Here is a 458,945-nt window from a genome sequence, read left to right on the forward strand (position 1 = left end):
TCATTTACTGTAACCCTGTTTAATGCCATATTTGTGTAAAACGATGTAGGAGAAAATAAGCACAATTTTGAGAGGCTTAGGCTTTGACCTTCTGTAACTGCTTTCTTCACTTCCTTTGTCAGAGGTAATCATGCTCACTGCATGCACAGTTCACCGGGTGAACTATATATATTACAGATACTGATGTGAAACAAACAGAAAAATAAGATTCAGAATGTATCAAATTAGGAAAAATAGTTTAAGCACTCAATGATAGGTGAAAATATTTGATGATGACACTCAATAAGCTATCTACAGGGTGTAATTTAAGAGATGAGGCCCCATTGTTTCTCTGCTGCTGGACCAGGAGAGCAAGCCAAGACCACGCTCATTATCTCCTCTCTCCCCAGGTATGGCCAGTGGCTAGGAATACAGAGCCTCTCTCCTAATGAGGTTACTGATTTTCTATGTGCTCAGATGGCTCCTAGAAGCCGAGTGTGGATGCAGATACAAAAGGGTGCAATTTCTGAACAGCAGGAACAGATAAAAGGGAAATCAGTAAATTACTAGGATGGATAATGCTCCATTAGGCAAGGCAGCGTGTAAGACATTGCCTGTGTAAAAATTACCTGAACGTTTTCTACTTGAATACAATTTTCACTGATTTAATCTCTCTCTGCTCCTCTGTACTGAAGCAACACCCCCGTGGGTCACCCATATCTTGATATAGATTTAAGACTAAACGTATGGTAACAGTTCTTTTTTAGTTGAATGTTAGGAAGTAATCTCATATTTTAAACATATGTGCCTATCTCCCTTCTGTGACTCATACGGTCATAAATAAAACTGAGCATCATTTTGTCATGTTTACTAATTATACCTGTTCATTTGGTGTAGTCTCCTCAGTCTCATGACCGAAGGGTATGTGTGAGATATGAGATCATCCGCTTGGTAGCTGCCTAGTAGAACTGTGACTTACTATTCATTACGCCTTTCAGAAGATGGTGTTAAATTAACAAATAATACAAGCCCCATTTAAAAAAACATATAGTGCCAAATTATATCAAGGACAGATAAACATAGACATTCTAATGCTAATCTAGAGTTATGCTGTCTAGGGATGAAAGAGAGCTCAATTTTTTTCTGGCCTAAGTTCTGCAGAAGAATAAACTGATGTCCTGGTTTATTGGTAGGCTTTTATCACATGCCTCGTACATAGTCAGTTTCAATAAATGTAGGCTATTGTTATTTGTCAATTATTACCATATTTTACATTTTATTAGAGTCTTTGCTCTTTCTTTTGTATTAGACTGAAATACCAAAATATTGCAAAGCTTCTGAAAACAGACGTTAGTCTAAGAATTTACAGTCAATAGGAGTTTGGCTAGAAGCCTGCATAACTGACTACAAAGCAAAGCAGGGTACACAGTTCAGCACCAATAGCAATGCTCAAGATGGTGTTTTCCTGAAGATCAAGGCCTAGAAGCGTCGTGTCAGGAGACTGGAGGAGACTCGATAGGGACGATGGCATTGTAACAGGGTTTTTGTTGTTGCAGTTGATTTCATTTTGTTAGTTACCTTAATCAAACTACATCTGCACATCGTTTAAGAATCAAATAGTTTTGCAAGTCTTATTACTAAAATCAGCACACCTCATTCCCATCTTTCCTCTACTTGTTCCTCCCTGCAGACAATTATTTTAACTCTTTTAGCTGAATCTTTTGTTATTTATCTCCACACATTTAACGAAAGGTCTATATTGCTCTTTACTAATTTTTTCAATCCTAGGTATTATCTGTTAAGTTGTCACTTTGGAAAATGTGGTTTAGCTCTCTGTCCTATAAACCCCCATTCTTATGAGACATGAACCTCATCTCCCAATTTTCTATTGTGGTAATAAAGTTCTATTTATGTAATTCAGAATTCAATGTTTACATTATTATGATTAGCAAAATGCTATTCACAGCTGAAGCCCATATACTATGATTTCTTTTTGTTTTCCGCACAAGGGTTAGTTTTTCTGAGAGTCAATACTTTTCTTTCTCCCTCTCTTTTTTCCTTCCTTAGTTTAATTTTTCTAGAGGATCAGAACCAGTAGAACCTCCTACACGGAGGGGAATGCTCTATACCAGCACCACGCAACACGGCAGTCACTAGCCACATGTGGCTATAGAGCATTTAAAAAGTGATTGGCACAACCATATAACAGAGTTTTTATATTTTTTATTTAATTTAAACTTAAAGAGCCACCTGTGGCCGGTGCCCATAGTGCTGAACAGCACAATTCTAGACGTTATCAATAACTACCAAAGCTTTCTGTCTGAATCCGCTTTGGCATTTTTCAAAGACATTAATAGCATTCTACAGTTGTATCCGTTTCTTCTTAAATCTCCCAGGGCGTCTTTTGTTCCCATCTGGACTAGTTTCCTCTATAGCTAGTATTTGGCTCTCGATTCCTCTTCACTGTCATTTGGGGCGTAATGCATATTTTAATACGAAAATCCCAATTCCTTTACTTAACTGCTATTTGAGTATGTATAGCGTACCAAGCACTATTCCAGGTGCTTCCTTCACACAGGAGGCACTACTAGTGGACTGAGTAATATGTGTGCTCCACTTCTTGTTTATTAACAGAACTACAATTTAGGCTGGAACAGAAGTATGCTCACTGAAAATATATACTCAATTCCCTAAGAGTGACACAGTTTGTCAATAGATTTAAGCACAATTCTAGGGAATAAGACTTCTGGGAGAAGTATGATTTGACTGGTAGGCAGGGCCAGATTCAGTGCCATGTACTGTTTTCCTCTTGCCTTTCTTCCCTTCTCTACTGCTGAAATGCAGATGTAATGGCTGGGGTAGTGCAGGCATCCTCAGACTATGAAGGAATATGTCATACGCTAAGAATAATAAAGCTAGAAGAAGCCTTACATGTAATGATTTCTTTAATATTTTTAAAAGATTTTATTTATTTTATTTCTTGACAGACGGAAAGGCAGGGAGAAACAGAGGGAGAGAAACATCAATGTGTGGTTGCCTCTCAAGCTCCCCCTCCTGGGGACCTGGCCTACAACCCAGGATGTGCCGGGACTAGGAATCAAACCAGTGACCCCATGGTTTGCAGGCCAGGGCTCAATCCACTGAGCCACAACAGCCAGGGCTGATTTCTTTAGTTTTTATATTTTGTAATTATTTTATCATTTAATAAGTTTAATATATGATTGTACAGGTAATTATATAGTGATTACTTAAAATTTCCCATTTTGAATTTATTCTTGTGTGTGTTGTAAGAAGGCGATCTAGTTTCATTTTTCTGTAGGTATTTGTCCAATTTTCCCAAAACCATTTATTGAATAAAATACCTTTAGCCCATTGTATGTGCTTGCTTTATTAACTTGTCAAATATTAACTGACTGTAAAGGTGTGGGTTTATTTCTGGGCTTTCTATTCTGTTCCATTGATCTATTTGTCCGTTTTTATGCCAGTACTATGCTGTTTTGATTACTATGGAATTATAGTATAGTTTGGTATTAAGTAGCATGATTCATCCAACATTGACCTTCTTTCTCAGGATCACTGTTGCTATGTGGGGCCTTTTGTAGTTCCATATAAATTTTCGAAATATTTGTTCTAGTTCTGTGAAATATGTTTTTGGAATCTTGATAGAAATTGCACTGAATCTGTAGATTGCTTTGGGTAGTATGGCATTTTAATGATGTTAATTCTTTCTATCCATGAACACAGTATATACATACAAATTGTAGAAGAAAACATAAGCAGCAAAATCACAAACATTGCCCATAGCACAAGTTTATCAGATATATCTCTCCAGGCAAAGGAAACAAAACAAAAACAAACAAATGGGACTACATCAAACTAAAAAGTTTTTGCGTAACAGAAGGAAATTTTGAGAAAACAAAAAGACAACCCACAGAATGGGAGAACGTATTCATTCACTCATACATCTGATAAGGAGTTACTATCCAAAATTTATAAAGTACTTACAAAACTCAACACCAAAAAAACAGCCCAATTAAAAAACGGGCAAAGAACCTGAATAGATACTTCTCCAAAGAAGTAATCAGATGGCCAATAGACACATGAAAAAATGCTCAATGTCACTAATCATCATAGAAATGCAAATTAAAACCACAATGAGATACCATCTCATACCTGTCAGAATGGCTATCATCAATAAATCAACCAGCAAGTGCTGGCAAGAATGCGGAGAAAGGGAAACCTTTCTGCATTGTTGGTGGGAATGCAGACAGGTGCAGCCACTGTGGAGGGCAGTTTGGAAATACCCCCAAAACTTAAAAATGCATCTGCATTTTGACCCAGCAATCCCACTTCTGGGAATATATCCAAAGGAATCCAAAACATTAATTTGAGAGAACATAAGCACCCCTATGTTCACTGCCATGTTATTTATAGTCACCAAGATACGGAGGCAGCCTGAGTGTCCATCAGTAGATGAGTGGGTAAAACAACTACGGGAAAATTACTCAATGAAATACGACTTGGCTGTGAAACAGAAAAAAGTTTTACTCTTTGCAACAGTATGGATGGACCCAAAGAACATTATGCTAAGTGAAGTAAGCCAGTTAGAGAAGGACAAATATCATATGCAGAATCTAATGAGTAAACTGAGCTAACAAGCAAAATAGAGACAGACTCTTAGATGGAGAACAGGAGGACAGCTAGTGGGGAGTTGAGGGTTAGAAGGATTAAGCAGAAAGGAAAAAGGACTTACGGACATGGACAACAGTGTGGTGATTGCTGGGGGGAAGAGGATATAAGGGGGCTAAATGGTGATTTAAAAAACATAATAAAATTATTAAGTAAAAAATAAAATTTCACTACATATTAATTTTTCTATTTTACACTTCACTGAATAGTAATAAAATTGGTAATTTTTTCATGCTTATTGACTATTTTTTCTATTTTTCTGTGTACTGACTGCCCATATCTTCCTCCTACATTGATGTATAGAATACTCTTCATATACTATGGATATTAGCAATTTGCCTCCTGTATGTGTAGTGAATACTTTCCCCAAGTGGTTTGTGGTGTCCATGGCCACAGAGATGTTTTCCTATTTACATGCCATCAAATCTGACAATCTCTTCCTTCCAGTTTCAACACTACTTACTAATCAAATGAATTGAATTTGAAATGCCATTTTTCGTATATATTGAATTAAATGTACATCTGTTTCTCATCTCTTGTGTTTTTTCTCATTTTGTTTTCTTTTCACCTAGGTTTTTGGGTTTTTTTTATTTTATATTTTTTGTGAAGTATAATCTACATAAAACAACATAAAACATTTGTGTACAATTTAGTAGATGGTGATAAAATGAGCATCTATATAACTACCACTCAAGTATAAAAAGGTCATCTCTCTTCTGGCCTCGACATAAATAACTCCTTGCCTTTATTTTCAGTTTTACCATCTACGTACTTGCATACTTAAACAATATAGTTTAGTTTTGTCTATTTTTAATTTTGTAGAAAGTAGATTCATACTGTATGCAACTTTTGTAGCTTAACTTTTCACTTAATATAATGTTTGTTGATTTTTATTATTGTATAATATTCCATGTACGAATATACTTCCATTTACCCATTCTGTTGTTGAGGCAATTGAGTATTTCCTGCACTTGTCAATTAAGAACAAAAACAAAACAAGCATCCTTTAACATGTATTCTGGTGCTCACAGACAACTAAATGATTAGAGTGTGTAAGTAAAAGTAAAAATTATATGTCCTGTAATTTTCATATAAGCAAATAGGAATATGCTTATCATTAACTTCATTAAATAATGTGCTACCTGTTTTCATGTGTTGGTACCAATTTATACTTTCATCAGTGATGTATGCTTCTTACCTGGCCACCAGTTAAGACTAACCTCTCTAATTTTTTCTCTCTGATGGATGTGCAATAGCAGTTTTAATTTGTGTTTAATCTTGTGGTTTTAATTTGCATTTACATAGCTGCTTGTAAAGTTGAAGTACTTTTCATATGTTTTCAGATATTTGAGTGTTTTGTGTTTTGTTTTTAAAGAGTGCCAGTTTAATTCTTTTGTCTGTTTTTCTCTTGAATTATTGGCCTTTTGCTCATTGATCTACATGACTTCTTTATTCTGAATTCTGATCCTTTGGTGGTTATTCCCGTTGCCAATATCTGCTCCTTTTCTGTGGCTTCTCTTTTTATTATTTTCACAGGCATTTGATTAACAGTACTTCTTAATTTTTATGTGATCATCTTCATCCATCTTCTTTGAGACTAGTTCTTTCAATAAAAAATTATTCTACCTCAAGATCATGAAGATATGTTCCTATATACTCTTTTGGAAGCTTTGATGTTTCACCATTCACATTAAAGTCTTTAATGTACCTGGAATTTTTTTCATATATGGTATGAACAAGACATCTAATTTTTGTTTTTGCATATGATAGCCAATTGTGCCAGCATCTTTTATTAAAAAATCTATTGTTTTCTCCACTGTTGTGGACCACTCTGCCTGGTTCTAGGAATTGTAACTCTATCCCTTGTGGCTAAGGGCAAGGGATGACCTTTGGAATTCAAGCCACAGGGGACAAAGCTTGTCTCTGGTAGCAGATACTGCCTCAATTTCCTCCCTTCCCCCAAAGCATGGTCAAAAGTCATTGACTGGTAAGACCCCTCAGAGGAGGGGCAACCTAGGCCAGACATGATCACTTGGGAGGCCATCATGGCAGGACTCAGGAGGCTGCAACAAAGAGCAATGGACTCTTGGTCCCCCTCACCCCCCTCTGCTTTGACAAAGCCCGAGTCCCCATGTTCTCTGGGAGAAGTGCTTCCTGGCTCTAATCCCCTTAAACCTGAATACCTGTTGGGGAGACGTGCAGCTCCTTGCCTTGCTAGAGTGTGTCCTGGGGAAAAATCTGGCATCACAAAGACTTCCTGATAAACCTGTGAAACCTGCTCTGCTTTCATTCATATGTGAACTGACAGATTCTGTTCACTGACAGATCCTAAAACTCTGTTCCTGACAGACTCTGACTCATACTAAACTCTCAGATTTCTTTGAAATGTTATCTACTCTTTGATCCTTGCCGCCCTGTATTCCTGTGTATTACAACCCAATAAAAGCCCTTGGAGGAAGGGACGCGATGCCTTTTTCCCCTGAGAAACTGGCCACCTCTCCCCCCCAAGCAGATCACATCATGTTTCAGTCATGTTTACTCTCATCCGTGGCACACAGGGGGACTTTCGAGGAAAGTCACCCCACATCCCGCTAGTTAAAATTCCTCCTCTGTACCCAATCTTGCCCAGATGTGTACGAGTCCTTTCTGGGCTCCTTGTCCTGTCCACCTGCTTATTTGGCTGTTCCTGCACCCATACCACTGCCGGTGCTCTTGTAATTCCTTATGATTGTTCTGTTTTCTCTGTAGTTCCTCCTGATCAGCCTTGACAGCTGGAAGAGCAAGTCCTTCCACCATACGCTTGATCTTTATGAGTATTCTGGCTCTTCTGTCTTGGGTATTCTGTATAAATTTTAGAAGCAGCTTACCAATTTTCCTAAAAAAGTACAGTCTCCTTTGCTCAATTAATCTATTTGATGTTCTATGTCAGTATCACAGTGTTTTAGTGACGATGGATCTTGAGTATCTATGACCATGTAAGCAACTGCTTAAAGATGGAAGAGTGTGCGGCATGTTTGGGGAATGGAGACTACTAATCTGATTCAGATCTAGTGAGGAATATGAAGAGAAGTAAAGAAAGACTATAAGGCAGAAGCTATGCTGTGGAGGACCCTGTGTCCAGCCAAGCAGTAGAAAACAGTGTGTTCTGACATTGTCACATTGCTATTTTCTTCTACATCATGTAGAGCTTTGAGTCAATCAGACATTAGCAAAGTAGAAATACAAGTATATCAGAAACAGACATACAGTATACAATTAAACATATTCAATTGTGAATCACACAGACTGAACAACACAGTGGGGTATATAAATATGAACACAGGCTTTCTCAAATTATCACACTTCTCAGGTGTTACTTGCTTTTCAAAATCCACAATGAACATAATAACTTTCACCAATGGTGCCCACTTATCCTTCTAAATACTCCTACTTCCTTTTCTGATGCTCCCTAAAATCAGACTCTATGAAAAACACATAATCATAGGTAAGGGAGATTTGAAAATGTTAAACTGTCCTCTAACCCATTCCTAGCTCCTTTTTCTCTGTTGCTACTTTCTCGTGGGACTTGGGCATGGGCTTGTCTTCTAAGTGAGCTCTTCGCTAAGCTGTACTGTTTGGAGAATCCTGACTTTGAGGCGTGTGTCTCGATATCTGCATAGAAATGAAAACAGCCAAGGCTTTTCTATGTTTGGCTTCTATCCTTCCTCCCTTCTCACAGCTTCCCCCAAACTGTTCTTTCAACTCGCTATCCTTAGGCATTCAGTTGTCATGCAGTAAATTATGAGAATTTACAACTTACTGCCCATCTCTAACCAGTCTTCACAAATGAATGGGTCTCAAAAAAGGCCAGCTTTAAATTGCTGACTTCTAAGGCATTTCCACTGAAATATAAATATAAAATAGCAAGGCTTATTTTCTTGTGTGGCTTGCAAACCAACTTCATGGGCAGTGCCTCTAACTCTCACCCTCACACACAAATGATAGGTGTGTATGTGTATTTTTCCCAGAAAAAATGACTTTCCAAATAACAGTTTGAATATATGTCCTTATATTGCTGTTAAAAATAAGATCTACTGTTTAGAAATTATTCATTACATGTATTCATTTAATGTAAACATAAACATAGAGACAACCAGAAAATTTACAACATAAAAGACCCCTGTAGCTCAGACAATAATTTTTTATATTTGCATATGCATTTCCATGGTCAATCGTTTTTGTATAAACTAGTCTTAGGGGAAGAAGCTGTGATGTCACTTTCCAGTTAGTGAGAGAAGACAGTGTGGAGGAGACAGCATTGTTTGAGGTCCTGTGGATGCCAAACCAGCCCACCTAAACCATTCATGGGCAATGATTTGTGAAACAGTTTTTTTAAAAAAAATTGATTAAATAGTTCCTAATGCTCACATGAGCTCATAAGCAGTTTGACCATGCGTCACTCACTTAACTCATTTGACTCACTGGGACCAGAACAGGTTGTTTTCCAAGTAGGAAAGTGAAAAGGAGAGAGTTTGTCAGCAATAAATTTTTATAATCGTCACACAGCACTAGAAGTTGGAATGTTTGACAATAGAGCAAGTATGGTCAGGTAAACAGTGGATGACAATGTCCCATTGATTAGCAAGAGTAGTTTAGTCCCAGAAAGTTCTATAGAGATCAAATCTAGTCCCAAAATCTAGTTCATTATAGATGGGCAGTCTAGCTGACCTACTGAACATAAGTGTTATGGAAGTCCTTGAAAAACTGGGTCAATTCTATTATCTCCAGTGACCTAAATACATTTTAGGGAAGGTCAAGATGGCACTAAGAGACAAACTGAGATCCAAACCAAAGCCTTACTTAGTGTACCCCTGGAATTACCATTTCAGTAGACAGCCTCCTAGAGTGGACATGATCTGGCATTTGGTTAAACTTGAGTATGTTTTTTTCCAAAATAAAAGTCTTATCCCATAAAACCTCTCAGTGGCTTCCTTTTCTCGTAAATAAACAAAGGAATTGGGACTGGCCTTTCTCAGTGAGAGTCCTGAGAATTACTAGCCTCACAATGTGTCCACGAGAAGAGGGTTTTGTTGTCAACAAGTGTGGGAAATGCTGACATTGTAACAACCCCTCTGTGAGATGTGCTGGCACCCGTTCAATTGAAATGGCTCCAAGAAATAGCCTCGAACTAAAGAAACCTACTGGCTTCTTTTGTTTCACCTTGCACGTCTGAAAATTTTACAACCACAGAACAATGTCTTTACATAACATCAGTTAATTTTGTCCCATTGAATACACTTTGTGAAACTCTACATTAACACTTGTCCAGGGTAGCAACTGTAGAACTCCCTTGGTCTAAACAGAAATCATTGGGTCTGACACAGAGAATAAGTGGCAGCCAAGCCTGGGAGGAAAGTCAGTTCCCGACCCTCCCCATCTCTGACTTACATGCCATTTATTTTTCAACTAAATGTGTTACTCTTGGAAATCCCTCTGCTTCTTTGGGACTCATTTTCCTCATCTGTAAAATGAGTGAGCTGTATGACCCTTTCAGCCCTGTCATTATTTTTCTTCCCATGTGTAGGGCTCACTTTCGAACTTGACCTCTCCATTTTCCCTTGGGCTGCTGAGTAGCCGACACCACAGCTAATCACCCATAAATAGATGTTCCATATCTTGGGCCTCAGGATGAATTTATAACTGGTGATTTACACAAAGTAACTTTCAAACAAGACGAATGCAACTGCCAAGAAAAAATATTATATGCCATTTTAAACTATTACTTGCACTATAAATCAATGGTATATTTTTATTTAACAAATACTAATTATAGTCCTTATTTTTATTAAAAAAATAAATTTAAAGCTAGCTAATACTTTCTGAGCAATTACTCTGAAGAAACATTCCAATGTCCCTTAAATCTACACCAGGAGCCATAGGTCAATGTTGACATTTTACCTAAAAACTTTCTATTTGTTTCCTTTCACTTTTTATGAAAAGCAATAAAATACTTTCCAATGTGATTGGTACATTTCTGGATTGGTTACATGTGCATCTTATTCAACCACCAGGAGAGCTTAACAAGCAGCTGAAACATTCAGTTTTTCTGCCATTTTGATTAGCTCCAAATGGTGATAGAATATCATTCCAACTGATCTAAAAATGAATCTGAGGCTGCAGAGACTGGAAGGGATGGAAGATAAAATGCAAATCTAATTTAAATGCCCAGGAAAATATAAATTCCAGAGAAGAATATTTAAAGAAACACTCAAGTTGTGGCATTTTCATCAAGAGAGGATAGTAGTGAGAAACTATGAGATAAACTATTAATGCGTTCATCTCAAGGGACAACCCAAAACAAATTTCTAACCACCTCAGAAACTTAGACTTAATTCTGCTTCTTGGAATCAGTGAAAAATAGGTCTACTGATAAGGAATAGATAAAGAATAGCCCTACATATTAGGAGCGGGTAGAGAATATTAACTCTAAGATTCACTACTCCCAGAGGCTAAGTACCTGGCATCCTAACAAAACCAAAGGAATTCTTCCTCTTATTCTACCTCAGTTCACCTGAACGACTTTCTCTTTCTCCAGATGCACAGAATAGAAGTGAACCCAGAATCACAAGGCTGGCTGTTGTGTTGCCATGCTGCCTAAAGGTCCACACCAGGAGCCTCATCAGAGACCCTTACTGGCATTTATCTAGAGGTTGCCTGAAGCGATGCTTTATCATTCTAGCTTCTCCCTTTGAATGTGTTCCACCCCTTTGAGTGTGTTCCACCATTTCTACAGCCCCGTGTGTATTTCTGTGCCTGAGCTCTTTCACTCAGGACTAAGGAGTACTATAGAAGAGACTTGCCAAAAAATTACCACACCCCCGTTTGTCAGCAGATATCATACTCAGTGACTGTCAGGAGTTTTGTATGAATACCCCAGCTCCCTCCCACCTTGGCTGGGATAATTTTGAGGCATGTAGTTTGCACTGTGGTTTAATAGCTCTTCTTTCTCTTCCCTGTAGAACATGGCTCTCTCTACTGGAGTTGCCAGCACTTTTTTAAAAATTATATTTTATTGATTATGCTATTACAGTTGTCCTGATTTTCCCCCGTTGCCCCTCTCTATCCAGCACCTCTCACTCCCTCAGGCAATCCCCCCATCATTGTTCATGTCCATGGTCATGATTATAAGTTCTTTGGCTGCTCCATTTGTCATACTGTACATTCCCTTCGCTATTCTGTAACAACTTGTTTTACTTCTCAATCCCTTCACCTCTTCACCCATTACCCCGTACCACCCTTCCATCTGGCAACCATCAAAACTCTCTGTATCCATGATTCTTTCTCTGTTCTGTTTGCTTAGTTTGTTTTTAGATTCAGTTGTTGGTAGATATGTATTTTTTGCCATTTTATTGTTCATAGTTTCGATCTTCTTTTTCTTAAATATCTCCCTTCAACATCTCATATAATAATGGTTTGGTGATGATGAACTTCTTTAATTTTTTCTTGTCTGGAAAGCTCTGAATGCTTGAAGTTGTCCCAGAGGCTACTTGCACTATCCTCATTTTTTTGAGTTCTCTTCTCTTCTTGTTGTTCTGATTGGTTGTTTTTTTGCTTCCTTATGTCCCAAATTGATTTGATTCTTGGCTTCATCCATTCTAATGTTTCCCTGTAGATTGTTCCTTATTTCAATTAGTATATCCTCACTTCTATCTGGATCTTTTTTATGCTGTTGATGTCCTCACTGAGTTCCTTGAGCATCCTTATAACCAGTGTTTTGAATTCTGCTTCTGATAGATTGCTTATCTCCACTTTGTTTAGCTTTTTTTCTGGAGATTTGATCTCTTCTTTCATTTGGGCCTGTCTCCTCATTTGGCAGCCTCTCTGTGTTTATTTCTACGTATTAGGTTGTTGCTTTGACTCCACGTTTGGTAGTGTTGCCTAATGTAGTAGGTGTCCTAGAGTGCCCAGTGGCACAGCCTTCACTATCACCCAAGCTGAGTACTTGAGGTGCACCCTTCGTGTGGGCTGAGTATACCCTCCTCTTGTAGTTGAGCCTTGGATGCTATTGGCAGATCAATGGGAGGGATTTACCAAGGCCAGTCAGCTGCAAGGATTGGCTGTGACCACTTACCACAAACCTCCACCCTCAGTGGAGGATCAGCTGTGCAGGGGCAGGGTGGCGGTGCTCCCATGTAGTCTGTAGATGTCCACCGGGTGTGCTGGCCCAGGGATTTCCCAGGTGGTGCAGGCCAAGATCAATCTCCACTTGTGTTTTCCCCAGGGCCACCCTGACTGACTTTTAAAGCAATCTGAGATAGCTGCTACTTGTATTGGGCTTGAAAAATCACAGGGGAAGCCAAGCTGTGAATCTAGGCTGGCTGCTGCTAGTGCTGGGCCTGGAGCTCACTGAGGCCAGCTGCTGCTTGTTGGAGAGGGTTAGGAAGTTATGACGCATGAACCAAGACCAGCCATTCCTATGGAAAAGCAGCTTGGGTGGGCCTGTAAATTGGGTGAAACAGAGTCTCTAGGGATCTCCAAGGTGCGGCAAACGGTGTTAGCTAGGTTGATGGAGTCTCAGATTTGGCACCAGCTTGCAGGGTTTGTTGGCGGAGGGTTCAGAAAAGGGACAATGACTTCTGCACACCTGATGGTAGACACTTCAGTTTCTCCCTGTATGCCACTGGTGCCTTTCAAGCACCTACTACCTCGGTGCTTGAGCTCAGAGGGAGTTAGTCTGAGTAGGTGAATCTGTGTATAGGTTCTTTAAGAGGAATTGCTTGGGGATCCAGCAGTTTCTTCCACTGGCTCAATCACTACTGATTTTTGCAGCCGTAAGTTGTAGGGACTTATTTTCCTGGCAGTAGAACCACAGGGCGGTGGGGCAGGTGTGGGGCTGGGATTCCTGGCTCCCAAGATATCCCTTCCAAATTTTTATCCACCACACATGAGTGAGAGACCAGCCCATTCCACATCTGTGGCTCTGGTCCCAGTCCGGATAGATGTGTTGTCTGACTTCCATTCAACTCAATTTCTGATAGTTCAGAATGATGGTTTTTCTAAATTTTAGCTGTCATTTTGACGCAGTTGTGTGAAGAGGTGAGCCATGTCTGCCTACACCACCAACTCGACTGGAAAGTCCTTACCTGCCCTTCTTAAATAAAGTGCTTCCACTCAAATCCTTCTGCAGTGTCCACATCTGGGACAACCCACACTGAGATGTGTTCTGTTCAATGGCCATTTCACAACACAAGGAAGGGAAGTTCTCAAGAACAGGTAATCCTGCAGAGGGGCCGGTGAAAGTGGAAGGTCTTGTCCCCACCATGCTCAGGCTCTCAAGAGGCCATTCTAGAGGGCTAGTCAGGACCTCTTTTCACTGTCTCCCCTATGCTGCCTTAAGTAATCTAAAATATTCTCTTTCATCTTCTCAGCTAATCTATGTCAAAATCCCTCCTCGAAGTTACATCAAGATGTAAGTGAATACGCTATTCTCTAGGATAGTGGTTCTCAAAGTGAAGTGCCAGGACCAGCAGCATCCGGGGAACTTGCTGGAAACGCAAATTCTTACACCCTAGTCTTGCTTGTTGAACCAGATACTCTTGGGTGGGGGTCCCGCTTCTGTATTTTAACGATCCCTTTGAGTGATCGTGACGAACACCAAAGTATGGTGGCTACTTTTCTAGGAAGTATTTCCTGTCACCTTGACCTGACTATAAAAATCTCCAACTGCAGTTCCCCGTCATCTTTCACATTTAGTTAATCAATCTAACCTCTCATTGCTACCTGCAAAATCTCTTATATTGACCTTTTTTCTTGGTCTCCATTTAATTCAGATTAACCCATATTTACCACCTGGATTATCAATGCAACCTCCCATCTGGTCTCCCTGAGTCCAGGCCTCCCATCTAGTTTCCTTCACCCACTAGATTTATATGTCTAGGTCACAAATATCCTACGTCCCTCCACATTGCAGACTCTGGCTCTCGGGAGTCTGTGTGTGGCGAATGCAGTATACCAGTTCACATGGACTACTGAGTTCTGTGGAGAAAAAGGGACAGCACAGCCACTCTCTCAAGAGGAGAGCACCCCAGCCCTTACCTACACAGGCTTTTATTGGTTTTCAGTCACATTACACCAAAGAAGGTTCTCATTATTTCTAGACTAGGGTAAGTGATTACTTCTTACAAATAACAAAAAAGGAGAAAAAGTTACAAATGCAAGGGAACAAAAAAATGATTGATTTGGTTATATTTCACCCTTGGGACGTCTTAGCACAATCTTTAGGGAGTTGCTTCAGAGATATACATTAAACATCTGCAGTCTTAACTCAGGGTGACGGAGTTTTAGCAAAAGCAAGTTTCATAGCAGCCTAGGTACAATGCAGGCCTGATTCCCCACGGGAAAGCCGAGCTGCACACCTGGTTCCTGTGCACTGCCTCATATTGATTGGTTTTCTGGATCAATACTGGGCTACATTCGCCATTGCCATGCTGATCAGTCCCCTATATCTCTAGTGCTTCTTGCCATCTAAATGTAAATCTAAGACCCTCAAGATCTGCATGCAAGCCATTTGCGATTTGGTTCCTGCCAATTAAAGTCTCCTTGACTAAAGACACACCAAAGTATCTATAGCACACCTCTCTATTCACCCCTCCTCCAAAGAGGGGTCTGACCTATTGCTACTACAGGTGCATTCATTAGGGCCTAATATACCCCTTCTCTGACTCTTTTTAAATAAGACATAGGCATGTAAAAAGCAACCCTTCCAGACAATTCCAAATCTTGGGAGGAGATCAGTAGCCTAAAACAATTTAGGCTGCAGCAGAGAACAGAGAAAAAGGGGTGAGGGGCCAACACTATCGTTTTCTGCATTTTTCCAATTTTCCTCAAGATAAGTCTTACTGCTTATGGCACAGTCAGGTCATTTGGCTTTCAGCCCCTTCTGCATTTACTATTTTGGACTCTAGATTTTCTTATGTTCCTAAACTCTTTGAGATGAATTCTTCCTCTGTAAACTAGAGATAAATGCTTGCCTTGTCTATTGCAGAGAGCTGATTGAGGTTCAAATGAGAAAATATTTATAACAAGCTTTAAAAGCTTTGAGGTACAAGATGGAAGTAAGGTATTGTCGTTAAATAATTGTAAGAATTATTTGTAACTATTAAATGCAACTAGCCAACATCTGGTGAGCATTGATTATTTGCCAGGCCTTAATCTAAGTTCAACACACATCATTTCATTTAATCCTTTTAAGACTCCAAAAATAAGATACTATAATTCTCCTATTTTACATAAGACGAAACTGAGGTATGCAGATGTAGACAAAACTCGCTAAAGATTACATACTTTTCTTAAAACTTGAAAGTGAAGGAGCTGGAATTTAAACCCGGGTGGTGTCACTCCAGACTCTTAACCCTGTTAATGGCAAAAAGGCAATAGATATCAGACTCAGTTCTGCAGCCTCGGTTCTTGAGTTTGGCTGGCAAAAAATTCAGAGTCAAGGCTTAAATACAACTAAAAGTTTATTTATAAAGTCACAGAGGGAGAAAAAGTGAGCTGTGGAGGAAGTCAGCCAGCTGGGCTGTGTGGGCTCAGGAAACAAGTTATAGAGGCAAAAGAAGGAACTTTGGAGCTTAGGAGAAAGAGAGAAAGAAAAGGTCCATACACGCCTTAAGAGAAGAAAGGCCCTGGTGTGCTCTACAGAGAAAGAGAGAGAGCATGCATGCATGCACTGTGAGTCCTCTGTATTGAGGGTATTTATCTGGAGGTCTCATGGGAGGATTTCAACAGAATATTCATCAGCTTTCCAGGTGTGTCCTTTTAGGGTCATGGTCTCTACTGATGGGTCAGCACCATGGTAGGGTCATTAGTCAGTGTAGTTGTCCTGATGTCAGCCAAAGACATGCTCTGCCTGGTCTTGCTGCTTTTCTGGGCCTGGAGCTGAAACATAACTGAAACCAAGATGTGATCTCTAGGGCTTAATGCCTAAGGGAATGGTTATGGGCTTGTATGGGATTCCTATGAGACTATTTTCCAGCCCCCTTGTTCTTACTCTTAGTGACAAGCCAGGGAAGAGAAGGTCAGGGGAGGGTCTGAACCACATGACCAGTGATATGCTGGGAGGAAAGCTCACCCTGGGGCAAGGCCCCGCCCTACAACTGTCCATTGCTAGGCACCCGGGGCTCATCAACACCTGTGCACTCCTGCCACGCCAGCATGCCTGTGACTGTGGGCGTGTAACATTACCCAAAGGGCCTGACATGTCCCAGACAGGCCAGTCAAGCTCACTGTGCAGAGACCAGTCTATTGGTCTATTGGCTATGTCTACTCAGCCATCACCCAACCATTGTCCTCTGTAGGTGGCCAGAGTGGTGAAGGGTCTTGTCCCTGGGGTCAGAGCACCTGAGTATAGTCTAGGCTCTGCAAAGATACTAACAGTATGACCTTGGGCAAGCAGACTATCTGCTTGGTGCCTTGGACACCTTATCTATAAAATGAGGAAGATACTTGTAGGGACGTTGTAAGATTTTGTGCAGATTGAATGAGGGAACACATGTAAACAGTTGAGCACAGTGCCAATCCATGTTAAATGTGCCATAAATGTGTGTTACTATTTTCACTGCTTTGGGGCTGTAGCAACATGGGCAAGCAAAGCAATCAATCCCTCTCCATCAAAATATGAAGACTATATTTATAGGCACTTTCATGATGTCTCGGGAGAATGCCTGTAGCACTGAGGAAATTGCCTTGAGCCCTTGAGCCCTCTTTGGTCACCAGACAAAAGCAAACAGGATTAAGTCAGCACAGTGTTGACTGCGGAGCTCACTGCTGCAAACAGCAGCCGCCTGCAGACTGGAGAGGAAGGTGTCCGTCCGCCTTCTGGGGAGGAGCAGGCGGGATGCAGCCATGAGAGGACAGGGAACAGCAGGCACCCGCTCTGAGTCAGGGGCACAAGGATATGAGCAAAGCTGAGCCAGAGCAAAAGCCCCAAGAGCTGGCTCTGTGGGTAGAAATGAAAGAAGTAGGCACATTTCTTTCAACCAAATATGGCTTTTTCCCAAGGGGGAAGTGCTAGTTGTGGGGAGTCCAGGTCCCTTGGCCCAGCTTCATTTTCACTAAGAGCCTCAAGAGTTGGCATTTTGTCTAATGAGGTTGCATAATCGCTGACTGAGATGAACCAACAGGATTAAAATAAGTTGTCGTTCATCAGGGGACCAAAAACTTGGCTCCCACTTCTTAGAGTACATGATAAGTTGAGGTTTGGGGTATTTTTTAATAACTTCAGTTACTAGGTAAATTCTGCAACTACTTTGTGAATAACTTAATTGTTTCGCACTCTATTTTTGTGTTATAAATTAACGTGTTGATTGAAAACTCTTAAAGTGTTTCACAATGTTTACAACCTTGCCAATCTAGCTACACAGTTTAAAAAAGTACTTATTTTTTGAAGTCGAAGAGAACTGGAATGCTAGTTCCCTGTTTTGTTTTGTATTTATTTACTTAGAGGTAGGTTATCCCCCCTCCCCAATCTTTCATGTTATTTATCTTCATTTGTTTTACATTCAATGTTATTTTGCATTGGGTTCAGGTATACAGCATAGTGGTTAGACAATCATATACTTTACAAAGTGCTCCCCAATATTTCCACTACTCACCTGGCACTATACATAGTATTGAGTAAATACTATGTAGTGAGTACTGTTGAGTATATTGAGTATATTTCCTGTGCTATACTTTACATCCCTATATCTATTCTGTGACTACCAATTTGTACTTTTTAATCACTTTGCGTTTTCCATCCATTCCCCCAAAACCTCCTCACCTGTGGCAATCACCAGTCTGTTCCCCGTATCCATGAGTCTGTTTCTGTTGTTTGTTTATATTGTTCTTTAGATTCCACATGTAAGGAAATCATATTGTATTAGTCTTTCTCTGACTGACCTATTTCATTTAGCTTAATACCTTCCAGGTACATCCATGCTGTCACAAAAGGTAAAATTTTAATAGATCAGAAGCATCCAAAGAGGAAGTGGAACAGGCCAGGCACTCCTAAAGGTTTATATTAATTTTATGAAGTGAACCTTGGGGTTTTATGGGTGGAAGGGTGTCCCTCCAAAAAAGATATGCTGGTGTCCTAACCCCTAGGATGTGAGAATGTGACTGTTTGGAAATAAGGGCATGAAGATGCAATTAATGAAGATGAGGTCATACTGGGCGGATTAGGATGGGCCCTAATCCAATAAGACTGGTGTCCTTGTAAGAAGAGAGACACAGAGAATACCATGTGAAGACAGACACAGAGAAGATGGCCGTGTGAAGGTGGAGGCAGAGATCTGAGTGCTGCACCTACAAGCCAAGAAATGTGAATGTTGCTGGCTGCCACCAGGAGAAAATGCAGGGCACGACTCTCCCCCACAGGTTTCACAGGGCCACAGTCCACCTTGATTTCAGACTTCCAGTCTCCCAGACGGGGAGCCAGTAAATTTCTGTTGCTTTAAGCCACTCAGTTCGGAGTCCTTCGTTAGAGCAGTCCTTGGATACTGTTACACAAGGCTATGTTTTCCATCTGTTTCTGACAGCCTTTGTTGGTGGTGCAGGCATCCATTAGGACAGAATTCCCCGTCCTGTGTTACATTTGTCTTCCTGGACTAGGCAATGAGCAGGGGCTGTGTTTTTCACCTGTTTCTCCACACACAGCAGTTGCTCAATAACTTCGTGTTTGAATCAATGAATATGTCTCAAAAAATCTTTGGGATTCACCATGGCTACTAGTCCACACACAGCCTCCATCTCTCAAGTAGGGAACTACTTTCCAACTTAATGTGTATGCAAAGGTGCTGGGTATGAGAAAAGAAGGTAGCAGTAAAATGGACCTGAAGGGTGTTATGAGACCTGAGACACACAGCCTTGACCTTGGATCTGGTCCTTACCTCTGAGCATTCTTGAGCCACACATTTCACCTTTTTGGGTCCTTTTAAAAGTAAACTACAGACAATTGACTTGCCTTACTGATTTGCCCGAGAAAAACTGCTTAAAATTAAAAATGAGTATCACTTGTACCACTCACATCACCCAGATGTTAAGTGCACATCTGGGTGCCATTAGCTGTAGTTCAGTGTTTCTCCCTCTTGGTGCATTGCACACACATGTGTGAGCACATATACCACCTGTACTTGTGTGTGTATAAATTTCTGAAGTCAGCATCAACGTCATTTGATTGCATATGTTATGACATTGCATATGTTTACCATTAGGCCAGGGTAATGATTACTGTACTTGCAAGCATTTGGTTAAGAATAATCCTGTTGTTAAACACAGCAGTTATGTGAGTGTGAGCTATATAACAAGAGGAAAAGGAACAGTAAAACAAAAAACCAACTCATTAAAGTTTATGTATTTGCAGAAGTATTGGATGTTTTAAATTTCTTCAAAATGTGTAACTTCAAAGACACGATTTATAACTCACTATAAAAAGTTGCTTTTTGTTATTTATCCTTACATGCAAATTGAGTTATTTCTAACCGAGAACCATCGTGACTTGAACACCGGAGCTGCCCAGTCGATCTCGATGGTCGCCCAGAGGATCAGACGGGAAAGGATGACAGCATGCTCGCCATCTGTCTCCCAGATTGCCTGAGGAAACATTCAGGAAATCCAGCTCTCAGGGCAGCTGGGCTTCAAACCAGTCACCAGAAAGGGGGATGCTTCCTGCCACTGTCGACAGTGACCACACTGCAGGGAAGAGACCTCGTTCAATGGTCAGAATCCTGATTGACTGGTACGGTTTGAACAACATGACGCCAGAAAATCAAGAGGACTCCAACCCATCTAAGTGCACGGCTCTGGGCACAAGTGTTTCAGAGGAGACACTTGGTTACCACGTGGCCTTTGTTTCTCTAAAGTGGCACACAGACCTGTCCACCTGCCAAGTAGTGTGAGTTTCAGTAGTTTGCCAGAGGGTTAGCCAGACTGTGGTTTAAAATTGGATGCATGCTTGTTTGTTTTGTTCGTTAGATTCCACATGTAAATGAAATCACATGGTACTTGTCTTTCTCTGACTGGCTCATTTCACTTAGCATACTACCCTCCAGGTCTATTCATCCTGTTGCGAAAGGTGAGATTTCCTTCTTTTTAATGGCTGAGCAGTATTTCATTACCAGAGGGAAAGACGGGTAGGGGCAGGTAAGAGAGGGTAAAGGGGGAATAAATGGTAATGGAAGGGGACTAGACTTTGAGAGGTGACCACACAATACAATATATAGTTGACGAATTATAGAATTGTGCACCTGAAACCTACATAATTTCATTAACCAATGCAATCTCAATAAGTTCAATTAAAATATTTTTTGTTTGGAGGCATGTTATTTAAAATTAGCTACTGATATAGATCCGAGAATAACACTGTTTTCCCCTAGCATTCAAAAATATTCTTTCTCCTCCCCCCAAATATTCTTGCCCAGAGGTTTTCTCACCAGAGTCTTCAGATCCCTGGTGGTTGTAAAAATCTCCCTTGGGGCTGGCCTGTAATAGTGTAAGACAGAACTGCTCCATTTCCCCCTCCTTTGCTCCTGGAATTATGCTCTTGAAAAGCAAGACAGAATTTAATACATTATACCAGGCACTCAGTAAATGGTTCTTGAATGACAAAAGATTAAAAATATTTGTGCTTAGTGAATTTTGGATTAGCAAATGCTAAATGATGTCATTGCTTATGAATGCGAGCCAGACTATACCTATGTCACCATTTTCAAAACTCAAGCTTAAGTAGCATTTTTATTAGATCTATTCTTAACACACAAATGGCTGCATGTACACAGACATGTGCACACACACACAACCAGGGGATATAATCAATGCAAATGACATTCATAGGCACATGAGCCAAGCTTGTGCTGGAGACACTGGGTGGACAAGCAAGTGAAACTCTACCCCACAAATCAGAGCATGCATCCAACAAATACTCATCCAGTGCCCACTGTGTGCCAGGAACTACAATGTGGACCTGGTGATGACTAAAACAAAGTCTCTGCCCTCTTGAGTTAACATTCTAGTGAGGGAGACAGACAGTATCCATGGGAAAGAGTAATAGTCTACCCGAAGAGGCAAATGGGCTGGGAGAGCCACAGATGCTCTGTAAAGTGGGAGCACAGGCCCCAGTGAAAGGCGGGAGTGAGCCTGCGCGAGTGTCTGAGGGAGGCCGTTCCAGGCAAAGGAAACAACACAAGCAAAGACCCCGGGGAAGGGACGTGCCTGACCTATTCAAGTAAAAGCCAAGCCAGGGAGACTGGAAGGAAGAGGTGGAGATTAGCCAAGGACCATTCAGGAGTAGGTGTCAGAGTAAGGTTCTGTCGGTGCTTGTCGTGCTTTTGGAAAGCTTTGATTAGAGAAGTATTTTCTAGGTGTCACATTGATAATCTTGGAAAAGGCATTAGTTCTGACAATTGGGCCCATGTCCTTGGCAGACTTTTCGAGGATGGCCAGAGGGCCACCACTACGTGCGGAGAATAAGCAACCATCCAAGTCTCTTGGATGCTATGGGGCTAAGTCGAAGTGGGTACCACTCAGCCCACTGTCTCTCTGTTCAGTAAGTGGTTTCCTCCTGTTATATCCCCTCTGGAGATGTCCCTCCTTGGTAGAGTCTGAGAAAGGGAGCCGGGAGTAAGACAAAATGCAAGCCACGAGTCTGCCAGTCCTTCAACTTGGTCCAAGTTTAGAGGAAAAAGGCATGAACCAACAGCTGATCTGAGTCTGGGAAGTAGCTGAGCCCTATCTAGTATTGGTATTTACCTTTTTCTTTAGAGTCATTAATCCAACCCCAGGCTGGCTCTTTTCAATTTATTTATCAGTTTATTTTATTTTATTATTTTTTAGGAGAAGCCCAAGGTTGGGATGGTAGTATTTTTCTTCTTCTTTGCTTTCAAAAGCTTTTACTGAAATAACAACTTTGGAAGACAATACAGTAATACTTTCTGCACAACACATAATTATTCAGCTTAGCAGATACTTTAAAAATAAGCTAAGAGACAAAGCATAGACACGCACATCAGTTATCTCTGTGTTCTCAGTCCAGGAGAAAAAAGGAAAAATGGGAGCAAATAAGCTTCTCTTCTCATTCTAGACAGTGAATTCGGAGTTTGGAAACAGAAGATGAACTGGAATGTATTTCATTTCCAGCTTCCTTCCTTTAGTTATCAACTTCATGAGTTCTCCAAAGAGCCCTCCCATGCCTAATTGCTCCTCCTCTCCCCTCCCCTCCCCTACCTCCACCACCACCCAGAAGGGGTGTGTCTCAGAGAAGCAGTTTTTTACCTACGATACACTGAACTACAGCTCTGAGAGCTGAAACAAAATGAAAGCCCTAGCACCTGGAATGAAACCCTGTCTCTACCATCAGCCCCCTTCCTTCCTGTCCAGGCTCCCCATCCCTCCCGAGTGTACTACAGTCCCTTGGTCTCCTTGATGGGAGCTCTGGGCTCCAGACCTGCTGCAGCTCCTGGCTGGGACACTTCTACGTAGCCACTGGGCTCCTCTCCTTCTGCCACTAAGCTGTCTGCTCAAACAGCACCGCCTCCCACCACGTGTAAGCCAGCGCCCATCGGCCCTGTCTGTCTGCATCGCATTGCCCTGTTTATTTCCCTTAGTGGTGCTAATTACTATCTGACCTTCACCATGGATTATCTATTTATTATCTATCTCCCTCCCCAGGACACAGGCACAAGGTATGTAAAGAACTTAAATGACTGAGACAAGGATTAGAATTTTTGTGTAGTATAAAACTCTAGAAATTACTTCTTACTTTGTAGATTTCATTTTAGAAATGAGGAAAAAGAAGCCCACCCAGAGAAGTAGAGTGGCTTTCCTAGGTCACACAGTCAGCAGTAAAACCTGAGGCTAGAAGTTCAGGGTCATGACTCTCCCAGGACAATACTCATCTGACTAACCCCTAACTTTGTTGCCTTTCATATTTTCTCCCTTCCTCCCCCTCTCCCCTATCACCTCTCTCTTTTCTATGTCTCTCTCCTTCTTTGGCTTCTAATGAACTGCAAGGGAAATCTCAAGTGAATGATGTTCAGTCAGTGGTTTCCTGCCTCAATAGTCAGAGTTTGAGCCAACAAGGAAGTAAGTGAAGACCTATTAAATAGCGTCATGTGCTAAAAACCTGCAAAGGAGGGGTTCATACCCACATTTGACACGGAAGACACTGGCTGTCAGAGAAGGTAAGGGCCTTTGCTGATCAGCCACCGCACTGGAGCCAGAGCCCTCTTCCAACCTGCACCACTGGGCTCCCACCCGCACCTGCCTGCACCAGACTCCAGGTCTCTCTTTGGATGTTCTCGTCACTGAGAGATGAGTCTCTATTGCACCTGTCTGGGGCAACAGAGAGGACACCTTAACCTTCTTCTGAAAGGCGTAGGGAAATATTTGCTATCACTCTTATGAACCTGCCATGTGACCTTGGGAAATTTACCTGGTTTTCCCAAGTCTCAGTTTCCTCAGGTGAACTATGGAGATGATAATAATAATACTTAGTACAGAGTTTCTGTTAGCACTGAATTAAGTAATACACGTAATATACCATTTGCAACATCTGACATATGATGAATACTCAAAAAGATTAGCCACAATTATTACTTTCACATCATTAATATCATCTTCACCAAAGTCTTTATTAGAAATTGCTGCTACAAAAAGAATACTTAGAAATAGCACGGGTTTGCCATTTTGGATCCTCCACATTCTTAGCGTTGGAACAGTGCACAGTCCGTGGTTCTCCATCTCCTTACTGCACCCCCGTCTCATCCTCGCTAGCTCAGGGCTCATAAGAAGCTGAATTATAGCACTTCTGGGACGGGTAATATTTCCTAGAATTTTGCTACAGAAAGCTTGACCTGGGGACCAGCCGCATCTAAAAGCTGGTCAGGAAATCAGCCTTGGGCTGCTCTACTTTTAACTCGGCAGCTAGTGTGTGTGCATGTGTTACAGGAATGTGAGGGGAGTTGTTATATTTTCTGTCAGTTTATTTTTAAGCCAACATTAAAAGTATTAATTTCCCCTTGAAATATTCTAGCTTCCCTACCTCAGCCAAACATTCCCATGAATTTGTTATATTATACTCTTGTTTTGTTATATACGCTCTTGGGCAATGAAAGCACAATAAAGCTCTTTTTCTAATTGGTATGTGATGAACCAAAGTAAAAAGTAAATATCTTACTATAGAGGATGCTCTAATTTAGGTAACCACAAACAGTGTCTCTGTGTTATGCTCTTTAGAAAATCAGCCGTACATCCCTCCAGCATTTATACAGTGTCTGATGTACAGTACACGCTGAAATAGAATTGATAGATTGAATAAAACGTGTAGGCTTTCTAAAGGATTAAATCCAAACAATTCATTCTAAAATCTTATATGCACCACATTTGGCTCTGTTTTAGACAATATATACATGTAACAGAAAAATACTAAAGAATTGTGCCTTAAAATTCTCCCTAATGTAAAAACCAATCTAAAAATAAGCAGCCTTAGGCTAGTATACAGCTTCCAAGCATTATTAATGACCCAGTTTCCTCCTTTTCTTCTTGATAGACTTTAACAAATGATATCCATTCTCAAGTCATTTCCTGGTCCAAAATGACTGCTGGAGCTCCAGCCACTACTTCTGCATTCCACGCACGTAGCAGGAAAAGGGGGAACTATAAACATACACATTCCCAGAGCCTCCCAGAACATTTCTGTTTATATTTTATTGGCAAGAACTCAACCATGTGGTCACACTTAACTGCAATATTGATTTTTAAAAATAGTTTATTTATTTAATTTTAGAGAGAGGGGAAGGGAGGGAGAAAGAGAGAGAGAGAAAAACATCAATGTGTGGTTGCCTCTCGAGTGCCCCCTACAGGGGACCTGGCTTGCAACCCAGGCATGTGCCCTGACTGGGAATCGAACAGGCAACCCTTTGCTTCCCAGTCTGGTGCTCAATCCCTTGAGCCACACCAGCTGGGGTTTAACTGTAATCTTTAATTCTGAGCAGCAAGAAGTTTAGCTAAAAATCAATGTTAGATTACCAAGAAAGAAGAGAAAAGTTACTGGGGTAGGTAAGAAGCAGTGTCAGCCAAAATCTCAAACACCACTTCCACTTGAATCTACTGTGCACTCACTTTCATTGGTCCTGTCTGTTGGAGGCCCATCTGCTCACTGCCTTCCACACATGGCACTTTGTGCCCTTGCTCATCATGTCCTCCTGGCCTGGAGCACCTCGCAGCTCCTCTTCACTGCCCAGAAGACTCGTGTCAGGGCTCTCTCCATCCACATAGCTCCCGCTCACATCTTCCACTGAAATCCACTCCCTATGTTTTTTTTTTTTTTTTTACCTTGTTTAAAACACAGTGGGAGACTGTCAGGCATGGAGCTGATTTTGTGTTTAACCAAGTTCCTGACACAGTAAGTTCCTCACTTACTATGAATATTTATGTCTGCTATCTATGACAGTGACAGAGAAGAGTTGGATTCGGAATTTAAAAGGTTGAGCAATTATTCCAGCTTGGCAAACTCCCTCTGTTCCAATGAATGGAAGCACAAAATTGTATCATCTCCCTACCTACCTTCAGAGTACAAATAGTCCAAGAAATATGGAGATTTATGAAGTGGCAAAATGTATGCAAACTTCACAGAGGACATCAAAAATGTTCATAAGCCCTACTTGTGGGTGAAGTCAAGGACTCCTGTATTGCTACTGTTGTCTATTTAACTCTGCAAAGGCTACCAAAGCTCTTAGAATCAGAGGCCATGGAAGGCTTGAGGGGTCATCTAAGGAAGTCTGATGCACCAAAATTACCCCGCTGGGTGAACTGAGATAAACTAAGGCTAGAGACAAAATAGCTCAGCCAGGGCAGAGCCAGAACTTGGAGGTTGTCCTCTGTACACTCCAGGCCCCTTATCACAGCCCCACACCACTGTGCTGGAGGACCTTCGCCTCCATCTGTGAAGAAATCTGTGATGCTGCATCACTGTATCGGACCCCTTGCTCTCTCTTCAGCAGCCCCTCCCCATCAGCAGCCCAGGCTCACACTCTGCAGCCAGTCCAGGAAGGCCACATCTGAGGAATCTGCATGCTAGGCCAGTCCAGACTCACGAGGCCACGCTTTGTGACACATTCCCTGTAGCTAGGCAAAGAAGCCATTTTCACTGTCACGTCATGCCTACAGTTTAGGACTCACTGTTGTTTTCTTGTCTCAGATCTAGTCCATGGGCTAAATAGAGAGGTGACATCAGTTGGGCAGACACAGCTGTCAGAAGCCACCCCTGGGCCCTATGGGAAAGTAGCTGGGCCTCCTCCAGTGGTACGCGGGAGTGGGCTCACACTGAAAGGTCACAGGCTAACAAACAGCAAGCTCAGTTGGCGTCGAGACGTGACAGTTGTTTGGCGCCCATTAATGCTGGTTTTACTTGAGAGTTTATTGTTTTTTTAAGCAACCACGGCTTATTATGACAACCAACATTTGTTGTTTATTCTGTGTCTACGGTTTAAACAAAAAGGGGAATTGTGTCCATCTTTAAGGAGATGCTAGCAAACACACTGAGTGTGGCTGGGAAGGGGTTGCATACACTGCGTTCTGGCTGATCGGCAAGTGGTCGCACCACAGCCCTTGGAGGCCTCACACACCACACAAATTGACTCCTCATCCCCCACCTGGGCCAGGGAGGTGCCGGGACCTGCAAGGGCAGAAGAGGGGTGTGTGTGTGCATGTGTGTGTGTGTGTGTGTGTTGGAGGCTGTGGGGAGGAATGGCCATAGCCCTTGAGTCACACATCTGCAACCTCTTTTCTGTGCAGAGGGCCACATAGGCTTAAATTGCAGCCAAGATGGAAAACTCTCCTACAATAAATGGAAATGATGACAGATCGTGAAGGGGATTTAAAAATGCTCATTCTGAAAGACTCTAGAAAATGACTCCAACCACACTCCTCATAGCACTCTGGAATTGATTGAAAAGTAGAAGGAACTCTAATATCTTCAAATCCAGTCTCCTTGTCTGCCACTCAACATTCCCACCAGGTAAATTTTAGTGCCTGTAGGAACGACTCCACGGTCTGGAATTCTGTAGCTGGGTGAAGCAGGTGTTTTGGGCAGTACCCTGAACTGGTTCTGTAATTGCTCAGTAGGAAATCTCTGAGTGGCCAGGACCCAGTCCACAGTAAGGAAGAGAAGTAGGAAAGAATCAAATTTTGCAGAATCTAGGAGATTAAAAAATACCATAAACAAGTCAAAAGTAAGCTGGTTTAAAAGGGCTGCAATACACAGAAGAATGTGGTTGATTTTCCTAATATACAAAAGCACTTACATAGCAATTTGTAAAATAAATCTGATTTTTAAAAATGATAAGAGCCTACGAATAAGCAGTTCAGGGGGAAAAAAGATGAAAAACTAAAAGCAAAAGAAAAGAGGTTTTGTCTTACATTTAAAAAATGCAAATTCACCTGCCTGGTAGCTCAGTGGATTGAGCGCGGCCTGCGAACCAAAGGGTCGCCAGTTCAATTCCCAGTAAGGGCACATGCCTGGGTTGCAGGCTAGGTCCCCAGTGGGGGCCGTGTGAGAGGCAACCACCCATTGATGTTTCTCTAGCTCTCTTTCTTCTTCCCTTTCCCTCTCTCTAAAAATAAATAAATAAAATCTTTTAAAAAATGCAAATTCAAACAATAAAATGCCATTTTCACCTATGCTTGACTAATGTTCAATCATTTGATAATACCCAGGATATGGAGAAGCACTCATATTTTTTGAAGAGCAATTCAATTATGCCTATTGAATTAAAAATAAACACACTCCTTAAAATTTACTTCATAGATATATTTTTATGAGTGCACAGAGAAATCTTCAGCAATATTCCTAATAGAGGAATGTTTGTAACAGGGGAAAGTAAAATATTTAAATTCCCACCAATAAGAAATTAAATTAAAGACACATTTAGCCTGGAATACCAACAGCTGTTAAACTGAATAATATGGATATATATATATGTGAATTAAAAGATTGCTGTGATACAGTAGGTGAAAACCACAGGTGTAGAAATGTGCATATAGTATGAGTTTATGTAAAAGTATATATATACTTGCATAGTCATAGAAAATTTTGCAAGGAGACACAAGTTATTATCAGTTGTTACCATTTATTTAAAGTTTGTAAAATGCAAAGGCAACACTATATTTCCCCCATGGACCCATACACACAGCAAGCACACAGTGTGCACAGAACAGAGACATGATAACACAGTTTACGTTGAGGGGAAAAAGATGATGTTGGCAAAGAGCCCATAAAAATCTTTAAATATATTTTAATGTTTTATTTTCTTAAGAAATATATCTGCAACTTTCTTTTCCAATATTTGAAGGAGCAAGAAAAGAAATAAAAAAGACTCATTTGACTCTAACACCCTTTAACCTTTATAAAATCTCTTAAAATAATCAGTGACACAATGATGACTCATTTCTTTTTAACTTAGTGAGTGGGGATTAACATTCCCTTAGAGACTTGGACCTTCTTGGTTGAACATTCTTGTATTAATCTTTCTTGTTTACCAGATTTTTCTATTAATACAGCCTGAAAGGAACGATGGTGCTTTCGTGGCGTGTTCCCCTTAGTTGTCAAAGAGCAGTCGACATTCAATTTTATCGAGTGAGCACACTTCCCAGTCCCCACTCACCCCTGCCTCAGAAATCTCTCACCAAAATTACTGGGCCTTCAGTAAGTCATGGATCACCAACAAAATACACCTGGGAGATATTCTGGGAAACACGTGTGTGTGTGTGTGTGTGTGTGTGTGTGTGTGTGTGAGGTCTTCCCTTCCTGGAGAAGTTTAAATATTAAAATTGTTCACTCTGAGCTGCAGGCTGGGTCCTCATATCTGCACAGGAGAATTCTTCCTGAAATACTCGCAGCTTGCCCCCACTTACAGACCTCCACTGACATCTTGGGGAAGTCTGAGCCAGACCGTGCACATCTACCACCCAGGCTGCAAAGAGCAAAGAGATGGCCTTGGTGACTTGGCACTAATTGTCCTTTTGTCTCTCTGATTCAGGAACTCATAGTGACAAGAGGCAACAGCGTTAAGCAAGTCAAATGTGGGTGGGAGATAGTTCTTGCTTTCGACACCAGAGTAAGTGGCTTATTTCTTTGTACGATACACATTTTACTCTCATAGCATTAAAGCTGAGTTTTAAATACATAACAGACTTTTCTTCCAAGCATTGTGCCATGGATACAATGGTGAATATTACCTAGTGAGTGGCTCACTTGTAAAAGCCACTTTTCAGAAGACGATTTTCTAGCCAGAAACCTGGGTAAAACCTTTTTCATTAGACAACCTAGTTGGCTTGTTCCAGCTTATCAAATGGAACATGCTGGCCACAAATTAGCTAAAGGAAGTTTTATAGAAATTTAAAAAAATCTACTTTATGTACTGTGCCACCAACAAACCCCAGGAGTGGTGTGTTTCTCTTTAATATTTCGGTTTGGTGCCTAGAGGGGTTCCATGTTGAGATACTATGTTGGCAGAGACCTTCCCAACCTGTTTCCTCCCATTCATGCACCGAGCTTGGTGCCCTTTGGGTACCCCTGTCTCTCCACCCTCTCCGTGGTTGTCCGGAAGGAAGAGCTCTTCATAGATACTCGCCTTGCTCCGGGCCAGTGGCCTTACTCATCCATCCAGGACACAGGAGATCTCATTGCCACTCCAGATGCTAACAGGTAGATAAGGACTGATCCTGTGGACTTGGCTAGGAAGTAGAGCTCTTCCCCATGACTCTGAAAATCAGCCTTTCTTCCTCTGAAACTTTGCATGATTTTTATTATTTAACAGCGACCATGTATTGATCACTAATGCTCCAGATCCACTACAGCAGCCACTAGCCACATGTGGCTATTGAGCACTTAAAATACAGTTAATTCAAACTGAGATATACTATAAGTGTAAAATACAAAACAAATTTGGAAGACTTTGTACTGTGGATGGAAAAAGGTTTCTATGGAAAGCAACCTCACAGGGCAATCTGGGCAACCCCACAAATTCTTAGCTGGGTAGGTCACGGTGGGTAGTTGTGCTCTAGGCACATAACTTCCGTAGTAAAAGGCGTTAAGTCCACTCTCTCTATTGTTTCTGCGCTTCGAAGTTAACACACCTTTGAAATACCTTCCAAATACACAAAATGGGGTATTAACCCTCAAGAGAGCACACAATCTTGTTAACTGTTCTATAATTCAACCCTTATTGCTCTCTCCAATCTTCCTTGGGACGCCTCCTTAATTTCAAATCCATAAACTTAGTCTCTGAAACATTTGAAATATTGCTTCTAGGCATGTCATCAGTTTGACTCAAATAAACTCTTGAAAAAAATTCTCTACAGGTTTGGATGTTTCTTACATTGAAAGTATAAAAAATGTAAAATGTTAGGGTGGCTGTTTGCCTGGGTTGTGAAAAAAGTAACAAAGAGAAGAGAATGCAGAGAGCAAAGTTTATTCACTTTCCAAGGTAGGAAAGGGACGAGGCTGGAGAAATGCACCAGCGTGAAGGGTTGGGACTGTGAGCTTCTATTGCATTATAATGGGTGGGGTTTTGCTGTTGGGTGGCCATTGGGCTGTTAGGGGCTTTGCAACATAGGCAGTTTTGGTTGGTTTTACATAAGCTGCAGTTTGTTCCATTGTTACCATTTGCTTGGGGCTACGGGGGCAGTTATTTACGTTCTGTTCTTGCTTTTCCAGTCATTCTCAGTCCTGGGAACATAAACTCAGCAAAGTAAAAGGGCAGTCATGCTCAACAAGGTCATGGGCCTGCTCAGCAAATGGCACCATGATGGCAAATGGCACCGGCATTGTCCATTCATAAAATATCTCATTTAAAATTGAATCGTTCAAATTAAGGACCTTCTAGGGTTCAGGCACTAAAGCAGCTGCTAAATGTGTGATGGGTTGGTGAAATAATGCCTTTGCCCTCATGACGATAGATAGTAAATATAAAAGCAAAATGGTGAATAACAACAAAACTGGATAAATGTGATAAAGAAACCACCAGGGTGTCACAACAGATATTAACGAGGATTGGATGATGATATCTATTTACCCAGAGCAGCTAAGGAAAGTCCACCAAGAAAGTGACCTTGGCGTTGAGACTGAAAGTGGTGATACCGGGAGATCTGATCAGATCACAGCGGGAGGAGCAGGGAGGGACTGGAGGAGGAGGTTGCCCAAGGCAATGGTAAACAGCCTAGGATGGGATTGGCTGAGAAGCTGAATGCCTCCAGAGTATATGGAATTGTGGGCCAGAAGATTTAAAATAAAAGGAGAGCATAGCTTGGTTCTCAGGCTTTCTTCCTCAAGGATGCCTGGGTGATCATGCTGCCATTGCCGGTGTTTCCCAAAGGACAGTATTTTGGATGGATTTTGGATGGGAGAAGAAACTCCATGTGTAGTCAAGGATGGGGCTGGCCTGGCAGAGGATGGCAGGGTTATTCTTTGGGTTTCCAGAGGGGGCGCACTCTCGGTTCAGAAGCCTGCCATTGTTCCAAAATTGTGTAGTTTTTGTATTTTATATTGTTTTACTTTGTAAACTAACCCTATAGAAATAAGATAATTAAAAACTAACAGGGGGAAATGATAGGAGAACTCAGGTATGAAAGAGCTTAGCCTTAATTGATAGGCTTAAGTGACTAATGCACGTGGAAAGCTGTTATTCTAAAATTGTGCAGTTTTTGAATAAACTCCTTTCTTTTATCACCAAACCTTTGCCTCTGGGACTTTGCCTAGAGGGTGGCAGCAGGCAGCAGGACACTGCTTGCTGTTCAGTAACAGGGGGGTGAGCCAGACTTGTAAAGAGCATGGGGAGGAGGCCTTGAGAAGGGAAGAGCGTGTATACCGACCCTGAGGGTCCCAGAGCACCATGAGTGAGGGGCCTTTGGGCAGCATGGGAAGCTGCTGGTGGTGTTTCCTGAAAGGGAATCTAGCCCTGAGTGGGCTTGCCTGGAATCAGCGAGTGGTGTGTGGGTTCTTGACTTCATGCAGCAAAGATTTCACAACACAAATGCAGGTGATTTTTAGAGGATGATTATTAAAGCTGGGGACAGTGAAATAAGGACGGACCTAGGATAGAGGCAACAGGAGAGGAAGGAGGTGGGGATATAAGCTCAGGCTGGGCTGCTTTGGTTCACTAAGAAGTCAGGGAAAAGGAAGCCTTGGGGTTGGTCAGAGGGTTCGTGCAGCACAAATTGTTGTTGCCCACTGCCCCCCGGTCGCAAGCCTCATGGGGGTCCCTTGGAGTTTAGGAGATGCAGGCTTGCCGTGAACAGGACTTTCCTGATTCCCTACGGCAGCGCTAACACAAGCCTAGGGAAGGTGTAAAGCCTCCTGAAGACACGGGGAAGAGCAACAAAAACCCAGAGCACTGCAGGGAAGGCCGCCCTCACTTGGTTACCCAGCGTGCCTGTTGCTAAAGGGCACTCTGGGCTCAGCCCCATTCGCTTTTCCCCTAGTTCCTCGGTCTGGGCTGCTTTTCTTGGGCCTCAAGGAAAAACTTAAAGGTCCCATGACTTCATTATTAAGAGCGAGTTGTCTTTACTACTGGCTTTATCTCAATCTCCCCCGTACAGATGGGGGTGTGGGGCTTCCCCTCTCACAAATAGATGGCGCATCAACATTCTTTATAAATAAAAGGCTATTTTTTTTTCTGTTGAACCCCTTTCATGTGGAAGCATCTGAAATTAAGGTTTTTAGTGATATTTTTGCCCTCCATATTTGTATGACCTCATTTAATCTTTATATGAAGTAGATGTTATTTCCATTTATGAAGAAAAGCTAAACTAAAAGAAGTGGCTAAGAATAATTTGCTCCAAATCATACAGCCAATAAGGAACGGACAGATGATTTAAAACTGCATCCAGCCTGAGTGCTTGTAACCGAATGCAGGTCTGGCTGCCTGCCGCTATGAAAGACAGTGCTCACGAGGCAGGTGCTGGGGTAAACACACGGGGTTATTCAGATGCCAGTCACCTACAAGATGGGGGACTCATGTCTCAAAGCCCATCTCCACCTCTCAGTGGTGTTTATAAGGAGGGAGAAGGGAAAAGAACACAGATCAAGGGAGGGGGCTGAAAAGTTCCCTCTGTGCAGAGATGAGCACAGTCCACTCCGACAAGGACCGTGGTGGTCCAGTGTGTGTCATCCTGATTTAGTCATCCTGGCTTCACGTCATCCTGACTCTGTGGACAAAGGTCAGAAATTCTCCTGGAGCTGGGATACCTAAAGGTCGGAGTCTGTATCTTTTGAAGTTAGTTCCCAGGATCCTTACATAGACATGTTGTTTATCTGCAACCTACAATGTAGGTCCTGCATGTTAGAGTCAGCACATACAGAAACAATGTCAAAAGAACGGTGGGGTGGGTTCCAATTCCCCACTGTTATGTGCTGGCAGGCCACCACCAGCCTACACCGCCTACCGCGCTGCAGCCAGGGCCCAGGGACTAGGTCAAATTTCTCCTCCCAGCACTGCCGCCTTCTCCTCTCCTTTTGGAAACCCACCCTTTACCTAGATGACTAGAGATTCAAGAACAAATTTCGTAGTATTCCTACGACCAAATATACATTCTAAGTTAGTGGCATTTTTCCTCCTGAGAATAAGCTGGTGGTTCATTTTTTTCTCTAAAGGGCCATTTCTATGTATGTGTGTGTGTGTGTGGGGGGCTGGTTAGTCATTCAAATTTACTCTATTTAACTTTAAATAAAAAAGCAATAGTTTCCTGCGGAGATCCTAGGTGAAATTATGCCAGATGGAAATTCCTTATATTCTCCTAAGGAAGAGAACAATGGTCAGAATTCACTATACTTCCTCCAATTATGCGAGATTATATTTGCATCTTAATGGGAAATAGAAAGCAAAATACAAGTAAAGGCCGGCAGGTGGTGGTGGCAGTCGTAACAGATGGGCCGGGAGGAAGCGGAGGGGTAATTGCCAACATTTACCATTACTCTGTGGCCTGCGCTGGGCCAGGCTCATCACCTGTATGGGACCATTCAATCCTCACATCAACTCTACTAAGTTATTATTATCCCCATTTTACTGCTGAAGAGATTGAGTCTCAGAGAAATTATCCAACTCGCCCAAGATTAGAGTGTGTACCTTCTATTTTTAAAACACGTGGACTTCTGGACCTCTTTGGTGATATAAGCCGAACAGAAACCTGGGTGAAGATCAGTCCCCAAAGCTTCTTCCTAGATAACAGGGCATCTAGAAGACACAAACATTGACGAGGCGTTATCAGCAGACACCCCTGTCATACTCAGTGATAATTAATTGAAGTGAAAATTAAGTTGTGTTTGGGTTGTACCATTCATTGGATCTTCATTCAGTGCATTACAATTGAATGAATTTGATCGATTCATTCATCTACTCATTTATTCATTCATTGATTGGTCGGCAGGTCAGGTACTGCAGGGCACTGAGGACACAAAGATTAATGAGAGGCTCTGCTTTAAGTTGTCTGTCTTCAGGTTGTTCAGAGCCTGGAAAGGGAACAGAGACTTGACGTGGTGGGACTTCCCCCCTTCTCTGCCTCCTCGGGCCTGGCACTGCGAAGGCTAAGGTAATAGGAAGGGTCCTTCTGTCCTGCGACAGAGACTGACTTCCCAGCGTACAGCAAAGGGTTTGTGCCCGTGGGACTGTTACCTTCCCATTTCGTTTTTCAGATTTTCTGCTCTCAGGTGAACCCCACATGGTGGTGTCCTCTTTCTCCGTTTCCAGTTTTATGATCAGAAGCTCCCATTTTCCCTTATGTAACAAATCTATGGGGAGCAAAAAATGACTGGCAACTAGTACCTCGGCTGAGACACAGTTGGAGTTGGAACCTTGGGGGTGCAGTGGCTGTGAGAATGTAGGAGGGGAAAGGGTTAGAAGAAGGGAGGGACCGTGCAGGATGAGGGATAGGACTGGCAAGAGTATGTTGTGTGCTGGGCAGTGGGGGTGGCGAGACAGGTGGTCACAGAGGAAGATTCTGCAGTCACAACTGTCTTCAGTAAAATAACATTGCCTGTCTTATTAAACGAATGCTGCTTATTTAAATGGTATTATATTTGTAGCTTTAAAAATTTGACTTGGAAGTATATTTTGGTTTAAATATATAATAAACATGATTTACAAAAATATGCTTGGTTTTATATGTGTATTATTATGTGGAATTTTAACAAAAACAATACTGATGTTCATCGGATCATCTAATTTTTTATTTTTAAACATAAGGTGTAATTTATATACAGTAAAATTAACCCTCTTTCAAGTACAGTCCTATGAACTATAAGAAGTGTGTCTATTTATGCAGCCATCACTCTAATAAAAATACACAATAGCTCCATCATTCCCAAAGTGTCCCCTAGCCCACTCCCTGGTTAAGCCCTCCTGTCACCCCTAGTGAGCTCCTGGGACCCACCGATACGTTTCTGTCCTGATATATGTACTTTTGCAAGGATGTCACATTAATGGAATTGAACATTATGCAGCCTTTTAACACCAAATATATTGATTGAGATGTAATTGATATAGACTATGGTGTACATATTTAAGGATACAATCTGATGCATTTTGACATATGTATACATTTATGAAACCATCATCACTATAAAAATACTGAATACCTCAGGCCACTTTGTCTCCCATCCAAGTACTAACCAGGCCCGACCCTGCTTAGCTTCCGAGATCAGATGAGATCGGGCGCGTTCAGGGTGGCATGGCCGTAGACCTCAGGCCACTTTGTAATCCGACCTCTCGTGGCTCCCGAACACCCCTTCCCAAACAAGTACTGACCTGCTGTCACTCTAGATTACTCTGCATTGTTTAGAATTTTATATAAATGGAATCATGCAATGTGCTCTCTTCTTCATCTGGCTTAACACCCAGCATAATAATTTTGTGACCCACACATGTGCTGCATTTAAATAGGTCATTCCTTTTTATAGCTGAGTAGTATTTGATTGTATACTGGGTATATGTGTATAGCGTGAACACAACTTGCTTATCCATGCATCTGCTGAAGTACATTGGTTTCCAGTTCTGGCCAATTACAAATAAAGCTGCTCTGAACCTTTGGGCGCAGATCTTTATATGGGCATGTGTTTATTTCACTTGGGTAAATAACTAGTTGTGAAATGGTCGAGTCACATGATAAGTATTGGCTTAACTTTTTGAGAAATCAATAAACTGTTGTCCAAAGTGGTTGTACCATTTTACATTCTCACCCGTGTATGAGTTCTGGTTCCTCCTCACCCTCACCAACATTTGGCTTAGTCAGTCTTTTTAATGATAATTCCTTCAGTTTTAATTGACATTTTTCCTACAAGTAATGCTGTTGAGCATCTCTTCATGTGCTTATTTGTCATCAGTGTATCTGTGCTCATGAAATGTCTGTCCAGACCTTTGGCTGCTTTTTAATCAAGTTATTCTCATGTTAAGTTTTAAACTCTTTGTACACTCTGGATGTAAGTGCTATACAAGACTTGCAAATATTTTGTCCCAATGCGTGGCTTATCTTTTCATTCTCTTACCAGAATCTTTTGAAGTTTTTAAAAAATTATTGATTGGTTGATATTTAGAGGGAGAGAGGAAGAGAGGGAGAGAACATGGACGCCAGAGAGAAACATCAATCAGCTGCCCCCTGTACACACCACAACCAGGGATCGAACCCGCCACCTTTGGTGTTCGAGATAGTGCTCCAAGCCTTGGAGCCCCTGAACCAGGGCATCTTTTGAAGTTTGTAATTTTGATAAAGCCCAATGTGCCATTTTTCTCTTATTGCTCATATTTTGGTAAAGTCTCACAAATCTTTGCTTATCTCAAGGTCATAAAGATTTTCTTGTATTTTTTAAATGACTTCGTATAGTTCTAAGTTCTACAGTTAGGTTTATATCCCATTTTGAGAGGTTTTTTCGGTACATAGTATTAGATATAGATTCTTTAAAAATAGTTCATGTGGCCCTGGCTGGTGTAACTCAGTGGATTGAGCGCAGGCCTGCGAACCAGAGGGTCGAGGTTCGGTTCCCAGTCAGGGCACATGCCTGGGTTGCAGGCCAGTTCTCAGCAAGGGACACACGAGAGGCAACCATACATTGATGTTTCTCTCCCTCTCTCCTTCCCTTCTCCTCTAAAGATAAATAAATTTAAAAATTTTTTAAAAATAAAAAATAGTTCATGTGAACACATGTTCAAATACTGTAATATGTTTCCCCATAATGACAAGAGAAGGAAAATGACAGATAGTATCAAGAAAGGGGTACAAAATTGCGGCTTTCAATATTTTTCTGTCTTTTTAATAGGGAGAGATTAGATGCTGTTTTAAGTTGTAGAGATGGAGACACTTAACAGAAAGAGATTGAAAATCCAATGAGAAAGATTTTTCTTGTTAGAAGGGAAGCTCCACCTCCACTATCTTAATTTTCACGGCTATATTCCCAACAGCAAACACAATGGCACCCACATAGTAGGAGCTCAATAAAATGCTTTTTGAAGGAAGCAAACAATTGAGGAATTAATGCAGAGGAAAACAGAACCAAGAGTGTAGTTATGGAAGAAGCCTTGAATCAGCCTTGGCGTTTGGAGAGAACTAATTCCAGAATACGGGCGAGGAAGACAAATGCGTAGACAAAAGGGTGGGAAAATCGAGAGGTTCACATCCCATAGCGTTCGTTGTTTTTTTTTGTTTGTTTGAATGATAAAACAAGGTTGTTTGCTGAAGATGGGGAAAGGAAGTGGAGGAGGAAACTTGAATTGTCCATTGAAGTATTGCCATACCCTCACCTGGGCCAGCAGAAGCCTCCTCTGTGTGCTGAGCTAGGGGCTTTGGGAGACACTGTGAAAGACGCGGGTCTCCTGTCTGTTACTCGGTCGTGAATGCATCCGCACTATTGGGGTAAGGGCATTTCCATTGCACTGAGGTAAAAACCTCACCACCACCAACAGAATGACAGTTTAATACCAAGTGCTTCAGGAAGCTTCTGGGCTTAGAGAGGGGTTGTGGGGGGCCATTCTGAACAGGGATCCTCTCAGAAAAGCCTCTCACATCACATCCTACAGGCAAATGCATCAAGGTTTGGTCTGTACCCGAGACTGTCCCCTTTCCTAAGTGATTTTTGTGTGTGTCAAATGAGGGGACTTTTGAAAAGTACATTTTCAGATCATCATGTCCCAGATTCTTTTTTAGAAACAGTTTTCTGATTTACCATTCCCGCGAACTTTTCTTGAACGCTTCCCAGAATCCTCTGCATGGAGTTGTTTGGCCAGTACCTTCCACAAACTCCGAGAGAATAGGGGTACAGCCTTTTGGGGAAATGATGCCATTTTCTTGCATGAGAGGGAGATGTTCTTTGGGGACTTCCCCCAACACTAAATCTTAGCTTGGCTTTTGCAAAACCATACCTAGAATGTTCACTTTTTAAATATTAAAATTAGCAACACTGGCATTTTTCCATTCCCTTCTCCCCCATACCTGTGTTCTTTCTCTATTCCTGTTGCGTGTCGACTTGTTCTGTGAGAAGGCTGAGAACATTAATTCGAATAGACATGTCAGTGTCGTTCTGAGATAACGAGTTCCACACTGGTATACTACATTGACATGTACCATTTAGAAAATGTTATGTTTGGGGGCGTGGGGTCAGAATGTATTTGTCGTGATTGACTAGGTACTTGCATGTCCTTACTTTAGTCTTACTGCAGAACCAATTCACTCCCATGCTTGAAATCTTCCAATAACTTTCCACTGGATTTAGCATGAAATCCAGAATGACCCCCATGCTTCAAAAGGCCCTAGGTGGGGTGGCCTCTCACCACCTCTCAGCCCTCACCTCCTCCTCAGACACTCCAGCCCCATTCCTCCTGGAGGCCTTTGCACTTGCTCTTCCCTCTGCCTGACATATGGTGGCCCCAAACTCTCAATGACCTGGCTACTCCTCTCCGTTTAGGGATCTCATCCCAGACCTTGTGGATCCTACATTCTAAAAATCTTTGGGCTCACCTTTTCATCGTGGCTCCCAACACAAGCCACTCCCACCGCACTACTGTTGTCCCCTAATAGGCCATATTCTTTCATACTCCGATATTTGCGTGTTTTCTCTGCCTAAAACCTTTTCTGTCCTCTGCACTTGGTTCGCTCACACTCTTCTTTCAAGACACAGCGTAAAGGCCACCTCCTCCCCAAAGAATTTCTTGATCTGCCACCCAGTCTGAGTTAACCACGTTAAACGTATTCTCTATGGCGGGGCTGTAACTATTTGTCCACTTGTCCAGACACTACATGACAGGAAGCAGTTGTCCACCATACCTCATTCTTCCCATCACTGTGATACGGTGGTAACTGGTCAAGTGGCAGCCCAGCCAAGAATGACATTTCCCAGCCTCCTTTGCACCTTGGGGTGGTCAGGTAACTCGTTCTTGCCAATGGAATGTGAGAAGTCAGGCACGCTGCCCTCAAGTCTTCGTGGAGCAGACCTACCTCCTCCTAGCTCTCTGTCCTCTTCTTCAGGTTTGATGCAGATGACAGCAAGGCCTTGGGGATGGTGGAGCCACAAGATGGAAGGACGTGGCCATCAAAATGGAATACCTGCCTTGAACAATTATGGGAGAAATAAACAGCTTCAAGGCATCTGTGACTTGTACTGAAAAATTGTTGGGAAGAATACCAAGTTGACAGGTAAGCAGGTAAATCTGTAGAAAATTCCTTTTATATTTTGGTTTTTGTATACTAAAAGATTCAAAAGGCTTATTTATGTAGTTCATGTATATGAAGGAAGAAAGGCTAATGGTCTGGATACTAGAAAATCTCTATATACATTGTTAAATTTCAACTTAGAACTGCTCCCTATCCACTTACTTTTCATTTTTTTAAAAAAAGGTTTTATTTATTTACTTTTAGAGAGGGGAAGGGAGAAAGAGGGAGAGAAACATCAGTGTGTGATTGCCTCTCGCACACCCCTACTGGGGACCTGGCCTGCAACCCAGTCATGTGCCCTAGAGTGGGACTCGAACCAGTGACCCTCTGGTTTGAAAGCTAGTGCTCAATCCACTGAGCCACACCAGCCAGGGCTACTTTCAAACATTAGCTATGCCAGGTAGCTCAGTTGGTTAGAGCATCACGCCAATATGCTAAGTTGTAGGTTTGATCCCCAGTCAGAGCACATACACGAAGTAAGCAATGAATGCATAAATACCCGGAATAAGAAATTGATGTTTCTCTCTCTTTTCCCCCCTCTTTCTAAAGTGAATAGATTTTTTTAAAAAGCAAAAAGGTCATGGATAGAGAGGGAGGTTTGACTGAATGACTTGGAGTAGCAGCGTGGAGGCATGTCTTGAGGAATGCCCACAACACAGGCATGAAAGAGAAGTCGGTAGGTGCAAAGATGAAAAAAAATCCCAATGAAAAACCAAACTTATGACTGCCGTCTAAATAAAAGGGAGAGATGCTCTGGCACATATTTATTTCTTACAGACCTTTGGGCCATCCCAAGGGTACACAGGTCAGAAATTTTATGACTAAAAGCAGAAATACCTCCATCTGTTATGTTTCTAACACTGTACAAGCTATTTTATATATCTTCTCCACCAGGTTAAGCAACCTAAGAACATACACAACCTAAGAATATACGTAGTTTCATTTTCTACATGCTTCTAAGTAGCCCTAGCAGTTTTTAAGACTTGGCAGGTGCTCGCGCACCTGTTGAATTTCACAGTATTTTGCTGTTGTACATAGGGAGCTGTGACGCTGGAGGTCGAGTCCCGAGTCCCGGGATCCCGACTGGTAGCTCGGGTAAGCCGGAAGAACCTCACGATGACTGGGTGGGGCATACATACAGAGCCTTTATTACTCACATTACAGGGGGCCCCAATGGCACAGATCGGCAAAGCAGGACTGCACCTCCCTGAGACTCAGACTTACTTAAAAGGGTCCCTGACAAAGGGGAAAGCGTCTTGCACGTGACTCTAAACTACATTACCTCACAGTGCACTAGCAGAGAGAAAAGGTCAAGAAGCAGTCACAGGACAAGAAGCCGCTCCCAAAAGGAGATAAGGAGGGAATTACAATCCATTTTCAAAGCAATACACATTCCTTCTGGCCAAGGAACCTCTCTCTAGCCTTCCATTATGGGGCTTGGAAGAGCCATGTCCAGCTCGACCCACAGAAGCCAAAGGACGTATGTTGGGACACTAGATAAGGGGAGTGAGGAGATACACATGGTACCAAAAAATCATTTCTAGCTAAAATACTGTCCTAAAGGAAACTAGATATGCACTTAACGGGTTTTTGGCCATGTTATCAGTCCATTGAATGCTCCTCACTTCATTTGTGTTTCCTTTGAGCTAAGGAGGGTGCGGATTCTGTCTTTGCTTTCATGTCCTTTGACTCATGCACTTACATGCTTGTCAGCTGACACTGTGAAGGAACAGATAAGAAACATCTGTGAAACAGACATGTTAAATGTCTTAAATGAAATTAACGATGTAGGTTTAAATTCCAGACACCTATGGAATTTCTTCCCCAGGGTCTCCCTTCAAAGAACTTCAAAGAACTTTTAACACCGTTCCTTTTCCTGAATCCCTAATGGGCTACGCAATGTGGTATGGTTCCACTTTGAAGAAACAAAAATATTTTTGAAAAAAAGCAGTTTCCTTTGACTAATGTGTAGACTTCCAGCTAATTTCCTTTAAAATACTGCCCCTGAATTGCAAATTACATCATGCTCTTTTTTAAAGCGAGCTCTCCCCCCAGACTGACAGAGCCAGCTGCAGCATTGTACTGACTATGGAAATGATGTCATCAGCACTCCGTCCTTGAATAAGCCCACAATCACTGCGCTTGGCTCCACACAGCAGGAAAGAATATATGCTTGTTTACATTCTGTCTGTTGGCAACTTAAATCAATAGAAAGTTTAGCATGAATTACCTGAATGATCCTTTTAAAGCAAAAGCTGTTTTAATACACTTATTACTGTTTAAAGTGTTAGCTTGTTTTCTAATGTTCAAATAGCATGTTAATTACATTTTTCATATTGTCAGACTAGAAAAATTTACATTATTTGTTTATATTCATTAGGTATATTTGTTTCTTATACTTCTCTGCTCCAATATCAACATTATGACTAATTTTAATTAGCTAATTAATTAATTTGATACTCTAACAATTTAACTCTAACACTCTTTAATTAGTTAATTTGATACTCTAACAATTTAATGATTAAATTATTAAATAAAAATAAAAATTTACATTATAATTAAGTCATTTTCATAACTGGCATAAAAGTTCGACTTTGTATTTCCACAACACCATTCCCTGGAGAAGCTGCTGTTGACCATTGAGTGTCATTTCCTCTGACTTTTACTCACATGTCAACTTTGTTTTTTCATGAATGGGTTCATATTCATTTTAGGGACAGCAAATGATTTTGTCTGAATAAAATGACTTTGTTATTTAATTAAATGATAATATAAAAATAAAATAGTCAAGCCATGTTCATCATTAAAATGTATAAATTTATGTCCCATCTTTTATTAAAATAATGTTCTCATCTGGCAAATATATTAATAAAGCAGTTCATTAAACTATAAATCATTTTAATTTGGCTCTCATTTATCAAGTACAAAAACAAGCAGGTGATTTTATAATTTGAAACAAGATTTTACATTTTCTTTAAAAAATGACTACATGCTCTTTAAAACACATCATTTAGTTAAGTCTTATTAAAATGAAGCCAAAATGTTAATAGCATTTATATGTACAATAAGATCATTAAATATTTTAAAGTTATAATTTCTTTCTGTCTAGGTAAATCAATCTTTTCCATTTTTTGTCAATTATTTTCCCACTTTTAAAAAGTGAACACACATTAAATTTAAAAATCAATGTAAATTTTAAATGAAATTTAATTTTAATTAAACTGCCCTTGTTCACACCCAGTAACAGTATTGGAAACTAGAGAAAATACACAGAGACAAAACATTAATATTATATTTCTGTTTTACAGATTCTACAGAATACTGCTTATGAAAAAAAAGTGCTATTGCTAAAAAGGTTTTGAGAACTGCAGAAGCTGAGGTCTTGCAGCATGGAGAATTGGAACAAAACCTCGTTCGCACCGATGGCTGACTAGGTCTAGAACCCAGGCTGCCTCTCACCCAGTGTTCAGTTTACTCTAGCTCCTGTTCAGTCTTCTTCAACCTCCCACTGCGAATAAGCACTTTTCTTCTAACTCTCCCTGCGTTTTGCTTGTATCTTTGAAAAATAACCACCTGGATGGAGATTATCTATGCTCAAGAATCCTTTAAAAGTAATAAAATATCAAGTGATGGGGAGTCTATCAAAATCACTGAAACTTGTACTGGAGATTGTGAATGGTAATCACCTTCATCCCTCTCCAGAATGCCCCCAATGCAGTGTTAGGTGAAGAAAAAATAAAAAACAAAGAAGTACATATTATTTGCTTATGAAGAAAAATTTTATATTCTTTCCCACCCCCATTTTAAAGAAGATTCTTTAAAAACAAAAATGATCAAATACTACTCTCTAATTATCAATGGAATGTGTTCAATGCAGAATATCTGAAAAACACAGAAACATAAAGAATCAGAAAAATATCAACATAATATTTACAACAACCCATATTATATAATGTTAGATATATTTCTTCCTATTTTTAAATGCCTTTCCCCCAAACAGAGTTGAGGTTACACTAGATGTAAGTTTGCATTTCACCCACCTCACATGTCACAACTATCAATCACTTCCCCATGTTTAATGGCAGGATGTCCCATCTTCTAATTTAACAAATCCCTTAGTATTGATGGACAGACACCATATATATATATGTATATATATATATACACCAATATATATATATATATATATATATATATATATATTGAAATGAATTAATACAGGGCTTTAATGCTTCTTACCTTTAAAGTATATTCAATATATGGCTTAAGGAGGTTCTGCAAAGAAGGCAAACTCTTAAAAACACTTAAAATGTAGAACACATATTCCAGTAGGTAAAAAACCAATCATGTCCTCCTCATTGATTTTATCACACTAACTGTAAACATTTTAGCGGGGGAAGAGGAGAAATAAAGTCACTACCATCCACTGGGGTACAAATAAAAATATCCTACAATGATTATAGTTATTTTTCATCTTCTCCATCACAAAAATGTTGAACAAAAGGCACAAACCATAAAGAAAGCCTAATATAGCCAACTAAATTTTAAAGAAGTAGAAAATTTAAACAACACTAATGGCCAAAAATCTGTAATGTTGAAACTAGTAGAGAACTGACCAAGATGTGGGTAACCTTTTTGGAAGGTAATGGGCAGTGCCAATAAGCATTGGGCAATGGGCCATGGGCAACAATGCCACTCAAATATCCATACACTTTGACACAGCAGTTCAATTTGTGAACTAAGTGGGAAATAAATTTGAGTTCCAAATGCACTACTGTTTTTAATGGTGAAAAATGAGGAACAACTTCATGTACATCAACAGAAGACTGGTTAAATAAGTTGTAACAGTTCAAACAGTAAATACAACACATCCATTAAAATGTTTTAAATGCAAAAAATATTTAGTTTATTGCGGTAAAATACAGGGATTTTAAAAATTTCTACATTCAAAACACTGACTCAAACTTATATATATATATACTTATGTTTATACTTATACTTATATATCCCCCAAACTGTTGATACTAGTTTTCTTAGGATGATGGGACACTGAAAAATTTTAATTTTGTTTTTGCTTATTATGTCTCTTTTCTGGTTTTCACTCAAAGAAATTGCATGTTTCTTATGTAACTTTTTACATCCAGAAAAACTTTTCTATGCTAAAAAATTATAAAAATTAAAGGGCAAACTAGAAAGTTTGAAAAAACATGACCAAAAGCTAGTATTAAAGAATGATTCATTCACAAGAAAAACAGTAGGATTCAAATAAATGAACAAAGTAACAAAATAAGAGTAACAAACATACAGAAAAAGTCTTAGTCAAATGACTGAAAAACAAGACAACATGCTTATCTTCTTATTGAAGTGAAAAGGCATTTTTTGAAAAATACACAATATTAATGTAACATGGAAGAACAGGCATTCTCAAATCCTATACCAGTCATTTCATTTCTGGGAGTCTAGCAAAACAAAATGCTCTTTACTATGAAAAAAGCTTTCGGAGAAAGACGTCCATCACAATGTTCCTTGTACAGGTGCTTGTTGACTTACGGTAGGTGTAGGTCCTGATAAAGCCAATGTAAAACAAAAATATCCTAAGTCGCCCTAGCTGGTGTGGCGCACTGGATTGAGTGTGGGCTTGTGATTGCGGGTTTGATTCCCAGTCAGGGCATGTGCCTGGGTTGCAGGCTCGGTCCCCAGCAAGGGGTGCACAAGAGGCAACCATACACTGATGTTTCTCTCCCTCTCTCCTTCCCTTCCCCTCTGAAGATAAATAAATAAAATCTTTAAAAAAAATCCTAAGTCAAAAATGCATTTAATACAACTAACCTACCCAACACCATAGCTTAGCCTAGTCAGTTTCTACTGGATGCATATTGCTTTCACACCATTGGAAGTTGAAAAATTGTTAAGTCGAACCACTGTAAGTTAGAGACTGCACACTAAAAATAATGGAAATATGACAGAATATTATTTTGGGGTCTAAAAAAGAGAAGTAACCAAACACTGAAAGTATTTCCAAAGGATTCGATCCACTCTGACACAGAATGGTTTTGCTAGAATGTAAGCATGCAGTGATGTGAATAACTGGCCACTCAACCTAACTCATGGTTTCTTAAAAGACTGGTATCAGTTGTAAGGAACACATTCAAAGGGGCTACCAGAGACTATTTTATGTTGTAAACATCTCATTCTTTTCATGGGACAAAAGTTACTCACTAGCAAAAGGAGGATATTCCAAATGTACATACTAAAAAAAAGGAGGACAGAAAGGACCAAGAAGAGGACACAGATCTTTTCCCAAAAGAGCTACTGGCCCATTTGCTGTTCCAATGTCTGTAGGCGGTTACAATGAATTCTGGCACATTCCTGGTATTCCCAGATGCAGATTCATGCAGAATTCAAAGAAATAAAATCTGTACATATTTATTTGTACTGCATGATGTTTTCAGGCCATTTTTAAGGAAATAAGTGTGATTTCTACTATAAGAACTCATGATAAAAACATAATCACCTCAAATCCCCTTTAAAATACGGCAGAATTAAATATGAATGAAGAAGTAAATGTGGCAGTATGCTGTAAACACATAGGTAAGAAAAACCTATCCATAAGGGAGAAACCCCACAAAAATACTGATAGTTCTCTCATTCATTTGTCCCAACATATCAATTGAACACCTGTCACATACTAGGCACTGTACTTGGCACTTAGATACAAACTCATGGACAAGACACTCATGGTCACTGACACCCCAGAGCTCACATTCCGGTGGAAGTGAGAGGGACCAATATTCGGATAAGTATATGCATGTGGGTGACTCCTCCCCCTGACCTTCCCCCTCATTTTTCTTTTGATTACTATCAACCATTTTTATGAATGTTCACTTTAATGATACTCATTTTAAATGATTCAACTTGCTTCTGGTTTTAAGACACATAAATTAATCATACAAACTGGTCAGTATATATCAGAATAATGTCTAATTCAAATTTCCAGAAGTAAAAGACAGAATACTCTTCTATTAATTGATTAAGTTCCATACACTATTCCTAGAAAAGATCAGGGCACCCTTTCTCGCATGCGCATAACACACCCGCCACACCTTTGCAACTGCCCTGGCGGATCCCAGCCCTGCAAAGTTAACACAATAGAGCTACCATCACCAAGTCTGCACTCATTCAAAGAATAAACCAGAATAAAAACACTGACAACACAGACGTGTGAACAGTAATTATAATTAGCCCTTTCTAAAAGAAAAGGTGTATATAGTACATAATAGTACATAACAGAATAACAATTTAACTCTTTTTTTCCTTTGTCTTTTTACTCAGCAAAGCATAAAGCAAAGACAATACTTTATCGCAGGTTAACATGCAACTTAAAAAAAAGTTAATGTACATATTAAATATAGAAATTCACCAGTGAAATCTTATTGGTCACAAACCCCCTCCCACCACCACCAAATATATCTTGACATCGTTCCTTTATTTCATTATAAACAAGGTCCTATTCCTGGTCACCTGACCCAATGCCTTACATATCGGTAGCTTAACAATTCGGTAAGTTACGGATGGACACAAGAATGTTGTTACAAGTACAATGAAGTTTTAACACATTCGCAAAGAACTGATCGCACTGCTTTGCCAATGGAGAGGCCCCTACTCCAATCTGCCAGTCCCGCCCCCCTGAGAACAAACATAAATGTTCCCCAACCAGCCATGAAGCTGTCTCATCAAGAAGGCCCTGAAGCATTATCTCCCTGGGTATCTAATGTATCAGCACTGGAGAAATATGGAAGCACCCAAGGACTCTAAGATCACTGCTTTTGCAATATTCCTAGAGCGTAAAATCTTCCTAGGATACAGAGAAACACAAGTGCATAACATGACAGAGCTAAGACAAATTTTCTGCCTTGTCTTGCTTGCAAAGCTTGACTCAAAACCTTCTATTATATTAGAAATTTCAATACAACAAACCTAAAAATTTTCTAAAGGGTTTCTAGTTTGTTGCATCAAATATGGTTTGAATTATGTCAACATACATAGCTTAACTCCGGAGGGGAAGTCACACAGAGACTAGTTGGAACACATTGTCATGTAGTTTTACCTAGGAAAATACAATGAGCAAGGAAAACTAGTATCTAAAAGAATTCGTCATTTAAAATGAATGTAACTAGTAAAATGTACTGTGAGCAGAAATCAAATTAGTACATTTTTTATCTCTAGCAACCAAAAAAGCTCTCACTAGATATAATTACAGCTTCCTCCTCAACGTGTCATTTTGAACATTAACCCAGAAAATAGGTTTAAAAGTGCTTTGCAGGTATCATCTCATCTCAAGGAACCATACAGGGACATATGTAAGAAAAGGCTGTTTGAATCTAACGAAGTAGTTTCAAGCAAAAAGAATTAAGAGGAATTCTGTATATCATCAATGTGAGAAGTTCTGGGGAAGAGGACACATTACAATAATATAAAATCACATACACATTGTATTTTTCCATGCAGGATGATTTAAAATATGAACATAATGTAACTGGAAATCACTGAAAATACAGTCAAGTCCTTGCCCCTAGGGTTTACAGTCATACCCTATGGATTAAAAAAAAACCCCAATATTAAAAAAACATAAAAGGGCTCCACCAGATATTTTGGTTTCTAAGTAGACTCTAAACAAAGAAGAAGGATTTGGGCATGCCCCCACGGAATGGCTCACAATCTCAATGATGCGAATGACTCAAAACTGCTAACCACGAAGTATGAGAATTTAGAGGCTTTTCTTACACAAGCAACAAACTTTTACTAAGGGTTTACAACACACAATATAATTTTCTGTGTGTTAACACTAGTTTTTAAAACAGAAACAAGAGTTCAGTTTTCTAGTCCCTGCATTAACTAACATTGCGGTCACAGAATATTTGTATAGGGAAGAGAGCGGCTTCACTCATGTTTCTTTAAATTGGTTGGTTGAGGGTTATGATGGGTATTTTCAATTTCGAGGCCTTTTACTCAAGTAAAGCACGAACTGGGAGTTAGAAACTCAGGGGGCTGTGTAATCGGTAAGACAAGGACATATAATAAATACCACAGAAAGCACGTATAATTTATTAGAGGACTTACAAATGAACACAAATCAATTTTAGGCACTTCTTGAGTACAGACCATGGGAATTTTCTACCAAGGAACTATCTCTCAGGCAAGACCATAAAGACTGAGGCTTTAGTTTCCAGAATACACAGGGCTAAGCAATTTATAAGAAATGTTGCATAATTAACCCAATTGCTTCCTGGTACAATTTCTTTACAATTCCACAGACAATTTTCAGGTTTAATAGAAGTAGTTACTTTTTAGCATCCGAAGTTTTTAAATTGTCTGTCTTTTTTTTGCTCCACCAGTATGATCTTAAAGTTACCATACATTCCTTGAGAGAGCACAATATTGAAGCTTTGCTTTTGTGTATGTGGAACTTAAAAGAAGTATTTTCTGTATTATGTCTGCATCTACACAGTCAACACAAGATAGGTGATGATTTTCATTATTATCTTTTTTCTTGAAGTAAACACAAGGGAAAAATGGAATGTGGTCTATGGATTTAAGGGGGTACAGATATCTCCAGGTTAAGTACTATATGTAAATGTGGTTTGACACTTTTCTCCAGCTGAGACCACGTGTACTAGTCCTTTCCAAAATGTAACCAAGTTTTGGAAGTTGGGAAATGGGAAGATAATACTCATATAAGGTAATCCTTTCCATATCTAACTTTTTAGCTCAAGGAGCTGGCAGCGTCTAGAAAGTTTTCTTATCTTTCTGAATCTAGTTTTCAGCATGCAAAGCTAAAATTGAGGCATTAGGATGTTAAATACAGTACAATTTAATGAACTCTATGGCATCTGTATGCTGTACACACAGCAAGCCAGCCTCGATGCACTCAACAACGCTGGCAGTACTTTCTAATGAGCAAAGCACCAGTCAATGAATCGAGCCACTGCTGGGAGGACCACAAAGAGCTAGAGAGCCTAATTAAAAACCAGTGGTTTGGGGAACAGTAGATACAGGCAAGTACAGAGATAACCTGTCTTCATGGTTGGTGAACAAAGGTACAGCTGAGGGAAGGCTGAGCTATGGGAAAGCTGATCCTGAGGCAAGAAGTTCCAGATTATATTTAGATAGTGGGAGGGGTCAAAATTAAGTCATACAAAGAAATTTTGTCTCTATCCAACCCTAAAAGATGGACTGATGCCAAGATACAACCGGGCAACTGAGAGACGATGACCCCAAATTCCACAGATAATCTGGGACGTGCTGCTATCCCCTACATACAAAGTAGAACACACTATAGATATATTCCCCAAAACACCTGCAGAAAAAACTAGAAAACTGTCTACAGTTTTTCTATTTACACTAATATAAACAGATTTTGAGGTTGTCTGTACTGCATGTGGTTGCTGTAGTCACAGCAGTAAATGTAAAGTGCCTCTAAGAGAGGGGATAATAGAGTCCCATTCCTAGGCATCTTAACTCTATACACTCAGACAAAAAGGAAAAGAACATTTCAGGAAATACCTGACTTCCCTCAAGTGTCCCGCCCTTCTCTGCGCCTCAGTGTAACTACCTGCTAGGCACTTCGTAAAGCCAGAAGAGAGACTCTTCTGCTTCACGCCATACTTCCAAAAACCACCTTGACCACCTGCATTAAAAATGTTCGTCAGCAGTGCTAAAGCACTTTTTTATTCTTAAGGCAAAATGTCGTCATCCTCTACTGACTAACCCCTCTCCCCCGAACTACCTGCCTCCACTGTATTCCTTGCCCATTGTGAGAGCCAAAGAAAATAAGAACTGAAAATTTCAAACAAGAATCCTCAACATACCAGGTAGGATATATTTTATAAATGTTATTATGTTAAAATTCAACATATTTCAATGCTTATAGCATATGGTTGCTTTTACCAAGATATCCAGAGAAGTCATACAACTTTCAAAATTAGTATCAAATATGGGATATTTAAATCCAGCCACACGTACAGAGATATGAAACTTTGTCCTTTTCAAAGTTTCTGACCCAAAATGAGATCGTTTGTTTACATTCAAAAGTAGCATATTAAAAACTCCAAAGTATCGCCCTTCGTTTAAGTCTACTTAAGCTACATATAAATGGCCAGTATGACTATTCATGAGGTTCTCCATCTTATTTGGAAGTGTCAAAATAATTTTGATGCATTTTCATACATGAATTTAAATTTGTTTCCCAATTGTATTTTTCATTTTATGCACAAGTATACAGGCAACACATTTCTAATGCTTAGCCTAGAATGGAATATAACAAAAAAAATCATGCTTTGCAAATGTGGAATAAGATTTCATGCCTTTTCATGATTCCATGTCAATAATCTGCTACACAAAACCAGTGGCAACAATGTAGTGCACGCTTTAAACATCCAATCAGAATGAACTTCAGCCAACACACCGATGACCAGGGAATGTTCTGGTGTATTGTTGAACTGATGTGGTAGCAATCCAAGAAACTGTACTGAGATTATTCAAATTAAAAAAATAAAAAGTATAAAAGGTGTGCATTTGCTGGGCTACTGTACAGACTATTTTTCTCTGATGAAACTACAATATCTACAACATATATGTCGGTTTTTAAGGAAGTTTTTAATATATAATAATTCCTTATAGTGATTCGAAAAAAAGTATGAGACTAGTGAACAAGTAAAGCTTAGTAATTTAGGATTTACTTTTATAAAAGTTGACAAAAAATAAAATGTTATACTTGCATTTTGAGCATTATACTGTAACAAAAAACATCCACTGTTAAACACTGATCTCCCATGTCCAACTTAGCCTTAGATACTGAGTATTTTAATTTTGGAGAAAGGAATTTTCAAAGTTTTGCCAATGCTTATAGTATATGCCTCATTATTTGTTCCTCATTAAAATCTTCATGAAATCTCTAGGCTGGTATTACAATAAAAATAATTATTTTTTCCTGAATATTCTAAAACATGCTAGTTTGGGCTAGTGCTCAGATTTTCAAGGAATAAGTACCCAAGAATATGTTTTAATACATTTAGTTAGGTAAGTTTGTTTACAGTCACAACACAAATACCTCTGATTTTCAGTTACTGAAAAAATATATAGCTTACATGGGCACAGAAGGTATTTTTGGCCAAGTTAATTCTTAGGAAAAATAATGCATTACGTTGGTCAATTTTTAAACCAAATTCTTAAAAGTATTACAACATTTGTATTTTACAATTATTAAACAATACATTCATGTGGTATGAGAAGATAAAAGAAAACACAGAAATGAAAAATCTCAAAGTATTTCAAGAGTTAAGAAATAAACATTTTTCAAATTAATATGTTATATCTTTGTTATTTGGAAAATATGCTTTACTTTTCACTTCAAATTCACTTTAAATGCCTGACATATAATTTAGAAGAATCTAGCTAAATTATTTAATTATATCTATAAGGTGACGCTTCTCTGGGTAGACATTTCACACAGCAGTTCTCAATTAACACTGAAAAAAAATCAGTTGGTAATCGTAATCACAAGGAATGGCTGATTAATGGATTAACAATTTACTCGGTAATTTAGATGGCATAAGGTCTAATAAAGGGACCAATATAACTGCTCAGTATGTAACTGTCCCATTGGTAACACTAGGCCAAGTTGACAGATATAGCATTCACCGAGTCACACATCTCCATGTACATAAATTGATCAACAAGAAAAAATAGGTAGACAATGTCAAATATTTTTTTCTTTTTTAAACAGCAGCTCAATGATTTTCGGGGGTTGGTAAGTACAAGACACAATACATCGGGGAAAAGTACAGATTGGCACTTAAACCAATGCCAGTACTCATCTCACTGTTATAATTAAGAATATTATTAATTTCTGTTATTCACTTTTCCTTAGAACATAAATCAAAACCATTAACTTGAAGTTGAGGTATATATACAATACAAACATAAGATTATGCAAAAATACTTTTCATAAGTAACATTACATTTTAAAATATTGGAAACGGAGTATCTGTGCTGATTTGTACTTTGACTTAATGGAACAAGAGAACAACACTCAACTAAGAAGGGTTATACTGATAATAAAGCTCGTAAAGTTAAAAATGTCTTCCTCTCCCCTCCTACTTACCACAGGCTACACATGTCCTGAGAGGATTCATTACGCGAAAAGTGTCAATCACAGCTTTAAGATTTTGCTTTGGAAGAAACTAATGAGAAAGCAATTGGAAGGCGAGACTTCATCTTCATTTTCCAATAAGCGGTCTTAATTTTTCTTCTTATAGAAAAAGTTTAAATCAGTTCGCTATAAATATATCCGAACCATTAATTTTTGCAGCTTTCAGGTAAAGTCCGCATTCCGTTCATACGAAGTCTATGAGAAGAGGTCAGCCGAGATCATCTAATCTTAAGTCGTGACATCATCCACTCAAGTCCTTGGCATAATCTATACAGAAGATAAAGTAATTTAATTAAATTCTCATCTAATTAGCTACAAACGGCCAACTAAAACAAGCTATCGTTTCTCAGTCCCCTCAACAGCGAAGAGTAAAGACTCAGCAGTACACAGTACACTGCATCGGCGGGGCTGTGGCGAAGCCACACTCACACGCACACTGCACCTGTGCTTTGCCGTCTGTTTCGTCTGTGGTGCCTACAACACTGCCCGGCACATAAAAGCTCAGTGGTTACATAAATGCCCATGGGAAGTAGTTTGGCAATACATACCAAGAGCATTTAAAATATCCATATTCTCTCTACCCCTCTTTCTACTTCTAGAACTGTATCCTAAAAATACAGAGGGCATACAGATTTATGTACAAGACTGTTCATCAAAGCATTTTTGTTAGGAAAAAAAAGAATTTACATGTCTAGAAATAGAGAAAGGTTGAACAAATTATGGAATGTCTATATGATAAAATATTAGAAACTTCCTCTCAAAGACTATTTTACAATATGATAAAATGCTCATAATCTAAATAAATAAAAATGGCAGGATATTAAATATATAAAAGAACTGTCAAAACAAAGTATATACATAATATGTCTGCTACATCTGTATATTAAAATTTTTTAAAGGAAGTAAAATACTATATTGCTAACATCAGTTGTTGCTGAACAATGGGTAACTGAGCATAATCCAAAATATATAAAGAGATGTTCATTGTGGTAAAGGAAAATAAATGTTTAGTAAGAGGAAAATGGTTGTACATACTATGTTGCAACAAAACAAACTGCTATGAAGCATTAAATATCTTCGAGGCACTTTTACAGATAGAAGGAACTATGAAAATTCAGATTTTTGTGTAAGTATGAGCATAACAATATGAAATACAGAATTATAAAAAAAAGCAGAAGTAAATAAATGACTGTTTTTGGCCCATACTGTGCTAAGCACTTAATATCCATTATTCTAACACTTCTTCACAATTCTGAGATTAGAATCCTTCCCATACTAGATGAAACCTGGACTTATAGGGAGGTTAGCAAACGACAGAGGAGAAAGTCAAAATGCGGACCAGCACCAAAACCAAGAATCCAGACTAAGGTGGCCAGACTGCAGTAGGCAACGTCTTCTCCCAAATCAAACACTTCCACTTGCTGACCGCTGCAAATGGACGCCCACGTACATCAGAAGTCAAAAAGGTACCAACGGGTATCGGTATCTCTTTCAGAAATGAAACTGCCAGAGTTCACATCCATTCTAACTGATATGTTTTCTACACAGTTTCTCAAAGTATATGAGTTAAATATCGTATCAATCCTAGATTTGTTTTTATTGTCAAATTTAGCATTACAGTAAGTGCTTTTGCCCAAAGTCCTTTCATAGATAATGTGCATAAAGATATATATCTATATGTATAAAGATATATATGGAAATATAAAGATATAGATATGAATATATAGAAAAAAGATATATGTGTGTGTGTATATATATATCTTGAATGTATTAAAACTATTTTACAAAGAAACATGTAACATTTTTAGTTGAATATGTGGACAATTGGTATTATTATTTTTTTCTTTAAATGAACAGATTTGTTTTTTTGAGGTTCTAATTAAGCCCTCCAAACATCTATAATTAGGCAGTAGTGCTTTCTATTTCACTAAGATTCAACTTCATATCCATTTTTTTTGTTGTTTTTAAAAGGTACATATATAACGGATTCTAAAGAGAGGTCTCAATTTGGGGGTGAGGTTCTCCTGGTGCTAGGAAAGCGCAGAAGCTCAGGACACATGCAGAGGAGTTAGTCGGGAGAAGCTCTCTTCCCTTCAAAACCACAGTGGCAGGTGAATCAGTCAGTCATTCAAACTGCATCTATGCCCCAAGCTTCTGCCCTTTCCTAACACCCGAGGACCACAAATCCAAATTTAAGAATTCTAGAATCCTTCATCTCAATTGTCATTCTTTTTTCTTCTCTGCTTTTAAATATATAGAGATACATGACATTTGGATAATAAACTTCAATGAAAACATTATTTAGCCTGCCCAGCCTTTTATCTTCTCACCCTATTTCTAACCTCCATTCCACCTCTGCTGATAGCACTCTCTCCATCTTTCTGCTCATGGACCTTACACTTCACAAGGCCGACGACCACTTCCTTCCTGAAATCCTTTCATCTCTGGGCATTAGACTATGGCCAAGTTCTATATTAGGCACCTACCTTTCTTTCCAGAACCAAGGATCCTCATGCCACACTCTCCAATTCTAACTCTTTTTTTAAGGGCCAAGACTCCCTCCTGACAACACCAGGGGCAAAGTGAGTATATCCGAAGTAGTCTCACACGTGAATCCTCTTCTATTTCAACATCTTTTTGCATAAAGTATGAATTAAATATAATTGGTCTACACGATTCTTAGAAATGTATGACACATTGTCAGGAAAAACACTCATGACACAGAACAGGCTCAGCCACTGTTGGTTCCTTTCTTACAGTGAGAGTCCCACCCCCTTTAAGAACGGTTTCTGACTTCTCTGGATCTCCACGGCATCCCAGTTTCTCTGAACTACAGCAACTATTGTCTACATGCTCACGCACTAGTTGAGTGTTTATGTGTATGCTGTGTGCTTTATTTTTCACAGAACCAAATAAAAAACTCTCTCATTATAGACATGAACTATGCCTTATATCTCTCCCTTATAACATTCTCTACATGGCAACCTTAAAATTTGATTTTAAGAAGAAGTTCTCATTTCTAAGCTAAAGACACATTATCCACGAGGAAGACTTCTTACCCCTCGCCAGTAAGAGCACAGCATGCCTGGATATGCCACTGGTGATCTTTAATAGAAGTCAGCTTCAGACACTGGGAGATTTCTGCTACAGTCATGCATTCTTTAACATCTTGTTTATTAGCAAAAACAAGCAATCCAGCTTTCCTTAGGTCCTATAGAAGCAAATAAAACTGTAAGGGCCAGTGCATTTTTCCAGGGATTTTCCAACTTTATGAATAGAATATTTTGATAATCTTTTAACTTAGAATTTCTCAACTACTTGATAAAAGCATCTCATAGCTCTTGTACTGATTAAAGATAAACTTCACACTGAACACATTTTAGATAAACCAATCTATACTTTTATGGGTTCACTATTTCTTATAGTTCTATATTCATTTACAGTCCTAAATGTAATATGTAACAAACAGTCATGTCTTTAAATATGTAACTATATGTTCCCCCCAACCCTAAACTAGGTGTCTATGGCTCCTAAGAACTATTCTTCAGCATGGCACTCAAAGGTTTTTCAAAATTCTGCTGTAACCTATACTTGAGCTATAGTTACCAAGACCTAAAGCTAGTACCGTCTGGGTGCATAGGAAATAAACTAAGTCACTATACACAGGTGTGCCTTAGAGCCGTAGGGCTTCACTCTCAGTGGGGTAGTGCCATCCTAAACCAATCCTACTCATCTCCTGAGTCCTAGCTCCTCTATCTTCAACCATGAAGATTTCTTAGATTTGAATATTTGATAAGGCCACCTTGGATTGACATTAAACTTATCAAATTTCCCAATGAGAAAGTATATTCTACCACTTCGATTCTCTGACTCCAAGGCAAGTTCTTTAACCTTTCTGAATTTGTTCCTCATTACCAACCTTTATTGAGTATCCAACCTAAGCAAGTTACCCATCACAGTAACCTTTTTGTAAATAAAAATCTTTAATCCTCACAAGATTGCTATAAGGTAGGCTTTACTATCCCCATTTTACAGATGAGGAAACCAAGCCTCAGATGTGAGTAAATATACAAGGTCATATAATAGGACTTGGTTTGAGCTAAGAGCTTCCCATTATAACTGCTACCCCTTAACTGCAAAATGCTGAGACAACCACCTACCTCTTAGGGATGTTCTTTAAAAAATGAATGAAGTTATTGGCTTTAAAGCTCTCAGTTTAGTACCTCGTTTTTGAAGACTGTTCAACAAATATTAGTTCACTTACTGCCCTGAAAATAAGAATTGCTGGTGCATAGCCCCAAATGACTAGTATATTTTATTAAGAACACAGACCAAAGTTCTTAGTCTCCTTTGACTATTCCACCCTTCCCTCTCCCAACCATTTCTACAGTCAGGAACTTCCCCGATAATCTACTGAAAGTCATAGATCTTCTCATAAAAATGCACATATGTATACATGCAAACACACCCTAAAGTCCACTCATAGATCATGGGCTAAGAATCCATGATGATATACTCAGTGGATTAAACTTTCATGAAATTCTTCACATTCATATATTAAGAGATGCTGTGCTTTTGGTGCTATGCTTGCAAGTTTTCTCAGCTGTGTTCAACGCCATCTTTCTTCTTCTTAGGGATTTTAGTGGGATATTTCGGTTTCAATCATGTGTATGTGTTTAAAGCAGAAAAGTCTTCAGTAAGTACAAACTGACATTGCTCCACATTATTTTACTCTTGTTAAAATAGCGTTTCATTGACTTTGTTGGTCCTTTCTGATGTAAATAAATAATATACGTGGTAAGAAGACTTAGGTAAAATGTTTCCTATGACAATGGAGACTTTTAGTTACAGTGCCCTCTGCAGGATAGCAGCTGTGGTGACCTGTGACTGTGACCTGAATAGCATGGTCAAAACAAAACAAAACAAAACAAAACCCCACCTCTAGCGCAGCCAATTGTCAACTTCTATGCAGCAAGAGGCACACTGGTGTACCACAAGACGTTTTAAAATGCAAAACCTATCTATCTAGTCAGGAGCACTGACCTCTTTTCCCTTAGATTGCCAAATAAAATAATGACAACAGACAACAAAACAACAGCTGTCTAGTGTGAATGAATCAAAATTATATCTATATATTTTTTGTCATATCTGCCTAAAATACATTTTTGGTGTGCTATAGAATTTTAGTAATTATTTTACATGTGCTATGAGATGAAAAAGGTTGAAAATCGCTGCTGTAGTATGTTAACTTTTAAGATTTCACACTCTATTTGTTTCATCTACAGTTCAGTTTACCTATTCATATAAAAGGCAAAAATCTGAATGGATGGCCTATACCATGTGTGGGTGTGTGCGCGCACGCGCACATGTTCACCATCAAGGATACAGGCACTTTTTTTCTCTTATCCTGAACAGAAACGGAACAGTATCAGTAGTTGATATGTGGTGGAATCACTGAGTAGATGGACTTTCCATGGATTTAATTCCTATCTTCCTATCTTCCAGGTGTCAATACCTCTGGCTAGTGTCTCCTGCAGTCTTTTTTACAGGTCAGGACCGCTGACGCTGGCATGTTTAAAGAACAACAGTCTGACAGAACTGACAGAAAAACAGAAATACTTGGCACAAGTTGGGAAACACTGTTTATTCTTATTCATAAATAATCTGTATTTCTTTTAGTGATTGAATTATTTAAAGAAGCCTCTGGACTACAACTTGAAAAGCATAAGAAATAGTTTTTTTTTTAAAGGTCTCCAATCCCCCCCACCCCCACAATGAATATAATCTTTCTAGATCTCATAGGCTCAAACTCTTTTATTGGTGTTTTTGATTAAAAAAAAAAAGCCAACAGATATTTTACCTATTGTTAACTATTTGGGGAGAAAGGGAAAAAATAGTCTTTACTTTTTTATTAAATAACCTCAGAACCAATTGTGCATGATAATAGTAAAAAAAGAGTTACACTGGATTAAGGCCGTTCGTCAATTTCACAAGAAGTCAAAATACAAGGTGAACAGTGGTGATCTTTCGCACATTAGCCATTTTAAACACTTTTTAAAAACTTTCTGCTACATATTACATATTTCTCGTCTTAAAGGTCTAAAAATATATTTTAGTTTAGTCAAGATGAACTGCAGCACATGCAAGATGTATTTACTTAGCATCTTCTCTGTGCCATATGTAGTTGTCGATTTGTTCCTCAAAGCTCTATTTGTGAAGATAATTCCTAGAAGTTGAGTCATTCTGAATAAAATTTCATCTGTCCTTTCGTGTTTGGAATTATTTTAAAATTCATGAGCTTCAAGATTTTCCACTTCATTTAAGATGAAGCTTTCAGTAATATTTAAAAACACTTTATAGTTTTGTATTTAATAGTACTTTTTGAGAATCATTATGGGTGATGATAAGATTTTCTTGGTTATTGTGGTATGCACAAAACATCTGATTGACCCCATGTCAAAATTTGTTTTTCATTGATACATTCCTGTTCTTTCATCCATTTGTTCCCCTCCAGAACTCTATTTGGCTCTTCTTCACCCTTTTTGGTGACTCACTCAGTTCCCAACTTCATCTGTAATTCCTTTCTTCTCTGGTAACCTCCTCTTTCAGTTTCCTCCCACTTTCCAACTAGGCCTACTTGTAGTACCCCTCCCCCACCCCGAAAAGAGCCTGAAGGAGGAGACCGCTTAAATTCAAATCCTGGCTTTTAATAAGCTGGTCAAGTCCCATAAACTTCTGGACCTCAGTGTACTCATCCATAACAGATGCATTTTATTGACCTGCCCAAGTTAATGCCCTGAGCAAGTAAAATTCGGTGACTTTCTTTGAGCCCTTACTACTTTAAGCCCTAATACTGATCCTGCTGCATATTGGCCAATTAGAGTAAAAACCAAATAGGGAGGCTACCTGTTAACAGAGTAAAAAACATAGCTGAGACAAGTATGTGTGTTTAGTTTTCTTTTTCTAAAATCTTCATAGAACAACATGAAATGAGCCACCCTTTGGTATTAACTGAAAAACTGTTGCATGTGTGTAAAGTACAAAGGGGAAATGAAAAAAATCCTGTTTGTGCCTCTTTCATAGCTTGTTTGTTTCCCAAACTGAAATTGCAACCTGTTAAATGCACACACAATGGAAAAATGTATTTTTTAACCACCCTCTCAAAGGGGTTTGAAAACCAGTCCCAAACAAGGGAAAGCACACGTTGGTGGCCATGATCACCACAGAAAAACAGGAACTTCAACTTACATAACCACGTCACTAGCTTTCCTTAAGTTCTGAACAGCTGCTTGAAACTGTTCATACCAAAATTCTTCATGCAAATCTCAGAAGTAAATCAAGTCAATATTAAAATATAAAACTTTCTTACAAAGATATCCCACTTTTCTTAAGCTTTATTAAAATTCTGCTAAAATAAAAATGATATATTATACACCTAAATATTCATTTTTTGATTTCCACGTCTGCAATAAAAAGCACTAAAAATATAATCAATTGCCACTGTAGTAAATATCATATAATTTGATAGTTACTAATATCATTATCGACTACATCATTCAGTGTATAAAATTTTTAAACTCTGCTACCTGTGACCTTTCTCTGGAACTACACAAATGTGGGCAGTCAGACAGGCTTGTTCGTCAAAGGACAGTATCGGGGGATGGAAGAGCAACGGTATTTAAATGTCAGCCTAATAAATGAGTTACAACCAAGACTTGCCGTGTGTCTTGAGACTTTAAAATCTCATTTCCAATGACAATCCTTTGTATAATTAATCTCTTCAAAATGTTTTTAAAAAGCCAATTTAGGTAGTTTTGCTCAGGAAAACCTCTACACCAAATTTATCTGAGATACATAAACTAACATTTAACAAATGACTCCAGTCTTTCTGCTGCTTCCAGATACAATTCCAATTTTAAAAGCAACAAATTATAAAGCAGGCACCGCCAGCAGATAAATGCTTTTTCTTAAAAATTTTAAATAGTGTCCTCACGAGAAAGTAGAAAGAAGAAAAGTAATAGAAACACCCACAAATACATGTTTTGTGAGAAACCCTACTTACCTCATGTGCTAACATTTTATACAGTTCTTCTCTAGTTACAGAAATCCTTTCTCTGTCCGTGCTGTCCACAACAACTATTACAAACTAAAATAATTACAAAAATCATTAGTGACTATTTAATTTGATATTTGTAAAATTTATAAAGAACTATCAATAAATTAGAACCTAATGGCATGGTATTATTAGAAAACCAGAGATACCTACTATATAAATCATAAAGCCTACAGGTCTGATCAATTTCTAATTCAAATGTATTTTCTAATTTTTCAGAGAATAACAGGAGAAAACAGCATACATGCTAACATTCTATTAGAACATTCTGCTAATATTTTAACCAATATATAACAAGATCATATCCATATCAGTCCAACAAATGAGTCACAATAACGACTTGCTGTTGTCTGTGAGACTTGAAAATCTCATTTCCAATGATAATCCTCTACATTTACACTGTAAGTCAGTAAGGAAAAACACTGTGGTCCTACATTTTTAGTTACTTCTATGTAAATATTATTTATTAATATCAATTTGAAAATCTAAAACGGCATGGGTATGACAGTACAGTAACATGACAGTTAATTTTTAAAAATCAACAAATTATAAGAATAAATCTGTATCTAAAGCTGCCTCTTCTTCTTTATATATAAACAGCACCTGCTACAGGCAAGCACAGCTCTGTCCTGAGTTGGTGAGAAGACTAGTACCCGGGCCTCAGAAAGTGCAATGGAAGACTCCTAAAGGGGCGGTCCCGGACTGAGCTGCACTGCACCCCTTCCACAACGTCATGCCCTCAACGTCATGCCCACCAGAAGGGAAACGGGCAGATACGCTTTACCATGGCATGTGTGAGAACCAATTTAATTCATACTGCCTATTTTTAACACGCACTATTTATTTTTTTAGAACTAGTTTTTCATTTCCAAATAAACCCCTGTAATTTTCAGTCTTTTCTATTCTTCAGATTTCGTGAATCACAAAGTGGGATGGGTAAGAGAACAACTATTTTACCTCTTCTCTCACTTGATATCTTATCGATATTTGGCTTTATTACTGCGAGACTCATTCTATTCCAAAGTATTTTATATAACAAAGCTATTAATCTTCAAAGTGTTACCATGAATCCAACATCCACAGCATTAAATTTAGGAATAGTAACCATATCTACCTTTCTTCCAAATACATGATCAAATATGTTATGGAGTTTTAGGGGATCAGGTCATTAGTTGTCATTAATTGTGTCTTACTGACAATATTCATCTTTGTATACATTTGTAGTTTTATTAACTTATAATCAGCACTATAAAACAATTGTCACAGACTTTCAATTTACAAGGTCTATGCAATGAAGGTCTAAAATGTCCTTGGTCTGAAATATCCTCTTGGGAAATAGCATTTATAAATAAAAACATGGTTTTGTCTAAAATGCTTTATAGCCAAAAGAAAAAATTCTTTAATGTGCAATTATGTTGCATAAAAGAAAATATACAGTAAAATTTTGGTTAGGATTGAAACATCCTCTACACAAAAATAAATGGTAAAAAAAAGAAATGAAATTACAAACTGTGAGACAGACTTCATTATAAAAACAACTAGTTAAAAGAACTTCTGGGATCAATACATACTGAGACTAATCTATCATCAATTTTCCCTACAAAGGTTCAATGAGAATGGATATACAGAACAATGGTGCTAAAACAGGGAATCAAAGATACCACTACGTTTAAACTCTACTTGTATTAACACACTGATATTTGAAAAAGCTAACTGTAAGAGTTAGTATCCAGGAGGTGTTTCTAAAGCATTCTTCTCATACAAGTTCTAGTATATTAAGAAATGTTACCTCTGTGTTAGTATAGTAAGTGTTCCAGGAAGAACGAAGAGATTCTTGGCCACCAATATCCCACATCAGGAATCGTGTATTATTAATCACTATCTCTTCTACGTTGCTTCCTATTGTCGGGGATGTATGTACAACTTCATTCATAGAACTGAAAAAAAAAAAAGGGTTCAAATATATTACAATTAGCAAGGAAGTTGACTGAATATTTTTCAGTCAACAGATAAATCAGCACAACCTCCTTTTATGGATTTTTTGGGTTGGCCAAAAAGTCCATTACATTTTTCCTGTAAAATAAAAGACATATTCTTCATTTTCAGCAATAACCTTATTGATTTGGATATTTTGAGTATGTCAGCTTTCTCCTGCTTTTGGCTTCTAGTGGGTAGAGGCCAGGGGTGCTGCTAAACATCTTTCAATGCATAAGACAACCCCACAGCAAAGAATTATTTGGGTAAGCCCTGGCTGGCATAGCTCAGTGGATTGAGTGCGGGCCTGCAAACCACACGATCGCGGTTCGATTCCCAGTCAGGGCACATGCCTGGGTTGCAGGCCAGTTCCCAGCAGGGGACACACAAGAGGCAACCATACATTGATGTTTCTCTCCCTCTCTCCTTTCCTTCCCCTCTGAAGATAAATAAATAAAATATTAAAAAAATAATTATTTGGTTAAAATGTCAATAGTACACAGAAACTTTGCAAATCACTTTTGACACATTCGATCAATCACAGCACCTTCTCCATATACTGCACAAGTTTTTTTTTTATTTCGGTTGTGTTACCTTTCTTGAAATACTAAAGCATAATACACCAAAAATGTGGTATGTTTTCTTCCATTTTCAATATTAAAATGGCTGCACAAAAACTTACCAATTTTTATAAGTTTTTTTTGGTAAATGTTCACTGATATGAGAGTTGTCACAATACAATCTACAAAAATTGTTTCAAATAAAGTTAAAGACAACTAAGCCCTACTACAGCCATCATACGGAAAAAAAAATTAAAAACACTTCTTGGCCAACCCAATATATGTTATACCCCCAACCCTTTACCAGTAGTTCGTAAGAGTGAACTAAGGGTTTACACTGAGGTGGAACTAGGTAGTAGGCTATCTGCAATACTCTATATTCACTCCAGAAAACTATATAAACACTATTTCTCTACTTTCTACAAGAAAAACAACTGAACAACATTCTCAATGTCATATAAATGTCAACTCTCTAAAAACAGTTGCTTATATGGCCAACCTGCCTTTTTACAAAGTAACTTAGACTCCACACAATATTTTTATTGCTTTCATTAATCAAATATCACCCAGGCAGAAAAGGTAACTACAAACAATAAAATAAACATTTTTAAAGATTTTATTTATTTATCTTCAGAAGGGAAGGAAAGGAGAGAGGGAGAGAAATACCAATGTATGGTTGCCTCTCATTTGTCCCCTGCTGGAAACTGGCCTGCAACCTAGGCATGTGCCCTGACTGGGAATCGAACCACGATCGTTTGGTTCACAGGCCTGCACTCAACCCACTGAGCTACACCAGCCAGGGCCAAAATAAACATTTTTAAAACAGTTAATACTTACAATTGGTAAAGGATGGTGGTTTTCCCCGCATTATCCAGCCCAACAATGATGACTTTGTGCTCTGAAATGAAGAAAACACCAGTAAGTTATTAATTAAAAACATTTTAAAATATGCTACTCCATCCATTCTTTCCAGCAATGGTACAACTCAGTGAGTGGCACTTTCACCTTCTTGATACGCAAAGAACACCCTGGCGAGCCTCACAGAGTGTGTCATTAGTCTCACCTCCCCTTTGCTTCTGTGGAGCAGCCTGAAGTCTCTCTGAAGAGCATGCCAATGCGGAACCCAGAAATCTTGAATCTCTTCATCTCGCCTCAACACCTACAAGCCATATTCATTGCCAACTTTATCCACTCCATCTCGAGACTTGTCTCTATTTGAGTTTTCATGTGTTTTTACAATAAAGCACCACTGGCTGTTTTTAACAGCTTCCTAATTTTAAGGTATAACATGTAGGTCCCAGTGAAAACTATTGAATTAAGAAGTAATTGTGGAATGGGCTCAAAGATAAAGGTACCAAGTCAATGGTGAAAAGCCAGCTTATTGCCCCAAAATAGGGTTAGATTACTCACACTTTTCAACATAGGCATACCTCAAAATATTGTATGTTCAGTTCCAGACCACTGCAATAAAGTGAACATTACGATAAAGTGAGTCACACAAATTTTTGGTTTCCCGGGGTATATTAGAGTTACGTTTATACTATACAGTAGTCTCTTAAGTGTACAACAGCATTATGTCTTAAAAAAAGGACAGTAAAAAGTAGTTTATTGCTAAAAAATACTAACCATCATCTGAGCCTTCAGAGAGCAGTAATCTTTTTGTTTGCCTTGATGTTGGTGGCTGCTGACAGATCGGGGTGGTGGTTGCTGACGGTTGGGGTGGCTGTGGCAATTTCTTAAAGTGAGACAACAATGAAGTTTGCTGTATAAACTGACTCTTCCTTTCATGAACAATTTCTTTGCAGTATACAGTGCTGTTTGATAGCACTTTACACATAGAACTCCTTTCAAAATTAGTCAACTCCCTCACACCATCTCAACTTTATCGCATACATTCATATAATACTCTAAAATCCCTTCTTGTCACTTCAGTATTCTTCACAGTATCTTTACCAGTAGATTCCATCTCCAGAAACCATGTCCTTTGCTCATCCATAAGAAGCAACTCCTCATCCATTAAAGTTTTATCATGAGATTGCAGCAATTCAGCCACACCTTGAGGCTCCACTTCTAATTCTAGTTCTCTTCCTATTTCCACCACATCTGCAGTTACTTCCTCCACTGAAGTCTTGAATTCCTCAAGTCATCCATGCAGGTTGGAATCAACTTTTCCCAAACTCCTGTAAATGTTGATATTTTGGTCTCTTTCCATTAACCACATATGTTCTTAATGGCATCTAGAATGGTGAACCCTTTCCCAAAATTTTCAACTTACTTTGCCCAAATGCACCACAAAAATTACAATCTATGGCAACTATTACCTCACAAAATGTATATCTTACATAAGACTTGAAACTTGAAATTACTCCGTGACCCAGGGGCCAGAGAATGACCTTTGTTACCAAGCCTGAAAACATTAATCTCATTGCATATCACCTGGCTCTTGGGTGACCAGGTGCACTGTCAGTGAGCAGTAATATTTTCAAAGGAATCTTTTTTTTTTTAAGCAGTAGGTCTCAACAGTGGGCTTACAATATCCAGTAACCCCTGTTGTTTATAGGGAAGAGGCAGAGTAGATTTAGCAAAATTCTTAAGGGCTCTAGAATTTGAGAATGGTAAATGAACATTGCCTTCAACTGAAAGTCGCCAGCTGCATTAGCCCCCAACAAGTCACCCCGTCCTTTGAAACGTTAAAGCCAGGCATTGACTTCTCCTCTCTAGCAACTGAAAAGTCCTAGATGGCATCCTTTTTTGTTGTAAGGTTGCTTCACCAACATTGAAAATCTGTTGTTTAGTGTAACGATCTTCATTAGTTGACTCACCCAGATCTTCTGGATAACTTGCTACAGCTTCAGCATTAGTACTTGCTGCTTCGCCTTGAACTATTATTACATTATGGAAACAGCTTCTTTCCTTGAACCTCATGAACTAACCTCCGCTAGCTTCAAACTTTTCTTCTATAGCTTCCCTATCTCTTACCCTTCATATAGAATTCAAGGAAGTTAGGGCTTTGCTTTGGCTTCAGGGAATGTTGTGGGTGATTTGAACCATCCAGACCACTAAAACTTTCTTCTTATCAGCAATAAGGTTGTTTCACTTTCTTTTCTTTTAAATTTTATTTATTTATTTTTAGAGAGAGGGAGGGAGAAGGAGAGGGAGAGAGACATCAATGTGTGGTTGCCTCTCATGTGTCCCCAACTGGGGACCTGGCCTGCAACCCAGGCATGTGCCCTGACTGGGAATTGAACCAGTGACCTTTCAGTTCGCAGGCTAGTGCTCAATCCACAGAGCCACACCAGCCAGGACCTGTTTCACTTTCTTATTTGGGTGTTCACTGGAGTAGTACTTTTAATTTCTCTTAAGAAATTTCCATTTGCATTCACAACTTGGCAAACTGGTGCACAAGCCCTACCTTTTGGCCTATCTCAGCTTTCAACATGTCTTCCTCCAGAGGCTTAATCATTTCTAGCTTTTCATTTAAACTGAGAGACATGCAATTCTTCCTTTCACTTGAACATTAAGAGGCCATTATAAGGTTATTAATTGGCCTAATTTCAATATTATTGTCTCTGGGAAAAGGGAGGTCAGAGGAGAGAGACAGAGATGAGGGAATGGACAGGAGGTGAAGCAGTCAGAACACATTCAACATTTATTGAGTTCGTTGTCTTGTATGAATGGGCACTGTTCATCATGCCCCAAAGTAATTACAATAGTAATATCAAAGTTCCCTGATCATAGATTGCCATAACAAATAAAAATACTGAAATATTGCAAGAATCACCAAAAGGTGACACAGAGACAAAAAGTGAGAAAATGCTGTTGGAAAAATGGCACCAATAGCTCAACATAAGGTTGTCGCCACAAGCCTTTAATCTGTGAAAAACAGTCATCTGCAAAGCAAAATAAAATGTGGTACGCCTAAATCAACTTAAAAAACCCCACTTCACCAGAGGGCAGTTTTTCATTGCTTCCAGAGAGAAAGGAAGGGGAAGGGACGGAGAGGGACGGAGAGACACACATCAACTGGTTGCCTTCTCCTACATGCCCCGACTGGGAACCGAACCTACAACCTAGGCATGTGCCCTGACTGGGAATCAAATCCATGACCTTTCCGTCTATGGGACAATGCTCCGACCACCTGAGCCATACCAGCCAGGGCTAAGTCAACTTTTTTCTTTACTTGCCGTAGGCTTTTTCACCGTCCTAGTCTATTCTAATTACCAAGATGGAACAGCATTTTATGCAAAACATAAATTTGTAGCCCCAGAATATTATAATATACTTTAAAACAAATACGCTATAGAACCTAAAATACAATAAACATATTAAGAGATGTTATGGGCAAATGCAATATATTTTCTGGCTATTCCAATTCTTGAATGCGCATGATTTATTACAAGTTTACTGCTTAGTACAATTTTTCTTCTAGAATATCTGTGCCACAGCATTCTTCCAGCTACTCTACAAGCCAAACAACTCCACACCGTTACAATCCTTGGATGGAGTTTACAGTTGCCATTTTGGCTTGAGTTTCCTAATCAGTAGTCCACTGTTTGGTCATGAAAATGCTTCCAATTTCACTTATTTCCTTTTCATGCACCCAGGCAGCCTACCAGTTTCATTTGTTGCTAGTTTCTAAGAAGTTAATATACATCCTTCCAACTACCAGCCAGCGAATTTAGCAAAACAAACAAATGAAAATCATGTCATCCTGGGCGCACAAATACTAAGGGAGATAAGTTGAGAGTCATCCTGGTTTTTCATTCTCACCTCTTATCCAAATTATGACTAGCCCTATTGATTCTCATATACAGCAAAAAGTCCACTTTTGTCACATTCACTATAGTTCTCTCAGGCCATTGCAGAGTCTGGAATAAAGCACATGCTTCAAACAGTGTGAACGGATAAGTAAATCTAGAAAATATAAAGATTGGAAGGGAGATAACCGATGAAGTCACTAGATACAGGGTCCTACAGAAGTGATGCCACTGAGTGTGGCTGGTAGGGTTTGCAAATGTCTCACACGAGATGGGCAGCAATTTGAACATTTCACCTAAAATGTCATATGGTGTGCTTGAGTGTGATATTGTTGTGGTACAGAATCAATGCTTATGATTTGGTAACAAAAGATTTTTATGTAATAAAAAAGGGTCATTATTTGTGCTGGACCATGTATTAAATATTCCATTTTCAAATCTAAAAGTATCATCAATAAAAACAAAGTTTGAAGATAAACTTGCTATTTATAGGAAAGGTAGTGAAGATTCAGGGGAAAAACCCAACACATCTTTTGCATTTAGAAGTTGCTGAATGAAAAGCAATTATACACGGCAAGATCAGAAAACAGAAATCACACAATCTGAATTTGCAAAGTTTAATTTAAAGAAAATAACTATTACAGGGTTTGGAGTATTGAAGGACTGGCTAATAAGAGCTAACTCTGAAGATAACAGGAATGTCAAATCCATGGAGCATTAACTACCCCCGGGGCTGACACAACTTCCTCCAATTCCCCAGGACTGAGATGCAGACTTTGCTGGAGGTCTGGGCTCCCGCTCACTGAATGTCACAGAAGCAGCTGCGCAGACTTGCCAGTGGATCATGCTGAAAAACCTCCCAGTCTAGGGTGCTGGGGAAAGCTATGCACTGGGAGGTATTTTGCTGGAGGGTCTCCATCCTGAAATCAACTGAACTGGGTCCTGTGGGAAGCTGCTGGCTGCTGCTGACCACTACGCAGTGCCAGAGGCAGCCTCTGAAGGATTCACAGTTCAAGAGGAGGGCAAATCCTGCTGAGGGCACACTTAAACCAGGAAGAAAAACCCTTTCCTCCTGCAGAGTCCCTGCAATGCTGTCTGACAAAGTTCAATGTTCTGTCAGCTGGCAAAAGACAAGGAAGGATTTGAAGGACCCAGCTCCATAACCAGAGCATGCACAAAGAGTGAATTTGGAGCTAAAACGTCTAATAACTAGCACAGTCCACCCCTTTGGCCACTCAGTTTCTATATGTATTGTTCTACACATTTGAACTCCCATACAATAAAAAGAAATAAATTTAAAAAAAAAAAGCAGAGGTGGCTTCCCAGCACCAGGTTCTGGAAGCACAGGCAGTTTCTCCAGAACTCATTCACTACTTCCCTCTCTTCTAAAAACCAATCAGAAAATGATACGTTATCAACAGGAAAAATTTCACAACTTCTTTCATAGTTCACATTAGTGCCAGAAAGTTCTTCCTTTTATCTAACAAGAACCCTTCTTACACAAAGAAAGTCTGTTGGGTTTTGTTTTGTTTTGGAGAACAGTAAGTCAGGCACTAGATGTAAAATCCCAGGTCTATCACTTTTCATTGTAGTGCCTTAAGCAAACAAATTACTTAATGCCCTTATAAAATGTTGAGAGTAACTACCTCAGTAGGGTTGTTGTGCACAGTAAATCAGTTAAGACTAAACTAATTTGCATTTGGCATTTACAACCTACTCTTGCATAAGTCAGTAAATGTTAACTGCTATTATTTTACCTACAGAGATGGAGCTAGCTTTTCCATCTCCCCAAACTAGAATGAATGCTCCGTAAAGGCAGGAGGTTCTTCCTATTTCATTCCCTGCTTTATGCCCACCACCTCCTGACACAAAAGAGGTGCTCAAAAATACTTATTTAATAAACAAACCAACCATTGATCACATGCCCTTCTATTCTAAAATATAGTCCTAAAGACTTATAGTTTAGTAACTCTAAAATGGTTACCAGGATGGGTTGGGGAAGAAAGAAATGATACCAATCTCTTCTTCAAGAAGAAAATATCAGCAACATACTTCTTAGGTGTTTTAACTTGCGTGGGTCTGGCATTTATCAGTTGCATGGCTCAGGAAAATCACTCCACTGGAACCTCAGTTTCCTCATTTTAGTGGAAAAGGACTGTTGAAGCTTTTCTATTTAAAGTGATGTGTACAACAGCATCTATAACAAAGCTTGTACTCGATTTTATTTAAATGGGTATTATCTTCATGCAAACTCTGGTTTTTCAAGTGTGGGCAATACGCAATTAGCTTTCACTGTGCATTCAACCTAAGTTTAAAATGAGAATGCTGTTCTGAAGAGGTTTCAGAGAAAAGAGCTATGGTACAGATTAAGCTTCACCAGCACGGCAAATCCTGTAATTCCCCAAATCTTCCTTCCAAGAGTTTATGTGAAAAGAATGTAGGATTGCGTCCTGTATCTTCTGAAGGTAAAATAAAGCATCCAAGACACATATAACTTACATATATCCAATTTAACAGAGAACCAAAAAGACCAACAAACATCTGACTTTAGATCTAATAGTATTTTGAAAAGTGACCCTACTGATAACACACCACATCATATAGCAGAAGAGAAATAGTTTATTCACATGTTTACAACATTGACATCTAAATGTCTAAAACTTAACTACATTAATTCCTCTTACTATTAATTTCCCAGCACTGAAATAAATGTCCAGACAAAAATTACTGCAAAATACAGGTAATAAGTAGATTTTTGGTAGTAACAATGCACATATCCTATTTTTTTACTATTGGCAAGTAGCTGTTGGCAAAGCAAGCTCTAATTCATTATTAAGTTACAAAGACAAATAATTTTACCATTGACTCAAAATAGAAAGTGGAGATACCTAATTTGCTGCAATACTAGAGTCAATTGACAAGCAAATTCTAAATTTCATAGCAGAGTTGAAACTAGCTTCATTTTAAAAATAATGGATGTTAAAACTAGGATAGAGCTTATCTACTATAAGCACGGCCGATTTTATGGCAATTTTATGGTAAGTTTCAATACTTGACACCTAGACATCAAGTTTTCAAGATGTGTAGGCTCCACAGTCACAGAGTCAAACCCCTGGCGTTCTAGGTGAGAACACCTAGACTGGACCCACAGAGGTTAGGTGACCGACTGGTTCCTACGCCATCCCTCCCAACAGAAACAGACAGCTAGCTGGAGACAGTGCAGATTAGAGCCAGTTTCTCTGTGAAAATCCCCACATCAGAAAAATAACTGGAAATATTGCTCTTCCATCGAGTATCATGTGACCTGCACTATCATCTTTATTTTTGAAACAGAAACACGAGTGATCACAAGTTCAAGTTCTGCCACCTTCCTGTCATGGTCTTATATAGGCGACGCTGAATCATGAAGGAGGAGGTGGCCGCAGTAGTTGTGCACAACAAATGCCACCATTCATTAGGTATTGGAAAACTTTGGGATGTGACACCACTACCAGCTTACACAAGAGAAAAACGCAAACTAAGCTACTGGCAGCAGTAACAGCGAATCACCGAATGTGAGTTAATAAGAAACAAAGTACACCACTAACTATATTGTATCTTAATGACTATGGAGGCTTTTTGTTAAAATTGTATCCTTACCCTAGTTTTATACACTCATTTTGTAACCAATTTTAGTACACCTGATAAGCATTTCCAGACGATACTTGAGTTTAGATGACCTTCAACATCCCTATACGATAATACACTCTATACTTGTAGAGTATAATTTGCTGGTTACCCACGGTTAACAAATGGTTCACATGGTATAGTTTTCAAAGGCTTTATGTGAAACACTTAACCCAACCAAAACAAACAAAAAGAGCCCCACTCTACTTAAATATGCGACACAAGCAGGAAAATGACCTCAAGCTTAACCTTAAACACAGATAGATATAAATAAATACAGCAAAGAGGTCCATCACGATCCAGGATGCAGAAGCGTTCCCAAAGAGTGGGGGAGGGTGGTAGAGGTGCAGGGAAAGTTCATAAGGCTGAGGTGTATTGGCGAGTGAAGAGCGATTCCTCGTGTTTTCCGCATTCTGCCACCCTCGGTCGCTCAGTGGCGCGGCGGGGTAATAACCTACAACCTTCATCGCAGAGCACCCCACCATTTCTTCATGGTGTGTAAACCCACTGCCGGAGGAAGAGGGACTAAAAGGCCAGGCTGAGACACTCAGGGACGTCAGACACGAAATTTTTGCCACCACCCTCCAACCGAAATCGGAGCAATGGGTGTATTTGAGGAATGGATTTCTTGGGAAGGTCCCCTAACACAAAGGGCTGCAAGTCGGGAACCACCCCCGAGCTGAGAGTGGGACTGAACCACCCAGGCCCGCACCCCAGCTGCCAGCACCCCGCGAAGAGACCGCGCCGCCCACGCTCCGGAAGTATTTGAAGACCCCGACTCACCCGGCCAGCAGTGACCCTCTCCCTCTCCCCCGCCCTACGCCCTCGGCGCGAGCCCCTCACCCTGGTGATTGAACAGTCTCCATATCCTGGTGAAGAGAATTCCCATTCTCGGGCAGCGGACCCCCCTCCAGCCACCCGGTCGCCTAGCCTCCCCCGGCTTAGGCTGACGGGGAGGAGAGAGACGCGCCGCAGCCTTCGCCTCCGCTGCCGCTGCTCCCGAGCTGGCCGCCGGCGCGCTTCCAGGGAACCGAAGGGAGGCCAAACCCCAGGCCACCCAGCCGCGCGCGAGGCCCCGCCGCTGCCGCCGCGGCACCCGCCTGGCTCGCGGACATCGCCGCCGCGTTGTCTGCGGCGAGCCTCGCAGGCCACCGTCCTCCCCCAGCTCCTCTAGGGCGGCTGCGGTGTCTGCGACCACGCGGGCGGGGGACGTGAGGGGGGGGGGCGGGTGGGACGGGAAAGCGCAGGCGCGCGGCCGGAGGGGAGGGGCCTGGGGAATGGGCGCTCGGCTGGCCCTCGCTTCGCTAGACAACCTGTAGGGGGCGGGATTGAGCCCTAGGATCCTGGCAATGCGGGCTTCGGGTTTGGAGCAGATGGTTTCTGCACTGCGTGGTGTGGCTTTCCCACCCGCCGCCCCTATCCCGAGTCTTGTTTTTCTCCGCAGAACCATAATGTAAACATGTTACTGAGTGCCCAGTCCCATCCCCAACGCTTCACACACCCTACACCAAAAGTCCCACGTCCTGCACGTCAAAGACATAGAGCTCCAGCAGGAACTTTTAGAGGAGCTTCGTATCTTCCTCAAACCTCTGCCCCCACACCCAGTCGGGAGCCTTACCTAGGCAGTTGTCTGACGGTCTTTTTTGAACCTGAGGCTCTTCCCTCTCTAATCTCCCATTTTCATGACAGTCTTCCCCTAAACAACAATTTCAATCAAGTCACAACCATGTTTAAAAATCATTATTGGCACTAAAGCTGTTTGGCCAGGAGTCCAAACACTTGAAATACTTGGACTCTGCAATATGACCCCAGCTGTCCTTTCCAGCTGTAATTTCCATTATTCCAAGCTGGTTAAACAGCTGATCAAACGTTCTCTCTGCTTTTCCAGTCTTCTTACCTGTATGCCTTGAACAACCGTGTCCTGTGCTATACAAGTCTTGCACTGTATTTAATCAACCCTCTACTGTGAAATACTACTTTAAAACTAGAATATAAGTGCATCCATAGGTAACTTGGCATCAGAGTTCTTGTTCTATGTGTTATTTTTTATTATTATTTTTCAATTACAGTTGACATACATTGTTATATTAGTTTCAGGTGTACCCCCAGTTGATTTGACATTATATCACTTAAGTGATCATCCCAATAAATCTCATACCCATCTGACACCATACATTAGTTATTAGAATATATTGACTATATTCCCTATGCTGTATTTTACATGCCCTTGACTATTCTGTTATTACCAACATGTATTTTTTAATACTTTCCTCTTTTTCACCCAACCCCTTAACGCCCCTCCCATCTGGCAACTATCAAAGTGTTCTCTGTGTGTATGAGTCTGTTTCTGATCTCCTGCTTGCCCAATTTTTTAGATTGAGTTGTTAATAGATATGTATTTATTGCCATTTTATTGTTCATATTTGTATCTTCTTCCTCATTCTCTTTCTCGTCCTCCTTCTTGACCCTTTAACATTTCATGTAATACTGGTTTGGTGATGATAAACTCCTTTAGCTTTTTCTTGCCTGGGAAGCAATTTCTATGTCCTTGGATTCAAAATTATAGCTTTGCTGGGCAGAGTATGTATTCTTTTTAATGTCAATCATTCATTTATTCATCAGATACTTATTACATCCCCTCTACATGCTCAACACTTAAACAGGAACTTGGATAGCAATAGAAATCGATGTGACCCCTGTCAAAAAAGTATGGTTTATTTTTTAATTTTTATTTTTTGTTTTTAAATATATTTTATTTTTTATTTTTTTAAATATATATTTAAAATATATTTTTAAATATATCTTATACCATTACAGTTGTTCTATTCTCCCCCTTCATTCCCCTCCACCCTGCGCACCCCCTCCCCCACCATTCCTCCTCTTTTGTTCATGTCCACGTGTCTCAAGTTCTTTAGATTCTGTATTTCCCATAGTATTCCTGCCCTCTCCCCTATCTATTTTCTACCTACTGCCCATGCTATTTATTTTCTGTATCTTCTCCCCACTTCTCCTCCTCCCACTCCCCTGTTGCTAACCCTCCATGTGTTCTTCATTTCTATGGTTCTGCACCTGATCTAGCTGTCCTCTTAGTTTGCTTTTGTTTTAGGTGTGGTTGTTAATAACTGTGACTTTGCTGTCCTTTCACTGTTCATATTTTTCATCTTCTTTTTCTTAGATAAGTCTCTTTAACATTTCATATAATAAGGGCTCGGTGATGATGAACTCCTTGAACTTGACCTTATCTGAGAAGCACTTTATCTGCCCTTCCATTCTAAATGAAAGCTTTGCTGGATAGAGCAATCTTGGATATAGGTCCTTGACTTTCATGACTTGGAATACTTCTTTCCAGCCCCTTCTTGCCTGTAAGGTCCCTTTTGAGAATTCTGCTGACAGTCTGATGGGAACTCCTTTGTAGGTGACTGTCCCCTTATCTCTTGCTGCTTCTAGAATTCTCTCCTTCATTTTAATCTTGGCTAATGTAATTATGATGTGCCTTGGTGTGTTCCTTCTTGGGTCCACCTTCTTTGGGACGCTTTGAGCTTCCTGGATTTCCTGGAAGTCTATTTCCTCTGCCAGACTGGGGAAGTTCTCCTTTATTATTTGTTCAAATAAGTTTTCCACTCGTGGCTGTTTCTTTTCCCCTTCTGGTACCCCTATAATTCAGATGTTGGAACATTTCAAGATGTCCTGGAGGTTTTTAAGCCTCTCCTCATTTTTTTGAATTCTTGTAACTTCACTTTTTCCTGTTTGGTCATTTCTTCCCTCCTTCTGGTCCACCCCCTTGATTTGAGTCCCAGTTTCCTTTCCCTCACTATTGGTTTCCTGTGCATTTCCCTTCATTTCAATTAGTTTAACCTTCATATGTTCCTCTAATTTGTGACTAAAATCAACCAGTTCTGTGAGCATCCTGATCACCAGTGTCTTGAATTGTGCATCTGAGAGGTTCGCTATTTCTTGGTTGCTTAGAATTATTGGCTCTGGGGCTTTGAGTTCTTCTTGAGCCATATTTTGGACTGTTTATGCCTGTTACATGTATGAGGAGTGGAGCCCTAGGTGTTCACCAGGGCCGGGCCACACAGTCGCTGGGCAACTTGTGATGCTGTATGTCGGGGTGGGGCCGAAGGAAAGCAATGGTGGGCCCTTCTGCTGCCTCCCGCCACCACCGCCCGGCCGCACGGTCTGTCCCACTGCGAGCGTGACGGCCGTCAGCCTGCCGCTGGGTCTGTCTCACTGCTCACTGCCCTGCTGGCTTATCTACGCGCGAAAGTGTGACCACAGCCAGCCCACCACCCAGAGCCCTCACTGGGTCAGCCCGAAGCGGGGTTGCCTGGGCGCGGGGTCAGGGGGTCTTTCTTGCCTGTCCCCGCTCCGCTGCTGGCTCCGCCCTTCTTACCCATCTGGTTGAATGGTTCATTGTTGTTGGATTTCCATATAGTTCAATTTTCTGTTCTTTGGCTGTGTCTTTGTTTACTAAACCTTTGTTGGATTCAAACTTGGTTGTGGGAGAAGGCACAGTGTTTCCACCTACACCTCCATCTTGGCGGAAAGTCTGTATTTTTTTTTAACTGGCCAAGTCAGTTAAACCTCTTTAGGCCTCAATTTTCACATATGTAAAGGCAGAGGATTTGTGTCTGAGGTCTGTCTTTGATTCTAGGTCACTTAACGACTATGATAATTGGTCTCTACTCTTGTTGTGAAAATGGAGGTTATGTACTTCACTTACATGAAGAAACCCCTCAAAGCTCCTTCCATCACCTTCTATTCTCTTTAAGGTTGGTCAAAAGGAAGAGAAAGAAGTGGGGAGAAGCTGTAAGAGACATTTTGAACAGTTTTTGCCCCCTTCTGCAAGAAGTAAGTAAAATTTAATTTTTCTTAGAAAGTACTCCTGTACATTCATTTTTACATTGTAGAAAAAGTTACAAATTAAATATATATATATATATATATATATATATATATATATAAATCAAATGGTACATAAGTCAGCCAAAATGAAAGAATTAACATGTACTTAATGAAAAGAATCAATTTCTGCAACAAAAAAATCACCTACACTCCACAGTCTTTTGGACCAAATGGCAACTACATATAAATGCAAGGTAAATACTGGTCCACGAGTGATACAAAAACACCCTTGACGCAGTCACTTAAAAATTGTTGAAGGAAAAAATAACTCAATGCTAAATAAAACAGCTGAGAAGCCAGCTAAACAGGGGAGCCTACCCCTTCTTGTTTCCAAATTTTAGGAATCTAAGTTCATTAAAAATTTTGACATATACAACCCATAACCACTTTCCCTTCTCCAATAACTTCAGAATGGTAGTTTTAACAGCTTTAAAACTTGACAGCCCTCTGAATCTGCCAAAACGTTTCTGTGCACTTCCGAAGGGATCGGCATGGTCTTTACAAGGTAGTAACGTTCTCTCCTAGGATATAAGGAACCCTGAGGGATACTTCATTTATTCCAGAGAGACCCTTAATGATGATGGAAACTGGATGCACTCTCCTAAAACTCTGCAAAATACTTTCCATTGAATCAGCCAGAGAAAGGCCAACGGCCCAAAAGTATAACTTTTCGCTCTAATGATCTCATAGGTGCTGGCAATCACATCTTTGTGGACACTTTCCCGCTGCTCGGGATCTTTATCAGTTCCTATGTCTGAATTCAGACCCTTCAGAAAGACTCCACGAAGGAACATGAGCATCTCCGCGCTTTATAAGGATTCACCCACAACAGGTTTCAGACTGAGGTACCAAGCTTTTGCCCAATCAAGAAAGGAAAAGCAGTGTCCAGATTACAACCACCTCCAATGACATGTTTTGGGGGGAACTTCACTTAATTTTCAGGCTATATAAGTTAAAATATACATGGGATTAAAAACAACAATCATCTTGCACTGAGGACTGTATTGAATATTATTAGAAATTATGGATTTAAATACGACTACATTTCATCAGACTAAATTAATGTGGGTGTGTCTCCCTTTTCCTGGTATACACCTGCTGTGATAATCATGAGGATGGAGTTTGCAGTGAGAGGTATTCTCTGCTGGCAATGACATTTGGCAGTTTCATCCAAGACCTGCCATGTGGAAGATCCATCATTTGGCCCCTCAGTTTGCCGGATTCCATAGTGTCCAGCAAGCTAAGCTCATGCCTTGAAGCAAGCCTTGAAGCGGGATGCTGATGGCACAGGCCATGCCAACTCATCCAGTTGCTATGATGGAGATCTTATTGTGACGAATAGCTTCCTCTGAAGTGAAATTCTTCATAAGCTCATGCCATCCTGGACAGTTGCCAGTTGCCATCCTGGACACAGGACTAATGGGCCAAGGGCCCCTAAGTGGGATGCAGGCTGGCTGGTGGGGACACAGTGCCAACCCTAGACTCAGAAAATTTGCTCTCCCAGTGCCCACCCTTCGGCTGGCCCACAGGACTCCCACAGGCCAGCTCATGGCCATTCACTCAAAAGCTGGTGGAAGAGAATGCAGGAATGCAGCAGACAGGGTTTGAAGTACAAAAGAAGGGAGCTTGTGATGCTTGGCCACCTCCTCAGCCTGCTACTGCTTCTGGGCAAGGCTGTAAGCCAATGGACAGCCAGACCCTAAGCGTGGTACTGAGGCTGTGCAAAGCAGGCCCAGCTTGTAAGGTCTCACAGCAGCCTCTATAAAATACAGGGGTACTCGGCATTCATGGTGAATTTGTTCTGGAACTCCTGATAAGCACCGAAAACAATGAGTACCGAGTGATGAAGCATTTTCTCTTTCAGGGTTGTGTCATGACTCATACAAGTTCTAGCGAGTGCTGAGTGCCGAAACATTTTTTTTTCCCATCAAAATGTGACAAGTACCAGGTTTGGTGAGGTCTGATGATTACAAGTACCAAAGCATGAGTGTACTTCTTTAAAAAATGTATTCTTTCCATCACCATTTAACCCCCTTATACCCTCTTCTACCTCTAGCCACCCTCCTCTCCCCAGCAATCATCACACTGTTGTCCGAGTTAAGTCCCTTTTCTTTCTTGCTTGACCCTCCACCCCCAATCCCCGCTCAGCGCTGTCATCCTGCTCTCTCTCTCTGAGTGTGTCTCTATTTTTCTTGTTAGTTTGTTTATTAGATTCCACATATGAGTGAGATTGTATGGTATTTGTCTTTTTCTGACTGGCTTATTTAGCATATAGTTCTCCAGATCCATCTATGCTGTCCTGTTGCAAAGGGTAAAATTTTCTTCTTTTTAATAGCTAAGTAGTATTCTGTTGTGGAAATGCCTATAGTTGTTTTATCCACTCATCTACTTGAGCTGGGCTGCTTCCAAATCTTGGGCTGCTTGGGCTGCTTCCAAATCTTCACTATTGTAAATAACAGTGCAATGAACATAGGGGTGCTTATATTCTTTTGAACTGGTGTTTTGGGTTTCTTTGGATAAACTCTTAGAGGTGGAATTGCTGGGTCACAAGGCAGTTCCATGTTTAATTTTTGAGGTATCTCCATATTGTGCTTCATAGTGGCGTTTCTTGAGATAGGCCTGTAATGCTATGACTATCCCTCTTAGGGCTGATTTGGCTGTGCCCCGTGGATTTGGGGTTGTTGTGTCCTCATTTTCATTTGTTTCAAGGTATCTTTTGATTTCTTCCTTCATCTCATTGTTGACCCATTCATTGTTTAATAACGTTTAACTTCCATGTCACTGTGTATTTTTTCATTTTCTTCTTGTGATTAATTTCTAGTTTCATAGCATGTGGTCAGAGAAGATACTTGAAATGATTTCAGTTTTCTTAAATGTATTGAGATTTGTTTTGTGTCCTAACATGTCATCTATCCTAGAAAATGTTTCATGTGCACTGAAAACAATGCATATTCTCCTGCTTTGGGGTGAAGTACTCTGAGGATGTCAGCTAAATCCATTTGATCTTGTGCATCATGTCTGGCCACTGTCTCCCTGTTGATTTTGAAGGTACTTCTTGAGTTTAAATTTTATAAACACAAATTCTCTTTAATATATAATGTGTATAATTGGCCAACCCAAATTTTTTATTTTTAATATGTATGCCAATTAAAAATGCTTTAATTAAGTTCAGGTAAAAATAAGGTTAAGTTTTCTGAAGTGTAACACGCCAGACCAGTAAGGAAACTGCATTGTCTCCCAATGGCCCACTGCAAGAATTCCTTGCATATGGAGAAGTGGAGATCTTGTTGTACATTGTATCTAGCTTGAGAGCCTTGTACTTGGAAAGGACTCCATTGCCTTTATGCTGGTCATGACCATGATCCACAAACTGTGAACTCTTAAAGCTTTCAAGAAGCTGATCACACCAACCCCTCACCGCACACACAGTTGGCCCCGGCCCAGAGCACATAAGGCCAGGGAAGACCCGCTCTCTGGTAGGACAGTGGTGGCCAAGCTCCCCTCATTGAACCATTCAGGGCTTCTCTTTTCAGGAAACGATAATATTGTAACAAGTGCACCCAGCATTCCTGCAGCAGCAACAGCACCTAGGAGAAGTCTACCTTTAACCAGGAGAAGGTGGTCATCAGGAGACCCTGGAGCCTCCGGCCTAGCAGACTGTTCCCTAGTCACAGGGCCCACAGCCTCCATATGTATAATAAAACCACCACTACTGTGTCCGGCAACAACTGAGCCCCTGTAGAAGTGACCTGAATGAAAAGTTTAAAAATCTACAATAAACTACATCTTAATACTTCACCTTTCTTAGTCCCACACTATCTTATGCCAACATATAAAAAGTATAGCAGATGAGTGAGACCCTGAGGCAGCCTACAGAGCTTCTTGTTGTCTGAGCTAGAGAGCTCACACATGTAAAACAAAAGGCAGCAATGAGGACTGAAACATGCCTCTTTGAAAAACTGGGAGGAAAGTCCTTTTCCACAAAGGGAAAGAAAATTATCATATTAATTCACGGAGGAACAAAGTAAAGAAAAAAATGGACTCATTACAGTCAAGCTGCTAAATTACTAAAATCAAGTAGGTTGAGATATAAGGGAACAACCATAGTCTTGTTATAACTAGCCGGGCAACCTGGATGGACCTCAAACCTCCAGGCAGCCCTTTGATTGCCCCTGAAGGACTAAGAAAAGAATGGTCACATCTCCAGACCACCTGATATCCACTATCCAGACCACTGGTCATCTAGACAATTAACATCTCAGACCATTTCAGAGTCTGAGAACGTTAGACTTAATGCTGGTAGGAATTCAGAAGCATCTCAAAAACAAAATGACTTCAAAGAGGTGGGAATGTAAACTGGTACAGCCACTATGGAAAACAGTATAGAGGTTCCTCAAAAAAAAAAATTAAGAATAGAACTACCATATGATCCAGCAATCCATTTTCTGGGTATCTACCCCAAAATTTTGAAAACATTTATTCATAAAAAATACATGTATCCCTATGTTCATTGCAGCACTATTCACGGTGGCCAAGACATGACCCAACCAGAGTGTCCTCCAATTAATCATTGGATAAAGGTGCGGTACACACACACACATGCACACACATGCACACACACATATCATGCAATACTACCCAGTTATCAGAAAAGATAAAATACTGTCATTTGCAACAACATGGATGGACCTTGAGAATGTCATGCTAAGTAAAGTAAGTTAGATGGAAAAAATCAAGAACCATGTGATTTCACATGTAATGTGGGATATAAAATTGAGTGCAGCAAATGAACAAACAAGACAAACAAGAACTGATTGACAGAGACAGCAGTATGGTGGTTACCAGAGGGGAGGGAGCTAGGGGAGGAAGAAAAGTGTAAGCGAGGTCAGATATATAGTGATGGAAGGAGACTTGACTTTGTGTGGTGAACACACAGTGAAATATACAGATGATGTATTATAGAATTGTACATTTGAAGCTATATGATTTTATTAACCAATATCACTCCAATAAACTTAATAAAAATTTGAACAAAAAAAGAATGCAGGACTGATTTTTCTTAAAAATATACTTTCTAGCTTTGGCTGGTGTGGCTCAGTGGATTGAATGCTGACCTACAAAGCAAAGTGTCACTGGTTCAATTCCTAGTCAAGGCACATGCCTCTGTAGTAGGAGGCGCTCGAGAGGCAACCACATATTGTTTTCCTCTCTCTTTTCCTTCCCCTCTAAATATAATTAAATAAAATCTTTTTTTTAAAAGAATGTACTTTCTACTACAAGAACTCTCAGCTTTTCTTTTTTCTTCAACACACCCTGGGTATTGCCTAGTTGTGTTTCTGGTTGCAACCTCTAAGACCCTTGAATAAATCATAATCATTGATTTCTAGCAAAGCCTCCCAGAGTCTTTCTGAGTGTCTTTGACATATACAGTATCATCATCATGGGATCCAAAGAATGCTCCACTTCAGTCCCAGTGCCACCACTGGGTTTGAGCAAGGTCACTGCTCACGCCCACTGTGCTCCGTCGTCCTCAACAGCTCTGAGATTCCAGTTATGAATCCCCTCGGTTTTGAACCTCTCTGCCTTGGTTGAGGTCCAGACCTTTATTCTTGGGTCCTCCAAAACTGGGTGCCCTATTTTTAATTGATACTAATGGATAATTCCATTCTGGAATGCCAGGTGGATTTATGGTCCACCTTCTGCTAAGTATTTGTCTAGGTGTACTCTGATATAAAGGACAATTTGGAGTTACAATGGCCCCTCTGGATTCGAAAATTAGTATGTTTGTAGGCACAATTGGAGAATCGTAGAAACGTTAAACAAGTTAAATGAAGAGAAGCATTTTTCAATTGGTGTTTAGAGGCCTCTAACAAACTGAACGATTCAAAGATAGACAACATCTCTTTTGTCTTTTTGTCTGGCCATGACAGCTTTCAGGGATATTTTTCTTTAACATGGAAACTTCTAAAAAGTTCCCTAAAGCCCTGGCCAGTGCTGCTTCATTGATTGGACCATTGTCCCCTAACAGAAAGGTTTCAGGTTTGATTCTGGGCCAGGGCATATAGGTTGTGGGTTCAGATCCCCGGTACCTACCAGAGGCAACTGATTGATGTTCCTCTTGCACTGATATTTCTCTCTCTCCCTTTCTCTCTCTAAAGAGCAATGAGATGTCCTTGGGTGAGGATAAAAAGAAAGTCAAAACTTCCATTCCACAAAATCTGGCTAGCTGTGTATACAAACATTTTGTCCCTCTTCTTGTGCCTTTTTAAATAAAATGGATCAATGTAGTCAAAATAATTTAAAATTCTAATGGCCATTAAGGGAAGACTTTAAGTCCACCTCAAGGGGCCTCCCTTAAAGAGAGAATTCCAAACCTCTCTGAAGACAATGGAATTCACTCTTTGGTATTCAGAAGCATCTCAAAAACAAAATGCCTTCAAAAAACACATCCTAAAAGGAGTCTGAAAGAAACTTTGGCTACCTGAGCAGGTGTTTTAAAGTCTTTTACTGTTCCACCTACCTGAAACATGACACAGTATCTGAAAGGATTTGATAACTTTGGGGTTAGAAAATTGGTGAAATTGGAAGCTAAAGATTTGGAGCCTGAAAGGAATGTTGTTAAGGCCTTCTCCCCTAAAGTAAGATAAAACTGTGTACCCAGAAGGAAAGAAGGGAGTTAGGAATTAAGTGGTTGGATGGGTAGATCAACCTGTGGTGTCACTTAAATTACAACCTAATTTGGGGGAAGTGAGAGCAGCTGCCCTTATCTTAAAGATCTTTTCAAAACCAGAAATGCAACTCTAGAAGTAGTTCCCAATTCCACTTTTCTTTACCACCTTCAATTCCTAAGACTGAAGAAAAAATGGAAGAAGAGTTGTTTAAAGCACGAACTGACGCTTTGGCTCCCAGGCTCCTCACCAAGGAACAATACAAATCTTAATAGTCTTTACCATAAGTATTAATAAGAAATAGACTTCGCCAAGTGAATGAATAAACTTAACTTCGTCCAACTATTAATGAGTTGGTAGGGTTTTTCTTTTAACCTTACCATACCTGTCTCAATGAGGAAATTTTATTTCACTTTTTTTGTTTTTAAAGATTTTGTTTATTTGTAGAGCGAGGGGAAGAGAGGGAGTAGGAGGGAGAGAAATATTGATGGGCAATAGGTGTATCAATCAGTTGCCTCTTGCATGCCCCCAACTGAGGACCTGTCTCATAACCTAGGCATGTGCCCTGACTGGGAATCGAACCCTTTGGTTCACATGCCAGCACTCAATCCACTGAGCTACATCAGCCAGGGATCAATGCTGAAATTTTAAAGTGAAGACATCAGCTCTCTGGTTGCATCTGCTTGTATATATGCATGTATGTTTACCTCTGAAGGATATTGCTAGAATTGGTTTATAAAATGCTGCTTAATTGGTTTAAAGGAATTAAGCAGTTATATTAAAATTCTCAAAAAATATAATAGAAAGGAACCCCAGTACTTTTCAGAATCATGTGTTTTGAGAAAATATTTGATACTGAAGGTAATTTGAGTTTGGTTTGGTTAACTAGGCATGTCTTTGGGGTTATTATAGCCTTAAGTATAATACTTTTATTCTACTTGGGTTTATTTGTCAAATAAGTTCATGCTATCTCAGTCGCAGAACTTGTCAGCAAGAAAAATAACTTAGGATGATGGAATTTTTATAAGTAACCCAAATGTAATTATTGAGAACAAGTAAAATAAATAGATACAGATGGAATAAGTTTTTAGGTGAACTTTTCCGCATTATTTACATTTTATGGTATGTCTATTTAGTTTCCCAAAATCTTGTGGTAACTTGAAACCTTAGAGTTTTGATAAGTTAATTTAAATAATAAGTCAAATTAAAATCATAGAATATCTAGATCATTTCTAAATAAGATAAAATATTGAAACATTAATTGTTAAAGAAGTTTATCTATGTTTTTCGACTCCTCATTACAGAGAAACAAAAAAATAAACTTGGATTTGTAGTACGTTTTGTGCTTTGTTAAGAAAGCATATGTTTCTGAACATTATGAACTGTCTGCCAGTATTTTTTCTCTGAGGAATCACCACGTGGCAGGTGACGCTGGCGAGAGGAAGGGCCCTCGAGTTGGGAGGCCATGGCCTCGGTGGATTTGGGAGTGGTACCCAAGGCCAAGGTTGAGAATAGGATGAGCTGCTGTGAAGCTGCGGAGCTAGCAGAGGTGAGGCCGACAGCAGGCCTAGAATGAGGAGTGGATCCCCATCACCAAGTGGGCCCCCAATCAGGGACATGAAGATTAAGCCCCTGGAGGAGGTCCATTTCTTCTCCGCGCCCATTCAGGAATCTGAGATCTCTGACTTTTCCCTGGGGCGTCCCTCGAGGAGGGGTTTTGAAGATCATGCTGTTGCAAAAGCAGACCCCCCCTGGCCGGAAGACGTTCAAGGCATTTGTCACCACTGAGGACTACAATGGGCAAGCCTGTCTGGGTGTTTAGCGCCCCAAGGAAGTAGTCTCTGCCATCTGTCAGGTTGTCACTCTGGTCAAGCTCTGTGTTGTCCTTGTGTGGCAAGGCTACTGGGGGGACACCAACAAGCCCCATGCCATCCCTTGCAAGGTGACTTGCCACTGCAGCTCTGTGCTAGTGCACTCTCTCCACGCCCAGGGACACAGGCATTGTCTAGGCCCCGGTGTGCAAGAAGGTGTTGATGACAGCCTGTATGGACAACTGCTATACCTAGGTCAAGGGCAGAACTGCCGCCTTGGGCAACTTCGCCAAGCCACCTTTGATGTCACCTCCAAGACCCACTACAGCTCTCTCACTCCCATGTCTGGAAAGAGACTGTGTTCACCAAGCCTCCCTACAGGAGCCCACTGACCACTTTGCAAAGGCCCGCCCCGGAGTTTCCATGCAGAGGACCCAGGCTCCAGCTACGGGCACCACATAACTCTCTCTACCCAAGAAAAATAAAGTTGTTAAGTCTATTTAAAAACATACACACACACACACACACACACACACACAAAACACAGGTATGTATATATCAAGAGCTTCTATTTCCAGAGGTTATGAAATGTACTCATAAATTTTTCAATCTAAAGAATGCTGATTACTTACCTTTCAGTTGTCATTAGAAATTAAGGTTTTTAGGGTTAAGACTTTTAATTAATATGGACGGAAATAATATGTATTTTCAGTAAAGAAGATATAAGGTATGGAAATGCATTTTTGAGGAAAGATACATAAAAAGTTACCTTGGAAAACAATTTTATGTGAGATAAAACTGAATAAAATTGAATAACTTTGTTACAAGGGTTTTTTAAAAATAAGCTTTAATATCAATGTTGTACTAAATCTAATATTCTTTCATCTGTTAAAAGCACAAGTTTTCAGGGAGGATTGGTCTGCTCTTGATATTATGAAATTTTTCTGTCAAGAAAGCAAAGATTCTGCTTTATCAAAATAATTTGTGTTTTATGTCACCTTAATTGGGTCTTTAATTACGTAAGAAAACAGGGAAATGTGACCCATCATCAAAAGAAAAATAACTGAAGAGAAATAGACCCAGGCACAGGGAAGCTAAGTGATCGCCCCAAGCTCAAAGCTTGTTAACTTACGGATCCAGGCTTTGAATCCAGGCAAGACTTAGCGCCCACGCTGGAACCTCCGTGCTACTCTGCATGTCACGTGGCAGGACAAACAAGCTGTTTCCACAGTCTGTCTTATTAGTGGAGATGTGCCGATGACAGGAGAGGAGGCTTCAGGCATAGGGCCGCGTGGAAGGAGTGACTGCAGTGAGCTGGAGTTTCGGGCTGTCGGGTGCAATGCCTTGATCTTGGGGCAGCCTCACACAGTATTTTAATAACTGAGGGGCCGTTCATTCAGTCAACAACTATTTTGTTCTAGGCATTTCTTGTGTGCTTCAGATGACTATCATCTTAACAGCATTTAATACATGCATCTTTAGACAAAAGTACTTTAGAGAGAAAAGTTACAATGAAATTTAGTTTATTCACTTGAAGTTGGGTCTAACACTCTGCCTTGCCTATTTTCTTGGCTGCAGTAAATTGTTGTATGATTCTAAAGCAGTGATCGTAATCAGTGCTTTAGTACACATTTCTTTTCAACTTCTTGGCCGCTGCTGTGAGAGAAAAGTCAAATGCTGATCAAGTCACAGCGTGCACAACTGACCCCAAGCGCAAGGACCTCGCCATACGCCCAAGGTGCAGAAGGCCTCTGTGCACATCTGATAACTGCTACATGAAGCTAATCACTGAGGGGTTCCTTCTGAGCAATGTGGTGTAACTAGTTTATTCTCCTACATTATACTCAACCCTATCTCACACGCATATTGTAAAATATTCTATTTCATGGGTGTATGCATTTAACTTACAAGCTCCTTCCTAACACTACACTCCTTCTTTTGTGATCTCTCACAGCACCTCACAATGTAGTCAGGAAAAAAGTCAGGAAATAGTTATTTAACTGAATCTGTGTTTTGAGGGTAAGTGTTTAGAGTTTTTCTTTTTTCTATAATAAATAATATAAAGGAGAGCTATAATGCTGGTTTCAGTGGTTTTTGTTCATTTATTATATAAAAGGAAAAAATTAATGCAGTTGGTTTGTACACATTGAAATTCCATAAAACAAATTTATAGAAATTAGTATACCATATGCATGCACTCTTCATTTTCTTCCTTAAATGTTTTAGTTCACAAAAATAACAACACATTTTTTCCTTTAAAGCCACGAAAGCAGAGGGAGAACAAAACATGCGGCACTGTACACATTTGCATAGTATATTTTACCCAGCATGCCTTGTAGAATGCTACACATTTACCCAGATAAGAAAAGTAAAAGGGGGGTCAATTATCAAAATAATAAAGTTGAAAGAAAGAAAAAATTATGTGACAAAGGGGATTTTTCCCCGCACTTTGTAGCTGGCAATGCAGCAATAGCCTGGGATACCAATAGCCCTCTCAGGATAGTGGGGGAAACTTTCTACATCAATTGCCACATTAATTTTTATTAGTAGTAAGTTTCTGTTTTTTCCCCTCCCACCACCCCTTCAAAATAAAAAAGCTAATAATGGCTTGATGTTTCAAAATAGTATTCAGTACAGACAAGTTGAAGAATCCCTAACTCCTTTTTTTGTTGTTGGGACACTTTTTATTTAGCATTCTGACTTTAGGCTGTGAAAAATATAAAGCTTTTCAAACATGTCTGAAATTCAGAGGAACTCTATGAGCTTATGTGCTGCTACTTTTCTGTAGTTGTGATTGAAGAAGAAATAAGAACAGTAAATATAGTATGAGTCTTATCACAAAATAAAATTTAATAAATTTTATGGAAGGGAATAAAGTAAAATAAGTTACATCCACAGATTGCAGGGTTATGAAGCAAAGTGCCGGAAAAGTATTCTGTAGCAAGTTAGAAAGATGATAAGTGAAATATATATGATAAAACTTAGAACTAAAGCTATATCATTTTTAAAAATACAACTTCCAATTTTAACAGTGAATTTGTTGCAAGTTTGTGCTATAACAAATGTGCTTCTTTCTCCTCAATCTATTTTCTTATTATTGGCAAAATATAGATATCTTTATAACTTTGTACTGTACAATATATGTTTTGCTACATTATTTTTCTACTGCTAATGCAGATTAGAAGTAACAACATAGATTTATTTTGGCAATAAAATGCTTTCATTTTAATAACATCCCAGAAAATATTGTAAGGCATATGAAAAATAGTATGCAACAATATAGCATTAATGGTCCTGTATCTTTAATACATCCCTTATGCATATAGAATTCGCACTGATCTCAGTTAAAAGTGTGTGAGGCTGGCATGCGTGTAGGTAAGAGTGGCCCCTATATAAATATAGACATAGTCATTTGTTGAGAAATTTAAGTGTTCAGAACATAACCAAGAACACTTGCCAAGTATTGCAAAGGTAGAGGCCAGCTACTTTTGGTTCTTAGATCATTCTCATTTCAACTCATAATTTTCAAAGAGGAAGCATCAGTGTATTTTCCAAACATTCTGAATTTGTTAGAAACATTTTTTGTAATTTTCTGCAAACATTTTACATACATTAAAAGAAACAAAGAAAAGTTTCATATGTAACTATGACTCCCCCAAACTAATTGCCCTTCACTCATACATTTATGCCCTTTATACATTTTTTCATAGTAAGTAGGAGGTACAGCCCTTAGTCAAGATTATCGGATGATATATTGTCTAGTCTTCTGATAATGTTCCTCGATTGTATGAAGCATTTGGGAGTAAATCATCTGCAAGCAGACAGAGATAGTTGCTATATGAGGATATATTTCTTTTGAGGATGTTTTAAGAAAAGAAACCTTCAGAAAGTAATTTTGAATGCTCTAGCTCTCTGTGTGAAGTGATTCCACTGTCTGACTTGCTTGACTGTGTTAAGTGAAGGACGAGACAGCGGGCCCCTGCGGTCTGCCCGCTGCTGCTCTGACTGCTCTGACCCCGACTGCCCTCTGAGAGAGCCGCCTGTTCTCTGACCTGTAGACCCAGCTTGAGCAAACAACATAGTAACAGCTAGAGCATGAACAACATTTAGAGATAGGTGGAGCTAAGCAAATGAATTTTATTATACAATTTCCTATAATGTTCTCACTCATAGAGTCATTCAAAGAGGAGTTTTATATAATTAAAAAGAAAACAACATGCAACATTGTCATGAAAGACAAAGGTGGAACTAGAAATGAGGGGTCCATTCCCATTTATTTGAAGTATTTTATAAAGTTCTTTTCAATGACATGGGAGTCCAACAAAATGTGTAGTCTTACCCAGGAAATGCCCAAGTATCCATAGGAGAAGTCACAGTTCGACGAGATTGGAATTCACACACCAGCTGCACTTGAACAGCAAGTACCCAGATCTGCCCTCGTTTGGACTTAGAGTGAGATGTTATATCAAGCTACGCCCAAAGGCAGTTCCCCCTCAGTGTGATCTGCTCCCTGTGGTGAATGATTCACTAACCTTGCCTTCTAATAAATAGTGAACCAATTCAAAGAAAACTTCACAAACGTGGAAGAAATGAAAAGGTACGAAGAGCATTTTGGAAACAGTTTAAATCTAAAGGGAAAGTATATTTTAACAATTTATGTATTTAGCTTTGCAGCAAGGTTAGCAGTAATAGTGATAAATTTGATCACTACTTACTGAAAAGTGTTTTTCTCTTTAAAGACAGCTTGTCTTCTCTAGAGAAGAGGTAGTATAAATATCAACGTATAGGGCGATTTCTATGGTGGTATTACATTGTTTTTATTTTTAACAAATACCAAAATAAAATTGTATAACTAAGAAAATACACTAGCATGCAAATCGAAGTTATCTAGAAATATTCTTAACTGACATCCTGGGTCTCAACAACATTTTATGATATGTTCATTCAAAGAATTCAAATTTGCAAACCAACTATTGGCATGACTTTCTTTTCTCCCTCCCTTCCACTGTCCTAGCTCCTATTATGAATTTTAAGGCCCCACACAAAAGACAAGTTCAAGTATGCAGGTATGAAAAGAGGTTAACATTCCAAAAATACAATTTGCAAACAACAACAATAATAAATAAAGTAATTCTCAAATTATTTAAAGGGAACAAATAATTTGCTCAGAATTTGTTTTATGTTTAAAAAATTCATTTCCTTAAGGACTAAGTGCAATGAAATATTGTCACATAATTAAGATTCTCTTATTAGGAAAGAATATCGGTCTAAATTGTTAATTTCAATTTTCTTTCCAATAGAACTGTATAAAGATAAGAGAGGATCATTAGTCATTTATAAACATTTCTAAGTGTTGCTTTAAATATTGGAGTAAACAAGATCACATTATTGATTATAATACTGAAGTCACATTATAGCCTTGAGAATTAATACCAGTATTGACAAAATGCACTTCTTTTTTCCCAGGACTACATTTCCACATTGTCACATGAGTCTGCACTGTTACAAGTTCAATGACTGAAATTACAGAATACATAACTTACATATTCTGAAATTCCATATACTGAAATTTCAGAATATGTGGTTTATACTACAAGTCAAAACAGCCTCAAAATACTATAAGACTTCTTTCTCCTGCTTATCATTTGCTATTTTCAAATGAAATCACTTAAAAACAAATTATTTGTAGAATATGCATTTTCCAAAGGTGCTTGATGTGCTTGGCAAAAATAAAACTTTTCACTTAGTATATATCTGTATTTTAGTATCATTTACACGATAAACTCTGAGGCTTAAAAAAAAGGAAAATGCATCTCTTATTCATTTGGAGAAGATAAACATTACAAAAGGAATGGGAAAATATGCCATATCAAAGTAAAATTTTAAATATATCTATCAAGAAAATATACATTATACCCTTTCCAAGACTGTTAGCTGTTGAATAAGATGCAAAGCAAGACAGGTGTGGACACTTTGTGGTACATGACAGGTTGGTTTGTGTAGATATTGCACGGACCTCTCTCTTTATCGGCATGACACGGAAGACTTAGAAACAAGGCTTTGAGAGGCCTTTTAAAACAAGTGATTACTTAAAGTTGAAAGAATATGGTAATCTTGCTGACTAGGAAATATATGTAAATGCTGTTATAGCTACCTGCCGTAAAATGTAAATATCTTAAAGTAGTTAAAGGATCGGATTGCTAATGCTACTACAGAAAAAGCAGAACAGCCGTCTAGTCTAAATTTATACACCTTGGCGCACTCTTTGCAATTAAGTACTTTAATGAGCACAAACAAGAAACCAGTAAAGCATCTAGAAAAATGTTTTGGCTAATGTTTTCTTTCTCATGCAGATATGTGCTGTACATGTAATAAATATATTTTGTTTGCTGGAATATGCTCTTCTGTGCTCTAACAAAATATTCAGTAATGGCAATTTACATGTTTATTAAAGTGCCTAATGGATACAGCTCTTTTAAATGTCTTAACTGAAAGTTCTGTAGGCTTCACTAGATGACAAAAGAACCACATAAGCCAAGATCACATGTTAACTTTTAGAATTTACTGAGCCCCTATTTTGAATTGTATCAAATATTTGTGATAACTTACATAATTATAGGCATCCTCATTATCAGTGACACAGGTTTATAATGGAGTATGCACGGTGAACACGAGGGGAGGGGAAGTGGGACGTCGGAACGGGGTTGAAGACATGTATAATTCGTAAAGAATATGGAACTTATTTTCACGGTGAGGAAAATTATTTAACTGGTGCATGCTTCGAGATTCTAAATATTGAAAGGCTCGGTGGGGGGAATACAATAATAGAAAGTGAACTTATTCTTGTTTTCAAAAAATAGGTTTTATGGCATATACCAGTACAAAAGGACTTTTATGCATGGTCCGATTGGGGCTTTAGAAAACACATGCATTGTAGACTTTTAGAAACAAGAGCTTTTTCCTAAAGACATGTATGCATTGTATAAAATGGTCAGTTTCAGTAATTTCTTGGATCAGAGTGAATCTAAGTCTTCCTTAAAAACATAGGACAGAAGGTCACCAATTCCGTAATTATAGCCACTGGAAAAAATATGAAGACTTAATATGTGAAGAGGAGTGTTGATTAGAAATAAGACAGCTCAATCTCCAAATTCTTTATAATACTTTGCAATAAAAATGCTATGTTTAGTGAACAAATATATTCTGAATCTATGAGTTTATTTTTATTGCAAGCCTTTAAATTCATTTGTTTTCACATTTTCAATGAACTGTTTTGTATAAACACATCTTTCAATATCAAAATTGAATGTGTCTATATAAAACTAACATCTTTAGCATAATTATAAAGAATTTTGGTGAAGGGCTAGAACATTCAGATATTCAAAGACAGAGGCTGAGTGAAGCAATGAAAAAATGTTCAGTTGCGTCTGGTGGGAAATACTGAACCCATGTCCGTAGTAAGTGGATGGACAAACTCCCACCTGGATATGCTCAGCTTTGCACTCAGCAGGACCTGTGTCCACCCCCACCGCCTGACTGCAGACTCCTGGATGTGCTTAGTTGTGCTGGGACCGATTAAAGCGGAAACAACACCCCATCCTCCCTGTCATCTACCCAACTATGACTGGGCTTCCCTTGACTCTTCTTTCTCACTGCCAATTTTGAGATTCTTTTTGCCAACTTCAAAAGAGCTAACAGTAGTGACTAAACAANAGACAGAGGCTGAGTGAAGCAATGAAAAAATGCTCAGTTGCGTCTGGTGGGAAATACTGAACCCATGTCCGTAGTAAGTGGATGGACAAACTCCCACCTGGAGATGCTCAGCTTTGCACTCAGCAGGACCTGTGTCCACCCCCACTGCCTGACTGCAGACTCCTGGATGTGCTTAGTTGTGCTGGGACCGATTAAAGCGGAAACAACACCCCATCCTCCCTGTCATCTACCCAACTATGACTGGGCTTCCCTTGACTCTTCTTTCTCACTGCCAATTTTGAGATTCTTTTTGCCAACTTCAAAAGAGCTAACAGTAGTGACTAAACAAAAAGCAAAACACTTTGAAACAACAGCTGTGCCAGGAAGAAAAATATTAAAATCTTGAGGAGACTGTATAATTTCTGCATTAATTTGAGATTTTTTGGCACTATCAATATATTTGGTAAGTGAGAAAAGCCATTCTGGCAACATTAACATGTATTAAAATGTGTGTATGTTCCAACTTCAAAGGTAAATTTAACTTTCAGCAAATAAATGCCATGGCTGGTTTTGGCTTCTATTGGTATTTTGATATCCTCATTAGTTTTTTTTCAGATTCTTTAAAGGGATCGCAACGTGCTCAAGTAGACTTTCTAGTCGATTCACCCAAATTCCAACAGGAATTGGTTTATAAATTGGTTCCAACTGGAACTGGTCATTTGGAATTTCCAGCATGGGAAATTATTTTATATGTGCCCTAGTAAGTACCCTAAATTACAAATCGATGTGTCTAAATCTAATGAAGAAAGTAAACGTACTGTTATGTAAATGTTGCACTTAAAATATCTATATGATTGGGCATCTAATATCCATCCAGACTTAAGGGCATAATGTACATTTTTTTTGCCCCTTACTTAGCATCCAATGACAGCAGCCTATAAACACAGGAAATACTGTGCCGTACTTGCCAAGTTTAGATGATGGTTTATCCTAGCAGTGCTATGGCAAATTGTCAACAAATGAATTTTTTGTTTGTGTCTGCAGACTCAGAGCCTGTGTCGGGAGTCATGGCTATATCCCCCAGGTGATCCTCGGCTCCTGTGGGGCTTGTAAGTGTCCTGGTATGAGTCAGGGTAATCTTCTTCCACGAGAGGGTAATGATCTCGGCTATGCTGGGAACTGGAAGACAAGCGATTCCTACTCTTCCGAGCCCTTTCATTGTGATAATTTTCATCAGAGGTCATTAGACTTCGTCTTTCAATTGGAGAGTTCTCTGTGGAATGGTTGCTGTGCCTCACACGCTGACTCTAAAAATACCAGATAGTACATTGATTAAATAATGGTAGCTTCATTCATCTAGAACATGTACATGTGTGTACAGACAGTAGGCTCCATACAATAAGATGCTGAATATCTGACTTAATAAAGCATTTTGATGCACAAAGGGTCTGCTCAAAATAGCTGATCTTATTTATTTGGGACATAACATGCAAATATGCCAAAATGCTGATATTTATGAATTTAATTACATAATGCTGTATGATTATGCTTCCTATTAAAATACAGAATTGAAAGTTAACGGCTGAATAGAACTTCACATATTTAGGAAGGCCTAATAATTCCACTTCTGTTGCAAAAATGAGGGGTATTTTACTATTGGCAAATAAAGATCAGAATAGATTCAAAAATCTATAATTTTATTTCTCTCTTGAACTGATAAAAATCTTTCTCTGCTTATGGTCAGACACATCACCTTTAACTATCTGAATGTCCCTTGTGCTCATAAAATAATGCATAAATGTAATACTCTTTCTGAAGGCGTATATGACAATTATGTAGTCAACTAACTGGTGCATTTACAAATCTTGCTTTCTCAAGTGAAATGTCCTGCAAAAATAATCCTTAGATATAAACTAAATTCCTCTAATATCATTGATTGAAATTATCTTTAGACACTTATTTAATGTCTCAGAAAATGTCGTTCAACGTTTTTCTTCAGATCATGGGAAAACGTGTCACCACAGCTATGTCTCCCTGCTTAGAAGGGTCACTCAGCTGAGAAACTGGATGGTGATAAAGCCAAAGATGCAGGTACATTTCCTCTAAAAGACACTCACCTTCACATAGAAGGAAACTCAGTCAACAGCCACAGCCTATGCCTTTAACCTCACTGGGGTCTAACAATTAAATGCCATGGTTACTAGGCAAAATAGGTCACAGTATACAAGTGAAACTGGGAGAGCCACTCTTGGTGGATGTTTTAGAGATGACGAGTCAAGAGCGTTGTATTTATAGACAAAGTACAACATTTCATTTCCAAGTACATTTCAGAAGCATATGGTCTCATGTACCCCTTTCTCATCCCACAGTGTACAATTTGGAGCCAACCCAAATTAGTTGGGGAGGTACCACACTCAGAGCAGCACACAGGCAATGAAACAAGGCAAGGAATAGTCCTGGGGCATACATATGTACAGTGTATTGTATACACTATTGTATATTGTATACAGTATATATGTATATTGTACAGTAGCACATTTCCCATGTTCATTTCCAGCCTGAAAAGCTATTCATTCATATGGCAGTTTTTCTGCTTACAAAGATGTCATTTTGTAGCAGAGTAATACAGTTATAACAGCATTTCAGAGAGTGCCATTTGTCTCAGAGTTAACTCCACACCGTCTTCAATTATGACTATCATTATAATCCATTAATACAAAACTATCATGATGCAAGAGGGTTCAATTGACTACCTGTTTCTCAGTAGGCTGGGGATTTGGCCACATTCCAGCAGCTGCTTGATAAATGGTAAATCATAATTGGTGTAGAAAGGCAAGACTCACTCCGTATCATAATGCCTCTGGCTCCCCGCATCTAGCTCTGAGTGCAGCACCCGCACAACAGGGGACAGAGCCTGTGCTTGTCCCCGGCTTCCCCAGAGGACATCTGCCATAGCCGCTGACCAAGGTGGGTGCCACACACCTCCAAGAAAACTCGGGGATCTGTCCCTGTTTCCGAACATAGTGGTTCTACTGTGGTGCATCCTGTACTGACTGGGCAAGCTAGCGGGCCCAGCAGCCTGTGGGGCGGGATTGGTCAAGGGCCGTCAAAAGGCTCATCGGTCCCAGAATATTTTACTGAGCTTGTCACTACCGTATCATCCTTGAGAGGTGACACAGAGAAACAACCGACAGTCGCACTGCGTAGGTGTTAGTTTCCGGGCAGAGTCTAGACATAGAGGCGTTCTGTTATCTAAGTGAAAGCCGCTCTAAATGAACAGAGAGCAGAGTTCTAAAGGAAGGGCCACTTTCTGGCTCACTTTGTGAAGGGCAGACCATGATTAAATAATATTCTAGCTCTTTTAATATGATGCCCACACATGGTTCCCTCTTCAGATTAAGAACCACCCCAGTCTCTATCCCAATCCTGCTCCCTACTGAATCCCAAAGGAACGATGGCAGAGCACGAGCGAAAAGGGACAGTACCTGCAGCCCGGAAATTGCCGTGGGGTATGGGGAAAGCGCTGTGGAGCCCAAGTTCCTTCCGAGCAGCGGGGTCATGGGCGTGCTGCTGGTCGTGTGGGTGGCACGCCAGTAGGCCTCCAGGTACTCTCCCAGGTGTTCACAGGCATCCTCCAGCTGGTTCTCATCCAATATAACATCAAACATTTCCTGCAAGAAAGGTTCATTTTATTTACCCTTCATGTTTTAGGCAATGAAGCCTAAAATACTACTTAATGCAGATCATCGCGTGTCTCGTGGCCAGCAGCAAATACCAGAGGCTGGAGGTTGTGCTGGCACTTTCTGAACTCAATGTCAAGTGAAGAGCTGCAGAGGTAACCATGTGCAAACTCGGACATAAATGTAGAAATGGGAGTGCTCTTTAAATATTTAGAGCTGTCATTATTTCGAAGAAAAAGATGAGGTAAGCACAAAGGTGTTACAAGTAGAATATGGTGAAAAGATAATGTATTCTCACCTTTATCCATATCTTCCTATAGAGTTGAATGATAGTTTGTATATGAGAGAAGCAATTAAAGGTACTGAACGAGGAGATCTAAACTGTTTTGGGTAATGACAATATCATTGGAATACAGATTTCAGCTCCCCAAGTAACTCTGTTGAAGCGAATACTATTTACTTAGATAATTTTCAGAATGTTTGTGAAAATGATGTTATCTGTCTCATGATAAAACAACATGGAAAGAAGGTTTAGGATTAATCCTAGAAAATCACATTACAGTGATTTCTGCTAACAGAAGATCATCATATGAAATCTGTGAAATAGTTAAGGAAGGACAAGAACCAGGAGCATTTAATATGGGAGTGGAGGGGTGTCACACAAGAAGGAACTGGTGTCCATGTTTCCGGCAGTAACAACCTCACCTGGCCTATAATCAAGAAGCGTTCTTCTGCCCCAGAGGAGAAGAGCGGCCCCTCTGTCACTGCAGTGTGATGGGGAACACAGATAGAACACACCTGGGACACAGATTCCCTACAGGGACAGTCAGAAACTACAGCAAAGAGAAAAGCCATTCCACAGGTAAGTGAAGGCACACCCCAACTACCAACAGTTGGATCCGCACCTGCTCGCCCCCACCACCTCCACCACCACCCACCCGCTTTTCTAAGTTATTTTTTTAATCAAAAAAAGAACCTCCCGTTAATGAATCAAACTGGGTTACTGCATCGGCACTAATACTGCATCTGGATTGTAGGTCAATGTCAACTGGATAACTTTGAGTTGGGGGTGAGTGTACAGACTCACTCATTCATGTGAGGGCTTTCGGGGGTAGAAGTCACCATGGAAGCAATCTCTCCCCAACATTTACTATTTGAATCTTTTCATCATACTATTTTTAACAAAAAAGATTTTATTTATTTATTTATTTTTAGAGAGAGGAGAAGGGAAGGAGAAAGAGAGGGAGAGAAATATCAAGGTGTAGTTGCCTCTCACAGGTCCCCTACTGCGGACCAGGCCCACAATGCAGGCATGTGCCTTGACTGGGAATTGCATTGACAACGCTTCGGTTCACAGGCTGGTACTTAGTCCACAAAGCCACACCAGCCAGGGCACATCATATTATTCTTTACTGAACTTTTTTTTTTTAAATTTCAGTATTTTATTTTATTTTTAAAGATTTTATTTATTTATCTTAGAGGGGACGGGAAGGAGAGAGGGAGAGAAATATCAATGTATGGTTGCCTCTTGTGTGTTCCCCGCCAGGAACCAGGAACTGGCCTGCAACCCAGGCATGTGCCCTGACTGGGAATCGAACCGTGATCGTGTGGTTCACAGGCTCGCGCTCAATCCACTGAGCTACACCAGCCAGGGCTTTACTGAACATTTTGACCCTGAGTAAGATGACCAGTCCAAAACGACTGCTGTTTGAGAAGTCTCACCTGACTCAACTCACGGGAAACCTTTCCCCCATAAGAACATCATAGTAGATTTCAGATGGTTTTCTTCATATTTTATCAATTCATCGAATATTTACTCAGCATGTATTTTGTGCTAGGCACTGTGGGTATATAGTAGCAAAGAAACATATGCTCAAGAACATACAGTATGGTGGGAGAGACAAGCGTTAAAATCCTTAATGAGCTATGTCACACGGGAACTTTAATTCAGAACAATAAAGAGACTGAGTCAGTCAATGCTTGGAGCGGCAGTTTAAAGTTCCAGACTTGAAAGAAGGCCCAGAGAGACGTGTAAAAAATGAATTTATGAGGGAGAAATTATGAGTAAGTCAAAGAATTCTATCTATAGAGTTAAGAGAATAAAACAGATAATGAGAAGTAAGGACACAATGGAAGAAAGAGACCATATGGCCCATGAGAGACTGGGAAAAGAGCTGGTTTTTACAGTTTCATGAACATATATTTCTTCAATAAATCCCCTTTTCCACTAAAGTAACTCAAGAGAGTTTCTATGTCTTGCAATTAAAAGCCCCCTCTGCCATTAACATTTCAACAGTTACTTTACAAATACAGAGCTAGAGAATTGACCACAGCGCTCTGACATAAACACTGCATTCTCTGATAGCATTGCAGTTGTAGCCTGAGTGGGACCAGAACTGCTCTGCCCCAAAGAACATGCACAGACTGGACTGAGACAGACGACACTGGAAGAGGACACTGGCCACCATGGGAGCAAAAGGGTCACTCTGTCAGCCACCCTGGGTTAGAACTGTTAGCAAATTCTAGACTATATGTTGTGTGGCGTCAGCTGTTTACATAATTTTATTTATGCTAACTGTATCATTCAATTACATAGGCCTCACTCTACAGTGCGGGTTCTCCCCTACGTGTAATCTCAGTAAGCCGTTTTCGTGCTTTCTTCAAGTTCTAGAACCCTGCAGGGACTGCCGGAAGTGAGGGCCCTCACTATCAGAGCCAGGACTGCAAAGCCCAGACAGGGCAAAACTAGGTCGGCAGCACCTACTGCTGAGCGGTATTTGATTGAGGCTCATGTCTACTTGACTGCCCACATGCTACCTTGTCATGGCTGCAGGCACAATTAAACATACACTGAGTTACAAATAATTTCCATAAAGTATGTCTCTGCGCTAACAGACAGACATTTTCTAGATCGGCATAGGTCTGTTTGCTCAAGGCTCAGTCATTTCCAGGAAATGATGTGTGCGCAGTGCTAAAATGACAGCTCCAAGGTGGAAGATGACTTGAAACTGCTTTTAGGCTTTCAAAAGCATAGAGGAGAGCAAATTTCAGCTTCTGAATGAAGCACCGCGGCTTACTTTCAACTAAGAATTTTACAGCTGGTATATCTGTGACGGTTTTTCTTTTGAACTGTTTAGAAAATAACACAGCTGATTAACCAGAGTGTTAGAAAGTGAATATAATGAGAAAACATTTTAATTATACATGAAATTCAAAGAGAAGCAGGTCAATGAATTATGCAAGCCAGCTTTGCCTATTTTTCATAAACTTCAAAGGTTCAAGTCCAGTTAGCAGCTTACTGCATAGAACGTGAGGCCTCCAGCGTGGCTACGGGTTCCAGGAGCTACCTAATCAGCAGAGGAGGGCGTGAGTAGCAGGCCAGTCAGGGCCGTGAACTGTTAGCCACTCCATGGTATCATGTCCTCGGGGCCTGCTGGAGATGGGGTGACACAGAGCTGTTTTCAAAGCACGGCCACGTGAGTGCCCCTGACGTTCGGGGACAGGATGTGTTCTTCAGCTGAGGTGGGTGGAAATATATAACGTGGCCACAGAACTACAGTGAACATCTAAACAAACCATTAGAAAACCAACCTTTTTTCTAGATAAACTCTTTCAGGAAAATTAAAAACCAAAGAATTTTAAATGACTGAAAAACATGGCTCTAGCTCCTTCAGGGGTTCAGAGAACGAAAATGATGGGAAGAAAGAAGGCAAAAGACCGAAGCTGAATAAAATGGAAATGAAGATCTGCCATGTTCTTTTTAAAAACTGTAAGCATGTGCACTTCGTGGTCTGTCCGGTTCTCCAGTCACAGAGCATCACATACTTGCCCCATGGAAGGCACCTGAATTAGGGCAAATAACTGTCTTGGTTTGCTAGGGACTGAGTGGGGACTTGGGACTATTACTGTCGAAATCTGGAAAATTAGGGAAGACTCGGAATAGTTGGTCATCCTTCATTTTACAGAACACAGAGCACTTCTTACCCAGAGACTCGAAAGAGGTTCTACTTATTTCTTTTACATTCTTTCTCGAGGGGAGAGAGAGAGAGCGAGAGAGCTTCTTTATGACTATGAAATACACATTTCCTAGAGTAGAAGGAGAATTTCACTACAACTAGTGAAATTATCTGGGAAGTTGCTATTGAATACTTTAACTGAAAAGTTTATAAAACTTAGAAATGCATTTTGCAGTTTAACTTTTCTTTAGGTTGGTGCCTTACTGATTATACCAGCTACCCAGGAGAGTAAACACACACATGCTCCGCACGCTCTCCTGCGGGGTAGACGTTGCTTCACATGCGTTTGTTGTGCATACACAAGACCTCATGTGGGACAACTTCCCTCCTTCCGAGTAGAAGAAGAAATAATAAGGGTGAGAATCTTTTTATTTATTTCTATTGGAATATACAAATCCTAAGTCTGCCACCATTGAAAAAAAAAAAAGAAGACTGGAAAATACCGTTCAGGAAAATAAAATGGCCGAGTGGCAAACATGGAATGCTAATTTTACCAAATAACCACCCAGTGTTTCTTGGATATCAAAGCTGCACTCTTTATATTACTAAAGCATTTTAAATCCTGAGCACTTAACTCACTGCTCATCAGCTAGTGAGACGGAATAGGACGATTAAGTTACAGGGATTTTCCAGGATTTGGGGGGTCTTGCAGGGACAAAGGAAAGCCCGCCAACCTTATGGGGCTCTAGCAGTCAGTCTCCGGCACAGTTTCCACTTTCGTGAGCTAACCTGAAAAGATAATCAGAATTCGTGCCACTAACCGGAGGGGAAAATGTGAAGGCAAAGAACATCAGTGACTTTGACCCCGACTAGTTTCTTTCTTTTAACAGTCTGTGCCATTCACTATGACCCCAGTCACATTTTCCTCCCCACACGCCCCATCCCGTCCACTGACTCCCTCCATCCTTGGCCTTCAGAGAGTATAACGAGACCTACCAGTGCTATTTATTGTCCGCAGAAAAGTCACCCAGTGCTTTTAAATTACTGTTGATGCAAGCAGGAAGTCAGCCTGGGTGGGAGTGAACTATCCCTAACTCCCTGCATTCAAGTTGAGTGGCCAAGAACAGCATCCTTTGGATGGAGAGAAACAAGATCCTGTGTGGCCTGGTTTCGAGAAGGAAACCTCTGGAATTGATGACTCTCTTCTTCAAAAGCAGTGTTATGAATTAAACTACGAACATGCAGAACACTCTGTAATAATGACTGCACCAGTGGGGACGGCATTTCAAACAGATGCGTGAGTCCACATGACTCTAAATAATTTAAATAAAATGACTGTAAAAGGGCCATGGAAAATGACTGCTGTGATAGGAATACGATCGAGGACACTGGGCAGTATCATTCACTTCAGAGGTCTTGTGTTTAATAGAATAAATCTGAGTCTATTCAGCAATGGAAAAGAAAGGATGATAGAGGAGAGCTACTATGGTTACTGTAACATTAGAGGTTTGCCAGACTCCTTGGAGGAGATGAGCTCCCCTCTTGCAGAAAGAGCAATCAATGTCATTTTACCAGCACACACACACACACACACACACACACACACACACAAATACATAGCTCAAAGAGCCTCTGGGTCAGCTTTTGGTAACACAAGCCAGCTTGTAACTAAGTAGGATTAAAGGATTACATTTCATTTATAGACTCAATTGTCTGCCTATCTGCTTTTCTCACCATGCATTCTGTAGCTCCTATTACCATAGCACTGGGGCAATCTGAACTTTGGCTTCTTTAAAATGTACTCGTTTCAAATTCTCTGAAAAGTAAATGGGTAGAAACCAAATGAAATCTAACGATATACTGCACAGAGGTATATTATAAACACAAACTCAGGCTAGTCATATAAAAAGGTGTATGTGGAAAGGGCCTGTGAGTCCCCATCTCCCAGGCCCCCTGCTTTCTGTGCTCCACCGTTTCTTCTGTGACTCCAGAGCAGTCAGGGAAGGAAAGGCCTCCCTCTTCCTGAGCAGCACTTTTCAGAAGCCCAGCCCGCCCCCACCCATCTTTCTGTCTGTGGCAGATCAAAAATGGCCACCATTTTTTTTGACATGTCCTGTGTCCAGAAGGAGGGCGGGTCCCCTCTCTTGGAATCTGGGCACCCTCTGTGACCCCTCTGACTAGCAGAATCCTTTGTAGCAGGAGCCCAGTGAAGCCCGTTTGAACCAAGGCCTCTCCGCCTCCCACTGCTAAAGCTGGTCCAGCAAACACTTGTTTACCGAACGTTTGCTTCTTCATCTCCATAGGAATTGCCTTCCTGCTCTTTGAAGTCCTAAACCACACCCCACTTTCTTTTAAGCTTAAAATGGCATATAAGATTTAACTGCCAGATCTGTCCTTAGGGCCTATATTTTTATGGAACCCCTGATGTACATACATAATTAAATTTGGTTATTTTCTCTTGCTAATCCATCTAATGTCAATTTGGTTATTAGACCAGCCAGACAAACTAAGAGAAAAAAGGGGGGGAACTTCCCCCTCCCCACAAAACTCATCATTTCTCTCCAGGAGAATATGTGATAACCAGCCTGTTGCCATTCACTATCTAAATTTCTGCTAAAGAAGGCAGAGATCTTAGGCTGACTGTAGCCAAGGTAAGTGGAACCTTGAAAGCTGGTTCACCTCTTTGGTTCTAGTTCCCTCATTAGTAAAACGAGGAGGTTGGACTAGATCAGCCCTTCCCTAAAACATTCCGTGAAACACTAGACCTCTAGGATGCTCTAAGGAAAATGCTTGTACAGTCAAAACTTAGGGAAAGCACTGCACACTATCTGACTGAATGGAGATATAAAATGCTCGGTATTAAGGCTTCTGCAGTCTACCTTTTTGTTTACACAGTGTTTTCTCAGACATTCTTGGTATTGGAGCCATTTCTTCATCACACCTGTTGACACTGTGTAGTAACCATATTAGGAGGAACACATTCCAGGAAATACAACACCGGGTTTCCCTAAAGGTCCCTTTTTGCTCCCAGAGTCTCAGAGTCTAGGATTCATTGTTCTGGTAACTGAGAGTTAACTGCTTCCAGTACTCTTTTAGACTTCCCTTTGCAAAGACTGCTGCCTTTAACTTCCTAGCAATGTGAGACTTTGTGTGATTTGCTGAGATTAGAGATTGAGGATGCAGTGACCAATTAAGCAAGTTGCAAATTCTCCTAGAGGAACTGAAATGACACAGCGATCACCAATTTTGGAGGACAATTATAATTATAGTCTTGAAATAAAGCAGGGAAAAATCAGACACAGTTAGATTACTCCCACTTTTTAATAACCCAGAGATTTCTTCAGGCATGTCAACACTGAGTGTACAATTCCTCATCCACAAACTAACAAATGAACATGTACATGTAAATAGTATTTTAAAATATTAGCCCTGGCTGGTGTAGCTCAGTGGATTGAGCACGGGCCTGTGAACCACATGATCGCAGTTCGATTCCCAGTCAGGGCACATGCCTGGGTTGCAGGCCAGTTCCCAGCAGGGGACTCATAGAGGCAACCACACATTGATATTTCTCTTCTTCTCTCCTTCCCTTCCCCTCTAAAAATAAATAAATAAAATCTTTAAAAAAATAAAAATAAAATATTAAACACAAAGTAACCTTGTTTATCCAGACTGCTTATTTAAAATTGCAGGATATCAGAGACTTCCAATCAAGATGGAGGCATAGGTAAACACAGTTTACCTCCTTGCACAACCACAGCAAAAATTATAACTAAACCACAAAACAACTATCACCCAGAATTGTCAGAAAATCGAGCTGTATGGAAGTCTAACAACTAGGAATTTAAAAAATCACATTCATCGAGATGGGAAGGGGACTGTAAATGCGGAGATGCAGAGACAGGAAGATGTGGAGACACGGGGAGGCAGAAGAAGTGGTCCCAAACTATTTGGGATGGATGAAAATCAGGAGGGAGACCTCAGGAGTAAGGGGTCCCAGCCCCACACCAGGCCGCCCAGCCCAGGGTTCCAGTGCCAGGAAGACAAGTCCCTATAACTTCTGGCGATGAAAATCAGTGGGGGTTGGGGAAGCAAAGGGAACTGCAGGCTTCTTAGGCTTCTCCTCTTAAAGGGCCCAGAATGGACTTATGACTTATGCAGACTCACTTTCTCTGGACTCCAGCACTGGGGGCAGCAGCTGGAAGGTCACCAGAGGTACACAGGGAGAAACTGCAGTGTCTGGCATCAGGGTGAGTGCCGGGGGACAGCTTCCTCCCGGGCAAAACTCTAGAGGCCAGGTAGCAGCCAGAGTCCCCTTTCTGAGTCCTTCCCGCACAGGGCCACAGAATGAGGACACCATATTGAGACTCCATCAGTCTGGTTCACACAGGTTTCCTGACTCTGGTGATTACCTAAAGCTCCACACCATCCAATCTACAGGTATGCTTTTCTTCAATAGGTCACACTATTAAGATAGAGAGTCAAAGCTGCTCTAACTAATACATAGAAACAAACACAGGGAGGCTGGCAAAATGGGGAAACAAAGAAACATGACCCAAATGAAAGAACAGAACAAAATTCCAGAAAAAGAACTAAACTAAATGGAGATAAGCAATTTAGCAGATGCAGAGTTCAAAACACTGATTATTAGGACTGGGTATTTCAATAGCATAAAAAGACCTAGCAGAAATGAAGGTTACATTAGCTGAAATAGAGAAGAGAAAGAGCAAGCAATTGAAAACTTATCAGAAAAAATATTGAAAGAAAACTTCTTTAACTTGGTGAAGGAAATAGACATGCAAGTCCAGGAAGTTCAAAGAGTGGCAAACAAGATGAATGCAAAGAGGACCACACCACAACACATCACAGTTAAAATGCCAAAGGTTAAAGATAAAGAGAGGATCTTAAAAGCAGCAAGAGAAAAGCCGAGAGTTATTTACAAAGGAGTTCCCATAAGACTGTCCGCTGATTTCTCAAAAGTGACTTTGCAGACAAGAAGGGACTGGAAAAAGTATTCAAAGTAATGAAAAGCAAGGACCCACAACCTAGATTACTCTATTTAGCAAAGCTGTCATTTAGAATGGAAGGGCAGATGAAGTGCTTCCCAGACAGGGTAAAGCTAAAGGAGTTCATCATCACCAAGCCCTTAGTATATGAAATGTTAAAAAGAATTATTTAAGAAATAGAAGATCAAAACTATGAACATTAAAGTGGCAATACATTCACAACTATCAATAATTGAACCTGAAAAACAAATTAGGCAAACAGAACAGAATGGAGATCATCGATATGGAGTTCAATTGGAGGCTTATCAGTTGGGAAGGGGAAGAGGGACAGTGGAGGAAAAGGTGCAGGAATTGAGAAGTACAAATCGGTAGACACAGAATAGACAAGAGGATCTTAGGAACAGTATAGGAAAGGGAGGAGCCAAAGAACTTACTTGCATGACCCATGGACATGAACTATGGGGGGGATTTCGGGAGGGAATTGTGGGTACTAGGTGGAGGTGGCAATGGGGGAATATTGGGACAACTGTAATAGCATAATCAACAGAAATATATTTTAAAAATAAAATAAAATTCCAGGTTATCTGACAAATGCTGTAAAACAAGGAATTATTATCCTGCTGAGAGGCGGTGTTAGGGCAAGGCTCTCTTCCCACTGTATGAGGCTGTCTGACATATCTGACATGGGGACACATTGTAGGAGGATCTGGAGAGGTCACTGGGGAGCAGAAAGGGACCCCTGAAGCAGTGTGTGACAGCCTGTGTTCCCCAGGAAAGGGAGGGGCGGAAGAAAGTGCCACAGGCTGTGGGACTGAAAGTGCAGGGCAGTGCCCTGATAGATTTCCACACCTGTGAGTAAAGGATAAACAAATCTGTCACATAATACAGCAGGAGGAAGCTCACAGGGAGCTTGGGCCCGCAGAGGAAAGTGTTTGGATTGAGGAAAAGACCCATTTGTTTCCAGTGCACATGGAGCTCTGGGGCCAAAGATTTAAATAGAGGGTCGGCAGAGTTGTGGCCCTTCTCTGGCCTGTCACTCACACGTTTTGGGGCCCCTGGTAGAGGCCAAGTCCAGTGAACTGGGCCACACCCCAGGGAAGTCTGCCCTGGCAGCCACCTATGGGATACTGAGACATCTTGTGTGCTCAGTGGACAGTGCCAGACTGCGACCCTTCTCTTGCTATGAGATCATCAGCCAGGGACCTTGCCAGCCCTGGTCATGCAAGCAGTCTCCAGTGCTGGGCCCCGAGGACGAATCCCCTGACAACCAGGTGCAGAGGTTGGCAGGGCCCAGGCCATAACACGGGAAACTGCGGTGAGGCAAGGGTGGCACCCGCCCAACAAGCACTACTCCAGGGAGGGAGCATGAAGCCAGAGAGACATCCACATAGCATTCTTGTGCCCCAGGACAGATAAGGATGGAGCAGGGTTTCCAGCTTCTGTCTCTAGTTCTGGGGGCAGCTGGGTTCTTTCCGTGTTTTGTGGAAGAGATTGGCCTGGAGTTGATGGGTCTCCTGCTCCCCTAAATTGGGCAACATTTCAATAAAGACCTTTTCTCTTCCCCACCAACTGTTGTTTCATGCTTGTGTTCAGCGTCAGACACCCGAATACCACTCTGCTCGGTAACACTAAAGCAGCTCACAGTAGTATTTGCATTTAGTATGCACATATCTTTTCTTGCTTCCCGCTATCTCAGACCTAACACGTTGCATTACATGAACTTGTTAAGCAGTAACACGTTGCATTATATGCAACTCTCTCAGCAGTTAAGATTCCTCATTTTAATAGGATGAGTATTTTCTCTAGTAATTATCAGGAATCAGTGTTAATAAACTCAATCTCATGAAAAGATCAAGTGAACAAGAAACAGGTTAAATTCACCTAAAATGTATCTCAGGGAATTACTGAGACTTCTTATAACAAGATTACCAAAACTTGTGCATGTATTAATCTAATCCAGTGGTTCTCAACCCGAAGTGATTCCCGCCCCGGAGCGGGGAGGGGAGGCGGGGGCGGCATTTGGCAATGCCTAGAGATGTTGCTGGTTGTTACACTTGAGCGTAGCTAATGGCCAGAGATGCTACTAAACATTCTATAATGCAGAGAACTGCCAACAAAAAGTTATCCAGACTAAATTGTCAATAATGCTGAGTTAAGGAACACTGATCTAAGCCACTCTTTTAATCTATGAGATTTATGACTTACCAAATTGTTTGCCAAGAGTTGATTTAACAAACTGTAATCTTATTGGTCCATATACTCCTTGAAGGCAGAGACATGCCTTTGAATCCCTTACCCTAGAGAGGTAACCAGGCCTAATACTTAAATAACATGCTGAATGTATTTTAATACTTGCCGAGGTTAATTGCATCTCAGTTCCACATGGAACTGAGATGACTAAAGATTTGAAGTCTGTCTGGTTCAAAAACATGGAGACATGGATGTCATGTCCTAGACATGCCTACTGGTGACCCACAGAAGTATCTGATCTTGAAGTTTTGAAACAATGAAGATATCGTCTGACTTGATGTTTCTTATTTTTACATTCTTCTATTCCCTGGCCTCCACAACCCACAGGGATTCAATAATATCTCTATACTGATCACTCCCAAAATCTAAACAGAATCAGTCTTAGGGTTGAGAAGGAATCTTAGATACCATATTCACATCTTAGCTTACCATACCCATAGCCTTCACCAGAGGAGATTCCCTTCATAACATATCTGCCATCTGTTCATAGCGCTGACACCACCCGTACCCCTGAAACAAGGACTCACTACTCAGAAAGCCAGCCCAACGTTTTTGGCATTTCCATTTGGGCAGACTTGTGAAATGTTTTTCTCCTGGGGGGTCAGTCCGACCTTTCAGACTAAGAAATTACACAGTCCTACCAGCTCTTAAGTCCACTCATACCTGCTTCTGGAAACTCCCAAAATCTTTTTTATTTTTATTTTTTGAGGTAGCAGAACTTGGGGGAGTTTTATTTTTATTTGTAATTATATTTTATTGATTATATAATTACAGTTGCCTCAATTTTACTACTTTTGTCCCCCTTCACCGGCACCCGCACTCCAAGAGGAAATCCCCACCCCATTGTTCATGCCCATCAGTCATGTGTGCGAGTACCTTGGTTCCTTTTCTTATACTGTACTTAATATCCACATGGCTACCCTAAAACTATCCACTTGTTCTTCTTAACCCCTTACACTTCACATCCATTCCCCCACACCTCCCTCCCATCTGGCAACCATTTAAACACTCTGTATCAGTGAATCTGTCTTTGTTCTTCTTAGTTTCTTTTTTAGATTTAGTTGTTCATAAACATATTTACTGCCATTTTACTGTTCATAGTCTTGAACTTCATTGTTTTCTTAATTAAATCCCTTTAAAATTTTGTATCATAATGGTGAGGTGATGACGAACTCCTTTAGTCCGTTCTTGTCTGGGAAGCTCTTTATCTGCCCTTCAGTTTTAAATGATAGCTTTGCTAGGTAGAGCAATCTTGGCTGTAGGTCCCTGCTTTTCATAACTTGGAAAATGTCTTGCCAATGTCTTCTAGCCTGCAAAGTTACTTTTGAGAAATCAGCTGCCAGTCTTATGGGAACTCCTGTGTAAATAACTAACTCCCGTGCTTTAAAGTAAGTAAGACTTTTAAGCAAGATAAAAGTCTTAAAAAACTTTTAGAGCCGTTTAAGACTCTCTTTCTATCTTTAACCTTTGGCACTTTAATAATGATGTGTCTCGGAGTGGGCCTCTTTCATCCATTGTGTTTGGGACTCTCGGTGCTTCCTGGACTTGCACGTCTAGTTCCTTTGCCAAATTGGGGAAGTTTTCTTTCATTATTTTTTCAAATAGATTTCTAATTTCTTGTTCTTTCTCTTCTCCTTCTGGAATCCCTATGATGTGAATGTTGGACCTCTTGAAGTTGTCCCAGAGGCTGCTTATATTATCTTCATTTTTTTTGGATTCTTTTTTCTTCTTGTTGTTCTAATTGATTGTTGTTGGGTGTTTTTTTTTTGCTTTCTTATGTTCAAAATCATTAATCTTATCATTGGCTTCATGCATTCTATTGTTGTTTCCCTGTAAATTGTTCCTTACTTCAATTAGTGTATCCTCATTTTTGACTGGATCTTTTTTATGCTGTTGAGGTTCTAAGTTCCTTGGGCATCCTTATAACCAGTGTTTTGAACTCTGCATCTAATAGATTGCTTGTCTCCATTTCATTTACTTCTTTTTCTGGAGTTTTGATCTGTTCTTTCATTTGGGTCATGTTTCTTTGTTTCCTCATTTTGGCAGCCTCCTTTGTTTGTTTCTGTGCATTAGGTAGAGCTGCTATGACTCCCTGTCATGGTAGTGTGTCCTCATATAGATGTCCTGTAGGGTCCAGTGGCACAGCCTCCCCTTCTACCCAAGCTGAGTACTTGAGATGGACCTTTTGTGTGAGCTGAGTACACCCTCCCCTTGTAGTTGAGCCTTGATTGCTGTTCACAGTGAATGGGAGGGATTTGCTAGGCCAGTTAGCTTCAAGCACTGGCTGTTACCTCAGACCAAAAATCTCCACCCTCCATGGAGGATCAGCTGTGCAGGGGCAAAGTGGTGGTGCTCCAATGTGCTCAGTAATTATTCACTGTGTGTGCAGGCCCCGGAGTTTTGTGGGTGGTACAGGCCAAGGTTACCCCCTACCTATGTTCTGCCTGGGGCCACTCTGCCTGATCTATAAAGCAATGTGAGATGGCTGCTGCTCATGCTGGGCTTGGAGATTCCTAGGCAAAGCCAAACTGTGAATCTAGGCTGTCAGCTTCTAGTGCCAGGCCTGTGCCCACCTGCCAAGAGGTACAAGAGCTGGAGGCTTACTGAGGCTGGCTGTTGCTTGATAGGATTTAGGAAGTTATAAAACATGAGCCAAGATCAGCCATCCACATGGAAAAGTCACTGTTACAGTTTGGGTGGGCCCAAAAGTTGGGTGGGACGAAGTCTCAGGGAATCTCCTGGGCAGGGCAAACAGTGTTAGCCAAGTAGAGTCTCAGACATGGCCCCTACCTGCTGGCTCTGTGGCTCTGTGGGGATAGGGTTCAGAAAATGAACAATGGCCTCTGCCTGCCTTTCTCTCTAGGAAAAAGCTGTCCCCCAGCTCTCGCCTTGATGCCAGACACTTCAGTTCCTCCCTGTATGCCACTGGTGCCTTTCAAGCTGCTACCCCAGTGCTGAAGCTTGAGGAAGTGAGTCTGAATAAGTCTTTATGTGGGCTCTTTAAGGGGAACTGCTTGGGACTCCAGAAGTTTCTTCTTCCAACTCAATCCCCACTGGCTTGTGCCGCCAGAAGTTATGGGGACTTATCTTCCTGGCACTGGAACCATGACCTGGGCAGCCTGGTGTGAGGCTGTGACTCCTCGCTTCTGAGAGATCTCTCCTGAATTTCTATTCACCACACATGGGCAAGGGACCAGCAGATCCAAGACTCCACCTCTCCTAACAGTCTGGATGGATGTGGTTTCTTTAAATCCAGGGTTATCAGACTCCCATTGAACTCAATTTCTGACAGTTTTGAGTGATGGTTGTTCTGTATTTTACTTGTAATTTTGATGTGGTTTGTAAGGAGGCAAGCTGTGTTAACCTATGCTGCCATTTTGACTGGAAGTCCCTCCCACTGATCTTAGCACCATCTCTGGGACCTCACAGAATTCGCTGCCTTCATAGTGTAGACCTTCCTACATTTGTGAAGATATACATGGCAAACAAGTTTTGAGAAACTAACCTGTGTTTTTGCTGTTCTTGTTTACCATTCAAATAGGTGGCAGGGTCGATCCTCCCTTGTCTGGGAAGTAGTGGAGAAAGAGGTGGAAGTTGGAGGAGGGAGATTGTGGCAGGAAATTGCCAGCTCTCCATTTCCCCTCCTGGGTTTTGTGTCCCAAAAGCCTAAATTTGCTGGAGAGATTTTACAAACTACCTCTGGAAATGAAAGTGGGGACGCTTTTAGTACAATCAAAGCTGAGAGGACGTTCCTTTAACAGCAGCAAGAAGGGGAAAGAGGAAGACACCTCCCCTCCCTCAGACAGAGAAGGGAGCTCCCCTCCAATGTTACATGAGGTTTGACTCAGCAGCACACCCACCCCTAAGGATCACGTGGGCCTGGTGAATGGTTTTCTAAATTGGAACTCTCCCCCTCACTCTGTCAATTTCCTCACCAACCCTACCTTTACAACTTAGGGTCTTTGTTCTGCTCTTGGTTAGGGTAAATGTGGCTGTAAGCATAGCTAAATATCCTGCCTGCCTAGTGGAGTGGGGGTCTAAATATACAATGTACTGTTTCTTGCACGGCCAAGTTTGGGACCAGAGGCTCATTTACACTACACAACTCCGTGCAGAGGTGGAGTGGCAGAGTGGACAGAGGTCTGCTGGAGTCAGAGAGATCTAGGGTTGAATCCTGGCTCTCATTCACTATTTCCAACCTCCAGCAGGTTTCTTAACCAGGGGCTTATTTTCTCTCCGAGAAAGGAAGGAGACTGTTATTTACTAGGGCAGTCATAGGGGTGCATGTTCAGATTTCCCCCTGAGTGAGAGTCTGCTGTGCTGAGTGTAGGCAGCAGACAGACTTGGGTTGCTGCACCCTCAGTATCCATCACAGTGTTCAAGCTGAGGCCACGCCCTCCCTGGGCTACTCCCTGTCAATGCCTGAGCACAGAACCAGGATTGGAGCCTGGACATTTCTGCCCAACATGAGACTCCTCTAACGAGCGATCTTTTCTCTGGGGATCCCCATGTAAGCAACCGAGATTTTCTTAAGGCTGCATCATAGTCTAAGGCTTCTCCTACTCATTCTCCTTCCTTCCCACCCTCCTTTCACAGGGTCAGGCCTGCAGCAGGCCTGAAGGCTCTCCATACATTTCTCACTGGTATTTTTTTCCATTAAATATGCACTTCTAATTTCATTTAGGTCTCTGTTTCCCAGAAGACCCTAACTGACATAGCTATCCCTAGAAGACCATTCTAAAAATTGAAAACAATAACAGTTCCCAGCTCTTGGTAGCTGATCAATAAGGGTTAGTGTCCTTCAACTGGGTAAGACATTCTTCTATATTTGCTCAGTGCCTCAACCATATAAGTGGACTTCATTAGTAGATGATGTGAAGTCAGACTTCTTAACACCGCACTCCAGACTCCAAGCTATCCAAATTATCTATCTGTAGGTAGGCAACAAGTTGTGTGTGTGTGTGTGTAGTAGAGTGGGGTTTTGAGGGGAGGAAACTGGTTTTAGAGCCAGATAAATCATAAATCTAATCCCAATTTGCTTTGACCTTAGGGGAAACATTTCACCTCTTCAGTTGCCTCAACTATATAATGGGGATAACACTACTTATCTTACTAGGTAACTGTGAGGATCAGAGATAATCTATATAAAATATCCAGCATGGTGTTTGGCCCATTGTAAGCACCTAGTAGAAGGATCTACTAGATCCAAGCATCTAGTGTTATTACTCATTGCCTGTAGATCCTTTCATTCATTCACTAAATACTTATTGTGGACCTACCATGATAGGAGTTTGATACACAACAGTAAACCAGACGGAAGCATATCCTTAGGGAGCCTGACAGGTTGGGCACAGCATAGCACAAGTACATCTAGTTATTATAGCAGAAACAATTAGGTGGTACTTATTCCATGCCAGCCCCTGTTCTAAGAGCTTTAGCATATATTCACGTGTTAAGTCTATACAAACCCAATGAGGTAGGTACATGCTGAAGATTATACAAGTAGGGATGTAATCCCTAGCACGGACTTGAACTCAGGCAGTCTGGCTCCAGAGTCTTTTCAGCAGCTATGCTGTGTTGTCTTTGTAAACATCTGAATTAAATTTTACGCTTTCACAGCATAAACCATCCTTATACAAGTATAAATCTAGTGTTCAAATCAGTAGGAAAAAACAGTTATTTCTTCTAGAGAAATACAGGCAGAAATAGTGAGTCAGCTGGGCAGGTGCAGACACTGATCAGCCACTGGTGACCCACCCATGTGATAGTGGCTACCTTCCCCACCCACCCACCTCCCACCATTTCCTTGGCTTCCAACTCAGCAGCTATTTTCTGGCAATGGCACTGGGGAAAAAGTTGCTATAACACATCTTCTCACCTTACTGGACCCTGACCTCTTCACCTGCTATCTCCACAGGGCTCTTCTAGTCTCAATAATTCTCAACCACCAAAGTCATAATCTTTTATACCTATCAGGACTTTCAGGCAGAAAAGTTAAGGAAAGTCAAATCAGTATGTTTCCTTTTGATTTCATAAAAGTTCCACATGACTGGATTAACCAACTTCATTTTTTATTACATAGCAGACAGCACCAGTTCTGGATGCCTGCGGAGAGTGAACATGACAGCATCCATTTATTTCAAGAAATTCATTAGGTTGATGACAACATATCATCTTCATCATCATTCTAGAATAAAAGTGACAGTGTTAATATGAAAAAACACCCCCTCTCCTAACGAGTCAAGAATAATTAAGACAGAAATGATCGTACTCACTGGGGGGCACTGTGCCAGTTTGTCAGCTGCCACCAGTTGCACGTTTAAGTGTTTACTTTGGGACTTTCCTCTGGATTTAATCAACCGCTGTAAAACCTGATGGAAGAAGACAGGAATCTGAGAGACTGTCAATGAGTTGCAGAAAACCGCATAAACCCAGGCCCCTTGTACAGTCTCTTTAGCAATGAGTATTAGTAGTGAGAAAACACAACGTGACAAACCATATATAAACTCTGTAACGACATCGTCCACTTACACTGGCTTTCAAAGAGAGCGGGTTTGGTGTGTTCTTCCTATTCCCGCTTCATGTGAGTTCTTGGTGGGATCTAGTCCCCCCCTGCTACATTTTACCCAGAGATTTCAAAGACAGTCCTGCGAAAGTGGAGGAACTGAACTGTACCAGGTCATTTATGTCCAAATTCAGCTGCTCAGGAGTAATATTTGGGTCCGCTACCTCAATGTCAGATAAATATCAGAGTCAATTATATATCTGGTCCTTTTGTCACTGATAATTATCCCAATAATTAAACATTATTCCCCCAAATAAACATTCCAGTTTAATTTTACATTAATAAGATGATTTCATGATGGAAATCTAAGCAAAACATTTGTACTGGTATATCGCCACATATGAACCAGTGATACAGCTGTGTTTTGGGCAATGCTGTAACTGCTTTTTGCCATTCACTGTCCTTTCCCTTAGTTTTTTTTTTAGCTGGAACAGCACCTTCTCCCCAAAATGGCAAGTGTATGAGGCTCTGTGATACCTCAGCAGATACGCCTATAAGAACCCCATTTCTTGTACTTATGAACCTCATGGTGACTGGGGCAGGGGGTGAGAGGGGTTGAAATCACTGCAGTGAAGGGTGTTTGAATCCCTTTCAGTCCCCTTCAAAAAAGATCTCCAGGCAGTTAAAGCAACTTCTATCCATTCCAATGATTCCCAAAAGGTCCTGGGTTTTGTCAGGATCCCCAAATTCATCCTGTGCAGAACCAGTGCCAGAATAGAAGGTCGAGGACCACAGAGGGGCTGTGAAGGCAGCTTCTGTAGGCATTCTCCACCCATGACAGGAGATGACTGTTCTGGTTGAAAGTTGAATTGGCATTTAAGTATTAAAATGCACTGTTGGAACCACTGAAAAGCATTGATTATTAAAGTAGTATCTCCCAAGGGTACATACGAAGCCTGTCCGAAAAAAGTCCAGCCATTCTTAATATAATGAGAACAGTTTGGTGACACTGATGTAACCTGGCAGCCAAGGAGAGTGGACTGGAATGCACATGTATGAACAATGACTGGTCGCTGTACTAGTCAGTGGGGGTGGTAGACCCAATTGAGTGAATATGTGTATTTTGTGGCCATCATATTCAAAATGACTGAGCAAATAGAGCAACGAATCTGCATCGAATTTTTGCGTTAGGCTTGAACATTCCTCTGTGAAAACTATTCAGATGACTCAGAAGGCTGCAGCTATGGGAAAGTGATGATTGGCAGCTCCATCACAATAATGACCCATTCATCACGATAATGCGCCCCATCATGTCTCGTGCAGAGTTTTTTGAGAAACATCAAATCATCTGATGACTCAGCCTCCCTACACCCCAAATTTGGCCCCCTGTGACTTCTGGTTTTTCCCAAAACTAAAATCACCTTTGCTAGGGAAAGATTTCAGATTGTTGATGAGATTCAGGAAAAAACCACGGTGTAGCTGATGGCGACAGGGAGAACTTTGTGAGGTCCCAAGGTGCCTTCTTTGGAGGGGACTGAGGTCATTGTCCTATGTACATTTTTTTTGTACCTTGTATCTTCTTCAATAACTGTCTCTATTTTTTGTGGTACATGGTGGGATACTTTCTGGACAGACCTCATATTTCATATGAAGTTTTTGCAACATCAATAGTCTTTAAAAATTAAATAAAACTCAATAAAAAACGGCCAATCTGAGGCAGCCTCACTTTCATTTTTCTTTCCCCAGGTGGCATGAAGACACCTGGCAAATATCACATGTATTTAATCACAGAATAACTATATTCCTCAAAGAACCCAACCTAAGCACAAATGTAAGGGTCTATAATGTTTCCATAAGAGATTTTGTACAGTGATATATGACTTCATATGTGATAAAGCTAGATACCTCTTTTGAACTACATACTGTCTTAACTGGGTTAGGAAAATATAGATGATACAATAATTAAACATTACCCAAGAAATTTACCAAAATTAAACCCAGAATCTCTGAAAAGCCAGAGGTTACTTTTCTCACCTCTCTTAATTTGCTGTTTCCATTATATTCTTACAAAACGCCTGGTTATGGAGCCACAGTAGACTGTGAGCTTTTTGAAGGAACTTAATTTGCTATATCAGAATTTCTAGAATCTTTACAAACTGTGGGGATTAAAAGCTGTGCTCATTAAAAAGGTCTAAACAAGACATTCTCCTTACCCACTAATAGAAAAGCAAAGCAAAAAAAAAAAAAAGAGAGCTGCTAATTCTTAAGCTAGAGATGAGCTAATCACCTTGGGAGATGAGACTTTTACATGAACGATAATTGGCGCTAAGGAAGTCTTTATAAGTTGTGCTGGGTGATTGATCGTGTCTGCGTCGAGAACAACCAGTTGCAAAGATCTTGCCAACTCAAAGATTCTTTCGATTTCACTTTGTACTTCCGCTAAAAGGAGAAATAATAAATAACAAGGAATGGTTATTTTCATTAATTAGTTCTTATATTTAAAAAATATAGTAACCCTTTCAGATGTTTGTCTACGTTGTAACACAGAACATTTAAAATTTACATATTCTGATCTAACTTAAGATTTTTTTCCCTAAGGAGAGAGAAATGGGTTGAATTTTGCATAAAACCAGTTGGCGGAAAATTGGAGATGGCTCTCTTGATTGCTTCTCACATTCACCCTAATATTTAGCTACTGACGTTGCTGCATTATTATTGATGGTTGCTTTGTCTCAAGAACTTTTATTCTGGCTATAGAAGCTGAAACCACATTTAGAAAAAATATTTCTACCAATGAACAACTTACATATTAATATTGTATGAGTATCTTTTTAAAAATCTCACAACTTACCTGTTTTGACTGATGTGCATGCTTTTGGATCTTTGGTTAAACATTCTGGGTCTAACCTTATAACTAGCATATTGCTAAGTCTTAAGTATTGGGGCCAGTGGACTATTCTGAGGCATAATTATCTTCAGTTTTATTTAAAATAAAACTAAGAGCAATTATTTTAAAATGGTATAATGAATCTAGATGTAAATCTATTTGGTGGCTGTAATGGCCAAGATATTTGAATCTATGAGTGAATTCAGTCAAAGAAAAAATCTAGTTATTAATGTCTAAAGCAATCCAGCTACTTTTAAAAGCAAAACAGATTATCCATAAAACATAATATGGCTTTCTGAAATATAAAAGATGTATATATATATGTGTGTGTATATATATATACATATATAGATGTATATATATATGTATATATACACACACACACACACACACACATATATATATATATATATATATATATATATATATAACCTGACTTACTGTGTCATGTTCAAAGTTTGAATCAAACAATTTTTAGAGAGATGATCTTGGTTTGCTTTTTACTTTTTTTAAAAAAATATTTTATTTATTTATTTTCAGAAAGAGGGAGAGAAATATCAATGTGTGGTTGCCTCTCATGTGTCCCCCACTGGGAACTGGCTTGCAACCCAGGCATGTGCCCTGACTGGGAATCGAACCACGATCCTTTGCTTCACAGGCTCGTGCTCAATCCACTGAGCTACACCAGCCAGGGCTGCTTTTTACTTTTTATTTTGAGCTACAGGTACGACCTAACAATGTAATCTCATCCAAATTACAAGGAGTAGCCTGGGATACCTCATTTAAATCACTGCAAAGATGGCCTAGAAAAAGGCAGTGTTGCTCAAATATCCTCCCTGAAAAGGGCAGGTCCCAGAATCCTATGGCTTGTTTTGCTTATTCAGTATAAACTCAAGTTCACGTCGCCTCCCTTCAATATTCAATGTATTGACAGAGTGTGTGGGAGCATGAATGCTCAAAACAATCATGTAACTTTATTTTCTGGGGTTTTGCCTAATAGTATAATCTTCTTATTTTCCACAAAGTCATTGTATTAGAAGGATGAATTTAAAGAGTTAATATATCTAATGTTTTCATATTATCTAATACCAATGGCTTGAAAGATTTCATGTTGCTTTGAAAGGTGGCTAGCTTTGAGGATGGCAATGTAAAAAATTTGGACAATTGGGCTTACTTGAAAATTTTTTTGAAATTAGATTCCATATTTGTTAGTAATAATAACATACCTATTTTTCTTTTCATGTCAGAAACAGTTTAAAATTTTTTTTTCTTATGAGAAAAGTTTAAAAAATAAATTATATATACTTATTAGTAAATTTCAGCCTCGGCTGTTGAGGTATGTTCTCCATTTATTGTTTTTATTCAGCTGCCACTGGTTTAATGTAACTCCTGGCCTGGACCAACCCACGACAAGTCTATATTGCTTTAAGTTTCAAATCCAAACACAGTATTTTCTGAAGTAGCAAAAAGGCAGCGACAAACAGGACTGCGCTGGTATAAGAATCTTTGAGGCACTCTGAGTCTCCAAGTAAGTAACTCAGAAATCCTGGCCTTATTTCCTCTGCCCCAGCAATGAGGAAAGTGTGGATTTTGACAGGTGCTGAGGGCAGGCATGTCTCCTGCTTAAACAGCACAAAATTTGTGGGCAATGGGCACTATGGCATGAACAGAGAGGTACTTAGCCAGGAGGCTGTGGAGAGCCACACTGTGTACTGGAGTCTGTCCAATATCTGGATAATATGTATACAGAAAGCAGTAAATAAATTGTATATGTGAGGAAGAGAAAGGCATGTTTATCTACATAGCTGATTTTCTAAAAGCAAAACTTTAACCAAACCCAACAACCTTGACTACATAGGCTGAGTTTTCAGAAGGCTTTCAGTGAAAGTTTCATTGTGATTTTAGTTCAGATAGAAAGAGCTCTGAGAAGTCATGGAGTGTGGTGCTGGAGGAATGCTAACAAACACTTCCAAACTTGACCATGACTGATATGGACTGGTCTCTCTCCAGCCTTTCTATCACTGTGATCTTTTTTCTATCCAAATGCTTTAACTACTTCAATGGCTCCCTAGGCTCAAAGCAGCATTTCCTGAAGTAAGTGAGTACCCTGCAAGCACAATCCCCTAAAACATCGTATGGGAAGAAGGAGGTTTTCTGTAAGAGAAATATTATAATAGTTTCTATTAGAATAGTTGTATATTATAATAGTTTCTTTTGGAATTTCAAATGTGCATTATCCTTTGCATCTGTTACAGCTATAAAAAGTGTTCCAATGAGGAAACTTGCTCATTGTTTAATCCACAATTTCCAAATTTATTTGACCACAGGAAACATTTTGGATGTAACAACTGTTTAGTATCTTTTAAAATCAACATTTCATGGGCTCTACTTTGGAGATCTCTTTAGCATGGCATATTCCTAACATACTGGACTCAATCTACTTTTTTTCAGTCTCCTCTGTCATTTTCAAACATGTCATCATTCCCATTTTCTAGGTATGCTCTGTACAAAACCAGTTGTTTCTCAACCACACAATGTTTTTAATGTATATATGCTGATGCCTTTGCACATTCTTGTCTGCCTTGAAGAACCAGCTCATACAGAACTTCCCAGATGTCTTCTCAGACACCTCTTACTTCCTGCCCTTCTTTCTCTACACCCTTAGCTCTTTGCTCATAATTCCCTTATCAAACAGTATGGTAACCACCTGTTTTTTCTTTCTGTTTGCTTGTGGGTAAGATACTGTGTTTTAATAACGTTCACACTTCACAAGTCTGGCATAACGCATGGCACATTTCAAGTGTTCAATAAACATTTGATGAAGGAATCTGCAAGTGTGCATGAATGAGCGTAAATGGACAGAGGTGGCTCACACAGTGATTATTATAACAGATCGTCATTCCATTAACTCCAATGCTTGTGATATATGAGTTTTCAGAATAAAGGGAAAAAGCAGCGAACTGACATTGACCTGTTTCTTCCTCAATGTTTACGCTAACTCCATCCCACCCACCCCACTGACTCTGACAACAGGTGACTGGATTATGCCGATGACTTCAAAGAATATTTATGAAATGCTTGGCTGGTGCGAATGGTAGAGTCAAGCAACCTAGCTTATGGTTTTAAGTGATCCATCAGAGGAAGGCAAAGGCACTGTGAGGAGAGGAGAGGAAAAGACAGGAGAGCAGGGACCAGATGCTTATTTGAGAAATCTTTAATCTGATTTGGCATCCTTGTCACACATGATATTTGATTTTAGTCAGTTACCTAATCTGACTCATCAGCAGCAGCTCTGCCATCATCATCTCCTCAAGGTGCAAATATTGTGCCTACTTCCGGCCAAGATGGAGGCATAGGTAGACACACTGGGCCTCCTCCAACAACCAAAGTAAGGACAAAAAAAAATTTAGAAACAAAGTAACAACCAGAACTGACAGAAAATTGAACTGTACAGAAGTCGGATAGCCAAGGAGCTGAAATAGACGCATTCATCCAGACTGAGTGAGAGGAGTTGCAGCACAAGAAGCGGTGACAACGGGAACGCTAGACAGCAGCAGGCTGACCCTGGGCACCCAGGCGGCGGTTGGAAGACCCTGGGCACAAGGTGGCAAAGGGCAGACCCAGAGAGGGGGTGTGAAGCGAGGCACTGTGAGCGAGGCAGCTGGCTGACTGGGTGGTCCCACATTCTCACGCATATAACTAGGGAGGAAGACAGACCGTGCAACCCAGGATCCCAGTGCCAGGAAATAAAGCCTTAATACACAGATCGAAAACACCTGTGGGGCTTAATGCATAGGGAGAAACTCCCAGCCTTACAGGAGAGTTTGTTGGAGAGACCCGCAGAGTCCTAGAATGTACACAAGCCCAACCACCTGGGAACCAGCACCAAAAGGTCCCAGTTTGCTTGGGGGAAGCAGCAGAAAGGACTGAGGTACAACAGAGAGCAGAACAAGCACCATTGTTCCCTCTTGGACCCCACCCCCATATAGAGTGTCACAACCCAGCAACTGGGTTGAGCCACCCTGGTGAACACCTAGGGCTCTGCCCCTCATATGTAACAGGCACGACAAGACAAAAAAAATGGCCAAAACTGAAGAACAAATCAAAGCTCCAGAAATAATACAACTAAGCAACCAAGAGATAGCCAACCTATCAGATGCACAGTTCAAAATACTGGTGATCAGGATGCTCATAGAATTGGTTGAATTTGGTTGCAAATTAGATGAATAAATGAAGGCTATGCCAAGTGAAATGAAGGGAAATGAACATGGAACCAATAGTGATGGGAAAAAAACTGGGATCCAAATCAATGGACTGGACCAGAAGGAAGAAAGAAACAACCAAACAGAAAAGAATGAAGACACAAGAATTCAAATAAATGAGGAGAGGCTTAGGAACCTCTGGGACATCTTTAAATATATATTTAAAATATATCATATATTTAAATATAATACAATTTTAAAATATTATATTTAAATATATTTTAAATATATTTTAAATATACAGATATAATATATAAAATATATAAACATAATATATAAATATATTATATCTATAATATATTTAAAATATGTTCTGACATCCAAATTATAGGGGTACCAGAAGGGGAAGAGGAAGAGCGATAAGTGGAAAACTTATCTGAACAAACAATAAAGGAGAACTCCCCCAATATGGCAAAGGAAATAGACTTCCAGGAAGTCCAGGAAGCTCAGAGAGTCCCAAAGAAGTTGGATCCAAGGAGCAATACACCAAGGCACATCATAATTGCATTAGCCAACATTAAAATGAAGGAGAGAATTCTAGAAGCAGCAAGAGACAAGGGGACAGTCACCTACACAGGAGTTCCCATCAGACTGTCAGCGGATTTCTCAAAAGAGATCTTCTAGGCAAGAAGGGGCTGAAAAGAAGTATTCCAAGTCATGAAGGACAAGGCACTATATCCAAGATTGCTCTATCCAGCAAAGCTTTTATTTAGAATGGAAGGGCAGATAAAGTGCTTCTCAGATAAGGTCAAGTTCAAGGAGTTCATCACCAAGCCCTTATTATATGAAATGTTAAAGGGACTTATCTAAGAAAAAGAAGATGAAAATATGAACAGTAAAAAGACAGAAAACTCACATTTATTAACAACTGCACCTAAAACAAAGCAAACTAAGCAAACAACTAGAACAGTAACAGAACCACAGAAATGGAGATCACATGGAGGGTTAGCAACAGGGGTGTGGGAGGAGGAGAGAAGGGAAAGGTACAGAGAATAAGTAGCATAGATGGTGGGTAGAAAATAGACAGGGTGAGGGCAAGAGTAGTGTGGGAAATGTAGAAGCTAAAGAACTTAAGACTCATGGACATGAACAAAAGCGGGGAATGTGGGTGGGAGAGGGTGTGCAGGGTGGGAATGGGGGGGGGAATGAGACAACTGTAATAACATAATCAATAAAATATATTTAAAAAATCAAAAAAAGAAAGAAAATATTGTGCTTCTAAGTGTTTCATTCTGTATGTGGAAGGTTCTAAATACAGGACCAAAAAAACTACTGATCCTGGGATCCTGCCCGGACAAGCTCTGACACCTATTTCATTTGGTAAGTTTCGTATTCTTTCACAAAGCGTCCATCAGACATTCACTGATCAATTGCCATGTGCCAATTCCATGCCAGGAACATAGAGATGGTACTTTGTAGCCTCTTTCCAACCTGCTCAATTCTTGGCACAGCCTTCAATGAATTCTTGATGACCTGTTTGAACTCATTTCAGTAGTTAAAAAAAAATGCAATGGCACAGAAGACCCCTAACTGCCTATGAGGAAGATGACAGTCAAATAAGTTGCCTTTAGAATGTGAATGTAAAGGAGACTCCCAGAAAGTTGTGAGTGGAGTATACCACTCGGAAGGAGCCTTTTGATATGAATGCTGCAGCAAAGACTTGCTTCTGTGGATGGTGAATCCAGCCTCCACAGTCCTGCTCATATAGGGCTTGACAGAGCTAATCCTATCCAGCGTTTTTTTCTTCTGCATCATGGGAAATTTCAAGATGTTTTCTAACTGGTGTTCCAAGAAAAACATGTTTAAGCAACCGGCATATTATTAATAGTGGTTACTATTTTCACTTAAGGTGTGACTCTTCTGGGTACTCCCAGTCAGCAGCAGAAACAACACTAAGAACACCAAGATCTAGCTTTCTTCTAAAGACCTTAGAGGGTGGAACATCTCCTTTCCTTTCGTGCCAGCTGTGACTCAGGTATGACAGACATCACCAACCACATAGAGAAACTAGGGCAAAGTGGAGATGAGTGGCTTCACATGGATAGGCAATGACAGACTGGAGATCCCATTGAGGATTCTTCCCACCAGACTACTCATGAGCTAATTGACTAGAGCTGAGATAGATGAGGCTCTGGCTGCTGTAGGACTCCACTCACTTCTTTTCCATGGACAGCATTTTCTTCAGTAACCAGCATGTCCCCGTTCAAAATGGGGAGCAAACTGGAAAAGCGCCCCCCCCCCAAATACAACACGTGTCATTATCAGTCTGAAAGCACAGCTTGGAGAAATACCACATTTGAACATCTTACCTAGACTGGACCGAGTGTTCGAACGTTCAATTATTGCTCTCTTGCTGGGATTATTTAGGACAGACCTCTTAGCAAGAGAAATGTCAGCTGTCACTCTCGTTATTGATATCCTATGAATAGGAACACAGAACAAAACACACCAGTAAAAATGTTTTAGGGCTCTTCAGAGTTATAACCACCGTACTTAATAACCACTTTGCATACTATAGTGCAACCACAGTATAATAAACATTGACCACAAGTATTTTAAACAGGCTTTGGCTAGTATTAAAGCACAAGCAGAGAGGAACAGAGGAAGGTTTTGACTATTTAACAAAAAAATCACTGCAGCAAAATTGCAGCTCTCCCTCCACTGTTGTCTGCCTTGCTAGGTTCTCTTTAATGCACACCATACCAGGAGGCAATGAAAACATATGAATAAACCATGTTCTTTCTAGGAAAGAGCAATACACTTTCTCTACAATTCACAGTTGAGTTGCTCTTGAACGAGACCCTCAAAAACGATAGCTGCCCTGGCATATTCATGCTGCTGGTCAAAGGGGCAAACCTTCATTGTGATCACCAAAGACAATTAACCAGTTGGTAGCTATGTTGCATTTCTGGTGTTCTACAGTTAATTTATAATGCATGACACATATCTCTACCAGTACAAAGGAAGGGTTTACTTCTAAGAATATGAAAAATATGATTTCTTTTTTTCAGGCACAAGATTTTTCAGCATATTTGCATGTGACTTTGAATACAGACAGTGGGCAGTCATAAGAAGGAGTGTGAGGTTTGTGCCAGGATATTTTAAGTTAGAAAGTCTCCTGCTGTCATGAAAGAGAATAAAGGAAAGGCACTGCAAATGAACACAGTTCTCCCAACACCAAGTGCAGTGTCTCACTCACGGGGACACACTGAGGATTAAAGGCACTGCAAATGAATGGTGAGAGGGGTCTCCTTGCATGTGATTATCAAATGAGAATCTCTGGAACTTACAGTTTGAAAATTCTTCATTTGAACTGGGATCGTGCCCAGTGTCAGACTATTATCTGCTTGTAGAATGCAAAGAACAACCCTCTAAGCCATTTACTGCCACCACAGACCAACTTGGCAGAGTTCCAAAAAGCGCAGCCGGGGGAGTAGCAGTCCCTTCTCTTCACACTCAGTTGGTGCATTCATTCTCCTTCATTTGCAAACTCCTTCAGGAGTTGGAGCAGGGAAGAGGTATAATTATGAATAATTATGAAGTCCTATGTCATCTCACACCTGTTTTGGGACAACATTATCAGCCTCTCCTCTCAGGAGATGGTTCACCTGGCTTCAGTGACTGGAAGCCTTGTGGAGAATTAAAAGTATTTCATTAGCAAATTGTTGAGAACTGCTTCTTTAAAGTAACAGACTGTGCAAAAATCCTGGTGCCATTGTAAAGCAAAGTACCCCTTGCTTGTGTCTTTGTATTTATAAGCGGTAGATGGTTAGAAAGTTTCAAAGTTTTGAACTTTAAGAATTTTTAGGCCCTTGTAAATTACTTGAAACATCTTCACATTGTCTTCTGCAGAAACCAGGAGTTTTGCAAAACGCCTCCGGGGCGCTGAGAACTCTACAGGAGAGTGAACGGGAGGGGCTCCAGATTTCCCACTGAAACCACGAGCAGATGCCTCTGCATTTCTGTTGTCTACGTTGGGGCTTTCTATATGATTTCATTGCAAAACGTTTTTCAACTGCTAAAAGACATTGGGAAACACTGGTCAAGTAATATCTCTTCATTTTACCAAGAAGAAAAACTGAGCCGCAGAGGGGAAGTTTCATGTGGTTAGTAAGAGGCTAAGAAGGTGAAACCCACAGGCCCCCAAGCACAAGGCCAGTCCTTAGTCATCTGAGTCATAATTCTCTTTGAGTTTCAGTTTTCTTCTCCAGCAACCCCAGCTCTCCAGCCGGAAGCCGAATCATCACAGTGCAGAAGCCCAGTCAGTCTTGGCCATGTCCTGAGAGATGGTCAGGATTTGTTCAGGTTAAAGTCACATCTGAGTCTCCGTTTTTCAGCTGCAACTACGAAATCTCATAGGCAGTCCTGTGGCCATTACTCCTTTTATTTACAGGATCGAGTCTGCTTGTTTATTCCGTTTCTGTTTTTTGTTCATTTGTTTGTTGTTTCAGAAATGAGGTTACTGGTTAGAAGCATAGAGTGAAAGCATATCACAGAGCAATTCAACTTTCTAGAATAATTACTTTTTTTAAAAGATTTTATTTATTTATCTTTAGAGAGGAAGGGAAGGAGAGAGGGAGAGAAACATCAATGTATGGTTGCTTCTGGTGTGTCCCCTGCTGGGAACTGGCCTGCAACCCAGGCATGTGCCCTGACTGGGAATCGAACTGCGATCGTCTGGTTCACAGGCCCGCACTCAATCCACTGAGCTACACCAGCCAGGGCTAGAATAATTACTTTTGAAGGGCCCACAGAGTCTATTCTGCTTAGATGAAAATCAAATGTTATGGTTCCAGACAAGCCAAATAGTGACCCTTGGTTCTTAAAAGTTTAAGGGATTATCAACAGATGGATACTTTTTTTTTCTGGGTTATAAACCTTTTGACAAAGCCATTTTCAAACACACCCAAAGTTCTGCCAAACACACACACAAACAGAAGAAAATGCTTCCTGTACCGCAAACAGGCAAATGTATGGACAATAGAGGGTTCTTTTTCTTATCTTGCTTGTTAATAAAATACCAGCTAATTTGTTCGTACAAGTTACTTCTTAATACAAGTACACATGGTTGGAAGGGCTTAGGTGAAGACAGACACTACCCCAGGAACCCTTTAATAAGACAAAGCAAGAGATTCCCCCCACCCCAGGCAAAGATGTTTACTATTATTAAAATCAGAAACCAAATCCAAACCTATTTTGTTTTGTTTTGTTTTGGTAAAAGGCTCCCCAGTAATGGGATTACATTCACCATTAAATGTTATGTAGTTCATACACTTTTTTTTAAAACTTAAAGTGATATCCTTTCTACTTTTTTTCTTGCCGTACGCTACCCTCTCGTGTCTTTCAGCACCTCCATGCATCTTGTTTGATATATGTCTCTGAAAAGCCCCCTAGGACACTTTCCTGTGAGGCAGTGTCAGCAGTCGCTGGTCTGTAGGTAAAAGACTAAGAGGAGGTCAGTTCCTCAGCAGACTGGGTAGACTAGCAAATGTCACCAGAAACTAGCAAATCCGTTCTTGAAATCTAGCAAATCTGAACCCCTGGTACTTATTTCTGTGTCAGAATTCATCATAGTTGCTGCAATCCATCATGATCTGTGAGGATCAGTTTTCTGTGATTTTCGATGGAAAGATATTACTTTCGATGATGACATATTAATTTAAAAAATAGTATTTCTATGTTGCTAATGGAACAGCTGTAAGATCCTTCTGTACTTTATCCTTGCTATATGCAATATGCAGTCCTCTTGGTATGTTAGTATTTTTTAAGTCCTAGTATTCATGGAGAAAAATGTTCCAAAGAACAGACAGGGCACCAGCAAGACAACGGGGATGGAAGGCATCCTAGGCCTGAGTGTTCCTCCTGGATGTCTCTCTTGCTGGGTGCAGGACTATGAACAAGTCACACCGTATGGGGAGCGCTGGTACTGTGGTCAATGTTACGGTGACCGTAGCTTTGCCAAACTATCTCACAGAATTGTCATTAGGAGAAAACAAGGTAATACATGAAAAGAGCATTCTTAAATAATTATTCACAGTGCCCTACATTGATAGGTACATATATATCGTATTCAAGACAATTATTGGATATTTAAAGACTTGAAAAAGGCAGTTCCTTTATATCCTGCCCTTAAAAGTTAGTCTAGCATGAACTCTCCTGTCTCCAGAGTCTGTGATCTTTGCATATACTGTGAGGGTGGGAGAATCAGAGTGGGCATGTAATTCAAACCTGCTAATTTAAATGTTCATGCTTGGCATTAGAGCGTTCCATTCATTACCTCTGGCGTTTGTCCACTGATGAGTCTGCATTTCCATAGAGAATGGGAGGAGGAAGTGATAAAAGAAGGCCATTGATGATGACCGAAGGCACTGTGTCCTTCTTCTCCAATTGCTGACTGCAATTGTAAGTTGTTTTCGCCCTTCCACGGCTTGGCTGCTCTGTGACAGCCTCAACTGTTCCCATTTCCTTTTATACATAAACGCTATGACTTGAATCTCCCTAAGTTGTTTTCTCGGCCTCTTTTCTTCAAATTCTTCCTCAAGTCCCTTTTTTTCTTCAAGTGTTTGACTAATAACTTCCTTTCCCTTTAGATCCCATCTGTGTAAGTTAACATGATGTTCATTTAGGATTTTTCTCATGATCATGTCCCTTACAAAGTCTCCAATAACTGCCACAGAGTTTATGTGATCCAGGTGTCAAAAAGCTTAAAGCACCAACTTTATTGAGATTTGAAATAATTAGCGCAAGTCAACAAATCACGACTAGTTTTGACTGCTTGCTGTTCAGCCTACGAACGGGAGGTGCACCCAGCTGAACAAGCCTCAGCCCGAGGCCGGTCCCCAGTGCACGTGTGTGGTGCGAGATGAGGAGAGAAGCTCCATGCTCTTGTGCGGCCACTTGGTCCTCACCGGGCCTGGGCCATTGTAGCAGCCTGTCAGGCTTAGTTTATGATTTGTGCACAGGAACGGTCACCATGTGGGGACATCCACACCTACAGCAACCCCTCAGGAACTGTTTCATTTGGGCTTTTCCTTTTTTTTTTTTTTTACATGTGTTACTGTTAGACACTACAATAGAAGTTGTAGCAAACAGAAATTGTATAAGTAGCTCTAAACTGACTCAGTTTCTCAGGCACCAAAAAAAGGCAGGCATATGATTGTGTAATAATCAATCTGTTGGACTTTAATCCAACATGTTGAATTATTTTCTAGCCAAGATTCGGAAAACGGTATTGAAGAAGGAATCTTCTTAGTAAGTGGATCCCCTTTCTGCCCTTTCTAAAAAAGAAGACTTCCTCCTGACAAGTTTGTGTGGCCTACTGCACCCACGGCCAATGAAACAGAGTGGGCTTCCAGGAGAACATACTGTGTATGCTGTATCACTGGGCTAATGCCTTCTGCGTAATTGTTCTCTTGGCTGGCCTCAATGAAAGACTATTTGTTGTACTCTCTCCTTTTATTCACTGGTAAAACATCATGCAGCAGATTGTCATCACTCAAAATGTAAGGACAGACATGTCAGAGTCTGTCCTCATCAAAGTCTCCAAACACACTCAACCAGTAGATTCAGTATTCGGTTTCCTGCCGCACTGGCCCCTTACTATTTGAAAGCAAGTCCACTCACCTACTGCCACCTTTAACATCTACCTTTGTCCAACTCGGTCGTACATGAGATCTTTCTGGGGCTGAGTCACTTTCTCCAGCTATTACTTTTGCTGCTGTTGGATTCGCCCTCACATCTTTGGCTCCTCTGCTGTGTCATCAGACCCCGTGGAGCCCTTGGCACGGGCATTTTAATTCTATTTCCACTAACATCATTTTCAATAGTGTGTGTAATTGCTTGATGCAGATGATTCTCCTTGATTCAAAACAAATCTCGGCTGGTGCAGTTAAACACATTTCTTCATTCTGGGCCTGAGGCAGAACCTTAGATTCTTCATTCTTGCAAGCAGTAAAGTCACTCATTTTCTCTTTGCCAAATTATAATAATTGTTTTCTTTTTTCCATAGGTCCTACATTTCAAACCTTTAACACTGTTGTTTATAAGAATGCTGTGTGGGGACCAAAGCCATCCAACACAAAGTAAGGCTGTGTTATGTATGGGGTGGACTTTGTGCAGCTCCAAGGGCTGTTATGGGGCCACAGGAAGAGGCACTGCTCAGAACTTCCTTAGGTTATGGCACCATGGTTTAAAACCATGTGACTCCAAGCACAGCTGAAGGACGTGTGCGTGTGCAACCAGGAACACAGAAGACAGAGCCACGCATGTCAGCTGCCTCCAATCCACGGACAGCTGCACTCGGGTAAATGTTCAGGCTCAGATCAGCATAGTGCAGGACCAGAACTAACACTACTTAGGTTAAAGAGCCAGAGCTCCTCTGTTTCTTTGTAATGCTTTCTTAAGACGTGGATTTCCGACAGCAAACAGTTTCCAAACAGAAGTAGGTTAGTGGTTGTTAAAGAGATTAGAATAAAAGAACTTATACATTTTCCTCCAACTCCAATAATCTAGTATTCAGTGTTATTCACTTGGATGTTTTGTAACTACTTTATTCTTTGTCTGTCTTTTTTTTAAAAAAGAGGGTGGCAGGATAAACTCCAGGTTTGCTTAGAGCTCTTTGGGTCCACTTGATGAATATAGCGGACACTATTATTTGGTCAACAGTATCTCTACCCTCTTCCTCCTGGGCACACATAGACTACATAGACTATATACTTCCCAGCCTCAAGACTATACTTTCAGGGATCGTTTCTATAGTTCGTTAGTTCCCAGCCTCCTTTACAATTAAGTGTGGCCATGTGATCAAGTTTAACCAATGAAATGTGAAAATCAATGGGTGTCACTTCCAGGCTGGCATGCTCCTGTCCCCACCAGATGACTGGAGAGACCACCCTCAGGCCAAGGTCCCCAAATGATGGGCAGAGCAAGCTTTCTGCCCAATCCTCCCCTCGCTCCACTCTCCTCTGCCTTTCAGCTGAGGAACATCTGCCTAGGACTGTCACATGAGCAACAGTAAGTTTTCATTGTGTTAGAATCATGATACATTTTGGGATGTATTCATTAAGGCACCCTAGCCTCCACTAATGTACTTAGCAATTCAAATAATTGCACTGAGGCATTCTTTTTTTAAATAATTTTTAAAACATTTTATTTATTTATCTTCAGAGGGTAAGGGAAGGAGAGAGGAAGAGAAATATCAATGTATGGTTGCCTCTCATGTGTCCCCTGCGGGGTACTGGTCTGCAACCCAGGCATGTGCCCTGACTGGGAATTGAACCGCAATCCTCTGGTTTGCAGGCCCGCGCTCAATCCACTGAGCTACACCAGCCAGGGAGCACTGAGGAATTCTGATTTGTTGAACTAAAATCTCAATTACTGGAACTAGAATCTCAGTTTATTTTCTCTGCATGTAGTCCAAGAAATGAATGACTATTTTTAACACAATTATCCAGAAAGTTTTTCTTTTGACAAGTATGTGCACTTTGTATTTAAAGCATTATCATATTTCCTTTTTTCTTAGAATACCATATTTATTAAAATATTTGGTATGTTGAATGCATGTAACCATACTTTTTAGTACATGCTATTTAGGTTTTTTTGTTTCTAGTAAGTTTTCAGGTATCTGCAGGTGGTTATTTTATTTCACAATGTATTGTGAAAGAGCTTAGTACTTAGTATTGAGTTGATATGAACTTTTTACTATTTCTCTGTAAAACACAGAAACTCTTGCTAGACATTTTTCACAAAATTTAAATGATGAAATTATCGGATAGCTAAAGACTGAGCCATGTTGATAATGGATCACAGTAGGATGCATATAAAATAGACCAATAAAATAACAAGGTAATTTCTGGAAAACAAACCCTGAGCCAAACATCCAAAGTACTACTTCCTACAAAATAGTCACTTTGAGAGGCTTAAGATGAAAACATTTCTTCCACGTTTTTTTTGAGCAAGTTGAGTGCTTTACACTTATCTCTCTATATCACACACACACACACACACACACACACGTGTAACCCACAAATATTACCCACCTTGCTTAGCAGGCTACTGTATTTATCATAATTATTCTATATTTTAAATTAATAATTTTCATAAAACAAGTTTGGTAAGAATTCGCCAACCAGTGAGAAGATAAAGACAAACACATACATTTACCATAGTATGCTGTGTATAATGCTCACTTTTTTGCCCCAATTTTTTAGGGAAGAACAAGGGTGTGCATTATATATATGGGTAGTACTAATTCCATATCTATATAAATGTTTTTAATTTTTTTATTTGTGCTTATGCATTAAAAGTGTAACTCTAGAGAGCAATAATGATACCTATATGCAAAATAATACCCTGGAATACAATAATAGGTTTTGTTTCTACACATAAATAAAAAATTGAATTAAAAATTAAAATGAAAGATTTTTTTCCCTGAAAGTTTGGGCCAAAACTGTGGGTGTGCATTATACACAGGAGCTCGTAACGCATGACAAAATACGGTAAGTAAAATGAATGGATTATTTTCCTTCTCAAGGCCCTTTTTCCCTTGGGGACTCAATGCTAAACTTCATAACTTCATATTTTTACAGCTCTTTCACTGTATCCTTCCCTGACTGAGTTAACTCTTAATTACAGATCTTCTGCAATTGCTGGAAACATAGATCCACAAAAAAATTCATCATACATCTTTGATTAGAGACAAATAAAAATACAAAAATATCTATATTCTCACCTCCCATCAAACCTGTGCTTCAGGAAATCAAAGAGGGCTTTCTGCATCATGTCTGTTACCTTTGCAGAGGTGAGAAAAAGAGAATGAGGCAAACGCAGGCAGAGAGAGAGAGAAAGAAGTCAAAAGTGGAAGGGAAGGGCACTGTGATTGGGCAAAGGCCTTCTCACAGCCAGTCCTCTCCAAGGGTCAGGTTCTGTGGAAGGTGTTTTTCATTCTTCACCTGCAGTTACTAAATTCCCCCCCTCCCTGATTTGCCCCCAGTATGTTAAGGGATAAACCAGCAATGTTCACTTGACCCAAAGCAAACCCTCCTTCCTTATCAGGTTCCAAACTACCTTTGGCAGCCCACCACAGGCTGGCTTTGTACACAGGTGCAGCCTGCCCTTGCCACAACCTGAGTGGCGCTGGCCTCTAGTGAGGAGCAGCGAGACACCTCCCTACAGACCAGCCCTGGGCTCTGGGCTCCTGCTAGTGTTGGTAGAAATTCTGTGCGTGTTGGTAGAAATTCTCTGTGCCCAGGGCTGGATTGTTGTAGGTCACTCTTCCCGCTCTTCTGCGAAGGTCCCCATTGAGAGGGGGAGGGGAGAAGGAAAGGAGAGGGACAGAGGGGTGGGGGAGGAGAAAAGGAGGCAGGAAGGAGATGGAACTCTCAGACCTGCCTCAAAGGTTCATTGAACAAATGTATTCCAAGTGCCCACTGGGTGCTAGACATTGTCCTAGCTCCGCAGGAATGGTGCTCTGGAGGTTGCCCAACCTCAACTTTAATGTCCCCCTTATTATCTATGCTAGAACAAAGTCGAAACCGCAACATCTGCAATGTAGTACGTCTAAGTCCTTACTCTTTCCTTCTAACATGATGCTGTTTAATTACTCTGCGAAGAAGTTCACCAATACTTTTTAGTGAGTTTTTTCCCTTGTGTCCTTTGAAATAGACAAGCAGAGCAATATATTTGGTGTACTATGGCATCGACTTGAGCACCAGGAGGATGAGATGTGTTGGTGCTCTGAGGGTTTAGGTTTGCTGGCAGATTGTCTATACGTTCCCACGTGCTGTTCACGTTCTGTCGCTTCTAACAGTAACAGGAATGGCTGGGACAGATAAAGTCCATTTCTTTGACTGTAATGCAGAGCAAACCTTTTAACAGAACCTCTCGTTACAAACGTTTTGAGGGAGAGAATTGACTTCCAAACAATGTGATACGTAGTAGATGAGAAGCCCCCACTGCACCAGCCACCTTCACATGCTGAGAGGTAGCTTCCACGGGTACCTATTTGTAAGCAGGCCCGCAGAGCCAGCTCCAAATGGCTGTCCCCTAGATTCCTGATCAAGCGCTGAAGCATAACGGGCTGGTACTTGTACCTCATAACCCTTCAGTGACGGCCCCACTAACACCACCGGACGCATGGACGGCACAACATCGTAAGGAGGGATGTGCTCCGTCTGAAAGAGATGATTTAACACTTGTGACAAGGTGAAGTGCAGTTTACCTCCTCAACAGCCACAACACTCATCATTTTCAGGTCCAACAAAAAATGATTACCACAGGCCCCCGCTGATGAGGCTCATTCCTTATTTTACAGCCAATCAAGTCACTGAAATGGAGCATGGGCAGGCACATACGGATAGAAACCTTAACAGTAGCTTTAAAAAGGAAATACAAACTTACCACTTTTTGCTTCTGTTTTGCTAAAAGACAACAATGAGAGCCATATCAAAATACGTCACCTCTGTAAACGATAGCACATGATTTTAAAAGAGGGAAGAATGTACGCCTTGTCCCTGAGATTCTCATCGTCTCACTACCACCCACTCTGCAGAACACAGTTCCGTCATCTCACTCAGGACAGGCCCCCTTTGAAGACATGGAATAACAGAGAACTTCCTCCACGTGGAAGGGACCTTACATCCCGATTTCCTGTTGGGTGGGGAGGGTGGGTATCAAAACAACACCGGGGGTTCTGGGCCAGCACGGGCCACAGGCGGTTTCCTGCCAAACACAGCACACAGTGTGGCTGAGAATATCGTGGGCAAAGCAGATGTAGTAAAGAGAATCTTAGAATAACAATTGGGTAAAAATAATCAGCACCTCCATCACTTGTTATTTTGGGGTTTTGCAGTCCTTATGCATTCTTAAGTCTTTTAGCTCACTTTCCAGGATAGTGACACATTTTCCCTGCTACGCTGCTCTTCGTTACAATTAAGTATATAACCAGTTATTCTTATTTATGTGTTTGTCTTTGTTTGTAATAGTGAAAAGCCGCAATGCCCTAAATGTCCAATAAAGGGCATTTGGGGATGAGGCAAAACATACTCAATATCTGATTCAAGTGCCTTTGTGGCCATCCAAGCAGGCCCAGTCCATGTGAGGACAACCCAGAGACCTAGCTAGTTTCAGAGCCCTGAAATCAAGAAGGACTCACACGCACAAGGACCCATATACTCAGAACTATTCCAGAGCTGATGCAGTTTCCTGCAGCTCTGGCAGGCCAGGAGAGACCTTGGACTTGTCATTCTGAACTGGTAATGTGCAACGCCCTACCGCAGCATCAGTTCTGGGCCAGAATGAAATGAGCCCATACGTGTCAGAGAATGTGAGGGAAGAAAAATCCTGCTTGAGAACCTCCACAATTTCCAAATGCACAACTCTTGATTGGGCCACCACTGTCTCTTCATTACCATTAACTTCAGAGCTTAGCTGTCTAGTTGCCAAAGAAAATTGGGGTGATCTAGGCCCAACCCTCATTGAGGCTCATTCTCTGCTTCAACCCTCCCAATCTCCACAGCCCAGGCTGTACCAAAACACCCTGCAGTTGCCTGTGGAGACTGAAACAGAGTATTTTCTTGAGCATCTACAACTTTTTTCTTTTTAATTGGCCCTCACCATCTTCAGGACTGTTGAGTTTATGAATGGAATAATGAACTTGCCTCAAATGGGTTTACATAATGATGAGTAAATAAAATTTTTCAGTATTACACAAATATCTAAATTTTTAGTACCACACCTCCCCTTTAAATCGAATCAAATTACTATGAGAGGCAAATGAGCAATAAAATATTAAGTAGAAGATTCTTTAAATCAAGCCCTTTGAGTTGTTTACAAATTAGTAAAAATACTTGCACGTATGTTCAAATATTAAGCAAAGAAAACATTACATTCAAAAGAGTTTAACTAAACCCCTCACCTGTTGATGTGGGTGTTGCTCGAAATGTCCCTGATACCATTTCTCCAAGACTTGAAGAAGAATTTCCACTGGATTTCCTAGGATATAGAACAGGATCATAAGAGTCCTTCTCCAGATCCCTTGAAAATGGAACTTGAGAGTACAAAGCTTTCTTTGGCCTCAATCCCCCTAGATAATTCAAAACACACCACATCCTGCTACAGAGAAGAACTTCAAGAATCTGTCCAAATGTTTTCTTTGACCTCATTTCTCAGAGAAAATGGGGAACTAACTGGGATCTGGAAATACTTTACAAAAATTTCTCTCCTAGTTATTCAACACAGACATGAGGCCGTGGAATCACTGACAGGAATGTTCTTGTGAACAGCTGGCTTTGAACAGACAGGGCCCACCAGGACACCACTCAGATGGCAAGCACAGCTCAAAACAAGCAGGAAGACCAGGAAGAAGCATTTCTTCCGATAAGCAATGATGTGGGATCAGAACTAGGAGCTGACAGTGTGTGGCCCAGAATGGAAGTTCGTCAGCACTGGCCTCCTCGAGGGGCTCTGGTAGCCTCCCCGGAGCCCACAGGGGCCCGTAGAGCCTGTCTCCCCACTTCTCCAGCGACTTCCCTTTCAGTGCTTGCAAGTATGGTCCCTAGAGTCAGAACCATCTGATTTCCCGCCCTGGCTGTGCCACTCACTAGCCGTGGGACCTTAGCACATCTTCTCACACCTTTCAGCCTCAGCTTCATCTGCAGAAGGAGAGGTTACCAGGGTCAGCATAAAGAAAATAAGATCGTGCCTGTAGTTCTCGGCTTTACTCTCACATCTTCTGCATGGTAAACTTTTAGTCCAAAATTACATAAGTATATAATGATATCATGGAATAATAATAATAATAAATAAACAACTTTAGAAATAATGATCATAATGCATTTATTATTTCATTCAGTAAATATTTTATTGAGCATCCACTGTTCCCAAAGTTAGGCGTATAACAGTGGGGGGAGAAATGCAAAATCCCATCACATATAGCAACAGACTCTAGTGGGCGATACTGGTATTGAACAGATGAATAGGTAAAATATATAGCATTTCTGACAGTAATAGATGCAACAGAGAAAACGAAGTCAGGGTAGAGGTGGGAAGCGGGCACAATTTTAAATACAGTGGCAGGAAAGGGGCCACTGAACAGGTACATTTAACCAAGAGCTGAAGCAGATGATGGAGTTATCTGGTGGAAAAGTGGAGGAAAGGGCTCCAATGAGAGCAGACAGCTAGTACAAAGGTCCTGAGGCGGAAACCTGTATTACCAACATGTTTAAAGAGCACCGGGAGAGACAGTTGAGAGGAGAGGGAACAAGAGGAATTAATAATTAACATTACAGGCATGTTATGTACTACACAAGACTGATAACTAAAAGTGGGGCTGACTGTACTTTTGTGACCTCCTGTCACTGTTTCAAAGGTTCCCATATGACAAAGGCAACAGGGCCCCTCACAAACAGGCGTTTTCGAAATAGAAAAGGATCCAACAGAAAAAAGAGGTTGAGAGTCAAGAGAAGGAACTGCTTCTATCTTAGGCCTTAGAAATAAATGATAACTCCTCAAATCAATGCTCAAGGTAGGCTCATACATGCAGGTTCAGTATGATTCTGATTTCTCTCAAGCTTTGGTGCATTCCTGGGACCTGCGTGCTATGACCTGTGTGGCTACTTCCTTAGTCCACTAGACGCCAATTCATCCGAAGCTAGACAGGGTCGATACTTTATTACCAAGAGATGGCAGCTGCCACAAAGGGCCCTGGCTGGGGAAGATGCTGCTTGTACCTGGACCTGCACGTGTCCCTGCATTCTGTGACGACCTGAGAGTCTCTGAAAGCTAACCAGGAACAGCTGTGATGCCGCCTCCAGCTGGGCTCCCACGTCCCACACTGAGAAAGGTGCCCTCCATGACTCTAATGAAGGAAAGAGTAGGTTCCAAGGAGCGTTTTGCTGAGGCTGCAGAAATTCACATGGGTTCCGGTGGGGCCGGGCTTCAGGGAGAATGCCTGTGTGTCAATTTCAGAAACACCCCATACAAAGAAAAGTATCTTTTACTTTGAAAGCATACAGTTTGAACCTAATAAGCAAGCCTGAATATATCACTTAATGCTCCTACCTGCATCACCCACAAAGTTTAGAGAAAGAAAGGAGCCTTACCCTCCATGAAAACGTCCTCGTTTTTGTTCTTGCTGAATCCGTATGTTCTCCAGTCTAAGTGGACTCGGGATGAAGCCAATCTCACAGCCCTCTTTCACCAGCCTTCCTATCCACCAATCATTGTTATATTTCTGGAATGCAGAAATAATACTGCTACCAATAGTAATTCACTTATCTCCACATTCCATTAATTAATTTCAGGGGACCAGAAGACCAAAAACACCATTCATACTCTATATTGTACTATATTACACATATGAGGCCTATCCAGAAAAAGTCCAGCCATTGTTAATATAATGAGAACGGTTTGCTGACATCCATGTAACCTGGTAGCCAAGGAGAGTGGACTGGAATGCATGTGCATGAACAATGATGACTTCACTGTACTAGTCAGGGGGGCAGTAGACACCGTTGAGTGAGCATGTGTACTGTGAGGCTGTCACATTCAAAATAACCGAGGGAGTAAAGCAACGAATTTCTATCAAATTTTGCATTAAGCTTGAACATTCCTCCATGGAAACTATTCAGGTGACTCAGGAGGCTGCAGCTGGGGGCCGCTGGTGATAGGCAGCTTCATCACAGCACCCACCTGCTCTGCATCACATCTCGTGCAGTTTTTTTGCAAAACATCAAATCACCCAGGTGACTCAGCTGCACCCCCTACCCCAGCTCAGATCTGGCACCCTGGGACTTCTGCCTTTTCCCAAAACTACAGTCACCTTTGAAAAGGAAGAGATTTCAGACCATCGATGAGTTTCAGGAAAATACAACAGGGCAGCTGATGGTGACTGGGAGAACTGTGTGAGGTCCCAAGGTGCCTACATTGAAGGGGACTGAGGTGTCACTGTCCTCTGTACAATGTTTCTTGTATCCTGTATCTTCTTCCATAAATGTCTCTATTTTTCATATTACATAGCTGGATACCTTCTGGACAGGCTTTGTATAAACACTAAAGTGGAGGTCTACAAACTTTTTACCTAAAGGCCGCGATGGTAAATATTCAGGCTCTGCTGTCCGTACGTGCTCTGTCGCGACTACTCAGACCCGCTGCCATAGTGCGTAGCATCCACAGACAACACGTAAACCAGGAGGCTGTCTTTCAACAAACGTTTTCCTTCAGAAAATGGCAGAGGGGCACCGTTTGCCAATCCCTGGTCTGAAGTCAGGTCCTAACCTTTGGATTCCTTTGGTCCTTATTAAAACACCTTAACCATTCTTAAAAAATATATTTCATAAGAATATATAATAAATACACATCAGTGTAATTGAAATTCTTGAAGATAGGCACATCTGAAAATGAAATGCATTCAATGGTCGGTTATTTGTCAAAAGCTTTTAGGTAAAAATCCATGATAGTGTCTGTAATCTGCTCTCAGTGGGGAAGAATTATAATCTTCTGAGGGGAAGCCGAGTTGAGCATGCCAAAATATGCCACCCCAAATATTAATTATTTTAAGCTGATTATTTTCAAGAAATGAAAGACTCAGGAAAAACCACTGACCTTTCCCCTAAATGCGTAAAACAATTTAGAGGACCTGTTTCAGGAAGGGAGATATCATCATAGATAACTATAGTTAACTTATTTATATTAGATAATGATATTTTAATATGAACTAGGTGTGATAGGGAAAACCTAGTGAGGCCCATTTGCTCAAAGCCCTCTCTGCAGCTCATTGCTAAAGACGGCCCAGCCAACACTAATTTACCCAACATGGGCTTTCTCATCTTCTTGTGAATTGCCCTCCTGCCCTTCGAAGTGTCAGACCACTAGCACACATGTGCACACACACACACACACACACACACACACACTCTTTCTTCTTAGCTCCAGAATGACATACAAATCTTAACTGCCCAATGTGTTCTTGGGGAACTGCTGTAGGTACATACATAATAAATTTGGGTATTCTCTCCTGTTAATCTGTCTCATGTTAATTTGGTTATAAGACTAGTTAGAAGGATTTGGAAGAATAGAAGAAAAACTATTTTTCCTCCCTCATACCTCCAAATACAGGTTTTCAAATTAAGGTCAACCTCACTACCTGAAGAAAAAGAAGCCTCATCTTACAAAGACTCTGCATATTATGCATCTGTATGTGGAATTGTTTGGAAATAATCTCCAGATGGCCAAAAGCCCAATAGGAACACTGGGATTTCCATTCAAATAAAGTTCCACGACACATAAACTTGAAGGGCCCCTGTGAAGGCCTCAGTCAACACAGGGTGAGATTCTGTCAACGTGACCCATTTGATGGGTCAGGGAAACTGCATTTACAATGATGGATTTATGGAGTCCTAGGGGAAAAGACACATTTAATCCACCCACCTGCCTCAAGGGAAGGTGTCAGCTAGTGATTTCCAGAGAGTAGATTTATCAGTCCTATTATTTACGCCCTCAGAGACCATTCCCAGAACTTCCTTTATTATTTTGATGGGTGGTGGACAAGATAACTCTCTAGCTTGATTCAAAAATATCTTTTTTCCAAAATGTAACAACTTCATGTAGTACAATTTGCTTAGTTCAGAAAAAAAAGTAGAATTTATATGCATAAAACATTGAAACATTGTGAAGGAAAAATGGGTAGTTTAATTGCCTCATCACATCATGAAGTTCTGCCTTAATGCTCAACAGTAAAAAAATGTGGTTTAGGAATCTGGCCTTTATTATGTACACAGCTTCTACACAAGTCATGCATGGCATGTAGAATGAGGCAACACTGGAAAAATGAGAGTCAATATAAAAGAATCAATATAAAATCTTGAACAATCTTGGCTTTAGTTTTTCCCATCTTCCTATCTTTTATCTCAGGATAATAGACCCGAAATAATAGGTCTATTTATTTTGGGATTAACAAGAGGCAAGGCGGACATTTCAGAATCTTTGGTTCACAGACCTGGTATTCAAATTGGACCATGGTGGGGTCAAAACAGACCCTGAGTCATAGTTTCCTGGGGCTTAAGTTATTTCCTGAAATTAAGTTAGTCCACTGGAACACTAATTTATTAAATGGTACCCAAGTGACCTTAAAGGGCTTCCTGAAATGGTTACTGCAACGTCCCAATATGTGTTCACTCAGTTCTATGAAACTATAGATAGAGCACACTGAGAATCTGACTCACATAAATAAAAGTTCTCTGAGCTACTTGGGAGAAAGTCGCTATATACAATCAAGAGTATAATTTGCTTATAACTTAGTATATGTGATAAGGAGAGCGGTAGCCTTTCTCTGCTTTTGAACTTTTTCATTACTGAGCCAGTACTTAAAACAGTGCATAATAGATGGCCTCCTAGGCAATGGATGAGAGGAAAGGCTATGACTTAATCACAGAAATGTGTTCATTTGCGTTGCTGTTCCAAGAGCATGGGCCAGCTTTCTGGCAAGGCCACCCTAGTGTTGTTCCAATCATTCTCATTTTGATTTCCCTAAACTGATTAGCGCTTTCCCTTTCTAAGATGTTTTCCCATCTGATATTTCAACATCTGAAACAAGTGGCACTAATCCACAAAGGACTAGCAACTCAATACCACACATCAAACTGCCAGACTGAAGACCAAGGCGTTGATCAAGGTGCATACAGATCAAAAAGCAACCAACAGGACAAACTGGAAAATATGGACGGAATGGAGGGAAGCAATAAAATACAGCAGGGTGGGGATGCTGGTGTGTGTGAGTGTGCATGGGATTTGTGACCGCGTCTCTGAAGTTCTGCTTTTCCTTGCGAACGAAGAGTACTAGCAACTGATGGAGACAGTTGGTCATTTTGCGGGGAATGACGAGACAAAATGAACTTAACCACTCAGATGCCAGGGCACAGGTTTCGGGTCCAGGACCTCTGTCCTCTAGGCAAATCTGGATACCCTCACCTCACACACCACGGAAGGAACAGACGCCATTGAGCTGCTGCTTTGTCAGCTTCCCATTACCAAGGCAGCCGGTCTGCATGCATTTTTCCTGCACGTTCAGTAAAGAAGGGCTCCCCTTCCTATTAAAGGGCTGTCCCTCCTCCCGGGGCACGGATCCCACTCTTCTTGCCTACTCAAAAACTTTACTCCTTTTCCTCTCTCTCCTTTCCCACCTCTCTCTCCCCCCGCCCCCGTTTGTTAATAACAGCATATATGGGCACTCCAATAGCTCCTGTCTGAAATGGAAACCTCTTTTGATTTCATACCCTCCTCAGTGTACTGCCTGGTCAGTGTCAACTTCCTTGAAAGCATGGTCTCCACTTGCTTAATATAGTCCTTTTTCTCCTCATCCCATTCCATTGGGCTTCTATCTCCACAATTCCAGACAGTGGTCCTAGCGACTTCCATGCTGCTGACCACCACGCCGCCAACCCACTGTCCATTCCTCACGCCTCCCCTCAGGGGGTATGTCACATTTGCCACAGCCAACTGCTTCCTCCTTGTGGATACACTCTTCTCACACTGTCCACATACTGCTCGGTCCTGGTTTTCCTTCTCAGCCTCAACTTCTCCTCTTCAGCTTCCTTATCTGCTGAGCCATTCCATGCACCCCGCCTCTGCAGGGTGGAATTCCTCTGTGTCTGATTCAGAGCTGCCGTCTCCCCTCCCTCTGCTCTCTCTCCAGCAGTAAGTGGCTTCCTGGACTCCCACAGCTTTAAATGCCAGGCATAATAAACAAGTGACCCGAATTTATATCTTTGGCCCAACCCTTTCCTCTAAGCTCCAGATTCTTATAGCTAGCTTCCTCCTTGATATCTTCTTCAAAATGTCCGCTCCCCACCCTCCCTCCTCATCCATCCTCTCCCCACCCGAGTCATGAACATCCCAGTCGCTCAATTTTAGTTACGACCCTGAGTCCGTCACCTGTGCTCTTCACTCAAGGTCTACAATATATCTCAAATCTGTCTACTTCTCTCCATGTCACCGTCACCATGCTGGCTCAATCCCAGTATCCCTCACCTACAAGGATTCCACATGTATCCCACTCTAATCCATTGTCTCTACGGTCAGAAAACTTTCTAAAAAATTTCATCTCACCCCTCTGCTTTTAAAGTCTCCAACAGCTTCTCATTACATTTAGATAAAAACCTGAAGTCTCACCATCACCTAAGGTTCGATGTGATGTGTGCCCTTACTTCTACAACTCTGTCTCCTGCTGCTGGGTCCCTGGCTCACGGCATTCCAGCCCGATCCAGCCCAGTCTTTCTTCCAGGTAACTGACTGTGCCACGCTCTTTTCCCACCTTGGGTCCTTTTCACGTGCAGAGTCTTCACCCGAGAAGGTTCCCCTTGTTCTTTGTAAGGATGCCTCTTCCTCACCCTCCATGTCTCTGCTTAAAGGTCCCATTCTCACAGAGGCCTTTTCCCATCACCCTTCATGTGCAAGTATGCAATTCCCTCATCCTTATATTTTAAAAATGTCAGTATTTAATTCATTTCCCCCCAAAGCATTCACAATTTGGAATGTTCATTTGTTCATACCTGTCTCCCCATTAGAACTGAAGTCTGTGAGGGAAGGGATCCTGTCTGCTTTGTTCATAGCTGTCGGATACCTGCCCGAGCCTGGCACACACCGAATACTCAAGAGCTGTGTCTCAGGTGAGTGACCATACAAATGTAGGTCCCATGGGTGCCATGTAAAGAAAGTGAGACATCTGCAGACAGCCAGATGTTTGACTTACTTGGAATCAAATAATTAAAATGTTAAAGCTGTGCATATGTCCTGGTGTCACTAATGCCATTGCAGGGTGCAGAGTTTCAAAGGCAATGACTTTCACAACTGTTACACGTTCACCATGCAGGTGTCTCAGTGGCACTAAGTGATATGTTTGTGTCGATCGCATTCTTCAGGCTCCTCAGTTGTCACTTCACTGCTCTACCTTCATACTCTCCTTTTCCCCAGATGTAATTTCCAATGTCTCCTTTCTAGCAGAGCCAATGGAGACTATCAAGTGGGCCTGTCCTCCTGAGTATGCCTCCAGCCCCACCAGGAAATTCTGTGCACAACAGAGAAGTTCAAGGGAGGCAAGACTTTCCTCCTGACTCAGCCTAATTCTTGTGCCCATTTCCCAGATGCCGCTTCTCCCCTCTGCTCCCTCCTCTCCTTCTATCAGTTACACCTTTTCATTTCAAAATATTTCACTGGGTTCAACACCTCAGCATGGAAAACATGCTTGAATCTTTCCCATCTTAAGAAAACAAAACAGAACAAAAAAAGCAAAGCAAAATTTAAAAACAACGCTTCAGCTCCTTATCTTCTCCTGACTAGAGCCCAGTCTCCTTTTCAACTCTTAGCATTTAGGCAGAGAAAATTGCAATCCCTCTCTCTAGCCTCCAGATTAGATAGATAAAGGTCTGTTAAGTGTCTTCATGGGAGATTCACAGCACCCCTGACATCGTGTATCTAGAAGCAAATTTATAACCATGCCTACCCCCATCAGAAGTCTTCTCCCTTCTCTGCCTTCTTTATTTTGATGGCTGACCCCGTCCTCCACCCTTCCAAGTAAGTCGGAATAACTGGCCTCCACCCTTCATGTCTCCTTTATCTCACTTCCCCCAATATTCCTGCCCATGTGAATCTCCCTGTTCATTTGCCCCTTACCTCTCTCTCCAAGTTGCTGCTTCTCTCCATCCTGCCTGCTACAGCCACTCTCCAGCCCCATGGTGTCTCCCAGCCCCTGCAACACTCTCCTGGCTATCAGAGTAGGTCAGGAGAGGCTGGCCCCATTCATCCTTTATTTAAAATTCCTCTCCAGCCCGCTGCTTGGTGATCAAGCCCAGGCTTCTTGCCATGGTCTAAGAGGTTCTTGTTTTAATCAGGCTCCAGCCTCTCTGCACTGGCCCATCCCATGTACCACTCCCTACTCACTGCCCCCCAGCCACACTGCATTGCTCCTAGCTGCCCCTTCCACCTGCTGCCACCCCCCACCCCAGTGTGAACTCCCTCAGGCTTCACCATTTCTGTAGAGCTTTTTGGCTCCCTGATCCTCCTACTCCTCAGCCTGGTGGTCCCCCTGCTCCTCCTTCAGATTCCCACAGTACTCATTCAACTGCACTGTAATGGAACTTGTCAAGTGTGCAGAAACTGTGTAATCCTTAGTCCCTTCCACCACACTCAGAGCTCCCTGGCAGTGGGTAAACTGAGCCTTCATCTCTGACCTCCCACTGCCCAGCATGATGTCTGACACACAGTAGGACCTCAATATCCCTAAGTTGAGTGAATAAAAGTTTGGGGTGTCACTATCTCACTGTCTTGGGTTGGAAGGCTTCGAGTCCTCCTAGTATTGCTCAATCCCTGAAGCTTTCCTTTTCCCAAAGACCTCTGCCCTCATCTTGGTTTCAACATTTTAATTATTACACTGGTGAGTGCTGATATCAAGGTCAAGGTCCACAGGACTATAGCCCAGATGTTTATAATTACAACATCCCTTGCAGAAGGCCCGTCGTGAGCAGGTGCCATGCCACCAAAATCATGTTTCCCTAAGGTGGACCCCTAGACCTATGACTCTGTGGTCACGCAAGGCAACTAAAAGGTGATCAGAAGGCCACAGGTCTGTACTAAGTCCATCCTATGATGACTGTGATCCAATGTTTTAAATGTGTGGTGATGCAAGCAATGATCTCAGGCCTCTACATCTTGGTGAGAAAGAATGGAGCTGGATGCCCCAGTAAATCAAACGAGGTAATGCATGGGCAGCTCCTCAGGGCCTCTCTCTGGTGTTTGGCTCAGAGCTGATCCCCTGCCTTGGCATCAGGACAGGTTAAGGGCCTCCGAGTGGCTACATTTACCTCTTTAATGTGTAGAAAGTCCTTGGCGTCAAAGGAGATGGCTGTGCTTGGGACAGGCACATCCTCGTCCAGGGCACCACAGTAGCTCACGTTCGTCTTCACGGCAAAGGCTACCGGCTTGGACTGGGCACAGAATCATGGGATAAGGATGGAGGGAGGAAGACAGAGGAGGGTTTTTCATATTGGCATGTGGCGTTATAGTAAGATAACTGGTAGTACCAGGCAATAGGGGAAGTCACTCTTCACAGAGGGACCTCCAATGGGTTTCACATCCTCAGGCAGCGCCGAGACATCTGCAGACTGGACACTGAAAATGAGTGTGGTACTTTCCAACACCCCACACAAAAAACCGTGCCTTGAAGGACTGAGAATGGATGGAAAGGTGGGAGGCCTGCTTTGCCTGCTAGTCATAAAGCTTGTTTGTTATTTTAAATGATTACAGACACTCCCACCCTCCTGATACAGGAAACCTGTGCTGGGTCTTAAATAAAAAGGTTATTGTGGTGGTATGGGTGGTGAGCTGGACCTGAAAACCTGTGGGATCCCATTCAATAGAATACCTTATCTTGCCAGGGGGAAAAAAAGGCCAGCCATGGGTAGACAGGAAGGGCAGAGCGGCTCACACATCACCTACTCCCTACCTAGAAGAAGTTGGATCTAAAAGTCTTTCTGGACCAAATGCTCTTGGGCGGGCACAGCCTGGCCGAGGTTAAGCAAACCACCAGCCTACACTAATGGTACTGCACTGACTTTTGCATGACCACAATGGCCCCCAAACAGACTCTGAAAGAAAACTAGAACAAAAATTAGCCGCAAATGAGTACACAAGGTTCATGCAGTCCCAGGCTGATTTGTCATGGGCTCATTTATTCATGCTGTGAACATGGCCAGGGAGCAACATTTGAAGCAGGACCCAAGTTCGAGTCCCACTGATGACTCTTCACAGGCACTGCCCAAAATGCCCTTCTGCCAGCCTACCACAGGCACGGCAGGTGTTGGAGCAAAAGAAGTCTGTGCTCCTCTTCTAAAAATTTGCTGTCGTGCATAAGATTTCATTGGGCAAAAGGAGTCTGTGCTAAAAAGTAAAAAAAAAATAAATAGTTTAAAAGACACAGAATGGGAGAGCTCTAGTGACTCTTCTCACTCTGATAGTCAAAAACGCAATTTGCTGCCCCCTGCAGGTGCAGGGACTCCTGGGGGTCCTCTCCCTGTGGAGTGTCTGGAGGTCTATTTTGGCAATGCCCTCATTGCTCCTCTTTGCTGCAATGCCAGTACTTGTTCATAGTTCTGAACTTCACTCTGAACTTGAGGTGGGAGACTGAAACCAAGAGGGAAGAGCAGAGAGAACAACAGGGAGACCCACAGAACAACAGTGCCAGTGTGGCCTGCAGAGAAGGCTAATGTCCCGGAAGAGGTGGAGCGAGCTCGAATCTTAGGAGGCTCCTGCCAACACTGGGTGTGGCCAGCTTGATATTGGCGACAACTGCTAGGTTGGAAGATGACCAAAAAATTCACCCCCAAACCAAACACAAAAGGGTGAGGTGTCAGTGTCTTAGGTAATGGCCCCATGGGAATGTCAATAAACCTCTGTTAGGGGTGAATGGATCAGAAAGCCTTGCAATCTGGTGCCTGCTCAGGATGATTATAGTGATTCAGAGAAATCTGAGGCACGGGAAGAGAGCTGATTGACATTCCACTTCAGAACCAAAGAGGGGTAAGAAAGTCACCTTTGCTCTCTCAAGCTGGATAGCTGCTTGCTGCTCTCTCTCCTGCCGAATCGCTTCCCTGTCTTCTTCCAAAGAGACATCGGAGTCCGACGGCCTGCTTGTGTAGGAATCCGCTGAACCCTGGAAAGGGAAACCCAGAGGGGCTTAGCTGAGGCAGAGAGAAGCTTCCTAAAACTGTCCCACTCATAACCAGAAGCGGGTTCTTTTCATTTGCATAGATTTTGATGCATACACTCTGTGCCTTCTTGCAGATATAAATTTAGACGGCGGAATACAGTTAAGCATCTGAATAACTCCGAAGGTAGCAATGCTGTGAAGAAAATATTTTGACTGGATTAAGTGCTAGGAAGTAAACTGCGATGAAAATTATGTGATAGTCAGCCCAAATTCCTCTTGTCTTCTGCACTCTTTATATTAAGCTCACATTCATTTTTGAAATTGAAGTTTAATTCCATCCTCTCATACACATACGTCTAAAGAAGGAAGAGGGTCAGCCCATGACAAGAGCTGAATCCTATCTGTATGTTGAGTTGCAAGTGACTTATCTGCCTAGGATTTCAACAGAGCCAAGAAGAATCCTGCATTAGTAAGATGATTTTCCAGTTCCAATGTGAACACCACTAAACTCTCTCACTATTAAAACTTCAATCCTGGTCCTACAGTGGCCATACTTGGTCACTATGGTCACTAAGCCATGCACCTTGAGGATGAAAGCAAGGATGTCCTCAGTTGAAGCCCACATCTAGAAGGCTATTGGATGACACTGAGACCCAGCCTGAGTGGTGTGGCCGAGGGACTGAGGGTGCCCAGCATCGCTGGCCACGCAGGACGTGGAAAGAGATGGAAACTGCAGCAGCCAGTCAGAAAGTTACTTCCTGCCTCATATCCCAGACATTGGCCTTCCGGTTGCTAAAGGAACATCCTTACTACTTCCTTATGTGGGCATTACAAGTTGATATTTGCACAGATGATGACATTTACACAGCAGAGGTATTAATAGGACTGGTGTCTTTGGCCTATTTCATAAATGATGCACAGATTTTGAAAAGCATAGATCTATCCATATAGCTGAAATTTGCTATTCAGAGTGAAAAAAGAATTCTAAGAATGGTCAACTGCCGACATGTCAACTGCTGACATGTTGGTAGTTGACTTTCAAAGGTGAAAGTTTTTCTAAACTTAGAAATATTGAGGTTTGTTTGTTTATACATCATTTGTAAATTTGCTGCCTATAAGGACAGCTTTGCCTCTCAGTAGAGGGTGTTATTCTAGCTGGGGATATAAATGACGTTTTCTCACCATTAAAAAAAGAAAGAAAAAGATCCCAGCATAGATTATCCTGGCAGCCTGGTATAGTAACTCTTTGTCAGAGGTTTTATGAGTGTGCCCATAGAACCCTGGTTCTGAGTACTGCCTCTTCAACCTAATTTTGAAACTTTATGCAAGTTACTTAGATCACTCCGGACTCAGCCTCCAGTCTGTACAATGGGGACATTGACTACATCAAAGGATTAAATGGAATAAAATACAATGAACAGCTAATATTTATTAATCTCCTGCTATTACATCAGCATGGGGCTTGCTGCTTTGCATACCTTATGCCTTGGAACCCGTATTGTGCATGGAAGCTGGGATTCAAACTCCGGCCATCCAACCTTAGGGCCAACTGCTTCAAACCCTACATGGGGCTGCGCTGGATATGAAATATTTACTCCAGGGCCTGGCCTGTGGTAGGCACACTAGCCACTCTCACCCCTTCCCAGTGCTGATATTTCTACACTGATTTTTAAGAAAAGAAATCAGAGTCTAATCATTTTCAACTCCCTTATAATGATTACGCACAACAGCCCATCTTGAAATGTACCCATTTTTTCTTATTGTATTTGCTGCAAAGAAAACACTGTTTTGCCCCAGTTTTATTCAGATATAATCTATACATAACATTGTACACTTGTTGATTTGACACACTAACATACTGCAAAATGATACACTCTATGTTTAATAACTGCAATGTGTCCAAATCCAGGTGCTTTATGCAGTGCTTTGGAAAGTGCCATGTATAGAGAAAATGCATTTGTTAACCAAATTCTTCTGTGTAAATCTATTGGGGAAAAGCCTGGACCTATAAAATGAATAAATACACGGTGACAGTTTTATAGGTGCTTTCATTGCTTTCAAAAGTGCCACCTCGAAATCCTCTAAAACAGAGTTCTCTCAGAACATCTTTTGTCCAAATATATATATATATATATATATATATATATATATATATATATAACACACGTTAATGAGTAAGTTATATACATATATACATACTCACTCTATGTATATATGTGCATACATATATGTATATGTGTATAAATGTATGTGCATATATATATGAAACCAGTGCTTTGGTGAGGGGTGGTAAGCGCAGTAGCCCACTAGCTGCGTGAAGACATTTGGACCATAAAGGGATTTTGATGGAGGAGGTCAGGAAGGAGGCACTTGCCTTGCTTGGACAACACGTGCTGGGGAAGGTTAATGGCTCCGGTTCTCCGGAAGGCAGGCTGCCCACCGAAGCAGTGAGTCAAACGGCTAAAATACACAACCTACTGTTGACACTAGGAGATGGCTAATTTCCTGAAACTACCTTAATGACATTTCAAATCCTGGCATTCAATCTCTGAGCACACAAGAAGTGATTCAAGGACTCTTGCAAATAAACTTGATCTTGAAATGTGAACAAAATTGTAAGAATTTCAAAATTACTGAATAAGCTCTACTACTGCCAAATATGTAAAAGCAAAAGCTTCTGGTGCCTTCCCTGTTCCTAAGCATATTGGGAGAGGGAAAAATAAAGCACCACGATACCCATGTTCATAATTACAGTGTTAGATCATCACAACATCGACTCTGTGTTCTCTTCTTTTTTCGGTGACATCTACATTTCTTCGGGTTTGGAACTCACTGCAGCTGTCACTCAAGGTCTGAGGGAAAGCAGAGGGGCCACACCAAAGCCCGCGTTTGGACCGTGGGCATGTTCTGCTGGCGGCACAGAATTAGTTCCTTGTTTTTATTTATTTTTATTTTGTTTTGTTTCAACTGGTTTAAAGAGATCATTGACATATCCTCCCAGGAGAAAGGAAGAAAAAGAAAAAGAATAGGCCCTCAGTTATTATTACAAAGGGGGAGACATGGGGAGAACTTCAGAGCCCCAGAGAGGCAGTGGAGGCCGCCTGGGAGGGACCAGAGGACGGGCGGGAGGGGAAGGGAGGGAAGGGGCTACGCACTGGGCGGGAGGGGGGGGGCGGGGCAGGGGCGAGGATTGCCCAGACCCAGGTTTGCTTAACCATTTATGATCAGGAACAGGGAACTGGAAATAATGCTAGATGCTATTAACAAGGAAATAATGCTAGATGCTAAGAGGACAGACCTGAAGACGGAAAGGTGACTAGCCCTGGCCAAAGCTGGAGAATGCAGCCCCATCAGCTTTTCGCTTTTCAGAATTCCATTTCACAAACAGGGCAAAGCGTGAGCTACCTGACTTACTGAGTGAGCCAGTCCTGGGCTGTCTACACATGGGTTAGAGGCAGGCGGACGCCAGTTCCTCACAAGCTACCAAGCAGCCACCATGGGAAGTCACATCTTGGAGTCTCCAATGAACTGACCAAATCAGGAGGGAAATGGAAACAACTGCTGGAAGACGCTTCGTACATACATTATACAACATACGTTATACACATACACCCAGACATAATTTTTAAAGCCAGAAACTCATGAGTCCTAGTGAACCTCCAAAGGAACACACATCTTTCCATCCAGCCCAGACTCTCCCTTTCCCTTTTATTTCACACTGAAAACAGATTCCAGTCTATTCCCTTCAGGGATTGTCTTAAGTGCAAAGTTTTTAAAAAGTTGATAGAAACATGGGAAACTCAGTTTACTGCTATCTTGGAAGACAGAAAGTGGCCTCAGGTCAAACAGTGAAAGGGTTTCCTCTCACACCGAGAAGGCAGGGGGGTGCTCTGGGCTGGGGGGCTGCTCTGGGCTTTGCGGCCGGCAGTTCAGGGCTTGACATGGCTAGTTCTCACTGGCTGTGTATCTCTGGCAACTTATTCTAACCTTAAGTCTCGATTTCCTCCTGTGTGAAATGAGAATAATAATATGAACATTGCAGAGTTTTCCAGTGTTTGACCTGAGACAGAACATTATTTCTTTCACTATCACGAGGGAAATTAGGAAAGGCCAGCAATTAATCTTTGACTCACTAATTAAAGTTTTTGGCAGCTTTTCAACATTAAATTTTTGGTTGTCCTAGAGTTTTAGGATTCATATCTTTTTTTCCTTAAATGGCTTTATTATGGTATAATTTACGTACCATAAAATTCACACATTTTCAACGAACAATTCAATGATTTAAATAAATTTATAAAACATAATTCATGGCACAGTCTAACATTAGAATATTTCTATCACCTCATAAGAAACTTCTACCCACTTGTAGCCACTGTCCAATGCTATCACTCAACCCAGGTATTCACCTACTCATCTTGTCCTTTTAAACTAAAATATACTTTCTCTTTTTATGAGTAATTTTAGAATTTAGATATGTCATTAAATTTGAGCAGAGGAAAAGAGTTTACAAATGTTTGGTTTCAAAATGCATAACAACTAGAACAGAGCCTTGTTTTTGTTGGACTTTTGGGCTGCATGGGCAACCAGTGTGGGACTCCCACTTCCTAGCTTAGCTTCGCATTCACTGGACAGCGGCCATCTGTCAGGTTCCGTAACAGCCATTACATGAGCAGAGGACCGCTTAACTTTTCTGAGACCCTTTCCTCATCTGCAAAACGGGAACGAAACCCTTCAGGGTTGTTCTGGAGAGTCAGCAGACAGCACAGGACAACGGTGTACGGCGTAATAATGATGCTTCTTAAGCCAGTGTTGTCCAGGGGAACTTTCTGCAGTGATGGATGAGCTCCGCGCAGGTGCCGTTCAATATGGTAGGCACTAGCCACACACGGTTATAGAGCACTGTAATGTGCTGTATACAGCAATGTGACTAGTGAGACTGAATAACTGAATTGCTCATTTAATTTCTAAATGTCTAGAACTTTACTTCATGTTAATTAATGTCAACTTAAGTATCTAGTGGGTACCATATTGGCCTGTGCAGTAGTAGACACTCCAAATGTCAGTTTCGCTTCCGGATGGGACAAGTGAACGTGAAACTTGGTGCCAATTTGGTGTTCTAATGATTGCACGAAGTGGTCTAGGTGACAGCAGAATGTCCACAGAAACCTGTCACTCCCCAAAGATTTGAGCTTGTTTCTCTCCACTGAGCTGGTGATGACTTGACAATGCACTTTTTCCACACCGCAGAAGGAACACATTTTTCCTGGGGTAGGCAGGTAAAGAGTCCGTTCACGAGGCTGGCCTCGGCAAAAACATCTCGTAGGCAACATTTATTTTGACAGGCCAGTCCTTTGCTTTCTGGCTGTTGCTTTTCTCTCCTTCACTCCCCTTCACCAAACTTGTCCAGAGCGCTCTGCTCGGGTACCCCGGCTAGCAGAGTCCAGGCTGTGCCTCCAAGGACACAGGCTTGAGCGGTGTCTGGCACCCAGAAGCATCGCAGGCTTGTCGAAAGGCAGATAATCTCATTCCCATCAAAATCTACGTATTGTTTGTTCCATGATTTTAAGTTGTTCTATGATAGCTGGTTGAGTGGCCAAGGTTTATGCTTACTGGGTGTCATGTTAATTATTAGCAATCCCAACCCTATGAGATTTTTTTTTGAGAGTTGTGGTCTTCAATGCCTTAATCCAGAGCCCTGGATGATGCCCACATTCCCAGCATTTGGGCAGAACAGGCACTTTTGAAATTATACCTAGGAGACAACAATTTAACTTTGCCCTAAGGCATTTTGTACCATTTCTTGTAAGTAGGAGGTTTTCAAAAATGTGGGTTGAAAGAATAAGGCAAGCTCTGTGGCCCACCTTCATTACACAGACGACCTAAAGTCTAGCCTCAGTCACTAACTGAACTAAGCTTTGTTGTTAGGCTTCAAACAGTCAAGGGCAGCAAAGGAGTATGTTCAGAAAAGTTCGTAAAGGGAGGGGGAAGAGAATGAACGCTTATGCCTCTCCTGCTTTACGTGAATCACTAATTATCACATCAACCCTGTGAGGTAGGTTACGACGGTCCCCATTTCACAGATGAGGCATCTGAGGCTCAGGAAGTAAGAACTTCCGTGTGCCGCTATCCTGGTGCGCTGTGCGGGGACAGCAGCGCAGCTAGAATCTCTAAAAAAATTCCTCTACAAAATCTGATACAAAAACATGAAAATGTCAAACATCTTACCTGCCTTCAGTAAAACAACATGACATTCTGCAATATTTTGTCAACATTGCTCATACACCAACATTTCACTAATTTGAAATGACTGGATTTAGGGAAGGGACTGGAAATCTGAGATCATGGAAAGCGGCTTGCAGCCTACTTTTCAAAGGACATGTTTTCCACTCTGGCTGGACGGCACAGCTGGTTGGGGTATCATCCTCTGCACCAAAAGGTTGTGGGTTCAATTCCCAATTGGGATGCATACAGAAAACTACCCATTGATGTTTCTCTCTCTCTTTCCCTCTCTCTCTCTCCACCTCTGCTTCTCTTTCCCTAAAATTGATAAACACATCCTTGAGCGAGGATTAAAAAAAATTAGGAGACATATTCTGATTCTGCGTCCACATGGTATCTCCAAATTATCAAGGTTTTATTTTGCAGACTTCTTTGAGCTTCCGCTTTCATGAGAAGATTTTACTCAGCCTTTCAGTTATTGGTAGGAGATGCTCAGGTACCCTGGAGAGGTTTTTTTCTCATAAGTGATAACTCCTCAAACTGTATTTATATTACTCACATACAGGTTATTTTTCATAATCAAATTATAATTATGTAGAAAAATATAGTTTAAAACAGACTAAAGGCTTTATCCGAATTATCTCATTAGTGCAATCCAAATTGATGGGTTCCACTATAACGGTTTTATATAATTTATTTCAAGGGAAGTAGCATTCATTTAGAAAACTTAGCCAACCTTACCTCTCTCGGTATGGTGACTAGGTTAGCAATGGCTGTAACAGCCTGATTTCAGACAGCTATTTCTTTCCAGCTGTAACCTCCATTAATGGGTCTTTAAAGGAGACCTATTAAAGGAGATACAATAACAGCAAAAGAATTTTAATGGCCCTCAGAGCATAAAGAGGGAGGTGACATTCGCATGGTGACAGATGTTTGCTAGAATTAGCGGGGGTGATCACATTGTAAGGTGATCACAATATAGTGATTAGACTTTCAAAGCCCCTAATTCACTACACCTAAAACTAATCTAACTCATGTACATCGTATACCAACTATGATTTCAAAAAGAGAGGGGGAGAGGTGATGAAGCGGCCCACATGGAGAGGGAAGGGAAATCTGGATCAGCCATGGCCACTCAGGCCCCCGGGGATCGGAAGTGGAAATGGTGGCTACAGCGGGTTTGCAGTGACGGCAGTGGTGATAGTGGTGATGGGGTGGAGAGCCCTTTCACATCCGGTTACTATAAGAACTGCAATTTCGTAACACTGGGGGTGAACAGAACACAAAGATTACTTTATGTAGACGCTATCTGGCAAAGCTGCTTTGGTAATCAGTGCGTCACATTGAACAAGTATGGAAAAAGGACTACATCAATGAACACAATCAGCAATAAAGCAGAACCCTCCTGTGAGACTCGAGGCTAACAGTGTTTTCCCGTGTAGTAAGAACTTTATCCTCTTGGTAAGAATGGCGCGATCCTGGAGCTCACTCTCCTACTGGGGAAGGAAAAGGGACCACTTTCTGGGAGGAGGTGGCCTCAGTACGCAAGCTTTACTGTGCACAGGCCACAGAATAACATCACGGGACACTGAACAGCCACCCAGGGAACCAGCACTGCCTGGATGAAACTCAGGGAGAGCTGCTGACCAATCCATGTGACCCAGGTGAGTGCCTGGGTGCCACACCTGGATGACACCTTGTAAGCATCAGCCAAGGCACAAGGTCTTCTTTCAAGGACTGCAGCTCCAGCTGCACTGATTCCCATCTCAGCAGGGATGTTAAAAAGGAAATGGCAGCATTTGCTCAGGAAATCTTGAATGTGCTGCTTGTAGATGCAAGGCTGCCTAAAGATGGGGCAGCTACCAGTGTCTTGTACATGTGAACTTCGATGACCTTCAAGAAAAGTAACTGACTGAGAAGTGCTCCCGTCTCACACTCCCCCAGGGTGGCTTACAAAGGAGCCCGCACAGCACGGCTTTTACACCACGGTCCTTTTTCCTGCGAGTTGTAGTGGAGATGTGATCAGAGTAAATATGTGTCTCCTAGATAGAATTTCAGGCAATCACTTTACCTTAAAAAATAAGAAAAGACTTTTCCTTCTGGCATATAAAAGGAGGAATTACATAGGGTTGGTTTTAAAGAGAGCAAGAGAGTGTGGAAAGGGCTTGAGCCACTCCTGTATCATTTCCATAGCCTCCAAAGCTGATGAAATATCATCTTTAATTCCTTGAAAACAATTTTTATTTAAAGTTTCTCATTGCTTAAAAAGAACTCACTCAACTCCACTCAAAGAAGACGAGCAACCCAATTAAAAAATGGGCAAAGGACTTGAACAGACATTTCTCCAAGGAGGACATACAGAGGATCCAGAGACACATGAAAAGATGCTCAATATCGCTAGCTATCAGAGAGATGCAAATTAAAACCACAATGAGATACCACTTTACACCAGTCAGAATGGCTATCATAAACAAAGAAACGAACAAGTGTTGGAGAGGTTGTGGGGAAAAGGGGACCCTAGTTCACTGTTGGTGGGATTGCAGACTGGTACAACCACTATGGAAAACAGTATGGAATTTTCTAAGAAAACTAAAAATGAATGTGCCTTTTGACCCAGCAATTCCACTGTTAGGAGTATATCCTAAGAACCCTGAAACACCAATCCAAAAGAACCTATGCACCCGATGTTCATAGCAGCACAATTTACAATAGCCAAGTGTTGGAAGCAACCTAGATGCCCATCGGTAAGTGACTGGATCAAAAAGCTATGGTACATTTACACAATGGAATTCTATGCTGCAGAAAGGAAGAAGGAACTCCTACCCTTTGCAACATCATGGATGGAACTGGAAAGCATTATGCTGAGAGAAATAAGCCAGGAGGTGAAAGACAAATACCATATGATATCACCGTTAACAGGAATCTAAACAACAAAACAAACAAGCAAGCAAAATATGACCAATGACACTCAAATACGGAACAGGCTGACAGGGTCCAGAGAGGAAAGGGGAGAATCATAGGGGGAAAGGGGAGGGACTCACATGAACAAGTATAAAGGACACATGGACAATAACTAAGGTGGGGGGCAGAAATGAGAGGGATGTGGGCAGCACTGCGGGGAGGCAGAGCTGGGAATATAAGACAGAAAACTGTACTTGAACAAGAATTAAATAAAAATTAAAATTAAAATAAAAAAAAACAAAATAAGGACTCAAAAAAAATAAAGTTTCTCATTGCGAGAATGTGTGCTGACAGCACAGAGAGTGCAGGTGTGTCATCAAGAACAGAAATGCGTCCCCAGAGACAGCTACAGAGATAACGGAAGCCAGAGAGCGGCATCTACTTACTGCATTACAGGTGGAGATAATGTCTTATCGACTTTCATTGAGAACAAAGCTTTGCACCTTATGCACACGCAGAATGTTTGTTGTCTAGGTAAGAGCCATGCCTGCCCCTAGTTATCTCCAAACAAGAAGGAATTCTCTGCAGTTTAATGTCAGCAAACCTGTCTTCAGGCTGCTGTGTCCCTTACACATTCACTATCCCTCCTTAGCTCTTTAGGGCCTTGATTCCAACTGCACAGGACCCAACCCTCCCCCATTAGCGTGGACCAACGGGTTTGCAGCTGGAAGGGCTGGAGCCCACGGCCTGACCTGAGGCAGTGCACTCTCCTCCCTAGTGGGTTCCAAAGTGGGAGGAGCTCAAACCGAGGCTTGTCTTTTGACTCCCTTTTAATAATTGTGCATTAGAACTCACTAAATTAGAAGAAAAGAACTTACTCCTAGTTCAACCTTTGGAACTAGGAAATGAGACTTTATTTGGGATAAAACAGTACTTTACACACATTCTCTAATTTAGTCACCATAAAAACTTGAAGAGGTAGCATTTGTTGTCCACAATGAAGTAAACAAGACTTGGAGACACCAATAATATGCCCGAGGTCATGCAATGAGTGAAACGGGTGATCTCATATGACTTGACTGACTCTAAAGTCCTTGTCAACAGCTAATAACTTAGCCCAGAAGAAGTGCTGGCAAGGCAATTCTGGATGAGCAGATGACAAAGGCTGGAGGCACAAAGAAAGTAGTATGAACCTCTCTCCCTGATCCACCCCTCCACTCACTCTCTCTCTCTTTGCATTTAGACCGAACCGACAATCACCGAGTGTGCTGTATTCTCTCCAGTACATTCACTTGATTTCTCTCCAAAGCTCTTTTGAGACCTTACAGATAGGTCAAGCTGCATGCCCTAAATCACCTAGCCATAAACTGATGAAGCCAAGAACATTATGGCAAGAACATCTGAATTATATCGAAGATTCTTAAAGATATCTTCACAGGGCCAGAAATTAGGTCTTCAAGTACTTGGCAATGCACTTGAACTGACATGAAAATATATACAATCAACTGTTACTAATGACGTGACTATCAAACTTGCAGATTTTTTCTTCCATTCCTTCCGGTCTATCCATTAGCTCATTAATATATCCTACGTGGGCAGACAGAAAATCTACATCTGCTCATTTCTCATTGTTGTTGTTAGAAACTTTTGGACCAAACAAACAAAAAAGAGATAAAATTATTGATTAGAATGTGTCTGGGAGGGATACTACAATTTATTGTAATCATCTTTATTTTTCATTAGGAAATGTAAACAGAAAAAGTGATTAATCATTTGAGATCTGGAGCCAAATACTCACTTCAGAATTGGGCTTCGAAGCTAGAATGCCTAGGTTGCAATCCTAAGGCTGCCACTCCCTAGATGTTTGCTTTTGGACAAGACAGTCTTTCTATGCTCAGTTTCTTTTCTGAAAAGGAGCATATTAACTTATGAAACTGCTGTGAAGATATGTACCCAAGCAAACAGTGTAAGCACCCGGCAATGGAATTACTCAGTACACTTAGCAAGTACACTTCACTTGATGGATTTATCCTGGCCTCTTGGTTCTTGGATGAGCCCAGTCTGCTCTTTTTTAACTCCTCCCTTAAAAATGGATAGAACATGGCCCTGATTGGTGTAGCTCAGTTGGTTGGGCATCATCCGACAAAGCAAATGGCAGCAGGTTCAATTACTGGTCAGGGCACATGCCTGGGTTGTGGGTTTGGTCACTGGCAGGAGTGTGTAGAAGAGGTAACTGATCTATGTTTCTCTCTCACATCGATGTTTCTATCCCTCTCCCTTCGCTTCTCTCTAGAAATAAATAAATAAATCTTTTAAAAGTGAATAGAATGTAAAGCTTGAATTAATCAGGGTAAAAAGGAATTAAAGGCTCTAGTAAACTTTGATAGGGACAGTTAAAGGTATTCGCTAAAATGAAAGTTATAAATCAGATTGGCATTATTCCTTCATGGTTCTTTTCTGCCTGCAAAAGCTGTGTTTACTCAGGAGGCATTCCTTCTCCGGGAATAACCTGGAGATGATCAGTTTTGTTTTTTTCAGAGAGCAGCATTAAAAAAACTACTGTCCTTTGCTAGTGGTGCTGACTCACTCTCTGAATGGCTTGGCAGCTCCAAGTCACATGCCCATTAGCCCAGATTGATGTGGGAGCCTCCTCTCTGAGGCTCCAGGGGCCCTGTCTCGATGGCCAGGGCTTTGGGTGGCCACCAGTCACACGGCACTGTCATGTCCTCTCCTACCCAACCCACTTCCTGCGTTTCCAGGCCAGCCCTGGCAATAGAACCAGCCAGTCCATCCAAGACTTCTGGATTCCTAAACGGGTTCAAAGTCACGCCTGAGAGACGAGACTCTCTTTTCTCTTCCAAAAGCAGAATAGGAGCTCTCTGGCCACAGAGTACGCCCTCGTGTCATTTCAATGAGGAAAATGAGGTAGCAGTTGCTTTACTTAGCTAAGTACCCCCTGCCCCATTTTCTTGCTCTTTTTGCTTCCTTGAAATACATGCTTAAAATATTTTTTAAACTCCCACTTTAAAGCTCTGGTGAATTTATTAAAATAGGTTTTTTATCACTCTGCATCTTTATAGATAAAAAACTCACAAACCATATACACATATAGTTTAAATGGCTGGATCTGAAATAAATTAAGAGTGTTTGAGTACCATGGTCCTACAGTCTCCATTGTTAGGTATGAAGGTTGTAGGGCAAACCCTAAGCCCAGAGGAAGGCAAGAGCCTGAGGGGAGAAAGAGGGAGTTCACACCAACACATTAGAGACACGATGTCCATTCCATGGCAAAGCTTCTTCCTCACTGGGCTCACACTGAAAGCTCTTCTCCTCCCCCTAGTATTTCAGGGGATAGAAAACCCCCTCCATGCTGCGGTGACAAAGCGCAGGGAGACCCGCAGTGCAGAAGTGGGCCACCCCGAAAAGCGTGGCCAGCACTGGGTGCTTCCAGCTCTTCAGTGTGGCCTGCAACTGCGCTCTGGGTTGTGGGGACAGGAGAGACAAGCCTGAGACACTCAGCTTAGGGAGATTCGGCACTTTAATAGAAAATTCAGGGCACATATAGACACAAACACTAAGATTTACACTAAACACTAACAACAGGCAGAGAATTAAAAGGTTTCACGTGAGGAAGGAACAGGCCAGTGGAGGTGGCCCGAGAAACAGCACCAGACCAGTTAACAGTGCCGCACAAGGGCTCTGGAAAGATGGGGGCCCAGGGACACTTTCCTCATGCTCCTCAGGGTATGGGGGCCGCCGACACCCAATGACGGGGACCGGAAGTTAGTATTCAACAGCCTTGCAGAGTCTGTGTGGCTTACTGCATGCACGATGTGAAATAATGCTTAACTGCTTGGTCCTAACTCCACAGTTTGGCTTTAGTTATTCATCTAAGTATTTTACTGTCTTTATGAAGTTCCATATGTATATATAACCCAGGTGAATCTAACTGAAGCGATTACCAGGTTCTGAGTAGCCCAAGAGGACTGAGCAGGTAAGTGAGGCTCCGCACACAAACCACAGTCAGAGGTGCCACACACTGTCAGTCACGTCTGCGTGTCTCCCAGCCAATATGGGATTCAAAACGCAAACACCTGTTGAGAATGTATGAGACTGTGTTAAGTGCAACAGTAGGCACAGAAATGAGTACCACAAGGTCACTGCTAACAGGGCTCAAATCTGGTAAGGCAGACAGTTACGCAAATTGCCACATTATGAAGAGCATGAGAAATGCTGCAAACCCCCCCACCAAGTCCATCTATGAAGAGGAGAGAATGGATTATGAGTCTGGTGATTCTGTTTGGGGGAGCACAAGATCTCTGGGAGAAGACGGAAGTGGGCGTTAGGCAGGGTCGTCAGGAGCAGGCTGCACAGCTGAAAGCGTCAGGACCGGACAGCAGGGCCACGGGGCAGGAAAATAGAGATGTTTGGAGAACGATGGAGTTTGGTGACTCTGCAGTCACTGTTGGGGTGAGAGCTGCGGTGGACGTGGAAGACAGAAAAGGCGTGGGCGTTGCCTTTAAAAGTTTGCACTGAAGTTGAGCAGATGAAATATGCGTTCATGAAACACAGCGGTTCAGTGCTAGAGCTACGTTATTGAAAAAAAAAAAAAAGCAATGAGGGCTACTGCCCTTGGAGTTTCAACAAGGCGGAGGTCAGTCCGAAATGGCTGAGCGACGGGAGCTGCACGGAGAAGGCAGCGCTAGAACTTCATCTCGACAGCTGGCTGGGGTCAGAAAGGTGTTGCTCGGCATTTCAGGGACACGCAGGGGCAGTGTGAACACAGACGGGCGCGAAAGTAGCGCCTCGCCTGACGGGTTGGGGAATGAGCAGTCCAGAGGCTCACTTGAGGAGGAGCTGGGAATAAAATCGTAGGGTGGAATAAATGCAGAACCTAACAAGCCGGGAAAGCCAAGAGAAGGGTTCGCATCCCTCTGGCTTCGGGGAGACGGGACGCTGCGCGTGGGTGGGCGAGCTTCAGACCGAAGGGGCAGCGTGAAGAGGATCTGTCAGGGAGACTGAAAGTGCGAGGTCGGGGAGACTGACGGGGAGGCCGAAAGGGTAATGCTGCCATTACCCTTGTGGGGGGAGGGCGGCGAGTCAACCAGAAACACATTTCAAAGAACAGATTCTAAAAAGGGTTGACAGGACACAGGAGATACAGACAATTTATTGACGGTTTGTATGTTTGTATGTGTATTAAAGGCTAACTAAATTTGATATAGGAGGTAAAAAGAAGATCCCTTAGTTGAATCATCTTCAACTTGAAGACAAGTACTTTTCAGTTTGTTTTTTTTAATATGTGAAATCGATCAATAAACTCTCAGCATTTTATCTATCTTCTGTTCAGCAGAGATGAGGAGAAATAAAAATCAAGAGATGGTAAGAGAGAGAACGTAGTAAAGCCAGGAGAGTGTCAACATCTTTGGAGTTCTTTAACAAGTCCAGCAAATCCTCAGTATTAACTTCACATTTTGTGAAAAGGTTCTGTACCAACTTAAGCTCCGCCGTGTGAAGGCAATACCATCTACAACACTGCAAAATTAAAATTAGTAAATAATCCTTCCTACTAGGAAAGATCACAAAGGATTTAAAAAAGGACTGGATTGAATTCTGAATGTTGCTATTAAAATGTGGTCTGGTACTTGTTCCAGAAATTAGTTATAACCAAAGAGAGCATAAAAACTGACAATAATAGGCAAGCAAAACGCCTCACTGGGCAGGGTCTGGGGCCTGTACCGATTTTGAGAAGAGAATCTGAGAAACAAAGATTTCTCATTTTAAGCAATCACTGCTTTATGGAACAAGTTCCAGGGAACTTGGTTTTACTGCAAATTCTATTCCTTCATTACAAAACCGAAACTACAATAGAACTTATCAGCAGTTAGCATGAAATGCTATAAAGATGCTGAATATGAAAAGGAAATGAAGCTTACACTGAGACAACACCCAGATTTTACCAAATAACAAATCACTACATGTGTTGTCAAAAAGCAGGCCCCGTGAGAATAAAGGAGAGGCAGCTCAAGCTGGCAGCATTCGTGGTGGGTAACGCTGCCGCTGGCCTGTTCATGGAAAGTCAGTTAAGCTCACGTGAAAACTGCAATAGCAACACCCCATGTTTGCCTGGGCAAAGTCCCCTAGCCCCACAGTGCTTCTCAACACACGGACGGCTGGCTACAATCCACTGCTTCCTCGGATGACTAAATGAAGAAGGGTTCTTCACAGATCCTGGAACCTGGTGTTCTCGATAATAAAAATTAAGTCATTGCCTGTCCTGAGATATGTCCTCCCTACGGACAATGAGAAGCCTATAACTGATTATATTCTGTTGTTTGCTTCGGCCACCAGGAAGCTCAGAGCTAACTTCTAACTTTCCTCTTGGTATAGAACTCTTAATTTATATTTTCCATGACTCCAATCTTTTGCTTGTTACCAACCTTTTCAGGGGGATATTATATATATATAATATATATATTCAGGGTGTCTCTGAAGTCACCTCAAAATCACTGCTAGATGAGGTGCAACTCCCCATCCAGAAATTAAAAATAAATAAATTTCATCAAATTGTATTCCACCATCTGTGATGAGTGAAGGTTTCCCCTGTTTTCTTGAGATGTATACAGATAGTTCTTCTGAGCCCTTGGTTGCTGCTATCTGGTTAAAAAAAAATTAATAGTCTCTTTTTCCAGACAGGAGGTTTTCAATCAGAATCTTGCTGTCTGCCAGGTCCCTGCTAGCCACTCGGAGGTTTCCAAATAAGAAATTAAGTAGTTTACTGTGCCACTCACTAGCCTGGTTCTGCCCTGAGTTTGTGATTTATTCAGTATGTTTCTTTGTATTATTTACTAAGATTGGCTATAAACATGTACTGAATCAACTCAAAACTTTGCCCCATTATTCTTTATATTTAATCAATATCGAGCTAGAACAAAAATAAGGAAATGTCTGTTCTTTTACTTTGAAAAGAAGAACAAAACTGGGAGTAACATTATTAAAATGATATTTTAAACTGTCCCTGACAACATCAGGTTCATCTTTCATCATTCTCCTCCAACACACTCAGGTTATCATACGCGCCTCCAGTTTTTCCAAGCCTGTTTAAGTCTCAGTGTGTGGCACGCAGCAGGCCCTCGGGGAACACTCGTTGGACAGGAGAGGGAGGCTCTGATGCCTCCCTGCCCTTGGCCAGGGTGTGGACCCTTATTTGAAAAGCCTCTTTTCTCCTGTCCACGTGGCACACTCCATTCCATTCATCTACTGTTTCGTAATTTGTATGTGTAGTTGTTCTATTTTTCTGACAGTAAGTACTCGGGCAGGTACTGCATCTTTTCATCTTGGTGCCCCAGATATGGGCTTGGCCCATGTTGGTGTGTGATAAATATTGGTAGGTATGTGGGTAGGTAGGAGGTAAGTAGGTAGGTAGGAAAAGAGGAAGGGTGGGAGCCAGAGAGGAAGGGAAGGACAAACACTTCTTTGCATTGCTCTTTAAAAAAGAATGTATGGTATTTTATTAGCCACTCAACTGCTGAGTTGCATTCAGGAGAGAAAAACGCTTGCCTCCAATTTTTCAAAAGCAGACTGAATTTCATGTTCCACTGAATCTATCCATTTATGATTAATTGGGTAGTTAGGCACTTACAATAACACGTGCAGCTGGGAATTCCTCCAGCTGTCATTAATTTTTACTAAAGATTCAAATCCTCAGTATTTATCTGCTGAAATGGAGCCACTGTTACTCCTTAGCCAATCAAAATTGAGCAATAAACTCTGCCATTAATGACAAACAGCTGAGTAATTTACAAAAGCTACAAGTAGGCTAACTCCAGTTGCCCTGTTGGTTACTGTCATATAAGTATGATGCCATTCAATCTCCTGTTATCTCCTGTTTTCTTCTACTAACAGGGTTTTAAAAAAATCCAGATACATCCCATAAATCAGTGGACCCTGAGACACTCAACATAAAGACATCTTAACGACTGAAACTGAAATCGAAAGCTTTTCCTTGGCTTTCAGAAAGGTTTATTTCATTACGGTGGACGAGAGGAACTACGCTCGAAAGCTATGCAATATCTGGCAATGAAACATTCTAAAACGTAATGCAGACTTTCCCAAAAAGAAGAACTAGAATACTATCATTTCCCCTCCTAGTCTGCAATCAAATAATGAAGCGGGAACATGATGCAGCTCATTTTGGCTGTCAGCCTCTCAGCATGGTTCAAGTGCGTGCCAGGGTACTGTGCTACTAAATGCAATATAGGCCTGCAGATTAACCTAAAATATTCACCCCATTCTCCAAAGGTGGAAAGAAAAAGCTCGGCCACCATACCCAGACGTTTCCTTCCCTAAAACTGGGGTTCTCACCAGCCAGTTGCTTGTCACCCATTGTCACTCCATTTGCTCATACATGGTATTATCATTTTACAATTTCTTAGATGCTACAGATAATGTGCACTGCATATTAGTCCCATCTAACACACATTTTCTGTATGTGTACTCATCTTTCAAGCTGAAAATCCAACTCTATCTGCAGCAGAAAAGAACAATTCATACGCTTAAGAAGTAAGTAATTTGATTGTCCAAGCCACATGTTTTCAGATCTTGGGTAGGCGATCCACTGCTCTCTTTAATTTAGGTCCCTAAGGAATTAATAATATTACAGAATGGACACAAATATATGTGTGTGTGTATGTATATGTATGTGTGTGTATATATATGTAATGCCTTACGGTGTAGAGTGAGGATCAGGTTCAGTTCGCTTGTATCAGGGCCAGGACTTTAGCTAACAAATGGTTATTCTCCACATTTCAGAGAACATCACCAGCCTCAGCAAGGGAAAGATGACCAAGACAGGTCGGGATCTGAAGAAACTCAACTAGAGAAACCAGAGCAAGGAGAGCTAGATGTCAAAAACCATTCACTGGCCAGAAATGGAAATGTATCATTTACTGCCTGAAGTAATTTCTTAATGTCACTGTTCACAACCTGAAAGAATGCTCAGTCTCTCACATCCGGTTCGTATTCAACGCAATGGGCATCAACACTCATACAGCCACATCCTCTTCAAGTAAAAAGGCGTTTAACCAAAACTCGACTTCGTTCCCTTCTACCTCTGCATAAGCAGCAACTACCTCACTCTCTTTCTGTACACACACACGTGCATGCACGTGCACACGCACCAGGCTACCAGCTACCCACTCGAAAGCCTCTGGGAATGGAAAGAATTGGCTTTTCTCTGCGAAAAGTTTAGGGGCCTCGCTATAAAGAAAGAACTACTCAGATACACATTCATTCTTAGACATCCTCTATTTAAATGTGGTTAATCATGTAAAAACATGAAAAAGAAGCAACTTCTCTTCTTTAAATAAGAACTTCTCATATTTAGTCATGAGCTTTTTCCTTCTTTTTTTTTATCCTCACTCAAGGACACAATCAGTGATTTTAGAGAGAAGGGAAGGGAAGGAAAGAGAGAAAGAGGGAGAGAAACATCGATGCAAGAGAAACATCAGTTGGTTACCTCACCCATGCGTCCTCTCCTATCTGCCTGGACCAGGGACCAGACACACAACCCAGGCATGTACCCTGACCAGCCTCATCACAAGTTTTTAAAATGCGAAGTAACTAAAGACATTGGTTGCCCTATGAATAAATGTCAAAGATTTATTTTTTACTCTTTTGCTGAGGTAAAAATAATTATATACTATTATTTGTTCAAGTGGCACTCATTATTAAGCATTAGTCCCTATATAACACTAAAAATAAACTGCTGTTTCCAGCTTTTGGGGCGGAGGGTACAAGCCCAAGAGTGATCATTCCATCTATAAAGCCACCAACTCCTTTCATGGTGAAAACTGCTCCTTCAGGTGTCAGCTCTATTTTCAAGAAACACATGAGCCACTGTAATTGATGGTCAATAAGGGGAATATAAAATTGTCTGGTCTTTACCTTTTGCTGTCTTAGTATTTCATCTGCAGGCTTGTCCCACAACAGAAGGCCTAGTTGTGACGGCTCTAAGACAGGTCCCTGTCTGTTCCTCCAGCTTCCTGTCTCATTGCTCCCCCCATATGCTGTGATATGAGTTCATACCTCTCTAGCTCCCTGAATACATCATGGAGACTCCTACCCTGAGTCTCTTGAATACACTCATCTTTCATTCCAACTCAACTGTGGGGGCAACTTTGCCCACAAAGTCCCCCAGTCCACCACAGATGAAAGTGAAACTATCAAGACATGATCTGCTTGGGGAGGAGAGGTGGCCGATCCCTCAAAGGAGAAGGGCCAAGAGCCACTTCCTCAAGGGGCTTTTATTGGGTTCGTTTGTACAAGAGTACAGGTAAGAATCAAACAATAGATAGCATTCAAAGAACCATGAGGGCTTATTCTCAGCCAGGGTCAGATATTTAACGAGCCATAAAACTTTGAGGAACCAACTTCTTGCTTGGACCCTTATCGTTTAAATGAGAGCATTCTAAACAAAGCAGGTTTCACAGGATTTTTACATATTCTTTCTTATGCCTGATTTACTCCAGATACCTGCCCTTGGCAGCACAGGCTGCACCACCTTCCCCATCATAGGTTTTTAGGCTTAAGTGGATTAGAGCCAGGAATTTCTCCCAGACAGAAATGGGAACTCAGGCTATGTCAGAATAGCCGGGGTGGGGTGGGGCCAAGGGTTCATCACTCCTTTTTTGTTGCAGACCCTTCCCCCCACCCCGCCCCCGAGTCCTTCCATGATGGCCTCCCAAGTGATCATGTCTGGCTTAGGTTGCCCCTCCTCTGAGGGGTCTTGCCTGTCATGGACTATTCGACCATGTGTTGGGGGCAGGGGATGAAGCAGAAGCAGCACTTGCTGCCAGAGACAAGCTTTGTCTCCTGTGGCCTGCATTCCGGAGGTCGCTCACTTAGCCATGGGAGCAGTTACAATTCCTGAAACCAGGCAGGGTGGTTCCCAACACTCATCCTGGAGAAACAGGTGTGCTACCTTCAGATGCTTTTCGGATAACCCTCTGTGGGCTCCCTTACATTCCAATAAAATTGCCATGTTTATTTGTTAACACTGCACTGTGATTTTTAGAAATAATTATCTCTCTGCATGTTTATTATCTCTCTGCCCACTAGTGTGTGTACTCCTTAAAGGCAAAAACCATGCTTTATTCAATTCTATTTCTGTCCTCGGGGTTAAGCTCACTAACCGGTTTTATAAACATACATGGGTAAATAATGTATAGATAAGCCAAGAACAGAAGGTAAGAAAAATAGCACAAGTAAGGGAACTAACGTACCAGATAAACACCAGATACCATCACTAGGTAAATAGATGAGTTATAGCCCCAACGATTAAACGATTAAAGTAGCTGCATTTTATGTTAATATTTTTTCCTTGAATCAGGCCCTTAATATACTGGCCATCTATAAAATAGAGGTAATACAGGTTTTTTTGGACAAAAATATGCTATCTTTTAAAATAAATGTTTTACAATAATTCCCCCTTTCTTTATTTTAAATGTACGAGCAGCTCAAAAAGTGGAAGTGGCCTTGGCAGAGCAGGATCATCCAGGGGCCGAGGAGACGGCTCTGATTGCTCTGTCGGTATGGTAGTTCTGCCTCAGGTTACCGCCTGGCTCCACCCAGTGCACCTGAAAATGCCTGTGTGGGTGTGAGAGGGGCCTGGGGCAGAGCTGTGGCCATCTAAAATAAACTTTTTATTTTGAAGTAATATTAGATTTACAGAAAAGTTGCAAAGGTAGTAAACAAAGGTCTCACCTTCCTTTCACCCGGTTTTCCCTAACGTGAACGTCTTACATAACCGTGATTATTTGTCCAAATGAAACTAACTAACATTGCTACGTTACCATTAATGAAATATCAGATGTCCCCAGTTTTCCGTTAACATTCTTTTTTTCTGTTCCAGGATCCAATTCAGGACACCATATTGTATTTAGTACATGCTTTTCAAAATCAAATATTGCCTTGATGGCGAATAAGAAAAATTGTTTCAAAGATTGATTAAAGTTCTCAGCCATTCTTCGGTGCCTCCACCTGTCGAGTGTGGACGGCCAGCCAGCGGCCTCCTTGCCTGGTCTCCGCCGGGAGGAGCGGCAGGTGCTGTGCTGCTTCAACTGCCGGGAACAGCTGTTCACTCGGGTGGCCTGAGAATATTTCAATCAGGTCAGCACACAGTTTCTAAATGAAAGAAACTGAGGTAGAGTAGAGATGATAGCAAAGAAGACACCAGTATCAAAGAGCGTCCTGAGTTGGTTTTACAAAGGGATCACATGCGGATCAAAAGTTCTCAAATATTCTTCAAGAGGCTTTTGTCTGGAAGCTTAGCTTGGTGTGGAGAGTTAGAAAAAAGAGCTGCAGGAGGAAAATATGGGGATGGGGTGGGCGTTTGCTACTGTTAAAAAAAAAAAAACAGGCAGGGAGGCTGGTGAGGAAGGACACAGTGGGAAAAGGAACAAAGGCACCAGACTTCAGCAAAAGGGCCTTTCAAGGTCCATATGGCATTAACAGCTGGAAAATAAGGAATGCGTTTCCTGCTAATTTCCGTGTCCCCAGTTCTGTAAGATACAGAGCATTATATTTAGGTAGAGGTGGTGAACTTGAGCACTTTGGAAAGTTTGAAAGCAGACACCATGCAGGGACTATTTTAAGGCAAAGGGAAGCTCAACTTTTTGCTTGATGACAAAGAAGAGAGGATTCTATTCCAGCTGGACTGTAAGTTAAAGCCAATCAGGATGCCTTAACAGGCTGAACTCTGGCTAATTTCAGTGGTCTGCACCGCAAAGGGAAGCAAGGATCCTGAAGCAAGCATGGGAGGGTTGCAAATGATAACAGATCATGACAAAGAAGTTTGGATCCACTAATCTGGAGAAGGAAAGCCAAGGCAAGATTTTAAATAACATGCTTTAAGAATCTGAATGGCTTGAACTCGAGGGCTGGGGAAAAGTAATTCTGCAGTGAGGACAGAGTAAGAGAAAATATGCCTCCTTGCAGCATAAGGATATATATTTTTTTATTTTATTTTTTATCTTTTAGAGGGGAAGGAGAGAGGGAGAGAAACATCAATGTATGGTTGCCTTTTGTGTGTCCCCTGCTGGGAGTTGGCCTGCAGGGAACCGGCCTGCAACCCAGGCATGTACCCTGGCTGGGAATTGAACCTCGATCCTCTGGTTCGCAGGCCTGCGCTCAATCCACTGAGCTACACCAGCCAGGGCTAGGATATATTTTTTTGACCAAGTCACTAAGAATTATTAGGCACAGGACTAGGTTTCTAATACAGGATATAAAACCCCATGCCTATTTCAAGTTCCCTCATAGTTCTGAGAGTTTACTTAAATGAGTATAAGTTGGAATTTCAGATAGTTTCCTATTTTTTTTCATCAAGTCAAAAGCAAACATGCTATCATAAAGAATTTCTGAATTTTGTGAAATGTAATGATTTTGAAAGAGGGGAACAGGGCCCTGGCCAGATGGCTCAGTTGGTTGAAACATAGTCCAGTACACCAAAAAAAAAAAAAAAAGAAGAAGAAGGAAGAAGAAGAAAGAAAGAAGGAAGAAGGAAGAAGAAGAAGAAGGAAGAAGAAAGAAGAATGAAAAAAAGGTAGCGTGTTTGATTTCCAGTCAGGACACATACCTAGGTTGCAGGTTCGATCCCCTGGTGGGGCACAACAGATTGATGTTCCTCTCTGACACCAATGCTTTTTTTTTCTCTCTTTCTCCCCTTTCCTCTCTCTCTAAAATCAATAAACATATCCTCCAATGAAGATTAAAAAAGGGACAGGAATTCAGGAATTATGAAAAATGATAACAAATTTAGGGAAAAAACTTTAAGTAAGTTGTACTCTTGACTTATTTATTCCCGGTCCTTTTTTAATGTTTAGAGGTCTCTAACTATGACTGCATTCTCTTCTGTCCCTTTTAAAGCATAGAAGGACCCCTAATGTATGATTTCCTGATATAACCTTTATTTGATATAAAGAAAAACAAACAGAAATGCATGAGAGATCAAGAAAAAATATAAAATAAACCAGTTACTCTATATTTATGGGAATACTTAAAAAATAAAAGTGCTTAAAGGCATAAAATTACTCATGCTTATTTTAAAAGCTTTCCATTGAAAGAGACCTATTGTGGAGTAAAATATTCAATATAAGAATTTAATACTGGTTTTAAACTAGTCAACTAAAAAATGTTAAGTCTTGATTTTATGTTGTTGAAGAGAAGGAATTATGCATATTTATATTTACCTATGGACTGCAAAGTACTTAATAATTACTCACAGCCAACCACCACAACAACAAAGCCAAAATATTGAATGTGCATACTGCCTTCAGAGCCACAAGAGGAAACAGCAAATTTCTGTTGTGGTACAAGGTCAAGCTTTGTAGACTATGGGCAAATTTCTGTTGTGGTACAAGGTCAAGCTTTGTAGACTATGGGCTTAGAACAGTGGTTCCCAATTAGGGGGATTGTGCCCCCACCAGACATTAAGCAGTGTTCAGAGATTGTTTTGATTGTCACACTAGGGGGTAGGGGATGCTACTGACATCTAGTGGGTAGAGGTGAGGGATGCTGTGAAACATCTTAGGATGCACTGGACAGGCTCCCATGACAATGGATCACCTGGTCCAAGATGGCAGTAGTGCTGAGGTTCAGAAACTCTGGCTTATGCTATGGAAAACAGTATGGTCATTACTCAGAAAATTAACACTTAAACTGCCGTATCATCCAGCAGTCCCACTTCTGAGTATATTTCCAAGAGAACTGAAATTGGGCTTTCTAGGAAATATCTTCACTCCATGTTCACTGCAGCACTATTCATAATAGTCAAGATGTGTACACAAGTGTCCATACACAGATGAACGAATAAAGAACATGGGTTATATGCAGACGGTAGAACATTACTTATCCTTAGGAAAGAAGAAACTCCTGCTATTTACAACAACATGGATAAACCTGGAGGACACTATGCTAAGTGAAATGAGCCAGTCACAGAAGGGCAAACACTGCGTGATTCCACTCACCTGAGGCATCTAAAATAGTCAAACTCCTAAACACAAACAGTAGGACAGTGGTGGCAGGGGCTGATGGGGAGGGACAAAGAGGGGTCGTTGTTCAGTGGCTAAAACGTTTCAGTTATGTAACATGACTAAGTCATGGAGATCTGCTTTATTACATAGTGCCTATGTTTAATACAACACTGGACTGTGCACTTGAAAATTTGTTAAGATGGCAAGTCATGCATCACCACAGGGAAAAGATACCACAAAGGGACACAAGGAAACTTTTGGAGGTGATGAGCATCTCTATTGCTCTGAATGTGGTGGCTGTTTCATGGGTATACACTTATGTCCAAACTGATCAAACTGTGTACACAGAACTCTGCACACAAAAAGAAACCCTGACTTACAATCATCAGCCATCCTAATGACCAGGATATTTTTTTAATTAAGTAGATATATGTTTGTTTAGCTGATTAACAGGAAACCAACTATAGCTTCACTTTTCAACATACTTCAATAGGAAGATAGCTAGTATGTGGCAACACAAATACAATGTTAATATTTATAAATATTTTATAATATGAATAATTTGATCACACAGGCTTTGAAAATCCAGAATAGGATGCAGCTTTCTCCTGTGAAAGAACAAAACTGCAAGGATCAAAAGATGACTGTCACCTTGAAAGGCAGTGGGAAGACCCAGCCAGACCCGCTAGACTGAGTGTCAGTGAGTTCCCTGTTTGTGCCCGCTGCGGTAGCATTAAGAAGTGTAAGGATTCCAGGTGAACTCAGGTCTGGGAATGTGCTGGCAATGGGTTTAATAAAGGACTGAGGGCTAAGTGACATGAAAAGCTCAGTATACTGCAAGACACAGAGCAAATGTTCAAAAATATACTGGCCATAATAAAAGACTGCTGTTGTTACTATGAATACCAAATCTATACAAAAGGATGGTTTTAATATTTGAAAAAATATTTCAAAGAAATAAACACCATTGTTTAACCTCAAACATCTCCCCTCCAAACACACTGTCTATGTATGCACAACTAGAAAGACACTAAAGAGCTGGGCTGCAAACCTCAGGGCACTGACAACTAAAGGGGGCTGTGTCTCCACTTTTCTCGCTGCGGCAGAAAGAAATGTTCTGAAACAAAAGTGAAGAGGGCTTAGGGGGAGGGGGTGCTACCAGGTTCCACATGAAGAACACAAACAGTCACCCTCAGTCACACGTACTGGTTTGTTCCCTGCCAATTCGTGTGCTTTGCCATTGTGGAGGCATAGCCCATGGTTTCAAGTTGCCACGAAAGCATAGATTTCTTTTTTTGATACAGCATTCATGCAGCGCTGATTAAAGTTTATTGTTTCATTCATTCAATCAGCAAGTACGCAGTACACATTCAACCACTGGCAGGGGACCATGGGAGTTGAAAAAATCCATATGATTTCGTCTTTCCTCTCAAATTGCTCACAATAGACAAAGAGAACAATAGACTTTTGTCAGCAAGAGACAAATATGGATGGCTCCTGAGATCTGTTTCCTTCCCTCTTTCACTAGCTGAGCAGAAAGCTGGCTCAGCTCAACAGAAAATGAGCTGATACCAACTGCTGAACTTGGGAGGCCTTCTTCTAATAAGGCCACTTCCCTGACCAGAGAGTTCCCATTGTTGCACAATCACAGAGATGCACCCTGACTGCTGACCCTATAAACACACAGTGTTCTCTGCCAGACCTGTGGCTGTGTGTGGTGCATGCAGACATCCACGCCTGGCCTCAGCTGTGGGCGGAGTTCAAATGACTGTGTGCACACTGCTACGTGTCTGCTTATTAATTGTTCTCCAAATAAAACTCATATTATATCTGCACTACATGGCATTCCATGCAAGAGACCCTTGAATAAAAGGCAGAATTAGAAATGCCAGCATGTCCAGAGATGCAAATATCACATTAACTACAGTTATAGTTAACCAATCTGACTTTGGACAGATTTTACAAAATTTTAAATGTTTCTATTTGTACAAGATAGATTCAGATAATCACTGACAAAGAATTTTTTGAAATCAAAGACATCTAGGAGAGTCTCATTAATCCTGCTCCCTGAAGTTCTGTTCACTCACAGAAGTCATGTTTTAGATAGAAGCTGACTATAGAGTCAAGCCCTGAGAGGTGAGTCTGGAATCTTGGCCAGGTAGCCTCCAGAGATACGGTTCAAAGGGGGACCTGCCCAGTTCTGGACTGATCTGGAGCCATACAAGGCAAACCTTCTGTATAGTCTCTCGATTGGCCCCAGATTTGGCAAAGAGGGGTGGTCTGGAATGTGTGAGTAGGCTCTGGACAGAAAATGACTTCAAAGCTGGAGAGAGGCTTTAAAAAAATTTTTATTGATTATACCATTACAGTTCTATTCCCCCCTTCATTCTCCTCCACGCTGCACCCCCCCCCCACCATTTCCCCCTTTAGTTTATGACCATGTGTCTCAAGTTCTTTACATTCTGTATTTCCCTTACTATGCTTGCCCTCCCCCCATCTGTTTTCTACCTACTGTCTATGCTATTTTCTGTACTTTCTTCCCCCTTCTCCTCCTCCCACTCCCCTGTTGCTAACCCTCCATGTGTTCTTCATTTCTATGGTTCCGCTCCTGATCTAGCTGTCCTCTTGGTTTCCTTTTGTTTTAGGTGTGGTTGTTAATAACTGTGAGTTTGCTGTCCTTTCACTGTTCATATTTTTCATCTTCTTTTTCTTAGATAAGTCCCTTTAACATTTCATATAATAAGAACTTGGTGATGATGCTTATAGTCATCATCTCAGTCATCATTGGTCATGCTCTTATCTCCCGGGTGAGGCTACTGAGGCAAATGAGGTGCCCTGAGTGCAAAATGTAAGGAGGTACCCACCCTCAGGGTGGGGCAAGTGCTTACTCGGCATGTGGGTGTCCCTGAGAGTGAGCAAGCACCTCCTCTTATAGAGGCACCGCCCTCCCTCAGGGCCTTGCTGGCATTTGCATTTACCAGGGAGTGAGCACCTCCTTAAGTTTTGTAGGCTAGGCTCCTCACTTGCCTTGTTGCTCACCTTTCCCCTTCTTCCTCCTTGCATTTGGTGCCCCCTTTACTTTGTACATCAGTCCTCAATGCCCGCTTCAGAGAACCAAGATCTAGCAATGCATAAAGGAAACATGAGGATCAGATCCACCATCAAAGAAGCATATCTTAAGTGAAAGTTTTTAAAAACAAAAACTACCTAGACTGATTCTTTTCCCTCATAAAATTAAAAACAAGAATACACCTTGGAAAACTTAGACAAGACAGAGTTGAATTTTTAGCTAACTCGTTCTTCTTACTCTCCATGAGGAACACCCCGCAAAATCCAGTTTTAAAGCCATTTTGCAATAGTCGTGATTTCCAAACTAAATACCTCTTAATTAGCTCCTCCTATATGTTTGGTAATCCTATTATGGCAACCAGTTAAGTGTCAGACCAATTTAGAAATTATTAGGTGTCAGGATGTGTTTTTCCTTTGTGAATACAAATTAATAAAAATCAACAATTGCGAAAAGCCTTTGCTTCATGTTCATCTTTTTACTTTACAAGTGTAGAGTCTTTGCAGTAACCTCGGACATGTATCAGTCCCATGTAATTTAAAATTAGGTTCTCCACTTACAAACGCAGACACTCTACCTAAACATGCAACTATTATAACTCACAAGTGAAACAGTGCTAAGTGGGGAGTTATGATGGGGCTTTAAGCTTTTGAGGGCTGCCCTCGGAATCCTCAGCTTTTGCCATTTTAAAACCGACATGGTAGGTTTAAGACGTTGAAAGAACTTCACAAATAATTATCTTTTGGAAATAAGTCATAGTTTCATCATCTACAAACAATGATTGTTGTAAAGGTCAAATCAGACATATCAGGTGGTGACTCCTGGTTTAAAACAACATGAGTGGTAGTCAATGAGCCACACTAACCTAGTTGTACCTCCTTTAGATTTATATTCCTTCTGCAAAAAGTGATCAGCAAGTCAGTGGCTTAGGCCAACACCAATTTATTATCTTACAGTTCTGAAGGTCAGAATTCCAAAATCAGTCACACTGGTCGAAAGCCAGGGCATTAGCAGGAATGCACTCCCTCGGGAGGCTCTGGGGGAGAATCTGTTTTCTCGCCTTTTCCAGCTTCCAGAGGCCACAGTTTTCTTTGGCTCACAGACATCTTCCTCAATAGTCAAAGCAAGTGATGTCTGGTTGACTCCTCATGCTGCCACACCTCTGGTTATCTCTCTTCTGACTCCCTCTTCCACTTACAAGGACCTCAGGGACAACATTGGGACAGTTCACAATAATGTCCTCTCAGGGCTAGCTGATAAACAACTCAATTCTCCTTTGCCATGAACCCTAACATATTCATGGCTTCTGAGGATTAGCATGTGGGAATCTCTGGGAGACCAGTTTTCTGTCTACCACAGGTAATTTATCATGAAATGTGTCCTGGTTATAAGATCCATACCATTTCAAGTGTTGGATCATTGGTATGGATGGTCTGGACTCTCCTGACAATCAGATCTTGAAAAAAAATTCAAGTCACTTGAAAATCACAAATGCTATTTTCTTACCATTATTTTGAAACCTTTTGAACTCTATAAGTCAGTTTCATAAAAAATACTGAGTTGATTTTTAAGGACCAGATCTAGTCACTGCCCAAGACTTGTTGATTTTGCCTACTGTAAAAAGGACTTCGCGGTGGAATTCATCCACATTCAGACTTGTGAGGTTATGAGGAATGCCAGGCTGTTTTAGGGGGCGGGGTTTTCTCCCTCTCCAGTTGCGCAGTTCCTGGACTCCTTCGGAAACAGCAGCCTGGGCTCTTTAAGGACCTGTCTGAGTGGGTGTGAGACAACAGGTGGGACTGTGCTGACATGGACAGCATGTGATCTGCCTAAAAGCATTTAAAGCAATTTAAAAAATAATAACTATTTTCAACCAAATACAACCAAAGGTCAAATTTGGCTCCCAGGCTCTAAATTTGCTACCCCTGCTAGAGGTTATATCCATTCTGTACCTGACTCCTGCTCCTACAGTTCCAGACGACTCGTTATTACTACTCTGCAATTACAGCTTTGCCTCACTTTGCCCCTCAATTCCTTCTTGTTCTTAAAGGTTCTGACATCCCATTTTGCTTTTCTGTTTAGGTACTGGATTGCTCACAGGTCGTCTGGCTTTCGGTGCATTGCTCTCCATACCCTGAACCTCTCCTGTGCTGTGCTTCCCAGTGTTGGCATTAGGCCTGTGGACACCCATGTGGCCCCTCGCCTGAGGATGGCTAGAGCTATCCATGTGGCCTTTCAGTTGTAGCCACTAGGGGAGGGGGAGCCTGGGCAGAGGCCACTGAATGCATTCTAGCTGATATCCCCCCTAAAAATATTCATTCTTGGCTAAATAATCTCAGATTAGCCCCTTCTGAAGGCAAAAGTCATTTCTGCGTATCAGCAGGTGAAAAAATCACATCAACACAGTGGAAGCAGCAGCAGTGGCAGAACTACACTGAGACAGGAAACTCAGGTTCTGCGCCCAATGCTCTTAGAGATCAGCAGGGCCACCAGGAAGCTTCCTCCCCTCCAAATAGCTCTCAGTTTTCTCATGAGTAACATGAAGAGGGTCAGAGGGTTACTTCCTGGCTCATGCACTATCATTACAATAGTAAAGTAAGGTGGGAGCAAGATGATATTTTAACACACTTAGGTAGTGTTATAATTCTAAATTTTCTAATACTTTTCCAGAAGTTTCCATCTCATTTCCACTCAGAACATCTGGTATTCGATATTATATACAGGGGTGGGTGGGCAAAAGTAGGTTTTCAGTTGTAACAGAAATAAATAGTACAATAATTAATAAACACTAATACAAGAATAAACTGTTTCACAAATTCACAACTGTAAACCTGCTTTGCCCACCACTGTAAATTTATAAGGTAGGAATCCCTGAGAAAGTTTCTCAATCCAGAAATGAACAAGAGAGGTTCTGGAATATATTTACTTTAGGAAGTTTTGGAATAGAGCCCACTTTCCGGAACATTTCAGGCCAGCATTTTTTTACCCTAGGGTGTTTACATCACTTATGATATCCATTCTTCATCCTTTAAAATTTCAAGCCCCAGAACAGAGTTGGGGTGTGGAAGAGACAGGTACCATTTATACATGGCAATCAATCATACTGTTTTTCAAGAAATCCCAGACAATGCCTCAGGAAGAAACATCCTGAGGCACTTAAACAGAGCTGATGGTTCCATTCTTTGTGCTATGGTTGTACCTAATACCAATCACCTCTATTATGATGCATATCACACTGCATCACACCTAGTTAGTTATGCACTCCTCTGCCTCCCCCATTGGTCTGTGATCTCTCTGAAGATGCACACTGGATTCGGTGCATCTTCCCACCCCCAGCACCCACTGGAGCACCTTGCACACAAAAACTATTCAATAGTGTTTCTTGAATGAATGACATAAATAATTGCTAAGAAAGGTTACTGGCAGCATTTCTATTTTTTTTAATTCCATGGCAGAGAATGAACAGTAGAAGAATGCGGCTATTAGCTAACACATTTTGTGGTTTTGGCAGTCACATGACAGAAGTAACATAGTATTTCGGGAACACAGACCATAATTTTATTTGAACATTTGAAACAATTTCTGAGCACCCTTTAAAAATAAGCTCCTAAGTTTGAGGCATCATGCTTTTTAAACTGCCTTAATACGGGTATTAAACCTGCAGGCTACATTTAAAATCCTATCAGGCTAACGATGTTGCTGCTAAACGAATTCCATAAGTCACTCGCGGAAATATATCTACCATCCTGGAATCGTGCACACTAGCAGTACGGGGAACTTACAAGAGTTTTCAATCGAGTTATTAGGTCACTGTACATGTTTCTTCTGAGTTCAGAGGAGTGGGGTGGGTGGGTCGATTGTAAGATTTATGAACTTCCAACTTCCGGGGCAGAAAAAGGAGCAGGGAGGATGGTGAGGAGGCTGCAGCACTTCCAGGGGAAAGGCCTCAGAGGCTTGTGTCAGGGTCACAACAGTGAGGCGCTGGAAAATGGTTACACTCAGGATACACTTCCCAGAGAGACCTGACAAGTTCTGCTGATGGACTGGAGGTGGGTGTGAGAGAAAGAAGGGTCAAACCTTATTGCACAGGGTTTGACCGAAACAACTGAAAGAACTGAGCTGCCACTTGCTCAGGTAAGAAAGGTGGCCAGAATAGCAGGTTTGGGGAGAACATCAGGGACCTGGATTTAGATGTGATGAATCTGTTTGCCTATTAGGCAACCAGGTGGAGATACTGAGCAGGCAGTAGGAGGCAGTAGTGTGGAATTCAGAGGAGAGGTCACAGCTATGATTATTGCATTGGAGGAGTGGTAATGTCAGAATACAATGAGTATGTATTTAAGGCCTCAAGGCTGGATGAGATGAATGAGAGAATGTGTACACAGATGTCTATCGATTGAGTTCTGCATCACTTGGAGATTTAGTAGGCAGAAGATGAGGAACCAGCAAAGGGATCTGAGAACTCGTGGCCAGAAAGGCAAGAGGAAAACAACGGGAGTGTGTATCCTTAAAGCCAAGTTGAGAAAAGTATATCAAAAAGAAAGAATGACTAATTGTTTCAAATACTGGTAAGGCAAGCAAGGTCACTGGATAGAACAATACAGAAGTCACTGTTGACCTTGATAAGAAATAGAGTATATTAAGAGGACAAAAGCCTGTCTGGCATGGACTCACTGGTGAAAGGGGAAACAGTAGAAAGCAGAGAATCTAACATCTCAGAGAGTTTTGCTATCAAAACAGGGCCTCTGTGCATAAAAGTAGGGCCCCTAAACAACCTGTGAGTATAATTCAGAGAGCTCATAAATTTAGATGGAAAAAGAATTACATCTTAATTTTCATTACTTTCTAGCTAATCTGATATTTTCTTTGATATTTTGCTACTAATGTAAAATCATCAGTGTCTATTTCTTTGCCAGCTTCATATCACAATGAAGTTGTTACAGGTATCTCAAAACATCATGATCCTCCATAGTTCAAATCAACAGTAACTATCAGACCCAGCATTAGCTCTCACTTGACCCCATCTCCTGCTGCACAGGTGCTCACACAAATGAGGCTGGCAGAAGCTCTGCCACTAGGCCAACGTGCCCAGAAGTCACCCAGCTGCTTAGAGGTGAAGGCACCTGTCCTCACATGGGTAACCCAGACATCTTTGTTGCTTTCCAGAGTCCCCTTTCTCTGTTGATTGATACATGAAAACAGGTGACTGATTTTAATTGTTTAAATTTTACAAAACTTGACATCAAATAAAAATGTAATTCTCATTAGATGCTACAACCTTTTGTAAGATGGGTAGGGGTAGGAGCTATGACTGAAGAGAACCTGTGCAGAAATACATCTTTAAAAAAGAAAATTTGACATTAGCTTCCCTATATTTTTAATGTATTATTTAATGCATTAATAAAGAATAACATGTTACCATATCACAATTGAAAATTATTTTGATAACTATAGTCCAATATAATTTCTTTTGCAAGTCTATGTTTTATTTTAAGCATTTAAAATCATTATTCTGAGCAGTCCACAGACTTCACTATACCAGTAAAGGCTTTCATGACACAAAGAAGGTGAGAACACCTGCCAAAAGAGGAAGGGAGAAATGCATAACAGGAGGAGGAGGAAACAACAACAGAATATTTCACCATGGGAGAGAGAAAGAGATATTTGTACTGCAGATAAGAATAATTCAGTAGAGATGGTGGAAATGGTGATGTAGAAATAGGGAGAGTTACTAAAGTGCTCTTGAGTAAGCGAGAGGAGATGGATCTAATGCACAAGTGGGAGAGCTGGCCTAAGACGGTGCCACTTTCGCACAGCTAGAGAAGGCAGAGAATACGCACACAGAGGCAGAGAGGTGGGAGGAGGGGCTGACGCAACCTCTATGGCAGTTCTCTTCTGATTGCTCCTATCATTTCACTACAATAAGAAGCAAAGCCATCAGCTGAGAGTGAGGATAGAAGAGTTGGTGCTACAGCTTTGAGGAGAGAGCAGAAGGTATGAATGGAGTGGTCGTCCAGACAGTAGGAGAGTGAATGGACCAGTGAAATGCAGAGTGACAGGAGAACAGTACTGGAGACTCACTTGAGGTTCACGATGACAAGTTCCAAGTGAGTCAGAAGGATGCGTGCTTTACTCTAACCCTACCCAGCTGCGGCAGCGCAGGTGCTGAGTAGGCAGAGAGGTGGCCACGGCCAGGCTTGTGCAAGTGAAGAAGCAAGAGAAAGGCAAGCTTGCTGAGGGTGGCCAATGGATGGGAAATAAAGAGCTCTTATACAAAAGAGAAGTGACCAATCAGATTCATTTTCTCTTTCTGCCCTTTCATGTCTCCTGCTTTTTGGAGAGTCAAACATGAGAGAAAGCAAAATTATCAGGCCAGTGGCCGCAGGAGCAGAAGCTGAAAGGCTGGAGACTGAAGAGGCATGGGGGCTGTGACAACATACAAGTCTTAAGTGAGCAGCAACCCGGGTGAGTACAAGGTAGCAGAAGACTTGGTCAGGAGAACAAGTGAGCACTGGAGTGAGGATCTATTGGCTCCTGTTGCTCAGGCCATGACCTGTTCAGAACCTGGTCCCTGGAGCTGCTTCAGACTTTGAGCACACACAGCTATCTGGATAAAAGGATATAAAAGCAAATAAGAGCCATTGGTTACCTAATTTTTTAAAATACCTTTTTATTATTGAATGACTTCCAATTTACAAATAGGAGCTTTTGACTTGCTTGATGCCCCTTTTAACGGTACTTTCTACATTTTGTGTTAAATTGTAGATATTTAAATACTAGGCAAAATGTAAGCATCTGAATAACTCTAATTTAATAGAACCCAAAGCAGCCCTGTGAAAGCAAGAACCACACCTCATTTGTTCTGTGGCTCTTAGGACATCCCTTTGTGCTTGAGGGGCTGGCTGCAAATCCACAGACGTGATGACCGCAGGGATTATGCCCTGATTATATCTCACCTGTTTCTTCCTCCTTAAGAAACCGAGTTACCTAAGTAGGTGGAAAGGTAGCTGAAAAATCAAGTGTGGATTTACAAACCTTGCACTTTTTTGGCAAATAATTCATCATTTTCCCCAAAAGGTAATATATAGGGGCTCACTATTCTGTCTGAACTCAACAAATCATTCCTTCACTTTTGCTTCTACTTAGCAACCTGGTTCGAGTCTCCATCTCCTGGATGCTCTGCTGAAGGTGTCACATTCCACCCCAGAGCTGCTGCTGCCCACTTGCATTCCACCAAAAGGCTGACAGGCTGTGAGAGCGCTTACATCACCCCTGTCAGTACTCTTGTTACTCACAGGGAGTGAAGGGTTGACCCAGCCAGGATGAGTGAGTACCCTCCCAATGCCAGAGGGAAAGGAAAACTATTTGTAAGTTCCAGAAATGAAATCACTCATATAAATACATTTAAAACTTTTCTTTTGCCACAACCTACAGTAAGACATTAATTTTTCCCTGTGATAAACATGCATGGATGCACACATGCAACTGAGACATTCATAACACTGTATGTAATGTTCGCCAATAGTTTTCTATTCTATTTTTATTTAATTTTATTTCTGGTTACAATACACTAAATGTATTTAATGACCCACAAGGGGTCACAACTTATAGTTTAAAAATATTAAATAATTCATGTGAATTCAGAAATAAAAGACATGATTATCTTTGCTCTGTAATAGCATACAAATAATTTTTTATCAAGATAGAAAATAAATATCCATAGATGAAAGGAAGAGGCAACAGTTACCATTATTTGCAGGCAATACGATTGTATACCTAGAAACCTTAAGAGAATCAACTACAAAACTACTATTAATAAGAATAAAATTGAGTTAATTGTTGGTTATTATATTAACATATAAAAAACAATAGTTTTTCTTTACATGAATAATAACCTTTATACAAATATTAAACAATTGTGGTGAAGTCATGTTATGCAACTATTAAAAAGAGATACAGCTCTCTATCTATCTAGTGACTTGGGTGAAAAATTATCAATATGGCATACTCCCACTTTCTGTAAAAATAAGCAACCCCCCCAAAATGACAAGGTATATTTGTACATGATTGAACAAGAATAAATAAATAAATAAATAAATAGACACTAGGTCATTATTACTGACTTTACCATTGAAGATGAAAATGGAAGAAAGCCAGGGAGAGATGGCTAAGTTTTGCTTTTGTATATCACTGGCTTGTTACAATAAGCATGTACTACTTTTGCAATTTTAAAATTATAAAATAAAAAGGAAGACATTCTAAAAGAATGTAAAATAGGCCACTGAACAAGTATACATCCTTAAGAAGAAGAATCTGTGTGAGCATGACCAATTTCTCCTGTACCTGAAAGCTACACGGGAGATGTGACCCACACACTCAGAAATATCCCACGCAGGGCAGTCCATACACACTGTCATTAAGGACATTCGCTGGTGGAGCTTCAGGTTATAGACAACACTAGAAACTATGCATCCAGTACAAGTTGAATTGTGTCCTCCCAAAAACGTGTGCTGTGGTTCTACCCCTTGGTAGATCAGAATGTGACCTTTTTTTGGCAATTTGGTCTTTACAGAGGTAATCAAATTAAAATGAAGTCATTATAGTGGGCCCCAATCCCATATGACTGCTGTCCCTATAACAAGGGGGAATGGGACACAAAAGCAGACACACAGAGAGAGACGATGTCATGGAGAGACACAGGGAGAACATGATTACGCTGCCACAAGCCAAGGAGCATCTGAGGCTACCACAAGCTGGGACAGGTGAGGAAGGATCCTCCCCTGCAGGTTTCAGCGGGAACATGGCCTCCAGGACTGGGAGACGATCAATTTCTGTTGTTTTTAGCCACCCAATTTGTGATACTCTGATAGGGGAGACCCAAGAAACTAACAAGGTAAATGAAAAACCTCCTTGTCTCAGTGCCAGCATTAGTACACATTTCACACAATTTGCTACGTTATTAACAGAATTACATTATCTGATTGTTCTGTGGATACCTGCCACCCCCCTAACAAGACAGGAAAGCATCTTGACCACATCTTACTGTATAATGGCAGCTAGTATTTCTGGTTACATACTGAATATTAAACATTGTGCTTTGCATGTATTACTTTATGTAACCCCCCAATCCTTGAGGTTGTTAGTATCATTGTTATCATCATTCCCTTTTTTACAGATAGAGAAACTGCAGCTCAAAGAGCCTGAGCAATATGCTCAAGATCGCACATCAGAAGCCTGGACTCAAATCTGGGTCTGAGAAACTCCAAGTCCACCCCTCCCAGTTGCTAATCCCACTGCCTGTGCTCAGGCATCCCTGCCAGAGTGTGGCACTGCGTTGAGTAAAGGACGAGCTTGCTACATTCGGACTTCTCAATTAACTTGCAGTAACACCTGAAACTAGAGCACTAGATGTAGAATGCAATCAAGATTCCTATTTACTCTTTCTATGATACTACATTACATATAGAAATTCAACAATATTTCTTGATTGTTAATATACGATATAACTAAACACACATAAACACGATGACTATGCCAAGTATGCACATATTTCCATGTTTTCAAAGTAAAGGTGCTAGTGACATTGTTCTTTGTGTAGTTAGCAGGGATCTCCGTTCCTTTCCAGAATGCACCTGGGACAGCAGGAGTGAATGAAAACTAAATCTGTGTTCATTGGCTGACTAACTGAGGTACAACTCTTAGAGCCATTAGAACTTCAAAATATTGTCTTCATTTGCACAGTATATAGTACAGTGTGAAACAAGGCCTCTTGTGTAGATGGAGGGAAAGTCCTCAAACTGAAGAGATTGAGAGGTTTTAGAATCAGAGACTTTGGTTTAAATGCTTGGCTCCCCTATGTATCAGCTGTGCCTTTGGCTAGATGACAAATTCTCTCATTCTCTATTCTTCATTTGTAGCAGGGTGGCTACCACGAGATGTGTGTGTGTGTGGCTCCCACAGAGTTTCTGCGTGATGATGCACCAGTGCACACGGCATGGGGCTGAGTCCGTGGAAATTATCGTGTGGTCTGTCATGCAACCCCTCTGCACATGTGAAATTTATGTTATTTTGGGTTTGTGTAGACTCCTATTTCAACATAAGAACAGCTTAAATAAGACCTGGTCATTCGAACCAAGTGAAGTAAGCTCCATTAGTATTAATAAATGTGTGGAACCGACCACTATGGTAGTTATGGCACATCACCATAGAGGGACCCACATGTGGACATAATCCACCTGAATGTAGATGCTGAACTCAAGAAAACTTAAATTACTTTGTATTTATAACATTTCATTACAAATTATCAAAATATGTGACACCAGTAGCCATAAAATTGTTATATTTGGAGAAACAGTATTTATTAAGCCGTACATATTCATTTATTCAACTGAAATACCAACTTTTCAAAAAGGTTTCCCTTTAAAATTATGAAATACCTAGAAAAAGGTGACACAGATTGCTTTCTGAAAGACTATCATTTTTCCTTTTGCTATATTTTTTTGTGTGTAAGTGAATCTATCCATTTTGCAAATTCCTGAACTAGTATGGATCGAGCTTATAGATTCTAATGCATGCTGGAACTCTTACCCAGCTCTGAAAACAGGACAGCACAAACATCCCAAACTATTTCAGTGTTAAGACTCCCAAGCTTTGGTCTGTTAAGCAATATGGTTTATAATAAATTGAAGGTGTGAAGTAAAGTACAATATCTACATTTTTCTGTGCTGTTTGAAACACAAATGTAAGCAGCTTTGCAGAGAGCCCATGTCCATTTTGCAAGAAGTGGAAGCTCAAACAGCATGCAGTTAGTAAGCAATCCTTGACTGACAAATTCTGGGGAGCAGCCAACTCTGGTAATTACACAGAAGACTATAGCTTTCTTGCAATGAAAAGTCAATTCATGCTCTAGAGGACATTCGGGGATCACAGTGTGCTCTGCTTCTTCCCACTTCTTCAGGGAATCTTAGCCAAAAAACCATAAAACAGGAGTTAGATCACCAAAGAAATTTCATGCAAATAACTTTGCTTATGTGGTTCCCATTCCACAAAGAATAGTAAAAGGCTCTGGGTTCTGTTGTGAAAAAATGATTGTTAAAAAAAAAGAATCACATTGCTTCATTTCAGCTCTGTGAATTAACATATTCTGTGCCTATGGTATTGGATTAGATGGTCTGTAGTATCAGTTTCCTCGGTCACTTGCCTATCAACTGCCTCCTTCGGGAATGAGAAGCAGCCTTCCTGGGAGCACGTCTGACACTAGAAAGGGGACGTCCCCTTCTCCTTTCAACTTTCTCTCTCAGTCATGGCAGTTGGGAGGGCCCTGGGCCATGGGCCACTCTCATTAGGGAAACAAGATGCCTGTTTACATTTTCAGGTATAAATCGGATTCTCTTCCTGCAGATTAATATGCCTTGATCTAATATAAACCAGAAGAACTGCCACTAAAGACCTCTAAAAGCCTTCCTGATTCAAGATTATAAATGTTCTCTGGGCCCTCACAACATAAATCACTAAAGATGCTTTAGTTGATTTATAGAGGTCATTTCATGAGAGTTCATTTGGAATCTCTATATGTCTCAGCCAATAAGGTTTTCTTTGTGGGGATGGAGGGAGGCCTTGTCAGAGGAGACATGTGGTGTTCATGGGAAGGGCCCAAATTAACTTGAAACCCAATTTCAGCAATGAATGAATTCCATTCTATACTCATAGTTTCCTATTTGGAAACCCAAATTGACATGTTTCAGTAAAATCTTATCAGAGGAGGCCTTGAAAGTGGCCTAGGTTAGATAATGACCTATATGCCAGGAAGGCTCTTTCTCTTCCACCCCATCCCCACTCCAATTAAAAATCCCTTTCTGCCAGTCTCAGAATCAAGTTATACCATTAGTGTTCGAGTTTCATTTTATTTTGCCCTGATCATCCAGAACTTCTGATGAAAATGCAGAGACCTCTGGGAGGGGCACTGACTACATTAAGCCTTTTTCAGCCATCAACTCAGAGATTACTTCCCAACTACCAGAGAGTTAGTGCAAAGCCTAGAGATGGAAGAGAAGGGATCTGAGACACCAGCACCCCCCCCCCCGCCCAAGGAAGGAAAGCTTTCTGAGTTTATTTCAGTTTTCTATGTGCTTTTCCATACTATGGACAAAATAACAGGATATTCTGGAATGGTACCAGCTCAGAAGTCAGAATAAAAACTTGAAGGTCTTCTAAGAAATCAGTGCATCATCTTGGCCTCTGTAGTTTTGGAATGTTGTCCCAGGAATCATTCATGGATCCCTGTTCTGTAGACAGTGGATGTATCGGGACCTGTAGAATTTGCGATGAGCAATAGACTCTTACATCACAGTACCATATTTGGTGACTGCTAAAGGCTATCAATGTAATAATGGTCAAATTCCAAAGTCTGACTTCCAAATGACAAGCAGGATCATTTCATTTCAAGGTTGGAAGACTTCTTATGGAGGATCTAGTTCACTTGCCAATTTAAAATTGAAGTCCATGTGAAAAATAAATGTCAAGTGGTCTTCTAGTCTCTGCTTGAATATCTGCAGATCTGAGGAATTTACCGATTCAATTTTCAGAAAGTTCTAACATGTTATTCTTATGTTTTATAAAAATCTGCCTCCCTGAGACTTCTATCTATGGGTTCTATTCTATTGCCCTGAGCTCCCACAACACAAGCCAGACACGCATGAATTACTCAACTATCAGAAGGCAGTCTCTTTATTCCAGAAAAGAGAATAAACACACTGCCTTTGATTTAAAGAAATTCTAGCACGTTCTCAGCAAATATGAATAAATAAAGAGAGTAAACGGCTTGGCTGAGGTTCTCTCTCAAAGTATACAAATGTGCTAATATGACCTCCTGGACAACCAATCAGCTTTGTTCAGCAGACACAGATGTATAGAAGGTATCTCAGTTTTTCCAGAATAGATTGGAAGACTATTCAAACCATTCTTAACTGTTTATTTCTTCTTTTATAGCTATATATTTGCACCTGCTTTTTAGAAGGATGAAAAGATAGAGCATTTTGAAATCTTGTACCCAAGTAAGTAGCCTCTGACTGATTATAAAAAAAAACCCTCCCAGATCAAAGATTCTATTTCTCATCTGTGTCTCCCCAGAATGGCCCTGTGTCTGATGGAAGAGGTGAGGCTAACGAGGAATGGAATCTGCTCCCTTGGGTATAAGCACAGGGTATCATTTATGGGTGCTTAGAAATTTAGCCATTTACTGAATCATTGATTGGTGCTTAGAAATTCAGCCATTTACTTTAAGTTAGATTTATTTATGTTAAGACCTGTCCTATCTTTTCAGAGTTTTATCTGGATGTCAGAATTTCAGTGAGATAAAAAATTATATAATTTTTTATAATTAATAATTTCTTAATATAATTTCTTAATATAATTAATAATTTCTTCCTCTTCCCCACACATAATTAAGCATAATCGAGATTTCTTTCTGCACTGGGAGTATCTGAGGGAAGGGAGAGTAACATAGTAAACACAGCCTCAGATGCCTAACACTGGTGAAAACAATGGAAGGAACCAAAGATGAGAAAATGGCCATGTTTTCTGGTGAAAGCAAAATCGTGAGCCAGGACACCTAGATGCTTTCTGAGGTCTGCTATGAGACCCTTGGTGGCTCTCCTTATAGCTCATCTCTTTGTCTATAAAGTAGACATAATACTTCTCCTAGGTTATTCCTAAGAAAATTTAAAAAAACAATTAGCATATACTGGTGCAAGAGATTAACCTTTTTTTTCAATGCCCTTCCTTATTGGGGCCCTTTCCCCTCAGTCAGCAGCATCCCTGTTGCCTCAAGGGGAATTAAGACTGGCATCCAAAGAGCAGGAACACAGTGAGAAAAATGAGCCTATATTCAGTTTTGAATTCCAAAATAGATTTAAAAAAAACTTGCATGAGAAATAACAGCTTTGAAAGCCAAAATGCTTTTTTCAAAGTAGTAGATTTGGTTGAGGGAAGAAAGTGCCCTTGAGAATCAAAAGGAAGCTCTTCAGGGAGAAGGCCAAAGGTCCCAGATGGCCACCTGGACTTGAGGGTGGAAAGGAGGGCTGGGAAGCTTGGGGCCTGACCTGAGAGGAGGCTTGCAAGGGATCTAAGACAAGGGGATCAGGCCTGAGGATCCCCGGGAAACAAATGGAAACAGCCAAGAACTCTTTTTGAACAAACAACACAGTCTGGAAGCCTCCACACAAAGGATGGATTAACCTCCGCATAAATCCATCACCATTTATGTGGTTACTGTGGGTCCCTTAGGCTGAACTCTTCTCTCCAGCAGGTGAGGAACTGCCGCTCCCAGGGCACCTCACCTGGGAGTCAGCCAACCAAAGTAACTGCCCGTGCCCCGATGCGCTGAGCCGCTTCCCAACTGCTCCATGTGAGCGACCCTTTTCTCAGAGACCCAGGGCACTGACCAGCAGGCTCCACTACCAAGGAATATTGATGGGGCTAGACAATGGTGAAACTCACCCAGTTATGATGTAACAGTTTTTGGTGAAAGAAAAAAAATACTATAAAATGTAAAGATTTAAGAAGCAAATAAAGAAATCTTTCACTGATTTTGTTCAATTCAGTTGTTAAAGTAAAAAAGCCCAGCCTCTTAGATAGGACTGCCTGAGAACTATGTCAATTTTTGTATCAAATCATTTGTTTTACACCTAAATTACACTCTTGCTGGTTTTGAAAATCAGTTCAACAAAAAACTTGTTCCTGCCTAATCAAATTTGCCCAAGTAAGGATCCCTAACTTATCTACATGATTGGCAGTGTTAATGTGGACATAGATGTACACATAAATTAATAAGCAAAGCAAATGACTCCAGTTTGCTCCTAGGAGAAATGGCTCTTATTGGCGACTGTGACCTTTGTAAATAAATATTGTTCTCAGTCCTCATTCTACACAAGCCAGATGTGAAGCCCAAGGTGCTGACCTCAAACTTTACACCATGACACTGGTCAAAATTACAACTAAGCTATAAGATCTCAAGAACCTCCCCCAAAAGAAGCCTCTGCATTTGAATAGGATTAGGACAGAAAGTGGTACCAGAAGAGAGAAACAGCATAGACATAGGTCAAAAGGTATTAGTGCTGAGGAAAGTTTCAGCTAAATTGCTTTTCCCAAACAGGATTCTGGAGTAGGAGGCCAGATTTCTGACTGCTGACTCCTTATGACTTGGGGCAACTCTGAGTGCTCGGAGCGCATCCCCTTTGGGGCATCTGAAGACTCAGGAGGCACAGGCTGGAACACAAGGCTCTCAGACTCAGCGTTTACTAACCACTGGGCTTCAGGCAAGAAGCTTATTTACCCTGAGTCTCAACTTCCTCTGTAAGGTAGGCACGATACACTACTACCTAACTCAGTGAACTCTGGAGGGGGAAATCCTTTGTCAACCATAAAGTATTAAAGAAGACAAGGGAGGGCTATATGGTATTAACAATTAAATAGGGGATAAAATAACTATGCCAAACACCTGTGATCCTAATGGTGGCATTATGATAAAGGATCTTAGGAGAGAGATATGTAAATAAGTTATTTCATTACCATCCCCATAACTATGACACTTCAATTTTGGGCAATCAAAGTGGACAAGAAAGGCAGCTGGAGCACGGTCTCTCTTCCCAAATCACCCCTGGTCCGTCTGGGTTCATTTTATCTATTTCTTTGGAGGTGCTAAATGGAAACCTACTTTCTAAGTGCTACTTGCTCATCCAGAAGAATTCTTTGTCGTCTAAATAACAGCATAGAAGAGTCTAATATTTTCAGAATAAAGCTTCCTCTAGTCCACAACTTAGAGTTCCTAAAAATAAAACACTGGCTATGTTTATAAATCCATTTCAAAGGATCTGGGCAATTAGCCATTAGTCACAGCATGATTATGGAGGAAACTAATAGATTATTACATCAGGTATTGTTAGCAAATGCCTCTTTGAGCATTTCTGTATGCCCAGTTGTGAGCCACCCATCGTAAGGGAATTTAAAGGAATTGTAAGCACCGATCTGTTCACTTTAAAGTGGTTCATTTTCTGTTATGTGAATTCTGCCTCAGTAGAAAAGGGCATGATTGTTAGACTAGCAGTTCCCCTCAAGAAGCTTATGGTTAGGGCCTGATCAGGATGAAGACTAACTTTCACTCCTCCAACTAATATGTCCCAAGTGTGTGATTCATTCTGGGTGTACAGGTAATACACCACGCACCTGAAGGTTAGGGGCCAAAATGCCTTACATAGCAACTTTGCATGCCTGGAATTATTGGAGACGAGATGGGTGCTGGCTTCTTGGAAGAACTGTTCTGACCATGAAAGAGTACTAGGAATATAAGTAAAAGGTGAGGGAGAGAGAGAGAGAGAGAGTTCTCACACAAGAGAGCTTTCAGGCAGAAAGAATAAAAAAAGGAAACCAGGAAGTGACCCTGAGCATGGCATGGATGGTGGACAGTAAGGTATCCACCTTGATTTCAATGTTCTTCTGTCCTGTTGTGACTACATAAAAAAAATGCTAGGTAGAATTCATCAAGCCATTTGACAGCGTTAGTCACAAAATGGAAAAATGCAGACTGTGGGACAGTTAGATGGGTTCACAAGTGTCTGAACAATCATGCCTACTAATATTTCAAATACCAGGCAGGAGGGTGGTTTCTAGTGCTGTGTCACAGGTTCCAAAAGGTGCCCTGCCCCAAATGTCATTACCAGAAACACAGTTAAAGACATAAATGGCAACTCTGGGTCAAGATGAAGGTGTAGGTAAACACAGCTTGCCTCCTCACAACCACACCAAAATTATAAATAAACTATAAAATAAGCATGACTCAGAAACCATCAGAAATTGAGTCGAACGGAAATGCGACAACTGTGGAGTTAAAGAAAACACATCCATCCACACTGGTAGAAGGTGTGGAGATGCAGAACAGGCTGGTCCCACACCCACGTATAGTGGATAAAAATTGGGAGGGATGTCTTGGGAGTGAGGAGTTCCCACCTGACATGTAACACCCCAGCCCAGGGTTCTAGTGCCAGGAAGATAAGTCCCCATAATTTCTGGCTGCAAAAACCAGCAGGGATTGAGTCAGTGGACACAAATTCTGGAGTCCCAAGTAGCTCCTCTTAAAGAACCCACACATGGACTTACTCAGACTCACTCCCTCTGAGCTCTAGAACAAGGGTAGCAGCTTAAAAGGCCCAATGACATAAGGGAGGAACTAAAGTGTCTGGTATCAAGGCAAGATCTGGGGGACAACTTTCTCTCAGACAGAAAGGAAGGCAGAGGCCACTGTGATTTTTCTGATCCTTTCACCCAAAGAACCACAGAGCCAGCAGATGGGGGCCATTACTGAGACTTCATCAACCTGGCTAACACCATTTGCCTTGCCCTGGAGATCCCCAAAGCCTTCCCCTACCCAACTTACTTTCCCATGCAAACTGTTAACAATGCCTTTTCCACACAAATGGCTGGTCTTGGCTCATGCTTCTCAACTTTCTAAATCTTGTCAAATAAGCAACAACTGGCCTCAGTGAGCCCCCAGCCCCTGTGCCCCTTGCTAAGTGGCCCCAGAACTGGCACTAGCAACAGCCAGTCTAGATTCAGCTTGGCTTTTCCTGGGAATCTACAAACCCAGAACAAGTAGTAGCCATCTCATTGCTTTATAGCTCAAGCAAGGTGGCCCTGGGCAGAAACAGTTGGAAGCTGACTTTGGCCTGTACCTCCTGGGAAACCACAGAGCCTGGGAACCCAGTGGATAGCTACAGACCTACAGTCCACATCAGAGCACCAGCACACTGCCCCTGCATAGATGATCCTCCATGGAGGGCAGAGACTGGTGGTCAGCAGTCACAGCCAATCTTTGTAGCTGATTGACCTGGCTAAATCCCTATCACTGACCTGCTAACAGCAATCAAGTTTCAACTACAAGAGGAGAGTGTACTCTACTCACATGAAGGACACACTTTGAGTATCCAGTGTGGGTGATAGGGGAGACTGCCACTGAACTGTACAGAACACCTACTACATTAGGCCATGCTACCAAAACAAGGAGTCGTAGCAGCTCTACCTAATACATAGAAACAAACATAGGGAGGTGGCCAAAATGAGGAGACAAAGAAACATGGCCCAAATGAAACAACAGATCAAAATTCTAAAGAACTAAACAAAATAGAGATAAGCAATCTATCAGATGCAGAGTGCAAGACACTAGTTATAAGGATGCTCAAGGAACTTAGTGAGGACTTCAATATCATAAAAAAATCCCATCATAAATGAAGAATACACTAATTAGAGTAATGAACAATTTACAAGGAAACAACAATAGAATGGATGCAGCTGAGCATCAAATCAATGGCTGGAACATGAGGAAGCAATAAACAAGCCATCAGAACCACAAGAAAAAAAAAAGAATCCAGAGACTTCCGGCCAAGATGGAGGTGTAGGTGGAAACACTGTGCCCCCTTGCACAACTAAGTTTAAAAACAACAAAGTTTTAGTAACAAAAACGCAGCCAAAACACAGAAAATTGAACTGTATGGAAGTCCGACAACAACGAACCACTCAGCCAGACTGGTAAGAGGGGCGGAGTCAGTGGTGAGTGGGGTCAGGTAGGAAAGATCATTTTGTCCGACTGACCCAGGAGCATAGGCGGCGGTTGGAGGATCCCAGGCGTGGGGTGGCAATGGGCGGACCCAGTGAGGGTGCAGCACGGCTGGCTGACCACGGTCACACATTCACGTGCAGATAAACCAAGCGAAGGAGGGAAGAGTGAGACAAACTGCTCAGGCAAGGGCCCCAGCAATGGGAATTAGAGCCTGAAAGCACCAATTGGAAAGACTTTCGGGGTCGAGGTGCCGGGAGAGGCTCCCAGGCTCACAGTTCGTTGGAGAGACCCACAGGGTCCTGGAGGGTACATAAGCCCACACACCCAAGGATCAGCACCAGAAGGGCCCAATTTGCTTGTCGGAAGCAGCAGAGGGGACAGAAATCTGAGAGAGAGTGGAGCAAAGTGCCATTTTTCCCCTCTCTAACCCTGCCCCCACGTACAGCGTCACAACCCAGCGACTGGGTCACCCCACCCTGGTGAACACCTAAGGCTCCATCCCTAATACATAACAGGTATGAACAGACCAAAGTATGGCTCAAGAACAGCTCAAAGCCCCAGAGCCTATAATTCTAAGCGACCAAGAAATAGCCAACCTTTCAGATGCACAGTTCAAAATACTGGTGATCAGGATGCTCACAGAATTGGTTGATTTTAGTCACAAATTAGAGGAACAAATGAAGGGTAAACTAATTGAAATGAAGGGAAATGCACAGGAAACCAATAGTGATGGAAAGGAAACTGGGACTCAAATCAAGGGAGTGGACCAGAAGGAAGAACGAAACAACCAAACAGAAAAGAAGGAAGAAACAAGAATTCAAAAAAAATGAGGAGAGGCTTAGGAATCTCCAGGACATCTTTAAACGTTCCAACATCTGAATTATAGGGGTACCAGAAGGGGAAGAGGAACAGCAACAAGTGGAAAATTTATTTGAACAAATAATAAAGGAGAACTTCCCCAGTCTGGCAAAGGACATAGACTTCCAGGAAATCCAGGAAGCTCAGAGAGTCCCAAAGAAGTTGGACCCAAGAAGGAACACACCAAGACACATCATCATTATTACATTAGCCAAGACTAAAATGAAGGAGAGAATTTTAGAAGCAGCAAGAGATAAGGGGACAGTCACCTACAAAGGAGTTCCCATCAGACTGTCAGCGGATTTCTCAAAAGAGACCTTACAGGCAAGAAGGGGCTGGAAAGAAGTATTCCACGTCATGAATGGCAAGGCCCTACATCCAAAATTGCTTTATCCAGCAAAACTTTCATTTAGAATGGAAGGACAGATCAAGTGCTTCCTAGATAAGGTCAAGTTAAAGGAATTCATCATCACCAAGCCCTTATTATATGAAATGTTAATGGAACTTATCTAAGAAAAAGAAGATAAAAAATATGAACAGTGAAAGGACAGCAAACTCACAGTTATTAACAACCACACCTAAAACAAAAGCAAACTAAGAGAGGATAGCTAGATCAGGAGTGGAACCATAGAAATGGAGATCACATGGAGGGTTAGCAACAGGGGAGTGGGAGGAGGAGAAGGGGAGAGAAGGTACAGAGAATAAGTAGCATAGGGGTGGGTAGAAAATAGACAGGGAGAGGGCAAGAATACTATGGGAAATACAGAATCTAAAGAACTTGTGACACATGGACATAAACTAAAGGGGCACAAATGGTGGGGCAAGGGTGTGCAGGGTGGAGGGGAATAAAGGGGGGGCTAGTACAACTGTAATAGCATAATCAATAAAATGTATTTTATTTTTTTAAAAAGATTTTATTTATTTATTTTTAGAGGGGAAAGGAAGGAGAGAGAGAGAAATATCAATGTATGGTTGCCTCTGGTGTGTCCCCTGCCTGGAACTGGCCTGCAACCTGGGCATGTGCTCAGACTGGGAATCGAACCATGGTCATGTGGTTTGCAGGCCCACGTTCAATCCACTGAGCTACACCAGCCAGGGCTAATAAAATGTATTTAAAAAGAAAAGAATCCAAAAATATGAGGAGAGTGTAAGGAGCCTTCAGGACAACTTCAAATATTCCAACATTTGCATCATAGGCATACCCGAGCAAGAAATTAGAAATCTATTTGTAAAAATAATGAAAAAAAACTTCCTTAATGTGGTGAAGAAAATAGACATACAATTTCAGGAAGCACAGAGAGCCCCAAACAACATAGGTGCAAAGAGGCTCACTCCAAGTTTTATCATACTTAAAAAGCCAAAGGTCAAAGATAAAGATAGAATCTTAAATGCAGCAAGAGAGAAGCAGTTAGTTACCCACAGGGGAGTTCCCATAAAATTGTCACCTGAATTCTCAAAAGAAACTTTGCAGGTTAAAAGCATTGGCAAGAAATATTCAAAGTCATGAAAAACAGGGACCTACAGCCAAGATTGCTTTACCCAATAAAGCTATCATTTAGAATCAAAAGATAGATAAAATGTTTCTCAGACAAGGAAAAAACTAAAGAATTTCATCCTCACCAAATCATTATTATATGAAATATTAAAGGGACTTATTTAAGAAAAAGAAGATCAAAACTGTGAACAATAAAATGGCAACAAATACATATCTATTAACAATTGAGCTAAAAAAAAAAAGAAAAAACTAAGCAAACAAGAACAGTGCCAGAATCAGGTATATGGAGAGAGTTTTGAAAGTTGTCCACTAGGAGAGGAGTGTGGGGGAATGGGTGAAAAGGTGGGGGGATTAGGAAGTACAAATAGGTAGTTATAAAACAGTCATGGGGATGTAAAGTATAGTACAGGAAATGGTACCAAAGAATTCATGTGTATAACCCACAGACATGAACAAAGGTGTGTAGATTGTCTTAGGAAGGGGGGATGCCAGGTGGAGGGGGGCAATGGGGAAAAACTGGGACAACTGTAATAGTAATCAATAAAATATAATTTTTTTAAAAGATGACATCAGCCCTGGCTGGTGTAGCTCAGTCAACTGAGCGTGGGCCTGCTAAACACATGATCGCAGTTCGATTCCCAGTCAGGGCACATGCCTGGGTTGCAGGCCAGTTCCCAGCAGGGGACTCATGAGAGGCAACCATACATTGATACTTCTCTCCTTCTCTCCTTCCCTTCCCCTCTAAAGATAAATAAATAAGATCTTTAAAAAAGACGACATCAGCCCAGAGTCCTGAATAACCAAAAACACATGGCAGCCCCACCAACGACTTCACCTGCCCAGTATTGTTAGATGTCCAAAAAAACCCTTATACCATATTTGAGCCATTAAAAAAGACATAAATGGTATTAGAGGCCAAATTTATAGTTGACCATGATTGGGAGAGAACATTCATACACTGGATGGCATGGAAAATCCATAAAGAATTCTTGCAACTAAAATGATGGCCAGACTGAACAAGATAAAATTTAGTCTAGAAAAATATACTTATTTCTCAGGGGGGGAAGCTCCCAAGTACAGTCATGAGAGACAATGACTTAAAAGTAGCACAAGTAATCATTAAAAGGGGTTGTGGTTTTAGTTAGCTATAAAGTTGATACTCACCATGTCAGCACACTACTCCTCAAAGCTAATATGAGGTTCAGTTCTAGGTGCCTCATGTGAGGGGAGCAGTGTCAACCAGGAGAGCCTCCAGAAGACAACTAGGAGAGTAAGGGATTTTTGAGGATCATGTGAGTAAACTGGTCCTGTATCATTTGGGGATAGTAACACATGGTAACCCTGAACAAATATTTAAAGGCTAGCAGATGAAAAAAAGGGCAAAACTAAGGCTACTGAACAACCATTATAGAGACTCTGATTTTACCTGTATTCAGGAAAGACTTCTCTGACAATTAAAGTATGGGAAAAGAGAATGTGATTCCGGAAGTGGCCTGTCACTGAACTTGTTAAAACTGTCCCTGAGTGATAGCCTGTGTGAGACACTGGTTATCAGACACAGAATTAAGCTTTCTGCATTATGCTGAGTGNTAAAATGATGGCCAGACTGAACAAGATAAAATTTAGACTAGAAAAATATACTTATTTCTCGGGGGGGAGGGGGGGAAGCTCCCAAGTACAGTCAGGAGAGACAATGACTTAAAAGTAGCACTAGTAATCATTAAAAGGGGTTGTGGTTTTAGTTAGCTATAAAGTTGATACTCACCATGTCAGCACACTACTCCTCAAAGCTAATATGAGGTTCAGTTCTAGGTGCCTCATGTGAGGGGGAGCAGTGTCAACCAGGAGAGCCTCCAGAAGACAACTAGGAGAGTAAGGGATTTTTGAGGATCATGTGAGTAAACTGGTCCTGTATCACTTGGGGATAGTAACACATGGTAACCATGAACAAATATTTAAAGGCTAGCAGATGAAAAAAGGGCAAAACTAAGGCTACTGAACAACCATTATAGAGACTCTGATTTACCTGTATTCAGGAAAGACTTCTCTGACAATTAAAGTATGGGAAAAGAGAATGTGCTTCCGGAAGTGGCCTGTCACTCAACTTGTTAAAACTGTCCCTGAGTGATAGCCTGTGTGAGACACTGGTTATCAGACACAGAATTAAGCTTTCTGCATTACGCTGAGTGAAATCAGCCAGGCAGTGAAAGACATATACCGTATGATCTCACCTTTAACAGGAACTTAAACAACAAAACAAACAAGCAAGCAAAATATGACCAAAGACACTGAAATTCAGAACAGGCTGACAGGGACCTGAGGGGAGAGGGGAGAGAATTTCAGGGGGAAAGGGGAAGGATTCCCAGAAACTAGTATAAAGGACACATGGAGAACAACTAAGGGGGGTGGAAATGGGAGGGAGGTGGGGAGCATGGGCGGTGGGCTGGGATAGGGGTGGGGGACAGAAAACTGTACTCGAACAATAATTAAATTTAAAAAAAGAATTAAGCTTTCTAAGGTCTTTCTGTGCTGAATATTTATGATTCCAAGAGATTTAGAATGTAGCAGAGGTCAAAGTCAGAGGTTTCCAGGTCTAGTTCAGAGGACTACAGAAAGGGAGTCAAATGTAAAGCAGGAGGGAAACCTGAAAGAAGTCCTATCTGAAGGCAGGTCCAGCAGAAGCATATGTAATGGAACGAAGAAGGAAGACCAGAACCCAGAAACTCAGCAATGAGGCTCTGGCAGTAATCCACTTATGAGACAACAATGTCTAGATTGGGTCACTATTAACAGGAATGAGCAAGGAGTAATATAATACCTAACACATGAGAAGCTGTCAGGATTTAGCCATTAGCTACTTACAGGAGATGAGATGAAGGTGTAAGCTTATGCAGGGGCACTGGGAGCAAAATGGGAAGATACAAAACTGGCAATACCTGGTAGGCGATTGGAGCTGTGGTACTAGAGCCTGGAAGTTAAATCTGAGACAAAGAGTTGAGGTTTATTGCAATAAAGATGTGAAATAGAGGAGTTCTACAATTAAGAAAGAGAAAAATATGAAAGACTAAATGTATCTTAGGATACAGCACATGGTAGGGATTCTGAGGTGGAAAAGAAGACAGCAAAGGTTATGCAGGAGGAATCGAAGAGGTAGAAAACCCTGGCCAACATAAACAAGTGATGCAAAGATATTCAGGATGGGAGCAACTGTGCCAAACAGCTGTCCTCGGGGTCCAGGGTCCAGGGTTCAAAGTCACCACTGGTGGAAGAAGCAAGTATGGCAGAAGAGCCTCCCGTTTTGTCACTCAACAACAGCTCTGTCCCCATAGAGCTGTCCTGTGCGAAAATCATTTTATGCTATACGGATGCACGTGCCAGTTAGATGCGCACATGCGCACTAAACAACAACAACCCAAAGTCCAAGTTATGGGTTTGGGGAAACTAAGCCTAAGCAAGATGAGCCCAAGTTAGACAATACCACATGCCCCACTGGATGGAACCATTTTTATCACAGCACTGTGCAGAATGACCAAGTTAAGAAGTTTCAGAATCATCTCTCACCCATGAGGCAAGCCAGTGGCAGAACCGAGACCTAAAGTAGGAAGTTCTGCCTTCTGGACTGTTACGGACTAAATTGTGTGCCCTATAGATTATATGTGGGAGCAATAAACCCTGCTATAACTGTACTTGGAGATAAGGCCACAGGAGGTAATTAGGGTTAAATGAGGTCACAAGGGTAGGGCCCTAATTCAACAGGCCTGGTGTCTGCATAAGAAAAAGAAGAGACTCAAGAAATACACACAGAGGAAAGGCGAGGTAAGGACACAGTGAGGAGGAAGCCTTTTGCAAGCTAGGAAGAGAGTCCTTTCAAGAAACCAAACCTGCCAGCACCTTGAGAAACTGTGAGAAAATAAATTTGTTTGTGGTATTTGGTTGGTTATGGAAGGCCACGCAGACTAATACACAGCTCATGGGCTTTTTCAGATCTGGCTTCTGGCTCCATGGTCGATAACTAGGGCATTATTTAATATCTTTGTCCAGGGTTTCAGTCCCTCACTGGGACAAAGTTCAATATTTATTGGAAGCTCAACTAACCGAGACAGCAAACACCAAGAAACTGTCTGCAGGTGCCTCAACGTATTTGTCTGTTAAAACGACTTCTCAATTTTCCCACAAAAGTGAAAGTTCATCAACAGGAGAGCCACCTGGAATAAGAAAAAATACTCAGGTTCTGAAAACAATTTTATGCCAGGACTATCTCTTGCAGGGTGGCCTTACAAAGAAGTAGGGTTAGGCGGGCACATGGCTAACTCAAGGAATTCCAGAAAGCCTCTGCAGCATGAACTTGGGCAAGTGTGTCTGTACTTCAGTCTACCCAACTACAAAATGAGGAAAATGATCATACACAGCCGTAGGATTGTTGAGAAAAATAAACAAATTCATATGTGTAAAGAAGTTAGAACAGCACCTAGCATACAGGACTTTATAACTAATAGCTATTATTATTGCTATTGCTATTGCTGCTGCTGTTGTTATTATGATAAAACAGCTCCCCAAGTAGGCTTGAGTAACCAACCTTTTGCCTGGGACTGAGGTGTTTCCCAGGATGCAAGTCAGGCCCAGGCAAACCCGGATGGATCTTGCTACGGGGCCTTAAATTCCTAGTCACTCATTTCACTAACAGTTGTTACTGAGATGCGAGTGTTATCAGAGAATGGTTGTGCCTGTTGAAACCATCAGCATTCCCTAATAGTTTACCATTAGATCATCGGTTTAGCTAGCAAAATTCCGAGAACATGAGCCACATGACAGGTAGGTTCTCATGGGTAATCAGCAGTCAGAAAAAGATCAGAGCATCAGCATGTGTCCTGACCAGCCAAGTGAGCAGCAGGGCACAGGGCCAAATGAGGTGGAAAGAGGGGCCAGCGTGTCAAACAGGGAGGGGGAAAGAAGGAAAGAAACAACAGTTCCACATATACGCTGTTTCTCCCACATCTCAGCAGAAACCATTCTTAGCTGAAGGGTACTTTACCAGAGTTACAAGGATCTCTTCTCTACATTGTTATAGAAGTGACAATATGACCCTGAATGACTGTGGCGGCTCTGCGTCCTGCAGAAAACAAAATCTGAGTAAATCCTGGTGCCCTGTGCCACAAATCCTGGTGTGACATGTGCTCACAGCCTGAGATTTGATTTCAGTCCAATCCCCCAAGGAGAGACAACTGATGAAAAACATTCTGTATGTGGCCGATGTGAAGAAAAGAGCAATCATCAGAAAAAGCAACCTAGCTGAAAAGAATAAATTAAACCAGAGTTTCGGATGAGGCCTCTGCAAATAACGCCTAGTTGGTCCTGTCATCTGGACCACGGGGTCTCCTAGGGGAGACAACAGGGAAGGAACTGTGCATGTATGTAAAGAGTAGATGCCAGGGGCTTGCCTGACAGGATACACTGCTCTGTTAACCTGCAAGACTGTGGTTCTGGCACTTGAGTGAGCAAAAAAAAATCCCAGCATGCTTTTTAAAGATAGTGCTCCTTGCTTCCCCGGGCAGAACCTGAATGGGGTTCCAGAAACCGCATTCCGAACCAGCTTGCCAGGTGATTCTACTGCAGTGGCCTGTGGACTATTCTTAAGAATCATGGCAGTAGGGGTTCTGGATCACATGCAGACTAAACAAATTTAGAGATGGTTCCTGAATGACCAAAGGTGCTCCTGGAAGCATTTACTGCAGGGCTCCCTTTGTGAGTGGAAAGTTCTTTGATTTGCAAAAAGCTGTGAAGTCTTCTGGCTCTGGCAGCAGAGGCTGCTGATTGGGCCAGCAACACTCGCCTTCTCTGAGCCTGCTCGTGACTTCCTGCAGGCACCTGCCCCAACAGGGCCCAGCAGAGAGATCTATGAGATCAGGTTTAATCACTGCTATGAGAATGCCAATTTGCTGGCTGACTAGTGCCTGGTTTACAGAAACAAGCAGCAGTAGCCTTCAAAGGGGAAGAAACGGCCACTAAAGGAGAGTACAGAAGTCATATATTGAGGCGTCTATTCTTGACTGGCGCTGCCTGAGGCAGGTGAGGGTATCCTGATGCTCCACTTAGAGTTCATGCCTCTAGAAGACCAATGACTCACTCAGAGGCCTTCAGTTTTCGGCATGCAAAAAGCAATGTGGGTTTGAATGATAGTGTCATTAGTGCATTTATCACATTTCGATTGGCTGCTAAGAAATCCCTTATAAGAAACTAGGAATGAACCTGGTGTCATTTCTCTGTAGAGACCTGAATTTAAGAAGCCTTCTAGCCCCACACCAGCATTTCCTCAGTGCGCCTTTTCTATTTAGCTGCAGAGCCAGAAGGTAGTGGCATCACCTAGCAGCTGCCTGCAGAGTGTAAATTATGTAATATGTGCTGTGTAAGCAAAGGCAGGAGCTTAGGCTGGGCAGAAGACAGCCACTTCCACTGTCCCTTTATGCGCTCTGACCCGGAGAGCCCCCCAAACAGATTAACAGTGATGGGCTAATGGAAACAGCTATTTCTGCCAAGTGCCTTATATCCTTTGAGATTTGAAAAACGCTAGTTCTCCTGCCCCTGGTCACAGTGCAGAACGTAGTTGAAATGAGGTGGAATGGCATGAGATTGGGAGGCACTCCTTCTGAGACTTGAAGCCCTCTACTCCTTCAGTCTTCCTCCCTCTGCCCTACTGTGCAAGCACATGTTTTAATACATTAAGTTTAAATCTGTGGAATAAATGGCTACATTTTTTTGAAGCTAGCCATCATTAGCCTAACTGTACCCTGCCTACTCCAGTTTCCCGCACCCCCACACCTCTTTTTTTCCACCCCTCTGCTTTAATCTTTTTTGTCTTGTTTGCCGCTCCTGCTTTTTTCTCTTTCCTCTTCTGTCCTCACCTTCTATTGTCTCTTTCTCCCTCATTTGCACCTTCCTCTTCCTTTCCACCCTTTCTTTCATTCAACTAACATTTATTTGATACTTACGACCTGTCAGACAGTAGAAAAACAAAATGAAAATTGTCGGCCTCACCTAAAACGGACGCCACTCATTCAGTTAACACCTCTCTTAAGCGCTCCTTTGTGTCAAGCACCATTGCAGCTACCTGCGACACAAGATGAATGACACAGAGTAATGGCCCCTGCCCTCTTGGAGCCTAGTAAAAGATATAGAGAAGTAATTAAAGCACGAGGGAGAGTTACCCAGAGTTCAGACTGAGGAGTAGTGGGAGACTTCGGGCAGGGTGGTGTTTGAGTCAGGCCTTAAAGAGATATAACAGTTAGCTTATGGGCAAAGGAAAGAAGTTATGTAAGAATATGATCCTCCTGGGGACCTACAAGTAGGTGATGTGGTCCAAGTGTGAGGATGTGTGAGAGAATAAGCTGAAGCATGGACCCAACCATGGGACAGGGCTCAAGGTCCTGATGTTAAAAAAAAGAAAAAGAAAACGGAATCTGCCATGTGCCCTGCAGGCCATGGAGGACCATTTCAGAATTGTAAATAGGTAGGTATTAAGGTGAGACTTGCGTTTAACAAAGTAACTCTGAGAGCAAGCCACTTCAAAGGAAAGGACTGGAAAGGCACAGGGATGCAAAGGGAGAGCAACCACTGAAGAGGTGATCTCAATAATCCCAGTGGGAGGTGAACCAAAAGAGACATAAGAAAAATCTCTGCCTGGGTACATATAGAGCTATATTTTTTTGTTGCTCCACACTGGTCCACAGAAGACATCCAAATGTACATTTTTAGTCCTATTTCAAGATGCGTAGCCTTTTCTTGAAATCTTATTTCAAGATGGGATAACGATGAGATGAGACACTTGCATGGGAAGAAAGCTGAGGTCCCATTGCAGAGGCATACGTCCTTTCCTGTCTTCATGGTGTTCGCCCTAAAATCTGTATGACCCATGCTTCAGCCCCTGTGGAATACAGTTGGGTAGTCCCTCAAATGGTTAAACAGATTGTAGAATAATGACCTAGGAATTCCACTCGTATGTATATACCTCAAAGAATTGAAAATATCTACTGAAATAAATAAACAAAAATGTTACAGGCAGCAAAAGGTGCAAGGGGTCTATCAACACATGTATGTGGCTTATCCATGTAACAGAATGTTATTCTGCCATAAAAATGAAGTACCGCTAGATACACATGGATGAATCTCGAAAACATGCTGAGTGAAAGAAACCACACAAAAAAGGCCATACATGATATGATTCCTTTTGTGTGAAATATCCAGAATAGGTAAATTCATAGAAACAGAAAGCAGATTGGTGGGCACTGAGGGTGAGAGGACAGGGGACTAGGCCTATAGCAACTGCCTAAAGGGGTCTGGGCTTTATCCTGGAGCGATGAGAATGTTTTCAAACTAAATAGAGGTAGTGGTTGTACACCATTACGAACATACTAAATGCAAGTGAAATATTCCCTTGAACATAGTGAATTTTATGGTATGTAAATTCCATCTTAATTAAAAATCCTTTTTTTAAACCCAGTAGCATGATTTCACTCTTCTCTTTCCCCAGCCCTTTTCCCCGACAATCAGCCTCCTGATGACTGAAGTGCCACAAGGCTGGAGCTGACCAGAGCAAGACCTCCAGTGCTGGCGGACAGCCACAGAGGACCCCACTTTTCAGTTTGTCTTAAACTTAGCATCTTAAAGATGCTACGAGGGGCCCGCAGGATCAGGGAGGGTCAGTGAGAACCCCTTTCAGTTTGCTCCTTTGCGTGAAATGAGATATATCACAAATCGGGGCAACGATGAGATGAGACGCTTGCATGGGAAGAAAGCTTAGGTCCCACCGCAGAAGCGAGTGCAAGAGGGTTCGGTGGAAGTAGCTCGAGAGATGCTTGCAGACCATAGTGTTTGGTTTCTGCCACAGCTGGGCCTCTGTCTCTTCCTAATAGAAGAGACTCATGAGGAAGCTGAGTGCTGTGCACAGGAAGCTGATTAAACCTCCCTTTCGCAGTCTTTGCGAAGGAGGCATTATGAGAGACTTCGTCTAATCGACAAAGCAGCAAGACATTACTTGGGCACACTAAGAACTGAGTGAGAATTTTCTAGGGCTTGGAAAGTAGCAACGCACATGAGACAGGCCTGGAGGCTTTGGGTATAAGTGTGGATTCCACCAAAGACTGTGTCAGCATGGGAGGTTATTTATCCTATCTATTCCTCAGTTTCTTCATCTCTGAAATGGAGGTAATAACACCTATGGCAGCCGCTCCTGTGAGAATTAAATGATATACATCTTATAGGGTATTCTGAAAGTGCAGGGTAATATTCAAATTGTTTGATAACTGGCGTGACCCTAACAAATCACAATAAACCCCCAAATAAGTGTCCTGATCAGAATGGACACCAGCCATGTCTTGCCTGTGTGCCATATAAGTAACATACCGCTCAGCCCTGAAATAGTCCATGGTTCATAATAAGCCTTCAGTGGATGCCTACTATCAATTGGAAAAGGCAGCTGGAAATACGATTCCAGGAGTCATCGTTTGTGTAACACACAGACCGCTCTTGGATAGCACTAAGCATAAGATAAAGACGAACACAGGCTAGAAAAGATCTCTGAAGGTCCCCCTTACCTGGGAGCCTTCTTGTTCTCACACCCCACTTCTGTAGACAGGTGATATCCACAGAGGGTGGCAAAATAGGTCCTGTTTGCCAGAAACTTGAAAGCACAAAGAAAATGTAAGTATGCACGAGGTGTATTTAAAACTGGCCAATATCTGCCTGAGAAGTCTAGAGGCCCCAAATAGAAAGACCGCAGAGCAGCTGGTCTAGGACTTGAAGAGGTACCCCAAGCAAGATAGGAACTTGCACCAGAATGCAGATCAGCACCCTGATTCCTTCCCAGAAAAAGGATTACTACAGTGGGGTGGAAAATGTATACTGAACTAACAGCATGTTTGATGATGTAGTGGGTTCACATTCTGGCCTTGTTTCTCAAAATTATCTGAAGCATTTATATTCCTGGGAGTAGGGGGTCAATTTCAGGGAATCATGTGAGAAGGATGTAAAACAGTTTCTGGCTTTGCCCATCATTTTGCTAACACAATCCTCAAGTGTTCGGGCCTGGCTGAATGAAGAGCTGCATGAGTGAGTGAATGGCTTATGATGAGAAGACAGGGTATGTTTAGAGAAAAAGGCTAAATATTAGGTTGTCTACTATAATGCAATTTCTGCCTCTAACTTAAGAAAAGTAGGGACAACTCAAATGAGATGAGAGCCCACCGTGATACAGGAAATGGACATTTCAAGTCTCAGTCACCATCAGCAGGAACTCAAAAAGGGAGCAGATGCAAAAATGAGAGACCACCAGGCTCCCCATAGTCCTCCAGGTGCAAAGGGAGCTCCGCCTCGAGAGGCAGTGGCTTCCTTCTGCCTACTGATCAGTCCAAACACTGCAGTCCCAGAGCCGTGTCCCATCACCAGCAGGCCTCCATCCTTGCTAGTCTACGACTACTTGGCTTATCCTTTTTCTTGCTGTCGTTTCTTCAGTCTGCCATGCCCTCCTTTCTAGCTGCCCAAACCCCTCACTTCTCTGTTCTAGGAAGAGGCTCTGAGTCATATGCGTGGATTCAAATCCTAGTCCCACCATTTACTAATTTCATGATAGTGGCCATATCACTTCACATTTTCAGTACCTAGGAAATGGATGGCAAAGGTATATCATAGGGTTGTTGTGAAAATTAAGAGAAAGAATCCATGTAGCCCCCTTAGGGCAACCATGACCCACAGCCATTGTAACTTCTACCATAGTTCCAGTGGTCTGGATTAAATATTATTACTCTTTTGAAATTATACTGACTTTTTCCATGCTCCAAAGTCTTTTATGATTCTGATTCCTTTATTCCTATGTATACACTCTATACCAAACCTGTTGAATCTTTTTTTTAGTCACCCAAAGCTCTCTTCCAATTAATAATGGTATCTAAACTTTATTAAACTATGTATCAGGAACTGTAGTTAGCTCTCTATATATGTTACCTAAATTGATTTCATCACCACAACAGCCAGGTGGGGATATTATTACTCCCATTTTACTGATAAGGAAGTAGACTCAGAAAGGTAAGTAATTTGTCAAAATCCAAACAGTAAATGCCAAGCACTGTGAATGAATCCAATGCTTTTTGCAAAATAAATCCCATCCCATTATTTTACGCCCCTTCCAGGTTGTTTCGTATAAATGGGTCTGGTCCTCTTGATTTAATTCATACTAGGAACATCTATTTCTATTACTCTTATAAAAGGTACTACCCCATGCATGGTATTAGATATGCCACAGGTACAGGCGAACCATTCATTTAGATGCTTAGAAAAAATACTTCTGTAAATAATTCTTTGAAGACATTTTTACTCATTTCCTAGCCCTGGACAATGGTCACCTAGATAGATCTAGGAATAATCTACAAAGCTGATGTTTTCACAAAAATATTCCATCTGTTCATGGAACAAATGCATCAGTATTTTTGCACAGTAAAAACTTAAGGAAGTCATCCAGCAGACCCTGCCTTTACATGCATGACTTCAGGGAGATGCAAAGACACATTCCTACTGAAGAAATCTACCACTCTTCTACCTGTTATTACAACTGTGACCAGGTAAATCTGCATAGCCCTGAATAACATGTAACAGCTGCAGCTTCTCTACCATGTACAGTCGGCCCCTACAACCCTCGACCAGCCCTTGTTCTAAATCAGGGTAGCAGTGACCAAGGGCTACTATCCTAGTCCACAGTTATTTTCAGCGTCACAAAGAAATTAAGGCTATGAATTAATAGAGTAATTTCATTTAAGTAGAATTATTTCCATGGAATTCTTCATAACTACATCATAAAGAACTGGGATGATTTATTTAACAGTCTCATCCACAGAGAAATATCTGAAGAGTAGATTTTATAGAAAAATGGTTGAAAGTTTCATTGCCAGGCGCCAGGAAAACTAAAATATCTTTATTCTGCTTCAAATTATTATACTTCTTCGTCTGATTTTCCATAATTTTGTTGTTGTTGTTGCTTCCATTGGTTTCAGAGATTGACACGAGGAGGTGTGTGTGTTGGGGGGGTGGGGTGGGGGTTGTTATGCAAAGAGCTAACAGTGTCTGTGAAGTCACTAAAGTTTCGGGTATGACCCTCACAGACATAATGGCTCTGATAATGACAGAGTTGCTAAATTATGATCTGAGCTGGTAAATAAAAGAGAGGAAGTTGGAAAGATCCTATTTCTAAGATAATGTCCCTGAACATGTCCTTGCAAATGAGAACAAGTAAGAAGAAATGAAGAGAATGTCTGATATTCATACAGGATTATTTCTAAACAGGATGCCTTTCAGCATGTTCTGTGAGATGCCAGCAACTCTTTAAATGAGGCCCTTGCAATTTCAGAGCTGCACCTGGTTTAATTGATGACTCTCGTCATTTCCTGAGTGAGTGGTGAAAACCAGACCCACTTTACGATGCATTGAGAACATCAATGCCACAGAGACTTTGAGCTATAGCATCTACTCACTCGTTGAATATTAATTTGTGTCATTATGCTACATGTCTTTCTTATTCCTTTCTCTTACCCTTGGTAGCTGCGGTTGAGGGAAGGGAGGTACAGAAGAATGGCGGCTTATATTTGCAGAGATGAGACACGGACATAGGAAATGACGGAAGAAGCTGTATGAAGCTGAGGTGGGTAATGCCCAGGTGAGGGGTCTGGCAGGATGCTACTGTGTGAATTCTGAAGAGTTTGGAAAACCCTGGAAAGAGCCTCACGGAAGAAGCAGAGGAAGAGTTGAAAAGAGGAGCAGGGAGAGGCAGCAATGGTGTCCAAAAATCTTGTACTTGAGGTTGAGCACTGCCCACCCGCACCAGTGGGGGGGCCATGCTGACCAGAGCATGGAAATAGTGAAGACAGGGCCATATAGAACACTGGAGTGACATGCAAAAATACCTTCAGTTTTCCACATGTCTTTAATATATCTCAAATTATTTTACATGGTCTACAAGTTTGATATGCTTGGTCAAAAACTATTCAGTTCCACATAGATACACAAACTTGTACACAAATGTTCATAGCAGCATTATTCATAGCAGCCGAAAAGTAGAAACAACCCAAATGTTCGTCCACAAATAAATAAATAAATAGACTGTATGATATTGAGACAATGGACTACTAGATAGGAAAAAAAGCAATGAAATGCTGATGTGTACACAGATGAAGCCTGAAAACATTCTGTCAGCTGAAAGAAGCCAGTCACAAAAGGCCACATGCTGCAGAATTGCCCACGAGTGAGGAGTCTGGGAGAGGCGGATGCACAGACGGGCAGTGGAGGGGGAAACGAGAGTGGCTGGTTCTGGGCGCAGGATTTCTTTCTAGGAGATTAAGACACTCTAAAATTGACTGTGGAAGGGTCACACAACTTTGAATGCACTATAACCACTGAACTGTACATTTTAAATGGGTGAATCTCAGGGTATGTGAATTACATCCCAGTAAAGCTGTTATTTAAAAACACAAACGGTTAAGAGAGATGGACTCTAGAGGATAGGTCTAGGAGTGGAGGTGGGGGGTGTGGTGGGGGAGGGAGCCTTATATTGTCACTAATTTGTTTATAATCAATATAGCCCAGCTGGAAATACGAGGAGAGGAGACTGAATTTCCCTTATCACACTCTGACTTTTTAAAAAAAACATAGGCCTTTAAATTTCTTAAACCTGCTAACCTCCATTTTTAAATGTATTTTAATTTTTCAAAAAGAATAATGCTAGTGTGGCTGGCCATGGATATATATGAGTCCCTTGGTAACCCCTGACAAATGTATCATATTCAATCATTTCTGACCATTCCTGAGGTCCCTCTCGATTTCTGGAGGAAGTAAGGTCATTGAATGGCGATCCATTCCAGCAACCATTTACTGAGTCCCCGCCTGGGGAAGCACACAAAGCAAGCAAGGCTGTGCAAGGGGAGGGAGAGGACTAAGAACGACATTCCTACTCCAAAGTGCTTACCACTGCAGAGGGAGACAGGACAAACAGACAGGAACCAAAAAAGGGGGGGGGGGGAATAGGTAAGTGCTGTGCGTCGCCACAAACTCTGGCTGATGAGGACCATCATTGGACCCGGTACTTCTCAAAGTCATCCACCTGAAAATCATCTTGGGAGTGTTTGCCAACAATGTAAGTCCTAAGCCCCATCCCAAACTAACTGGGTGCAAGTCTCTGAGAGGAAGGACCAGGAACATATATACACCTATCTAATGTTAACCCCATCCCATCCCACAAAGTCCAATAGATTGAAGACAACAAGATTGTCTGCAGTAAATAAAGCTGATATGAAAAAGGAGGCCAGCATTTCCCTAAACACATTCTGCAAAATGCTAGTTGATCCGGTAGTAGTTCATAGACATTCCTTAGGAGGGAAAAAAAAGGTTCTGATGTCAAATAAGCTTAGGCTAACTTTGGGTTAAACAAAATTTCATTGGTTTCTATATTACAGAATGCTAAGGGATTTTAGTGGCCTCCTGTGTGCTCTGAATCTTTGAGAAGGGGCAGAGGCATTCATTACCAAACTTATTTGACTAAGGGCCCATTTTCTTCCACAGATGTCAATGGGCATACTAAATAAATGGCTAGAAACTTATCTACCAAAATCAAGAGATACTTTGGGAAATATGACAATCTTTTACTTTTTATAAGAAGTATAAATTATAAGAAGTATATATATATATGAATAAAAACTTAAAAATAGTTTTCCTCCTGGTTACTATCTGAGCAATATCCCGAACACCCATTTTTATAGTCTAGCTGTCACTTGGAGTAACATGCATTTACCGAGGCAGGGGATGTTTAAAAATTAACGTGAAGATTTCTTTGCTGAGAAGTTCCTCAGGACAGAAGCTAGGGGAGCACACACATTCCCTCCATGGTTTCCAGATCTGAAACAATATAAAGATGAGCACAGGGACCAGAGGGAGAGAATGAGAACCTAATTATTCTGCAGCTGATTCCTGGTCACTGGGGGGTCCTGGCTCTCCAGGTTAAAACTATTTCACACCTTGGGATGAAGCCAGTCATTTTCTTAGCTGGAATCAACATCAACGGCTGGAGGGACTGAGGCCTTCTAAACCTGGACCTGCTTCTAACCTGTGCTCCCCTGAGTCAGTTCAAAATGCATCAGAAGAAATGGCCTACTTTCCCAATCTCAGCAACCGCACCATCCAGCCAGTAGGGCACCCGAGTTGGAGTGAAGGTGTGTTCAGCCCAGACTCTTCTCCCTTCCCAAGCTAATTAGTTACAAAACCTGCTGCACTTACGACAAATATTTCTCACTTCACCTCCTCCTTTCTAGTCCCACTGCTACTGCCCTAGTTGAGGTCTCCATCACCTAATACCTGTACAGTTTCAACAGCTTTCTAATTGGACTTCCTGCCCGAATTCTCCCTCTCCTCAAATCCATCTTTCACTCTGACCCATGCATAGCTGATCCTACCGCTTTCCAGTTCAAGAATCCTTCAATAGCTCTCAGTTACCTACAGCAAATAATTTACCTCACAGTTAAGTTCTGCAGAACACTAATACACTGCATGATTGAAAACAGGGGAGTGGAGGGCTCTTTTGATATTGGAGGCTGGGTATCTTTACGTGCAGGTACAACAAAGAGGTACACTTCCTCAGTGTCTGCTCTGTCCCCCAGACAGAAACACCCAATCATTCCTTGGGGACTCGGGACCCAGAGGAAGGCCCTGTAACAAAAATCAGTAAAGGATTTCAGAGTCTGTCAATGTCCTTGGCTAGGGGATCTCAAATGTCACTTAAAACACAAATGCTGGTGGGATAATGGGTTTTTTTTTTATACTTTGAAAAAGATGGTATAGATTATAGCCAGAGTCTGCTGAATATCCTCCAGCTTCCTCCAGGAAGGTAATCTGGAACTTCAAAACTATCTGTTTTCCATTAAGTACATGGAAGTGAGACTTCACATGAATTTTAAGTACTAAATTAAGAACAGGAAATTCAAATAACCTAAGAATCAGGTAGATCACAACTGACAAAATTCTGGCTGAGTTTCCAGTACAAGGTATTTGCTGTGTGCCTTCCCCACAACGTCCTCAAGATATCTCCCTACCAAACTAGTCACTAAGTCAGACAAATCTTCAGTATTTGAATTGGCTGCTGGCCGGCATTTTGAAAGCCAACTTCTCTATGTAAATGCAGCACTCAGATGAAAAATCTAACAACCAGTTGCACATCTTACAGCCAGAATATGTTTTAGTCAAAAGGGATATGAATCAAACATTCATTGAAGCTAAGTTATGCATTTCCTTGTCCTCATTCCACCTTATTTATATTCTTCTCTTTTTCTTCCCCTTACAATCTTTTGGGTGATTCACTCACACTAAGTTTGGGATGTGGCACAAATAACTTTTTTTTCCAGTTACCTTTATACCAGTATGTATTTCAAAACCAAGACAAAATAATAGTGTATTTATAAACATACTCTACAGTCCTAATAAAATCCTGATTGTTGCAGTATCTTGTATAGTTTGCATAGTTCTTTATGTTATAGCTTTGATACACACATACACACACACATCATTCAATGCCACAGGTGAAGAAAGCATCTATAATAATGAATGGTAATTGTGTACTTCAATTATAAGATCTACCACGGCCTTCTTACAGTCCTCTGCACTAGTAATAATTTAAGAATTAGAGCAATAAAAATAATATTAAGAAAACAATCTCTGAAAAATATTTTATATGCATATTTTGCAAATGAAAATATTTAAGCAGTGTTCCTATCATATGTAGGCTACCTGAGCTTTAACACAGCTCTGTACACGTAAAGACTTATGCAGGACCTCTCTACTGAGTGTTTGTGTACACCCATGTACCAAGCACACGCCCGCTTCCAGAAGTAAACCTCTGAACCTTACAACTTTACTACAGTAAATCCAAACTGAGACTCAGGGCAATCACCATTCCATCCCTTATTGTCAGGATGGGCTCTCTGCTGGGCACCAGTTCTCTAAGCAGCAAGACCAGCTCTCAACACTGAGAACAGCCTGGCTCTGGCCCTGCGGACAGCGCTGGAGGCAGGGCCAGCATCTACTCCCCAGAGTCCTCCTCACCTTAAGGACTGCAGTTTTCAGGGAGGCGAAGCATCTGCCACAAACAGCACATGAACACCACTAGAGAGATTTGTTCCAAGCACACAGTGAAGCAAGTAAAAGGCCAAGCTGAGCATCAGCTAATGAGAGAGCTTCCTGCTCCAGGCACTGAAAGGTACAGTCTTCCCATCTCCCAGGGATGAATCACGTGTCCTATCCTTGGCCACCAGGTCCACCAGCCAAGGACAGTGCTCTTTCTGAATGCAGGACTCTGGCATCTAGTCAATATATAAACCCACTCCCTTCTAACATTTCACAAGCACTAACAATGGGAAGAAAGGGCCTGTTTTATATCCTTCCCAATCTCGATCCCAGTTTCCAGAATCCCATGAATTATAATTGTTTTCCCAAAAGAGACCCAAACTTTCTGATTGAAGTATAATGCACATGCAAAAATTTGCACATACATCTGTATAGTTCAATAGATTTTCACAAATTTTGCATACCATGTAACCAGCAGCCAGTCAAAATTGACTTTTTAATAGAGACACACAGGATCTGTTTAGCTTTACTGAAAATGGCAAGGTCTGTATTCCAGGCTCCCACTTCCCATAGGCTTCCTATACCTTCCAACACAAGTCTGTCTTCAACACTGTAAAGAGACACTTTCTTAGCATTCCTCGCCACCCCGCACTCAGTCGATACATTTTTTAATAAGGAGGCTGTCAGCGGAACTGTAAAATCTCACAAAGCTAATCCTTACTCCCAGCAGTCCTCTCACTGTTTTATGTGGTGGGAGTCATTACTTGATGACATTTGGAGGAGAATTCTTCTGGTCTGGTCAGGACAGTGAAGAACAGCAGAGCCACGGTTGGTCTGATTCATGCTTTTCTATATCTGCTCATTATCTGTAGAGACCCTTGTGTACTTTCAGGCAGTCCTGGAAGCCCACGTAGCTGAGCTTCTCGAGTTTTCTCCAAAAAACTAACATTTAAATTTTTTATTTTCTCCCATTTCAAGAACTTTTTAAAGTACTCCAAATCTTAATCAACAAGCACAGTATAGGAATTAAAATCCAAGTCACCGTTTACAGTAGAACTATGTTCACATATGAGAAGCCAACACACATCTCCAATGCAAAAGGACCAACAGCAACTCTTTCGGAGCTGTACTAGCATCTTCAGAGGTGTGACTCAGGAATGTCTTCAAAATGCATGGTTTCGCCTACTGACCCCACCACACTCACAGAGCCCATCGACAATGCGGATGAAACCAGCATGCATCTGCCCCTCCAGATCACCCTCCGTCCTTCTCCACTCTGTTCTTCTACGGTGTGGTTGACCAATAAGCTCTGCTCTTTGGTTTCCGGTTAGCTTTGGCCAATAGGGGGGGCCCTAGCAGAGATCTGAGTGGAGGAGGGAAATGAGATTGGGAAATTTATTCCTTGGCTTCTTCCCCAGGGAGGAGGGCTGTATCTCTCCACGGGAAAGGATGCATCCTCCTCAGGGGTCCGTCCTTCCAGGTTCCTGTAATCATGCCCTTTCCCAGTCCCATTGGGCTTAGAGGTGGGAACAGCTCTGCAGTGACCAATATTGCATTATCCCTTCTGGTTTCCTTACACCTTGCCAACACCTTTTAAATTTACTAAACCTTCTAAAATTGTCCTACGTTAAGGATTGTATCTGTTTTCTGTAGGGATTCTGATTGATACATCAACCCTCTACTTAGAACTTACAGCTCCTTTTACTTTTATCAAATATTGCTATCTATTTTACTTTAAAAAATATCATTATGGAATCATGCAAATGTTTTCCTGAATTGGAAGTTCATGGAGCTGAATCAAAAATGAGAAAGATGAAATAAAAAGGAACTTTGGTACTCCTGACTAAGGCCAAACGTGGCATCAATGTGCAACTGTCATTAAGCTCTGCGTACAAATAATGAGAACAATTCCCTAAAAGACAAAACCTCTTTCTGACATCCCCTAGCTTTTATGTTCATTTAAGTTTTGTGGGTGTATTGTCATTTTAATTCATCAATGACTCAGGCATTCACACCATATCAGAAAGCAATAGCAAACAGCAAACAAGAAAGCTTGAAAGAAAGGGAGACTCTAATCTGGATTCTGAGTAGATAAAGATCTCCCCATTGGGGTCAAAGAGCAATCTGTCTTTCTTTTGGAGATTCCCCCCAACACCCAACTGCTTTATAAACTGTCAAGCCTGAACCATACAAATAAGATGATTGTATCACCCTTCAGTGGTTTGTTCTAGTTTTTAATTTTACTAACCCTTGGATTTGGCATCATAAAAAGAACAGAGCGCTAGAAAGGTATGTGAGGAGGTTTCTAGGCCCAGTTCCACTACAAATTGTCAGGGTCATTCTACACAGTGGCCTAGCTTCTTTGGGCCTCAGTTTTTCTCATTATGAAAGGAAGGCTGGTGGATGCAACTTCTCAATTTTTTGTTACCAAATTTTTACAACAGAGAGTAAATAAATTCTCCTTATGGATGCTGGAGGCAATAGCCTAAAGCTGCTTCCCACAATCAAAAACTTCTTCAAAGTCTAATATTTCAAATTAAAATTTTGAACTAATTTAGTTTATTCTCAGTGAAAAAAAGGTTTATGTTTCTTTTAACAGGAAAATGTTTTACAATACTTACCAATGTACATAAATCTTAAAAATGAGCTAACCCTTTAATCCAGCAATTCTAGGAAGCTATTTTGGAGAAATGGCTCCATGTGTATACAAAGATTCATATATAGGAATGGTAACTGTAGCATTTATCTGCAGAATTGAAAAATGGGAAATATTCTACAATTCTCAGTGGGCTAAATTCATCATGGTAAATCCACACTGTAAGATCATAGTGTCATTCAGTTTATTAAAAAGAATAAATTGATATGGAAAAATAACCATTGTACATTTTTAGGTAAAAAAAAAAGCAAGTCACAGAATAATATTTATTATGATCTTATTTATATTTTTAAAAACTACAAATAAGATATGTGTATTTTTAAGTGTATTTCTTAAATACCCAACTTTGTCAATGTACAGAAAAAGGTCAGAATGGATATCCAGTGCAGTGTTAAGACAGCTACCTGTGGGGAGGTAAATAGGTTGGGAAGTTGCAAAGGAAGACTCACTTCTCACACTATCCAGTTTTGTATCATTTAGACTTCTTCCCCCCCAAATCTCATTTCACTAAATTAAGATACCAATTATTTTAAGACTCAACCTTAGATTATGTACCACTAAGGGAAGAAAACTGTCAATAAAACTATTAGACACCATTAGTTTTAAGGTGCACATGTATTAGAATGGGGGGGTATTCTTTAGGATCGATACAATACAGTCGACGACTTCACGAATTTTCACAATATAGAAAAATTAGCATCAGCACTGTAGGAAGATGCATCATGTTTTATGCAACAAATTTGTGGACTTCACTTCATAATTAAATGCAACCAACATGGTCTCATCTTTTTAATCTCTAAAATCAACCTGGCCTTTTTACATTTGTGCGGGCTTATTGCTCACCCTGCTCTACGGTATCCTAGTACCTCACCAAGGGTCCTGGGCATCGTGATAACAAGGAAATGTTCTGTGCTTCCCTTCTTTATCAAATAGCCTTAATTCCACTCCTATATTCTGAGCATTAAGAGCACAATCAAAAGGGAGATAACTTGAAAATCTGATCCATGGGTTGCTAATTCTATCATTTGGATCAATAGAGCCAGTGAATCAAATAAGCCTCAAGACACTAATCTCTGGACATCATTTGAAATTAAACAATATTAAGGTTTCAATAATGACTCTGGAAATAAACTGGGGAATAAATTTGTTTACCCTCTAATTATTTTGGCATGATATTCACCATATTTTTGGAGCTCAAAGATAAATATTCACCTCCAACTCTTACTACAGTCAAGCAATAATTAAAGAGGACAGTTGAGAGACTGGGCTAAAAGTAAAGATGGCTTCTCTCATCTTCATGGCCTTTCACTTTATCATGGAGAAAAATTGAACAGATTAGGCACAGTTACTCATTTCAAATGTTACATATGCCTTTTTAGAAAATAATGAATGTCTCTTAGAGTTTATTATATTTCCAGGTTTTCTGATTGATTATTGTTTTAGTATATTGAAAGACATAAAAATAATGAGCTGAAGATAAACTGTAAAGCAAAAAAAATAATAACACCAACTAATAAACATTCTTAATGATTAAGCATCACAACAACCATAAAACAATTATTTAGGGTGGTTTTTTTTTTTTTTGGCCAACACTCTCCTACTGTACAGCTAAGACATCTTCTTGTACCTTAGCCAAGAAGAAAAGATAGCATTTAAAGCACACATATCTCTCCTCTATTATTCTGCTGTGACAAGAGTTAGAAGCTGACTTCTCAGTAAACGGTTGCCTTTGATTTTTTTTTCTTCTGAGAGATGAGACTCAAGCATTTCCAACTCAAATCACTGTGGGCTAGGAGATCGTGAGTACTGGCAAGCAAATAAGCAATAGACAAAGCAACCTTTCTGGCTTCTAGAGTTAAAAATCTTAAATAAAATGTCTCCCTTTTCAAACATCTAGTCCTCTTAAAGATGTGCACCCCACACACTTTCCTCCTTCAAGGAGTCTTAAAAGGCCACACATCCAGGTTCAAGGTCCAAATGCTAACATCTTACTTAGAAAGCACAAGACACCATAGTAATTGATCATTTCAGGAAGCACATGTCACATCGTGGCATTTGCATCCCAACTGAAAAAATTGCTTATCAGCAAATAGAACAGAATTTGGAATATAAAAAAACACCTTAGAAATTATCTAAATTCAATCTCTTGGTTTTATAGGAGGAAAAATAAAGGATTAAAACAATTAAATGACTTGGGCAAAATAGCCGCTAATAAGTGCCAAAGACCAAGACTTTTCCACTCCTCATGTTCTGTACATTATACTCTATCGAAACAAAATTCTACAAACTATTGACAAGGCCTTAGGAGATTAGTGCTTTCTTTTACTTGTCAATATCTATAATAATTTTAGAAGTCACTGTCAAAAATCATGCAAGTACTCTGAAAATAAACCAAGGAATTTGGTAGGAACATCAAAACCTACAGAGGAAGGGGCATGTTCAGTTCCAAAAGTATAAACAAGTTCATTATATGTGTAATAACCATAGCGGAAAACACTTTCTTGGCTTTAAGGGTTTTACACATGTTAACTCATTTCATCTTCCAAACCACCCAAGAGGATGGTTCCATTATTACTGACACTTCAGGGCTATGGAAATCAAGGCACAGAACATTGAAGAAATGTACCCAGGGCCACCAGTTACGAAGTGGGGAGCTGGGGCATCATTCCTAGCAATCTTCCACTGAGTCTCTGCTTTTAATCACAAAACTGTTACACATTATTGTTTCAAAATACAAAGTACAAAAAACAAACCCCATTTCCCTGGTTGTTAGACATGGTCAAGAGAAGATAAAAGTTTTATGGAGGTTAAAAAAGATTCAGAAACACCTTATCACTCACTGAACTTCTCAACGAATCTGCTAACAGAGTCATAACAGTGAAGGGCAGAATCTTTTTACTATATGATGCTCAAGCTAAAAAGAAGAGAGACATTAAGGAGTAATAGGACAAAAAAAGGCAAAATAAGAGAAGTAAGTCATACACAAACCATAAAATCAAGCTCCTAAATAACTGAGTGTTGCCAATATTCATGTTAGGAAGTATCCCTTAGATCATGTCCTCGGAACAAAAAGATTGAAAGCAACTTCAAAACATCCTGTTTTAGATTTAAGACAAGAAAAAATAGGATGTAGGAAGTATTGACATTGCGGCACGATTTAAGACAAGAAAAAAATATTTATTACTGAAATGACACAATTACGTTTTAAGAGAATACATAAGTGCAGAGTAAGAATGAGTATTGGTCTATTTCGATCTCAAACGCAATCACGTGAGACAGGCGGGCCATCTTCCTTTGGGCAAACCCATAAGCACTGTAAAAATGGCCACGCAGGTTTATTTCAGACTCATTCTAGTCAAAGTCTTAAAAAGCTCAGAATCCATGGCATAAGAACCTACACCCCCCAATCTGCTCGCCATTATGTTATATGAACTGTAACCCCCCTGGAGCTCACACACCAAGCAGTGGCTGACCAGGGCCCTGTCCTCAATAGGTGAGATCACGTGTGTCTGCCAGCCTGGCCTTTCAGAGCTGCTGCTGTTTTCAAAGTCCATGTGGCCTGATGCAGACACATTACAGGCACCTCGCTCCCCCTGATTCGGATCAGAATACAGACCCTATATCTATACAGCTTCTTGGTATAATTTTTAACTTAGCTCCATGAATATCTGAGTTCATGACTTGATAATGATTATAAAAACTAGTGGGAGAAGGAAGGGAGAGAACAAAAATGATAACCAATCCATTTATGTCTCCTCAGGTGGCTGACTTTACCTAAGTAAGGGATATTACAGGGACACAGTGAACAGAGCAATAAGAACCACCACATAGAAATAAGATTCAAGCTGAACTCTGATAGGAAAAGAATGGCTAAGGCAATGAGATGCCTCCCCACCTTCACCCTTAGAGGAAGTTTTTTCATAGTTATTGCTGACCTTCCTCCAGAATGTCTTGCACCACAAAACAATGTAATGCTCACCGAGTCACGGCACCTGAGCTATGGAGTCATAGGACCACACTCTAAAATCCTGACTGACATCATCATCTCACAGGAAAAAGAATGCCATCAGGAAAGGAGACGCAGGTACCCCCGAGGGGGATTGATCCTGACACTTCCCTCATTCACTTGATAATGGAAATTACAAAGAAAGCTGCAAGACTGATGACCTCAGAGAGGCCAGTTCAAGGGTTCTGGTCTGACTTAAGGAACTTCTCTCCTTAGCTCCATGACAATTGCATCTAGAAATCATTTCAATGTGTTTGTCAGAAAACCATCACTGCTAAGAACTGTTGCATTAAAGAGAATTTTCTGTTCATCATTTACCTAGACTCCAGACAAACACCAAAATCACTCAGCTGAGTAAAACAAGTTGATTTTCTCATCAAATTCCTTACACAGACCACGAGCAACATCTGGTTTTGCTCTCTGGTCAGTGATGCCTACACCTGGGCCCTTCTACAGAACAGGCCTCGTTCGCTAGGAACGGGCCAGAAACAGGCCAGAAACACTCCCTGGCCCCAGGAGGGGTCCTCTGATCTATCATAAACACATTTCTTTTCCAAAAGAAACCTAATCCTTACTGTCCCTAGAGTGTTTTTCCAAAGGTCCCTGAGGACACCAAGCCTTCTGTTTGTAGTACTCCCTCCCTAGCAAGCAGAAGAACACATCTCCAGATTTAAAATAACTTGATTGTACCTCTGAAAGTAGCAATCCTTTATTCTCCTGCAGATATGTTGCCTTTCAACCCTCTTGGGTATCTTTCTTTATGTCAAACGCAGTTAATTTTCCTTCTCCAAAAGCTCTATAGCAGAAATCTCCCACTTAGCATTAACTATCAATTAGCAAAGCGTGGAGTACCTCTAGATATGAACGTGTGTGAATGTACGAGGGTGTATAGTGTGTACACACCTATGGGCGTACAGACATTTAGGCCAAAATACGCAGCTTATAGAATACGAATAGTTTAAATAATCAATATATTTGTCCTTAAAATAGAGTTACATATAAATTTAAATATGTGCTTTTGTATACACACACTACCGTTTATAAAATTTACCTTTGCTTTGACTTCTATAAGACTTCTTTTTTAAAAAAAGGGCTAATGGGATTTTTTTAATCCTCGCCCAAAGGTATGTGTTTTTTATTGACTTTAGAAAGGAAGGAAGAAGGAAAGAGAGAGACATTGATCAGTTGCACCCTGTATGTGCTCTGACCCGGGATGGAACCAGCAATCTAGGTATGTGCCTTGACCAGTAATCAAACACACAGCTTTTGGGGGCACAGAACAACACTCCAACCAACAGGGCTGCCTGGCCAGGGCAATCTCTACAAGATTTCTAATGGTTTAATATATTATGGCTACTTTTCTAGGACTGAGAACACTTAAAAATGTTTTTTTCTCTCTAGTAAATGCCAAAAAATTTGAACTATATATCTTTTCTATTGAAATAAACCAGGTTTTTCTCTCCAAATACATTAGAATTTAAGCATTAGGAAGTAGATACAATTGTACCAGGGAAATCAGCTATCAATTCTGTGTGACGATAACCTTGGTTTTACTTTACAGAATACAGTGTACTGTAAAAATTTGTATTTCATTGAAATTGCTCAAAATTCCAGAAGGCTCGTGTAGGAGCTTTAAATTTTGCAAAGCATCCCCAGCACAGGCCAGTCTGGCACTACTGTGCTCAGTACTTGTTGAGTGAAAACAGCACTTCACAGAAATGCAATACGCAGTAACAGATTTAAAATGACATATTGACATTTGTGTGCATAGAGAGTCTGAAAGGATACATAGCAATATGTTAAGTGTGATCACGTCTGGGAGAATTTTAGGTAATTTTTTTTTTACTGATCTGCTTCTTCCATTGATCTCTCTAAGAACATCCCTCCTGTAGTTTGTGTAATAAACCTACTAAATGAAATAAAGAACTCTGTTTTGATCACGATTCCACAAATGTCAAAATACACATTGACTCCGCTTATAAAACATGTATACCAGGGAGCAGGTCTATCAAAATCTATTGTGACTCAGATAAAAAATACATAATGTTTGGGGGGTTCACCTAGTAACAAACGTCTTGGCCACTAAGAGCTGTATGACAACCCAGCATGGGCGGTGAAGGTGGAATGCGGCAACCCCCCCAGAAAAGAGTGTGGTGGGATTCCATGTGTGTGATCCATTATGACTGGCCTGGTCTCGACATGGCCTCACTCAGAAGCACACACTCCATAATCCGTGTCAGGGTAACAAAAGGAGTGATGTAAGGCGTGAAATCTCTTGTTCCCACGTGGGACCTTGCTGCGGGGCACTGAAGGATCTTATACACTTCCTTGTAACTCTGAATGGTGCTGACACTCAACTACCTTCCTAGAAACCAGAGCAGAATGGACTTGTTCAAAAGGTTCCACAGGACCCAAGAATCTAAAATGCCCAGACTCAAGTATGTGCCGGCATGGCTCTTGTTTCCTTCTCTTTAAATGTATCATTCATGAAATAGAGGTTACAAACAAAAATCTAGGATACAGTAAGTATAATATCTGCCTCTAGACTAGATTCCTAAGAAAAACCTCACACCACAGTATCCAAATCTTTCTCATACTGCAGGGATGTAAGAAGGTGCTAGCAGTATAGACAATATTGCTTCATTCTTATGCAGAACACAGTGGTCCCTAGGCAAGATGATCTTATTACAGGCTTACTACGTGCACATACTAAACGTAATCACTTGTCACATGTTGAACCCCACGCACCCCACAAGGACACCTGCAACAGCACGGAGTGGCAGGACAGATGCAGATGTCTCCCCAACCCCGAAGGAAGTGCCGTACTCAGCTTTCAGTGCCTGTGTATTCTTGGACCGCAGCTGGCCCTCTGAGAAAAGCCTCTCCACGCCTATCCACCAGCCCTGTTCCGAGAGCTTTGCTTCCACCTGGGCAAACCCCACACTTACAGCCATAAATGCATTGGCACTGAGAAAGGCTGCTGAGGATGTGGCACTCCAGGTGTGGCTTTATTGGTCACTTCACCGGGTCAGCTATTTAGGCCTAGTCTTCTCCATGGGCTTGAAGCTTTGTTCTCACACCATCTTGGGTAACACATCACATTATTCGTCCTTATAAAAACAAATAAACTCAAATAAGCATTGAGAGTCAGTTGGCCCCCTTCGAACGCCTCTGCCTTTCCCTCTGATTTATGTGACACAATTTCCATCCCACCCTTCAGAAACCCTCCCCTCCTTTCACCCAGGAGGGGCCCGATGCCTTTCTTCATTCCTTGGGGTTCCCACCTTCCTCGCCCCCACAGATGTGCACAGCTCTGAGGCTCTCAGCCGGTGAGCTGCCACTGAGTCACCAGGCGCACAGCACTGCAGTACCTAGCACTACCCGCCATCAACTGCCACCGCTGAGGCAAGACACTGCACTCTTCACTTCCCACCCTACAGAAAAACTCGGCCGTCCCGCGAGGCTGGACAAAAAGGAAAGAAAAATGTTTTCATAGTTATAATGGCTCCCCTCTGAACCAGTGCATCAGAAACGTATACAGGTCTGAAGAACGAGGTGCTGGATACTTTAGTTCCTAGCTGACTCTGTTCATAGCTGCTGTACTTCTAAAATAACTCCAACCAATCCACTTAAGTGCAATACAACACCCAATGACCAAAAATAAAAAGTTACAACTCAATAATACATTACATGTTTCATAACTTGCCGTGGAAAGGAGTGAGGAATAATCAGGCCTCCTGAGGAACCCAGTTGGGAAAGCTGGTTTACTGAATCCCTCTAGTTGCGTTTTATGTTCTCCCATCCCGCCTGCAGGTGTGGACCTTGGCTGTTTTAACCAGCACTGTTTCAGCCTTGCAGTAAACTGACAGTCGGATAATTTACGAGCACGCTGGGCAACATGCAGAGAGACTTTGCGGAAACAGAGTTAGAGTTAGAGCTAACACAGGGAGGAAAAATGAAATGCCTTATCAGAACACAGGATTTCTATCTTTCATGGATAGCACATCATTTGATACATACGTCTGCACTGACGTATCTCATAGAGGAGTTTTTTTGTTATAGTCTGTTTACTTGGTGATTGAGCCAGAGAACCTTATATAACACAGTCCTGTTTCAAAGGTAGCAACATGTATGGCATCACACTCACACACAGTTCTGACTCCTCACAGCAGTGCCCATTAGCCACCTCGAATCATTTTACCTTGCAAGGCTTCTACATAATTGATTTAAGATAAAGAGCTGCCACCAGCAATAGTAAAAGAAATATTCGGTAATGAGCTTTACCCTATATTCAAAAGCTGGCGTTCCGATGGTACGAGTTTAGGGATTTCAGAAAACCATTTTCATCCTGACTTTAACAGATGACATGAGCCTGACCTGTGGAGGGAAAGGAGCCCAGCTCTCTAAGCCAGAACACACGTGAGCACACTCCGGTCCCCGAGGGGAGCGTACAGGCACACTACCCCCTGCCTCTGCACTGTGGTGTTGTATGACTACTACCTTTGCATCTGATTTCCTTAACAAAGAAGCAGTCGATCCGTACCGCTTATTTGGCCAGAAAGCACATAATACAGCTACAGCTGAGGAACTTCCATTCATGCTTGCTCCATAAACAATGTGTATTATATAATGAATGAGCCTTTTCTATGAACCCTGCTGTTGGAAAACATAGTCACTTTCTGCAGAGTTTAAGCCAGTCTACAAGGAGCAGTTACCCCTGGTGAGATCAAACGTGGACCAAGCAGTGCACAAATCCAAACAGCGTGCTCTCTTAGCTGCCGTTGCTATCATCCTAATTCCTTTTTTGCTGGACAAGAAATTATATAATAAAGAATTATTTCAGTTAACTCTAAAGTATACAGAGAACATTGACACAGCGGCCAGCAAGCACCCGAAAGATGTTAGCTTTCAGCTCCATGTTCCCTGCGTTGCCTAAGAAATGGGGGAGGGGGTGAGTGTAGTGGGAGGAGGAAGAGGAGGAGAGAGGGAATCAGCTATCTATGAAAATACTTACAGCCTCCGAGTCTTCAATTCCATGCAGGTACAAATTGTCATACATGGAGGTCTGATAATCCAGAGCACCTCTTTCAAGGCAAAAAGCAAAACTGCTACAGAAGCCACAGCTAGAGCTAAAAGATAGAAAAGGCCTGTGTGGAGAACTGCACCTGCCTTATCAATTCCTGTGGATTTGCCAGGCAAGATGCTATTCATTCACATCACACAGGGGGAGGTTATCACCAGAGGCAGTTCAGACCTGGCATTTTATCGGCCTTCCCAATACAGAGCATGAAAAAAGCAAAACCCTTTCTCAACCACAGACTGGTGACTGAGCTAGGAAAGCGGCCTCTGATTGGCTCGGCTTGCCTGCTTCAGTCAGCTGAAGAGCGTTCCCTGGGAGAGTGGAGGGCGACTGGAGCATCCTCCCCGGCAAAGAGCTGCTTCCTGTTTCGCCTGCACTGTATACAGTTCTGCCATAAACACATCGATATCTAAGAGGCTGCTTGGAACGTGTGGAAAGGCAGACTATTGGATACTCTCAACACAGCTGCTCATCTTCTTAATTAAATTCACAATTGAAGGGAGGTAGGGGAGCAAAGGGAAGATTTTATTCTCAGAGAATACAGTGTAAAGACAGGCGAACAGATACTAATCTCCATCCAACATCTGTACTTAACAGATGCAATTTCAGTCAAATGGGCAATAAGTCACTTACAAGTTTGTTGTTTTTTAAAAGCATAAGCTAAAAAAATGGATAGAATAAACAGATGGTAAGATTTCTTGTGGGAATTTATACTGTAAAAGTTTCAATATTCTCACTGAAAAGTTTTCAATATTCTCTGCCTCATTGGCAGGAAAATACCTCTTTAACCCAGTGAGTGAAATGTGAAAAGAAAAACCAAAAGCTCCCAAAAGCCTTCATTTAGATGTAAAAATTTTAATGCCTCTCCAGTTTAATTTTTTAACTGCCTTTAAGTAACAGCTGATGTTTTAGCTTAAGTCCTTCATCCCCTTTCCAACATTTACACCTTCAATATTCCTGAAACAGCATGGATCTTTTCCCCAAAACTCACACAGACCGGTCCCACTCCCTCCCCCGGCTGCCACCACACCACGTGTGACCTAGGGCAGGTCCCACCCCGGAGCTCCCCTGAGCACTTAAAAGGGTTTTCTGGTCGACCAATACGTGCTGTGGCTTTGAAGCAGGAAAGCTCTATAGCTCACTGTAAAAGAAGACAGCTATATTTGGGAGTGGGGGGAAGACATTGGTGAGAGGCAAAAAACATAATCTAGAGAAGCTGAATGACTCATTGGGATAAGCAATGACCCAGAAACTCACAGGCTCTGAGTCCAATTTCAGCCTCACGACGAATCAGTCAGACGGTTCTGGACCAGTCACCACTCTATGGGTTTTAGTTTTTCCACCTGCCAAACTAGGGTTAGCAGTAACTCAGAGGAAGAACTTTTAAAATCTAAAGTGCAACATGAACACTTATGAGGGACAACCCTGCTTTGTCAGCTGGAAGGCGCTGGCTGCTGGTCATGGGAGCTCGGCACAGGACTAACTGGCTGGCCCTGGACCTAGGAAATGAGGTCCATCCTTCTAACCACTATCTCCAAAAAGTGTAACTTACAAAGAAACAAACCCGAGTCACAAAAGCAATACCAGAACCACAGCCGTCGAGCAGAGCAGAGCGTACTTCTTCTGAGCCTGCACTGACCCCTTAATGTCTTTCAGTCACAGCCGCGCACCTTCGGAAGGGCACCAGTACTTAGTCACTTTCAAATACGAACAATAGCAAGGGGACTCTGCCCTTCAGAAGCCCCAAATGGGAGGGTTCAAAGAGGATGCCACCCGTGCCGACACAGAGGAATAAGGGCAGAAGAGAAAGGGCGTGACTGGCAGGACACCACAGGAAAACAGCCGCTGCGGCTCTACCTGTCAACCACTGTGTGTCCCGAAGGAAACCCCTTCCCAGGCTGCCCCTCAGCTCTCCCCTCCACCAAGCAAGGCGACTGAGTTAAAGGATTTGTAAACCCAAATCCCTGTGTCAGATTCTGTCATTTTAATGAACTCTGTAACTGTACGGAATTGTGATATTTTAGCCAGAATCCACAGAAAATTGAGGCAAGGCAGTCTTTTTTCTCTTAAGATTTTCCAGATCATTTCCTTACTTTACCACCTTAGTTGAGAGTATAGATATTTCCTGAGTACCTTAAATGGAAATCTAAGGTATGGGGGTGGTGGTGGGAGAAGGGACAGGAGAGGCAGTCCACTTCCATTATTCACCCAGATGAGAGAAACTGCCCCCTAACTGGAAAACTGCACGTGACTCAATGTTTTGCATTTCCCTGCCTCAGAGTGCTCGCTACAGCTAATGTGAGGGTCTAAAGGAAGTGTCTAAAGCTCAGAGGCTCATTCTGCAGTAGACTAATTCATGCAGTAAGCAAGTCTGACTCAAGGTGGGATGTCAGGGGGAAGGCGCTTGATGAAGCACAGCAGCCTGTGGTTACTCCCTGCAACCCTTCATGCGACCCTTCAAGGACTAAGAGCAGGTATGAAACGGGGCAGCCTGCCTCAGCCTGCTCCTCAGGAGCCGAGAAAAATACTGGACTCAGAGTCACAAATTTCCAGAGGCGGGAGAACCCCGGAGTCACCTAACCCAGCCCTCATTTTAAGACCCAGAATGGTTCAATTGCTGTATTCAAAGCCATAATTTCTAGTGTTAAGTGTTCCTCCCCACTCCCTTCTTGATGGGGTTTTCAAGATGAGGGACGAGCAGCAGTGGACATGTCCCCAGAAGGAATTTGGTGAAACAGAAGGAGGCCACTTTCGTGGGGGTGAGGGGAGGGGCTATTTTTTATTACCACTCCTTTCCTTCTAAAAATGGTCTAATCACGAGTCATTTGGTCATCCACAAGCTGACAAGTGAATCTATTTAGTAGGTTAGGGAAGCCCCTAACATTTGGGTCCACACAGAATAACCACTGCACCTGCAAGTCAGGTAAGATTTCGACTCCATGCTCAGGCTGATCCCGAATTCCAGAGAGATTCAGACTGGAATTCCCCACCGGAACTCTGAGGAGTGTCCAGAAAAATGAACTCAAAGCTCATGGAGGCTCTTGGAACGGACCATCTCTATCCCAAGATGCTCTGAACTAAGAACTGACTGAAGAGCCGTGAGAGGCCCTGGGACCATTCTGGGCCTGTTTCGCATCCCACGTCACCAGCTTTTGGTCAAAGGGCTTCGGGATTCCAGCAGGTCTAAGTCCCAAGAGCCCAATTTCAAGGGTGTCACACCAAACTGCAGCAAGAGGTGAAAAGTAACTGAGGGACTGGCAGTCTGTTGATTGACCTGAGGAGTTCTCCAGTTAAGTAACTGCTTGAGAGGATGGTCTGCTTCTCCTACCTGAGGCTACAATGACAACAAGTATGAAGTCCCTGCAGTCGCCCTGAGTTGTGTTTGCCAGGTGCCCCCTACCTCTCAACACTGAGTAGCCCCCAAAGTCACACGCTCAAAAAGACTCCCGCTTTGAGACTGCTTGCTGACCATGTTTCTGACCTACTTCCTCTCAAGTCATCTCTCATAACGATCAACAGTTCACAGTCAAAAAAGACCCTATAACAAGGCACGCTCATGTGATCGGCTATACATTCCACATGATTCTTTTGCTTTTGCTGTGAGTCAGGACTTTCCTTACAGTTTTGTTATTTGTTTAGATTTAAAATACTAATGGAGAACATCTTTTTTAAATGAATTTATTGTTGTTCAAGTGCAGTTATCTGCATGTACCCCCCACTACTCCTCCCCACCCCATAAATTCCACATGATTCTTGGGAGAGAGGTTGCTCTTGCAATTCAACAAATGCCTCAGCTGATCTCCGTTCAGCAGAAGAAACGGCATGGTGCTCAACAAATCAGAAAGCCCTCTTCTGTATCTCAAGAGGACAGTACTTTGAGTTAGTGTTTGTCGGCTTCAAACATAGGGACATGGAGTTCCTTTCCTTTCCCTGGACTGGGCTTCATGGCACAGCAAACAATGGGATTGATGGTGGAATGCAAAAGACAAGCATTTACTTCTCTCTTCCATGTGTTTGGAAAGAGGAAGGAGAGGGAGAGAAAAATGAAGAGGGAGCTAATCCACCCTGAGTTTTAGACAGCCGTAATCAAGACGAGAAGGGTAGATGTGGAAGCTAACAGAAATGTTGCTGCCCAATTTCCACCCACATTTTCCGGGAATGTAACTTGCCTAAGCCGTGTAGTTAGGAATTCTACAGGAGGATGCTGCAAGGTCAGGGAAGGAACAGAGGGATCATGTTTGGACTTCCGTTGGCTCTGTGAATTAGAACACAAGGCCAGCGTCCTTAGTGGCCAATTCTTAGCTACAGGCGTTATTTTGCCTTTTGTTTTTATTTAAATTTTGCGAAGTGACCGCAGTGGGCTAGATGGTTCTCTCCCTCTTTGGCTCTGCAAGAGCTGATCCACCCCCTTGTTTTCCTCCAGAAATCTGTGGCACAACGAGTATATATACTGCAACCCCGTTTCCTCACCGATGTGCCTCAGAGAGGTGGTAGTGTTAGCATGGCCAGCAGAAGAAAGAAAGCAGAACATAACAAAGCATTGCAGACGATTGATTCCCCTCTTACTCATTCTCTGAGTTTGAATTTAAACCTCACTGCCTAGGCAGGCATAGCCTCAAGTGTCTCTGGGCCTCATCTGTAACATTGAGGTCAAAACAGCTCCGGACTTAATGAGTTAATAAATGAAAGGGACGTAGGAATTTCCTGGTGCACAGAAGGCAGAGAGAAGAATCAGCTCTTCTTTAAAGGGAAGTAGTATGGAACCAGGACCGCCTACACAGCCGAGCTCCAAGGAGCCCCCCACACTGCCATTTGTGTGCCCGGGACTCCTGGGCAGTGAAGCAGGAATACTATACAGCAGGGGCTCTGGAGCCAGACTGCCCACAAATCCCTGCCGTGCCACTTCTAGGCTGGGTAACACTCAGCCAGCTACTCTGCTTTTCTCTGCTTTCATTTCCTTACTTATAAAATGAGGACTATCCCAAGATTATTCTGCAGACGAAAAGCCTTGAGAGAAGAAAGTGCTCGGGACGTTGCCTGGCACAACTCAATGCCGTACATCAGTCGCTTCTTCCTTTGGGCCTGGCCTGAAGCCCTGGTACCCTGTGGCCCTGGGCTGGCATTCCTAGTACTTGCCCCTGATGTTGGCCTGATCCTCTCACACCCCACCTGGGACCCTGGTCTCCACCAGCAGAGCTGAGACCAGCATCCTGCCTCCTGTTGCCCTACTTAGCTTCGTGCCAGCCTCCTCCAGGCTGCCTACCTGTTCATCTGGCCAGGCTGATTATTCCTTATGCTGAAGCTGGCATGCGAGCCAGGCCACTGTGGCCTGATACCATCCTGACCCTTCAGTCACCCTGCTGAACTCTGCATCTTTTCTGTGTGCCCTGGGCACCATCCATCCCCGCACTGGCCTTCCCAATGGCCTGGACTCTTGCCAAAATAGAGTTCTTACCTCCATCATGCCCACCAACCCCTCCTGAACTGCCCCGACCTGCCACAAGCCACTGCCAAGAAAACACCCCCATGAAAACCCTGTGACACAGATGAATACTGGCTCTTACCACGGAGGCAAGAAGAGGGTGAGAAGGACAGACAGAAACACAGACAGACAGGGAGAAAGAGGCAAACAGAAAACCCTAGATATTCAGAAAAATTATTATATGGACTAGCTTCCCTCCTCTCTGCAATTCTCGATGGCTCCAGGAAAAAATAATACTTCATAATTCATAAAAGAGTGAGCGTAGGTGAGGTAAAAAATTCCCATGGCCTATTCAACTTGCCAGAAAATGACAGATCCCACCCTGTGATTGACGTATTACTCAGTATTCTCTCACTTTCTGAAATTTCTGTTAAAAAAGATGCCAATCTCTTGGCAAAAACATTCCACAGAGCCACAATTTTCATTAACGCCATGCCGCTCTATTTTCCACTCTGCTCCGAAATGAAGTGAGGAGACGGTCCAGCTGGTCTCCTCCCTGCTGCCTCTACATCGTTCAGCTGACATTGTCAGGGCTAATTTAACAATTACAGCTTTCAGTTGCCGGCTGCTCTGCACTACTTTCCAGGCTGGGAACTTGAAGATCAGCAAGACATGACTGCATCCCCCTGGAAGCCAACGGAGGGGCGGTGTGGTAGCAATACTGGGGATCCTTAGGACAGAAACTGAACCGAGGTGATGGGTACAATCAAAGCTCTCACTGGAGGTTCTCAAACCTCCGGTGAGAACTGGAGAGTGATTTGATTCCTTTCTCTGCACAGTTTCCGCAGGGGTGAGAAGCGGGAAAGCCAGAAGGAAGGCATGGGTTTCACTTAAGAACAGGGCAGAAATGAGTCAGCCACCAGCTTCCTACCCTGGCCTGGGGCAAACCACTTTCCATGATCCCAAATCTGTTGCAGAGAAGAAACAGGTCAGTTCGGTTTTTTATGTAAAATTCTATTTTCTAATTTGCTTTTAGGCAGAAATTCATGTTTTTCTTTCCCAGGGGGAGTTTTTCACTATGATTTGATAACACAGTTTACAGACAGATGCATTCAGTCACCTAATAAACATCCCTAAACTAGATGCTTGTTGAGTATCCAATATCGCCTCCAAAGCAAAATCAGATTGTGTCAACTCCTGTTTTAAGGCGTCCCCATTGCTCTTAAGATAAAGACCCAAATCTTTAATATGGTCTAGCCACAGTCTCAACATTTCTCTTCTCATATATCTCTTTGTTTTTTTCTTTTAAGTAATCTTTTATTTTTCAATTACAGTTGACCTACAATATTAGTTTCAGGTGTACAACCCTGTGATTAGATATTCACATAACTCACAAAGTGATTACTGGGATAAGTCCAGTGCCCTCTGACCCTGTATATAATTATTACAATATTATTCACTATATTCCCTGTGCTGTATTTGTCGTGCTGAGTGAAATAAGTCAGACAGAAAAAGACAAATGCCAGATGATTTCATTTATATGTGAAATCTACAAAAGAAATGAACAAGCAGAACTGAAGCAGACTCCTATGGGACGTTTTTTACATTTTGTTGAATTTATTGTGGTGACATTGGTTAACAAAATTATACAGGTTTCAGGTGTATGATTCTATAATACCTCATCTGTGCAGTGTATTGTGTGTTCACCACCCCACGCCAAGTCTCCTTCCATCACCATTTATCCCCACTTTGCCCTCTTCTACCTCACCCCACCCCCAACACAGAGAACATTTTGATGGTTGCCAGATGGAAGAGGGGAGAGGGGATGGCTGGAAAAGGTGACGGGATGAAGAAGTACAAATCAGTAGCTGCAGCAGAGTTGCGCCTCTCATTTTGCACCTCTGTCGCTTACACCCCCTCCCCTACAGCCTGTCTGGCCTTCTTGGACTTATCACACTCCCTCCTATGACTGAACTCTGTCTATTCTGAGCTCTTTGCCTAAACCCCACACTTCCCCCCACCCTGTTCCCATGAACATGCACTAAGGAGGTGGATGATTTAATATCTGTGTCCAGAATGTGAGTTCTGTGGAAACAGAAATCACTATCATATGCCCCCGCTGCCTAACACGGTGCCGTGCACGTAGTTTTCAATAAATATGTGAATAACTCACAATGGCCCTGAACTCCGTGGCACTCCTGCACTGCGGCTGCCAAAACAGGGCAGTGACTAAAATACAATTTTTAAAAATCCCAAAATGAAATTTGGGCATTTTTTGGAGCTAAGAAAACCCAGAACATGAACACCCCTACAGGGTCCTCACCAACTTGTCCTCATGGCCTGAAGAGGAGAGAGGGCCCTGTTCAGAGTCAGATTCTTACAGATCAGATAACCTGGGTGTTGTTTTGACAATGCCTCCATTTCAATGAAAACATAACTTACAGTGTGCGGACAAGGTTTTTGTTTGTTTGTTTGTTTGTTGGTGCTGGAGCAAAAAGCCCATGATCTTTCATACCTTTAGAACTTTTGAACACAGTGTTTCTCTGTATGGGGGGCTGGCTCCACTCTGTCATACCCCGCTGCTCTCTTCTTCCATTTGGTGAGTTCATTCCTTTTTTCAGGTCCCGTGTAAATGTGACTAAGAACTTCCCCGACTCCCTCAAACATCAGATGCTCTTTCCATACTCCCATCGCACTCGACTCTCCTGAACTTCTCTCTACTCACAGGTCGACCACACAATGGCGTGATTCCTCCAGTAGACCCATTTCCTCCACCACAAGATGAACAACTCAAGCAAGAACCATGTCTTACCCAGCTTTGTACCCCAAATGCTCCATTCCATAGAAAATCCTCAGTTAATACTGGCTATAGGAACTAAATGACGAACATAAAAAGGAAGCCCACCCTTTGTGCCCTGATGACGTTGCCACCCCCAAAATCCACGCAGTCTCCTCCAGCAGATGTCGGAGACCTCACCATGAGGCAACAGAGAAGGTCATGAGCCGGAAACGCGTGAGGCAAGTTTTAGGGCTGCTGCAGAGTCAGAAAGCAAACTACAAAATGAAAAGGGGTGTCAGAAACTCAGATGTGAGCTGGACTTTGGTCAGCACTAGAGACTTTTTGGGGTGAAATCTATGGGCACGGGGGATACTGCTAAATGATGAATGGATGGTAGCATTAGAGTTCTGGCATGTTTCCCCAAAGGTTCTTGCCTTAGAGCATGTTTTCAGAGAAATGGCTATTTCCCTCTGGAAAAGAGTGCCAGACTATGTACCCTTCCAGGCCAGGAACCATCTCTTATCTTATCAAAATACCCCTTTCTAAGTCAGTGTCTTTCACAACAGCTGGAAAACAGAAGTTCCGTAACTACACGGGGAAAAGCCGAATAAGCTAGCATGATGTAGATGACCCCCACAATACAACATAGCACCAAGCGCACCACGGGTCTCCAGTTCTAGCATATCTCAGGCAGCCTCAGGCACCAGACTCAACAGCAGAGTAGGGAAGTCTGACTCACCCCAAAATACTGAGCTTAGAGTAGCAATAATACTGACTCTAGGTCCCACCTACAAGTAGATCTAGAGCTGTTTAAAGTACTGTTGGACTTGAGCAGGATTACTTCGGGCAATGGATAGTTCTCAGTTTCTGCAACTCAGTGGACAGTCGTGAGAGAACAGCGGTTACGGCGCACCCTCCTGCGCTTCGACTTCTCTCTTCTTCTATGTGGCTGAAACGACTAAAAGCCCCTGTATCCATTCTCCACTCCCTCATTGTAGCAACAAACCCCATTCCACACCCAGTTTTAGCAAGGAAATATGCATCGCCAACTAGAAACTGCATTTTACAGTCTCCTTTGCAGCTAGCTGTGATCCTGTTCTTGCCAACAGAATGAGTGAAAGTAATGTGACCAACTTACATATCGGATTCTTGAAAGCATACTGGTTGCCCAACACATCGAACACATACTCTCTTACCCGTTCCTTTGCATGTGGTGCTAATGAACTAATTTCCACTGTATATACGAATGATGCAGAGCAATCACGCTAAAGAAACTTGAATCAGTAAATGCCATGTAGAGAGGGCTAATCTGCTGTTCTGGAATGCTCTTCTATAGATGAAAGAGAAAGACACCTACATCTTATTTAGGCATCTTTACTTGGGAATGTCTTTGTTGAAGCAGCTTACACTAACTGATACCAGCTGCAAAAGTAACTGATATATACAGTCCATTAGAGCAAGAGCAAGAACAAGGCAACCAGAAAAATATGTCCAGAAGGCAGGTACTGGACGCAGAAAAGTACACCTCACTGGTTTCTCTCATTCTTTCACAAAATGCTCACAAAAGCAAGGTGGTGGTCAGTTCTAGCAAATCCCCACCCCACCTGCTCCATCACCAATAAAATTAGAACATTGCTACATAATTGCTAATCCTCAGTGAGCATGTTTATTTTCTAAAATCAAAGATTTGGAACAAGAACAAAATGTTGGTAAGCCCAACACAACATAAATTGCCAATTTTTATACCTTTTTTTCCAAAGCCCAAATGAATTTAAAGAAAATCTTTAACCCTACTCAGTTTTAGAATTAAACTAGACCACTACAAGAAGGAAAATATTCACCCCCTTTTAGTAAAGTCCACAAGGCTTTGCTCATGAAGATTTGTATTTTCAACATCACTTCTCTCAGTCCGCAGTCCGTCTGGTCCTTCCCTCTGAAGCGCTGGGTGGAAAACCTGCTGGAGCACTCCGTCCAGAGCCTTTCCCCACGAGGCGCAGAGAGGAACAGGCTGAGTTACTTGATCTAAATTCTAATTCTTCGAAGTGATTCTGACATCAAGTATTCAAAGGAAAGAGCAATTATCTCCATAAAAAACAGTATATATTTGGGGATGAATTATAAAAATACTGTATATTAATGCTGATAGAAAACAGAGAGGAATGTAAAAAGTTACCAATAATCTCTTATATCTTAGTCAGTGTGTCTCATCAACCCAAAAGCGCAAACACAGCGCGGAGACTTCGGCAACACACACTCGGCTTTGCAAAGGTGTCTGGCAATGCCTTTTCTTCATAACAAAAAGGCCTCCTCAACTATTTAAGAAAGATTGAAAATTAAAGTACCAACATTCAAATAAATATTTAGGTGCCATGTCCCTTACAGCACCCCAGACTCGTGGCACTTCTGAGCCCCGTGTAGGAGGGAAAGGTATAAACACTCCTTGATCCTCTCTCCTGTGCACACTGAAAATCTATTTTATTTTAAACTTGGAAAGGCAGTAGTATCATAATTTTCAAAAATGGTAATTTAAAACAAATTATTTCTAGCAGTCCTTCTAAGTTATTCTTTCAGCAACAAATTAGCTCTAAATATATATAAAACACTACAAGACAGCAAACTAGTAACTGGTCAGTCTGGAAGTAAAGTCAAATCCCAATGTTCCCTAGGTTTCTTGGGCTCCTCCACCTCTCCATTTAAACTTATGGGTCCTGTGAATATGAACCAACTGTCTGAACAGATTTGGGTATGTGCACACACCATGAAAGCGATAGAACACACCGATATTCCATCACAGGAAAACGGGGTAAATCTATAAACACACTGTGTCAGAGTACGATCAGCAGGCATTAGGAGAAGGAACATTATTAGTAAATGTTCAGATTTACCTAATTTAATGAGAAATTATGAGTTTTCCCTACCAAGTACCTTGAAACCTTTCCATCAAAGCCTTGAACTAAAAGACTACGTCAGGCAGATGGTTTGTGGGCCTCAACTAATAAAGGCTTACCTTTTTAAAAGACTATGTACCTGAACAGTAAGACATTAACCAGCACAGCCACTTTGGGAATCATTATCCTACCTTCAGTCAAGCAAATTGACTACCAAAAGTTTGGGGAGAATAAGAAAAGGGCCGGTAGGAGAAGGGATGACTGAGGTCACTTCATACTCAGTGGAGTCACTGAGTTCCTTCCACACTCAGCTCTTGTTGGTTGCGTTGACTTCATTTAAACCATTTACTTGAGGAACATAAAAAAACAGAAAAATCTGAACAGTTAGAAATCATGGGAAAGTTTCCTAACATCACACGATTCTGAAACAATAAAAGAAGAGAATAAAATATAGTTTTCATTATATCCATCCTCCATCTATGTGACTACTGCCATCTCTCCTTTACATCTTTCTCACTTTATTCCCACTTCATCCACTCACTACACCTCCCCCCAAACATGTGCGTTTATAATCCAGCTTCCTGCCGCCTCTCGTGCTTGAAACCAACTTCAGCATTTTCCTAATCGACCACAATTTCCTCACTCTTCCCTCCACAGATCAACTCTCTGTAGTGAGATCTTCCACTGCCAATTCTACAAACTCGTCAAAGCCTTTCCAATGAGTATATTTATTTTTCTAATTACAAAAATAATTAAGAAAGGACTGTTGTAGAAAACTTGACAAATTAAGAAAAGTATAAAGTGAAAAAAAGCTACTAAAATACACGGGGGGCAAAAGTAGGGTTACAGTTACGAGTATGCAAAATGCAGTTTATTCTTGTATTATTATTTATTAATTACTGCATTATTTTCCACATGAACAACTGTAAACCTACTTTTAAACCATATGATTACTGTCAATACTTTGGTGTCTTTCTCTGTAGCATTTTGTATCCTCTTAACAATAACACAAGCCTTTCCTCGAATTAGTAAAAACCCGTCATAAAAATAATTTACTACAATGACATATTTCATCATATAAATAGAATATGCATTGTTCTGCTCTTATAAGTAATGCTGGAATTATATTAGTCAGCAGTCCAGATTATTTTGGGGAGTTAGACTCCCAGATACTTGGGAGTGTGAACATTTTAAGACACTTGATTGCATTGCCAAATGCTGTACAGAATGATTCCACGAATTTATATTCCTATTAGTTCAATGTGAAGTTCTAATTCTTAGCCCTATGACCAGTAATAGGGCAAGAGGGGACCTAAAGGTCTAATTTTTTCATCTGTTCATTTGATATGCAAAAAGTGGCATCTCACTGAGGCTTTAATTTGCTTTTTTTGCTAGTGAACATATATATGTGACAAGATATGTATACACATAAAACACGGCTTCCTTCACAAGCATGGCAAATCTACTGGCTCTGCATGAGGAATTTTCACACCTGAGTCACACAGACTGTGAAGGCCCTGTTTCCTCTTTGGGGGAAAGTCTCGTGAAGATGACATCCGAGGCTGCCAACCGTGGCAGAAGATCAGCATCACCCGCTTTGTTTACAACCTATTTACCCTCCGAAAAATCAGCTCAGTAGAGGTTCTACCATCTTCATTTTCTAAAAATTCCATTGCCACTTCAGTAGGCAACTGGATGAGAAGACCACAGGGCTAACTAACACTACAACAGTTACACATCACACCTATTAGGCGAATAGGCTACTGCATGCAAATCCTTAGGCATATAATGAAGGGCATTACGCCCTAACCCTTCATGTTGTTCTGTGGTGCTGACCTTATATCCATAAACCAACCTATTCACCCTGTGACATCTACTTTTACCGGGTGACATGTAATTGCCCATATCTCTTAGTCTCATTTCTAAGAATGATCTTGTTTCACATGAAAAGAGAGTAATGTAAACACTGATGTACCTTTTGTTTATATACCCCACATTTGGCTTAAGTATTTACACAGTAGAAAAGTATCTGGTGTGACTTTTCAAAATGGCACCTCTTCCAACTCAAAGACAGCTTCTGCCTGTATTCTATGGGCTGGGGATAAATATTCATATTATTTACTGAGTTATGATGAAGTTTACCAAAATATGAAATCCCAGCTAACCCTTGGGCTCATCCCCAACCCCTCTCCCATCTCTAACCAACCAATTAGTCCCCTCACACCTCACTAAACACCCCCTCACACCTCACTAAACACCACCTCACACCCTATTAAACACCCCCTCACACCTTACTAAACACCCCCCCACACCCTATTAAACACCGTACTGGAAGTTAACGGCTATTGACAAGTATGGCTTTGCATACTTGTCCACCTGATGTAACGTGGGCTTATGAAGTGCTCTCTCTCACAGTCAGAGGTAACACCATTATAGGGGAAGGTGTGAAGGAAAACAAAAGGAGATCTGATGTGAGAAAGAAACGTTTCTGCCACATCAAATCACTAACGTAGACACAGCCTGGGTCCGATCAGACCCCCTCTACACTGCCTGGCTCCCAGTGCCTCCTTTGGCCTACGCTCTACTGGCGATCACAGTTTGGACAGGTACACATCATCAGTGCAAGGAGGTCTGCCACGGTCGTTTCAGGGATCATTTCTTTCCTGACAGCTGCGAAACGTGGTCATTCCCCACCACTACAGAGAAAAGGGAATGGAAGGAAGGCCCCAACTCAAGTGCTAAGAGCCAGTACCTACAATGTCAGGATGGAATGAGTAAATTCATGTCCTTGACAAATTCATAAGTAGAAAACTCACTCCAATTTTTCAACAAGAAAAGGGACAGATTTTCAAAATTAGGAGGAACATGAGTCCAAACAAATTACTTTGTCTGGTCTGTAGGTCAATTCCCCGAAGTATCAGCATTACTATGCCAACTGTTATCTTGGGCTCTTGGTACAAATTAATTGACAATGATGGTAGGCTATTTGAACTTCAAAAATTAAATCTTTATATGGCAATGAATATTCTTTATGATTTACTGCTGGAGCTCAGGGTGGGTACTTCAGTCTCTGGGCTTGCAAAGGCATGCACTGCGTTTCACTCTGTTCATGTTTCCAGAGGCCGTTCTGCCTGCCTTTGGATTGTTTCTGTCATGGACCCATCCTCAAATGAGTCTCGGGACAGAAAAGCTTGGACCCACTGAGCATAATAAGTTGTGAGGATGCATTAAAAAAAGCAGGAGGGGGGATCTTGTTGATGTTTTGAACCAAGTGAGAGAAAAAAGCATTAACAAGTACAGCAAACTCAATGACTGGAATTAGCAAACCAGGACACACATACGAAAGTGTAATCACAAGGTCACACATTCCCAGCTAGCCATTTAGCTGTGTGTCACTGTAAATCACCATGCTAGCACTTTCTCTCATCTTCATATTTTTTATTTTTCTAAATTTAGTGTCATTATAAATGCTTTTAACTCAGACGACTTAGTACTTATGCACAGAGAGTCCATCACGGTTTCGGTACGGTCCACCAATCTAAATGTCTCTCCTTTTGTATATTTCCATTTCCAATGATAATATTTCAGTCATATGTATCATTTCCTGGTGTCCATTCTTGAGCATTTATACATCTGCATAAATTTGCCCAGAGAATGCCTTCATATATGTTCATTAGAGATTGTATGAAGGGAAGCACTGAGGATGCTTCCCTTCCCTCTCTACAGAATCCCACATTCTGATACTACTGCCCCTGACACCTTTTAAATGCCTCCTCTTTCCTCAATTCCTAGGAGTCTAGGCTCTCCCAGTTTTCCCCCTGCACTGCTGGGATGGCCTCCTAACTGGTCCTCCTGCCTCCACCTGTGCCCTCCTCTCATTAATACCAAAATATCCTGCATATCTTACCTTATGACTCTGTTTAAACCACAGCAAGAGCACCCCCCCTTCTCTGTGATAAAATTCAAATTCTTTCATGGATTAAGCACAATACAAACCACTTCCTGATGTGACTTCCTCACACCATAGGCTGCAGCCATACAACACTGTACTTCTTGAAGTACTTGCTTTTGCTACCTGTGTTTTTTGAACCTTCTCCCTCCCCCAAATTGCTTCACTACCACAGTCCTCATTTACCTTACTTTCTTATTCAAAAGTCAGCCTAGGCACATCCCTCTCCCGTCAGAGATTACACTACACCGCTGCTGCCGAGTCTCCCAGCTCTGGGTGCCGCCCCATCACAGACCTCGCCGCACTGCACCCTCCACGCTCAGGTGAGACCGGGAGCTCTGGGAGGAAGAGGGACTGCACCTTGCTGATTCCTCAACAGCCAGTGCAGTGCCTGTGACAGGAACGTGCTCTCCGACCTGCTTACTACTTGAAAGAGCTCTACAGATTCTGGGATTAACCTCATCCTCGGGAAAGCAGTTTCCATGAAGCACCTTCTGATCCCTGTCGCTCTCTGATTCTGCCCAACACACCACCGTCAGGATGCTGAGCCTGATGCCACAGTCTCAACTGAGCAAGACGAGAGAAGTAGTTAGTCGACCACGTCAGAAAGAGGCTACCATGTGCAGAGACACAAAAGAGATGTGAGAATTTTCAAAAATTCATTTAATGAAATGACAAATAAGTCCATTTACAATCTTGCTAATAATTTGTTTAAAATGTCACTTTACAATGTTGTTTCCCAAGTGGGAGTTGGTGAATTGTAAAGCTACAGAAAATGACATAATCTAGTGGGAATAGATTTGCAATGAGTTACACGTGGAATACAAATTACCCTAAAGTTCTTTCAAAAACTGCATGTCAAAATGCTATTTGTCTTTAGGCCTTTGGTTACATCAGAAAATATCTGACTCATGATGAAACTCAGATTATCTCTAACATGCTCCTGTCAAAATAGCACTCAGTGAACCTCTTTAGAAAGAAAGCTTCGGTACTGCTCTGCACAGTGAAATTCAGCAGCTCATCACCTTCTCACTCAGAGTTCAGCTCAGATTGGCTTTAGGACTCTGAGTACAGGAGTTCCATTTTGGAGACCTAAGTTAGCTCTTATTAATCAACAGCACTTAAGACCAAAATTTCAGAGTGAATGGAGCCCAGCCTGGGGAATCATCTTCACAGACTTGGTCTTAATAGTTGTTAAGTTCAGTGTGGAGAACATTTTTTCCATGTTCTTCCCTAACAAGACACTGAGTGTAAGTCCTGACCTGTCAGAAGCCAGAGGGGTCAACCATATGACTTTTTCCTGTCTCATTTGACAGTTTGACATATCTGGTTCTGAACTGGGAGCAGCCATTCAGTGCCAAACTCTGCATATGTGTCAAATCACACGTCTATAATTAAAAATGGGGTGTGAAGAATGTGCTTTTAACTGTCTAAAGCCATAACTATATCAATGCAAGGCTTCTGAAAGTCTCTTTTACTTATTTACTTTTTTTGACATGACCGTAAGAAACAAATAATTATTTTCTTCATCTTTTCATTTTGCTGGCTTCCCATTGTTCTTTTTTAAAAAACCTGGAACTGTTAACTTTACCTGCAGGGAGTTAAAAGGAGACGCTGACAGCTTTGTCCTAATGGTCTCTTCATTCCATCATGGCAGTTGTCTTAACTAGGCTTCCCCTAAAGCAGAAGCTAAGACAATGGAGTCTAGAAGGGGACCTCAGAGAGCAAAGAGACTGAATTAGGGAAGAAAAAGCCCATGGAAAATGTTTTTCTGATTTGCCATTTCAGGGCTCAATCCTCCTGAGGACTTGTGACCATCGGAGTGAGATGCCCTTTGCATTGCCCCTCTGAGGGATGACAGGTGAGGGCATTGACCCCGGGTGCTCCTGACCCATTGGCTGAGAGGATGGTAACTCCCGGCATTTGGAACTGGCTTCAGCCAGGTCTGGGTAAACTCCAGAAGCTTCAGGACAAAACCCTCAGGCAAAAAAAAAGAGAGAGAGAGAGACAAGGTAAGCAGGTTCCCGCATGAGAACTGTCCGCCACAGCTGCCCCTGAAATCCGAGGTGCTCCCAGGAGATGTTGGGTGGGGCCCAGGAAGTGGCAGCTACATCTATATGTGGGTACAAGCTTCTGTATGCAGCATGGCAAGGTACACTCACTATTTTTAAAAAACACTTTTCTCTCCAGTTTGCCCCATTTCCTGGGGATTTTCATTAATAACGGTGCACATTCACTCCCTGCATTATCAGTTTACCTTTCAAGTAATTAAGAATGAAATGTAAAGGCAACTATGCCTTGTGGAGGTTGTTAAGTACTTCACCACGGAAAGAAAATAAATAACCACTGGCAGGAACCACTAAGTGGATGCCTACTCTGGAGGGCTTTTACTTACCAACACAAGGCTACAGCCTTTTCTGTAAACAGCATAGCTATTTCACATGTCACTGTAATAGTTCCTGACAGGTGTGCATGCAAACCAGCACAATGGGGAGCAAATTTAAGTTTCTGAGAAGCGGCAACCAGACCGTAGCCACCCTGTCAATCAAAGATGCAACTCCCAGCGCCATTTCTTCCCTTGTTCCAACTGGAGCCAATTTTGTCACCCCTAGAAAAGAGTGGTGCTCTGAGCGCTTGGTCACTGCAAGCTGAGCGCTCCGCATCCTCTGACCCTTACTCCTGCAAAACCCAGACCATGCCACGTCACTAAGGAAGCTTCGGGAATATTCCATTTCCTAAACTGCAAATGGTTTTGTAAGTTTTGCAAACAGAAAACTCTAGCTCTCAGTACTGTCAAAGTGACACCTTCACAGGCTTCCAAATTCAGTAATTACTGTTTTTCTCGCACCCACTGGCAGGGCTGAAATTGAGTGGATCTCACTCACAAGGTTCTCAACTCTGGTACCTTGTTTTGGCAGGTGTGGGAAGAAAGGACCAGAAAACATCTTGGATAAGGTCAGGGTCAGAGATGTTGAGCCATGTTTTCTTAACACATTTTTTGATCACTGACTATATCTAGAAACACTGTGTGAGACAAAGTAATTTGTAGATACCATTTTTGTGCGACCCAGGAAGCCCAGACCTACTTTTGGGGACAGGAACTAGGAACCTAGGGCCCAGGAGAGATGATATTCGTGCGAGCCAATGAAAGTTGAGTCAGACCAAAGGAGCATAGGGCAAAAGTGACAAAGCAAGGATGAAACACAGCAGTGAGAAATCCGTAGGACAGGGCAGGCAAATAAATTGCGTTAAGTGCCAGATAAGTAATCAGAAAAGTAGGCTACTTCCAGGGGTCACCTCTCTAAATACAGGGGCAGAGGCCGGGGACCACTTTCTAAAGTTGAAATGGATCAACCCAAAGAGACACATTTGGAGAAAATCAGTCCAACGTGCCAAACATCCTCGTACTAAGGTTTAAATTCTACTATGAGCACTGTGGAAAAGGGTTCCTTTGCCATAGGATGCCTCTGGTGCTCCTTAAGCAAGTGTTCCTGCCCGCCTAGCCTACAGCTAGTGGATGACATCATTTAGGCCAGGTTCATTTGAGTTCACTGATTTCCACGAGCCTTGCAAATTCTGGCACAAGGTCAGGGTCAGATGACCTTATCTGGCAATGATTATTGTGTCCAAGAAAACATAGAACACAAACTTAGAACGGAGGCACATATGCTGATCAAATCAGGAACTTGATAAATTTGCAGAACCTTTGGATTTTAAGCTTTTCAGATGTTTATTCTCAAGAAGACACATTCCAAGTTATTACTGGCCCACTGAGTACCTCTAAGAGGTCGGCAAGCTTAAGCACCAACATAACCACCAACGTGACCCTCCCCTTGGATACACACAAGTCCTTTAGATGGCAACAGTAAAAATGTGCCTTGAAAACTCCCCCAGGCAGGGACAAAGAACCACAAGGCCCAAGCACTTATGAGGTCAAATGAAAAAACATCATATGTGAACTTTCTGAGTTTAAGATTTGTGGCTTGTAAGTATTCAGTCACGTGCTTACCACAACAGGAAACTTAGTACATGAGCCAAACAAAGGAATTAAGTTTACAGATGAAATGATTCAAAGCATAACACCACTAACAAACGTGCTTCGTGAAAGCCTACTCCTCACTTAGAAGCCCCTGGGAACCTGGCAACACCACCTGGCTCTTGGGCCGTGTGGTAACACCACCCACCAGTACCTGCTAGAGCTCCCGGCTGCTCCTGAGATGGAGCCAAGTTCTCCTTGGCCCAGTTTACTTAAACATTTGCTCCAGCTCCCCAAATACTTTTGCCGCTACTGAAATCTTGGAGGGCTGACCTTGCAATCGAGTACAAAGCAGTTACAAGTCTGCAAAGGGAAAATCTGCTCTTCCACGGATAGTTGGAGCACGTCCTTATTAAGGACAAAGGCTGTCTTCTGTCTTGTTGTTTTTCTTATACCAACACTGGCTCCAGCCGTGGTAATCGTACAGACAACTTAGCTGAATTCAAGAAAGGCACTGCCAGTGGTAGATATCAGTATGGTATTTTTAAAATCTGTTTGCTTGCAGACACCACTGCATGAGCCAGCTCAGAGAGCCTGAACAATACAATCGCAGCATTCGACTTCTGCTTTGTTTTACTCATTTATTGAATAAGAAAAACTCAAACACAACACATTAAAGGCTTAACCCTCCCCTCTGTATTCATTTGACTGTGAGTGTCAGGCCCCTCCTGTACCGCCCAGACAACCAAAGATTAACAGAGTAAGAACCCCCAAGACACACTGTAATTTGGGGAATAGAAGTAGAGAACTCAGAATCTCCAAGTGTTCATCGTGGGTCAGCCTACAACTTGCCAAGTGATCTTATATAAGCCTTATGGCTCTCCGTGTTTTCCATCTGCAAAATGAAGAATGTGAGTGACTCAGATAGCCCAGTCTCCACTCCCTTCCGAAGACTTTTATCTTTCCTTCCCATCTGGAGCTGAGTAAACCTGCCACTCCTTTACACAACTAAAGCATACAGAAACCACAGAACAGTTTTCTGATTTTCTTTCGCTTGATTGCCTCTCTTCTGAAAAGCAGTTTCCAAGACTGGAAATCCAAATATCTTGCTTAGGGAGCTAAAAAAAAAAGGAGGGAGGGAAGGAGGCAAAAGAAACGTCACCACACACGGGTGTGGGAAAGGCTCAAGAGAAGCTCTGGTTTTCCAAATAAGAGCTGCTGCCTGTTGGTGTTTAAGAAAATATACCATGGGTCTATTCCCCGGAGATGAAGGGTGCCAAGTGTTGTATAAATATACATCACAGGGTGTAAGGGCTGAGAGTTTTTATTTCACCGTGGAAAAATAAATTAAATACTTAGATTCTGAATGGAGCCTCTGCCCCCAAAGATATGTCCACATCTCCATCTCTGGGCTGTCCAGAAGCAGCCTCATTTGGAAAAAGGATCTTTGCAGATGCAGCTAAGTATGTTGAATGAGATCATCCTGGATGATCTTGGGGGCCCCCAAATCCAATGACGAGGGTTCTTATAGGAGACAGAGGAGGGGAAGACATAGAGACACAGAGGAAAAGATGAGGTGAAAATGGAGGCAGAAATCAGAGTGATGTCACCACAAGCCACAAAGTCCAGGAACGACAACAGCCAAGTGTGAAGAGGCAAAGAACAGACTCCCCCACCATGGCCTCCAGGGGAAGATGACCCTGCTGACTCCCTGATTGTGGGCTCTGGCCCCAGAACTGTGAGAAAATAAATGTCTTTTGGTTTACGCCACCAACATTGCGGTAATTTGTTACAGCAGTTTCAGGAAACAAATACGAATCCTCCCCACCTGCAATTCCAGCCCTAAATTAACGCGTTTCTAATACACTACGCTGTCCCCTTCAGACTGCCATCTCACTCCCTGAACAGCTATCAGGGAAGAAGACGTCTCCATATTTTGCGGCTTCATTAGACTATTTCATTAGCACACATAACAAACGCTACCTAAGGATCCCCAAGTCCATTCTATCATCTAGAAACAAATGCTTATCAAGTAGTTAAAATTAAATTGGAAACTCTGTAAGTGAAGAGAACACAATGTGATGTCCCCAAACCCAGTTTTGTATCCAAACTCTGACACACATTGTCTGTATGAGTCCCTGAATTTCTCTGACCCTCAGCTGTCTTATTTGTGCAGTGGGAATAAAAGTACCAACGCCCCACAGAGTTTTATTCTAATGCTCAGATCAGAGATGTGAGCGTGACTGGGGACTGTACAGAAACCAACGGTGCTCGTTATTCTTGTTCTGTCCTATCGCCCCTCTACAATCGGGCGCACAGAGGCACTGACTAACCCACGTCGGAGACGCCACAACGGATATGGCTAATTGGCAGCTCGGTCTAATCTGGGTCAGGGTGTTGTTTTATTCAGCACACACCCAGAAGGTCTATTTGCACACGTGAAGTCAGAGCTGTCGAGGGTGTCTTTGAGAATCGGCACCTCACTGGGCAGACTGGCCGTGGCCAGGCTTCTCTCACTGTCTGTGTGAGCAGGGGCGGGTGGGGTGGGGATAGGGTGGGTGCCACAAGCAAGGACCAACCCCTCCACCCAAGTAGGACAAGCGTGGTGAGCTTCACTCCCTTCAAATTCCAGTTTTCTTCTGCTTCTCTCTGACCCCTGGGTGCCAATGCTGGGAAATCTCACCCCAACACAGAGCCCGAATTTGATTTAAAGAACTGTTCTTGCAGTTCGAGCCTGGGAACCAGCGCTGCCACCAGCGGCTGGGCATGAGGAAGCAGGTGGGAACAGGGTATCTTTTAATTAACTAGACTGACAATTGAGCTCTCCAAGGCCTACTCCCGACCTCCACGAGATGGCGCCATAGCGTTTCTCCCCAGCTGCTGCGCGAAGGACAGCGCTCACCTCAAGCAGGTCAGGCCACATCCTTGAGAGTTTTCTACTCGGTTTAATTCCCATTTCATCTGATATGTTCCAGAAAATCCTCAAAAGTTCCTATCAGGTGATTGTCCTTTTTCCTGTTTGCCAGCTCGATTATGGATTTTTTTCTTTCTCATACCTTTTGAAGAAATCAATTCCGTGAACTTCTGCAGTGAAAAAGAAATAACTACTATATCATTCTATCATCTTGACAAAAAGTGCACCCATTTAAAAAATGCATTCGTTTAAAAAAAAAAAAAGGCACTAGCCTGCTCTTCTGCCCCCACCCTGACGTACTGAACTGAAATTCACAGGGGTGGGGCCTAAGGGCTCAGCTCGGTAAAGCTCCTGGCGACTGGGATTCTGATGTGCAGACAGAGCTGAGAGCATTAAACCCCTTGGCAAGATAAAGGCACGTGTAGACGCAAAGTAAGTCATTAGCAGCCACCTCCTTTGGTTCCGTACCAGGCCACGCCACCCAAAAGTTCACTGACAATTACTCACTCAACTTCAGGACAGAACTATTTAAGTTTAAACCCTCTTTCCAGGGTGCTCTATTAAATACGTGCTTAGTGGGGGGCATCTAGCTAGGATTCTGCACCCATATTCATCTCTTCCTGTACCCTGAATAATAATACTTCCTACCGACTTACCTCACAAGAGGGTTAATGTATGGACATTGAAAATAATTTAAACAAACCTTGTTGACCGAGATGGGCGATAGACATGTTTTATCAAATCTGTATCAAATTATTGTCATCAAGCCCATATCTTTTTTTTAGAGATTTTCAAAAGGACTATAATTGTATTAGTCATATTGAGCTGCCATAACAAAACACCACAGACCGAGTGGCTTAGACAACAAACATGTATTTCTCATCATTCTGAAGTCCAAGGTCAGGAGCCAGCATGCTCAGATTTGGGGGTGACCCTCTTCTGGCTTACACCTGCAGCTGCCTTCCTGCTGTGTCCCTCTCACTGGGCTGAGGCTGAGAGAGCTCGCCCCACCGTGAGGGCTCTACCCTCTGACCTAAGCACCTCCCCAAGGCTCTGCCTCCAAACACCGTCACATGGGGTATTAGGACTTCCACATATGGATTTTGCAGGGACATAAACATTCAGTCCATTGACAATTTTACCGTTATCTGACCTTTTGTCCCGGTCATTATATGGAATGTGTATCTTCCACAAATGATGTTCACTTGTATCAGCAAATGAGTGTCTTTATGCCAACACTCCCTGCACTCGGCAGTCTCCCTTGCAGCCGAATCTCACTGCCACGGCTTCACCACAGCCAAATGTCTAGGCCCCCTTCCCTCTGCAACTTCAGACAGAGTCTTCGCATAGAGTGGGGCTAAACACAGGAGCTCCAACCCCAGACTGTCTGAGTCCCAGCCTCGTGCCATCCCCTATTAGCAGTGTGGCCTGACACAAATGGCGGTACCACTCTGCACCTAGTTTTCTCATCTGTAAAATGGAAATAATGACGGTGCCTCCTTCGTAGGGTGGTTGTGAGACTAAGTGGATTAAATCCAGTGAAGGGCTTGGAATGCTTACCAGATGTGATCATCTTTCAGTACAGGTCATCTGTTATCGCCATTGCTCCTGGATGTTCCATCTGGATGCATCCCAAACACTGCAGACTCAGCATGTCTGTAATGAACTCGTTTCTTGCCCCTCTAACCTGGGCCACTCAGCTAACATAATCACTCTCAACCTAGTACCCAAGCTGGAAGACATCATTAAATCCACACGCACATCCCCTGAATCCACTCCGACAGATACCAAATCCTGTCTGTTCTACCTCAGAATTCTCTCTCAGCAGGGGCACTGCACCTACTCTCCACTCCTAGGAAGCACAAGTTGGCTTGTGCTTTCTCCACCCCAGTTGGCAAAGGGGCCTGGGTTGGGGCCCAGGCAGTGTGGAGAAAGGCACTGAGCTATCTCTTCCACCCTTGCTGCCCCACCAGCCTCCTCATAGGCCTCCAGCCTCTCACCTGCAGAAATTTCTTGAAGAAAATCAACAGCAAAGGCTTCTACCACATTTCCTGAGCACCTGATACTATTCTAAGCACTTTTCATCCTGTATCTCAGTGAATCTTCTCAACAACCCTGTGAGGCAGGTACTATTACAATTTATCACTTTACAGGCTGATTAAGAGGCTAAGTTGCCGAAGGTCATGGCCAGTAAGTAGCCGCCAGGATTCCTAGCCCCAGGATATCAGGCCCAGAGTTCAGGTTCTTAATGACCACAGCCACCCCCTCTCAGCACACTGGGCCTGGCCTAGGGCTGGGCCCTGAGGGGAGCTGAAAGGGTAGATGGCAAGAGTGTGGCCTAAGATCCAGCCGCTGCTGGCCTCCTCAAGTTTATACTCAAGCCTGGGAGGTGAAAGCTGTACGTTCCTGAACAAAACCACCACCAGGTAAGGCAGTGCCCATTCAGTTAAAAAAAAAAAAATGAGTTGTGAGAGGCGTATAAGGGGCTAGATGGTAATGGTAAATACAATAAAAACTTTTTGTAGTGCCGGTACAAAAATGAGTTGTGCCTGTACAAATGCTTCCGGAGGATGAAGTTTCCATCAGGCTGGATTTCAGGGAAGGGGTGTGGCAGACACGTTCTGATGGGCCGCTGACAAGAATGCCTGTCGGTGTGAGGGTCAGCGGGAGCTTTTCAAATGAGGGGGGATGAAAGTACAAACGACGCCAGGGGACTTGTGAGAGGTGGTTTTGGAGCACTGGCTTCTGCCATCCTGCCAGGCCTAGACCCAAAGACACTGGCGATGACCAGCTCTCCGGGGAGTGGTCCGTGACACACCGATGCCTTCCCAAACCTGCGCCACTGCGAAAGGGCTGCACCCACCTTCCCCAGCCCACTTCAGACACGACCGCAGATGCGCCTACACCTCCACTATCAGCAAGCACCAGGAATCTTTTAGAGCAAAGATTGTTTCAGAGTCTCATGACTGCCTGACTTCCAGTGTAGCCATAATCTTACCTATCTATCTCATCTTACCTTATCTATCTCATAATCTCGCTTCTTTTTATCTATTTTTATTTAAAAAATTTTTAAATTTATTGGGGAGACATTGGTTAATAAAATGATATAGGTTTCAAGTGTACAGTTCTATAACACATTTTTATTTTAGTTTTTAATTACAGCTGACGTTCACTATTATTTTATTTTAGTTTCAGGTGTACAGCATAGCAGTTAGACGTTTATATAAATTACAGAGTGATTCCCCCAGTAAGTCAGTACCCGCCTGGCACCCCACAGTTATTACAATATTAGTGACTATATGCCCCACGCTGCACTTTAGATCCCAGTGACTACTTTGTGACCACCAATCTGTACTCCTTAATCCCTTCACTTTTTTCACCCATCCTCCCAACCCCCTCCCTCTGACAGCTGTTAGTTTTTTCTATGAGTCTGTTTCTGCTTTATTTTGTTCTTTAGATTCCATACATAAGTGAGATCATATGGTGTTTGTCTTTTCTGCATGACTTATTTCACTTTGCATAATACCGTCTAGGTCCACCCATGTTGTTGAAAATAGTAAGATTTCATTTTTTATGGCCAAGTAATATTTCATCACATATATGTGTGTTACCACTTCTTTATCAAGTTGTCTACTGATGCACAGTTAGGTTGCTTCCATATCTTTGCTATCATAAATAATGCTGCAATGTACGTAGGGATACATGTAGCTTTTCAAATTGGTGTTTTTGATATCTTCAGGTAAATATCCAGATAATTGCTGGGCCATAGGTAGTTCTATTTTTAATTTTTGGAGGAACCTCCATACTGTTTTCCACAATGACAGCACCAGCTAGCAATCCCTTTAACAATGCAGGACAGTCTCCTTTTCTCCACATCCTCACCCGCACTTGTTGTTGATTTATTCATTCTGACCATTGTACCCTGACATGTCACTGTGGTTTTAATTTTCATTTCCCTGAGAATGAGTGATGTTGCGCATTTTCTTGTATGCCTACTGGCCTTCTCTATGTCCTCTTTGGAGAAGTTTCTATTCAAGTCCTCTGTTCTCTTTTGGGGGGGGGTGTTTTTTGGTGTTAAATTGTATGAGTTCTTTATAAACTTTGGATATTAACCCCTTATCAGACGTATCATTGGCAAATTTCTTCTTCTAATCGGTAGGCTGTCTTTTAGTTCTATTGATGGTTTATTTTGCTGGTGATGGCACCTTTTGTGTCAATAAACTAGGAACATGAATTTTTTAGAAAGCTGCTTTTTTAAATACTGAATAATATGGAGCTAACAGAAATCAAATATGTATCTTCTTGGCTTTTTCTATGCATATATATATAAAACAAATACTATTGAGGGTACTAAGTTTCTGCAGTACAATATTTTGCAGATACTTCCCCAAAGCAAAATGTTGGTTAGTGGAATCTAATTAATTTTAATAAGATTTTTTTCCATGATCAAATATGAACTTAAGCAACCAAGTATTTGTAGCCTTGAGCAAGTTAACCTCTCTGAACCCTGGTTTGTTCATCTATCTGTCATCTATCAAACGTAATTACCAGTGTGTGCCTTATACCACCCGGGGCTGCTGTAAGAACTGAACGCAATCACACATGATAAAGTGGGATTCAGATGTGTGCTATGGCCATTGCTATTCTCAGCCAACGAACGCGGCAGCATCCAAACGAGCTTGCTGCCCTTCTGCGTGGTGTTCGTGATGACTCAGGACTCAAACAGGAGCAGCCTGTGTCGCTACCTACAGCCAAGAAGTTAATGGCAATTGTGTTCCTATTGGAAATAAGTCGGCATTTGCATTTTGAGTGTTTAGGAGAAAGTTTCCACCTAAAATAATAAAAGTAGAAAGTGTCTTGATAGCACCAGTTATACTGTTCCAAATGCTGAAAACACAGGCCATTGGCGAAGCCAGTGGGGCACGTGGTCCCCTGCTGCGCGAGCTGGTTTCCGGCTCTGGGGCCCACAGAGGGCGCAAAGTTCTGCCTGATGCGGATGTGGCCTCCTGCAATTTGAAGACGCTCACCTGCACGGTTTGCTTTATTGTCCAGATATTTTTAAGAAAGATCTCTGTGGTTGTCCTCATAATTTAGCCCCATTTTTCAAAACAGCTTCTGATGCATCTATTAATATGCTGACTCCTCTTCAACAGAAAGGAGCTCCGTCTCAGTGAAAACTTCCTTTTCTTTCCAGCAGCTTTCCCCTCCTCTGTTCCCCTTTTGTTGGAGCCCCATGTTTTACAGAGGCCTCTGTTCATTTTGCTGAACATGAACTTCTGCTCATGTTCAAGTGAACTGGAATAAAAACGTAATCCATCATTCTATTGACTGTGTTTAGATATACATACAGAACTTTGAAGACGTTTAAAGTAAAGAAGGAAGATTTCAAAATTAATGGGGGAATGCTGGAATCAAGGAAGAAAAAGGTTTTTAAAATCTTATGGTTGATTTGCTCATTTTTTCTTTTTTAAACTATTTTATTTGTTTAGTTTTAAAGAGAGGGCAAGTGAGGGAGGAAGAGAGGGAGAGCAACATCAGTGCAAGAGAAAAACATAAATCAGCTGCCTCTTGTGTGTGCCCCAACTGGGGACCAAACCCGCAACCCAGATGTGCGTCCTGATCGGGAACTGAACCGGCGACCTTTAGGTTAGCAGGACAACACCCAACCAAGTCATACCAGTCAGGGCTAATTTGCTCATTTCTGACAAGTTTCTGTATGCACTTGAAGTAGAACATGTGCATTCTATTATGTCCTGAATCAGTGTTGGTCGGGTACCAGTAGAAAGGCACAGGGCCCCTGGTGCTGGTCCTTCTTTTCCCTCTAATGAGCCCCTGACACATGCTCCTCCTCTCCTCCAACACCACTGCCCCCAGAGGTCCAGTATCCTCCCTGTTCCCTTTCCAGATCCCCGTCGTATTTGCTGGCATCCTGTGCACAAGGCCCCGTCCAGCCCTTCTGTGCAATTTAACAGTAGATGTTTGTCACACTGCTACCCTAGGGAAGCATTGTGCTGGCAAAGGTCTTACTTGAAAGCACCAGTCCAATTTGCAAGGACATGTTCCTGGTTATTCTGTTACTCAAACTTGGAACAAACACAACTCAGACACACTCTCTCTCTCTCTCTCTCACACACACACACACACACACACACGCACATTATATCAACCCTGGCCCCCTGCCTTCAGTGCAGGGGGTGGCAGTCTGTCTGGGAGGAAACTGACTTAGGAAGGGGCAGTGCCTTGCTGTCCTGAATATAAAATCCACCAGCAGACGTGGGGAAGTGGAGGCAGGGGTCCAACAGCACCCGGCTAGCTGGGTGGGACCTTAGGTGGGAGGAAAAGACACAGAGGTGCTGTGGGAACCAAGTCACACCAGCACAGAAACCGGTAAATACCAGTGGTTATGTGGGTTTTTTGTTTTCTTCAGGGTGGAGTCACAGGGGCCCTCTGCTTTCTTAAGGAGCACCAGGTAGTGACATCTAGTGGTCCCTATTTAAATTACTCTTGGGCTGAGATGCCCTGCAAAAAGAAATGAAACTTAGAGTTGATGGTAAGTGCATCTGTGACAATTGCATGCTAGATTTCCGCCACAACTGCCGGGTTGGCGACTTCCCCCCACAGCACCTCTGTCCCCTCAGCTGTGAATCGGGAATAATGGCACTGAGCACGCGGGGCTGTGAGAGGAACCGAAGGAGATGGCACATGCTAAGCGCTCGGAATGGCACCTGGCACATAGCGAGTGTTCCGTTAGCATTAGCTTTGCATTATTTTCATTGATACAACGCACTTCCAAATTTTGGAACATAAATACTGGTTAGCTACATTAGTATTCTACTCCATTTATCTTTGTCATAACATAAAACTAATATTTTAAGTACTTAGTGAGACTGCATTAATTTTCACCCACGATCTTTGAGGACTGCTGTCACAGCCAGGAAGATGTGCCTCGTGGGGCACGTGGTCTTACATGCCCTAGGCATCCCTCTGAACACATTCGGGGACACGGGGACTTCACACTGAGTTCAGTACTATCTGACGCCTGCACAGGAGCCCCACAGCGGCCCCTGCTACTCCAGGTTTACGCATGAGGTTTGAACGACGTAGGTGGGATGTGTTCTATTCAGGTGCCATGTGTTCTAGTCATCACTCCAAATGCAGTCATGGAGCTGGACAGCGGTTCCCATTCAGCCTCTATATCTTTCCTTAGTCAGTCTCCACCGTCCAGCCGGAAGGCTCCGCAACGTCTTTCCACCAGACTCCTGTCTCTCTCCCAGGTCCACTTCAGTTCCACACTGGGCACTGCTACCTGCTGTGACAGACCTCGGTGACGTCGCCTCTCTCATGGTTCTATCATTGATACCCGGGTATTGATACACAAGCAGGTTAGTCACAGATAGTTGTGGGAGGCCGACAAGTCCACCAGTCCCTGGCCCCTGGCATGTCACACGTGCGCCTCACCTTCGTCATCTCATCCTCCTCACCTGACAGCTCTATCACCCCTTGTACTTCTTGTGCACATCTTTTTAAAATAATTTTAAAATCATGGTGCAATATGCATAACAAAATTCACCACTTTAACCATTTTTAAGCATATAGTTTGGTGGGGTCAATCATGTTCATACTGCTGGGCGACCACGGCCACCATCCACCTGCAGAAATTCTTCCAGACCTGAAACTCAGGGCCCATCAACACCGACGTCCACTCCCTCCACCCCCCCCAGGCCCTGGCGACCACCCTTCTGCCCTGTCTCTGGCTTTTCCTAGTCTTAGGTCCCTCCTCAGTGGTATTTGTCCCTTTGTAACTAGCATATCTCACTTAACATAATGTCTCCAAGGTTCACCCAAGTTATAGTTCACTCCAAGTTATAGGAGTATGTGTCAGAATCTCCTTCCTTTATAAGGCTGATTGTTCCACTATATATGTGTGTATATACAGATAAACACATATATATATATACACATATATACACATTTATACATACACACACACCATATTTCATTTATTCATTCATTGTGTATGGACACTTGAGCTCCTCCCAACTTTGTGAATAATATGAATGTGACCTGTGAATAATGCTGCTATGATTATAACTGTATAAATATCTAAGACCCTGCTTTCGATTCTTTTGGGCATATACCCAGAAATGAAATTGCTGGATCTTATGATAATTCCATGTTCAACTTTTTGAGGAACCATTACACTCTAAACCATGACATAAATTTCCATAGAAAATGCAGCATTTTAAACTCCCATTAGCAATCTCCAAAACATATTATTTTCTGGGGGGTTTAATAATAGCCATCCTGAATAGTGTAAAATGTCTATTACCTTAATTTCCATTTTTCACTTTGCTCTTTACTCCCTTGTTTTGTTCTCTTCTTTTTCTAACAAAATCACAAACTTCTTGATGACAGGGACTGCCATAGACACCTACGTAACTCTCTGTCTCCCTCCCCCGGCCTGTACCCTGCCATGGAGCTCTGCACAAGTACAGGGTCTCGATCCTCACAGTGTGGCCCCTCTGACATACGCGCACCAGGGAGTGTGTTACACATACAGGTTCCCAGGCCCTGCCCCGGAGCTGCTGAACCAGAGTCTGTATTTCAGTAAGATCCCCAGAGGGTGGGCTGCGCACACAATAATGCGCAGGCACTTTAGGAGCTGAGTGGCACTGAGATCGGGAAAAGCACCTTACCTCCACTCTGACGCCCCACCGTGATAGACTTTATTGTTGCGTGGGTACCATAGTCACTGCCTTATAAGAGGACAATGTGCTCAAACCTGTGGACTCAGGCCCACACATGAGACTTGCTATGGACAAAAAATTGTGAGCAGACAAGAAATTGCATGTCTCACTGTCTGGACAGAAGCTTTAAGAGTCAGTTCTGTCACCTCCTGCTGTCGGTGTGCTCTGTACGTGCTTGCTGACTGAAAATTAACACCCACTATCAAGCATTTGTCAAGAATACGAAAAAAGCATCTCTTAAAAATTAGCTCAAAACAGGCTGAAAAATAGGGCAGAGGAAACCATCACGGCCAAGAAGAGGCCAAGGAGACATGATGACTAAATGGCATGTGGTGTCCTGGGTGGGACCCTGGGACAGAAAAGGGTCATTACGTAAAAACTAAGAGAGCTGAATAAAGTGTGACGTCAGTTCGTTCATAACGGTGTATGAACAACGGTACATTAATTGTGACGAATGCACCATGCAAACAGAAGGTGCTAGTAATAGGGAGAATGGGGAGTGGGGTGTGTGGGGACTCTGAACTACCCCCCCACTTTTACTGCTAATCTCAAACTACTCTAAAATAAAAAAGTTTATTTTTAAAAAGGAGGCAGAGAATAGACAGAGCATCAAAATGACAGTGCCGATGTGTGGGACGTAACGTTTGTATCACTAACTTCCTGCTGGGGCACAGGTTGGTGCCTCTGGTACACCTGTGTAACCCACAGGACACCTTTGCGGCTGGAGGAAAGACAGTCAGCAGCTGGCTGCCCCCGACCCTGACAGCAGCCCAGCCTCCTTCTGCTGGGCCTGAAAGAGGCCCCTGCAATCTAAATGGCTCCTGATCTTTCTCCTTGAGTGGAGCCGCCTGCTAGAAGGGTATCGAGAATCTGGGGTTAAGGACACAGAACACTAAGAAATATTCCAGCACAATGCCATCTGCCTTCCCCAGGTGGAGATATATATTTTTGAGATGAAAGTTTGACCAGTCCTATGAGGCAAGTTCTGACATCTCCATGAGATGCTTGTTACAGGCCTTCAAAAGGACAAGAGAGACAAGTTCAACCACAGCACATGAGGAAGACCTAGGGACTTGAGATCATTCCCCATTCAGAGAGCAAAAGAGTGATACGGCGACTAAACCCCTAAAACAATGTTATCCTGAATCAATAAAATTTAATACTCAGCACAATGGGAAAACAAACCGTGAACAGCTTACACGACACACACTTCAAACATGTCGTCCTTTTATTGCTCACCATACCTACTAGATGAAGGACTACTGTCTCCATTTTACAAGACGAAAACACTCGAGACTCCAAAATCGGAAAACGACACACAGGTCACACAAGCAGCACGTGGCCGAGCTGTACTCTGAGCCCAGGTGTTTTGCATGGCCACACTGGTGCCCCGCCCACCAGGACCAGTCTGCCCAGGCCAGGACAATGGCCCGATACACCTGGCACTGGCCCAGCCCCAGCTGGAGTCCTGCATTTATTCCAGGCCAATGGACGATACCTTACAATTCAAAAACATCCTCTTGGTCCAGTACAGGTTTGCCTCTTTCTAGAGCTTTCTTCTTTCTGATGATTTGAGTGTAATCTAAAAAATTATAATTCCCATCAATATGAAAAAAACTACCATTGGGAAAAGGTCTTGTTGGGCCATTTGCATTTCTTTAAGGTCCTGTGCTCAGAGAACCAGTTAGAAAAGCATTAATAATGCAGCCGCTGTGTTCCACTATCAGAAATTAAAATGCTCAGTTTAATTTAATTAGCCAAAGTAACATTAATCAAAAGGACAAAAACAAATGGAAGAGAAAGCACTTTAACCCAAGGCTGACTAGCCTGCTACCTTGTACGAAGAGCTCATTTGTCAAGGCCCTAGGACCAAGTTTCCTAATTTTACAGAGAAACGAAGGCTAGGTTTGGGGCTAAGGGGCTTGGTTTTAGTGCTGCTCTGTCACTAAATGGCTGCAGGGACGTTAGGAAGTCACAAAACCCTCTCAGACCATTTCCCCCAAGCTCTCAAAAATTCTGTAATTCTACCATGACTCCCCACCACCAACACCCCTTAAAAATTCACTATCTCCAAGGTCTGATGCCCCACCGTGGTAGACTTTATTGTTGCGTGGGTACCATAGTCACTACCTTATAAGAGGACAATGTGCTCAAACCTGTGGACTCAGGCCCACACATGAGACTTGCTATGGACAAAAAATTGTGAGCAGACAAGAAATTGCATGTCTCACTGTCTGAACAGAAGCTTTAAGAGTCAGGAGTCCCCTCGCCATGCTCTGTTCTCTTTACCTCCCAGGACCAGCAATGTTCCCATAGGTGCTGGCTGTGAACCCGAGTCCCAGGGTGAGACAGCAGGGAGAGGAGCTGCAGAAAACCCGCAATGCACAGGAAGCACAAGCGAGAAGTAAGCGTTTGTTTCCACAAGCCACTGAGACCCTGGGTGTGCTTCTTAGCACAGCAAACCCTAGCCTATCCTCACTCACCACTATACCTGCAATTGCCAACCACTTAGTCAGTATCCGCAGAAGACGTGGCCTTCGTGGTCACAAGCTCCAGTTTGGGAACTGTCTCAGACAGATACGTGCTAAAATACGTCTTTTACACAAATTAAGCATTGACTCAAAAGCATTTTATTTAAATTACCACTAAAAATAAGTTGACTTGCTAACCTGGAAATTCTGTAGCAGCTGCTCCCTCCTCTTACTAATTACTATGGAATTACTCAGAAAAGTAAAAATACCTAGTGCATCTGTTACGAGCAACAACGTGAAACATTAGCTATTCATAGCAAAATGAGTACTTTAGGGAGGCCCAAGATTCTCAGTCACAGATTCAGAGAAAATTTAGAAATGTAGTACTACAACAACATTAAAATTATTAATGGCAAGATAAGTTAAAAAACTCAAGTTCAATTTAGAAAATGCTTTGCATAAACTTTGTATTCCGTAAGTACAGGAGGAATAAAACTTGCTCTTTGTACTTGAAGAGGCTTCTAAGATCCTATTTTGAATCTGGTTTCCATAGAAACCAGTATAATTCTGGATAGGATTCCATCATAATTGCTGCATAATCTGGTGCACACAGATGAACCTACCTCACTGTCTCAACTTAAACCAAAACCATAACTCTGGTTTGAATCCCTTGCTGAGTCTCCCAATTTGAGACTTAAATAGCTACAAAAAGTTAAGGCTCATGACAGTGATACTCCTTCAAACTTAGATATGTGGCTTTCAAAGGATGGAAGTAACTTTCAAAGGAATGGATGGCCTACAGTTGTGCTACTTGAAGCCAAGCGATGACCTGTCACTCATTCGTGGTACCAGGTACGCATGTCTCTGCATGCATGCTTGAGCATGAGTGGTAGGGAAGATTTTCTTACATGTAGCAGCAATCACTGTGCTTTGCATAAACCACAAAAGGTGTGACACAGCCACTATGCAAAAATATGATTGCAATAAAAGTGAACATTTATTGTGTGCTTACAGTTTTTAACTGTTTCTATATTAATGCAACAATCTTGTGAGGTAGGTACTATTATCTCCATTTTACAGATGGGGAAACTGAGACACATTGCGTTTTATAGGCTGCTCAATGAAATGGAGCAATTAGAGGCAGAACTGGGATTTTCAGAGGCAGGACCAGGATTTAAACCTGGGCAGGCTTGCTCCAGAGCCTTTACTTTTAACCACTAGGCTTTTCTGCCTCTTTGAGTATCTCAGAAATTTGCAACTACAAATATAAAATAGGCTTAGCTCAGATTAAAAACACAGGCATTGCACCCATTCCAATAGTTCTCAAGCTCTAGGGCAAACAAGTAGCTGGGACTGCTTAATGAAAATGCAATGTTCTCAGGCCCTTTACCCCCCAAATTTTTAAGGTATTTTATTGATTATGCTATTTCAGTTGTCCCATTTCCCCCCTTCATTTCCCTCCATCCTGCATGCTCCCTCCCACCCACGTTCCCCCCTTTAGTTCATGTCCCTGTGTCATAAGTTCTTTACCTTCTACATTTCCCACACTATTTTTGCACTATCCATGTCTATTTTCTACCTACCGTGTATGTTACTTATTCTCTGTAACTTCTCCCTTCTTCTTCCACTCCCCTGTTGCTAACCCTCCATGTGATCTCCATTTCTGTGGTTTTGTTCCTGTTCTAGTTGTTTGCTTAGTTTGCTTTTGCTTTTGTTTTAGGTGTGGTTGTTAATAACTGTGAGTTTGCTGTCGTTTTACTGTATATATTTTTTACCTTCTTTTTCTTAGATAAGTCCCTTTAATATTTCATATGATAAGAGCTTGGTGATGATGAACTCCTTGAATTTGACCTTATCTGAGAAGCACTTTATCTGCCCTTACATTCTAAATGAAAGCTTTGCTTGATAGAGCAATCTTGGATGTAGGTCCTTGACTTTCCTGACTTGGAATACTTCTTTCCAGCCCCTTCTTGCCTGTAAGGTCTCTTTTGACAAATCAGCTGACAGTCTGATGGGAACTCCTTCGTAAGTGACTGTACCGTAATCTCTTGCTGCTTGTAGGATTCTCTCCTTCATTTTAATCTTGGCTAATGTAATTATGATGTGCCTTGGTGTGTTCCTTCTTGGGTCCACCTTCTTTGGGACTCTGAGCTTCCTGGATTGACTCTCTGAGCTTCCTGGATTTCCTGGAAGTCTATTGCCTTCACCAGATTGGGGAAGTTCTCCTTTATTATTTGTTCAAATAAGTTTTCCACTTGTTGCTGTTCCTCTTCCCCTTCTGGTACCCCTATAATTCGGATGTTGGAACGTTTAAAGATGTCCTGGAAGTTCCTAAGCCTCTCCTCATCTTTTGAATTCTTGTTTCTTCATTCTTTTCTGTTTAGTTGTTTCTTTCCTCCTTCTGGTCCACTCCCTTGATTTGAGTCCCAGTTTTCTTGTGAGTCCCATCACTATTGGTTCCCTGCATATTTCCCTTTATTTCACTTAGCATGGATTTCATTTGTTCAACTAATTTGCAACCAAATTCAACCAATTCTGTGAGCATCTTGATCACCAGTGTTTTGAACCATGCATCTGATAGGTTGGCTATCTCTTCATCACTTAGTTGTATTTGTTCTGGAGCTCTGATCTGTTCTTCCCTTTGGGCCACTTTTTTTGTCCTGTTGCACCTGTTACATATAAGGGGTGGAGCCTTAGGTGTTCACCAGGGCAGGGCAACCCAGGTTGCTAGGTTGTGACTCTGTATGTGGGGGCGGGGTCAGAGAGGGAACAATGGTGCTTGGATTTCAGTCCTTCCGTGGCTTCCCCCAAGCAAACTAAGCCCTCCTGGTGCTAATTTCCAAGTGGGTGGGCTTGTGTACATTCTAGGACCCTGTGGATCTCTCCAACAAACTCTCCTGTGAGGCTGGGAGTCTCTCCCACAGCCTCAACCCCCCACAGTTGTTTCCAATCAGTGTTTTGAGGCTTTCTCTCCCCATGCTGGGGCCCTGGGTTGCGTGGTCTGTCTCGCTCCCCAGTTTTGCCTGGTTTATCCGTGGGCGAATGTGGGACCGCCCAGTCAGCCAGCTGCCTTGTGCGCCTCACTGGGCCTGCCCACTGCCACCCCACACCTGGGGTCTGCCAGCCGCCGCCTGTGCGCCCAGAGTCTGCCAGCTGCTATCTTGCACTCCAGAGTTTGCAAGTCACCGCTTTTTTTTGCAGGGACCCTTCTCCACCCAGCGCCCGACTCTACCCTTCCTACCAGTCTGGATGAATGTGTCTATTTTAACTCCTTGGTTGTCGGACTTCCGTACAGTTCAATTTTCTGTCAGTTCTGGTTGTTTTTTTGTTTCTAAAGTTTTGTTGTCCTTACTTTGCTTGTTTGAGGAGGCACAGTGTGTCTACCCACGCCTCCATCTTGGCCAGAAGTCCCCAAAATTCTGATTTAATGAGTCAGAGGTGGGACCCAGGCACCTGCGTTTTAACAGCACCTCTAGTGATTCTGAGGCCGGTGTTCTGCAGGTTACACTTTGGAAAATTGGGCCCATCCCAAATCAGCTGATGAACAGTTGCAGATAGATGGGGCAACTTTACCTATGCAAAAGAAGGCTGGGACACAGAAGACAGCTTCTTAAAAACCTTGGAGGACAGAAAAGCAGAAAATAAAAGTCTTAAAACAATAAATTTTTTGTACTTTAGTCCTCAGACTTCTCCTCGGACCTTCAACCACAGTCTATTTCTTCTGATTCTGAAGAGCTGAAGCCACAGCTCCAAGAAGCACAGTGATCTGATTTCCACGATCACTGAAGACTAGACACAAAGGTAGCAGGGGAGACGGGACCTCGCACAGAAACACCAACAGCAGCACACTTGGTACGGGAGAATGAGGAAGAAGGCAGCAGAAAGAGAAGTGTCCAAAGGCAAACACCCAAAGAAGCACCGAGCCTGAGAGCGTCAGTGTTGAGACCGTGATCCCTCCACACATCTGGAGCAGGCACTATTTTTCAAAACATGCTAAAAAAAAATAATGTTTTTGATGTCGAGCCAAAAACAAAAGGGAGGGGGAGCTTTCGTGATTTGTAATATTCTGCATACTATTTTCAAAGGACAATGATATCAAATATTTAAGAAAAATTTCCACTTAAAACCATTAAAGTTATAAAAGTGTGAGTGCGTATTTCCAGGTGGCGTGCAACCATTCTCTCTCTCTAGGGCAAGAGAGACGCAAGCCAGTTTACTGGTGAGGATGGGTGAAGCCAAGGGGAAAAGGCCTGACGGGTGACTGGGACGCGGGTTTGGAAGAGGGACATAACTAATGTGGCCTGTCCTGCGCTGCCTGGGAGCCGTGTGCTGCACGGACATCGGCACAGTGACCAGACTCTCACGGTGAATGAAGATCAGCACCGCGTCTGGCGCTCGCACTTGGGGAGGAGTTTTGATCACCACGCAGGCCTTCCAGGACATGTGCCCCGATGGTCATCTTCACCCGGACTCCTTTCCATCAGTAAAACTGAATGACAGAAGTTATTTCAGATTGTTTCTCGTTACCGCTCTGCCTCGGGAATACCATTCTGTATACAAGCATCTGTTCCATCCCACTTCTACTCCTCGTGGTCAGTTAGAATTGATCCCAAAAGTCAGATGTGTGTATGGATAAGACAAGAGAGATAGTGAAACAAAGGGAGCTTATTCTGCCTTTGAGTTCCCTGCATCAGGCAGCAACGCACAACATAGTTCCTCAGCCCATTTTAATGGTTGGGTAGGTGGGTGGGCGGGTGTATGGATGGATGGGTAAGTGAATGCACGGGTTACCGAAAGAAGGAGTGTGTGGATGTATTGTATAAGTGAATTAAGGCTTTTTCTCATAATACAGAGGATGGTTATCTCCCCAGCAACAGAATATCAGGAATAATGCTTAAACGGTATTAAAATGAGACGTGGACCAAATATGGTCAGACAGCCACCACGTATGTACTTGTGTGTGGACACACACATGTGTATAGGCACCTACTGTGAAGGAGAAAGCGTGGAGGTTCTCCCCAATGAAGTCCGTGTTCTTCTTCCCACTGTCCCAGAAAACTCAAACACCTCACACAGGTGCCCCGAGACCAACAGCATGACCCTGTCACGGAAACGGGGCCCAAGCCAGCAGGACCCATGCCTGCCCAAAGGGCAAGAGAGGCCTTCAGACTGAGCAGCAGTCGGTGCGGGAGCTGAGTGGGTAAGGAGGGCCCAGGCACTAGGTGAAGCTCTATAAAAAACTCAGGAAAAGGTTACTATGCTTCGATTTTGTCTCCAACTCAAGGCTTTTACCCCTGTGGCCTGCGGTACTGCCTCGTGTCCATCCCCAAGTCAAAGTCCTCACAGCTTACAGGTCCTGGTTCTGTGCACTACGAGCCCTACTCTCGTGGGAAAGGGGGGGCTTCTCAGACTGAGAGTTACCCAGGAGGGGCCGTGGGAGGTGCTAGGCTCAAACAGCTGAACTGAGAGAGTGTCATGTCCATCTGGGCTTTGGTGGGATCAGGTGGTGGGCGGCATTCTTCTCCTTTCCCTTCTAAGGCGTCTACTGTTTGGGGCCCCTGGGTAAGAACTAATCAGGACTCAGGAGCGGAGAGGGAGCTAGGTCCCCATTGCTCTAACAAGTTAGTAGACAGAGAGACAAATGGCCCCAGAAACTGCCCTTGTGACTATGACCTTCTAATGTTATAAGTATTCTGGTTGCCTCTGGTGGATATTCCTGTTGGTTCCAAAGGCAAGGAGAAAGCAGAGTGCCTCTCTTTACATGTAATAGTAAAGAAATAGGTTAAGCCTTGAGATACACACCATATGACAGGAAATAGAAGTTTGTACAACAGGTCTAACCAAGCAGCAGAAAGGGAACAGATGTTAAAACACTCATTATAAAAACAGATTCTAAGCTTCATCTATGAATAAGGATGGGAAAGTAAGAATATCAGTTAAACTTCAGAAAAAACATTTGGACATGACATGAAAAAGAGAAGCGAGGCGAAAAGATGAAATCGGGTCAATGACACGTCTCAGCGGCACACAGTGACAGAAGTCTGACAATGCCTGACACATGCAGTGACCGCCTTCCAATGCCATGCACAGCTGCTTGCCGGACAAGAGCCTTTTCTATGAGGAGAAGGGGCTTGTCGGCAAGGGCACTTCCAAGTGAGCGGCGAGCTACTTCGGTGGTGGAATCAAAAGACCATTTTGTCTTCCTTCTCCCAGAGAGTACTTGGGGACAGTAAAATCACTGGGGAATACTCAGCACACGGATGGCTGAGTCTGTCCAAAAAATGAAGGGTGAGACTGTGATGAAGTCAGGACCCTGGAGCTCTAACAAGTAAAAGTCGAGTAGTAAAGGGAAGCTGGGTAAGGAAATGGGACCTGCAGCAAGGGGGCGCCACTGCAGTCTAGAGACAGGGGCGTGTCTCAGAAGTCAAGGGTGAGGAGAGTTTTCAGGGAGGTGAAACGTTTCAGAGATGATAAGAAGCATTCCACGAAGGCTTGGGAATTGGCAGTGAAGTCTTGGTGGCTTTTCAGAGGGCATTTCAGAATAAAACGACGGGGCAGGAAGCCAAATGTCTCTGTCGGAGAAGTAAATTGGCAATGAGGAAATAAAGGCAGTGAATAAAATGTTGCTCTTCCAAGACCTCGGACAGCAAGGGAATGAGAGAGCAATTCAGCAGTATCCTGGGGAAATTGTAAGGAGTTGGTAGTTTTGTTTTTCCTCTTGCTTTGACCTCAAAACAGGGTATACTTAAGTACCACTGCAGCCAAAGGAGTGCTCAGAGGGTGGAGGCAGAGACTGAAGTTCAAAAGCATAACCAAACTGATCATTAACAGATGACAACCAGCCGATGGGGTTGGAGGATTAAGAACGCACCTGGAGCTCTGGCTGGCGTAGCTCAGTGGATTGAGCGCGGGCCTGTGAACCACACGATCGCGGTTCAATTCCCAGTCAGGGCACATGCCTGGGTTGCGGGCCAGTTCCCAGTGGGGGACTCACGAGAGGCAACCATACATTGATCCTTCTCTCCTTCTCTCCTTCCCTTCCCCTCTAAAGATAAATAAATAAATTTAAAAAAAAAAAGAACGCACCTGGAGCCCTGGCCACTATGGCTCCGCTGGTTGGGGGTCATCCAGCAAAGTGAAAGGTGGCTGGTTCACTTCCCTCTCCGGGTACATGTCTGCGTTGTGGGCCCAGGCTCCAGTCCGAGTGCATGCAAGAGTGCAACCAACCAGTGTTTCTCTCACACATTGATGTTTCTCTCCATCTCTCCCTCCCTCCCTTCTTCTCTCTCTAAAAATAACTAAATAAAATCTTAAACACACACACACACACACACACACAGACACCTGGAGGAGGTAGCCCTAGAAAGGAAAGCTCAGGTATTTCCTCTCTGAAACAATGTGGGAATACAGGAAGGAGCCCAGAGCTCAAACCAGGGCACCGAGAATGTACTGGATATAAGTATACACATTTAACCTGTCACTTGCATCTGTGACTTGCTCTCAAAATACACAGTACTCTTGAGACATTAAAACAATTTTTTTTCAAATTTAGTTCTGCACAACCTGTTTCAGTGAGCAGAAAAAATATACAATCCATTTGAGAATATCAAATAAAATAAAATTGTAGATCAGCACATAAAGGGTTAAAACTTCAAGCAAGGAAAAATATCACCCCAACAGTGGGGTGATTGCTGGGGCGAGGGGTATAGGGGACTAAATGGTAATGAAAAAATAAAGATTAAATAGAAGAAAAGAGGGAAGGAAGGAAGGAAGGAAAAAGAAGAAAGGAAGAAGGGGAGAGAGAGAAAGAGAAATGTTGCACTTCAGATAGCCAAAGTTTGACTTGATGAAAACACAGGTATCATTTGCAGCAACCCATCAGCCCATCTTCCCTTACCATTTGATTCACCTAGAAATGTCAGTAGGTTATTAGGAAAAGAGATGAAAAGTTTCTTAACATGAAAATGTTTTCCTTTTGAGAATATTGTCAAAATTTAAAAGAGTATTTGACACCCTTTCTAAATATTAAAACACACTGGCTAGTGTAACTCAGTGGATTGAGCACAGTCTGCAAAACAAAGGGTTGCTGGTTCGATTCCCAGTCAGGGCACCTGCCTGGGTTGCAGGCTAGTCCCCAGTAGGAGGTGTGCAAGAGGCAACACATATTGATATTTCCCTTCCTCTCTTTCTTCTTCCCTTCCCCTTTCTCTAAAAATAAATAAAATCTTTTTAAAAAGTATTCTTTCTCTGTAGACATTTCTTTGTAATAATTCATTATAAAAATAAATAAATATTAAAACAGTGCCTTTTTTTCTTTTTTGTACTTTTATTTGTGAATCAGTGGTGATTATTAAGTGTAAAATGTTGAGTGTAAAAAGTGCACATTTTATCAAGTGCAAAAATACCAGTTGATTAAAGACTTCACAGAATTGGAGACAACATGCATGGAACTATATACACAGAGTCTTGAAAGGAAGAAAATGAAAAAGCTGAAAGTAGCCTGGTGTTTCTTTCCCACTTTCTTCCTTCAATTCTGTCTTCTTAAGAAGGGTACAGCTCCTTCTTTACCTTAGTGGGCATGGGGCTTTTACATTTGGTCCTATTCCTATAAACGTTTTCTCTAGTGTAATATACAGTTAGCATTAAGGCCGTGAACACTGAAGAATTGTAAGCCTCTTGTCATCAAAAGTCACAGACAGGCTCCCTCAAAACTGGAGTGACAGCAGGCGAGCCACCACTACAGGGACACACGGGGCCCTCAGCTCCGCCCTTCAGCAATCTGCTTACTACTTGCGTCTCCCTCCTCCAACACACCTGCATCCTCTCCACCCAAATGCACACCGCTCTCGCTTTAACTCCCGCAAGCAAACCCAGTTTGTTTAGTTTTCACTCTTCATTATATGCTGAGTGAAGGGCAGAGATGAACCACACAGTCCACAGCCATTCAAGACAAGTGGTGAAGGAAATGAGAAACCCGTACGTACCAAGTTTACCAAGAACCCCATCGATGGCTCAGCTCATACAAAAGCAAGGGGCTTCAGAGTGCAAAAGCACTGAATTCATCCCAAGTACAGTATAAAAATCTGAAGAATAACCAAGATTTGTATCTATTGCTACAATGTTTCTCAAATCTCCTGGTTTTATTAGGTTGAACAAGAAGTGCAATATCCCTTCTCAAAGAAGTGCTGGCATACCTCTCCATCTCTTCAGTATGCTCAACTTGTGTATGTGAAAGCACAGGCTTTATTTTAATGATGTAACCTCTACATTCGTTTCAGTCCTCCTTGCAAAGTTGCATGATTAGATGTTTGGTGTGATTTTTCCTTAATGCAATGACACGAAGTCAAAAAAAGGAGAGGCTTCATGTTCCGCAGGGACCCACAGCACCCCGTAGCCTATGACGCCGCTGCCGCAGCTCCCCTGGCAGATCCCGAGCACGCCTCACAACCGAAATCATCCCAACGATTTGGGGGCTGGTTTTGAGGTTGTTTGAGTTGCTGGTTCCCGACAATGCTTGCATTTGGGAAGTTGAGGAGGTTCAAGAACAGCAAGACTGAAATGGGTTTGTACAAAAAAGTATTGAAAGAGAATCAACTCAGGATCAAGGCCACAGTGGGGATGGAATGGGCACAGTACTCACATTTAATCTTCCTCTTGGGATTTACTTTAAATAGCTTTCCCCCAGCAAAGTGGTACACTGTGTTTTGAAGAACAACTGAAGGGTACGACTTAGAGAATTGGAAACATTTCTGTTGTCAAAAAAACAAAAAGAGAACCTCCGCAAATACAGACAAATCAGAACTGTGCCCTGGGCACCATGAGCACCATGGTGATGACCAATAGTTAAGATGGAGCATGACGAATGCATCAAGACAGAGGTACATCAAACATCAAGAAGACACTAACATGTCTACTTTAGGGACCACTTGTTTACAAGTCGAAGTTAAATTGAGAAAAACACAAAGTGGCTAAAAACAAATATTTGTAGGCCATAGTTCTGTAATTACTTAGCTTGGCATGGCTTCTCTTCATCATTTTTGCTTCTATTTTGCTTGTATACTTCTTTCACGTTTAAGCAGCTTCCATAAAGCGTTTACATTAGGGACATGGTAATTTTCTAACTGGATCATCCTAAAAAATGTAATTAAAAGGTTACATGCTACGACTTCCAGCCAAGATGGAGGCGTAAGTGGAAACACTGTACCTCTTCGCACAACCAAGTTTATGAACAACAAAGATTTAGAAACCAGAATGCAACCAAAGAGAGAGAAAATTGAACTGTATGGAAGTCCAACAACAATGAACCATTCATCCAAACCAGTAAGAGGGGCCAAGTTGGCAGCTGGCCGAGAGGGGTCGCAGCAGGAAAAAGCTGCCTGACTGACCCAGAAGCGTAGGTGGCGGTTGGTGGATCCTAGGCGTGGGGTGGCAACAGGAAGACCCAGTGAGGGCACAAGGCGGCTGGCTGACTGCGGTCACACATTCGCACGCAATAAACCAGGCAAAGGAGCAAGCAGTGAGACAGACCACAAAAACCAGGGCCCTAGCCACGGAAAATAAAGCCTAAAAGCACCAACTAGAAAAAATTTCGGGGTCAAGGTGCCGGGAGAAGCTCCCAGGCTCACAGAGAGTTCATTGGAGAGACCCACAGAGTTCTGGAGGGTGCACAAGCCCACACATCTGGGAACCAGCACCAGAAGGGCCCAATTTGCTTGCAGGAAGCAGCAGAGGGGACCAAAATTCGAGAAAGTGCAGGAAAACGCCATTGCCCCTGTCTGACCCTGTCCCCACATACAGCTTCACAACCCAGAAACCTGGGTTGCCCCGCCCTGGTGAACAACTAAGGCTCTGCCCCTCATACATAACAGGCACAAACAGACTAAAACTTTATGTCTCCAGAAGAACAGCTCAAAGCCCCAGAGCCTATAATTCTAAGTGACCAACAGAGAGCTAACCTATCAGATGCACAATTCAAAACACTGGTGACTAGGATGCTCACAGAACTGGTTGATTTTAGTCACAAATTAGATGAAAAAATGAAGCATACACTAAGTGAAATGAAGGAAAATGCACAGAGAATCAATAGTGATGGGAAGGAAACTGGGACTCAAATCAAGGGAGTAGACCAGAGGAAGAAAGAAACAACCAAACAGAAAAGAATGAAGGAACAAGAATTCAAAAAAAGGAGGAGAGGCTTAGGAACCTCTAGGACATCTTTAAACATTCCAACATCCAAATTACAGGGGTACCAGAAGGGGAAGAGGAACAGCAACAAGTGGAAAACTTATTTGGACAAATAATAAAGGAGAACTTCCCCAATCTGGCAAAGGCAATAGACTTCCAGGAATTCCAGGAAGCTCAGAGAGTCCCAAAGAAGTTAGACCCAAATAGGAATACATCAAGGCACATCATAATTACATTAGCCAAGATTAAAATGAAGGGGAGAGAATGACAGCAAGAGATAAGGAGACAGTAACCTTCAAAAGAGTTCCCAACAGACTGTCAGCTGATTTCTCAAAAGAGACTTTGCAGGCAAGAAGGGGCTGGAAAGGAGTAAGCAAGAAGGGGCTGGAAAGGATGTAGGTCATGAAATCCAAAGACCTCCATCCAAGATTGCTCTATCCAGCAAAGCTTTCATTTAGAATGGAAAGGCAGATAAAGTGCTTCTCAGATAAGGTCAAGTTCAAGGAATTCATCATCACCAAGCCCTTATTATATGAAATGTTAAAGAGACTTATCTAAGAAAAAGAAGATAAAAAACATGAACAGTGAAAGGACAGCAAACTCAGAGTTATTAACAACCACACCTAAAACAAAAGCAAACCAAGAGGACAGCTAGATCAGGAGTGGGACCATAGAAATGAAGATCACATGGAGGGTTAGCAACAGGGGAGTGGGAGGAGGAGAAGGGGGGAGAAGGTACAGAGAATAAGTAGCATAACAGGTAGGTAGAAAATAGGGGGCAGGGCAAGAATAGTATGAGAAATATAGAATCTAAAGAACTTGATGACACATGGGCATGAACAAAAGGGGGAAATGGTAGAGGAGGGGGTGTGCAGGGGGAGGGGAATAAAGGGGGGAAATGGGACAACTGTAATGGCATAATCAATAAAACATATTTTTAAAGAAGTTATATGCTACCTTAGCTTTGAACTGTGAAATAAAGAGGTGAGACATGCTTACCTGGATTGTTGCTTATTAGTTTAATACACCAACTCTGACAGGCACTGTGGAATCTTACCCACAATGATCTTACATCATTGACAGGTGCTGCACCCCCAGCAACCTGACAGTGTAGCAATACGATAGGCAGCACTCATTTAAAAATTGCAAAACCAGAAATCTAAAACCCAGCATTAACCTCAGACCGACTGCCCATTGTGGCTCTCTTACTTACAACCACTAACTTCTCTATTGCTGGACTGGTAAGGAAATTCTGAATTTTACTGTTCTTCCAATCCTACCCCACCTCCAACACCTTTATCTTCATTTGTAGAAATTAGGAATTATGACTTACTGAAAACAAAAAAAATGGTCCAAAAGACGTTCCTCTTTCACAACATACAAAATGCAACAGAGCAAAATTAATAGCCAAGACTCTGAGAACAGGGGAGTGGGAACCAAGAAAGACAAGGGCATGTTCTCCAAATTCTCCCAAACTGCCTACTGCAGTCCACCTGATTCCAGATGTGAGCACCAACTGGAGTCATGGCTAGCCTTCAGCCTGTATCATAAGCAGGTGAAAAAAGTAGAAATAGGAAAAAATAGGCATTGTGCTTTAAGTGCAAAGAAAGTGGCAAGAGAAGTAAAAGAATTGCTCAAGAGCCATATTAAATTAAAATATCCAGGTTTCTGGAACATGTCAAATGCCCTGTGAGGTGTGGAAAATATCTTGTTATTGTGACAAGAGCTTCTCATTTCATAGAAAATGAACTTCTGGAAACTGAACTTCAAAGAAGTCATTCCTTCAATCATCAAAATTGGAGAGACTGCAGTTTTAAAGGAATAGCGCCCCCTTGTGGTTGTTAACAAGATTGCAGAAAATGTTCAATGTCGCTTGTTATACCATAAAATAGTGCATTTTCCCTTGGGGGCATTTTTGTTTACATTCGTTTTTAAATGTAATTTGAGCTGAGCCTAGAGCATTGTAGAAAAAGATACGTGCACAGGAAGAACTGTGTTTACAGCAGGAAGTGCTGCCCCACCTATCTCTGTGCTTGGTAAAGAGGAGGCTGTGAGGATGGAACCCACAAAGAGCACTCACTACAGACGCTGCTGCGGGCAGGCACCTCTGGAGGGCACAGAGCCGGGGCCACCAGGCCTCCACTGGAGTGCCCAGAAGAGGCTCCTGGGAGCCATCAGAAGCAAACTTCCATATTGACCCTCCTCCCTGCAAAGGGTCCAAGCATTCTTGCTGTTATGAGCAAAGAGCCTAGACCCCCATATGACCAGCACCCCCAGTTGTGTGCTCAGTCTGGGCTCAAGGACTGGGCTCCAGCAATTCCCTCTTCTCTTCTGCATCATCGGTGCTTCCCTTTCCACTAGACCCTTTCCACCAGCATCAACATACAAACACACCGTCATAAAACCCCTCTCTGGGACCCACTTCTCCCTCCAATTAGCTCCCTATTTCTCCACTCCTCACAGCCTCACTCCTTGGAACAGTTGCCAACATTTACTGACTCCAACTTCAATCTTCCCACCCTGTAACTTGAACCCATCATGACAAGGCTTCTCCACCACTGCACACCAAAACCGTTCTTACTGAAGTCCCCAAAGGTCTCCATGTGGTTAAATCTATTGGTAAATCTTGACCCACCGACAACAGATGACATTAACATTCTTTCTTCCTCAGAATCCTTCCTCCCATTGGCAACCCCTCCTACTTCTCTGGCTGCTCTTTAGTTGCCTTTGCTGGATCATTGTCTTTCCAACCTCTAATCAGTGCTCTCAAAGCTAGCTGTGATTTATAACCATCCAGAAAGTTTTCAAAGGATACAGATGCCAGAGTCCACTCCCAATGACTCTGGTCTAGTTCTTCAGGGTAGGGCCCCAGGCATGGGTGGGTGACTCGGTTCCCCCAGTGATCATACGTTTCGCCAGGACTGAGGGTCCCTGCTCTGACTGCTGGAACACCCCATGGCTCAGCTCCCAGACTTCTCCTTCTGTCTACACTCACTTTCTGGGAGATCTCAGCATCCAAACTGGTGGCTTTAGGTACTTTTTACAAACTGGCATTTTGGTTTGGGTTCATCTGAAAGCAGGGCCTGACTCGAGGACTTGAGTGCAGAGAGTTTATTTGGAACGTGTTCCCATTTATCAGAAGTGAGAAAGTGGGGAGAATAAGAGAGAGGATGAGGAAAGCCAGTGTAAATGTACCTTTCCAGAGTCGCTGTTCTGGGCAACAGGGGTTGGATCCTACCAGGCCTCCTGAAAAGTGCACAGAAATACCCTCCAACCCCACCACACAGTGCTGATGCATTTGCCCACTTGCTTCATTACCCAAGGGTGGAAGGTTTCATTGAAGGCATTAACTCCCTTGTACTTGTAGGCTGTGGTAAGTATACACTTGAAGTGAGTCTGGGCTCACAGCAACCTACTTAATGCAGTTGTGGCAGATATCAACAGTACACCAACTGGTACCCAAGGCAGATGGCACATCCGATGCCTTCAAACTCTACATATCTATCCCTAACTTTCCCGCTTAACTCCAGACTCACGTATCTGACTTGAATTTTTAATAGGCATCTCAAACGTAACAGGTCCAAAACAATGCTCCTGATGTACTCCCTTCCCCTACCAAACCCACTCCTCTCCTGATCTAAAAATGGCAACTCCATTCTCCCAGTTGCTCAGGCCAAAAACCTATAAAGTCACTCTCAACTCTACTTTTCCCCACTCCCCACATTCAATCCACAGCAATTTCTGTTGACTCAACCTTCAAAATAGATCCAGAATATGACCACTTTTCAACAACTTCATTTCCCTGGTCCAAGCCATCATTATCTCTTTTTCAAATTATATTTTATTGATTATGCTATTACAGTTGTCCAAATTGTTCCCCCTTTGCCCTCCTCCATCCAACACCCCCCACCATCAGGCAATCCCCTCACCATTGTTCATGTCCATGGCTCATGCACATAAGTTCTTTGGCTACTACATTTTCTATACTGTACCTTATATCCCCATGACTATTATGTAAGAACCTATTTGTACTTCTTAATCCACTCACCTCTTCACCCATTGCCCCACATCCCCCTCCTAATTGGCAACCATCAAAATGCTGTCTAGGTTCTTCTTGTTTGATTAGTCTGTTTTTTAGATTCAATGTTGACAGATATGTATTTATTGCCATTTAGTTGTTCATAGTTTTTTATCTTTTTCTTAAAGAAGTCCCTTTAACATTTCATACAATAATGGTTTGGTGATGAAGAACTCCTTCTTTCTTATCTGGGAAGCTGTTTATATGCCCTCTGATTCCAAATGATATCTTTGCTGGGTAGAGCAATCTCTTCTGTAGGTCCTTCCTTTTCATAATTTTGAATATCTCCTGTCAGTACCCCTCTAGCCTACAAAGTTTTTTGTTTTGGGGGTGTTTTTTTCTCAGAAATTGGCTGACAGCCTTATGGGAACTCTCCTGTAGGTAACTAACTGCTTTCTCTTACTGCTTTTATGATTCTCTCTTTATCTTTAACCTTTGGCATTTTAATTATGATGTTTCTTGGAGCGGACCTTTTTGCAACCATCTTTCTGGGACTCTGTGCTTCCTGGACTTGCATGTCTAGTTCCTTCACCAAATTAGGGACATTTTCCTTTATTATTTTTTCCAACAGATTTCCAATTTCTTACTTTTTCTCTTCTCCTTCTGGCATCTCTATGATGCAAATGTTGGAATGCTTGAAGTTATCCCAGAGATGATTTACATTATCCTTTTTTTTAAATTATTTTTTCTTGCTGTTCTGATTGGTTGTTTTTTGCTTCCTATGTTCCAAATCATTGATTTGATTCATGCTTTCATTCACTTGGCTGCAGTTTCCCTGCAAATTGTTCTTTATTTCAATTAGTGAATCCTTCATATCTGACTGGATCTTTTTTATGCTGTTGAGGTCCTCACTAAGTCCTTATAACCAGTATTTTGAACTCTGCATCTGCTAGATTGCTTATCCCCATTTTGTTTGATTCTTTTTCTGCAGTTTTGATCTGTTTTTGTCATTTGGCTCATGTTCTTTTTCTCTTCATTGTGGAAGCCTCCCTGTGTTTATTTCTATGTATTAGGTAGAGCTGTTATGATTCCCTGTCTTGGTAGCATGGCCTAATGTAGTGGATGTCCTGCAGGATCCAGTGGCACAGGCTTCCCTATCACCCAAGCTGGGTATTGGAAGTGTGCCCTTCTTGTGGGCTGAGTATACTCTCCTTTTGTAGTTGAGCCTTGATTGCTGTTGGCAAGTCAATGGGAGGGATTTACCCAGGCCAGTCAGCTGCAAGGACTGGTTGTGACCACTGACCACTAACCTCTGCCCTCCATGGAGGATCAGCTGTGCAGGGGCAGGGTGGTGGTGCTCTGATGTGGTCTATAGCTGTCCACTGGGTGAACAGGCTTTAGGGTTTCCCAGGTGGTGCAGGCCAAGGTCAGTACTCACCTATGCTTTGTCCAGGGCCACCCTGCCTGGGCTATAAAGCAATCTCACATGCTTGCTACTTGTGCTAGGCTTGGAGATTCCCAGGCAAAGCCAAGCTGTGAATCTAAACTCGCTGTTGCTAATGCCAGGCCTGGTGCCACTTAGCAAGAGGTAGGGGGGCTAGGGACTCACTGAGGTCAGATGTTGCTTGTTTGAGAGGATTTAGGAAGTTGTGAAGCCTGAGCCAAGATCAGCCATTCACATGGAAAAGTCTCTGTTGATACTTTGGGTAGGCTGGTAAATTGGGTGGGACAGAGTCTCAGGGGATTTCCAGGGTGAGGCAAACCGTGTTAGCTAGGTTGACAGAGTCTCAGATATGGCTCTTGCCTGCTGGTTCTGCGGCTCTTGAGGGGTGGATTCAGAAAAGGAAGAATGGCCTTTCTGTCTGAAAGAAAGCTGTCCCCCAGCTCTCACCTCAGACCCCGCACTTCCTTCCTGGATGCCACTGGCGGTTTTCAAGCTGCTACCCAATACAGGAGCCCAGAAGAAGTGAATCTGAGTAAGTCCGTGTGTGAGTTCTTTAAGATGAACTTCTTGGGATCTCTTAAAGAACCCACATCTTGGGAATCTAGTAGTTCCTTCTACCAACTGAGTCCTGGCTGATTTTGCAGCCGGAAGTTATTGGGACTTATCTTCCTGGCACTGGAACCTGGGCAGGGGGCCTGGTATAGGGTTGGGACTCCTCACTGCTGAGATATCCCTCCCAAATTTTTATCCACCACATGTGGCTGTGGGTCCAGCCCTTTCCATGACTCCATCCCTCCTACCACTCTGTATGGATGTGGTTTCTTTAATGCTGAAGTTGTCAAACATCCATTCAACTCAATTTCTGACAGTTCTGAGTGATGGCTATTCTATAATTTAGTTGTAATTTTGATGTGATTGTGTGAGGAGGTGAGCTGTGTTTACCTATGCCGCCACCTTTACCAGAAGTTGAAGCCATCATTATCTCTTGCCTGAATTATTGCTATATCCTTCTGACTGGGGTCTCTGTTTCCACCCTCACTTTTCTCCTTAAATCTAGTCTCAGCTGAGCAGCCTGAGAGGTCCCGTTGAACTATAAGAAAGAACATGTAACTCCTCTGCTCCAAACTTCCTAATGGTTTCCCTTCTCACTTGAATACAAGTCAGTTCACACAGGTCACAACATGACTTGACCCCTGTGAGCTCTTAGATTATATATTCTATGTGCTCTTTTTGCTTCTTAAGTATATCAAGCTTATTCGACCTCAGGGTTTTTGTACTGGCAGTAACCTCTGCTTGTAACCACTTGCCTCCCTCTCTATCTCCTTCAGGTCTTTACTTAAACATCATCTTCTTCTTGAGTTCTTTTTTGGCCAACCTTGTTTAAAATTGTAACTCTTAAATCAATACCACAATGAGATACCACCTCACACCTGTCTGGATGGCTATTGTCAACAAGACAAGACATAACAAGTGTTGGAGAGGGTGTGGAGGAAAAGGATCCCTCATTTACTGCAGGTCGTAATGTAAACTGGTACAAATACTATAGAGAACAGTATGGACGTTCCTCAAAAGAGTAAAAATAGAGTTACCATATGACCCAGCAATCCCTCTTCTGGCTATCAACCTGAAAAATTGGAGAACATTTATTTGTAAAGATATATGTACCCCTATGCTCACTGCAGCATTATTCATGGTGGCCAAGGCATGGAGACCATCAAAATGTCCTTTGATAAAGGATTGGAAAAAAAACATATGGTGCATATGCACAATGGAATACACTCAGCCAAAAGAAAAGATAAAATACAGCCATTTGCGATAATGTGGGTGGATCTTGAGACTATCATGCCAAGTGAAGTAAGTCAGACAGAAAGAGTCAAGAGCCTTATGATTTCACTCACGTGAAATATAAAACAGAGAGCACAGGCCAGCAAATAGGCAAACAAACAAAAACTCTGATGGTTACCAGAGGGAAAGGGGGGTGAAGGCAAGGTAGAAGAGAGTAAAGAAGGTCAAATATATGGTCATTGAAGAAGACTTGACTTTGGGTGGTGAGCACGCAATGTAATATACAGATGACATTATCACACTCTAACAGAGTGTGTGTTTCTCTAATTTACCTTTTTATTTTCAATTTCTCCTACTGAAGTTTAAACTCCATGAGGCCAGGGATTCTGGTCCATTTTTTTCACTTACTGCTGATCCTTAGCACCAAGAATGGTTATGGCTTATAGTAGGCACTCAATAAATAGAGGCTGAATGAATGAATGAATGAATGAGAAGACCAATAATTATAACAATAACATTTATTATTTTTCATAGTCAGGCACTGTAATGCACACTCAGCTTAAGAGCTAAGTTCTTATACCTCCATGTTACCTTTGAAAAAATATATGCAGAGAATTGTTGAGTAAGTTGTCAAAGTTACACAATTTTTTTAAAAATTGTATTTACTTACTTTTAGAAAGAGTGGAGGGGAGGGGAAAAGAGGGGGAAAGAAACATTGATGTGAGAGAGAAACATCAATCTGTTGCTTCTCGTTTGTGGCCCAACTGGGGACCAAACCCACAACCCAAGCTACATGCCCTGACTGGGAATCAAACCAGTGACCTTTTGCTTTACAGTACAAGGCCCAACCAGCTAAGACAGAGCAAAGTTACACAATTACTAAGCAGCCTAAGTATATGTCATCCCAAAGTATAGACTCTTGACCAGTAAAAATACTGAGACTAATTGCTAATGCCCAAGATTAATCACTTCTCCAGATTTTAGATGTACGAACACCACTCTAAAATGATGCCCACATAAATAAACTCATGGTGAGAAGGAGAATCTACTCAGTGCCTTGGGAGCTACAGATGAGAAGGAGCAGAGACGATACCATAGGGGGAAGGGTCAGAGACGCGGTCGGTAGACAGGATCCACCCACGCCACAGCATTCTTTGAACAAAAATCTACTAAGAGCCCCCACTGCACAATTTTTGACCTTGGGAACTGGGTGGTGAACAAATTAGACAGTGCTCTTATAATCTATTGGAGAACAGTGATCAGATAAACTTTTAATATAAAATCAGGTAGTACCAAGAGGTGGTTGGAGGAATTGCCCCTGAAAAGGGCTACAATAAAGGGACTTCCTCTGCGTTGGATGTTGCACTGCTGACAGCTTTGGAGCCCCACGCCTCCTCTTCCCCTCCTGGCCCACGTCAGGCGAGCTGGCAGGAGAGCCATGTGCCACCCCGCCTGGCTCTGGCATGAAGCACAAACTACACAAGCCCAAAGACCTGTCTAGTAGAAAAGCCAAAGCCAATGTCCTTCCCTGCCCCCTGAAGCCATTTTCATCACTGCTTGGGGTCCTGCCCTCTGCTCCACAGAGAGTCTCAACTTGGAAGAAATTAATCTCTTCACAGCCTCTCTGTTAACGTATGGCATCACCGTCTCCACATCAGAGCCAAACCAAGGGTCAGGGTAAACCTCCCCACCCCACAGGGGCAACCACAAGAGAAGGGTTATCTGGGCCAAGATCTGAATAAAGTGAGTGAATGAGGGATGTGCAAAGGAGTGGGCAGCCCTTAATTTCCTCTAACTGGAAAGAAATCATTTAGGACTAGGAATTCCAGGGGTTCCGATGGTGGATGATAAACCAAAGGGCTGCTGATTTGTTAGCTTTTATTGTAGCCTCCAAACCAGTCATGGGCACAATTGGGGAAAGTTGCATTAAAAACATTAAAGCTACCCTAAACGTATAGACAGAACAGGAACCAGCACTTCACTGTGGCCCAGATTCATACCTGGCCTGCATGAGTCAATGCGCATCCTCCTGCCCCCAGTGCTGCCTCCTGTTTTATAACACAGAACAGCCCACGCCCCCCGCGGCCCTCATGCACCCAACCGGTTCTACTATGGCCTGCAGACAAACCACTCCTTCAGTGAGCCTTTGAACACTCAACCTGCATGATGACCCGGTGGTGATGCAATCATTGCATCATCGTGGTGCAATCAGTATAATCATGTCCCTTATACCTGTCTTGTTGGGAAAGAAGCAGAAGGGAATATTTATTGAAATTTGTTCTCCTTGGCATCCGACCAAGACTGAGACCAAATGAGCAATCTGTTGGTCAAAAACACCCATGGGTCACCACCTGGCGAACGGGGCTGTGAGCTGTGGAGAAGTCCTAGGAAAGGAGGAGTAGACCCTTGCATTCAGTGCTTAAGACTCAATAAGCAACAAGGAACTCAGACAAGGGGACAGCAGCAGGGAAAGGATAAATACACGAAAGGGCACCAACGAGTGCTAGGGATGAGAAAAGAAGGAGAGGGTTTGTTCACGAAGGCTTCCTAGAGGCTGGCACCAAGCAGCTTTGAGGAGAAAAATCTGGGTCATTTGGGAGAGGACACTCCAGCCAGGGGCAGCAGAGTAAGGCCAGGGAGATGGGCTGTAAGGTCACTGGACGGGAAGGCGGTATCATGATGAGAAGGGAGGCAGAAACCACAGAAAAGGGTGTGCTGAGTAGGCAGCCTTGAAGCCCAGATTCATGATCCTCATTATCTTCCAGAAGCAGCTCTGAGCACTTGGACCTTCTGAGACTGAGAAAGATATCACATAAGGTCGAGGGAAGGTGGCACATTCACTGCTCAGCCTTGGGTCTGGGCATAAGGCCAGGGAGCAAAGAGGCAAGATTAGGGTGAGGCAGTCATCAGGAAAGGGCATTTGGGGTAGATGGAAGGTATTGCTATGGAACAAAAAAAACTTCATAGGCGATAAATAACAATGCACTGAGAAAGTCCCTGCAAGACAGAAAAGACCTAGAGAAAGGCTGACCAACCGTCCTGGTTGGCCAGGAACTGTCTTGGTTTTAGTACCTAACCTTCCTCCCACATCCTGGAAAACTTCCTCAGTCCCCGGGGTCAGTTGGTCATTCTACAAAGGGCACTTCACAAATTATTAAACTTGAGCAAGTAATGACTATAAGGTATTAAGATAATGAAATAAAGACAAGATAAAGGCAAGCGTGAACCGTGATTTAAGGTGCAGTCCCATGTGACATGCGACATGGAGTTCAGCTTGGTAGGAGGACACTCCAGAAACTGGGAACACGGACATGGGGGATGAGGGAGTGCACAGGGTGCTGATTTCTTTCCTCTGGACCTTCTGCTGTTTCAGGTGCTGCCATCCACACTGCGGGCCCCAGGGTGCCCTCCCAGGCTACACCACCTGAGGGGGATGACCAGGGGCTTGCCCAAAGGGACCGGGCAGGGTACATCCTCAGCCTGAATCCCAGCTTCCTCCCCTCCCTGACTACTGCTCTGAATTCGCAGGTATCAGAGTCCTGAAAGCCTCCCCGGAGCCAAGGGGGAGACCGTGGAGACTGGGGAGACCCTGCGGGGAGTCCTGGGTTAGGGAAAGGAAAGAGGAGAATGCTTTCATAGCCATCCACTGTAGAAAATGGATTTTCCCTCCATACTCCAAGTCTGCCTTCTCTCTTGGCGTCCAACTCTCTAAAAGCTAAGTGCCCAGAGGATGGTCTTGAAAAACCAGGGGCTTAAAGCTCGGCGGCCCAGGCCGTACTTCAGCTCAGGTTCAGTGAGGGGAGAGCAAACGTCCTCATTCCCTATTCAGGCAAGAGCAGAGCGCAGCGAAGCCTTCGAAGCCTTCGTGACTCAAGCGTGTCTGCAGCCCCCAAGGTGGGAAACTGTGGTGAAGAAGCGAGAAGAAAAAAGGAGCTGCAGGCACTCAACCAAGTCGGATTTCTCAGGCCTTCTGTTAAAACTGCCCTGCAGATGGTTTCAAAATATAGATCCGAAGGCTGGGAGAGCTGAGAGGAGTCCTGTTCTCACCGGTCCAATACTGTCCTCCAACAAGGCACGGGTCTGCAGAGGAGGAGGGCCGACCAGCCACACGGCCCCTGGCCAGGGGCAAAGCCAGGTCCTCTGAGACTCCCTTTAACCGACTCCCCCTGAAAGCACTTTGGACCAAAACAGATTTTACAGCCCACAGAAATCAACAACTGACTTGCTAACTGGCAATTCACTTAACCCATCGACTACCAAAGAGGACACCTCTAATTCGGGGTGTCACGCGTCTCAGGATGCTGTAGTAAATGACAATTTCCCGAAGGACAGCAAATAAAGACTGGCGTTAAACTATATGATTACCAAGATGCTTCTTAAAAACTTAACTTTTAATAATAGAGAACTCAAAAATCTAAACGGTATTTCACTTGATGCATTTTCTGTTGCCAAAGAAGATCTCGATGTACTTTACATCTTTCCACCTTAAGAAATTTTTGGTATTTCTGCTGGAAGGTTAAAGAAAAGGTCAAATAATAACAGGAGCACTGAACTCACCGACTTCCATGTATTGACTCCTTTAATCCTCATCACCCCAGGAGAAGGGTGACCACTGCCCCCCTCCATGGAAGAGACAACTGAGCAAGTAAAATGTGACCAAGGGACACAGCCTGTCGACGGCAAGTCCCCCGGATCTGAATACCGGAAGTCAGAGTCTGGAACTGTCACACCACTCAGCTTCTCCAGACCCCACGGCAACTACCGGAATCTTGTCAAACAAACCAGTGACTGGACAAAATTAGCTTAGGCATTTTCCAGGTAGTCTCTGTCCGACTCACTGGAATCGGACCCCCAGCTTCATCTCCTTTGTATAATCCAGGCACTGACTACTGTCTTCACAACAACTAATGTTGCCAAAACAGGTTGTATGATCTTTGTTCGCATACACTAGAAAACCAGATATAATGTCTTTAAGTCCCCTGTGCACACAGACTTAATTTATACGAGTCTGCTCAGTGCTTCTGTGGAGCACGCGTTGCTCTAGAACCTGGGAATGCAGCGAGAAGACAGAGCCCCTGCCCCCCAGAAGCAGGCATGCTAGCAGGTCAAGGGTCAACAAGCCTAAAACAACAACAGTTAACATAGCAAATGCTTTCATAGTACTTACCATGCGTCAAGCACCCTGTTGAGCATTTCCGCAAATATTAACTCATTGAACCTTAAAACAACTCTGTGAAGACTGTTCTCTTAAATGCACTTCGCAGATGCAGCAACTGAGGCACAGAGCCGTGAATTAACTGCCCATAGCTGTTCAGTTATTTTCCTCTGCAAGAAATAACTGACATTCTCAAACTGAGTGATTTCAGGAGAATTCAACTTTTCACAAATGTGTGGGAAGCTTTTAAGGAAACTACAAAGGGGTAGTGCTAACTCCAGGGTGCAAACAGGGAGGGCCATGCCCAGCCCAGCCCAGGGAGCAGGGGCAGAACTGGAGAGGGTGGGTCAATGAACGGCGTCACTCACTGAAGGTGTGCTCATCCCTGGAGGAGTGCACTGACCTCAGCTCTCCCTCAGCCTCCCTCCAATGGCTGAGTGCAACCAGGAGGAAGAAGAAACGGAAGCCAGGGGCAAGAAGCCCAGAGATGTGCTGGGCACAGAAGGTAGTGGAGGAGAGTAGAAGCTGGACTTGGAAAGGCAAACAGATGACTTCTAACCTAAGTAGTGGAGCTGAGATACACCTAGGAGATCTGGGGCCACGGTCTGCTTTTACCGGGAATCTAAGGTCAATCCTGGAACTGAAAACGCTACGAAGCTAGAAAACAGAAAAACTCTAGACTAGGTTGGTGCAAACAGGCTCCACGGCAAAGGTCATACTTCCAGTCAGGCCTGAGTGAGGAGCAGGGGGCCAGGGAAAGACCTGGAGAACACTACGCCAAGCAGGGCAGCGGACTGGGTGGGGATAAGCATTGAGGGCCAGCACGGAAGCCCATGTGGCTGGTTACATAACCACCGCAAAGAATGGAAGGGAGTGGGGATGAAGAGCTGGGTTGGCAAGTGTTTGTGCAAAAGGGCAGATGTCTTCTTCCTGACACAAATTAAACCCTTTGGTCTAGTCCTTCCCTGGGGGCTGTGAATTGACTGCCATAGCTTCAAAGTTACTGGAAGCAGCACAGAGGTACTGAGAGGCTGGGCCCGGCACCTAGCAGCCTGAGCCTCTCTCCACAGATGCAGGCACACCTCATAGCTCGGGCACCCTGAGGTCTCAGCGTGGTCTCCAGCAGCCTTCCTAGTGTGTGAAGATTCCACCCTCTCAGCGTCTACTATTCCGGGTGAGAGGCAGATTCAGCGTGACTTGGGTGAATACCATTTCCAGAAGTAACAGGAACCCCAGCCTCCCACCTTTTTATGAATTCTCCTTCAGACCATATATGCTGAAAAGACAGAGGAGCCAAACCTGGAAGAATTTTCCCCCTATGTAGAAACTTTTACATAATCTGACACAACATTTAACTAGGGGGGTAGGGAAAGTGGGGAGGGAGGCTTTAAGACAAAGTTCAAGTGGTCACATGGAATAAAGAAAAATGAAAAATGTAAGCTTATGACCTTTGGAAAGAACTCTTTTAATTCCTCTGATATTTTAAATTTCCCTGAATAGAATTATTGACACCTTCAGTTTCTAGGTAACATCTTTCTCTTCCCCATTAACAAGATGCAGGTAACCGGCAACACGGGAAGAGAAAGAAACTTTGATTGCGCAGTGTGTCTGGGTCAGCTACTATTTTTAATTCCTGTTTCCTAACACCCAGGGGAAAAACAAAGTTCAACGGCTCCTTAGGCAGATAGAAAAATGAGCATTTCTCCCTCACTAACGGGCCACCATTCCAAATAAAACCTGTCAGGTTTAAGGGTAAGATAGACTCGGAGAGACTTTCTCCTCATTAGTATCTCCCAACAGGGCTGTTAAAATGATCAGAATGCACAGGGTCACTGCATTTAAATTTCATTTCAAATTATAATCCCAAGAAGTCATGGCTTGCAAGGTAGGTCCTAATCCATCCATGGTGGGCAGCAGAACTCTGTAGAGGACATGGGAGCAGAGGTCGGCACTCAAATGGCAACACTTAATGGACAGAACGCTCCCCAAGTCTCCCAGGCGGTGGCCACTGAGGGCCCCAGGATGACACGCACCTCCTGCAAGAAGAGCAAGCGGAGGCACTGCCTGCCCTGGCCTTCTCTATTTTAAGCCCTGTTAAATCGGGCTGTGCAGGCAGCCTCTCTACAGAAAAAGCCTCCTGTCATGAAAAGCATCCCATAAATGCCAAGTGTAACTTAATGTTTTGCATATGAATTAGGAGGATGTGGCCTTTTTGCTCTCCAGGTGTTTGCAGTCTGGCTTTCAAAGACCAGGGGGTGGCCTCTGGCGGGAGCTGCTGCTTTCTGCAGTGGGGTGCCCTCACGGCAACATGCACCCCAACACAGCCGACCTTTGAGTAAGAAAATAGTTCTGGGGAGAAGAGTGGCCCTGGCCCTTCTATTATTTACTGAGCACTGCATGGTGCTGCTTAAATGGGACTGCCTGGTTTTCATTTTCTATCCTACGTGGAACCAAGGATAGGGTCAAGGCAGACAAGGTGACCAAAAGAACTATGTGGACAGGTGGCCATCCCCAAAAGGCAGTCGCCACGTGTTGTCAGTGGTTGATGGGAGGGCCCTGTTGTTGAATGAACAAATTTCCAACGTCCTGTCCTAATCACAAATGGGCAGGTCCTCTTTATAATCCAGTGCCCAGCAAAACCCCAAATCTCTGGGTAGGAGGTGGACAGTTCGGATACCCAGCTAAAGATAATGCCTGGCACTGTGTCCCCCACATTACGGGCAATACCCAAATGCTTCCTGGGAGGAGAAAACTTTCTTAAATGCACTATTTTCTGTATATTTATTCCCTTCCTTACTCCAAAAATTATTTTAGATATCTTTTAAAATATTAAGAGTATTAGAAGGGATCTAATGTGAATTCAGACTGTCCTTGTTGACAAATCACAAGATTACTTCACCTCAGATTAGCCAATAAAAATTTCCCTCAAGCTTTTTCCTTCAAGCATTCTTTTGAGTTTAAAACTTCAAAAAATAAGTTAAATTCCCAGAGGATTTTTAAACCTCATCACATCAATGAAAATAGAAGTGTTAACTGTAATGAAGGGTCGATTTCAATGAGGAGGTCAACCTGCGAAGGCAAGTTTCAGAGCCTGGGAAGTGATGCCCCAGGACACCCTGGACAGCCCGGACTGGATGCAGAGTGTTCTGTCTTAGCGTGGACCCAACAGCCTAGGAACCATGGCTGAAAGACAAAATGTCAAAGTCTTCGCTATGCCTTCTAGTTTAACATAGAGCAAGTGTGCTCTGCCACAATATGAGGTCCCTCCTCCAACTTTAGTTTGACAACTACTGAGTGTGCCAGGACTTGCACCAGACCCTGGAAAATGCAAAAGGGCAATGAACCTAGACAGAATCCTTATTTGGATGTTTCTATCTCAAAATATTTATAATGACCTTAGCCACAAGAGGGAGCCATTAGAGCATACTGCAACCTGCTGATCGTGGTGCCATTAATTCTTGGGGACAAATAGCAACAGGTTCCCAAGGGCTTCCTTGTGGTCTTTATCCCAGCCTTCCATTTTGGTACCTTCTCAATGAGTCATATCTGGGAACCTTGGTCCAGGCAGAAATAATGCTAGCCCCTCCCCACCATTTGACCCCCCTTCAATGAGAGTTCTAAGGCGGATGTAATAACACACTTACTACACCTCATAATGTAACAAGACTCTCCTCCTCTGGCTAAGAATCAGTGCTTGTGTGGCATTCTGCATCCCACTGATTCACAAGCCGAGTTGTTCCCAAAACAGTAAATTCTGCTTGGGTCCAAACCTCAGTCTTTGCTACAAAAATGCACCTGCAGACACCACAGAGGGATCCTGCTGTGGTGGAGTTTACGTAAGCCTAGTTCTGCAAGTGCCTGCACATCTGACTCCTTGATTTAGGCACTTCAAAGCAAAAAAAGAAGCAGGAAATATGTGGTGAGGCAAGAAACATATCCGAACACATTCTGACTCCAACTGGAGCTACGTTCCTCTCCCTCTTGCTGTGTCCAAAAGCACCTAATCCCCCCCCAGGTGAAGGAGCTACGTTCCTCTCCCTCTTGCTGTGTCCAAAAGCACCTAATCCCCCCCCAGGTGAAGGCACAGCACGGAGGATGACAGCAGTGTTTTCCCGGAGATGGGAGGGAGGAAGAACTGCCACAGGGCAGCCACACCTGACTCTGAGACCCAAAGGGAGTGGGTACTTTGCCAGACAGAATTGTCTTCTCCCCGTTGGTGGAAAGTCAGCCAGCTTGGCCAACCTGCGATCAAGACATCAGCAGGCCTGCCGTACTGTTGACTGCCCCCCATCCTCAGAGCCACCTGACCCCCTTCTCAGAGCTGCCTGCCCCCCTCATCCTTAGAGTTGCCTGCCCCTCCTTCTCAGAGCTACCTGCCCAGTGCTACAGCAGGGAGCTAGTCACACCCCAGACTATAAGGAAGATGGAGCCAGGCTCCAGCAGCTGGATGGGTAAAGGCAAGGACCCCCCAAAAAGTTGTGACAAAATGCAGGCCCCAGGGAATCTGTTCAGGGTTCACAGTAGCAGGAAAAACTGAGGACGATCCGAGGGGTCCCCAAACAAATACATGCCAGGAACCTGTGACCTACCACACTGCACTTGGGAGCAGGAACTGGGAGTGCTGGCTGCTTTCATAAATCCTGCTGATGGCAATGTTCCTAAATACTTTAAAGAATCAAGGATGCTCTCCTGCAATGGGAACATAATAAATAACCTTGTAAGGCAAGAGGTTGGTGACTTTGGAATACTGGAGTTTGCTGATCTCATGCCTCTGCTGTCTGCAGTGGCCTAATGGGGCGCATTCGGATTGCAGATCCCCCCCGCAACTTCTACTGCAGACAACAAGGGTTTGGCTGGTAAGTGCGGCCTGATTGCACATAATGAGTGTGCTCAGCAGAGAGAGCACTTTGGACTTCACTGGGGCCCTGACTGACTTCCGTGGAGAGGTGTGAAGGAGCCGGCAGGCACAGCAGGGGAAAGCGAGCCTTGCCTCAGCCAGGCCCCTCACCACAGCCCAGCATCTTCCAGAGCAAATTAACAGCAGAGGCCGAGGCTCCCCTTCCCTCTTGAATCTCTCTCCATGAAAAGACACAGGCAATAAAAAGGCAGGACTGGCTACAGACTCAGCCATTTCAGGGACTCCAGGAGTGGGACCCTGAGAGGCTGCTGCCACACAGGTAGACAGAGGCCCTGTGAGGTGCAGTGACTTGGCTGAAGGGAAACTCCCACTGTCTCCCCAGGTCGGTGTGCCCATCCTCAGGAGGTCCCCATCCAGCGATGACTTCCTGTCAGCCCTCTGTAAGAGCCCTCGATCAGTATAGTGGAAAGATAAGAAACTAATCCAAAACTGAAGGGTAGTTTATAGGGGGGTAATTAAACAGCATTTTTAAAGGGTTAGCTCTATGAGCTAATATTTCCTTGTATTAAGAAGAAAATCAAGAAATATAGCTTTCCAATCACTACCTATTTAAAACTTTTATCTCCCAATGCTGAACCCGAACCTTCCCCTGACCAACCTGTGGCAGAAAGCGTACAGTATTCCTACTCTATGCACTTGCCAAACAGCATATGGAGCCCTAGAACGTCCATAATTGTCTTCACCGACCTTCCCAACCACACTATCGCCCTTTGAGATCAGCCTTGTTTCACACGGCTGTCCATCTCTCAGCGAAAATGTGTGACTGGTCATTCTGCCCATGGCAGGAGCTTAGGGCAAAGAAAGAGGATGGGACCAGTGCTGCTCAGAGAAAGGCAGGAATTCCTCTTTGACACTGGACAAGAAGAGCAAAGCTCTGAGAAAACTAAGTAAGGCCTTAGCAACAGTCATAGACACAGTAGGCACTGAACCTGAACATCTGTGGAACAGCACCTGTTTGAACAGGAAGTAAGAAGAAGGTATTTAATGACACTGCGCATCCTGTCCACACTTCGGGCACAACTCATTGGCAAACACCAAAGCTCCTTCATTGTGTTCGGGAAACAAATATATTTTATGCCCAACAGAATCTGAATTCTAATTCCGCATTCTATTTCTACAAAGACAATCCTGGCTGGTAAATGATAGCCCCCTACTTTCTCGGCAGTTACATGGGAATGTCTCATTTAAGGGTTGTTCTGAGTGAATTAGCTGGGAGATTTTTTTTAAGTATCCAAAATATCAAGAGGTGAAACCCATATACTAATTAAAGTGTAGAATTTCATACATCTGCTGTATCAGAAAGTTCATGATTCTCCTTTGTCATGGTATGTAACTCCAACATTTTTTAAAGAATTCAGTAACATCTAGAACCTTCAAATTTATAAATCCCTATTATCCAGTTTGGCTCAGGATAAAGATGGACTCCAAACGAGTATGCCATGCCTACTCCAGGTCTTATATTTCACTAACATTTCCTTCAACTCATTCAGTTCAGAAAGACTTTTTCAATGTAAGAGAAAAGTAGGCTTTACCTAACAATCTGGCCCTTAGTTCATGCCCAAATACACACACTGCCTGTGCCAAGCGGGTAATTCGCTGCTAGTTGACATTTTTCTGTGAAACGACTGGTATCTTCAGGACAATTTCCTAGTAGAAAATGTCCACATGAACAACACTGCACTGTGATCAAATCCCTTTGGTGACCATCTCAAGAGAGCCCTCAACGTCCATAGCAGCGGAGTGACAACTGTGGCCCTGACCTTGGCCTGATGCAACAATTTCTGGGGATCCATAATGTGCAGTGTGGTGACTATAATTAGTACTGAATGATATACTTGAAAGTTGATAAGAGAGTACCTCTTAAGTGTCATCACCACCAAAAAAAAGTTGTAATTCTATGAGGTAATGTTAACTAATCTCATTATGGTAATCATTTCACATGCATCAAATAAAACATTTCCATCAGAATATAAATTCCATGCAGAGCCTTTGTCATATTTATTTCATCATCACCAGCATTTGGAATAATGCCTGGCACATGGTAGGTGCTCGATAAATATTAGTGGGATGTGTGAACAAATGAGTAAACTGTAATCTGCTCAGCCCACCACTCTTCTAGACAGACCTCACCCAATGCAGGGCGGGAATGGGCCAAGTCCTGCTTCAGAAGCAGAATTCTGTCTGCCAGCACCCAGGGCCAGATCAGTGACTTCATAAGGGTCAAGCTCCCAGAAGCTCCAACTACTTGCTGCTACAATGGTAAGAAGGCCAGAATGCCTTTTCAGGACACCCCATCACCTCATCCGGGGTCAGCAGCACAGTCCCAAATAGCACCCTGCTCCTGTTCCCTTCTGACCCTGGGAATGCCGTCCAATTCCACTTCCTTTCCTCCACCTGCTCCCTTCCCAGACCCTACTCTCACACATTTGTGGCTGTCCAGTGCATTGGATTGGACTGCATTTCTCGGGCTCCTGATCAAAAAGAGGCCTGGACCTCTCAAGCCTCTGAGGTTTCCTGAGTGAGTCCCACAGACTAGACTTACTCTGCAAAGCATGGCTGATGTCCAAACAGTTAGACTGGCAGTACCATTGACCAGAAACACCAGCTAAATTTACTACATTATTTACTGCTCATATTGTGTGGCCATCTGCTAATAGCAGCTAATCATTAGAAGATGATTAAGGGAAAGGAAAATGGTATGTTACATCTTAGGTTGTCCCTTTTGGCTGAAAGTATTATTAATTTTTTTACCTTTACACTTAGAATTAAAAGAGAGAAAGAGAATATACATAAACATATACATATACATACAAGGTCTGTTCAAAAGGTATCCAGCTATGTAATATAAAAAATAGAGACATTTATTGAAAAAAATACAAAGTACAAGAAACATTGTACATAGGATAATGACATCTCAGTCCCCTTCAAAATAGGCACCTTGGAACCTCACACAGTTCTCCCAGTCACCATCATCTGCCCCAATATGTTTTCCTGAATCTCACTGACAGTCTGAAATCTCTTTCCTTTCAAAGGTCATTTAGTTTTGGAAAAAGCCAGAAGTCACGGGGCACCAAATCTGGGCTGTAGAGGGGGCTGAGTCACCTGGGTGATTTGATATTTTGCCAAAAAACTCTGCACGAGATGTGATACATGAACGGGTGTGTTGTCCTGATGAAGCTGCCAATCACCAGTTGCCCAGAGCTGCGGCCTTCTGAATCATCTGAATAGTTTCCGTGGGGGAATGTTCAAGCTGAACACAAAATTTGATGCAGATTCATTGCTCTACTCACTCAATCATTTTGAATGTGACAGCCACACAGTGCACATGCTCACTCAACAGCATCTACCACCCCCACTGACCAGTACATTAAAGTTGTCATTGTTCGCACATGTGCATTCCAGTCCACTGTCCTTGGCTGCCAGGTTACATCAATGTTGCACAAACCATTCTCATTATATTAGCAATTGCTGGATGTTTTAGAGACAGACCTTGTATACATGTACATCCATAAAGTCACATACTTGACTTTTTAATGCGTTTGTGAATATCTAGAATTAATTTCTTTTGTTAAGTAAATCAACATAAATGCCTTCATTCTCCAAATGTAACCGTTCAATTGAGCAATATCCATTCTTCAAATATTCAACTAAATTGAGAGGTCTCACAAACATTTGATTCAATCAGATTAATTTAATAAAAAATAAAATTATCTGAAAAAAATTAAAATAAATGACTGATGTAAAATACACTAAAAACATGACTAGCTCCTCAGCTGGAACTATGGAGAGTATCTGTTAAGATTATATCAAACAAACAAACACACCAAAGCACTTCTTTCGAAACAAAACTATGAAAGAGAAACTTCCCATATAAAACCTACCATACAGAGTTTAGAAATTGCTATTGCTGTCAGGCATAGGAATGAAAAACTTTTAAAGGGCACATACCATCTACGGCCATACCACCCTGAACGTGCCCGATCTCGTAAAGGGCACATACCAAGAAAATCAACTTAAAATGAAACATTCCTAGCATTTCCCAATGCACGGCCTTCACCAGGGTCATGGTCTCTGGCTGAAACATGTTTCCCTCATCTCTGCCGTCCCTCAGAAAGCCCAGCATCGCAGCAGGTTCATGCCACTGGTATCACGGGTCTAGTCTCCAATAAGAGACTATAAACAATTCAATTCAAGGACATTTTTTTTAACTCTCACCTAAAGATATTCCTTTTTTGTCTTTATTTTTCTTTAGAGAGGAAGGGAGGAAGCAAGAGAGAGGGATAGAGAAATATCAGTCAATTTCCTCCCATCTGTGCCTCAACCAGGAATCGAACCCACAACCTAGGTATGACCAGGAATCAAACCTGCAACATTTTGGTGTACCGGACAATACTTCAACCAACTGAGTCACCAGGCCAGGAGAACTCAATGGCAATTTTGTTCTTCAAAATTCCCAGAGCATTGTGTACCTGAAGAGTTTTCAACAATTAAAGTATGCTAAATTAAACTGAATTGAGAGAAAGGAGAGTCAGGAAAGAGATGGTAATAGTGAGCAGGAGAGAGAGAGAGACAGGTTGGGTGAAATGAAGGGAGATACAAAGCAAGTGTATGAAAGGATACTGTTCTGGTTCAGGACTTCAGCCCAGAAAAACCATTTCCACTATGTAACTATTCCCAGTACATACATATATAGGTGTTCTATGTATAGAAATGGAAAGGTAGCTATCATTACAGTGCTTTCACAAGGCAGATGAGTTCTTAATATATTTAAAAGAAAAGGATTGGGAGTACAACTATGTTTATAGCAGCATTATTCACAGTGTCCAAAAGGGGGAAACAGCCCAAATGCCCATCCACAGATGCATGGATACACAAAACATGGTCTCTACATACGTGGACTACCACTCAGCCTTAAAAAGGAAGGAAATTCTGATATATCTTACAACAGGGGTGAACGTGAAAACATTGCACTAAGTGAAATAAGCCAGACACAAAAGGACGAATACTGTGTAATTCTACTTACATAAAGCACCTAGCACCGTCAACTCACAAAGACAGAAGCCAAGCAGAGGTTACCGGCGGCCGGAGGCAGGAGGTGTAGGGAGCTACGGTTTCATGGACACAGAGTGTGGAATGAAGCAAGCCTTCTGGGGATGGATGGTGGGGATGGTTGCACAACAGTGTGAATGTGCTTAATGCCACCTTACAGTACACTTCAAAATGGTTTCAATGGTAAGTTTCTATCACAATGAAAAAAAAAAAAAAAGGATTGGGAAGAGGGTCCAGTGTATAATCTACAGATTGACAAGCAGCCTCCCCTCCCGTCCTGCAGCCCACACCCACGGGTGGGAAATCCCACTGCTGGGAACTCCCTCCCCTGGTTCTGGAACTGCAGAGCCCCCCAGCTCCAACCAGATGTGCAGTGAGCAAGGATTTGTTAAAATTTTGCAGTTTCTTTGAAGAGAAAAAAAATAGCACAGGTAATGAACAGTTCAAAAGATTCTTTCCCCCATTTTTTTTGGAACAGAGACTGGAATAGAGGGATTAAAAAATTCAATGAATAGCCCTGGCTGGTGTAGCTCAGTGGATTGAGCATGGGCCTGTGAAGCAGAGGGCTGCAGGTTTGATTCCCAGTCAGGGCACATGCCTGGGTTGTGGGCCAGGTCCCCAGTAGGGGACACATGAAAGGCAACCACACATTGATGTTTCTCTCCCACTCTTCCTCCTTCCCTATCCCCTCTCTCTAAAAATAAATAAATAAAATATTTTTAAAAATTCAATAAATGATTAGAAATCTGCAAGTCTTCTTTAGAGTAACTGAGAACCACTGAAAAGGTGGGGAGCATTTTCTGTAACAACAACTATAATAACAGGGAAAGAAGAAATCAAGGCATCTAAGGTCAACCTGAGTTAGCTTTTTTGATAAAAGAGAGAAATGAGTTATCAGAAGAAAACGGCAACTTTTCACCTGGAAACCCTGATTACACAAGAGCATAGTTTTACATTCTATGGACTGTCCGCTCAGCGGAGATGAGGACGTCCCAAAGCACAGCACACCCGTTTTCTCAGATGCCGCCACAGGGAGACACAACTTTTCCTGGGGCAAGAAGGTATGCATTCTGGTAGGAATACAAACACACTCGGGGGCTCAACAGGGTAAAATGAGGGTACACTATACGTGTGTTAAGTCCAACACCTCTGGCCTAGAACAACCCTAAGATGATGGTCTTCCCTACGGCAGTGGCTGGTTTCAACTTGCCTGCAGCAAACGGCACAATCCACCGGTATTTTAAAACCCAGCTTGGCTTGTTTTTGATCACTGCAAAGCCTACGTTACACAAAGTGCAAAAGCAATCACAGCAGACTTGTAAACCCAACCTGCTGTGATAGCTGGTGGGCTAAGCAGCCAACTGCAACCTTGTCATCAGCCCCTTAAGGCCCTAATGAAGAAAGAGTGGACGTGGTGGATGCAGTCAGCTGATAAGGATTGAACACCCACAGGTAGGACCAAGAAAGTGCCCATCACCCAGGTTTGTGATTAAATCCTAAGATCATGGAACGGGGTCAAGAAGGAAGTGGCTGTGAAATTATTCGAAAGCTGCGGCATCAGCAATGCTACGGATGGATGGAACTGAGGACAAAGAAACTTACCGGGATGAGGAAAGTGACTTCAGAAGACACTGATAACGTGGAAACTGAAGAAGAGGATACTTCCGATATTGACAGTGATGAAGAGTTTTTGGCCTTCCATGATGCATAAATACCGTAAATTTGTTACCAGTACATAAAATTTCTTGTATCTGTTCTTGTGTTTTGCAGTTATTGGTTACATAAAATTTCTTGCACCATAATATGTCCAAAAATAAATGCTAAAGTATCTAAAGATTAATTAATTTAAAAATTGAAACGAAAGATTTTTTCCCTGAGAGTTTGGACCAAAAATGTGGGTGTGCATTACATGTGGCAAAATACAGGTATTTCGCTAAATCTTTCTCAAATCTGTCTCTCACTCTTTGGTCTCACGCCCACTTCCTTTCCCATTTCATTCTCCACAACTGGCCATTAAATCTATTCAGTGCCACACTTGGACCACTGGAGGCTACATCTGAGAGAGCCCTTATTTCTGCCTTTTTAAGATGTCACCCTGGGCAAGAGGCCTTTGATGAGAGCTGCTGAGATATGCCTGCTGGGCTGTAAGCATCTCAAAAGGAGATGAGAAGTCTGCCTGCTTTTCATCAAACCTCAGCTTTTTTAATTAAGTTAATTAACCCAGAAATTCTAGTCAGCTTATCATCTCAAGCAGCTTGCCTGAGCCCCGGGTATCTGGACTAAACTGTCCCCAGGTGCTTCCACCCAGTTAGGAAAAAGTCTCTGTCCTGGGCCCTGGGTCCTGAGCTTGTTATGTAGAGGTTAGGTCAGCCCAAACTGGGTGGCTTGGCTGATTACAGCATCATCCACACACCAAAACCTTGATGGGCTTGATCCCCTGTCAGGGCACATACCTGGGTTTCCGGTTTGGATGTCCTGCTGGGGCATGTGTTGGGGCGGGGTGACCAGTCAGTGCTTCTCTCTCTCTCTCTTTCTGCCCCCCTTGCCCCGCCTCTAGCTCCCACTCTCACTCTCAGATGTCATTACACAACCTTTAGTTGCATCCCTGGTCTCTAACCACTATAAGAAAGGGCAACGAAAAATGCATCCAGGACGTCCCCAGGCATTGCTAAAAGACCTCCTGGGGGCCAAAGCACCCCAGCTGAGAACCACTGGGGTAAAATGCGATTCTGTCCTGCCGCCCCACCCCCACTACCATCAGAAATTTCTACGTGAATTCTCCTCCCCCCATCTCCTCCCCTCCCACTCCACTCTCCACCCTTCCAGAGACCATGGGAGAGATCTGGGAAGGCACATCTCCAGGCAGCCCAGCTGGACCCAGGTTAGAAAGGATGAGAATCTGTCCAGGTGGAAACCAACTGGCCTCCACCTCAACCCCCAAGCTAAATGAAGTAAAGAGGAAAAGAAGAAGTACACACCCAGCCCCCAACTATAAAAGAAGCTGACAAGGCTAGCACTTCACTGGCCCTCTCTCCCACCCTTCCCTCTGACAACCAGATCTATCCGTAACATCATGTCTGCAGGGCGTGAGCCAAATGGAGGCACCTGGATCTGCCAGGTGTCCTTGGAGGGAAAGCTCTGCATTCCAGTCCAGCTCTGCAGCTCTGGTTATATAACCCTGGGCCCGTTATTTAACTTTTCTGGATTTCTTTTTCTGTAAAGTGAAAGAGCCAAATCTCTTAGACTTTCTTCGCGGTCACTTCTAGATTCAAAGTGCTACTACTTTAGGGGCCAAGTGCTTGGGGAGGGTACAGGGAAGAAGCAGGGAGACGAGGAGGCAGAGGGACCGAGGAAATGATGGGAAACTCGCAGGCAGCTGCACGGTGTTCGTGAAAGGTGTTCGTGAAAGGTGTGCGTGAAGGGTGCGCGTGAAGGGGCATGAGCTAAGGTTTTCAAAGCCATGGAGAATTAAGGCTGGGTACAATCGATTGCAATTTCTAGAACATAAAAAAGGAAGAATCAATAATAAGTAGCATTTTACTCATATATTTTTCAACACTGCCTGCAGCTTTACCCTTCCTGACTCATTCTTTGGTCTTCAGTTCATGCTCTGATACTACTCTCCTCCACGTGCATTCTGCCCTCTTGTCTTACAAGCTCACATCTCCTCCTTCCTCCGGGTTCACTCGGACCCCTTTGCATCCTTTCCTGCTGTGATTCTCTGTGGCACTCTCGCTTGCTCTCTCTCTCTTCCCCTCTGCCTTCCTTTCCTCCCACTCCCCCCCTCTTTTGTTCTTTCTCCCTCTCTCCCTGACCTTCATCATAAGAAGGAAGTAGGTTACCAGCCACAGCCCTACATTCCATCTCCTCAAAAGATTTAGATCTACAGAAAGAAAGTCAAATTGCATCCCGAAGGATGAGGCTTCCACATGCTAAGTTCCTGCTGTAGCACATGAATGATACACAGGAACGTGTTTGATTCCTTTTGTAGGACTCCGGTGATGGCTACGTTTGCAAATGACCATCATTAACCTCAAGGGAGGAACTGCTAGTGAGGGCCAAATGGGTCGACCTGTTTCAAACAACCAGGCTGCGAGACAGAGTGGGGTATCCAATCGTTGTACTTTGCCTGGAGAGCCCCAGTGTGAGCCCACCTGTGGCATGTGGTCGTACCTTGGTGGAGCTGCCACTGCTCCAGCAGGCAGCAAGGTGAGGGAAGGCCACAGGTTCCCTGGTGAAACACTGTAAGCCAGGGAAAGGGCTCTCCAAAGGAGTGCCCTGCGCCGAGCCTTCTGCCTGTCCTTTAGAGAGACCAGGGAAGAAGGTGTCTGGGCTCTCCCACACACAGTTTCAACCCTCACTGCCCCCTCAATCCTTATCTCACACTGACTGGTGAGAAATACCATCGCTTTCTATTTACAAAAAGAACACAGTCTCTAAATAAGGGCTTTTGGGAATATTGGGAAAGGGGAGGAGAGCAACTCACAAACTAGACTTACTCTAAACGAGCCAAATCAGCACCAATGAAACATGAACAAACCATTTAATCAGTCAGTCACTACCAAATAAAAAGAGGCTCCCTGGAGAGTACCAGCCAGATGGAAAGTTTATGTAGTTCAGACCATTAACATTCCACCAATGTTCACTGCTTTTTCAACAAGCAAATAGGGCCAAGTCCAGCCTAGCAAGGAAAAGAACACGTAGGTTTATTCATGTGTTCTAAAAACAAAACAAAACAGAAAGCCACATACGTATAGAACGACAATGTAAAGACGGGTGACTGCTGAAGTTTGTCTAATAAAGTCCTTGTCCTTGACCTTCCCCCATCCCTACTGAGCTGCCCAGCTTCCCCTCTGGCTTTCTACTATTAACTTCTTTTATTTGTTCTTACAGCTTTATTGAAATAGAATTCACATATCACTCAAGTTAGCCATTTAAGTGCACAATTCAATGTGTTTTAGTATAACCACAGACCTATGAAATCATCACAATTTTAGAAAACTTTCATTGGCACAGAAAGAAGTCCCTCCCCTCAGTAGCCAAGCTCCCTGCCCCTTCTATCCCTAGGCAACCAACAATCTACTTTGTTTCTGTGGAGATTTGCCTATTCTGGACTTTTTATATAAAGGGCTTGTATGATATGTGGAGGTTTATTTTTTGGTCTGGCTTCTTTCATTTAGCATAATGTTTTCAAGATTCATTCATATTATAGCAGATATCAGTAGTTAATTCCTTTTAATTGGCAAATAATATTCCCTTGTATGGCTATTTTATATTTTACTTCCTCATTCCCCCAGCCTTTCTCTCCCTCTTCTCTGATGGATACTTGGGTTGTTCCACATTTGGGCTATTTTGAATAATGCTGCAATAAACATTCTTGTATAGAATTTTTTATGTGGACATAAGCTTTTATTCCTCTTGGAATAAAAGGGTTTGGGTTTACACCAAGGAATGGAATTGCTAAGGTAACTCATTATGTTTAACCTTTGAAGGACTACCAAACTATTTCCCAAGGCCACTTGGCCATTTTACATTCCTACCAGCACAGTTCACATTGTCACACAACATTATTTCCGCAGTCTTAGAAAAAATGTTCTGTCTTCTGATTATAACCATACCAGTGGGCATAAAGAGGCATTTCATTTTGGTTTGGATTTGCATTTTCCTGATGACTAATGATACTGAGCATCTTTTCTTGTGATCACTGGCCACTCATGTATCTTCTTTAGAGAAATGTTTTTCAGATCCTTGGCATATTTTTTAATTATTTGGGGTTTTTTTGTTTATTTTGAGTTGTAAGAGTTCTTTATATATTTTAGAGACAAGTCTTTTATCAGATATATAATTTGTAAGTATTTTCTTCCATTCTTTAGGGTGTCTTCTCTCTTATTGGTAGTGTCCTTCGAAGCACAAAGTTTAAAAAAATTTTAGCAAAATCCAAATTATCTGCTTCTGATGGGCTACTTATACTTTGGTGTCCTATGTTAAGATGAACTTCTTTTTAACGAGCTTTTTTCCCTTTGTCTCTCAGCCTCAGTTCCATCAGCAGTTCCATTCCAACCCAGCAGCAGGGCCTCCCCTCGGCCCGACTCCCTCACGCAGGCAGACACGGCAGACCACACAGCCCGCAGGTGGTGAGAGATGTGAGTGGGCTCCACACCCAGCGAGTCCTGCTGCTCTCTGATTGTGATCATTACTGAACCCTCGCACAGCCACCCAAGGCTTCTCAGCTTCTAGAGGCTTTTGGAATTAATTAATACTTAAAGTAGCTGCGATCCCCCACCACTCCATTCAAAGAGAAGATAATTAAGAAGTTGTTACAAAGACAAATAACTGTCTTCAGAGGAACTCTAGCCTCTGAAATTCTCTAAGTTTGACTAGAAAGGAGGAAGGAAAGAGAAACTGGGCAAGATGTGACAGTGAAGGCAAGGAGCACTGCAGGTTAGGGCGCTGGAAGCTCCCCATTCTTGTATCATCGCTCATTCTCACCGCCCCCCCCCCCCCGCTTTGATCACCCGCCACTTCCCCGCCAGAGGAAGCTTATTTAAACTCTGATCATATCTATTGGCTCATCAATACATTTGAGATTTTTCTGACATCAGAAATATTCAGAACTCAGAAATTTCAGGTCCACGAATACTTCTCCATCTTATCTGACATAATTATCTCCCTTGTTTCTCACACTCAAGGCTTATCAAATTTCTCTGTTTATCCAAAAACCACTGGACACCTACAACTGCCTCTGCTCTCCAATGTGCTCTCCTCCTTCCGCACAGAGCAGAATCCTGCGCATGCATGAAGACCCAGGCAGTGTTGCCTCCTGGTGAAGTCTTCCTTTGCCCTCAAGCACTCCCCCCACCATCTGCCATGGATGAAAGTAAACACTACCAAGACATGATCTGCCTGGGGAGGAGAGGTGGCCAAACTCAGAGGAAAATGGCCTGGAGTCCTTTCTTCCAGGGGCTTTTATTGGGTTGTGATATGAAAACACTCTAAGCAAAGCAGGTTTCACAGGGTTTTTAGGAATTCTTTCTTATGCCAGATTCCCCCCTTTCCACTCTAGCAGGGCAAGGAGCTGCACCCCTTCTCATCAGGTTTTCAGGCTTAAGTGGATTAGAGCCAGGAAGCGTTTCTCCCAGAGGACATGGGGACTCAGGCTATGTCACACAGCCGGGGGGGGGGGGAGGGTTCATTGTTCTCTCTTTGTTGCAGCCCCCTGAGGCCTTCCATGATGGCTCCCAAGTGATCCAGTCTGGCTTAGGTTGCCCCTCTCTCTGTGAGGAGTCTTACCCGTCATTGACTTTTGACTAAGCTTTAGGGGCAAGGGGAGGAAACTGAGGCAGCATTCACTGCCAGAGACAAGCCTTGTCTCCTGTGGCTCACATTCCGGAGGTTACTCACTCATCCTCAGTCATGGAGGGTAGTTACAATTCCTGAAACCAGGCAAAGTGGTCCCCACCACTTCCTAACTCTGCCATATAATTATAGATTCTACCTTTTTTATATCCTCAGCATTTTCTCCATAGTTCTGTTATTACTATAACCTAGGGGGCAACTGGAATTACCCTGCCCTTCCCGTTCTAGCTATGACTTGCCTATCCCATAATTCCACCCTGGGGGAATTTCAACACTCATCTAAGATTTCTGAAATTCCTGGAGGATGAAGGGGGAGTGGTGCTCCATCTCGGTGGCTACTATTGCCTCTGACTTTCTACCTCCACCGAGTTCTTGTTTTCTGCTCTGTGTCTTGTGGCTAAACCTTACTTCCACAAACATGAACCCCAATTCCTTATGCTGAATTCCAATGAAAACTATAGTTAGCCTCCTATAAGATGGCCCCTAATGATCCCCACCTCCTGGTATTCTTGGCTTGTACAATTCCCTCCCCATGAGTAACTTCCTTCTAACCAACGGAATCTGGCAACACTGAAAAATGTTACTTTCATGATATGACAAAAGATGACCTTTGCCTTCTTAGCAGACTAGACTCCCTCTCATTGATTGGAGAGGCCCGTGTGGCAAGGAACTGAGGGGGGTCCCCGGTCAACAGCCAGCCAAGCACTGAGACTCTCAGTACAACAGACCTTAAAGAACGGAATCCTGACACCAGCATGTAGGTGAGTTCAGAAGCAGATACTTCAGATGAGACCCAAGCCTGCCTGACACCTTGACTGCAGCTGTGAGACTGCCCATGAGGCCCAGCTAAGCCAGGCTCAGGTTCCTGACCCACAGATACTATGAGATAATAAATGGGTTTTGTTCATGCAACAATGGATAACTAATACAAAAACCTAACATATAAACAAAGAGCCCTGTTCACTCGGGACACCTATGTATTCATGGTTTCGGAGACAGAGAGGCTTTATATCACAGAAATCCTAATAACATCAAGCTGAACATTGGACATTTAGTTTGTTAGAATCCTGTGGCCACTTCATTGTGTTATTCAGCCTCTCTTGCTCTTCTCTCCCTCCTCCTTCATGACACCTTCTATGTCAGGGTAAAAATCTGAAAACAATTTATAATATATAAAAAATACATTAATATATATTAATATATTATATATAAAATATAGAGATAGAAGGGAGACCATTCTTCTCTCTAATCTCTGTGTAGGGCAGGCATCAGGGAGATGGACTTTTATTTTTCCAAGGACTTAGTATAAATACAACATAACTTATGGTGTTTATTTGTTTACATATCTATCTCCCCCACTAGACTGAGTTTTTCAAGAAAAGTAACTGCAATTCATTTGACTTTATATCCCCAATGTGTGACAAAAAGTTGATTAAGCACCCAGGATTCCATAAATGTTTGCTAAATGTGTATGCATTATACATCACTACACTAAAATAACTACTTTTTAAAGTAATTATTAACACATTATTAATGCACAGGAGAGCCACTATACTGGGCTACAAGTAAAGCTACCCTATAATAAGATCCTCGGCTATTTCCAATGACTATTGTGTGACTCCTCTAAATATGTGAGGGCAAACTGCTGCTCTGATCAATCTGATGCTGGAGCTGCAGGACCCGAACTGTACTAAACACCCTTTTAAAGGCATACGTTCCATGTTACTAGATAGTCTATAACTCATGGTGGGGGTATGTTAGACTTTTTGGCTTAGAAAACAACCACTTGAGAATTCCCACTCTAGAAATTTATCATAAAAGAATAAAACATCAGCATTATTTTTTAAAGTAAAAAATTGGGAAGCCAAATATCTAGCAATAGAGCTTAGTTAAGTAAATCATGGTATATGCACACAGGCAATAAACTAGCTCTCACTTATTAACTGAGAAAGCTATCTACAATAGAGTCTTACATGAAAAGAGCAAGTAACAGAGCAATACAAAAGTGTTGGTCAAAATGCATGTTCTGCATACAGATGCACAGACCAACGTGGAAGGCTAGACACCAAAATGCTAAGAGAAAGCAGTTATCACATTACAGGTGATCTTTACACTTTTCTATATTTCGCCGATGTTTTGCAATGAGCATGTGCTTATTTTCAATCAAAAACTTTAAAACTGTTTAAAAATAGAGAAGAGAATTAATTTGTATTATCTTAAATTAGCAAACATGGACCACCTACTGAATATGTACTAAATTACTCTTCTGGAGTATACAAGCACCCTACATTATTGCCTTTTACTTTTAAAAGCAACTTTAGATAAGTAGGCCCATTGGAGCCTCCCAGAACTCTGTGAGGTAGAAAGAACTTATTAAGTACATTCGCAGGCAGTAAATAATTTGCTCAGGTCACACGCGGAATAAGTAAAAAAGCCAGATGCAGAGGCTGAGGTTCCTGACTCCCAAAGCAGGGAAGGCTATGTTAGGGATGTTGCCCGATGCAGCTGGTCATTTCAAATAGCAAAATTAAGCATAGTTGTAAAAATAATGATTAAGAATATTTTGTGGATACTCAAATATCCTGAGTAATTCTTTTTAAGCAAATACCGAAGATGAATGGATAAATTCATTTTTCATGTTGTCGTATTTGGAAAAGTTTCTGAAAATTTTGGTTTACTCTTCTTTTATTTGTCCCACAGATACGCACAAGTCAATCAATGTATAGCATTCCTAACACATCAAAACAAGTAGAAGAAAAAAGAACAGACGGAGAGTTTAAGAAAAACTATTCAGGGAGCGGAAATGCTGCAAAGCGCACACCAAAGTCCCCGCTCCCCCAGTCAGGGGATTGGACCACTTTGCAGAGTTGAGACAAACACTGACTGAACATTTCACTGACCACTCTTCTAAGTCACTTTTTTTTAGCTTTGATTCAGGCCTTTGCCATCTGTGCATTTGTATAGGTGAGTTTGCTTTAAACCACCACAACGAAGAACTCACAAAACAGCATTCTTGAAAGATACATGCACCCCTAAAGCACACGAAAGTGACATACTCCCAGTATGGGCATGAAATTTAAACAGTAAACCCTTGTGGCTGAGCCAGACTGGAAGCGCCACAGAAGCAGTCACCTCCTCATCTCCGAGGAGTGGAGGAGGCTGGTCAGGGCACACCAAACTTGGAGCAGCAGGGCAAGCAGACTGCAGGCAAGTGGGAGAGGGCACAGGAGAGGAGAGAACTTCCTTCAAGTCTGACTTGCCTCGGACCTGTCTAACAACAAATTAGAAATGAGACAGAGCCGAAGGCGGGATATGAGGCGTGAACTATGAGAAGTTTTAGACAGAAGGCTGGCACTTCTCTGAAATTAGCATATCTACTTTGGGGATGGAAACGTGCCCCTTTGAACTCCAGTTAGCCTGAGGGTGTGGGCCAGTAAGCCCCAAAGGAGAGGTTCAGCAGATGAGGTGAGAAGTATCCATATGGACCAGGTCAGAGACAATGCCCATGGCTGCGTCACACTAAGGAATTTACTAATTCCTTAGTGGAAACTATTGGTTTTAACATCAGACATACCAGAATGCTAATGGGAATCGATTGTACAAATATTTATGTTCAAGAAACTGCATGTAGATTATTCCACATTGTGGGTTTAGTTTTTCTCATCTGGTTAGAGATTGTGAAATAATCATCATTAAATACTAAATTAAAGGAATTGGTAAATTAAAGATAATATAACAACCAATACTTGCTTCCTACACGCTAGGCAATATTATTTGACAGTTATCTATATCCAATTATATAGATAATGGATATTATCTACCCATTTGTTATTGCCTCCATTTTGCAGATGAGAAAACTGAGGCAGGACATGGCTAAGTAATATGCCTGAGGTCCCAGTTAGGAAATGGCAGACAGAATCTGGACCCTGGTAATCGCAGTCCAGAGGCTGTGCCGTAACCACTAGACTATAATAAACCACACTATTCTGAGCCAACTTCAACGTGCCTACGTAATCTAAATTATGGGGCTCTGAGTGTATAAACTGGGCAAACAGCATTCCTTGCGGAATAAGGCCTGAATAGATTTTCTGCACACGATATAATCTCAAGAAACCTTTTTAAACATTAATCATTTTCAAAATTTAGATCAAAGGAGACAGCTTAAATTCCACAGAAGACACACAGATAGCATCACGGAATGAAGCATGCTGGGTGTGAGACGATGAGACCTGGGGGATGGGAGTCAGTGAGGACAGAGAGAGCAAATGCCTATGTAATGCAGTTATCGCCAGACAACGGTCTCCCTAGAAGAATGCAGAACTAAGTTTTGTAACTTCTCTTTTTAAAAGGCAAGTTCAAAATTCAGTACCGAATGCAAAATTCCCCCCATCTTCAAGTCTTGGCACTCACTCAAAGTTATTTTTCTCTGAATGATGAGCCAACCAAACCTATCTGCAAACACAGGCTGCCCCCTCTGTTGTAGATGCTAGCAGACCGTGCAATACGGCCTTCCGAATGGCAGAGAACTGGAGATGGGTAAAAATTCTGAAATGTTACGAAGACAGTCTTCAATATACAAGTATCAGAGAGGTTGGTTTAGGTCTGGATATGTCTAATGGCAAGTATATGAGTTTTAACATCTTTCAAGGTTCTCCCCTGTTGTCACACAGGGGTGTAGTTGTGGCCACCCAAGTCAAGCATCGCCAAAGTGGATGTCACATACTCCAAGTGGTAGGCAAGAACATCCACCAGGGTGCAAAAAGAAAACAGTCAAAATTATATTTCTACTTTTTATTCTTTTAAATTTTTATTTTTATATGTGCATCATAATGTCTATGTATTTTTAAGAACTCCATGCATACATTCTTCAAATGACAGATATACATAAAAAGGAAAACAAACTTCTTCAAGATGGTTGGCTATGAAAGTTATACCTACACCAGCATCAAAACATACTCAAAGAAATTAAATCGTAAAATCCAAGACACCCTATCTACATAGTTATGAAATCCAAGATACCCTCTCTATGCGAGTCATATAGAGAATTCACCAACAATTCAACATTAAATGAAAACACATCAGTCCCCAGTTGGCTGCTACACAGTAGTGCTCCTATGAAATTGGTACTAGCAGAAGGAATTGCTCTTAAGATCCACGGCTGATTCTTATTTACACTCCTGTGCCAGGTGCCTAGCACAGAGTGTTGGCATAGGTAGTTAGCTAGTTATTAATAAAGGTGGGGGCCACAGGAAATCAGACATTACTAAACATAATACACTAGGGAGCATAAGCTGCTTGCTTCCCTAGGAAGTTACAACTTCACACTGGTCCATTCCACACTGATGACAATGGGAAGGGATGGAACTCTAAAGGGGGAGGTAAGCATGTGTGTAATAGGACCCAAGGTGGTGACCATAGAGGCCTGTTAGTCTAACCTGAGAAAGGAATCAAATTAGATAAGAGACATAACCCTGGAAGATTTAGGAAATAGATTGGTTAGGGGGTGGACCCATCAGCAGCCCATGAAATCTTGGGAAATTGATTGGCTAGTTTGAAAAGGGAGCCTGGTCCTTCCCAACCCCGAGATAATATAATCCCAGCTAACAAAGACCTTGCACCTTCTCTCTCTCTCTCTCTCTCTTACTGAGTAACACATGCTCACCCTATTCACTCAGTGGGTTCTGTCTCCTTAGCAACCATGTGGCCTTAGCAGTCACACAGACTCCAAATGCAAGCTTCAAGAGGGAGCCTGGGTACAGCAGCACAGCAATCAATCACAGCCAGGAACAGCGCAGAGCTACCTGGACGAGAAAGGAGAGTGCTGATGCTGGACCAACGGCACAGATTCGGTGGGCACTGGCCTTTGTTTTGGCCTTGGTGAGGACGAGGTTGGACTTTTTCCAAGGCAGAATGGATGAAGATGAGACACTGGGCACCTGGGGGCAGCCTTCCACTCTCTTACCACTCCACAGCCCCTGGTGGTGGATCTCTCAGAATGCTTTCCTTGAGAGCCTGTGAAAGAACATAATTTCCACCAGCAGCAAGAGCAGGCACTTAACGTACACTCTTGCTTGGGCAGTAAATTTTATTTACTTGCATATCTGTCGTCCTCCAACCCTGATCCATAGGCGAGTGCCAATTTGAAGAGAAATAATGAGCTTTTTCCCATGGAGTTTCACTTCTGGCAAGTTCCCTGGCTGGTAACATCTATTTTAAAGACTTGGTTATTAGATCTGTTACAACACACAGATAATCCTCCTAAGAGGTAAAGGGAGTGCTAGAAAGAAGAGTTCTTAACGATGAGCCATTCTGACCTGCAATTCAGAGAATTCACACAGTGTAAGTGCAGGTTCTTTGCTATCATGTTTAACTTCCCTACATTCCACTTGCAAAAAGTCACAGCAAGCAGTAATTTAATTTCCTAAGTCATTTGCTTCTCTACATTCTTCACTTGTCCTTTCCCCCCGGCAGTCCTATATAACCTCACTTTAAGACTACACTATGTTTTTTTTAAAATGGGATAATATTTTTAATAACATTATTCTTGATTACAAAAGTTAAATATTTTCACATTAGAAAAATAGAAAATCAAGAGAAAATGGATACCATTAGTGAGTATAACAATTCATTTAACCAATGAAGCCCTGTTACACATCCCTCACCCATCACTTGATAACCCCTCAGCCCCACGTCCTACTCTAGCCCTGCTGAGGCAAGGAGGTCCAGACAGGCTCCAACCAGATGTGCACAGGTATACTCTGACCGCACCTCTCCTCTGCCTGTCTCTCCCCTCTACACACCCTTTAGCTCCTGCTCCACAGCTTCCTCGAGCCAACAAAGGCTTAGGCACCCACAGGTATTCACTCCACACTCATGCACCTGCAACTCCGGAGTGCAGGGAAGTCATCACCTTTGGGTCACTCTTGACCAGCAGGGACAGAAGCCAAGGGTACATGCTTCCTCATTTCAGCAGCCAGTTCTGAGATAAATCTTACAACTCTCCTCAAAGGTCCAGGGATGCCCACTGCCCTCAGCAGTGGTCAGTTTGATAATGCATGCATGTTTTGGCTTTCCCTCCTTCCCTTTTCTCTTCCTAGGTCCTCTGATCCAACTAGGGTCACGTTGCAAATAAACCGCCTGCATGCAAGTGTTTGTCTCAGGCTCTGCTTCCTTGTGGAGCCACGCTAAGAAAGTTAATAAAGGAGCGAACACGAAAAGCAGACCCTCTGGATAACAGAGCTGGACCACTCACCCCTTTGCTGGTGGTAATAGGATGGTGACTCCGTGGCGTGCAGTATCATCACATTTACTATGACACTGAACTTCGGTGGATGAGGATGAGGCGCCAATGGAACACGAAATACTCAATTAAGTGGTAGCTGTGGTATGTGAATGACATGGAGGTCAAGGGTAATGGTAAGAATCGTAGAGCCATCTGGCTTTTGCTAACTGCTTTGGGAGCCTTGAAGAGATAACATTAAAATTACAAGTCCAGATGAGTCAACTAGAAACACAAGGCACATTGTGAAAGGCCTCTATGACAGTCATTAGGTTGACCTTCATCTCCTGCAGCCACCAGGCAGACAGTGTGGAAAATCAGGCTCAGGCACTAACTGTAACGCTGAAAGGCCCGCAGAGGGGCTGAGTGCAGTCTCGATGTGTCTCCTCGGCTGAAGTCAGGGCCCTGAGAGGAAATCACCCAGTCAGGTGATTATTTGACCTGGAATGTGAACGTTTGTGGGGGATGAGCCTAAGAATGTTAAATCCCTGAATCCTCCCAGCCATTAACAGCAGCTCTCTCCTTGCTGGAAGAGAGCAGCCTCCCCTTTCCCAGAGACCCTGCAAAGTCCTCACACAAGGTAGGTGCCTAACAAGGTAATTCCTGTCCTTTTTAAAATCTGCTGCTACCTCATCTCATTGCTTCTGAGCTGATAACTAGGGTCACATCTTGGCACAGCCCAAACAGGAAAATACAGTTCCTTCTTCAGAAGCAAACTACATATTCAGAAGTAAACTGCTTTTTAGCTCAATTGGTTACAGTGTCACCCCCACACACCAAAGTTGCGAGTTTGATCCCTAGTCAGGGCACATATAAGAGGCAACCAGTGAATGCATAAATGGATGGAACAGTAAATTGATGTCTTTCTCTCAAATCGATCAATAAAAAATGTTTTAAATGGAAGCAAACTGTTTATTCATCAAAACATCAAAGGAATATATATCAGCAAGAGCCAGAAGAAGACTGTTTGGACTGAATCCTGAGGGCTTTAGACTGGAAGGTAAAAAATACAAAGCTGGGTAAAGAGTAACATTGACATGGGAACATTCTCCTGTGACTCTGGTTTCAAAGTGCTATCAAGGACACCTGAGACTTTCCTAACATTCAGCTGGAATGGCTCCATGAAGCTTGGACATGACAATGGTTTCCTCTGAATGAGGTGGAGGTACCAGGCTGAGGAAGGGATCAGAAGGGTCAGGCAGGTCGTAAGCATGGATCTATCACATGTGACTGAAATATTCACCACTTCTGTTTCCTGGAAGGATGCAGAGAATTCTCCCTCCACAAGGTAATAAGCTATGAACGGATGAGGCAGGCACTGGTGTCTTTGAGATGCACACGTGTACCTTTCAGGAGCCACTTCACATCTTCTAGATTCCACCCCTCACTCCTGTCACTTCTGCAGTGACGGGTGCCACCCAGCCTTCTGCCAGCTTCACACAAGTGTGATCAGACAGTGCCTGGCCTCACCTGTGCCCTGGGCCTCTGGCTTCCAGTCCTGGATTCTCTGACCAGGAGGGGCAGGATACTTGATACTCATGCATGAGCAACCTGGTAGTGTGAGGGAGCCAACCCCATGGGGCCATCCTTGACCAGTGGGGGACAGATGCCCATGGAGAAATGCTTCCCCCTTTTATGGTCCAGGTGGACAGTTGACACGCAGTTCATAAGGCTTCTTAGGGAGGTGTGGTGTCATCAACCACTAGTTGTTCCCAGCGCTGGCCTACATGTTAACACATTCTGGTCTTGGCTTTGCACTCTCTCCACTCCTGCTCCCTGACATCAGTTCCCAAATAAACCACTTGCACAAAAGTGTTCAGAGGAACCTTGGATAAAACAAAGCCCAGTCACTGCAGGCAAGAAGTAGAGAAGGACTTCAGACTCCTAGGAGATTTGCCCCACAACGGGAGTTGCAGTGATGGCAACAGCCTCATCAGCAGACACCTCCCCCACCAAGCAAATCTCAATCACAAGCATATAAGCAATACCCTTTTCTTTTTTTAGTGAATCAGTTGCTACTTTCACACATACCCTTTACACTCGGTCTTACACAGCTCCACCTGATCAGGTGACAGCCAAGAAAAAAATATGGAGACATGGCCCTGGCTGGTGTAGCTCAGTAGATTGAGCACAGGCCTGTGAACCAGAGGATTGAGGTTCAATTCCCAGTCAGGGCACATGCCTGGGTTGCAGGCCAGTTCCCAGCAGGGTACGCATAGAGGCAACCACACATTGATATTTCTTTCCCTCTCTCCTTCCCTTCCCCTCTAAAGATAAGTAAATAAAATCTTAAATATAGATAAATAAATAAAATTTAAAAAAAAATATGGAGACATGACAATGGAAAGGGAGGCAGAAATAGTTTGAGTGGCTTCTTAGGTATGACTCTCAGACAATCTTGTAATAGGATTATAGCTTCAATAACATTTTTAAAAGCCCATCACAATGTCAAGAAGTCCAGATATTAATAAATTTCTGCTGTTTTAGGGAAAAATGTATCTTTGATATCATAAGAATGTATGTCAATGTTTACAGCTAACAAGCAATAATATGACATGACTTCTCAAAAATAAATATTTAGAAGTAGGCCCAAAAATAAAAATCAGTTTTTCTGTGTGATGCTCCAAGTCATGCTATATCAAAAATCAGGTACTTCTAGGGGAAAAAAACAGAATTTCAAGAAACTAAATACAACCCTATTTCAAAATATCTTACTAGGCTTAGAGAATCATTTATGCACAAGCTGAGTTTGGGGTTGCAACTTTTTATGGGTGTCAAGGAATCCAAACAAGTCAACAAAGCCTACAGCCCGGAGAAATCATCCTTGCTTTTTCTTTATTTAGTACAAACACCACACTCATGCCTAACATAAATGGGTGTTCACAGAAATTGCATAGCAACAAAAGAGCCCTGGTTTTGTCTTTCGCACAGATCTTAAAGTAACTTAAAGCATTATTATTACTATGCTATTCACTCCTAAACGGAGGAGAGTACCTAATCTGACTTGACTAGCAAAAAGGAAGTTGGGAAGTGAAGGCTAATTTAAACCCATTGCCCACAGTTAATGATTTCAGCAAACTAACGTCCTAATCTGCATGAGCATTAAAATCACATTCATATATGCCTCGTCTTAGTCGCTATATATCATGATGATTCTGGATCAAGAAATAAATAATCAAAAGCTGCATATTTAATAACTGTTGTTCAGGCTGAAATTTCATAGGCTATTAATATCTAAGTTCCCTTCTGTGACTTTAGGCTATTTTAAAAAGAGTTGGGGGAGATGCAGAAACCTTGTTACCATGGAGACTATAAGTCGGTCAGCTCATCTGCTGAAGAGGATATAAAATTTTGTAAGTATAATTCTAGAATCCTTACTATGAGAAAGACTTCCTCAAACACAGTAGGGGGGAGGAAATTACAAAAAAAAATCTGGCAAATGCCCATCTGCAAAAATCTGGCTCTCATTATTTTGATACTAACTATGAATTTGCAATAATTCTTATTTAGAAGCAACTCTTAATATCTGTATATTAGGATACTAAAGGGGTAAAACATATTTTGGTATGTTCTATGCTAATGATGTTTACATTGTTTTTAGGGGAAAAAATTAAAAATTTCATTAAAAACTAGTCCAGGGAAGCCTAACTATTTAGTTTGTTTGGTTTTAAAAACTGCTCTAGATGTTTATCACAGATTCTTATAAAAATAGTAATAATGTCTTTGATAACCTAAAAAGCATAATAAAAACATATTTTAAACAACTTTGGTATGAAAATACAGTGACATTTTTAGCGCCTTATAATATTTAGCCTTTCTCTCCTGTTTTTTATTTAGCCTTTCTCTTCTGTTTTTTAGATATATGAGTCCCTAATCCAGAAATTTATTCACTCAACAAACATGCAAACCCAGTAGGCACTAAGCCCTGACTAAGATGAAGGCACAAGAAACATCTATGTCAGCCAGTTCATGCCCTTAAGAAACTGAAGGTGACCTATCTGCTTCACTCACTCACTCACCCATCTGTTCATTCGGTAAAGGTTCACTGTGAACCCACTGTGAACCAGGCATGTCTGTAGGCCCTGGGAAGTGCACAGGGGTCAAAAGCAACAAAAATCCCTGACCTCCTGGAGCCTGCATTCAGATGTCATTTACAGTTAGATGACAGGAACTGAGAGGGGCAGCTCACAGATGAGAATAAGGAGCTGTGGAATGACAGAAATGACTCCCTCTACCAGGAGCAGTTATGTTCCAGTGGGGTGACTTTTGAGCTGGGGCTTGAGAGGTGAGTAGGCATTCAGGAGGCAGGCATGGGGACAGTCATTCCAGGCTGTGAGAGAGCAGTGTGGAGGCAAGATCTGGAGAATGCCGGTCTCTGATCTCTTATGTCACAGCTCTAAGACAACTTGAGAAAGTCACATGGCTAGGATGGCTTAATAAATGTTAAATGTTAGGGTAATTTTACGTGCAAAGTGGTTTTAAAGCATAATGATTTTCACAAATATCTGTGCTATTTGTATTACTTTTCCTAAGCAGCGAACTTCCCAGGTAAAGAGCATTCATTCTGAAGGTAAGTGTTATAAGTTAAATATAAAAATACAATAGTAAACTCTTAATGTTTTAACCCTTTTTTACAGATATTATTTTCATCGGGCTTATAAAAATCTTACAATAAAGGCACTGCAGTTATTAGCTCCATATTACAAAGATGGAACTAAACTCAAAAAAGTGAGGTGACTTACTCCAGGTTGAGGAAATGGTAAAGCTACACCTTGAACTTGAGTTTTTGCTGTAATCATTGTGTTCTTTCTAATAGACCAGATTTTAGTGCCAATTTCATGGTTTTTACGCAACAACAGAGACATGCTCTCACAGAGCAATACATCACAAATGTTACTGGTCCTTGGAAGAAATCTATACATGCCTGCTCTGTACAACTGCCAAAGAATCAATAGGGTCCAGAAAGCTGAGAGGACAGTCAGCTGTTAAATAATGCAAATGTCACAATGTCCAAACTGTGATTTCCTTAAGGAGGAGACCTTCTTCCTCATTATCAAAGGCCCCCAAAAGTCTCCTATCCCACTTCCCACCCCTCACCCTGTACCAAATTCAGCACGCCCAGAAGTGCCCTCCCCTTTGAAATGGCTGCTTTTTAGCCTGACGCTGTTTCCCCTGTGTAGTAAGCTGGCAATGATGTTTTCACTATGTTTACATGAGAATGTAGCCGCCGCCCCCAGATTCTAGTGCCATCACCAAGCCTGGCATAAGTTGGCAGGAGAACGGAATTATTATGAATTTTGAACAAGCTGAGATGGAAATGTAAACAAATGAATTGCTACATATATAAATAAACAACTAGTGAGGTGATTTAAGAGACTGGGACACTGTGTAGGATAATAAAAACTGTATGAAAATAAGGATAGATTTTGGGAATTAAAAAAAAAGATAATTGTGGGCATATATGTCAAATTGCTGTCATTGCTGAAAAGAAAGCCCAGCCTCCATTACTACCAGCTGTTTCCCTTAAGAAAACAGATTGAAGAAACACATCTTCAAAACAGCTTCAAGAGGGGGACTCTCAGAACTTGGAGCATCCCCTTCAGTAAGAAATGTCTTCCTCTAGAATGAAAATCTCTCACTTGACAAGCAACTCAAAGGACAAGTTTGCTGGGGACATATCGCTGGCTCCTGGGTGATGAGCAGGGACCTAGGACCAGAAGAGGCAGGGCTCTAGGACTACAGGCTGAGCACAGATGGGCTAGAAGTCTATGCTAGACTCAGGAAACTGCCTCCAAGACTAGCATGAGTCAGGGGCTGGGAACCAGGTGAAGAGCCCCAGGTAAGCCCACGAACTCAGGGCACTGAGTTCAGAATAAAGCAAATAGACAGAGGACCAAAAAAAACCCCTATAAAGCTGTGTGGTCATTACTCCAAGCACTGGGAATCATGAATCCCAATTGGCAAGCTGAGCAACAGGTGAAGAACCCAGGGTAAATGTCAGAAACCACCTTGTTCCCAAAACATTCAGAACTACCAATGCTACCACCAGCAGATCTACCACAGCTGTCATCCCCACCTTCCATCCTCACTACCACCATCACCAACATGACAATCATCACCACCGTCACCACCAGCACCACCAGCACCACCTCAGCACTACCACCTCTATCACCATCCCCATCACCACCATCGTCTCCACCTCCACAGCACCACCCTATAGTCACCACTACCACATCCAGCCACCTTCACCATTGCCACCCCATCCACACTCCCACGGTCACTAGCACCACCACTGGTACCACAAATATTTCAACCCCACCATCAGCACAGCCACCATCATTATCACCAATTTGACCAGCATCCCTCTGGAATTCCTCCAGCATGGAGGAATTGGCAGAGGCTTTGAGATGTCAGCCTTCTCCACCAGTCTCTAAAAATGGAAGGCAGCAGTACTGACATGAATTATGGCCACTAACCTGCTTAAAAAGCAGAACAGCAAGAGCAGGTTGTGGTTTTAAAGAAAATAACTTTCATTCAGGAAGCACATATATTATCTTATTTCTCAACATTCTCACAGCAGGCTATGAGGCAGGTATTGTTATCCCCATTCCGTGGGGGAGGAGAATGAGCCCCAGCGATGACGTTACCCGCCCAAGGTCACACAAATAGAAAGCGATGGAGCCTGTCCTCACACTCCTGTCCACCGGAGTCAGAGCTGATTCCGTTAATAGCTCTGCTGCTCAGCCTCTCTAAAGAAAATTAGGAGCAAGCCAAGTGCTTGAGGTGTCCACTGGTAATGGGAGAGGCCTGTAAAGAGATCATTTCTAAACAGTGTGAAAGTGCGCCGAATACCCTAAGGGAGGAAGGAACTAATTCTGCCCGCGACTGTTGGAGAAGACTTTACAGAGGATATGACGTTTACGCAATCATGAAGAAAAGGAGTAGGAGTTCTCCAGAAAAAGCAGCGGAGGGGGGAGCACTGCGGTGGAGTGTGAGCAGAGCAGACGAGAAGGACAGGGGCACTGTTTTCTTACTCCCACTGGCTGTGCTGATTTTCCCACGTTTGACCTCTGGCCTGCAGGTGACAGCCTCCCCTCGTGGTCTGGCCAAACCAGCAGCTTGTTTCTTTACTCCTATGGGGCCATACACCCCTCAGCCATTACACACAGACACTCATCTCACCCTTTCTTAATTCTGGCTCAGATTCCAGAGTCCAAGAGTCCTGCTGCCTCCCAAGGTAGTCTGGGACAAAAGGTTCTCATCTGCAGGAATTCAGGCGTCCAACACCGGGCACCAGACCAAAGTATCAGCCACAAGGAGATTAAGAGCTGAGTCCAAGTGCCGGTTGGTTGCTGATGGACAGCAGGCCTCTCAGATGACCTCTATTAAGGCAGAAACTGCCCCGCTGTGAATCCAGAATGGAACACCCCGGTGAAGCTGAGTGCTCACCTGTACTTCACCAAATTGTAGCTAATCTCCCTGACATCAACCCTGTAAGGCAGTGCCGATGATACACAGTTTGTCATGAGGACTTTTTGGAAAGTAGATTAGGAAGGGAATTTCTTAAATCCAGATGTGTCGTGGTAGGGGCTAAGGTGGCATGTGACCACAACTGCTTTAATAGTCTTTCCAAGCCCAAATCCCTGCAGCTATGTCTTTGACCTTGAAACTATGGGTCCATTAATATCTATTCGTGTGTTTTTTGAGTAAACTCCAAACTTACTCTCAAGGAGGTACCTCAGGGCTTGGATCACCTCTAGGCCTTCTTTTCAGGAAACTTTTCTTCTTAGATACCTCAGTTGTTAAAGGAAAACATCAAGTCTATCCTTAGCATGATTTCTCATGCTACAAAGCGAAAAACAGGTGACAAGGAAGTCTAGATCTTACCCAGATTCTTAGCCAGCTACTGAATCACAAAACCGCTGTCATTTCCATTCATTAATCAATCAATACTAAACACTCATTAGGTGTCAGGTGCCTATTCTGTTCTCCTGGAATGTTCAGTAACAAGGATATACCAGTTCATTGCCTTTTTGAAGCTTACATTCCAGTGAGAATTGATAGAATAAGTAAAAAGAAAACTACATAAATAAGATGACTTCTCACAGTAAAGGAATGTACTAGCAATATGGGAAGAGAAGAATCTACCTTAAATGGGCAGCTGGATGAGGTCTCTCTAAGGAGATCTTTGGGCTGAGATGAGAAGAATGAGAAGGAGTCCAGCCATGTAAAGAGCTGGGAAAAGAGCATTCCAGGATGAGAGAACAGAAGTACAAAGGCCTGGAGGCAGAATTAATTTTGGCTGATTCGAAGAACATAAAGAAGGCCAGAGATATAGTGATGGGGTGGAAGAAAGACTGCAGAGCAGTAAACAAAACAGTTAAAGATGAAATATGAAGGTTTGGAAGTAGCGGGATCATTACAGAGCCTTGTGGACCACAATAAGAATTAAGATTCTGTTTTAACACAACTGAAATCTATAGGAGGGTTCTAAACAGAAATATGACATATGATTTCCTTTGTAAAAAGATAACTCCACTACAACCAAGGCTATTTTATCCAGCAAGGCTATCATTTAAAATCAAAGGAGAAATAAAGAGCTTCCAAATGAGTTCATTTGGAAGGTAATGAGTTCATTTGGTGGTAATGAAGGAGTTCATTACCACCAAGAAATGTTAAAGACTCTTAGAAGACAAAGAAGACGAAGATGAAGATGACGACAATGAAAATGACAAAAAAGACTGAACAGCAGCAGAACATAGTTATAAAAAATAAAATGGCAATAAATATGTATCTATTACTAATCACTTTAAATGTAAATGGCTTAAGTGCTCCAATCAAAAGAAATAGGGTAGCAGAATGGATTAGAAAACAAGTACCATATATATGCTATCTATAACAGACACACCTCAGAATTAAAGTTACACACAGACTAAAAGTAAACAGATAAAAAAAGATATTCCGTGCAAATGAAAATGAAAAGAAAAGCTAGGGTAGCAATATTTAAATCAGATAAAACAGACTTCAAAACAAAGGCCATTATAAGAGACAAAAAAAGACATTACAAAATGATGAAGGGATCAATCCAAGCAGAGTATACAACCCATGTAAATATGTATTTACCCAAGATAAGACCACCTAAACATAAAGCAAATCTTGGGCATAAAGAGAGAGATCAACAGTAATATAGTCATAGTAGGAGATTTTAACACCCCACTGACATCAATGGATAGTTCTTCCAGACAGAAAATCAACAAGGAAACAGGGGCTTAAATGACAGAGTCAATCAGATAGGTTTAATTAATATCTTCAGAGTATTTCGCTTCAAAGCAGCAACTATACATTCTTTTCAAGAATAGACCACATGTTAGAACACCAAATAAGTCTTGATAAATTAAGAAGATTGAACACATATCAAGCATCTTCTCTGATCACGATGCTATGAAAGTAGAAATCAATCACATGAAAAAAACTGAAAAGCACACAAGACATGGGTGCTAAACAACATGTTACTAAAAAGTGGATGGGTGAACAATGAGATCAAGGAAGAAGTCAAATGATACCTTGAAACAAATGAAAATGAGAACACAACAACCCAAAATTACAGGACACAGCAAAAGCAGTCCTAAAAGGGAAATTTATAGCATTACAGGCCTACCTCAAGAAATGAAAAAAATCTCAAATGAACAACCTAACTTTTCATGTAAAGGAACTGGAAAAAGAACAATAAACAAAGGCCAAAGTGAGTAGAAGAAAAAAAATAATAAAGATCAGAGTAGAAATAAATGAAATGGAGGCTAGAAAGACAACACAAAAGGTCAATTAAACCAAAAACTGTTTTTTTAAAGATACACAAGACTGATAAACCTTTAACCAGATTCAAGATAAAAAAGAAAGGACTCAAATACAAATAATTGGAAATGAAAGAGAAGAAGCAACAACTGACACCACAGAAATACAAAGGATTATAAGAAAATATTACAAACAACTATATGCCAACAATTAGACAATCTGGAAAAACGGGATAAATTCTGAGAAATATACAATCTTTAAAAACTGAATCAGAAAGAATCAGAAAATCTGAGTAAACAGATTGCAACTAATGAAATTGAAGCAGTCATCAAACAACTCCTAACAAACAAAAGTCCTGGCCCAGATGGCTTTACAGGTGAATTTTACCAAAAAATTCAAGAGGAAGAAAGACTCCCAAGCTCATTTTACAAGGCCAGCAGCATCCTAATTCCAAAACCAGATAGAGACGCCAGAAAGAAAGAAAAGTATAGGACAATAACACCAATGAACATTGATGCCGAAATCCTCAACAAAATATTAGCAACTTGGATTCAGAAAAACATTAAGACAATTATACACCATGATCAAGTGGGATTTATTCCAGGGATACAAGGTGGATACAATTTCCAAATCAGTGTGATATACCACATAAACAAAATAAAGGATAAAATCACATGATCACATCAATAGATGCAGAAAAAGCATTTGATAAAATCTAGCACCTAATTTATGATAAAAACTCTCAGCAAAGTGGAAATAGAACATATATCAACATAATAAAGGCCACATATGACAAGCCCACAGTCAACATCACACTTATGGGCAAAGACTAAGAGTCTCCCTTAAGATTAGGAGCAAGAGAGGGATGTCTGCTTTCATCTCTCTTATTCAACATAGTACTGGAAGTTCTAGCCACAGCAATCAGACAAGAGGGAGAGATAAAATATATCCAAATCAAAAAAGGAAGAGGTAAAACTGTCATTATTTGCAGATGACACGATACTGTATTACACAAAGCCTAAAGATTCCACGAAAAAACTCCTAGAACTGATAAATGAATACAGTAAAGTAGCAGGATACAAAATAAATATTGGCATTTTTAAATTTCAAGAATGAACTATCAGGAATAGAAACTAAAAAAAAAAAAAAGCCATGTACTATTGAACAAAAAAATACCTAGGAATAAATTTAACAAAGAATGTAAAAAGACCTGTACTCAGAAAATTGTAAGATACTAAAGAAATAAATCAAAGAAAATACAAATAAGTGGAAGCATATACTATGTTCATGGATAGGAAAGATTAACATCATTTACATACCCATACTATCCCAATAATTCTATAGATTCAGTCTAATTCCCATCAAGATACCAACAGCATATTTCACAGACCTAGAACAAATACTCCAAAAATTTATATGGAACCATAAAAGACCCAAAATAGCCACAGCAATATTGAGGAAGAAGAACAAAGAAAGAGGAATCCCACTACCAGATATCAAACTATACAACAAGGCCATAATAATCAAAACAGCCTAGTACCGGCATAAAAACAGACATATAGATCAATGGAACAGAATGGAGAGCCTAGAATACACCCACTTCTTTATGGTAATTAATATTTGAGAAAGGAGTCAACATATAATGGGGTAGAGACAGTCAATTCAATAAATGGTATTTGGAAAATTGAACTGTTATATGCAAAAAAATGAAATTAGACCACCTTCTTCCACCACACACAAAAATAAACGCAAAATGGATGAAAGACTTAAATATAAAACTCGAATCCATAAAAGTCCTAGAAGAGATAGGCAGTAAAACCTCAGACATTTCTTATATCAATACTTTTTTCTGATTATCTACTCAGGCAAGAGAAACAGAAGAAAAAGTAAACAAATGGAATTACATCAAACTAAAAAGTTTTTGTACATCAAAAGAAACAAAGGAAACCACCAACGAAATGAAGGCAACCTACCAATTGAGAGAAGATATTTTCCAATGATACCTCTGATAAGTGGTTAGTAATCAAAATTTGGAAAGAACTTATACAACCTAACACCAATAAAACAAACAATACAATTTAAAAATGGGTAAAATTGAACACTTCTCCAAAGAGGGCATATAGCTGGCCAATAGATATATAAAAAGATGCTCAATGTCACTGATCACCAGAGAAATGAACGTTAAAACCACAATGAGATATCATCTCACACCTGTCACAATGGCCTTCATCAAGGAGTAAACTAACAATGTGTTGGGAAGGATGTAGAGAAAAGAAAGCCGTCATGCACCGTTGATGGAAATGCAGATTGGTACAGCCACTGTGGAAAACAGCATGGACTTTCCCCAAAAATTAAAAATGGAAATGCCTCATGACACAGCAATTCCACTTCTGGGAATGTATCTGAAGAAATTTTAAAAACTGATTCAAAAGAACATATGCACTGCTATGTTCACTGCAGTGTTATTTACAATAACCAAGATTTGGAAGCAGGTTAAATGCCCATCAGTAGATGAGTGGATAAAAAAGCTCTGGTACCTTTATGCAATGGACGACTACTAAACCCTGAAAAAGGAAATCTTACCTTCTGCAAAAGTATGGATGGACCTGTAGAGTATAACACTAACTGAAATAAGCCAGTCAGAGAATGACAAATACTATATGATTTCACTTATACATGGAATCTAATGAACCAAAATAGAAACACTCAAATACAGAAAATAGACTAACAGCATCAGAGGGGAGTGGTTTGGGGGATCTGGATAAAAAAGGTGAAGGGTTTAACAAAAAAAACCCTCCTAGACACAGATAGCAGTATGGTGATCACTAAAGGGAAAGGGTATGTGGGAAGTAGAAGAGGAATGGGAGTATAAACCGCGATGGAAGGAAACTCAAATGTGGGTGGTAAATGCACAATACAATATACAGATGATGTATTATAGAATTGTACACCTGAGAGCTATATAATTTTATTAACCAATGTCACCCCAATAAATTTTATAAAAATTAAAATATGCCCTGGCTGGTGTAGCTCAGTGGATTGAGCACAGGCCTGCAAACCAGAGGATCGTGGTTCCATTCCCAGTCAGGGCACATGCCTGGGTTGCAGGCCAGTTCCCCGCAGGGGACTCACAAGAGGCAACCATACATTAATATTTCTCTCCTTCTCTCCTTCCCTTCCCTTCTAAAGATAAATAAATAAAAAAAATTTTTTAAAAAAGAACACATTCAGCCTCTGAGGCTAAATAAATAAATAAAAATAAAAGATAACTCCAGAAGTTGTGTGGAGACTGGATCTAGTGGTGAATGGAGGCAGGGAAACTCAGCAGACCAGAAGAGAGATGGTGGTGGGCCAGAGGAGGAAGTAAGGAAGCAACAGGAGAGATGAGGAGAAATGCATGGATTTGATATGAATTTTTGAGACAGAACTAGTTGGAGGAATTATTCAGATCCATCATTTCAGTACCATTCCGAAGTTCTGCTGTGAAGAACAGTATCTGGGGCCCTGGCCAGTGTGGCTCAGTTGGTTGGAGCATCATGCGATAGCCAAAAGGTTGTGGGCTCAATTCCTCCTGGTCAGGGAACACACCTAGGTTGTGGGTTCAATCGCTGGACCAGGTATGTACAGAAGGGAACCTGCCAATGTTTCTCTCTCATGTCAATTTTTCTCTCTCCTCCTCTCTCTAAAAGCAATGAGAAAAATGTGCTCAGGTGAGGATTTAAAAAAGAAGAACAGTGTTTTGGGAGAATGGCCTATAAAACTACTAGTTCATCTGCATCAATGGTTTTCATGATCCTTTAAGATTACACTAGGACTGTGGCCATGAGCAGGAGGAGGAAGGGGTGGGGGGCTCCAGATGTAGCACCCCTCATCAGTCAGAGTCTCCAAGTATGCTGATTACCAAGAATGGTGTCTGCAATTTCATGTGAAGAAAGGGTTTCTACGATAAAAACCAAACTTTGAAAATCACTATTGTAACAATGCAGAATCTGCCTAACTAGCCCCAATATCCATTCTTCTCTTCCTTCCAGAAATAGAGCCCTCACATTTTTTAGCTTTCACATGGCTACTCACCTAGACACCACATTCTCAGGCTCCTTTGAAGCCAGATGTGGCCTCGTAACAAAGTTCAAGCCAATGGGCTGTGAGCAGAAGAAATGTGGTTAACTTCTGGGTCATCCCCTTAAAAATGAAACTACTTATTCTCCTCTTTCCCCCTCGAGCTGCCTAGGAAATGATGACGACTGCAGCAGCCAGGGTGGACCCAAAATTGGAAGCTAAATATGGCAGGAAGGGCAGAGCCTTCCCACCTTGGACCACGGAACTCTTGAAACTCTAATAGCCATCTACTCACTGTGAACTGTCCACCTACCTCTGGGCTGTTAAGTGACAGAAACACACTGTATGTTTCAGTTTCAGTGTTACGGCAGCTCAGCATACACTCACGCTGCTCCAACAGCCAATGTATGATCCCCCATGGGTCTCATTCCCTTTCCTGCAGCAAGCAGAAATGTTCCAGATAGTGGCTGCCCCATTGGAGTGAGAATAACAGAGGACAAGCCTCCAGCTAGTTCAGGAGATACTTGAAGTGTGAGTGCAAAATAGGCTGTTGTTGTTGTTGCTGTTGTTTTGCGGACGTTTGATTATTGCACCATCACCTAACCTGTCCTGATTAATATGTCCTTGTTGAAAACAGCTGCTCTAAAATCCCCCTCTGGATTACATGACACCAGAGAACCACATCCATTGCCTGGGGACTTTGGGAAATACTGGTGCCTGCGTCTCCCCAGTGCCCCATAAATTCTGATTTAATTAGGCTGCAAAGTGGCCTGGGCATGGGGACTTTCATATACTGCCCCAGTGATTCTAATATGCAGCCAAGGTTAAGAATCACAGATGTCTGTGGACCATATTGCCATGACTCTCAATAATTGCTTTTATTGTACTGTACTCCAGCATGATGAGGGATTTTATCTATATACTGAATGATATTATAAGAAATAATCCCAGAATTATGATAAGGTTTAATTTACTGCCTTACACAGTGTCAACTTCATGAGAACATGAGAGAAACTTCTGTCTAGTCTCAGTGTGGGAAGTATTTGCGCTTTTCCTTTTACCTTTGGACTTTGTAAAGCCTGTAAATGCTCCTGCTGTCCTCTGGGTAGTTACTCTCTCGGTAGTCCTCTCTGGGAAGCTGCAGAGATAAACTTGAGGCCCTCAATAAGCAAGTGGCTAGGATCCCATTGGCACACACTCTGTGCACTCAGTGCACTGACTTACCCTTGTTTTCTCCTTGGTTCACTTTATTTCTCTGTGATAACACACAAGGTAACTTAAACCATGTCCAGAGCAAAGCAGTATATTATAAGTGCTTTTGTAAATAATAAGTAAGGGACTTCCGGCCAAGATGGAGGCGTAGGTGGAAACACTGTGCCCCCTCCCACAACTAAATTTAAAGACAACAAAGTTTTAGAAACAAAAATGCAGCCAAAACAGTGAAAATTGAACTGTACGGAAGTCCGACAACAACGAACCACCCAGCCAGACCGGTAAGAGGGGTGGAGGCAGCGGTGGAGCGGGGTCAGGCTGGAAAGACCATTCCCTCCAACCGACCCAGGAGCGGAGGCAGAGGTGGTTGGTGGATCCCAAGAGTGGAGTGGTGACAGGTGGACCCAGTGAGAGCGCAGGGCAGCTGGCTGACTGTGGTCACACATTCGCACGCAGATAAACCAAATGAAGGAGTGAACAGTGAGACAGACCCCTCAGGCTAGGGCCCCAGTGACGGGAATTAGAGCCTGAAAGCACCAACTAGAAAGGCTTTCTCCGGGTCGAGGGGCCCAGAGAGTCTCCCAGGCTCACAGAGGGTTCATTGGAGAGAACCACAGAGTCCTAGAGAGTATGCGCAGGTCCACACACCCGGGAACTGGCACCAGAGGGGCCTATTTGCTTGTGAGAAGCCACAGAGGGAACAGAAATCTGAGAGAGAGTGAAGTGGAGCAAAGCGCCACTTTCTTTCCCTCGCTGACCAAGCCCCAATGTACAGCGTCACAATCCAGCAACTGGGGCGCCCAGCCCTGAGAACACCTAAGGCTCCACCCCTCAAGCATAACAGGTGCGAACAGACCAAGCATTATAACCCAAGAACAGCTCAAAGCCCCAGAGCCTATAATTCTAAGTGACCAAGAAATAGCCAGCCTTTCAGATGCACAGTTTAAAACACTGATCACAATGCTCACAGAATTGGTTGATTTTAGCCACAAATTAGAGGAACATATGAAGGCTAAACTAATTGAAATGAAGGGAAATGCACAGGAAACCAATAGTGACAGAAAGGAAACTGGGTCTCAAATCAAGGGAGTGGACCAGAAGGAAGAAAAAAATGACCAAACAGAAAAAAAAGGAAGAAACAAGAATTCAAAAAAATGAGGAGAGGCTTAGGAACCTCCAGGACATCTTTAAATGTTACAACATACGAATTATAGGGGTACCAGAAGGGGGAAAGAAACAGCCACGAGTGGAAAATGTATTTGAACAAATAATAAAGGAGAACTTCCCCAGTCTGGCAAAAGAAATACACTTCCAGGAAATCCAGGAAGCTCAAAGAGTCCCAAAGAAGTTGGACCCAAGGAGGAACACACCAAGGCACATCATAATTACATTAGCCAAGATGAAAATGAAGGAGAGAATTCTAGAAGCAGCAAGAGATAAGGGGACAGTCACCTACAAAGGAGTACTCATCAGACTGTCAGCGGATTTCTCAAAAGAGATCTTACAGGCAAGAAGGGGCTGGAAAGAAGTATTCCAAGTCATGAAATCCAAAGACCTACAGCCAAGATTGCTTTATCCAGCAAAGCTTTCATTTAGAATGTAAGGACAGATAAAGTGCTTCTCAGATAAGACCAAATTCAAGGAGTTCATCATCACCAAGCCCTTATTATATGAAATGTTAAAGGGACTTACCTACGAAAAAGAAGACAAAAAATATGAACAGGGAAAGGACAGCAAACTCACAGGTACTAACAACCACACCTAAAACAAAAGCAAACTAAGAGGATATCTAGATCAGGAGCCGAACCATAGAAATGGAGATCACATGGAGGGTTAGCAACAGGGGAGTGGGAGGAGGAGAAGTGGGGAGAAGGTACAGAGAATAAGTAGCATAGATGGTAGCTAGAAAATAGACAGGGGTAGGGGAAGAATAGTATAGGAAATGTAGAAGCTAAAGAACTTATGACACATGTACATGAACTGATGGGAGGGAATGTGGGAGGGAAGGGGTGTGCAGGGTGGAGAGGAGTGAAGGGGGGAATGGGACAACTGTAATGGCATAATCAATAAAATATATTTAAAAAATAAGTAAGGAGCATGTGCCATCGACTGTAAGAGGGATGAGAAGGAAAACAGTCAAATGCACCAGCTTACCCAAGGCAACCTGAACACACAAGGTCTGTTGTAAACAGATGCCCCAGAGCCGACTACTTAATTTCACTTAAAAACAGAAATCCCCACCTCACTTACTAAAATACAGGAGGCCGTGCTGAACTACTTACACAAAATATCATGTCCCGAGAAACCAGGGATAAGCAGAAAAGTCAGTATTGAAAGCTCTTAATGCAGTGCTTTCAAATGATGAAAATCAATCTTGTGGTTCTACTCACCTAGAGCAAAGTTTCAGTCTGGCAACTTCTGTTATTCTTATTATAGATGTAAAGCCCCATTAGCTCCTTGCTCTTCCTGGTGGCTTTAATAATCTTAACAGCAGGGGCCACACGACTCCTCAGCCGACTTCCTCTTAATAGCTTCCAGGATGCATGTCTGAGAATCATCTTGCCACATTTCACAAATACTTCATTCTTGACAGCCCACTCTATTCTCTGCATATCCTTGCATTCTGCGTGCACATGCTTGAAACAGTTAGAACTGCCAGCTCCATCCAAATTATCTTTCCTCTTGTGAACTTCTGCGCATCAGCTCTTTGCTACATTCTTAAAAGAATGTCTTCATCTAACACTTTCAATAATTTTTGGTAACTCTGTGTTTTATGAGCTCATCTCAGCAGCTAAGTGTCACAGGATTTCCACCAAAACTACAGAACAGTGTTTTCTAAGACGAATGCGTTGACCACACACATCTGTGCACACAGACGCATAGTTCTGTAATACTAGAGCTTGAATGAACCTCAGGGGTCACCAAGCCCACCCCACTCAAACCCCCATTTTGCAGGCAGGAAAACAGGCCCTGAGAAAGATTAATTCAGGTAGTCACCCCTGTATTAATACTTGGGTGGTATCCCAGAAATCCATTGTTTAGACGGTTGTTTGAGACTTGGTACGTATTTTCTCACTAAGAAACGATATTACACTAGAAAGTCAGACTCCCAGATGGGCCCACAAAATCAGATCTAGGGTAGATGGTAGTGGTGACAACGTAAATGCGTTTAGTGTCACTGACCGTTCACTAAAAATGGTTAAAATGGTAAGTTTTGTCTTATATCTATGTTACCACAATTTTTTGAAAGTTCCTACTTAACCCACAGACCCGTTGAAACATGGCACATGAGGAAGAAAGAGCAAGAAAAGGAAGAAATGCCCACTACCTTGCCTGGCTCTGCTTGAGGGGCCTTCTCTGAGTCGACGTCTGGCTAACTCCCTCTGCAATAACCATATTCCCCTCTGTCCACCACTAGCTCCCAAAATTCCCTTAGGGAACTGGTCCTCCCCATTCTCAGCCTTGGCAGCATGGGCCCTGATCTCTTCTCCAGGAGTGGCCACCTCCTGGCTCCAGGTGGTCCCCTGGTTGGTGCAGTGTTGACACATGAGCCATTTCAGGTCAATAAGATTCAAGGGGTGTGTGTGTGTGTGTGTGTGTGTGTGTCACCAGGGGAGGAGAGCATGTCTGCCAAACAAAAATCCCATTCATTCTGCTGGAGCCACCATGAGAGAGGATATCTCCTCCTAGGGACAGGGCAGTAGATGGGTGGGAGATCCTGAACCATTGTGGCCACTGCTGCTGCCATGACAGGCACTAACCTGAGGCCTAGGCCAGCACACAGAACTGAGCACAGAAGAGCAGGCATTGTTGAAAGAACTGGCCAGAGAGGGGGAGTGGGAGAGAGAGCAGGAACCCCGATGAAGTCATGAACTCATGGAACTGGCCACCTCTGACGTCAGCCAGACCTGCTGCAGGACTTTTCACTTGTGTCAGCCAACAATTCAGTATTTTGCCTTAGCCACTTGGTGCTGAATTTCTGTTTATTTGCCACTGTGTTTCTGTGTTTGATGCCCACAGTTCCAGAACAAACACAGTTCCAGAACAAAGTCTAAAAAGAAAACCAAGTTTGATCCTCATCCACCTTTTCTGAAACCAACTCCCACCTGCCACTGTCTTTTGTCCGGAGGTATCCAGTGCCCTCCATCTGTCCCAAGGTCTCCATTCTGACAACCCACCCAGGCCCCCACTAACTGCCAAAGCCCTTCAGCTCTAACCTCACCTTTCCCTTGCCTCTTACTTCTTCAACACCATGGCCCCCAATGCAAATTCATAAAGCAAAAATCAAGAAAAGAGCATAAATTATTAAGAGTATGTTGCAGCAGAGGCTAAACGGGATTCAAAGTTTATCTTTGTCTACATCAATTTGTGTAGGGCAACTTATATTGGAATCCTTGTTAGAAGTGAGTCTTGTGTCCCAGGGCAGAAGCAGAATGAGGTCTGTCCCCCCGTGTAACCCTACAAAGAGAGGTGAGGGCTGATAGCATGCAAGTCTGGCTTTTCAAAGGAATCTGCGAGATGCAGGGCACAGGAGGTGCCATTCAAGGGCCCAGGAGACAGAAAGAGACCCAGAGCTGAGAAAGTCTGGAACACAGCTTGAACGGAGAAACATGGTGCCCTTCGTCACCTTCTAGGTTTTGACTGAGAAACAGCTTCTCAGTAGTGTTCTCACAAAGGCAGAGCAACCAGAGCGGGACAAGCCTTCTCCGAGGCTGTGGCAGCAGACACCGATGAGGGGCAGGGTAACGAGCACCCCTGGGACTCACAGAAAGCAGGCAAGGGGTTGAGTTCCTATGACGCCAGTTAAGCAAGATGAACAAGCAAAATGCAGATTATTAATGTTGATCCCTTATAACTTCTTCTTTTGCTCCTTTTTGCTCTTGTCCCACATGATAGGTTAGGGACAATGTCCAGGTAGACCTTCGGCTGATGAGTCATGGGGACCTCAGGTTACGCCAAGGAGAATTTAATAGATTACCAGTCAAAAGAGGACGTCAGGGAGTGCCAGAGAAGAAGATCTGGAGCCGAATTACAGAGCTTCACAGAGGAGAAGATGCTAGAAGGGTCTGACAGATAGAAAGATTGTCATCAGGTGGAAATGGTGAGACCTCTTCAAGGAGAAGGAGTGACATGATGGAGGGGTGGGGAGAAGAATGGAGGGGAGAGGGTAGGAGTTTGGACAGAGAAGTAGGGGGAGAACACTGTGTGGAAGAACCAACTGCCCCAGGGAGGCTCTTTGTTGGGGACCCCCTCTGCTTTGTTGTGCTGGGCTTGTGTAAGACGGTAAGATGAGCATATCTGTGAGCAGTGAGGCAAATGACACTAATGTATGAATGACTAGCACCCCTTAAGGCTCCTGGGAGTGCTCACATTTTAAAAATAGGCTGCTCAGTAACCCAAATCATCTTGAAACTGTTCGGATTGCAGACAGGGGAGGAAGAAGGAAAGCGTTCAGGGTGGGGAAGCAGGAATTCTGGGGCAGGGCACCACTCTGCACAGGGTCCCGCCCCAGCCCTAACTTCCCGTGCCCACCCTGAGGGTCTGTCTGGTCAGCTTCCACAGTGCTTCCTGGGTCTTCCCAGCTTGGGGCCCAAGGCTTGGCGAACACTCCCGGGTCTGTTTTCTGTTGTTTCTGTTGCTTTAAACAAGGCCGCAGTTGCGGTAGGAGGCCTGGATAATGGTGGATATTTTTAGCACATTTGTAAGTCGGATATATTGAAGTTTTGTCTGTTTGTACTTTTTAAATAACCTGCCACATTCATTTAAAATGCCATTTTAAAAAAAATTGCCTTCCTTTTTTTGGCAATTAATTCTTTGTATGTAGAAGCATTAGGTAAAAAAAAATACTTAGAAACAGGAAATTTGCATTTTATTGGGTTAGTTTAAACGCTGAGCATCATGACTATTCACGTTGAAATAGCAATAAAATAATAACAATAACCACGGTGCACATTATTATTCTTACCATGTATATTTGACATAGTTTTCAAAAATATATTATTTGGTTTGGTTTCTGTATTACAGATCAAAAGAGTATTTATGTTACATGAAAGTAAGTGAGCATAACCATCAAGACCGAATGAAACACTGAGCCTTCGCTACTGCAAGGTCTCCCTACAACACGGGACAAAAAGAATTAAAAAATCCTCCAAACTAAATCACTCCCCAATCTTTCTGAAATTAGCAGAGAATGTTTGCAGCTGACCTATTTCTCTGCCACACAACTGTGTTGATAATTGACTTTCGTCCCCCAGGGAAGCGCGGGAACATAATTGAGCGGCACCTGCCATGTGGACAGTGCAGTGCTATGTGCCCAACAGTTCCCACAAACACAGTGCTTCGCTTAACGGTCAAGCACTTGGCTTTCTTCTGAACTGTATCTCTCAAGGAAGAAATATTACAATGACCAAAGCTGAGTTATTGTGAAGATGTAGATAAAAGAAGTATTTTGAATTATAAATACCCAAGACATTGCTATTACTAAAAGTTACTGAAAATCATGGCAGTAACCACTTACGTTGCTCTGACAGACTGCAGTAATCCTGTTCCTCTCATCCCATAATGTCCTTTCCTATAGGTGAGAGCCACTCGGTTTTGTTCAGTCCCGAGAATGAGGAGGACGTCAGGGGTGTCATTTCCATGCAGGTTAAAAATTCTGCTAAAAACTCCCTGAGACAGTAGCTCCAAAATAAATGTAAACATGAGACACCCCATTCAACACAGTCACTTGCAAAGCCATCTGGGACGTGGGCTTGATGCAAGTCCCTTTCCACCCACAGGCCAACAACTGCACATCTAGGCCAGGGGCTCCAACTGGGAACCCTCAGCTGGTGCAGGGAATATGTTAGTGAAAAAATATGAAGGCAGTCACGAAGTTCCTAAATTATTGTATGATGCCAGTTACATGAAATGTGTATAACAGGCAAATCTGTAGTGCTGGAGATTAGATTAAGTGGTGCCTAGGGCTGGGAGAAGGATGGGAAACGACTGCTAATGGGTACAAGCTTTCTTTTGGGGTGATGAAAGTGATCTAAAATTGGATCAGGATGGTAACAGGATACAGCCTTGGAATTACAGAATGATGTCCCCCTTTCTGTTACACACACACACACACGCGCGCGCACACACACACACATGCACACAATGAGGCCAATAAGAAATCACGCCTGCAGAGCACTCTAACCTTCACAGTGATCATTTTACCCACCTGTCTGACTTGGAAAACAATCAGCATTCGAGTTGTTAACACTGGCACTCTGTCATTTGAGAAGAAAGGAGGAGAGTATAATAAATTCATCTACATAAATTACTGTGCATTTCCATTACTGCTGGTCTTTCCTCTATTAAGAAAGAAATTCCTAAACAAATTTTCCTAATTTAAAAATAATTATTATATATAATATTCAAACACAGTGAACACTACAAAACTTTACCATTTCTGGTGATTCTGATAACCAGGAAAAATGCAGATTCTTTTCAAGATTACTACTATAGCAGGGGTGTCAAACTCATTTTCACTGGGGGCCCCATCAGCATCGGAGTTGCCTTCAAAGGCCAGATGTAATTTTAGGACTGTACAAATGTTAGGACTCCTTAACTAGGGGCAAAGCGCTTGGTGCTGCTGCCGGGTAGAAACAAGGTGGAGGGCCGGATTCGGCACCAGGGCCTTGTGTTGGTCACCTGTGTGCTATAGCAGTTAAATCGCAACCCTTGTCAAAGATACCCCAGCAACAGAAAAAAACATAAAATGAAGAATAAACTAGGAATGGTTTGTCATCCATATGATTGCAGTGAAATGATCAAAAGATCCAGTCCTGTCCAGTCCAGTCCTAAGTTTTACAGCCCCTCTCTCCTAAAGGTTTCAGGGGCTGAAGTGCAAGTGCTGAGTGCCATCCCTTCAGATTCAAGTACGTTACCTCTGCTCTAGGTAATAAGGAAGGATGTGTTAAAGAAAACAGGAGAGTTTGCAGAGTGGCATGTCTACACTGTAGACATGTCTACATGTCCATAAGAACTACCTTCCAGGAATTTCAAATCTCGATCTGTGCACAAGCCAGGTGTTGATCGTGCACCAGCCTCATCTATTTCAGAAAACTGGCTGCCATAGCACACAGCTTATCACCATTGTTACTTGAAAGCAATAAAAGTACTCCCTGAAAACTGAATCTCTGATTTAGCCCACTCATTAATTCATGCTTCTAGTTCTAATCCTGCGCTCTCTCCTTGCCTCAGTTCACATGGTTACATCCATGTAAAATTCATGTTTTGCTCTATAGTCTGTAACTTACCTTCTTTCTAGGACAGAGTGCTGAAGTCTACCTGAACGTGTTCCTGGTTCATGAAGTACCAGAGCCTGTAACTGTGAAGGCAAGACAATACCGGCTGTTCAAGTCAGAGTGTTGTTTATGGGGGCACTTTGGAAATAAAGCCTACCTCTTCTTGAGACTTACTAATTTCATGATTTGTAATCTGGAGAGGCATTCTAAAGTGAGTTGATTGCAGATGGTGAAGGCAGTGCTCTGCTTAGCTCACAGTGAGAATACTGGTCAACACCTGGGTTCCTAGGAAGTGAAAACATCCACGGGCTCTGCCTGCAGGGCTCAGGATCTCTGTTTCTGAGTACACACACTGCTCCTGGGAAGGAAGCTCCAGCAAAGAGGGAGCAAGCAGAGAGTGGCACTGCCTGTGGTCCTAGGAAGAACGTCATTTCAAAATATTGCTTAAAAGGCATGCAGAGGCCAAACACGGAGAGCTACAGAGAGAAATGAGGCCTCATGCCCACTCCCCACACATCTGTGGATGGTTCCAAGTCATCAGTGAACCTGAGTGACTTGCAAGCCCACTTGCCCTGGTTAGGGTTTACGCTTTCTTCTGAGTATGAACCACAGAAATGAGACCATGAACAGGTCAAACTCAGAGGAAGATGATGAGCCTGACAACACCATGGCCTCAGCCAGAAAAGATGGGCCAGACCTAGATTTGCTGGACCCACCTAAACCCATTGAGTTAGTAGATTGGCCAGGACTGGGGAGACCAGTTTCCACACTAACTACATCATGCGGTTTGACTAAACTACATTCTCTCAGCTCCTCCTTTGCTCTGCCCCTCAATAAGGAGCCGTCTCTGGCCCTTGATGCCCAGGGACCACACCATCTGAACATGCAGCATTAAGGCGTGAGCACAGCAAAGCGGAGGGCATTCTCAGCTTTTGTTTCCACATGGCACCCTCTGACTTTCTAGAGAGATCAAGATTGGAATCAGAATTTACCTAAGTTTCAATAAAATGTCACCATCCTAAATGGAAGGAGTTTTTTCTTCTACAAAAATAACATTTAGGGAACTCTATGTGCCAAAAACAGGGACTTGGAGAAAAGCAAAAATTACTGGTTAACTGGTTCGCTGCCCAATAATTAGATTTGTCAGTCAGGAGCTTGATCAATTCAGTTCCATTTATTCAAAGCCAAGAGCAAGAATTTGCCATGAGAGGCAGAGTTCTTTCTTGCTCTATCAGATCTCAATTTGGAGAGATGCATTACAGAGAAAATTCAGAGAGGAAACAGGTAAAAACTTTTCCTTAAAGTCAGTTGTCATTGGATTATACCATTTAGCAAGGAAGTTCTACTTACAGGTCAAATAAAAGCTTTCGGTTTTGCTGATGGAAAAGAATTCATTATTGTCTTCCCTGCAACTAAAATATAATAAATGTTTGTGCCAGTCTTGGCCTGTTTCCCTTAGATTTATTCCTCCCCTTTCCCTGCTGTGCATTCTGTCTCAGGGGGGCCTAGGCTGGCAGGCTGTTTCCCAGGCTCCCATGTTAGCTGGCTTCCCCGTACCTACACTCAGCCGATGGAAGGCATCCCGTGGGGCCCAGGGAGGGAGGGTGTGGGCTGAGGGTGGAAAAAAGCAAGAAGCCAGAGTGTTTCCCTCCCATTCTCTCCACCTCAAGTGGCTTCTTTGGCAGAAGCTGCATCTCCTCTGTGTGTGTCTCTCTCTCTGTCTTTTAATTGAGATATAATTGACTAATAGCCTTACATTACTTTCAGGTGTACAACATAATGATTTGGTATATGTATATATTGCAAAATGATCACCACAAGTCTAGTAAACATCCATCACCATCCATAGATACAATTTTTTTTCTCGTGATAACTTTTAAGATCGACTCTATCTGCAAGTTGCAAATATTCAAAATGGTATTAGTTATTAACTGTAGTCACCATGCTGTATATTACATCCTCAGGATTTATTTATTTTATAATTGGCTGAACTTTGTACCGTCTGATCCATTTCACCCATTTCACCCATCCCTACCTCTGGGAACCAATAATCAGATCTCTGTATCTATGAGCTTGGGAGTGGTGGGGGGAGCGAGGGAGGGTGTTTGTTCTTTATTTTTAGATTCCACATAAAGATGAGGTCATATGGTATTTGTCTTTCTTTGTCTGACTTATCTCATTTAGCATAATGCCCTCAAGGTCCATCCATATTGTCATTGCAAATGGCAAGATTTCCCTCTTCTTATGGCTAATATTCCATAACATATACACCACAATTTCTTCATCCATTCATTCACCCATAGACACTTTGGTTGTTTTCTTATGTTGGCTATTGTAAATAATGCTGCATATATCTTTTCTCTTTAAAAACATATTTTATTGATTATGCTATTACAGTTGTCCCAATTTTTCCCTTTTTGCCCCCCTGCATCCAGTACCCCCCACTTCCTCAGACAATCCCCACACCACTGTTCGTGTCCATGGGTCATAGGTAGGTCCTTTTCTACTCCATTTCCTATACTGCTCTTTATATTCTAATGGCTGTTCTGTAACTACCTATTTGTACTTCTTAATTCCCTGACATCTGTTTGACTTAGTAGTATTTTTGGTTCCAGAAGTGTAATTGCTGGATGATATGGTAGTTCAACTTTTAATTTCTTGAGGCACCGCCACACTGTTTTCCATAATGGCTGTACCAATGTACATTCCCAGCAGCAGTGTACAAGGATTCCCTTTTCTCCACATCCTCACCAACACTTGTTATTTCTTGTCTTTTTGACAGGTATGAGGTAATATCCTGTGTGTCTCTTGCTCCTGCAAAATGGTACTCCAGTGATTCCAGCATCTACCTAGTGATTCTGGACCCTGGGCTCCAATAACAGTTTCTTCTCCTTGTCCTTCTAGCCTAGAGGTGATAGTGGCTTCCCACTATTGTCGACATCTAGGTTTAGCGTCTCTATCTCATCACCGATTTAACCATGTCTCTACATTTAAGTACCTCAGTTATAAAAACTCAAGAAGTTTTGCTTCTTGCTTCGACTCTGGGTAAAACAGTGGCTAGTAAATAAACACACCAGGAGGGTTTAAATAAACCAAGAATAATGCAAACAAAAATTCCAGCCCACGTTAAATTGTGAAAACAAACCCCTGTCTCCAGATCCTCTGGTTGTTCCCCTGCTCTTCACAATAACCATATAAATTAAGAATACCTCTAGGACCTATGAGGAATAAGCTCCACATGTCCTTTCCTGTGTCCACACAGATTTGCATTTGTATGTCTGCCTTGATTCTTCAGGGATAAAAACGCTGTGGTGGAAAAACTGTAGGATCTGAGACTGTCTCACTATCAATTGGCATGACTTTGGTAAGGCCTTTATGTCCTTTGGTTTCTGTTTTATTTATCTGAAAGCAGGAAATTGAAGCACTTTCCCTCTGCAATCTCCTCCTGTTCTAAAATTCTGTGAGTCTAAATTTATGGATAAATTTTGCATATATATGCCTCTATGCATATGATTATTCTTAGAGCTAGGCACAGAGCATATCACCTTGTATTGATGAATTTGCATTTCTTTGGGGGAAATTTTGCATTTCTTCAGAAAAAGGTGCCTATAGTCAGTGTTCAAATTACAACCCAAAGAATTTTTTTGCCAGCTTTTTTGGTTATAGTATCAACTTAGTAGATCTCTAGGTACACTGCGGGTTCACTGAATTATTGTAATGCTCACCGGATTAGCATGCCTTAAAAAACAAGGTTCCTTACTCAAAGACAGATGGTTCCAAAGATGTCTGCAGCAATACCTTCCATTCTACAGGCTCTTTCGTAAGGTGACCTTTCTCTACTCCACCAAAATATAGAGTCTATTTACCCTGTTTTTGAAACTAGGCTGGCCCTCTGGTCTGTTCTGACTTAGAGATTGGAACGGAAGTAGTGTCAGATAGCTTTTGATACTAGGTCTTACCAAATCTGCAGCTTCAGCCTTCACTTCTGGTGATGCTCATTCTAGGAACCCAGGCACCTTGGAGCTTAAGCAAATACACAGGTAGAGAAAAACTGAGCCCCCTGCCAAAAGCTCTAGATCAGCTCTCAGCCAGCAGCCAGCACCAGCTGCCCAACCACATGAGCAACTGATATTTCAGTCCTATCAGCCATGCCAGGCCCAGGTAAAATCAAATAAAGCAGAACTGTCTAGTAAGCATACTGAAAGTTTTTTTTAAAAAGTGTTGTTTTAAGCCATTACCAGGGGTGTCAACCCACAGGCTGCATGTGGCCCAGGATGATTATGAATGTGGCCCAACACAAAATTGTAAATTTACTTAAAACACTATGAGACTTTCCTTTGTGATTGCACATCACAATATATTTAATGTGTAGCCTAAGACAACTCTTCCTCCAGTGTGGCCCAGAGACACCAAAAGGTTGCACACCCCTGCAAACTTTGCAAAGGTTTGTTAGGAAGCAATTTCTCACCATTAAACAAAAAGTTTAATGTGGAAGCATAACTCCATGCCTAAAATATACCAAACTATTCCTCTATCCACCTGTTCCTTCATTCATTCCAATGAATAGAGAGGTGGTCAAAAGTTAGGTTACAGTTGTGAGAATGCAAAACACAGAGTTTATTCTTGTATTATTTATTAATTATTGCATTATTTTCCATACAACCATAGTTACCCCTGTATTTATTGAATATCTGCTACACTAAATGATGAGGGTACGAAGGAGATCAAACCAAACATGTCCCCGCCCAAGTGGAACTTATTATCTAGATGGGGAGAATGACATTAACAGAGAAATCTAATTACATGTTAAATTATAACAGTGGTTGGTACTACTGAGAATGGGCATAATGCACTCTGGGATGAGGTGCATGATTAGGGAATTGACCTCCTCAAAGAGATTAAAACAAGAGTGATGACTGAAGTTTCATCGCAAGGAAGAATAAAAGTTAACTAGGTGGAGGGAAGAGCAAGAACCCTCCACAGAGAGGTCTCAGCGTGTGCAAAAGGCCTGGGACAGGCAGGAGGGTGGTACGTCCAGAACTGAGAGCTCTGGATTCAAGATGAGGCTGGTAGGGGTCAGGTTTTCTGAGACGTTGCAGTTCCCATCAGGGCAGACTTAACAAGGACAGGTCAACAAACCAATCCCACTCCGATCAGATTTTCCCTTTAAACCCCAGTGGAGAGAAAACTGGGAGTAACCCCAGTGAGAGTAACCTGGACTGCTCCACCCTACAAACTGTACGTGCAGTGAGTGACATCCGCAGGCGTTCCAATAGTCAGCGCATGTAGGCATTTTGGACACGCCCTCGTTCCTTGCAATATTGCTGCCACACATTATGCTACACATAAATAGTTTCTTTCTCTACATCTACGTCTCCATAACTAGACTATAAAATCCTTTGGGTATGGGGGCTATGCCCCATTCATCTTTTTCATTCCTCCTTCATAGTATCTAGCAGACTGCTCGGCACATAGCAAATGTTTAAAATAAAATATAAAATATATTTTATATATTAAAATATAAAATATGAATAAATAATCCATTCTTAAATAGCCTATCAGAAGTAATCTCCTGGGAGAAAGTTTCACAGCCTCCCTCGGAAAGCCATTAAAATGACAGCAGTGGTCTTAGGAAAGTCTTACTCATTTCTAACTGTAGCCAGTTCTTGAGTTTCATCCTCATTGAAGACAGAGAACAATCCATATCATTTCCAAAGAATGCCTTGGTTTGAAGATCAATACTGGGTCACCTGTATCTCTCTCTCCTTTCACTGGCAAAATACTAAATCTTCTCACCTTTCCTCAAAGAAACCACTTAGTTGCTTTCTGGATTCATTCCAAAACCTCCATCTCTCCTAAATTGTGGAGGCCAGCAGTCTAGTAAATCAGGAAACAAGGTCAAGAATGCCTGAGGGATTCTGAGCGCGGTCCTCAGAGGCAGGCTCTCTTTCTCACTCTGCTTGTTTTCAGGCCAACTCACACTTGTGCACACATAGGTATGTGCACATACATACATCTGTGCATGTACACACAAAACACTGACATTTTCACCAACTCAAAGAATAGATATTGTTTAATTAAGTGAGTTTGCTGACTGTCCTCTGCTCTTTACCACCAGTCCAGTCTTACCAACCTGATTTGACAAATCAATTTTTTTCTTTTGGTGAAAGTTTCCTTCCCATGTATTTGTAAATAATATGACAGAGAAACTAGCAGCACTATTTTTATCGGTATTGTCACCATCTTCTTCACATGCAAAAGCATCGCACAGACTGGGAAATATCACCAAGAAATTCCAGTACACCCAATGCATCAAGAATTCAAAAATAGTAAATCACTGGTCATGTAACAAATAATGAAGCTCTAATAACATATAGAGCTGTTGTGCTTTAAATTCTTTTTGACATTTGGATAAAAACTGTTCAATTTTATTTCAAAAATACACTGTTAAATATCATTTGCAGTCATTTTTAAATCTTCTCAAAAAATGAAAATCCCTCAGTTATTTTTCTTGTAGCCATTATAGAAATCTGTGTTATGCCATTGAGATGAGATCATGTGTAAGAGATTTACTGAACTGTAAGTGCTTTAAAAAGTATGTATTTTTTGCAGAAAAAATATGGGAAGATTGTGTATGTGATATAATTACAACCAATTCTTCAATTTAAATGGGACCATTTTATCAAAATAACAAATCCCAGTAACAGAAAGACTTATGAAATAATGTTTGTTCTAAACCTCTGCATTGCTTTAAATTACTCCCCAAATTATTTATTTTACCATGCAATACTTTTCATAGTTTTATGGCAACATATACCAGCATACTAAGCAAGAACTTATACATGTATTATCTTAATCATTTATTGGAGCAAATTGAGGACAGAATAAAATTAGAAAGAATATTGATTATTTTGTTTGTACTTAGTAAAATAAAGCATTAGTGAAATGATGGTGCAGATGAATTCAAAAGCATTTAGTTAGACGCTGCTGTATAATTGGTATTTCTAAGAATTTTGCAACAATAACACACTACCCAAAATAGGTACCTACCAAACGAACGAGAATAAGATCTCAGTCACATAACTAAAACAATTTTTTAAAGATGAAGAATGTCTTTGCTGTATCAAACACATAAATCTAAGCACAGCAAAGAGAATGGAATGTACTTTTAAAATTAACTCAGAATCCAAAATATACTTAAAAATAATGCACATCTTAGTGCTCAATGAATTAAAGAAAAGCAGCAACAATTTTTGTCAATGCAGAAAATCAATATCTACATTATATCTAATTATGCTTTATGGATGGTTTAGGAAGGGTTTGAGTCCAATTTTTAGTCTAATGCCCATTCGTGGTGGATAACCTGTTCAAATTGATGAGATAATCTCTATAGAAACACAGTGAAGCTGTCATCATAGGTTAAAAACAGATTTCACAATGCTGGAGGCTCTGAGTGACCTAGACCTAGAGGGAAAAAAAGTTGCCAAGGTCACTCCAGCAGTCCACAGTGGAGCCTGGGATAACAGCATCTTGGTGCAACGACCAACATCCTCCCCAAGTCACCCCTAACGCACACACATCTTGACAGTTTCTGTTCCAAAAAGAAACCAAGGTGACTCACTTTTTTTGGGGGGGGGCATGATCTTCCTAGCACCCATCAGCTTTTTAGGGGTGGTTTCATTTACAACACATGGACAGAATGAAAATTAAGGACTAATTTCCTGGGTCAGGGTAAAAGGCACCTAAGTATTCCGCATAACCTGCGGTCTTCAGCACACACAACGCGCACAGGAACCATGCAGAAGAAAAACAACCACTGAGAAACAAACACTAAGTGTATTACCACCCAGACCCCGGGAACTGGGAGCCGACCTTCGCTTGTTTAGACTTAAACAGATCTGGCACTCCTTCCCTAATTTAGAGAACCAAAGAAGGGGTCCCAAACGGATACCAAAACTTTCTGCTCAAAGTGTCCTCTTTCTGACTAGAGCTCGGAGATCTCCTCCCAAAACCTAGAGACAGAGAAGAGTATTCAAAAGAGGAGAGAGCCCTAACTCCCAGGTGCCTGGCCTCACGAGCTTTGGTTATCCAAACTCCAGTTACACTGTTTAAAGACGTTTCCCCACGCACTGAAAATGCAACCAGAAATATTCCAGTCTTAAACCCAGTGTCCCCGCGCTAAACCAGGCCTCGCTGACTCTCGTCCACACGCACAAACTAACTTCCTGGGGCGGATCTGCGGCGACGGGACAAAAAGACTCCGCAAGCCGGCCGCAGAGTTTCTCACTCGCAGCTGAGGCACCGGCTGGGGTTGGAAAGAGGCGCGCGCGGGGACACGACCCTGCGATCCCGCACGTGGGGGCTGCGCCCGGCCTCCCGCCCACTTGCTCCTCAGGTTCCCTCCCGCACCTGCCTCCTACCTGTCTGAGGATGAAGCTGGTGGAAGTGGTGCTGCCATCGGATCTTTTCAACCTGCTCCTCCGGGTCGTGGTGCCTCGGGCCACCTGGACTCGATACACGGGGGCCAGAGAGAATCGGGTGAGGACCGCAGCGTGGACCCGGGCGGCCACCCCCGGCTACGGTCCTCTCCCGGACCAGCCTCCGGGGGTCCCCAGAGCCCGCACCCGAGTCTCCTCGGGCCCCCAGATCCAGCCCCCACCCCCACCCGCCCACTGCAATCCTCGACAGCCGAAAAGATGCCCCAGAGGAGCAGCCCGTGAGCACCCACCACATCCATTAACAAAGACTCTCGGGGCGCGGGGTCCTAGTCCCTGGCATCTGCTGGGGAAAGCTGCGGGCTTGGAGCGGGAGCGCAAAGACCGGACGAGGTGAGGAGGAGGAGAAGGAGGAGGAGGAGAAAGAGGAGGAGCGGGAGGAGAAAGGGACGCGGAGGAGGGTGGGGGAGAGAGGCCGCAGCCTCCCAGGACTTGGGGCCCGGGGCGCCGGGCGCGAGGGCGGGGCGCTCCGGGGCTGCCGAGGAGGCGGGTGTCGGAGGAGGGGGCGGTACCTGCGAGGTGGGCGAGTGCGGCCCGTCCGCGGTCCCGTTCTTGGCGTGGGAGGAGGACATGGTTCACAGGTGCATGGCGCGCCCGAGCGCGTGGGGCGCAGGGCCCACGGCCCCCTAGGGCTCGGAAGCGGGGAGGGGAGGGCGGCAGGACTTCCCCACCCCGCCGCGGGACCGCGCCGGCTCGCAGCACCCTGCCGGCACTTCGGAGGGCGCGACACCTTCAAGGGCCCCAGGCGCTTCCCCCGCACCCCCAGCGGCGTTCGGGGCAGCGGCCCGGCGGGCGGAGTCCCGAGGAAGGGCTTCTCCGGGTCTCGCCCACCCAAGCCGAAGGGGAGAAGCGCGCTCTCACCTAGCGAGCGCCTTGCATCAGAGCTTTCCAGAGGATGAAGGGAGGGGGTAAATCTGTGGTGGGGGTGGAAGGATTAAAATAGTCTGCACAGTTTAAAATGAGACAAAGGTGGCACGGTTCATGAATCAGGACTTGGGCAGGGATGCTGGTACAGCGTGGCAGAGAGTGGGAAGCACCGACCAGCGTGTGTGTGTGTGTGTGTGTGTGTGTGTGTGTGTTTGCTGCACTGGAATTTTAAAAGGGCAAGAGCAGAACCTTCCTTCCGCGACTTCACTCATCAGCCAGCTGTGGTAAGGCAAGGGGTTTTGCGGTTTGGGTTTTTGTCCGTGATTTTGCCAATTCTGGCCTCAGAACCGCGAGCCATAGACATCCAGGCAGCCCCAGAGTCCGTGCCAGCCTCAGTCTCACGGGAGATGCAGCCCCGCAGGAGAGCAGCTTGTCCTAAGGAGTTTTGAAGGTCACATTAGACCTGCTAAAAAAGCAAGAGTTGGCCACGTGCCTCCCATTTCTCTGTGGATAGCTGTTTTCAAGGAAGGAAACTCATCCATGAAACCTTTGCCGTTTTTGCAATTCTGGGTTTTCTTCTGCAAATACATACAAGAGATTAATTTGAGATCAAATTAAGCAAATTGTGGAGTGGTGGAATTTAAAGTAATAAGAGGGGAGAAAAACATGCGAATTAAAAAAATAGAATCGTTTAACTATAGTTACTGCATGAGAAACCCATCTTTAAAATATGCATAGTATCTTAAAACGCTAACTTTAAATCTCTAAATCAGTCCATGTGACATTGCATTCCAGGATTTTTTTTTCAATGGAAACTGCCCTGTTTGTTTAAAAAATTGGTTGGCATTATTGAAGTCCTGACTATACCTTACAATTCACCACTTACTTCCATTCCCACCCCCTTCACTTAACCCAGACCTTCATTTCTTTCTAAGGGGCTGATAACTAGTCTCTTCGCCTCTGGGCACAAGCATGCCTGCGTGCCTGCGTGCCTGCACACACACAACACACACACTTCATTCCTACAGGCAAAGCCATTTCCCCAAAACTTCTTTGTCCGAGTCACTCTTCTCTAAAAAGCACTTTTTGCTCTTCACAGCCCACAAGATAGAGACTAAACTCCATGGTCCCAACAACCAAGCCCTCCTCTTGTCTGCTTTTCTGGTCAGCACCTCATTTTCCCAACTTGACCTCTAGTCTGTACAGACCTTTTGGCAAGCAGGCAGGTCTGCACATTATTGCTTCAGAGTACCAAATACCATCGGGGTTCAGCATCTCCGCTCTGGAATACACCCTCTCCCAGTACACACACACACACACACACACAGCCCTGGCACACACACACCTGGATCCTACTCTTCCTCCAAACCTGGCCGAGCTCATTCTTCCCCCAAGACCAACCCCTCCAGTCCTGAGTAGTTTCTTGTGCCCCTGAAAAATAGAAGCATTTATTTTCTAGCAATTTAATATAGTCTGTCTTGGTTTGTTCTCTTTTTGTAAAAATCTCCTATTTTCTAAAATAGATTTTTAGCTTTTCATCTTCTATTCTTCTACCTCACACACAGGAGATTTATCATGAAGTTTATGGGTAACGGTGCAACTGCCAGTACAGAACTCCTTGCTTTGGTTATGGCCAGCTCAATCCATTTTTAGTTCTAAGCCATTTTCATAGTCCAATATCTATATTTCTTAATCAACACGTATAGAATGAATTGGGCACCGGGAGTTGCGTTTTCTGGATTTCCACTGCCCACAGTCTCACTGACTTGGAGTTATCCAAAAAGAATCCACAGCAGCATGACAGTGAGGCCCTGTCTGCACCCACCCCATGGCAAAACTGGTGGAAATTATTTTTTTAATTATTTAAATCTCTGGAAGTGGTCCAAAGGATACTCAGCCGATGAAGAAACATTTATTCACAACCGTTCACTAAAGGTCAGTAAGATAAGTGAGCATCTGTGGTGTTGAAACAAATACCTCCGTCCCTGCTTCCGAAGTCAGCTCAGAGAGAAGGAAGTGCCACAGCACACCGGTGCAGCCTCGAACGCAGGCCTCCCTCTCCCCTCAGCTCTCACTGAGAGGGTCACCTTCCTGGGAGGTAAGGGACACCAGCATTTGTCATCCTGCCCTAGACCCCTGTTGCTGAGGCTAAGTTCCCGTCACAGGCAGCAGAGAGGTGGGGGCTCCCTTCTTTGGCCCTGCCCCGCCCACTCACGGCATGGAGGCACTAGGGAGAACTCAGCACCTCTGAGAATCCTGGGGTCCTGACTGCCCGTGGAGAGGCAGGGAAAAGGGTCCTTGAGACTGCGGCCCCTCTACCAAGCACTCGGCTCCTACGTTAGGGGTGGCACTCAGGGAGAGCTGTCACTGCATCCAGCCCCAGGACTCAAAGAATGAAGTTTGATCCATACAAAAGTTAACTCAAAATAGACCAAAGACCTAAGTGAACAAGTTAACGATGTACAACTATTAGAAGAAAACATTGGCAATGGATTCTTAGATTTGACACCAATAGAACTAGCAACAAAAAAAAACAACAAATTGGACTTAATCAAAATTATAAACTTTTGTACTTCAATGGGCACTATCAAGGAAGTGAAAATACAGCCCCCAGATATGTGTACCCACACACACACATATAAAAGAAATCTTACAACTCAGTAATAATAAGAAGACAACCCAATTTTAAAGTTAGACAAAGAGCCCTGGCCACTGTGCCTTGGTGGATTGAGTGCTCGCTGGTCTGCAGACTGAAAGGTTGCATGGGTTTGATTCCAAAAAATCTTTTTTTGGAGAAATATATATATATATCTCAAAACTCAACAGTAGGAAAACAACCCAATTTTAAAAATAGACCAAAATTGTGCAGACACCTTAACAAAGAAGATATATAGGTAGCAAATAAGCATATGAAAAGATGCTCAACATCACTTGTCATTAGGGAAATGCAATTTAAAATGACAATATAATACCATTATTCATCTATCATAATGGCTACTTTTTTTTTAATAACTGAGGAACTCTGATTCATTGCTGATGGAAATGCTATATGGCACAGCCACTGTGGGAGATAGTTTGCTAGTTTCTTAATAAGTTAAACATAGTCTTACCATACAATACAGCAATCATGCTGCTCCTAGGTACCTAAGCAGTTGATTTGAAAACTGGAGTCCACTCAAAAACAGCACACAAATATTTACCATAGCTTTATTCATAATTGTCCCAAACTGGAAGCAACCAAGATGTCATACAATAAGTAAATGGAGAAACAAATGGTAAAATCATACAATGGAATACTATTCATTCATAAAAGGGAATGAGCTAAAAGCTATAAAAAGACATGGATAAACCTTAAAAGCATATTGATAAGTGAAGGAGGCCAGTCTGGGGATATATACTATATGATTACATGAGACTCTGGAAAGGGCAAAGCTACAAAGACTGCAAACAGTTGACTCAGGAGGAGGAGGGTTGACTAGACTAGATGAAGCCCAGGGGATTATTTAAGATGGTCAAATCCTAAAACTGAAGCTATTCTGTTTGACACTGTAATAGTGGCCACAGGACATTATGCATCGGCCAAACATATAGAAATGTACAGCATAAAGAGTGAACCTTAATGTATGTAATTTTCAAAAAATCATTTAGGAAGTTGGGAGATTCCAGAATAGAATGCAGAACGTGACAAAAGAACCTAACTGTATTACACTTACATGAAACAACTTCATTTCCAAGTAACTTTGGAAGTGAATGGCATCGGTAGGACTAAATGCAAAAGCAATTGTGCATGAGCAGCTACCTGTTCACCAACTTGTTGCCTGAGGAGTATGAGTCAACAATGCTGAAATCACTATACATATATACTGCCATTGAAAAAGCACCAGTAAGTATGGACAGCAGATGACGAGAGGCAGGTTGTGCGTGGCTGGGGTGGATGGTTACAGATAAGCAAGGGGAGAGGCCTAGGATGGTCCATGTGGTAATGGATTCAAATCAGAGACCTCAGTACGAGCTCAAGTGTAGCTTAATATAGATACTGATAGCTATATAATGAAGTATTTGTAGATATGTGTATATACAAAGTTAGTATACACACATATACTTTTCTGTTTTCAACCAAAGGCCTAGAAATAACATCTCAATAGCAACAAACATACCTAGTATCCAGGTCTTGGTTTCTAATACCATCATCAAATGAAAGAAACCCAGATACCTCGAAGAAATAGCTTATTCTAGGACAGGGGCAGGAAATAGACAAGACGAGCCTGAAGCATCTTACTGTGCCAGAAAGTAAAGTACTAAAAAAATAAAAAGAAGAAGAAGAACCAAACTCGCCCTCCTTACGTATGGACTGCAAATTAGTAGTGACTTCCGTCCAGAGTGCAACGTAGAAAGGGGGACGTGGAGAAAGTGGACAAACACTACCTCAGCCAGGCGATCCAAATCAACATTAACGGTGACGTCAGGGTGGTAGTACTTACCCTTGATATTATAAGAGTCACTTCACCCTTGTAGTTTTTTCCTCCCTGAAACCCATAACACCAGTCTCATTGTGAGGGAAACACCACACAAATCCCAACTGAGGGCTAGTCTACAAACGTGGTGGTGACTGGTAATTCTCAAAACTGTGACGGTCATCAAAAACGAGGAAAGTCTGAGAAACTGTCACAGCCCAAAGGAGCCTAATGGAACTTGACGACTAAATGTGTGGTATCCTGGAACAGAAATAGGGCATTAGGCAAAAACTAAGGAAGGTGAATAAAGTATGGACTTTAGTGAAAATATTAAAATTGGTTTAGAAATTGTGACAACCGGTGTGGCTCAGTTGGCTGGGCATCATTGTGCAAAGCAGGAAGTCGCCAGTTCAATTCCCAGTCAGGGCACATGCCTGGGTTGTGGTTCCACCACTGGGCTGGGCACATGCCAGAGGCAACCAATTCCAATCAGTGTTCCTCTCCCTGTCTTCCTCCCTCTCTTCCCCTCCCTCTAAAAATAAATGAATAAAATCTTTTTTAAAACTGTGACAAGTGTACCGCAGTAAGGTAAAATATTTATAATAGGGGAAACTAAATGTACACTTCTGTACTATCTTCACAACTTTTTGTAAATCTAAAAGTACCCCCAAATAAAATTTTATTTTATATTTTTATTAAAAAAAATTTTAAATGTTATACCCAGAAGGGAATTTAGTAACCATCTAGACTCAGAACAAACCCCACATTTAGCAAATTAGGAATCTACTCTCAAGAGAATGAACGGCTCAGGAGCAGGTGACCACTATTACACTCCGCTTTCTTCCCTAAAACATTGAACAGTGTTGAATCACTTTGTCAGCAACAAATGCCCTCTTCATACACTTTATGCTGTCACTTAATAAACATTTTGTTATGTACTTCCTACAGAAGAAGTCCTGTCCAAGGTGCCATTTTAAAAAAAAGTGATTTACAGAATTCTCAGAGCTCATAATCATAAGATGACACTGCATTTCATATTTAAAAATCAAATCATAATACATTTTGTCTTGAGTCTATACATCTAGGGGAACACTGTATTTTTAAGCTAGGAGCATACAAACTCACAATAGTGGCACATGTGTGTAATTGCATATTATGGGTGTGCGGAAGTAAACTTTTACATTTATGCCCAAACAACCCTGCTATAAACTTATGAGTTGCTTTCTTGGGGGATCTACTTTCTCTTGTTCTAAAGAATTTGTCCAGGATTTTCTCTCCCCCTTCCACTGTCTCCCAATGCTCTGGCTCAAATATTGATTGAAAATCTGTTAAAAGGGTACATAAACCATGCACCTTTCTGATATTAAAGACTATTGTAATGTTTTTAGAAATCAGATTCAAAAACTGCTTTCTTTCTTAGCCTAAAAAAAATGTATATTCTATAGCCCTGGCTGGTGTGACTCAGTGGATTGAGCACAGGCCTGCAAACTGAAAGGTCACTGGTTGGATTCCTAGTCAGGGCACATGCCTGGGTTGCAGGCTGGGTCCCCACTGCGGGGCTTGTGAGAGGCAACCACACACTGATATTTCTTTCCCTTTCTCCCTCCTTTCCCTCTCTCTAAAAATAAATAAGTCTTTAAGAAGATTATATACCATAAAACCTAGTGAAAGGGTACTGTTTTAAAGAGTACAAATGATACAGATAGCAATTGAAGTAAATTTTAACAATCTAAGTTTTAGGTATGATTACTATTAAAATGACTCATACACATACTGTAAATAGAGAATTGCATTGAGATGCTACCTAGTAACTAGTCTAAGTTTTTTATACTCTATTTCTTTTATCTGCAATATTTGTCATCTCTGATAACAAACAATCCTAAAATCTTAGTGGATTATAACATCAGCTAGGCCCCTGTATCTGGTCCGGGCTGTTGCTCACTTCTTTCCACTCCCAGGCCCAGGCTGAAGCAGCAGCCCTGGTCTGAGACATGCCAGCTGTGGAGAGGAAGAAACCAGAGCGCTCGGGATTTCATGAGGCCTCTTTAAACCTCTGCTTAGGTGTGGGCATCTCTGTTGCATCTGCTCATATCCATTGGCAAGGCATGACCTGCAACCAGTACCGAAATCACTGAATGGGAGCATGCTACTCCAGGGGTCAAGGGCACCGGCAGATATGTACAATCCTCTCAGAGGAGAAGAGGAAAGGAGAAGAGTAAAAAAATACAAACAATACAATCTGGCACATAAAGGGTAGCTTACTTAACTGGGCAGTTATACAATCTGATCACCTCTGTCCTTCGCCTTCATTCTGCCATTTTTCGTGGTTGTCATAAATTATGTTCATTCTTTCTACAACATTTAAAGGAAGTATTCTTCTAAAAGTTCAAATTAGGATGCCAAATGATGTAAATAAATACCAAGCAATGTTCGAGTTGTAGTTTTTCTATTTTTCTGTGCCCAGTGAAAAACACAGGCTTATAGAAATGCAAAGTTGGGGAACTTGAATGAATCCATACTAGTGGTTTGTAACCATATATATAATAATTATGTGGGATGTCAAAGTCAAGCTATCCAGTATCGTCAAGACCATTATATAGAATTTGCTTTGCCCTTAATCCCCATGTCCTCTTGCAATGCCTCTTACTAATGTCACCTGTCTGAGTATCTGTGACCTTTCAATCTTCTAGATGACTCCATTATTGAGTGTTTTTCATAACCAGTTCCTTCCCCAGCCCACAGCAAGGGTCGGTGTAGTTTCCTGCCACAAGTCAGAAAGAAATGTTCAGTGTGCCTCTGCTTCTGCCGCAGTCCCTGGCCTCGGAGTGAAGAAATGAGCATCCTGTTCTGGAAAGCATCCAGGATATCATTTGATGAGCACTGGAGACACTAAGAGTTTTTTTTAAACTAGAGCCATTGGCCTTTTTGACACTTACGCTGGACCTTAGTTCCCTTGTCTCTTGATAGTTAAAATAGTGCCGTGTTCCCTGAATTCTAAGACAACTTGTTTAAGATGCATCATTGATTGAATAGGTTTAAGGGAATAAAATGAAATCTTATAATACATGCTGATCTACTGTAAAATACATCCTGATTTTACATGTTAAAATGGAATGATGATGATAAACAACAAGCGCAAAGATAAAAAAGGGTCAAACAAAACTCACATTTATTGAACGCCAGGCACTGTAAGGGGCTGTGCAGCTCTCTGCTAAATCCATTTTTATTTTTCATCTCACAAACATTTCATGTGCCTAAGCTGGGCCCTAGGGATATACCAATGAATTAAGCACAGCTCCAAATTCTAAAGAATTTTACAGACCTAGTAGGGGTAGCAACGCTTTCAGATACAAATAGCAAAACCCTACCAACAGCAGTCTAGACAAGTAGGGGTAACAGATCAAGGGCTTATTTTTTTTTCCACATAAGAAGTAGTCCAGAGGAAGATAGTCTACAATTGACTATCAACTATCAAAGTTGTCATCAAGGAGCCAAACTATGGTACATTTACATGATGGAATTCTATGCAGCAGAAAAAAAGAAGGAGCTCCTACCTTTTGCAACAGCATGGATGGAACTGGAAAGCATTATGCTGGGTGAAATAAACCAGGTGGTGAAAGACAAACACCGTATCTCACCTTCAAGTGGAACCTAATCAACAAAGCAAACAAGCAAGCAAAATATAACCAGAGACACTGAAATTAAGAGCAATCTGATAGTGACCAGAGCGGAGGTAACAGGATAATGTGTGGGGGGGGAGAGGAAGGGTTTTCAGGAACAACTATAAAGGACACATAGACAAAACCAAAAAAGGTGGAATCAGGGGAGGAAGGTGGGGATGGCTGGGGTGGTGGGGGGAGAGGTGGGGGAAATGCAGACAACTGTACTTGAATAATAAAATTTAAAAATAGATCAATAGATAAATAAATAAATAAGCAAGTTCTAACCCACACCCTCCAAAAAAGGAGCCAGGTACTTTTAATCTTCCTAAGCCATCGTAACTTTCTTCCTCATGGTCACAGAACAATTGCTTTGTTTCCTAACATTGCACTTGCCTTCTAAGCCAGGAGAAGGGGAAAGCACCAAATGCCTTTTCCTGCAAAGTTTTAGTCAAAAAATGCTACAGATGTGCAGCATGGTTACTAGGGGCCAGAATCAGGGACATTTGGGCTGACACTTGAAGAGACGATTTGTTTGATGGGTGCAAGAATTTCAGGCAGTGAAAAATAACAGGGCCAAGCACAGGTGTGAAAAAGCAGAACTGGCACCCCAGGAATTTTAGGTTTGGGGACTGGAATCTAGCTGTATGCAGGAAAGTGGAGGGGTCAGAAGGGCTGCCCATGGTGGGATCATGAAGATCCAAACTAAAGCACAATTCTGAAGAGTTTGGCTCCAATCCAGAAGCTAACAGAGCCCCGAGCTCAGGCTGAATGATTTACTCAGCAACTCTGATTCTGGAGAAACTGGGCTGTGTGTGTCGGCCCCAGGTCCCATCAGTTCACGTCAAGTTAGAACACTCTCCTTTTCAAAACAGCCTCATCTAGTTATCACCAAGTGTTTTCTTCAGAGAAATTCCTTGAGGTTCGCTCTTTTCTACTCACAAAATACAGAATTCAGTAAGCTTCCTTAAGTTGTTTTCTCTGATGTTTGACCCCCCTCCTCCTCACAGACTCTCAGAGCCTGTCTGTTTACATCAAGCTCTGGTCCCGTCAGCCCACGTGTGTGACAGCTATTTGTACTGCTTGTGCACATTAAGTAGCTCCAGCCACTGTTACGCTCTTCCTACAGGAGTATTCTCACAACGGCAGGCACTTTCTACCGAGGTCAGCCCTTTGGGACCCCGTTAATCTGTGTTTTGTGGGGAAGGAAGCTGTTGCAGCCTATTACTTGACAACCTTATTACACAATTATTCCTAGGTAATAGTCACACCAGTATAGTGAGTCAAAGCACATGCTTGCTCGTCAGTCAGAGCCTGGTGTAGAACCCCAGTTTTGCCACTTACTAGTTTGTGAGGATTCGTCTCTTTGTCCACCTCTCTCCCTAACAAGTGTTATGAGAAGTCAATGACAGTATGTGTGGAAATGGTTTTCAACCGAGTCAAGTGCGATGTCTACCATTATGCAACTAGTTAGTATGTGGTGAAGCCACAAATACAACTCAGGTTTGGAAACCCAAGTTCTCAGTGTCCCCAGCATATAATAATGTTGAATGAATGAAGGACTGCTAATAAATCTCTAATTTCCTCATCTGTTTTGAAATAGAAGAGACAGCAGTTTGAAACTTTTATCCCCATCTCCACTTGCAGGGCCTACTCTCTCTCTTGAGACGGTCTTTTAAAAAAAAAGTCTCAGATTTAGGGAGGCAACACGCCAGAGAAAAGATGGAAGACTTCCAGAATGCGGAAGAGAATGCTTTTGTTGTGGATGACGTGAGCAACGTTGTAAAGGAGGCTACGGAACGTGATGTTGATGGTGATACCTATCGGCACAGCAAAGTCAATCAGTGGGCCGCGAGTGTGGTAGAACAGGCTTTAAGCCAAATCACCAAACTGGGAAAACCACTTCAGTATATTGTGACCTGTGTAATTATGCAGAACAGGATTACACAGGCAAGTTCTTGCTTCTGGAACAGCTCTCCTGATGGGTGCTGCACCGGTGATGGGAGAACAAAGACCATGTGCTGCATCATCAGCGCCTTCAGACTGTCCACCTGACCTCCTCGTTCGCCTGGGCTCTTCTTCCTTTTGTCTCAGCATTTCTCTTCCATCTTTGTTAACCACCAGCCGTGAACTCAGCAAACACCTTCCCTATTCTCTTTTTGCTTCTGTGACACTCTCAAACTGAAGAGAAGAAACCCAAATGACCGCACCATTTTGTGGTCGGCACACCCTCCATCAGAAGACTTGTTCTCCTCGGGCCGAGGAAGGCCTGGACCGCCACTTGCCTCAACTCCGAGTCTCTCTGTTCAAAGGAGCTGAAAGTCCGGTCTGCCAGCGTGAAACTTTCTCTACTCTCCGAAGTGATTTAAACACACTAATTTTCCCTACTTTGTACTTTGGTTAGAATAAATTAATCCAATTTTTTAAAAAAAGTCTCCGTTGTAACAATCAGGTCAAGTGTAATTATATTAATTCTAGTCTTTATTGACTAAAAGCGATGGTATGCTTATATCAGAGAATCTTAACAAGAGCTTAATTGACCGTGGAATAGCAACAGAGCAATCTGACTTTGTACTGACAGGTGCCGCAGAATGGAACTCTGTTTTCATTCCCAATCTTCTCCTCTGCCTTCTCTCTATTTAGAGTCTGGAAAGCAAAATGCTCACTTTCCCAGACTCACTTGCCACTAAGTAAGTAGCCTTTTGGCCCGGTTCTGACCAATGACATACAGGTAAAAATCCCTGGGGGCGGGGGGGGGGGTTCCCAGGAAAAGAAGTAGGATTACTTTCAGCTGGGATTTTAAGTCCCATTTTTCTTTTTAAACAATGCATTTTTCAAAATATTTGTCTGAAGTTCCTTGAAAGGAAAAAAATATGTGACAGCTAAAAAGCACCTCTATATTGTTACCTAACACATCTATCCATTCGATTTTCACCCCTGGGAGCCACATCCTAACAAGATAGCACTGACTCCCCTTCAGACACGCGGTAGCAGTGATCAGATGAGGCCAAGGCTCTCTAAACCTGCACACTCCACAGCTACGGGGCTGATCCGCCACAGCTGGAAAGCAGAGCAGACTACCATTATGGTATGTGATGGCAGTGTCCAGAAGTGGCAGGTGAAAACAGTCTCTTCAACAAATGGTGTTGGGATAACTATCTCCTGCAAAAGAACGAAGCTGGATGCCTCCCTCACACCACATACAAAAATGAACTCAAAATCGACCAGAGACCTCATTATAGGAGCTGAAACCATAAAACTCTTAGAAGAAAATGAGGAAATCTTCATGACCCTGGATTTGGCAATGGACTCTTAGATATGATGACACCAAAAGCATAAGCAACAAAAGAAAAAAGATATACTGGACTTCATAAAAATTAACAACTTGTGCGTATGAAAGAACATCATCAAGAAAAGAACAACCTACAAAATGGAAGAAAATACTGGCAAATCATGTATCTAGTAAGGGTCTAGATACATAAAGAAGACATAAAGAACAAAGACAACAACAAAAAGACAAACAACTCAAAAAATGGGAAAAGGATTTACATAGATACTTTTCCAAAGAAGATACAAGGGAGGACCCCTAAAACTGGAATTTATGTATTAAAAATTGTGTATTTATTCTTACATGTTTAAACTTTTCACCTTCACAGTATTCTGTTTGATGCAATACACCTATCAAGACGTTTTTTCCACTGCTCAAAACAGTTTTCGAACTCGTCAGTTTTTATGCCTTTCATTGCTTCTGCCGTTTTTGGTTTCACCTCTTCCACATTAGCAAAGTGTTTCCCTTTGAGGACTTTTTTCACCCAGGGAAACAAAGTCGCTTGTAATGAGATCAGGTGAATAGGGAGGGTGGGGCACAGGGAGGGTGGTGGGGGTGGGATGGGGGGGTCATGCTGTTTTTGGTCAAAAACTGCTGAACATTCAGTGCAGTGTGGGCAGGTGCACTCGTAAATCACCCCTCATGAAATGGGCAAATGCAATGAAAGTCTTCCAAAACAATTCACTGAAGCTGCACTCAGCCTCTCACAATGCCAGCAGGTACCCTGATACAGATGGGTTCCTAGAACACTCATCAAGTGGGAGAAGCCTGTACTGCAAGGGGCCTGACCTCCAAAGGATAATTTAGGTATTTTTTAGGTCCCCCCCTCATATACAAATGGCCAAACAAGTATGTGAAAAGATGCTCAACATTACTAGTCATTAGGAAAATGCAAATTAAAACAACGATGAAGTACCACTTCAACATCCACTAGGGTGGCTATAATTTAAAAAAATAGAAAATAACACCTGGCTGGTATGGCTCACTTGGGTGGAACATTGTGCTGTAGACGGAAAGGCTGTGGGATTGATTCCTGGCCAGGGTACATGCCCAGGTGGCAGGTTCAATCCCCAGTTAGGACACGTACAAGGCAACCAGTCAATGCTTCTCTCTCACATTCTCTCTCCCTGCCCACTTCCTATCTTTCTAAAAGCAATGAAAAAATGCCAGATGAGGATTGAAAAAGAAGATGGAAATAAGTCTTGGTGAGGATGTAGAGAAATCAGAACATTTGTCATTGCTGGTGGAAATGTAAAATGGTTCAGCTGTGCAAGTTTGGCAGTTCCTCAAAAAATTAAACATAGAATTACTGTATGACCCAGTACTTCCACTTAAGCATATATCCCAAAGAATTGAAAAGTGGTACTCAGCACTATTCAGAACAGCCAAAATGTGGAAACTGCCCAAGTATCCAGCAACCTATGACTGCATATACAAGCTGTGGTATATGAACCTCATATAACGTGGTCTATGTGGAGATGAACCTCAGAAACATTAGGCTAAGTGAAAAAAAGACAGACACAGATCTAATTTTGGAACTAGAGGTGGTGGTTATACAACACTGTGAATGTACTAAATGCCTGAATCATGCTCACTTTGAAATGGCTTTTATGTTATATGATGTCACCTCATTTTTTTTAAGAACTCAGCTGCCTCTCTTGACCAAAATGTAATCAGTAGAGGTCACTGACTTGCTGTTCTGAAGCCTTTCTGTTCATCTTTAGGATAGTAAATGTTGTGAAATTAAAACAAACCAAACTCCATTCTTCAACAGGCTTTGTGGGGAACATTCACCCAGTCATTTCTCCTGTTCTCTGCTTGCCCTCCAACGTCTCCCTTTGACACCCACTACCCAAGACGGGCAGAAGAGTGAGTAGTAAATGTGCCCATTACAATTTAACACCTCTGGCATAAAGAAATCAACTATTGAAATGCAGACGAGGTGTTAAAACATTAGTAAAAATGGGGTTACAGGAGTAACCCAGGGTTTGGTTTCATTTATCCATGCAATTTCATTATAGTTTAAAAAACATAACAACTGCTACAGGACATTTGTCTCAGAACTCTTGTGACAATTTTATAACTAATCATCAAATCTTATAAAAGTTTGGAAAGCTTGGTACTCAGATTCTGCTGTACACTTTTATCTATGTTTATGAGTTTCCTAGGGCGGGTATGACAAAGCACCTCAAACTGTGGCTTCAAACGACATAAATTTCTTATCTCAGTTCTAGAGGCTAAAAATTCGAGCTGAAGGTATCAGGAAGAGGGTGCCCCTCTAGGGCCCTAGAGAAGACTCCTTACTTCCTCTTCCTGTGACTGCTGGTGGCCCCAGGCAGTCCCCGGCTTGTGGGGCATAACTCCACTCTCTGCCTCCCTCTTCACTGCATTGCTCGCTGTGTCTCCATGTCCTCTTTTTATAAGGGCATCAGTGATTCGCTGTAGGGCCCACCCTAAATCCAGGATGTCACCTCTAGATACTTAACTAATTACCTACAAAGACTCTTTTTCCGGATACGGTCACATCCTGACATTCTAGGTGAACATGAATTTTGGAGGGACACTATTCATCCCATTAGACTATATAAGCAACATAATTTCTCTTTCTGACACAGTAATTTTTTTAATTTAACTTGGTAAAATTAAAGTAATTCCTCTGGGAAAACTTTTAAAAATAAATGTTTAATCTTCAAAAGAAGGTAAATGAAACTAATCAAAAAAATTATATCCTTAGAATTGAGTCCTCCCTTTATTTTTTCACTAAAAACTGATGTAAGCAAATAAGAAAAATGTCTTTTGACAGAAACTATGCATGATAGACAGATTGGTACTATATTGTTTACAACCTGTCACCTACAAAAATAACTCCAGCTTTGTCATGGTAACAATTCAACAAATCCATCCTCTCCCAGAAGTCAGGAGCCTTGGTATACATTTTTATTGTACTAGAAAAAACTTTTTAAAAAGTCCCTAGGCCATAACTTTTTATACATTTAAAATCAAGTTTTTACAATCTGGAAGCAAAGTTTTATAATTAATCATTAAATCTTCAAAATGTACAGTGAAATTTACCTGGTCAAAAACCAACAACTGAAATAGCATATGATAACAATGTATCTGCAAATAACTTCAAATCCTGATAAATGTTGTAATTGTTTCATGTTCAGATAATTTTTTAAACAAGTCACCAAATCCCAAGAAAGTACTTGTAGACTGCATTTCCACGCTGTGAGAACACATCCCACTCCACATACTTTAACACCAGGGGAAGTTTTCTACATTAATGAAAACTTTATTTTAATTTTCAGAAATTCTTTCTCACGTACCAAGATTCTATGTGAAAAAGCCGAAGTTATTTTTATTTTTTATATAAAACAGTAAGTATGAACCCAATGTAGAAATCTGATGTTAAACAGTTCCTTTGGCAGAAAACATTTAATTATAAACAGGTTTGAAAATAAATACAATCCATTAGATTATGGAAAAGAAAAATAACAAACCTATATTTCTTAACACTAAAAATTCTCACTACACTGATTTAACATTTTTATACTATCAACAACCTGCAACACAAACTTCATTACAGTATGACAAAAATAAAATTATTTTTAATTTAACAGGGAGAAGAAACTTCTGAATATATAAAATTTCACAGATAAATGCCAATATATACTATTTACATACATGTTGCATATTACATTATTCCAAAACTACATTAGGTGAACTAAACTGACTGATCCCGATTTAGGGGGTGTGCAAGTATTCAGACTAGCTCAGACTTATGCAAAATTAAGCTTTTACAATTCCACCAAAAATTATACATGAAATATTTATACAAATATTAAAATAACTGTTTATTAAATATTGTTTGGGAGAAAAAGGATTTTCCATATATATGAAAACATTATTATCAAGAGCAGCTTTGTAAATGTTTTTTATGCTTTGTAGTCTTTAAAAAAGAATAGATTTGTTTCCAGAAAGTAAGGTGCCATTTTAGAATTTTCTGTAAGTATATAATCGAATTCACATGGAAGGGAAAAGAAATATGGAATGAAAAACAGAACACGAAGCATTAAAGCATTAAAAACAGAACATGAAACTTTCTTTCCTGCTCCCTTTATCTAAAATAAGAAAATGACAGAAACTGGGCTTTCCAATATTAACTGTTTTTCTCTTTAAATGTAGACCAAGTGGACTAATTTGTTCTAGGATACAATTTCTTTGAAAAAAAAAAAGCAATATATTTAGAATCAAGTTTCTTTAAGCAGCAAATGACAAAAGATTAAGGGTAATCTTTCTACTACAGAGTTCTGTAAAAAAAGGGCAGAAATCTTGCTTCCATACAATTATCTTTAAAAAAAATACACTATGTCCATAATTTTTCCAGTTGTTATGTATCTGTAAGCATATGTATTTGTATTTCCTTTTTTCAGATATAAATTTAACAGACTTCTATATTAAGAAGTTAGAACTTTTTTTTAAGATTGTATTTATTTATCTTTAGAGGGGAAGGGGAAGGAGAGAGGGAGAGAAATGTCAATGTATGGTTGCCTCTTGTGGGTCCCCTGCTGGGAACCGGCCCGCAACCCAGGCATGTACCCTGACTGGGAATCGAACTGCGATCGTCTGGTTCGCAGGCCCGGGCTCAATCCACTGAGCTACACCAGCCAGGGCAAGAAGTTAGAACTCTTGATGCTGCCTCTTTTATACAAAGAAACTTGGATAGTTTGAATACATCTAAAAACTCTTAAATCGAAATCTGAATATAGTTTTAACATCAATTGTTCCTGCAAATAACATTGGGGGGGCTGTTGGTGTTTCTATAACACACAGCTTACTGCTTCTACTATGGCTTGTTTTCGATTTTGTGTTATCTAAAAAAGTGCTAGACGTTACAGTAGTGTGCAAATTTTTAGGAGAGAAGATAGTCCCTACTGAGTTACTGACTTGTAAAGTGGAATCTATTAGCATTATAAACTAACTTAAAATGTAAGCTTCAGAAAAGCTGTCTCAAGAGCTTCCCTGTCAATCCACTGCTGGCTGTTATTCCATAGACTCAGAATCACTCCTGAAAAGAATGGCCAGTTTTTTCTGACAGCCTGGTAGAGCAATGGTACTTGCATCACCTCTGTAAAGAAGCAATGTATCAACAAAAACACACTTAACATCCACGACTGGCATACATCACATCAAATCACTAGGTCTGTCTCATGGCTCAAGTTCACCTGTCGTCCATAAAAAGGAAATGCAGCACCTCTGCACACTGCACTGCGGAAAGGAACACAACAGACCCTGTCTTCATTACAGAACAACCAAAGTCATTGGAAAAGGTCAATGTAGTGGCCATTCTGAATACCAGGGACCCTTGTAAGAAAATAAATGTTCTGCAGGTAATGGAAATGGTTGACGGGGCATTTCTTAGCCCACAACTGGCATGACTGGGGGACTAGCTAAATGCTTTGTCATCTGCACTGACATGGTCTTCACTACTAATAACAAAATATTTTTGATCCTTCCAAACAGCTCTTCTGCAGACAATTACATGCTATTTATTACTCAACATACACCGAGAGCAAAACTGAAAGTACTGCAAATACAACTGCAAGTTAAGGAGCCAAAAGGAAGTATGCTGGCAAGCTAAATGCTCAAAAAAGATGGTCACCTTTTAAAATAGTGGTGTGTGGGAAACTGAAAAAAATATGCATACAAAATATATTTTAAGGTTTCAGTGCTCTCCCCATCATCACGATGTTTGCGGGGTACAGGGGGGTTCTTTATAAAATGTACGTATCTCATGCTGTTTAGTGTCATAAGGCTACCCACGGGTGTCCAGATCTGTGTAGAGAAATTTGAAATTAAGACAAAACCAACTGGAAACAACTTCAAGCTACCTCTGTTCACAAGTTTGACTTCAAAGAAACGAGTGGAAAAAAACCCTTTTATGGCCTAGTAGTAAGAAGATTTTGTGCTTTATTTATTCATGGTCTGTCCTTTTGAGTTATGAAAAAAATGTTCTTCCAGTATTTTCAGATTAGAATCATAATGGTCGAATAACACATATATGAAGGCTCTGAACGAAACGTGTGGGTTGTCTCTAAAGGAGAGGCTGCTGGTGGTAACTGGTTTGCTGCTGTGCACCTGCACGAGCTGGAACTGCCACCGGAAAGCCTGCCAGCGGCGGCAGACTGGACGCGGTGCCCGGGTAAGGTGGCAGGCCCACAGCCAGCCCCCTCTGCTGTGTGTAAGCGGCTGTGCCAGCGGCTGCCTGAAGGGTAGAGTTCTGGTCCATGTACGCAGGCCTGGAAAGAGTGTCCTGTCCAGTGCTACAAACCAAATTTTAGAAAGAAAATCATGTTTACTTTGCGCTATCTAGGTTATGGTCTGAGATCAATCATCCTGAGAAAATGACAAGTGCCTTTTCTTTCTTTTTAAGCTTACCAGCTGTGCTATTCTGATAATGATTTACTCAATCCCCCTTTCCAACACAGTTAAATGTAATTTTTACATCTGGTAAGAAGAAAGTATTCAAAAAGTAAAAAATCCAAGACTATAATATAAGGCCATTTCATCTGAAATCATTTAAAAATCTTTTGAGGAGACGCTGATTATTTCTGACAGCGGTATATTGGGCCAACTTCAATGAGAACAAACTCCAGCTCAGGTACACTGTCAGCCCATACTCTCCCTCCCCTCTCAATCCCCTCCTTTCCCGTCACAGTCTTTACACCTTCCTTTGGTAGGGCACTCGAAGCTGCCGTAATAGTTGGCCTAATCCAAATACCTACATAAAATCAGTGATGGCAAGGAGAATGGTGTACTCCACACAAGATCCTTAATCTCCCTGCAAGACAGTCCTGACCTAGAGTTTACTTATTAACACTGTTTAAAAAAACAACTAAGTTGAAAAATCACACTAAATTGCAGGACTTCTGTTTGCTCCTATAACTACATAAATTTATCTTAAAAGACATACACTTGTATATTGAACCAAATACACTGCTTACAGTATAGGAGTAATGTTCACATTACCTGTTTCTTCTCCATAATTCCTAAGTCTCCTTCGAGATAAAAACTTTACATTTTAATTGAATACCAATATGAACGGTTTATTTAATTTTCAGATATCTAAAAGTTACACTGATGGAATTTAAGAGTGGGGAGAGAGCTTAGAGATTATCTACACATGACTATACTGAATGAACATTTTGTGTGGCTAACAAAGGTAAAAGAAAGCAAGATTTAAATATGATTTTCAGAACAGACGTGTTAATATAAAAAATTAGACCACAAATTCCACAATTCAAACACACTTTTTTTAAGAGTCAAAATAACAACAGTTTTCTGATTTGTAGGTGTGCATACTGATAAGTATGGCTGGGACTACTCTGCGAGGCTGATTACAGCACAGTGCTATGGTACATGTGTGTCAGAACAGATCATGGGCTGGGTTCCAGTAAGGGACAGTTACCTTTATTTTGTTCCAGAGACCCAGATTGTAAGCCATGGATGACCATCTCAGTATGGGTAGCAAAGTTAAGAGCAGCACAATTCTTACTTCATGGGATTATAAATGGGCAGCGCTATAAACTTCATCTCAATAGTAAAGGATAGCAGTATTATTACAAAGAGAAGAATCTGTGTATTCTCATTCTGAAAGTCTCTGAATATTTAATGTATGCAATTACAAACTTAACACAGCTCCCAAAAACTTACCTTAAGTATGGAGCTTGAACAGGCTGAGTTGTCACGGAAGAATTCACATTTGGAGGCAGAGATCTGAGTGGACCAATCTGATCTGGTCCTAGGCTGTAGCTTTGGGCAACAGTAACTTGGTGAACGTTTTGACCCATATAATTTCCACCATGTGATTGAACTGGATATGTCTATTAATCAAAGAGAAAAAGGTGACTCACTGAACTCCCAAACATCTCCCTAACAATATATTCAAAACTTTAAAGGAGTTAAATGAAATAAAATGTTATACTTCTTGGGAGAACGATCTGGTTTCACCAATCCATTTGCCCTAGTATAAAAAGTAGAGAGCTTCCAAATCACACTGCCAAATCTAAGGAAATTTATTATTTACTTGGTTGTTCTTTTATTTTGCAGGGGGTTGAAAGGAAGGGAGGTAGTGTATTTTTAAGTAGCAGATTGGAGTTCATCCAGGTTGTCCACTACTCAGCAATGTGTGCAGCTATAGAACCAGAGAAAACTAAACACTCCCTTGAAAGGCAGCCATCAGAGTGATGATCTCTGCCCTCATTCCGGGATGACTTATTCAAATCCTGCCTAAGAATGAAGCGTAGGACTGTGAGTTGAAGAACAAGCAGTATTCGGCAGGGTGCAGAGGTCCTTCCTGGCAATGTCTCCTTTACTTCCTGCCTTTAGGGTAGACTGGACGAAAGTAAGGAATAATTTGGGGGGTAAAGGAGAAGATATATCTTCACAAAATAGCAAAATGGTCTAAGTCTCTTTGGATATTTGTATGTGCCCCACTTAATGTTCAGGGTAACATCTCCTTAAGGACAGGACCTACCATCTGTCTACCAAATGTAGCATTCAAAACAATGCACGTTTAATAAATATCGTATCTCATAACTATCATCACTCTAGTTTTAAAGCTATTTTTTTAAGCAAAAACCAATGACATGGAAATTTAGAATGCTACAAATGCCAAATCAACTATAGTAAGTGCAATCGTGTCACTTTCTAAGTAGACATTAAGGACTCCCTACAACAGGCTGAGACTGTGGGGATGGACTTCTTCTGCAGTGAAGGTTTCTGGTAGCCTTCACAGATACAACTAATGACATGTTATTACAAGTTTTTTGTAGTACAGAAGCTTTTCCCCCCAAATTAGAATAGAAACTTTGAATATTTCAAATGCTGTTATGACTAAATAGTGTAGAAAGAAGTGAGGAATCAAAATGACAGAAAGCTAATATTTTAAGTAAATGAGTTGTGCTTAGCACAATTCAGACTGTAAATAGTATGCAACTAAACACAAAAACCTGACATAAGATGACAACCCTTTACAGACATACAAAGAAGCAAACACCCAATTCTATCATACAATGGTATAAACACTTCTACTTTGTTCCCTTCTCAGAGCAGCAGCAAAGAACTCTCCGAAAAAGGAGCAATAGTGAATAAACTGAAGATGTCTTTTGCACCCAGAAACCCTTTCTACCCTCAATTGTAATGACTCTTTTATTATTTTCAAAAGTTCAGGGCATCGCATATTTGATAAATGCATCTTGTCTGATGTGACAGTTACCAGGGTAACTATTCTTTTTCTACTTAACAATTATGTTATGTCAAGTCATCAAGATTATGCGCCCACATTCTCTCGCCTTGCTATCTCCTTCACACACTCCTTTACGTACCAGTTTTCATAAGTTAACATGAATTTTGCTCATCAGAGCTCATTCCAAATTCAATCACTAACTGGCTAAAATTTGAAAAAGGCCTCAGAATACTGGACACTGATAAATAAGTGTTTCTGTTGGAAATAACAGATACGATGTAAAATCTTGGGGAAAGATGCTGTTCATGAACAGCTTACTGTTGAACCTGCATCAATGGACTTGCATCATATCCTCATCATACGTGGATTTTTAACAATTTAAGTCATGCATCTAAGAAAATAGAAAACATGATCTGAGAACAAATAAAGTTCATTAACTAAGCCTTTTAATAATTACACTCTCAACAGAATGTTCAATCTTCCTTGATGAACAATAGGAACAGCATCAGCTATGTCACAGTGTCCTAAATCAAAGGGTTTATACTCTATACTTATAAAAAGTGTATTTATTTTTTTCTCTTTACTTAAAGGATTTATGCTTTATATTTACAAAAGCATATATAAAGAACCAGAAGTCCCCAAGTATATTCAATGGTCACTTTATTAATGTTAAAAATGAACTCAAGTATATTTGGGCAATACCAGTATCTAATTTGTCCTGGTGAGCACTAGTCATTTACTATGTATATATTATATATATATATATATATATATATATATATATATATATATAATATATATATATCCCCTCACCTGAGGACATGCTTATTGATTTTTAGAGAAAAAGGACAGGAAGAATAGAGAGAGAGAAACATCAATCAGCTGCTTCTTGCACATGCTCCGACTAGGGACCAAATCCACAACCTCAGTATGTGTCCTGACCAGGGATCAAACCCACGACCTTTCAGTTTACAAAGCAATGCTCCAACTGAGCCACATGGGCCAGGGCTAGCCACTATTTTTCTATCAAAACTGAATTTTAGAATCATTTAAAGTAGCAGTTTTAATACTATACTTTAAAACTGTGTTACTGGTATTATTTTTTTTTAATTTTGAAAAATGTTCTCAGAAACCATGCTCACCTGCATTGGAACCCCAGCTGATGGAGGTGGGTAATGTGCTGGAGGATGGAGCTTTGAATAAACTGAATAGACTGGTGCTTCATTCACCAATTTGTTATACAGTTCCAGAGCTTCCAAGACTTTTACGTTCAATTCAGACAATTCTGAATGCTTCCTAACACAGAAGAAAAGCGCTTAAATACTCTTTAAAGTTTTTAAGTATGTATTTAGCAACACAAATTATTTTTTACACATTTTCTATTCATATTTTAAATGGTTCCTTATATACAGGGTAGGACAAAGTAGGTTTACAGTTGTTCATATGGAAAAATAATATAATAATTAATACAAGAATAAGCTGTATTTCATATATCCACAACTACAAACCTACTTTTGCCCCACCCTGTATGATGAAAGAATATTCACAAAGGGAAAAGCAGAGGGGAAATTATTTAATTCTATATTTTTTATTTTTAAAGATTTTATTTATTTTTAGAGAAAGGGGAAGGAAGGGAGAAAGTGAGGGAGAGAAACATCAATGTGTGGTTGCCGCTTGCATGCCCTCAATTAGGGACCTGGCCTGCAACTCAGGCACATGCCTTGACTGGGAACTGAACCAGAAATTCTTTGGTTCACAGGCTGGCACTCAATCCACTAAGCCACCAGCCAGGGCAGAACTATTTAATTCTAATAATAACTAGATAATATGACTTCATAAAATTAGGGAACATCCTTTCCCCACCTCACAAAATATAATCAATTCATATTTTCAGTGCTGGGAGAATTTTGTTCCATATGTTACAGATTTCTGTTGGAAACCCAATTACAAAGAAGAAAAAATTTTCAATTCAGAAACAGTCCGGGCCTTAACTAAACATCTTTGTAGAAGAAAATACTTAGGTCCAGAACCTGCTGTGAAATACAGTATGACTAAAAAAAACACATTCAGAAACAAAATCACACTTACTTTCATTTGGTTATATTCATGAAAAGATCAACTGAAAAATATGTTTAATAATTATTCTTGAAAATGAAACTGTCTATATAAATTAGTATCTACTGCTTTTATTGGCTGATTTCTTTTGAGAAAGTGAGTAACACCAGATACCTTATTATGTAAAAACAAGTCCAAGTAAGAGTCTTTTCAAATGTGCCCAAGGAACTCCAGAGCAAATCCTTCTGGATTTGGTACACCTCCATGTTCCTCTGGGGGTAATAAAGAACGCCCTTTGCAACCGAAAGGTTCATAAAAGCTAAATGGCCACTTTTTCTGGCCTCAGGCATCCAACAAGGCTGTTTATTAAATGCAGTTCTTTCTCTGTATATGCAAGAGGCTCAAGAGACAAGAGGCAGAGGTAGGCAACCATACACAGTGCTGTGAAACAGATGACCTGTTCTGAGACCTATGGGGACTTGTCACCTTTCCTCTATTAGAATGTTGTATCTGGAAAACAAAACAAAAACATGCTGTTTCCCCTCTTGCATGTGTGACTGTGTGAGGCAGGTCAAACTCTATTTTCAGAAATATCAAATTTTCAGAAATATTGAACATACAGGAAGCTTCAGATATGAGTGTCTATGCTAACAAAACTGTGACTAAGAATAGCCATAGGCATGTATTTTATTGATTATTCATTGATTATTACTGATCTCAGTTTGATTATTCATTGACCATTAACATCCCTGCACTGAAACCAAAGTAGAAGACATTTAAGTAGACAGTTAATGCCTGCTCCAAAATATGAACAATAAAGTGTAAGAAGACTACCACCATCATTTAAGTGCAACAGAGATTTATTTTTAATTTCTGTAGAAAATACAAAGAATTTACTCCAAATGCCCAATGGAACAAAAATTATAATCCTGAGTGACTAGAAACAGTGCTGCTACTACCCTTCCCTGGAAAGGCAGGTAAGTAGTTCCTGTCCTGCTTGCGCTGCCGCACACAGTGGCTCCATCCACAGAATCCAGAAAGCGATGCAGTGGAACACTAAAGCCTCATCCCTGTCTCCCATTCACTATGGCTTCTTTCTGACCTCAGATAGACAGTTCTGAGGAAGAGGAGATGGACCAAAACTAAGTAAAAAGCTTGAAAACCCTGTTAGTCTATCCTTCGGTGCTGTTACAAATTCTAAGGAAGAGTAAGACGAGGTGAGATACGGAAATTAGAAGCCCAACAGAAACACAAGGAAGAAAAACAAGGTGTGTGCTTTGGATTTAGCTTCATAAATAAAAGGCAAATCTCATTTGAAAGTTTTACAAATACTAATTCTCATCAGATAGCAAGACAATGCTTGCCTAAGATCTCTGTTCTCACTTTGTACTCTATACAAATTTATTCTTCATCGCTCATTGCCCCCCGATTCCAGCCTAGGTAAGAAAATGAAGACTGGCACCATAAGAGCAAGGGTCTGGGGCCATACATACACTCTACTGCCATTAACAACAAAACAAAACAAAACAAAACAAACATGTTACCAAAATAACAAGTACCACCTTCCTATTAGTTTGTAAGACTTTGGGGACCTGATAATTTCAACAAATTGAACAGATTCGTAAACGCTTCCTACTCTGAAATTCTACCCAAAACAAGTCACATAGGAAAACTGTACTTTTTATTTCCTGCACACAAAAAAAATCTCACCTGTCAATCTCTTCAAGTTTTTCATCTATCATTGGACCCATCTGTTGGCAGATACCTGTAAACATAAAAATATTTTTAACTCTTTAAAATTAAACCAGTTTAAGTCAATTTCAACAATTTTTAAGAACAGAGCACCACTATGTAACACCATGAATACAAAGAGAACTAAGATTATGATAGAGAAAGGACTACAAAAGACCTAATTTTAACACTATTCAGCACCAGTATTAGTATGTGACCAAAGTCAACAAACAGAAATCCCACTGTGTTCTCTGAAAGTCTGTTTTACAGACTGTGAAATTTGGAGTTACCACAAAATCTTATTAGCTAAGTAAAATGAACTTGACTCAGCGTATAAGATATGTTATTACGTTCGGATGAGATATGAACATTTTCATTTACTTAAGCCATTTCAAAATTAAAGATGTGCATTTTCAAATGTAAACACTGATATGATGAACACTACAATATTCCATATTCATAACTAAACTTTCTAGTAAAAGATTTAAGATTTATTCATTTATCACAGATTTTTCTACCAAAGGATTTTTTTAAAACAGGCATAAAAGCATTTGTTTTGTTTGTTTCAAATATCTTGGGAACCAAAGACACACCAGCATGCATCTAGTGACCGCGCTACTGAGTTAACACAGATCGTACATTACTTTGACCTTTAAAATTACAAGAAATTAAGAGAGAAATAAGAATTTCTAACATTTTGACTCAATTTAATGGGCTATTATTTCTAATTCTGTCCTTTTTTGGATTGCCAATCTGTTCAGCCAATTTCATTAGTGGGCTTAAAGATATACAAAGACTTTCTTCTTGAATAAGACAGGCAATCTTATAACAATTTCCAAATAATGTGTTTATTACATAACTATACTAGTCTATTGCCACCAGATATTTCTAATCTCTACAAGCAAACATAAGGCAGAAGAAAAGTTACAACATTACAGATAGCTAAAATATTAAAGGACATTAAAGTAATCCCTAATATTCACTAAGTACCTTCTAAGTCCAAAAGGTCTTGGGAGTCTGGTTTTGAATCAGTTGGATCTATACTCTGGAGTACCTGCAGGGCTCTATCCATCTTCTCCTGAAAAGATCATAGAACACGCCAAAAACTCACTCGAGTTTTAATTTTGGTGAATATGGAAATTACTCTTTCCAAGCGTTTAAGGATAATACATTATAAAGTCTTAAACATTTAACTATTAAACAAAAAGGGACTCTACCTCATTTATATAAACAGGCTCAGGCTCTGATTTCTTAATTTCTTCCTCCTCATCACCAATTACATTCAAATGGTCCACAGATGCTATGAAAACAAAGTCAACTTTAAGTTCCTCAGCACTTACTTTGGTATTTTAGTCACTAATTTACAAGTAGTCCATGATCATCCATAAGAAAAAAGGGAACTCTTTAAATAGTATAGTCATCACAATTTAATAATCAATAACATTACATATGTTCCATCATTCATGCCACAAATATTCATTTGCCCTTATAACACGCCAGACATTGTTCTAGGCACTGGAAATATAGCAGTGAGTAAAAGAGATAAGAACACCTGCCCCGATAGAACTTACACTCTGGTGGAACAAGCAAGCAATATTAACGAGAACAGTTATTATGGGCATTTTCTGAAAAACGAAGTATTTCCACTAGAGTGGAAAATACAGAAGAGAGTAGAGCATTATCTGGTTAGCTAACGATCTAGTTAGCTAATTCCAGTTAAATCTATGAGTTCCTTCAACAGTCTATCCTTGCTATAAAAATATATTTTCTCTATGAACAAAAAAATATAGTTAGTCAAAACCTAACTTTGATAACAATTAACCCAAAAAACTTTTCACACAGAGAAAGTTGAAATCGACTTTCTAAGTGGATTACTTTCCACTTAGAATCCACTTTCTAAGTGAATCTACTTTCTTGTTCACCCAGGAGAATTCTTTATCTCCTAAATAACAGCACAGAAGAGTCTAATGTTTTCAGAATAAAACTTCCTTTAGTCCACAACCTAAGAGTTCCCATAAATGTTTATAAATCCATTTCAAAGGATCTGGGTAATTAGTCATTAGTCACAGCATGATTATGGAGGAAACCAATAGATTATTACAATAGGTATTGTTAGCAAATGCCTACTTGAGCATTTCTGTATGCCCAGTTGTGAGCCATGCAGCCTGTGAGAGTTTAAAAGAACTATAAGCAGCGATCTGTTCACTTTGAAGCAGTTCATTTTATATGGTATGAATTCTACCTCAATAGAAAGGAGAGTGATTGTTAGACTAGCAGCTTCCCTCAAGAAGCTTATGGTTAGGGCCTGATCATGATGAAGACTAACTTTCACTCCTCCAACTAATATGTCCCAAGTGTGTGATTCATTCTGGGTGTACAGGTAATACACCACGCACCTGAAGGTTAGGGGCCAAAATGCCTTACATAGCAACTTTGCATGCCTGGAATTATTGGAGACAAGATGGGTGCTGGCTTCTTGGAAGAACTGTTCTGACCATGAAAGAGTACTAGGAATATAAGTAAAAGGTGAGGGAGAGAGAGAGAGAGAGAGCTCTCACACAAGAGAGCTTTCAGGCAGAAAGAATAAAAAAAGGAAACCAGGAAGTGACCCTGAGCATGGCATGGATGGTGGACAGTAAGGTATCCACCTTGATTTCAATGTTCTTCTGTCCTGTTGTGACTACATAAAAAAAATGCTAGGTAGAATTCATCAAGCCATTTGACAGCGTTAGTCACAAAATGGAAAAATGCAGACTGTGGGACAGTTAGATGGGTTCACAAGTGTCTGAACAATCATGCCTACTAATATTTCAAATACCAGGCAGGAGGGTGGTTTCTAGTGCTGTGTCACAGGTTCCAAAAGGTGCCCTGCCCCAAATGTCATTACCAGAAATGTGGTTAAAGACATAAATGGCAACTTCGTGTCAAGAGGAAGGAGCAGGTAAATGTGGCTCACCTCCTCACATGACCACACCAAAATTACAACTAAACTAGAGAACAGCTACGACTCACAACCATTGGAAATCAAGTTGAATGGAAATGCAACAACTGTGGAATTAAAGAAAACACATCCATCCACACTGGTAGGAGGGGTGGAGAGGCACAGAATGAACTGGTCCCACACCCAAACACAGTAGTTAGAAATGGGGAGGGATATCTTGGGAACAAGGAATCCCAGACCCACACCAGGGCTCCCCACTCAGGTTCCAGTGGCAGCAAGACAGGTCCCTATAACTTCTGGCTGTAAAAACCAGAGAGGATTGAGTTGGTGGAAGAAACAGCTGGAGCCCCAAGCAGCATGTGGAACCCTCATACAGTCTTACTCAAACTCACTCCCTCCGAGCTCCAGCACCAGGGTGGCAGCTTGAAAGTCCCAGTGACATACAGCGAGGAACAGAAGTGTCTGACATCAAGGCGAGAGCTGGAGAACAGCTTTCTCCCAGAGAGAAAGGCAGAAAGAGGCCACTGTCCCATTTCTGATCCTGTCCCACACAGAGCCACAGAGCTGGTAAGTAGGAACCCTATCTGAGACTCCATCCACCTGGCTAACACTGTTTGCCCTGCCCTAAAGATCCGAGACTCTACCCCACCCAACTTACAGGTCAACCCAAACTATTAACAATATGAATGGCTGGTCTTGGCTCATGCCTCACAACTCCCTAAATCCTCTCAAACCTGTGATGGACAGCCTCAGTGAGTCCCTAGCCCCCATTCCTCTTGCTAAGTGGCCCCAGGCCTGGCATTAGCAGCAGCCAGTCTAGGTTTACAGCTTGGCTTTGCCTGAGAACCTCCGAGTCCAGCACAAGTAGCAGACCTCTCAGACTGCTTTATAGCTCAGGCAGGGTAGCCCCAGAAAGAACACAGGCAGGGGCTGACCTCGGCCTGCAACATCCAGAAAATCTCAGAGCCTGAGCTCCGAATGGACAGCTATAGACCACATCGGAGCACCATCACCCTACCCCTCCACAGCTGATCTTCCATGGTGGGCGGAGGTTGGTGGTTGTGGTCACAACCAGTCCTTGTGGCTGACTGGGCTGGATAAGTCCCTCCCAACGACCTGACAACAGCAAACAAGTCTCAACTATAAGAAGAGGGTGTACTCAGCCCACACAAAGAGTACACCTTGAGTACCTAGCTTCGGTGATAGGGAAGGCTGTGTCACTGGACCCTCTAGGGTACCTACCACATTAGGCCATGCTACCAAGACAGGGAGTCATAGCGGCTCTACCTAATACATAGAAACACAGGGAGGCTGGCAAAATGAAGAGACAAAGAAACATGGCCTAAATGTTTCTTTGAAATCCACTCCAGAAAAAGAGCTAAACAAAGTAGAGATAAGCAATCCATTAGATGCAGAGTTCAAAATACTGGTTACAAGGATGCTCAAGGAACTTAGGACCTCAACAGCATAAAAAAGATCCAGTCAGAAATGAAGGATACACTAATTGAAATAACAATTTAGAGGGAAACAACAGTAGAGTGGATGAAGCTGAGAATCAAATCAATGGCTTGAAACATGGGAAAACAAAAAGCAATCAAGCAAAACAAGAAGAAAAAAGAATCCAAAGAATTGAGGGTAGTATAAGCTGCCTCTAGGACCACTTTAAGCATTCCATAATTTGCAACACAGGGGTGCCAGAAGGAGAAGCAAAAGACCAAAAAATTGGAAATGTATTTTAAAAAATAATGAAGAAAACTCCCCTAATTTGGGGAAAGATGTAGACATGCAAGTCCAGGAAGCACAGAGTCCCAAACAAGCCCATTCCAAGACACATCATAGGTGAAAGATAGAGAGGATCTTCTTTTTTAAATATTTTATTTATTTATTTTTAGGGGAAGGGAGGGACTAAGAGAGGGACACAAATATCAATCTGTGGTTGCCTTTTGTGTGCCTCCTAATGGGAAGCTGGCCCACAACCCAGGCATGTGCCCTAGACTGGGAATTGAATCAGTGACATTTTGCTTCACAGGCTAGCACTCAACCACTGAGCCACACCAGCCAGGGCAAGAGGGAATCTCAAAAGCAGCAAGAGAAAAGCAGTTAGTTGCCTACAGTGAAATTCCCATTAGACTGTCAGCTGATGGCTCAAAAGAAACTTTGCAGGCTAGAAGAGATTGGCAAGAAATACCTAAAATCATGAAAAACAAGGACCTACATCCAAGACTGCTTCACCCATGAAATATATCATTTAGAACTGAAGCGGAAATAAAGAGCTTCCTAGACAAAACTAAAGTTCTTCATCACCAATCCATTACTGTATGAAATATTAAAAGGACTTATTTAAGAAAAAGGAGATTGAAACTATGAACAATAAAATGGCAATAAACACATATCTATTAACAAATCTACAAATAAACTAAGCAAACAAGAACAAGAGACAGAACCATGGATAAGGAGAGCATTTTGATGGCCACCAAATGGGAGGGGGCTGTAGGGGAATGGGTGAAGTGGTGAGGGGATTAAGAACTACAGATAAGGCCATAGCTGATGTGGCTCAGTGGATTGAGCACTGGCCCAAGAACCAAAGGGTCACTGGTTTGATTCTAAGTCCAGGGCACATACCAGGGTTGTAGGCCTGGCTGGTCCCCAGTAAGGGATATGTAAGAGACAACCATACATTGACATTTCTCTCCCTCTCTTTCTCTCTCCCTTCTCAGAAATATAAATAAATAAATAAATACATAAATACATAAATAAAATCTTGTTTAAAAAGTACAACTAGGTAATTACAGAATAGCCATGAGAATGTAAAGTACTGTATAGAAAGTGGAGTAGTCGAAGAACTTATATGCATGACCCATGCATATGAACAATGGTGAGGGCACTGCGTGGGGGAGTGGGGTTTGCTCAATGGAGGGGGGACAAAGGGGGGAAAAAGTGGAACTATAATAAAAAAATCAACAAATGCTTTTAAAAAATTAAAAAATAAACAAATTACACCAATTGTTTTTTGGTCAGATTGACAAAAAAATCTGTATTGTATTTTGTGTGTGCCACAGAATTTCAGTAATTAGTTTATGTGAGCCATGAAATGAACAAGGTTGAGAATCACTGTTATATAAATGCAGAGCTTTTGACTTGAGTCTTCCAGAACTGGTAAGGATTACCACCACCATGTCCTGCAATGAGTCATTATAAAGACCGACTGGCTGACTTTAGAATCCCATCTATTTCACCTAGTAGCCATATAACCTCTCAGCCTCAGTCTCCTCACCTGTAAAATGGAGTAAGAAAAGTACCTATTCTCACAGACTTGTGAAGATTATATAAATAGTATAAGCAAAGGATTTGGCAAAATGCCTGACACATGACGGCTCAAACACCACTGAGCTCTTTTATTTCTGCTCACCACCATTATTCGTATCATTATTAGCTGTTCTTTACACTCAACTCTGGTCACCTCCCCACTGGCATAACAAATAGAAACTTTCTATGCACGACTGACAGCAGCTGAGGGGACCTGCCTGTAGCTACAACACTGAATGAGGGAACCTACTATCTTGACTACATTACTTCAATATTGTCTGCAGTGCTCTAAGATCAAATCAAGGCAGGGAGAAGTCTAAAGCTTAGGAGTACTTCTAACTCCTGTAATCACATTTGGCATGGCAATTGTCAACCAGCCCCTACCCCCATAGCCCCTCCTCTCATACTGTGGTTCAGTGATGAATAAAACCAGCATCCTCTGTAATCAACAAACACAAATGGCCTCTTAAATCATAATTAGGTTGATTTAAATATTTACTTGATCACAGATTATTTTATGTCTTACATGTAACTATGTATGTTAATTGTCAAAGGATTTAAAATATTGTGATAAAAAATAATTCTTGGAATTGACCTGGATAAATTAACCCCTTAATCTGGTTAAGAAGTACGTTCTAGTGGCCCTGGCTGGTGTGGCTCAGTGGCTGAGTGCCTGCCTGTGAATCAAAAGGTCACCAGTTCGATTCCCAGTCTAGGGCATATGCCTGGGTTGCGGGTCAGGTCCCCAGTAGAAGGCACAGGAAAGGCAACCACAGACTGATAATTCCCTCTCCTTCCCTCCCTTCTCCTCTCTAAATAAAATCTTTTTTTTAAAGTTGGTTAAATTGTATCGCCTATAAATGTTTTAAAACAAGAGTTAAATGCCAATTTACTTTATAGTCAAAATTAAACTGTAAATTCAAGTACAAAAACTTTAATAAACTTAACCTTTCATAAGATTTAACTTACCTGCCTCAGACTCCATGTTTAAATTTGTTGTTACAAAATTAGATGGGAAGAGTCCTACTCCTCTGTGGTTTTCTCCTTTCCACCAGTTGGCATCACTGCAAATACAGTGCAAAAATGTCATTTGTTCCTATACATTTTAGTGCATTTGTGTCGAGATGAATTAAAATAAAAACTAAATTTAGCCTACTTTGAAAAATATTAGTTCACATGTGACTATATTTATAAGTAGTTCTTAAATTTAACAAAAGCTATAGAAAAGCACAAATAAAACAAATCCACACTCATACTTACATTTAGAACCAATTAGCAATTGGTCACATTTTATTCTAGGCTTTTAAAATAATAAGATTACAGATAACACTGAAGAACCCTCTATCAACAACCGCACCATGCTAGTATGTAGCTTTGCTGCCAGTGTATTTTTTATTCATTTGTAAGTATCTTTAAGCCTACTCTATAGATTTAGATGATAATAGTTACAGATCGTTTTAATTTTACATGTTAATACTTTCAGATCTCTGATTCAGAGGTTTATCCTTTTTAAATCAAAGTTCCATCACACAAATAGGGCATATCTGATTTATCTATCTCCATACACATGGACATTTAGGAACTTCCAGTCTCTCACCACTATAAAGATTGCGGTAATGACCCCTCTAGATTCTGGGGCACACATGCAACAATTCTCTAGGCTTATGCACAAACATGGACTTGCTGGGTCACAAGATATAAGCATTTCTGATTTTACTAGATATTGTCAAATGTTCCCTAAAGGGATCATGGCAATTCATTACCCTCCTTCCCTAAGCAGCAATTCAGAATGTCATTTGCCCTCACGTCGGTTAACTGTCCAAGCAACACCTAGTATCAGACAGGAGAGAAATCATGTCTCATCTGCACTTCCCATGTATCCATGTGATTGTCAGCCTGTCAGCCTTTCGGATTGCCTTCTCTGTAAACTGCCTTGTTCATGTCTTCTGTCCATTTTTTCCCCTTGGGTCTTTTGTCTTTTTCATGGATCTGTAGGAGTTCTTTCTGCATTCTGGGCAGCAACTGTTTGTCTGAACTTCATTATGAAAATACCTTCTCTCAAATTTGTCTTTTAATATTTTTATGGGGTTTTTTTATTCCATGTTTTTTGTTCTTTTTATTTCATTTTTTCCTTTTCTTTTTATTTCTTTTTATTGTATTTTGTTCTTATTTTATTTCAAGTTTTCTTTTTTATTCCACTCCCATGTTTAGGTTTTTTAATTCATGTGGAATGAAATTTTATGTACTTCATGAATAGAAATCAAATTTTATTTAGATTGTACAAAGAGCCATTCACCCCAGCAAAATTTACTGGATAATATCATTCTTTTTTACTGATTTATCATATCCTCTCTCTCAAACAGCAAGCTGCTATCTGTTCATGAACCTATGTCTGGATTCTATTCTGTTGCAATAGTGTCTATATTAATGCACTAGAGCTTATTAACATGCTTTGATTCCTAGCAAGGCAAGGACCCTATCTGTTATTGTATACCCTTCCATTTCTACATTAATATTAAAGTGTTTTCAAGTGCTCTCTAAAAAATTGTTGGGATTTTAACTGGAAATGCACTGCATTTATGCATTCATATGGGAAAAATTAAATCTATATTGGTAGATACTAGCTTCATGATAAAGAAATAATATTGTTTCTTTACCTTGAAACCAGTATCTCCCTCCATTTACATTTATATAAATGTCATATATATTTATATTCTGCTACACCTTTCAAAGAATTTTATATGTATTTTTTCCACAAAGGCCTTATACATCTTTGTTGGGTTTTTTATTCTTGATTATTAGTAATTTTTGTTATTACTGAGAATGGCATGTGTTTCTCTTACATTTTCTAAGTAGTTGTGATTACAGTAAAGTTTACCACTGATTCTGTGTGTTGAGCTCGTACCCAACAACCCTGATGAATTCTCACCAGTTTTAACAGTTTGTCCACTGATTCTCTTGAACGTTCTCTACAGGTAATCATAAAATCTAGAAATAATGGTAATTTATCGAAAATTTGACTTATTGAGCAAGTATTCTTAAAAATGAAACTTAAAGATTAACTAACCTCTATGACTCTGAAACATTATTACACTACAAAGCACAACAAAGAGAATTCACTAAGTCATAATTCAGATGCTGATGGCTCACACTCTGAGAAGAATGCCAGTTGGTCAGATGACAGATGCCTTTTTCCAAGAAGGTTATACTTGCTGTGAAGGAGATGTGAGGCAAGGGCTTTGTTTCTTTAATCTCTGGGGGCCCACTAATAGTTGATTTTAATACAATTTAGAGTTCATGTGAAAAAGAAGTGCTACAAAAATATGAAAGAGCTATGTGTTACCCAAATTCTTAAGGCCAGAGAATAACTGACATACTGACAGTTCTAAGGTATTACATCTACAGAATGAGAAACTCTCCCTTATTCTCACATACTTTCTTAAGGTGAACTTTACATTTTAAAATGGGAAGTTGAACTTGAAGGAATTTTTAGATAAAACCAAAGAACCCAAACCTATGAAATGGATGCATGGATTTTACTTGAACCAATCAACAATTTTATGTGTAGCCTTCCTCAGTGGTTCTACTAATGTAGAATAATTTCTCTCCCACACTACTGCAAACAGCTTGTTAAAATATAAAAGTAGGGAAGATACCCAAATGCCATGTCAAAGCCTAATGGCTCCTTCCCAGCCCTAATCCAGCTCTATATTCTCTCCATTGGCAATTAGTTGATTATATAGAATGTTAATGGCACAAAATATGTAAATTCCCAAATTAACGTAATTTGGCACTGTGGTTTCACACAAACCATTTGATAATTAAGGAAAATTGCAGCATTTATATTTACAGATGCTTATGTTAAGAAAGTCAGTCACAGTGGAATGAAAAATGATGCAAATATAAAAGACATAAATTTTGCCTTCAACAAATTGACTATTCAGCTAACATTTATGAAAGCCCACCAAGAAGGGGATAGACACTGGACTAAGCACTGAAGTTACAAGGATAATTAATAGATAGTTTCTGCCCTCAAGAAATTTAAAATTTAGTGCTATATTTTTCAACCCTCCCTACCAAGACATGTTACCTTGCTTTACCTTTTGGGAATTGTGTTCTCCTTCCCCCTTTCTCCCACCCCAGGGAAGTACTGACCCTCTGCAGAATCAATTCATTAGCACAAGAGACATATGTGAAGAAGTAATTACAATACACTGTGAGAAATGCTATCAATTATATTCAGGGAGCTAGAGCTGCACCAAGATAGAACTCCTAATTTACAGGTAAAGGGAGAGAAGGGTGTAAAGGCTCCTCAGGGGATAAAAAATCTGACATGGGTTTTGAAGGTTTAGTAGGCACTTATCAGGAGGAAAAGGAAATGAGGGCTGTGGAAATAAAAATGCCCTTCTCCATTATGGAGAGGCAAGAAAATAAAAAGTACAAAGAAATAAAATACTTTGCCCACTGAGGTAAAGAAAAAAAAATGAAGTTATCTTGTCTCATTTTAAGTCTCAAAATAAATGAAAATCTAGCCTTCGACTTCTTAACCGAAACAACTTATTTGCTGAATTTTACAATGACAATGGCTGAAGATAAGCGATGTCTTCTACGAATTTGACAATCATGTGAGAAAAGTGCTATTTCTACCACAAACACACGAATAATAAACCTGGACACCTGGTAATCTCGTGGGGGTCTTTTCCTTAAATTACCTGTTCCATTTTTTAATTTGGGGAACACATCCTTGGCCCAGATGCCCTTGCAAACCTTCCTTGCAAGTGACGTTCCTTTTCTTTTCTAAATGCATTGGCTTCTTTGACAGGGCTTTCGGGAGAACCAAATGTACAACGCCACAAAAGTCTAATCACAACATGACACTTTTGGAACTGCAAGAATTCTACTTAATTATTTGAAATAGTACATACAGAACAAACAAGGAGTGGTGAGATACAGCTAAAAATGGAGAAAGTAAAAAGCTTTATTGGCACACTGATAAGAAATGTGCACCTTTTCTATCAGCTTCATGTTTCTTAAGTTGAAGTCCAAGAATGCTGTATGTTCAAGGTCGTTTTTCAAATTCTATATGTGAAATTTTTTATGTTATATTTTCATTTCCACAGCAATGTAAATGCAAGGAATATAGTCAGATTCTGGATCATCTAGATAACCTCCATTTAACCTAAGACTGCCACTTTACTGTAGTAACCTTTTAAACACAAGTTTGCCTTTGTTTAAAACCTTGCAGTGATAACCAATCACCCAGAATGACATTTAACCTATACATGTTGATACGCATATCTATGGCAATTTTAAGACTGGGTATCCTATCCTCAAAAGGAGGGCAATCAGCTTACATATTCCATCCTACTCATGTTGCATTCTCTCAGCAATTACAAATAAAGTTCTTTTTTTGGACTGGTAAGTCTCAAGTGAAAATTACTTTGCATGAGTCTACATTACTTAATGAATTTGTGCTTTAATTAGACAACAGTGAAAAGAACACATGCAGCACAGTAACATAACCCTTTACTCACTGCAAGCTGATAGTTTCCCATTAAACTATCAGCTAATTTCTCAAAAGAAACCTTGCAGGCACAAAGGGGCTGAAGAAATATTCCAAGTCACAAAAGGCAAGAACCTACATCCAAAATTACTCTATCCAGCAAAGCTATCATTTAGAATGGAAGGGCAGATAAAGTGCTTCCCAGATATGGTCAAGTTGAAAGAGTTCATCATCACCAAGACCTCATTATATGAAATGTTAAAGGGACTTATCTCAGAAAAAGATGATCAAAAATATGAACAGTAAAATGACAACTCACAGCTATTAACAACTAAACCTAAACCAAAAACAAAAACAAAGCAAGCAAACAACTAGAACAGAAACAGTATCACAGAAATGGAGATCACCCGATGGGTTAACAGCAAAGGCCGGGGAGAGAATGGGGGAAAAGACACAGGAAATAAGAAGCATAAATGGTAGGTACAAAAAAAGATAGGGAGAGGTTAAGAACAATATGGGAAATGAAGAAGCCAAAGAATGTATGTATGTATGACCCAGAGATATGAAGTAAGGTGGGGGAATGCTGCTGGGAGCGGGGCATGCAGGGTGGAGAGGAATAAAGGGGAGAAAAAAATGGGACAACTATAATAGTATAATCAATAAAATATATTTAAATAAATAAAAATACGCTACACTAATGTATCTTTAGTAAGCTATTTATAATGGATACTGGATGCATTTACAATCTGTGTTCATAGTAATGAGCTGTTAGGTCTTGCTCTTGTTACATTTCATCAACTTCATTTAAAAGCAAAATACAGATTGTAATTACGCCCAATATAGACAAATGTAGTCTTTATTACAACTCTAAATGATACAGAAATTGTGAGGGAGTGCTGAGTAACAAATTAGAATTATGGAGGAGCTGAGCATACCTTTTGGCTGCTTTGATCAAAGATAACAAAGCTGAATTTCTTACTAAAGTCTATTTGTTAGTAATTTTGGTATACAAAATTGCCAGAGTAAATATTCAGGTTACTGAATATTTATGTTTCCCGACTGTGATAATCAATCATTTAATATATCTTTTATCCAAGATAAAAAGAAAAACCAAATTTAATATAATAATTAAGAAAATCACATTACCTAATCTCTTTTATAAATTTTATTTTAGAAAAAAGTAATTAAGATATAAAAAGGTTCTGTGATACACACAAAGAGGTGGATATCCAGGATTCTAAATTAAGGATATTATCTTTAACTTCAAAATACTCCGGAAATAAAGATTTAAAACATACCTGTCATCCAAAACAATAATAATTTCACCATGTTTAAAGGTAAGTTCATTGTCCTCAACAGCTTCAAAGTCATATAAAGCTCTCACTTTTCTTGCAACTTTATTATTTGGCTGAACGTCTGCAGATGGATATAAGGATTTTGTTTCTGTGTGCTGCTGCTTCTGCTCTTGCAACGATAATTCAATAGCTAGTTTGAAAAATTAAAATGCAAAGAACAAATGTAACCAGAATTAATTCTGACTTTTTTAAAGTTAAAAAAGATATTAATGTTATATTTAATAAGGGTAAATCAAGTGAGTATTTTATTTGTCCAAATAAACACCAAGCAGTTAACTTTCTAGAGGGGCAGAGAATCATGACATTTTTTAAAATAAAGTTTTTGCTCATTCCTGATTAAAACAGTCTGTCATATACAGCAGCTATTATTTTTATAGCAAACAGATTGTGACATTTTGATATGGGTAGCTTTCCATATAGGACAAGCTGGGAACATATATTTCTGTGCTTGACTCATAACTTTGGCATTAAAGAAAAGGTGAAATGTAAGCTTTCCAAAGGTAGGACATTAAATACATGTTTCTGACAAAGATAATGAGTTAACCTTATGATCATGTCAATTGTTTTACTTAATTTTCAGACCCAACTAGTGTCTATATTTGAGGTAAAATACTAAAAGTATACCCAATCTTATTATAACTTTTTTCAATAAATTGTTCTGACAAGGATGTTTCCAGTAACAGTAAATTACACATTTCATGATTTACCTTTAGCTATGTCTTCATCTTCTTTGTTTTTGTTTGATGAGGCACCATTCTTGGCAGCGGCTGAGACGGTCTGTAAATGTACAAGTAAAACAAACACAACTACCCTTTCAAAGAAAACACAAGTTCTATAACTACTCACACATGCTAATTTAAAATAAAACTGATAATACCTAATGAGTTTCATTTAAAAGTGAAGTTGTTTATGATCATTTTAAGTAGCTGTTTTCAAATACTAAAATAAAACATCAGAATTTTTAAGAAAACATTATCAACTCAAAAAGGATGCAAACTGGCTTATACATTGCATAAATCTTAGTATCTGACCCCAAACCTGGCATCCCAAAAGTACTTAAGTAAGAGTCTTTCCTGATTGCACTTCCTGGTCTACACTGTCCAAGGTCTCCGAACCCCAGGAGAGGTGCTGTACCGGTATGGGCAGGTGCTGACCATGTATGGTCAGGTGCTGTACCGTTAGGGGCAGGCAGCTACAGGGAAGTGGTGGCAAGAAGCCACGATGACCACTGATCGAACCGGAGGGAGGACAAATTCAAAGGGTGTGGTCTAGGAAAGCCTGCTAAACCCTCCTTTACTCATTGTGTTTCAATGGCGGTGGCTCTTCAGGCACAGCAGAGGACTAGGGAAGGTCATGCTTAAATTTAAAGGCAGGGAAGACAGAGATGTCCAGGATTCTGAATCATCAATCAGTTCTTTCACAGAGATTTCTGAGAATGCCATGCATAAAGGACAGCACAGGAAAATGCTTGCTTTTTGTTACTTATAAGACTTCTATCCCCAAAATCTACCTAGAATCCTTAGACCTGGTGAGCTGTAAAGGTTCTTTTTGTCTCTGTAGTTTAGAGTCTATAATAAAATTATATAAATTATATATAGATATAGACATAGACATAGTCTTCTTCCTAATCTCTTTCCCTAACCCATATATTATATTAATTGGAGAGCAAGAAGCACTGAGAGCAAAACCCAAGATACAATGTTTTTCTCCCTCAGACCTAAGAGTCCATACAGGGACTCATCACTCCTGCCTCCACTCTGTCCTACGAAAGCTACCCCCTATCTCCCCAAATAAACTTCGTGTTATAGCTCCACCCATCTTGTATATAAACCATTCCTTTCAGGCACAGTCACTCTTTTAACTAACAGGCCTTGAGCTTTCTCTACCTCTTGAATACATGCCACTCCCCAAATTCTACCTCTTCCTTTCGCCAGCCCAGTCTGTAGTTACCTCTCTGTCCTGGCACCCAGCATTTGTACCCCTCATCCATATCTGTCACTTATAATTTAGTCACTTTTCACATATAGATAGCTACCCTTCAAATTTACTATAAATTTCTTGAACATAAGGCTCTCTCATCCACCTATACCCTCTGCATGACTCTAGAGTTGCATTAAACAGATTATTTATGGCTGAGTCACTTCTCAAAGTTCTGATATGTAGAAGAAATTCACTACATTTAGCACACCTACTAAATATAAGACATTGTGCCAGACAGGCACATGGAGAGTGCAGGTGGGTGACAATCACAACAGACCTGGCCCAGAATTTACATAAGATACATACCCTCAAAATCATATTGGGTCAACCATGGTTTGAATGAATCTCTTACCGGAGAACCTGCTGGAGGAAAAGCAATTCCTTCTTCTTTCATAGATTTAATAGTTGCAGATATTAGACTAAACTGGGGGTCCTTTTGAAATTCTTCTGACCACTCCACCATTAAAGATTTCAGTTTTTCACATACTTTAGGATGAGCCTTTCAAAGAAAAGGCAAAGAAAAAAAACACTGTTTAAAAGTACTTGAATTATTTAATAACAAAGAGAATAACCACCCAAAATTTCTTTAATCACATGAACATCAACAAAAGCCCAGTACTTGATAATGCCTATTTACCTTTTAAGATATAGTTATTTCTTGCAAAATTACCCTTTTTAAACATCAATTTCTAAGTCTTACTATAATGACAAGTCTTTTATATTCAGAGGTTATTTCTTCAATGTTTTCTTATAAGCTTTTTATGTCAACTAAACTACAATTTTGGGATTTCTGCCACTAATAGCAAGAGAATGGTGCTTCAGAGTTTCCATCTTAAAGAAATCAATAACAACACCCTATAGTGAAGACCCCCTCCACCCTGCTCCACCTTTGCCCTCCATCTCTAATGGGAAGTCAGTAGAGAATGGTGGTTAGTTTGGACACTGGACTCACAGAAACCTGCATCTAAACCTCAGCTCTGCTACTTACTAGCTGGCATTACCCTGGACAAGTTACTTAATATCTAAACATCAGTTTCTGCATCTATAAAATAAGAATGACAAGAGAATCTCACTTCTAAGTGTTGTTAAGAGCATTAAACAAGAGAGTCAATGTAAAATGCTTAAAGCAGTGACTGGTAACTAGCCATCAGTGAGGATTAGCTATTTTCACTAGCATATATGCCTTGGGGAAGAAAACATATTTTGGTGCTACAAACAAAAACATCAAATTTTAGAACAGAAAGTTTTATTTCACTTCAAATTTATCTAAAAATGATTTCATTTATAATACAACTTTATTAATATTATATATAGTTAAAGTGATATACAGTACATTATTTTCTTAATAACTTAAATTTCTTCTCTTTTAAAAATTTACCTTATTTTTTATCAGAGCACGTACTTCTGTTGCAAAATCACGGGAACATACTTCTAAATGAAATATCTTTCCACAGTTTGCCACACAAGCCCCAAGAAGCTATTAATTAAAATAAAAATCAATATACATATGTTGAGATATTAACTCACTAAAATAAACATACACATAAAATTTGGATTAAACAATAGCATGACCTCCACTTACAGTCAATGCCTGCAGAGCCACGTGAGGAACCTTGTGATTTACCCTTTTCATTATAGCTTTCAGGCAGTCTTTCGCCCTGCAAAAAAATGAAGAAGGTGAAATATTCATTCAGAATTTGAAATCAAACGTTAAAAATACGAGGTATGCAACTACTAACTAACTTTAAATTAAGAAATAAAATCCTGCAAACTTTACTTCATTACATAAAATGATTTTACACTTTTGTTTATAGATTTGTAGAAGTTAAAAAAAAGCTTATTCAAAGGCTGTATATTCCAAAATCAAGAGGTAAAAAGTCAGCCAAAACAAAAGAACTATATCATATAAAAAATATCCTTCAATTTGTTCAAGAGAGACTTAGCTTTCAGACAGCAAATTCTTATCTTGAAAAAAAAGAGCAGGATATATAGTCTTCAAAGGTCTAAGTATAAACATGCATGAACATACTTTGAAAAGTTGTAATGTTAAAACAAATGCTTTCTTCGGTCTTCTCAACTTCTAAAGTATAATTCAGTTCAACTTAACTACAGCATCTCCCCTGTAAAGCATCCTTTTTATACTCACTTTTTTTCCATTATGATGCTATTAAATTTACCTATCGATTACTGAAAGGCTTTCTCAGCATGTTACCTATTAAATTGTTATATTTGTTTACCTCATTATTAGAAGAGCCCCAGAGTGTCTAAGTTACAAGAGAATTTCCTCAACAACTAGTCTATTCATTGTTAACATGTGTCTCTATTGTGTCAAGGCTTTATGTATTTTAATTTACCTCAGGTTTTCAGTTGAACTCTCTTCCCATCTGTTCTTTCCCTGTAAAGTTAATCCCATAAATTCCCCCACCATGATCTCTTTATTTTTATTCCCCTCAAAGTACACAAACTTCAAAGTTACATCAAGAAAAGGGACACCAGTTATCATGTCCTTAGACATTTACTGAGCATGATGGGCATCTTACCCATTAGGAGTACTTCCAACTTTGTCACATATGTCCATAATAAGACTCCAGTCTTCCGCAGTGTTGTACTCATTTGTGGCTTTTTCTGTAAGATATTAGCATACCCCCAAATGAGGACATTTCTTATGCAACACTAACATAACAGGAAAGGCACAGAAGAAGCCCTACCTTTGCTTCTGCCAAGTATAAAGGAACTATGAAAAAACATCAGAAGATAGAGTACTTTAGCTCATTTCAACTTTCAATTGTATAATTAAATGAATTGAATGTTCTAAGTTACACCAATGTCTTCTAAATTTAGTTAATAAATAAATTACAAACTATCAATAATCCCAACAAATTCTAATTTGCAAGAAAGTCTTTAAAATGTGTCATTATATAAGGAAATATGAACCAAACTATTCACTGAGTTGTTGCTTTTAAGAGCAAAAAGAAAAGTGAATTAATAAAATATAAAGAGTTCATACAATGGGCCCTGGCTGGGGTAGCTCAACGGACTTAGCACGGGCCTGCAAACCAAACCAAACCAAACAACCGTAGTTCAATTCCCAGTCAGGGCACATGCCTGGGTTGCAGGCCAGTTCCCAGTGGGGGATGCACAAGAGGCAGCCATACATTGATATCTGTCTCCCTCTTTTCTTCCCTTCTCCTCTAAAGATAAATAAATAAAATCTTTTTTAAAAAGTTCATACAATGGAATGTAAAAATGAGTTCTACCAAGCTAAATGTACAAAAATGTGTATATTTCAAAATATAACAATTTGCTTTGCTTATGCTGAGTTTAAAAAGCTAACAGAATATATAACATTTACATTAACTTATTTTTTATGTGCCCCAGGCATGAACCAGCTCTGGCCACCAATGCAGGCAACAAGCTAGGATGAACTAAGGACTGTACAACTGCTTTGCCCCTGATTGATGTAAGAGCAACACCACCAATCAGGTGTGTCCTTGCCCATTGCCAAGGGGTTACATGAACTTTTTAAACAGCTTTATTGAAGCTGTTTAACTCATGTTCCAATATAATTCATGTTCCAATAGAATTCACCCACTTGAAGTACACAACTCAATGTTTTCCATATAATTAAAGACTTGTGCAACTATCACTGCTATCTAATTTTAGAACATTTTCATTAATCTAAAAAGAAACGTATAGCCATTGGTAATCACAGTCCATTCTCCCTCCATACTTTCCCCTCTAGACAACCACTAATCTACTATGTGTCTCTACAGATTCCCATTCTGGACTTTCACATAAATAGAATCATACAACATATGGTCTGTCATGACTAGCTTCTTTTATTTAGTATAATGTTTTCAAGGTTCACCCACGAGGAAGCATGTATCAGTACTTCATTTCTTTTCACTGCTGAGTATTATGCCACTATACAGATAAACGTCATTTTATTTCTCCACCAGTTGATGAACATTTGGGTATTTTTTTAACTTTTTAGTTAAAATTAATAATGCAAAGCTGCTATGAACACTTGTGCACAAGTTTTTGTGTGACATATGTGTTCACACCTCTTTGGTACACACCTAGGAGAACCAACTGCTGTGTCTCACCGCAGCTCCATTTAATTTTTGTTTCAGAATCTGGCAGTTTCCCAAAGCATCTGTACCATTTCACATTCCACCCACAACACATGACTATTTCACACAAAGTTATAAAACACTCAAAATATACACTATATTTTGAAATATAAAAACTAAAAATATTACCATACGCATGAGAATAAAAAACATCAAATGAGATGGAGGATCAAAATGGGGTAAACAAGGACCTAATTATATTTACAAAGTTTTGGTTTTTTTAAGATTTTATTTATTTATCTTTAGAGGGGAAGGGAAGGAGAGAGAGAGAGAGAAATATCAATGTATGGTTGCCTCTCATGCGTCCCTTGCTGGGAACTGGCCTGCAACCCAGGCATGTGCCCTGACTGGGAATCGAACCATGATCCTTTGGTTCATAGGCCTTTGCTCAATCCACTGAGCTACACCAGCCAGGGCAAGTTTTGTTTTTTTAAGCTCTAAAGTAAGTATCCAGGAATGATTCTTATTCTTAGTATTTTTTGTGGTCTGAAATAATTTATGATCAAAATAAAAATTTTAAAGTAAATTTTTGAAGAGCATGACCAGAATATAATTACTAAGTTAAGTAATATTTTTGCTCTTTCAGAAAGTTTCAATATCAAGAGATACAATTCTTTTCTGCTAGTATAGGAGGTGAGTTTATAAAAATTATACTTCAGAAACTTTTTACGTCTTTTCCCCTTTATACCCTATAATTTCAAATACAGCCAAACCGAGGCATTAGATACATACAAGCTTATCACAGTGGTAAGAATCTAAAGTAGTTCCTTTTTTAAAGGGCAATAAATAATAAAAGCCAAAAAATAAATAGGCTTAAGTAAACGGCTATATTCGGCAAGTAAGAAAGACAAACAATCCAGTAAATCCTGGAACTCACTTTATAAAACCATGTGAATTGCCTAACACAATGGATAGAGAGTAATTATTTTGACACATGTGAAGAAACGACAAGCCAGAGGTTTTAGGAAAGTAATGGATTTTTTGCCTTGCATTAAGTTCTACATTCAGGCACCAAGTTTCGTAGGTAGAAACATTGTCTACCCAGGTCCAGCTTCTTCCCTTGTACAGGGATGACTAATTCTTCTACCTGTAAAGTCAAACCAGGATGCATTTTTTTCCAGAGGTTTAAAATGTTTAACTATTTAAAACATATCTAAGAAATTTAGTGAATTCAAAAGCACACACAAGAAAAAGAAACAAAAAATCTACCAACTGCTGAAAATTATGACACATATATTTCCAGACTTTCTTCTATACACATAAACAGAAAAATAAAAATATCAGTAAAACTAAATAAAATAGGACCAGAGGTATGAGATGTCCAAAGACTGTACCCCAAAACTGATAACCCCTTCCCTGCCAATTATAAATGCACTGAGAAACAAAACAAAAAATAAAACACTGCTGTTATTACTAATGGAAGCTCTAGGTATGCTGGACAAATGGGTTTGCTAACAGTGAACCCCAGAGGAGGGCACGCCTCAGCACTACACAGGGGTGGACCTCCCCCTGCAGGAGGAGTCCCTGCACAACTTATTCCAATGAGAAAGAGAGGAGAAATCACTCAATGGCTGTGGAAAGACTAGCTACCTCCTGCATGGACAAAGAGCATCAACAGGGCCCACTAACTGCAAGTTCACCAATCAGAAACATCATTGCACCAGAAATGGAGAGGATACAGGAGCAGGGGAAGTCAGGTGACACTGATGGAACTCCGTCTTCAGGAAGGAAACCTCGGGGATATTTCCCACTAATAGTGTAATCATATTAAATATATCATTTCCTAACCTGCATTTCCATTTATCATTAACATCTCTCCATGTTCACAAATACATGTCTATACCAATATTTTGAATAGCTACATGATGTACCAGTACATACAGTGGCCACAGTGCTTACGCAATCTGGTAAGAAGGTATCAGCCAACTGTGATTTTAAATCTATCAGGTACCCAGACTTTCTTCTTTGTTATATTCACTAGAATTATATTGATGCTCCACATGGAACAAATACAAAACAATTTTAAAATGTCAGGATTTCATGCATAGGCCTTTACTATAGATGTTTCATAGCATAAACACTTTATTTTGTCTATCGTCTATCTCTGCCACCACTTCTCTCCCTCCCTCCAACCCTCAAAATGAATGTACTCCATTATGGCACAGACTTCTTGTTTCGTTCTATTCACTATTTTTATTTCAAGTGGACAGAACAGTATCCGGGCACAAAGTGTTCGGTTAAGTATTTGTTCAGTGAATGAATGATGCTGGTCGCTCCTCCATATCCTATCAATGCGGCACAGTATCGTAATGTGGAAGTCAATAATAACAGAGCTTCTAAGTATGTGAACTGTTAAGAGCTTTTATGATGCCCAGTACGGCCCCAGAGAAGTCTGTGCAAAGCTCTGGACCAGCAAGAGCTTCGCCCCGGGGCAGACACACATCCACGGTGATGCACCAGACTAGCTGCAAGAGCAACACCATGTGACAACAAAAGGCAACAGCACTGGTGTGCTTCCGAGGTCCCAGTCCTCCTGTTTTTCTAAAGAGGAATGACAATACTTCTGGGAGTCTCGCAGGGAGATGGGGTATATAGAGTAGAAGGAAATGCCTCAAAAGGCAAAACAAGACCTGCAAAAAACTCTGGATAAAGATGTCCTCCACATACACAATGGAGTAGTACTCAGCCATAAAAAGGATAAATGCTGCCATTTTTGACAACATGGATGGACTTTAAGAGTATTATGCTAAGTGAGGTCAGTCAGATGACAAAGGACAAGAACTAATTTCACCCATACATGCAATATAAAAAAGGCAACAAATGAACAAAGAAAATTTTAAACAAACAAAAACACACACACACAGACAACAGAAGGAGTTTAGCAGAGGAGAAGGGTGGCAAGGGACACAGAGGGTAAAGGGGGTCAAATACAAGGTGATGGAAGGGATCAGACTTTGGGTGCTGGGCATACAATACAGCAGCAATTTTCAACCTTCTTCCAGCTGAGTGTGATGCTGGCAGTAGGCCTGTCATATGTGGCCTTTACTATGTTTAGGTTTGTTCTCTCTACTCCCCTCAAGATCATAATGAGACAGAGTGCTCACTTTCACCTCTCTTATTCCACACAGTACTGGAAGGCCCTAGCCATAGCAATCAACATTTTTCATCTTGTGGCACACATAAACTAATTACAACAATTCTGTGGCACACAAAAAAATACATTACATTTTCTGCTGATCTGACAAAAAATAGGAATAATTTTGATTCATACACATGGGAATGCTACTCTGTTGGCTGTTGTCATTTTTTAATTTGACAATCTAAGGGGCAGAGAGGTCAGTGCCCCTGACTAACCTAACCTGTCAGGTACTGCATGTTTTACAATTTTTTTTGACACACCCCTGTGTTATGCCACAGTGGTTGAAAATGCTTGAGTAGAGAGTATACTCAATAAAGTATACGAATATTGTATTATAGAGTTTTACATCTAAAATCGACTCTATATTATTAACTAATATTACCCCAATAAATTTAATTTAAACAATAAAAAGAGAGCCCCAGAGAGCTACCTCAGAGCCACCTGAGCCACGTGAGGACACAGCAAGACAACCATCTATGAATCAGAAGGCTAGTTCTCACCAGACAGAAAATCTGCCAGCACATTGATCTTGGACTTCCCAGCCTGGAAACTGTGAGAAATAAATACCTGTTGCTTATTTTTTTTTAAAGAGGGAGGAAAAGGACTTCTTGTACAGTGATAGATAGGTGACTAACTTTGTATCTTGAATCGAGAGAGCAAGTCACTTATATTACATATGACTTTCCAACTTCATGCTCATCTTTGCTCTTTGCTTACGGAGTTTTGTTTTTGCTGTACAGATTTATCACTCTTTTTACAAATAGTATCTTTCAGTACAGTGTTTAGAACTACCTTAAGATTAAATATTCACTCATATTCTCTTTTGTGTAGCTATAGTTTCTCTCTAATTGGGTAAATCCTTAGTCTACTCTGGAATTTCAACCAGCACATGGCGTGAGGCAGAACTATTTTTATAAAATATATTTAGTAGTTCCAATATCTAAGAATTTATCCTTTCCTCTTTGATCTGAGAAACCAGAATCATCACTTACCAAATTCTGACACACAATTTAATGTGAAGCCTATGCAATAACCCCCAAACCCCTTCCAATAATTTCAAAACTAAATGGAATATTTTTACTTGATTTAATTTTGTAGAAAATTAAAGTCCTGATTTGAATACTCTATCCAGCAGAGTATTACTCCCTATAAATATAGGGCTCATGATTACTCTTTATAAAAAGTATAAAATCTGAATGCTTTATAATAGCCTGCCAAAAAGGATTTCATTTTTCAAGTGAACAAAATAAAGGTTAAATTATGTACTTATGAGTATTTTAAACTCCTAGAAAAATTTTAAATATTGTAATTAAGGAACCATTCTTTTACAGAATGTCACTCTGCCCAGTGTTGGAGCTGTAGCTCACATTGTTCTATGTCTAACGCACAGAAAATAGGAGAGTTAAGTGAGCTCTCCTGGGGCCTGCAGGCTAAATTTCCAGGGTTTGGTGGGAGTAAGTCATAACATTTCATCATCAGGTTTTGATTAGTGCATACAGAGAGCTTCATATACCAGTGAAATACTTCAGAGAGATTTCTAACAATATCATAAAGCAGCAGCCCATCAAAAAAGGCTCCCCCTCCACACAGTCCATTATGTTCAACACACAGCTTTAAAAAGAATTCACGTCTATCTATAAAACTTTTAATAAAATAGGCTCTGTAAGTAATAAAAAAAATTAACTATATAAAACAAGAATGCCCACAAGAGATCTTTAAAGCTCTTCCAACTATGTTTGGAAATAAAAACTCATAACTGATCTGCTTCCAACCATAAGAGAGTAGCTGGTACCAGATTTGCTATTCTACAAAAAATGTGTATAAAAGGGGCCAAAATATATGAGGCAACTGTGTTCAAAAACTTAATAACAGTGCAGGCCTGAGGTCTTTAAGGCAAAGTAAATATGAAATGACCCTCATGATGGCCCCAGCTTTTCTGTCCCAACATAAGGAAGACCAGCCCTGGTAGGGCAGCTGGGGGACAGAGACCAGATTCCTGAGCACATGTCCCTTGTTGATCAAGGGCTGCCCCACCTACACACACACACACACACACACACACACACACACACACACACACACACAGAGGCTCTATGAGGACGAGCACAGATCACCTACTATGGGGCTCAGAGGTAGTGCAGCGCTGAGAGTCTCTGAAATTCCTGCCTGTTACAAACCAAATGTCTGTGTCCCCACAAAATTCAAATGCAACTAACCCCCAGTGTGGCTGTATTTGGAGACTGAGCCTCAAGTAAAGTAATGAAGGTAAAATGAGATCCTAAGAATGGGACCCTAACCTAGCAGCATTAAGTGTCCTTAGAAGAGACACCAGAAGGCTCTCTCTCCTCACACACACACACACACACACACACACACAAAGAGGTCCTGTGAGCGCACAGCAACAAGGCAGCCATCTGTAACCCAGAAACCAACCCTGCTGGGACCTTGATCTTGAACTTCCAGTTTCCAGAACTGTGAGAAAATAAACGTCTGTTGTTTAAGCCACCTGGTACATGGTATTTAGTTATGACAGGCCAAGCAAACTAATACTCCACCCAACTAGAACAGAGAAAATTTCAGGCATTCTGTTGAAACCCCCAAAAGGCTACACCTTAGGAGTAAAGGCCCCTTAAGTTCAATATCAAAATAGGCCTGCCTCACAAAGAAAACTAAGCCTGACAAAAAACTAAGATTCTCCAATAATATAACTACCTGACAAAACTCAACACCCTTTAAAGGAAGACAACATAATCTGACCTCTTTGCAAAGAATAACTACAATGACCAATATAATATAAAAAATTACTAGATATACAAAAGTGTACCACAATCAAGATAAAAACTAATAACTGTTTACTCAAATGTTATTATTAGCAGAAATGTACTTTAAAACTGGTATTATACATTCTTTGAAGAATGTAAAGCAAAAGATGATCATTATAATTGAGTAGGTAGTGAGTGCTGAGAAGAGAAATGGCATTTATAGAAAAGGACAGGATCTCAGCTAAAAATATTCACTGGATGAGTTTACAAGCAGATTAAAGACTACAGAAACAGTGAACACGAAGAAAAGTCAATAAAAGTAATCAAATCTGAAAAAGAGAAGATAAAAAAATGAACAAAGTCTCAGTATATTTGTTTTTTAAACTTGCTATGTAACAAATTATTGCAAATTAAGTGGTATAGAACACTACCTGCTATTAGTTCATAGTTCTGTATTTCAAAATCTTGCCTGGGTTCTATGCTCAAGATATTACAAGGCTTGTTTTGGGGGGATTAATGTTATTTAAATGAAACATTGTAACTAAATTCATGCATGTTGGAATTATGTGAAGACTTCCTGTACATTAAAGCAGAGTTTAAATCTTTCTTCAAATGTGTATGGAACTACCAAAAACTAGAAATAATTCAGGACAATACACACAGTATATTCTCTGAATACAATATATATTTATTACACCAAATCTAAAACATAATCACATAGAAATTAACAATCAAGATAGATAATTAACAGTATAATAGAAGGCAATATAAAAATTTATTATAATTAGGATACTACATATTACTATCTTGGGATGTAACTAAAGCACTGCTTAGATCTTAAAGAAAAAACTATTTTACGTATTAATAGAAAAACAACTATTTTTATAGCTTAAAATTATAGAAGAACTGGAAAAGCTATACTAAAAAAATTTTTAGAGTAAAAATAAGCTAAAAAATGAGAAGCAAGTAAATGAATCGAATTCACATTGGAAATCACAGCTGACAGATTTTATTAAAAATATTAAAATGTTTATTCTTTGGACCCATTTATTATAAATTTAAAAAATGTAGGTGAGCCTATTTTTCTAGTTTATAAATAATTCATACATGTTTACACTATTAAAATGATACACACTTATTAAATTTCTATACCATACAATTCTTGTATAGTTTAGATTAAAATATTGAAATACCACTACCTCAACCTGACATATTAAAAATATTTTTCACCTGCTTCTCTGAGTCCAGTGACAACAACCCTGGTTAGCATTCTAGGGTGCCTGGGTTTAATACACATTTTCTCATTTAATTCTCCTTCTCACTTAATGTTCTGATCTCTGTGGCTAAATTTTTATCGATGCAAATCTTCAGTTTACTCTGGGGAAAGCAGTAACATAAATTCTACTTTAAAATATGCTGTTCATTATCTTCTACAATGAAAACCTACCTACAGTTCTGAGTACTGAATTATAAATAACAATTTAATTTAAAACACAACAACTAACAGCTTTGAAGCATTTTACATATGCTAAACTGCTTCCACTTCAACCCAATAGAGTAAGAATTCCTCATTCTAAACATCAGAAAACAGAGACACAGAAAGTAACTAGCACAAGGTCAGTCATACAGCTAGTGAGTAGTAAAACAACAACTTCAATAGAAGCAGCCTGCCTCAGTGTATATTCTCTAAGTTTAAATACTATATTAAACTGCCTCTTGAATGCAATTTTTGTTCAAAACTGCTAAATTAGCCCTTCCCAACAAGCTGGTTTTCAGTTTCCCTATATACAAACATTTTAAACATGCTGAATAGGGCAAATAAGAAAAATGCAACTTCAACTCTTGTTTATACAGAAAGACCCAGCCAGAATGCCATGATTAACTTCATTAGTTGCATCATCTAACAACACATATATTCGAGAGCCTTTGGTTCTGGTTGAACACACAAGAGCGACTGCAGCTCTTTTCTCTTCACATGTCACCACCATTTTGGGAGAGATGAGCGAATAGGGCGGGTAGGGAGAAGGAGGAGGAGAAACAAAACACATCAAAATTACCTCTGGCTGCCTTTTAACACTGTAAATCACATATTAGAAAAGCAAAAGGTCTAGGACCAGCCTTACACTCCTGCAAGTTCACTTTCTTCTTAGCTAATACTTCCAAGATGCCTGCTGTAATCCTGTCAGATGAGAGCCACACCCCCTCCCAACTCCCTCAAAAACCAGATCCTCATTTCCACAGCACCCTTACTTTAGAAAACAAGGCAGAAGCATAAATGCAGTAAGGATAATCTGTACTGAAACAGACTTATCAGGAAGTTTCATGCATAAGACACTTACCCACAGCTGGGGAAAAATTAGTCTACAAAGTACCCGTAACCATGCCAAGATGTCACAGATGGAAAATCAAAAGCTGTAGACTGGGCAGGTGATCGCATGACCTCTGCAGACTTGAGGAAATAGTTATCACACTCTGTGAGCACATGCAGAGTACACACATCACCCATTAAAAAATGAAGACCTGCCTTCTCTATGCCCAGCTCTGAAACTTACTTACTAGCTTAAGGTCTCTAGGTAGTTTGCCTCAGCTCTGAATCAATTCTGAATCCATGGTCTCATTTGTAAAATGAAGGCCGCGATGGCTCCCAGGCTTAAAAGTGTTGTAGAAATTAAATGGAAAGAAAAAGGGATGAAAACCAAAATAGATACTTCAAAAGAGAAGACAATCATTTCATGAGTATATTTAAAGGTGGTGCCCAACAGCAACAGTAATCAGATAAATACATTTTAAAACCACAATAAGATACCACTGAAATGGCTAAAATTCTTAAAACTATACCACCACATACTGACAAATTTCTGACATGAAACTACAGTAATATGAGCTAAAAATAAGTTAGAATGTCAATAATCTTCAGGGGCCAATGTCTGATATCGGATACACTGACCTTCTTAGGTTCAATCCCTACACTAAACACAAATACGCATTCATCATCAAGTGTGAAAAGCAATGCGCTCCCACATGTAATGTGCACCGACGCTTTTGTGCACATCATACATGGATTATACCCATTATTTTACCCGTGGTATGTGATTATTATATACCCATGTATAAAGCCCATCCTTATTTTCCCTCAAAAATTTAGGCAAAAAACTGCATTACACAGAGCAAAATATTGTAATAAATGAAATTTCAACTACAGTTGGGGTTGGGGAGGTCTGTAGAGGGAGCTCTCACACCCTACCACTCCTGTCAATTACCCCAACAAGCAGTCCACCTCCAACAGGAAGGCTTTCTCCTTGACTACCCTGGCAGGAGATTTTCTTTAAGCCCAGCAACAAGCCCACCCAATAGAAAACACCACAATTTGGCCAATGAGAAGCCATTATCATCCTGAACTCCTAGTTTCCACCATTGAAATTTCATTTTTCTTTTTCTAATGACTTCTTTGCCCCTCTTTCCTATAAAAGCCTTCCATTTTGTGTAACTCCTGAGTATCTCTGTGCTTGCCAGATGAGACGCTGCCTGACTGACAAACTGTTTAATAAGGCCAATTAGATGCTTAAATTTACTCAGTTGAATTTTTTTAATGCAAGTAAAGTAACAGCCTAATAAGGCAATAATGTGGGGGAAAAAAAAAAAGAGGCCTCCCCCGTCAACCTTCGACCCTCCACCTCAAGTGCTTAGTACTAGCAGGACAACCAAAACACTGAGTGTGCTAGATCTCTTTAAGTATTTAAGCTTAGCTTTTAGAAAAGGATATGAAGACAATTCATCTTACGACACATGATAGCAAAAGAACCTGCTCCAGATAACAATACAAGTTCCTTTTAGTTCAAATGAACTAAAATCGAGTCACTACATTTCTCACAAAGCAAATGAAAACTGGTAAAGAAGTGCTTCATATGAGTGCATTCACTAAGAAAAAGTTTACAAGTTTTCAGTTACAAAAAAATTTCTAATGACTTTTTTGTATATTCTATCATTTAAAAATTATACTAAACAACAGGGATTCTCATGCGTAACAAAATTTTTAAATCATTCATCATTTCCCTTCATGCTTTTATAAGAGACCTACTAAGTACAACTTCTGAGGTTCATTAAAAGTCAGTCAATTACTTCCCAGGATCTTCAATTTCCAACACTCCTTAACTAGAAGAAACTAAAAAAAGCCCTTTTTGAGTAGAACAGCAATAGCTGTCACAAACAGGTCTCAAGAGTAAAAAACCTTAAGTGTTCTGCAGGGTGTCACAGAAACAGAGATATGCTTATCCCCTAAGCCTAGGCAGGTATAGGTCCATTAAGAAAATAACATAAGGGTAGTCTAGAAGATGGGAGCAATGTTTATTACTCCAAAGGAAGACCTGGAAATACCAATAAGCCAGTGTGAAACTCAGTGCTAAAAAGGAAGGATACGGGAAAAGAATGCTTGGGCAATGCCAAAGTATCTCAGGTTTCTAGAAACAATATTCTCACCAATGTTGCTAACTGGCTATTTAAAACAGAAAAAAAACTGTAAGCAAAAATACATTTTAAATTTTTGTAAAAAAAGAAAAGTAGAAAAACCAAGCTGAGGGAGGGAGGTTAGATCTGGACACATAAGGCAACCAAAAAGGGGGAAAAAATAACAGAAGGTAAATGATATATCTTTAAGTTTTGTTTTCATACCTGAATGATAGATGGTTAGAACGATCAGCTGTCAAGTGACAGGTGTTTGACAGTCTAGTCCACATACTTATAAACAAGATGCAGTCTTTTAACATTAAGAACATCTCTCAGGTCCTTTCATTAAGACAAACAAAAAAGCAACGCAGAGACACATCCACCTCAGTACACTGCTACAGTACTATTATATCGTATATTCTCTGCTAGAAAAATCATCCTCTTGCCCTCCTGCCTTACTTTCAAACCATAGTCTAAGTAAACTTAGAATTAAATATTACTACTAACGAGTAAAAGTGAATGTTTTAAATAACATCAGTTCATATGAAACAAAATATCAATTACGATGTTTTTTCTCTTAAATCCTAAAAAAGCCTAAAAGAAACTCCCTTTTATGATTAGACCAATTTGACCAAAAACAGATATGAAAGAACAAAGGCCCAAAACAGGTAAGACTATCAAAATAATGGAAAACAAGGTAAGAGACTTGCTCTACCACTTACAAAAGTCACTGAGATTAGAATGTGGTGTTGGGGCACAGAAGCTAAAGAGAACAGTGCAGAAGAACAGAAAGCACAGATACAGGCCTCATAAAAGGAAATACTGTATGAAGGAGAGCGTTCTCCTTCACAGACAATGAAGGAGAACTTCCAAATACAGACAATCAGTAAACAGTGACTAGATAAACCTGATCTCTGTCTATTGTCAACTGACTATCCAATCAAATCCTTCCTTGGACATTCCATAAATACTGAGTCCTGGTGGATGAAAGACCTAACTGTGAAAATCAAAACTTCCATGAAACTTTCAGAAGAAAATATGATAAAATGCTTATAAAATCAGGTTAGAGAAAGAATCCTTAAATAAGAAAAATAAAATCAGGGGAGAAAGATGATATCACTAAATTAAAACAAATACTCAATAAAAAACATCAGAAACTTTAAAAAGAAACAAACTGGGATATATATTTGCAATTTTTAAAATTTATTTATTTATTTATTTATCTTTAGAGGGGAAGGAGAGAGGGAGAGAAACATCAATGTATGGTTGCCTTTCATGCGTCCCCTGCTGGGAGTTGGCCTGAAGTGGGAATCGAACCACTATCCTCTGTTTCGCAGGCCTGTGCTCAATCCACTGAGCTACACCAGCCAGGGCTATATTTGCAATTTTTATATCCAATGAAAGATCAGTAGAGAATGTATATGGTACATTAAAAATCAAGAAAAATAACTGTACAGAATAAATAAAAGTAATGAGGAAAGTGGAACAGTAACAGCTGCCATAAACATTTTTTAATAGAAAAATAAAATGGAATGACCAAGAAATATATGAAAAGATGCTAAACTTCACTAGCAACGAAGTTGAAATAAAATGAAAACAACACCCTATTTAACACCCATCACACTGGCATAAATGTAAAAACCTGACAACACCCAGTGTTAATGAGAATGTTGACTACACAGGGACTTTATTTCCACTGCTGGTAGGAGTAAAATCTCCCCCAAACACTTAAAAGGGTAATGCTGCCATCGAAAAGTCAGCATTTTGCAGCTCTGCACTATCCACAGTTTTAATAAGAAATTCCTCTGCAAGGTACAATTCCTGGAGAATCTCTCAATCATGTGAACAAGAAAACATGGATAAGAATTTTCACTGAAATACTGTCTGTAATAGCAAAACACTGGAAAAAGTTTCATGTCCATTAATAGTAGTTTGCCCATGTCCATTAAAAGTTTCATGTCCATTAATATGCCATTAAAAATATGGCATATTCATAGAGTAGAACACCACACAGGTCTTAAAATTAACAAACTAGAGACAAAACTATTAAAAATGCTGAATGACAAGTTGCAAATGAAATGCAAGCAATAACACCTTTTATGAAATTTAAAAACATGAAAAAACAATACTGTATACTTATATGCAGAGTACATTCAGTAGACCCTCAATCAGTATCGGTTTGAATTACATGGGTCCACTCATACACAGATTTTTTTTCCCATTGACAATTTGAAAAAACTTGCAGATGAACCACAAAACCTAAAACAGATGACATAAACTTACAGTACTGATACAGTACAACACCGTAAATGTATTTTCTCTTCTTTATGATTTTTTTTATTAAAGATTTTTATTTATTTATTTTTAGAAAGAGGGGAAGGGAGGGGAAAAGAGAGGGAGAGACACATGGATCTGCTGCCTCTCGAACTTGCCCCCAACCAGGAACCTGGCCTACAACCCAGGCACGTGCCTGACTGGGAAATCAGTCTGACAACCTTTCGGTTTGCAGGACAACGCCCAACCGACTGAGTCACACCAGTCAGGGCTCCTTATAATTTTTTTTTTAAGATTTTATGTATTTATCTTTAGAGGGGAAGGGAAGGAGAGAAGGAGAGAAATATCAATGTATGGTTGCCTCTCATGAGTCCCCTGATGGGAACTGGCCTGCAACCCAGGCATGTACCCTGACTGGGAATCCTTGTAATTTTTTTAATAACATTTTCTCTCTATTTTACTGTAAAAATATAGTATGTAATACTCATACAAAAACATGTGTTAACTATGATATTAGTCAAGCCTCCAATCAACAGTAGATTATTAGTAGTTAAGCTTGGGGGGAGTCATATGAGGATTTCTGACTGTGCAGTGGGTCAGAAATCCTCACCACCATGTTGTTCAATGGTTAACAATATATTATAAAATAGAGTTTATTATACATTATAAAACAGAGTTTATAGTTTTTTAGAGAGTGTTTAAATCTGGAAATAAATAGGACAGAACCTCACTGTGCTCAAGAATTAACTTTAGTACATAAACGTTATAAATTCATACATATAAAACAAATCTGTATTACTGAAGTGCTATCAAATACTATTTTTATGTTAAGGTTTCTTATAAAGTAAAATAAATAATATAAAATAAAATAAAAGCCCCAAGCTACCTCATTGTCGAGTTGTAACAACACAAGCCAAAAATACAGTAATACACACATTCAAATTTCACTTGGAATGTCTCCTTTTAAGATAAAAATTCACACTTCAATCCACTGTGCCAGAATTTTAGAGGTAGAATTTGAGGTCAGCTCTCTGGGACACAAGGGAATGTATCTTTAAGGAAGCAGATACCAAGGTTGTTGGGAAAAGCAAGTCTATCAGCAAATATTAAATGGCAGAGGCAGAACCTGGCAAGAGATTGCATGGACCGGGTAAGGAGAAAAAAGGCAAATAAGAACTGGAGTCAGGCGCAGAACAGACAAGTCATAAGTAAGGAATCAATGTAGTGAAATTAGAAAAGTTGGCCCAGAATATGGGTTAGTTGACACTAACCACTAAACCTTCCTACTATGGCTCTCCCCCACGTCTCACTTCCCCTTGGAATGGCCTAAGAAGACTGCACCAATCAGGCTCCACATCACGAACCTCACATTTCTCCTTAAGATGCTGGGGTATGGATTTCTGTTTTTTCCTCAGCACAGCTTCAAAGGAATATTACTGAACAAAAAATAAATAAATTCAGACTTAAACAAATCCAATAAATATTTAAAGTGCTCTAATGCTACCATTCCTAGCGTACCTATCTGGGTTTGTAAGTTCTGACTCTGGAAAAAAATAAGAACTTCCTGGCCTTTGGCCTGCTTCCATTTCATACGGCATATACCATAATCAACTCAGGAATGCCTTCTTAGATATTTTGACCTACTACAGCTTTTTCTCCGAATCTGAGTAAAGAGTTTCTTCCCTAAATAAATGTCAGAAAGACTGCTCACCCTTTGGTGAGACTCTATATGAACCAAAGGAACACAGTTCTATCTTTAAAGACCTTTAATTATAAAATGACCATACCATACATATATAGTAAGATGTAAAGTCACTTCCTGCAGATAGAAAAGTGGGGGAGAAAGAGAGGACAGCATCAACACCTTTACAGAGAATGAGTCTGCCCAGAGGTTCTTATCTTCTTTTCGGGGACAACAACTGTTTTAAACAAAGGGAGCACGTATATGAAGCTAGCTAATATAAAGTAAATTCTAGTTATGTAATTCTAGTACTAAATAATAACTAAATATAAAGTTATGTAATTCTAGTACTATAATAATCATGCTATATGACAATTACCTTTTTATGTATGTATGTGTCCTCCACTAGACTGACTTCCCTGACAGTAGGAATTCAGTCCATTTATTAAATTTTTGTGTTCCCAGAACTTAATAAAATGTCTGATACACAGTAATCATTCCATGCGTGCTTGTTGAATGGAAAGTGAAAAAAGATATGACAAAAAAGAAGCAACAGTAAAAATCTGACTGATCAAAGAGAGTAGGTGAAAGACAGTGTCATGGCACAGGAATATTCCTATAGACATCAAAAGTTAAATAATGACTTGCTTGCATTACTTAACTATTTCAAATTAAAAGGAGCTTTAGCCCTGACTGGTGTGGCTCAGTGGATTGAGCGCCAGCCTGGAACCAAAGGGTCACCAGTTCGATTCCCAGTCAGGGCACATGCCTGAGTTGCTGGCAGGTGTGCCAGAGGCAAACATACACTGATGTTTCTCTCCCTTTTTCCCCCTCTTCCCCTGTCCCTAAAAATAAATATAATCTTTTTTAAATAAAGGAGCTTTAAGTTATGAAAAATGCATAACATAATTTCCTCCTATGATACAGATTTAAGGATAACTTGAACTCCTGAGCATTTCATTCCACTTTTTCTATTAATTCCATTCATTTGTCTAAAAGAAGTTACAGATGAGCCTCAATCAAATTTGCTCTTTTACCTTTAAACTGCCTTTTGGATAATGACTTTGTCATACTTGAGTTAACGAATAAGTACTTGAAGCTCTGTTTAATGACACTGCCCATGAAATAGTATAACAACAGTAGTATCTATATGTCTGAAGAGCACTGCCTTTTTTTTTTTTACTACATTGGTACTAAACTGTTATCCACTAAACTGGAGAGGAACCTCAGAAGCCACTGAAGGTTCAGAAAAGCTAAACAGGCAGAGTAATTCAACGTACTTTTAGAAGTTTTCATTAAAAAAACCATACGTTTCCATGACAGATTTCCCTTGAAGAACAAGTTTCAAAGTTTTTAAATTTGAAAATCACTTGTCTTTTCTACTTTGCACTTTGTTTTATTTCACTAGGACAAAATTAAAGTCTTCCCACCAGCAATAAAAAATACAAGTCTTACTGCAACTAGGGAAAACCTCATTAGGTGTTCCAAAAGCAGAAGCTTCCTAGACTTATGCCAGTCATCTGTATTAAGCTACTAAGATAAAGAAGTTGAACAAAATTATGGAACTCTAGGATCAAGATGCCATTATAAAAATTTTTAGCTCTCTGGGAATGGAAGCGACTTACACATTGTATTTGACTGCTGAGCATGCTTTTGGAATCACATGATATATCAAAATCGGGCCCTTTCTAGTCTCCTTATAATTAGAAAATTGTACTATGAAACAAGTAACTTTCACTGCTCTAATGTGAAGTATCTGGGTGACTCTGGTGGTTTTCAGCCATGTGTTTTTTCATTCCACAAGGTCCTAAAACTCTACCTAGGGTTCTGTAAACGACTGCTACAAAAATCTCACTTAGCCAGTTTGTTTTATTATTACTCTACTACCCAAAATAAAAAACAAGCCCATTTTTTTTCTCGGTCACTGAGACAGAGGCGCTCCTACTACCCCCAACAAATAAACATTAGTTGTTCTGGACTGTCTTCCTTTTCATACTTCAAAACAATATTTCATAGCACTTGCTCCATCCGCTGATAGAGAATAACACCTCCCACTGGTGTAAATAAATCCTGAAGTTATGCTATCAGGGCTTGGATAAATTTTCAGGTAAGCGAGGTGACATAGGTTCTTCCTACTAAATGCGGGCAAGTCAAGGTGTCTAGGGTTAGACACCCTGTCTAGGTGTCTAGACAGCAGGGTCTTCACTTTTGCATCATCTCCTAAAAGGGTGGGGGTTGCTTAGCCAGCTCTATAGGGAGCAGAAAGTTTATACTGTCAACTTCCTAACTGCTTAATTACCCCTCCAGCAAGCCCCAGGTTCTTCTTCCCCAGCCTGAGCTTGGCTAGGGGAATGGTCGGTCCTCTTTCGGGATCCCCAATCTTGCGGCGGGTCGGCGGGGGCAGAGAGCACTCTCCAGGGCGAAGTGACCCTCCCAGCCTCGATACAGCGGCACCGCCCCCTCCAGTACCCCAAGTTGCCACCGCCCACTTTCCAGTGCCACAAACAGCAGCCGGGCCCAGAACCAGCGCTTACCCACGTCTTGTTCGAAGGGGTTGGCGGCAAACAGAGGCATTTCCCCGATAGCCGAACCCTACTCGCTGTGGTCTGGCTGAGACAGGGAGCCGTTCGAGGTTAGCTGACCCACAGCCGCGCCTTCCTAGATGGCTCAGCTCCCACGGTGTCCAACTACTTCCGCCACGGCACCTACCCAAATCCCGCCTGACTCGCCAGCTCCGGACCTGCGTTCCGCCCACAACTGTGCCCCAGCTCCTCTAAGCGCCGCCTGCCAGGAGGAACAGACAGCCCTTGTTCAAGGTCCCTGCATGGGTCAGGCGTTCGCCGCGGGCACCTTTCCATTGCTGTAGGACCCCTGCAAGACTAGGCGTGTAGGGGGCCTTAGGAGGCCGGAAGTTGTTGCTCCGAGAACTGGGTAAGACCAGACAGTCGAAGCTAAGGTGCCTGCGGCACCGCCGTAGGGTGTTAGGGTACTGGAATGTCAGGCGTTTCCTGTGTGGGGCTGTGGCTTCAAATGGCAAAATAGTGGGTTCCTAAGCGGCAGGCTGGTTCCTCCAAGTGGCTGTGTACCCGCTGTTGGATTCTTATCACTGGCCTGTTGCCCTGGAAACAGATGGAGCCGCGTCATAGAGGGAGCTTTGAAAGTGGCCAAGAGGTTTCTTCTCTCAGGGGTCTTATGGTGTTGCGCCCTCCTTACTGCTTAAACCCTACTGCGGAGGTCAACGTAACTTTGATTCTGGGGACTCCTAACGTTTTGCTTCCATCGTGTTGGTGCCGGGAAAATACTGCTGCCTGTACTCGAGGAGTCCGAAGAGGAATGAGGCACACTTCCCTGCCTTCAAGCTGCTGACAGTAGTATATACATAACAGTGTGTGACAATCCTGATATACTCCTTATTGGAGGGGGATGCAGTCCCAGACCTCCATTGGATTCCTGAAGCCTTGGATATTACTGATGTTCCTGAAACATTACTGATGTTTTTTTCCTACACATACATACCTATGATAAAGTTTAATTCATAAATTAGGTATAGTAAGAGATCATTAGCAAAATTGAAGTTATACTGTAATCAAAGTTATCACAATGGCTTTCAGTCCATGAGGAAGTGAAATAAAGTTTACTTTAACACAAGCACTGTGATAGCACAAATTAGCCTACTAAGGAGAGGGCTGCTAACTGCTTAATGGAGGGTCAGCACACACAGCTTGGATATGCTGGACAAAGACATTCAAGTCCCAGCCTGCTGGAGCAGGATGGCTGGAGATTTCATCATGCTATGCAGAATGGCTTGCATTTTAAAACTTAACAAATTATTTATTTCTTGAATACTTCACTTAATATTTTCAGACCACGACTGGCCACGGATAAATGAACCCATGGAAAGCAAAACTGCAGATAAGGGTGGACTACTGTATAGTTGGGGTCACAAACTCAGATTCTCAGGATCTGAGGATGGATCCAGCCAGGTATCTGAATGTAAAAGTACAAGGCCCTTCTCACACAAATACTCCATCTCCCTAACCCTACTTTATCTTTGCATAGCATTATCACTTCCTAGTATATAATTTACTTACTACATTTTTCTGTCTCCCCTCTTACGAATATAAATTCCATGATCAGTTTTGTTCATTGCTGTATTGCCAGCATCTAAAACAGTGCCTGGCAAGTAATGGGTGCTCAGTAAATACTTTCTAAATGTAGCCATGACTATCTAACCCAACAATGTGTATCTGAAAATGAATAACTACTAGTAAACTTCAGCCATTTGAAGTGTGTGCCATACTAGGGCTTCCAATTTTAAGATGACTTAAATGACTTTTAAATTCTTTAAAATGTTAAAGAATTACTTTAACATTTTAACAGTCAAAATCATTTTACAACCTCTGGTACAATGATATAGAGGAGAGAATCCTTACGCTGTAGATCAGGAAGGTGGTTGCATTTTATACTATAAAGATAGTTGCACAAATAAATATTTATGAAAGGAACTGATTTGCAAGGTGATTGCTGGAGGAGGGGATTATAAGGGGACTAAATAGTAATGGAAAAAATACAATAAAGGTTAAATTTAGGACTTCCGCCAAGATGGAGGCATAGGTGGAAACACTGTGCCTTCTCCCACAACCAAGTTTGACTACAACAAAGGTTTGGAGAACTAGGACACACCCAAAGACCAGAAAACGGAATTATATGGAAGTCCGACAACTACGAACTGTTCAACGGGACGGTAAGAGAGGCGGAGCCAGCAGTGGAGCTGGGTCGGGCAGGACAGATCCACCGACCTAGGTGCACAGGCAGCCCAGAACCAGGCGGGGTGTGGGGCAGACTGACCGTGGTCGCACATTCGTGCACAGTGAGATGGACCACACAGGCCCCAGGGGGCGAACCCAGTGGTGGAGGGCTGAGGGCGGTGGCACACTTGCATGCAGTGGAACGAAACACATGGGCCTGGTGACGGTGGTGGCTGTGGCGCCGGGGCCGCGGCGACAGGCGGCAGACGGGAAGCCGTTGTCCCACTTTGACCCCTCCCCCACATACAACGTCACAACCCAGCGACTTAGTTGCCCTGTTCTAGTGAACACTTTAGGGCTCTGATCCTGCTACAGAACAGGCACAAACAGCCCAAAAGATGGTGCAGGAAGAACTCAAAGTCCCAGAGCCAATAACTCTAAGCAACCGAGAAATTGCCAGCCTCTCAGAAGCACAATTCAGGACACTATTTATCAGGATGCTCACAGAACTGGTAGATTATAGTCACCAATTAGAGGAACAAAGTCACAAATTAGAGGAACTTATGAAGGCTAAACTAATTAAAATGAAGGGAGATGCACAGGAAACCAATAGTGATGGAAAGGAAACTGGGACTCAAATCAATGGAATGGACCAGAAGGAAGAACAAAACATCCCACCAGAAAGGAATGAAGAAATGAGAATTCAAAAAAATGAGGAGAGGCTTAGGAACCTCCAGGACATCTTTAAACATTCCAACATCCGGATTATAGGGGTACCAGAAGGGGGAAAGAAATAGCCACGAGTGGAAAATGTATTTGAACAAATAATAAAGAAGAACTTCCCCAGTCTGGCAAAGGAAATAGACTTCCAGGAAATCCAGGAAGCTCAGAGAGTCCCAAAGAAGTTGGACCCAAGAAGGAACACACCAAGGCACATCATAATTACATTAGCCAAGACCAAAATTAAGGAGAGAATCCTAGAAGCATCAAGGGATAAGGGGACAGTCACCTACAAAGGAGTACCCATCAGACTGTCAGCAGATTTCTCAAAAGAGACCTTACAGGCAAGAAGGGGCTGGAAAGAAGTATTCCAAGTCATGAAATTCAAAGACCTACAGCCAAGATTGCTTTATCCAGCAAAACTTTCATTTAGAATGGAAGGACAGATAAAGTGCTTCTCAGATAAGGTCAAGTTCAAGGAGTTCATCATCACCAAGCCCTTATTATATGAAATGCTAAAGGGACTTATATAAGAAAAAGAAGATGAAAAATATTAACAGTGAAAGGACAGCAAACACACAGTTATTAACAACCACACCTAAAACAAAAGCAAATCAAGAGGACAGCTAGATCAGGAGTGGAACCATAGAAATGAAGAACACATGGAGGGTTAGAAACAGGGGGGTGGGAGGAGGAGAAGGGGGGAGAAGGCACAGAAGATAGCATAGATGGTAGGTAGAAAATGGATAGGGGGAGGGGGAGAATAGTGGGGGAAATATAGAATCTAAAGAACTTGAGATACGTGGTTATAAACTAAGGGGGGGAGAATAGTGGGGGAGGGAGTGTGGGGGTGGAGGGGAATGAAGGGGGGGAATAGAACAACTGTAATGGTATAATCAATAAAATATATTTTAAAAATAAAAAAAACCCTCGCTTAAGGAAAAAAAAGGTTAAATTTAAAAAATTGAACCTAGGATGTTCAAAATATGTTTGGAGATTCTGGGTGGATGTGTCTAGGATTAAGGCTTAGTGTTGGAATGGAAAACAAGGCTAGATAGAGATAAGAGGAAGCAGATTGGGAAGAACCCTAAGAGCAAGCTCTTTTTTAACAAACTTTAGCATATAAGGCTAAATCATTTAAAGATTTTCAGCGGCAGAATACTTAAAAGTTTCCATGGATATGTATGGGGTGGGGGGCCATGATGGGGTGAAAATGGAGACAACTGTACTTGAACAACAATAATAAAAAGTTTCCAGATATTAACTTGACATTAGAGTGCATGATGTATATGAAGCAGACCCAGGCAGAACAGTTTAGGAGGCTATTGCTTCACTTGAAAGCCATAAGAAGAAGTCATGTACAGGAGCTTGTACATGGCAAAAGGCAAAGGGCTTTGGAAAGCATGCACATCTGAAGACTCCTTTAACTAGTTCTTCATCTTTAATGTCAAGCATACTCAAAAATATGTAGGTATTTCCCTTCCTCTGTGCAAAGTTTATTACTTGATCGAATGAAGTTATTGAACAATTGAGAGATATGTCAGTGGCAGTCCACAAATTCTACTGTGCAAAGAAATGCAACTTTTTTCTTGTTCTGTCACATACAATCTCTTTTGAATCCCTGTCTCCCTGATAACAGGAAATAAAAATTGTCTTTATTTTTAGAGAGAAGGGCAGGGAGGAAGAAAGAAAAGAAGAGGAACATCAATGTGTGGTTGCCTCTTGTGTGCCCCCCACTGGGGACCTGGCCCACAACCCAGGCATGTGCCCTGAGTAGGAATTGAACTGGTGACCCTTCAGTTCACAGGCCAGCACTCAATCCACTGAGCCCCACCAGCCAGGGCAGAAAATAATCTTAAATTTCGTCTCTAGGATTTTCTTGCTTTGGGGGTTACACTGAACAAATCTGGTATCCTTACTTTAGACCACTTTCCCCAAACCTATACCAAGATCCATCCCCAAGTATGTTCTTTCAATGCTTCCAGGACAAATGAAAATTGACCTTAGTTATTTTTCTAGAAACACTGGAGGTAGTTGTAGCAAATCTTGAGAAGAGAAAGTAGTGTCTTGGAAGGCATCTTCCACAGGTGAGATTTCTGAACGGTCTTCAGGCAAAAGGAGGGCACTGTCCTATAACAAGAGTACGTGCTCCACTTCTGTTGGGCTAGAGGATTGCAGGAAATCTTATCAGTTCAAAGTTCTTGAGAGGATCCATCCAGATATCCACATTCTAGATCTTGGTCTTATTCTTTCCCTTTCAGGGCCCTGACTTATTAGGCATGTTTTGGGTTATTAATTAAACCTTCTTTTAAATTTTGCTACTCTCACAATCAGGTCTTGAGTCTGATTTTTTTTTTAATTTTAACCACAGTTGGTGCCCCTCCAGCTACAGAAAATACAGTATGCTCTCTCTTGCTTTCTTGCTTTCTCATTGTGTTTCAGTTTGGATAATTTCTCTCTTTAGGGTGAGTGTTATGTTATTTTTCATGAGTTTCCAAAATATTAGGTTTGAGTATTTTTAATGAACTTTTTATTTTGGAATAATCTTAGGTTTACAGATACTACAGTTCTCATTTACCCTTTACCCTTTTTCTCCGATCGTTAAAATCTTACATTCCCATGCTACATTTGTCAGAACTAAGAAATAAACATAAATTCTTTGTTGTTAACTTGGATTTTACCAATGTTTACATTAATGTCATCTTTTGTCCCCAGGATCCAACCCAGGTGTGTCAGGGTCCCCAAGACCAGTCCCGGATTTAATGATTTGCTAGCACTCAACAGAACTCAGCACATAGTCATCCTCATGACTATGACTTATTACAACAAAAGGAAACAAAACGAAATCAGCAAAGGGAAGTGACACACGGGGATGAAATCTGGAGGCACAAGCTTCCACAAGTTCTTTCTTAGTGGAGTCATACCGGACATGCTTAATCCTCCAGGCAATAAGTTGCAACAACACACGTGAAGCACTGTCTACCAGGGAAGCTTTTTGCAGATTCAGTGCCCAAGGTTTTATTGAGGGCTGGTCACCCAGGCACCCTTCCCCTAACATGCACCCAATGTCCGGACTCTCAAAAGAAAAGCAGGTGTTCAGCACAAACTACATTGTTAGTACGAATAGTTTAGGCACCACGAGCTATTCGTATCAGGGAATTATGGGAAATCTCTTAAAATCTAAGTTCCCAGCTGCCAGTCAAGAGCCAACCTGGCAACCAGGCCTTGCTAAGGATAGCAGTCTCAGGCCTGCTATGTTAACTCTTTTTTGCATAGCAGGTTACCACACTCCATTTAGTTGTCATGTTTCCCAAGTCTCCTCTGATTGTAACCATTTCTTAGTCCCTCCTGGTTTTTCATGTCCTTAACAATGTGGAGAAGTGCAGACCACACATCTTGTGTACTATCCCTGAATCTAGGTTTGCCTCATAGCTTTCTCATGCTTGGGCAGGTGTTATAGGATTTTAGAAAGAATACGACAGAGATCCATTGTCCTCATTACATCATTGTAGAGGGTATATAGGATATTTACATGATATCTGGTGAGGGTAACTTTCCACACATAGTAGATGTAACACTTGCCAAGTTCCTCCACTTTAAAGTTAGTATTTTCCCCCTTCTTTACTCTATTCTTAGGAAGCAGATCATAGGGTCTAGCCCAGCATCAAGGGAATTAAGCTTTACCTGTAGAGATTAGTATCAAAATTTATTATTGGAATTCTTCTGTAAGAAAAATTTGTCTCTTCTATTTACTTATTCAATTATTTTTAAGAGTATGAACTCATATTTTATAATTTAGACTACAATCCAGTAATGTGTTTATTGCTATCATAGTTGTTTTGCTCAAATTATTCCAGCTTTGGTAACTGGAAGCTCTTTCAGTTGACTTCTATGTCCCTTTGATGCATCTCTATCCTTTTCTTCTTTGGGGGGGGGGGCATGTCTTTACTTTCTCATACTACAAGATGGTCCAGCCTCATCTCGTGTATTCTCTGCCCCAGTCTTTGAATCAACCATTTCTCAAAAGAACCCTAGTTCTGAAGGTCTCTTTAAAGATTTTATTTATTTATTTATTTTTAGAGGGGAAAGAGAGAGGGAGAGAAACATCAATGTATGGTTGCCTTTTGTGTGTCCCCTGCTGGTAGTTAGCCTGCAAGGAACCGGCCTGCAACCCAGGCATGTGCCCTGACTGGGAATCAAACCACGATCGTCTGGTTCGCAGGCCCGCGCTCAATCCACAGAGCTACGCCAGCCAGGGCTGAAGGTCTCTTTAAAGGCTACCATAGAAGGCTTCTAGCTTTTATGATGTGCCCTGAGTATGCTGGTTAACCTGAGCTTATCCTTTCCTTCCTGCAGTACATTACTAGTAATTAACCAACCAACTTCACAGTCCTTATAATTGTCTCTATCTCTCTCAAGTGCCAGACCTATTACAGAAGCCAGAGCATGCCCTTCTACCTATACCCCTCTCCAACTGACCAGTCTTAGCAATTGTGATCTGGTACCCTTCACAAGTGCTTTGCAGGCTTACCCCTTCCTCTCTTGGGAGAGACAGGAAGGCTAGAAGGGGATGTGTTTGGGTATTTTCCTTCCCCCAGGCTGGTTAGGCTCTGGTAACATGTTTCTGCTGAGGTCAGGCCTCACTAAGAACAGAATTCTCAGGCCTTATTTCAGAATGGCTGCTTCCCTCCTCCCCCTGCAGGAAGCATAAGGGGATTTTCTCTAAACCTTCACTGTGAGAATCTGGTGGGGCTTCTAGAAGTAAAACTCATAAAAACTTGGGGGCCTGCCTGTGACTGGGTCCTCTGAACTTTTAAACTCAGATTTGTACACACTGAGCCTCAAGCAATTCATCAATTATAGTGGCGATCTCTGCTCCAGTAGATTGTGGTTCTCTGTGTCTGCCTGTCTGTCTCTCCAGCTTTGGGGGCAGCTGTTTGTCCTGTGAACTCCCTTCTCTGATGCACCTATAAAGAGTTGTTGGTTTTCAGTTCAGCACTTTTTTTCTTGTTGTGTGGAGATAAGTGACAACCTCCAAACTCCTTAGATGCTGTACCAGAAACCAGATGAGGGTTTTCTTCTCCTCTTTTCTATCATAAATACCAAAACTTTGGGCCCATGTGCTAGAAACCTTGAAATAAGCTCAAACTCTGCTTCTAATTTTCCATTTTTAAAAAAACAATTTTTAAACTTTTTGTTCACACTCTCTCTGCTGCTCTCCCCTCCTCCCTCCCCCGGGGCACCGCCCCCCTCAGGGTGCCAGGTCCCTGTTTCCCCCAGCCTCCCACTCTTCCCTCTGCCAGAGGGCGCCCACCACATGGTACCCCTGACACTAATGTGTTGTGTTGCAACTGGGATAAAAAATAAAGTATTTTTAAAAACCGCGATGAGATAATATGGCACACCTATTAAAATGGTGAAAAAAATAAATAAATATCATACTCGAGAAAGGGGCACCCATGTAGGAGTGAGAAGGGGCTGGGACCTACATGCTCTGTTACCTGGGTCGTGAGTCCATGAGGTTGCGCTTATTGCAGAGAGTCTTTTTGTTCTAAGGATATCGTATGGGCTGGCACAGTCCTACACACACACATGTGACAATTATCCTGAAACACCACCTTCATGGTTTTGTTCCCTTACTCAAGAACCTACTGGATTTCATCTGCCACAAGAAGTTCGGCCTGGGATGTCACTGTCCTGGCAAATAACTCACTTTTCCCTGCCCAGTAACCTTATTTTCCGTGGCTTGCTGTATCAGTTTTTGAAATCAGATGAAATTTCAAATCACAGCCCTGCCATTGACTCTGTGGCTGGAAAAATTGTTGAGTTCTAGGAACCTCAATTTTCTTATCTGCAAGTATATACTTCATAAGTTTGCTGTGAAGATGAAATAGGATCATGAGAGTTTCTAATATAGTAAGAGCTCTGTAGGGCTTAACAGCACTTACAAAAGAGCGTTTTGCAGTGATGAATGTGTTTTATATTTGCACTGCTCAATACAGTAGTCACTGGCCACCTGTGACTACTGATCACTTGAAATCTGGCTGGTGAAAATAAAGAACTGAACTTTTAATTTTATTGCATTGGAATTGATTTAAACTTAATAGACACATGCGGCCAATGGCTAGCATGTTAGTGCAGCACTAGACAACGTTGTAAAAACCAATTGAAGGAGAAAAAGAAGTGTCTTGTTTGATTACTTGTGTCTTAATGATATTTCACTTTCCAAACACACATGCTTTCCTCTCACACCTATCTTCTTCTTTTACCTCTTTTTATTTTGCACAGTTGCAAACTTAAGATTCGATTCAACATCCATATTCTCGAGAAATGTTCCTCAATGGTCCCAATCTGTCTTCCACTTCTCTGAAACTTTCACTGAACAGATATATAGTCAACATTGCACTACTTAGCCCTTGATATTTCTGACTTATCTTGCATGATTGTTCTAACTCCCCAAGAACACAGCACCAGAATCTGGGTGGCTTTTAAATTTTGTGCCCCTCCCAAGTATTTCACCTTTTACTTAGAACACTGAAAACACTACATTATAGACTGAATATTCATTTCCCCCCAAATTCATTTGCTGAAAGCTGACCCTCAATGTAAATGATATTTGGAGGTGGGGCCGTTGGGAGGTGATTATGTCATGAGAATACAGATTTCATTAATGAGCTGAGTGTCCTTCATAAGAAGAGGCCAGAGCTAGCTCACTTTCTTCCTATTGTGTGAAAATACCAGGTTGTCCGTCTGTGACCCACAGAGGATCTTACCAAAACCTGACCATGCTGGTGCCTTGATCTCAGCCTTGCAGTCTCCAGACGGTGAGAAATAAATTTCTTTCATTTATGATCACCCATTCTATGGTACTTGGTTATAGCAGTGTGAACGAAGACGCACTGAATAATACTACGTGGGACTGATTAGCCTCCAAAGGTTGCTTGCAAAGAACAAATGTCCAAATAACCAATAAAATATTTATTACATTTTTTTCTTTTTCTTCCTTTGTGTTACTTCATCTTCCCTACTCCTGTACATAAATAAACATATTTTTCAGGTATACTACACTTTTCGTGTTTCATTTAGTAAGCACTTACTATTTGCCAGATACTAGTGTTGGGGGCCAGGATTAATGATGGTGGGCATGAAAATGATGTAACAACTGCCTTCTAATGAGTTATATTCAGATGGAGAAACTGAGGAAAGTGATTCATTGAAGATTAGGAAAAGGAAATACCAGGTGCTAACTGAATAAAGACCTATGGCGTATTGGTATGTACCCATTTAAAATATTTTAGTTGCTCAGTTGAGAATAGGTAGCCCAACAAATTTGGTGTTAGAAATGCTTCTTCTTGTAATATGAAATCTAAGCTCTAATAAATTGAATAGATTTGATCCTTAGCCAAATGAAAAGAGAAACTATGTAAGAACAGTGTAGACAAAAAATCATTTTGGAAATCAGCTTATGAAAAAGATAATATGGAAAAGTAAAGGATAAACAGAAGTAATAATAACATTAAAAGGCCATATTATAAAAGAAAAAATGCACAAATTCAGGAAATTGTGTGCATGCACACATTTATGCTTTTAAAAAAATTACTAAGCTCTGGCTGGTGTAGCTCAGTGGATTGAGTGTGGGCCTGCAAATCAAAGGATTGTGGTTCGATTCCCAGTCAGGGCACATGCCTGGGTTGCAGGCCAGTTCCCAGCAGGGGACACACAAAAAGCAACCATACATTGATATTTCTCTCCTTCCCTTCCCCTCTAAAGATAAATAAATAAAATCTGAAAAAAAAAGCAAAAAAACAAAATTACTGAGATGAAGTTTCTTAAAAGCCCACAACTGAAAATCTGACTCAATAGGGCTCCTAGAGGAATTACCTGATTCTGTTCAGTAACTCTGTTTACTGGAAATATAACTGAAAAGTGGTGTAATGTAATTACACTAAAATTAGCTTAATTTTTACTTTATAATTTATTTAGAACAGAATTATTTATTTTTCCCTTTATCGTTGTCATTGCCATGCTATTCACAGTAGGTGGCAACATTGCTTCACTCCTCGAATCAACTGGTGTGGCTTTAACTTATGAAACCTAGAGGCAAACTCTGAAACAAATTTCAGGGACCTAATTTGGCCAAAATTAAAAACATTGTCCTTTCTATCTACCTTAAAAAGTCATATGAATAATACCTCATTATAGTCTACCAAATTTTGGTAGCTCTCTCTGAGGAGCACATCGTGCTTTCCCCACCCCTTCCCCGCTGGCGACTTTTCCTTGTCTCCCTTTTTCTCCTAAGCTCCAAGGACCCTTCTTTTGCAGTAACCTATTTCCTGAAGCCTGTTTCTTCTATGGCTCACTTCTACTTCTGTGACATTCTGTCTTTAGATTTTATTTATCTTATTCATTTTTAGAGAGAGAGGAAGGGAGGGAGAGAGGGAGAGAAAGATAGACGTGCAAGAGAAACATCAATCTGTTCCCTCTCACATGCCCCAGATGGGGACTGGCCCACAACCCCTGCATGTGCCCTGACCCGGAATGGAACTGGTGACCTTTTGGTCTGTGGGATGGGCCACACCAGTCAGGGCTATTCCTGTGACTTTCTAAATAAACTTTCTCAAAAAAACATGTACAAAGTTTTTACATATTCTACATTAATATTATAGTATAGTATTTGTTGACTAATTCATTTTACCAGTGAATGCCAATAAATCAGCACATGCTATTTTAAAATTAATATTTGCTTAATTTTTTATCATGAGAACTTAATAAATTGTCTCCTTTTAAGTTTTAATGTAAATATAGTATTTATTTCTATATAATTCCTGTGTGCTGGTCATTCATAATAAGAATGTTTAGTACACTTATGATGAACAGAACTCCATGAATCTCTGCCAAGGTACAATCAGAAGAGCAGTTTTCTGGGCAGGGCACTAAAACTCGACACTTATTTGAGATTTAAAATGTTGCTTTAAGGCAATACCTGGACATATGTACATATGCTATGGAGTAGTTACTTTTAATTGTCCTAGAATTTACTTCTTTTAGCTTTAAAGAGTACAGCCTAATTTTAGGAATCAGGATGTATTCAATATTTGTATGCAGCCATGTCCTCCTAAGATGTTATCTTTCAAAGTCTTTCTTTTTCTGAAATACAGAAGAATTGTTTTTAAAAAAATAACTGTCTTTATCTCTTGTCCAGTTTGGGTTTCCTGTTTTGGTTCTTTTCGTAATCACTGCCATATTTACTTGAAGTGAAACACTCCAAGCAGAGATGTGACAGGATTTCATACCAGGCAGTACTGTATTTCCATTCTTGGTTTCCAATCATTTCTTGAAGATACGGAGCATGAACTAATTAATTCCTTTAGGAAACCAATTTCAAATTTCTAACTCGTAATTAATACATGCCTTCTAACCCAGCATTCCTGCAACTTAGGTTGCTTTTCCCCCGAGTGTCTTATTAACATTACCTGAAGTTTATCTATTTTTTTTCCTAGTTAAGGGCAATTGTCAAATTGAAAAACATGTTAAAGATTTACATAAATAAGAAACTACATTTGTTGCTGAGATTCTCCACAAGTATACTCATGCTTTTACTAGCTATTGTATAGGTCTCGGATTAAAAATGAAGACAAGGCATCCTAAAGAAGCATTAAGTTTTCTTTGTGTCAAAAAATTATATGTAATATCAAATAATACCTCTCAAATAATGTACCAAAAGTTATGACTTGGTATTCTTCATATTACCTGTGCCTGACTTGTGGATGTGCAAATTGTTGGCTGAATTAATGAATGGATGCGCCTGAACAGTCTTGGTGTCCTGAACCACTACAATTTCATCCACATGCAGGCCTCTGATGACCTATTCTAAATCCCCATGGCTATCCTCAAGCTCCATGTGGAATCTCTCTGGGCATCTTCCTCCTGCTCTCTCATATTTTGCTCAGTGTCTCTGATTCCCAACCTACACATCATTCCCAGCATCCTCTTCTCTGCTGTGCCCCTTCTAATTGCTGCTTCAGTTGGCAAAAAACCAAATTCCACATTCTCACCAGTTTGACTTTTTGCCAGGTTTGCTCTAGCTTTGCTGTCAGGTTTGTTTTCTATCTTCCTGGACATCAAATTCTCTTACCCTTACACAGTAACTCAGGCTTAGCTCACCAAGCCCCTTCTTGGGGAACTCAGGAAAATTCAGGGGAAATGTGTAAATGCAAAAATGAACTAGAACATTTTTAACAATAGCTTATGGGTTATGAATAACTTCAGTAGCTGAAATAATAACACTAGATATAGAAGAGAAATCTAAAATGACAATAGGCCTAATTTAAAAAACAATAAGGGAAGAACTTGGAATTATCAGAGGGCCCACATAATAAAGGAGGGCACATCTGAGAGATAACATTGCAATCCTGAGAAAGAAGTGCTGTCTGTCACTATAGGAAAAGATGAGGGGCAAGAATTTTTTTAGGAAGGAGGGGGACATGGTACTGTTTTTATTTATCACTATACAAGTTTAAATTCCTTTGTAAAATAAATAAGTTGAAAAATAAATTAATTAAAATATGATTGGATGCTAAACTGAAATTCCCACAAGTAACACGTCACACTGCTAAACTGCAAGACAAGCAAATGTAGTGGTAAGTGGCTCTCTATAATAAAATATTTAAGATTTTTGAAATATTTAAGATTTTCCAAACAGAGAAGACATTCAGAGTAACCTAGAAAACACTTTAGTTTTCTATAAAACCATAGTCTAAAAGCTGTGGAAATATTTTTTATGTTCCTGTTATATAATACCTAAAGAAGATAATGACTTTTTAAAAAAATCCAGAAAGGCATCATCAAAGTAATAAATTATATTGGGGCCTACCATCTGAAAACAAGCCAAATGATTAAGAAAGACAGATGTTAAGATGTATGATCAGAGTTTTTTAACTCTAGCTCACCCATATATGGCACTATTTTTCAAAACACTGTCACACATTATTTCATTTGCTTATAAAAATTTAGTAAAAGTTAAGCATTATGGTCTTCATTTTTAAAATAAACATATGGATTGCATCCAAGAGGGTGGAGGAGTAAGTGGAAGCTACACTAGCCTCCTCCCAGGACCAATCAGGAATTCCAAGTAAATTGTAGAGAAATCATCTTGAATAACCAACTGAGCACTAGTCTGTGAGATGCTTGTGACCAAGGAAAGACAGAAGAAACCATTTCACCACAATAAGCTGGTAAAGAGTGTGAAGGAGGCATGAGAGGCCTGGCTGGGCTCTCCTGGGCAGCTGCTGAAGTGCCAGAGGGATATTTCAGCAGCTCAAAGGGTTCCCCCGAGAGTGTGGGGTCTAAACCACAGCTGGGCTCCCTACAGCACCAGAGCCAGAAGAGAACTCAGATAACATCCAGCTGTAAAAAGCAGTAGGGTTTTGGTCTGCCAGGGAGAGATGGCTGGAGACTCAGAGATCCTCTTAAAAGTCCAAAGCACAATATTTCATTTGTAGCCACTTACCCTAGGCTCTGGCAGAGGGAGGGCAGAGTGTACTAGAGACCCTTGACGAGAGTCTGGTGTTGGTAGCTCTGGAGAGAAAACTGAAGGAACAGCCACCAGGATCCTTATGCTGAGTCATTCCCCATACTGCAGGAGCAATTACTCTCAGGCAGAGCACTCCTCTCTGAATGGCCTCAGCCTGAGGGGAAACAATACCCCCACCTGCAGAAATTACTATGCCCCACCCTGTGGAGCTTAAGCCAGGTCGCTGTCACAGCATGATTAGATTAACAGCTGCTTAGTGTGGTGGCTGATTAGTTTAACTGCTAAGGTGGAAAATACAAAGCAGCCGAACTGGGAAGACAATCAGATCCCAAATGAAAGAACAAGAGATTTTTCCAAAAGAATTAGATGAAATGGAGGCAAGCAATTTATTAGACAAAGAGTTTAGCATAATGATTATAAGGATACTCAAGAGCATGAAAAAAAGACATAGAAACTATTAAAAGGACCAGTTAGAAATAAAGAATGCAATATCTGAAATAAATAATATACTGGAAAGAATAAACAGTAGGTTAGATGAAGCAGAGGATCAAATCAGTGATTTGAAAGACAAAATAGAAAAAACTACCCAGGTAGAGCAGCAAAAATAAAAAAGAATTTTAGAAAATGAGGAGACCTTCAGGCACATTTTGGACAACATGAAGTATAATAACATCTGCATGATGGCAATACCCAAAGGAGAAGACAGTGAGCAGGGGATCAAGAACCTACTCGAAGAAATAATGACCAAAAACTTCCCTAATCTGGTGAAGGAAAAAGTCACACAAGTCCAGGAAGCTCAGAGAGTCCCTAGCAAGTTGGAACCAGAGGCCTACACCAAGACACACCATGATTAAAATGACAAGGTTTAAAGACAAGGAGAGATTCCTAAAAGCCACAAGAGAAAAGCAGGAAATTGGTGTCGCCTACAAGGGAATTGGTGTTGCCTGCAAGGGAACAGCAATTAGACTGACATCTGACTTCTCAACAGAAACATTTCAGGCCAGAAAGGAGTGGCATGAAATATTCAAGGTGATGAAAAGCAAGGACCTACAGCCAAGACTACGTTACTCACCAAGGCTATCATTTAAAATTGAAGGAAAAATAAGGAGCTTCCCAGACAAGAAAAGGCTAAAGGAGTTTGTTAACACTAAACCAATACTACAGCAAATGTTAACTGGCTTCTTAGAAGGAGAAGAGGAGGGAGAAGGAGAAAAGGAGGAAGAGTAGGAGGAGGGGAAGAAGAAAATGTAGAAAGGACAACAGTCTAACAATAAGATATCACTACATGTGAATCTATCAATTATCATCTTAAAATTAAAGGCTTAAATGCTCCTACCAAAAGACAGAGGGTAGCTTAATGAGTAAAAAACAACTATATACATGCTGCCTCCAAGAGAGAAAGCTGTCTCAGATCAAAAGATACACACAGACTAAAAAGATATTTCATGGAAATGGAGAAGATAAAATAGCTGGCTTAGCAGTACTTATACCCAACAAAGTAGACTTTAAAACCAAGGCAAAACCAAGGCAATAGTAAGAGACACACACAAAAAAGACATTACGTAATGGTAAAGGGAACAATCCAACAAGAGGATATAACACTAGAAAATCTTTATGCACCCAACATAAGAGCACCTAAATATGTGAAGCAAATCTTAATGGACACAAAAGGAGAAACTGACAGAAATACAGTCATAGTTGGGGATTTTAACACCCCATTGACTTCAACGGATAGGTCATCTAGACAGACAATCCACAAGGAAACAACAGCCTTAAATGACACACTAGATCAAATGGATTTAATTGGTGTCTTCAGAGCATTTCACCCTAAAGCAGCAGAACATACAGACTTTCCAAGTGCACATGGAATGTTTTCTAGGATAGATCACATGTTAGGACACAAAACAAATCTCAATAAATTTAAGAAGATTGAAATCATAGCAAGCATCTTCTCTGATCACAATGCTATGAAACTATAAATCAATCACAAGAACACTGAAAAACACACAAAGACATGGAAACTAAATAATAGGCTATTAAACAATAAATGGGTTAACAATGAGATCAAGGAACAAATCAAAAGATACTTTGAAATGAATGAAAGTGAGCACACAAATAATTCAAAATTGGTGGGACACTGGGAAAGCAATCCGAAGAGGAAATTTATAACACTACGGGCCTGTCTTTGCAAAAACAAGAAAAAACTCAAATAAACAATCTAACTTCACACTTAAAGGAACTTGAAAAAGAATAAGAAACAAAGATCAAAGTGAGTAGAAGGAAGGAAATAATAAAGATTAGGACACAAATAAATGAAATAGAGTCCAAAAATATGATCAATGAATCCAAGAGTTGGTCCTTAAAAGATAAACAAGATTGACAAACCATTAACCAGACTCATCAAGAAAAAAAGGGAAAGGACCCGAATAAATAAAATCAGAAATGAAAGAGGAGAAATAACAACTAACACAAAAGAAATACAAAGGATTGTAAAAAAATGTTATGAAAAATCATATGCCTACAAACTGGACAATCCAGATGAAATGGAGAAATTTCTGGAAACATACAATCTTCCAAAAATAAACTAGGAGGAATCATAAACTTTGAGTAGACAGATTATACCTAAGGAAACTGAAGCAGTAATCAAAAAACTCTGAACAAACAAAAGCCCTGGACCAGATGGCTTCACAGTTGAATTTTCCCAAACACTTCGGAGAAGAACTAACACCTCTCCTTCTCAGACTATTTCATAAAATTCAAGAGGATGGAAGCCTTCCAAACTTATTTTATGAGGCCAGCACTATCCTAATTCCAAAACCAGACAAAGACACTGCATAAAAAGAAATCATAGGCCAATATCCCTGATGAATATAGATGCTAAAAACATCAACAAAACATTAGCAAACCAAACACAGCAATGCATCAAAAAGATCATACACTATGATCAAGGCGGATTTATTCTGGGAATGCGAAGTTACTAAGATATTCACAAATCAATAAATGTGATTCACCACATAAACAAATTGAAAGATAAAAACCAAATGACCATATCAATAGATGCAGAAAAAGCACTTCATAAAATCCAGCACCCATTTAAGATAAACTCTCTGAAAAGTAGGAATAGAGGGAACATACCAAAATATAATAAAGGCCATATATGACAAATGCACTGCCAGCATCACACTCAATGGACAAAAACTATAAGCATTCTCCTTAAGAGGAGGAAAAAGACAGGATGTCTACTGTCACGTATCTTCTTCAACATAATACTGGAAGTCCTAGCCATAGCAATCAGGTAAGAAGAAGAACTAAAAGGCATCCAAATTGGAAAAGAAGAAGTAAAACCATCTTTATTTGCAGATAACATGATTATGTACATAGAGAACCCCAAAGACTCCACCAAGAAACTACTAGAACTGATAAATGACTTCAGCAAAATAGCAGGATACAAAATTAATATCCAAAAATCAGTTGCATTTTTATATGCCAATAGTGAACTAACAGAAAGGGAAATTAAGAAACAATCTCATTCACAATTGCTTTGAAAAGAATAGAATACCAAGGAATAAGTCTAACCAAGGATGTGAAAGACCTGTACTCAGAACATTATACGATACTGAAGAAAGAGATTAAGGAAGATACAAATAAATGGAAGCATATACCATGTTCAAAGATAGGGAGAATTAACATCATTAGAATGTCCATACTACCCAAAGCAACTGATAGATTCATGTAATGCCCATCAAGATTCCCATGACATATTTCACAGAACTGGAAAAAATATTTCAGAAATTTGTATGAAACCAAACAGACCCTGCATAGCAACAGCAATCCTGAGAATGAAGAACAAAGTTGGAGGAATCATGCTATCTAATATCAATCTACACTATAAGGCCATAGTATTCAAAATAGCATGGTACTGACATAAAAACAGACACATGGATCAATGAAACAAAATTGAGAGCCCAGAAATAAACACACACATTTATAGTCAATTAATACTCAACACAGGAAGCAAGCATATACAATGGACTAAAGATAGTTTATTCAATAAATGGTATTGGAAATATAGGACAGATATGTGCAGAAAAATGAAACTAGACCACCTTCTTACACCACAAACAGGAATACATTCAAAATGGATCAAATACTTAAATGTTAGAGCCAAAACGATAGGATTCCTAGAAGAAAATATGGGCAGCAAAATCTTAGACACTGCTTGCAGAAATTTTTTATGAGATAGATCTCCCCTGGCAAGGGAAACAAAAGAAAAAATAAACCAATGGGATGACATCAAACTAAAAATTTTTGCACAGCAAAATAAAAAGACAAGCCATAGAATGGGAGAACACATTTGCTGATACATCTGATAAGCCATTAATATCCAAAATTTATAAAGTACTTACAAACACCTAAACACCTAAAGTACTCAACACCTAAAAAACAAACAACCCAATCAAAAAATGGATAAAGGACCTGAATAGACACTTCTCCAAGGAGGACATACAAATGGCCAACAGACATATGAAAAGATGTTCAACATCACTAATCATCAGAGAAATGAACATTAAAACCACAATAAGAAACCATTTCACACCTGTCAGAATGGCTATCATCAATAAATCAACAAAAAACAAATGCTGGTGAGAATGTGAAGAAAGGGGAATCCTTTTACACTATTGAGGGTAAAGTAACTGGTGCAGCCACTGTGGAAAGCAGTATGGAAATACCTCAAAACGTTAAAAATGGATCTGCCTTTTGACCCAGGGATCCCAGTTCTGGAAATATATCCAAAGGAACCCAAGACACTAATTTGAAAGAACACAAGCATCCCTATGTTTATTGCAGCGTTATTTACAATCACCATGGTATGGAAGGAGCCCAAGTGTCCATCAATAGATGAGTGGATAAAATAACTATGGGACATTTACACAATGGGATTCTACTCAGCTGTAAAAAAGAAGAAAATTTTACCCTTTGTAAGTGTGGACTGACCTGGAGAACATTGTGATAAGGAAATAAGCCAGTCAGTAAAGGCAAACACCATATGATTTCACTCATATGTGGAATCTAATGAACAAACTGAACCAACAAGCAAAACAGAGACACACTCATAGATGGAGAACAGATGACAGCAAGTTGGGTGGGTTAGGGGGTGGAGGGATTGAACAAAAAGGAAAAAGGACTCATGGACATGGACAATAGTGTGCTGGTTGCTTGGGGAAGGGGATATAAGAGGACTAAATGGTAGCAGAAAAAATACAACAAAGATCAAATAAAAATAAAAAATAAATAGCATGTAAAACTATGAAGGGAAGTGGTAAGTGATAATATACCTCCTAACTGAATATTAATATATTATAAGTGGGGATATTTCTTTGTAGTTTATGAAAGGGCCATTTAAGACAATGAGCATAATGACCATAAAACATTATACAGTAGATAATAAACTTGAAATATGTTTTTAAACTCAGTAAGGTTAAGTCCTCAAAGTCAAGTGGTTCTAAAGAAGACTAAGATCAATTTGTAGATGATATATCCAAAATGAGTTCTTGTTCTTCCACAAAATATCCCCACAGTCTGAGTGAAATCTTAGACGCTAAAAACAACTCTCACATGAATCCAAATAAATTGCTGTATTTTTCTAAATATCTTGTATGGGAGTCTTAATCTAGTACCAAACTACTGTTCTAGGACTTACTTTGGCCATAAGATGACCATCTTCTGTATTCCACTTAAAATGAAATGATCTTTGCTTTCCAAATTTATTAGCACACTAGCAGCATCCAGGCATAACAGTTATTAGAGGAATAGCAAAACGAAACCCTAAGTCAGGGGCGCCAAACTCATTTTCCCGGGGGGGCCACATCAGCCTCGTGATTGCCTTCAAAGGGCGGAATGTAATTTCCACTCCTTAACTGTTAAGGAGTAATGAACAACTCTTATACAGTCCAAAGGGCCAAAATTATTTTGGCCCTTCATAGGCAGCCCCAAGGCTGATATGGCCCCTGGTGAAAATGAGTTTGATACCCCTGCTCTAAGTGTAACAAGTAATTTTGCCATTCCTATACTCAATACAAGTGTTCCCTATTCTTGCCCCGGCTAGAAAATAAAATGTTCATGCTCTTTGTGTACTCATAAAATGATCTGGAGGTTTAAGCAGAGACAAATGAAAAATGCATTTTTTTCTTCAGCTAGTGTCAAAATACCTGTTAATTCGTTGTTGGTTATTAACTACATCTAGCCTAACTGCACACATATTAAGCTGTGATATCAAGTCAGAACTGAAGAAAGGAAAATATAGTTCCTAAATACTCCATCATAATCCTGTGGTCTTTAGTTATATGACATTTATGAGGTGTTAACATTTGTTTCCTAACAATCTTTCAGATAAGACTCATTAGCTGTGTCAGAGAAGGATGGGCCCTGGAAGGGGCAGCTAGTTCTTAGAGATAGCAAATAGCTTGCCTTGGAGCACAAGCATACATACCTTTGTTACTCAAACCAGCAAACCTCTTGTTCATACCCCTTTCTGTTTCCTTTTATCAGGCTCCTTAAGTCCAGGATGCTACCACCCTGCTCTAAATCATCCCAGAGTCAGATGTTGGACACCTAATGACCATACCTATAGCCCGGAGCCCAGAGAAATTATTCAAACTATCTGATCCTAAACATGCTCTGCAGTTTACCCTGCCTCATGCATTCCTTCCCACGAAAACCAGCACAGAGACTTTTGCCCACCCTTTGCCCTCGCTTGTTCTGCCTCCTGATGGACCCCGGTGCTTCTTCCCACAGCCCTGCATGTCCTGGCGTGCCCTCTTCCTGGGAACTGCAAGTAACCATCTCTTTTAAATTGCAATTGTCTGCTGATCAGTTGGCTTCACCACACCTGAGTGAAAACAAATTCCCACATACATTTTAAAAATAAGAGATGCAGGATATATAAAAAAAATTGATCTCAGAATGAGATAAAAATCATGTAAAATAATTACACGAGAAAAATGTCCTCTCAGAATGCCATAGCCCAGTGGACTTTAATGTAACAGACTAGGAAAAGGTCACTGATATGGTGTCAGATCGCTTGTTGTAGCTGATCTTTGAGACTACCTACCGCTTACTAAATATTGGTATTGTATTGTAGAAGAATATCGACAGTTATTTGGAAAGCTTTTAAAATACCTCTCCCTTTTCCAACTACATATCTGCATGAGGCCAGGTTTTCTTCATACACTTGAACCAAAACGACACATTGGATGCAGAAACAGAGCTCAGAATGCAGCTGTCTCCTATTAAGGCAGCTCTTAAATAGATTGGAAAAAGTGAGTGATATTCTTTTCACTAACTCTGTTTAATTTGGAAAACAGCTTTATTTTTCATAAAACCATTATTATTGTTATTTTTAAATGAATCAATCAATGAATCTTTTCCACGTTTCTCAGTTGTAATTTATAATATGATAAATATCAAAAGATAGAAACTGTTCTTAAAAATAAAAAGAGGCCATAAACCAACATTTTGAGAACCACTGATGTAAAAGAATAGACACAGGAAAAGCTGGAAAAGCAATGGCAGCAGCCCTGTGGAACAACTTGGATTGCAAGCTAAAATAAGGGGTTTTTTCATAGAGGTAATGAAGTCTTGAGCAGAAGGATAATATGATGAAAGGACGTTTTTAGGGAGAGAACTCTGGTATATGTGCTTATGTACGTAGGACAGTTTGAAAACGATGTGTGTCTGTTTAGTGTGTTTTGGTGGCAAGGGAGCAGCATCTGAAGCAGAGAAACCAGGCAGGAGGCTCTTGGAGAGTCCTGGACACAGAGTAATCAGGGTCTTAATCAGTAAGGGGATGGAAATAATAGCTACTCTTTGCTAAAATATGTTGAGTGCTTACTATTTGCCAGGCACTATGGAAACAACTTGGTGTGAATTATCTGATTGCCTTTTCTGTAGTCTTCTAATAGGTAACTTCATAAATTACACTTAAAAGGTGAGAATGCTGAAGTACAAAGAGGCTTTGTCCTACAAAGTAATATAGGACAGCCTGTGAGGGAGGAAGCTGCGCTTTGAACCCAGGGAGTCTTCTAAACATCCTGAGCAGAAAAATCAGTGCATCATAAAGGAAAAATCATTGCAGGCATCGAGTGAGTGGGACAGATGCCTTCAGTGTCCTGTTATCCTTAACGGGCATTGTATCCATCCCCAGCCACCATGAATACTGGCTGCTATTGGCTCACAGCTGCACCCTTTTGGGGAGGATTTCCCTTGGCTGACAGGAGATGATTGGTAGGCATGGGAGGCTGGAGGTGGCTCACAGCCAATCAGTGGCTGTGTGGGTGTGAATGAAGACCTTTGTGGTAGGTGTTTCACTCTAGCTCCCAGCTTGCTTGAATGCTCCCTGTAAAGTCAGGCAAAGACCCCTTTCTGAAATACACCTTTGTCTGGCCTCTTTCCCTGCCCTCTCCTGCTACCCTCACTCCCTTTTAGTCTCAAGAAAGGAGTCTCAGGAAACCAGTTGTACATGAATCTCTGTCTTAGGCTCTGCTTCTAGGAACCCTATTGACACAGGAGGAAAGCTTATTTTAAAATATCTTTTGGAATCCTATTTTTAAAGTTTTTAAATTTTTTTGTTTATTGATTTTTTTAGGGAGCAAGAGAGAGAAATATCAATTTGTTGTTTCACTTATTGATGCATCCACTGGTTGATTACTGTATGTGCCCTGACTGGGGATTGAACCCACAACCCTGGTGTACCAGGACAATGCTCCAACCAACTGAGCTCTCTGGCCAGTGCCCCTTTTAGAATTCTATTCTTGTTGTGGGCCACAGATATGACAGCTATCTCTGAGATGGATCTGTAATATAGTCTCTCATTAACTTTTTCTGACATCAGATACCTCAAGAAACCCATTAAAACATTTGGACTTGAGGCACAACATTTCAAATCACAACTCCAATTAGAACCTTCAGTGATTTTTTTCTAATCAACCTATTATGGGCACTCAATTTTCACCTTGGAACAAGGTGGCAAACACAAGGCCTGCAGCTGAATCTGGCCCTCCACCTTGTTTTATCCAGCCCAGCACCTTGTTTCTACCTGGCAGCAGCACCAAGCTCTTGCTCAACAGTTAAGGAGTAGTTATAGATAAGTTACAGTTAACTGTCTTGCTTAACAACGAGCTTAACAAGTGAGTTTGACACCCCCGCCCTAGAAGAATCGCCTTCAGTGCTGGAACTTCCATGCTTTATGTCCCACCAGCACTTAGTATGGTGTTCTGTACTTTGAAGATTTACAGTGAATTCATTAAATAAAAAGAAAAATCTCAGAATTTATTAAATCATTCTACAGTCATCATTATGCTAAAGAATATCTTCCTCAGAATCTACCAGTCATACCTCAGAGATATCTTGGGTTTGGTTTCTGACCACCCTAATAAAGTGAATACGGCAGTAAAGTGAGTTGTAATCTCGTTTGCTAGGGGAAGGTCCTGCCTTTAGTTTGTAAAAAACAACACTTGTGAAACACGATAAAACAAAGCACAATAAAACTGAGGTACGCCTGTGTAGCTCTTTCATGAGCATGGGACTCACCTGGGGGAGCTGACAAACCAAAATTAAGGGTTCTCTCTCTCTTACCCTCCTACATGTGATTTTAATTCTCTAGGGCTGAGGCAAGTTTAGGAATTTGCATTATTTTAGCAATGCCACAAAAGATTTTAATGCAGGATGTCACTGGGTCACATCTTGAGAAACACTGCTTTAGAATATTGAAACATGACATAAAATTGCCTATTATAACACACACACAAGATCTGAAATCTAAAGGGCACAACCTTCTCTCTCAATCACCAAAATTATCTTTTACCCATAACTATCATTATAAGAAGTGCAGGCCAATTTAAGGATCTTGGAACATTTTTACTTGCCAAGTTTTAAAAAATATGTTTTATTGGTTATGCTATTATAGTTGTCCCAATTTTTTCCCTTTGCCGTCCTCCACTAGGTACTCCCCACTCCCTCCAGCATCCCTCTCCCCTTAGTTCGTGTCCATGGTCATGCATATAATTTCTTCACCTATTCCATTTCCTCTATTGTTCTTAATATCCTCCTGTCTATTCTGTACCTACCAATTATGCTTCTTATTCCCTGCACTTTTCCCCCAGTCTCCCCTTTCCCCTCCCAACTATAACCCTCCAACTTATGTCCATGTCCATGATTCACTTCCTGTTCTGCTTGTTTGCCTAGTTTGGTTTTTAGATTTCATCGTTGATAGTTGTGAATTTATTGCCATTCAATGTTCATAGTTTTGATTTTCTTCCTTTTCTGAAATAGTCCCTTTAACATTTCATATAATGGTTTGATGATGGTGAACTCCTTTAGCTTTACCTTGTCTTGGAAGCACTTTATGTGCCCTTCAATTCTAAATGACAGCTTTCTAGATAGAGTAATTGAAGATGTAGGTCCCTGCTTTTCATCACTTTAAATACTTCTTGCTAGTCCATTCTTGTCTGCTAAGTTGCTTTTGAAAAATAAGCTGAAAAATAAGTCTTATGGAAACTCCCCTGTAGGAAACTTTCTGCTTTTTTCTTCCTTCTTTTAAGATTCTCTCTTTATCTTTAATCATTGGCATTTTAATTATGATGTGTCTTCATGTGGCCCTCTTTGGGTCCATCTTGTTTGGGATTCTCTGAGCTTCCTGGACTTGTATGTCTATTTCATTCACCAAATTAAAGAAGTTTTCTTTCATTATTTTTTCAAATAAATTTTCAACTTCTTGCCCTTTTTATTCTCCTTCCAGCACCCCTATGATTTGAATGTTCATACATTTGAAGATGTCCCAGAGGCTACTTATACTTTCATTTTATTGAATTCTTTTTTCTTCTTGCTGTTCTGATTGAATGTTTTTTCTTTCTTATGTTCCAAATCATTGATTTGATTCTCAGCTTTAACCACTCACTCCACTTCAATGCCCTGTAAATTTTTCTTTATTTCACTTAGTGCCCTTAGCACCTTCATTTATGCCTGGATTTTTTTTTAATGCTGTTGAAGTACACAGTGAGTTCCTTGAGCATCTTGATAACCAGTGTTTTGAAGTCTGCATCTAACAGATTGCTTATCTCCATTTTGTTTAGTTCTTTTTCTGGAGTTTTGTTCTTTTCCATCATCTAGGGCATATTTCTTTGTCTCCTCAATTTGGCAGTCTCCCTGCATTTTTTTCTATGTATTAGGTAGAGCTGCTTTGATTCCCTGTCTTACAGCATGGCCTGTTGTAGAAGAGCCCAGCAGAAAGTTAGGTGGAACGAAACCTTAGTTAATTGCCTAGGTGGAGTAACCTCATCATAGCTCTGTGGTCCAGTGTGGGGAAAGCTCAGAGAAGGGACAATGCCACTGCCTGGCCTCTGGAGTTTTGTCTGGGAGGAAGCTGTCTTCCAGTACTCGCCCAGTACTCCCAGTACTCCCAGTGTCTGATGCCAGACACTTTAGTATCTCCCCATATGTCACTTGTACCCTTCTAGCTGTTGCCCTGGTGCTGAAGGCTGAGTGAATAAGTCTAGGTAAGTCCTAAGTCCATTGTGAGCCCTTTAAGAGAAGAATCCTGAGAGTCTTGCAGTTCCTTCCACTGCCCCAACCACACTGGTTTTTACAGCCAGAAGTTATGGGGCTTATGTTCCTGGTGCTAGAACCCTGGGCTGGGTAGTTTGGTGTGGGACTGGGATACCTTGCTTCTGAGGTATTCCTCCCAATTTTTAACCACCATTCATAGGTGTGGGACTGCCCATTTCTCATCTCCATGTCTCTACTCCTCTTTGAGTCTCCCCCTCTCCTACCCATCTGGATGAATATGGTTTCTTTAATTCCTTGGCTGTTGGATTTCCAAACAGCTCAGTTTTCTGATGATTCTGGGTAATAGTTTTTTTGTAGTCCAGTTGTAATTTTTGCTGTGGTTGCGCAAGGAGGTGAGCTGTGTTTCCATACACCTCCATCCTGACCTGTTCTTAGACTCATCAAGTTTTATTGAGATTATTTCCTTAGTAAACATGAGAACAATGAGAAAATAATGTTTCTGACAAGTTTAGAATGTGTATATGTCCAAAATCCCATACAGGGTATCATTAGATGCCTCTAACATGCTATTAGTTCTCCTGGGGGCCTTGGCTATCCCTCTGCTCATCAACCACAGTGATTTGTACGGCCTTCAGGCAATTCGCTCTTCCATCCTTCAAAACAAAAATACAGTAATCAATGCTTTCAAAATGTCTCTGAAGTAAATGACCTCTGCCACCCAGAAAGCACTATTAAAGTGATATCTGCTCTGGGAAATTGTTGCTGCGACATTAGCAGTTCGCTGGTGACTGCAATGGCCATGAGAAAGCCGGGAGTTGTGAGCTGTCTCAGAGGGGTTAGCGCTCCACACTGAAGGCCCGCGATTTACAATGAACCATGCTGTGACAGACATCTGAAAGGCTTACAACAGAATTAACCCAGCTTGTTCGTAGTCTTCTTTGCCTTTAGGAACAACCCTAAAAAGCCTGTGAGTGGGGTGGCCAGCTGTGGCACACTGCAAGAATGGGCAAAAGCACTTCCTCTCTCTCATCAATAAATGTGTAGTTCCAGGGCTTATTTTACTCTGCTCAATTGTCACGAGATTTTAAGTGTCTACGTAGCTAACATTTCTTCTTAAAACATGATTCTGTAGCTTAAGACATGGGAAAAATTTTCCCCAGCATAGAGTAAACTCCCAATAAACTGAAATTCCAACTGTAACCAAACACAAGCCCGGCTGCCTGCTGCTACGAAAGCCAGTGCTGGAGAGGCAGGTGCTGATGTAAAGGAAAGTGGTATTTTTTCAGGCGCTGGCCACTTGGAAGACAGGCGACTCATGTCTCAAAGCCCTCTCAGTGGAGGCGGAGGTTTTTTATGAGGAGGGAGAGGGGGGCAGAACAGAGCTCAATGGAGGGGGGTTGAAAAGTTCCCTGTGTGCAGATGAGCACAGTCCATTTTGGTAAGGCAAGTGATGGTCCAGTGCATGTCATCCTGATTTAGTCATTCTGGCTCCACAACATTCTGGTTTTATGTCATCCTGGCTCCATGATTGAAGCTCGGCAAATCTCCCGGAGCTGGGATGCCTGAAGGTCAGAGTCTGTATCTTTTGAAGCTAGTTCCTAGAATTCTTATACAAACGTGCTCATTTACAACCTACGTTATGAGTCACCGTCAGCACTTACAGAAACAATATCAAAAAAATGGTGGCGTGAGTTACAATTTTCTACTGTTGCATAGCCAGATAACAAAATATTAAAATTAACTACACGTGCCCCGGAGGAGTAGCTCAGTTCTTTGGGGCATCATCCTATACACCAAGAGATTGTGGGTTTGATCTCCAGTCAAGTGAATGCCATTCATCAGTTGAAATGCAAAAACCCTAAACAAACCATTAGCAAATCATATTCAGCTAAATAAATAATGCCAATAATCACACAAGAAATAATGGACCAACTACATTAAAGTTTATAGCGTCTGTTCATCAAAAGATACTATCGGGAGATTGAAAAGAAGATCATTGAAACTCATATAAGCAACAAAGAATTAGTCCAAAATGTACAAAGAATATCTGTGACTCAATAAGAAAGATACAGATGCTCCCATAGAAAGATGGTTAATAGAAATAACCAGAAATGTTGTTAAGATGAAGCAGGAATTGCTCATAAACATATGAAAAAATGTTCAAACTTTTCTTGGTAATTGCAGACATTCAAAATGAAACCAGAGAATGAAAGAACTTCACATACCAGATGGAAAAACACAGGTCACTAACCTAATTTATTTCCTCCTCAGATCTACTCCTATGAATCTACCAGTTTGATTTTCACTAGAAATTCAACAATGTTTTGAATTCGCTTCGTTATAGATAAGTGGGAAGAAACTCACCGTACATAATGAATACACTACTTTTCCTGTCTTTGTCCTGGTTCTGATTGCTACGTGGAGGAAAGTGTTGCCAATGCACCATCGTGACCTTTTTCTTTCTACTTTTAACCTATCTCTGTGGTGTATTTATTTCTAGGCTGATGGTATTTTCTTATTTAAACACTTAAAAGCTTAAATATCAAAATAAGCATTTCATAAAGTTAGATATATTGATGAATTGTGATTCTTTTATTATGCTGGGCAACAAACCAATTGACTTCTTAAGCAAAAAGAAATTATGTGCCAAGATTTTGCTTGAACTATGTTCCCCACATAAGTCCGAACTCATATTTTTTCCCTTGGGAGGGGACTGCTTTTTCAAACACACAAAGATCTCCAGAGGGACAATTTCAGGTTGTTGGCATCTTAAAGTGAGTTCTTTTATCAGAGGCTCTCCCCCAAAGCAGCAACAAAGGGCAGCATGAAGTCTAAATCGGACACCAGGGAAAGGATATCTGGGCAATAAAAGGAGAGAGGGGGAATGGGCAAGTTAAGTGTGGAAACCACAACAGAGCACAAGCTTCACAAGGCGCTGGGCGCTCCTGTCAAACCCTGTTTTCAGGCTCCACGTTGTCTCTCCTAATAATCGCCCTGAAAAAATTCCAGATGTAATCAGTTACATTTAAGTGGTAACTTCATTTGTGAAAATAGATACGGGTTGCCAGGCTACATACAGAAATCTCCGGGCACTACTATTTTGCAAAATTTTGATAGTCTTTTATGTTTAATTGTGTATCCTACCAGTGTCCTCAATGAAAACAATTCTTGGTCTTTATTAGCCAAAAATAATCTAAATTTTTTTTCTATGAAGAAATCTTCTAATATAAAGCACACACTATAAAGCAGGAAACAATTTTGGATACTGGATAATGACTGCAGTGATGTGCCCACGTGATGATACACCAAGACCTTAACAAAGAACTTTGGCTCAGGTTCCTCGAAAGAGATTATTTCTGATAGATCAAGGAATTCCGATTCCAGCCTCCAAGTCCCTGTGCAGGCCAGTCTTCTGACTCCTGAACAGGTCACTTTTTTCATATAGACTTATGTTTTCCATGTGATAGGTGAATTTATGTATTTCCACTTTACAATTTTGTATAAAATATCAAACCAATATCACATGGTTAGATGTACAAAATCAGATTAGAATCTTATAAACAGTATCATATTAGTTTCATAATATACCCTAATGAGTCAGAGTTAAACCATGTGTCATTTTCAAAGAAGAATTCAAGTCCATTTTTACCTTGCATTCAAAACAAAAAAATGCAAAAAAACCACTTTGTTTAAAGTATATTTTATTGATTATGCTATTACAGTCATCCTATTTTTATTCTCCCCTTTGTCACCCTCCACCTGATACCACCATTCTCTCCAGCATTCCCCCCCTTAGTTCATGTCCATGTGTCGTTCATATAAGTTTTTTTGGCTTCACATTTTCTACTATTCTTAACCTCTCCTTGACTATTTTCTACCTACCATTTATGCTCCTTTTTCCCTGTACCTTTTCCCCCATTCTCACCCCTCCCCATCCGTGTTGATAGGGCCTCCATGTAGGCCCTATTTCAGTGATTCTGTTCTTGTTCTAGTTGTTTGCTTAGTTTGGTTTTTTGGGGGGGTTCAGTTGTTGATACTTATGAGTTATGGGTTCATTGTCATTTCTTGTTCATAGCTTTGATCTTCTTTTTTTTCTTAGATAAGTCCCTTTAACATTTCATACACTAAGGGCTTGGCGATGATGAACTCCTTGAATTTGACCTTATCTGGGAAGCACTTTATCTGCCCTTCCATTCTAAATGATAGCTTTACTGGATAGTCATGTTGGATGTATGTCCTTGCTTTTCATGACAGAATACTTCTTGTTGGCCCCTTCTTCCCTGTGAGGTTTCTTTTGAGAAATCAGCTGACAGTTTTATAGGAACTCCTTTGTAGGTAACTCTCTTCTTTTCTCTTGCTGCTTTTAAGATTCTCTTAATCTTTGACCTTTGGAATTTTAATTATGATGTGTTTTGGTGTGGTCCTCTTTGAGTCCAACTTGTTTGGACTCAAACAAGTTGGACTCAAACAAGTTTGGACTAAACTTGTTTGGACTATAAACTTCCTGGACTTGTATGTCTATTTCTTTTGCCAGATTGGGGAAGTTTTCTTTCATTATTTTTTCAAATATGTTTTCAATTTCTTGCTCTTCCTCTTCTCTTTCTGGCACCACTATGATTCAGATGTTGGTGCGTATAGTCATCCTAGAGGTTCCTAAGCCTCTCCTCATTTTTTTTAAATTCTTCTTTCCTCATTCTGTTCTGGTTGAATGTTTATTTCTTCCTTTTGTTCCAAATCATTGACTTGAATCTTGGTTTCCTTCTCTTCACCGTTGGTTCCCTGTACATTTTCCTTTATTTTACTTTGCATAACCTTCACTTCTTCCTTTATTTTGCAGCCATACTCAATCATTTTTGTGATCATTCTGATTTCTAGTGTTTTGAACTCTGCATATGATAGGTTGGCTATCTCCTTGTTGCTTAGTTCTTTTTCTGGAGTTTTGATATGTTCTTTAATATTTCTGTCTCAGTGCACCTGTTACATTGTAAGGGGAAGAGCCTTAGGTATTTGCCAGGGTGGGGCAACCCAGGTCACTGCATTGCAGTGGTGTATGTTGGGTAGGGGTGGGGGTCAGAGAGGGAACAATGCCACTTGTTTGGCTCTCACTCAAGTTTCAGTCACTTGCCCCACTTCTGCAAGTGACTGGCATCCTTCCAATTGCTGCCCTGGTGCTGATTCCCTGAGTAGGTGGGCTTGTGTGTATTCTAGGACCCCATGGGCCCCTGAAAGGTACTCTCCTGAGAGACTGGCAGTGTCTTCTGCCTCTGCAGCCCCCACAGATTTTTACAGCCAGAGGTTATGAGGCTTTATTTTCCTGGCACTGGAACCCTGGGTTGCTCTGTCTCTCTTGGGCTGGGATTTCCCACTGCCCAGTTGTTCCTCCTGATTTTTGTCTACACATGAATGTGGGATGTCCTGGTACTCCAAATGCTGTCTCACTTGTATCCTCTCTGACTGGCTACCTGTCTCCACCCCTCCTACCAGTCTGGGTGAATGTTTCTTCTTTAATTCCTTAGTTGTCAAACTTCCATACAGTTCCATTTTCTAGCAGTTCTGTTTTTTGTTTGTTTGTTTGTTTGTTTTTTAAATTGGTTGTTATCCTTCTCTTGGCTGTGCAAGGAAGCAAAGTTTATCTACCTAGGCCTCCATCTTGGCTGGATTCAAGGTGCATCTCCATGTTTAACTTTTGAAGAATTGTCAGACTGTTTTTAAAGTAACTGTACCATTATACATTGTTATCAGCAGTAAGAAGGTTCTGATTTCTTCATATCTTTACCAACAGTTTTCATTATTTGTCTTTTTTATTATAGCCATTCTAATGAGAGTGAAGTGATATCTCTTTGTGATTCTAATTTGCATTTCTCTGATGCTAATGATGTTGAACAACTTTTTATGTACTTATTGTCTTCTTTAGAGACATATTTATTCAGATCCTTTGCCCAATTTTTAAGATATTTTATTTATTCCTAGAAGGTAAGGGAGAGAGGAAGACAGGGAGAGAAACATTGATGTATGAGAGAAACACCAATCACTTGCCTCCTACATGCCCCCAACTGGAACCCAGCCCATAACCCAAGCATGTGCCCTGACTAGGAATTGAACTGGTGACCTTTCCTTCTGTGGGACAATGCACAACTCATGGGGTTATTTGGCTTTTTATTATGGAACAGTAGGTGTACTTTATATATTCTAAGTAAAAGTCCTTGTCTCATATACGAATTGCTAACAAATCTCCCATTCTGTGAGTTGCTGTTGCATATACTCAATAGTGTGGTTTGACACACAAATGTTCTTAATTTTGATCAAGTTAAATTTATCTATCTTGTTATTGTTGCTGCTTGTGCTTTTTGTGTCATATCTAAGTCATTGCTGAACTCAAGTCCATGAAGATTTACTTCTGTCTTTTCTTCTAAGTTTTTATTATTTCAGCTATTGCATTTGGGTCTTTGACTTATTTTGAGTTCATTTATTTATCAGAGAAATCCCTGTGTAAATATGTAATCAACTTAGACTTTAATTTTATGAGGCAAACACATAAGGCAAAGTCTATATATATTTCTTACAGACAATTTTAACACAGAGGACACTAAATATATAGATAGACATTTCAAAACATCCAATTGTACAGTGATCATAAGATCTGACATTCTACTTACAATTCTTGAGCAAATTCTTGAGTGTAAATTCTTGAGCAAAACCAAAGTTATTAATTGGTCTTAAATCAACTTGCACTCCCAAGTAACTAGAAGTCTCTGGGAAAATACATTAGATTGAGAATGAGGTGATGATTAGCGGTCTTCAAATTTACATGTTTATCTTTAGCTGAGTGTCTAAAGTGCCTAACTATGAGATTAACTTCTACCTGTAGTAATTTAGAAACTAAGTAATTTGGACCAATTCTCCCATTGAGGATAACTTAAAATGCTAGGAAAATGCTAAAATTCAAACCAAACAAAATAAATAAATAAAGCAAAACTCCAGAATAAATTTGTTTGGAAACATCAAATTCAAATAAAGACTTTAAGGACAATATCTGAGAAAAGCTGAAAATCCAAAGTAAGCTTGGTATTCATAGTTACTTTCTCCCTGGAAGCATCTGCCAATTAAAGAAGAAAAATCAAGAGCCCAATCAGTACTTTTATTAGCCTCATGGAATTAGGATGACAAAAGTTGGAGTCCAACATCTGGAAGGATCCTCAAGGGAAGAGTAGCCATGGTAAACCACTCTCCACGTTTGGGCTGGAATCTCAAAAGGCCGAACCCTGGGAAAACTAGTGAACAGAATATAGATCAGTTCTCAGGGACTAGATTTTCTGTTATGTGAATCCCTGGAATTTGATTAAGACTATTCAAGATTGCTAGTATCCCAGAGCTTGGCAGAAGAAAAACAAATTTACTATGCAGTATAATAACATTATTGTAAGTATCAAATTATTTGTTTAAGCATTTTAAAATACAATGTCTAGCACACAATAAAAAATAACCAGGTACCCCAAAGGATGTGACAACATAATTCAGAACCAGCAGAAATAATAGACAATAGAATTAGGTCCTCAGGATCCCTTGTCATTATCAGAAATAAACTTTAAAATAACTGTATTTACCATCTTTAAGAAGGTAAGATGAACAGTTTTGGGAGATATAGAAAATAAAATACTTGAAAATGTTTCATATAGAATCCAAGAAATAAAAACAAATTAATAGCTGGAATTAAAACTCAGTCTATACACATTAGAACAAAAAGTATATTGAGGATGAAGCACCAGGAGTCAAAAGGGTGGGAATTATAGGCAAAATTGTAAGAGGATAAATTGTAAAAAGCAAACATAGATATAACTGAATCTTAGAAGAAGAGGGAGACTAAGAAGAGACATACCTAAAGAAATAACAGCTGAGAATTGTCCCAAAACTTATGAAAGGTTAAGTTTAAAATTCAAGATTTTCTATCAACTCTAAATAGAACAAACCAGAATAAATTCATACCTACATTTATCACAGACAAATTTGTGAAAAGATAAAGAGGAAAAAAATCCACCAGGGATTTGGAGGGAGCAGCCAGAGAAAAAGAAGACTGATTGTTGTCAGAGGAGCAAAAATTAGAGTAAGAGTGTTCAACTAACTTCTCAACAGAAACAATGGAAGCCAGAAGACAATGGTATGATAACTTTGGGGCGCTGAAAGAAAATAACGACAAAACCAGAAATTCATGCATAGTGAAAATATTCTTCAGTAATGAAGGGGAAATCAAGACATTTTTATACAAACAAAAACTGAAAGAATTAGTCACATGCATATCTACACTAAAGGGGATACTATTGCCTATTCTTTTTTTAAAAAAGATTTTTATTTATCTTTAGAGGGGAAGGGTTAGGGAGAGAAATATCAATGTATGGTTGCCTCTCGTGAGTCCCCTGCTGGGAACTGGCCTGCAACCCAGGCATGTGCCCTGACTGGGAATCGAACCGAGATCCTTTAGTTCTCAGGCCTACGCTGAATCCACTAAGCTACTCCAGCTGGGTCCTATTGGGTATTCTTTAGGCAGGAAAAAAAATGATCACAATTGGGAATATATATAGCAGAGAAAGCAATGAGATTTAAACATTTGAGTAAATCTAAATGAAAATACTGTTTATTTACTGCATAAACAGTAATAATAACTTTTGGTCTTTAAAATATGGAGAAAATAAAGAACAATAGTATTTAGAAAGGATAAAATATTGTTACAGTGTCCTAAGAGTCTAACATTTTCTGGAGAGATGGTGAAAGTACAAATATATATATATCACATTTTGATAAATCACAAATGTAATAATTATAGTAATCACTAAAAGTCTAATAAAAGAGTAAATAATTTCCCAGCTAATAATAGGTCAAGGAAAGGAAATTGAGTTCATGTAATAATTGGAAATTTGACTAAGCAAGAGAAATTTCAGTGAAATATATCCTTCAGAAGACACAATCCCATTTTTGGTCATCAAAATTTGAGTAATTGTCATTTATTTAGGGTTCTAACTTTCATTTATAGCTGTCTTACCTTTTCATTATAATCTCTAAGAAACCAATTGTTTCCCCAAGGATTTTTTAAATGTTATATTTTATGCATTTTATTCTTAACTCAAAATAAAATGAAATGAAATGTGCAAAATAACCGAATGTCAAGTAACCGGTTATACAGCCAGCTCATTTACACTGAATTAGTAATTTGCTCAAACAGTCTGCCATTTATGTTAATTAAGGAAAGATTCTTATGTTATACATTTACAGAATGACAAAAATGTCTCATTTGCTTCTCTATAAATGTTATTGTTATCTTAAGTTTAAGTTCTTTTCCACTATTAGCCTCTTAGAGTAAGTCCATATAAGGTTGTCATTTTCATTACTATACTTTTATTTTACTGTAATTGGGAGACTCTTCAACTTAAAAGTTAAATAGGTATTAAAAACACATAAGATTCTGGGCTTCAGGAAGCTCTAAATGTAATTTCAACTCCTTAACAGTTAAGGAGTTGTTACATTTGTACAGTCCTAAAATTACATTTGGCCCTTTGAAGGCAACCACAAGGCTGATGTGGCCCTTGGTGAAAATAAGTTTGACACCCCTACTTTATGAGCTTTCTATCTTTTCATGTAATTATGCTCTAATGAAATCTTGTTAATAAAAATCTGAGTACCAAAATATTCATATAATATTATATTTACCCTACATCGTAAAGATTAACCACTGGCATGGTTGCATGAATTTGTTCTGAATTTTTGTTTAGCCAATTAATTTTATGTGCATAGTTTAAGGCCTCAGTTAGTGGTCGGAATGATCTGGGAGAAAAGGGACATTTTATTATTAGTTTACATTTCCTATAATCACTGAGTAATTGTCAACTGTCTGAAATAAGTAAAGCCTTAAATTTCAACTATATCTTGGCCACGGACTTCCTTTGTCAACTCAACTTCTCTAAGCTTTTCAGTTTTCCTCTTAGTAATCTGTCCTTGGCTTTAAGGTGTACTAGCATAATTTGATCTCTTGGGAGAAAAGGATTTCTGCAAATTTAAAATAGTTTATTACCCTTCATGGAATACTCATATCTAAATTCTTTGGCCTAAATGCAAATCATGTGTAGAACCCATCAGCGTCTCTAAGTTCAGTGAGTACATAGTGTGTGCCATGTTATGGTTCATTGTTTCCTGAACTTGTTGCATCTAAGAGGCTGCTTTCCAGTATTCCCCCATGAACATTTGTTTCTGCTGGGATGGCATCTTTCCACCCAACATTTTGTTGTTTACTGTGATTCAGAAAAGCATCTGTAATGGAGAGCTTAGCTTATCGCACTTGGGGCTTCAGGCTCAGTTGAAGTACCAAGGAAATTCTAGGAACAAAGTTTAGACATGAGTAGCTCCTAACTGACTTCAAAGTGTCTGTTCTATTTTGTTCAAAGACTTGGGGGACTGCTACTTCAGCAATAAAGTGTTATTGCTCCGTATGAGAGCTGAGCTTGCAGAAATAGGAGGTAAACTAAATGGTAAACATAGATCAATTCAAACAACACTTCTGAATTGGAGTTCATGTAAATCACTAAAAGGTGAGTTTTACAGTTACCGTCAAAAGAATCTTTAAAGTTGAAAACTGAACTTTTCTCAATGAAGAAGGTGATATTGAAGGGTCAGATCACTAAAGAAAGTCAGAGAAATGTGACTATATAAAGGATACAGATAAGGGGAAAACAGCATAGACATTAGAGCTAAGAAAAGATTAGTTTGGACCCTGTGAGGCATGTGGCATGATACGAAATCCTAGAAGTGGGAATTCACATTTGATTTGAATATTTAAGATTAGAAAGTTCTCGGAAAAGAAATATTTTATGTATAACTAAAGGATCAAACCTGGAGAAGTATTTTAATTTTTTCTTATATTTATTGATGAGAAAGAGAAACGTTGATTTGTTATTTGCTTGTTTATGCATTCATTGGCTGATTCTTGCGTGTGCCCTGACCAGGGACTGAACCCTCAGCCTTGACATTACCAGACAACACTCACACAACTGCCAGGGCTGGAAAAGTAGTTTAATAATGAAAATACAGAGGGAAGAAGGGCTTGGGGAAAAAAACAGAATCAGCTGACATTATATAAAAAGAGAAATAAAGATATCAAAAGAGAAAGGAATGAAGGACAGAAAAGAGAATTAAACATACATGAATAGGATGGTGAGAAATGGGCATTCATCTTAGTTCTTTTGCAGTGTTACCGCTGTTGTGGTTTACAAAATGCTTTGAACAAGGATCAAGTCATACAATTTCACCTCCTATAATGTGTGCTCATGGAAGAAAAAGTTTGCTAAGTAAGCACGCACAATCAATTTGAAGCATACAAAGATATCACAATCCTCAAAGTTAGAGTCCTTGCAAGAATAAGCATTGCAGGGAGACACTTGTGTCTGAGAGAAAACAAAGCCAGAGGGCTCCCCTGCTGGGCTGACTATCCTAATGATCAGAGAACCATTGTTTCTTTCTGCTCCTGTGCATCAAATAGGCTGACCCCTTCAACTTAAACAACCTCTCACCAGTGCTGAGAGCATTCTCTGTGGGCTCCTGCTCCCCTTCTCTAAAACCAAAGGCAATTGGCAAAGAGCCAGTTCTTAGTACTACAGTCCTTGGCCCATTTCCATCAGCAGGGAACTCCAACACACACACACACACACACACACACACACACACACACACTCACTTTAAAAGCTCGGTTCGCATTTGTTTTAGCATTGATAAAAAGAAGAAGAGCCTTGGCAGGGTGGCTCAGTTGGTTGGAGCATCCTCCTGCACACCAGAAGGCTGCAGTTTCAATACAATCAGGATACATAACTAGGTTGTGGGTTCATTCCCTGGGGCACATACAGGAGGCAGTGGGGCAACGTTAACCTCTTACTTCGTCTCTATCTCCTTCTCCCTCTCTCTCTTTCTAATCAGTAAACATACCCACGGGTGAGGATTAACGGAAAAGAAGAAATACTCCAATATTCCTTTTATGTTAACTTTGATCTCTTGTCACTGAACTTTACTTTAGGAAAAGCCTCCTTATGATGGATTTTTAAAAATGGAAATTCTAAAGTGGTATATTTAAGGATAAGGAATCAAAAATAAATGCAAGCAAATTGCATTATTACAAAATACAGAAGTATAGTCTTACACTGTTAGCCAAATTTCCTCGGAAATAGACCTTCATCGTAAAATGCTATCAAATTTTAAATAATTTTAATATATTTATGTGAGGCGTACATGTATTTATTTTCCTTGGCTTTAAGTGGGACCTACTTCTATCTTTCTCCTTTCAAGCAAAATTAACCTCTCTTATGAATAAGAGTTAAGAATTCTAAATATCTGCTTACTGGGAATAGAATTGCATCCACCATTAGGATATTTGCATTTTATACTTTTGATAATTAATTTACCACCCACTTTGTTTTTCCTCTTCTTAGTACAGCTGTGTTCCCTCCACACCCAAATATGGCCTGGGTCCTGATCACAAGAGTAAACTAACTTTATTACAGCCATTGTCTGGCCAACTCTTTCCTCCTCCACCAGGCTCCACCCTTCTCGGGGATCTTGGGTCAGGGCTGAAGAGTGGGGAGTGGCAAAGAGCCCTGGAAATCTGCCTCTGTTCTAGTCTACTGAAACTAGTTGGCTGTGTCATCTAAACAAGGCCAGTCACATCTGCAGGCCTTGTAAAGTAATGAGGTTAGACTATTTGTCATCGAACATTTCTTCCCCTTCTAAATCCTGTGATTTTAATAATGCTTTCAGGTCCACTGTTTTTTGAAGAGGGTAATAACCCCCAAATCTGAAAGTTGTCTCTCTGAAAAGAGACCACATAGCAAGAGAACTCAAATGTCATTACACAGTCATCACTCAGTGAATGTTTATTGAATACCTACTATCGTCAAGGCTTAATGCTAATTCGGCATTAAGTGTTCATCGATTGCACTTATATTTGTTTGTTCTCAGACTGTTTTTATTGAGGTGAAGTTTAGTGCGTTTAGTACATATCTCCACAGTGCTATAGAACGACTGTCTCTCAGTTCTGAAACGCCTTCACCGCGCCAGAAAGAAACCTACCTGTCAAGCCATCAGTGCTCTGGTCCCCTCTGTCAACCTCTATTAGCCACTAGTTTGTCTTCTGCAGCTTTACCTACTCTGGATATTTTCTATAAATAGGATCATACCATAAGTGGCCTTTTTTTGTCTGGCTTCTTTACTTAGCATAGTGCTATGGAGATTTACCCATGTTGCAGCAGCTATCAGTATTTCTTTCCTTTTTCTGTCTGAATAATATTCCATTATATTTATGATACATAACATATTACATATAATTATATATATAATATAAAATAGAATATTATGAATGTCACAGTTTGTTTATCCATTCATTCATCCATTGATGAGTATTTGGGCAGTTTCCCTTTCTGGCTATTGTAACTAGCGCTGTTAGGAACGTGTGTACATCAAAACAGCTTTTAGTATCTAGTCAAATATGGCTCAAATATACAGTTTATGGGCGAGACTTTAATAAACACTTTTGGAAGAAGTTAACTATCTTCCTGTACTGGATTCAATCAAAGTCAGTACATTGTCATCTAATCTCTGGCTTCTCTTATTTCTTTGTTCCTGGTTTTACTACTCAATAAATTGAGAAAATATATCGACTCTCTCCTAATCCTTGCTGTGTTCCTATAAATGCATAAGTATAAAACTAGAATCCAACAAACGTCTTTATAATCAATTCCACATACAGTCATATAAACAAAGAGCTATTAACATAAAAAAAGAGAGAAAAGACTATGTTTTACAAAATATTTCCAATGGATCGATTACCTACTGGGAAGGGGAATCAGAAGGAAGTGCCAGGCTATTGCTACTCGGATCAATTAGGGCACCAGAGAAGTATTTGTTTCTTCTTTAAATATGACTTTTAAAAAACTAGGTTTTTCAATTTTACATTTGTTTTTCTGCTCAGACTCCAAATTGCAAAATCACTCACTCAAACTGATGCTGTAATTTTTAGATACAGCTTAATAAATACCTCATGCCAACTCCTGATCCACATATCCAAGACATCTGTGGTTTTATTCGTTTCTCGGCTTAAGCAGTCCTTAATGATCCATGTGCTGTTTTCATTCTTCGGTTCACTGGCTCAATGTAAATTTGTAAGAAACCTAGTAGTTGGCAAAAACTAGTCCTCACATTAACACGCACATACATTCAGTGCTCTCTTATTCTCTTTATCAACTGGAAGATTTTGGCTTCATATGCTTCACTAATTTAGAACTATTTATTTTTAATATCTCACCATAAACCCTAGGTTGAACTAGATATAGGTTTAAAATGATATAAAAAATTTTGCAGACTAACAAAGAGATTTGCCTATGTGAGTCTCTAAAATCTTTCTGTTTTTCTAAAATAGTAGACTTCATTATTTCTAGGGTGGTTCGTTTACTGCTCTGGCCTGAGTTGATTTCTTCAGTCTAATAACAAATCCACGCTCTCCTCACGTACACAGAGTGATGCAGCTGCCCTTCATCCACTCAGTGGGGAAAAACAGTCAAGTTAGTTCTTTGAATTGAGTTCCATTAATTCTTTAGATCAGATAGGCAGAAACAGAATGATCATCTAGGTATTAAATAGAATCTGACTGCAGATATCATTTAAGTTTATGACCAAGTATAGGCACACAGTGTTATGAAATGGTTACACCCACAAAAAGCCATGAATTGAATTGAATTTTTAACATTGAATCACCTTAAATACATTAAGGGATCTCAATAATTTTTAAAAAATCACTGTGGTATCTCCTATAAAGCAAAGTAAATTATTTCCTCATTTTTTCAAGAAAAGTAAATTATTTTCTAACTTTTTAATCCATTTTGCAAAGTTACATTTTCATATTGGGTTTGTTTCTAAAGCAAGGTGCTAAAGTATCTTAAGTAATAAACTTCCATTTACATAGGTTTTTAATTTCCAAATATTTTCTCAGCTGTTGTGGTACACAGTTGCACTGTGTAAACCAGTTACTCGTGAGTTAGGTATCTCAGGTTTTACTGCTGTGTGATCTGAGAACCAGCACCATCTTCAAAGGATTACGTTAGAAACACAGAATCACAGGCCCCACCTTAAAACTACTGAATTAGAATCTGCATTAAGAAAAATCAGCTGCTTTGCCCTGGGGTTTGTAATGGTAAATCTAGGGCTAGAACTCAAATAAATATTCTACTGCTCTGTAGCTCAGAAATTTGTCATCTGACTGTCCTGAGTTATAATACACGAGTAACATGAATGTGCGAGAATGCCCTTCCAGACAAAAAATCAATCTGGAATTTTTATTGTGCCCATGATATGTCCTCAATGGCATCTCACAATAAAACATGCAGGACCCAGGAAACAAGGCCTGGCTGTGGACAGAGGTTTGATGGGTCTTTGGAGGAAAAACTCATCTGTTTTCTCTGTCAGATTTTCAGCATCAATTTTATTATCACTGAGAATGAGATAACTAACATTGATTTCTGTAACACATAAGTAAAAGTAACAGGAATTAAACAGGACACTATAAACTGAAGAGAAATAAAATATACCCTAAATTGATTAAACACCATAGTAGCATTTTCCATGGACAAATTAATGCTTTTTACAAAAGTAATGATTTCTTTCCTTACTTCCTCATTGCCGTGAGTAAACTATAAATGAGACCTAACTTCTTCAACAAAAATTACCTTGCCCCTGGCTCGCCAAGGTGCTTTTATAAGATTGTTATCTAAAGAAAGTTCCTTTTCAAATGCAAATGTAATAGTGGTGATATATTAATATGATAATAAATGATCATTGGGTTTGCTGGAATTTGCTTATCTGATTGGTACAGAACAGGGCCCTCAAGAAACAATCTCCAATCCCAGGTTTATACATGTACAAGTGTGGTGGTAGGAGGAGGGGTACCAGGAGGAAAGATGCAGGGTTGGGGGCAACCCTGGAGATGGTAATAAACAACAGAGACGCTAAATTCTATGCTGCTTTACACTCGCAGAGTGCTTTCCCTCGTTTGCTTCTTATAAGGTCTTGCGGTTCATAGTGAAGAAAGGGGAGACCAAAAGAGGCAGGAAAAGCCTCGAAGAGGGCAGATGCTTGAGCCCAACGAAGGGAGAGCTGTGAACTTGGAGCCACAGTCCCTTTGGATTCTGTCATTCAAGTACTTTGGGTCACCAGCAACTGTGAGCCCGAGTTTGCCTTCACCAAGGAAAGTGCCTCCCGGAGAGCAGTTCTCTAAGACTGACCTGCTCGAGCTCACAGTTCTAATTGACTCCGGAGAGTAAAGTTCCCTAAGGGAATACCCTTTCGTTTATATTTAGAAAAAAAATGACTATTTTATAGTCCTTTTAGTCCTCTTTTACTGTGCCTTTCTAGTTTACCTTAGAAAAGGAATTCCTAAAAAGAAGGAATGTTAAATACTGGAATAGGTAACAAGAGAGGTTGTGAAATCATTATAAATGAAATATTTTTTTAAATATATTTCATCGATTATGCCATTACAATTGTCTTATTTCCCCCTTCATTCCCCTCCACCCTGCACACCCTTCCCCCACCATTCCCCCTCCTTTAGTTTATGTCCATGTGTCACAAGTTCTTTAGATTCTATATTTTCCATACTATTCTTGCCCTCTCCCTGTCTATTTTCTACCTACCATCTATGCTACTTATTCTCTGTACCTTCTCCCCTCCTCTCCTCCTCCTACTCCCCTGTTGCTAACCCTCCATGTGATCTCCATTTCTATGGTTCCACTTCTGATCTAGCTGTCCTCTTGGTTTGCTTTTGTTTTAGGTGTGGCTGTTAATAACTGTGAGTTTGCTGTCCTTTCACTGTTCATATTTTTCATCTTCTTTTTCTTATATAAGTCCCTTTAGCATTTCATATAATGAGGGCCTGGTGATGATGAATTCCTTTAACTTGACCTTATCTAGGAAGCACTTTATCTGCCCTTCTATTCTAAATGAAAGCTTTGCTGGATAGAGCAGTCTTGGATGGAGGTCTTTGGATTTCATGACTTGGAATACTTCTTTCCAGCCCCTTCTTGCTTCTAAGGTCTCTTTTGAGAAATCAGCTGACAGTCTGATGGGTACTCCTTTGTAGGTGACTGTCCCCTTATCCCTTGCTGCTTCTAGAATTCTCTCCTTCATTTTAATCTTGGGTAATGTAATTATGATGTGCCTCAGAGTGTTCCTCCTTAGGTCCAACTTCTTTGGGACTCTCTGGGCTTCCTTGACTTCCTGGAAGTCTATTTCCTTTGCCAGACTGGGGAAGTTCTCCTTTATTATTAGTTCAAATAAATTTTCCACTTGTTGCTCTTCCTCTTCCCCTCTGGTACCCCTGTAATTTGGATGTTGGAGCATTTAAAGATGTCCTGGAGATTCCTAAGCCTCTCCTCATTTTTTTTTTTGTCTTCTTGTTTCTTCCTTCTTTTCTGTTTTGTTGTTTCTTTCTTCCTTCTGGTCCACTCCCTTGATTTGAGTCTCAGTTTTCTGCCCATCACTATTGGTTTGCTGTGCATTTTCCTTCATTTCACTTAGTGTAGCCTTCATTTTTTCATCTAATTTGTGACCAAAATCAACCAGTTCTGTGAGCATCCTGATCACCAGTATTTTGAACTGTGCATCTGCTAGGTCAGCTATCTCTTGGTTGCTTAGAAGTATTGGTTCTGGGGCTTTGAGCTGTTCTTCTTCTTGAGTCATAATGTTTTGGTCTGTTTGTGCCTGTTAGGTATGAGGGGCAGAGCCGTAGGTGTTCACCAGGGCAGGTCAACCCAGGTTTCTGGGTTGTGATGCTATATGTGGGGGCAGAGGTCAGAGAGGAGCAATGATGTTTTTTCTTCTCTCTTTTAGATTTCAGTCCCCTCTGCCACTTCCCACAAACAAATTGGGCCCTTCTGGTACTGGTTTCCAGGTGTGTGGGCCTGTGCACCCTCCAAGACCCCGTGGGTCTCTCCAATGAACTCTGTGAGCCTGGGAGCCTCTCCCAGGCTCCCAGGGAGAGGGAGACTCCCAACTTTCAACCCCTGAAAGTTTTTCCAAATGGTGCTTTTAGGCTTTAATTCCTGTGGCTAAGGCCCTGGTTTGTGTGGTCTGTCTCACAGCTCACTCCTTTGCCTGGCTTATCTGCATGTGAATGTGTGACCGTGGTCAGCCAGCCGCCTTATGCCCTCACTGGGTCTGCCCGTTGCCACCCCACACCTGGGATCTGCTAATTGCTGCCTGCGTGCCTGGGTCGATCTGGCCACTTTTTCCTGCACAATCCCTCGACTCCGTGACCCCACTTTGCCAGCCGCTGACTCCACCCCCTTACTGGTCAGGCTGAATGATTCATTGTTATGGGACTTCTATACAGTTCAATTTTTCTATCTGTTTTGGTTGCATTTTTGTTACTAAATCTTGGTTGTGCGAGGAGATACAGTATTTCCACCTATACCTCCATCTTGGCCGGGAGTCCTATAACTTATTTTTTTTTTAAATAACAAACTAACACCTAATTCCTTCAGGATGACTAGATAGACACTGTCTAAAGGTAGGACAATGGACCAAAAACTTTTTTGGCATTTCTGTTCAGCAACTCAAAGACACATGCAATGCTTATTTTAAAAATTAGGCTTTAGTATTAAGCTCCTAAACATTTCAGGATTTCATAAGAGTATAGGAGTTTTGTATTTGACATACTAATTTGGCTGGCAAGAGCTGCAGTGTAAGGGTACTTAATGAAACAGTTACATTCATATTCAGATGATTCTCAGGTGCTATGTAATATGAGAAATCAGTATTTGCTTTATGCATTTTTAAAAATCCAGTTATTCTTTATGGGTCTTCTCTTGTTCTTCATCATTGTGATTATAAATTATATTGATATCTGAAGTATAAACATCATGTGATAAAAAAGAATGATATCTTAGTGAATTATACAAAAATGAAAAAAATGTTTTCAAGTTTCTCTTACTTTAAAGTTCGTTTTTGCTTCTTGTTTGCTTCAGACTGGAGATGCTGTTATTTAACTATGGAGGAGGAGTTGATCAGTTACTATTAAATTACAGAATATGCATATTCAGCAGACTTTGATCAAGCTTTTAAAAAAAACTTTTGTTTTATTATATTTATTTTCAGAGAGAGGGGAATGGAGGGAGAAAGAGGGAGAGAAATGTACATGAGCAAGAGAAACAATCGCATGCCCCCAACCGGGGACTTGGCCCACAACCCGGGCACATTCCTGGACCAGAATTGAACTGGTGACCTCCCTGTTTGCAGGCTACAGCCTCGTCCACAGGGCCACAGCAGCCAGGACTGATCAGGCTTTTGATACATTTTATAAACTTGATCCATCTATGAGATTCATCGTGATTTTTGAATTATATGAATTAAAATAGTAAACAACAATGTACTATTAATGACTTATTTCTTTTATTAAAATTAAACTTAAGGTGCTTAAATGTTAAAAGACACATCTTAAAATATTTTATAAAATATTATATCTACTTATTTTATAATTGTACTTGATAACATATCTGGAAAATGGTACAAGTTTAGTGACTAAAAATATTAAAACGGATGAGATGATTTCATTTTCATATGAATAAGTAAATATTGAGGATTCTTCTGTTTAGGAATAAACTAATCAATTTATAGTGCCATATACAACCATGTAGCTATATACACATAAAGATTTTTTAAAAATGGTCTCAGTTTGCATATGATTTTTGCGTACTGCAGTCACCAACAGGGAAAAAATCATTATTTTTATATATACACAGTGTAAATAAATATATTCATATAATATACATTTGTACATGTAACCACCCCCCACACAAATACACACACACCAAACATATGCCAAAGTAAAGGAAAATTAATAAATCCATAAATATTGGGCTCTTCTTCATCATTGCTTTCTTTAAAATAGAATTTATTAATTTTCAAAATAAACTAAATAAAACCGCTTAATCCAATAAAGTGCTTGCTAAGCATAGATCTCTGATAATTCTGTATAAAATTTGGGAATTCAAATTAGATAAAAAGTATTTATTAAGGAAAGCTACCACTTTGGGTATGTGTAGCATTTGACTCAAAATCATAAAATGATTGCTTTGTTTTTCAAAAGAAGTTCTACTCAGTGAATGTGCCAGTTGAATTTTCTTGGCCTTTTGTGACATCAGCCATTTGCTTGATATAGTTTTGGAAGTACTGATTTTTTAAATAGATTCAGCTTTTCATTGGGTTAGAATTTTAAACAATGTCTTTTTATACCATAACCAGCTTTTTGAAAACCTGAAATACATAGGAAGTTAAAGTATCTATGATGTCACCATTTAAATGTCACCCCATCCCTATCTTTCTGCTCCCATTATTTAGCAATATTTTCAAAAGGAGCTCGCTGTGAAGAGTTTAATGCTACAAATTCATTTTATTGTCCCCTCTTTTTACAGCTGGATCAATCTATACAAGCTTTGCGCCCCCCCCCCAAAAAAGGATTAGGCCAACCATACTTATCTGTAATGTACTTCCCCCCTTATTTGTCTATCTGGGCATCTCTTTATGTCATCATACATAGATTTCCTCAGTTTCAATGACTGCATGTGTTCCAGGGTATGGTTACACCATAATCTATATAGGTATTCCCCATGGATGTTCAAACTGTTTGGGGGTAGATGTTTTTCATTTATGCTCCTAAAAGCACTATTTCAGGAGCCATTACATAGCTTTATGTACTTGTGTAGCATTTACGTAAAGTAGATTTCTCCATAGACCATTTCTTGCTAAAGTCACCATACCCCACATAGTCAATGAAACATTTCTTTAGCATCCTCTCTGTTCCTTGGCACTCTGCTTTCCCCCCCACCTTGTTTGCTGCTGCTTCTTAGCCTACTTTGCCCCCACCTCCTCTCCAAGGCACCATTCCCAAGCTCAGTCGAGGCACTCTTCTCTTTACATATTATGTTCTGTTTCTAAACAACTTCATCAATGACCAAGGCTTTAATTAGCATGTGCACAAGAAATGGCATCTATATTTATGTTTTTACCCTAGACGTCTCTGGATTTCCAGAGCTATGTAGATTGCAACACATTTTTTTTTTACTTTTTAAAAATTACTTTTGATTTATTTTTGTACCTCACACTTCTCTTCATAATCTTAGGTCCCAAAATATTACTGCCACAAACTCATTTTATCTAAAACCAAAGTCATAACTCTGTCAAACTCAGTCTTCTCCCCCCCCATTTTTATCTTAGTGAACAGTACTGTCCTTCAGATAGTTGCACAGTAGAAACAACTACCCATATACAATTCATCAACAGCACAGTTTTACTTTGTAAATATTTGTTCAGTCTCTCCACTTCTCTATGTCTCGTAATAAGGCAACTAATGCATCCTACTGCTATCTCTCATCACTATAATATCTTCTGATTGAGTTCTGCTATCTGTTCTTGCCCTACTCTAGTCACATTTCCATTTATAGTCAGATTGACCTCCCTCCTCACTGGCGGCCTTGCAGCCACGTCAACCTTCTTTCAATTTCTCCAATGTTTTCCCATACTGTCTCCATCTGAAAAACGTTTTTATTGGTTTACTTTGAGACTCTGGTGGTATATCAAGGAAAAAATAGGCAAGGTTTCTACTTCTAAAAGAGCTCACCTTCTACAAGGATAAATAGAAAAAGAGATACAAAAAGCAAACACAAAGTAAGACAAATATCAGAGAGTGATAATTATTAACTGCTATGCTAAGAATAAGTTGAAGCTGGTAAAAGAGGGAATAACTAACTGGCTCCTCCTTTAATGGGTGAGCAGGAAAGACCATCCTAAAGGAGCCACTCCTATATTTGAGATTTGAATGAAAACATCATCAACCATGCAGAGATCATGCGGAAGAGGTTTCCAGGCAAAGGGAAGAGGTAATACAAAGGCCCTGACATGAGAGTGAGCTTAGCTTATTGGACCAAGGTGGTAAGGGTGAAATGGTGACAAATGAACAGACTGAGGAAATGCTTGTACATGCTGTTCTCTTCTGCTGAAATATTTTCCCTCCTCTTTACCCAGCATATGCCTATTCATTCTTTGATCTCACTTCTGGGGGAGGCCTTTCCTGACCCTGAAGTTGTGATCAAGTACCACATATGTGTGCATCATGTACCTTTCCTTCATGGCATACATCACAGTTGTAGTTCAGTTACATTAATATCCTTGGTGACTTGATTAATTAGCCCCCTTAATGAATACTTGCTCCATGAAATTCAGGACCTGTCTGTTTTGCTCAATATGGTTTTCCTAGTTCCTAACACAGATGATTGTTGGATCAAAGAAATAAACCTTTTTTAAAAAATAAATAAATTTAGGACTTCTGGCCAAGATGGAGGCATAAGTAGATATGTTTTGCTCCCTCACACAACCAAAACAAGGACAACAACAAATTTAAAAACAAAAAAACAACCAGAACTGCCAGAAAATCAAACTGTATAGAAGTCTGACAACCAAAGAGTTAAAGAAGAAACATTCATCCAGACTGATAGGAGGGACAGAGATGGGAAACTGGGGCAGAGAAAACATGTAGTAACAGTCTCCTCCTCTGCAAGAGACTGGGCAGATGAGATGGTGGCTGGTGGACTGGGTGGTCACACATTCGCACGCAGATAAGCCAGGAGGAACAACTCGGGAGTGAGACAGACAACCCTACCTAGGGTTCCAGTGTGGGAAACTAAAGCCTCAAAACCTCTGGCTGTGAAAACCTGTGGTGGGTACAGTGACAGGAGAAACTCCCAGCCTCATAGGAGAGTTTGTTGGAGAGACCCACAGGGCCCTAGAACATACAAAAGTCCAACCACCTGGGAATCAGTGCCAGAAGGGCTCAATTTACTTGTGGGTAGTGGGGGAAATGACTGAAAGTGGGGCAAAAGCTGAGTGTGCTACACTGTTCCCTCTTGGACCCCTCTCCCACATATAGCACCACAACACAATGACATAGGTTATCCTACCCTGGCAAATACCTAAGACTCTTCCCCTTACAACATAACAGATGTTCTGAGACACATATGGTCTAAATGAAAGAACAGATCAAAACCCCAGAAAATGATCTAAGCAATGAGGAGATAGCCAAGCTATCAGATGCAAAGTTCAAAACAGAAGTAATCAGAATGCTTATAAAAATTATTGAGTACAGTCGCAAAATAGAGGAAAAAGTGAAGGCTATGCAAAGTGAAATACAGGAAAATATACAAGGAACCAACAGTGAAGGGAGCGACACCGAGACTCAAATCAACAATTTAGAACAGAAGAAAGAAATAAACATTGAACCAGAACAGATAGAAGAAACAAGAATTCAAAAAAAAAAAAATGAGGAGAGGCTTAAAAACCTCTGGGACAACTTTAATCATTCCAACATCTGAATCAAAGGCTGCCAGAAAGAGAAGAAAAAGAGCAATAAATGGAAAACTTATTTGAAAAAATAATCAAGGAAAACTTTCCTGATCTGATGAAGAAAATACACTCCCAGGAAATCCAGGAAGCCCAGAGAGTCCCAAAGAAATTGGACCCAGGGAAGAACACATCCTAATTAAATTACCCAAGATTAAAGAAAAGGAGAGAATCTTAAAAGCAGCAAGAGAAAAGGAGAGTTACCTACAAAAGAGTTCCCATAAGACTACCAGCTGACTTCTCAAACCTTACAGGCAAGAAGGAGCTGGAAAGTATTCAAAGTCATGAAAGTCAAGGACCTACATCCAAGATTGCTCTAGCTAGCAAAGCTATCTTTTAGAATATGGGGGCAGATAAAGTTCTTTCCAGGTAAGGTAGAGTTAAAGGAGTTCATCATTACCAAACCCTTGTTATATGACATGTTAGGGGACTTATCTAAGAAGAAGAAAATCAAAACTATGAACAAACTATATGCAAAATGACAGCAAACTCACAACTATCAACAACTGAACCTAGAAAACAAAAACAAAAACAAAGTAAGCAAACAACTAGAACAGGAATAGAATCACAGAAATGGAGATCACATGGAGGGTTATCAGGGGGGAGGGGGAGAATGGAGAATAGGGGAAAGGGTACGGGGAATAAGAAACATAAATGGTAGGTACAAAATAGACAGGGGGTACTTAAGAATGGTGTAGGAAATGGAGAAGCCAAAGAACATATCTATGACCCACGGGCATGAACTAAGAGGGTGGGAAATGCTGGTTGGAGGAGGGTGCAGGGTGGATGGAGATAAACAGGAGAAAAAATGGGGCAATCACACCTTTTTTTTTTTTTAAGGTACCAGTAGTTCATTAAAATGCTGTTTCTGTAATGAATCTAGACTGGGAAATTAATGGAGCTTGAACTAGGTAAGCAAGCTCTGTCCTGGCTCTATTTAACATCTGATTAAATGGAAATTGAGACACATTCTGAAAGCAGAGGGGGTAAAATTAAAGAAAATTATTGTGAAAAAATGCAAACACATAAAAATAGAGCGATAGAATAAGCTTCCATACAATTATCACTCAGATTCAACAATTATCAAAATTTTGCATTTATTTTTTAAAATATATTTTATTGACCCTCCTCTTCTTGGTGGGGGTCAGGCATGCAGTCCTGATCCCTGTAATGTTCAGAGGGAGAGGGAAAGGGCTCCAGCCCCCTCAGCGTCATGTCTTCAGTGCCGACGGTTTCCAGTCTGCAGGTTCTATCCTCAAGCACTGAGACACGGGTATAAAATATATATATATAACTGATTATGCTATTACAGTTGTCCCAATTTTCCCCCTTTACATGGCACCCCCATTTTCTCCAGCAATCCTCCCCTTAGTCCATGTCCATGGGTCATACATATAAGTTCTTTGGCTTCACATTTCCCATACTAGTCTTAACATCCCCCTGTCTAATCTGTACCTACCAATTTATGCTTCTTAACCCCTGTACCTTTTCCCCCTTCCGCCTTCTCTCTCCCTGCTGAAGTCCTCCAAGTGACCTCCATATCTAGGATTCTGTTCCTCTTCTGAGATTCAGTTGTTGGTTGTTGTGAATTTGTTGCCATTTTAATGTCCATAGTTTTGATCTTCTTCTTTTTCTTAAGACCCTTTAACATTTCATATAATAATGGCTTGGTGATGATGAACTCCTTTAGCTTTACCTTGTCTGGGAAGGACATTATCTGCCCTTCCATCCTAAATGATAGCTTTTCTGGGTAGAGTAATCTAGGTTGTAGGTCTTTGCTTTTCATCACTTTAAATACTTCTTGCCAGTCCCTTCTTGTCTGCAAAGTTTCTTTTGAGAAGTCAGCTGATAATCTTATGGAACCTCTTTTGTAGGTAACTAACTGCTGTTCTCTTGCTGCTTTTAAAATTCTCTTCATCTTAAATCTTTGGCATTTTAATTATGATGTGTCTTGGAATGATCCCTCTTTGGGTCCAACTTGTTTGGGATTTTCTGTGCTTCCTGGACTTTTGTGTTTATTTCCACCAAATTAGGAAAGTTTTCTGTCATTATTTTTTCAAATAAGCTTTCGAATTCTTGCTCTTCCTCTTCTCCTGGCCTGCCTGTGATTTGGATATTGGTATTTTGGGGGATGTCCCTGAGGCTTCTTATTATATCCTCATTTTTTCTTTAATTCCTGTTTCTCCTTGTTATTCTGATTGAATATTGAATATTTTTTTCTTTCTTATGTTGAAGATCATTGATTTGATTCTCAGCTTCAACCCCTCCAATATTGGTTTCCTGTAAATTTTTCTTTTTTTAAAATATATTTTATTGATTATACCATTACAGTTGTTCTATTCCCCCCCCTTCATTCCCCTCCACCCGCACACTCCCTCCCCCACCATTCTCCCCCCCTTAGTTTATAACCACATGTCTCAACTTCTTTGGATTCTATATTTCCCCCACTATTCTCGCCCTCCCCCCTATCTATTTTCTACCTACCATCTATGCTATCTTCTGTGCCTTCTCCCCCCTTCTCCTCCTCCCACCCCCCCCATTTCTAACCCTCCATGTGTTCTTCATTTCTATGGTTCCACTCCTGATCTAGCTGTCCTCTTGGTTTGCTTTTGTTTTAGGTGTGGTTGTTAATAACTGTGTGTTTGCTGTCCTTTCACTGTTCATATTTTTCATCTTCTTTTTCTTATATAAGTCCCTTTAGCATTTCATATAATAAGGGCTTGGTGATGATGAACTCCTTGAACTTGACCTTATCTGAGAAGCACTTTATCTGTCCTTCCATTCTAAATGAAAGTTTTGCTGGATAAAGCAATCTTGGCTGTAGGTCTTTGGATTTCATGACTTGGAATACTTCTTTCCAGCCCCTTCTTGCCTGTAAGGTCTCTTTTGAGAAATCCGCTGACAGTCTGATGGGTACTCCTTTGTAGGTGACTGTCCCCTTATCTCTTGCTGCTTCTAGGATTCTCTCCTTCATTTTAGTCTTGGCTAATGTAATTATGATGTGCCTTGGTGTGTTCCTTCTTGGGTCCAACTTCTTTGGGACTCTCTGAGCTTCCTGGATTTCCTGGAAGTCTATTTCCTTTGCCAGACTGGGGAAGTTCTCCTTTATTATTTGTTCAAATAAGTTTTCCACTCGTGGCTGTTTCTTTCCCCCTTCTGGTACCCCTATAATCTGGATGTTGGAACGTTTAAAGATGTCCTGGAGGTTCCTAAGCCTCTCCTCATTTTTTTGAATTCTCATTTCTTCATTCCTTTCTGGTGGGATGTTTTGTTCTTCCTTCTGGTCCATTCCATTGATTTGAGTCCCAGTTTCCTTTCCATCGCTATTGGTTTCCTGGACATCTCCCTTCATTTCAATTAGTTTAGCCTTCATATGTTCCTCTAATTTGTGACTATAATCTACCAGTTCTGTGAGCATCCTGATAAATAGTGTCTTGAATTGTGCTTCTGAGAGGCTGGCAATTTCTCGGTTGCTTAGAGTTATTGGCTCTGGGACTCTGAGTTCCTCTTGCGCCATCTTTTGGGCTGTTCGTGCCTGTTAAGTAGCAGGATCAGAGCCCTAGGTTTTCACCAGAGCAGGGCAACTCAGTCGCTGGGTTGTGACGTTGTATGTGGGGGCGGGGTCAAAGAGGTACAATGGCTTCCCTCTGCCGCCTGCCGCCACGACCCCCACCAACACCGCAGCCACCACTGTCACCAGGTCCACGCGTTTCGTTCCACTGCACTCGAATGTGCCACCGCTGTCAGCCCTCTACCACTGGGTTCGTCCCCTGGGGCCTGCATGGTCCGTCTCACTGTGCGTGAATGTGCGACCTTGGTCAGTCTGCCCCACACCCCGACTGGCTTTGGACTGCCCACGCGCCTAGCGCCTAGGTTGGGGGATCTGTCCTGCCCGACCCAGCTCCGCTGCTGGTTCCGCCTCTCTTACTGTCCCCGTTGAACGGTTCATAGCTGTCGGACTTCTGTATAATTCCATTTTCTGGTCTTTGGGTGTGTCCTAGTTCTCCAAAACTTTTGTTGTAGTCAAACTTGGTTGTGGGAGAAGGCACAGTGTTTCCACCTATGCCTCCATCTTGGTGGAAGTCCTGTAAATTTTTCTTTATTTCACTTAATGTGAACTTCTTTTCTGCCTAGGCCTGTTTTTATGCTGTTACCATACTCAGTGAGTTCTTTGAGCATCCTGAGAACCAGTGTTTTGAACTCTGCATCTGATAGGTTGATTATCTCTGTTTTGTTTAATTCTTTTTCTGAAGTTTTGTTCTGTTCTTTCAATTGGGCCATATTTCTTTGTCTCCTCATTCTGGCAGCCTCCCTGTATTTATTTCTTTGCCCTAGGTAAAGCTGCTTTAACTCCCTGTCTTCGTAGCATGGCCTAATTTGGAAGAGCAGACTTGTAAATTATGTGGGCAGAGCCTTAGGTGGTTGCCATGGTGGGGGAACCCATTTCACGGCTTTGTGGCTATGCACAGAGGGAGGTCTCAGAGAGGGGACAATGCCACTGCCTGGCGTGTGGAGGCTTGTCTTGGAGGAATCTATTTCCTTGCACTCAGCTTGTTTCCAGTCACTTCACTTTCTCCCCATATGCCATTTTCATCCTCCCAGCTGTTGCCCTGGTACTGAATCCCAGAGAGGGTGGGTTTGAGTAATTCCTAAATCCATGTGGGCTCTCCCAGAGGAGTCTCCTGGTAATCCAGCAGTCTTTTTTGCCACCTCCACCCCCCAGTGGTCTTTACAGCCAGAAGCTGTGCAGATTTATCTTCCTGGTGGTGGAACCATGGGCTGCTGGGTGGTCTAGTTTAGGGCTGGGATTCCTTGCCCCTGAAGCATCCGTTCTGACTTCAATCCACCACATGTGAATGTGGGACTGCCCATTTCACCACCTCTCCGCACCACTCTTGTAGCTCCATACCTCTCCACCTCTGTCTGCATCTGTGCCCCTCCTATCCATCTGGATGAATGTGGCCTCTTTAAATCCTTTGTTGTCTGACTTCCATACAGCTCAGTTTTCTGACAGTTGGGTGATATTTGCTTTGTAGTCTAGTTTTAACTTTTTCTGGAACTGGGAAAAGAAGTGAAGTGTGTTTACCTACACCTCCATCTTGATTGGAAGTTCAAATGTGCATTTATTTATATTCCTTTTTCTTTTTGAAAAGATTGTATTTATTTTTTTACAGAGAAGGGAAAGAAGGAAGAAAGAAAGGGAAATAAACATTGATGCACGAGATATACACTGATCAGTTGCCTCTTGCATGCTCCTTTGGGAACCTGGCCTACAACCCAGACATGTGCACTGACTGGGAATTGAACCTGCATCCTTACAGTTTGCAGGCCAGTGCTCTATTCACTGAGCCACACCAGCCAGGGATATCTCTTTATTTTCTTTGCTGAAATGTCTTCAAGCAAATACAATTGATCATGCTGTTTCATCCCTATAGACTTCAATATGCCTCTCCAAAAATATTAACTTTTTTATATTTATAATGCCACCATTACCCCTATTTCTTGGTACCATTTAATACTCCATTATTAAATTAAAAGGTTATTTGGAAGGGAGAGGTCAGGATCTGAACAAGATCCACCAAGTAGAATCTCTGAACCATATCTTCTTCATCCAGGCATCCATGGAAGAACACCAAGGTTTCCATGTCTTGGCCACCAAGCAAAAGACTGCATAAACATAGCGGTATATATTTCTTTATGAATAAATGCTTTCAAAGTTTCAGGTAGGTACACAGAAGAAGGACCACCGGGTCATATGGTAGGTCTATTTGAAAAATTTTTGAGCACCCTTCATACTGTTTTCCACTGAGGCTGTACCAGTTTACAGTCCCATCCACAGTGTATAAGGGTTCCCTTTTCTCCATATCCTCACCAACACTTTTTTTCCATATTGAAACTAACCATTTTAACATATGTGGGGCAGTATCTCATCATAGTTTTGATTTGCATTTCAAAGGCATACGCCTTTTATATTTCAGTGGATATTGCCAAATATATATTTCAAAACTCATACTGTTTTCCATTTCCATTAAGCTTACATGAAAGCATTTTTCCCTCATCCCCATCAGTCCTTCGCGTTAGCATTGTTTAATTGCACCACTCTCATAAATGGCTATGTGCATTTTCCATTTGAACACCTACATTTGAGACAAATCCAATTATATTAAACTTAGGTTCATATTAGTCTTTTCAGGACTGAATTCAATTTATTTATTTTGGGAATGTCTTCCTCCCCTCTAAGTCCCCAGTTTGTGTGACACACTGCATATCTCATTGTCTCGTCTGGAAATTTCTGTGCTTCCACATACCATTTTGGGAGTCATACAGCCAGGAGAGATTGGGTGCCAGTGAAAGACACATGGGTGTGGGCCTTCAAATGAGAAGATAAGAAGTTAGGAGGAGAATCAGAGAAAGGAATGAGGGACAATTTGAACAGAACACAGTCTGGTGAAAAGATTAGAGACCAGATAGAAACTAATGGTGCAAAAGATGTTGGACAAAGTACACCTGAGGTCTTGACAGGTTCTTTTTTTATTTTTTATTACTTTTTAAAAAGATTTTATTTATTCATTTTTAGAGAGGGGGGAAGAGAAGGAGAAAGAGAGGGAGAGAAATATCAGTGTGTGGTTGCCTCTCACGTGCCCGGTACTAGGGACCAGGCCCACAAACCAGGCATGTGTCCTGACTGGGAATCGAAGTGATGACCCTTTGGTTCACAGACCATGCTCAAACCACTGAGGTACACCAGTCAGGACCTCTTTTTCATTTTTAAAAATATTTTATTTATTTACTTTTAGAGAGAGGGGAAGGAAGGGAGAAAGACAGAAATATCAATACAAGAAACAGGAATACTGGTTGCCTTCCACAGATGGACTGACCAGAATGAAACCTGCAACCCAGGTATGTGCCCTAACTAGGATTTCAACTGGCAACCTTTTGATTCACAGGCTGGCATTCAGTCCACTGAACCACATCAGCCAGGGCTTGATAGATTCTTAAGAACTTGGTAGAGCCACTATTTCTTCAGTGGCCAGGTAAGCTTAAGCAGAGATAAATTTATTGGGTAGAAAAAACAACAGAGCCTAAATCTGAAAAGGCTTGGGTTTGAAAGAATTGGGCAAATATATCTAAAACCAAGCTCCACTAAGATCTTACTCATTTGGACAAATTTGGACTTAGATTTTGGAATATACCTTAATCGATGCTCAGCCTCATAGTAAAGTGGTGTTCTTGCATTGTTTCTTAAAAAACAATGATTTTAAAGAAAGCCTATGGGGGACACTAGTAAAAGGACTTACACCTTAGTGCATAAATATAAGGCCCAAGAGCCATGGGGAACACTAGTAGGAAGCAGCAGCAAAAGTAGTTGTCATGACTTAGGATTTGGGTATAAAGCTGCCCAATCATGATGGTTGTCTACTTATGGCAACAAGGAACTATGAATAGGGATCCAAGATTCTGACGAGGAGCCCTCAGATGCAGCAGCAGTCACTGAGTTTCTGGAGCCCTAGACTAAATGTGGACTTAATACTGAATCCCCTCTTACTGGAGACAGGAGAAAAAGTGAGAGGGCTGTGTGTTTGAATTACCTAAGGACTGGGACAAGGCTCAAAGAAATTGTGGACCAAGCTATGGAAGCTGGGGGAAGAAGGCAGAGGAAATGAGGTAGATAGAGTCTAACAGTGGCAAAGCCCAGCAATTCCTTATGAGCTGCCTATCGAGCCTCTTGCTTGGATATTTTCCATTAGCTCCCCTTTCACTATATACCCTAACAATTGTAAAATTAATTTCTGCAGGTTTTTGGATTTAGCAGTTTCCTGTGCTGACACATGCATGGGGAGAAATGATTCCTTTAGGAACATTAGGCCCTAGGATGCTGAAATACAGTGAATGTGATGGAGCACAAAGGGTGTATTAAGTTTGGTTAGTCCATTGATTTCCTTTAGCCCTTTGTGTGGAAAGGATTGCGCCATACATTTCCTAGTGCATTGTCTAGGCTGCTTTTCAATGCTTCATTTGATGGGATTTTTTTTTTTCTTGGCAGAACATACCTCACCATTAAATGTCTCACTACAAGGAAGTCAGCTAGGTTTCCTGCATGTTCCCATTTTATTTCATTCTACCTCATTACTTATAAATCATGATAGTAAATAATTACTCTCCCAGTAAGGTATTTTTTAAACAAGTACCACTGTATTTTCACAAAGCTCTATAAAATGTTCTGTTTTGTTCCAGTCCAATATTTTACCCAGAGGCTCTCTTGGTGAAATTATTGCAACCAATTTGAGTCAGCACCATGCACTTGAGAACGCCTGTCTGTTTCATTTAGATGAATGTTTGGAGATGTAGCTAGCACCTTTAGAATAAAATAAAACACCCTTTGAAAATCTTTGGCTATTGGTATTGTAAAGGAGGAAAAAAAGTCTGTATTTCATGTTTTCATACATGCTCAGAAATAAGATTGTTCTTGTGAATTCTGACCCTTTAAAAATGCTAGCCTAGCAATGCAGCAGCAGCAACACCACAGAATCTCAACAATAAATCATCAATGGCTTCACTTGTCCTGCCTTTGTTCGTGAAGACAAATATTATATTCCTATCATACCTCTGCTCTTAATAAAGTGTGTATAATTTGCAGGGCATTTTGATAGCAACAAGAATATTTCACACAAATAGCTTAATTTTTAGAGAATGAAGAGACAGTGTCTTACTTTAGGGGAAAAAGCCAGGTCTCTCGAAATGAGAACTTATTGTCAAGGAACAAAGCTGACCAATTGCTGAAGGAAAACTTGTTGCTGTACAGGCAATGTAGTTGGCAATCCCAGCACCGTCTGCTGTGTGAGTTTGGGTCCAGATGGCCGAAATGCTGAGCAAATCCTTGAATCACAGGTGGTGTTGAGATGCTGATTCTGCATGGGACATTGCAGGTGGGCACCCACTTGCCCCAGCAGGTAGGATCTCTAGGTGAACCCTTTCAAGCCTTAGAGCCATGGCCCTGTGTGTGGGTGGTGATCGATGATGTCGAGTTACAGCAGTCTTGTTACCGTACAAGGCAGCTGTGTGAGTGGACCTTTCCCTTCCCTGATCTGAGATGTTTCTCAAACTGTGGTCTCAGGACCAGGGAAATTAAGATCATTTAGGTATCTGTTAAAACTGTTTAGTGGGTCCCACCCTGGTTCATTCAATCAATCTCTGGGGATGAGTTTAATTAGATGCATTTTTAAACAAGTTCTCTGAATGACTGGTTGGAGCAGTAAATGTGAGAACCATCGATTCAATACTAGTGGGATATTATTTAACACACACACACACACATGGCCTTATGGAATTTAAAGAGAATACAAAGGCCCATCTGTCCTTTGGCACAACTACACGCTGGCACTAACAGGGGGCCTAACCACACAGCTTTCTGACTTCTGGTGGTCTTTCCTAAACAGTGAATTCCCTCAATATTTATCATTTGTACAATATAATTTACAGCTATTATACAATTGAGGTTTTTCAGAACAGTTCCAATTTCAGTATTTTCAGTAAAAGCAACTTATTCAAATGAATTCATCTTTTAGATTTCGGCAGTAAAAAAATTGATATTAAATCATGTATTTGAAAAAATATTTACCCTGCCTTTTCCTGGTCATTTGAACAGCATCAAGACTACTCTCTGTTCACTCTCCCCCGGTCTGGGTGACAGAGAAAAGCATTTGGTCAGATTCCGCTTTAAGCCTTTAGGAGGTATTTAAAAATACATAACCCACTACTTCTGGTCAAGATAGCAAAGTAGGCAGACATGCCTCACCTCTTCACGCAACCACATCAAAATTACAACTGAAATATATAACAAGCATCACTCAGAACCATCAGAAA

General features: G+C 41.2%; 4 protein-coding genes, 1 non-coding gene and 2 pseudogenes across 10 annotated transcripts; 2 read left to right on the top strand and 5 right to left on the bottom strand.

Moving 5' to 3' along the window:
• Positions 1-48,209: 48,209 nt before the first annotated feature.
• ARL5A (ARF like GTPase 5A) lies at positions 48,210-73,850 on the bottom strand. Of its 2 annotated transcripts, none has more exons than XM_037027856.1 (6): positions 73,495-73,850; positions 65,066-65,126; positions 63,484-63,631; positions 61,644-61,727; positions 56,641-56,792; positions 48,210-53,848 (listed from the first exon to the last, which is right to left on the bottom strand). In XM_037027856.1, exons 1-6 carry the CDS (start codon positions 73,538-73,540, stop codon positions 53,800-53,802), a joined length of 540 nt encoding a protein of 179 aa, XP_036883751.1. In that variant the 5' UTR covers positions 73,541-73,850; the 3' UTR covers positions 48,210-53,799. The 2 variants fall into 2 exon arrangements, with proteins under 2 accessions (XP_036883751.1, XP_036883750.1); XM_037027855.1 differs by lacking the exon at positions 73,495-73,850 and adding an exon at positions 65,855-67,329.
• Positions 73,851-78,054: 4,204 nt separating this feature from the next.
• LOC118974409 (L-lactate dehydrogenase A-like 6B) lies at positions 78,055-78,959 on the bottom strand (annotated as a pseudogene).
• Positions 78,960-93,768: 14,809 nt separating this feature from the next.
• CACNB4 (calcium voltage-gated channel auxiliary subunit beta 4) lies at positions 93,769-338,794 on the bottom strand. Of its 3 annotated transcripts, none has more exons than XM_037027819.1 (14): positions 338,707-338,794; positions 338,120-338,203; positions 147,847-147,966; positions 146,120-146,242; positions 138,368-138,498; positions 136,183-136,259; positions 134,667-134,686; positions 134,360-134,440; positions 133,000-133,058; positions 124,580-124,689; positions 117,409-117,560; positions 114,892-114,987; positions 97,213-97,398; positions 93,769-95,034 (listed from the first exon to the last, which is right to left on the bottom strand). In XM_037027819.1, exons 1-14 carry the CDS (start codon positions 338,764-338,766, stop codon positions 94,774-94,776), a joined length of 1,560 nt encoding a protein of 519 aa, XP_036883714.1. In that variant the 5' UTR covers positions 338,767-338,794; the 3' UTR covers positions 93,769-94,773. The 3 variants fall into 3 exon arrangements, with proteins under 3 accessions (XP_036883714.1, XP_036883715.1, XP_036883716.1); XM_037027820.1 differs by lacking the exon at positions 338,707-338,794 and adding an exon at positions 338,428-338,530; XM_037027821.1 differs by lacking the exons at positions 134,667-134,686; positions 146,120-146,242; positions 147,847-147,966; positions 338,120-338,203; positions 338,707-338,794 and having other exon boundaries at positions 138,368-138,436.
• Positions 338,795-348,788: 9,994 nt separating this feature from the next.
• Positions 348,789-349,240, top strand: LOC118974445 (dynein light chain Tctex-type 1-like). The gene has a single exon (XM_037027847.1). It carries the CDS (start codon positions 348,897-348,899, stop codon positions 349,227-349,229), a length of 333 nt encoding a protein of 110 aa, XP_036883742.1. The 5' UTR covers positions 348,789-348,896; the 3' UTR covers positions 349,230-349,240.
• Positions 349,241-355,599: 6,359 nt separating this feature from the next.
• On the bottom strand, positions 355,600-399,827 carry STAM2 (signal transducing adaptor molecule 2). 3 transcript variants are annotated; one of them, XM_037027784.1, is made up of 14 exons: positions 399,587-399,827; positions 381,161-381,245; positions 380,203-380,278; positions 379,999-380,097; positions 378,973-379,119; positions 377,348-377,417; positions 376,584-376,770; positions 370,752-370,846; positions 364,753-364,832; positions 364,526-364,613; positions 363,515-363,569; positions 360,892-361,045; positions 358,216-358,385; positions 355,600-356,825 (listed from the first exon to the last, which is right to left on the bottom strand). In XM_037027784.1, the coding sequence occupies exons 1-14, from the start codon at positions 399,624-399,626 to the stop codon at positions 356,597-356,599; spliced, it is 1,575 nt and encodes a 524-aa protein (XP_036883679.1). In that variant the 5' UTR covers positions 399,627-399,827; the 3' UTR covers positions 355,600-356,596. The 3 variants fall into 3 exon arrangements, with proteins under 3 accessions (XP_036883679.1, XP_036883678.1, XP_036883680.1); XM_037027783.1 differs by having other exon boundaries at positions 364,753-364,835; XM_037027785.1 differs by lacking the exon at positions 379,999-380,097 and having other exon boundaries at positions 364,753-364,835.
• On the bottom strand, positions 381,986-382,130 carry LOC118974469 (uncharacterized; annotated as a pseudogene).
• Positions 399,828-450,205: 50,378 nt separating the features above from the next.
• LOC118974465 (small nucleolar RNA SNORA57) lies at positions 450,206-450,354 on the top strand. The gene has a single exon (XR_005063911.1). It is a non-coding gene; the product is annotated as a small nucleolar RNA SNORA57 (small nucleolar RNA).
• The last annotated feature ends 8,591 nt before the right edge of the window (positions 450,355-458,945 follow it).

The sequence above is a fragment of the Sturnira hondurensis genome, unplaced genomic scaffold (assembly GCF_014824575.4).
Source record: "Sturnira hondurensis isolate 20B ecotype Veracruz unplaced genomic scaffold, ASM1482457v3 Scaffold0019428, whole genome shotgun sequence".
Lineage (NCBI taxonomy): Eukaryota > Metazoa > Chordata > Mammalia > Chiroptera > Phyllostomidae > Sturnira > Sturnira hondurensis.

Excerpts from the sequence above, each read along its gene's own strand:
- STAM2 (XM_037027783.1), bottom strand. The coding sequence starts at position 399,626 with ATGCCTCTGTTTGCCGCCAACCCCTTCGAACAAGACGTGG. Across the intron at positions 377,418-378,972 it reads TTCCTCCAGCAGGTTCTCCG|ACCGTCTCAGCCGCTGCCAA; the intron begins GTAAGAGATTCA and ends GTACATTTACAG. Across the intron at positions 363,570-364,525 it reads AGACCTTTTGGACTTAGAAG|GTATCTGCCAACAGATGGGT; the intron begins GTACTTAGTGAA and ends TTATGTTTACAG.
- CACNB4 (XM_037027819.1), bottom strand. The coding sequence starts at position 338,766 with ATGTCCTCCTCCCACGCCAAGAACGGGACCGCGGACGGGCCGCACTCG. Across the intron at positions 146,243-147,846 it reads TCCAGCTTGAGAGAGCAAAG|TCCAAGCCGGTAGCCTTTGC; the intron begins GTGACTTTCTTA and ends TTCTGTGCCCAG. Across the intron at positions 97,399-114,891 it reads AACTGGCACAGTGCCCCCCA|GAAATGTTTGATGTTATATT; the intron begins GTGAGTACGATC and ends CCTTTCTTGCAG.
- ARL5A (XM_037027855.1), bottom strand. The coding sequence starts at position 66,065 with ATGTGTAAAGTGCTATCAAACAGCACTGTATACTGCAAAGAAATTGTT. Across the intron at positions 65,127-65,854 it reads CTCTGAAGGCTCAGATGATG|AGCACAAAGTCATCATTGTT; the intron begins GTTAGTATTTTT and ends TCTTCATTTCAG. Across the intron at positions 56,793-61,643 it reads ATAAAATGTTAGCACATGAG|GACCTAAGGAAAGCTGGATT; the intron begins GTAAGTAGGGTT and ends TTGCTTCTATAG.
- LOC118974445 (XM_037027847.1), top strand. The coding sequence starts at position 348,897 with ATGGAAGACTTCCAGAATGCGGAAGAGAATGCTTTTGTTGTGGATGAC.